The following is a 561,049-nucleotide window of genomic DNA, read 5'->3' on the forward strand; positions in this document are numbered from 1 at the left end:
TGGTTTCTGCTGAGGGCTTTAGTCTGAAGAGGGAAAATGCTAAAATAAATTGCTACTTGCAAAAGGAAGCTGCTGGTATTTCTTTCCTTTGGCTAAGCCCAAAACTTAAGCAAGGTAAATTCATACCATCTAGCACTCACTATGAAAGTCATATGGGCCAAGAGGTAACATTTGAGCACCAACAGAGAATAAACAAGTTCAAAGGGTCAGTTTGACCGGAATGTGTAAAACCTAAGACAAAGAGAGACTGTTTCTAGGTGTTTGTTTCCTCAGGTCTCTTGTCACAAAAACTCGGCTTGTTTCCAGGGCATAAATCCAAGGGAGAAATACTCAACAGAGGTCAGGAAAGCAGCCATGAGTAAGACTGAGAAGTCCCACTCCAGCAAGTCATTTCCTTTGGAAATGTAACAGGTTAATAAACCTGGAGTCAGAGTAAGAAAGAGGCTTCGGGAAAACTTAGCTTAAAGCGCTAAACTAACCCAGGTTTTTCTCACCTTTGTGGATTGAATATTTTGCTTCTCCTACAAATGAAGAAACCGGTTTTCAAAGTAGCATTTTTTATTTAGGCCTTATGCTTTATAAATTTTGCAAGTAATAACTGGACCATGAAAAACGGTGAGGCACACTAAACTTGTTTTCAGATTTTGTCTTTAATTCCCTTTTTAAAAACAATTCCCCTCCATCTGCTCCTTCGCTTCTCCCTTTCCCAAAATCTCTGCCCCAGAGACCCTTGGTATCTTAGGGCAGCAACCTGTCTGTTCACAACCCACCAATGAACAACCTTCCCAGATTTTCCCTTGTTTGAACTTATCCAGTGCACACTCAGAATTTGAAGGAACTGGGCCCTATCCCTCAGGACCTAATGCAGACAGTGGTTATCTAATTGCCTAGTAACCCTCTTCCCTGGGGCAGCTACTGGATTGAACAGATCTCAGAGATAGAAAGCCTTACCAATTAGTAGCTGTGAGATCTTAGGAAAGTTACAAAGAAAGATGCAAAGAATCATAGATTTCTTGGAGCTGAAAAGGATCAATGCCTGAACAGAGTCCAACACCTTACAGAGGTGTATCCTTGTTCTATTTTATGTTTTACTGAAAAAAACTTGTATTAGTTATTGAGCCCCTCCTATGGACCAAGCCCTGAGCTAGGTGCTTGTATACATTGTCACTAATCCGGAAAATATCCCAGCAAGGAAGTTAGCATGTGTGTGTGCTCAGTCACTCAGTCATGTCAGACTGTAGCTCACCAGGCTCCTCCGTCTGTGAGCGTTCCCAGGCAAGAATACTGGAGTGGGTTGACATTTCCTACTCCAAGGTAGTTAGTACTAGACCCATTTTACAAATATGAAACTGAGACTCAGAATGACATAGTTAGTCCAAGTAAGTGCAAGGCCAGGGTTCATACCCATTGCAGTTAGCCTGGAAGTCAATGTTCATTCCACTTGACTGTGTGATCTTATGCGAGATCCCATTCTAACCACCGAGGCATCCTTTACAATGAGCTGAATTTGTCTTCCTCTATCTCCCACCCACCACCACCTCCAAGTTCTACCCATGTGGGTAGAGAAACCACTCTTTCAGGCATTTAAAGACTGCAAACTCCTTTGACCATCCTGAAAATATTCAACCTTTCCTCTTATGAAAGTTTTAAATCCCTTCACTCTCCTACTGATTCCTCTCCAGTTCATCTATATCCCATAATCTATTTGCCATGAAGTGATGGGACCAGATGCCATGACCTTAGTTTTCTGAATGTTGAGTTTTAAGCCAACTTTTTCACTCTCCTCTTTCACTTTCATCAATAAGCTCATTAATTTTTCTTTGCTTTCTGCCATAGGGTGGTATCATCTGCATATCTGAGGTTATTGATATTTCTCCTGGCAATCTTGATTCCAGCTTGTGTTTCATCGAGCCTGGCATTTCACAGAATGTACTCAGCTTAGAAGTTAAATAAGCAGGGTGACAACATACAGCCTTGACGTCCTCCTTTCCCGATTTGGAACCAGTCTGTTATTCCATGTCCGGTTCTAACTGTTGCTTCTTGATCTGCATACAGATTTCTCAGGAGACAGGTCAGGTGGTCTGGTATTCCCATCTCTGGAAGAGTTTTCCACAGTTTGTTGTGATCTGCACAGTCAAAGGCTTTAGTGTAATCAATAAAGCAGAAGTAGTTGTTTTTCTGGAACTCTCTTGCTTTTCCTGTGATCCAACGGATGTTAGCAATTTGATCTTTGGTAACTGCGTTTTCTAAATCCAGCTTGCTACCATTCTACTTTTTGTCTCTTTGAATATAACTGCTCTAGGTACTTCATATAAGTGGAATCATACAGTATTTGTCTTTTTGTGACTGGCTTACTTCACTTAGCATAATGTCCTCAAGATTCATCTATGTTGTAGCATTTCCTTCCTTTTTATGTGTCAGAATTTCCTTCCTTTTTAAAGCAAAATATGTCCCACAGCTTCCTTATTCATTTGTCTGCTGATGGGTATCTAGGTTGCTTCCATGTCCTGGCTATTATAAACAGTGCTGCGATGAACATTGGGGTACACATGTCTCTTTCAGATCTGGTTTCCTCGGTGTGTATGCGTGCACTGGGAAGACCCAGAGGGATGGGATGGAGAGGGAGATGGGAGGGGGGATTGGGATGGGGAACATATGTAAATCCATGGCTGATTCATGTCAATGTATGGCAAAAACCACTACAATATTGTAAAGTAATTAGCCTCCAACTAATAAAAATTTTAAAAATTAAAAAGCATAAAAAAAATAAAATAAAGCAAAATAGCATTCCACTGTACAGATACACCATGTTTTTTTTTTCTTTTTATTCTGTGTGCTTTTTAAAGTATGTAGCCTTATATGGGACCAGAGTCCCTCAGTGGATTTGACATGAGAAGGTCCTTTCACAGCTTTACCACGGCACTCCCACAGTCTTTTTTCTTGCTTTCAGGTCTAGCTCCCCTCTAGACAGTGTTCTCTTTGGACCTTGCCCTTCTTTGCTTCCCCAGCACCTAGGTCCAAGTAGAAATTCAGTGAACAATATCTGTTAATACTTGAATGAAAATAACAGCCCCATAAAGTTCCTGTTGTTTATCTCTCTGAGCCTCAGTTTCCTCATTCTTGAAATGAAGGGTTCCAACTATTGATTTGTCAAGTCTTGACTAGCTTGACACTCTTGATTTTATGATAGACTTGCATTGGTGACCTATTCCAAGGGTTTGACAAACACAAAACAATAAATTTTTAAACTATTATTATATATGTTTCATTTTATATAGTTTCAGGTATCCCCTTGGTAATGGTGTTAGGTAATATGATACTTAAAGGCTCTGTGAGAAATATTTGTAGACAAATTTCTCTTATTCTATGTTTCCGTTGAAAAACTTCCCAGGGCTGGAGTCAGAGGTGGAGGGGGTGCTGTAGGGAAGCTGCAGTTCAATTACTGCAGCCACTCAACCACTAGGCAACCATTTAACTGCACCCAGAGGGAACAGGTGAGAAAAACAACTCCAGCCCCAGAGCCAGAATGGTCCCAAAGTGGCAGGAAACCAAATATTAGGCTTTTTCTAGGAGATTTTGCATGTTTAAAATGATTAGGAGGCCCCGAATATTCTGAAATATGCTATCACTGGCATTCGACTTAGAATGCCGCCCACTCTGCTACTGGATAAGTTGAAATACAACAACAATATTTTATCCTCCATCTTGTGACTTCTCTCCTCTCTTCTTTCTCCCTCATCCAGTTTATAAGAGAGGCATGAAGCCAAATTTTGATGGACCCATGACTGAAACACACTGACTTAAAATGTCTCAAGGGACAGTAAGTTTACAGGCAGATCAGTAGATCTCCAGCTGGAATTTTTAAAGGAGACTGAGCTTACTATCTTATGAAAGAGAACACTCTCACACATATTTCGAGAACATGTGGAAACTTCTGTGTGAGATCAGATCAAGATCCATACAAATATTCTCTTCTTGATACTTGCTGCTAATAAAGGGGTGTATATGCCTCCAGATGCTTTTTCCTAAGTACATATAAGCATATGTTTCTTCTTTGTAAAAAGAAAATCTAGCACTTTCAAATGATCTTTAATACTTTATTATAAAAAGGACTGTTGATTAAACCATGACATCTGTTAAACTCACTCCCCATTCTCTTCTCTTACTTTGAATATTCATGGATTTTGGTAAAGCTGTGTTCAATTATTTATTATTTAATCTTCAAAAAAGTTATATTTTGGGCTCCTTCTGAATTCTTAAGTGCTATTGGCGTTTCTGATACAAAAGTATTTTTGCCAGTTCCTACCAACTTTATCTTATCCTTTCAATTTACAAATTTGATGACTGAACCTGGGTTATATGTTTTTAGATTAATTCATAACTTTTGAAACATTTGTTGCTCTATTTTGTTATTGTTCCTTCCTTAGTTTTAAGCACTGCCAACTTAAGGTGGGCTTAGGGAACACTCCTGTTCTTCATTCTATTATCTTCAAAAAAGTTCCATGACCCTCATGTTCTATTCATTCTTTAACACTTGCAGTGTTATGGTGGGTTAAAAGCAGACAGAAAATCCGAGACTAAATAAATAGCTGTTTTGGGAGCCCACAGAAAATAACTTCAACCTACACATTACTGTTGTATTGGGATAAAATAAAATAATGAACATGAAAGCCCTTTGAAAAATATAAAAGCATGCTATGTACATGTAATATTTGGCTTGACTTCAAGAAGAAACCAAGCTGAAATGGCTTATTAGGATTTCCCAAATGCCTGGGGTCAGATATCTGAGGAAAGAGTTTGGACACACATAGCCAGCATTATTTCTTGAATTGGTTGAATACTCTACATTGTTCACTTACAAGTGTTCTGCCTACAATTGTGACTTAACACATTTTAGTAACAGAGCAATAGGGAGTGTTTTTTTCTTTGTTTTTTCTTTTTTTTTTAACAGTAATCTAGACATTCCAATAAATATCAGGGGATACGAATCAGCAGAAAGTCTTAAAAGTGGCTGGTCTGACAAGAAGGAGCCAGTGTCATGTGGCTTTTCTATTAGCTTGGCTATAAAGTTGGCTATTAACTTAGCACTTAATTGGATCCTCCTACAGTGGAATCATAAAAGCATTTAGTCCTGCAGGCTAGAGAACACGTTGTGCTTGCTGAGTGGTGTTTAAGGTACTTTAAAAGTCTGGTTGTAATTGAGTGATGACTAAGCACAACTTTAATATATCAGACATTTAGAGGAGGTAGGCATGATGTCTGCCTATACAGAATTGTGTCTGAAGGGCTTCATCTATACCCTAGCTCTACTGTTTACAGACTGCGTGATTTGGGTCATATATTCTAGCCTTTATGAGCCTCAGTTTCTTCATCTGTATAATGAGGATAACAGTACCTGTCTTTCTTACTTTGTAGAGTTAAAAGAATTAAGTTTGAATAGGCACCGAAAAGAGCTTTGCTTATGGTGGTAGAGGTAAATTTAGAACACAGATCTCCACAGCCTCTTTTTTTTTACAGTATATCAATCAGTACTGGTTTTTTGTTTTTTTTTTACATTTTCTACAAACTAAGGTCTGTATCTATGACTCATTTACATGTCATTTACTGCCCAGCTATAAAAGATCATTAAAATTTAACTTTAAGTTTGTTAGAAGTTAGATTTAATTACCATGGATGTATAGATGCATTACTGAGCTTCCAACTAAAACTATAGCTAGGCTAGTGCCTGAAGGAAAACATTTTTTGTTTTTGTTTTGCATGTCAGTACTTGGCTAAAACCTGTTTTTGTAGAAGAGTCACATGAGATAATCTAAACCCCAAATCTAATTACAAAGAAGAATCTACAAGACAAATTAAAATCTTGTATGAAAGCCAAAACTTTCATTGTACTTTGATGGTCTTAGTAACATAAATTTTTTCACCTTCATCCTAACATATATATTTTAAATTTTACCATTAATGTAAAAGGGCAAGTTATGTTGTTGCCTCAGAGATAGCCTATTCTAGTATTATTTTTGTCTCAGTAGATTCATTTGTTAATAATGTGTTATGTCAAAACATTTTTTTCTAAAGGTGATTTTTTTGTTTTAAATAAGGCTATTCTGGATTTCCTTTTATACTTAAAATTTATGATAGATTGGACTAAATAATGTCTAAAATTTGCTTACAACTTTAAACTCCTAAGATCTAGAATTTAGAATTATAGGAAAAAATGAGATTAGTATTTATTCTTCCAGCTATAGTCATGTAGAAATTTAGGGCTAGTTTCTTTTCCACACACACACACACACACACAAAATACATAGAGGAATGTTCAACCTTGGGGCCTGATTAAGAAACCTCTCTCAAATTCTTTGTGAGTTTATAGTAGTTTAATTTTATAGTGTTCTATGGTGGAAAACATGAATTTATATCTAAAAATTATTTTTAATATCTAAAATTTAGCACATGTCTTGCCTGATCTAGAGGATATCAAGTCTATATAGATCTCAGTTTTCTAATCTTTTAAATGGAGTTGTTTTGGCAGGATGGCCAGAACTTATAATTTGGGGAGGGTGGGAGGTGATTGGAAGAAACTAGAATAGCTATTACTTCAAGGTAGAGAATTTTTCAGTTTAGAAAGAGGTTAAAACTTGACTATTCATTGTTGACACCTTTTGACCTGGTGAAATGACCCAACTAACCCCTTTACAAAATGTAAAACTCATAGCTCCCTGGGTAGTGGAAAGCACTTTGAGGAAACCTAAACACAGATGTTCTCAGTGAAGAACTTGGCTAAGTATTCTCATTGGTAACACAATTGTTGTTAGCGTCCAAGCCTGTGCTTTCTGTCTGCCTACTTTGTCACTTTTGAGGTGGAGGCAATGCTTCTTTTCTTTTCGTATGAATCTAAATGGAACAGGGCAGCCCTGTTGCTTGTCTCTGGGGAAACATATATTCTTGTGGGAGAAGGTACTATCTAGAAATCTGAAACTGGGGCCTTGGAGAGAGCAGGGTGTTTATATCTAGAAAGTGAGGACAATAAAACTTACCTTGGAGTGTGGTTGTACAAATTAAGTGAGCTAATGTGTGTAAGGCTTCTGGCACATAACAGATACTCAGACAGTAGGAGCTAGTTTGAAAACGCCCAAGATTGGTTTCCGAGTCCTACCATTGTCTTTTCATCTGATACACGGTGGATGTGGCAGAAAGGAGGGCAGTACTATACAAGGGCTGGCCTGTATGGTTGCACCCCACCCCTGGGAAATGAACCTGCAAACCCGAGGCAGGGGTCTGTGTGGCAGCTGGACAGGGTTCACAGCAGTAAGAATTGAAAGCAGCTTGTACACCTAGCATCCCCCCAGTGCTGGCCCAGGAAGACAGGCTACCCGCAGTTCAGCAGAAATGTAGGCCCTGGGCTTCCCAGGTGGCACTAGTGGAACCCGCCTACCAATACAGGAGACACAAGAGACACGGCTTCAATCCCTGGGTCAGGAAGATACCTTGGGCAAGGGCATGGCAACCCATGCCAGTATTCTTGCCTGGAGAATCCCATGGGCAGAGGAGTCTGGCGGGCTACAGTCCATAGGATCGCAGAGTCGGACATGACTGAATCGACTTTGCACACACAGGCAAGGGTCACATGCTCAGTTCCTAGTTTGCACAGGTTTGCATTCACTTTACTGAAGCTTCAAACAGAAGAAACACAGCAATACAAGGCAAAGGCACACTACTGTCAGGGAATGTGCCCAGAACAGTGCTATGCTGATGCTCTCTGATTGTTTCAACCTCCAGTAACTGCTTTTAAGTAAACGACATTAGAGCACGAATTCAATGCTGAGCATCATCTTCCAAGGGTTTAACGGATATGAACTGTGGGGGGATTAGGGTAATGGGAACACAGGGAATTTTTCTCTAATTTTGCATATAAGGAAATAGTAAGCAAAGTGACCCACAGGGTAAGAAGGAGCAAGCGTGAACTAGTTATCTAGGGGAGTGGAAGATGCAACACAATAGGTAGGCAGCATGGAGGGAGGGCCATGGGATGTCTATGACCACAAATTTAAATTGAGTCCAGTTGGCATGGTTGTATGTTTCTCTCCAACACTTGTAAGTGCGAAGTAGCCAATGTGTGTGTGTTAGTCACTCAGTTATGTCTGGCTCTTTGTGACCCCATGGACTGTAGCCTGCCAGGCTCCTCTGTCCATGGGATTTTCCAGGCAAGAATATTGGAGTGGGTAACCGTTCCCTTCTCCAGGAGGTCTTCCTGATCCAGGGGTCAAACCCAGGTCTCCCACATTCCAGGCAGACTCTTTACCATCTTAGTCATAAGGGAAGCCTGAGCAGGTTTTATTAGAGTTGGGAATTTGCCAAGGAGAAAGGAGGAATAAAGGAGGGAAGGCAAAGAAATTGGGGGTATATGCAAGGTCTATCAATGGAAGTTGGGTAAGGAGGAAAGTAAGGACACAAGGAGAAGAGCGGGGGATGAAAGCAGTGTTAGGGTCAGTGGATTCTAGGTCCCTAGTGGACTTGAGGAAATTCTTTAAGCAAATCTTGGCATTAAAATCTTAATCCATTTTTTTAGGTGCTTTAAGAGTGGGACACTTCCTTGCCATCTTCCCAATTTACCTTTTTCTTTTTGCTCAAGTATTTATTTATTTATTTATTTATTGAATACCTACTATGTGCCACTGCTGTTCTAGACACTAAGGATACACACACACACACAAAAACAAATTATTGTTTAAGTAGACAATGTATCTCTGCATACATATTCTCATTTTTATACTTAAAACCACCACACAAAGTGAGCTGGTGAGGCCAGAGATGTCAGTAGACTTTACCAGGATCAGAACAAGTTCCCACTTTACTGCTTTTATTATCACTTGTTTCTTCCCCTTTCCACAGTTTAAATAGTAAGTTCATGAGATGTTGCTTTATGGAAAGAGACACTTTTCCCAGTGCAGATTCTTGCACTTCCAGCAAAGAAAGAGTTAAATGGTGTTATTATGTTTGGAAGTACTTTAACATTATCCAGATTTGGCTTAAAGATAGGATTATACTGATGTCCTTTATTTTTCTCTTTAATTTACAAAGAGCTCTTTTATCTCAGACATTCTGGTGCTTTATTGGAATTTTCTAAGTAATGCAGCCTATCACAGAGCAATTTTTTGGGAGAGCTGCAATCTGATCCTCAAATTGGGGCAAGATTCTAGCAAAATAGAGGCCTCCTAGCCAGAGCATCTGCTCAGACTCCTAGCAGGAACACAGTTCTCATCGGGAACAACTGCAGAAGATCAGATGACAGAAGCCTTTTATCGGTTTGTGGCACTGGTCTTTCACCTACCTGAAAACTATCTTAAAATGATTGTTTTCCAAAGGCAATGATACAGCAGTCTGTTTTCTAGAGGCCTTACACTCAATGAGGTCCTTGCTCAGAATGTTTGCCCTGAATATTCCAGAGCTTTCAGGTAGAGCAAGCGGTTCACAAAGGCACAAGAAAGACAGAGAATAATAGACTGCAAGATTCTGAAATCACAAAAGGTGAAAAAGTCTCCTTAATATGTCTATCATCCCTGCTTTGCTGGAAGGGACCCTGAATGGCCTCCATGTCCATCTTTCTGCATCTACTGCTGCTGCTGCTAAGTCGTTTCAGTCGTGTCCAACTCTGTGCAACTCCATATACAGCAGCTCACCAGGCTCCTCTGTCCCTGGGATTCTCCAGGCAAGAATACCGGAGTGGGTTGCCATTTCCTTCTCCAATGCATTCATGCATGCTAAGGCGCTTCAGTCGTGTCCAATTCTGTGCAACCCCATGGACAGCAACCCGCAAGGCTCCTCTGTACACAGGATTCTCCAGGCAAGAATACTGGAGTGGGTTGCCATTTCCTTCTCCCTCTGCATCTACATGGGACCACAATAAAACTTTTAGAAAGACAGCTTTCCGCCCACTTAGAAATTAGCTCTCACATTCTGTCGATGCCTAGGTAATTTTTTAAGGTTGATCTTATATTTATCTTTAAGCTAAGTCACTCTTCCTTACTTTTTCTCATTCTTCTATTGACTATTAAAGGCTATTTCTAATTCAGAAGATAATTCGCTCCTTTTTCCTATAATAAACACACCTAATTTTTAATTTACCTCATTACCCCCCCAAAAAAATGAATCAAGGTAATCCAGGGCTTAAGTCTTGACTTTCTGTGTTTTTGAATCAGTGAAGGGCATACCCTTTTGTGAAGTGACCGGGATTCTCCCTCAGTACACCCAGCTCACCTGTCCTAGCATTATGGAATGGTAGACAGAGAAATACAGCTGAAGTCAGAAGCCTCTAACCCCAACTCTGCTATTACAAGCTGCATCATCACAGTTTATATTATTCTTAATTTATAGCCCCAGTTTGGTTATCTGCAAAATGTGAAGCATACCTATACTCCAGATAAATCAGGTAACAAATGTAAAAAGCAATTTGTAACTGGTAAAATATTGTACAAGTCCATCTATTTTTATGATTTACTCCCAAATGCTCCATGTTAGCTTGTTTGGGGTCCTCCTAGGACCCCTCTCCTTCCCTCCTCTCTTTCTTGGCCCACTCCTTCCCCTCTCCTTTCCCTAGTGTCCAGCTGTCCTCCATGAATGTTGCTGTAGCAGAAATCTCAGACTGCACAAAAGCTAAAAATCCAGTTAAAGAAGAAATTCATACCAGAGAACAGAAACTTTCCTGTTAATCATATTTCTAAGAAGGCACTGTAAGATTGGGCAAAGGAGGAAAGAGAGGGACAAACAGACTGGTGACAAGAGCAGGAAAGGAATGAAAAATAGAAGAAGCAGAAAAGAATCCACCAGAAGTGGGGAGGCATAGAACTCAACATCCCCACAACCCTCTGAACCCAGCTGGGAAAAAAAGGTAGAAGGACAGAATTATTCCAACAAACCATGAAACTATAACAAGGGAATTTGAACAGAAAAGAGAAAAGGAAGCCCAAAAGAAGAAAATTATTCTCAGGGAGGAGAGTATTGGGTAGCATTGCAGTAGGCACTGTGATAAACTGAAGTTATGATACAGTATAAACTGCTGAGAATAGATTAATAAGAGTATGTGATTCATACCAATTACTGGAAAGTAATATAAATCACTGTTATAGATTGCATTGCAAGTAAAATACACTATGGCCAATAAAATATAGAAAAGATATTTGTTTAAAATGTAGTTGACTTCAGCACAGCAAAGGAAACCATAAACAAAACAAAAAGACAATCCACAGGATGGGAGAACATATTTGCAAATGAAGCAACCAACAAGGGATTGATCTCCCAAATATACAAACAGTTCACCCAGCTCTATGTCAAAGAAATAAAAATAACAATCCAATAAAGAAAAGGGGGGGCAGAAGCTCTAAATAGACATTTCTCTGAAGAAGACGTACAAATGGCCAAAAAGCACATCAAAATTACAGAGATATCACTTCATACCACTCAGAATGGCCATCATCAAAAAACATCTACAAATAATAAATGCTGGAGAGGGTGTGAAGAACAGGGCACCCTCCTACACTGTTGGTGGGAATGTAAATTGGTATAGCCACTATGAAGAACAGTGTGGAGGTTCCTTTAAAAACCAAAAATAGAGCTTCCATATGATCCAGAAATTCCACTCCTGGGCTTATATCCAGAGAAAAACATGATTCAAAAGGATATCAGTTCAGTTCAATCACTCAGCTGTGTCTGACTCTTTGTGACCCCCATGGACTGCAGCACACCAGGCCTCCCTGTCCATCACCAACTCCTGGAGTTTACCCAAACTCACGTCCATTGAGTCAGTGATGCCATCCAACCATCTCATCCTCTGTCATCCCCTTCTCCTTCTGCCGTCAATCTTTCCCAGAATCAGGGTCTTTTCAATTGAGTCAGCTCTTCTCATCAGGTGGCCAAAGTATTGAGTTTCAGCTTCAACATCAGTCCTTCCAATGAACACCCAGGACCGATCTCCTTTAGGATGGACTGGTTGGATCTCCTTGCAGTCCAAGGGACTCTCAAGAGTCTTTTCCAACACCAAAGTTCAAAAGCATCAATTCTTCTGTGCTCAGTTTTCTTTACGGTCCAACTCTCACATCCATACATGACTACTGGAAAAACCATAGCCTTGACTAAACGGACCTTTGTTGGCAAAGTAATGTTTCTGCTTTTTAATATGCTGTCTAGGTTGGTCATAACTTTCCTTCCAAGAAGTAAGCGTCTTTTAATTTCATGGCTGCAGTCACCATCTGCAGTGATTTTGGATATATGCACCCCAATGTTCATTGCAGCACTGTTTACAATAGCCAAGACATGGAAGCAATCTAAATGTCCATCAACAGAAGAAAGGATAAAGATGATGTGGGACATATATATAATGGAATATTACTTAGGCATAAAAAGAATGAGATAATGCCATTTGCACCAACTGGATGAACCTAGAGATTATCATACTGAGTGAAGTAGGTCAGACAAAGAAAGACAAATATCATAAAATACCACTCATATGTGGTTTTTAAAAATGATACAGTACAAATGAACTTATTCACAAAACTGAAACATACTTACTGATATTGAGAACAAACTTATGGTTACCAAAGGGGAAATGTTGGGGGGGGTGGGATAAATCAAGAGCTTGAGATGAACATATACTAAACCAACAAGGACCTACTGTATAGCCCAGAGAACTCTGCTCGGTATTCTGTGATAACCTATATAAGAAAAGAATCTTAAAAAAGAATGAATATATGTATGTGTGTGTGTGTGTGTGTGTGTATACATATAATTGAATCATTTTGATGTATACCTGAAACTAACACAACATTGTTAAATCAACTATACTTCAATAAAAAAAATTTTAATGTGGTTGGGTCTCATGCTTTTACACTCTTATCCATGTCGTAGAGAGAATGTAGGAGATGAAGAAAAACGCATTACAATCTGCCTGTTCCCACCTCCAAGGAATCAAATGGCACTCTGCAATCACTTGTAAGTAGGAAGACAGGATTTTGATGGACACCAGGTATTGGAATTGCAACAATGAAGGAATTGGAGGAGGAATCACGACTAAAAGGTATGGGCTGGGATTCACAGAAGGAGAAGAGTAGCCCAGATGGAGTAGCAATCCTATAAGGGACTAGACTCTTCTAGTGGAATTTCTTCAGCAGTGAAACTGCTAATACCTAGTCTAACTTGTAATCTAAGGGAGCTACACAAGCCCATTTGCCCGCCTAAATTCCTATGGAAATATCACCACCCAAATCCTCAGTCTCTTCTGACACATATAAGATGTCTTTCTCTGAACCTGGCTAACAACAATAGCAGGCTATCTTATGTCTTGATCTCCCATCCCCGCCAAGACTATTTCAGAAACTAACACAAGGGGTAACAACCAGGATAGTGAGCTAAGTTTGAGACAATTATATTCTGCATCTTCAAACTCCCCAGGGAACAGAAAACCACAGAGGTAAACTATTTATGTTTCATATTCCAAAAGTACCCTATGACTCATTCCATTCTTCTTTCTTGATTGGTCCTCTTTCTGATTACATCCATCTCGGGCAAATTGAACCTTTGTTACCCCACTGTGAGCATGAATATGGGTTTCTCATAGAGTGCTGTTTTGAGATTCATCAAGATAAATTCACTTCTGCCTTGCTGCTCTGAAATTATCCATCTTATGGAAAATTGAACATAGGTGTGTTATCTAAAGGTTGAATAAGGTGCCAGTGAAAAGTGAGGCCATCTTTTGTTGGCTGGGAAGACTGGGTTTTTTTCTTATATGATTCAGGTAAATACCTCTGCCACCAGGCTTCTAGGCAGCTTCTATGGTCATAGGTTATCTGCTTATGCCCTGTGCAAACATATTATTTGTTCGGTCGGGTCCAACTCTTTGTGACCCCATGGATTGTAGCCTCCAAGTCTCCTCTGTTCATGGAATTCTCCAGGCAAGAATACTGGAGTGGGTGACTGCCAACAAAAAGAGAAAACACGCACCAAAAAAAAATTCTCGGCTCCTCCATTGACCTCAAAACTGGCACTTGATGACTTCTGGGTTCTGACCTCACTTCCAGGTTCAGAATCCAAAAGCTGTAGATTCTACCTTCACATCCCATTCAAACAGTTAAGCAACATTCAAGTCTCTGTTTTTCTGGATTATTGTATAAGGCAAGTACAGAGAGAGAATTTTTGCCTAGAGGGTAAAACCCTTCAATTTCCACTGTGAATAGAGCCAGTAAGACTGAGCAGAGAACATCTTCCTCTGCTACTTGCTAGATGTTATAACAAGAAGGTGAACAAGGAGAGCCACAGGGATGGTTACTTTGTATAAATCAGGAGTGTCTGGTTTCTTGAGATTGGAAAGCACACTTGGGAGAGCCAATATTACACCTACAAATACTCAAATTCAGAATAACTGGTACACAGTGAAACTCTATGTTATGGGGTTAAGAGGGATTTATCCTTTGGTTTGTATGTGAAAATTAATAACAAACTCTATTTTGTGCACACGTGTGAGTGCATGCTAAGTTTTTTCAGTCGTGTCCTACTCTTTGCAACCCTGTGGACTGTAGCCTGCCAGGCTCCTCTGTCCTTGGGATTCTAACAGGAATTCTAGAGTAGGTTGCCACCCAACTCTAGGGGATCTGTCCCACCCAGGGATAGAACCCACATCTCCTGTGACTCCAGTATTGCAGGTAGATTCTTTACCTCTGAGCCACCACGGAAACCCTTTGTGTACATATCAATTACCAAATAATATGTCCTAAATACAGTCCACTATATTTCCCTTGAATTTTTAAATAGGCAGGTGGGTTTCATTTCAGTAGCTTCCATTAGTATAAATACGCTCCCAGCATTACATCCACACTTCATTACTGGACACTTTATCGTTTGCTCTTGATCTAATAGATTAGAATTTAACTGTTCCTGTATCTTTATTATAATCCTCTCCCCCTCTAAATTTGAAAGAATAAAGAGTATACAGAAGAAATGCATTATTTTAAAATAACAATGAAGATTGTAACTTCCAGTCAATGAAAACACCTTTCCTCCCATCCCAAACGTATAGGAATAAAACATGCATAGCAATACAAACAAATTAAGTATAATACATCAGTTCAGTTCAGTTCAGTCACTCAGTCATTTCTGACTCATTGCAACCCCATGGACTGCTGCACACCAGGCTTCTCTGTCCATCACCAACTACCGAAGCCTACTCAAACTGATGTCCATCATGTTGGTGATGCCATCCAACCATCTCATCCTCTGTCGTCCCCTTCTCAACCTGCCTTCACTCTTTCCCAACATCAGGGTCTTTTCTAATGAGTCGGTTCTTTATATCAGGTAGTCAAATTATTGGAGTTTCAGCTTCAGCATCAGTCCTTCCAATGAATATTCAGGACTGATTTCCTTTGGGATGGACTGGCTGATCTCTTTGCAGTCCAAGGGACTTGCCAGAGTCTTCTCCAACACCACAGTTCAAAACCATCAATTCTTCAGCACTCATTTTTCTTCATAGTCCAACTCTCACATCCATACATGACTACTGGAAAAACCATAGCTTTGACTTGACTGACCTTTGTTGGTAAAGTAATGTCTCTGCCTTTTTTAAATATGCTGTCAAGGTTGCTCACAACTTTTCATCCAAGGAGCAAGCATCTTTTAGTTTCATGGCTGCAGTCACCATCTACAGTGATTTTGGAACCCAAAAAAATAGTCTCTCACTGTTTCCATTGTTTCCCCATCTATTTGCCATGACGTGATGGAAGTGGATGCCATGATCTTAGTTTTCTAAATGTGAGCTTTAAGCCAACTTTTTCACTCTCCTCTACACTTTCATTAAGAGGCTCTTTAGTTTTTCTTTGCTTCCTGCCGTAAGGGTGGTGTCATCTGCATATCTGAGGTTATTAATATTTCTCCCGGCAATCTTGATTCCAGCTTGTGCCTCATCCAGCCCGGCATTTCTCATGATGTACTCTGCACATAAGTTAAATAAGCAGGGTGACAACATACAGCCTTGACATCCTCCTTTCCCAATTTGGAACCAGTCTGTTGTTCCATGTGCAATTCTATCTATTGCTTCTTGACCTGCATTCAGGTTTCTCAGGAGGCAGGTAAGGTGGTCTGATACTCCCATCTCTTGAAGAATTTTCCAAAGTTTGTGGTGATCCACACAGTCGAAGGCTTTGGCATAGTCAATAAAACAAAAATAGAGTTTTTCTGAAATTCTCTTGCTTTTTTGATGATCCAATGGATGTTGGCAATTTGATCTCTGGTTCCTCTGCCTTTTCTAAATCCAGCTTGAATATCTGGAAGTTCTCAGTTCACATACTGTTGAAGCCTGGCTTGGAGAATTTTGAACATTATTTTGCTAGCATGTGAGATGAGTGCAACTGTGTGGCAGTTTGAGCACTCTTTGGCATTGCCCTTCTTTGGGATTTGAGTGAAAACTGACCTTTCCCAGTCCTGTGGCCATTGCTGAGTTTTCCAAATTTGCTGGCATATTCAGTGCAGCACTTTCACAGCATCATCTTTTAGGATTTGAAATAGCTCAACTGGAATTCCATCACCTGTACTAGCTTTGTTCACAGTGATGCTTTCTAAATCCCACTTGACTTCTCACTCCAGGATGTCTGACTCTAGGTGAGTGACCACACTATAGTGGTTATCTGGGTCATGAAGATCTTTTTTGTACAGTTCTGTGTATTCTTGCCACCTCTTCTTAATATCTTATGTTTCTGTTAGGTCCATACCATTTCTGTCCTTTATTGTGCTCATCTTTGCATGAAATGTTCCCTTGCTATCTCTAATTTTCTTGAAGAGACCTCTAGATTTTCCCATTCTATTTTTTTCCTCTATTTCTTTGCAGTGATCGCTGAAGAAGGCTTTCTTATCTCTCCTTGCTACTCTTTGGAATTCTATATTCAAATGAGTATATCTTTCCTTTTCTCCTTTGCCTTTAGTCTCTTCTTTTCTCAGCTATTTGTAAGGCCTCCTCAGACAACCATTTTGCTTTTTTGCATGTCTCTTTCTTGAGGATGGTCTTGATCACTACCTCCTGTACAATGTCATGAACCTCCGTCCATAGTTCTTCAGGTCTAATCCCTTGAATCTATTTGTCACTTTCACTGTATAATCATACGGGATTTGATTTAGGTCATACCTAAATGGTCTAGTGGTTTTCCCTACTTTCTTCAATTCAAGTCTGAATTTGGCAATAAGGAGTTCATGATCTGAGCCACAGTCAGCTCCCAGTCTTGTTTATGCTGACTGTATAGAGCTTCTCCATCTTTGGCTGCAAAGAATATAATCAGTCTGATTTCAATATTGACCATCTGGTGATTTCCATGTGTAGAGTCTTCTCTTGTGTTGTTGGAAGAGGGTGTTTGCTATGACCAGTGCGTTCTCTTGGCAAAACTCTGTTAGCCTTTGACCTGCTTCATTTTGTATTCCAGGGCCCAATTTGCCTATTACTCCAGGTATCTCTTGATTGCCTACTTTTGCAGTCCAGTCCCCTACAATGAAGAGGACATCTTTTTTGGGTGTTAGTTCTAGAAGGTCTTGTAGATCTTAATAGAACCATTCAATTTCAGTCTCTTCAACATTACTGGCCAGGGCATGGACTTGGATTACTGTGATATTGAATGGTTTGCCTTGGAAATGAACAGAGATTGTTCTGTCATTTTTGAGATTGCATCCAAGTACTGCATTTCAGACTCTTTTGTTGACTATTATGGCTACTCCATTTCTTTGAAGGGATTCTTGCCCACAGTAGTGAATACAATGGTCATCTGAGTTAAATTCACCCATTCCAGTCCATTTTAGTTTGCTGATTCCTAAAATGTTGATGTTCACTCTTGCCATCTCCTGTATGACCACTTCAATTTGCCTTGATTCATCGACCTAACATTACAGAATCCTATGCAGTATTGCTCTTTACAGCATCAGACTTTACTTGCATCACCTGTCACATCCACAACTGGGTGTTGTTTTTGCTTTGCCTCTGTCTTTTCATTCTGGAGTTATTTCTCCACTCTTCTCCGGTAGCAAATTGGGCACCTACTCACCTGGGGAGTTCATCTTTCAGTGTCATACCTTTTTGCCTTTTCATACTGTTCATGGGGTTCTCAAGGCGAGAATACAGAAGTGGTTTGTCATTCCCTTGCCAGTGGACCATGTTTTGTTCATCTTGGATGGTCATCTTGGGTGGCCCTATATGGCATGGCTCATATTTTCATTGAGTTAGGCAAGGCTGTGTCCATGTAGTTGGTTTGGTTAGTTTTCTGTGATTGTGGTTTTCATTCTGTCTGCCCTCTGATGGATAGGGATAAGAGGCTTATCAAATATCATGCATAGATAAGTTCAAAAGCAAGAGAGCAAAGTCTCTGGATGCTAAAACTGAAGCAGAAACTAAAAGCCATAACAAGAGAGAAGTGAGAGTCAACAGAGTTAACTGTTTAGGTGTCTTTGCATAAATCAGAAAATGGACCACCCTCTGAGTAGACTCACCCACATGGCTGCTGCAGGGCTCTATGAATGGTGCTCAAGCCTGATTTTGCCCTAGTATACCACTTTGCCCAGGTGCCCTTATGTAGGACATAATCTGTACAATTTTACTTAGTGGCCATGATGAGTGGAAGCCAAAGCTAAATCACTTAGAGGGGTTTTGAAACTGGAAATTTCAAAGGGGGGGATAGAGGGATAGAGTTAAGTTCATCTTTGAAGAAAGGACCATAAATCTTAAGTCATAGAGATCAGGTAGCTGATTGTAAATCAGTTCTCATAGCAGCATTATTCACAATAGCCAAAAGTGGAAGCAATCCAAGTGCCCATTGAGGGAAGACTGGAAAAACAAAATGATATATACATACATAGAATGTTATTCAGCCTTGAAAAGTAAGGAAATTCCTGAAGGAAATGCTGCCACATGGACGAACCTTGAGGACATTATGATGATAAGTGAAAGAAACCAATCACCAAAACACAATACTGTGTGATCCCTTAAAACAGTCAAGCTCATGAAGACCAAAAGTAAAATGGTCACTTCCAAGGGTTTAGGGGAAGGAAAAATGGGGAGGGAGTTATTGTTAATGGGATGCAATTTCACTTCGGGAAGATAAAGTTTTAGAGATGGAGGTGGTGATGGTAGCATACCAATGTGAACATAGTTAATGACATTGAACTGTACACTTAAGTACTGTACACAACTTTAGAACTGTACACAACAGCTAAGATAGTAAAATTTTGCATATTTTTGCCACAATTTTTAATAAAAATTATTTTAATAAATACAAACCTTAAAAATAAGATCATAATATTAATAAAAGAAAAGGAGCTGAAACCTAGGTCCCCACATAATGCCAGGAGCGAAAAAAGGCTGCCCTTGAAGTAAATCTAAAGTACCATGGACTTCAGCAGAAGTAACAAGGAATCCTGCTGTGAGCCTGTGTGTATATGCTCAGTCACGCAGTTGTGTCCAACTCTTTGTGACCCCATGGACTGTAGCCTGCCATGAAGGAGGGATAAAGCACAGAGGATTTTAGGACAGTGAAACTATTCTGTATGATACTACAATGGTGGGTACATTTGCCAAAACCAATAGGGTGTTCAACACTGAGAATGACCCCTAATGTAAACTCTGATCTTGTGGGTGATAATATTGTCGTTCATCGATCGTAACAAATATACCACATGGTGTAGGATGTCAACAATAGGAGAAGTTGTGGGTGTGTGGGGACAGAGGGTATATGGGAACTCTGGGCTTTCCACTATAAATATAAAATCGTTGAAAAAATAAAATGTATCTTATTAAAATAAAAATACTACCAGAGAGAAAAAAGAAAATACTTATAAGAGAATGTTATCTGAGAGATAATAGATTCTTCATCAAAACAGTAGATTTTAGAAAACAGTGGATTAATATCTTCAAAGTACTGAGGAAAAATAATAGTAATGTAATCTACATATATATCCTTAATTAATAATGAAGCCAAAATAAAGACTTCTTCAGACATTTAAAGACTAAAGTAATTTACTGCCCAGCTCCTCATTGAAAGAACTACAAAACTTTCTAATTTGGGAAAAATAAAATTAAAACTTTAAGAAGCTTCCATTGGCCAAATATAGGAAAAAAGTGGGCATCAAATAAAATATTGACTGCCTTAGATTAAAACATACTAAATGTATAAAAATACCCAAGTTCATAATTTTTCATAATCAAAATCAAATAAGAGATGCAATCACGCACCATTTTCATGCATTGGTAATTACTGAAACCTAGGGTACAAATGCTTATTTTGAAAATTGGCAATTAAAAATAGTAAGACTTATCCTGCCTTTCCTGAAGGAGCTATGCCTCACGATAACCAAATAGTTGATGAGAGAAATTTCTTCACAAAAAACTTCAGTTAATAAATATAAAGCAAAAATAGAATTAGAAATTGTCCAATTTTCAACGTAATCAAATAGTTGATACAAGTAAAGCTAATCAATGGTCGAAACCCTAAATAGAAGGTTGATGGAGAACTTTACAATGAAGGGATCAGACTGTCATGCTCTGAACCTACTGACCAATCTTAGCACCACTAATAATGATACAATCAGACATGTTAGACTTCCTGATTTGATACAATATGAAGTCCAGTATATGGCACCAACTCTGAAGTATTTCTGCTGGAAGTATCGAGTCTAACTTTGCCTCTCTTGGGCTTCACTTATGGCTCAGACAGAAGCAAACCTGCCTGCAATGCAGGAGACTTGGATTCCATCCCTGGGTCAGGAAGATACCCTGGAGAAGAGAATGGCTACCCATTCTTAGAGTCTTACCTGGAGAATTTCTTGGATGGAAGAGCCTGGCTTTCTGTAGTTCATTCGGTTGCAATGAGTTGGACACAACTGAGAAAATCACACTTTCACTTTTTTTTTTTTTTTTTTGCCTCCCTTAACCTAGTTTCCAGAGACAGGAATAAATGATAGAGTAATAAGGTAAATGATCCCAGGTGCCAGCAGACAAATTCAGAATGTGAGACATTGTACAAAACAACTCATCTAATTTATTCTGTAAATTAATGTCATATTTAAAAGAAGAAGAAGGAGGAGGAGACGACTTATTAAATCAGTTTTCTCAACCAAAGATGATTTTGTCCTCGGTCAGGGTAACCATGTCTGGAGAAATTTTTGATTGTCACAATGTGAGGAGTGCTACTGGAATCTAGGAAGCAGAGGTCAAGTATGCTGCTGTACATCTTACAATGCACAAAACATCCTCCACTCCCATCCCATAAGAATTATCTGGTCCGAAATATCAATAGTGCCACTGTCGAGAACCCCTGAACTAAAGATGTTTTAAATTAATTATTTTATTTTGGCTGTGTTGGGTCTTCATTGCTGCTCAAGAGATTTCTCTAGTTTCAGAGAGCAGGGGCAACTCTCTAGTTGTGGTGTGTGCTTCTCCTTGCAGTGGCTTCAGTATTTGCGGCATACAGGCTTGGTTGCTCTGCAGCACATGGGATTCTCCCAGAGCAGGGATCCATCCCGTGTCCCCTGCACTGGCAGGTGGATTCCCAATCACTGGACCACTAAGGAGCTCTCTAAGGAGATTAAAGAGACAACAATCTAATTTAGTGTTTGGCTCTTTTTTCGATCCTGGTTTAAACAAACCAAAACCACAAAGAGACATTTTTGAAACACTCAGGGAAATTTGAATATAGGCTGGGTATTAAATGATACTGAAGAATTACTTTGGTTATGATACTGATATTGTCTGTTGTATATAAGAAACTGTCTCTAATTTATAGATATCCCTACCAAAGTATGTGGAGATAAAATGGCATGATATGGGGGGTTTTCTTTAAAATATCTCAGCAAAGAGAGAGAGCAAGAGAGAATAGATAGGTTATCTATGTACAATAAAATACTGATAATTCTAGAATCTTGGTGATGGCTTTGTGAGAGTTGCCTGTATCTTTGTGTATATTTGACAAAATTTTCACATAAACACAAAGGATATTCTTCAGAAAGAAGGAATTTAGCAAGGAACAATGGTTGCTATTCATGGAGGAATCCTACTGGAGTGTAAGGATTAATAGGATTCCGGTTCAAACCTGAATGAGTAGAGTAAGCAGTTGGTGCCTTTACAGATCCTCATTCGGCATAGCGGTGGCCGGGTGCTTATAATCGCAATTCAGTGAGAAGAAACAAGGCCTCCATGCTCACCAAAAATATTATATCTGAAAAAAATGGATTATGACAGGTTCATTCTAATTCAGAAGCAATAGTTATACATATCTGCTGAAGAATTTTTCTCACTTCACTTCTGTAGCAGAGGTTTTTGAGAAATTTGAACACTCTTAAAAAATCTCAATATTAGGAAAAACCATTGAGCCAGCAAGGAAGGAATCTTCTAGTGTGCTTCTTGTTTCTCTCTATTCTCAAAGAAACTGTCATTTTTTACATCTTAATTTATTTGATGACAGTACCTCTCAGTATATTAAGGACAGATGATTTTCTATTCATGATTGCCCTTAGCTTGTTATCACGCAAGGTCCAGACACTTAATATGACTTCAATAGTGTGGGTGCAGTGTTCCTCACGATTGATGGTAACGTGGATCAAGTCAAAGACACACTTGCACTGGCCAAATAGAATCTTACTGTCTGCTGGAAAGTGTGGAAAAGCTCATTCACTTGCATTGCATAACTCAAGTCTGAACCACAGTATGAGTGATTTTCACTGGTGCAATGTGTTGGATAATAACCTGCAAAATGAGCTTTCCAAGTTCTAATCCCAATACCTGTGAATACAATTATTGGAGGAGGGAGGGAATGAAAAGTACCCACCAAACTGAGAGGATGTCTTGTGACCAGAAAAGGAGGCAGACAGCTCCATATAGTGAATGGATCAATATACCATTGGGTAATTCATAGGATGACTTCCCAGGTGGCACCATGGTTAAGAATCCGCCTGCCAATGCAGGAGATGCAAGAGACTTGGGTTCAATCGCTGGGTCGGGAAGACCCCCTGGAGTAGGAAATGGCAACCCACTCCAGTATTCTTGCCTGGGAAATTCTATGGTCAGAGAAAGCTGGCTGGGCTACAGTCCATGGGGTTGCAAAACAGTCAGAGATGATGCATCAACTAAACAACAACAATAAACAAATTTATGGGATTGGCAGCGGCACTCTGCACTGTGGAGAGGGCAGTGGGACAATTTTATAGTTAACTGAGGGAATGGGGATGCCTGCTAGGAAACAGGAAATGCATTCCGGAGTCAAGATGACTGAATGAGTAATTAGTCTTAGGCGCACCAGGAATATGTCAACAAGTCTTCATCATTGTTTGGGAACTAATGAAGCATAGAAGCCACCTACTCCTAATGATTATTAAACAGTATCTATTAACTACAAAAGTCTTGACAACAGGGAAGTGATTTACCACACAGTACGGTCCTGAGTAGGGTCAGCAGAAGAACAGAAGAAACTGCATGGGCCTCAAGATGCCATCAGTTATGCTCACACCCATATAGCAACCTTATCTGGAAATATAGTCTTTGCAGATATAATTAAGTTAAGAATCTTGGGGTAAGATCATCCTAGATTGAGGGTAGGCTCTAAATACAATCGCTGAGTCCTTACAAGAAAAAAGAGAAGGAGATTTGAGACACAAGAGAGACACAGGGAAAAAGCCATGTGAAGATGCAAGCAGAGATTGGAGTTATACACCTCAGACGAAGGAATTCCAAAATTTCCAGCCACCATGAAGAGTTGCTAATAAAAGATAGGAATGGGGCACAGAACGAACTCTTCCTCAGAGCCTCCAAGGGAAACCAACCCTGCAAATACCTTGATTTTGAACTTTGACCCAAGAACTATGAGAGCTAATTTACAGTTGCTTTAAGCAAACCAGTTTGTGGTAGGTAATTACAGGCAGATTCTCACAGAAATATCCTGATGAATGAAAACAAATGACTCTTCGATTCTTAGATGGCCTCCATTTGATCATGTATTCACTCATTTTCTCATTCATTCATTCATCAAATATCTATTATATACTTGGCTGTAAAATATGACTGAGACTTTCTAGATTCTTTGATACTTTATTAACCAGGGTAAATCTGGTTACTACTAACTCTATAGGTGGGAGAACGCTTACTGTAGATATTTGTACTTCAAAAGAGCTGTCATCTTCTGAATTCTTCATAAGTTATCTTCATATCCTGCCTAACAGTTGGCTAACAAACGGCAACAGCAAGAAATAAGATGAGATTTTTCTGTTTTCTCAGAATTTCCTTTAAGGACAGAAGGTTGAAAACAAGGGAGAATAAATACTCCCACACTGAGAGGAAAGGTGCTAGATACATCTCTGCAGGATTATGAAAAGACAAAACCCTTATCCACACATACTCTAAACATAAGGAAAAAAAATGTTCGTTAGAAAAGTCATTGAAAGAAATTCGTAGAATCAAAGGCTTCTGTTCTCGGGAACACCCCTACAGCTGTGCTAAGTGCATATTGCACAACCACAGGGGGCACCGTTCACCTCACAGTCAATGGAGATTTGTATTGTACTACACCACTTTACCAGCAGATGGCAGTAAAATATCTTGAGGACTAAGATATTCTGATTCACACAAAGGCGTATGTGCTAGCAAAGGCTCTATTTCTTTTCCTTCTTCTGTATACCCTCCCCCAAGCCAGCTATGTAGAGTTCAAAGAAAATTTCACAGAAGTCAGGATAGCCTGCAACAGGAGAGACTAACATATCAGTCCCTGAACGAATGCTGGCTAAGTTACAGAAACTCTCAGGCCTGCACCAAGCTGTTTACTATCAGAGCAGAGCCTGCGAGTCCTGGGAGAGTCTGATAAGTGTCCCAGGGGTCTTAGGCTTAATGCTTGCTCTCTATCTGGAGAGGTCTGAAGGCAGGAGACTGGCTAGAGCTACCATAATAGAAAATCAAGGGGAGGGGAGTCAAAACTTGTCAAAAACTGCTCTTCTACCATGTGGCATGGCAAGAATACATGAATTCACCAGGCCAAACGGACACCTGGGTGCAGGGAGCCAGGCGTGAGCCATCTGAAAGGACCTTGTCTGAGAGAACTGATCTCTGAGTGACAGTCCCCACCTCACCAAAAAGAGGGAATGCACAACAAGAAAACAGAAAAGGTGAGGAGAGACCGCCAAAGGTCACCCAGAGAGATTACCTTTGGCACAGAAAAGTATGAGGAGGTCCACCGCAGGTTTGCCGAAGAACCCACAAAAGTGCCGAAAAATATTTGGTCACCTGCTGTGATAGAAGGCATTCCACAGCCAAGAGAAGACTATCAACAGCACCAGCCTTTGCTCAGTGACCTGTCATCCATTCATCCCTCCCTGTTCTGGAGAAGTCAGAAACGGCGAAAGAGTAGGAGCAAGAAACGTGAAAAATAAACCATGTCCCACCTCCCCTTCCTCAGCGTGGGTCCCCATGGCACCAATCAAAGCCTAAGGAATTACTTCTCACTGAATAACCTTTTGTTCTGTCTGAAGAGAATCTAGATTTTTATTTGTTAGCCTCCTTTTCCCCATGCAACTCATGTGCATTAGGGGAAGCTAAAGATCTTACTACCAGCAACAACCTACACTCCACCATCCTAGCACTAGTTCTTATACTCTGAAAACTGCAAAACACTGTTAAAATAGATTTTTTTAAAGGTATGACTAAATGGAAAAACATCTTATGTTCATGGATAGAAGACTTAATATTGTTATCAGTAAGCAACCCTCAGGACTTCCCTGGTGGTCCAGGGTCTCCCAATGCAAGGGGCCTGGGTTCGATCTCTGGTCAGGGAACTAGGTTCTACATGCTGCAACTAAGAGTTCATCCCCCATGCCACACTAAAGATTCTGCATGCCACAACTAAAAGATCCAGTGCTGCCAAATAAATAAATTTTTTAAAAAATTTTTTGAAGAGTAAGCTATTTTCCTCATAGTGATCTACAGATGGAACACAATCCCTATCAAATCAAAGTTGGTTTTTTTTCAGAAAGGTGATCCTAATTTTCATATAGAAATATAAGGACCTGAAATCATTAATCTTTGTTAAAAAAAACAAAGTTGGGGGCCTTCACTGGTGGTCCAGTAGTTAAGACTTGTCACTTCCACCACAGGGTGGGTGTGGGTTTGATCCCTGGTCTGGAACTACGATTCCCACATGCTGCCAGGTGTGGCCAAAATGTAAAAAAAAAAAAAAAAAAAAAAAAAAGAAGAAGTTGGAAGACTCACATCCTGATTTCAAAACTTGCTACGAAGTTACAGTAACCAGACAGTGTGGTACTTGTAAAAGAACAGACATAAAGGTCAATGGGATAGACTTGAAAGCCCAGAAATAAATAATCTCATTTACAGTCAATTGATTTGGTACAGGATGACAAAACAATTCAACGAGGAAAAAATAATCTCTTCAACAAATGGGGCCAGGACAACTGGATAGCCACATGCCAAGAGTTAAATTGGACCTCTTCCTTATACCATATGTAAAAATTAACTGAAGATGAACCATAGACATAATTACAAGACCCAAAATGATAAAAACTATTAGAAAAAATTAAAAGAATAAATCTTTATGACCTCAGATTTTGCAAAGATTTCTTTGTTATAACACCAAAGCACATGTGGCAGAAGAAATGGATAAAATTGGACTTCATCAAGATTAGAAACCTGTGTTTCAAAGAATATCAACAAGAAAGTGAAAAGACAACTGACAATATAGGAGAAAATATTTGCAAGTCATATAGAGACTTGTATCTAAAATATATAAAGAACCTTTACAACTCAATGAAAAGAAAACCACCCAATCTTAAAATGAGAAAAATCTGATGTAAACAGACATTTCTCCAAAGAAGACATAAAAATGGTCTATAAATACACGAAAAGTTGCTCAATATCATTAGCCACCAGGGAAATGCAAATCAAAACCACAAAGAAATATCACTTTACAGCCACTAGGATGACCACAATAAAAAAGACATGATAATTATTGACAAGGATGTAGAGAAATTCAGAGCATTCATATATTGCTGGTGGAAATACTAAGTGGTTCAGGCACTTTGGAAAACAGTTTGGAAGTTCCTCAAAATGTTAGGACTAGAGTTATCACAGGAGAAGGAGATGGCAACCCACTCCACTGTCCTTGCCTGGAGAATCCCAGGGACGGGGGAGCCTTTGGGCTGCTGTCTATGGGGTCGCACAGAGTCGGACACGACTGAAGCGACTTAGCAGCAGCAGCAGCAGAGTTATCACATGACCCACCAATTCTACTCCTAGGTATATACCCAAGAGAAGTGAAAAATATGTCCACATGAAAACTCATACACAAATGTTCATAGACTCATATCTAATAACCAAAAAGCAGAAACAACCCAACTGTCCATTAACTGATGAATAAATAAAATGTAGCATTCCATACAATGTAATATTATTCAATCATTAAAAAGGAATGAAGTACTGATATGTGCTACAACATGGCTGAATCTTGAAAATGTTAAGCTATGTGAAGGAAGCCAATTACAAAAGACCACATGTTGAATAATTTCATTTATATGAAATGTCCAGAATAGACAAATCTATAGAGAAAGAAAGATGAGTGATTGCCTAGGACTGAGGGCTTAGGGGAAATGGGGAATGACTATTAATGAGAGCTTTTGGAGGTGATGAAAATGCTACTAGGAATCACTCAATTGTTCACTTTAAATTTTATATCTCCATAAAGCTACCATGAATGTATCTATGTGTGTGTATAAATTATTGGATCCACCCCCAGAAATTGGAATTTAATTGGATTGGGGCATATTAGGATTTTTAAAACTTTGTTAGGTGATCCAAATGTGCAGCGAAGCTTTATAACCATTGAGCTAAGCTAAACATAGTTAGTTTTCCAGGTGGGCAACTCTGGCAGATAGGATATAAGAAATTTGCCTGGGATTTCTGGGACAGCTTTCTATGAGTTACAGAAAAAGAAACCACCTCTTCCTTTGAACATTATATCTGGAATTGCAGCAGCTGCCTTGCAATCATGAAAGGAGTTAGTCCAAGGACAAAGTTAACAAACTAAGGATGGCAGAGAAGAAGAAATATGTAAAGAATCTGGGACTTCAGTTACTTAATTGAGCCACTAAATTGAGCAACCCTTAAATCACCTGAATTCTGAAACTCCTTATTTTTCAAATTTCTTCGTGGGTTTTCTGTTGCTTGTAGACCAAAGTGTCCTCACATGCTGAGACACATTTAGGTGTAAAGTGAAGAAGACCAGCCTGTGAAAGAGAATGAGAAGCAATGGACAGAGAAGCAATGGACAAATAAGCAGAGAGAAAACCAGAAGAGTGTAGTATCATGAGAGCCAAATACAAAGAACAGTTTAAGAAAGAAGGAATAGTCAACAGTGTAAAACGTTTCAGAGCAGTTAAGATGAGGTTGAGAGTACTGTGAAATCTAATTCATTTTGGCTTCTATCCAGCTGCAACAGTACATTGGCATAGTTGGCCTCCACATACAGACCTGCACCATTCAATACAGACTCTAGAAGCCACAAGTATCTTTTTAAATTTAAATTAATTAGAATTAAATAAAATTTAAAATTAACATACTCAATAACATTAACTAGCCAGGATTTCCATTTGGGCAACAATCATGTGTTAATCACTTAGCCGTGTTCAACTCTTGTGACCCCATGGACTGTAGCCTGCCAGGTTCCTCTGTCCACAGGATTTCCCAGGCAAGCATATTGGAGTGGGTTACCATTTCCTTCTCCAGGGGATCTTCCCAACCCAGGGATTGAATCCCGGTCTCCTGCATTGCAAGCAGATCCTTTACCATCTGAACCCACCAGAGAAGCAACAGCCATAGTATTGGGCAAATATAAAACATTTCTATCATCACAAAATCTTTCTTGGATGGCCCTGAGCTAAACAGTTTGGAGCTTTTGACTTCTAGCCATTTTTAATCCCAAAGTCAAGTTTGTTATTCCTTCCATTCACATTTCTCTCTCTAAAACCTAATCTTTGGAGAGCAGCCACTGTACTATCCACCTTAATTTTCAGAGATAAACATATTCATTCTTTCTTTCTGTGTCAGATAGTTTTTATTTTTCCTTCAGATGTACCCTCCACTCTTTTTTACACTGCTCTGTACCCCAGGAGGCAGATCAACAGCTTCCTTTCTTCTAATTTCTAGTAGGTTTTAGCCAAATGGGAAGCACCTGCAGAAGATCAGGGGGAGGAGGGAGAATGACATCAGAATATTTATGCCCTGGCCCACTCCCTGAAGGATTGTTATGCATCAGGTATATCCCTCCATTTAAAGTCTCAGCCTCAGTCAAGTGGCTCTCTTCATTTATCCCTCTATCTCTAGCATCCATCTAGCTCCAGATACTCTCACTCTCTACTTGAAGCCTTCAAGTACTACTGAACAAGTAGTACTGCTGTTATCAGTCCTAAGGTACTACATTCTCCCTTGTGATTTTCCTGCAACATGCCCACACCTTTTAAAATACTCACTTTATTATACTCTCCTACCATTATTATGGGCTTCCCTTGTGGCTCAGCTGGTAAAGAATCCACCTGCAATGCGGGAGACCTGGGTTTGATCCCTGGGTTGGGAAGATGCCCTGGAGAAGGGAAAGCCTGCACACTCCAGTATTCTAGCCTAGAGAATTCCATGGACTGTATAGTCCATGGGTCACAAAGAGTTGGACACAACTGAGTGACTTTCACTTTCACTTTTCACCATTATTATAATTTGAGTGTACAGTGGGACCCTAGCTAACAGATTTTCTTATATTCATTAATTCTCCATAGGTAGGGTGACCTACTCTCTCATTTTTGCCCAGAATTGAGTACTTTCTCAATACAAGAGACGTTCTGTGTTAAAATCAGGACAGTTAACAGAGATGGTTAATTATTCTACCTGCAAATATCTTTTACTATGATATTTATCCACATACTAGTATTTAAAAATTCCTGGATACAAAAAATGATCACTCCTTTATAGAACTACCTGTTTAATTTTTGCTCCTTTCTATCTTGATTTTAAATTGAGAGCTATTGGTTACTGTCTGATTTGTTTCCATCTGCTTATATTCAGTGCCTTTGTTTCTTGCTGTTTTGTGCTTTGATACCCCAGTGGTATCTTCTTTCCAGTGTGAGTAGAAGTCATACACAGTAACTGTTTGGAGATACAAACCATGTAACATTTTAAGATGTTTTCTTAACTCTATAATATTAATGGAAGTAAAATTTAGATTATGTTCTTGCTAACCCCCTTCTTAGGATCAGCGAGTGACCACTAATCCAGGATGTCTGAAAGTTGCTTGATTATTTCTGGTATAGATAAAGAGAATACCAAGCTTGATCTAAGGGTCACCATAAGTACAAAGTGACTTCAGCCCACTCAACCTTTATCCTCCAGGGTGCTGGCTCCTGTTCTTGTTCAGTCACTAAGTCATATCTGACTCTTTGCAACCCTATGAACTGCAGCACACCAGACTTCTCTGTCCTTCATTATCTCCCGAGTTTGTTCAAACTTATGTCAAATGAGTTGGTGATGCCATCCAACCATGTCACCCTCTGTCGCCCCTTCTCCTGCCCTCAATCTTTCTCAACATCAAAATCTTTTTCAGTGAATAGACTCTTTGCATCAGGTGGCCAAAGTATTGGAGCTTCAGCTTCAGCATCAGTTCTTCCAGTGAATATTCAGATACTGAATAAAGGTTGATTTCCTTTAGGATTGACTGGTTTGATCCCCTTGCTCTCCAAGGGACTCTCAAGAGTCTTCTCCAACACCACAGTTTGAAAGTGTCAATTCTTTGACACTCTACCTTCCTTATGGTCCAACTCTCATATCCGTACATGTCTACTAGAAAAACCATAGCTTTGACTATACAGGTCTTTGTCAGCAAATGATGTCTCTGCTTTTTAATATGCTGTTTAGATTGGCTTCTAGTTAAAAGATAAATAACCCCCTAAATGGGTACCATGTTTTCTAGGGACTATTCTCATTTTTGACTGTTCTATATTTGACCCCAGGGTCTAAGACCCCAGAACTATAAACAGGAACTGAAATGGGATGCATTACTGCTTTAGCCCTAAAGGTGAACATGGGGTTAAATAGGACTTAGGGAGACCCTGGGAATGACAAGTTCCCCCTTTCCTGGAAAGATTGCACAACAACCTTCCTGACTCTTCCTGACACTACTAGGTATTATCTACTCAAAAGATCAAGTCATACTACTTTATGAAATTTCCCTTAGGAAGAAAATCTTGATTTTCCACTCTATGATACTTCCTTTTCATTTTGTTTTATTTTTTTTCCCTTTCCCCAGATAGAAGCTTTGTTTCCTGTCTTTTCTCTTTGCTGAGAGCTAGACCTTCTACCTATCAGACCAGTTGGTCAACCAAAATTTATGTCCTCTGCTGGGAGAATGTAAAAATTCAAGGAGTTGGAAACCCTTAAAGGGCAAACTTGCAGGGAAGGAAGAAAAAGTTTCCTTGCAGAAGCTTAGTAAAGCTTAACTCACAATTCAGGCTGCCTTCCCACTCCATGGTTCTTGATTGCATATTTAGAATCACCTGAGAAGATTTCCACTTCCAGACAAGTGAGTCGGACTACCTGGTGTTGATAAACCCAGGGTGGTTATTTTTTAATCACTCTCCAAGTGATTCCAGTGTGCAGACAAGGTTAATAATCCCAACCTTACATATAAGAATATAAATTCATATGCACACTATGATTGTCTCTATGAGTAAGCAGACATCAGTATTCAACCAAAGAAACACTAATTCTCTTTGCTTCTCACCATATTAAAAAACTCCCCAAACCAACACTGCTCAGTATGGCACCAGGGGACTGACACAGCACGTCCTGACAGCCATATGCTGAGGTTCCTGTGAGTCATGCACAGGTTTTTTGGTCAGTCCTATTTTCTTCCCACAAGCGGGCACAGGAGCAACTATCTACGTTGTAATAAACGTAGTGGATTTAGGAAACAAAAGGTGTGGATTCTAACCTCACTCTGCACCTAACTAGTTGTGATGCCTTAGGCAGGGCATTTAACACTTCTAAGACTTTATTAAATGGCATCATTTAACTATCTGGCCTATCTACTTCACAGACTTGTATGAAGCTTAAATGAAATGTCAAAATGATGCATTTTTGCAGTGTTTACAAAGGAATACCATGTACTCATTGCAAAAATGAGATAACTCTATACAACAAACATGGGATGATGTTAATGATACATTGTTAGGTGAATAAACTAAATTGCAGCACAGTATGCAGGGTATGATCTCATCTAAAAAATATATAAGAAGATGTTGGTTAGTGCATGAATAATGTCTAGAAGGATACATTCCAATTTGTTAACACCAGGATTGACTGGGGAGACTTTTATTTTTCATTTGTACAGTTTGGTAATATTTGAGTAGTTTAATGATAAACATATATCATTTCCATAATTTAAAAATACATACTAAAGTGCAAATCAAGGGGAAAAAGAGGTGGTCAGGGTATTACATCCTAAAGTTAGTAAAGAGTCAGAGAAAATGTAATTGCCTTAAAGTCGTTCTGATGCCTGCACCCAGACAAAGCAAGCATCGAAGTGAGGAACAGTCCAAATATGTTGAGTTCTCACTGTCTGTTATCAACAACCTTAAGAATTCACAAAAAGAAGAGTTGGCAGAGCTGAAAACAGTCAAGGGCTCTGGCTTCCAGAAAGAAGGAAAGAATAGTTTCTGGAAATTGCAAACCACAAAGCTTCAGACTGATCAGTAAAAGTCTAGAATGGATTATTAAACAGTTGGTTTGTGAACATTTAAAAAGGGCATGTGGTGATTATCAGCTGCCTACATGGATTCACTAAGAACAAACCATGACAAAATAACTCATTTTCTTTTTGGTAGAGTAACTAGATTAGTAGCTCAGGGGAATATCACAGATTTCAGTAAAGCTTTTCACATATATTTGGACATTGTATCCAACAGAGAGCCAGATGCATGAAAGAGAATAGGTCATTTCAGGATGTCATAAAGCATGGAAGCAGGACTAACATGGCATTTTCAGAGTCAGAAACTGACTGGCCTGGCTAAGGCTTTAGTGAGTAAGAAAAGATAGGTGGAGGTGGGATCACAGAGGATACGAAACCAGGAAAGGAGTTTATATGCTTTGTATGGTAGAGAAGGAATCAGTCTGCTTCTGCCTGAAAGCATCAGAAACCAGCTCTTGCAAACTTCAAGAGAGGGGTTTAGTGGAAAGATACCAGGAGTGCCTAGAATCAATGTGATAGCTAGAAAACAGAGTTTGGAAACATTAGAAAGCAAAGTGGCCTCCAAGGGCTAAAAAGCAGGAAATAGAAGAGTGGTCTTAAAGCAGACTAAAAGTAGGCTTCCCTTGTGGCTCAGCTGGTAAAGAATCTGCCTGCAATGCAATAGACGTGCGTTCGATCCCTGGGTTGAGAAGATCCCTTGTAAAGGGAAAGGCTACCCGCTCCACTATCCTGGCCTGGAGAATTCCATGGACTTTTAGTCCATGGGGTCGCAAAGAGTCAACACTTTCACTTTCTTAAAGTAAGGCAGAGCTACTTGCTAGTGTGAATGAATACACAGCCTTGTTTGATCTCTTTGTCACATTGCTATCGATTCCAACAGAGGGATAAACTGGTCCGAAGCCCCAGTGTGTAACTTAGGTCATATACCCTTCTCAGAGCTGAAGAAGGTGAGTTCTAGATTAACAGCTTTTCCAAACTATAGCTAATGGGAAGAGATAATTCCTCAAAGGGAGTTGAGGTGTGAAAGAGAAATAAATGCTGAGCAGCCAAAAGACAACTTATTGGCACCACTGGGGGTTTTAAGCAAGGTAGCAATATGATGAAAACAGTGCTACAGAGAGATTTGGCAATTTGCAAATGGACTAGAGGGATGAAAATCTAAAGGTGATGGGTGGAGGGTGAATAGGTGATGCACTGATAATTTTTAAAGTAATGAAATACTCTTGCATGATACCATAATAATGAATACATGTCATTATGTGCTCATCCAAACCTATAAAATGTATGCCAACAAGAGTGAACCCTAATGTAAACTATGGACTTCCAGTGATTATGATGTGTCCATGTAGGTTCATTAATTGTAAAAAACATACCACTCTGGTAGGAGATGCTGATAATAGGGAAGGCTATGCATATGTTGGGCAGAGGGTATTTGGGAAATCTCTTACCTTCCTCTCAACTTTGCTGTGAACCTAAAACTACTCATTAAAAAAAAAAAAAAAAAAAAGTCTTAAAACAACCTAATGACAGATGGTGAGTTCTCCAGATGTAGAGTGTCGCAATGAGAAAAAGACAGCACTGATAATCAAGGTAAAAGCAGCAAGTCTTGATAACTGCTGAGACATTAAGGAAATGGAGAGAAGAGAATCAAAGATGACTACAAATGTTTCTCTCAGAGACTGAAGGAATGATGGTGATAGAAGCAAGAAAAGTTAGAAACAGCAGTATCTAGGTTGGAGGTGAAGATTATGCTCATGGTGTTAAGTTAATAGTAAAAATGTGCAGTGGGAGGTGAGAAAATTAAGTACTACAAGAGAATCTTGTTGGAGATATAGATGTAGGAAGATTTGGCATAGAGAAGACTATTGAAGCAGATAAGGCTGTCTTACAGAATAAAGTGGTGAGCAGGAATGGTGAAAACTCTCCTCCAAATTACAAGAAAAAAAAGAGAACTTCCCAAAAAGAATCAGTAGAAGAGGTTTGGGGAATTTAGAATGAGGACTTCCATATTGTGAACTTTTTTTTTTTTTTAACCATAAGCTGTATTACATTTTTCCATTTTTATTCCTGATCTGTTTTCTCCCCTCTACCCCAGATGTCCACTCTCATCATATGTCCTTAAATATGTATATATTCCTGTAAAATGTGTGGGGGTTTGTAGAATTGTGTGTCTGAATGTAAATAAATGGTATTGTGCTGTAGAACTCATGTTGTTTTTCTCTCACCGCATCATGTTGCTGTAAGCACAAAAATTGACATGTAATGAAGTGTAAAATATGCACCAAATATTAAAGACTCATGCAAAAGTAATGTGAAGCATCTCCTTGGTTATATGTTGAAATGAAAGTATTTTAGATAAAACTGTTTTAAACAAAATATATTGTCAAAATTAATTTTACCTGTTCATTTTTACTTTTCATAATATGGCTATTAGAAAAATTAAAATTTCATAAGTGGCTCACATTTGTAGCTCATATTACTATTGGGCATACTGTTATAAATTCTTAGTTGGTTTCAAACATTGGAAATATTGTCTTTCACTCTATGCTCCATTTTAAGTTTGTTTATAGTGTCTTTTAAGAAATCCATCCATCTTCCACCAGACTACTACATTCTACAATTCTGGGAGAAGCATTCACATCAAGATCTAGGTAAATGGTCCCCTAGAGTTGTACAGTGAATAACATATACAGCCATATATAGCCCTGATTTTTTTTTTTTTTTTTTTTTTTCCTTGTGGATTGCACTTTGTGTATCTTATTTAAAAAGTCCTTCCCCACAACCAGATCATGATAATATTTTCCTGGTAATATTTTTACAGTTAAAAAAGAAAAACAGGATGATGTTGTACCATAAAGAAGCCATCAAGAGAGAGTGGATTTTTTAGCATCATAAAGATGCCAATGTAGATTTTTTGGCATCATAAAGATGACGATAGCAGAAATCATTTATATTAGATTTTATAATTTGACAGCAATGTTATCTTTCTAATTCTGTTTTGGATAGGCAAATGTTAAAATTTGAATTTCAAAGAGCATGTTAACAGATGATGAGGAAGGAAAGCCACAAGCATGCTGAATGACAAGCTGATTCCAGTTTTTAGTCTAAATATCTACTGAAGTTAATTCTCACGATAGGTAGATAACTTTGATATAGATCATTAAGAAAAACTGGCAGTAACTGCGAAGATCCTAAGATAATGTTTGGATTTATACTTATGTCACTCTGAAACACCATTTTGGCACATCACTTGATTCCTCTGGCAAGTCAGAGGTCTCCATTCCCTATCAGATCAAATCCAATTGCTCAAGTCTGTCAGTGGAGACACCTGTAAACTTACCTCATTCAGTTTCCCATTTCTCTTATCTCCCCAGCAGATTGTATATTCCACATAGATAGGTACCATGTCTTATACCTCCTCACCAATATCCTGGGAGATGTCATGATTTAAAAATGCAGCACCAGGCATTTAGGACACCCTATTCCCTGGTGGCTCAGAGGTTAAAGCATCTGCCTGCAATGTGGGATATCCGGGTTCGATCCCTGAGTCGGGAAGATCCCCTGGAGAAGGAAATGGCAGCCCACTTCAGTATTCTTGCTGGAGAATCTCATGGATGGAGGAGCCTGGTAGGCTACAGTCAACGGGGTCCCAAAGAGTCGGACACGACTGAGTGACCTCACTCACTCACTTATTTCTTAAGTCAGCTAAAATTTACTCAATTATTTGAGTGCTCTATGCTTTGCATGAAATGGCTAAAATTCACGTGAGCAACTATTTTCACCTTGAATTAACTCACCTGACCTCATACAAAGAAAAATACTAATGGCAGAAGCAAGTAGAAAATAACATGTTCAAAATGAGATAGCAAATGATAAGGTATTTAAAAGTTGAGGTCAACCTCAGAACTGCTAATATGCCCATTACAACCACAGAAATATAGGTTTACAGTAGTAAGTATTGTAGTCTTCTTCAAACCCTTTAATTCAAGAAAGAAGTTGAAAGTTTACAAAAAGTCAAACGTAATGAGGATAGGCTCACCTTGGACCAAGTTTAGGACATTTAGAGATTGACGTCATTTATTCTTGATTAATACTGGGAATTCTATCTCACTTTAGGTATTAACACTTAACTAGAATTTAAAACAGTTAAGTCCAAATTAAAAGCTGACCCTTCGTTTTTTCTCAGCCTCTAGCTATATGCTTAATTATGACTGTGTAAATGTATAATTTTCATTTTTAAGAGTTTGTGATACTCATAGTACAAGTCTGGGCATTATGTTAAGGGAAAAAAATGTTTTTGATCCATCTGATGACAGCTATAACTTCAGTGTTTACCGGAAAAATTTGCAGAAGCAAGAATTTGTCTTTCAACATTATATTTGACATTGAATAGAAATGCACTTCCCAAGGCAAAATGGAAAGTTACACACTTTTTAAAGTTCAGCTGTGATTTTTCCCAAATTCAGCGCTTATATAGGTCCACTCTTCCTTCTGTATTCATTCTCCTTGCAAAGCACATTCTTCTGTAGTTCTTTCATCCAATATCTATGGATATGGGACTTCCCTAGTGGTCCAGTGATTAGGACTCCATGCTTCCATTGCAAGAGGTGAGCATTTAATCCCTGGGGTTCAGGAAACTAAGGTCCCATATGCTGTGTGGTACAGCATATTTTTTTTTAATTTTTTAAAAAAATTTTTTAAAGAAAGGATCTATGGATGACAAACTCTCTTAGTGTTTGTACATATGAAAAAGTCTTTTGTGCTCATTCTTCAGTGGTAGTCATGATATGGACATTAAATTTGACAATTATAAAAAATGAAATTATACAGTCACACAATCATATTGAAATCTCAGCACATTGAAGGTATTATTCTACTGTTTTCTAGCATTTATTTGCTGATGAGCAATCTGATTGTTTTTCCTCTCTAGTCAATCTCCTTTTAGTTTTAGGTTACACACATTTTTACGTTTGTTTCTTGATTTGGGCCATCCAAATTTAGGGTAACTCTCACTCTGAGCAGTACCCCCCGGTCTCCATCGCTTGCGTGTCATCTTGTTTTCATTCATGGCGAGTTGGATTACGTTTGCAAGAACTCTGGGCCTTCGGGCTTTCCTGGTCCTCCCCTGGGCAGTGTGGTAGTTTCACAGCTCCCTGCGGGCGCGGGACCAACAGCCTCAGCTTCCACCCTAGATGTGCCCAACCCAAAGGCATAGGTCAGTTTGGTCCCTCCCCTGGGCAGCAAAGTGTCAACTCCTTCTCCCTGCTATGCCTATAGATTTCTGGAGAATTTTTTCCCCCAATTTTGAACTTGGGTATATATTTCTTCAATTATTATTTAAGCTAGCATTCTGTGTGTTAAATAGGGTAAAATATTTCTATTTCAGTTCACTATCTTGGCTAAATTCCTCCACATTACTTCTTTCACTTTGGTTCAGACAATCTTGAGAAACCAGAGAGTAGATCCAGAATCAGATATTAACTGGTGCTTTCTGTCTGTTTGCCCTTCCATGCTGGAAGTTCTTAGTTAACTATCAAAACCATTGAAACAAAATTGAAAGAGTTTTTTTTTTTATTCAGAGTAGGTAACTTAAGGACCACAATGAAATCTAAAGTGACAACTATATGATGGTAGAAGCATATGAAAGCGTTGGTTTGGCAGTTACACAGGAGTTCAAGTGGAAAATGGATCTGGGGACACAAAAATTTCTGAGGTCCATAAATTCATTTTAATAATTCCTGTTAGTTAAGCCCAAATCGGAAGGGAATAAAAGCCAATCTTCACATTAAAATCAATGCAATGAATAATCATTGCTTTTCTGAAGCACTGATGATAGTCTAGTCCAAGCAGAAGCCTGTCAATCTCATATTGTGGTCTATATTTAATAAAGTCTTTGTTTCCAAGTGCACAAATACTAGAATTCCGTCTAAGATTTACACATTGCTGACTCAAATATCATCAACTTGTAGCTTTGAAGTTTAGTCTGCTGGTCCATAGGGCATGTGGACATGGGGGTCTACACAAAAGTTCACCAAAATTTTCTCAACAATATTTTGGATATAAACCAAAGAAATACAAACTAAGAAGGCTTTGAGATACCATTTTATATCTATAAAATTAACTTAAACACAAAATCAGTACTTAAGACTAGAGTAAATTCCATATTCAAATCTTACTGATAAAACCCTACAATACTTTTGGAAAGTAACATAGCAACATAGGAAGCAAAACCCATATATTTACTTCTTGAAACCATTAAGACCACTTCTGAGAGTTTGTACTATGGAAAATAATTTAACCAAAGATTAAAATTATAAGCATGATCTATATGGAATTTAGAAAGATGGTAACGATAACACTATATGCAAAACAGAAAAAGAGACACAGATGTACAGAACAGACTTTTGGACTCTGTGGGAGAAGGCGAGGGTGGGATGTTCTGAGAGAACAACATCAAAATATGTATATATCAAGGGTGAAACAGATCACCAGCCCAGGTTGGATGCAGGAGACAAGTGCTCAGGGCTGGTGCACTGGGAAGACCCAGAGAGATGGGGTAGGGAGGGAGGTGGGAGGGGGGATCGGGATGGGGAACACATGTAAATCCATGGCTGATTCATGTCAATGTATGGCAAAAACCACTACAATATTGTAAAGTAATTAGCCTCCAACTAATAAAAATAAATTGTAAAAAAAAAATTATAAGCATGAAGCTGTTTATATAGAATAGTGAAAAACCAGAAACAAATGGTAAATTATGCTCGTCTAAGTTTCAAGTCATGTTAAATAGTGGTAATTTGTTGAAAGATAATAGCATGGCTTGTAGCAACATCACAGTTCCAGAACTGTAAAGTCTTAAAGTATAAGACATTAAATTGTTTTGTCATCAGGAAGCAATATTAACATTTCAATCCCAACTTTGGTACTCTGCTTTTAAGGAGATTTGGATACTCTTTAACTTTGCTTCTACTATTTCTACCACTACCTATTTCTACTACTAACTATTTCTCTTATGTCTCAAGCTCAAATGCCCTCAGAAAGAGTATCTGATAGGTTTGGCCATTCAGTATGTAATATTGGGTTGAGGGGGTCTTTGTTCAGCAGAGCTCTTATACAAGACTATATCAGAGATCTCTGACCAGGATCCAATGTCCATAGCCCTAGTCCAATTAATAGTAGCAAGGACAGCAAGTTTGTACCATATGCTTTTTTTCTTTAATCTTGAAGTTACATTATTTTTGCAACCTGAAAGACAAAATTAAAAGTTTCTTAATGAGTAGTATTTAGTTATGCATTTAATACAAGTTGCACTTAAGTGTTCATTTTTTAAATAAAACAAAACCATACTTGGTTTATCATGATTCTTATTTGCAGAGAGACTTATGAAATAAGAAAAGGTCAAAGCCCAGCAGGGAGAGATTTCATTATGTAACAATTATTGTGATTTTATAGTAAGAAAATATATTTATTTCTCATTTCATAGGTCTTAATCTGTTCCTAATAATAGGCTGTTGCAAAAGTAATTGTGGTTTTGCATTGCTGAACTTTGCTATTTGATATTGAAATACATTCTTAAATAAATGTGGTTATGTTATATACCAGGCTTCATTTTAATACACATTTCTCACTTTATGTGTTTTTTTTTGCTAATGACTTATTATTTGCTGTTTATTTATGTATTTTAAACTATAGAAATTATATGAAACAAAAAGCAAATTTGAGCATTTTTTTTAATTCGAGTTCAAAATAGTAAAATAGCAGAGACAATTCACAACATCAACAAAGCATTTGGCCCTGCTAATGAATGTACAGTGCAGTGGTGGTTCAAGAAGTTTTGAAAAGGAGAGGAGACCCTTGAGGAGCATAGTGGCCAGCCATCAGAAGTTGACAACGACCAATTGAGAGCCATCTGTGAAGCTGATCCTTTTACAACTACACAAGAAGTTGCTGAAGAACTCAGTGGTGACTATTCTATAGTGATTCAGCATTTGGAGCAAATTGGAAAGGTGAAATAGCTCGATAAGTGGGTGCCTCATGAGCTGACCGCAAGTCAAAAAAATCATTTTGAACTACTGTCTTCTCTTATTCTATGCAATAACAACGAGCCATTTCTCAATCAGATTGTGATGTGCGATAAAAAGTGGATTTTGTATGACAATCAGTGACAACTGGCTCAACAGTTGGACCAAAAAGAAGGCTCCAAAACACTTCCCAAAGCCAAACTTGCACTGAAAAAAGGTCATGGTCACTGGTGGTCTGCTGCCTGTCTCATCCACCATAGCCTTCCGAATCCTGGCAAAGCCATTGCATCTAGGGGTGGGATGGGGAGGGAGATGGGAGGGAATTTCACAAGGGAGGGGATATATGTATACCTATGGCTGATTCATGTGAGGTTTGACAGAAAACAGCAAAATTCTGTAAAGCAATTATCCTTCAATAAAAAATTAATAAATTTTAAAAAATTACATCTGAGAAGTATGCAGAGCAAATCAATGAGATGCACCAAAAACTGCAATGCCTGCAGCCAGCATTGGTCAACAGAAAGGGCCCAATTCTTCTCCACAACAATGCCCCACTACAAACACAACCAATCCTTCGAAAGTTGAACAAATTGGGCTACAAAATTTTGTTTCATCCACCATTTCACCTGATCTCTGGCCAGTCAACTACCACTTCTTCAAGCATCTCAACAACTTTTTACAGGGAAAATGCTTCCACAACCAGCAGGAAGCAGAAAATGCTTTTCAAGAGTTCGACAAATCCCGAAGCACAGATTTTTACAGTACAGGAATAAACCAACTTATCTGATTGGCAAAAATGTGTTGATTGTAATGGTGTCTATTTTGATTAATAAAGATGTGATTGAGCGTAGTTAGAATGATTTAAAATTCACAGTCCAAAAACACAATTGCTTTTTTATCAATCTAGTATAAATTCTCAAACTACAGCTACAGGAAAAGACAAACACTTGTCAGATAGGAAGAAAGGCTGCCAAGAGAGAATTACCCAGACAGTATCAGAGCAAAACATGTCTAGAAAAGAGTTCCCATGTTATGCATGGGCAAGATGAAAGAAAACATATAACAGCTACGCAAATATACTCATTAAAAAAAAAAAAGCTCCCTAAAGCAAACAAACAAAAAAACCCCAGTAACAAGGAAAGGAACATGGGAAACCAAATGCAATCTGAAAAATCTAACTCAAAGTATAGGAAAAATGTAAGAGTTCTTTTTGCTGGCATGTTTATTACAAAATTAATACTTATCATAAAATGACAAAATAACAAAATGAGTTTTATAAAAGAGATATCATAGAATTTAGGAAACAAATTAAGACAGTTTTAGTCAGGATCCAATCAGGAGCCAAAAACCATACCAGCTATTTTAACCATGATAATTAAAGAACTGTTGACTAAGTACTGAAGAACTGAAAAGGGAAAAAGAGAACTCTAGGATTACAGATAAGTAAAGATAGATGTAGACATAGGTATAGACATATTGCAAGACGGAGCTTCCACTCTTGTGGCTGGGGAACAAAGGGAAGAGGTTAGGGTAATTAAAACTTGGAAGCTTTGAGGAAACCCAAGAAACTGAGCACCAGACTTGTGAGCAGGGAGCATTGCTTAGCTGGTTCTAATGTCTCTTAGTTCAGAAGAGGAGTTCAACAAAACCATGACCCAAACATCTAAGGAAGGGGTGTTGACCAGCTGGTGCTAAGGTCTTTGAAGAGCTGCAGTGAGGCTAGTTCTGCAAGGTTAAACAATGACTGTAAATGGGACTCTGTAACTATGCTTCTCCTGGATCTAAGCAATCCTGCCCTAGTGAAGAAGTAAGGCCAGGGTGCCACTGAAAAGAGCAGGAAGACAACCAGAAAGGAGGGAATCCATTCTCCAGTCTTTAGGTCTCTTTCTGACACTCCCTATTATCAGCATCTAATAGAGGGAAATTGGCAAAGTAGAAATGTGGTTTGCATGTTCCCAGCTCCAGCATCACAAATCAGGAGTATTAAAGGGTGGTATGGAGGGGAGAGGGACTTCCCATATGGCCCAGTGGTAAAGAATTCACCTGCCAATGTAGGAGACTCGGGTTCAATCCCTGGGCCGGGAAGATCCCCTGGAGAAGGAAATGGCAACCCACGCCAGTATTCTTGCCTGGGAAATCCCGTGGCCAGAGGAGTCCAGTGGGCTACAGTCCACGGGGTTGCAAAGAGTCAGATACAACTTAGCGACTGAGCACAGCATAGCATGAAAGATGGCATTTATTAACTGGCACAAGAGCCAACCCAGTGTCATTATAGAGTTAATAAACAAACTTGGGATGGCAAGAAATAGGTCTAAGGACAGGGCCAGTCAGGAGCCAGTCAGGAGCCACAAACCACACTAGCTACTTTAACCAAGAGAGTTAAAGAATTGTTAACTCTATATCCAGTGCTATACCACAGTGCTTGGCCCATAGCACACGTCCAATAAATGTGGAAAGAATGAATGAATGAATGCTCACTGCCACCAGTGACCCAACTCACATAGGTTTTGTTAAGGTACAGTAATTCTAACACTGAATTGTTTGAACTGCTTTTCTACAGGGTTTTTTTGAGAATGGCTTCTCCAGTACCTTTTTGTTTTTAGCAGTCATTCTTTACACTTTGCAGTGATTAACTTGGCAAGACGTCCTTCCGTGTTCATCCTGTAGCCCTGTGTAATAGGAACAGTCAAAAGAGAAAAAAACAAAAGCAAATATATATATATATATATATATATATATATATATATAGTGTCTTTTCAAAAAATTGAAAGGTGAAAATCCACTAAGACCTTACATATAAATGTTAGAACTCAGCAGTGTTGGCTTTTAGATTTTATACAGCATTGTTTTGGTTTTGAATGTACACAATATGGTATTAGCAATATGGTTCCAACAGAGAGGAGTTAAATATACACATTATTAAAGGAGATCTGTAGCAATCAAAGATTTCATTGATTTAATGGCAGTGGACATTATGGGCAGCGGATAGCCATCAGTTTTAGCCTGACCTGATTAGCCAAAACAGACCATATCTGAAACTTAGAACCATCATCCTCTGTGTGAAGGGAGACATGGAAAAAAATGAAATGGACAGACTCTGACAATAACATGAAGTGCTCACATTCTACATCATCAGTCATGAATCTTCTTGATCTTATAGAATGCATTTCAAAATTTCTTCTGTGGTATTCTTTACCTTAATTCTGATATAATTCAATCCTCCTTTGTTCTTTCCTACAGTGTGATCTGCATCATTTATTACTATCAATAGTACCGCCTTCTTATTCTGTGTAACATTAGTGTGTCTCGCAAGAGAAACAATAAGCAATCAGGGCTTCTTTTATGGATTTTTTTAATGGGTATTTTTAGTGTGGGTGGTTTTTATTATCGTTTTGATGCATTCCTTCTCTTCAGGTTCAAGATCGGACTTCAATGGAGTGTATAAACTGTCACAGTTAAAGCAGAGATTCATTGTTTCACCATGGTAACTTCTCACAGTATAGACTCTACTGAGTGCTGGGATCTGTTTCTCAACATGTTCAGAAGGATACCAAATCAGAAGTTATAGTTTTCATACTGGCCATAATTTCATACTGGAATTCATATAATCCTATTGACTTTGCACTTGGAACAAACAAATGTAAATCAATCTTACTGATATTCTTTAAAGTTCTGTGGAAAATATGACCTGAACTCGGATATTTTGACATAGCAGAATATGTGCATCAAAAAAAGTCATCATGCTCAAATATGCAGTTGCACACTAGCAACTGATAACTGAGAGAGAAAGAAAGCTAGTAAGAGAAGAAGTGGGGGTGGGAGGAAGAAATACACGGCTACTCCTAACACCTCCTCCTCCTACCACAATTACCAGATAAAAACATCATTTCTGCTGCGAACGTCATTGCTACTTAGCCATGGAATTCCTTGAAGGATAGGATAGATGGACAGTCAGTTGAGCCTACTCTGTTCCCCAGCTTCCCAGATCTTGGAGGGGGAGGTGACAGCTTAGGTTCACCTAAGGACCCCCAGGCTTAGAGCTTCAAGGTAAAGGGAGCATAAACACATCTAGAACCACTGCCCACTCCCCTCTGACACATTTTCTTTCCTTTATCCTCTCCTGTTGTTATGCTGTTTCTAGAAAAACTTCTAAAAATTTATCTGACCCTTGGAGATCTGGATGTTGGCAAGCTGAGATACTTAGTATTTCGTGGTTATCTCTCTCTGAATTCTAGGTGGCAGGGATTCATGTTACTGGAACCATATCTCAAGGTTGCCCAGTGTTGCACCACTGGTGAAGGATACACACTATCATGATGATTTACTGTTGATTTTTCTGACACTCCCAGACCACCTGATGGTACATCAATCGCTTGCTGTCGGAGGGTCACTGTTCCAGAATGTTTGTGATCAACTACAGTTCACATTTGAGGTGAGGGCAAGAACTCCATCATGTTCACTACTTGTACCCCAAATACCTAGAACTGTACCTAGAACTTATTCAGTGCCCAATAAATAGTATTTCTTCTCTCTTAGCTTTATTGTTTCACTAGCGGAATTTAATTGGTGTGTCCAAATCTGGGGACTCAGTGGTAAAGAATCTGCCTGCAATGCAGGAGCAGCAGGAGATACAGGTTCAACCCCTGGATCAGGAAGGTACCCTGGAAGAGGAAATGGCAACCCATTCCAATATTCTTGCCTGGATAATCCCATGAACAGAGGAGCCTGATGGGCTACAGTCCATGGGGTCGCAAACAGTCGGACACGACTGAGTGATTGAGCACATGCAAATTTAGTCTGAGAGTTCCTTGAAAGCTAGGACTATGGAAAGCTGTCTTCCAGAGAATTCATAACTTTTACATTTTATATAAAATCCATTGAATGTTAGTTATTGAACAAAATACAATGAGAATTTTTAAAATGTTTCTGTACTACAAATAATTTTTAATAGTTTTAGCAAGAAATATGTAGTGTTAAAAATATTGACATGAGACAACTATATGGTGGCTCTTCAAAAAATTAAATATGAAACAACCACGCATGCGTACTCAGTCACGTCCAGTTCTTTGAGACCCCCTGGACTGTAGATTTCCAGGCTCCTCTGTCCATGGGATTTCCCAGCCAAGAATACTGGAGTGGGTTGCCATTTTCTCCCAGGGTATCTCCCAAACTAACAGATTCAATCCACTTCTCCTGCATCCCCTCCATTGGCAGGTAAATTCTTTACCACTGAGCCATCTGGGAAGCATAAAAAAAGACCCATATGATCCAGCAATTTCACTTCTGGATATATACCCAAAAGAATTGAAAGCAGAGGCATGAATAGATATTTGTATATCAGCATTCACAGTCGCATTATCCACAACAGCCAAAAGGTGAAAATTAATGAAATGTCAATCAACAAATGAATGGATTTTTTTTAAATGTGATAATACAGGCAATGGAATATTATTCAACTTTTAAAAAAATGAATTTCCAACACATATTTTAATGTGATCAACCTTGAAAACACTGTGCTAACTGAAATAAGCCAGGTACAAAAAGATGAATAATGTATGATTCCACTTAAATGAGGTACCTAGAAATAGTCAAATTTAGAGAGACAGAAAGTAGAACCATGGTTGCCAGGGACTGAGGGAACAGAAATGTGAGGAGTTCTTATTTAATGAGTACAAAGTTTCAGTTTGGGAAGATGAGAACATTTTGTATATGGATGGTGGTAATTGTTCACAATGATGTAAATGTATTTAATACCACTGAACTACATACTTAAAAATGGATAAGTGTTATATAATATACATTTACCACAATAAAAAAAATAAAAGCTTCTGACAAAAATTCTTAAAGACTATTGGTCATTTAAAGCGTCTGATGTTGTTTTAGCTCTTTATTTTGTAGCTTTGAATTTTGAATAACCCATTTTTCCAGTTGAGGGGTTCTTAACATTTGATTTGGAGACACTTGGAGGTCTCCAATACCTTTCCAGGAAACTCATAAAGTCAAAATTATGTTCATAGTAATACAAAGATGCTATTAGTGTTTTTTTAACCTTCATTCTCTCATGAGTAAATATTGGAGTTCTGCAGAGGTCACATGACATATATTATCACAAAAGATCGAATTCAGAAGTAGAAACATGAATTTAACTCTATCTTATTAAGTCAGACATTAGAGAGATTTTTTTATACGTGAAATAATGCCACATTTCTCATGAAATTATTTTGTTTTGGAAAATATAGTTATTTTCATAAAATAATTATATTAATATGTAATAGAATTATTAATTTTTGTTTCAGTTGCTAAGTCACTTCTGATTCTTTGCTACCCCGTGGACTGCAGCATGCCAGGCTTCCCTGTCCTTCACTATCTCCTAGAGTTTGCTCAAACTCATGTCCATCGAGTCAGTGATGTCATCCAACCGTCTCATCCTCTGTCACCCCCTTCTCCTCTTCCCTTCAATCTTCCAAAGCATCAGGGTTTTTTCCAGTGAGTCAGCTCTTTGCATCAGGTGGCCAAAGTATTGGAGCTTCAGCTTCAGCAACAGTCCTTCCAATGAATATTCAGGGTTGATTTCCTTTAGGGTTGACTGGTTTGATCTCTATAAGTATTTTTAAATTTTCTCCACTTTAATTTCTTACATAGAAAATAGAGATTGATAAAATACACATGAACAAAAGTTCTTTAGGGTTCTCAATATTTTTAAGAGTGTAAGTGTCCCAAGATGCAAAAGTTTGAGAACTGCTGGTCTAGTCTATAGGGTGATCAGACTAAACCCATTAAGATGCCAGCAAACTGACATTTGTCTGCTAAAATTTTATCCATTACCTCAAGTTAATCAGGCTAATCTCCGACCTCTTCTAAATTCAGATAACCCAAATTGTCCATGAACATAAACCGTTCTTTCAAGTATGGGCTAAGTAATACTACTTTCCGGTAAATAATTCTGAATCTGCAAACTTCTGGGCCTGACCTCATTGCTACTGGATCAAAATTCATGCCTGCACATAGAGGATGGCAATTGAATACTCTAACACAAATTAGGGGTTTGGAAGATGTGTACTCTTTAATTGTGCACCTTATCTATTTTGTGGTTACTTAAATATAACCCACTAACTACAGAGTTCTTAGTCTACTTAGACATGCAATTTAAAATTCATTATCCAGCAGTATAATTCGCAAAGACTGGATAAAGACTAGTTATGCAACAGTGACATCAGAAATACAGTCACGGTTTAGGAAAGGTCACTCAGTCTTCTCTTCATCTGTATAACCATGTTTTGCTTTCCAAAAGATCCTCAAGAAAAGATGTTTCTGATAAATGCTGAGTGAAAAGAAATCTCTTAATTCTTTTGCTTTGCAGAAAATCAGGTCTTATCAAATCACCTACAGGCATAGTGGTTAAAAACTTAAATTTGGGCGGTAGACAAATATGCATTCCAGTCTCAGTTCAGATACTTAACAGCTGTGTGACCTCAGGCAAATTTCTTATCATCTTTTAATCTCCCTTTACCTATCAGTAAAATAGAGATACTAATACCTTTACTCCTGAAATGGTATGAACCTAACAGAAGCAGAAGATATTAAGAAGAGGTGGCAAGAATACACAGAAGAACCATACAAAAAAGATCTCCACAACCCAGATAATCATGATAGTGTGATCCCTCACCTAGAGCCAGATACCCTGGAATGTGAAGTCAAGTGGGCCTCAGGAATCATCACTATGAACAAAGCTAGTGGAGGTGATGGAATTCCAGTTGAGCTATTTCAAATCCTGAAAGATGATGCTATGAAAGTGTTGTACTCAATATGCCAGCAAATTTGGAAAACTCAGCAGTGGCCACAGCACTGGTAAAGGTCAGCTTTCATTCCAATCCCAAAGAAAGGCAAGGCCAAAGAATGTTCAACTACCACACAATTGTACTAATCTCACATGCTAGCAAATTAATGCTCAAAATTCTCCAAGCCAGGCTTCAACAGTATATGAACCATGAACTTCCAGATGTTCAAGCTGGATCTAGAAAAGGCAGAGGAACCAGAGATCAAATTGCCAACATCTGCTGGATCATCAAAAAAGCAAGAGAGTTCCAGAAAAACATCTACTTCTGCCTTATTGACTATGCCAAAGCCTTTGACTGTGTGTATCACAACAAACTGTGAACAATTCTTAAAGAGATGGGAATACCAGACCACCTGACCTGCCTCCTGAGAAATCTGTATGAAGGTCAAGAAGCAACAGTTAGAACTACACATGGAACAACAGACTGGTTCTAAATCGGGAAAGGAGGAAGTCAAGGCTGTATATTGTCACATTGTCACCCTGTTTATTTAACTTATATGCAGAGTACATCATGAGAAATGCTGGCCTGGATGAAGCACAAGCTGGAATCAAAATTGCTGGGAGAAATATTAATAACCTCAGATATGCAGATGACACCACCCTTATGGCAGAAAGTGAAGAACTAAAGAGCCTCTTGATGAAAGTGAAAGAGGAGAGTGAAAAAGTTGGCTTAAAGCTCAACATTCAGAAAACTAAGATCATGGCATCTGGTTCCATCACTTCATGGCAAATAGATGGGGAAACAGTGGAAAGACTGACATATTTTATTTTGGGGGGTGAAGTTGACTATAGCCATGAAATTAAAAGACTCTTGCTCCTTGGAAGAAAAGTTATGACCAACCTAGGCAACTTATTAAAAGGTAGAGATGTTACTTTGCCAACAAAGGTCCGTCTAGTCAAAGCTACGGTTTTTCCAGTAGTCACGTATGGATGTGAGAGTTGGACTATAAAGAAAGCTGAACGCCGAATAACTGATGCTTTTGAACTATAATGTTGGAGAAGACTCCTGAGAGTCCGTTGTATAGCAAGGAGATCCAACCAATCCATCCTAAAGGAAATCAGTCCTGAATATTCATTGGAAGGACTGATGCTAAAGCTAAAGCTCCAATACTTTGGCCACCTGATGTGAAGAACTGACTCATTTGAAAAGACCCTGATGCTGGAAAAGATTGAACGTGGGAGGAGAAGGGGATGACAGAGGATGAGATGGTTGGATAGCGTATCCGACATGATGGACATGAGTTTGAGTAGGTTCCAGGAGTTGGTGATGGACAGGGAAGCCTGGCGTGCTGCAGTCCATGGGGTTGCAAAGAGTCAGACACGACTGAGCGACTGAACTGAACTGAACTGAATACCTTTATTCAATGGATTAAGCAAGAATTAAATTAAGTAATGGGTAAAAAGGCCTTTCCAGGTGGAACTAGTGGTTAAGTACTGGCCTGCCAATGCAGAAGACGTTAAGAGTCGAGGGTCTGATCCCTGGGTTGGGAAGATCCCCTGGAGAAGGGCATGGCAACCCTTTCCAGTATCCTTGCCTGGAGAATCCCATGGACGGAGAAGCCTGATGTGCCACAGTCCCTAGGGTCACAAAGAGTCGGACACCGAAACAACTTAGCGCGCGCACACAAACAATGGGTAAAAAGCAATTAGCTCAGTGCTGGAAACATATTAAGCATCTGATCAATATTAGCTACAATTTAAAATACTATTATCGGCCTCCATCACATGACTGAGCTATTTCTCATTAGAAATAAGAGACAGAAAGACTAAAGGCCTTGTTGTTATAATTTCCCCTTTTTTCTTAGGAAATGCCGAGACTGACAACACTAGGAACTATTGAAAGGGAAAAGCAGGCACTCTTCTGTCCATCCTCTGAAAGGACAGTCAGGCAAGAGGATTAAGCCAAGTCATGTCTCTTGTAGCCCCAGTTCATCGATTCTAAAATGAACATTTATTTCATATTATAACACCTCTGAAATAGGGGTATGTCTTACATTGCTTGAGTGACGGGATGTTTTTTTCTTAATGCTAAATAAAATAATGGTAAATCTTACAATTCATGGCATCTTAAATCCAATGAAATTGAGTTATTGACCTTTCCACTCAAAAATACAAATAGCACCCAAATAATCTCCCAAAGTACATACTTTATTACTGTACTTATCATGGTATCTTATGATTCCCTCTCCCCAGGCCACATGCCTACCATCTGGCACATGAACGTCACTTTGGTTGAGTCAGTGCTCACATGGACTTGATCTGACCATAACCACTCCTCCTATGAGTCTCTGAAAAAAATGTAGCCAAGGGAAGTCTATTTCCCTTTTCTCGGAACCCAACAGTAATTATAAAGTGTTGATGTTGCTTATACTTGTTTCATGCTTGTGAACTTCATCTACCCAACTACAGTGTAAGCATCTCAAGATAAGGACTGTCTGAGTCAGATAAGTGGTTTGCTTTCCCTACAGGGCTGGTGATATGGCATATACTTAGTGATCAATTGCCTAAAGGGTTTTTTGGGTTTGTTTTTTTTTAACACTATATAAGGATATATGCCTGAATTCCTGCGAATCTGACTTCCCTAGAATTTTGAACAGGGGATTTTTTAAAAATTCCTTTGGGAATTCCCTGGCAGCCCAGTGATGAGGACTCTGTACTCTCACTGCATAGGGCCAGGTTCAATCCATAGTTGGGAAGCTTAGTTCCCACAAGCCATGCAGTGTGGCCAAATAAAACAAAACATGTAAAGTGTTGGATCTCTTAAAAATTCCCTTCACTGCTCTAACAATTCAAACTACTTAGAATTTCCTTCTCCACCACTTACTGGTTGTTAATGGACATTCTGTCTATTGATCAGAAGAGACAAACCTATATTGAAAGAATCACAAACCACAGAAAAGATGGTCAGTGGCATAGCTAATGTTGGTGTATCACTCACAGCCCCTCTGATCACTTTTGATCAGTTCTGGGGTGTGTTTCCTAACTTACATTTGCTTTGCTTCCAAAGAAGCTGCTTTGTCTGTATTTGCAGAAATGTTGCCCAGGGAGAACAATAGTCATTGATTGATCGGTGCCCACCTCTTCTGCCTGAAGGCTGGGTAAACCCTGGGGTATAATTTATGCTTCAGAGTTCCTCACAAGATCAGGCTAAGCCCAGGACTTCGGGAAACATGGGCACCGGCACCCCGACTTGATCAGTTTCCCCTATCCCTATCCTACTTCCTCTACTCCTTTAAAAAAGGGTGTCTTTGAGACAGTTAGGACCTGAATTTAATATTGTCTAAGTTTTTGCATAAAAATCATGGGAAAAATGTTCTGAGTTACGTGATTTAAAAGTTTATAGTACAGTAAATCCTTGTTTTTCATCCTATGTGCATATTCTTGAGACTCATAATGAGCAGTAGTATAAAATTGATCCTTGGCTTTCTGTGCACCAATGCCAAACAGAAATATGCAGACAGACTTATGAAGAAAGAGTGACTTTATTTCTTTGCCAGGCAAAGAGGGAACACAGTATGCTAAAGCCTCAAGAACTGTGCCCTCTTACCTGGGGAATAGGGAGAGGTCTTACAGGCAGAGGATCAACGCAGTGACTGGCTTGCATTCTTCTGATGGGTTGGTGGTGAAGTAAGTAAGAGTTCCAAAGAATAGCAAGGAGAGACAAGAAAACCTTCTTAAGTGAACAATGCAAAGAAATAGAGGAAAACAATAGAATGGGAAAGACTAGAAATCTCCTCAAAATTAGAGATACCAAAGGAGCATTTCATGCAAAGATGGGCATGAAAAAGACGGTAAGGACCAAACAGAAACAGAAGAAATTAAGAAGAGGTTACAGAAGAACTACACTAAAAAAGGTCTTAATGACCCAGATAATCACAGTGGTATGGTCAGTCACCTAGAGCCAGACATCCTGGAGTGTGAAGTCAAGTGGGCCTTAGGAATCATTACTATGGACAAAGCTAGTGGAGGTGATGGAATTTCAGTTGAGCTATTTCAAATCCTAAAAGATGATGCTGTTAAAGTACTGTACACAATATGCCTGCAAATTTGAAAAACTCAACAGTGGCCACAGAACTAGAAAGATCAGTTTTCATTTCAATCCCAAAGAAGGGCAATGCCTAACAATGTTCAAACTACTCACAATTGCACTCATTTCATGTGCTAGCAAGGTAATGCTCAAAATCCTTCAATCTAGGCTTCAACAGTATGTGAACCAAGAAGTTCCATATGTACAAGCTGTATTTAGAAAAGGCAGAGGAACCAGAGATCAAATTGCCAACATTCATTGGACATAAATAAAGCAAGGCAATTCCAGAAAAGCAGAAAGACTTCTGCTTCCTTGACTATGCTAAAGCCTTTAACTGTGTGGATCACAACAAACTGTGGAAAATTCTTAAAGAGATGGAATGCCAGATCACCTGACCTGCCTCCTGAGAAACCTGTATGCCTGTCAGGAAGCAGCAGTTAGAACCAGACATGGAACAATGGACTGGTTCCAAATTGGGAAAGGAGTACAACAAGGCTGCATACTGTCACCCTCCTTATTTAACTTATATACAGAGTACATCATGCTAAATGTCAGGCTGGATAAAGCTCAAGCTGGAATCAAGATTGCTGGGAGAAATATCAATAACCTCAGATATGCAGATGACACCACCCTAATGGCAGAAAGCAAAGAGGAACTAAAAAGCCTCTTGATGAAGGTGAAAGAGGAGAGTGAAAAAGCTGGCTTAAAACTCAACAATCATAAAACAAAGATCATGGCATCCGGTTCCATCACTTCATGGCAAATAAATGGGGAAACAATGGAAATGGTGACAGACTTTATTTTCTTGGGCTCCAAAATCACTGTGGACGGTGACTGCAGCCGGGAAATTAAAAGACACTTGCTCTTTGGAAGAAAAGCTGTGACAAACCTAGAGAGCATATTAAAAAGCAGAGGCATCACTTGGCTGACAAAGAAAGGGCCATTAGTCAAAACTATGGTTTTTCCTGTAGTCATGTATGGATGTGAGAGTTGAACCATCCAGAAGACGAGTGCCAAAGAATGGATGCTTTCGAACTGTGGTGCTGGAGAAGACTCTTGAGAATCCCCAGGACAGCAAGATCAAACCAGTCAATTCTAAAGGAAATCAGCCCTGAATATTTGTTGGGAGGACTGGTGCTGAAGCTGAAGCTCCAAAACTTTGGTCACCTGATGTGAACAGTCAACTCATTGGAAAAGACCCTGATGCTGGGAAAGATTGAGGGCAAGAGAAAAAGTTGGCAACAGAGGATGAAATAGCTGTATGGCATCACTGACTCAACGGACATGAGTATGAACGAACTCCAGGAGATAGTGAGGGACAGGGAAGCTTAGCATGCTACCGTCCATGGGGTCACGAAGAGTCAGACACCACTGAGTGACTGAAGGACAACAAAAAGCACAACCTGGGAGCCTTTGCGCCCTGCCCTTTAGGAGGACACGTTCTGCCCTGAGCAAGATAATAGGTATCAGGAAACAAGAGGACATCAAACATTGATGCCAAATGGCATTTCACAATCAATTCTATTTTATTTATAAGTGATATTTTTCTAATTTTATTTTTTTATAATGGGTCTGGCTCTTTTGTTGAGCTTCTTATGGCTTTTGGGAACTAAAACAGTAGTGCAAAGTGAGTTGATCTGTTCGTGAGTTCAAGCTTGCTCTGCTCTCTGCACAACAGGCCAATTAACTGAGAGAGGGAGTGTTGAGGCAAGGAATATGACTTTTCTCATAAAGCCAACTGACCAAGAAGATGGCAGACTAATTCTCAAAACAAACTTTGTGTTGGGTCTGGATGCCAGGTTCTTTTATAGAACAGAGAGGGGAAGGAGTTGAGGAAGTAAAGTAAAAGGCCTATTATCTTGCAAATCTCTCCTGGACTGGCCAACTTTGGGAATGTTTTAATGTCTTTTTCTTGTAGCCATTCACGGGTGTGCAGGGTTATCTCCCTGTGAACTGAAAAACGCACTTAAACCATCACGTACAGGGGCAGGGTTCCCTGAGATAGGCCAATATGTATGAATATAATTACAAAAGCAATGACAAGCAAAGGTTAAAGTCAAGGAAACAGATTCAACCCAGCCAGAAATGACTCTTCTCTGCAACAGATCCACATTTTGATAAAACGCTGCTAGATCACAAAACAGAAATGCATCCTCTAATAGGCTCCAATTCCTCTCTCCTCTTATCTCATAATATAATAGTCTTCCCTTAGCCATGGTTTACTTTACCTGTGGTTAACCAAGATCAGAAAATATTAAATGGAAAATTACAGAAATAATTCATAACTTTTTATTGGGCACGATTCTGAGTTGTGTCATGAAATCCTGTGCTATCCTGTTCCATCCATCAGCTCCATACACCTGGGAGGCAAGCTATCCCTTTATCCAGTATATCTTTGGAGTATACCCTACCCACTGGATAGAAAAAAAAAAACAGCATACATAAAATTTGGTACTATCTGCGGTTTCAGGCATCCACTGTGGGCCTTGGAAGGTATCCCTGTGGATAAGAGAGGGAAACACTGTACTCTGGAGTGTCAAAAACAAACTTCAGGGTCGTGATCCTTGCGTGGGTTGGAAAAGAATTTTCAGACATGAGACAGAATGAGAGGGAAATAAAGTTTACTAGAGTGGGAGGTGCTGTTAGAACAGAGGGCCAGTTCAAAGGAGAGCCAAGGTGGAACACGAGTCCTTAGTCCATTTTTGTAACCAAGGTATGAGGAGCGGGACAGGGGTCTTACGGATCATTTGCTGATTGGATGAGGCAGGTATACTGGGTGGGGAAGAGTAAGGCAAATAACTTCTCCCTGTGGGGTAGGAAAGGAGACAGGTTATACTGCTCAAGAGGACCTGAAATCCACTTTTAGTTATAACATGGGGGAGGGAAGGACGATAACGGTCTGGTTTTTTAGGTTCCTGCATTCCAAGATCCTCCTTGTTTTTTTCTGTTCTTTCGTTCTTGGGACACCACATTCAGGATCTATTCTAGTGACTGGAATAGTTATACAATATTGTACACTTTGGCAGGCAGTTTCACAAATTTGTTTCTGAATTTCTTCAAAGCTCTTAGATGAGGTAGCTGGAAGTGTCTGTTCAGTTCAGTTCAGTCGCTCAGTCATGTCCAACTCTTTGCTACCCCATGGACTGCAAGTGTGGATGGTGACAACTCTGAGTCTGAATTCCTGTTCTTCTGCTTCTGTGGCATTCAGCAAGTTGTTTACTCTTCCTGAGCTTCAGTTTTATTTCCTTAATAAGACTGTTAAAAGGAAATGAATGAGATAATATGTATTTGGTTGGGCAACTGTGTGAGATGTTAATTTATATCTTGTTCAGGCTGCTATAGGTATTTCTGCCTCCCCAATCCAAGGAAAGCAACCACTTCTGCCTCAGGGAGTAGTTATCGGCTTTAATGTTGCAGGATCAAAATTTAAAGTTTTCTGACACTCAGAACAGAACCTTTGGTCTAGTCTTGAAGGTGATATAGCTGGATTGCTCCAGGTGGCAGGACACATCAAGGGTTAGGAGAAGAAGAAGTGGACCAACACGGGAGATAAAGCTATTTGGGAAATATCTCCGCACATTTAGAGGAGATTTCAAAAGAGTCAGGGACATGTGGTCTCCTCCCATAGGGTAGCAGGATCCAGGGCCTCTGATGGTGGCCAGCTTGTTACAAAATTGTGTCAAGATAGAATGAGAGAAGCTATTTTCTTTAACAATTCTCAGCTTGATTTATAATTTAAAGATATTTAACATATGATATACGAACCTCCTCCATTTGTATTCCATTTTTGATATTTTTATTTTTTTATTTTTGGCTGTGCTGGGTCTTGTTGCTTTGTGCAGGCTTTCGGTTGTGGTGAGGGGGGGCTACTCTTCCTTGTAGCACAGGGGCTTCTCGGGGGGCTGGTGGTTTCTCTTGTTGCAGAGCACAGGCTCAAAGGCCCTTGGGCTGCAGTATTTGTGACATGCAGACTTAGTTGATCCAAGGCATGTGGAATCTTCCCAGACCAGGGATCAAACCTGTGTCCCATGCATTGGCAGGTGGATTCACATCCACTACACCACCAGGGAAGTCCCTCCATTTGTATTTTTGTCCTGTGTGTGTGGGCTAAGTCACTTCAGCTGTGTCTGACTCTGAGTAACGCTATGGACTGTAGCCTGCCAAGCTTCTCTGTCCATGAGACTCTCTAGGCAAGAATATTGGAGTAGGTTGCTATTTCCTCCTCCAGGGGATCTTTGTGACCCAGGGATGGAACCGGTGTCTCTTATGTATCCTGTATTGGCAGGCAGGTTCTTTGCCACTAGTGCCACCTGGGAAGCATTCTTGTTCTAGGCCCTGTAAATATTAGGGGTGGCCTGGGCCAGGAACCACAAGGACTTGGATCATGAACATCCACCAGTGATAGCCAATGGGTCTGAAGACCAGAGGGCTCATCTCAGAATATTATGGAGTGTGTAGGATCCTGGGATGGTGTATATATATGTATGCTTAGTCGTTCAGTCATGTCCTACTCTTTGCAACACCACGGACTGCAGCCTGTCAGGCTGCTCGATCCATGGGGGTTCTCCAGGCAAGAATACTGGAATGGGTTGCCATACCCTCCTCCAGGGGATCTTCCCAACTCAGGGATCAAACCCGGGTCTCCCTTATTGCAGGCAGATTCTTTACCATCTGAACCACCAGGGAAGCCCTGGGATGGTATAGATATGCCTAATAAATTATCTTCCCCAAAAAGCAAACATGACTTATCCTGAATTTCTCATCTCCCTAAACCTAGATAGCTCAGAAGCAGATTTAACCTCATTTAAAACAAAATAGGGGCTGGATTTTTTCTGTCTTTTTCCAATACACTTTGTTGAATGAGTGGATTCTTGCTTCCAGTGCCAAGGACCGGCCTCACACCTGTCACATTGTGTAAAGTTCCTGGTTTTGTGCTGTCATATATTTGGTGTCAGTGTTAGGTACTCATTTTTGCCAAATACCATGTGATACCTATTTGTATCTGATGTGTCAGATGAGCCTAGAACACCCTAGAACATCATTTGAGCAACTTTAGCCCAGTCTGTTATGCCCAGAAAACTAAGTACTCTGCCTGCCAGGTTTCCTCACTCCTTTCCTATTGAAAGTCCTCATCCCACTTATTTGATGGAGCCTCTATCATAAATGGTCACCCACTCCAGTATTCTTGCCTAGAGAACCCCATGGACGGAGGAGCCTGGTGGGCTACAATCCACAGGGTCGCAAAGAGTCTGACACCATTGAGTGACTTAACTAACTAACTTAACTATCATAAATCCAGCATTACTTGGCTCCTGTATGCGAAACCAATTCTGTCTCAGAGACCAGAGCCTTAGGGTTCTAGATCCTTCTCCATCTATATGTAATTTTTCTGCCCTTCAGAGTATAGTTCTGTTCATTGGTTGTGCCTACATTTAACATAGTATCTGCCTTCTCTCCCATCCTAGATGTAATCCCAGAGTTAGAAATTCCCTTACCAACATCATCAGATGACTGCACAAGAGATACTCTTTGATCTCTGGGCCAGAAAGTGATTCCTCTACTGTCACTCTTCAGGACAATTTATTTAGGGAAGAGTTATAGAATGAGCAAATCCATCTAAAACCAACTTTCTTTCTTGGCAGCTGAGGACTGAAGGGTATTGTTTTAAAAGCCTTCTTTAAGGCTCTAGGTAACTCTATGTTTTTCAGCTTCTGCTATCTATAGAGAATACACTTTCTCTCAGAGGACTAAAATACCACATGGTCTCTACCTTGTTTTGGGGATACAGCTGTAACCACAGCTAGAATTTTCTTAGTCTGAGTTTGATCTTTTCCTGTGTGTGTTCACTAGCTTAGGGATTTAACTATTCTGAAATTACCAGAACCAAGCTCAGTAAGCTCCTGATTTGTACACTTGGAGGCTCCTTACAGGCAAGAACTGTGCTTTTTGGTTCTGCACCCCTAGCACTTTAGTACCCTGCCTGGAATGTAGTATTGTTCCATGAAAGCACTCCTAGAGATAGATTCTGTCAAGAACTGTAAAGGGTCTGAGTTTTACCCTACTTGCAAGTTAACAAGTTAGCCTGTCACAGTCTCATGGATGCTAGTAGAAGACATAAGACTCCTGAGTCAGAGAGAAAGTAGCTAGTAGTATTTGCCTCTTTAAGTTGGTTCCCCAAGACCTAGTTTTCAGAGGGTGATGGGAATAGGGCCAGGTAGCGTCTGTACATTAAGAACTCTGAGCTTAGGGATTCAGAACCTTTGTTTTTCTTATTAGAATTGTTATGGCTTTATATAACCAAATAAAACTCACACATGAGCTCTCTATTCATTTCTTCACTGTGCCTCCTGGCGTTGGGATTGGTGACTCACGGCCAGCTGGGCTGCTCTTTCCATGATGGCTTTGAGGTTCTTGAAGGAAATGTGAGTCATCTCAGCACAGTAAAATTTGTTGCACATCAGTAGCACTTGCAGCTTTGTGATGTTACAGACCAGAAACTTCTAGAAGCCATTAAGCAGCATGTGCTTCATTTTCTTATTGCTACTATGTCCAATCTTGGGCATCAAGATCTGGCACTTGAATCTTCTCTGTACCCTGTGGTCAATGTCTCTGAGTTTCTGCCAGTTATGCTTAATTTTGATATATCAGGCTGGCTGGTGCTGGATGAAACTCTTGGTCTTCTTTTGGATGATTTGGGGCTTCATAAACTGTCTGAAAGCAGTCATGATGCTGGGTTGGAGATGGATGCTACCGCCTCAGAACCTTTTATAATGGGTAGTTAACATGCTTACCCTTTACTCCGGAAGGACACATTATTGCCATCAAACATTCTTGAAAAGGTAGTCTGGGACAAAGTGCAGTCAGTGTCTCATTTCCAAGACATGCAGAGATGGGAGTGGCCCTTGGAGAAATGTCTCAAGAGATGGTTGAAGTGAGACAGAGGTAGCAGCAGTCTGAAGTTCACTTGCTCTTGTCCACCCCAATCTCAGAAGCCTCCAAGGGCAAGCAGTTTTGTCAGTGTTTCTGAAAAAAGAAGCACTCTGCTTCTTCTGCCTTCTACATCTTTGGTGGGCCAATACTCTCTGCCTTGAATGCCTTTTTCTTACTTCTCTACTATGTAAATATCCTTCCAGATCAGATTCAAACCCCAGGTCTCCTGTAAAGCATTCCCTGACCAGCCCAACTCACAGTGATTTCTTCTCCAATATTATAGAGTGATTATCATTATCTATATCAATCATATTGACACTTAGGAAGTAATAATAATATCAACAACTCTAACATTTGTGTATCATTTTATGTTTTACAAAGTATTTTTACACAAAGTATTCCCTTTGACTCTCATAACAATTTAAGAGACATGCATTGAAACATGTATATTATCATATGTGAAACGGATCACCAGTCCAGGTTCGATGCATGAGACAGGGTGCTTGGGGCTGGTGCACTGGGATGACCCAGAGGAATGGGATGGAGGGGGAGATGGGAGGGGGGTTCAGAATGGGGAACACATGTACATTCGTGGCGGATCCATGTCAATATATGGCAAAACCACTACAATATTGTAAAGTAATTAGCCTCCAATTAAAATAAATAAATTTATATTTAAAAAAAAGAGACATGCAAAGGAAAATACTGTATTTTCAATTTACAGATAAGGAAAGGCAGAAATTCAGAAATGTGCCCAAGATTACCTAGTTAATAAACCCAGGTCATCAGATTTAGCATTAGTTTCCAGGTTCACAGTGGCTGCACCGTGTCATTTCTTGTTGCTCTTTAAACCTCCAAGTGGATTTATTTCATACAACGTTAAGTCTCAGAGAGACTTGATAGTTTCTCTCCAATCAAAGAGTAGAGGAGGAGATTAGGGTTACAGCGGAGTCTAGTGGCTAAGAATCCTGAGTCAGACAAAACTGCTGTGGCAGTTTCTTGGGGTCACCAGATTTCCCTTCCTTCCAGAACACAGAACTAAACCATATTTCCCAGGTTCCCTTGCATCCCAGATTTCTATCTGACTGGGTTCTAGCCTATGGGATGTGGGCAGAAGTAATGTCACTACTTCTACGTCTGACCTTGAAACGTCCTATTCAATCTTCTATGCTCTCTTTCCATCACTCCAGGCTGATTGATGGTGAAGAGATCTTGAAGCTACAACATGCTTAAGTCACAGGATGGAAGGGGTCTGTGTATATGAGTCACTGGTTAGAGGTGAGCTGCTTAAGAGAGCCATCTCCTGCTGCTGCTGCTAAGTCGCTTCAGTCGTGTCCAACTCTGTGCAACCCCATAGACAGCAGCCCACCAGGCTCCCCCGTCCCTGGGATTCTCCAAGCAAGAACACTGGAGTGGGGTGCCATTGCCTTCTCCGAAGAGAGCCATCTAATGAGGACTGTATACACTGTACTTTGCCCCAAACAAGAAACATTTATTGTGTTACATTGCTTAAGATTTGGGGATTGCTAATACACTTGGGATTAAAATCCAGTACTGCAATCTACCAGTCTGGTGTGAACTTCTGTGTGGTACTTAGGCTTTATTTACTCACTTTTAAGATAAAAGTAATAATAATATATATCTTATAGAATGCTTCTGAGAATCAAGTGAGATAACTTAACATGCAAAGGACTAAACACAGGATCTGGCATAGTATAAATACTATTTAATCAATAAGTATGAACTTTTCATGTTATTATTTCTAACACATTTTCTGCTGGTTCCAAGCAAAATTTTGAATTTCTGTCTTTCCAACTTGTCTTAGAAAAGACAGTCCTTCCTCTCACACTGATTACTTTATGATAATGAGAATGAGGATGGCTCAGCGTTAGTCAGGGTTAGAATCAGTCTGCACACAGACCTCATTTTCTAGGTGTCCCGCCAATCCATTCTTTCCTGCTCCTTTGGATTTAAAAGCAGGGGGAAGGGAAGTCACCTGGTTGCCTATTGGTTAGAATTCCAGGCTTTCACTACTACGACCTGGATTCAATCCCTGGTTGGGAAACTGAGATTCCACAGGCCACATGACAAATATATATATATATACACACACACACAAATTATAAAGCTATTTCCATTTGAAAACATCAAAATCTTCTGAAACTTTCTGAAGATCATACTAGAAATACATATTTCTAACTAAAGGTGAAATTTGATAATTCTTAGTCTTAATATTCACAACAAATTCATCAATTGTGTGGTGGGGTGGTTTAAAATGATATAACTAAAGCTTTCAAGTCAAAAATTTCTATTCCTTGGGTGATAAGGATGTGTCAGTGTAACTTCATCAATTGTAATAAATGTATGACTCTGATGGGAATTCCCTGGTGATTCAATGGTTTGGACTCCGTGCTTTCACCAAGCAGGCCCAGGCTCCATCCCTGGTCGTCGTGCAAGCTGTGCAATGTAGCCAAAGTGGAAAAAAAAAAGTATGACTCTGGTGAGGGGTGTTCATAACAGGAGAGGCCAATCATGTGTGGAGGCACGGGGTATATGGGAACTCTGTACTTTCTGCTCAATTTTGCTGTGAACACAAAATTACTCTAAAAAATAATGTCTATTAAAAATTCTATTCACCATTACTGAGTTGAACTTATCGTTGTAAATACTTTCTCTAATGGGATAATTATGTTATTAAAAAGAAATTACCAGAGTTTTACCTTGAGGTAGTTGGCACAGGGTATTCCCAGTACATTTTTTTTTCTCTAGTTGGTGACAACATAAACTGAAGTACAGATTGAGCCACCTCTCTGACACTTGGGAAGCTGATGACAGGACAGATGAAGGCCTGTCATGGTTGATTTCATTTTATGACTTGTAAATGTGTCCAGCCCACCCACAGCAGTTCAGGGAATTAAAAAAGGATCCCGAGGGTAGGCAGCAAGAACATTTCTTGCATGATCAGATTGGGAAGGTAAAGAACGCTTCTTTGAAGATTATGCTTAATGGCCCAGAGTTAAATATAGGCCATAGCATAAAGAGCACTTTTCATTCACCCTCTTGTCAATTATCCTGTTGCTTGCTCTCACCTCGTCTACTGGACAAGGAAACATGGGAAAAGTTATAGGCTCTGAAATCAGTCAGCCTGGATTCAAATTCCAGCTTGACACCTTGGGCAGATTTTAACTTTTCAGACATTTGCTTTACTCATCTGTAAAATAAGAATACGATAACACTAACCAATGGTGAGTACCTAGGGATTTTTTTGTGCTTTGCTGTTGAAAGGTTAAGAACCAGATTTTGATATAAATTTGGAATAAGGAAAGTGTACCAATCCAAAAAATCCTGAGGGACTAATCACAAGACTGTTAACAGGAGATTTGAGTACAAATAATCAATTTCTCAATTTCCCCAACCTCTCCTTAACCCCTTCACTCTTCTAATACTAAAAGTTACACACACAGTTTTGGAATATGAAATATTTTATCAAAATATACTCATTTTCCATGTTTTTAAGAAACTATCATCTTGGGATTGCTGGTGGGTTTTTTCCCAGTTGTTTGCCATTAAACAGAAAGCCTATTGAGAGGTTTATAAACCCATTAAATTTGAAAAATCATTGCTATTTTCTTTTTTCCTAGCTATTTTCATTTTAAAATTGATTTACCACACAGTCTTATTCTACGAAAAACTTCCAATGTACTTACGTAAAATATTCTGAAGTTATAATTTAATACACTTTTATCTGGTCCAAGTGCCAAGAGATTTAGTCCAGTCCAGGTTAATCTGTGTTCCACAAAGCATAGTGGTTCAGTTCTGGACCTAAGGAAGATTTGATCTAAAACTTTGGCTCTCTCTACCAGCTCAGAGAGATTCAAAGTCTTGGTTTGGCCTAGAATTGAACTAGTCTCTCTGGAAATCTTCAATGAGAATTAACCTAAAAGAAGATAACATCAGACCAAGGTCTAAGTCAGGAATGAGAATTTTTCACTTTGATGCGTTCTACCTTCATTATTTTATTTATTTATTTGGCTGCATAGTCTGAGGGATCTTAGTTCCCCGACTTGGAATAGAATCCCAACTCCTTGCATTGGAAGCTTGGAGTCTTAACCACTGGACTGCCAGGGAAGTCCCTACCTTCCTTATTTAAAAAGAAGTATTTTCTAAAGTAAATGCCAGATGCAGCAGATAGTAATACTCACACAGTACTCATTTTCTCCCATCTCTGTCCAGCTTATAGCAAGTAGTTGGTGCCATGTGACTAGTTCTGGTCAGTGGGCTTTGAGGGGAACTGACATGTATCACTTCCAGGCCAAGGCAGAAAAAAAAACAGTGCTTGATTCTCTAGATTTCCTTGTTTTTCCACTCTGACTCAAGTGGTGTCATGGATCCTTGAATGACCATGTGGAAGAAAGCCCACTGCCTATCTTCTTGGAACAGAAACAAATTTTTGTTGTTTTAAACCAGAGACTTTGGGGGTTGTTTTTCACAAGAATTTAATTTGTTTGTCCCAATTCACAACAATTCCTTAAATGCAACCCGTTCTTACACTCATCATGCTTTGGCACACAGTGTTCTAATAACTGGAAGGTCCTAGCACCTCAACCATCAATCCAGTTCCAACCGCAATGTCTTCTTAAACCTAATTAAAGGCAACATGGCACATCGAGGAAAGGGTGTGGGTTTCAGAATTTGCTAGGCTCAGGTTTTAATTTCCTAAAAGCTAGGTAACAAAATGCTGGAGAGGGTGTGGAGAAAAGGGAACCCTCTTACACTGTTGGTGGGAATGCAAACTAGTACAGCCACTATGGAAAACAGTGTGGAGATTTCTTAAAAAACTGGAAATAGAACTGCCATATGACCCAGCAATCCCACTTCTGGGCATATACACCAAGGAAACCAGATTTGAAAGAGACACGTGCACCCCAATGTTCATCGCAGCACTGTTTATAATAGCCAGGACATGGAAGCAGCCTAGATGCCCATCAGCAGATGAATGGATAAGGAAGCTGTGGTACATATACACCATGGAATATTACTCAGCCTTTAAAAAGAATTCATTTGAATCAGTTCTAATGAGATGGATGAAACTGGAGCCCATTATAGAGTGAAGTAAGCCAGAAAGATAAAGAACATTACAGCATACTAACACATATATATGGAATTTAGAAAGATGGTAATGATAACCCTATATGCAAAACAGAAAAAGAGACACAGAAGTACAGAACAGACTTTTGAACTCTGTGGGAGAAGGTGAGGGTGGGATGTTTCAAAAGAACAGTATGTATATTATCTATGGTGAAACAGATCACCAGCCCAGGTGGGATGCATGAGACAAGTGCTCGGGCCTGGTGCACTGGGAGGACCCAGAGGAGTCGGGTGGAGAGGGAGGTGGGAGGGGGGATCGGGATGGGGAATACATGTAACTCCATGACTGATTCATGTCAATGTATGACAAAACCCACTGCAATGTTGTGAAGTAATTAGCCTCCAACTAATAAAATAAGAAAAAAAAAAAAAAAAGCTAGGTAACATAGGAAAACTTGGTTAACTTTTTTCCTGCTCTGGTCTCCTCATCTACAAAGTGACAAAGATAACTTCACTGGGTATTTGTAACATTAAATCACATTGGGGATATAAATTACTTAGTGCAATGTTTGGCACGTAGGAAAAATACTTACTGTATTATAATTTCCAGGTCTCTACCACCCTAAATTCAGGTGTGTTTTCCCCTCAATTCACAGAGCACTTCTATTACAACATTTACTGTATTCCACTGTATTTTTTGCACCCATGTCTATATCCCCCATTAACCTATGAATAACTAGAAGTTAGCGGCATTGTCTGATTTTGTTTGCAGTTCTATTCCCAGCACCTAGAACACTGCCTTGAGGTCCTCCCTCACCATTTGTCCCTTCTATTGAATGCAGAGGAACCAGAGGAGGATACCAAGACCTGAAAAGGTGCTGGAGCCACTGGATGGGAAGGACTTGAAACTTGAATGCCTGAAAGACTGTGTGGAGTAAATTTCTACTTATTTTATTTACCTCAGGCCAACCAATCAAATTGGACTGCGAGATTAATAAGAAATAATTATTGTGTTTGGCACTGGGATTTTGGATTGTTAATCGCCTTCAGAGTCTTTTATTCATCCATTCAGGGCTGGGATAAAAAGCACTTACGCAGCTTTGTACACCCTAGTCATCACTCCCAATCTGTATGTGCTCGAAAGAAGTAGATCCTCTTGTAGTGTTGAATCCTGGCTCCTGTTTTTCCTCCACTTGTTCCCTGACTGAGATCTAGCATGGGACTTTTTCAGTCTGCCACTGGAGAACTAAGGAATTGCAGTTATTTATGCCCACAAGGTGCCCTGTTCTGGTAATGAGCATTGCTTCCTGAGCCTGAGTTCCAATACTGTGTATAAAACTTAGTCCAGCTTTGGAGGTTTTTAGCTTAATATCCCAGAAGCACCTAAGAATGAAACCTTGCTTCACTTTTGCTGTGACTTGCACCAGAGTTATACCCCCTAATCTAGAGGCCATTACCTGCTAATTAACCATGGTGAGCATCAAAATCGGCTTTCTGTCTGATTGTAGTCATGAGATGGGTGGGTCTGGACGAAGTTTCCTGATGATCCTCTCCAGCCTAAAAGTAACAGTGGAGCCTCACATGGGCGTTCTGAGATTAGCACAGTTCAGGTGTCATCAGGTCTGTTTTTCCACTGGCATTTAGTATTTCAGTGAATGCTTTTTATCATGACAAATATATTTAAACTGTAGAGTATAGCAAATAGGCTAATGGTTTTAGGGCCTTATTTTTTTTTATGAGATATGGATATACTACATTTAGGGCATGTTTGGCAGGCACACACATTATTTTATTGTGCTAAATCAAGTCTATTGGGACCTCAGCTTAACATCTGATGACCTAGTATGCAAGTTTGCTAAGGTCCGAGCCGTTGTCCTATTACGCAGTCACAATGTACACAAGCATTCAGAATACCTTCCTTCTTTAATCTCATTTTTGTCCTGTCATCTCTCCTAATGTGCCTTGCTTCCATTTGCTGGCTTATATCTTTACTGTCTAGCCAAATAGACCAAGTCATTTCTAAAGAATGACTTTTAATATTGAGTTTAAAGAAGTTACAAAATAAAATCAAACCTGTTGCAAGTAGGTACAAGTTGCCAGTAGTCAATTCTCAGGAAAGCAGCCACTAGAATTGGTCTGTCCTATACTCCTGGGCTTCCCTCATAGCTCAGTTGGTAAAGAATCCACCTGCAATGCTGGAGACCCCAGTTCGATTCCTGGGTTGGGAAGATCCACTGGAGAAGGGATAGGCTACCCACTCCAGTATTCTCTGTCCTTCCAGGATGGAAACTGGGTGTTTCCAGGACACAACTGAGTGACTTTGGCTTTCACATACTCCTGGCAGCAACAATGACAATAAAAGTCTGGCCCCACAGATGTTCTGGAAACACCCAGTTTCCATCCTGGAAGGACAGAGAATTTGCTTATTTTCACTCAAACTTTATTATATATACTAAGGATATTTGCAGATTCCAGTGAGATAGCTAACAGTGAGTGTGAACTATATGTCAGACATTGTGCAGCACATTTTTACATACTCCTTTACACATTGCAGCATTTTCACAGAATTTTCACAACTATTATTATTATCTCCCCTATTTTACAGATAAAGAAACTGAGGTTTGGATGCCTTAGGTAACTTGGTCAATGTCACAGTGTTTCAATTAGGGTGAATTTGGCTGCAAGAAATAAACACAAATGAGGAGTGGTTAATACCAGTGCCTCTCATATTTTAATGTACATAAGAATTATATAGGATCTTGTTAAACTGTAGGTTCTACTTTAGTATACTGGGAATTGGGGGTGAAATTCTACCTTTTCAATAAGCAACCATGCGAATGCTGGTCTGCAGACCATACAGTACTGAATAGTAAGTGTTTAACTGCAAGAACATTCATTGTTTACTTATTAGTGAGAGGCTTGGAGTTAGGCAGATCCTGGACTGATTAAGCAGCTCTACAGTGTCTTTCAGGACACAGACTTTTTCCATTTACCTGATATGCCATCTTAAATAAGTTTTTTTATCCTAGACCATTTCCTCAAGATGACCATCCCTGCTCCAAAGATGTCACATTTGTATCTGGCTAGAAATGCAGTTCATTCCCCCTGAGACTGGGCACATTGCCAGCTCAAAAAAAAAATCTAGCAAGGAAGATATGGAAGTGGGTGAGAATGGAAGTGGGGAAAATGGAGGGTAGGCGTTAAACTTGTATGGCATAGCTAAGAAATAGTATAGCCAGAATTCAACCCATCTGTGTCCAAAGTTAGCTATCTTACATCTCTTGAATTAACTGTAGCAGTTGTTGTTCAGTCACTAAGTTGTGTCCAACTCTTTGTAATCCCATGGACTACAGCACGCCAAGCTTCCCTGTCCTTTGGTATCTCTAGGAGTTTTCTCAAATTCATGTCCATTGAGTCAGCGATGCTGTCTAACCATCTCATCCTCTGTTGCCCCTTCCTCCTTTTGTCTTCAATCTTTCCCAGGATCAAGTGACTTTTACGGTGAGTCAGACTTTTCCAATGAGTCGGTTCTTCTCATCAGGTGACGAAAGTATTGGAGTTTCAGCTTCAACATCAGTCCTTCCAAAGAATATTCAGGATTGATTTCCCTTAGGATTGACTGGTTTGATCTCCTTGCTGTCCAAGACACTCTAAAGAGTCTTCTCCAGCACCACGATTTGAAAGCATCAATTCTTCAGCATTCAGCTTTCTTTATAAGGTCCAGCTCTCACATCCACTCATAATGACTAGAAAAACCATAGCTTTGACTATATGGACTTCACTGAAATGATTCGAAATCATTTCGAAGGCAAAACTGGAATGCCGTTGTCTTAAACATGCTCGATTCTGATTACTTGTATCATGACAGCCTGAAGAATGAATGTACTTCATATATAAATTTTTAAAAAGGGAATGGATCTGTTTGGAACCTAGACATGAAGAGCCAAATAAGCACAAGTCACAAAGATTCATCTCAGTAGAAACCTGTTCTTCTGTGGAGCAGAGATTGTTCAACTGGATTAGATGTACACATAAAAATATCCCTTAAAATAATGTCTCTTGACTCCATGCTCACCAGGAAATTTTCTGGCTCTTCATTTGATCTGCCAAGTAATCAGAAACCAGGAAGGGAGAGGGAGCTCCCCTGAAGTCTACAAGAGTTATTGTTTCTCTGAGAATACAAAGTTCCCACTGGAAATAAATACTTGCACTTGGACAAAGAGAAGAGCTCAGAAACATACCCATTTCCAAGTTGAAACTTACTATGCAATAAATGTGGAGCCATTGATCATTGTAAAAGGAATACGTTGCTTAGAAGACATTGGGAAAACCGGCTCCCCATTTTGGAGAAAATTTTTAAACAAAATTTCACAAAGACAATGTGATATGAAGTTTGCATCAATTAGACTGATCTCTTAGGGAACACATAGGAAGGTATTCCCTAGAGCACTGTTTATGGTGCTGAGGAGTTGAAGGTAACCTGGGCAACCATCACTGAGAGAGTGGATAGGTTGAATGTAATGGATTAGAGGTACCATATAACAAGAAATCAGCTTCCCTGGTGGCTCAGAATCCACCTGCCAATGCAGGAGATGCAAGAGACACAGGTTCGATCCCTGAGTCAGGAAGATCCCCTGGAGCAGGAAATAGCAACCTGTTTCAGTATTCTTGCCTGGAAAATCCCATGGACAGAGGAGCCTGGCAGGCTACAGTCTATGGGATCACAAAGAATCAGACACGACTGAGCGACTGGGAACACATAAGGAGAATAGACCTTTAAAATATAGTACTTAATAACAGAAGATACAGAACGCAATACGATTCATAAAAACTAAAAACATAGCTGCACATAAAAAATATGAAGCTTGTATAACATTCAAATAAAAGATATACATTAAATTACCTACAGGATGGGGAATGGGAATAGAGGATGATTATTTTAAAAAAATGAATGGATAGATACATAAATAGGACAGAGGAGTCTTAGCAGGAACAATAATGATAACAACCTATAACCGAATAATGTCATTAACTGAACCTTCTGCACTTGAGATCCAAGTAAATACATTAGCACATGCAAGCAAGCACATACACAGACATAGTTATCTATATATACATATATAGTTATAAATTATTAAAAGTTAAAAATGAACACATGATTCTTGTGTGTTCACTACCTTTCTTGTGATTTTTTATAGATGTTACCTTCAAAAATGAGGGCCTGCAGTGAGTCAGAACCCAGGTGTGAAGACCCAGCAAAGTCAGCCCCCTAAGTAAGCCACCTTCCTAGTCCACAATCAACACGTCTCTCTAACAGTAAGTTTGGAGATGCTAATAAGCTAATTATTAAAGCTGGATATCACCTTTCTGTCTAATTAGAAAGTATCGTCCCTTTACTTCAGATAGAAAATTCATTTTTATTTCTACTCAGTTTCTGTTCCTTTGTCTAATTAAGTTCTTCATTTAATGGAATGAGTTAGACTGTTAATATCTTCTCATTTGCACTGTGTTCAAATTGTCACTGCTATTACTACCACAGGGCTTCCTTGGTGGATCAGACAGTAAGAATCCGCCTGCAGTGCGGGAGACCTGGGTTCGATCCCTGGGTTGGGAAGATCCCCTGGAGAAGGGCATGGCAACCCACTCCAGTATTCTTGCCTGGAGAATCCCCATGGACAGAAGAGCCTAGCAGGGGCTACAGTCCACGGGGTCGCAAAGAGTCGGACCCAACTGAGTGACTAAGCACATTACTACCACAGATAATTCTCCTGGCCAAGGTAGATTTCTGGGGGTTTGTGATGACAGATATACCTTTTTTGTGTTTTAGAAATAACTTCTGATACTATTTGAGGGAATCGCAGTTAAGGTGAGGAGACTATAAATAGAAAAGTAGCTCACTGAACTGTAAACTGGCATTTGGAATGGAAAAAAGGGAGAGGGGAGTGTGTCCTTGAGTGGAAGAGACTGTTTGCATAAGAGGTCAACTGTTGTTTTAAATTAACCCTGATGCTATGATTTAACCCTTTGCTTCCAAGGACATTAAATAGGTTAATTTCTAACTAATGGGAATCCAAGGGTTACAGGGACAAAATTATGAAAATTCTTATGTCATGCTTGCATTTGAAAATTCTACAATCTAAAGTGCTAAACAAAGTATCCAGAGAGATCCTTTTTTGGCCTGACTTTTTATAAAGATAACTTGTAAGATATATAGTGAAATTTTTAAGATAAACAGCTGTACAAGAAAAGAGAACTGTCAGACTATCTCCTTGATATAAAAATCCAAATGAATACACACATGCTTTCATAAAAACCAACAGAGAACCTAGAACAGCTAAAAATGTAAGTGCCTACATGGTATGCTTTTTATAGCTACAGTCCAGCTGTAAATTAACATTATGACTTTGTGGCTTTATACTTTCGTCTTCTTAAAATGCCATTTATATGCATGCAGGTATAACTCATGCTAGTGACTGATGTTCCAGTTTGCCTCTAGGTTAGTCTAGCTGGGAATGAATTTTGCAAATGCCATATACTCCAGGCTTTTGTCTCAGATAGGATATGGGGCCTAAATGCAAGATAATAACAAATTCTAACTGTCAACCCTCCATACAAAAATCTGTAAATAAACTCACTGCAGTTCTAGAAATAGAAAACAGAATCAATCCAATCAAAATGCCAATATGAGGAAATCATTCAATAAAGTGAGTTCTTAGAGGAAGCATGATTTCCTAGATAAACAGAAAGGAAAATATTTGAAATCAGGATTACTAAATCAATAGGATGAAAAGATGTGCCCCTTTAAGATTTTATTCAAGGATCAAGACTTATTACATTATCTAACCTTTTGCTGAAAAAAAAAATTAATACTTTACATGCTGTCATTTGTTTCCTGTCACTTTCCTACTTGAGAATGAAATTTGAAAATGGAGGGGAAAGGCTTAGAGATTATTAGGGGCAGTCAACTCATGAAAATTACTTTGAAAAGATTCTACCTTGCACCTATTCTCCAGGCTTTAGGTAGAGAAAGGGTTATAAATAAGTTAACTAATTTATCACCCAGACATTTTTGAGTGAAAGGGAACACTGTTCATAAGTATATAAGAGTAACAGATATAAATCAAGACTGTTCCAATCAAATTGGATTCATATAGTTTCTCTATTAGTCACCATGATGTTATTTCTGAGGGAGTAGATAGATGTCTACTAGCTGATGTCTAGTACATGATGTCTGAAATTCCACAAATTCTTAGCTGGTGTCTGAAATTCCACAATCAAAGCTTTATTTCTTTGCCTTATACCAACAAGGGATTGATTCAGTTTCCATAAAATTACTCCTAGGAAAAGTAACTTATATTTTAACATGAATAAACCTTTCAGATTCTTCCCAGAGGGAACATTTGGAAGGAGAGGAAAGGCCAGTCTAGAATTCTGGACTGTGTTGGGCAGAGGGAAAAGAGAAAATACATGACATGAGGGAAGCTGGAGAAGTCTGAGAATGATCCTGACCTTAAGACCCAGCCTCAACTCAGAAAGTCCCCACAAGGAACCATAGTGGCCAACCAAGCTTCAATGGCCCAAAGGATCCACGCTCACCTATCCCTACGGGACATATCTCTAGCAGAATATAAAGAATGAACTCCCACCTGCTGATGAATCACCTTGCTCCAAATAAGCTAACTTAGAAGCTCACAGGATAACTGCCATTTTTATGAAGTTTAGAGACTCCTTTACCTTCATCACACAGAATCAGCTAGAGAAAAGATCCTGGTCAGACCACCAAATTTTGATGGTTCCACACCCAATTCAGGACGCACTAAAAAGTAGGGGGTGAAGAATTCCTGAGTTAACCCTACAAAGCATCCTTTCTTTTAAGGAATTGTTTTGTATTTCTTGACTCTGAGCAATTTACATTTTAGATTTAATCACTATTTAATGTGAATCCTTAGTATTGAAAACAACCACAAAATAAATAAATGAATAAATTAAAGTCTCTAGGCTGTAATTTGGGCCATTTTTGACCAGTAATTTGCATCTACCTCATCCTTGCTTTTCACAACAACAGGTTATACAAGCCAGGTAATAGCCAGTGACCTCTCACTTTTTATGAATATATAAATGAACTGGAGGATGTCTCTGGAGAAGATTATAGGTTTCATGTAAGGCTGCTTTCAGAAATAAGGTCCTGAAATAGAAACTTACAATCTGAGCAGAAATCAAATGGCTCCAGGAAGCTTGTGCCAAGTTGTCCTTGCCAAAACGTCTGCTAGCGCAAGTACACCATCCATAAGTCACTGGGGAAATCAAAGAATAAATAGAAAATACCTGAATAAAAATGAAATTAGAAACACAACAATCCAAAACTATGAGGTGCAGCAAAAGCAGTTCCAAAAGGGAAGTTTATAGCAATACAAGCTTATATAAAGAAACAAAAAGTTTTTAATAAAAATTCTAATGTCACATCTAAAGGAAGTAGATAAAGAAAAACAACAAAGCCCAAAGACATAATAAAGATCAGAGCACATAAATAAAATAAAGGCTAGAAAAAATAGAAAAGACCAATGAAACAAAGAGGTAGTTCTTTGAAGAGATAAACAAAATTAATAAGCTTTTAGCCAGACTCATTAAGGAAAAAAGAGAATGACCCAAACCAATGAAATTAGAAATGAAACAGAAGTTACAACCTATACCACAGAAATACAACAGATCTTAAGAGATTCCCATGAACAATTACAAGCCAATTAAATGGACAGCCTAAAAGAACTGGGTAAATTCCTTAAAATGTACAATCTCGCAAGACATAATCAGAAGGAAATAGAAAATATAAAGAGATGGATTACCAGTAATGAAATTGACTCAGCAATTTAAAAACTTTCAACAAACAAAAGTCAAGCACCAGATAGTTTTGCAAATGAATTCTACAAAATATTTAAAAAGGAGTTAACACCTATCTTTATCAAACTATTCCAAAAAACTGAAGAGGAAGGGACACTTCTGAACTCATGGCCTCTATGAGGCCAACATCACCCTGATACCAAAACTAGGTAAAGACACCATAAAAAAGAATTATAGGCCAATTCCATTGATGAACACAGATGCAAAAATCCTCAACAACATATTGGCAAATCAAATTCAACAGCACATTAAAGGATCACACACCACGATCAAGTGGGATCTATTCCAGGGAATTAAGAATGGTTCACAAAAAAAAAAAAATAAATAAAATAATAAAAAATAAAAAATTTTTAAAAAGTGGTTCACAATTTGAAATTCAATCAGTGTGACGCATGATATTAACAAACCAAAGAATAAAAAAAATCATATGATTATCTCAATAGACGCAGGAAAAGCTTTTGACAAAATTCAACATCCATTTATGATTAAAAAATTCTCAACAAAGAGGATATAGATGCAACATATTTCAACATAAAGGCCATATATGACAAACCCACAGCCAACATCATTCTCAGTGGTGAAAAGCTAAAAGAATTTCTCTAAGATCAGGAACAAGACAAGGATGTCCAATCTTGCCAACTTTATTTAATATAGTATCGGAAGTCCTAGCCACAGCAATCAGACAATAAAAAGGGATCCAAACTGGAAAGGATGAAGTAAAACTGTCATTGTTTACAGATGACATGACACTATATATAGAAAATCCTAAAGATGCTGCCAAAAAATATTAGAAACAATAAATGAATTCAGCAAAGTTGAAGGATGAAAAATTAATATACAAAAATCTGCTGCTTTTCTGTACAATAATAACAAACTATCAAAAAGGGAAATTAAGAAAACAATCACATCTACAATTGCATCAAAAAGGATAAAATACCTGAGAGTAAAGTTAACCAAGAAGATATAAGACATGTACTTGGGAAACTATAAGACACTGAGGAAAGAAACTGAAGACAGTACAAACAAATGGAAAAATATGCTATGCTCATGGGTTAGAAGAGTTAATATTTTTAAAATAACTAAACCAACTAAGGCAATATACAGATTCAGTGCAATTCTTATCTAAATGCCACTGGCATTTTTTGCAGAACTAAAACAAATAATTGTAAAATTTGTAACACAAAAGACTGTGAACAGTCAAAACAATCTTGAGAAAGAAGAACAAAGCAGGAAGTATCATGCACCCTGATTTCAAACTGCAGTGCAAAGCTGTGTGTGCTCACGCGTGCTCAGTTGTGTCTGATTCTTTGCAACCCTTTGGACTGTAGACCACCAGACTCCTCTGTCCATGGGATTTTTCAGGCAAGAATACTAGAGTGTGTTGCATTTCCTCCTCCAGGGGATCTTCTCGACCCGGGGATCAAACTCGCACCTCCAGCATTGGCAGGCAGATTCTTTATCGCTGAGTCATCAGGAAAGCCCATAGTACAAAGCTACAATAATCAATACAGTCTGACACTGACACAAAAACAAACACATTGATCAGTGAAACAGAAGAGTTGAGAAATACACCCACACACATATGGTAAATTAATCTACGACAAAGGAGAAAAACATAGGCAGTATGCTCTGACATCAGTCATGGCAATATGTTTTTGGACATGTCTTCTCAGTCAAGGGAAACAAAAGTAAAAATAAATAAGTGGAACTACATAGAACTATAAAAGCTATTGCACAATGAAGGAAACTTTCAATAAAACAGATAGGCAGCCTACTGAATGGGAAAAGATATTGACAAATAATATATCTGATGAGCGGTTAATATCCAAAATACACAAAGAACTCATACAATTCAACGTCAAAAACAACTCACAAACTGAGCAGAGGGGATTCCCTGACAGTCCAGTGGTTAGGACTCTGAACTTTCATTGCCAAGGGACTGGCTTCTACCCCTGGTTAGGGAATGAAGATTTCACAAGCCATGCATCAAGGCCCAAAAAATTAATAATTAAAATATTAAAAATGGGCAGAGGGCATTAATAAATGTTTTCCAAAGAAGACTTAAGAGATGGCCAACAGACATAGGAAAAATGCTTGACACCACTAATCATCAGGAAAACACAAATCAAAACTACAGTGTGATATCACCTCATACCTGTTAGAATGACTATCATCAAAAAGACAAGAAATAACAAGTGTTTGTGAGAATGTAGACAAAAGAGAACCTTCTGTTGATAGGATTATAAATTGGTACAATTGGAAAACAGTTGGGAGGTTCCTCAAAAATTTAAAATAGAACTGCCATATTTGGAAATTTCATTTCTGAGTATTTACCCAGAAATACTAATTCAAAAGAGACACATGCATTCTAGTGTTCACTGCAGTATTATTTACAGTAGCCAGAATACAGAAGCAACCTAAGTGTCTATCAACAGATGAATGGACAAAGAAATTGTGGTATGTATGTATATACATACATACATACACAGAGAGAAATGCTACTTAGTCATAAGAAAGAAAGAAATTCTGTTATTTACAACAACATGGATGGATCTAGAGGATAGCAAACAAAGAAAATGAAAACAGATTTGTAGATACAGAGAACAAATGGGTGATTTCCAGCAGAAGCAGGTAAGTACTGAGCAAAATAGGTGAGAGATTAAGAAGTACAAACCTCCAGTTATATAACAAATAAGTCATAGGGATGTAATATACAACATAAGGGATGTGGCCAATAATATTATAATAACTTTATATGGGGACAGAGAGTTACTAGATTACATGGTAATCACTTCCTAATATATACAAATGTCAAATCATTATGTAGTACACCTGAAACTAACATAACATTGTATGTCAACTATATTTCTAGTTTTAAAAAATGCACCATCCATGAAAAGGCTAAGAACCAGGACCCAGCCTATAGTTAACTCCACCTTGGTTACTGCCTAGAGCAGCTCCATCCAACAGAAACTTTGGGAATGATGGTCATCTTCTACCTCTATCTTGTCCTACATGATAACTGTTAACCATTTGTGCCTATGGCACGCTTGAAATTTGACCACAGCACCTAAGGAAGTAAATTATTATTTTATTTTATTTTAAATAATTTAAATTAATTTTATTTAACTTAATAGATTTTAATTAATGATTTATGTTTAAATTAATTTAAATAGCCATCTGTAACTATCTGCTACCAAGGCAAGTCTAGAGGTTAAAGCAGTTGAGTGAAAGCAATTTGGAAGTCACCTTTGAATTCAGCAGGGAATCTAACAAGTTAACATTTGATAAACCATATTTTAACCCTGTAAAAAACTGAAGTTGCTTCCATTAATTTCTCTCAAGTCTTCACATGGCCTTCTAGACCCTTCAAGGTCTGGCCTTCTCCCCTTCCCTGCTTCTTCACCCATTCCTCTAGGATCTCAGCTCCTAGGACTCTATTCCTTCCTTACTTAATGCCAGCCCTAGTGGCTCCTTGCAGCACTGCTGTTTCAGGGCCTTTTCACTAATACTTCTTTCTGTCTAGACCACTCTTTTCTTAGCTATATGTGTGGCTTACTCCCTCCTATCCTTCAAATTAATGCTAAAATATTATGTTCTCAGTGACGACCTTCTTGACCACTTTATTCTGAATTGCAATGTCCACCACCACCTGGACTCCTTATCTCTTTCTGAAACTTTGTCTCTTAAGCGCCTGTCTACAATGCGGGAGACCCAGGTTCCATCCCTGGGTGGGAAAGATGTCCTGGAGAAGGAAATGGCAACCCAGTCCACTATACTTGCCCGGAAAATCCCATGGATGGAGGAGCCTGGTGGGCTGCAGTCCATGGGGTCGCAAAGAGTCAGACATGACTGAGCAACTTCACCTCACTTCACAATATACTTGTAACATAATTCACTTGCTTATTTTGCCTGTCTCCCCAATTAGAATATGAATTCCATGAGGGCAAGGATTTTCATTTTTTTGTTCACTTCTGTAGTCCATGGTGTGCTCATAAATATTTGCCACTGGCTCTTTGAAGGGGGAAATGTCCTGATTTGTAGCATTTGCCAATTTCTGTAGTATAAATACACCTACTATGACCAATTTCAATTTACCAAGAAGAGTTGGTTACCCAACATGGATCTAGGAAGAGATATGGACAATCAGCCTACAATTCAAGCCAGCTCCAACACATCACTAAATTATATCCCTGTTTTAAAACACTTAGAATTTCTCAAACAGCATTTCCTACACTTTACTCTTGATCACCTGGGGCTCTTAAAACCAGACTAAAACTAGGCAATCCCCTCCCCTGGAGATTTTGATTAAGAGATTCTGGATGGGGACTGGGAATTTAATTTTTTTTAATTGAAGCATAGTTATGTTAGTTTCAGATGTATGGCATAGTGATTCAGTATTTTTTCGGATTACACTCCACTATAGTTAAACTGTTTAATTTCCTCATGGTTCTAAATTTAATAAAGAACTCCAATTTTTCTATCACATTTCTCTAAGTTTTATGTGTTACATTTCTCTTTATTTTAAGTTTATTTTTAATTGTAAGGTAATTGCTTTACATTGTTGTATTAGGGCTTCCCTGGTGGCTCAGATGGTAAAGAATCTACCTGCAATGCAGGAGACCTGGGTTCGATACCTGGGTTAAGATTAAATGGCGAAAGGAAAGTTTACCCACTCTACTCTTCTTGCCTGGAGAATTCCATGAACAGAAAAGCTTGGTGGACCACAGTCTGTGGAGTTGCAAAGAATCAGACACAACTAACTGACTAACACTTTCACTTTTCTTTAGGGTTAGGAGAAATTGAGAGAGTAACACTGAAACATGTATATTACCATATGTAAAATAGATAGCTAATAGAAGTTGCTGATAACACAGGGAGTTCAACCTGGTGCTCTGTGACACCCTAGAGCGGAGAAGGCAATGGCACCCCACTCCAGTACTCTCGCCTGGAAAATCCCATGGACAGAGGAGCCTGGTAGGCTGCAATCCACGGGGTCGCTAGGAGTTGGACACGACTGAGTGACTTCACTTTCACTTTTCACTTTCATGCACTAGAGAAGGAAATGGCAACCCACTCCAGCGTTCTTGCCTGGAGAATCCCAGAGACAGCGGAGCCTGGTGGGCTGCTGTCTATGGGGTTGCACAGAGTCGGACACGACTGAAGCAACTTAGCAGCAGCATAGTTTACTATAAGATAATGGGTCTAATTCCCTGTGCAATAACAACATATCTTTGTTGTTTATTTTATATGTAATTGTTTGTATCTGTTCATCCTATACTCCTAATTTGTCTCTTCCCCCTCTCCCTTCTCCTCTCTCCCTTTTGATAATTACATGTTTTTTTCCTGTGTCTGTGAATCTGTTTCTGTTTTGCATACGCATTCATTTGTTTTTATTTTCAGATTCCACATGTGAATGATATCATATAGTATTTGTCTTTCTCTGACTTATTTCATTAAGCATAATATTCCTTTTTTTTTTTGTCACTCAGTTGTGTCCGACTCTTTGCGACCCCATGGACTGTAGCCTACTAGGCTCCTCCGTTCATGGGATTTTCCAGGCAAGATTACTGGAGTGGGCTGCCAATGCATATTCCATTATAGATAGATAAATAATGTGTATGTTTGAATCCAGTCATCTGTTAATGAGCATTTGCGTTGCTTCCATATCTTAGCTATCATAAACAGTGTTGCCATGAACACTGGGGTACATGTATCTTTTCAAAATAGTGTTTTCATTTTTTCCTGAATATGCATATGAGCCATGAGTGGATCATATAGTAGCTCTATTTTTAGTTTTTTAAGGAAACCTCATACTGTTTTCCATAGTGATTGCACCAATTTACATTGTGAATTTATATTTTTAACAAATACCCTAAGTGCTTCTCATCATGAAGGAAGCCCAATTCACATCCACCTTCCACTCAGGTCATTCCCTCCAAAGCTGAAGACCAGCCCTGTGCCAGAAGATTTGGAGAAACCAGCCCTCACCCAAAAAAAAGTACAGAGACTCAGGTGGGAAAACTGACAACCCTTCAACATACCTCTTTTACCGCAGGACAGGGAGGCAGGAGAATACTGCAGACATGTTTTGAATCTAGACTCACAATAGTTCCAGTTCTCTAACCAGCAAGTAAAAAATACCACTGTAACAGCAGGGCTTATAGAATTTTGTGTTTCAAGAGCGATGTTTGAAAAGAAACACATTTTCCTTTTGAAAATGTGCATATTCAATTTCTGTATTCAGTACAATTGAGGAGAGGTCACAAAATAACCAGATCATATCCTATTTTTATGAAAGTTTACTAGTAAAAAATAATGTATTCAGTCAAACCTGTGCCCACTCTGCAGTAAGCACCAGAGATAGAATTCACAGAGAATAAAACAGCCTCTGTCCGGCAGTCTCCTGGGAACACATTTGAGTAAACTGGAAATACGGAAGAATAAACTAATTAGTAGTTTAGAGGGAGGTGGTTGTTTTCTAGAGGGGGAATCTTCCAAACTGAGACAAACAGAGGACTGGGTGTTTTCCAGGTTAAGGCATAGGTGGTTCAAAACAGATATTCCTGGAAAAGAGAACAGAATGTTCGAAGGCCAAGAGATAAGGAAAAGAAAGTCCAGTATGATCAAGGATATGATAAGACCTAAGGATAGAGGAATGAGTTCAGGACAGGTCACCAAGGCCTTGTAAAATCAAGTTTAAGTTTTTTCATTGTTTAATATATATTCTTTTCCTTTTTGTATTAACCAAATGTAGAAAACTACCCAAATACTCATGAGCAAAGAATGGATAAAAAATTGTAGTACATTTACAACATGGAATACTATATAGCAGTAACAATGACTCAACTACAACCATATGCAATAATGTGGATGAATTTCACAAGTATAAAGTTGAGAAAAAAGCAGAACACAAAAGAGCACAGATTGTATGATGCTGATTATCTGAAGTTTAAGAGACAAAACTAATATGTGGAGATAGAAGTCAGAATGCAATTCCAACAAGCACATGAAAATGTGTACGTCACTAATCATCAAGGAAATGAAAATCAAAATCACAGTGAAATGTCACCTCACACTTGTTAGCATGGTTAATATAAAAAAAATCACAACTGTTGACAAGAATTTAGAAAAAGGAGAACACTTTTAGACTGCTGGTGGGAATGCCATTATAGAAAATAATATGGAGGATCATCAAAAAATCAAAAATTGAACTACTATATGACCTAGCAATCCCACTTCTGAGTATATATCTGAAGGAAATGAAATCAGGATCTTGAAGAGATATCTGCACTCCTATACCCATTATTTACAGCACTACTCACAATTGCCAAGACATGGAAACAACCTCAGTGTCCTTCAACAGATGAATGAAGGAAATATGGCATATATTTACAGCGGAATATTATCCAGCCATAAAAAATGAAGGAAATCTTGCCATTTGTGATAACATGGATGAATCTTGAGGACATTATGTTAAGCGAAATCATTCAAGCAGAGAAAGGCAAATACGGTATGACCTAACTTACATATGGAATCTAAGAAAGTTGAACTCATAGAACCGGTAGATTGCTGGTTGCCAGAGGCTGTAGGGTGGCAGAAATGGGAAGATATTGGTCAAAAGGTTCAAACTTTCCAGTTACAAAATGAATTAATTCTGTGGTTCTAATATTCAGCATAGTAATGATAGTCAACAAGTGTATTGTAAGTGTATTGTAAGTGTATTGTACACTTAAAAGTTGCTAAGACAGATGATCTTAAATGTTCTCACCACCAAAACAACAAAAAGCAAAGAACCCCTTAAACTTACTGTGGTAATTACTTCACAGTATGTACAAATATCAAGTCATCGTATTTTTCACCTTAAAGGTAAACAATGCTATGTCAATCATAATCTCAATAACACTGTGGAAATAAAGACGTCAGAAAGCATTTACTCTTAGGAGTGAATACTAGCAAGAAGCAAATAAAACAGAGATTTCTGAGGAGATAGTTTCTTGATTAGGTGCTAGATACACAGATGTGTAGGACCGAGATGAATGCTTGCAATATGTACACTTTCCTGTTTGTATATTATACTTGAAGAAAAAGTTAATTTATAGGTGTAGAGAGCTCTTTGTCTTCATAAGTTGTAAAACGCTTCTCTCTCTCTTTTCTATTTCCTGTGCTCCACCTTTTCATTATTGAATTTTAAACTCCTGACCTTAAGTCTGTGTCTCATGACAATGGGTCACCACCCTAAATACACTTTCATTTAAATTGGTGCTCTGGTCTCAGCTGATCCAAGTGGCTGGAAATGACCGGCTGCAATTGCTGACGGGGTTGCACAGTAATGCCTATACTAGGCTGTGGATATCACACGGCCTTATCATCACAATCTCTGGCACGCACATCTGACACGGAATGCCAGGTATAGGTTAATGAAAAACAAGAAAAGGTGGGGGAAAAGTTCAATACTGTCAAGGCTTGTTAATGAGAAAATATAATTATATACCTTGCATTTTAAGCATATAACTTATGGAGGTCAGCCTACACATTGGGATGAATGTCATGTGTTTCCTGCCAGTTTCCTGCTAACTCAGACAAATGATAAAACATTGATTTAAGGTGTTAATTTCTTTTTGTGAATTTGTATCATCTTTTATCTGGCAGTGGGGAGGACACTGGTTTATGACCAAAAGTATCCCTTATTCATCTTGCACATAATAGAGGCTCAATATAGTTTTGTTGTTGAATTGCACTATTAGCCCAAAAGTCCTGAGTCTGGTTTCTTCTAAGCAGTTAATAGTTCATAGAATCCCAGCAAAATGGAACTGGAAAGGTCATGTGGAAAGTACTCTGTTGTATAATGTATGATACTTAGAGGCTTGATAGTATCCTTGTGCATCAAAGACATCTGAGGGTGATAGGTTCTTAATCTGGAGGCTCCTGTAAATAAAAATCTTTGGCTTTAAAAGCCCAGAGTAGTCTCAACATGTCAACAGATAATACTGTAGTTTCCAAGTAAGAATACCACATCAATTAATTCATGTGGAGCCAGAGGTGGATTTTAGTAACATGTGAGTCAATCTGCTCTGCCTGGGAAGCTTAGAAATGAGCTGGGCTTTACCTTTCACAGAAGCATCTAAAATCGATCACTACTCCTCTCAGTTGCATTGATTTATACAGACAATAGCACCCCTTGTTACACCTCAACACCAAGAACAATAAAACCCTAGTTTACAAAGCAATTCTTTTATATGAATAAATTATATGTAATAATATATTATATACAAGCTATTATCAGGGACTCATTTGTAAATTTAAACTGTTCAGAGAGTTGTACAATTGAAAAGATATTTCTGAGATTTAATAAGTCTTAATGACCAAAATGATTCGTCTTAATATTGAATCTGTAATTTAAGTTCTTCCTCTTTGGTCCCAGCAGTGAGGAGACGTTGAGATTTTCCCAAGCAATTCAGAATCCAAAGAACTGATTTTGTTTGAAAAATTAGATCCAGCTATTTCTTAAAAGACTAGATTTCTTTAAGATTTAGGTGATGCTTAGGAAGTAATTTAGTTGAACCAAAAAATATTCAAAACCACGATACAGACTCTTAATTATTCTCAAATTTTATTAATTTAGGAAACATTTATTGAGAACCTATGATAATATACATGGGAATTCAACTGGCAGATTCCTGGTGCTTCCCACTCTGCCCTCTCTCCAGAATCCCATCTGATTGGGTTTAAATTTTTGCTCCATATCTTGCTGGAAGATCTCATATACATAATTTGATGTCTAAATTTCCTCATCTGCAAAATTGAAACAATAATTTACCTCATAAAGTTGCTTCATATGAATTAAATGAGATAATATATACAAAGTACCTAACACAGAAGTAAATATGAGCTTTAAAAAGATAATTAAAAATAGTTTTTATAAGAGATTATTATTAAACTTTGCATGATTTTACATTCAAGAAGTTCCCGAGCAGTGCAGTGGTTAAGATTATGAACTCCCACTGCAGCGGTGCGGGTTCCATCCCTGGTCAGAGAACTAAGATCCCACATGGTACGTGGTGTGGCAGAAAGAAAAAAACAAAGTTCCCTTGCTGACAGATTTCCTAAGAGAAGGTGACCAGAGCCTGAATTTTAGTTTCTCACCTTGTTCACATGTTCCCCCAAAATTGTGAGTTTCATGAATTCTTTCTTAGAATATTTCCATCTGTTAAATACTTCTCATGCCCCAAGATTCAAATTAATATGTAAATTTACTTCGCAGTAGGAAGTGTCTACTATGTTTCACTTACTGGCAAAATTCCAACTGGGAGGCAGTTCTGCCAAGAACAGTAATAAGTACATATTGAACAGGTAAACAGAAGATCTAGTGATGAAACCATAGCTAGCTGACAGCTTGCATCTCTGCTCCTAGTCACCTCCTATGACCCAGGAAGCATTCAAATCACAAGTTCTGCTCAAGGATAAATACCTCATAAACAGGTATTAGAAGAGGAAACTGTTTAACCAAAGCCATGTAGTCACTACAGAAAAACAATATCAGGAAACTGAGCAGTTTTTAAATCTATGGATGAAATAGTTATTGAGCTGAAGTGGTAACTTGATTACTCTTATCAAAAGATTGATAAGCACAAAAATAAATTCAAAATGGGTTAAAGACAAGCATAAGAGCTGAAACTAAAACTCTTCAAAGAAAACATAACGGGGGAAAGCTTCACAAGAGTGGGCCTGGTAATTATGTTATAGATATGACATCAAAGGCACAAGCAACAAAAACAAAGTGGGACTACATCAAACTAAAAAGTGTCTGCATAGCAAAGGAAACAAACAACAGGGTGAAAAGAAACTTATGGGATGGGAGAAAATATTTGCAAACTATGTATCTGATAAAGCATTAATCTCCCAAATGTATAAAGGACTTTTAAAACTCTATGTAGTTAAAATGGGCAAAGTACTTGAACAGACATTTCTCTAAAGAGGACATACAAGTGACCAACCAGCGTATGATAAGATGCTCAATGTCACTGACTATCAGGGAGATACAAATCAAAACCACAATGATGTATCATATTTTATATCTGTTAGGATGGCCATTATCAAAAAACCCCAGAAGCTAACCAGTGTGGAGAAACTGGAAGAGTTGCACACTGTTAGTGAGAATGTAAAATGATGAAGCCACTATGAAAAATAGTATGGAAGTACTTGGAAAAAATTAAAAATAGAACTACTATGTGAGCCAGCAATCCCACTTCCGGGTGTATATCCAAAAGAATTGAAATCAGGATATCAAAGAGATATCTGCATTCCCACATTCATTGCAGCAATATTCACAATAGCTGAGACATGGCAGTAACTCAGATGTCCTTCAGTGAATGAATGGATTTTAAATGTCACACACACACACACATATGTATTGGAATATTATTTAGACTTTAAAAGGAAGGAAATCCTGCCATTTGCAAAAACATGGATGAACTTGGAAGACACTATACTAAGTGAAATAAGTCAGACTCAGGAAGACAAATGCTGCATGATTTCACTTATATATGAATTCAAATAGTCAAACTCATAGAAGTGAAAAATAGAATGGTGTTTGCCAGGGATTGGGGAAGGAGGGAAATGGGGTCAAAGTTTCAATTATGCAAGATGAGTAAGTTCTTGAGATTTAACACACAATATGGTAACAACAGTTAACAACCCTATTGTATACTTGAAATATGCTAAGAGGTTAGATCTTAAATGAAGTTTTCATCACATACACACACAAATGGTAACTACGCAGAGGTGATGGATATATTAATTAACTTGATTGTAGAGATCATTTCCAGTGTATACATGTCAAAGCACTAAGTTGTGCACTTTAAACGTATCCAATGCTTATATGTTTATTATACCTCAAGAGAGCTGTTTAAAAAAATTGTCTCCTAAGTTGTGTTCAGAGGTAGATACCAACACAAGTACCCAACCCCAACAACAGAAACATTAAATGAAAATGAAAACTCGTGGGATCCTTTTTTCCACTCTTAGAGAAGAAAGAATGAAATCTGGCCCATAGCATCCTTGACTGGAAATGCCTAGAAATTCTGAGTGTACTAGTAATAAGCAGTTGATTTCTCTATACCAGTAAATTCCCAGCTCTGGCTGCACAGTAGAAAAACCTAGGGAACTTTTAGAATATACTGATGTCTGGCCTTACACCAGAACAAATAAATCAGAATTTCTTGGTAATAAGTTTTGGGCAGAGGATCTTTTTTGGTATCATTTATTAGTTTTGCCTGTTTTTTGTGTTGTTGTTTTTTTACAGATTTTTTTTTAAGTATACATGGCCAAAATAAACTGTACATATTGAAAGTTTGACGAGTTTTGATGTAAATATACATTTGTGAATCTATCACAACAGTCAAGATAATAAATATTTCTATCATCTCCCCAAATTTCTTTATGCACTCTTGTATCCCACAGTTCCATCCACACCCTCTCCAGGGAACAATGAATCTGCTTTTGGAGACTATTCCTAAGATTATATTTTTCAGAATTTTATATAAATGGGATCATACATTATATACTTTTTTTTTTGGTCTGGATTTTTTACTCAGATTAATGATTTTGAGATTCATTTACACTGTGCACAAATAATTCATTATTCTTTGTTGCTAAGTAGCATTCCTCATGGGCTTCCCTGGTAGGTCAGCTGGTAAAGAATCCACCTGCAATGTGTTCGATCCCTAGATTGGGAAGATTCCCCTGGAGGAGGGCATGGCAATTCACTCCAGTTTTCTTGCCTGGAGAATCCCCATAGACTGAGGAGCCTGGCGGGCTGCAATTCATGGCATCGCAGAGTTGGACACGACTTAGTGACTAAGCACACAGCAGAGCATTCATCATATATACATATCACATCTTGTTAATTAATTCACTTATTGGTGAATATTTGGATTGTTTACTGTTTTGGACTATTACAAGTAGAAAAGCTTTAGGCAATCATGTATTAATACAATGTTTTACATGGATATATGCTTTCTTGGGTAAACATCTAGGAATGAAATGGTTGGATCATACAGTAGGTATATGTTTAACTTTGTAAGAAACTGTCAGTTTTCCAAAGTCACTGTACATCACATTCCCATCAGCAGTGTATGAGAGTTCTGTTTTCTCCCTATCGTTGCCTATAATTTGTACGGTCAATTTTTAAATTTTTGCCATTCTAGTAGGTATTTGCTTTTTAAAATTTGTATTTCTCTAATAACTAATGATGTGGAGCATCTTCATATTTTTATGAAATAAGTTTTATACAAACATAGTTTTCTCTCTTTGGTAAACTGTTCAAATATTTTCTTCATTTTTCAGTTGGACTTTCTGAGTTCTAATTATTGAGATATGAGAGCTCCTTATATATCCTGGATATGTCCTTTGTTGGATATGTTTTACAAATATTTTCCCCTAGTCTGTGGCTAACCTTAACTTCTCTTAACATTATCTTTCAAAGAAAAGAAAATTTTCATTCTGATAAAGTCTAATTTATCAATTTTTTATCTTTTATAGTTTCTAGGTTTTGTGTTTTATTTAAAAAATCTTTGCCTAACAAAATGTACCAGAGGAAAAGGAGAAAAAGATTTTCTCTTGGAAATTTTTTGGTTTTAGTCTATTGTGTTTAGGTCTATGATGTATTTCAAGCTAAATTTAGAGTATGTCATGAGTGAAAAACTGAGTTTCATTTTGGGGGGAGTTTTGTTTTAGGAGGCATGGATGCTAAGTTTTTCTAACAGCAGTTATTTGTTGAAAAGATTACCCTTACCCCCACGGAAGTGCCTTAGCACCTTTGTAAAAAATCAATTGGCCATATATGTGTAGATCTAATTACAGACTCTCTGTTCCCTTTCATTGATATATGTGCTTGTGTTCAGCTGTGGCCAACTCTTTGCAGCCCAGTGAACTGTAGCCCACCAGGCTCCTCTGTCCATGGGATTTTCCAGGCAAGAATACTGGAGTGGGTAGCCATTTCCTCCTCCAGGGGATCTTCCCAACCCAGAGATCAAACCTGAGTCTCTTGCATCTCCTGCATTAGAAGGTGGATTCTTTACCACTAGTGCCACCTTGGAAGCCCCCTTCATTGATGTGTATGTCTCTCTCTCTCTCTATATATATATATATATGCACATATAATATATATATGTGCATATATATATATATATATATATATATATATATATATATATATTACCACTACCACACTCAGTTACTCTCTAGCTTTACAAAAAGAGTCTTGAAATTAGGTATTTAAGTCCTCAACTTGGTTCCTTTTTTTCCTCAAAATTAATTTGGGTACTCTGGCTCTTCTTTATTTCCATATAAATTTGTAATTGATATCTTATTTCAACAACAACCACCACACCCACCTAGCTGTGATTTTGACTAGAACTGCATTATTTCTAAAGATAACTTTAGAAAGAACTGACATCTTAACAGTATTTTTATATTTCCAATCTACCAGCATAGCATAGCTCCCTATTTAACATTTCACAGTGACGTTTTGTAGTTTCTGATATTTCAGTCTTGCACATCTTTGCCAATTTATCCCTAAGTATTTGATATTTTTTTGATGCAATATCAATAGTACTTTCTATTTCAATTTCTAAATATTTATTTCTAGCATAGAGAAATACAGTTGAGTTTTTTATTATTGATATTATAGTGTTGATATAGTGAGGTACATTGATTAATTTACAAAGAATGATTAGATACATTGAATTAATCTTGCATTGTTTGCATTTTTTTTGCATGAGTCTTAATTAGATTTAAAGTATCAGTCTTATTTATTTCTGGACTCAATTTGCTAAAATTGTGTTAAGGTTTTTCGCACCTATGTTCATAAAGCATATTGGTCTATTGCCAGGGTCCAGCCCCAGCAGGATCCAGGGGAACCCTCAGGATCGGCGAGAGAGAGAGACACACAGTGAGACAAAGCTCAGGGCTGAGTCTGGAGTTTATTTTCGCACGGCCCCTTTATACCCTTAACAACATCTTTTTGGGGGAAGAGTATATTGCTTACACACAGGTCATCTCAAAACATTACAGCAACTTGACCTTCAACAGAAACAGGATGTCACCCACATACTTTTCGTTCACAAGAGTCTTTTTTATCATTTGGCCTTCAGGCCTGCTAACATTTTATGGCTTGCCCCTGGTGTGACTTAAGCGACTTCAGTAGCGGACCCTGTTTTTCTTGTGATTAATCTATTTTCTTTCTAATAGGCATCATCTCCATGGGAACTAGATAGGATTACATTTTTACAGAACAGAAATGCGAAGGACTGCAGAAACAGCAGATATAGCACAAAACAGGCTCTTAGTCTAAAAGTTAACCACCTGCAAGAAGTCGCCAGCTAATCTCTATCTAAAGTATTTTCTATTAGGCATATTTGTGGCTATTATATTTGTGGAGCTTTTCTCACCCCGCGAAGGGGCCTATGCTTAATAGTTTCTTTTGTTAGCGTACTGTGCTTAGGATGTTTAGAACAATCATGAGCGCTTTTTGCAATGAGAGCACACATTTATCAAACAAGCCAGAATGCCAGCAAAAGGGTTTGAATTGAAGCATTTCTTTCATCCCTGGCCCCTTCATAGGGTACCAGCGTCCGGGAGATTTATTAATTAGGGTTTTAAGTTGGTCTTTATTCAGTGAAAGAGGAGCAGGAGAACGCTTGGCAGGCAACACAAGAATCTGCAGCAGGGCAAACAAGAACAACAACAGAAAAGGGGGGAAGATACAGGGTGGGGTAGAGACCGAGGCCAACCTGGAGGGTCCCTTATATCCTGAATGGCCCTGCGTGTCAGGTTTTTTCCTCATGACCTCATCATGGATGGGATCCTGGACGGCCTTGCCTGTCAGGTATTTTCTTCATGACCTCGTCATGGTGGGATCTTCCATAATGGTTCCCGGCAGTCTATAGTTTTCTCTTAACATCTGTCTCATTTGGGTAATAGGGTATGCTGAATTCAAAATATGAATTGGGAAGTATAACCCCCTCTTCAAGTTTTTTTTAGTGTTTGCATAGAATTGATATTATTTCTTCCTCAAATGTTTGGTAAAGTTCACTCTTGAAGTCACATGAGCCTGAAGTTTTTTTTGTGGTAGGGCTTTTGATGACAAATTCAAATTTTTAAAAAACCTGTTTCTTTTTGAGTAGTTTGTTTTTCAAAGAGTTTCCCCATTTCACTTAGGTGGTCAAACTTATTGGTTTGAAGTTGTTCATAATATTTACATGTTATCCTTTTAATGTCTTTAGGATCATTAGTAATATTCCTTTTATCATTCCTGATAATTTGGATCTTTGATATTTTAGTTTTTCAACTCATCAGTTTTCTCAAAAAGTCAGTCTTTTGGCTTCACTAATTCTCCCATTTTTTGTTTGTCTGTTTCTTTGTTTACTATTTTGTTGTTTTCTGTTCAGATATTTTAATTTCCTTTCTTCTGCTCACCTTGGATTTAATTTGCTCTTCTTTTCTGGTTTATTAAAATAAAAGTTTAGGTCATTGATTTTAAATGTTTATACCATTCTATTATAAGTGCTACAAATTTGAGCGCCCCACAACTTTTGGCATGTCATGTTTACATTTTTCTTTAGTTCAAAATATTTTCTTAATTCCTTATGATTTCTTCTTTGGTTCATGGGTAATTTAGAAAAGTGTGATAATCTTCTAATTATTTGAAAATCTTCAAGGTATCTTTCTATTATTAGCTGGATCATCAAAAAAGCAAGAGAGTTCCACAAAAACATCTATTTCTGCTTTATTGACTATGCCAAAGCCTTTGATTGTGTATCACAATAAACTGGAAAATTCTTAAAGAGATGGGAATACAGACCACCTGACCTGTCTCTTAAGAAACCCGTATGCAGGTCAGGAAGCAACAGTCAGAACTGGACAAGGAACAACAGACTGGTTCCAAATAGGAAAAGGAGTATATCAAGGCTGTATATTGTCACCCTGCTTATTTAACTTATATGCAGAGTACATCATGAGAAATGCTGGACTGGAAGAAGCACAAGCTGGAATCAAGATTGCCAGGAGAAATATCAATAACCTCAGATATGCAGATGACACCACCCTTATGGCAGAAAGTGAAGAGGAACTAAAAAATCTCTTGATGAAAGTGAAAGAGGAGAGTGAAAAAATTCGCTTAAAGCTCAACATTCAGAAAACTAAGATCATGGCATCTGGTCCCATCACTTCATGGGAAATAGATGGGGAAAAAGTGGAAACAGTGTCAGACTTTATTTTTGGGGGCTCCAAAATCACTGCAGATGGTGACTGCAGCCACGAAATTAAAAGACGCTTACTGCTTGGAAGGAAAGTTATGACCAACCTAGATAGCATATTAAAAAGCAGAGACATTACTTTGCCAACAAAGGTTCATCTAGTCATGGCTATGGTTTTTCCAGTAATCATGTATGGATGTAAGAGTTGGACTGTGAAGAAAGTTGAGTGCCGAAAAATTGATGCTTTTGAACTGTGGTGTTGGAGAAGTCTCTTGATAGTCTGTTGGACTGCAAGGAGATCCAACCAGTCCATCCTAAAGGAGATCAGTCCTGGGTGTTCATTGGAAGGACTGATGCTGAAGCTGAAACTCCAGTACTTTGGTCACCTCATGTGAAGAGTTGACTCATTGGAAAAGACTCTGATGCTGGGGGGGACTGGGGGCAGGAGGAGAAGAGGATGACAGAGGATGAAATGGCTGGATGGCATCACTGACGAGATGGACAAGAGTTTTGGGTAAACTCCGGGAGTTGGTGATGGACAGGGAGGCCTGGTGTGCTGCGATTCATGGGGTTGCAAAGAGTTGGACACCACTGAGCGACTGAACTAAACTGAACTGAATCTAATTCTGTGTAGGCAAAGAACATACTTTGATTATTTCGAACTTTATTGAGATTTGTTTTATGACCAAATGGTCCCATGTAGACTTGAAAATCATATGTATTATGCATATGTTGGGTGGAGTGTTAATTAGATCAAGTTGGTTGATAATGTTGACCAAGTCTTCTGTATTTACTGGTTTTCTGCCCACTTGTTCTTTCAATTATTGAGAGAGAAGAGTTGAAATCTTTAATAATAATCGTGGATGTGTCTATTTTTTCTTTCAGTTTGATTAGTATTGGAGCACAGGGTTTGCTTTTTAACTTTACATCTGATTCTAATATGCAGGCAGCTTTAAGGGGTGTTGCTCCATAACCAGTAATTCTCAAACTTCAACGTGCATCAGAATTTCTTAGGGTGCTTATTAAAACACAGATTGCTAGGCCCTTCTCTCAGTTTCTGATTCTGCAGGTCTGGATGAATTCGCATTTCTCACAGTTCCCAGGTAGTGCTGATACTGTGTTCAAGTTGATACTGCGTCAAGTGTTCAAGAGGCCATGTTTCAAAATCACCGAATATGCCAAAGCTTCTCAACCTTATATTCATATTAGAACCACCTGAGGAGTTTTAAAAATTATGATACCCAGACTACATTCAGACCAATTAAATAGAAGATCTGCATGGGGTAAGGGGAGTCGTGGGACTCAGACATCAGTATCCTTTAAAGCTCTCCTGTGTGATTCTGATAAAAATAATCAAGATTGAGAATCACTGTGTGTGTGTGTTATTCACTCAGTTGTGTCAGACTGCTTGCGGCCCCACTGACTGTAGCCCACCAGGCTTCTCTGTCCGTGAAAATCTCCAGGCAAGAATACTGGAGTGAATTGCCATTTCCTTCTCCAGGGGATCTTCCTGATCCAGAGATCCAACCCGGGTCTTCTTCATTGCAGGGAGGTTCTTTACCATCTGAGCCGCAGGGAAGCCCTGAGAATCATTGCTCTATGCTATAGCAATGATCTAGATTGCCCAAGGAAGTCTTTGGGGCTCATGACCAAAACTTCATCAATGTCCTCTGAGTAAAAAACACTGTGGAAGCACCAGGAAGTTACAGGTTGTATGAATGATCTCTAGCGAACTAGGGTAGGAGACAGTGTTAGCTCCTCCTCCTTTGCTTCACCTAGCACATTTGTAAAATGGGGCCTATAGTTCCTGCTCGTTTCCTAGAACACAGAAAGATTCTGACGACCAATAGCATTCTATCTTCTATCATTGGGGAAAAATTTTCATTAATTCAATATATTTAGAAATTAAAACAATCTTTAATTAATGACATTTGTTTTCCATAATGAGTTTTTATACATAGCTTATTTAGAGAAGAAAAATATTGACTAAAAATTATCCAACATAACTTTAACCCTACCTGACACTTCCAAGGAAGTTAACTGTATAACAGAGGTATACTCTAAATCCTTTAACAGTCATTCCAATAGTAAAGTTATTAAACTCTTTCAAAATTTCCATTAACCCTTCCATTTTCCTTCATCATGCACAGGGACTTTGACCAATGAGAAAAAATTCTGGCAGAATTACGACAAACAGTGCTAACACTGCAATAGCACAGCCTTCTATTTTTTTCTCCTCCTCGCCCTACTTTTTTATTTTAAAAAAATGGACTAATTACACCCAAATTACAAATCCTGTAATTTTTACAATACTCATTTGAGACAGTCAGAACAGGTTTTACTGTTCATATCTTTCAGCTGAAAAAAACTAAAGCAGGTAAAGAGAGACTGCATAAGAACTAGCCTATACCACAGGTTCTTTGACTGCAGGTACAAAATTTTCCCCAACTGAGAGGAGAGAAAAATGGCGTAACTCCAGACAGGAAAACCAGAGATTTTCAGACACCTGGAGGAGCCACCCTGGAGATTCACTAGGCAAAGGGCCATTATGGGCAGAAGGGAATATTTAGAGATGAAGTCATCTAATCACAGTCATTTTGCAAAAGGGAACTCTGACTTGCCCTAGGCAGCTAGAAAATGTGAAGAGACTCAGATTGACAGACAGGAGACCTGAGTTCTGGCCTCACTGTACCACTAAGTCTCAGCCTTAGCCATTAACCCACAGACATTTGTAATAGAATGTCCTACAAACATTTCAAACTCAGGTTCAAAATTATTTCTTCCTCCTTTCCCATCCCCAGTCTCTTCCATCTCTTGTGATGATCATCTCAATAAAAGACCCAGGGCCATCCCTCTCCTCATCTCCCATGTCCCCTCAGTTATACCAAATCCTGCCACGAGTCTTTGGATCTACCACCTCCTTCTCCTTTCTATTTCTTCTGCCACTTCTGTCTCAGTTCGGGCCCTCACTACTCCTGCCTGGGTTAGGTTACTGGTGGTGGTGGTGGTGCTGGTTTAGTTGCTAAGTCGGGTCCAACTTGTGAGCCCATGCAGTGTAGCCTGCCAGGCTACTCTGTTGTCTAACAGTTCTCCTGGCGTCTGTATTGCTCTGTTTCAATCCTATCTGCCACTCTGTCTGCCACCACAGTGAGCTTTTAAACAGAAATTGTCCATCACTGCACTTTCCACCACCAACTAGCTGAAGCCTAAAATTCCAAGCAGGATTCTCCCATCTATTTGTGATTTGGCCTCTGCCTTCTTCTCTCACTTCATCTATCATCACTCATAACTTCAGCCAAGCCTGAGTTTTGCAGTTCCTCCAATGTCACCTTTCGCTTTGACACTAATGGTTCACTCTTCCTGGAAGTCTCCCCCTTCCCCTACCCATTGCCTGGCTAAAATTAACTCAGTCTTCTAGACTCAGCTCAAGTTGAAATTTTTCCTGGCACTCCTTTAAGTGTTCCTTTGATACTCCCATAGCATCTTGTGCAAACAAAAGAGTCATTAGTCACCTTGAACTGTTTGCTCACACATCTCTGTTCTTTCCTAAACCCTGAGCTGTGGGATGGCAGGGACAGCATTGTATCCAGTGTTTGGTATTGAATATTCATCCAACAAATATCTGAGGACCAACTTTATGCCAAATGTTGTAATGGATAGAGGAGTGAACAAATCAAAGATACTCCTTTCTATCAAGTGGGAATCAATATCATAAATAAATGAAGAGGTAAATAAGAATGCAAGAGTGAAAAGTGCTATGCAGAGAATTTAAATAAATCATGTGATATGACAGTGACTGAGTGGCTACTTTAGATTATGTCAATAAGTTCCCACTAAGAAAATGACATTTAAGCTGCTAAGTGAATGCCAGAGTGCTGCGTATTTAGAGAGAAGAGCATTCCAGCGGGGAGAACTACCAGTACAAAGACTAGAAGAAACAAAAGGGGGCCCATGCGGCTTAAAGCAAGCATGGGAAAAATGGTGATGATGGGGTCACAGAAGGCAAGCACGATGTTATATAAACGTCGTCCAGAGTAGAGTTTTGATTTTGTTCCAAGTGTGGTTAGGAGTGACATGATCTGATTTACATTTTCAAAAAGATCTCTCCTGGACAGCTGGGTGGATAATGGTCTGTGGGGAGTGGAAACTGAAACCAGTTTGGAGGAGAGAAACATCAGTGGCCTAGATCACAGCGATTCGGGAGAAGGTGACCCGATTTGGGACATAGCATGAGCCTGCCTAGGACTGTTGGAGAGCAGATGAGAACACTCAGAGCTTGTAGGATTCTGGCTCGAACACCTGGGTAGTTACTGGGGAAGAGAACACACGCTCCGCGGCTTCAAAGAAGAAGGCCTTGGGAAAAGTCCCTTCGCCTGCCCGGACTTGGGGACAGTTCAGGTCAGGCAGCTGGATAGACACGCCCAGACCCGCCGCCTGTGGCCGCAGCGTCGGGAAGCTCCGGGAGCCTGGCGGGAGGGGCGCGCCGACCCGCACTCCACATGGCCAGTGGGGGTTTCCGCGTCCTCCGGGCGGGGCCGGAAGAGGAAGTCGGCGCCGCAGCGGCGGCTCCAGCAGCCGCGGCGGCCCCAGTCTAGCGCCGCGGTCCGACGCTGTCCCGCCCGGCCACCGAGGCAGCGCCGCGACGGGCCCCGGAGCCTGCCCCGCTGAGCCCGCACGCGCCGCCCGGCGCCCCCCCGTCAGTTCGATGGGTCGGCAGCCGCCGCTGCCCCCCGCCGCGGCCGCCCGGCTCTGGGTCTTCCTGCTCCCTCTGGTAAGGGGGGGCGGGAGGGTTCTCGGGCCTCCCCGGGGCGGGGCCGGGCCCCCTCCTCTTCCTCCGCCTCCTCTTCCTCCGCCTCCTCCTCCGCCAGACCTCCCCACCCGCCCCTGCTCCGGCTCGGCCTCCCTGCTCCTGCTCCAACGCGGCCTGCCGAGTTTTTTTCTTTCTTCCCCTGACTTCCTCGCTACTCCCTCTCCTTCCAGCCCCCATTCGTGTCGCTTGAGATCTCCCAGTACCTATCCCAGAGAAAGCTATCTGCCCAACCCCTAATACTATTTTGACCTTGATGCTTCTCTATAGGTTTTCACCGTTCCAGGCTATTTTTAATTGACCTCTGATTTTATTGTCCAGCCTTTCTTACAGCTGTTTAACCTTGACCACCCCCCACCCCCCCGCCCAAGCCCTAACTCTGAAAGAAGGAAAAGTAGTATACCTGATCCCTGAATGTTCAGCGGTTCCAAGACTGCGCTTTAGTTTAGTTGCTCTTAAACATATCCCCCCGCCCAGTGTTTCTGCTTCGTCTTAGGGTTCATTTGATTTCATGTCTGGGGTTTTTTGGTAATAATGCAAAATAACTTTTTAAAGAACACACCAGAGTAATTCTTTTAGTGGTTTTCAGTTCTCTGCCCAGTTTAAAGACAAGGAGAGCCAGTTAAGTAACAGTAACAAATATGTGTCCTCAAGTTTGTTTTCATAATTAGAGAAACGTGATAATGTCTTAAAATTCAACGCCAAGTAGTTGGAGCCTCAGTAAGTGGTTGGGCAGGACACCGGTGTTGTCTGTTTCAGTTTTGTTTCTTGTAGATTTCCCGCAGGGAGTTTCAAGTTGGAAGCTCTTATGAGCTTTATGTAGAATTGCTGTGGTGTATGTCTGTCTAGTTCTTATCATTAGAATGTGTAACTTTTCTGAAATAGTGTATTTTGCTTACTCTCCAGTTTAAAGAATTACTATTAGTGAGTGTATTCAGTGTGAAAGTGTCTTTAACATTTATTGAAAAACCAGATTTAGAGCCCGAAGTGTCCTTGGTGTTTTCATAATTGCTAGGCAGTATTAGGAACATGAATGAGGGAATGTATCTAAAAATTGTTAGGGATGGCATGTGGGGAGTAGGATATAAAGAGAATAACAAAGCAGTAGTGTTGGTCTGAATCTTTGTTGAGATTTTGTTTACTTTGTAATTAGATGTGTCAAAAAGTTAATTCAGATGTATATACACAGAAAACTATAACCTAGGTATGAAATTTTTTTTAGTGGTTTTGCACTCATTTTTATTTGAACTTCTTAAACTAATTGTAATAATATATACATGTATATAAATTCCCACCTATCCTTTCTGAATGCAAATTAATAATTAAACTAGTAATAAGTACATCAGTTGCTCATAAACTCACACTGAAATTCTTTTTTGATTAATTTTAATAGAATAATTACTTTACAATATTGTGATGGTTTTTGCCATACATCAACATGAATCAGCCACAGGTATACAGGTGTTGCTCCCATCCTGAACCTCCCCCCCCGAAATTCTTATTAAACTCACATCAAAATTCTTTTTTTTTTAGAAATTCTTTTTAAAAGCTCTAATGCCTCTCACAAGAAAAATGTCAACAAACTTTTCATTTAATTTAAGGTGCTTCACAAGTCTAAAAGTTTGTCCCAGTTCTAAATTGTAGCTAGTTTGTCTCTCCCATATTCTAGATGTTATTCTTTTCATATTACATGTATGTATTTTGTCATATTCCAGTATATTAATCTTTGAGTTCAGTACTCCCTGGTTACAGGGTTGTTAATGGGGATTTCATAACATTCTTTCACTCGACAAATAGTGTACACCTCTTATATGCAAGGAGCTGTGCTGGTAACTGTAACATACTTGACAATATGTTTTTAAGTTGAAAAGATCTGATCTAGTGCCAACTAGTAGTATTGATTTTCTATTTCTTATTGATTTCTCAGTGGATTTGTTTTCTTCTTCACTCTTTCTTCCTTTAATTTCCTGAAACGGTTTCTTGTTCCTTTCCTTTTCTGAGGAACTCAAATAAATCTCACATCCTTTTTCTCATCAGGGAGCTCTCTCTTCTGTTTACTGGATACCTAGTTCCTTTTCTTCTCTACTTTAACTTTTATTGTTGTTGTTGTTATTTTAACCATTTTCTCCCTGATGCCTTTGTTTACTCCTCTTCCCTACTTTTACAGCTCTGGTGGCCTCTCTCTTGAGTTCATTTGAATGAATGATGCCAGCTTAATCACTTCATTTCTTCTTTCTGGGCTTTTGAAGCTGGCCCAGTGGGGCCTCTTTTCTCTTGGTCATGTTAGAACAGAGTCATCATCCTCTTCTAGAAAAAGCACTTAATCTCTAGAAAGTGTCATATCTTTGTAGAAGAGGCAGAGTAAACCCTCCGGAAAGGCCCTTCAACATCTGAATGACCTTACTGTGTATCTTGCTCAAGCTACAGCCCATCTGGCTGTTTTAATGACTTCTAAACCCATTAAACATTTGAGTCTAGACATGAAGAGTGCCTGGCAGGTAGTTAATCCTCTCTTGTCTTTGCCAGAATTCCATATTACATTTATCTTTCCTCTGTCTAGCTTCCATCACTAGCCCTGACTGTCACAAAGTTCTGTTTCAAAGAGAATGAGTGAAATGTAGCCTGCATCTGTTTTCTAAAATTGTTTCAAAGTTCTTTGAAGAATCCTGAGTCTTTCTCATGGTGTTTTATAAAAGTTCTATTCGTGTTTTCATTACTTCAAATAATTTGAAGTGTCGTATTGATCTTGGGTGGTCTCAGCCTGCAGCAACTTGAGGCAGGATCTCCATTCCTGGCCAGAGATGGAGGTTGGGCAGCAGAGAGTGCTGCTACAAGGCAGCACTAGAGCGAGTCCTACCACTAGACCAGCAGAGCCAGTGGCAAGGCCCTGTCCTGTCAGCTGTGTACAAATGAATTTCCACATGGAAACGGAAAGTGGTGAAACAAGTGTTTACTAGGAGGAAAAGGGTACGTGGACACACGGGTGGGCTCAGAGAGTCATGCCCTCGTGGTGGTTTGAAGCACTTTTATGGGGCATTTCTTCTGGATTTCCTTTGGCTAATTATCTTGCTTTTCCTGGTTCTGAGTCTGTATTTGGTATATATCTCAGGGTCCTCCCATGTGTCCAAGTGCATCTCTTAGCCAAGCTGGATTCTAGCAAAGAGGCCTATGGGTAGTTCACATCACTTACAGTGGGGTAGTGGCCCCTCCCTTTTTGACCTCCAAAGAGCCTTTCTGCACATGTGTAGTCACAGACGTCTCCTTGACTTCGAGAAAGAGGAATGTGGGATCTTTAACTCTTATCTGGGTAGGTCCCGGCTTCCTCAGTCATCCTGATTTTATGGAGTTTCTGTCCACAGGGGAGAAACTATTCAGCCAGGGCCCATCTGTCTCCTTCCTGAAGTCATCTTCAGGATCTCCAGCAGAAAACTCTCTTGCTGTAATCTTCCTTCCTTTGATATACTATACCAACTCAAAGAATCTTCTTTAATCCCTTCTCTGTTAACTTTCTGAGGAAAATAGTTGTGTTCTTCTACCCAACCTATCAGAGACATGTTGAACTGCTGTCATGAACTGAATTGTGTCTTCCCAAAATTCATATGTTGAAGCACCAACCCCAATGTTGATAGTATTTGGGGATGGGGCCTTTGAGAGATAATTAAGTTTAGATGAGGTCAGAGAGTGGGTTTCTTGTGATGGAGTTGGTACCTTTATGAGAAAAGACACCAAGGAGCTCCCTCTCCCTGCATTCTCAGAATATAGCACCTACACATACATCTCCTTAGCATCTCAAAATAATCCTGAGAGCAGTTTCTGGAAGATTACGGTTTGTCCTAGACCATATAGAAAGTCACCAAAAAGAAGACTAGAACCCAGGCTTTCTAGACATCTTTTTATATTTTTTCACTAAATTTTGTTTTGTTTTGTTTGTTTATTTGTTTAATCAAAAATAGATCTGATTGGATAAATTTGTGAATTTATTTTTATAAAAAAGGTCTAAAGATAGGAGAAGTCATGTTTACTATGTGTGTAATCATTTTTTATGATTACATTTAAATTTTATTAATTTACCTGCAGTTGAATCTGTTTATAGAAATCTAGACCATAAAGTCTTCAGGTATGGACACTTACCCCAAAACACTAACTAAAAAAAAAAAAAAAAAATTGATTACTTTTGGACCAGAATTTGCCAAACATTACCATGTCCAGTGGACTTAAATCAACTTGATTTATGGCTGGCCTTTTAGGCATTTGAGTTTATGAATTCTAGTGTAAATCGTAAATTCTATAATAGTTAAGTAGTAATATTACTTAAGGAAAACCAAGGAGAAGTCTGGGTCTAGGTAACAAATAGGATATAAGCCCCATGAAGGAGACATTTTTCCTGACTGATGCTCTGCTGTCTCCCATAGCACCTCATAGACTGCAGAGTATTGAAGGATGAAATGGTTACCTTGTTACTTCCCTGCCCCCTAGTACATCTTAGCTTGTTACCAGTCCCCAGATTCTCCAAGTCTAAGGAATGGTTCTGGGAATCTGCTTTCCCCACGGTGGCACACAGACTCTTGTGATTCTCTGTAAATCTCTGTTGGGTGCCCAAGCTTCCGTTGAGCCGCTAATGAGGTAAGTAAGATTTCATGTCATCTCTGAGGATCTTGGTCTGCTCAATCTCAGTGCAGCATTTCCATAAACCTCGAATCCTGGAAGTAGGAGTAGAAAGAACATAAGTTTTTCTTGATGATAGAATTTATTAGGGAGGAAAGAGGCGTAGAAAATATATAATAGTGAGTTAAAAATTACTTAGATCTGACTTTGGAACATCTATCATTCAGACACATAACCTCAATTCTGCCTTTCCTGTAGAGGTCATTTTAACTCTTACTGTGTTGCTGTTGACCTGAAACTCATAATCTGTGTAAAGAGGAAGACGTTTGAAAAGAAAATGATACCTTCTACATTGCTCTGATATAAGGGTAATGTGTGGATGACTGTTATTCCTGAGCATTTAACACTCAGTGATTACACTGTAACTTTTAATCTTTTGGATTAGAAATAAAGTTTTTTTTTTTTAATTGCTAGTTCTCATTTTAAATAAATTCTGTTTGTTAGCAAAACTTGCTCCAAACCTCCAGCCCTCACATGCAGTATCTAAAATTAGAGGAATAGTTTAATTTGTAGATTTTATGACGAAAGATTGCAGGGGGAGTTAATGTGAGAGTTAGTCACATTCACACATTGTCCTTCAAACCAGAGGATTAAGTATATCTAATGGATAGCAATACAAATAATGTGAAACAGGTTTAACTGACAGACTGTGGAGCTGGGTGGGGGAAGTTGGGACCCAGTGATACACATGCATAAGATTTTTGAGTGAACTTGTAGATGAAATGGTGGAACTGCTGGCCAAAACGTGAGCATTGACTCTACTAGCATACTGCAGTTATAGTGAGACTTTGACCTCTTAAGAAAATTCCTGGGAGTACCCTAGTAACATCTGGAAACCTGGTAAGTTTCACTGCTGTACATGATGAGATCTGTAACCACATACTCTGTAGACAACATCAGAGCATCACTTGGAAGCTTGTTAGAAATGCATGATCATGGCCTCCTCCTAAGACCTGCTGGATCAGAATTTGGTTTTAATAGAACATTAAATTCAGAAAGCACTGATCTATAATAAAGGATAAGAAATTGCTGCCCAAATTACAGCATAACCTCTAGGCAAAAAGAATCATGCCTGACTAATCTGTTAAGGCTTTTTGTTGTTATTGTTCAGTCCCTAAGTCGTGTCGGACACTTTGTGACCCCATGGACTGCAGCATGCCAGGCTTCCCTGTCCTTCACTATCTCCCAGAGTTTGCTCAAATTCATGTCCACTGAGTCAGGATGCCATCCACCCATCCCGTTCTTTGTTGTCCCCTTCTCCTCTTTCCTTCGATCTTTCCCAGCAAAAGGATCTTTTCTGAGTCGGCTCTTCACATCAGGTGGCCAGTAGGAGCTTCAGCTTCAGCATCAGTCCTTCCAATGAATATTCAGGGCTTATTTCCTTCAGGATTGACTGTTTAGATCTCCTTGCTGTCCAAGAGACTCTCAAGAATCTTCTCCAGCACCACAGTTCAAAAGCATTAGTTCTTTAGCACTCAGCCTTCCTTATGGTCCAACTCTCAACATCTGTACATGACTACTGGAAAAACCAAGCTTTGACTATATGGAACTTTGCAAAGTGACATCTTTGCTTTTTAATATGATGTCTATGTTTGTCATAGCTTTTCTTCCAAAGAGCAAGTGTCTTTAATTTCTTGGCTGCAATCTCTGTCCCCATTGATTTTGGAGCCCAAGGAAATAAAAGCTGTCATAGTTTCCACTTTTTCCCCATCTGTTCGCCATGAAGTGATGGGACTGGATGCCGTGATCTTTCATTTTCTGAATGTTGAGTTTTAAGCCAGCTTTTTCACTCTGCTCTTTAACTCTCATCAAGAGGCTCTTTAGTTCCTCTTTGCTTTCTACCATTCGAGTGGTATCATCTGCATATCTGATGATATTTCTCCCAGCAATGATTCCAGCTTGTGCTTCATCTAGCCCGGCATTTCTCATGATGTATTTTACATATAAGTTAAATAAGCAGGATGACAGTCGGATTAGTCAAGCATGATTCTTATTGCCTAGAGATTATGCTCTAATCTGGGCAGCAGTTTCTTATCCTTTATTGTAGATCAGTGCTTCCTGAATTTAATGTTCTATTAAAATCAAATTCTGATCCAGCAGGTCTTAGGAGCAGGCCATGACAAGAAGTACAGCCTTGACGTACTCCTTGCCCAATTTGGAGCCAGTCCGTTGCTCCATACTTGGTCCTAAAGTTGATTCTCAACCTGCATACAGGTTTCTCAGGAGGCAGAAAAAGTGGTCTGATATTCCCATCTCTTGAAGAATTTTCCAATTTTTTGTGATCCACAGAGTCAAAGGCTGTATCATAGTCATTGAAGCAGATGTTTTTCTGGAATTCCCTTGCTTTTTCTGTGATCCAGTGGATGTTGGAAATTTGATCCTCTGCCTTTTCTAAATCCAGCTCGTACATCTGGAAGTTCTTGGTTCACGTGCCGTTGAAGCCTAACTTGAAGGATTTTGAGCATTACCTTGCTAGCATGTGAAATGAGTGCATTTTTTGCAGTAGTTTGAATATTCTGTGACTTGCCCTTCTTTGGGATTGAAATGAAAACTGACCTTTTCCAGTCCTGTGGCCACTGCTGAGTTTTCCAAATTTGCTGGCATATTGAGTGCAGCACTTTTAACAGTATCATCTTTTAGGATTTGAAATAGTTCAGCTGGAATTCCATCACCTCCATTAGCTTTGTTCATAGCCTTTTTAAGGGAATTAAATATTTACAAGAGTAAAAGTTAACACTGTATTTTTCAGAACTTGATCTTGATCAGGTGAAAATGGACCAATTGGCAAACTGAAAAGGTGGCGTGGATTCATGGTGGTGTGTATGTTAGATAAAATTTTAGCTAGAGAATTGCTATTTTGAAAGGAATGTGTGAAGACTTAAATTTGGAAAGTAGATCCAGTGCTGCTAGATACCTTTTGAAGGAGAAAGATAGAAGGCAAACCAAATCTGTGAAACGCAGTCAGAGAAGAATCCTCGAACTATGCTGTTCGCTTGGACAGGAATAGAAGGGCCTGTTTCCTAGATTAATATTGGCCTGGTGAGTCAGCATCAGGAGGCCTTGTGAACAGAGGCCAGGAATACAAATGCCTGTGCTTGGGAGTACCAGGAGATTGGAATATAAAGCATGGATGTAGCTTCAAGAGACAGGGACATGAAGGTCAGCGCAAGACTGACTCAGTGTAAATACACAGATGAGGTACAGCTCTTTTTTTATGTCCTTCTGTTTAAGGTCTGATTGGTCTGGGAAAATGGGGAGATAGTGTACCTGCAAGGATGTGAGTATAGTATACTCTATTACAGTTGGGTTATTTTTTTAGACTTTCAGTAATCATTTGACTCTTGTCATACCAAAAGTTATTTAGGAGAAAAATGGTCAAAATAGGCAACTATAACATTAAGATAGACTTGGTCTTCCCAAGTCTGTGGTCTAGTGGTTAAGAATCCACCTGCCAATGCAGGAGACATGGGTTCGATCCCTGGCCCAGAAAGCTCCCACATGCCATGGAGCAGCTGAGCCTTACACCCCAACTACTGAGCCAGCGCTCTAAACCCGGCAAGCGTAACTTCTGAGCCCACGACCCCTAGCGCCTATGCTCCACAACAGGGGAAGCCACTGCAATGAGAAGCCCGAGCACTGCAATGAAGAGTAGCCCCCCCCCTCACTGGAGAAAACCCACAAGCAGCAACAAAGACCCAGTGCAACCAATCAAAAAAAAAGAATTAAACATTGTTTTGAAAAGAAGGTGATAAGGAATATGATTGAAGTCAAGTAATCTGCATAAAGTAAATTTGGCAATGTTCATGAACAACAGACATCCCATGAAGTTTTATGTGAGATAAATTTGAAGGAAGTACTGCTTTACTGGTTCACACTGTGGTCTAGTAAACTTGCTTCCCTTGCACGTGAGCTCAAGCAAGATGTGGAATATAAAGACATGGATGTGAGACTGATGATTCAATGGCCATGAAGAACACTTGACTCCACAACTAATGGTTGTAGGAGCTGGCATTAAGATGGAAGGTTTGGGGTAAGCATTTAGGAGCACTTGTCATAGGGAAAGGAATTCCATGAAACTCTAGAGTCCTAGAAGTGGGGTTACTTGGAAGAGTGTAGGAGAGCTGGACTGTTAAAAAAAAAGCAGAGCCCCAAGGAATTGATGCCTTCAAACTGTGATGCTGGAGAAGACTTCTGAAAGTTCCTTGGACAGCAAGGAGATGAAACCAGTCAATCCTAAGGGATCAATCCTGAGTAGTCATTGGAAGGACTGATGTTGAAGCTGAAGTTCCAATATTTTGGGTAGCTGATGAGAGGAACTGACTCATTGGAAAAGACCCTAATGCTGGGAAAGACTGAGGGCAGAAAGAGAAGAGGGCATCAGAGGATGAGATGGCTGTATAGTATTAATGATGCAATGGACATAAACTTGGGCAAGCTTTGGGAGATGGTGAGGGACAGGGAGACCTGACTTACTGCAGTTCGTGGGGTCACAAGGAGTCATACATGACTGGGCGACTGAACAACAGTGACACGGAGAAGATAAGTTCGAGTTTGGGATATTTAGGGTGTAGGAGGAATTAATTGGGTATTAGAGAAATTTGAGTAGTGGTAGGAGACCCATTCCCAGTATCATGGCAGGAAAGGAGTTAACAGCTAATGCAGAGATATATGTGGCCAATATTAATACTGGAGGGGGGTCTAGCTGCATCAAGGAACTTGAAGGATAGCAGAGTTGAAAGATGGCTGGTCTGGGTTTTAGAGAGCTCTGTTCTAATCTGGCCCCTGAGACCACTTGATTTTGATCATTTTGGACATGTTTGAGCTATGAAATAAAGGGACTAGATTTTGTTACCCTAAATCACTTCAAACTCTTTATTCTAAGCTTCTTACTAAGAGGATATTTTCATTACTGGTTGAAAATATAAACATTTTTTAAGAGTTGTGTCAAGTCACAGAAGACCAGCCCACAAGTGATTACAAAGGAGAATTCAGATGTTTTGAAGCATGTGTCTAACTGGCAAGATGTAAAGGAAGGTGTCCTTCCACCATAGGGTCTTTCTCAGGTGATCTAATACTAGCACGGGTGGACCACCAGTCTTACCTGATTTGATATTTGTGATGTTTGAAGGGACACTGCGTTTCAGGCCTCTATGCTTCCCAACCTATTTGGCCCACAGTGATGTGGTTTCTGCCAGTTGGCCCATGAACTGCGTGGTTTTGAACTGTGTGCATCTGCTTATACTTGGATTTTTTTCAATATGTATACTATGCTTGTGATCTACAGTTGGTTAAATTTGTGTGGAAGCAAATCTGTGGGATAGGAACGTACCTGGATTTCATTATCTGTCCTGGAACCAGTCTCCCTCAGTTACTGAGGGATGCTTGTTAGAAATGCAGAATCTCAGATTCCACCCAGACCCACTGAATCAGAACCTGCATTTTAATATGATAACTAAGTAATTTGTATGCACATTAAATCTTGAGAAGCACCATCCACATAGCTTTGGTTTTGTGATTATTGTTGTTGTTTAGTCACTAAGTCGTATCTTTGACTCTTTTTGCAACCCTCTGGACTGTGTAACCCACCAGGCTCCTCTGTCCCTGCAAGAATAGTGGAGTGGGTTGCCATTTCCTTCTCCGTGCAGCTGTGGTACTCAAACTTTTCAACAAGCATCAAAATTTCCATAAGGGTTTGTTAAAAGTAAACTTCTCAGTGTTTCTGATTCAGTAGATCTGGGATAGGGTCCAAGAATTTGCATTTCCAGCACCCTGAAGTGAAAAATGAAAGTGTTAGTCGCTCGGTTGTGTCCAGCTCTGCAACACCATGGGCTACATACAGCCCACCAGGTTCCTCTGTCCATGGAAATTCTCCAGGCAAGAATACTGGAGTGGGTAGCTATTCCATGCTGCAGGAGATCTTCCCGACCCAGGAACTGAACCTGTCTCCTGTGTTACAGGCGGACTTTCTGTACCATTTGAGCCACCGGTGAAGCCCTTCCAACAGCCTAAGAACTACTAAAGCTTTTACTAGAGACTCTGTCTTTAATCATATTCTGTTTGTGATTATCTGTTTCAGGTTTGTTTTTAATCTTCCCAACAAGACTATAATTGCTTATTTAATGTTTCTTGGGGGGAGGGAGCAGCTTTATTGAGATATAATTTATATACCGTAAAATTCACCCACTCAAAGTGAACAGTTCAGTGGCTTTTAAAATATTTATAGATAGGTGCAACCATTACTACAGTCAATGTTAAAACATTGACAATCACCTCAAAAAGAAACCAAATAGGTAGAGCACAGAGGATTTTTAAGATAGTGAAACTATTTCTTTTTCCATGTGATACTGTAATGGTGGATGCAAGTCATTATATATTGTCAAAACCAATAGGATATAAAACACCAGGGGATACTGTAAATGTAAACTATGGACATTGGGTGGTAACGAATTGTCAGTGTAGATTCATAGATGGTAACAAATGTTAATAACAGAGGTTGGAGGGAGGCTATGAGTTTGTGTGGTAAGGAAAGATGTAGGAACACCATACTTCCAACTGTTTTGCTGTGACCCTAAAGGTGATCTGAAAAATAAAGTCCATTTTAAAAAAAGGAAGAAAGAAAGAAACTTTCTTGATAGTGATAGTGTAGCTATCACTCCCATTCTCACTTTCTCCCAAGCCCTGCTGCTGCTGCTGCTAAGTCACTTCAGTCATGTCCGACTCTGTGAGACCCCACAGACGGCAGCCCACCAGGCTCCCCCGTCCCTGGGATTCTCCAGGCAAGAACACTGGAGTGGGTTGCCATTTCCTTCTCCAGTGCATGAAAGTGAAAAGTGAAAGGGAAGTCTCAGCTGTGTCTGACTCCTAGTGACCCCATGGACTGCAGCCTGCCAGGCTCCTCCATTCATAGGATTTTCTAGGCAAAAGTACTGGAGTGGGGTGCTATTGCTTTCTCCCCTGCCAAGCCCTAAGCAACCGCTAATCATCTTGTATTTCTCCTGCATAGTACAAGTACATGGCAAGGTGTTAGATATATTATTAATAGTAACAGTTATCATTTATTATGAGCTTAATATGTGTTAACAGTTACATGATCTAACTTAATCATTGTGACAGCTCTGTGAGGTCTGGACATTTTTGTCATACCAAAGCTGAAGAGGGAATTCCCTGGCAGTCCAGTGGTCAGGACTCGGTGCTTTTATTGCCAGGGCCCATGTTCAGTCCCTGATTGGGGACCTAAGATCCCTCAAGCCATGCACCACCACGCCTCCTGCCCCCAAACAATCTAATGATGACACCCAGAACAGGTTAAATGACTTGTAACCTAGCCAGTAAGTGGTGAACTGCCATTCTATCCCAGACCTCTACTTCCAAAAACACATGAAGTCTATTGTTGATAAACTCAATGTTCAAAGCTGTATAATCTCTATGAGAAATTTTACCGAGCTATTAAAATGTAGTGGAAATGCTTAAATTGTTTGGGTATATTAGCTTGTTCAAGAAATTTACTGCATGTTCTATAACCAATACTAACTATTCTGCAATTATGTGTGGGTATACTTTCCTCTCTTATACTAATCTTCCACTAAAAAATTTTGTGTTTTACTTTGCTGCTGCTAAGTTGCTTCAGTTGTGTCCGACTCTGTGCGACCCCATAGACAGCAGCCCACCAGGCTCCCCCGTCCCTGGGATTCTCCAGGCAAGAACACTGGAGTGGGGTGCCATTGCCTTCTCCGTGTTTTACCTTAGTAATTCCCATATCAGTGAGTTTTGCTTATGTCAATAGTAGTTTTCTACCATCATAGGAAGATTGTAGTCCCTCTGTAGCAATAAATGTTTCTCATAGTTGGACATCTGTGTATTTTCTTATACTTTTAAGCTTTTCAAAAAAATTCCTTAGCTTTTGTAATTATAAAAGTAATGCTGAGTATCATACATATTTTTACATACATACATACAATACCATATTTTGTGTAAAAGGAAATAGTGTATATGTATCAATATGGAAAATCTGACATATAAAATTTAAATTTTATGGCTTAAAGACTTAAATATAAGACATGACACTTTAATACTCTTATGAAGAGAACATAGACAAAACATTCTTTGACATAAACTATACCAGTGTTCTCTTTGGTCAGTCTCCCAGGGCAATAGAAATAAAAGCAAAAATAAACAAATGGGATCTGACAAACTTACAAACTTTTGTACATCAAAGGAAACCATAAACAAAATGAAAAGATGAACCTATGGACTGGGAAAAAGTATTTGCAAATGAAGTGACCTGCAGAGGTTTAATTTCCAAAATATACAAATAGCTCATGCAGCTCAGAAACATTAAAACAAACAACCCAGTTGAAAAATGGGTAGAAGAGGTAAATAAACATTTCTCCAAAGAATACATATAGACTAACATGCAATCACATGAAAAGATTCTCAACATTGCTAATCATTAGAGAGTAAGTAAGTAAAGTCGCTCAATCGTGTCCGACTCTGCGACCCCATGGATTGTAGCCTACCAGGCTCCTTTGTCCATGAGATTTTCCAGGCAAGAATACTGGAGTGGGTTGCCATCTCCTTCTCCAGGGAATCTTCCCGACCCAGGGATCGAACCTGGGTCTCCAGCATTGCAGACAGACAGTGTAAGCCACCAGGAAGCCCATAATTATTAGAGAACTGCCAATCAAAACTACAGCGAGGTACCTCTTTACCCCAGTCAGAATGACCATCATTAAAAAGTCTACAAATAGCAAATACTGGAGGGAGTGTGGAGAAAGGGGAACCCTCCTACAACTGTTGTCAGAAATGTAAATTGGTGCAACCACTATGGAAAACAGCATGGAGGTGCCTCAAAAAACTAGAGTTGCTATATGATCTTGCAATCCCACTCCTGGGCATATATCCAGAGAAAACTATGATTCAAAAAGAACATGCCATTTCTTACTCCAGGGGATCTTCCTGACCCGGGGATCAAACCCATGTCTCCTGCATTGGTAGGCAGATTCTTTACCACTGAGCCACCTGGGAAGCCCAGAAAGATACATGCAATGCAGTATTCATAGCAGCACTATTTACAGTAGCCAAGACATGGAAGGAGCCTAAATGTTCATCCACAGATGAGTGGATAAAGATGTGGTACACATAAACAACAGAATACCCCTCAGCCATGATAGAGTGAAACAATGCCATTTGTATCAACATGGGTGGACCTAGATTATATTAAGTAAGTCAGAAAGAGAAAGACAGATACTGTATGGTATCACTTACGTGTGGAATCTAAAATATGACAAAAATGAATTTATCTGTGACACAGAAACAGACTCACAGACATAGAGAATAGACCTGCTTAGCGGAAGGGGTGTCAAGGAGGAAAGGATTGGGAGTTTGTAATTAGCAGATGCAAACTATTACATATAGTATAGACCACAAAGTCTTGTTGTATAGCACAGGGAACTATATTCAATATCCTCTAATAAATCATAATGAAAAAATATGTATATATATGTAGAACTGAATCACTTTACTGTTCAATAGAAATTAACTCAGTGTTATAAATCAATTATACTTCAATAAAATAAATTTTTAAAAATAAATTTTAGAAAAGCTATACAAAAAAAAAAAGAAAAGCTATACAGTAGTATATATAATATGATCCCATATGTGTAAAACAATGTATATATTTGAGATCTATCTTTCTATTTATCTTAAATATTCATATATAGTATCTGGAAAGACATGAGAAAAGCCCCTAAGGGGTGACTGGGCAGGATGGCAAGAGAGGAATTTCATACCTTTTTGTTTTCTTTGATTGTGTTTTCCTTTTTTAATTTTCTCTTTCCAGTCTTTTTATATCTTCATCTTTGCTTTTGTTTTCCTCTTCTTTTTTTTTTTTTTTTTTTAAACAGACTGGTGTGTGTCTCTGTCATTCTTTGTTTACATAAATGTACAGGTACATATAGGGAGCTTTGCTTTTATAAAAATAGGAAACATTGTAAATATCTTTCTGGAATTTGCTTTTCTCACTATGGATATGTATTTCTACAAGTAGATCAAGTTCTTTGTTTTTAAAGCTGTGTACAATACATACCATAATGTAATGGATCCTCATCTGTAGAAGATGTTTTTTGTTTTTGCTATAGCAGATAATATTGCAGTGAATATCCCTGGACGTTTATCTTTCTACAATCTTGTGCATTGTGTAATATTAATACAACTGTAGGATATGAATCAGTGAATTATATATATTAAAAAATGTTTGATTGAGAAGGTGGGAGGAAGGCTCAAGAGAGAGGGAATATATATGCACATGTAGCTGATTCACTTTGTTGTAATGCAGAAACTAAACAACATTGTAAAGCAACTCTATTCCAATAAAAAAAGTTTGATTGATATTGCCAATTGTCTGTTGTAAAGGTTATACCACTTCAGCAGCCTCAGGCACAGTTAAAACCAAGTCAGTCAGTTCATTCACTTAGTCGCGTCTGACTCTTTGTCACCCCATGGACTGCAGCACGCCAGGCTTCCCTGTCCATCACCAACTCCTGGAGGTTGTTCAGATTCACGGCCATTGGGTCGGTGATGCCATCCCACTGTCTCATCCTCTGTCGTCCCCTTCTGCTTTCAGTCTTTCCTAGCATCAGGATCTTTTCCAATGAGTCAGTTCTTCACATGAGGTGGCCACAAAGTATTGGAGATTCAGTTTCAGCTTCAGTCCTTCCAAGGAATATTCAGGACTCATTTCCGGCTGGCTGGATCTCCTTGCAGTCCAAGGGACTCTCAAGAATCTTCTCCAACACCACGGTTCAAAAACATCAATTCTGCAGCCCTCAGCTTTCTTTATGGTCCAACTCTCACATCCATACTGAGAAAAATAATAGCTTTGACTAGTCGGCAAAGTAATGTCTCTGCTTTTTAATAAGCTGTCTAGGTTGGTCATAATTTTTCTTCCAAGGATCAAGTGTCTTTTAATTTTATGGCTGCAGTCACTATCTGCAGTGATTTTGGAGCCCAAGAAAATAAAGTCTGTTACGGTTTCCATTGTTTCCCCATCTATTTGCCATGAAATGATGGGACCGGATGCTGTGATCTTAGTTTTTTGAATGTTGAGTTTTAAGCCAACTTTTTCACTCTCCTCTTTCACTTTCATCAAGAGGCTGTTTAGTTTTTCTTTGCTTTCTGCCATAAGGGTGGTATCATCTGCATATCTGAGGTTATTAATATTTCTCCTTGCAATCTTGGTTCCTGCTTGTGCTTCATCCAGCCTGGCATTTCATATGATGTACTCTGCATATAAGTTAAATAAGCATGGTGACAGTATACAGCCTTGATGTTCTCCTTTCCCAATTTGGAACCAGTCTGTTGTTCCATGTGTAGTTCTAACTGTTGCTTCTTGACCTGCACACAGATTTCTCAGGGGGTAGGTCAGGTGGTCTGGTATTCCCATTTGTTGAAGAATTTTCCACAGTTTGTTGTGATCCACACAGTCATAGGCTTTCGCGTAGTCAATAAAGCAGAAGTAGATGTTTTTCTGCAACTCTCTTACTTTTTTGATAATCCAGGGGATGTTGGCAATTTGATCTCTGGTTCCTCTGCCTTTTCTAAATCTAGCTTGAACATCTGGAAGTTCTCAGTTCATGTACTATTGATGCCTGGCTTGGAGAATTTTGAGTATTACTTTGATAGCGTGTGAGATGAGTGCAATTGTGTGGTAGTTTGAACATTCTTTGGCCTTGCCTTTCTTTGGGATTGGAATGAAAACTGACCTTTTCCAGTCCTGAGGCCACTGCTGAGTTTTTCCAAATTTGCTGACATATTCACAGCAGCACTTTCACAGAGCATCATCTTTTAGGATTTGAAATAACTCAACTGGAATTCCATCACCTCCACTAGCTTTGTTTGTAGTGATCCTTCATAAGACCCACTTGACTTCGCATTCCAGGATGTCTGGCTTTAGGTAGGTGATAATATCATTGTGGTTATCTGGGTCATGCAGATCTTTTTGTATAGTTCTTCTGTGTATTCTTGCCACCGCCTCTTAATATCTTCTGCTTCTGTTAGGTCCATACCATTTCTGTCCTTTATTGACCCTGATGCTGGGAAAGATTGAAGGCAGGAGGAGAAGGGGATGACAGAGGATAAGATGGTTGGATGGCATCACTGACTTGATGGACATGAGTTTAAGTAAGCTCCAGGGGTTGGTGATGGTCAGGGAAGCCTGGTGTGCTGCAGTCCATGGGGTCGAAAAGAGTCGGACACGACTGAGTGACTGAACTGAACTGTACTTGCATGAAATGTTCCCTTGGTATCTCTCATTTTCTTGAAGAGATCTCTAGTCTTTCCCATTTAATTGTTTTCCTCTATTTCTTTGCATTGATCACTGAGGAAAGCTTTCTTATCTCTCCTTGCTATTCTTTGGAACTCTGCATTCAAATGGGTGTATCTTTCCTTTTCTCCTTTACCTTCAGCTTCTTTTATCTTTCCTTTTTCATTTGCTTTTGGTTAAAACCAAATCCTGATTTAAATACAGTGCTTTCCAAAAGGAGCTTAGGAGAATGACTGGTTCTGATCTGTGACAGGTAAAGGATAAATTCATCCTAGAAACAAGGAAGTCCTCAAAGACTAATGGGGTCTTGTCAAAAGGATACAACAAGCAAGGTGGAAGAGGCCATATTTGCAAACTGACCAAATTGGACATAGCTTGAACATTAAACAATCCCAAACAATAGATTCAGTAAGAATTTCAACAGATCAGTCTACCTCTGCTGTCAGAATCCATTCACAGCCACCAAGTACTTAGCTGAACAAAAACTGCATTTCCTTTTTCCAGAAATAATTTCCTTATGTAACACTTTATGTAATATGATGGCATGTTTGAAAAATTCCCTACACTTGCTTAGATCCATAAGCTAAGGAAGTCCCAAGTATGCCAGAAAACCCTCAAATCCCAAATGTTCACAGGAGATTTTAGGTAGGAGAGCATGGATTAGAACATTTCTGTACTTCTTAGATATTTAGATTTATTCTATGTAATTACCAAAATTACAAATTTACAAAATTAATAGACCAAAAATGGCCAAATAGCAGCAATTTCTTGTTGGTGCATGCTTTAGTGGCAGAGGCTTAGTAGTACATCATCTTTAACTGCCAAACAATCTTTTTTCTCCCTTTGGTTGTAGCGTAAGATTTTCTCAAAGGAGAGAGGAAGGATCTGGATTGATCCAAGTTTAAAGAGAATTGTGATGTGGAGTAGTATTGTAGTTGTCTTGGGCTGTTTCTTCGTATCATAGGTTCCACTCCCATCCCCCTACCCCCATGTACTATGGTTATTCTTTTAGTCACTTATTACCTCTTGTCTCTCTTCTTTCTCAGTAGTGGGAAATGAGGCATAAGGAAAGAACATTCTTCTAGATCTTCTTTTTTCACTTTAAACTCTAGATTGGTCTTTTTGAATAGATTTTTTTGCAGGGTCTTGAAAACTTGAGATTTCTAGTTTCCCTGGTTCATTTGCAAAAATAGCACTTAGAAGTTTACCCTGCAATGCAGGAGACACGTGGAAGAGTACCTAAGCCCCTGTGCCACAAGTACTGAGCCCACATGTGCAACTACTAAAGCCTGCATCCCTCCAGCCCGTGCTCTGTCACAGGAGAAGCCACCGAATGAGAAGCCTGCACCCTGCAACTGGAGAGCAGCTTCAGCTTGCCACAACCACAGAAAAGCCTGCCAGCCACAAAGACCTAGCACAGCCAAAAATAAAAGGGGAAAAAAATTTTTTTTAATGTTTACCCTAGTAACTCATAGAATATGGAAGGTAACATAGGTTAAGGGATTTCAGGTGCATTGTCTTTTATAGAATATGAATAATGAAATAATAATTCATGAGAGATTGGGAAGTAACGTTTAGTGTCGAAGTTATGACATCATAACAAGATTCCTCCCTGGGATATGGCCCTTATAAAAAGGGCCATTAAGAAAGTGACTTCCTTAAAGAATGTTTTCTGAGCAACCATGTACAGTTTTACTATTTCCTCGAAGAAGTTCATTGAAGGACCTTACCCCTTAAGGAAATGTGGTCAAACCTGTATATAAATAGTTTTATTAAAATCCTTAGTTCTTGGCAAGCTGAATCATTGCCACTGTGAAAATTATTGTTTGTGTCCCAGACAGCTGCTCGCGAAGCAATCCTCCATGCCTCTGGAAATGGCACACCTTCACCATCTAAGGACTACTGCATGCTATATAACCCTCACTGGACATCTCTTCCAAGTACCCTAGAAAATGCAGTAAGTAAATCACAGTTTCTATTTATTTATAACAAAATATTGAATGGTGAGAATGAGTGGTTATAGTGTTTCAGTATGTAACCTAATTATAACATTATGATTAATAAATATTTATTGCTTTCGCTTTAGTATTTTTCTCTTTATGAGAAAAACAAATTATAAAATTAAAAAATATCTACCTCAAAGCCTGATTGTCATCAGATGTTTCTAATTAAAGGAACTTTGTGTTAAACCAATGTTGATACTCTCTTTGAATGCCTTTAGGGTGAAATATGATATATATATATAATATTAAAGACACTTCTTCTTTCCAGACTTCCACTAGTTTGATGAATCTGACTACCACACCACTCTGCAACATTTCTGATATTCCTCCTGATGGAATAAAGAACAAAGCAGTTGTGGTACAGTGGGGAACCTGCCATTTTCTGGAAAAAGCCAGAATTGCACAAACAGGAGGTGCTGAAGCTTTGTTGGTTGCCAATAACAGTGTCCTAGTAAGTTATTAAACTATAATAACTTCTTTTGAGTTCTTGATATCAAATTTTACAGGAACTGAACTATATTCTTTGTGTGTGGTTTGGGGCTGAGTGTTTTGGGGGGGTTTTTGGGTTTTGTTTTAAACTTTTGTTTTTCATTGGGATGTAGCCGATTAACAAACAATGTTGTGGTAGATTCTGAACAGTGAAGGGTCTCAGTTCAGATCACTAAGTCGTGTCTGACTCTCTGTGATCCCATGGACTGCAGCACGCCAGGCTTCCCTGTCCATCACCAACTCCCGGAGCTTACTCAAATTCATGTCCATCACGTCAGTGATGCCATCCAACCATCTCATCCTCTGTTGTCCCCTTCTGCTCCCATCTTCAATCTTTCCCAGCATCAGGGTCTTTTCCAATGAGTCGGTTCTTCGCATGAGGTGGCCAGAGTATTGGAGTTTCAGCTTCAGCATCAGTCCTTCCAATGAATATTCAGGACTGACTCCTTTAGGGTTGACTGATTGGGGTCTCAGCCATGCATATACATGTATCCATTCTCCCCCAAATTCCCCTCTCATTCAGGCTGCCACATAAGGTTAAGTAGGATTCCCTGTGCTATAGAGGCTGAGTTTTGAATAATATGATGGTAGTATTCTTAAACATTCTGGATATAAGAGGTGTTTAATTGAAAAATTTTGTTTCTTTTCCATTCCTAAAATAGACAAGATATGTGGAATGTGTGTGTGTGTGTGTATAAAATAGCAGTTTAAATTTATGCTGAAAAGATTCCAGTTTGAATCCTTTTTAATATTATAATATTAAAAATAAAACATGAAACATTTTTTTATAACTTTAAAGAGATATTTGTATTTAATGAATAATTTGTACTTTACTAGTAGTTCATAAGTTTTCATAATATGTTTTTTTTTTTCTTTTAGTTTCCTCCCTCAGGGAACAAATCTGAATATCTTGATGTGAAAATATTGATTGCATTTATAAACCACAAAGACTTTAAAGATATGAAGCAGGTAAATTAATAATTATCTGTTAGATAAAGTTTATAAATAGTACAATTTTGTACTTTAAACCACTGATATTTAAATTATTATATATGTTCCACTTGCTAGTAAGATGGAACTTGCTAGTCTCATTCAAGTCTTATTCAACCCCTCCCCATTTAGCGCAAGGTGTTTCAGAGTCTTGATGTTTGAGAGGATATTTCTTTGTTTCAACCTCTTTAAAATCTTTGTGTCATATCATTTATCTTAATTTTAAATCCTTGAACACAATGTCAATGTGTGAAACACCACACTTTTGCTTTTAATAAAGCAAAGCCTCATAATTTAGACAAGAGACTATATTGTGTTGTCAAAATAATTCTGTTATTCTTGACTGTCTTATATTCCCTGTCCATTCCAGAATGAAATTGGAATACTGCTTCCATACGCTATAGTAAAAAAAAAGTGACTTCCAGTGTATTAACTGTTATTTTGCATTTCAGACTCTCGGAGATAACATTGTTGTGAAAATGTATTCTCCATCGTGGCCTAACTTTGACTATACTATGGTGGTTATTTTTGTAATTGCTGTATTCACTGTGGCATTAGGAGGATACTGGAGCGGGCTCATTGAATTGTAAGCTTAATTAAACTTCATTGTTTTTAAGATAAATGGTTAAAAAATTATTGTCTTTAATCATTTTATCATGTAACAACACTTAAAGTTCTACTTGTTCTCAGAATATAGTGCTGACAACGTTCGATTGCAGGTTTGTCCTCACATAAATCTTTAACTTTTCACTGAGAAGAAGAAAGTCGTAGGTTCCTCTTGTTCTTCTGCTGTCAAGGAAACATTGAAATTTCACCAAAGTCTCTTAAATTAAAATGTTTAATTACCTCACCCAGAAAAGGTGGAGATAGTTAGCATCCTAATGTACCTATTCACTTAGATTGAAAGAAAATAAACAGGGTGGGAATTTTTTCGGCTCCTCCTGAGTTGAATCATTACAGTGTGACCTCACCATTCTAGTCAGTGCTTTAGGAATTGGATATTAATTAAGCATGTCCATGTTTTAATTTAAATATAGAAATTTCAAAAGTACATGAAATTTGGACTTGTCTATTTAATCACAACCTAAACCCAGTGTTCTTACAGTTATGTACCTTTTGCTGTAGATTAAAGGCAGTGTAGAGAAGGCAGTGGCACCCCTCTCCAGTACTCTTGCCTGGAAAATCCCATGGACGGAGGAGCCTGGTAGGCTGCAGCCCATGGGGTCGCTAAGGGTCGGACACGACGGAAGCAACTTAGCAGCAGCAGCAAAGGCAGTGTAGTTTAGAAGAATCAGTTCATTTTCTTAACTCTGAGTAAAAAATTGTGCTCAGAGCACATTATTTTATGCATAAAGGACAATATGTTCACCTTGTGAATTGATCTATAGATTCCACTAAAAAGGGCTTATTTGACGCCAGCTAAAGCTAATAAGCTTATTTGTAATTTCTTAAAATACTAAAATTTGATTGACTTACAGTAAGAGAAATCTAACAAGCATAGATTCCTAGAATATTGAGCTTAAAATATTTTACATATTTGGAAAGCACATTTCAGCATGTGTTAGTCACATGTCTTCACGTAAGTTAGCATTATATTTTTCACTGTTAATCTTTATAAGGCCTAATATGGAAGATCTCCAAAATCATTTTCTAGATTGTATGGTAAAATGTTATAATCTCTGAAAAGCTGCTGATTCATTGAAAATGTTTTTCCATTTAATATAGATTCTCACTGTACTTACATTATTATGTAAACTGTCTCTTTTCTAGAGTAGTGCTGCTCAGGCTGTAATGTGAATACAAACTGTCTTGAGATCTCATTCAGTTCAATTCAGCCGCACAGTCGTGTCCAACTCTTTGCGACCCCATGAACCGTAGCACGCCAGGCCTCCCTGTCCATCACCAGCTCCTGGAATCCACCCAAACCCATGTCCATTAAAATTTTTAAAAATGAAGATTTAGTAGGCTTGGGGGTAAATGCTGAGATTCTGCATTTTTTGACAAACTGGTCCATGGGCTTTGAGTTAGCAAGGCAAGCTTAATGTACCTGTCAGGACGGTCTCCTCCTCAAGAAAACTGGAGGTGGGAGAGCAGTACATACAAGTTGACTTAATCATAAAACATGATGATGTACAAAAATAAAAAATGTATTGCCTTCAGTAACTAGGTTGGGAGAAAAGAGATCTTTTACCTGCAGAGTTAAGGATTTTGAAATTGAAGTGACCGATTGTGAAAGTAGGATAAAGATAGAAAAAACTAAGTGTGTGTGTTGTGGTTGGGAGTGACAGTATAGAGAAAGAGTATTAATCAATGATAAAATGGAAAGTTTCATAAAAAGTAGAGTTATTGACATAAGACCATTTACAACAGCATGGCTGGATTTTGAAGGTATTACTTATGCTAAGTAAAATAAGTCAGACAAAGATAAATACCGGAACATCTCATTTATGTGGAATCTTTAAAAAAATGAACTCATAGATGCAGAGAACAGATTGGTGGTTACCAGGGGTGGGGAGGTGGAGGGTGGGAAAAATGGGTGAAGGTGTTCAAAAGGTACGGACTTCCAGTTATAAAATAAATAAGTCCTGTAGATGTACAACATAGTGACCATAGTTAATGATTCTGTCCTGCATATTTGAAAGTTGCTAATAAAGTAGTTCTTAAAAGTTCTCCTCACAAGAAAAAAAGAAATCTTTTTAACTCTGTGCTGATGGGTGTGAACTAAACTTATTGTGGTAATCATTTTGCAATATATACAGTTATCAAATCATTGTGTAATGCACCTGAAATTAATGTTATATGTCTTCTATATCTTAATTTTACAAAATAACACAGGAACAATTATTTAGCAAGAAAAGAGAGTTAGGCTGAAAGAGAAGGGAAAAGAGAATATGGCTTAGGGAGGGAAAAATTTACCAGAACAGGACCTCATAACCCAGAATTAACCTGCCAAATGAAAGATGTACTTTATGCAAAAATGAAAAATGCCTTGATTCAGTATAAAGACTTTTCAGTAGAGAGTTAAACTCCTGTTATAATAAGCCCTCATATAACTGGTGAAGAGAATACTCCAGTATTCTTACCTGGAAAATCCCAGGCATGGAGGAGCCTGGCACACTACAGCCCATGGGGTCTCAAAGAAGTCAGATACAACTGAGCAACTGAGCATGCATGCATATAACTGGTCCTCATCATAAACTCAAGATGACAGGAAAAAAAGCTTAGCTTCCTATTGCCTGTGATTCTCGACCTGATTTGAATACAGTTTTTTTAAAAAAGATGAGTTGTATTATTTTAACATGATATAAACCTAGAATATATTTTCCTTCAATAAATTATCTGGTATAACCTGAATATGAATATATAGCCTTTTGGTTATTGTGCCTTATATGGGTTCTGTGATAGAAATGTCCTTAAATAAATGTTTGCAATGGACTTATCCAAAGGTGAGCATGTTTACCCACCCAGGTACCACTTTTGTTGAAACCCTGTTAATACGCTGTCATCTGGTGCTATAGTTTGAGGGAGGTACTGTGTGTTCCTCCTCAAACCTTCTCCCTGCTCCTTTCCCAGGCAGCCTCCCTAGAGTCACAGATGTGTAGAATAGTAACCATCTTGATATGCAGTTTTCTGATAAAGTAGCATGTTGATAAATAAGCAATTTAGCAAATGTACAAGTTGATGGAAATAAACCTTTTTTTTTTTTTTTAACCTAAAGTTTATATTGAGCCCAGACTTGGTGAAAAGGATCAGGATATGTGAAAAAGGAACAGGGAACACCATTTTACACTTGATCTTAGCCAGAAGGCCGAGAAGCGATCAGGAATACCATTTTAGTAGACCAGAGTTGAAGGGACTGGCGCTGGAAAAGTACGTTAGTGGCTTCTGTGTAACTGGGAAGAGACAAGGTGACAGAACAGAAACTGTTCAATAAAAGAAGCTTGTGACCCTTTCCTCTTCAGCTCCTGTGTCTGCCTTTCACTAGTTGTGTGACCCCAGAAGGGGTATTGGGAGAATTAAAACAATATTTTGCTACCTTGAATCAGGGTAGGACAAAGCTATGTCTTGAACTTCTTTTGAATCCTTCATAATATGTTGAAGAGCACCATACAGACTTACAGTGAATACTGAGCTGACTGATGGAATAAGTTAGTGTTTTTACATTGAAGAGAAACTGCTTTTAAAAGTAGTTTACTGCCTGCAAGTTGGTAATATTAAGTGTGTAAAAAGAATTGGTTTTTATTTGAAACATTACATCAGTGTAGTTTCCAAATTAGATAATATAAACATCACCAAAAACATTAATTTTTTATGTAATAAATATCTTCTGTTTCAACAGTTTTGTCTCCAGAAAAAAATAGTTTCAAAAGTTAGTGGTTAATAACACACCAACTCTGGAGGGTAGAATTATAGAGTTTTTACTTCTAGATTAAGTATTTCTTCATGGTGTATAACTTTTTAAGTATGTTAACTTTGTAACCAGAAACAACTTTAAGTTAGTATTACAGATAGATTTTAAAAATAACTGTACTTGGCAGAGATTGCTGAAGTTTCTGTGTGTGTTTATGCAGGGAAAACATGAAGGCAATGACAAACACTGAAGATAGAGAAATGAGGAAAAAGAAGGAAGAATATGTTACTTTTAGTCCTCTAACAGTTATAATATTTGTGGTCATCTGCTGTATTATGATGGTTTTACTTTATTTCTTCTACAAATGGTTGGGTAAGAAATCATTTTACATTTGCTACTTTTTAGCATACGATCTTTTCATTTACTTTGCCAGATATATCTTTTCCTTTAAGGCATTCAACTGGAAAACTTAAGTGAATAATTAAAAAGTGATATTAACTTTTAAACTGTCGAAAGTGTTAGGTCGCTATTACTCTGAGATTAAAAAAAAAATTCTGATTTAAAATACACTGTGACTCAAAATAAGAACACTTCTTCATGGACAACCTGAAAGAATTGCTACGGTCCCTAAGTTTTCGTCTCTGCAGATAAAGCATAATAGACTGGGGGTATCTAAGCAGAAGACTAAGGATTTCTTGGTAGCTATATACAGTTTCATGAAATAGAAGATTATTCAAATTATGAATTTATTGCTTCTGCTTATTCCTAAAGTGTGATTGGTTCTTGTTGTCAGTTTGCAAATCAAAATGTCGTGTTGCTTAAATTTTGTTTTACTTGTGTGAACATTAAGATCATACTACATCTAAAAACACACAGGTACTTGCTTGTAGTCTAGAGAGTAAATGATACTTTTTCCTTTAGGAAGGAAGGGGTCATAGCTTGCCCATCCCCTGAACAGTCTACTTAGTGTTCTGATAAGATGGAAATTTGCCATTTGTGGCCAACACATAGCAGAAAGAGAACAGAGCCCAGGGAAAAAGAGAGTGTGCCTAATGAGACTTAGCCAGAAACTCTTTGTGAAAACCACCACAGGCTACAAAATGTTTATTTAGAGAATAATAGTATAAGTTTCTGGAAAACTGAGGCCTTGGGTTAGTTTCACCTTAGTTTTCAATTTCTCCTCTCCTATTGTAGCAGTTTTAAAACTATACTTATATATATTTCCAATTAGAAAAAAATATTCTTGGAATATCACTCATATTTCAATATGTTGCTGAGAGAGTGGATACCAGTGTGGTATTTGTACTATGTCGTCATTGCACAGCTAATTTTTCTGTTTTAAATTCTCAGCCTTCAATTGTTTGTCTGACCCTCAGTTGATATATTTAGTGGTCTTTAATAGAACAAAGAGATTTCTCTACTTTACCCTAAAGCATGTTTTAGTTTTTGGTAAGGGATTTCCTTAAACTCATCACTATTTAAAAATTGACCCTGTTTATAACTGTAATTTTCAGTGTAGGAGGAGGAAGATCATTAAACCTCATGGTTATCCCATGACATGGGGTCTAATTATGACGCTGACAATGGTGTGTGATATTGTGAAATTTAATATACTTTCAAATGGTTCCTTATGGCTAAAATTGATGTCGTTTCTTAATATGTTCAATGTATTAGATTGCTAAGATTCTCCATACCATTTTATGTTGAGTCATGCTCGAGAAAATAACTAAAGATGGTTGTATTTACCAAATTCTCTCTCATGCCAAATCATTTTCTTAGGTATAGTAGGATACTAAAACTCTGGTAGGGCTTCCAGGAGCATGACTTCCACTAGAGTTTAAAATCTTGGTTTGGAGACCTTTGGTGGATGACTAAACAAACTCAACTTGGCAATCTTTGATTGTCATTCTTACTACTTAGATTGTCATATATATGCAATAATAACATAAGCAAATGAAAAAATATTTTGTCCAAGACCACCAATTAGAAAATGGTTAATTTACTGCCCCTTATTTACTGTCTCTAGTTTGCTGTCTTTTCTCACGTACAAAACAAAGTTATAGTTTTCTGAAATATAGTGGTTTTGCAAAATTCAGTTAAAATGTCTATTTCCATTGTAAAATTTTGAGAAATTTCACAAAGCAATACTTTTAGAGTATGATAATTTCTTCCTGTTTTTAACAACAGCAAGATCAAATGTTTTTAATTTTAAGTAATTTTCAACCAAGTATAGCTAATATAGAAAAACATTTGTGAATTTTTATACCTTAATATCATACCTAGACAATGAGGTTTGTTTAAGTGGATTTGGTTTTACCACATGTAAAGTTATTAGAGATGAATTCCACCATAGGAAAATATAGACATCATGATTAATGTCTAAGGTAGGTGGAAGTTCTCCTCTTTAAGCTTTTTAAAAATATTTTAGGGACACATGTATACCTATGGCCGATTCATGGTGATGTTTGGCAAAAGCCACCACAATATTGTAAAATAATTATCCTTCAATTAAAATAAATGCATTTTTTTAAAAAGTAAAACATTTCCACTAAAAAAATAAATAAAAAGTATTTAAAGTGGTTTATTAATTCTTCCATTTGTTACATTTAAATTAAATACAGATGTCTACAACTCACTTCATAGACATCTTTAACAAACATGTGACTTTGAATCATTGAATGATAAAATGCACAGCTACTATCTTAAATCCTACCAATGTTTTCTTAGGTCAATCTCTGAAGGCAAAAGAGATAAAAGCAAAAATAAACAAATGGGACCTAATAAAACTTAAAGCTTTTACATAGCAAAGGAAACCATAGACAAAACTGAAAGACAGCCTATGAACTGGGAGAAAATATTTGCAAAAGATGCAACCAACAGGGGTTAATATCTAAAATACACAAACGGCTCATGCAATTCAATATCAAAAAAACAAACAACCCATTCAGAAAAAGGGCAGAAGACCTAAATAGACATTTCTCCAAAGACGACATACAAATGGTCTATAGACACGTGAGAAGATGCTCAACATCACTGATTATTAGAGAAATGCAGATCAAAACTACACAAGGTTTCATCTCACACCTGTCAGAAAGGCCATCTTCAAAAAGTCTACAAATAATAAAATTTTTGAGGGCGTGGAGAAAAGGAAACCCTCCTATCACTGTTGGTGGGAATATAAATTGGTGTGGCCACTATGGAAAACAGTATGGAGGTTCCTTAAAAACTAAAAATAGAGCTAACGTGTAATCCAGGAATTTCACTTCTGGATGTTTATTCTAAGAAAACAAAAAACTAAATAGAACATATATATGCACCCTTATGTTCATTGGGGCTTCCCTAGTGGCTCAGACAGAAAAGAATCTGCCTGTGTTGCAGGAGACCCAGGTTCAATCCCTGGGTTGGGAAAATTCCCTGGAGTAGGAAATGGCAAACCTCTCCAGTATTCTTGCCTGGAGAATTCCATTGACAGAGTAGCCTGGTGGGCTGTAGTCCACGGGGTTGCAAAGAGTTGGACATGACTGAGCAGCTAATACTGCCTTTCTACTTCGATGTTCATTGTGGCGTTATTTACAATAGCCAAATTATGGAAGCAACCTAAATGCTCATCAATAGATGAATGGGTAAAGAAGGTATGAGATATATATATATAATGGAATATTACTCAGTCATTAAAAAATAATGAAATAATGCTATTTGCAGTAACATGGATGAACCTAAAGATTATTATGCTAAGTTAACTCAGACAGAAAGACAAATATGATATCATGTATGTGGAATCTAAAAGATAATACAGATCAACTTATTTACAAATTAGAAAGATAGACATAGAAAAGAAATTTACAATTAAAAGGGAAAGGGAAGGGATAAAGGGATGAAGTAGCAGTATAGGATTAACAGATATACCCGACTATTATAAGCAATGTATATTATATAGCACAGGGAACTATATTTAATATCTTGTAATAGCCTGTAATGGAAAAGAATCTGAAGCTGTATACCTGAAACTAATACAGTATTGTAAATCAACTGTAATAATAAAATTTTTTAAAAAAGAAAAAAATGCAGAGCTAGCTTCAACCCGTAAAGAAATCCTAGTAGTGTGTAGTGGAGCTGAAACAACACGTGAAATACCACTCTTAAAGCTCAAGATCTAAGTATGTTCAGTTTAGTAACCAGTTCAGATTATGATATGGTCACTGCATTGAAAGTATTACGATCTAATAAGAAAGTTAAAGAACTAATATTAATGGTATAAAAGTTTTCTTATCATGTTTCCTCTGTTCTCATATAATTTGGTGTCTTTTTTTCTAGTTTATGTTATGATAGCAATTTTCTGCATAGCATCAGCGATGAGTCTGTACAACTGTCTTGCTGCACTAGTTCGTAAGATACAATGGGGACGATGCACGTATGTATCTCTTGTGAGGAAGCCCATAATATTGGTTTTTGTAATTTAAAACAATACAAGGAAAAATAGGAGCTTTGTTGTAAACCTGTGAAGTCCAATATACATGTTGCTATTTTAATTAAAAATAATTAAAATTAAATAAAATTAAAAATTCAGTTGCCCAGCCCCATTAGCCACGTTTCAAGTACTAAATAACTACATGTGGCTAATGGCTGTGGTATTGGACAGCACAGATATAGAGCATTTTCATCAATACAGTTCTATTGAACTGGTGAATATTTTATTATGTATCATTCATTGTAGTTAAAGTTTAAGGCTTTAAAACTGACTTTTCAAAAACTTTCTTCTCACTGTGGCAGACATTCATTTGTTACATTAAGTGAACATTGTATTTCATCTTTAGGGTAAATTAATTTATTTCAAACTATCTTTTAGGATTACCTGTTGTGGCAAGAGCTTTGAAGTGAGACTTTGTTTTCTCTCTGGACTGTGCATAGCATTAGCTGTTGTTTGGGCTGTATTTCGAAATGAAGATAGGTATGAATACTCATTGTATTTCCTTTTAGCTAGACTAAGGATATGTTGTTTCGTATTTTGCCTTGATAATTGTTCATCATGGATTTTTTTTCCCCCCAGAACATCCTAGTCTTGAAACATGCTAAATACTTAAATAAAGAAATCTTGTGCTAATGGATTTGAGGTTGTCTAGAGAAGGAAATATAAAATAGGATTTAGACATCTAAACTGAAATAGGCTTCAAAAATACACTTTTTTATGGTATAGCCACACAGCGAAGTGCAATGCAGCTGTCAAGAACGAAGATTTCTGTGAATTGATATACAGTGATTTCCAGGATATATTTTTAACTGAAAAAAGCCAAATATGCAAGAATATCTAGCATATGCTACCTTTCATGTGAGAAAGAAAAAAAATATAAGAAAATATACAGGTTTCTGTCTGTTTGCAGGAAGGATAAACAGAAAATAATTTTAACAGTTTATTAATAAAATTATTAAAACCCCCAAAGATGTAATGGCCCAAAATTTGGGAGCAAAGTTCATACAATTGTAGGCAGCTCCAAGTATGATAATCAGTTGGTAATTTTTCATGCTATTATTTCTGGTAGAGTTTGGTGTGTAGCTCTCATTTCCTTTATGCTTTAGCTATCTGGATGTATATTAACATCGTATCCTTTGTTATGAGCTACCTTTCTAAAAAGAGACATGTAAAATTCAAAGATTAAGGATAAATATGTACTTTTGTCTGATATACTTCTGAAGCAGGCTTTCAACTTTTTCTTAGCACAGTAGTATTCATTATTCTACTAGAACAATAAAATATGAAGACTAAGAGGTTTTTCTGTTGTTATAACTGCTACTTAATAGTTGAATAGTCAAATCATAGCAATTGAACAGTATTGCTTTAGTGATATGTTTCTTTTGAAATGTTCCACTTAAAAATAAATGGGTAAAACAATAGAGTAATTTCTTTTGATTTTAGGTGGGCTTGGATTTTACAGGATATCTTGGGGATTGCTTTCTGTCTGAATTTAATTAAAACACTGAAGTTACCCAACTTCAAGGTAAAGTAGACTACTTTGCTAGCTAAAATATTGCTTTCTTTTTAAAACAATTTTATTAAGATATAATTTACATATAATTAAATGCACCTATTTTAAGTGTACAGATTATCAAAACTTTACAAATATGTAACTTTGTAACCTCTATCCCAATCTATTATAAAATATTTCTTACCTCATCAAAAGCTCTATCATGCCCTTTATCAATCAGTCCTAATCCCCAACCCAGGAGACCACTGATTTTCTACATAAAATATTTTTTTAACATAAAATATTTTTAATCATTCACATACTATGCCAAATTCATATAATCCGTACAAGACTAAAATCAGGGAAGAACATTTCTTTGCTTCAGTGATTCTTTTTTAAAAGAGTGGGTTGAAGCAGATAAAGTTTTAATGTGATTTATAGAATAAAACTACAAATAGTAATAAACATTAAATGCCTTAAAAAGTAGTGTTTAAATGTATGTTACATGTTTATTTGAATTTGCAAAATAATATCTCTTAATTTAAATATGAGAAGTTTGACCTTTAAATTTGTTTCTTTCTTCAACAGTCATGTGTGATACTTCTGGGCCTTCTTCTCCTCTATGATGTATTTTTTGTTTTCATAACACCATTCATCACAAAGGTATGATATTTTTAAATGCATAGGAAACATACTAAAAGATTAGAATCTTAAATATGCTCTTAGAGTATTGATTTTCCAGATGTTTACCATTGACTGGGTTCTAATTCTCTTAAGAGAATTGTCATTAAAATTGGCCTTTTACATCACGTTATTCTGCCATTGAACCAAATAACAGCCATAGGCAAAGCATGGACACCAAGCTAACTGAAATAGTTATAGACGATACCCTGGATGGTCTCTTTAGCAACTGTACATATTTCTTTCCAGAGAACTCTTAATGACTTTCATTGGACACTAGGGATTTGAAACCTGTGAAACCAGTTAAGCTATCACTAATGTGCTCTGTAGAAGGATGAATTACTTGACTTCCGTTTCATCTGAGCGGAATTTGTCGTCAGCTGTGGATTGTCATGTGGCACCGGGAACTCTTAAAAACTGTGACACTAACAGTGAAACAAATCGAGGGAAAAACTGTCGCTTTCTGCACTTTGGCCCCATCTTACCAGTCTTTATCAAGGGCAATATTTTAACACTAATGTTTCACAGGTATATACTCAGCTAGTGTAGGACGGTTGTGCATCCATGAAAGGATCAAAGAAGAAGGTGGCCTTTGGGTGGCTGTCATTTCTCCTACTGCCACAGAGAGAAGTTTTTAGAGGTAGAAATGAAGTCTTTCACCACCTTCCTATCTGCAAAGATGTGTGTTGCCATAAGCTGTCTTGAACGTGGGATGTGTCCTAAGAGATGGCAAGTTGGATTGCCAGAAAGCCAGTCACTAGTAGTTAAATTTTTTTTTTCCCCTTGTAAATTTGCTCACTAAGGTCATTGGGGTTTTGAAATGGACTATAGAAGATTCCTGGAAAAAAAGAAATGGATTCTAGACTGGATGCATAAATCTGTGCCATTTCCTTAAAAAAAAAAAAAAAAAAAAGGCCTTTTAATATTTTAATAGAGGATATTTTTAAGCCTTTACACCATTTTGCTAAAAAAAAAAAAAAAAAGCTTCCTGATTGATGTAAACATGAGAATGTCTGTAAGTTTTCTTCCTACACATTTTAAAGTAACTTTTCTTCCTTTTATAAAACAATAAATATTTGTTGTAGATAATACAGACAGCAAAAAAGAATGAAAAGCTGTCATTGCTTCTTTCATTTCTGTAACCCTAGTGTGAGACTAAGAAAGAGCCCAACACTGGAAGTCTAGAGACCTAAAGTGTAGATCTGTAACTCTATAACCCTGAGCTGCTAGTCACTTAGCCCTCAGTTTCCTGATCATTTGAGTGAGGGAATATTGCTAGCATTCTATCCTCTGTTTCCATCAGTAGAATTCTTTTGGTTGCTTCTGCCAGAATCCAACCTAACTTTTCTATATGAAAGAGGTCCCATCTATTCAGAATACGTGCAAAGGCCAGGGAGGGCCTGTCCTCAGGAGAAACTAGACCCAGGGGCACATACTCTTCCTTCCTGCTTCTGTCCACCTTTTCATTGTCTCAGACTGGCTTTTTCCACGAGGTTAGAATCATAACAACTTGAAACTCCTAGGTTTCAAGTTTCAGCTATACCACTAGCTCCTCAATAAAATCATGGTGCTGTCCTTAGAAAAAGGGAGAGGTGTTCAGTGAGTGTGGTAGTCCTTCATTATTGGCCCGGTTTTTCTACCTTGTCCCTATTCCTATCACATGAATGTGTTATTAATTATTGCTTAATTCTTCTACCTTGTCCCTATTCTTATCTCATGAATATATTACTAATTATTGCTTAACTCTTCTACTTTTCCCGCTTTGAGTCTCACTTTCTAACTTTATATCATTTTTTTATCCTTTGCCAGTTTCATACATTTAGTATTTTATAATGACTGCTTTTTCCCCTAGTCGTTTATTCTTTAACCTCTGCTATCTGTGAAATATCTACATTTCTGATATTGGCTATGATGGCATAAGACAAACATATGCCCCATTGGGGAGCTAAAATTGCAACTAGGTAACAAATGCAATTAACTGTCCCAAAATACAGTACCTTTTCATGCTTTAATGGTGAACCATCTGGCTCATTGACTTAATTTGCAATGGTAACCTAAAAAAGCATAGAACTAGTATTATGAATTATAGCAAAAGCTGTTAATTTACTAAAGCATATTTTGAAGTTCGGTCTAAACTTGTTCTAGCTTGTGTCAATTTATTTGGTTTAAAAATGTTTCTATAAGTCACTCCATCACAGATCTCATAATGAAAGTAAAGCACTCTCTCTACAAAACCATTCCCATAGGTTAATGGGTAGTCACACCATATGACTACCCGTTTAGGCTTCCCTGGTGGTTCAGACGGTAAAGAATCTGCCTGCAATACAGGAGCCCAAAGTTTGATTCCTGGGTTGGGAAGATCCCCTGGAGAAGGAAATGGCAACCCACTCCAGTATTCTCACCTGGAGAATTCCATGGGCAGAGGAGCCTGACGGGTTACAGTTCATTGGGTTGCAAAGAGTTGGACACGACTAAGTGATTAACACTTTTATACCATATGACACTTACATTGCACTGTGAACATAAAAGCTATAACTAAACTCTTTCCTAAAAATAAATTTTCCATTGTGTTTTAACACTAGTATCACTTTATAAATGCCAAACTTGTCTGCCAGCAAACTATGTCCATTCTGTACACATAAAAATGTCAGGATTGGGAATTCCCTGGTGGTGGTCCAGTGGCTGAGACTCTGCGCTCCTGATGCAGGAGGCCTGGGTTCGATCCCTGGTCAGGGAACTAGATCCCACATGCCACAACTAAAGCTCTATGCAGCCAAATAAATAAAAATAAATGTTTAAAAAAAAAATGTCAGGATTTTAAAGGTATATATGGTAATAGTATAAGATGTCTTTGAGTCTTCGTTCTTCTGTGCCTAGGGAATTTTTCTTCTTTTTTTTCATCTTTGATCTCACTGACTAGAAGTGTGACTTCTAGTAATATGATCCAATGGAAAAGATTGACGTGCTCTTTGGAGTTCACTCTTGTAGATTTGCCTTAACACTGTCTTCTCAGTTTGGTTTGTTAGGCAAATCAAAATGAAAATCAAGATACATGATTTCTGATTTTTGTGGTTTTCACTGTAAGTTTCAAGAATTAAATAGTAGACATTCTAAATATCTTCTTGACCCTGGTATTAGTAGATTTTTAATGAGTTAGCAGGGCAGGTAGCCATAGGAGTACAGGTAGTAAGAGCCTGTCTTGGTTTTTTTTTTCCTTCATCTACCACCATACTTGGTATAGTGTCTTGCAAATAGTAGTTTCTCAGGTAGATATCTTTGAATGTTTGAGAGGATGTCAGTAGTAGTCTTCAGTTAAATGTTTTAAATAGCAATTTGAAAATGAACCAAAATAAGCTCTTTATCTGGAAATTGAATCACATCATAGGAGTTTCCTGTAAGCAACTGTATTTAATATTAGTTTATTTTCATAAGCTCCTGTGATTTAACCCTTCTGTAACCCAAAGCTTAACATGAGGAAAAGATTTCTGTAGCCAAGGAATTTATTCTTTTTTCTACTCAACTCAGGTATCAGTGAAATCCTCTTAAAAGTAAACTCAGGTAATTTATTCTATGCTCCCCACACCCATGGAAAATAGTATAGCTAATCAATCAAATTCTCCCAAAAATTCAGCGTTTATTTATCTTCCCATGACCTGTTTGGGGCATTATTTTAAGTGTAAGATGGGTGCTCATACAGTCTTAGCTTGCTCCATCTAAATGTTTCCCCTCTCCCCAGTAGACTTTGCTGTCAGGAAAGAACTTTTTAATGAATTTCTCACACAGCCCACATAAAAAGACCTTAGACATGCACAAGGAAAAAATTCTGCTAAGGTTAATGCTTTGATTGGTGCATTAAGAGCAGGCAAAGCTGAAATTGGACAAGAGTCAGGATAGAAACATGTTCTCAAGTTCTTTAGGGCTTGATCTTTTCGAGTTTGGCTTCATTGTTATTGTGGTGAGTAGACAGAAGCTTAAATATGTATTTAAATAAAGTCATCGATTTATTACAAATCTGTATATAGAAAATTTCAGTATTTCTTCTGTCCCTGTTCATTGTTATTGCTAAAAATAACTATGACACATAGTATATGACATAAGTAAAAGCACTTAAAATGTATAGCCCATAGAGGAAATGCTAGATATTAGTTGTCAGTATAAATCCGTGCTCAAACCTTCAGTTGAATAATTTTTGTGTGGTTCATCTGTAAGTTTCTCTTATTTGTTGAGTTCTAATAAAGTGGAGTAGCATGCTAGGTGAAATTTGTTTTAGATAACTCCAATTTTTGCTATCTACAGAGACCATTTTAGGAAAAAATCAGTCTACAGATGACTTTCCATCAGCTTATGGTAGGCCATAGCCATGGCAGGAGATCATGAATGTGTGTGTGTATGTGTGTTCAATCATGTCCAACTCTTTGCGACCCCAAGGACTGGGGCACACCAGGCTCCTCTGTCCATGGGATTTCTCAGGCAAGAATACTGGAGTGGGTTCCCATTTCCTTCTCCAGGGGATCTTCCCAACCCAGGCATCAAACCCATGTATCTCAAGTCTGCTGCATTGGCAGTCAGGCTCTTTACCACTAGCGCCACCTGGGAAGCCCTAGGTCATGAATACTGACAGATTGTTCACTTTAAGTAATTGAACAATTTCTTTTACCTTTCTTAATTTTAGAATGGTGAGAGTATCATGGTTGAACTTGCAGCTGGACCTTTTGGAAATAATGAAAAGGTAGGGGTGGCAATTAAGTACAAATGGCTGCCAGTGTATTTGTGTGTGTCCAGTTAATAATTTTGCCTTCCGGTGTAATTCATTGGTCATGTAGTGCATGTTAAGTTATTGTAAAGCTTTGTTTCTCACAAAATATAGCCCTTTTGTTAGTTATTCTAAATTATTAAATACCTATTGACTTGGGTTTCATCCTAGAATGATGGAAACTTGGTGGAAGCCACTGCTCAACCATCAGCTCCCCATGAGAAAGTAAGGATTGTATTTCAGATATGTTCATTGGACTTTAAATCATACCCTCTCAGACAAGACTCTTCTTTGGGGAAAAAAATCAAGATTGTAAAAAAAAAAAAAAAAAAAAATCTCTTTCAAGGCCTGAGTCCTCTATTTTTGGTAAAAAGGAAAGAAAAAAACGTTAGATATGGGGATATTGGATTCATACTCTTAATCCTACACGTGTGTGTTGGGTTTTGTTTCTCCATAACTGCATATCTATGTCTTTCAAGCTTTCTATATATTCAGAGTATATATATGTTTAATTTATGTTCTCTGATTTCAAGCTTTTTTCCTCCTCATATTTCTAAAATGTTAATTTTAAAACATTAAGTTATTCTAACATCAATCCTTCCCTTTCTGAAGATATGGGTAAAGATTCCTAAGAGGTTTATTGGTGGTCTCTCTCTTTTTTTTTTTTTTGTAATTACAGTTACCAGTAGTCATCAGGGTTCCAAAACTGGCCTATTTCTCAGTAATGAGTGTGTGTCTCATGCCAGTTTCAATATTGGGTTTTGGAGACATCATTGTACCAGGTAAGCAGTTGTTTGTAACAATTTGAGTGAAAGTAGACTGATGATTTAAAATTGTCAGATGTACAGTATCAGATATCAAATGTTAAAAGTTACTTGCTCTTTAAGTATTTCTGGCTAATGCTAGAGCTGGGATCAGTGACAGGAATGGAGAAAAAGTGTTTTGATGGATAGAAGATAAAGCCCAAATAGTAACAACCAAAGTATATCTCCCATGGCTCAAAAAATGCCTTAGAAGAAGTAACTAGGATCACCAAGAAAGTATATCATAAATCCCCTTTAAAAGTTGAGTTTAATAATGCCAAATATATTATAATTTCTGTTACTTATGTTTTTAAACAATAGTTATTTGTTTAAATTAAGTTATTTAAACTAAGCAAGGTTGTGATAAAGAGGAAAACACCATAGAACAACAGCTTGTAGGGCATTATAATACCAAAAAAATACAGTGTTTGGTGGAATTGATTGCCTTCTCCTAGAATGTCTGCTCTGACAGTTACTGCAGTTTGGCCTATTCCTCACTGGGCTACATATAGAATAAACTTAATCCCAGCCCAGGAATAATATAGTATAGAAGTGATTAATAATGTTTCTCAGTCAGCTGGTAGTGCGTCCTTCCTCACTTTTCTTACTGTCTCCTTGTGTACTAACAGGCTGTGCCTAGGTAAAGAGTACTGGCTCTTCTGAAAAAGCCCTGCCATTGACAGAGTAAAGCTAGGTCGAGAAACGAATAGCGTTGCCATGTGAGCTGGATGGCAAAGCCCAGTGTAGCAGCTCTCTTAGCCCAGTGAGTCTCCTCTCACGTAATTGGTAAAGTAGGGAATGCTTTCTATTAAGTAACCTTAAAATTCTTGAATGTCTTTAAATTTACCCGTCTCTTTACCAGTCCCACACCATGTGCTATTAAAAGCACATAGCATAGAATTGGTGAAGACAATGTGCTAGCGAATAAAAATTATGTTTTTAAAGACTGTTTAATGGCTTAAGAAAATGCTTAATATATGGTATTAAGTTTAAAGAAATCAGCATATAAAATTTTGTCCGAATTTGAGGTACTTTAATGTTCTAATGACGCAAAAATGAATGTTAAATACAACGCAACATGTACTTTTACCATAGTTAACAACTGCATTTGTATTGCTATTGTTATTTTAAGACTGTCATGTGAAATTTTCTTTAGGCCTGTTGATTGCATACTGTAGAAGATTTGATGTTGAGATTGGTTCTTCTATATACTATGTTTCCTCCACAATTGGTAAATTTTTGTTTTTTCTTTTTGTTATATTGAGTTGTATCACCTGTAGGAAAAGGTCTAAAAGTAAGGAGTCCTGGATTCTAATTCTTCACCGTTACTTAATAGGATGCTTTTTCCATCAAAAAGAGATATAGTTTACTACCCTATATCACAAGGTTTTTGATGTTTGAAAAGGAAATTATATATGAAAGAAGATTCTACACATAAAAAGCTTACTAGAGCATGTGGCACATAGGTAGTTGATACTAGTATAATACTAGGTTTTTTAAAAATTCTGTGTAATAATTGCATATTAATATAAATAAACTTACGGGCACAATAATATCTGGGACAGCAGAGGTAGTTGTTACTTGTCTTGCTTCTTTTGTTGAAAACAGACAAGAACAAGCAATAAGCCAAAAAATACTTTTCTACTTCTGAACATGTCAAATATATATCTCAAAATCCATACACCAAAATTCTTTATTCTTAGGTAAATGGCCTGCACCAGAGCTGTTTAGATACAGTTCTAGAAAGGTTTTTAATTCCACAGTGGAATTAAATCTTGTAAATTGAAAGTGTACATCAGTAGTTAGAAAAGGGTTTTTCTAGAAATAGTTACTCTGACAGCAAGAAAGAACAGCTAAATGAGTGAAAGGATGAAGAAAGGGGGGAAAATTATAAAGAAATAATAAAAGCAGTCTGAGGCCATTAAGTATGATACTCCCTAAAGGCATTAACATGTTAGCGTGCAGCACTAGTCAGTGTGATCGAATAAAAAAACATTCAGTGAAAAGACAAAAAAAGACTATAAATTAGGGCAACTCACTTAACTTCACTGGTCCTCCATTGCCTCATTTTACTTCAGTATTCCTCCGTTGTAACTTTGGGCAACTCTCTTCACTGGTCCTCCATTGCATCATCTATAAAACGAGAAGGTGAACTGCATTGTCCGTAAAAGCCCTACGAGTTCCAGTTGTCTGAGATCCAGTGTTCATAATGAGACCCAGAGTCATTAATAAAAGATCAAATGAAGTTTGATATGCAGTTGTTGAAGATGACCAGGAAGTATATAATCAATATTAGAAAGATTTTTTAAAACAACCTTTGGTACCTGTAGGCACAGATTTTAGTTATCTAATATGTGGAACAACTTAACATCCTTAATAGTGGCAGATAACTGAGACTTTCTTGAATCATTATCAGTGATTAAGGATTAATTATGTTATTAATGATTAATTATAGTGGAAATACTAAACAGTTTCCACATTTTTCAAAAGCTCTGTAGAATGTCTCTCCTGACTACTCTCTAGGATAATAATGAAATTATGAAAAGAAGTCATAGGGCAAAAACATTCTGAGAAATATTGAAAACCAGTACTTTAGTGAGGGTATTAAAATCCACCTTTGATAGCATAAAAATGACTGATACTTGATATTCTTGCAGCCTATGCCATTGGCATGATTCTTACATTTGTTGTTCTGGTGCTGATGAAAAAGGGGCAACCTGCTCTCCTCTATTTAGTACCTTGCACACTTATTACTGCCTCACTTGTTGCCTGGAGACGAAAGGAAATGAAAAAGTTCTGGAAAGGTAGCAGCTATCAGGTATGTGCTTATATCTTGCTTACCAAGTTATGACATTGCCTAACTTTGGTTGGGAACTACTTGTATATATCAAAGCTTTATATATTTATTCTCAAAGCTTTTACATGCCTAAAAGTTGCCTTGAATTTATCAGGGTGTCCTAAGTTTTTTTCCATCACTACCCCCTTACTTGTCACCTGCTGCATCATCACTTCTCATCCTCACTGCAATCTGATGCCAAAATTCTGGTGACTCAAGATAAAAGTACCAAGAAGTATGGGAGGGCATCAGGGAAAATCAAAACAGCCTTTCAACATGACTTTTCAGAATCTACACAAAAGTCGACTTCATGAAAGATAAGAGCCATGTTTAAATACTAAATTTTGATGCTGACACCACTAGCTATTTATAGTAAGAGTCCTCAGGTTTTGCAGATAAAAAGTATACTCTCTCCAGCATCTAAATGGGCCCAACCAAATGAAAGTGGGCACTCATTTCAGGTTTAAACGGATCAAGGCTGCCTTTTCTGTAAAATTCCTACAACAGAGAATATCCAGGTAGCAGAATCTATGATGTTTGAGTTGTTTCTTCATTGAAGTTAAAGCCCTTTGTTCTTTTCCTAAATGTTATCGGTATTCCTCTAAAGTTTGTTTGTTTGCATTGAAATTAAAGAGAGTTGGGAAACTAGCCTGTTGAGGTCAGGGTCATGGCATTGATTCCTTCATGAGGCAGTTAACTCTGCTTTGCCCTATTACAGCAAACTATGTTCCAACATCCACTCTCATGCTTTTGTTTCAGTGATCGCATGAACAAAACTAAAGATACTTTGGGTAGATAGCTGTAATTCTGTTAGTAGACAAACAGTTCAAAGTTCATATCCATTTTGTGGTTGGTTCTAGTGTCCTCTTTATTTAACAAGAGGTGATTCGCACATTAAGTTAGACTACTATTAACAGAATGGAAAAAAGCACCAGCCTAGAATTCTTTGGGATAAGTCTTGCAATTTCTTTGAGATTAGAATACCTGCCCTTCCTACCTCCCAATTCCAGCTTCTCAACTTGTATTTATACACATAGAATTAGTTTGTGGCCACAAGGTCCTTGACTCAACTAATAGGGTAGCTTGTAACTTCCATGAAGATGACACTCACATGGAATGTTTTATAGATTTTTTTCAAAGTAAAAGTATGTCCTACAGCACAAACTCTAATACTAGTTTTGAAAGTCATATCCGAAGAGGTGCTGTTTGTCATCATTTTTTTAAAAAATAGTTATCTGTTTCTTCATTTAGCAAATGTTTATTGAGCCAGATACTATTTTAGGTGCTGATGATAAAAGATGAGCAAGTTAGAAACAAGCCTACTCTCATAGCCTCTTGAAAGTTAGAGTCTCTTGGAGGATACAGATAGAGTCACTAACAATAAAGTGTGATGAATGCATTAGTTATGGCAGGGTGCCTTGAAGACTAGAGGTGGGACACCAGTGCTTATGGTTTTGAGACAGTCAAAGGTGATGTGGGCAAGGAAGACTTCTTAAAAGAATGTTAAGTTTATGTTGAAGCTTTAAGACTGAGCCTTGTGTTCCATGTTGAAAGAACCATGACTTCAAAGGCTCAGAGGGAAGAGTTTTGACAGATTTAGGAACCACATGATGGTTAGCATGGCCATCCTATTGAATAAGAATAGGGGAGTGCAGGAAATGAAGACTGGAGAAGGAAGCAAGGGAAAGAGACTGTGTGAACTTACAAGCCACATTAAAGAGCTTGGACCCTCTCCTAAGAACATTGGAGACCATTTAAGAGTTTTAAGAAATCTAGAAAATGGATTGAAAGAAGGCAAAACTTGAGGCAGCTATTAAAATGAGAAGCTGTAGTAGCCAGAATTAACACGGTACTCAGACTGAGAGAAGTGAACAAAGTCAAGAGAAATTTAGAAGCCTAATAAATGCGACCTGGTGATAGATTCAGTTAGGGAGAAGAGAAGAAAGTAGAATCGAGGGTTTTTGGCTTGAGTGACTGAGTGGGTAGATAGTGATACCATTCACTGAGATTAAGAAGGGCAACAGATTTGAGATAAGATGATGAATTCAGTGTTGGAAATTTCAAAATACCTAGAGGACTACCAGGAAGAGAGAAATCAGCAGTTGAATAAACATCTGATATGCAGGAGATAGGCTTAACTAGAGACAGAAATTTGGGAGTTTTCCTAGCATACTCTGAGTGAGTGAGAATGTAGAGGCAGAAGAAAAGACTCAGGACAGAACTGTGACTGAGATACTTCTACTTTTAGGGGCGCTTACAGGAGGAGGAGGAGGAGGATCAACACAGGGGAACTGTTTAGGGTTGGCATTAAGTCTTTTTTAAGTTAGCGTTTAAATTCGGGACAGCTAGTGAGAGCACATGCTACTGTCTTATGGAATTAAGTATGTTTGCTGTTATTTTCATCACCAGTATTTCATTTTTACTTGTGAATTTTTCTTTCTCCTTTAGTACAGCTTTAAGGGTGTGGTGGTTTATTATAAGCAGCTTTCCTCCTTTCTCTTTCTTTGCTGTTTATTGAGGAGAAAGGAGATGCTAGGTAAGAATGGATTTCAACTAAGGGATGCATTTATATTCCCTATGAATAAGTGCTCTGCCCTGGACCATCTGAATTTTACTCTTAAAAAATCATGACTTTGAAATGATGATTCTACTTCATAGCAGCTGCTGCTGCTGCTAAGTTGCTTCAGTCGTGTCCAACTCTGTGCGACCCCATAGACGGCAGCCCACCAGGCTCCCCCGTCCGTGGGATTTCCCAGGCAAAAACACTGGAGTAGGTTGCCGTTGCCTTCTCCGTTCATAGCAGCTACTATAAAGTTTAAGATCATTGGAGCTAGACCCAAAGCCGTAGTAACCGTGGGCTCCAGGGCCTTAACTGTAAGACACAGAAGCTAACTAAAAGAATTGATTGTAGGAAAATCCATTTTAAAGAGTCTGAAAAGTTAGGACAGTTTTGGTTATACACTTCTCACTTGTAGTGTGGTATCATAATTTCATTGGAGAAGGAAATAGCATCCCACTCTAGTATTCTTGCCTGGAGAATCCCATGGACAGAGGAACCTGGTGGGCTACAGTCCATGAGGTTGTGAAGAGCTGGACATGACTGAGCGACTAACACACACGCACACACATCATAATTTCATTAGGTAAGACATTCAGAATTCAAATACCACATAGTAATAAACAGTGTGGAGTCTGGTGCCAGACCACCTAAGTTTGAAGTTTTGTTAATTATTAGTAATGTGACATTAGGCAAGAAGTTACTTAACTTCTCAGTGCCTCAGTTTCCTCCAATGTAAGATGGGACGGGAATCAGCCTACCTCACAGAGTTGTTGTAACAGATTCAAACTGCTTAGCACAATATATGGCACATCATTAGCACTATAAATGTATTTGCTATTATTATTTGTATGAATTGAGTTTTTTTGTTTGGGTTAATTTGTTGCTTTGGTGATCATCTTTCTCTTCATTAACTGATTTCCATTTTCCTGTTTTGAATATTAAAACTTTGGATATTTGTTAAATATGCTTTCTTAACTTACTTGTGAAAGGCCATCACAAGCCTCAGAGAAAAGATTTTGTTAAACATGGTCATTTTCCCTTAGTGCACTAAATTTTAAAATATTATGAATGGACATTAGCTGAACTTTTAGGCGAGCTAGTTGCAGAATATTATAAACTGCTACCAGGAGATAGTCTATTTTTCCCTACAACTAGAGCTTCCCTCATGGCTCAGATGGTAAAGAATCTGCCTGCAATGCAGGAGACCCAGGTTTGATCCCTGGGTCGGGAAGATTGTGTGAAGAAGGGAATGACTGCCCATTCCAGTATTCTTGCCTGGAGAATTCCACAGACAGAGGAACCTGGTGGGCTACTGTCTATAAAGTCACATAAAGTCAGAAACCACACACACACAGCCTTAATAAAAGTTATAGAATGTGATGCCTTCTGTTAATGTGAAAAAGGAAACCTCTCATTTCTTTTGTCTAACCTTTAAGGTCCAAGTTAATTTAGCTTGAATGTTGTTATTTGTGGGAGACAGTATTATGATATACTTTGGCATCAGTTCTGACAAGTTAATCTCTAAAGATTCCTCATTCATCAAGTGAGGTTGGATCTACAGGCAGGTAGGAGAATCTAATCTAAAGAGATCAATTAGCCCAAGGCCTTGAAAGGCAAGTGGATGTTGAAATCAGATAAAGCTGGTAGAGGCTTTGGAAGTAGAACAGGGAACCTCAACAAGTCTGGTAAATAAAATAAAGGCAGGCTATGTCGGAACTTAGTGTAGGAGAGACCTGTGGGTCAGCCCTGAAAACAACCCTCAGGTAGTTACTGGTTCATCTCTTTGGCTAACAGTTCACTCTTCTCCCCTACCTCCATTGTCTGTTCCCAGAGTATCTCTTATATAACTCCCAGCTCAAAATCTGCCATTTCTAAGCAGATACCCAGGAGTTCTCCATTTGAAATTAAGTGCACCTTTCCCCATACTTTCTTTAGACTTTGATGTTAAATACTTATTAACATCTGCCTTGTAGTGTAGATACTTATGAAGGAATGCCTCCCCAGGTAACACTAGTGGTAAAGAAACTGCCTGCTAACGATGACGTGAGACATGGGTTGTTCCCCTGGGTCAGGAAGATTTCCTGAAGTAGGAAATGGCAACCCATTCCAGTATTTTTGCCTGGAAAATCCCATGGACAGAGGAGCCTGGTGGACTACAGTCCATAGTGTCACAGAGAATCGGACATGACTGAGCACGCACAGCCTCACTAATTACCTCCTAGATGTTAGGAACCCACAGTGCTGATAACACTGTTTTACACACTGTAAATTCTCAGTCTATGTTTATTGGTATTATTCATGCAAAGTAATTGGAATGTTCAGTCCTTAATCCACTGACCTTTTTAATCACTTTTGTGTGTGTGTATAAATTTTTGGATTGTGTTTTAGCAGTCTTCAAAAAATTGCCAGAATTGTTACAAGGTGTAAAAGTATGGCACTTTTTAAATACTGAACTAGACTTCTATATCTCTACAGTCTTTATATAGAACCATTTTGCCAGTGCCAAAAGTTCTGGCTGCTGTTTCAAAGAATCAAATGTAAAGTAAGTAACACAAATTAAAACCAGAGTCTTAGGTGGTGGCATGTTTGTTTATGCCGCTATCATTTGGTTCGTTCTAATCCCTGATATTAGAGCTGAGTGTAAGAGTAGCAGAAAGCAGGACTTTCCACTGGAAATTTTTAATTCACGGCTAGCCCTGATGACCTTTTTACGTTGTTTTCAAAAGTCAAATTATACCTCTTTCATTACTGAAACTTAGAGACTTCATAGAAATACTTTAGTATTTTACTTAAAGTCTTTTAGCCCTTCCATGAATTTCTCTAATCAAGGGAAGTAATGTTTTTCTATAGGATTTCACTAATATACTACTACTTTGGAAATCTTAATTTTATATTCTTTCCTATAGCTAAAAGCTACTTACCCTCTATTTTTTATGAACTTTTTTTTTCTGGATTGCTTCAAGAGCTACAGTGTTCAGTTTCATTTATTTTCTAGTGAGTGTAGAGAAAGTTAAGGTGTTCTTTCTCTAGAGAGAAACTTGAAGCCATGGCATAATTATTCTGGCACATAGAACAATTAATAGAAAATTGTTTGGGGAGAATTTTTTTTGCTTCTAATCCTAAATCAGTGAGGTTAGATTTATGCAGCAACCTCCAATGGGTGGGAAGTAAGTTTTCAGTTTGTTAATATTCAGTAAACAGTGAGTTTGTCTCTGTTAAATGTCACTAGTGCTTCTAATTATTTTTAGAAGTCACAAGCTGTAACTGACAAGTCAAAATATAGAGATACTTAGAACAGCCCTGCTGTAGTATCAGCTGCTCTCCAGTTACTGCAGCAACGTGAGCACTTTTATTAGTCTGTTTCAGGAGATTGGTTCAGAACTATCAGCAAATGCCAGGTTAGCTGACCCAATTTCAGAGGACATCTTTCTAACTTGAGCTTGCTTATTTACTATGAAAAAATAATTATTTATTATGATAAAGCAACTTACATGAATTTTGCCAGTTAATTTTATGCCTATGTTAATTTTTGTTGTGTTTTTAAAAACCTGTTTCAAGTTTGCACTTCTGTTTCTGTACTGTTTTTATTGAAAAGTCAGTGATGAAAAATAAATGCAGAGTAGAGATATTACTTCTCAATAAGTTGGTTTTACAAGTTTTTTTTTTTTAATATCTCTTTATTTAGAAATTAGATTACAGTACCAGTGAGGTACTAAAGGATTAGGAAAGAAGAAGCATATTATAACTTAGAGTGTGTAGACTATTACTTCATTAGGTGACGGTTACCAGGATCGGCAGGTCTTGGAGAAGAGTGTTTCCCCACCATCCATTCTTCAGTTCTCTGTCCCCACAGCTCCAGCCTCTTACACCCAGAGTGTCTACATTGCTGGGAAAAAGGGGGCCTAAATATATCTTATATGCTTCTCCTTTCCCTCTCATTTAAATTGTAACTAAAATCAGATCTTCAACAACTTCATCTTTTCTATTACCTATCTTGATTTGGGCTTTGCTCCCTCACTCCAGAAGTGCTATGAATATGCAGTTACTATAATCTTAGGGATATCTTTGGCAAATAGAGGACCACAAAACTGATTGTTTAGGGGCTTGAAATGATTCATAGAATATAAGCAGGTTTGGGTTTTATAATCTGACTCCATCGCTTGAGACGGTTGTCAGCTGAAAGCTTCAGCTCATGTTTGTATTCTTTGTCTGGCAACTTCCAGAGACCCCATTTGGAATTATTCTTTTCTCTGCTCCCTCTCCCAAAAAACATTAAAGCTTTTAGACTCAGATTTTTAAAATAGGAATATTTATCTTGCTTGTCTTCTACTTCTCGATGAAGGAGAAGGGAAAAAGTAAATCAGTTCAGTTGAGTCACTCAGTCGTGTCCGACTCTTTGCAACCCCATGGACTGCAGCACACCAGGCTTCCCTGTCCATCACCAACTCCCGGAGCTTACTCAAACTCATGTCCATTGAGTCGGTGATGCCATCCAACTATCTCATCCATTGTTATCCCGTTTTCCTCCCTCCTTCAATCTTTCCCAGCATCAGGGTCTTTTCCAATGAGTGAGTTCTTTGTATCAGGTGGCCAGAGTATTGGAGTTTCAGTTTCAGCATCAGTCCTTCCAATGAATATTCAGGGCTGATTGCCTTTAGGATTGACTGGTTGGATCTCCTTGCAGTCCAAGAGACTCTAAAGTGTCTTCTCCACCACTGCAGTTCAAAAAGATTAATTCTTCGGCGCTCAGCTTTCTTTATACTCCAACTCTCACATCATACATGACTACTGAAAAAACCATAGCTTTGACTAAACGGACCTTTGTCAGCAAAGTAATGTCTTTGCTTTTTAATATGCTGTCTAGGTTGGCCATAGCTTTTCTTCCAAGGAGCAAGTGTCTTTTAATTTTATAGCTGCAGTCACCATCTGCAGTGATTTTGGAGCCCAAGAAAATAAAGTCTGTCACTGTTTCCATTGTTTCCCCATCTATTTGCCATGAAGTGATGGGATTGGATGCCATGATCTTCGTTTTCTGAATGTTGAGCTATAAGCCAACTTTTTCACTGTCCTCTTTTGATTTCATCAAGAGACTCTTTAATTCTTATTTGCTTTCTGCCATAGGGGTGGTGTCATCTGCATATCTGAGGTCGATATTTCTCCTGGCAGTCTTGATTCCAGCTTGTGCTTCATCCAGCCTGGCATTTCTCATGATGTACTCTGCATATAGGTTAAGTAAGCAGGGTGACAATACACAGCCTTGACGTACTCCTTTCCCGATTTGGAACCAGTCTTTCATTCCATGTCCAGTTCTAACTGTTACTTCTTGACCTGCATACAGATTTCTCAGGAGGCAGGTCAGGTGGTCTAGTATTCCCATCTCTTGAAGAATTTTCCACAGTTTGTTGTGATCCACACAATCAAAGGCTTTCGCATAGTCAATAAAGCAGAAGTAGATGTTTTTCTGGAAATTGCTTGCTTTTTCAATGATCCAGCAATTTGATCTCTGGTTCCTCTGCCTTTTCTAAATCCAGTATTTAAATTTAATCACTAATCTAAAAATCTTTGACAGTCTTCAGAAAGACATGAAGTTGTTTTTTTTTTCTATTTTTAGGTAGTTTTATATGAAGAACAGGGTAAAAACACTGAAAATATTTAAGCAGTTTCTTCCTTTATTCCCAAATATGAAAAGATTTTTATGAGAATATGCGAAGAGTTGAAGTGATCATTTGAGAAAAGTTTTAACTGGTAATTCTGCTAAAAATAGTCTATAGCAAATGTATTATTCTTGATTTTGTTTTTAGATATCATTTGACCTTTAAGTACTTTTAATTTCTTTGTTCTTAGTAGAAATTTTTTTCATACAGTCTTTTAAAAATTTCATATGTCATTTTTAAATTATCCTAAGGTCAGTATTCAAGGCATCAACCAGGTTACACTGTCCCTGAACCAGCATAGTGATTTGTGGAGCTAGTTTTAGTTTTCTACCTCCAGGAGTGGACACTGCTTGAAATAAGCATCAGGAATATCTTGTGGTGGAGTCTCCACTGCCACACAGGGCGATATTCATATTGGGAGATGGAAGGAGTGGAAGATCCAGAGAAAGCACTTATCAGATTGGCCCTGAGTCCAATGATTAGGCTTCCTGAAGGAGTTGTCACCCTGAGCATGTCCTGAGGAATGTGGCTGTAGAAATAGTACATTGCTCCAAAAGGAGTGCTCGGTTCAGTGGAACACTCTGTGTCTTTTTTTTTTTTTTAAAAACTCAGAGTCCTTTTGCCAAATTAGTGACTGGGGGCAAGTTGAAAATTTACATTTCCTAACATCTTTTATTTATGCCTAGATGATGGACCATCTGGACTCTGCAACAAATGAAGAAAACCCTGGGACTGCTGGTGAACAGATTGTCCAACAATAATATTATGTGGACGTGCAATAATGTGTCAATTGATTTTCTACAAATAGAGTTTGACTTTTTAAATTGACTTTTGAATTGACAATCTGAAAGAAACTTCAATGATATGCTTGCAAATATGTATCTGTAAGAGCTGGTACTGACAATTACATGATAATTAAAATACAATTGCTTTTAACTACGTTAAAGTTGTGCCTTCACATTAAATAAAAGCATATGGTCTGTGTAATTTTCAGGATGTATTATATATAGTATATTTTTATAAAAAAAAAACTCTTCAGCCACCCCTGTACTTGTCTTACTAAAGTCTGTTTCTTTCAACTCTAATGATAGATAAAAGTATTTGTCAAAGTGAATTTCCGAGCATATTTTACTGTAAAGAATTATGCAGACTTTATGATCTATAGAACTAACTGTTTAAGATCATTCAAGAAGGCAGTTCAGCAGTGGAATTTTGGACCTTTTATCACTGCAGAGGTTAGAAATACATGATATTGGGAATACAGATAAAAGTGTATTTTTGTAGCATAAGTTTTAAAAAATCCCAATCCTTTTTTAAACTTGAGAACCGAAATTACTTCAGATTGCATATGTGTTATATTAGAATATTTTTCCATTTATAGAGAAACATATAAAACTAGTCATTTGAAAGGAAACAAAAATTGAAATCCACATTTTTCAGTGGTCTTCTGTTTCCTTGAAGATGTAGCTTAAATTTCTAAACTAACCTGTAATTCCACTGTGGTATTTCTGATCTCTGAAGTTTGGATCTGCTAATGTTAAGACTTAATATTTTGTAAAAATTATTTTTCTTAGAAAATTATATATTAATACATATGACTCATTGCTTGAGTATTAACACCTCTAATAATCCCTTCCTCTGTCTCCCCTCCCCACCAATTCCTACTCCTTTCCCCATAGAAGACCACTGTTAGCTTTTTAAAATTTGGGTGAAGCATGGTTTACTAATATACAAACTGTGCTTCAGAGGAAAGAATTGGAGACAGAAGACAAGATACTGGGTGTTAGTCTCAATTTAATAACAAAATTTGAGTAAATTTTATTAGCTCAATGCAGTTGTATCTCAGTTTTCTCATCTGCAAAATGAGTTTGTTAGACCAAGTAATCACTCTGCTACCTTCCAACTTGAAAAAATTTTCTTTCTTTGTTCAATCTCATATGTGAACTTGACCATTATCCTGCGAGTCATAGGTCAAATTGCTCTTAAGAAATCCCCAAATGAAAAGTGATTGCAAAGATAGCAAGATTTTGTATTTCTCTGTAAATAATGTATAAGATTTGTGAACACATCTACGATTTTTCATTCTAAGGCCAGTTTAACTGATTAAAAGATAAAGTTAATGCCTTTCAAAAATGGATCAAACCTTTGATGTTTGACCTAAGTTTAACATTTGAGGGAATTAGATGCTTTTGATTCATTGATATCTTCCCAGATTGTTAAGTTACTGAGTAATTTACAGATATAGAAGCTCCCTTGACAGCCCTTCTTTCTACTTAATAGACTTATGGGTCACTTGGTTTATGACAAATAAATGACAGATAACTATCTGACAAGTAAGAGTTCATGTTGATTTTGTCTCCATAATATCAAGTTTGACTTTTTTCCAAAGAATCTAATTTATTTGGCAGACTCAGATAGAGAGAACAGATTAAGTGCCAGGTGAAAGCTCCCAACTATATTTTCATTTATAATATCAATAAAATGTTTGCCAAAAATACAGGTTTCTTAAGTAAAGTTATCTGCACTCTTATTCCAGCTTTAGGATATTCAAAAACTTCGACCACATTTTATGAAGAATGCTACAGAAATTTTTTTTTTTCATTATATCTTTTTTTTTTTTTAATTTTATTTTATTAGTTGGAGGCCAATTACTTCACAACATTTCAGTGGGTTTTGTCATACATTGACACGAATAAGCCATAGAGTTACACGTATTCCCCATCCCGATCCCCCCTCCCACCTCCCTCTCCACCCGACTCCTCTGGGTCCTCCCAGTGCACCAGGCCTGAGCACTTGTCTCATGCATCTCACCTGGGCTAGTGATCTGTTTCACCATAGATAATATACATGCTGTTCTTTTGAAACATCCCACCCTCACCTTCTCCCACAGAGTTCAAAAGTCTGTTTACAGAAAATTTTATACTTAGAAAACTGGAATTTTAGTTCTTTGATACAAATTCTACTTTATCCAACCACTAGTAAGAAGATAAAATCTTGTTCTAGTTTGCTATTTAAATCTTACTGATTAAATAGAAAAAACAAAAAGTGAAATTCCTTGAGTTTCTTTGTCTTCAGTGTCAACTTTGTATTACTTAATCCTTCTAGCAACTGAACTGAAAATATTTATAAAAATTACAGTAAAGTGCAGAAATATTTTATTTGGGGAATCAAAATTTGAACAGAGGATAGGAAAGATGAAAGTTTGCCTTTAGAAGACTGTATCATTTTTTCTCAAACTGTAAAAGTAGATGATTTTTACTTCAGTTCAACAAAGGTAAACATGAGTTTTGTGGGAAAAGACTTTGAAATTCTGCTACATTGTTTTCTTCTAGCTTGTAGATTCTTTTTAGATTAGCGATATCTTATTTGTAGACTCAGCGATTTACTTTTCTTTTGAAGGAAGAAAGTTTTAACTCTTCTGTTGGCATTCACTGATTTTAGTTACATGTTCATAGAGATTTTGATGAAATGGTACATTTGTAGTAAATACAAATGAGCTTTTCAGTTTTCCTTTGCTCTTTTAATTTCTGCCTTGTGTGCGTACGTGCTAAGTCACTTCAGTCATGTCTGACTCTGCAACCCTATGGGCCATAGCCCACCAGGCTCCTCTGTCCATGGGATTCTCCAGGCAAGAATACTGGAGTGGGTTGCCATGCTCTCCTCCAGGGGATCTTCCCGACCCAGGGATCAAGCCTGCGTTTCTTGTGTATCCTGCATCAGCAGGCAGGTTCTTTACCACTAGCGCCACCTGGAAAGCCCAATTTCTGCCTTAGGTATAAGCAAAATTTATTTTCATATTTGAACTAATTTATTTAAGATTTGTCTCTAAAATTTCAACCTAATCTCAGTTAATGAGACTTCAAAAATAGAAATTGCTTTTCAAACTAGTGGATTATACTAGTTTGAAGGCTTTGTATTTTCCCATTAACAAGGGAAAATGCTGAATTTATTCAAGATGATGCCAGTTTTGCAGTTTAAAAATTTGTTGATGTTTTCAGTGCTCTATTTACCTCAGAGGTAACTCTAAAGGGGGTCGGGGAGGGTAGTGAAAATAAAATCAAAATCCTGAACAAAAATCATTTTATGCTTCCTGCAAGAAAGATACTCTGTATATTCAGGAGATCTGAATCAAATTACTGAACATTTTGGAATTTGAAAGAAATTACGTGGTACTTGTGATTCGATCATAAGAGTATTATAGTGGCCATATTACAGTAAAGATTATAAATGTCCTTGTTTAATGTTTCCATAATTAAGGACAGCTTTTGTATCTAAGAAAATGTTCATTGGGGGAAAAAATTTTAAACTATATTTTTTAGAATAGTCCTACATTGTTGGCAATTAAGGGACAACTAAAAGAAAAAATGTAGGATATTTAATGTCATCATGTATTTCTTTAATTAGGCATAAAATATATCATAAACAACTGCTTTTCCTTCAGAATATGGATTTTTTTTTTCAATATCTAAAATTTACCTGGTCAGCCTATGGGATTTTCCAGTGAGACAAGTCAGTATAAATTAGGTGGATTTTGCCCCTTTTATACCTTCTGTTGTCTTTTTATCACATGAGAACCTATTTTAAAATATATGATTGAATTTTTACTTCTTAAAATTTTGAGTGTGGAATTCTTTTCTTTTAACCCTTTGATATGTTAGTGTAAATTAATACTTTTATAATACTACTAGGCTTTATTTTTTTATGGAACATGATTTAAAAATTTTTGAAGTGTTAATTTGGCAGTGCTTTAAATCTCTTCATTATGTGCAAATACTGACAAGAAAAAGTTTTTTAATGTATTGAATTCACTATGTATACAATAAATTCTATTTTAAAATAAAATTTGACTTTGTTTTCATTTGAAAAATAAATGAAAATGAACTGAAAGCTACTAGATCTTGTTCACATAAGATAAATATCATCATAATCATGAAAATGTGTAGTTATTTTAACTCTGACAAATTATCCATAACCTAGATTCCACAGATATCATTTACTAGAAATTTCTATCGATACATAATGACCCTTAATAAGTATTTATTGAATTGATGTATGTATAGACTTTTTGTAAACCAAGAAATTATCATACCCTTTCTAATGAATATCCCTAGCATTTGCAGCTTTGCTGCTATTCTCACAAGTTACTAAGATTCCTGCTGCCATTGTACTGTTTTTTGGTTTTTTGACTCGCGTGTGGATGGCCCAGATACATATGTCTTGACCACATGTTAAGAAGTCCTATCCCCTCTATGAATTAAAGTCGCTTCAGTCGTGTCTGACTCTTTGCCACCCCCATGGACTGTAGCCCATCAGGTTCCTCTGTCCAAGGGATTCTCCAGGCAAGAATACTGGGGTGGGTTGCCATGCCCTCCTCCAGGGGATCTTCCTGAGTCAGGGATAGAACCCGTGTCTCTCTATACCCCCATGGCAGGCACGTTTCTTTACCACTAGTGTCATCTGGGAAGGGATTTTGTTTCATTCCACAGGCCTATATACCTGAAAAGATGCGTAAGAAACTGGAAAGAGAGGCTGTCTCTAGGAAGAGAGGGAGTATGATGGCTTGAGCACAGCAGTGAGAGGGAGACTTATTTTTCATCCTATACTCTTGTACCACTTACATTTTCCGTCGTATATATATGGAGCCCTATAAGGTCAGTTGAGTTCAGTTCAGTCACTCAGTCATGTCTGACTGTGACCCCATGGACTGCAGCATGCCAGGGTCACAGAACAAAAGTCTCTGGAAGTGACTAAGCCCCATAGCAGCTGTTGCCATTAGCCTTAGGATCTAAACCAGCCGGTTCCCTAACCCCATACTAGGTAAAAGACCTACCCTCTAGCATCCTAGCCAATCACCTAGTGCCTCCCTTCCAGTAGGAATTTTCTGTCTTGAGGCTATAAAAATTGACTGCTGACCTGTGAAAGGGGTCGGCTCTCGCTTGAGCCAGCCCTCTGTTCTAAGTGTCTCTCACTCATAAACCTGATTTTCCTCTCATTCTGCCTCATGTCTGGAAATTCTTTTCCAACCCACGCACAGACCCCAACAATATACATCTATTAAGATTCAAAATACAAATCATAAAAAATACTGAATTACTCCCCTCTTAATAGGTATTCATACTAATAGTAGGTTAATAAAATACTCTTTTCATCTTCTTTGGGTACTAAGCTTTGTAAACTGTATAATGTATAGTGGGACTAAAGGGAGACATATTTAACCAATTGTCATGTTTTTTATTTATTTTTTATCATGATTTTTTGGTCGCACCACACAGCATACAGATCTTAGTTCCCTGACTAGGGATAGAACCTGTCCCCCTTGCTGTGGGGGGCATAGAGTCTTAACCACTAGACAGTCAGGGAAGTTCCCCAGTTGTCATATTTTTTATTTTAAAATTTATGTTCCTTATAAATTATGCTTATTAGCTTGAAATTCATTTTGCTTTGCTTGAAAATAGCAGAACTTAATTTTTTAAGCTCATTCCCATTTCTATAATTGCATGAAGACTCTAGAATCAATATCAGAAGTTTTCAATATTTCTTGTCGCCCTTAACCAGAAGTCCCACAAAAAATTAAAGCAAAGGTGGAAATCCCCTGGTGGTCCACTAGTTAGGGCCGAGTGCTTTCACTGTGGGTCCCAGCTTAGTCCCTGGTCAGGGAACTAAGATCCCATAAACTGAGTGGCAAGGCCAAAAAAAGCAAAAATAAAAATAATGTATCATTCAAGGGCATTAACAATGGAAAACAATGTCCACTTAGGGCTGGTGCACTGGGAAGACCCAGAGGGATTGAATGGCGAGGGAGGCGGGAGAGGGGATTGGGATGGGGAACACATGTAAATCCATGGCTGATTCATGTCAATGTATGGCAAAAACCACTACAATATTGTAAAGCAATTAGCCTCTAACTAATAAAAATAAATGGGAAAAAAAAAAGAAAACGATGTCCAATTCCAGGCGATCCTGATGATAACAAAGTATTCTTGGTAAAAATTTGGAAATTTCAACAACATGCATATGAGCTCTTAGAGTAGACACTTTGCACTTGCAGCAATAGCCAGATTCAGCAGAATTCTGGAGAGAGAGCTCTGTAAATGAGGGCAAAGTAGTAATTCTTAACAGCTCTCTTAGGGGGTTAGGGTAAATGGTTCTTACCCCTGGCTGAAAATTACTATTTTACATGTTATTATGTTAAAAACAACTTTCCAATTTAGATCATAGGGTCACCTCTCCAGGTAAGTGGAAAGGTATCAATTGGGTTCTAATTAATAGTTACTTACTAATAGATTCTGCTAGCTTTAGAAAACCAAGCAATTTATTTTTTACAAATGAGTCCTCAACTTGAATCTTCAGTTGAATCCTCACTTATTATTTTCTCTATAAAATCTACTCCAGCCCCTTTCAGTGCAGAAAAGTAAAACAGACAAATGGAAGGGCCAAGTCCTCTCTATACTCTTCAAACATCTCTCAAAGAATTCTAGTACTCATCGTCCCCACTGCCAACAACTCAATTTGACTCAATTTAATTCACCTGTACTGTAACAGACTTTTAGTTGGTCTTCCAGATGTTAACGTCACTATCAGTTCCCCTTCCACATCATAGCCCGTGATCTTTCTAAGATGAAAATCTGATCATGCAAATTTAAGTGTTTAAGAAAAAAAAAAAAAAACCTTTAATAGCACTAAATTTGTTTAAGAATCGTCTAGTTTCCTTAATGTGGTTTTCTAGTACCTGTTCCTAACTCCCCCGTGCCATGTGCCCAGTCGCGTCCAACTCTTTGTGACCCCATGAACTGTAGCCTTCCAGACTCCTCCGTCCACAAGATTTCCCAGGCAAGAATACTGGAGTGAGTATTTCTCAGTATTTCTCCCTCCAGGGGATCTTTCCAACCCAGGAACCAAACCCATCTCTCCTGTGTCTCCTGCATTGCAGGCAGATTGTTTACCCTCTGAGCCATCTGGAAGCCCCCTTTCTAACTTAATTTCCCATAATTTTCCTCTCCTTCATTCCTGCCCCTTGCCCTCTTCCTAAGAAGCTCTTCTGTGCACAGTCCCACCTTTCACACTCAGCATACCCTACATACCCTTCAAATGTCAGTTTAGGTGTCACTGGAATGGGAAGAGATACATGTGGAAAGAACAAATACTATTCTTTTACAGAGTTCCATTATAAAGGAAAGGAGAGAAATGGGTCAAGAAATAAGTTTGGAATGGGAATGGGGTATTGACAAGGGGAGAAATAACAGCACTTTTGAATGTTGATGGGGATCCAATAAAAGGAGATATTTTGATGATGTTGGAAAAAGATCAGAGAATTAACTAAGTTTATATCCTTAAGTAGGCCAGAGGTGATGGAACCTAGTGTCCAAGTAGAAGGACTTGCATTAAATAGGATTATGGAGGGTTGTCCCCAGTAACTGAAGATAAGGTGTAATATTGAATTGAACCAAGGCTGTGATTTAGTCAAGCAAATTCCTGAAACCAAAAGAGGAACAAGGGAATTTAGGATGTGTGTGAAGGAGTAAATATAGCTTATTAACCATGAAATTTAAACTGGGTAAAGAAGAACATGAGAATTTGAGGCACAGTGTGGGAGTGGTGGGGTGGTGGTGATGGTTGTAAATGATAGTGAAAATGTGTTAGGATAAATGCAGGTCCCTATAATAATTGTAGGTCCCTATAGTGTTGAATGATTGTTGAGTTTGGGATAGCAGAAAAAGTTGAATAGATGGCAGTGATAGTCCAATAAATTGATAGAAATGGAAATTATGAGGAATTGACAATTTTGGTAATGATACGGTCAATGTAGATTTCCCAGGTAAAATACAGGGTGCCTATTTAAATTTAGATTTTAGATAAAAAGTGGATGCTTTTTAGTATAAGTATGTTCCAAAGTATGCTTAAAATGGGTTTATTTTCATCCATTATGCTGATCTTGCCATGGGTCCCTTCAGCCTAGTGACCTCTGTTTTTCAACTGGAGGGTATTTTCTTAAATTAGTTGGTTATTCCTTCATTTTCTCTGCTTTTTTCTTTCTGGAATCCGTAATATATTGATTTTGTACCTCCTGTCTTACTTTTCTTATCAAATATTCTACCTTTTGTCTTTTTGCCCCATTATCTGGAAGATTTCCTTAACATCTAATCCATTTATTGAGTTTATTTCTGCTATCATGTTAAAATTTCCAAGAGATCATTATTTGTTTTTTGCTCTCTGACATTTTATTTTTTATTGTATCTTACTGCTGTTTCATTAGTGCTGTATATTCTCTTAATGCTCTGAAAATATTAATAGGATTTTTATTTGTTTTTGAAATTGTCCCTTGTGTATAACCACCATTTATTTTTTCCAATGCCATTTTTGTGTGTTATATCTTAGAAGCTTTCTTCAAAGAGAAGGTAATATTTAGTTTTCTGCTCATGTTTAAGAGTATGATACTAAAAATACAGTTGGACACTCTGAGCACATAAGTGGGTTTATTAAATGAGAGTTGCATTGTAGGATAATCTGGCTCTGCTATCAGGAAACCCCAACACCAGCATATTTGAATGTTTTCTCTTGGGGCTGATCAGATTGCTCAGAAAAGTGTATTCCAGTCTCCTGGAATCATGTGGTAGGGAAAATGTTGAGAGTCTCAGCATTCTACTTGCAAACATTCACTCAAACACCATTTTCAGTGTGTTACTGATGCACATCCTCAATTTTAACAGGTATCATCCAAGTCAGAGACCTCTGTTTTATTCTCTCCAAAGAACAAATCTTGTTTTTCTGCCAGAGCCAGGGGAAAAAAAAAAAAATTGCCCAGCTACATGAAGTAGAGGAGATGTGTGACTCTTCATGAATGATAGGATTAGAAACTAACAACTTTGTAATTCCAAATGAAATAATTGGGTTAGGCAATGATTATCAGTGTATAAAACCATCAGATGAGAGGAGGGCTTAAGATGTCAGCACCAAGATGCAGGTTCGATCCCTGGATTGCCAAAATCCCTGGAGTAGGAAATGGTAACCCATTCCAGTATTCTTGCCTGGAGAATCCCATGGACAGAGGAGCTTGGTGGGCTACAGTCCGTGGGGTCACAAAGAGTCAGACACGACTGAGTACAGCATGGCAGCAGCATTGCTAAAAGTGTGACAACTAGACATCACAGGCCTTTCAGCCGGTGCCTGTGAAGCACGAAGCACAAAGCACCGTGAAGTGTTCTTGAAAAAAAAGATTACCTGAAATCCCATCAAATCTAGAGTATGAACTTCTAACAACGGGAAATACAAGGATGAAGAACTTAAATGATGCTCGAGGGAGGAAACTTTCAGAATAGGCAACATTCTCAAGGACAATTGAATTGGCTCTTGTAATAAATCAATAGCATAGGAGAGAAAAGTGTGAAACAAAGAGCTGCTCTAAATTAGAAGAAACTCCTGTAATGTGACACCCAAATCTCACATTTATTGAATTGGGATCCAACTTATTTGGAACAACTTATTTGGATCCCAATTCAATAAACCAACTAAATAAGACATTTGTGAGTCAATTGGGAAAATTTGGTTATGAACTAGATATAAAATGATATCAAATAATTATTGTTTTTTCAGTGTGATAATGGCATCATGTCCATAGCATATATGTATATGCTCTAACTGAAGAAGTCTGATTTTCACCATCTCAATTATTCAAGAACTATTTATTAAATGCCATTGATATGCCAGGCACTGTAATAAGGTATTGGGGTTAAAGATTAATATTTGAAACATTCCCGGTATTTTTGGTGCCATTTTATAAGCTTTCCTCTTACAAAACAAGTTAATTATTTTGAAAGAATGTCTAAGAAAGAAAATCCATTAATCCTCAATTCAAAGTACAACAAAATTTCTTGGAACTGGTTTAATCACTCTGCTTATACAAACAAAGGATTTGCCAAACATTTATGAGGGTCTAATTTAAGTGACAAGGAAATTGTACATAAGGAAACATTTCATATATTGGCTCTCTTTTTAATTCTTTTAATACTTTAATCAATGTTAATTGTTTTAATTCATATGTTGCTCATGTTCTTCAACTTTGAATGACACTGTTCCCTTTTCAGTTGCCCAGGGACTTAATGCCGGTGGCAAAACCGTTCAGGAAGAAGTCAGAGTGTGATTAATGTGAAAACAATTATGTAAGCCAAATATTTGGACCCAGTGAAGTAAACAAAGAATCTTGATTAGCTGATATATTAGTTTGAGGAAGAGATTTTGTGAAAGACTGAATCATATATAAACTGATCTCTACTATTAGTGACAGATTTCTCAGTTGTGTTTTACTGCCACAAGAGGTAATATAGCATAAGGGTTAAAGACATAAACTCTGGAATTAGACCGCCTTGATTGCCCTTACTCTGCCTTGTGCCTCAGTTTCCTCTGTACAATAGGGATGAAAATAATAGTATCAAGATCATGGAGTTCAGAGGACTTAATACACATTGAGTGAATAGAGCAATACCTGGGAGATAGAAACCACCCAACAAATGCTCACTATTCAATGTTCAGAAGTAAGGACTCCTGATGCTTTCCAATTGTTTTACTATGGAGCTTACTTTTACTTAACTGCATATAAACCTCTATACGTATTTGTGTCTATGTCAAGGTGAAATATGTTTAAAATAATTGTAGGAAATCATAAAACCTGGCTAGTGTCAGAGATAGTCACCATTTATAAACTCTACTACTTATTGGTCGCTTTAGATGTAACTTACAATAAACTCACAGCATTCCAAAAATATTTTTTCTAGGTCAAAATTAAGCCTCTTTACTATTAAATACCCAAAAGCCACAAAGAATCTGTTAATGTTTAAAATAGTTGCTTTACAGTTGCCATATCCCTACTGCAGCTGTTGATGAGTTTAAATCAACAAAATGTGCTTCTGAAAGTTTCTAAATAAATGTAAATGGAACACCAAATATTGTATATATTTGTTAACAAATTTAAGTTATAAAAACAAAGAAGAAATTGCGGGGTAATCATTGAAATTATTTAGATTGGCTGAGCTTTTGTTTTTGTTTCAATCGATTTCTCCTCACAGTTTGGGAGCTATATAATCTATTTCTTTTCTCTCAGTTCTTAATTTTTTTAATGTACTTATGAAACTGGAAGTCTAAAACAGAATGGCTTCCTTTCTGTTTCCTTCCAAAACAATGAAAGAGCTTTGAAATGATGGTCTTCAGATATTTTTGTTTGCATATCACTTAAAATAAATTTGAAAAGCTACTAGGGATGAATGGGTTAACTATACTTACTGTGGTGAACATTTTGTAACATATACATATATTAAATCATTATGTTGTACTCCTGAAATAAAATATTACATGTCAATTATATCTCAATAAAATATGTTTCAGTGTAAAAAAGCACTATGTAACTCACGTATTTTATCATAACTTAAAATATTTGCAATAAATGTAATTAACAAAATATTTAAAATTTAGAAACTTTTAAATATAAACTATCACTTGGACTTTAAATATTATTTGATACTCATCACCATTCACTTAAGAAAAGTAAACTCTTCTTCAAAATTAGAAAAAAAAAATTTTTTTTTGGTCTTGCACGCAGCGTGTGGAATCTTATTTGCCCGACCAGAAATTGCACCCATGCCTCTTGCATTGGAAGTATTGAGTTTACACACTGGACTGTCAGGGAAGTCTCCCAAATAGGAAATTTTATGTTATTCTTTTTCTGTCCTTGACTTGTGTTTCTATTCTACTTTCCCCATATGATTTTTTAAAAAATAATACATTTTATCTTTAGAGTAGTTTTACATTTATAGAAAAATTGAGTGAGAAAGTATTGAGAGTTCTCTTACATCCCTTTCAAAACCCTCCCCCTCCCCCAAGTTCCCCCTACTATTAACACTTTGCATTAGTGTTGTACATTAGTCACAATTGATAAGCCAATATCGATACCTTATTATTAATTAAAGCTCATTATTAACATTGGGATTCACTCTGTGTTGTATATTCTACGGGTTTTGACAAATGAATAATGACATGTATCCACATTACACTATCATACAGACTAGTTCATTGCTTAAACATGCCCTGTCCTCCATCTATATACATCCCTCCTTCTCTCCTTTCAAACCTCTGGCAATTATTAACTTTTAAACATTTCCCTAATTTTGCCTTTTCCAGAATGACACAGAGTTGGAATCATACAATTTGTAGTCTTTCAGATTGGCTTCTTTCGCTTAAAAAATATTTGTTTCCTCCATGTCTTTTCATGGCATGATAATTCATTTCTTTTATCACAGAACAATATTCTACCATGTAAATGTACCACAGTTAGTTTCTCTATCCATTTAATGAAACACATCTCGATTGCTTTGATTATTTGGCAATCATGAATAAGGCTGTTATTAACAACTATTTGCATATTTTTACCTCATTTGGTACCAAAGATCACAATTGGTGGATACTATCAAAAGAGTACATTTAGTTTTTGTCATACTATCTTCCAAAGTGTCAGTACTATTTTCCATTCCTGCAGCTCCACATTTTTTGCCAGTAAGTGGTATTGGTTGTTGAGAGGTCTCAGTCCTTGCCACATGTACCACTTAAGAGGCTGCCTGAGTGTCTTCATGACATGGTAGCTGGTTTCCCCCAGAATTAGTGATCTAAAAGAGTCGGGAGAAGCCAAAATGTCTCTTATGGCCAAGCTTAGAAGTCACACATTGCCATTTTCACAGTATCTCATTGATTACACAGGTCAGTCCTATTCATTGTGGGAGGAAACTACACAAGAGTGAGAATACCAGGAAATGAGGAACATTGAGGGTCCTATGGGAGGTTGACTAACACAGCTACTAAAACATTTATCTTTAGTATGAGTTAGGCTTGTATCCATCTCTAGTCCCACTAGACTGGTGTTTCTCATCCTTTTTTTCATGATTACTCCTCTATGGAGTCTTTTTAGCCATGTTTTTCCTAATTCCATGCTCCCTTCATGAAATGTTAATGTTTCCTTATGTACTGTGTGTATATGTGTGCTAGATATACATGTGTATATATATACACACACATATATAAAGTAATATTTTTCACCACTCTCCCAAGAAGCAATTTTCACTACCTTGAAGGAGGGGATGTCACCCTCTCTGAGGTTGAGAATATATGCTCTAGACCGAAAGCTAAAAACTCAAGAGTTGGTACAATACCAAACCTTTACATCTTTTTATATTTCATGAACTTCACTTGATGTTTTAAATAGAGTATAGTAGTAAATGTTTTAATTGTTGCAAATAACTGGGCAAAGGTAGGGAGGAGAATGAGTATGTGATCCAATGAGAGTGGAAAATACAGATGCCATTGACCAAAATGGAAACAGAGCCTCCATGAGAAAGAAGTGAGAGAAGAGAGCATTTAATGAACTTTTTCAGAAATATTGCATTTCTCCATCTTGTTCAGCACTGAACATTGAATAGGACTGTTCTTGATATAGTCTTAGGAATTCAACACTTTTTTCGGAATGAATAAACTCATCCAGCAGAATTGACAGCTCACTGAAGGTCAGCATATGTGAACTTCAGGGCTGTCTGATCACCTATAAACTATGGAACTTATTTTCAGTTGTTCAATTAAGGTAGAAAAAAAAGCACAACATAAAAGTTGAGAATTAGGTTTTATTTGAGGACATTACTGAGTACTATAGCCTGGAAACAGCCTCTTTGACAGCTCTGAGAAACTGTTCCAAAAAGGTAAGGGAGGAGTCAGGTTATATTGGCGTTTTAGCTGAAAAAAAAAAAAACTGAACATCAAAATATTACTGCTAATTACAAAAATCAGACATCTTAAGTTAACGATCCTATGTATGGGAAGATGCAAGAGTCTGGGCTCATTGAAGTAATTCCTTTGATCTGCACCTTAACTCTCTCTCTATTCTGAATTCCCCTCAGAGCACAAGGTGGTAGTGGCTGATGGCTTGATCGTGGGCAATATCCATTGCTTACTGATATGGAAGGCAAAAGTTCTAACTCTAAACTAAATGTTCCAATTTACCAAAAAGTTTTGGAGATCAAGTATCATGGGGCTATTCTTATTTCCTTTTTTTTAAAAAAAAATTATTTATTTGGGTGGGTCAGGTCTTAGTTGTGGTATGCAGGGTCTTTGATCTTCATTGTGGCACTCAGGATCTTTAGCGGTGGCATGGTCAGCATGTGGAATCTAGTTCTCTGACCAGGATTGAACCTGAGCCCCCTGCATTGGGATCACAGTCTTAGCCAAACTTTCTACACCAGCTAAGCAAGGGGACTTGGTGTACAAAAAGGCCAGAAACACAAAGACCAAGGAGAACAAAGCATTTCTTTTTTTTTTATCTTCTGCTTTGTTTCCACTTTTCAGATTATAAACTCCCTAAAGGCAGGAAATATATAGGCCCTGCTGAGATCTAGATGATAAACATTTAGATCCCTTCCCCAAGAGGCTGACGATCTAGTAGCAAGGATATGACACGTTTTAAAACATTTTTAAACTTTGGTCCCACACAATAAGGTATCTCAGATGGTGAAGAATTTGCCTGCAATGCAGGAGACTTCGAATCAATTCCTGGGTCAGAAAGATCCCCTGGAGAAAGGAACGGCAACCACTCCAGGGTTCTTGCCTAGAGAATCCCATGGACAGCAGTGGGGTCGCAAAGAGTCAGATACAACTGAGCAACTAACACTTTGTACTTTCTTTTTCTGCAAGATAAGGCATACCTTGTTTTATTGCACTTAAAAAATACTGTTGTTTTTTTTTTTTTAATAAATTGAAGGTTTGTGGCAACACTGTGTTGTCAGATTGTCAGATGCTTAATATTTTTTAAGGAATAAAGTATTTTTAAATTAAAATATGGGCTTTTTAAAGACATAATGCTACTGTATACTTAATCATAGTATAGGGTAAATACATCTTTTACATGCTCTGGATACCAAAAAAATTGTATGACACAGTTTATTGCAATATTCACTTTATTGCAGCAATCTGGATTGGAACTTGAAATATCTCCAGGGTACATCTGTACTTAAAGCTTGTTCACAAGTATAGCGAAAGCCTGTTAGGAAAAACAACGGGTGGATCAATTTTGTTGAAGAGAAGTGCCTACTTCAGGGACTTCGCTGGTGGTCCAGTGGCTAAGAATCCAAGGTCCCAATGCAGGGACTCCTGAAACCTTAACCCTCAGCTATCGCTTCCTTAAGTTCCACTCTCCAAGTTCCATCCTTCTTTGGGGAACTAGATCTCATGTACTGCAACTAACAGATCACACACTGCAACTAACAGTTCACATGCCGCAACTAAAGATCCTGCATACCGCAACTTAAGTTTCCACATGCCACAACTAAGACCTGGTACAGTCAAAGAAATAAATAAATTTTTAAAAATATTTAAGAAAAGAATATTCTACTTCAGTGAATTGAAAGTTATAGCTATGCTGGCTGAAAGAAGCCAGATTGCCCTTGTCCCTCAAAAGTACATAGGGCATAATTTCATACATAAAACTCTATACCGGAGAAGGGCTTCCCAGGTGGGCTAGCGGTAAAGAAGTGAAAGTCGCTCAGTCCTGTCCGGCTCTTTGAGACCCAATGGACTACACAGTGCATGGAATACTCCAGGCCAGAATACTGGAGTGTGTAGACATTTCCCTTCTTCAGGGGATCATCCCAACCCAGGGATCAAACCCGGGTCTCCCGCATTGCAGGCAGATTCTTTACCAGCTGAGCCACAAGGGAAGCCCAAGTGGTAAAGAACCTGCATGCTAACACCAGAGATACAAGAGATGCAAGGTTCGATCCGTGGGTGAGTAAGATTCCCCTGGACGAGGGCACGGCAACCCACTTCAGTATTACCGCCTGGAGAATCCCATGGGCAAAAGAGCCTGGTGGGCTACGGTCTTCCGTGGGCTCACAAATAGTTGGACACGATTTAGCGACTGAGCACTAGAATGTGCAAGCTGATCAATAGTGACTGAAAGCAGATTAGTAGTTGTTAAGAGGGCTTCCCTAGTGCTCAGCTGATGAAGAATCCGCCTGCAATGCAGGAGACCCCGGTTCCATTCCTGGTTGGGGAAGATCCCCTGCAGAAAGGGAAAGGCTACCCATTCCAGTATTCTGGCCTGGAGAATTCCAAGGACTGTATAGTTCACGGAGTGGCAAACACACGACAGACTGCCTTTCACTTAAGAAGCAGTGATGGGGAGGGACAAGATGGAGGAATTAAAAAGAGCGGAAGGAAATTTGGGGGTAATGAAGAGTTCACAGCCTTGAGTGTGATGATATCCTAGATATATCAATATGTCAACACTCGTCAAATTGTATATTTAACTACGCATAGGTTATTGTAGGTCAATTATTCCTCAAGAAAGCAGTTTTTAAAAGATTTAACACAGAATTAGATCACACAGGATCAGACAGAAGAACTCCTGTCGCTTTTCTGGCGTATGAAAAGAAACATTAGTAAATTATCCCTAATTGTCAAAACTCGGCTGGTGCAAGAGCAAAAGACAGACAGAAAACTTGCAGTCTTTGGTTTAGGGGTGTGGTGTATGCGTGCCTGTGGGTGATTTCTGAGGAAGGAAAGGCTAGTGCCCACAGTTAAAGACAGAAGAATTTTTGCTGACAGAAACAGAGGAAGCTAGAGGAAGAACATGATTTGGGGTAAGACAATTTTGCATTTTGGACTAAGAGAGAGTAACTTCTAAGGCCTCCACCCTCGCTGAGGCACAGCCAAGGGGCTAGTGAAAGCTACTCAGAATGCAAGGCCAGGCCGAGTGAGCAGAGATGAGACCATGTCGCAACTCCCGCCAGGGTCACAGAGGTCTGAAACCTTAACCCTCAGCTACCGCTTCCTTAAGTTCCACTCCCCAAGCCGAGACAAACGTTTGTGGAAGTCCGGCCCGCGTAGCCCACGCAGACCTGGGGAGAACAAGCTACCCAACTCGGCTAACACGGGGCAGTGGGGGCAGGGCGCTCGTGCCCGGCGCGTGCGCGCGCGGCGCGCCGAGACGCGGCCTGGAAACTAGGGAGCGCGCGCCCTCCACGTGACCCGGCCCGCGGGCGGCGACGCACACGACGCGCTCCTCACGTGGTCTGTCTCTAGCCCCGTCGCCGGCGGAGGCGGGCGCGGGCGCGTCCCTGTGGCCAGTCACCCGGAGGAGTTGGTCGCACAATTATGAAAGACTCGGTTTCTGCTGCTAGCGCCGGAGCTGAGTTAGTTCTGAGAAGGTTTCCCTGGGCTGTCCTTGTCCGGCGGCCTCTGCTGCCGCCTCCGGAGACGCTTCCCGATAGATGGCTACAGGCCGCGGAGGAGGAGGAGGTGGAGTTGCTGCCCTTCCGGAGTCCGCCCCGTGAGGAGAATGGTACTGGACCCACTCAGGCCCCGGAGGGGGAATGGCCCCGGGATTGCGATCAGGGAAGCGGGAGGACTCGGCTGGCAAGTGTGTGCGCGGGGCCGCTCTTCCTGGGGCGAAGGATTTCGGATTTGCGTTGAGCTTTCCGGACTTGCCCTGACGGGACGGGAGTGCGGTTCTTTTCTCGGGTGAGGGGCAGGAAGCAGGTAGCAAATCTGGCGGCACTGCTTGTCGCGGGAATCCCCTGAGCGGAGCCCGGGCTCCGGGGAGGGCCCCTCGAGGCGTCAGCGGCGCGAGCCGCGGAGGACCTGGCGGAGCTGAGCGGCCGCAGCGCGCCAGACGCAGCGCTCAGCCTCCAAGCTCCGCATCTCCCGGGAGCGCGTTCCTCCTGGCGCTTGCTGCTGGCTGATAAGGGAGCCAAATGCTCTGCTCAAGTTCCGCAAGGAAGGGGAGGGCGGGCTGAGAGGGAACTAAAAAGGGCTAGAGGATACGGGTTTGGAGCTGTGCCTGGTTTGCTGCGCAGCGTGTACTCCACAGGTACAATTTCCTTCAGAGCCAAAGAGGAGGGATTTGACGATAGTGACGCTTGCTCTGATTTGGAATTTTCTTTAGCAAGAATTAAGGGTTTTAATGTGCTTCCCAGGTGGCTCAGTGGTAAAGAATCCGCTTGCCAACGCAGGAGACGCGGGTTCGATCCTTGGGGTCGGGAAGATCCTCTGGAGGAGGAAATGGCAACCCACTCAAGTATTCTTGCCTGGGGAATCCCATGAACAGAGGAGCTTGGCGGGCTACAGTTTATAGGGTCGCAAAGAGTGCGACACGACTGACCAACTAAAACGACAGTAAGGGTTTTATTGGGACGCTGCTGTAGGTACGCGAGGCGATGCGTTGTCTGGGTTTGTGTCGAACCACCTCATCCGTAGCCGTAGAGTAGGGTTGGTCGTGTGCAGAGAGGGATGCGGCGCATTGCAGCTTTTTGATAGAAGTTTTTGTTAAGGCCAGGAATAAATTAGAAAATTTCTTACTAAAGATCAGGAACTTGAAAGAGCGGGTAGGTGTTCCTGATCAGTACTTGAACTAGTTAAGCTTCAGGCGAACAACTCTCCCTCTGCTGGAGTCTGGCAGGTATACTTTTCTCTAGAAACTAATTCAAGTGCCATACAAAACTGAAACCACGAATATAGTTATACTTTGACTAAATAGTAAATCTTTCCATTGTTTTCCACCTTTTTGGGTAAATGTAAAGTCAATAAAAACGTCATTTTACCTTTTTTTCATAATTTTTAAAAGAAGGATTTAAGTTCATCTACCAACACTAAATTTTAACATTTATTAGTTAAGTGGATTTTAAGGGGAGCTATTTTTTTTTTTTGGTGGGGGGGGAGTTGAGTCAAAGTGGTTTTTATGTAAAAAAAACAAAACAGCAAAGCATTAATACTGACTCTTCAGTGATGTGTCTCATTTTCTTAGATGGTAAATAGCATACATTGAACATACATTTTAAGTATTTAGAAAAAATTTAGATACATTAGAAAATGAAAATGAAGATGATTCATCATCTTCAAAACCATTGCTTCCTACTGTTTTGTTAAAGCAACCAGATGACTTTATTTCTAGTGACTTTCTAGTGAAAGTCACTTAGTCTTACCTTGGGTGCTGTTAAGTCCAGCCTCTTAATGTTTTGCTGTTACATACATTGAAATGCAGCTTTCAAAATTTAAGATGTGGTCTGAGTTTTTCTTGTGTTTGCTGTGTTTCCACTTATGTCCTGTCTCTTATATGTATATAGCAAATGCACTCTCCCAGAAACATGTTTGTATACAACATTGTTGTTTCTACAGGGAGAAATTCTCACTTTAAAATTTGACAACAAGAATCTGGTTTTATTTTTTTCTGTTGCTTGGGTCCCGACTGCTGTTGAGTCCTGTGATTTTTCCCTACAATTTCCAATTATAGTGAAACCTTAGGATAACCCAAGACTGAGGTTCTCCAATAATGGTAATTTGTTGAGTCTCCTGAACTTTAAAGTCAACATTGTGACCTAAAAGTTTCCCTAAGTATGTTGAGGTTATAATTCCTACTGTAAAATCTGTTTAAGACGTCTGTTTCTGGTAGTCATTTTCTTCTTTGACACTAAGAGAAAGTGTACAAGAATGTTCTGCACTGCTTTAAAACTAATCAGCCAAATGACCAAAGAACAGAAAAATACCAAGAAATACAAGTTTAACTGGCGTGGAATAAAATTTCTTACAAAATAAAAAGCTATGGCTATTAAAAGTATTTGTTTTATTCATTTGGTTAACACTTAGTATTTACTATGTTCTAAGTACAAAGAGTCGGACTTGACTTGAAATGACTTAGCACACAGCACGCACAAGCACTGGAGTGGCAGAGATGTGATAGACAAGTTTCCTACTTTCAAACCACTTACATTCTGGTTATTTATATAAGAACTAACTACCTGCCTGTTGTCAAAGGAAGATGCATACCTTACTTCACAAAACAAATACTTAAAGTGTCTACTGTGTTGCAGATTCTATGATACTCTGTCTTGAAGGGCAATATAGATACGCAAAAAAGCAAGAAAGTTCAGTTCAGTCGCTGAACCATGTCTGACCCTTGCTATCCCATGAACTGTGACATACCAGGCTTCCCTGTCAATCACCAACTTCCAGAGCGTGCTCAGACTCATGTCCATTTAGTCGGTGATGCCATCCAACCATTTCATCCTGTCGTCCCCTTGTCCTCCTACCTTCAATCTTTCCCAGCATCGGGGTCTTTTCCAGTGAGTCAGTTCTTCACATCAGGAGGCCAAAGTATTGGAGGTTCAACTTCAGCATCAGTCCTTCCAATGAATATTCGGGACTGATTTCCCTTAGGATTGACTGGTTTGATTATTGCGTAGATTACTGTGAAAGTATAGGGTAATCAGGCAGAAAAGAAAGTCTGGGTAGGCTTGCAAAGGAGCTGATAGTAAAGGCGAGTCTTGTACCGTGTGTGCTAAGTTGCTTCAGTCGTGTCCAGCTTTTTATAACCCCCTGGACTGTAGCCTGCCAGACTCCTCTTTCCGTGGGATTCTCCAGGCAAGAATACTGGAGTGGGTTGCCATGCCCTCATCCAGGGGATCTTCCTTACCCAGCGATTGAACCAGTGTCTCTTACATCTGCATTGGCTGATGGGTTCTTTACCACTAGGGCCACCTGGTAAGAGGCAATAGTAATTAATTAACCAGGAAGTAGAAGAGATGTAGAATTGATGGTTTTAGTTTAAGGGAACTGAGCTTTAGAAGAGAAGAAGCATCGATAGTTCATCTGAGATCTATTATACAAGTACTGTACATAGTTTAGAATGAGTAGAGTATGAGATGATGTAGTGTACTAGTGAGAGTGTTATGAAGATAGAGAGGGACCAGTTTTCTGAGAGCAGTGTATGTCAGGAAGAGAAGTCTTGATTTTATTCTGGAGATTAAGGATCCACTGAAGGAACAGTATGGAAGGTGAATTGCTGTGTGTTTAAACTAAAAACAGAGATCATAAGAAGTCTTTAGCAAGACTCTGAGCAAAATATTTAGGACTTGAAATAAAGAAAAGGGAAAGAAGGAACCAACTGAGGTGTTTAGTAGGGGTTAGAATATTCAGACCTTGGTTCCTTCAGGGAAGGGTGTTTGCGTGTGTTGGCAAATGTCAGTAGTAAGAACCAGACATAAAATGAAAACATGAAATAGGTGAAGACATTACTTTAATATGTGCAAAATGTAATGTTTAAAGGCAGTACTTAAAATGTGTATTTTTGATTTTGATTTTTAAATGAAGATCTCCTGATGCAAAAACCTCTTAAAATTTAATTTTGAGAGTTTTGCCAGTCAGATATTTTTGATATAATGCTCTGGCATTCTCTCTTTCTTTGACATTCAAATGTGGGAGATTTGAAACATACAAAGGTGTAATAGTAAAACGAATCACCATATAGCCATGACCCATTTCAACAGTTTGAAACATGTGAATATTGTTTCTTCTATTAACTCTCTCATTCTCCATCAACTGGATAATTTAAAAACAAATCCCAGACTTGTTCTGTCTGTAAATATCTCATGATGTTTGTCTGTAAATCCACAGCACTGTGGTGCTCAGTCATGTTCGATTCTCAGCTTCACCGTGGGCTGTGTCCCACTAGGCTCCTTGTCCATGGGTTTTTGCAGGCAGGGATACTGGAGTGGGTTGCCATTTCCTGTTTTCAGGTATCTTCCCAACCCAGGGATGGAACCTGAGTCTCTTAGTCTCCTGCATTGGCAGGCGGGTTCTTTACCACTGCACTTCCTGGGACTCTCTTACAGTACTATTATCACACTCAAAATTAGTAATTCTTTAATATCATTCAATATTCAGCATATTGCCTTAGTTCTCATTTTTCTCCCCCAATTGATTTGTTTGAATCAGTATCCAAAAAAGGCTACACAGCATTTGGTTTGATAAATAATTCTCAGTCTCTGTATCCCCCTGCCCACTGCTTTTTTCCAGTCTTGTGATTTGCCATTTAATGTGGGGGTGGGGGATGCATTTTATTTGCCCTGCAGAATTTCTCACAGTTGGGATTTTGTTGCATGTATCCGTGTGGCATCACGTAGCATGTTCCTTTCTCTTCTGTATTTCCTGTGAACTTGTGGTGAATCTTAAGACTCTTAGATTCTTGTTTGATGTTTGGTAAGACTACTTAATAGATAGTGAAGTACTTTGTATTGAATCACATTAATAGGCACATACTGTGTGTCGATTTTTCTCTTTTGGGTGTAACAGATTATCTAGTGGGTTGCTGTTGTCAGCTGCCTGATCTTTTAATCATGAAGTTTCCCATCATATGTTCACATAATAGCAATTGATGATTATTGCCATTGCTTAGTTATTTCATTCTGGATTTCTCTTTCTCCTTTTTGGTGGGGATGTGGACGGAACCTTTCAGTTTGTGATTAAATTGTACAGTTTTTTTGGGGTGGGTAACAGCTTTTTAAATGCCTGTTTTAAGTTTGGTGCATGGAGACAAACTTCAGAGTGGTTGAGATTTGTTTAGAATATGAGCAGCATTTGGCTATCTATGGGAATTTGAACTGAGTCATTTATGTGAGTTAATATTAAAAAAACCTTAGATGTGTGTCACTTTTTTAATGTGCTTTGCGAATTATTAGATTAGTTTGAATTTGAGTAAAAAGTGTGACTTGGAGAATTGGATGTCTTCTAGTTTATCTTTATAAAAACAATTGGTTTAATTTGGTTTAAGTTCATACATTTAGATATTTCGTTCACCCTTTGGTTTGGTTCACCTTGGATTTAGAAAATTATTCTGAATCTTTTGGGGGAACATGTATTTAGTTTCCTGACCATTTAAAGGCTTTAGAACCCTGTTAAAGAAATTTTAGTTATGGAGGTAAGCAGTTCTTTGAAACTGATAGACATGCCTGTTCACTGAAGCATTTTTTGCCAAGTCACGCTCTTTTATGAGCATCACTGTTACTGTGTCTGTGAAAGGCAGATGATAATCTTTTTTCTACCTGACCCCAGGAGCAGCACTTGGATTAAAGTCTGTGAAACCCTGTTTGTCCTTCCTTGTGTCATGAAAACATGTTCGTAACACCTCAACTATCCCGGCTACCACACTTCTGGAAACGTCAACCTTTGGAAACCCAACTCCTCATAGAAGGGAAAAAAAGATCTTGAGCCAAGCCATTATCAGAAATATGGCAGCCTTGAGCCCAGATTTCACTGGTTGAAAAATATGTGCAAAGTGAAATTTAATAGACTTAGTTACCTACTTTCCTCTGACAGTTTGTAGTACACTAGGAATAATAGAAGTTGTCTGGCAAGCAGACTGTTACTGCAAGGAGGAGACTGGAGAAGCATTCACTAGAGTAGAAAAATAGAACTGTAAATTACCCTTTAGTATGTGAACCAGGTCTTCCTTGTTTTTGAGAATTTTACCACACCCAGTACCTGGATGTGCTTCCCTGGTAGCTCAGTTAGTAAAGAATCTGCCTGCAATGCAGGAGACCCTGGTTTGATTCCTGGGTTGGAAAGATCCTCTGAAAAAGAGATAGGCTACCCACACCAGTATTCTTCGGCTTCCCTTGTAGCTTAACTGGTAAAGAATCTGCCTGCAATGTGGGAGACCTAGGTTTTGATCCCTGGGTTGGGAAGATCCCCTGGAGAAGGAAAAGGCTACCCACTCGGGTATTCTGGCCTGGAGTATTCCATGGACAGTATAGTCCATGGGATCGCAAGGAGTTAGACACGAATGAGCCACTTTCACTTTCTTTCATATTTTGAATACCTGGAAGATACTCTACCCAGAAAGTACTCCTGACTAAAAAAAGTGTGTGATAGGCTTTAGACAAATTTTCACAATATTAGCTAACATGTATTAGCATATTAGCATTTTGGAGAAGGAAATGGCAACCCACTCCAGTATTCTTGGCTAGAGAATCCTATAGACAGAGATGCCTGGCGGGCTACAGTCCATGGTGTCACAAAGAGTCGAATTCGACTAAGGGACTAACATTAGCATTTAGCTGTTATTGTTCTAAGTGCTTTGAAAAAGTGAAAGTGTTAAAGTTGTGCCTGACTCTTTGTGATCTCATGGACTGTCACCCACCAGGCTCCTTTGTCCGTGGAATTCTCCAGGCAAGTTTATTGGAGTGTGCCTTTGGATGCTTTGTAGTGTTACTACACAGAGTATATATACTATGTTGTGGTCCTTTGGTGTTCCCAAGTTTGATATATATAGAATTATGTACATCTTTTTATGGATCTTGGTTTTTTATTGAAGTATAGTTAATTTAAAATACTGTACTAGTTTCAGGTATACAACATAGTAATTCAATATTTTTGTAGATTATACTCCATTTAAAGTTATTATAAAATACAGGATATAGTCCCTGTGCTGCACAATATATTCTTATAGCTTATTGGTTTTTTCTGTTTTTTTTCATTTAAATGAAATTAGGTTTTGGAGATTAAGTCATGTTGATACATGTAAGGTTTAGTTTATCCCTTTGAGCTGCTGTATATTATTCCATTGTAGGAATATACTGTGTGTTATCCATTTTACTATTATTGGGCATTTAGGTTGTTTTCAGTTTTTTATTAATGATGTAACATTCTTGTGTATATCATGAGAATTTTTCTAGGAAGTATATAAATAGAATTGCTGGGTCACAGGGTAGGTGCATCTTCAACTTTGTAGGTATTGCTGGAGTGTTGACTAAAGTAATTGTGCAGTTTCCACGCCCTCTAGAACTGTGTAAAAATTCCCTTTCTTTTTTCCAACATCTTTGCCAACATTTAATTGCTTTGGTTCTTCTGTTTTGCCCGATCCATGAATGTAAAGTACTTCCTCATTATTCTAATTTGCATGTCCCTGGCCACCAATAATGTTGTGTGTCATTTCAGGTTAAAAGTTTTTGGCTATGGTTACTTTCCTTCTGGTGAATTCCCTTTGCTCAGTTTTCTAATGAATTATATTTTTCTTCTTTATTTACTTGTAAAAGTCCTGTATGTAGTCTGGGCAGTATTTTTTGTTTGTTTGTTTTTTGCTTTATAAGCTACAAATATCTTCTCCAGTCTCTAGGTTTTTTAGTTTTTATTTTGTTAATGGTGGACTATTTACTTATTTTTAGGTTGTTGATGTATATTGGTTTTTAGTGTAATAAGTTATCAGTATTTTCTTTATAGCCTGAACTTTCTCTTATCTTGAAGTCATAAAGCTACTTGTTTATTTTTGGTAGAAGTTGTAAAGTTTTGCTTACAACATTATGACTTAACCCATCTAGTATTCATTTTGGATTCTAGTGTAATGGTTTGTATACATATAATAATCATACTGTCTCCTGATTTGTATTGCTCTCTCTCAAGTTGCTCAGTCGTGTCCAACTCTTTGCAACCCCATGGACTGTAGCCTACCAGGCTCCTCTGTCCATGGGATTCTCCAGGCAAGAATACTGGAGTGGATTGCCGTTTCCTCCTCCAGGGGATCTTCCCAACCCAGGGATCAAACCCAGGTCTCCTGAATTGCAGGCAGATGCTTTACCCTCTGAGCCGTCAGGGAAGCCCCTTGCTGTCTCTGCTGCTGCTGCTAAGTCGCTTCAGTCGTATCCGACTCTGTGTGACCCCATAGATGGCAGCCCACCAAGCTCCCCCGTCCCTGGGATTCTCCAGGCAAGAACATTGGAGTGGGTTGCCATTTCCTTCTCCATTGCTGTCTCTAGCACTCACCAAGTTTTCTTAAGTGCAAGTTTCTGTTTCCAAGTGATTTATTCCATTGTTCTGTTTGTCTTTTTTGTCAATGTAGTTATTTGGATTTTTTAGTAATCTTAGGTGTCTACATCAAATTTCTTGACTTTGTATAAGAAATTAAAATTTTTGCCAACATATTTATCATCCTTTTTCTCATAAAGCAATAAGTTTTGACTCCTTTTCATTTTAATAAAAATTCTTTATGGTAGAATGATAAATTGTTCTGAGTAAGACTTTATTTAGAATACTTGAGAAATAAATTACTGCTGCTTGAGCTAAGTTAAAGTTGGTCACTTTTTAGACTCAATGTCTGATCTTTAATATGTTGGACTCCATGGAATGGCACAGTGGCAACTGCTCATACTTACCTTTATCAGACATTTTCTATCCTTTAAATTGGGGCAGTACTGGAGTGGTAAGCAGGCAGGGTAGCAATCTCCATGAGGTCAGCAGGGCAGCAAAACCAACAGAAAATAAGATTAAATGTAGAAGTTGGACTCTTTTTGCAAACATAGTCATGGTATGAATCTGATTCTTTTTATTTATTTTTGGCAAAAGTCTAACAATTTATTGGAGCAGACTAGAAAAGTAGCCACTAAAATGACAAAAACAATTTTTAAAAAAACTTTTTATATTGAAAACAATTAACAAAGTTTTATTTTTTAATATGTAAAACTTTACCAACTATTTATTACTCCACAGAAGCTTTTCAGCAGTGTCTTTAAAACCTATTGGGAGAGTTCACATCTGAATTATCAATAATACCTAATTAGTTAAGTGATTGGCAGCCTTTTAAGCATAAGAGCAGAACTCTATAGAGTAGGGGCCTGTTTGAGTGCCAGATCTCCTACAGAGGAAATAAAAGAATGCCAGCCATTTTCAACATTTTGCTTCAAGCTAGCCTTAAGTTTTCTTTGTCATTATGCCTTTGCTGACGGACATGTTGTCCAGCGTACAAAATTACCACAGAACTCAGAATTTCTAGATCTGTAGTGTCATTTAACTTTTTAAAGCTATTGCGGTTTATTAGTAGACAAGCTTCCTTTTAATTTGATGACTTTTCTTTTGAATATGGGTCACATTTTCCTGTTTCTTCTTATATATAGTAATTTTGATTATATCATAGATGTTGTGAATGTTATCTTGGAGAGATTGTGAGTTCTGTTTTAGTCCTCTGAAGATTATTGATTTTCTCTTTTAAAGTAGTTGCTACTGATTGAATGTTTGTTTCTTCCCAAAATTCAGCGTTGATGTTATTTAAAGACGGAGCTTTGGGAAAGGAGTTAGAGTTAGAGGAGGTCATGAAGGTGGGGTCATTATACAAAGAGACCAGAGATCTTGCTCCCTATCACCGCCTTGTGAGGACACAGTGAAAAGACAGCTGTCTGCAGTCCGGGGAGGGGGCTCTCAGACGCAGACCTTACTGGCCCCTTGATCTTGGATTCCAGTGTCTAGAACTTGGAGAAAATGAATTGTGGTTGTTGAAACCAAAGTTAAGTCTTATGGTATTTGTATGGCAGTCAGAACACATTAGGATAGTAGTTGATTAACCTGACTGTACTAATTCCAAACTCTGACTCCTTCAATGGGCAATAAAAATATCTATTCAGTTAGTTACTCTATTAACTGACCTGCTTGGAATCTGCCCCATGTATGTATGTTTCATGGGTCAGCTAGATTTCAGCAGTGTTAATATGCAGCAATTAGGGTTCCCTTTTTTTGTGACTCTGTCCTATGCAGGACTTTCCCCATCACTTTCCAGCTGCTGTTGTCACCTCAAAGTTTGTATTCTGGTTCTTCAAGCCAGTAAAATTATGGAATTTCTATTGGAGTTTTAGCTACTTAGTATGTATGCGGTGGGGCCTCTCTTAGCCATAAAATAGGAAACTCACTCAGTACTCACTCAGTACTGTTCCTTTATCCTGAGTACAAACTTCATCTGATTCCTTACCGCTTTTGGTTGCCTGTTCAGTACTACTAAGTAGTTTTTTTTTTTTTTTTTTAATGTTTATTTTATCCAGAGTTTATGGTTATTGTCTTGGGAGCATTAGTCCAATAGAACCTCCATAGCTGGAGGCTCCTTTCTAGTATTAATATATAGAATTGTTGAGTGTATTTAGTTGTAAAAATAGACTGATTGATTTTCTTTTATTTATTTATTTATTTTTCCAGTGGGTTTTGTCATACATTGATATGAATCAGCCATAGAGTTACATGTATTCCCCATCCCAATCCCCCCTCCCACCTCTCTCTCCACCCGACGACTCTGGGTCTTCCCAGTGCACCAGGCCCGAGCACTTGACTCATGCATCCCACCTGGGCTGGTGATCTGTTTCACCATAGATAATATACATGCTGTTCTTTCGAAACATCCCACCCTCACCTTCTCCCACAGAGTTCAAAAGTCTGTTCTGTACTTCTGTGTCTCTTTTTCTGTTTTGCATATAGGGTTATCGTTACCATCTTTCTAAATTCCATATATATGTGTTAGTATACTGTAATGTTCTTTATCTTTCTGGCTTACTTCACTCTATAATGGGCTCCAGTTTCATCCATCTCATTAGAACTGATTCAAATGAATTCTTTTTAACGGCTGAGTAATATTCCATGGTTTATATGTACCACAGCTTCCTTATCCATTCGTCTGCGGATGGGCATCTAGGTTGCGTCCATGTCCTGGCTATTATAAACAGTGCTTCGATGAACATTGGGGTGCACGTGTCTCTTTCAGATCTGGATTCCTCAGTGTGTATGCCCAGAAGTGGGATTGCTGGGTCATATGGCAGTTCTATTTCCAGTTTTTTAAGAAATCTCCACACTGTTCTCCATAGTGGCTGTACTAGTTTGCATTCCCACCAACAGTGTAAGAGGGTTCCCTTTTCTCCACACCCTCTCCAGCATTTATTGCTTGTAGACTTTTGCATAGCAGCCATCCTGACTGGCGTGTAATGGTACCTCATTGTGGTTTTGATTTGCACTTCTCTGATAATGAGTGATGTTGAGCATCTTTTCATGTGTTTGTTAGCCATCTGTATGTCTTCTTTGGAGAAATGTCTGTTTAGTTCTTTGGTCCATTTTTTGATTGGGTCATTTATTTTTCTGGAATTGAGCTTCAGGAGTTGCTTGTACATTTTTGAGATTAATCGTTTGTCTGTTTCCTCATTTGCTATTATTTTCTCCCAAAAAAATATGGAACACTTCACGAATTTGCGTGTCATCCTTGCGCAGAGGCCTTGCTAATCTTCTCTGTATCGTTCCAATTTTAGTATATGTGCTGCCGAAGTGAGCACAACTGATTGATTTTCAATGTTACCTTGAAGTAGAACTTTTAAAGCAGTCCTTTCCCCGCCCCCCCTCAATTTTCACTATCAGTGTATAGTGAAAGATGTCAAGAAAGATGTGCTGGTACTGATTTGTTTGAAGAGTAGGATGTGGTTAGTAGACTTATTTGTAGCATATATGCCCCTTATTGCTAGGAGACAGATAAGAAGAATTTATAATTGAATTTTGAAGCATTGTTGAGATATGACTGTGTGGGGGGCATTTTGCTAAAAACATTGATCATAATCTTCAGAGCAACTTTGTGAGATAGATATGTTATTCTGTTTTATGGGTTGGGAAATAGAAGTTCAGACACTTAAGGTTGCATTAATGCAGTAACCAAAAATGGAAAAAAAAAAAAAAAAACAATCATCAGTGAACAGATTATTCTGAACTCCAGAATCTGATCTCTTTTACCACTGAAGATGACGTTTCCCTCTTCGCTAACATTCTGTGTTCTTAGTTGGTTTTTCCTTTACCCAGAACATAGAGGCTTAGGAATTTTCAGATTTGTGTTTGTAGTGTGCCATCTTTTGGTAAAATACAGTAATGCAATCTAGCAACAGAAGTATAAAATTAGGAATTTTTATATGTATTTGTAATCCAGGGCACATTTTTTTTGGATACTTGATGGTAGAGCAAAAGCTCAGAATTTCAAAAACTGTAGAAACCTATTATTGGGAATGATTTGCCATTATCAGCTGGGATATGTCACTGTCAGGCATAGGAAGCCACTCCCTAATAGAGTCAGTGAATGCCATAAATGACACAACTGGTGTGTATGGGGAGAATATATTTACATTTGGTGTTTGCACAAATAGGAGAGGTGGTAAACCCTTGAAATAAACTTGGTGAATAATGAAGGTAGGGGAAGCTGTGATAGTCTTGAAGTGTGGAAATGTTTTTGTATGTCTCTGTAGGCACAAAATTTGATAAAACTTTGTGAGCATCAGAGTGACACTATTTAAGTGACTTAGTCAGAGGGTTTGCTAAAGTTTTGGATGGATTTGTCAGTTAGAGACTACTATGAAGGATTTGAAGTTGTGAAGAGATAGTAGTGGCTATTTATTATTTTTAACAGGAATGATAAAATGAAACTAACCATGAGTACTTTTGTACTAGGTTCTGAAATTGAAGTGTTCCTGTTTGGGTAGTTTTATATTTTATCATAATAGACAAATGAGTACTGAGAGTGAAAGTGTTGGTTGCTCAGTTGTGTCCCACTCTTTGCCACCTCATGGTCTGTAGCCCGCCAGGCTCCTCTGTCTATGGCATTCTCCAGGCAAGAATACTGGAGTGGTTAGCCTTTCTTCTGCAGGGGATCTTCCTAACACAGGCATTGAACCCATGTCTACTGCATTGCAGGCAGATTCTTTACCGTTTGAGCCACCAGGGAAGCCCCAAATGAGTACTAGAAGGGACTCAAGTGTTTTAGGTTGTTGGTGATTGAAAGTGACCATTTCTGGGGGAAAAAAGCTAGGTATATGTACTCGAACACTAGATTTTTTTTTTTTCCTCATTAATGTTTAGATTTTGTGTTTACATCATATGACTTATTTAATGCCTTTTCTATTGAAATTCCTGCAGAAAAAATAACTTTGTTCATGTATATCTAAAACTCTTTAGCCCCATCTCGTTTTTCCTCTCTTTAGAAAACAATTCTTAATACAAGGGCCTACTGGGATTGTAGGCCTGGTAGAAGGGACACTAATAATATCCAAGAAACAATGCAGGGGAAGAATCTGAAGGACATGGCCTATACTTGTTGGATTGAATTGGCTCAGTGGAATTGTGAGACTTTTTTGTGGGGAGCTTTTGTGAGGTTTAGAGCATGGGTTGGCAAACTATGCCATGTATGGCAAATCTGGCCAAGGCCTGTTCTGGCCAAGGCCTGAGCTCTGAATGGTTCTTATATTTTTTAGTGGTTGAAAAACAAAAGAGTATGTGATAGAGGCAGTAAGTGGTCCAAAAAGCCTAAAATATTTACCATTTGGCTCTTAATAGGAAAAAAATTGCTGATTGCCCATATAGAGTATAGCCATACTTCTCTTAAGTGCAGGTTGCTCAGTCGTGTCCGACTCTTTGCGACCCCATGCCAGAATACTGGGGTGGGTGGCTCTGTCCTCCTTCAGGGGACCTTCCTGAACCAGCGTCTTTTTCGTCTACTGTGTTGGCAGGCAGGTTTTTTACCACTAGTGCCACTTGGAAAGCCCACTATTGTGAATGGAGTATTCAAGTAAGTTCCATCAGGTAAAACTGACTGATAGTGTTTAAGTCTACTCTGTTCTTTCTAGTTTTCTGCCTAATTATCCAATCAAGAAAAAGAGGAGGGGGGCAAAGGGGGGTGTAAATTGTACAAGATTGCATTTCTTAACCTTTATCTAAGCCATATATTTTCAAGTTCTCTCTAAGATGTTTTCCTCCTTTGTCAAGTAATTGTCCTTTGACAAAACTCCTTAAAAAGGTTCGCTGTATTGTTAATTAATAAATTTGCTCATGTTGTGTTCACTTTTCACCCATCTTTCATTCACGCTGTAGGCTTTAGGCCTGTGCTCATGAATTGCAAATAATTTAGTTTTTAAAAAAACATATAGTTCATACTGAAGCAATCTGAGTGCTTCTCATGCTTGTATATTGCCACTGTTTTAGTGTGTTATTTGCATGTTAAATGTTTAGTTCTAGAATCTGATTTTGATGGACTTCATTACTGTATCATGGGACTGAGCTGCCTTTTTGTTTGCAAAGAAGCTCACAGAGAGATATTCCAAACAAATCTTTTGTCTTGCTTTAACAACCAGTAAAAATAGAGCAGTAAGTACAATCACTGAGCTGTTCTTCTCCACCCCAGAACAGTTCCAGTTTTTCTAAAAGAGAGAAGCAACCCTTTAAAAGATAAATCACAGTATTGTAGTTAATATAAACCCATTTTTATAATTTAAAATTTTATTTATTAATTTGGCCATGCCAGGTCTTGGTTGCAGCACTCAGAATCTTCAGTTGCAACATGTGAAATCTAGTTTTCCTGGCCAGGGATTGAACCCAGGCCCCCTACATTGGGACACAGAGTCTTTAGCCACTGGACCACCAGGAAGTCCCTGCATTAAAAAAAAAAAAAAAATTATTTATTTATTTTTGGCTGTGCTGCATCTTTGTTGCAGAGAGGGCTTTTCTTTAGTTGTGGCGAGCAGGGGCTGCTCTCTAGTTGCGGCCTTCTTATTGCGGTGGCTTCTCTTGTTGCAGAGCACAGGCTCTAGGGCACACGGGCTTCAGTAGTTGCAGCACGTGGGCTCAGCATCTGCGGCACCCGGGCTCTCGAGCGCAGGCTCAGTAGTGGCGCACCGGCTTAGTTGCTCCATGGCATATGGGATCTTCCAGACCATGGAGCGAACCTGTGTCTTTGGCACTGGCAGGCAGATTCTTTACCACTGAGCCACCAGGGAAGCCCCCTGTGAGTTTTTGTTGTTTTTTTTTTTTTCCCCTGTGAGTTTTAATAGAAGAGGAGCATAATAAAAATTTCATGAGTTTAAAGCAGTAAGTTAGTTTTAGTAAAAATTCAACCTCACATCATCATGTTTTAGAACAGCCTACCAAATGATTATTTTTAAAGTTACAAACAGAAGTCACTTGAGTAAGTGCCTTCCGGTGCAGATGTGCTGTCTGCCTTCAGTGGACTCTGGTTCTGGAGTGGGAGCCGAGTTTAGGATAAGAGTACCATATCAACAGTCTAACTGACCTGGCCAGATCGTTTGGTTGTCAGGACAGTGCTCTCACTGTGATCCTGGGGTTGGTTCCATTGTCCTGTAGTTGCATAAGGCAGTAGAAGGGATGGTGATTGCATATCTTAAATAGTGTAAGCCTCTTTGGTGGGCAGATGTGACAGAAGTTTTGTTGCTTCAATTTTCTGAGTGAAATGGGAAGTAGGTCGTCAGTTGAGAATAAGAGTGGTGAATGAGGGTTGGAGGTTTGAGGAGAGGAGGACATAGTGTGAAATTGTACAGGAGAATGAGAAAATGGATCAGGGAAATGTGGTGTGACTATTGGGCATCATTAAGGGATGTTTGAGTTTTTAAAGTGAAATCAAAGGGTGTTTTGTTTGTTTTTCCTGTAGTCATATTAACATAGGCAGTTATAATGGGGAATTGGATTGAATCAGGATTTGGTTTGCCAGGTGTATTCCTAGTACAGTAAAACTGAAGAGAGTCCTATTTTTTTTTCCCCGGTGAGAGGTATGTAGGTAAAGCAGATTCTTCAAAGGAATACCAGACTTTAGTTAGAAAAAGAAGATGGTGGAGGGACTGTGCTAAATGAACTTTAGAGTGTAGGACATTTCGCTGATGAAGGGTCATGGGTTCTAGAGGGCATTCTGTGAGTTTTAAAGAATTTATTTATTTACTTTTGATTGTACTGGGTCTTCATTCGCTGTGTGCAGGCTTTCTCTAGTTTTGGCAAGTGGGGGCTACTCTTCTTTGAATTGCCTGACTTCTCATTGCACAGTGGGCTCTAGGCACGTGGGCTTCAGTGGTTGGAGCTGCCAAGCTCTAGACCTAGGCTCAATAGTTGTGGCACACTGGCTTAATTGCTCTGTGGCATGTGGGATCTTCCCAGATCATGAATCAAACCCGTGTCCCCTACATTGGCAAGTGGATTCTTAACCACTGGACCACCAGGGAAGTCCCCATGCTGTGATTTTTGTAACTAGGGGATCATGGTATAATTTGCTCCTACTTAAGTGAATCTATTTAAAGGAGAACCATTGACCTAGAAAATGGACATTTTGAATGGAGAGACAGAATTTTGCAACCAGAATTAGACTAAAGGATATACTAAGGTTTATGATTAGAATATCTAAAGGATTTGAGAGGAACCTGCAAACTCCACCATCATAATTCTGTCTAGAATATCTCTTGTCCTAGGGGCTTCCTTTTTGTTGTTTTTGATTTGCCCCCCTGGTTGGTTTGCTGCTGCTGCTGCTGCTAAGTCGCTTCAGTCGTGTCCAACTCTGTGTGACCCCATAGATGGCAGCCCACCAGGCTCCTCTGTCCCTGGGATTCTCCAGGCAAGAATACTGGAGTGGGTTGCCATTGCCTTCTCTGCCGGTTGGCTTATGGGATCTTATTTCTCCAACTAGGCTTGTACCCTCTGCAGTGGAAACTCCTCTACCCAGCCACTGAACTGTAGAGGTTTCGTTATGGAATATAGGCTCTTCCTTTTTGTATTGTTCTGGTAGGAAAGAGGCAGGTAGAGAAGGGAAAAGAGATTTTGATAGCATGCTAATATCTATATTTAATATATAATAATATCTATAGACATTAGAGATATAATGTTTAATATTTTCTATATATCTAATATATAATATGGAGGTTGAAGCTCAAGATCTTTAATCTACTCAGTCCTAATTTGTGGAGTTTCACCTTTTTCAATCTATGATGCCCCATCTCTTTCTAATCAGTCACCTGTAGTAGGATCCAGAGGCTAGGGATCCAGGCAAAAACTTAAGTAGTGGTATAAACAGTAATTTTTAAAAACCATTTAAGCTTGAAATTGTTTCAGATTTACAGTAATTGAAGGAAATATGTTAATCTTCCACTGTGATCCTAGATTTGTCTTCTTCTCCCTATTAATTTTTGTGCTATGTTCATTTTAGGACTGTTCATTTAGGACTATATTCATTTAGGATTGTTCTAACAATCTGGTGAATCAGACATTTGAAATCATGTAGTAACCTGTACTGTTCCTATTGATGTTTAGCATCTCTTTTCTAGTATTATTTTTCTCTTGATTAGAATTTGCTTGATGTGTTTTTTGATGCCTGTGCCATTAGCCATTCCATGCCCCTGTGCTTCAGTATTTATATTAGAAATAGAACAGAATATATCTAGGGGTGTTTTTGGCTGTGTCATGCGACCTGTGGGATCTTAGCTCCCAGACTAGAACTCAGGGGACCCAACTTGTGCCCCCTTCAGTGGAAGCACAAAGTCTTAGCCATGGGAATGCTTGGCAAGTCTCTGACAGTCACTTTTAATTGGCTGTAAAATGATCCATTTCCCGGGATCATACCAGCCCCTCTTGAGGTTTTTAATTCTGCATAGCACTATTGATTTAGTATCTGCATAGTACTGTTGATTAGTAATCTCAATCTCAGTGGATTTAAATGGAATGATTCTCATATTTTAGTTGTGCTGTCATCAATAAATATGTAATAAATACTTAGTGAACTAAAACTGGAATTATTTTTTATGTATTTCTTATTAAATTTTTCTTTGTAATATTAATTGGTTAATTTATAAACAAAATCTTTTAAACTTTCTGTTTTAGTCCCAGAAATCCTGGATAGAAAGCACTTTGACCAAGAGGGAATGTGTATATATCATACCAAGTTCCAAAGACCCTCACAGGTAAGTATACTTCTCTTTATTCTGAATTCTTCTAGAAATTTAGATGTAAATTACATTGCTATTTATTTATTAAAAACTAAACTTCTTAATTATTTATAGTTACTGTTGGGTGAAGGAAATGGCAACCCACTTCAGTGTTCTTGCCTAGAGAATCCCGTGGACAGAGGAGCCTGGTGGGCCGCTGTCCATAGGGTCTCAAAGAGTCGGACACGACTGAAGCGACTTAGCATGCATGCATGCATTGGAGAAGGAAATGGCAACCCACTCCAGTGTTCTTGCCTGCAGAATCCCAGGGACAGATGGGGTTGCACAGAGTCGGACACGACTGAAGTGACATAGCAGCAGCAGCAGTTACTGTTAATTTTTGTGTTTACTGTTAATCTTTTATGATTAGGAGGAGATAGTATTAACAAGATAGCATTCTGCAGTTCTTAATGACATTTCACAACACGAAACCTCTCATTCAGAGTGTTCTTCCTTCCCTGATAGTCCCCCATATCATACTAGTGTATTACAAAGATCAAACAGTTAAGTCTCTTTTTTAAAAATTTGATTTATTGATACTGAGAACTTAAAAAGTTTATGTATCTGTTTAAGGGGCATCTATTGAGTACCCAACACTATAGTTTATGCTGAAGAAAACAGTAAGAACCTAATGGTTGCTGTTTTTGTTTTCCAATATGTAACTATAGATGAGTACCTATTGGAAAACCCATCACCAGAAATTTGTTGGCATCTCTGATTGTCCTTTGGTCTTAAAAATGGCACTGATAATAGAAAAAAAAATTTAAGTACAGGACATGAGTTAGAATTCAAGAAAAAGATCTCTTGAGGTATTTATTGAAGAAACATTTTTCCTAAATTTTTTCTTTTTTCTGAGACCTAAAAATAGCCAAAAGCATAAAAGGATACATCAAAGATATACTTACTTCCTGGACTACAAAGCACTTTTCTTCAGAAGCACTTAGGACAAATTAATTGAAAAAGGTGTTTACCAGGGTTTTTAGTTGTCTTACCGTTTCTGTCTCCTATTAAACCTTGTTTTCTATGCAGTTATCTTCTCTACAACTTTCACTTCCATTTGATATATGGCTCTTATGAAAATACAGCCAAGTAAACAATCTTTTATTAACTATTTTAAGTTACAGTATGTGTGTGTTCAGTCACTCAGTTGTGTCTGACTCTTTGCTGCCCTATGGAGTGTAGCCCGCCAGGCTTCTCTGTCCATAGGATTTTCCAGGCCAGGAGTACTAGCGGGTTGCCATTTCCTTCTTCAGGGGATCTTCTTGACCCAGGGATCGAACTGGTATTTCCTGAGTTGGCAGGCAGGTACTTTTACCACTGAACCACCTGGGAAGCCCAGTCTTTTATTAACTGATGTATATTAAGTTATAGCACCTGTCCCTATTATTGTGACATCATAGTGAATTCTCGGTAAATATTTGTTGAATAGAATTTCTGAATATTTTGTTTGTATATTACATAAACCTTTTGTTTTAAATTCAACATTTCTTTTTATATTAATGGAAAAAAATTTTGAGTCTCTCGTTTATACAAATTTTCATTATAAGAGAAATGTGCATGATAAATTTTGCAAGCTTGAGATGCAGAAAGTTGGCTCAATATTCAGAGTATCAAAACATGAAGACAGTCGTTATTAATAACATTTATTGCACTTATTTTTAATCTTGACTCAGTGCATAGCTTTTGTTTTAAAATATTGCTAAGTTCAGTTTATATGTAAAACGCTGTATCTTTTTAAATGAAATGTTAGTAATTTTATTTTTGCATAATATCCCTTTAAGAGTAGTAGTAAATACTCTGTTGGTGTAAATACAGTTCATATATGTATCCTACTGTTGGGCACTTGAGTTGTTTTCAATTTTTAGCCTATTTTAAATTAAAATTAGGTTGTAATGGAGATCTTAGTGGATAAAACTATTTTTGTGTTTCAAGTTTTATTCCCCTTTAGTATATGTAATGCCAAAAAACTTTCCAAAAGATTAAAGAATATGTACATTGTCACCAGTAGTGACAGGAATGCCTGAATATTGATTAAAGTTAGGCATCATATTCAAGAATGTGATTAATAGAAAATTATATATTAAATTTGCATTTATTTGATCACCATTAAGAAAACATTTTTTGTATTCTTTAATATTCCCCCAATTTTTGGTAATTTCTGTAAATGCTTTTTAGATCATTAAAATAGGTTAACCTTATTGTCTCTTTCAATCATTATTCTGTGATTTATTTGAACTTCATACTAGTTATTAAAGATGGGTTTTGTTATAAGATCATGTTTTTTAACCAGAGAGCACCAATGACATTTCCCAGGTCGTGTTGTTCTTTGTTCTTAATTGTTGCATCCTTACTAATTATATATCTGGATCATAATTTTAATATTCCCTGATTGATGGACATTTTAGCTAACCTGTTTTTCTTTTTTTGCTATTAGACAAAAGTATTCTGTAGTGAATAACTTTATTTTACACATATTCTATAGATACTTTTAACCTTTACTCTTAAGTACTGAAATTAGAGTTTGAGAATCTACATTTTTCATTTTGATGAGTATTGCCAAATTGCCCTCTATTTGTACTCCTACCAGCAGATATAAGACTACTTTCCTCTATATTCTTACCAAGATATTGTCTTAAAGGATTAAATGATTTTCTTCCAATCAAATATCTTTTCATATGTATGTTTTTACTGTGAATTATCTGTTCATATGCACTTCCTAGGTGGCTCTGTGGTAAAGAGTCTGCCTATCAATGTAGGAAATGCAGGGGACATTGGTTTGATTCCTGGATCAGGAAGATCCCCTGAAATAGGAAATGACAACCCACTCCAATATTCTTGCCTGGGAAATCCCATGGACAGAGAAGCCTGGTGCGCCACAGTCCAGGGGTTGCAGAGTGTACACGAATGAGTGACTGAGCACACACGCATCCATTTATTGATATATTTTCCTATTTTATATTGATTTGATAAATATTTATTAGGGAAGCTAATATATTTTTTATATATTAGGGAAGCTTTATATATTATATTTAATATATTAAATATAATCTTAGGGAAGCCTTATAAGGGAAGCTAACCTTTTCTCTGTAAATATTTTTTCTCAGTTTATCTTTGGACTTTTATTAGTGACGTGTTTTTGCCACATAAAAATTTTTTTTTTTTATGTAGTTAAATCTGTTTTTTATGGTTTCTGGGTTTTATGACACAATTATATTTAAAATATGAAAACTTGAGTTTTTTAAAAAGGTACAAATGACCTAAGATATCTCTTGAAAAATATATAATATTCCTTTATTTTGTACTTTTTATTAATGGATTATTATTATAGTTTAGTTTAAATGGGAAGAAAAATTATTTTCCCTTTAAGTAATAGATTTACCTTGTGTTATAGATGCCTTCCAGGATGTCAGATTTGTCAGCAACTTGTCAGGTAAGTTTCATAACAACGGTATTGCACAAATTTTGGAAAATAAAACTAGTGTATTAAAAAAGTCAGAATACACTGGGATAAAATTCACAGGCCATTATGTCTAAGTGTTACTTAACTCACACTTGAGAGGTAAAGGATTAGGCAGAGTTCCTTGAAACTCACGTGTAGGTGCCTGAGCAGAGTGCTAAAGTTGAATATGAATTAGCTGGGTAAAGATTGAGGAAAGGGATTAAAGGCAGAGAGAACAGTTTGTGGGAAATGCCTGGCAGTGAAAGAGATTATGGTTATGTCAGGAAACTGCACGCTGTAGAAGGTATTAATAAGATGGTTATTGAAGAGATCTGAGTCTTGAGAAATAAGTAGGGCCAGATCATTTTAACTTATTGTATACTGTGCCATACAGTTTTTATTTCATGTTAAAAGGATATTATATAGGGAAGTAACATGCTTAGATTTTCTTCTTTTTCCCCTCATTAAAAGCAGTTGGCATTTTGAGGAGACTGGATTGAGAGGAAAAAATAGTTTGGTAGTTTTTAGAGTAATTCTGGAAAAAAATAAGAGCCTGAATTAAGATACTACCTATGGTGATGAAGAGAAGTAGGCATATTTGAAAAGGGGGATCAGTCAGATAAACTCAGTAGGATTGGTGGTGTGTGGGGAAAGGGAAGATTTGAGGACGGTACCTAAGTTTCTTACTCGGGCAACTAATTACACTTGATTTTAGCCAAAAGGCCGAGAAGCGATTCGGGCAACTAATTAAAGAGTAATATTGTTCTTTAACCAGTGCCTCCAGAGGCATCGCTGGGATTCAAACCCAGGATCTCCTGTTGACTAGACAGGCGTTTTAACCAACTAAGGCACGGTAAGATGTGATGAAGGAACGTAAGAGAAAGGAGAGGTCGTCTCCGGTTGGCAGGCTAAGAGCAAAAGTGCATAGAATGAGTTCATTTACGTATATTGAATTGTTTTACCATTTCCAGGCCTTTTCATTCCTACCTTTGGATGGGTAGTTCCATCTGGCGTCTGCACTCAGGCTGAAGAGCTTCCTTTAGCTTTTGGTATAATGCTGGTATACTGGAGATGGGTTTTCTCAGCCTGGTTTATCTGAAAATATGTTTATTTTACTCATTTTTTAAGGATGTTTTCACTGAATATGAAATTTTGAGTTTTCTCATCCCAATGATTTGAAAATATCATTCTATTGGGTATATTAGGTTGCTTGATATTTTTTGCAGGTCCCTGAGGCCCTGTTTTATTTTTGTTTAATTAAAATAATTTTTTCCCATTTATCAAATTAGATCACTTGTTTTGATCTGTCTTCAGGTTCACTAACATTTATACAGTCTCCAATGCTGTTTTGGCATCCAATAAGTAGATGCCTCAAACTTAAGTTTATTAATAGAAGCCTGTATCATCAAATACAAATGTATTTATAGTATTTTAATGCTGTGGTGAACGTATTAACTTACTGATATCCTAAAATCAGAAAGTCAGATTATTTTCATATTCTTCAAAAGTTTCTTTATTTTCATATAGTTTTTCATTGACTGATTTTTTTAAAACGTCTTTTAAAAGTTATATTATTTTTCCCCTTAGGTGTTTTTGTGGTCGCTTGGTCAAGCAACATGCTTGTTTTACTGCAAGTCTTGCCATGAAATACTCAGATGTGAAATTGGGTGACCATTTTAATCAAACATTAGAAGAGTGGTCTGTGGAAAAACATACAGAACAGAGCCCAACGGATGCTTATGGAGTCATAAATTTTCAAGGGGGTTCTCATTCCTACAGAGCTAAGGTATGTTGTGTATTAGAATGTCTTACTTCATTTACCTTTTAATTAATTCCAACTCTTTGCAACTCTGTGGACTGGAGCCCACCAGGCTACTCTGTCTAGGGAATTCTCCAGGTAAGAATACTAGAGTGGGTTGCCATGCCCTTCTCCAAGGATCTTCCCGACCCAGGGATCAAACCCAGGTATCCTGCATTGCAGGAAGATTCTTTACGATTTGAGCTACCCAGGAAGCCAGTTAATTAAATAATGTATGTTTATTATCTGACATTTTATATAATAGTATGTCAGAAAATTAGCTTTAGTCATTTCTTTTATTTTAAAATTCTTTTATCAGTACACACAAATATAGAATTATTATGTCTTGGTGCATTGAACCTCTTTTAGTTTCATTTACTATTTCACTTTCTCTTTGTTCCCTTTTTTTGTCTTTTGGGTTACGTATTTTTTATTGTTGCTTTTCTTCTTTATAACATCTTATTTATATATTTTTCTGTTCTGTAGATTAATTATATAAATACTATAAAATACATCTTTAACTGGTTACTGTTACAGATTAGTACTTTTACTACTTCTGGTCAATGCAAGAACCTTTAGAATGCTTGGTACTACATTTATTTCCCTCATGACTTACGTGCTTTTGTTGGCATAAATTTTATTTTTGTGTGTGTGTGTATTTTAAAAACTCCCAAATTGGTCCTCCTTGGTGGATCAGTGGTAAAGAATCTGCCTGCCAATGCAGGAGACAGGGGTTTGATTCCTGATCCTGGAAAATCCCACATGCCACGGAGCAACTAAGCCCATGTGCCACAACTATTGAGCCTGTGCTTCAGAGCCCAGGAACCACAAGTACTGCACCCACATGCTGCAACTACTGAAGCCTACTTGCCCTAGAGCCAGTGCTCAGCAACATAAGAAGGTACCACAGCGAGAAGCCCAGAGCACTGCAGTGAGGAGTAGCCCCCACTCGCTTCAACTAGAGAAAGCCTACGCAGAACAAAGACCTGGCACAGCCAAATATAAATAAATAAAAATCTTTAAATCCCCCAATAATAATTTGTGATTCATTTAGACTTGTCTACATTTTACCTTTAAGTTGCTGTGCCTGGCTCCCTCCCTGCCTTGATTTGCTAAGCAGTGTCATATGGTGGGCCTGTCTCTCCAGGTTTTTCTGTTCTCTTGGATTCTGACCCCACAGGTTGTCACAGCTTTGGTAGCTTACTGATGTCTTAATAACAAGGGTTGTTAATCTAGATTCTCTAGTTCCCAGGGGCAGAATTGGTCCAAAACAATGTAGTCCATCATTGTTGAAAATAGAATTCCTCATTTATTACTAACATAATCTGTTTATTTTATTTATTCATTTATGGCTGTGATGGGTCTTCATTGCTGCATGAGGGCTTTCTCTAGTTGCTGCAAGTAGGGGCTGCTCTTCTTTGCGGAGCATGGCCTCAGTAGCTGTGGCTCACAGGCTCCGTTGCCTCACAGCGTGTGAAATCCTCTGGGACCAAGGATCAAACCCGTGTCCCCTGCATTGGCAGGTGGGCTCCCAACCTCTGCACCACCAGAGAAGTTCTGTAATCTGTTTTTTAAATTTATTAGCTTTAGATTATTTCCAAGCACTACTTAATGTACGCAAGTATAATGATGAGTTAAAGCTAATGCTTAAAGACTTAGAAAAGAAATCTCATTACACGTCATTCTTAAGAGAATCTGGAGTCTTCTCAGTTTTATATAATTTATGATATTTTGGGATATTTTTTTCCTTGGTGTTTGATCTCTGTTTGTAAAGGAATGGATAATACATTGTTTTGGAAAGAACCTTTATTAGAGAATGTTAAAAGTGGCTTCCCCCCCCAACATCTGAGTATTATAGATTCGATATGAATATTTTTTATTTCTTCTTACAAGGTAAGAAATACTGTGGATAAATTTGTAAACTAGATGAATGGTAATTGGGTTTATATAATCAGAAAGAGTAACAAATTTACATCCTAATTAAGTTTGAAAATTAGAGTGCCACTGTTTCTGTAACTCTTACAGAATGATTTTCCAACTTTAAAATTGTTTGTTTGTTATTGCTTTTTCTTAGGAATGTAAATATATTACAAGTAGCCTATGAAATCTATTTTATAATAATCTGATCCAGATAAAGTTTTTCTTAAGTCATATGATGCTGCATTATGAAACTTATGAATTATTATTTTTTAAAAATCTTTCTTGTTAGTATGTGAGGCTATCATATGACACCAAACCTGAAATCATTCTACAACTTCTGCTTAAAGAATGGCAAATGGAATTACCCAAACTTGTTATCTCTGTGCATGGTGGCATGCAGAAGTTTGAGCTTCACCCACGAATCAAGCAGTTGCTTGGAAAGGGTCTTATTAAAGCTGCAGTTACAACCGGAGCCTGGATTTTAACTGGAGGAGTAAACACAGGTAAACAGTAATAAAATTGGTATAATTTTTATTTGATGTGTTTGTAAATTTTTCATAATATCAAATATTTGAAAAGCCAACACAGTATAAATGTATACTAGTCTTCTGTTAAGTAATCTATAGTTCTTAAGGATAAATGCTAACTGAAAAATGAATTTGGTTTTTGTTTGTTCTTTTAAAAGAATAATATGCTTTATCATTTACCTTTTTTTTTATTAAGACTTTATTTTTGGCTGTGTGTTGTGGCTTGTAGGTTCCCCAGCCTGGGCCATTGTGATGAAAGTGCCAAATCCTAATCACTGGACCATCAGGGAATTCCCAAGAATAATGGGCTTTGGAGCAAGGGTGTGCGAACTATGGTTCCCTACGCCAAATCTAGCCTGCTCCTTGTTTTTGTAGATAAAGGTTTACTGGAACACAGCCACATTTGTTTTTATATCGTTTTGTATCATACTTCTGTGCTATAAAAGCAGAGCTGGATAGTTCTTAGACTGTATATCTTGCAAAGCCTGAAATGCTTAAAATTTGATCCTTTATAAAAAGCTTGCTGACCTCCTGCTGTATTTGTTGTTCCTTTCACTGTGTGACTGCTGGTAAATTGAGAAAGGAATGGCAATTCATTGCCTAGACATGGATAAAAAATAGCTTTGAAATTAATTTTTAATATAATCTTATATTCTAAGTCTTTCCTATCGCATATACAGTTTGGATAGAAAGAAGGCAAATTAATTTTAATATCCAAAGTAAAACAGAGTTATTAGTTTGCAAAAATCTATTTCATTAACAGCAACTGGTTTTTGAACCTTATTGTGGCACTCTTCTAGCCACTGAAAATATATCATTACACAAAATATTTGCCTTCATAGAGCTTATATTCTAGTGGGAAAGATGTAGAAAACAGAGATAACTAAATGTATAATAAATTAAATAATAAGTGCTTTGGGAGACAAAAAAATGTAGAGGGATAGTGAGGGATGGTCAAGAAAGCTTTGTTCAGAAGGTAACTTTGAGTAGAAGTGAAAGAAATGAAGCAAATGAGATTAAGAATAATGTGGGACAAAGCATTTAAAGGAGAAGAAATGGAAAGTATTGGAAAAATAGTAAGAAAGGTCCAGTGTAGCTTGAGTAGAATAAGCAAGGACTGCTGAGTGATGAGATCAGAAAGTTACAGGTGAGTGGTGATGGTGGGGTTGACATGGGGTTTGTGGTAAATATCAGGAGCAACAGACAGATCACTGTATAAGGCCTTGTAGGCCATTATAAGCACTTTGACTTTTAATCTGAATTAGAAGGGGAGGTTTTAAACAGAGAGTTGACAGGAGTAAAGATATCTTGAATGATAGTTGAAAAATAGACTGTAAACAGGCAAGGCAGCAATTGGAAGAACAGTGAAGATGCTATCTCAGTAATCCATGTGAGGAATGAGATCTAATGTGTTATAAAAATCTAATTGATGCGTTGATTGCTAGGACTGTTAAAATACCACAGACTGGGAAGCTTAAACAAAAGAAATTTATTTTCTCATAGTTCTGGAGACCCAAGATCAAGATGTTATCAAGTTTGGTTCCTCCTGATGCAGCCCTCCTTGACTTACAGATGGCCATTTTCTCATTATGTCCTCTTGTGGCCTTTCCCACTGCGTGTGCATCTCTGGTGTCTCTTTTTGTGTCCAAATTTCCCCTTCTTACAAGGACACCAGCCAGGTTGGATTAGGGCCTACCCTAACATGCTCATTTTCACACGATAACATAGAAGATCTATTTCCAAACACCGTCACATTCTAAGGTACTGGGGTTAGAATATCAACATAGGAATTTTGGGGAGGATACTGTTCAGTCCGTAACAAGTGGTAATGAGAAGTTATGTGCTCTTTTGAATTACTTTTTCTATATACTTTCCTCCCAATTTTTGACTCAGTTGGAAAACTGTTGTAGTTTTTTGTGAGTGTGTGTGTTTTGCTTATAGTCCTGAGCCATACTCTTCTTTTTTTTTAGATGATGTATAGAGCAGTAACAAAAACTACAGTTAACATGAGGAATCTAAGAGAGGAGACTAGGCCTAACAACATGGTAAAAGTTAGTTTTACGTGTGTTTCAGGCAGTTGTAGTGATTTGACATTGTGGGTTTTTTTTTTTTTTTTCTTTTTCGTCCTTGTGTTTTCTTTTGAAAGTTTGTCTTTTGGACTTCGTTGCTTTTTATCTTGTATATGTAAAAAAACTAGCACCAGTTGTAACGTTACTGAGAACAGGATTGTTCTGAACACAATAAAGACTTTCAAATAAAGTGAATTTAATTTTATATGAACAGGTGTGGCAAAACATGTTGGTGATGCCCTTAAAGAACATGCTTCCAGATCATCTCGAAAGATTTGCACTATTGGAATAGCTCCATGGGGAGTGATTGAAAACAGAAATGATCTTGTTGGGAGAGATGTAAGAGTGTTTTTTAAAATTTCTTTTATTTAAGCTTATGTCAAATCAAAATTAGAGCAAGAATAGTATAAAGTCAACCTAAAATATTCATGATCATACTACAATCCTTTTGAAAACACCATCATAGATTTAAGCAGTTGTGATTATAGTGTTAGTACATTTGGTTTCTGCCCTTTTTTGTATAACTATTTCACACCTTTTCCATATCATGCCAGTCTGTGTAATTAAGTTTTTAATGATTGCATGATGTTAAGAATTAATTGTCCTGTCTGTGAAAGTAGTAATCAAATGCTAGTGCTTTATTCAAGTAGGTTAAAGACATGCAAATTGTTGTAGATATTTTTTCAAGAGATTATTAAAAAGGAATTAATTATAATGATAATTTTCAAATGCAATTAAATTTCTAACATCAATTTTAAAGATTCTACTTATGACTGGAAAAGTAGCAGTATGACATCTAATAGCTTTTATTCAGTGTCCTTTATATATTGCACTTTATTCCCTAATAACCTGAGAGTTTCTTAACATTGTTAATTTGCTTATTTGCTGCTGTTTCCTTTGCATGGGATGATGAAATATATATTCTGCAGTGAGAACCAAAATATAATTTTCAGCTGCTTAAAAGCTCATGCTTTTTGATACATTCTTTTTTATATTTTATATTTTTGCCTTTACAGGTTATTTCAAAATTTGTTTTTACTTTATGTTATATTTAATCCTACCCACTAACTCTCATGTTTGCTATTGTTTAGGTGGTTGCTCCTTACCAAACTTTGTTGAACCCTCTGAGCAAATTGAATGTTCTGAATAATCTGCATTCCCATTTCATATTGGTGGATGATGGCACTGTTGGAAAGTATGGAGCAGAAGTCAGACTTAGAAGAGAACTTGAAAAAACTGTTAATCAGCAAAGAATTCATGCTAGTAAGGGGATTTATAAATTTGTTGTTAAAATTATTCTGGGCTGTATTAATTGCTAGCAGCATTCTATGAAAGGTAGAATGTTCTTTAAGTCCTCATTTCCTTAGTAGCAGGATAACATACAAAACAACAAAGAGTAACTGACCTTACACAAAATAAGACCTAGGAAAGGAAGTTTGAGATTAAACAGGATACTCAAAAATCAAGGCCAAGCCACAGAAGTTCATTGGAAGCTTTGTTGCTACTGTAATGCCCTTGCATCTCAAGAAATTCAGAAATATTCTTAATGTATGATATATTCCAGTACATGACTTTGAAGTTCAGGACTGAAGAGGAAAAACATACTTTATTGTGAAGTAAGAATCACTTTACTTAAAGTTGATAACATAAATAGGTATCACTCTTTGGTAGATATGTCTTAAAAGTTAGTATTCTTGACACACACCTTCTTTTCCAGCCATGGTCAAGCTTTCTGGTTCAACATATATATTTTTATTTCAAAAAGAAGAGATTTTATAATTTTAGGACATCAAAGTGAGCTGTATGATGAAGTGAAATATAAGTACAAAAATTACAGAATAGTATTTTCAGATTATGACGGAGTCATAGCATCTCCTAAAACTTAGAATGTTTTAGAACTTTGCAAATACCTATATTTTGGATTTTTTCACTAGGTATTCACTAAGCAAGGTATTCACTAAATTTTTTTTCTGTTACTCTTATAGAGGTCTTGGATTTTATTAATCTGTTCTGTTTATGTAATCCTGATTCTGTCATTAATTTCTATACTAATGTCTCAATACATTTGGAATCAAAAAGTGATTAAAAATAGAAACATTGGAAGTTCAACTCATGCCATATTAAAAAGCAAACTGAAAACCAACTTGGTGTTTTAATTTCTAATCAAGAATTAAAGTAGTGAAATATGCAAAATAGTTATTGCTTTTCAGTGAATATATGTTCCAGTGTGTGTCTTGTTATATATTGAATTTTCTAATTTTGTTATTTAGAACAGACTTAAAAGTCAGCGTAAAAGTAATTTTTTTAGTATTTTATTTATATCAGAGTAGTGTCATGTTGAGTACTTGAATTCAACACAGTCTTTTAAGAAATTTTATTTTGGCTTTTTATTGTTTCTGATTGAGAAAAAACATAAGATTAAATTATTGAATCTTGCCTGATGTCATAATTAATCTTTTTACTTTTTTAAGGAATTGGTCAAGGTGTTCCTGTGGTGGCACTTATATTTGAGGGTGGGCCAAATGTTATCCTCACAGTTTTAGAATACCTTCAGGAAAGTCCTCCTGTTCCAGTCGTCGTATGTGAAGGAACAGGCAGAGCTGCAGATCTACTAGCATATATTCATAAGCAAACAGAAGAAGGAGGGTAAGTGTATGATTACAACATATTTTTAATAATTTCACGTTAAGAGGGCTGTGGGGGCTTCCTAGGTAGTGGAGTGGTAAAGAATCTGCCTGCCAGTTCAGGAGACGAACGACATGCAGGTTTGATCCCTGGGTCTGGAGTAGGAAATGACAACCCACTCCAGTATTCTTGCCTGGAAAATTCCATGGATAGAGGAGCCTGATGGGCTACGGTCCATGGGGTCGCAAAGAGTAGGACACAACTGAGCACCCTTGCATAAAGAGGCTTGTGACTTCTAGAATATTAAATTAATTTTGGTGTTTTATGAACTTGAAAATACCTTCCTAAGTGTTGAAGAAAAGGCCTGTCTGACACATTATTAGAATGAATTAAAATATAACAGTCTTTGTTGTGGACAGTTTTGCAATATCTGTTAAATATACAGAGGCACATATCTTTTGACTTGATAGTTTTATTTCTGGTAGTTTTCCTACAAATGTACACATGTGAAGTAACTTACATAAAGTTAGGCATTACAGTGTGGTTTGTAATAATAAAAGATTGGAACAATACAGAGCATATATCAAGGGGACTAGATAAATAACATGGTACATTTGCACAGTGGAATAGTTTGCAGTTATGTATGGTTTTAATCTGTTTAGTAGACCTGAGAAGATTTAACAAAATATAGTTGTGGGAAAAGGAGCATGTACAGTAACATATATATTATGGTGCCTTTTATGTGGGAGAAAAGCAGAATAATAATTGTGTGTATGGAAAGAGATCCTGGAAAGTTACAGAAAATAATAACGTTTCTTGAGAGCAGTTGAGATGGAACGGACTGATGGAAGACAGTGAAAAGGACACTTTCACTATGAATTTTCACATTTTTATATTTTATATCAAACTTTTGAGCCATGTAAATATATTCCAAATTGAGAAAAAGAAATAAAAATGCAAATGTGCTGATATCTAACACATTTTGGTGAAATACTGCTTTACACATCATAATATCTTAAAATTATACAAAATCTTATAGAATGTGAGCACTGATAATGTTAACACATGCTTTGTAAAAAAAAGTTGGAAATAATTCAGAGAAAAATCACTCCATTTTCTGTTTTTCACCCTTGTGATTTGTAGTGGGAGTCTAATGAAGCACATTTCACTCATGGTTGAGTATTTAATTTTTTTTTCCAAGTACTTAATACAGTATCTTTAAATGTCTTGCCCCTCCACCAGTACTTGATGATACTAGATTCTTCAAATTATGGAATTTGAAATCAGTGGATTAAGTTGTGTTTCCTCTTATTTCAGGAATCTTCCTGATGCAGCAGAGCCCGATATTATTTCAACTATCAAAAAAACATTTAACTTTGGCCAGAGTGAAGCAGTTCATTTATTTCAAACACTAATGGAATGTATGAAAAGAAAGGAGCTCGTAAGTAGATTTCATCAGAATAAGCCTTTTTATTTCATTCAAAGCACACTCTAAACTAGAGTAATACTTTAAAAAAAATTAATTTTTGGCCACCCCTGTGGCTTGTGGGATCTTAGTTTCCCAACCAGGAATTGAACCCAGGCCCTTGGCCATGAAAGCATGGAGTCCTAACCACTGGACTGTAGGGAGAATTCTCAGTTAGAAAAATATTAAAGGTTTGAAAATACTTGAATTTTATTTGGTAAATGGTACAGATTCTTAATTTTCTGGGTTTTTTATTATAATGAAATTATTTCCGACCCCCCCAAAATTGTATATGTCATGTAGTTTGAAATTACTTTGTGATTTATGTGTGACTTATTTGCTTTATACCTTAGCTTTTAAAATGTAAATGCATAATATTATGTATTAATCTTTAAATAGATCACTGTTTTCCACATTGGATCAGATGAACATCAAGATATAGATGTAGCAATACTTACTGCACTGCTTAAAGGTAAGGTTTAAAATATTACAGTCTTTTTATATAAGTTAGGGTTTTTTAATTTGAGAATTAAAACTTTCAATAGCTTTTCTTTATAAAAGATATAGCATTCACTTTCTGTGACAGTAAATTCGCTTTTGTCTTTATATTATATAATTTTTTTAAAAGTTCAAACTAGGATTTATGCCATTAGGCCTGTTATCTTTAAGGATGTATAAAATGTGTCACATTTTTAATTGGCTGAAAAATAAGTATTTAAAAGTAATAAGGTATTAGTTGATGGAAATTAAAGATAGCATTCTTAAATTTGCGAATTTTATTAGGAAGGAAAGTTTGGAAAGAAAACTTGTATCTTCTAGAACTGAGGGATTATTATGCATTCACTTTAATTGTTTTTCTCTCATTATCTTTCCAAAGGCATCCAAATGATAAATAGTTAGTGCGAAATCTTTTCAAAATTAAAAACTAAAATGTTCCATCTAAATACCTGACAGTATGGAATGAGGTAGCAGAAGCAGAGCAAGAGGGTGTTGTCTTACCATTCACAAGAATTTTGCAAATGTTAGACCATAATAAATTGCCAATAGAGCAAACATTTAAAAAATACTGTAATAAATATAGCATGTTTACATCATCTAAGAATAAAGATCATAAGTAATAGGAAGCCTAGAAACCATAAAGGGAAAGGTCAATGAATGTGATTTCATAAGTATAAAAAATACAAAGAGAGCACTGATATTTGCTATGTTCTTTCTGTGAACTAGCTACTATGCTTCAGTAGTTTATGTTGTTTACTCTTGCAACAGCCCTAAGAGTCAGATTTCCTGTTTTCCTCATTTTATAGATGAGATAACTAAGAATAGGAATGTGGAAAGATTACTAGAAGGTTTTAAAAATTAGTGATAAGCAGATGAATAATCCATGGAAAAATGAGTCAGAATTTATGTAATAGATATTAGCGGAAATTTGGAAATGATAGAAAGATGTTAAAGAAACTCTATGAATTGGGGGTGGGGGGGGAGGTTTTTATCCTCCTACTGGGTATTTGTATACTCCTGTATAACATTTCTGGAATTTATTTTGGCAATGTATCCAAAACTTTATATATCTTTCTACACAGCAGTTTGACTTCTATAAATTCATCCTATTAAACATTTACACAAAAATGTACTTGCCAAAAAATTAAAATTAGTTAAATGAACTTCTCAACTGTTTTCTTTGTTCAATTAGGCACTAATGCATCTGCATTTGACCAGCTCATCCTTACATTGGCATGGGATAGAGTTGACATCGCCAAAAATCATGTATTTGTTTATGGACAGCAGTGGCTGGTATGTAAATAATGTATATAAACAATGTAATTAAGCTAAATTATAACACAGTATTTGCTGAAACTGTGACCTAACTTGACATTTTACCTGTCAGTCAGAAGTGAAAAATTACTGTAACTAAACATTCTGCAGCATCCAGATCCATTTAGAATTTAGTTTCATTTGCCTCTTGATAAAAGCTGTGTTTTTTCATATAGATCTCTAAAAATTCTATAGCTTGCATTTATGTTTGTCAGAAATGTTTTCCTGTAATTGTCTTTTCTTGTGGCATCCTTGTCTGATTTTGGGCTCAGAGTAATGTTGGGCTCATAAGATAAATTTGGAAGAGTTTGAGAAGGATTGGTATTAATTCTTTGAATGTTTGGTAAAATTTAGAAGCTGTCTGGTCCTTATTCCTAATTAGTCTGTTCACAATTTCTATTTCATCATGATTCAGTTTTGGTAAGTTTATGTTTCTAGGAATTTATCTGTTTCTTATAGGTTGTCCAGTTTTTTGGCATATAATTTATATGTTAACCTCTTATGTTCCTTTATATCTCTGGTATCATTTGTAACATCTCTTTCATTTTTTATTTATTTGAGTCCTCTCTGTTTCTCTTCTTGAGCCTAGCTAAAGGCTTGTCAATTTCTTTTTTTATTGGAATTATAATTACTTTACACTGTTGTGTCAGTGGAAACTGTACAACAAAGAGAATTAGCCATGTGCACACATATATCCCCTCCTTCTTGAGCCTCTCTCCCACTTCCCCCATCCCATCCCTAGGTCATCAGAGCACCAAGCTGAGCTCCCCGTATTATACAGCAGCTTCCCACTAGCTATCTCTTTTACACATGGTAATGTATATTTCTCAGTGCCACACTCCTAATTCGACCCACCTTCTCTTCCCCCTCTATATTCACACATGTCTATTTTCTACATTTGTGCCTGTACTCCTGCCCTGCAAATAAGTTCATCTGTACCAGTTTTCTAGATTCCTTATATAAGGTATATATATATAGGTAGGGACCTAACAGAAGCAGAAGATATTAAGAAGAGGTGGCAAGAATACACAGAATAACTGTACAAAAAAGATCTTCACGACCCAGATAATCACGATGGTGTGATCACTCACCTAGATCCAGACATCCTGGAATGTGAAGTCAAGTGGGCCTTAGAAAGCATCACTATGAACAAAGCTAGTGGAGGTGATGGAATCCCAGTTGATCTATTTCAAATCCTAAAAGATGATGCTGTGAAAGTGCCGCACTCAGTATGCCAGCAAATCTGGAAAACTCAGCAGTGGCCACAGGACTGGAAAAGGTCAGTTTTCATTCCAATCCCAAAGAAAGGCAATGCCAAAGAATGCTCAAACTACTGCACAATTGCACTCATCTCACTCGCTAGTAAAGTAATGCTCAAAATTCTCCAAGCCAGGCTTCAGCAATACGTGAACCATGAGCTTCCAGATGTTAAAGCTGGTTTTAGAAAAGGCAGAGAAACCAGAGATCAAATTGCCAACATCCGCTAGATCATCAAAAAAACAAGAGAGTTCCAGATGAACATCTATTTCTGCTTTATTGACTATGCTAAAACCTTTGTTTGTGTGGATCACAATAAACTGGAAAATTCTGAAAGAGATGAGAATACCAGACCACCTGACCTGCCTCTTGAGAAACCTGTATGCAGGTCAGGAAGCAACAGTTAGAACTGGAAATGGAATAACCGACTGGTTCCAAATAGGAAAAAGAGTATATCAAGGCTGTGTATTGTCACCCTGCTTATTTAACTTATATGCAGAGTACATCATGAGAAACACTGGGCTGGAGGAAGCATAAGCTGGAATCAAGATTGCTGGGAAAAATACCAATAACCTCAGATATGCAGATGACACCACCCTTATGGTAGAAAATGAAGAAGAACTAAAGAGCCTTTGATGAAAGTGAAAGAGGAGACTGAAAAAGTTGGTGTAAAGTTCAACATTTAGAAGACTAAGATCATGGTATCTGGTCCTGTCATTTCATGGCAAATAGATGGGGAAACCGTGGAAACAGTGGCTGACTATTTTTCTGGGTTCCAAAATCACTGCAGATGGTGATTGCAGCCAAGAAATTAAAAGAAAAGTTATGACCAACCTAGACAACATATTGAAAAGCAGAGACATTGCTTTGCCAACAGAGGTCCATCTAGTCAAGGCTATGGTTTTTCCAGTAGTCATGTATGGATGTGAGAATTGGACTATAAAGAAAACTGAGTGCCGAAGAATTGATGCTTTTGAACTGCGGTGTTGGAGAAGACTCTTGAGAGTCCCTTGAATTACAAGGAGATCCAACCAGTTCATCTTAAAGGAGATCAGTCCTGGGTGTTCATTGGAAGGACTGATGTTGAAGCTGAAACTCCAATACTTTGGCCACCTCATGCGAAGAGTTGACTCATTGGAAAAGACCGTGATGCTGGGAGGGATTGGGGGAGGGAGGAGAAGAGGACAACAGAGGATGAGATGGTTGGATGGCATCACTGACTCGATGGACATGAGTTTGGGTAAACTCAGGGAGCTGGTGATGGATAGGGAGGCCTGGCATGCTGCGGTTCATGGGGTTGCAAATAGTCGGACACGACTCAGTGACTGAACTGAACTGATAACAGCATTTGTTTTTCTGACTTACTTCACTCTGTATGACAGACTCTAGGTTGATTCACATTACTACAGATGACTCAATTTCTTTCCTTTTTATGGCCGAGTAATACTTCACTGTATATATGTAGCACATCTTTATCCATTCATCTGTCGATGGACATTTAGGTTGCTTCCATGTCTTGGCTGTTTCATATAATGCTGCAATGAACATTGGGGTACAAATGTGTTTGAATTATGATTTTTCTCTCAGTATATGCCCAATAGTGGTATTGCTGATCATATGGTAGTTCTATTTTCAGTTTTTTAAGGAACCTCCATACTATTCTCCATCATGGCTGTATCAGTTTACATTACCACCAACAGTGCAAGAGGATTCCCTTTTCTTCACACTGTCTCCAGCATTTATTGTTGGTAGAATTCTTGATGATGGCCATTCTGACCAGTTGAGGGGGTACTTCATTGTAGTTTTGATGCACATTTCCCTAATAATTGGCTTTTCAGGTGACACAGTGGTAAGGAATCTACCTGCCAATGCAGGAGATGCAGATTCCATCCCTGGGTTGAGAAGATCTCCTGAAGGAGAAAATGGCAACCCCAGACAGGAGCTTGGTAGTCTATAGGGTCACAGAGTCAGAGACAATGGAGCATGCATGCACAGTTGCTTTTTTTGCAGATATTTTCCTCCATTCTGAGGGTTGTCTTTTTGTTTTGTTTATGGTTTCCTTTGCTATACAAAAGCTTTTAAGTTCCAAATGTTTGTGCTTTGAATTTTATCTTTTCAAAGAACTAGCTCTAGTTTCATTATAGTTGTCTTTTCAATGTTTCATTTATATCTGTCTAATCTTCGTTACTTTCTTCCATCTGCTGACTTTGAGTATCATTTATTCTTTTCTGTTCTGGTCTCTTGAAATATAAAGTTATGTTATTTGAGACTTTTTTGTTTTATCACTATGAACTTCCATTTTAGAACTGCTTTTGCTGTATACCATAAATTTTTGTTATGTCATATTTTCATTTTTGTTTGTCTCAAGGTATTTTTTTGTTTCTATTTTGATTTTTTCTTTGACCCATTTGTCGTTGATTAGTATGTTGTTTGATCTTTACACATTTTAAAATTTTCCAGTTTTCTTTGTGCAATTACTTTCTAGTTTCATACCATTGTGGCCAGAAAAGATGCTTGATATGATTTCAGTTTTCTTAAACTTACTAAGACATGTTTTGTGGCTTAACAGTGTCTGTCCTATAAAATTTTCTGTGTACACTGTAGAAGAATGTGTATTTGTTGCTTTTGGGAAGGAACTTTCTGTTTATCTGTTTTAAATCTTTGGGTCTATTTTGTCATTTAAGGCTTATGATTTCTTACTGATTTTCTATCTGAATGATCTGTCCATTTATGTCAGTGACTATTATTTTGTATTGCTGTCTGTTTCTCCCTTTAAGTCTGTTACTGTTTGCTTTATGCATTTAGGTGCTCCCATGTTAGGTACAAAAATATTTACAAATGTTGTATCTTCTTGTTGAATTGACCACTTTAACATTATGTACCATCCATCTTTGTTTCTTATTACAGTCTTTTTTTAAACTCTCCTCTGTCTGATATAGGTAAGCTTTTGTTTGGTTTCCATTTGCATGGAATATCCTTTTCCATTTCTTTACTTTCAGTCTGTTTGCATGTCTTTACATCTAAAGTGAGTTTGTTATAGACAGCATGTAGATAGGGTCTTACATTTTTATTCATTTAGCTACTCTTTGTCTTTGAATTGTTGAATTTAGTCCATTTACATTTAAAATAATTATTTTAAGTATATACTTTCTGACATTTTGTTAACTGTTTTCTGGTTGTGTTTGTAATTCCTTTCTTTTTTTTCCTCTTGCTCTCCTTTCATAGTTTGATGACTTTCTTTAGTGATATGTTTATATTCCTTTCTCTTTATATTTTGCATATTTACTGTAGGTTTTTGCTTTGTGGTTATGATGAGAGTTACAGATAATAACTTATATCTCTTAACAGTTTGTTTTATGTTAATAACCACTTCTTTGATCCCATTCTAAATCTTAGCATTTTCATACTACCCTTCCTGTTTTGTTTTTCATGTCACATTTTACATCTTTTTAGTGTGAGTTTCTCTTAACTAATTACTGTAATCGTGGCTGTTTTTTACTACTTTTGTCTTTTACCTTTTTTCTAACTTCATAAGTGATTAATTTACCACTTTTACTGTATATTTACCTTTCCACTGAGATTTATTCTCTCATATGTTTTCTTATTACTAAGTACCACCTTTTCTTTTCAGCTTAAAAGAAGCTCCTTAACATTTCTTGAAAGCCTGGTTTAGACCCTTTTATTTTTTGCTAGTTTGGAAAAGTCTTTCTCTCCTTCAGTTCAGATTAAGAATTTTTGCCAAGTCTAGAGTATTCTTCATTGGAAGTTTTTTCTTTCAGTTCTTTGAATATATCATGCCACTCCCATCTAGCGTGCAGAGTTTCTGCGGAAAAATCTTATGATAGTCTTATGGAGATTCTCTTGTATGTTACAAGTTGTTTTTCTCTTATTGCTTATAATATCCTCTCCTTGTCTTTAACTTTTGGCATTTCAGTTATGTATCTCTATGAAGGTCTCTATAAGTTCACCTTATTTGGAACTCTCTGAACTTCCTGTATCTGGATGTCTGTTTTCTTCCTGAGATTAGAGACATTTCAGTCATTATTTCTTCAAATATGATTTCTACCCCTTTGTCTCTCTCTCTTTCTGGGAAGCCTAAAATATGTTAGTCTATTTGATATTGTCCCGTAAGTTTCTTAAGCTAACTTAACTTTTTGAAAAATTTTCTTTGCTACTCTGATTGGGTGAATTCTACTGCTTTATCTCCAAGTTGACTGATCCTTTCTTCTGCTTCCTCTAGTCTGCTATTGAACCCTGTTAGTGTATTTTTCAGTTCAGTCTTTTATTCTTCAGTTCTTTGACTTCTGGTTGATACGGTCCTAGATTTTCCATCTCTTCATTGAAGTTCTTGCTTTGTTCATTCTTCTCCACAGTTTGGTAAGCATCTTTATAATAATTTGAACTCTTTCTCAGGTAAATTAACTTACCTCTATTTCATTGTTTTTTCTTACTCTTCCACTTGGAACATAGTTCTCTATTTTTACTTGACTCTGTTCTAGTTTCTGTACAGTAGATGAAATAACCATCTCTTCCAATTGTGTGAGTTTTTATTTTTTTTTTGGGTCATGTGGTGTGTGCAGGATCTTAGTTCCCTATCCAGGAATCAAACCCACACCACTGGAAGCATGGTGTCTTAATCACTGGACCACCAGGGAAATCCCCCAGCTCTTCTAGTGTTGATGAGGTGGTCTTATGTAGGGGATGAATCTTGTCAGTCAACTTTGCCCCAGCTTTTTTGTTCTCTCTTAAACCTTTCTGCCTCTTCAAGCAACATATTTTATTTTTATTCGCTCCCAGTAGTTGAGAATATGCCAGTACCTTTTAGTGTCCCTAAGAGGAGTGTTTTAGCATCCAGATTCAGACTGATGGAACCCAGCTGCTCAGACAACAACTTTTGAGAGAAGATCTTAGAAAAGTAAATTCAACAACATACCATAATCAGGTAGGATTTATTCTGGACATCTACAAATCAGTCAGTGTGATATATCACAAAAAATGAGTGGTAAGGGCTTCCCTGGTGGCTCAGTGGTAAAGAATCCACGTGCCAGTGCAAGAGACACAGGTTTGGTCTGTGACCTGGGAAGATCCCACATGCTCTAGACCAACTAAACCCATGTGTCACGACTATGGAGTTGTACCTTCGAGCTTGGAACCATAACTGCTGAGCCCATGTGTCACAGCTGCTGAGTCCATGTGCCACAGCTGCTGAAGCCCGACGCTCCCTAGAGCCTGTGCTCTTCAACAAGAGGAGTCACCACAGTGAGAAGCTCACAAACTGCAACCAGAGAGTAGCCCCCACTCGCCAAAACTAGAGAAAAGCCCATGCAAACAGTGATGACCCAGCACAGCCAAAAATAAATTAAATTATTTAAAAAAAGATAATGATAAAAATTGTGTAATCAGTTCAATAGATGCAGAAAAAGTATTTTACTTAATTCTATATCTGGTTATGATAAAGACTCAACAGAGCAGGTATGGAGAGAATGCACTTCAATATAATAAAGACATATGTGACAAAACTACAGCTAACATCATACTCAATGATGAAAAGTTGAAAGCTTTTCCTCTAAGATAAGGAATAAAACACTTGCTGCTTTTATTGAGCATAGTGTTGGAGGCCCTCACTATAGCAGTTAGGCAAGAAAATGTAACAAAAGGCATGTAATTGGAAAAGAAGTAAAATTGTCACTCTTTGCTGATGACATTATACCATATATAGAAAACCCTAAAGACTTCACCAAAAAACTGTTAGAACTAGTCAGTTCAGCAAAGTGCAGGATACAAAATCAGTATGCATAAATCTATTGTGTTAAATGCTGGACTGGATGAAGCACAAGCTGGAATCAAGGTTTCCAGGAGAAATACCAATAACCTCAGATAATACAGATGACACCACACTTACGGCAGAAAGCAAAGAAGAGCTAAAGAGCCTTTTGATGAAACTGAAAGAGGAGATTGTGAAAAAGTTGGCTTAAAATTCAACATTCAGAAAACTAAGATCATGGCATCCAGTCCTATCACTTCATGGCAAATAGATACGGAAACAAAGGAAACAGTGACAGACTTTATTTTCTTGAGCTCCAAAATCACTGCAGATGGTGGCTGCAGCCATGAAATTAAAAAGACACTTGCTCCTTGGAAGATAAGTTATGATCAACCTAGACAGCATATTAAAAAGCAGAGACATTACTTTGCCAACAAAGATCTATCTAGTCAAAGCTATGGTTTTTCCAGTAGTCATGTATGGATGTGCCTATAAAGAAAGCTGAGTGCCAAAGAATTGATGCTTTTGAGCTGTGGTGTTGGAGAAGACTCTTGAGAGTTCCTTGGACTGCAAGGAGATTCAACCAGTCCATCCTAAAGGAAATCAGTCCTTAATATTTATTGGAAGGATTGATGTTGAAGCTGAACCTCCAATACTTTGGCCACTTGATGCGAAGAGCCAACTCATTGGAAAAGACCTTGATGCTGGGAAAGATTGAAGATGGAAGAAGAAGGGATGACAGGATAAGATGTTTGGATGGAGTCACTGACTCAATGGACATGAGTTTGAGTAGGCTCTGGGAGTTGGTGATGGACAGGTAAGCCTGGCATGCTACAGTCAATGGGATCACAAAGAATTGGACAAAACTGAGCGACTGAACTGACTGAACTGATTGTGTGAAAATCTCATCTGCAGTTGCATCAAAAAGAATAAATTACCTGGGAATAAATTCAGCCAAGGAAGTGAAAGATGTATACACCAAAAACTATAATGTGTTGATGAAAGAAATTGAAGAACGTATACAGAAATGGAAGGATATTTCATGCTAATTGATAGAAATCAATATTGCTAAAATGTCTGCACTACTTAAAGCAATCTCTAGATTCTGTGCAGTCCCCATCGAAGTTCCAGTGGCATTTTTCACAGAAATAGAAGCAATTCTAAAATTTGTATAGAACCACTGAAGATCCTAAATAGCTGAAAGAATCTTGAGAAAGAAGAATAAAACTGAAGGCATTATACTCCCTGACTTCAAACTTTTACAAAGCTATAGTAATTTAAACATGACAGTGGCATAAAAATAGATGCATAGGTCAATGGAGCAGAGTAGAGAGCCCAGATATAAACTCATGCACATATTATGTCAATTAATTTATGTCAGAGTAGTCAAGACTATACAAAGAGGAAAGGACAGTGTTTTTCAATTATTTGTGTTAGGAAAACTAGACAGTTGCATGAAAAAACTGAAACTTGACCACTGTCTTATCCCCACACAAAAATCAATTCAAAATGTATCAAAGACTTAAACATAAGACTTGAAACCATAAAACTTGTAGAAGAATACATAGGTGGTAAGCTCCTTGACATAGATTTTAGTGATGATTTTTTTAATCACACCAGAAACAAAACCTAAATGCCCAAACAGGTAAGACTACCTCAAACTAAAAATCTTCTGCACAACAAAAGAAGCCAACAACGAAATGAAAAGGCAGCCTGCTCACTGGAAGAACATATTTACAAGTCATAGATCTGATGAGTGAGTAATATCCTTAATACATAAGGGACAGCAAAAACAAAAGACAAAAATCAACCTAAAAACCCAACTGAAAATGGACAGAAAATCTAAATAGATATTTTTCCAAAGAAGGCATGCAAATAGCCAATATGTTCATGAAAAGGTCCTCAGCATTATTAATCATTAGGGGAATGCATATCAAAACCACAATGAACTATCACATCACACCTGTTAGAGGAGCTATTATTAAAAAGATTTTAAAAAGAAGATAAATAACCTGTGTTGATGAGGATGTGGAGAAAGGGAAATGCTTATGCACAGTTGTTGCAGCTACTATGAAAAACATCTTGGAGGTTTCTCAAAAGATTAAATAATTGAGCTACCATATCCAGTAATTTTACTTCTGGGTATTTAGCTGAAGAAAAAGAACAAAAAGATACCCGCACTTTCATGTTTATTGCAGCATTGATTGAACACTCAAAATACGGAAACACTCTTAAATGTCCATCAGTAAATGAAAGGATTAAGAAATCGTGTGTATGTGTGTATAGAGGAATATTACCCTGTTGTAAAAGAGAGATGAAATCTTACCATTTGCAGCATGGATGGACCCTGAGGGCATTATGCTAAATGAAATAAGTCAGAGAAAGACAAATACTGTCTGATCTCTCTTATGATAAGGATTATATGTGGAATAAAAAAAAAAAGCTCATGGATACAGAAACCAAATTGGTAGTTGCTAGAGGCAGATGTGGTGGTGGGCAAAATGGGTGAAATTGATTAAAAGATTAAAATAAAAAGAAAAAGAGAAAGTGTTCTATGTACAAGAAAACTCACTATAGTGTTTTTTTTGAATGTTTAGATCACTTGGTTCTGCAGTCTTCGCCATCTTAGTAAATGGCACAACAGCTTCCCACTTTCTGAGACAAGAAAGTTTAATTTTTAACTTTTCTGTTAAAACAATTCCTGTGGTAAATCTTTCATGTATTTTCCACTTTTATCATCCTGGTCCAATCTACCATCACCCTTCTTCTGTACTGTGTTGTTTTAGTAGCATCCTGTTTGGTTTCCTCATTCTCATTCTTTTCTCTTGTTTTGCAGTGTATCATACTGTATTTACCCAGACCACAATCCAGAGTCCTTATGATACCTTGTAAGGCTTATCATTGTCCACACCTTTACTTTTCATCGTCTATGCTCTTACCTTACCTGTTAGCACTGTTACCTTTGCTCCCTGTTTTGTGGCCGTGTTGGCCCTGTTGTTCTTAGAACATATCAAGAATGCTTCTGCTCTCTCTGTTTTGTACTTGCTGTTTCCTTTGTTTGGAACATTATTCCCCTAGATGCCTCCCTGAACTGGCAACTTCTTATTTTTCTGGCTTCAGATGAAGTGTCTCCTCCTTAGTTAGCTTTTACTGTTTACCCTTTTTTAATAGCAGTCCCCTTTGACATCATTTTGTATGTTTTTCTCTGCCATTTTTTTCTGTAGTATTTATCACCTGATCCATAATGCATTAAAGCTATTTGTTTGTTTATTGCTGTACTCCTAGTAAGTAAATTATGAAAGCAAGAATATTTTTTCAGTTTTGTTCACTGCTGTCTTCACAGCCTATGGTATAGTAAGTGCTTGACAGATTTTTGTTAAGTGTCTCAATCAGTAGGAGACTTGATAAATTAAATGTTCATCCATATCTTGGAACACTATCTAGCCTTTACAGAGGATGAGCTAGATCCTTTCTATATACATAATGTAAACAGCAAATTGTAGGACGGTATGAATAGTGTGATCTTAATTGTGGCAAATTCTGTTTATAAGTGGCAAATTTATACATATCTATATGTCCTGTGTGGTCAGGAATTTTACTGGAAACTGTTCATGTGGGATGTATCTGCAGAGATGAGGAGCAAAGGAAAGACAGTTTCATTCATATCATTTTATGATATTTGTTTTTTTTTTATCATGGGAATATATTTTCTCTATAATAATTAAAATTTATTTAGTTGCTTCCCCGCTTACAAAACTATAAAGGAAGAAACTGATGTTAATCAGCTGTGGTTAAACTCCAGCAGTAAACCACCCTTTCATTCCCTTGAATAATTTCATTGGGTTTTTTTATCTTCTCAGATATAAAGGCTTAAACACAGCCTTTACATTCTTTTTATGTTTGTTTTATCTCAAAGATTTGTTCTACATAGTATCATCTATTTGATTTTATGCTGTATGCTTAATCACTAACTCCTGTCTGATTCTTTGTGACCCCATGGACTTAAAACCCTCCAGGTTCCTCTATCCCTGGGATTTCCCAGGCAAGAATACCAGTGTGGGTTGCCATTCCCTTCTCCAAAGGATCTTCCTGACTCAGGGATCAAACCTATGTCTCCCTCATCTCCTGCAATGGCAGGCAGAATCTTTACCACTGAACCACCTGGGAAGTCCGATTTTATGCTTCTTCACCCTGAATGTAGTCTGCAGGACAATTGTTTTACTTTTTTTCCTCTGTTAGGAGTTCAGTATGCATTGAGTATGTAAACAAATTCTGTTTTACAAACAGACTTTTTTTTAAACTAAGCCTTTTTTTCTCAGGTTTGAAAATTTTGGTAGGCTTTGTTACTGTTCTAGGTCAATAATTATAAACCCAATTGTATAGAATACTTCTTTTTTAAAACAAAAACTTTGTTACACCTTTTTTTATTATGTGGAAAAGAAATTCAATAAATACCTACTACATAAATTGTTTTGAAAAATACTATAATGCCCTAATTATATTGAAGATAGGGAAATGAAAATGATTTATAGTAGAAACATATTTCAATAGAGCAAATGTTGTTAGATTAAGTTAATAGCAAATTAGATTTGTATGTGATAAGAGAAAGTAGGAAGTAATCTTAAGCTAAAATAGGAATAACATGCTATGAAAAGTTACAGACTGTTAATATATAAGAAAATGAATAAGTGTTATATTCTTATAAGTTGTGCCTTGTTTTTAAGTGCAATGTCAAAATATATTCCTTGTTATGAGTTAGAACTGAATGGTGAAAAAAATCACATAAAATATCTTCCATCCATCCATCACGTATAAGGCATTAATTAATATTTAGTCTGTATACTTAAAAAGATTTTGGAGACCATACCCTTTGTGAAATAATAGAGATCAGTGATAGATTGGATGAAGAAATAGTACTAGAACCTGCTGTAAAGAGGTTGTATAGTTGTAAACTTTTTGTAAAATTTGTTTTTAATTGGAGGATAATTGCTTTACAATGTTGTTGATTTCTGTTCCATAGTAGCGTGAATCAGCTACAAATATACATATACTCCCTCCGTCTAGAGCCTCCCTTCCCACCTACTCCCTCCATATAGTAAATTTCTGAAGACAAAATCAGAATAAGATTAAAAACAACAGGTGAAAAAAGCTTATGATTTGGTATTAATTTTCATCACAGAGTTTTTTTATTATATGATACCAAAGTATTTAAAAATATGCAGAAGCAATGGGATATTATTAAGATATTAATATAACAATAGTATTAAATATACTAGTAATATTTTAATGGATTTTATAATGATTCTCAATGAAATTTCTCTATTTGTGTCTCCATTAATTTTAGGGTATTTGATTTAGAGTCTGTTGAAGTCTCTAAAAGAGTCTGTAAACAATTACAAGTGTTGAAAAATTGTTAGTCGCTCAGACATACCTGATTGTTTGCAACCCCGTGGCTCCTCTGGTGGCTCCTCAGCCCACCAGGCTCCTCTGTCCATGGAACTCTCCAGGCGAGAATGCTGGAGTGGGTAGCCATTATCGCCTCTAGACTCAGGGATCAAACCTGGATCTCCTGCATTGCAGGCAGGTTGTTTACCATCTGAGCCATCAGGGGTGTGCCACAAATACTGATACACATGTTGTATTAAACTACAGTGCTGCATGTTGTGTTGCTCTTAGAGATGTGATTTTTCTCTAATGGTGAATGGTTTCTGTTAAAATTCTAAAGAAAACTAAATATAATCTTGTCTGCCTTATACAGTAGTATTTTTAGAAAGTCTGTGACAATACTTTGTATTTATATGTAAAGCACAATTATTGGATTTTCATTTGTTAGAGTCTAACAGGATAATAGAAAGTTGTGTGATATATAAGTGAAATTATCTGGCATACTGCATGATTTCTGGTGTCTTTTGACCCTTTCCAATAAATGTAGTTGTGGCCCTAAACACTAAAAATCATTGCTTTAAGGTATTTTCCCCCAAATTTACTTGATGATGGATTCTTTCTTATACCTCCACCCCCTTGTAACCCTTGATCTTCTGCAGAATGTTCTTTTGGGAATACTACTATAGATAGGTCTGCTTATTCCCTATATAGTTTTAAGTCCTAGCCTACTCAATTTTGCATCTTTTTGTTTTAAATCTGTTCAGGAATAAATATGTGTAAATCCTAAGGACCTGCATTTAGAACTTTTTGTATAGTCAGAATATGTGAAACATATTTATTAATTTTGATGCTGTTTAGGTTGGATCCTTGGAACAAGCTATGCTTGATGCTCTTGTAATGGATAGAGTTGCATTTGTAAAACTTCTTATTGAAAATGGAGTAAGCATGCATAAATTCCTTACCATTCCTAGACTGGAAGAACTTTACAACACTGTAAGTGTATGTTAAATTTCTTTGTGGACTAAGTTTTATCGTCTTTGAAAAGTGTCATTTTACTTGAATATATGCATTCCTATTGGTAAAAAAGTGTCATTTTACTTGAATATATGCATTCCTATTGGTAAAACCTTTAATATTTTGCTAGATTACATGAAAAAATTATACCCAGTCTTTGTATAGATTGTTTATGACAGTCTGAAACCCTTTCCCTGTTTCTGGAGACCTCCTCTGTTACCATAGCTATAGGAAAGAGTTGTAGTGTTAACAACCCTTTCTTTCACCTCACCCCCCTTTTATTTATTTATTTATTTATTTTTTTTTCTCACCCCCCTTTTAAAACTTGTAAGATCAACTTCTAAATCATAGAGCCATTGTATTTCTTCTATTTCTTGGTGGTCATTTGTTACACCAGATTTCTTTTCCTTGACTAATGGAGAAATTACACATTGCTTTCTTCATGTCTTCTTTTTGTTTCTGTTTATGATTTTGACCTTGTGGCATCTACTGTTAGCTTACATACTGTTTTTCATTTTTTTCTTTTAAAGAGCTCCTGAAAACTAATTACTCCCTTTACAAAGCTTTTCTCATTATGTTTCAAATTTCATGTGACTAACATTTGGAGGTAAATAACTACTCTTATTAACAATTTTTCATTGCCATAGTACTATACCTTGAGGAGTACTGTGACCAAATCCTAGCTGGCTAACTGACTTCTCTGCTAAGCTGTTTCCCTTTATTCATCAGTTTCTACCTCTTTATCTCTACGTTTGCATTCTTAATGTCTTTGTACTATTCAATCATTTCTAGCCTTTGCTACTTCAGTAATCTAATCTCCTTGTCTGTCTGCAAATCTTTAACCCAAATATTCTTATGGTCACATATTTTATCATAGTTTTCTCAGTTTAAAAACTTTTGATGGCTCCCCGGTATATATAAAATAATACGCAAGCCTTTAGACTAATTTTCAAAGCTCTCTGGCTTTTGAAATTTTGCCTCAGCTATTTCTGTCACTCAGCCTTTCAATTCCTATCTCCCATCTTCCTATAGAGTGACTGTTTGAACTACATCATCTACCTACTATTTCCCTCAAATATAAGCTTTTTTAGAAAGCATTTGCTATTTACACAGTGCTGGTCTGCATTTTTCTTCCAAAGTACTTACCCAGTTACTGGATTTTATTCTTTGTCTAAACTTATTTCAAATGCCAAGGCATTGGTGTAGTAAACCCCAATATCATAGTTGGTTAAGTACAATTGTATCTTCTACTGTGGACCGTAAATTTCCTTTAAGTAGGGATTATATCTTTTTTCCCCCCTATTTTTTTCCTTTAATAGTGTCTAGCACAGACAAATTGAACTCCGTTGGCATTCTACTCTCTCTAGTGAACAGATGTAGTATTAAATGGATTATTGTGCTGAAGTAAAGTTTATTCCTGAAATGTAAAGCAAGTATAAAACAGTAAAAATAAAAATTGATCCAATTAGCAAAGCAAATAATATTTTAATACTATAACTCAGAGTTAATAAGATAATAGTTAACTTTCAGCATCAATTATTGATAAAATTATTTATAAAGTTTACAGGATTATGTATATCATGATAAAGCAGTGGTTTTCAAACTTTTTGATATCAGGGTCCTATTATATAAAAATGGAAAAGTAAATTGAATTGATTACTAATAACTTTATAAAAATTAACTATAACACAGAGAAAATTTTCATTTGAAAAATTTGGTGGGAGAAAATTTTCATTTGATATTTCTTTTAAACATCAGATTTAAAGTATTGACAGTAAGTCTCTTGATTTATGCTGCAGGGAATTAATTGCAGTAAATTTTATATAGATGAGGACATTTCTAAAAAGTTTAGAAGAATATATTTTTGGTCCTTTTATCTCAGTCTTGATGAGAGAGATATAGTGGGTAGTTTTTCAAAATATAGGATACCCTCAAAAAAAGATTACGTAAAAATGAAACGTGTTTAGTCTACTGTAATATTTCATTTAAATAGAATTAAGATAATAGGGAAAAGACAGCATATATAAATGTTAAAGGTTTCTTACCCCAAATATTTAATATTTTGCTGAAACTCGATTAATGACAGAAACAGAGATGGACATTTTAACAAGAGGAAAGAGAATGTATGCTTCTACTATCAGTGAAATATAAATTAAATTTAACATATAATTGTGAAGCTTGCAGTGTTTGCATGACTTTTAGAAAACAAAAGCTTTTGTATTTTTGCATAAATAAATGTAAGAACAAAAGAAATTTTACATCCTGTTTAAGGTAAATATGACAGTGTGAAATGGGTATTTTTTTTCTTTGTTCCATTTTATGAACAGAATTTCTGTAACAAAAACAGTGTAATTTGTGTAAGAACAAAAGTCCTATAAGTAACAAAAAAGTTATTTTAGAAGAAAAATAATAGTTTGCTTTGATTTTTTTTCTCGTTAAAGAAACAAGGCCCAACTAATCCAATGCTGTTTCATCTTGTTCGAGATGTCAAGCAGGTAAGAGATTATTTTTTGTTCTGAAAAGTGTTATTTTAAAATCATTTATACTTCATTTGTTTCTAAAAACATTTCTATACACCTTAAAATCAGCAATAAGATCACATTTTTTTAAGATCAAAATAAAATAAGAGATAAATTAGTGATAATATAGGTGTAGAGAACATAATATATTAGGAATCAAGAAAAATAAAGTCTATAAAATTAAGACCTGAGCTTCTGGTCATCCAGGATAGAGTATGATGAACTTCATGATGCTCATTTGTCCATAAAGGATGATCATTGATAGGATGTATCTTCTTTCTCTGTGTTCAGAAGAAATTCGTTCCCTGGATATTTAAAGGACATTGAATAAAGGCATTGAGAGAAACACTGATTGGTGATCTTCAATGGCAGATTTGCCAATAAAAAAGCTGAAAATGCTCTCTTATCTTTCTCCCTATGTCTGTCATCTACTGTCCCCCAACTGCACCCCACCCCCGCCTGTTGCCGCCATCTCTCCTCCTTTCTCACGCTCCCCTTTTTATATTCATTATTGGTAGTAATTGCATATGTAACCCTGTCGTATGATCTAAAGCCATTCTGTGGTGACTAAATTTGATACACTGATATTTCTCTTCTGGATTCTCTGTGAGTTACTAGTTTTAAACATTTATTTTTAAAATTTATAATAATTTAAACTATTGATGTCCAACAGTTATATTTCACTTGATGAAAAAGTACTTGTATTTAGTTAATTGAATTATTTTTAAAGCTTCTTCATGATGAATTATTTTTAAAGTTTCTTCATGAAAATGCTTTCTTTCCAAAATCCTTCACTTTTTGCTTGCTGATAAGGGTGAGTGTACTATTAAACGATTGAAAACTGGATAGAAGTGTCATTTTCTGTGTTGTGTAACATATCTAATAAAACAGACATTTCATAGAAAGAACTTTTAACTTCACTTAAAATTTTTACTTTAATCCATTTTTCCCCACATGCTTATCTTTATAGTTTTAATGAAATGTGTTTCACATACCATAAAATTCATCCACTTAAAGTGTATAGTTCAGTGACTTTTCTGTATTCAGGGTAGTGCTATCTTTACCACAGTTTTAGAATATTTGCAGTAGTCCCCTAAAGTAACTTCATATCCTTTAGCAGTCTCTCCTCATTCCTGTTCCTTCTTTGCTCCTTACTTCTGACTTCACCCTATACCACTGTTAATCTCCTTGCCCTCTCTATGGATTTTCCTATTCTGGACATTTCACACTAATTTTTGTTTTTTTAAGTCATTAAAGCTTCTTTTTTATTCTACCCAGAAAGCCTAAGTAATTGGGGAGACCTTCAGTCCAGGGATTTCTTAAACACATTTGCACTGTGATTTACTTAGATGGTTTAGCAGAGCTATAGTTGTTAATTCTGGAAATCTCAGTAATCTAGCAGTAACTGAGTATATTCTGGATTCAAAATAATTTTTATAAGAGCTGTTTGTATAGTTTGAAAAATTGATTTTCTTATTTTTTTAGGTAACATTATTTTCCTTAATTAATTTATTAAAAATATTTATTTTATTTGTTTGGCTGTGTTGGGTCTTAGTTGTAGCATGTGGCATCTTCATTGCACTGTGTGAGATATTTCACTGTGGCAGGTGGACTGTAATTGTGGAACATGGACTTAGTTGCTCTGTGGCATGAAGGATCTTAGTTTCCTGACGAGGGATTGAACTACATCCCCTGCATTGCAAGGCAGATTCTTAACCCTGGACCACCAGTGAAATCCCTGTTTTTCCTAATTTAAATATTTACTATTCAAGTGTATTTATAATGTAAGGATATTTGTCGGATTAAAAAAAAAAAACAAAACTACAGTATATCATGCATGACATCTTCAGTCATAAAACATATTTTGAGATTGCTTAAGATAAAAACAAAATCTTGTACTTAAGGTGAAAATATGTTTTTATTAGTTTTTAAATTGGTGACCTAAAGAGCATAGATGTCTAGAAATTAGAAACTTCACAGATATAGCTAAAATGTAAAAAGTATAAGCATTTTAAGTTCATAAAATTACAGTTAGGGAGATGAAAGAATGTTGAATATGGTTGGGCAGAATTAGTTAATATATCTAAATTAACTGATGATTAAACCCTTTTAAGATTATTTAATGAAATTCACCAATACTTCTTTCTGAGACAGTCTTTCCAAACTGAAAAATGGCTTATGTTCCAATTTGCAAATTGATGCCCTAGAAAGATGGCTTTGCTCTGAACAGTGGTTGTTAAATTTTAGTTAACGCTATACAAATTTGTGTAATCTATAATATAGCCAATATAATTTTGGTTTAAAAACAGTAATAAGTATTAATGGTTCCAACTGAAAACATTTATAGCATTATTTTTGCAGGAAAGTACAACTTATGTGCCATGGTGAGATGGAATATTTGGCACTTAGAGCTTTCTTTGCTCTAATTTGATAAGAGCAAATTATCTTTTTAAAATATAAATTTATTTATTTTAATTGGAGGCTAATTACTTTACAGTATTGTATTGGTTTTGCCGTACATTGACATGAATCCACCATGGGTGTACATGTGTTCCCCATCCTGAGCCCCTCTCCCGTCTCCCTCAAATTATCTTCCTACTGTAAGTCATACTCTTGTCCTGAGCCACACTGTTGGTACCTCAAATTTCAGAATGCCTGTTTTTACAAAAGCAAACAGAAGTAAGTCACTTTTTTCTGTAAAGGTAGCTGCTGGCAATGCCAGCTTTCCTGTAGCAAGTAAACATTTGTTATTTTGGAGAATAATAGGCACGTTGCTAGGCATGGCTTGGAAACATTGAGAAATACAATTTTGCCTTTTTAAAACTAATGTTTTATTTCCAGGGGAATCTTCCTCCAGGATATAAGATCACTCTAATTGATATAGGACTTGTTATTGAATATCTTATGGGAGGAACCTATAGATGCACCTACACTCGGAAACGTTTTCGATTAATATATAATAGTCTTGGTGGAAATAATCGGGTATGTAATATTTGGGGGAAGTCTATAGATATGCTTTAAAATGAGCTTATAAATATTAACTCAGAATGGTAAAAGTATTGATAGAATTGTCTTAAAAACAATATTTTCAACTAAGATTACTTAGAAATAATTTGTAATTGAAATCCTAGAGAAATCATGTTGGGTTTTTTTTTAATTGGCATATGTACACACACATTTATATAAACACGTATGTGTAAAAATTGATTTTTAATTTTTATAGCATAGCAGTGTATTTAAATCTGTAAAAACTAATAAACTTTTGCTTTCAGAGGTCTGGCCGAAATACCTCCAGCAGTACTCCTCAGTTGCGAAAGAGTCAGGAATCTTTTGGCAATAGAGCAGATAAAAAGGAAAAAACTAGGCATAATCATTTCATTAAAACAGCACAGCCCTACCGACCAAAGGTATTTTGTTTAAATATTGCCTGTTCTGGGTTTTAGATTTTATTCTTTTTAGGTTACTTGGTATTATGAAACAAAAACATTACTTGTTTTAGTAAGAATTATCTTTTTGTTTTTAGATATAGTGTTAAAGCCTCAATTTTCCTATATACCAAAAAAATAATATGAGGTAATAATTCTATTAATTTTTTCATATTTAGCTATGATAATCAAAATTTTTAGATATTTTGGTCAATGCCTAACTGCCTTCTTTTATTCCAAATTTACTTGATTGACAGTAGGCAAGACAAAGTGGTACCAAACTTTTCGTTCATTAGAACTGTGTTTTATCAGATGTTAGTGGAAGTACTGAGGTTCTTTCTCTCATCTTGGAAAACTTCTACAAAGACATTTTTGGGGAATAACATTTCTCTAAAATGGGTTTGAATTGTAATAAAAATCAAATATATAAAATTTTTTTCTATTTTCATTTGTACATTTATGTGAAAAATCAAGTAAAGGACATTTTATTAAAATTCTCACATGAGTGTCATATGGCCTTATTTTAACGAGCCTTGTAATATTTATTTCCTCTTGAAGATTGATACAGCTGTGGAAGAAGGAAAGAAGAAAAGAACCAAAGATGAAATTGTAGATATTGATGATCCAGAAACCAAGCGCTTTCCTTATCCACTTAATGAACTATTAATTTGGGCTTGCCTCATGAAGAGGCAGGTTATGGCCCGTTTTTTATGGCAGCATGGTGAAGAGTCAATGGCTAAAGCATTAGTTGCCTGTAAGATCTATCGTTCAATGGCATATGAAGCAAAGCAGAGTGACCTTGTAGATGATACTTCAGAAGAGTTGAAACAATATTCCAAGTAAGTTATATATTTAAAAAAAAAATTTTTTTTTATTAGTTGGAGGCTAATTACTTCACAACATTTCAGTGGGTTTTGTCATACATTGACATGAATCAGCAAGTGAATCAGTATGAATCAGCCAAGTAAGTTATATTTTATCATTTGAAACATTTAAAAAATACAAAAGTTTAAGTGGAGATTATAGTGCCATGCAGTAATTGGGTATGTGTATATATAATTTTATTGGTAAAATTAGGAGACATCTACTTCTAAATCTTTAGGTCTTTTTAAAAAAAATTCAGAGACCTAGGCATGTAAAAAAGAGGTTATTATATCATTTACAATTCAAGAGTTAAATATTTAGCAAGAAAGAAGAAATGCCAGAAGTCAGTTTACTAATTAGTTGCACATAATAACAATTAGCAATTATTACATAATAGCATTTAGATTAGCTAAACTTCCATTTGAAGTGGTAGAGTAAAGAAAGAAGGAAAGTAGCTGTTTTCTAAGGAAATAAATTCAGTTCAACTGGAATGGCATTTCATATGATGGAGCTACATGTGTAGAAGACTGAAACAATTCACAGTTTTACAGTTTACTTAGGGGAGTAATGGAATATTAAGCTAGAACGGTAGTTTGTATTGATAGAAAGCTTTATAATAGAGAATAGGACCTCCCTCCCCCCAAATGGGCTCTCTTTGGAAGAGAAATAGGAGTTGTTATGAAAATAGCTAAAACAGAGATCCTATGATCAACTCATCAGGGATTTAAGATTAGGATATTTTTCATATTAGGTTAGGCCATAGTGACATTCTTTTTCTCTATTGCTGCTGCTGCTAAGTCACTTCAGTCATGTCTGACTCTTTGTGACCCCATAGATAGGCAGCCCACCAGGCTCCCTCATCCCTGGGATTTTCCAGGCAAGAGTACTGGAGTAGGGTGCCATTGCCTTCTCCTTTCTCTGTTGGGTACCAACCTTGTTTACTATTTTAAATATTATATAGAGACTTTTTGAACAGAGCATCTGAACATTGTCAGTTTTAGTTTCCTGTAAGTCTGTAGGTTTATTTCTATGATCAGGGGAAGGTGCTCTGGAGTCACATTTTCAGTCTCGTTCCTGATGTGACATATTTTAATACTTTGTAATTTCCATAGAGTAGTAGTAAGTAGATATCTGAAAACATAGGGCTATTCTGATGCCTCACAATTCCCCAAGTGTGTCTGAAAATATTAAAAAATTGGAACATGTTATGAATGACCCTGAAGATAATGGTTTAAAACTGCAATTTGGTAATTTGAATATGTTTTGGCTTTTATCGTTTGATAGTGATTTTGGTCAACTGGCAGTTGAATTACTGGAACAATCCTTCAGGCAAGATGAAACCATGGCTATGAAATTGCTCACTTATGAACTGAAAAATTGGAGTAATTCTACATGTCTTAAGTTAGCAGTTTCTTCAAGACTTAGACCTTTTGTAGCCCACACCTGTACACAGATGTTGTTATCTGATATGTGGATGGGAAGACTGAATATGAGGAAAAATTCCTGGTACAAGGTATACTTTTGAAATAATTTAATATTAAGTATGTGATTAGATAAAAAGAACAGGAATTAGCCCACCAGTAGAGTAAAATGTAAGGGCAGTAAGAGTTGTAGTATTGGCATTTTATTGTAAATGGCATTAAATGACCTCTTTTTTCCCGTTTACTGTGAATTCTTTTCAGATGTGGTGTATAATGATTATTTTCCCAGTTTGAACCAGATGCATGATTGCAAGAAATGGGAATGGGAGTGTTGGCATTTATATAGCCCTGTGCAGCCATGAAAAAAGTTGCTGTTTTATGAAAAGATGATTCCTAGATTGTAAAATTCTAGATCCTGGCCCATATCTACTAACTTAATAATCTGTTACTTTTAATTTTCACTTCACGTATATTAGATCTGCTTGGTTTTTATGGTTAAAAATTTGGGTAAAGTATTAACTGGTACTCTCAGTTTCATTATAGTGGGAGATTTTGCTTTAAACTTTCCTTTTTGTCATGTCTTAAATAAGGCACGGAAATACGGAAGGCAGAGATCATTCAAGTAGTTTAATCACAGACCATTATAAGTGGATAATAAATACTAATCATACACTAAAAATAATGGTGAAAGATTAACCTTGATATACAGTTATCATGGAAAACCCTGATACACAATTATAATTTCTTTGTGCTTTTAAGATTTTGCAAATAATACATAGAAGTTTAGAAATAAACCTTTTTGTTTATAGGAAACAACTTGAGTAAATCACGTTATGACATGGAACACTTGCAGAGAGATTTAGGGTAAAATTAAGCACATAGCAATTTCATAAGGCTTGAATTTTATGTATAACTAAAATGTATTCTCTGAACAAATTGTAATCTGATTTTTTAATGGGACAAGTCTATAATAATTATTGAATTTTTTCTATACCCTTGTAATACTCAAATGTTTTATTATTCCTTAAAGCAGTTCAACTTGGGCCTCTTTATATATAAGTGAAAAGGGAAGTGTTTTTTTCCCTATACTACCAGGGGCAAAATGGCTAACTAATAACCTGGATTTTTATACCTTTTTATTGCTTTTATTATATTCTTGAAAGTCATTAGTTTTAAAATGTGAACTTATCTGTTTCTAAAATTTTTAGGTCATACTAAGCATTTTAGTTCCACCTGCCATATTAATGTTAGAATATAAAACTAAGGCTGAAATGTCTCATATTCCACAATCTCAAGATGCTCATCAAATGACAATGGAAGATAGTGAAAACAACTTTCAAAACATAGCAGAAGAGATTCCCATGGTAAGGAGGGAAAAAAATTTAAAGTAAATGTAAATTTATTGTGAGAAAATGTACCATAAATGTTATTTTTATTTTAGGAAGTATTTAAAGAAGTAAGACTATTGGACAAAAATGAAGGGAAGAATGAAATGGAGATACAAATAAAATCAAAAAAGCTTCCAATCACACGAAAGTTTTATGCCTTTTATCATGCACCAATTGTAAAATTCTGGTTTAACACGGTATGGTTTCTTTTTATTGAAGTATAATTGATGTACAGTAGTATATGTTACAAATGTATAATATAGCAATTCACAGTATGACCCATGTATAGTTATAAAATACTGGCTGTATGTCCCATGTTGTACAGGATATGCTTGTAGCTTATTTCCTTTTTTGTAGCTCATCTTACACCTAATGGTTTGTACCTCGTATTCCCCTGCCTTTGTGTTGCCCCTCTCCCTGTTCTCTCTGCCCACTGGTAACTCCTAGTTTGTTCTCTGTAGCTGTGAGTCTGCTGCTTTTTTGTTAAATTCACTGATTTGTTGTATTTTTTGGATCCCACATATAAGTAATATCATGCAGTTTTTGTTTTTCTGTGTCTGACTTATTTCATTTAACATAATACTAAGTCCATGTTGCTGCAAATGGCAAAATTTTCATTCTTTTTTATGGCTGAATAGTATTCCATTGTATATATTTACTATATCTTTGACCATTCATCTGTTGATGGACACTTAGGTTGATTCCATATCTTTGCAGTTGTAAATATGCTGCTATGAACATGGGGTGTATGTATCTTTCTGAATTAGTAACATGGTACGGTTTAAAGTAGTATGAGCAAAATAGATTTTTTTTAACCAATTAAAAATCATTCAGTTTTATTAATATATATTAAATTCACACATGGTCTTAGTAAACCTTTAACAATTCACCTATGATCCTTTTCTCAAAATATAGTTTATAGAAATTCAGAAGAATTCTTCTAATAGATTGATATGAGAATTGTGATTTTTATGTTTTATAGAAAAAAGGCTAGTTATTTGGTAAATGTGGATATACAGTAATTTTATAACCTCTTATGGAAGGGTTACCTGTATATTTCTTAGTTTTTGATGAAGATGTATTTGTTTCAAACATGTCAACAAATATTTATGACTTCTGTTGATTTAGTGAATGTTTATTAGGATTTTAATGAACTACCATCTTTTTATCTTTAAAAGCAAATGGACACAGCTACTTAAATTTAGAGTTTTCTTTAGTACAAAGAGTAAGTGTTCCTGAACACTTAACTAATAGTCATCTATAAGAATGATTTAAATCAACAACAAATGTCATCTCCATTTAGATTTTCATTATACATTTTACCTTATAGTTTTTAAACATACATGGAGTAGTGAAAATAAATGATTGCCACCTAATATATAACTTCTTTTATCTCTGAGGCATCAACAGTCAAACATATGAATTTACATTCACACTAGAAAGAAAGGCATATCATGTAATTTGGGAGTTATATTACTTTCAAATAACCTCAAATAGTAATAGTATAAAAAAGATACTGATAATAGTTATACCTGTCTCAGCATCAATACCAACAATAAGTTGGTACTGTGATCAGTACCAACAAATAAGTTTTACAGGTGCTTTAACTTTAGATTATTTTCTATAGTATTCTCATTTAGAGCAGTGCTAGAAAAGTTATTGATTTTAATGCTTTCTCCTGTGTTTGCTGATATTTATTTAGATTTGATTTTTGATTGAGTACTTTTACATTTTCTTCATCTTTCAAGTTTCTTTCCACTATGAACTCTTTGGGTGTTTTCTGAAGTATATACTTAGGACTAATGTCTTTCATCACTTAGTACTTTTGTAGGGTTTCTGTGATTTTGAGTGAGGTAACAGCTTTGCTTAAAGGCTTTGTCACATTCTCTGCATTTGTACAGTTTTTTCCTACTATTTTTTTTCCTACTTTTCTATGAATTTTGTGATTTTTTTGTGAGCCAGTTAAAGGCTTTGCCACATTCTTTACATTGGTGAAGTTTCTTCCAATATGAGTTCTTTGATGCTGAATAAGATACAGATGCTGATCAAAGACTCTGCAACATTCTGTACTTTCATGAGGCTTCTCTGCAGTATGAATTATCTGATGCTGCTTAAGATTTGAGCACTGGGTAAAGTCTTTGCCATATTCTTAACATATGTATGGTTTCTCCCCAGTATGAATTATCTGATGTCTAGTTAAGTTCTGAGCCACCATATTAAGGCTATGCCACATTCTTTACATTTAAAAGTTTTCCTCTAGTGTGAATTTTCCTGTGTCTACTTGGATTTTTTTATAAAGACTTGCCCAGATTTATTACACTTGCAGTGTTCCTCTGTAGTATGGATGATTGATTAAAACCTTTATCACATTCACTACATTTGTAAGTCTTCTCTCCATATGAATCCTCTTATATGTAGTAATATTGAGCTTTGATAAAAGGCATTTTTATATTTATTATTTTTAGAATGGTTTTCTGAAAATTCAGTGCCCTGATGTTTCATAAGATTTGAGTCTTGGTCAAAGTTATTGTCTGATTTACTGCAAGGATTGCTTGTCATTCCATTATAAATGCTGTTGTGTTGAATAACAGAGCTCTTGCTTAAGATCTTACACAATTTATTACAGTTTAAATTTCCAAGTTGACAGCTTTCATGTTTTCCCAGTAGCATTTTTTTTGAAACAAATCTTCCACGCCTACTTTTTTGGTCATCAGAACCTGGGTGTCATAATAAGACAAAGCTGGATATGTGGGCTGTTGTCTCTATTCTCTTCATATTCTAGAGATCCTTCTTTTGTGCACAAAAGGTGACCACATGTCTGGCTGACAGTAAGACCCAAGGAGACTAGGTCCCAGTAGTTCCTTAACATCACGCTCCTGTGTAATTCCCAGTGATCAAAGTCCAGGCATTCCCACTCCTCTTGAGAGAAATCAGTAGCCACATCCTAAATGTCAGCAGTCCCCGAGAAGCTGCCATTTCCTCCTCTTCCTCCTGCTTTGTGTTGTTTTCTCATCAGTATTATATTGAGGAATCACATTAGCATCTTGAGAGCATACCCTCAAAGGGGTCTGTACTTTTCCCTCACTGGCTCCTATCACACACACTTTCAAAGCTGACTTTGAAATGCTGAAAAGGCCAACTTCTCCAGTCCTTTGTCAGGAGAGATTCAGGAGTTTGGGTTTTGGGAGGTATGAACCAAGCATGGCCCTTCAGCAAACCTTTCTCTGCTCCAAATCTCCTGTTTAGGTATGTTTGGCTGGGAATGTGGCTGCAATGGGTACCACTCTACCCGGTTGGGGGCACCCTCTCCGGGACTCCTACCTGCCTTGGGGTGGGACAGTGTATTCTACTCCCAGCTGTTCCCTCCAGGGTGCCCCCCGCTCCCTCCCTGAGAGACTGAGGGTAGAGCAGCACTGCCCGCACCACCCAGAATGGAGCCCAGGTCTCCTTGGAGCCAGAACAATGTTTTAAAGGATAGGCTTTAAGGGTACCTTTGTTTTAGAGTGCATACTAATCTTGATATAACTTAGATCCCTAGAAAGCCATTTTCCAGTTGATAACTTATGATACAAATATAATTTCCTTGCGCTTTGGGACTTTGTAGATAATATTACAATTTTAGAAGTAAACCTTTTTACAGTGTTAGTTCATGGTGATACAGGTAATCTAGATCATACAGTTTTATTTTTCAGTGGTATAATAGCTTCTTTCTTTCACTGTAGTGCACATTTGGTTATCTGTCACATAATTGGTTTTTTTCCTTGCCAGTGGAAAGACAGATTTTCCTACCAGCTTAAAGAGCATATATGTCAATAGAGTAATGGATTCTGTCTGAGAAACATATAAAATTGGTTACTTTTATCCAGGGGCTGAGTGACTAAGTTTTTACTTCTCTTACCAAGAAAAATTTTCAGTTGTTTTTGATTTTGTTGTCATATTTTTGGGTTTCATTTTCATTGTTGTCAGGCTTTTTTTGAGTTGCCAAAGTAGGCAATTGGTTTTATGCTGAGATGAACATTTGAGAATTTGTTTCTTTGATCATTGCTTTGTCACCCACACACAGGCCCATTAATCTAAGACTAATTCTGTACGTTTCCTTCTCAGTATGAAAAATTTCTTGCTCCATCTTGTTCTGGTATTAAAATTACAAATTTGAATTATCTAATATAATCCCCAAATTCTGTCTCCACTAATGGAAGTAACATAGGTTTCATATGAATGACTAAAAGTGGACAATTCATGTGACTATAGGAATTTCTTTTTTTCTTATTGCATTTTACTTCCCTTCCCTGCCATGGCTTAAATCAAGGATATGACTTATTTTAAGACTTGTAGAGGCAAGGAAAGTGATGAGAAAATTCTCAGCCACAATTGTTCAGGGGTCAAAGAATCTGGATTTTCCTCTGAAATTAAATGAAATGATTCTTCGAAAGTTATTTTACATTGTTCCTTACTATCTCCTTATAATTTTTCTTGATAAGAGTCTGAAAGGTGGGATGTTCTTTTACCTAGGAAGATTGTTTTTCAGTTTTGTTTCCATTTCTTGGAATTCAGCCTCTGTGACCAGGAGCTAAGAAAATACCAGTTGTCTTTCTTAGGAGTACTACTTGGTTGGGAGAAGGAGGAGCCAGGTAGTATGCTTTTCTGAATGACAGTGATGAAGTTCTATAGTAAATTTAAAATGTTATGGTACTTTAGGTATAAGTGAAATTATGTGGACTATGCTCAGAACATAAACTTGGTATTATAAAATTCTTCCTGTGGGAAGTACTAAAAAGTTAACTAAAGTCTAGAATAATACATTTGTACCTTAGGGACCATTTATAAATGATTGGTTGATAAATGCAATGTCTGCATGGAAAAAGAGTTACCTCTGAAACTTTTCTAATTATTAAAGCTGGGAGATACTTCACAGGGACTAGTTTAGTCTCTCTTTGTGTGTATGTTTAGAAATGTTCATAGTAAGTTACATTTTATAATCAATTTTATTCCTTTTTTTTTTTTTTTTTTACTAGCTGGCATACTTAGGATTTCTGATGCTTTATACATTTGTGGTTCTTGTACAAATGGAACGATTACCGTCAGTCCAAGAATGGATTGTTATTGCTTATATTTTTACCTATGCTATTGAGAAAGTCCGTGAGGTATGTCTTTAGTTTTTCCTACCAGTAACTTAGTTTGTAGTTGGAGGGTGTTTTGTTTGTTTCTGTTATGTGTATGGGTATGTGTAGGTGTTATTCATGATTTCAGTAGGTGATGATATTATTAAAGTGTAAAATGTTTGGTTTTGCTTTTCTAAAAGTGATGATCAAAGAATAGAGATTAGTATGTTGTTAACTTTGTCCTAATTACAGATAGTGATTGTCTCAAAAAGTAGATTTGATTTTTATTTCAACATTCATATTTATGATCTTTACCACTCTCAAAAAGTTTTAAATATACTAGCCAATCAGGTAGGTAAATTATAAGTAGTTTATTATTTTACACTCCTCTAAAGTATCCTGTGGACTTCCCAGGTGGCACAGTGGTAAAGAATTCTCCTGCCAGTGCAGGGTTGGGAAGATTCCCTGGAGTAGGAAATGGTAGTGTACTTGAGTATTCTTGCCTGGAAAATTCCATGGACAGAGGAGCCTGGTGGGGTACACAGCCCATGGAGTCACAAAGAGTCAGTTTGAGCGACTGAGCAAACTGTACTATATTGCCCGTTGAATTGTCATTTAGATTTAGATCCCTGTGTCTATAAGAGTTTTCAGTGTAAAATTGTAAATTTTCTAATACCCTGACTTTCGGGGGAGAAAAGTTCTAAAAATCTCTTTACAACTTTCTGTTTAAACTGATACCTACATATATGTTGTTTTATAACACACTTATTTAAATACATCAGAATTATTTCATGTCTCTGTGCTTTACATTTAGAGAATATATGAAATTGCAAAAATAGAAAGCACTGTACTTCCCTCCCACTTAGGTATTGTAGGACTTTATCTTATTAAATAACTTACTATGCATTTTAAATTCCTTTGAGTGCCATGGCCACTGTATTTATGAAATATATTGTTTTACTAATATATTTAAAGAAATTAAGTTGTTAAATGGTAAAAGCAAATTGCAAAGAATGATTTTAAATGTATATTCATAAAACAGCTCTGCAAGAATTCATTAGATAATAATAAAAGTGGTTGCCTCTAGTGGAAAGGGGAATCAGTTGGCTACAGGAGAAGAATGGGAGACTTTTCAATATTTATGATTCACTGTGATTTTGAAGTTGTATATGTATTACCATTTCCCACATAAAATTTTTTTTTAAATTTTACATCAAAGAGAAGAGCTAAGTATAGCAATTTAAACCATTGAGTTGTTTACTTTCTGCAAATAAGGCACTTTTGGAAGATCCTGGTTGAATGTGCTGGTGTTGTTTCAGTGAAAAATAAAACAACTTTTCAAAAGTATCTCACATTCCAAGCCTAGGGATCTTTGTTCTAATCCAGAATTTGACGTGTCTGAATTGGATGACCTTGGTTGAACAGGTTATTTATCTGTGGGTCTTTCTTCCCCCATACATAGAAAATGAGGATAAGAAATATGTCTCTGATATCTTACTGAATTGTTTTGGTGATCAAATTCCAAGACAGTCAAAAATACTTTGAAATATTAAAAGATATATAAAATTTAATGTGCTGTTATAATTGAATTCTGGTATATGTTTTAAGAGGAATAAATTGATTATTATTATTTTTTGATCTTTAGATTTTTATGTCTGAAGCTGGAAAAATAAGCCAGAAGATTAAAGTGTGGTTTAGTGATTACTTCAATATCAGTGATACAATTGCCATAATTTCTTTCTTCATTGGATTTGGACTAAGATTTGGAGCAAAATGGAACTTTGAGAATGCATATGATAATCATGTTTTTGTGGCTGGAAGATTAATTTACTGTCTTAACATAATATTTTGGTATGTGCGTTTGCTAGATTTTCTAGCTGTAAATCAACAGGCAGGACCTTATGTAATGATGATTGGAAAAATGGTAAGTTGAGAGGTGTCTGATAATACTCATGGGTTTATTGGTATTTTTTCTTAGAATCATAAAAATGTTACTAATACAGTTTTACTTGAATCAAAGAATAGATAGTTCATGTTTATTTGCCTCATATTCGAAATAAACCATTTCCTAGGATGTTAACTTTTGAAGAAACTGTTTAATAGGATAAGGTTAGAAAATCTTATTTGTTTTATCTTGAAATACTTTAATTTTTAAATGCTACTTTTAAGTGTTAGGACTATTTGAAAAAATATAAATTTTCCAGGTCTAATCTATGAATTTGTTTTCGTCATTACTGCCACCACACTAATCCAGTCTGTCATCATCTGGTACCAGCAATAGTCTAGTAATCTGTTTACTCATAAGCACTCTAGCCTGTCTTCAATCTATATAATAGCTAGAGTAATATTTCAAAATGCCAATCTGAACATGTTACTTCTCATTCTTAAAAAAATGTTTTTTTGATGGTTTCCATTACTCCTAGAATCAGTGTACTTAATGAAACGCATAAGCCCTGCCCAGTTTGACCGTTGGTTTCCTTCCTTTCTTCCTCTCTCTCTCCCTTCCTTCCCTCCCTTTAAATTTTAAATAATTACAGATTTACATGCAGTTGTAAGAAATAAGACAGAGCAATTCTGTGTACTCTTTACTTAGTTTCCACCAGTAGTAACATTTCCTTGCTTTCTTTCTGAACCTTACCCTTACCATTTTTGACCTCTTGCCTGTGCTCTAGTCACATATGCCTTGTGTCTTTTTTCTTTAACAGAGCACCTACCAGAGAACCAAGAATAGCTCTTTTTTTGTGTGTGTGTAAAATGGTCATCCTCATCTATACTCATATCTTTAGGTTTTTTGAGTAATTAGTTTTATTCTTCAGATCTTGACTCTAACATGATTTTTTTTTCAGGGAGAATTTTTTGTATTTTTGAACTGGATGAAGTTTATTAACTGCATAATTTTATGGCACCCATGTTCTTCCCTTCAGAATATTTATCTGTGTCTAACTTTATTTTAAACTACGTTTTTATTGGATTATTTACATTCTCCTCTAGACTTTAAATTCATTGGAGTAGGAACTTTGGTGTTAGTCACCTTTGTATCTATAATACTTATCATAGTCCCTGTCACATAGTAGAATCTCCTTACTAAATATTTGTTGTTTGGATGGATAAAGCCATTTCAAGTAGGAAAAAAACAATGTCAAAATAGTGAACATTGATTGTACTTTAAAAGTTTGGTTCTTAAGATTTTTTCCTCTGATTTTTATATCCTTAGCAGATTATGCATTTAAAAAACAGTAAAACAAGTAGTTTTTAATGTTTATTATATTCTCACTGCTATTCAAGACAGTGCAAAGGTATTAGGATATTGTCCCTGAACTTCGTGAAATCACATTTTTCTTTTTTCACTTTTTGAGTCCTGTCATTATTTTTAACAGTTACATAAATCTAGCTCGAGGAGCCTGTCCTACATAAGGGATTTTAGGAAATATGAGATATTAGTAAACTATCAATGTGGTTGATTGATTAAGTTAAGGGGATATAGGGATTCATGGAAAGAGAAAAGTCTGTGGAGGTTTTTCTTATAAAGCAATGAAATGTGAACTAATCTTCAAAAGCTTGAGATAGATGGGAATAAAAAGGAGCAGCCCGTCTGGAACTTCTTTTGTGGTAAGGTACAGTTTGTTAGCACATTGGATGGAAGTGAGAGCATAGCTTCGAGTATATAGAACGTTGAAAAGTAGGACTTTAGAGAAGAAAAATACAGGGAAACCATTGAACAGTTTTTCCCCTAAATTTTGATCTTTCTTTACCATGAAAGTACGGTGACATTTTTCTGTTTTTCCTTATCATTTTGGAGTTACTTTTCAGTGTGTGGATGTTGAAAACAGGTAAGTCAGGTTGTTTGTTACAATGATTTTTAACCAGAGGGTCAGTCTGAAAAAGTCTTGCCAAGGATTTGTCATGCGCAACTCCCAACTCATCACACTAATCTTGTCCCTTATTAATGTACTTTGCAAGATAATGGTCACTAAACAAATACTGTCATGGTTTATATCTTTAGATAACTCTTTCTTCCTATCTTTACCGATCCAGACTATTTTTAAAATTTATAACCAGCACGTCTAATCTTTTCCTGATATAATATGCCCACTATTTGCTTTTTCTCATAGGCTTAACCAATTGGCAGATTCTGTTTTTTAAATATAGATGTCAGATTTAATGTGCAATTTTTTATGCTTTGAACTGAAAAAATCTAAAATGTGTTGGGCTTACTCTTGCCATAAATAGCTTTCAGATTTTAGTGGTATAAAAGACAGACTTTGTTATGCTTCTGTCTGTTGCTTTTGTGAAAGTAACTTCTTTCCTTATTCTAAAATTACTATTTAAAATTTTAGCAAGAGCAGACAGACTACCTCCAGAGATATTCAGTGTTAACAATTTGATGTAAACCTTTCCATTCTTCAAGACATGTACAGGGAAAAAAAGACATGTATATGACTACATGTGTTTATTTGTGTAAATTTCACAAATGGGCTTATATATTATGCTTTTTCTCAATTCTTTTAAAATATCTATCCCCTTTATAAAAATCTGTTCCTAGAATTTTTGAAACCTTTTTCCTTAATCTTGGAAGATTGGTCTTCTAGATTAAATTTATCTTCTAAGTAACCCTTCTGAGTAATCCAGTACAGGATTACCTGCATTGCTTTACATTATGAAAACAAAATTTTTATGGTTTATAAATATAGAGTTTTATTATTATATTTGCTTTTTCACACTATTTCCCTCTAGGAGAGTGTATCCAACTCTCCCTAGTTAAAAATTACTAGTTTACTATTTGTTACATTAAAGGAGTACTCACTATTCATCATTTTGCATTATTTCATGAAGTAGTGGTAGTTCCAGGAAAAGGAGGGGAGTTAAGATTGTCAAATAGGCTTTACATGAAAAGGTGTGCAGTCCAGAGACCTCTGAATCATCAGCCATACACCTTTTATAATTTTAGAATATTTTAGGTTTGGGTTTTGATTTGGGCATTTTCTTTAATTACAGATATATATTTGGATTTCAAATTGTAGCAAATGCCATGAATAATGTTTTGATGAATTATTTGCCTTTTAAAATCTTTTATCCCAAGATTTTGTTTATTGAAAGCATACATTCTCTTAGTAGTGCTCTTAAATGGTCAACTAAGATATTATTTAACTATTTTATAAGTAAAAAAATGGAATCTTGGGAGAATGTATTAGGATTCTTTAATTACAGGTTATAGGGACTCTGACTTAATTTTAAAAGGAAATTTATTAGCAGATCTAACAATTTTAAAGCTAAAGGATCAGACTATATGATTATATTTAAGTAAATGTTTTATAATTTCTCCATCTATTCTAGATTTACTGTCTCACCTTCCATTTCTACTTTCACTGTATACTTGTTCAAAACATATATGAAAATGTTATAATAACTTACTTTAGGTTGATTTATTACTGCAATTATTGTTATTTCATAGTAGATTAAAATACAGATTTATTTTACATGTAGTCTCTTGAATGGGATTTTCCCTTTAGATTATTTTCTGTGGATGAATATTACTACATATTGCTAGAGTAAGACTACATTCACTTTTTTATATGTAAGTGCTGAATACATGTACACATAATCAGTAGATAGAAATTAAAGTTTTCTTATTGCATTTCACTTTATTATTTAAATTCCTGAGTAATGATGTCAAAATTCACATTGTGATTTAGCAATAAAAATTGTTTTTTAATGATGTATTGTGTGATAGCTCAGTTAGGCTCTTTTTAATTTTGTTGAAATTAAATAATTGCAAACCACCTGACTTGCAAAAGGGTTTGTTAACCAGATATGGGGATCAGTTCTCTTTTAGACACACATACTGATAATTCAGTTTGTTGTTGTATTTACCTCTTTGAAGGTTTTCACAGCCCAGGAGACAAGGCACCATGATAGAGTTCAGGATGGAAGAACTTTCACGGAAATTGATTCCTTGCATCTGCTCATTATGTCTATACTTGTTTAAAAGGCTTCAGGAACATGAGATAGGCAGACCCCAGTTTGAGCCTATGTTATGGTTCAAAATATAGAAGATGCCTATGACTTGCCTGATGTCACAGATCAGTTTTTCTATAATTTCTCTTATGTTCAGGTTTATATAGTGATGAGATTTCCTGAATGCTACTGCTAGGAATAAAAAGAAACTCAAAGATTCAAATTATCTATTGGAATATTAGAAACACTTTTTTAAGATGAAGAATTATTTATGTGTATAAATCCCCATGTATTTTAACAGTGTTCATTTTTTTAACAGGTGGCCAATATGTTCTACATTGTAGTGATTATGGCTCTTGTGTTACTTAGTTTTGGTGTTCCCAGAAAGGCAATACTTTATCCTCGCGAAGCACCTTCTTGGACTCTTGCTAAAGATATAGTTTTTCATCCATACTGGATGATTTTTGGTGAAGTTTATGCCTATGAAATTGATGGTAAGGATTTAATGTGTACGAATTTATCTTATGTTAAAGTCAGAATTGCATTATAGTAATACTGTGTATTTTCACAAATTAAGGTGTTAAAACCTTAGCCTTCCCACAATACATTAATTAATCTCAGAAGAAACATAAACATTAATTTAAAAAATATTTTAGATTTTTTTTTTTTAGTTGCAAATAATGGAATTTAGCCTAAACTGGCTTACACAATAAGGACATATATTAACTCACATAACAGAAAGTGCTAGAGTGTCTTTGTGATTGACTAACTGATAGTTAAGGACACCTGTTCTTTTTCATCCCAGTGCTCTGTAATCAGTGTCTGATTCAAAAAGGGTTTCCTTTACAATTGTAAGACTCTCTCATTAGCAGCAGGCAGAAAGAGACACTGTTTTCCATAGTTCTCTCCAGGGGAAAATGTCCCATTTCCAAGATGCTCCTTATTGAACCTGTATTTTTATCTCAGTAGCTCAAATTGGCTTAAGTTACCTATGTCTAAACAAGGCAAGCATAATGGAATTGACTAGTTGATTGTATCAATATATACTATGGAATTTTAAAATTCACCTTTCGGTACATTCTCTGCATAAGGTTATTCTATTATTTTAAAGAGGCAAGTGGGCCTTAGGAAGCATTACTATGAACAGAGCTAGTGAAAGTAATGAAATTCCAGCTGAGCTAGTTCAAATCCTAAAAGATGATGCTGTTAAAGTGCTGCACTCAGTATGCCAGCAAATTTGGAAAACTTGGCAGTGGCCACAAACTAGAAAAGTCATTCCAGTCCCAAAGATGGGCACCTGCCAAAGAAAGTTCAAAATAGCACACAGTTGCACTTATGTCATGCTTGCAAGGTAATGCTCAACTCCTTCAAGCTAGGCTTCAACAGTATGTGAACCAAGAACTTGCAGATGTACAAGCTGCATTTAGAAAAGGCAGAGAAACTAGAGATCAAATTGCCAACATCTGTTGGGTCATAGAAAAAGCAACAGAATTCCAGAAAAACATCTTGACTATGCTAAACCCTTTGGCTCTGTGGATCACAACAAAATGGAAAATTCTTAAAGAGATGGGAATACCAGACCACCTTACCTGCCTCCTGAGAAATCTGTATGCAGGTCAAGAAGGAACAGTTAGAACTGGACATGGAACAATGGACTGGTTCAAGATTTGGAAAGGAATACATCAAGGCTGTATATTGTCACCCAGCTTATTTAATTTATATGCAGAGGACATCATGTGAAATACTGGGCTGGATGAAGCACAAGCTGGAATCAAGATTGCTGGGAAAAACATCAATAACCTCAGATATGCAGATGACACCACCCTAATGACAGAAAGCTAAGAGGAACTAAAGAACCTCTTGATGAGGGTGAAAGAGAAGAATGAAAAAGCTGGCTTAAAAAGATCAGGGTATCCAGTCCCATCACTTCATGGCAAATAAATGGGGAAACAATGGAAACAGTGACAGGCTGTTTTCTTGGGCTCCAAAATCACTGCAGACGGTGACTGTAGCCATGAAATTAAAAGATTCTTGCTTCTTGAAGGAAAAGCTACAATGAACTTAGACAGCGAATTGAAAAGCAGAAACATCATTTTGCAGACAAAGGTTAAAGGTCCGTGTAGTTAAAGCTATCTTTTTTCCAGTACTGGTGTACAGGTATGAGAGTTGGACCCTAAGAAAGGCTGAACCCTGAAGAGTTGATGCTTTCAAATTGTGGTGCTGGGGAAGACTCTTGAGAGTCCCTTGGCCAGCAAGAAGATAGAACCAGTCAATTCTAAAGGAAATCAACCCTGAATATTCATTGAAAGGAGTGGTGCTGAAGCTGATTCTCCAATACTTTGGCCACCTGATGCGAAGAGCTGACTCACTGTAAAAGACCCTGATACTGGGAAAGTTTAAGGGCAGGAGGAGAAGGGGATGACAGAATGAGATGGTTGGATGGCATCACTGACTCAGTGGACTTGAGTTTGAGCAACTCCGGGAGGTAGTGAAGGTCAGGGAATCCTGGCATGCTGCAGTCCATGGTTTTGCAAAGAGTCGGACACAACTGAGTGGCTGAACGAGAAGACAACTTGAGAACATAGATGATAATGCAGACTTTCAGGGATGTTCTTCTGACCTCCACATTGAGTTACAGAATCTTACTTTTGTTAGTTTGCTCGTGTTCTGTCTTGCTCTTTCTCTTCCATATTACTTTACTCCTCCCTCTTCCTACTCCTGTGTTGCTCTTTACCCACCTATTTATAGGTGATTGGAACAGGGGCTGGTAACATAATGGTCACTAGTTGTTATCAGATGTTGATTAAAACAGGTTTTACCAGCCTAGTAAAATTTTGTGTTTGATGGTTTCCTTTTTGGTTTCTTTTCCAGGTTTTTATTGTCTGCTCTTTTTCTGATGTGGTGCTAGTGTAGTTATAAAGCATTAGATAAAGTTTTTTAGTCTCCTGCATTTTCTTTCTTGGGTATTTGCTTCATCAAGCTAATCTGAATAAAATAGAAATAGATTCGAAAATTTTTTTAAGAGTGAAAGGACAGTATGCATCAGTTTGCCCATAAAACCATTTATTTGAAAGGAATGATACAGCCATGAAGAGAATTTCAGTGGTGTATATTTTTAAAATGCATACAAGCACTTTCCTGGCAGTCCAGCTAAGACAGTCCTTCCACTGCAGGAGGGATAGGTTCGATCCTTGGTCGGGAAACTAAGATCTTGTATGCTGCAAGATGAGGCCAAATTAAATAAGTAAAATGCTTAGAAAGTACTAGGTGCTAAGTGTATTATAAATATTTGTATCAAACTTGTCACTAATTGATGATTACTTAATTTTAATCCTTGCCATACTTGAATTTATTTTACCTTATTCCTCATAACTCTGTGGTGGGTATTAAAGCTCTTCCCCTCCTTAATCTGGGTATCTTATAGCTTCAGAAGCATTCCAGGTGGAGGCAATAAAAAGCAAGGAATTAAAGTCTAATCTTTGTGTATTTGAGAGACACTAACGATTCCTTCAACCCTATTTTGTGGCATGATAAACTAAACTCAGTAGTCTTCATGTTTGTAAATGTACTATGAGTTTATCATACTCTTTTATGGTTCAGTTATTTTTCTTACAGAATGTGTGGCTGAATATCAGAATTTTATTCTCCTTAATGCTCCTCTGACTAAACCCTACCTTGAAGGGTAGACATAATATGGAAATATACTTCCTTGTGTGGAATAGAGTGGTAAAATAGTACCCACATCCCTCACAGAATTCTTCTGTGTTTATATGACTGCCTGCTCAGAAACTTTTGCTAGAATCTATTAAACAGATTTATATATAATCAAAACTTCCTTCAAACAAATGTATACCAATACTGACTAGAACCAGATAACTGCTAAGTTACTGTGTTTTAATTCTTTTTTCTCTCTCTCTAAAGTTTGTGCAAATGATTCCACTATCTCTCATATCTGTGGTCCCGGGACATGGTTGACTCCATTTCTTCAAGCAGTCTACCTCTTTGTACAGTATATCATTATGGTCAATCTTCTCATTGCATTTTTCAAGTAAGAATTTTACTCAGCTGCTTATTGTAATGAGATCATTTAATATACAGTTTTCTTTTGAAGGAACTATACAAAATTTTAAATATGATGATTATATTAAGGCTTAAACTACTAAGAATTATTTCTAACAATTATAAATAAAGCATGCTTTTTCAAAATCAAATCAGTTCTAAGTTTGAGACTCTACCTTTCAGCATTCCATTCTTTTATAAATTTAATATTTGGGGTTTATTACTCAATGGTCAGTGTATACATGTACAATATACAAAACAGAAAGGCAAATAGAAAATTATTCAGTGATCCCATTCTTAGTATTTTGATGTACATCTTTATCTTTTATGAGCATATATGAACCATTTTTTTCTTTCAAAAACAATGTTCTTATAGTTTTGTGTACTGTTTTTAAGTAAGCAGAACATGAATTTTTCCTGCATTAATAAATACCCCTCTCCAGTTTTTTAATGGCTGCCTAGTATTCCATGATATAGACCATGATTTTTAAGCCAGTATGTTTTTATTGCTCCATCTGATTGTTTATAATTTTTTCTTCCCCAAAACCACATTGTGGTTAAATTTTTGATCAGTCCTTATGTATTTCCTTAGAGTGTTTTCCTGGAAGTAGAACTATTCAGTGTATTTATATTTTGGGCTTCTTGCACGTAAGTCAAAATCTGCCTGTTTCCCCAAATCTGTGCTAATAGGAGGTGTTATCTTTTTTGATGGTTGCTTATTTTATAGCACATAAGAGTCTTATTTTTATTTGCAGTTAGTGTGTTACTTCAGATTGAATATTTTCTTATGTTTTTGTCATTTATATACCATTTTAAAAGCTTAAAATCATATTTTCTGCCTATTTTTTAGATGGTTTGTAATTAAGACCCTTAACAATATCAATATGTTTATGTTTTTGCTGTATATGTTTTTTCCAGTTTCTCATTTGCCTTTTAGTCTTTTTTATATTGGGATACTCCTTTGAATCCTTGTTTAGAACAAAATTACAGTAAAATTTTAGTACTTCAAACTTTAAAATGTGCTTGCCTAAGTTTGTTTATTCTTTGTTATTTAAGCAATGTGTATTTGCAAGTGAAGGCAATTTCCAATATTGTATGGAAGTACCAACGTTATCATTTTATTATGGCTTATCATGAGAAACCAGTTCTGCCTCCACCACTTATCATTCTCAGCCATATAGTTTCTCTTTTCTGCTGCATATGTAAAAGAAGGAAAAAAGATAAGACTTCGGATGGACCAAGTAAGTAAAGTATATTAAGATAAATGTTTTTATCACATGCCAGTATTATACTGAAAGCTAAATATTAATTTTATTCAGAAGACTTAATTGGTTAATTTATGTTATTGTAAAGGCTTTTGGATTTGCCTAAGCATAAAATATTTTTAAGTGCAATATGGTTATCTGTAAAAGTAAATTTAGTATTAAACTTGCTTTTTGATATGGCATCTCAATTTAGTTTTCTTAAAATGCTAATATAAACCATAACACTTGCTATCCTATAAACCATCTTGACTGCTACATAAACAATAACACTTTTAGTATATTTTGTACACTACATGAGATATAGTCAAACTCTGCCTAAAATTTTACAGTGACTTTTTATTCTACCATTTCAATTTTTAAAATTCTTCTACTTGAGTATGTGAGGGAGAGGTGAGAGAGAGAGATGAGAAAGGGTGTTTCACAGGAAAAGGAAATTAGAGCAGAAGGAAATACCAGAAACTCTTCTGCTGACATCACACTGTGAGTGAAGAAAGAAGTAGAAATGACTTGTCTGTGGCTTCAGAAACAGTAAGTTTTTTAGTAAGGAAACTGTTGCAGATGATTTACATAATCTTATGAACTCTTTAGCTAAAGTTTATCTTGATGTCCTCGTTTATTTTTCTTTTCCTTTTCCCTCCATAGAACTTTTTTTAACAGAAGAAGATCAAAAGAAACTTCATGATTTTGAAGAACAGTGTGTTGAGATGTATTTTAATGAAAAAGATGACAAATTTCATTCTGGGAGTGAAGAGAGAATTCGTGTCACTTTTGAAAGGTTCAGAAACTCTTTAATTTTAACTGATTTTATGTCATAGTGGGTTCTGTTAGTTATGTCTCTCTTAACATGGTCATTGTGCGATTTGTGTTTGTCAAACAAGTTTAGTAATGGTTTTACGTTATATATTGGGAGACAGATCAATTGTTTACTTCATGTAAGTCAGTCAGTCTCTTAATGTTTTTGGACCCTTGTTACAGGAGGCAGAAAAGAGTTAATATTCTTTACTAGTTGGTGGAGAAAAATTACTATTTAATTATTTTAAATAATTATGTTTTAAAATAATTATGTCTTAATTATTATGTCTTTAATTATGTAAAACATTTGTTTCTTTCCATTAGCTTTGCTACATTCTAAAAGTATATGGTGTTTGTGTAGTTACAGTAATGGTAATAGTAATTCTATGTATATGTAGTTGAATACTCTTGTGTTACTCTGATGTGGGAATAAATAGCCTGTGGCACGAAAGCCTGTTTTGAAATCTTGTATTTTTATTACAATAGGATTAGCACTGGTTTTTTCTTAAACATAAGGTATGCCTTGTTATAAATGAATAATTATACAAGATTTTATATCTTACCTTGTTTGAATGCATGTAAAATTTCTTTTTACCAATATCATTTATTAAGATTACAGAAATAATTTCTAAACCTTTATTTTTAACATTTGTAAAATGCCTGTGTTTCCATTACAGAGTGGAACAGATGTGCATTCAGGTTAAAGAAGTTGGAGATCGTGTCAACTATATCAAAAGATCATTACAATCATTAGATTCTCAAATTGGTCATTTGCAGGATCTTTCAGCCCTGACTGTAGATACATTAAAAACACTCACTGCCCAGAAAGCTTCAGAAGCTAGCAAAGTTCACAATGAAATCACACGCGAATTGAGCATTTCCAAACACTTAGCTCAAAACCTTATTGATGATGGTCCTGTAAGACCTTCTGTATGGAAAAAGCACAGCGTTGTAAATACACTTAGTTCCTCTCTTCCTCAAGGTGGTCTTGAAAGTAATAATCCTTTTCTTTGTAATATTTTTATGAAAGATGAAAAAGATTCCCAATGTAACATATTTGATCAGGATTTACCTGTAATACCCCAGAGAAAAGAATTCAGTTTCCCAGAGGCTGGTTCCTCTAGCAGTGCCTTATTCCCAAGTGCTGTCTCTCCTCCAGAGCTGCGACAGAGAATACATGGAGTAGAAACCTTAAAAATGTTTAGTAAAAATCAAAAACCAGGCAATTCATCTAACAGTATACCACATCTATCATCCCCACCAACCAAATTTTTTGTTAGTACACCATCTCAACCAAGTTGTAAAGGCCACTTGGAAACTGTAACCAAAGATCAAGAAACTGTTTGTTCCAAAGCTGCAGAGGGAGATAACATAGAATTTGGAGCATTTGTAGGTAAGTTTGGGAAAACTGATATTTGTACATCAACAGTTTTTTTTTAAATTATGATTATCACCATAGAAATAAAAATAAATTGCCAATTAATAAAATTATGTAACTGTGTGACAAGTGGACTATCTTTTCATAGAGTATAGTCCTGAAGTTTTTAAAGGAATCAGAAGTAGGGGAAATAGGTTGAATTGGGCTGTAATAATAGTTATATTAGCACATACCTCTTTGGTGCAACTTAAATAGTGATTGTGTGGAAAACTTTTTTGTATTCTGTCTTTTGAACTTGAGGATAGTCTCTTAGTAATCAACTTTCATTGAAAGAACTTGAGTGATTTGTAAGTTTAAAATACAAAGGGGAAGAGGAGGCTAAAAGTGACTGGCAAAGAACAGTGTTTTAGAAATAGGATGACCATATAGTTTTTCATTCGAACTAGTACACCTTTGAGAATGAAAGGTTAGATTACTAATATTTGCATTAGGACTATAGGGAAAGCTAAGATTCTGCTTGAAAAATGAGTATTTATGGCCAACCCATTTATATACCCAGAGGAGAGCTTTTCAGAAAGGAATGATTCAGTCTTAGACCTCACCTCAAATAAAATCAGGACTGGAAATATGTATCTTTTCGCAGTGATAATATATCAGTGACCTTGGTGAAACTGTTTTGGTAAAGGAAGTGATAGAGGGAGAAGCCAGATTATAGTGAAATATAGTGTGAATGGTAGGAGAGAAAGTGAAGTACCAGTGGAAAGGAGGCTGCTCAAAAACTTGGCAGTTAAGGCAAGAAGAAAGAAATAACCACTATTTTGGTTTGTATGTTTAAGGCTTTATTTGTTTCATTTTTGATGATAGTTTGTTATGTTGACATTATGCCACGTGAAAGGAAAAGGTGAAGAGAGGATGCTTTATAGAGCCTATCAGATCCCAGATATGCGTAGAATGTAGTGTTTTAACAGCCTTCCTCTTAGATTATTAAAGATAAAAGTATTTAAGAAAGAATTCTTAGAAAACAACTTGAGTTGTTTGTGGACATAACCAGAGTGTTCCAAGGATTGAAGAAGGCGCTCTGTCTCTTTGGGTTTGAATTTTTCCATCAGGTGGCTTCTTAGCCTTGTCTTTAACACTATATGTGGCTTCCTAGCCTAGGAATTTACCTAGTCATGGAACATGTATAGAGATCGTTCAGAGAATATGTTACATCTATGTGAAGTCTCCACATTAGGGCCAACCCCATGATTTATCTAGGTACTGAGCATGCTTGATCTCTACTGCTAGACTGAGTTCACTGTGGTTTATGGAGACGATTTTTCCTACATTAAATATATCCCATTTGATTTTTAAAAAAAACATTTTAGTCTATTTGTTAATATATTGCCCCTGGGATGGATATGTGTAGATACAGGTATCCTTATCTTTGATATCTGTATTTATATGTAATATGCATGTGTCATATGTATAATAAATATCTTAATATATAATGCTTTTTTATTGACAAAAGCTTCCCTGGTGACTTAGATGGTAAATCTGCCTGCAGTGAGGGAGACCCGTGTTTGATCCCTGGGTCGGGAAGATCCCCTGGAGAAGGGAATGCAACACAGTTCAGTGTTCTTGCCTGGAAATTCTGTGGACAGAGGAGCTGGCAGATCACAGTCCATGGGGTCGCAGAGTCAGACACGACTGAGCGACTGACACGCACACACAGTCTGATAATCAAATGATTGTTCTCCTTTTAAATTGTAAGCAGTTCACTTCAGATCACTTGTAGGACTCTTAGGATCTTATTGCTGTAAACTGAACAGCTCATGTTCTCCAACCTTTTAATAAGTATTTTCACTATCAAGAAAACTGCAGAGCCATCAAAACTACTTACAACACAATGTAAATCATGTGTTTGAATAGACTAGGCAATCAGATTATTTTGATAGGTCAAAATAAACAAGTACTTTTTGTTGTAATCTTTCTCCCTCCTCCTTTTTAGGACACAGAGATAGCATGGATTTACAGAGGTTTAAAGAAACATCAAACAAGATAAAAGAAATGTTATCTGTAAGTAAATCCTTACAGCAGTGCAGTTTATTTGGTTGTTTGGGGTTTAGTTCAAAATAGAATTAAACATGTTTTTCAGTAAAATCACAGTTAGCAGAGACCATCCATTGTCATGATGATCTGAAATACTTTAAGCTCAGCAGACGTATTTATCTCCTGTATTTCCTGCCTCTGTTAATAATGTCAGCATTCTAGTTTACCAGGGCAAACTTGCATTCTTACTTCTCCCTTCCAATCAATAGCCAAGTCTAACTGGTTTTGCTTCCTAAATGTTTTTTTTAGTACTTCTGCTTCTCTTGATCGTTAGTAGTAGTTACCCTGACTTAGGCTGTTATTCTCTAACTTTTACTTCATTGAACTCTTAATATATCTTTAACAAGGTGTTACAGCAGCAGTTGAAAGAATTTATCACCACACTCTGATGGCATCATTTTGCTGTTATGAAGTACTTGTTATATATGAGAAATCATTTAGGATATATGGACATTTCCTAGTGGGAAACGGTAAATGTTAGAGTTTCCCCACAGATTGCTCCTTTTAACAGTGACCCTATTAAATGAGCTTAAAGCCGAAGTATGCTGAAAATTTTTAAGGGCGCAGATAGCTTCCTGCTAAAAACAAAAAGAAATAAGTTTCTGTGAGTGGCAAGAAAAGTGGTGGCTATATTTTCAGTTTAACAGTTTTGAGTAATCTACTTAGAGAAAAAGAACTATGCTAATAGAATACTGAGTTCTAGCTCATGTTGGTCAGAGACTTTGAGTTCTTAAACATTTGTGGGTTACATCCCTTTGAAAATCTAATAAAAGCTTTAGATCCACTCCAGGAAAAAATGCAAATATATGTTTCTGCTTTTAAGGTGTAGAATTATACAGATACCTGAAGTTCACTCATCAGTCCCATACTGGAATTTCTGTCCAACATGGTTCTATAAAATTGATGTGTCACTGCATCAAAGAGTATATCAAGGAAAGTACTTAAGCAAAACAATAACTAGAACTGGTTCCAAAAGAAGCAACTAAAATCAGAACGGAAATTAGAGTTGCTTTGTGACAAAAGGAAGGTTAACACTTTTTGTTGGCTAAGTAAATCAGCTGTAATGTGAAGATTGTGAAACATCAAAGGTAGAAAAGTTTAATTTTCTTGAGATATGTTAAATTTGTTAATGAAAGTAATAGTTTATTTTGGTAGTAACATTTTAAAACCCATTGTTTCTGAGGGGTGGTAGAGGTTTGGAAATATTTTAAAGTACATAATAGTGTGACCCATTTATAGTTAAAAAGAAACAAAATGAATATATCAGCTCACTCTCTTTAGTTTAACGAAATTCATTAGTTCATCTGGAAAAATGAATAGATATAAAGAAGAAAATGAGGGGGCATTAGTTGTTAGATACTAAAATATCTATACAGGTGCTACAGTTGAAATATGAATATTTAGTGAAACATTTTGATGACTCTGAAATAACTCTTCTACAAATTAGAATTTAATAAGGGTAAAATTAGAAATCAATGTGAAAAGGAATGCTTTGTCAGTAAACATACAAATTGGACAACCGGGTAGAAATTTGGAAACTTCTGTTTCATATCACTTTATAAGCTCAATGATTCCAGATTTAATATAAAAATTCAAATCATAAAAAAACCTAAGAAAATCTAAATATTAAGTCAAAGTCAGGAAGGCTTTTTAAACAAGTATTAAGGGAAAGATGTAGAGAGATGAGTACTTCAAAATATGAAGCATAGATAGATAAATCTTAAAAAAACAGAAATTTGACAAATAGTGGTCAGATAAATATTTGGTATACAAATAGCTTATACAAATCAATAACAAAGCTACCAAAAATCCCCCAGATAAATTTCCCCTCCACTCCTTTACCCTCCAAATTGTTATCACTTTTAATTTTAGTGTAAAATAGTAGTTTTTTTCTTTTTTAGGATAACTGATGTTTTATTATTTTCCAAATTGTTTCCTATTTTTTCCCCAACTTTATGAATTTGTATTACTATGGAAAAGGATTCATTCAGGTGGATTTATGAACAATAAGCAAGTAGGTTATTTTGATGGCAGTTTTTGAGATTGATATTGAAGAAACTAATTGTAACTTGTAATATACTCTTTGGAGTTCAGGTAGATTAAAGTATATTGAGCTAAATAGATCCAGAGACTCTTATACTACTTAGAACAGTGGTATGAAATTTAGTTAAATTGTTTTAACATTGTGTATGTGTACCCTGTGCAGAATGATGTTCCTTCTGAAAACACTTTGAAACATGTGAGTTCTCATGCTGGATTTACTGAGTGTCACAAAACTTCTGTTCCTCTTCATTCAGAACAAGGTGAGTGTTTTGACTACGTGAGTTACATTAAATAAAATGTGTTTTATGTATGTCACACATCTGAGCAGTGAATGTTTCAGGAGTCAGAAAATGAAGATTCTGGTCCATCATTGTTCTCAACCTTGAACGGAACATAATCTTAACATTCTAATAGTTTTTCTTTTTTAACCAATTGTTTAGTCCTGAAAAAAATGCAGACTTACTTTTTACAAATCTGCTGATTTTAACTTTTACAAATGAATCTGCTCTGTTTTAATCTGTATAGTCATTTAGTCAACTTGCTTTTCTGATTTAATCTTTGAAAATAGCTAATATATTTATTGGTTCAAAAGTAAAATACACACAAGCATTTTGAAAATTGTTGTCAGTTTCTCACTTTAGCCCCATATGTAACTATTGTTATTTTGTTTTTCCTTTAGAGTTTCATGATTATATAATCATAGGACAATAAGTCTTTTCTACCTCTGATTTTTAACACAAAAGGTAGCATACTATACATGCCCTGCACCTTTAATTTTTTATCTGAAAGTCAAATGGCCTGGAGATGTGTCCATATCATGCTTTTTTTTTTTGTCATAGTCATCTTTATTATATGCATGTAAGTTTATTGTTATCTAACTTTTAAGTTAGGTACATATAATCTTTTTAAGATTCCTTAAGAAAAGCAGTACTACTATATCCCCCTCACCATCATTTCTCCCTTCTCTTCAAGTTAGGTTTACTCTAGGAGTGCAAATTGGTTTAATGTTCAAATATAATTAAGGCATGTTGATAACAAATCAAAGGAAAAATATTATCTGATCATCTTAATAGTTGCAGAAAGGCTGACTTTGATGAAATTCAACATCTGTTCATGATTAAAAACTCCTAGCAAATTAGAATGGAGTTTCCTTAATCTAAATAAAAGGTATCTTAACAAAAATTTACCACAGATACCACACTTCATAATGAAATATTAAAAGCCCCAGAAGGGAAACAAGGATTCTGGCTTTTATCATTTATATTTAACATTTTAGCCACAGGTAAAAAAGGAAGAAAAATAAATGGTAGAAGGATTGAGAGGGAAGAAATAAAACTCTTATTTTCAGATAACTTAGATATTATTACTAACATTAGAATGTCTATGGGCTTCCCTGGTGGCTCAGAGGTTAAAGCGTCTGCTTGCAACACGGGCGACCTGGGTTTGATCCCTGGGTCAGGAAGATGCCCTGGAGAAGGAAATGGCAACCCACTCCAGTTTTCTTGCCTAGAGAATCCCATGGACAGAGGAGCCTAGTAGGCTACAGTCCATGGGGTCGCAAAGAGTCAAACACGACTGAGTGACTTCACTTTGACTTTCAGAATGTCTCTAGTTTTACATCCTCATATTTCAGTTTTAGGCAGTATCTATTGACCTCCCACTAAAGAAGACAAGAGCTAGGATTATGGCAAGAATTTGAAATCAGGCCAAATGTCCATTAACTGTAGTTTGGTTAAACAAATTGTTGTATGTCCTTTGTAATGAAGTTCAATGTAGCATCCAAGTGGAATAGAAGAATCTTCTGAAAAAAAAAAAGAAGAATCTTCTGTATACTGATATTGAAAGATCTCCAAGCTTAAAGTTTAAAAACCAACAGGGACTTCCCTGGTGATCCAGTGGTTAAGACTCCATGCTCCTGATTGAGGGGGCCTGGGTTTGATCCCTGATCAGGGAGCTAGATCACACATGCTGCAAGTAAGAGTTTGCATGCTGCAACTAAGAGCTGGTACAGCCAAATAAATATTTTTGAAAACCAACAACAAAAAAAGGTCTGTAAATTAATTTAAAATAAAAAAGTCTGAAGATACATGATTAACATTTATGTTTAAATTTTTAAAAAGGCAGGGGTATATATACAAACACAAAGTATCTGGAAGGATACACAAGAAATTTGGAAACAGTGAAAGAGCAAGGTTTTTTTTTCATACTCTTGTTTCATGTTGCCTATTCACAGAAGAACTGAATAATTTTTATATCCTGTCTAGAGACCAATGGGCTTCGTGTAATTTTTATGTTTAGCAGTGATAGGGAAAGGATACTTATCCTTGGAAAATTTTATATTATGCCTTGAAATGCTTGTGTTTTGTTAGTTGGTATTAAAAGTTTGTTTTAGTTGTAAAACTTTTTTGTTTTTTAAAATTTTCTTTTAGTGGAAAGTAGCAGTAGAAGGTCATCTACAGAAGAAACTCATGAAGTCGATTCCAAAGCAGCTTTGCTACCGGTTTGTACATTTCAATTAAACATATGCATAGCATAAAATCATATTTATTAGAGAAGAGCTAAAACATGGTGATATTTTATTTGAGATGATGTGTAGCTTTAAAAAAATTTTTTTTAATTGAAGGATAATTGCTCTACAATGTTATGGTGGTCTCTGCCATGCATCAACATGAATCAGTCATAATTACTTATATATATATATATCTCTCTATCTGTATATCTCCCCTGCTTCTTGAGCCTCCCTCCCTGACCCACATCCCCCACCGTGAGTTATCACAGAGGGCCAGGCTGGGCTCCTTGTGTATAGCGCCTTCTTGCTGGTTATCTGTTTTATACATTATAGTGTATGTATGTCAATGCTACTTTCTCAGTTCATCCTACCCTCTTATTCCCCCACTGTGTCCACAAGTCTGTTCTCGACATCTGCACCGCCATTTCTTCAATACTATTTTTCTAGATTCCATATATATGCATTAATATATGATACTTTTTTTTCTCTGACTTGCTTCACTCTGTATACAATGAAATAATACTCAACCACAGTGTAACATAGCATTATAATTAGGTGGAAAATGTGTTAAACATTAAAAATATGGAAAATACCTATGAATTGACCTTGAGAGACTAGATAGAATTTGAAGAGATTATAAACAACTTAGAATTTTCCAAAATGATGAAATGTATGATGATTCAAATTCAGGAAACATGAGTCCCAAACTGGAAAAGTAAAAATAAATTGACACTTAGAAATGTAAAATAGCAAAATAAAACCTACCACGTACACACACAATATGCCTGTTACTAGTGATTTATTTGTCACAGTTTGCATGATTTTAATTTTTTTTCTTTATACTTTGATGTATTTTTCTTTTGGCAGCAAACACATTTTTTTTCAGAGTCATAGAAACAAATGTGTATTTTAAGAAGAGAAAATTGTTAACTGACAACTATAATTATATTATAGGAAATAGCACTTGTAAAGTTCTTTATTCTACCTTGTGAAATGGCCTTATGGTAGCTTTTATAGCCATTTTTTATTCTGTTGGCTCAGTTGTATAAACAAAATTCATATTAACTTCTCAGCCATTTATTCATAAAACATATTGTAAGATACAAAGCAGAGATAAACAGTTATGCTTTGTCTAAAGACTTTTTCTTTTAACTTTTCGTTTGTGTTTGTTTCTGTCTAAAGGACTGGTTACAAGATAGACCATCGAATAGAGAAATGTAAGTAAACCTTGTCTCACTGTTAGTGTGAAAAGTACTCCAGTTACTGAGTGTTGTCTTTTTTCTGCTCTTTGCATAATAACCTCTTTAACACTTCTTGCAAGTGTTGATTATTTATTTTGGGATCTCCTGTCTTTACATTGAAAAGTTTGGGGAATCATTTATTATGAGTCAATGTATATATTTATGATTTTATATAATTATACTATAATTATGGGCATATTGTAGTCACAGCTTCACTAAAATTTTCCTTATAGTGATAGAATTATGATTTTATGATTTAGTCCTGTTTCCAAGTTGCTTGCAAAGACCTAGTTTGACACCTTAATTAATTTCTCTGCCCATTGTTCCAATCAACAAGCTTTGTCTTCTGCATTTGGAAAGCACTTAGGCAATTAAAGCAGTAACACACAGTGTACCTTAGAAAGCCTGCATGCAGGGAATGCCCTAGAAAGCTGATGAGATCCAGAACCAAAAGTAGAAACAGAAGACTATCTGACAAGTAGTCATCCCCAGAAAGTAAAAAATTCGGTACAGATTAAACACAAGAATCAAAGATAATCTATGTGTTTCCCAGCCTGGAAATTAGTATTTTAGGATTCCAGAGGACATTAATCTTATTTTGATACCTATTTGATACAGGAAGCATGCTTAAGAAGGGAAGCCAATTTGAGGGAAATTATTATATATATATTATACAGTGTTTACCCTATTTCCTTCTCTGTATCAGACATAGATAAGAGTATAAAGAGAAGAAAATAAACCAGATGTTACATAGGTATGCAGCTGGTCAAATTTTGGAGATATCCTGGTCCTGACTGGTACTTGGAAGGCCTGTTTATAATGAAACCTCTTCAGAGAATAAATTTCTTTTGTAACTAGAACTGTAGGGTGTAAGTACAGATTTGGTTCTTAAAGTTGATGTTAATTCAGCTAGTGAGAGAACACTGAATTACAGAATACTGATCCAGAGAAGTACCCACAAAGGTAGAGTTGGCAGTACTCTTTGGGTACTAAGAAAAGACTGCTTTATCAATAGTAGAGAAAGGGCTGATGCTCGGTCAGAGTGTTTCCTGTAAGAAAATATTTGTGTTAAGGTGAAAACCAAACATTAGAATCAATGTAAAAGCTAGAAAGAAATTTCCAAGGTCTTCTACTCTATAGGACCTTTCAGGATCTAGTCCTTTAGTCCTGAGCAAAGCCACATAACTGTATAATGGGAGAAGGAAGCTTCTAATCCATTTTCTTTATTCCATTCCACTCTCCTTTCCACTATACCTGTCTCTCTAATCTGTACTGTAATCTGTGGAATTAATAGAACCTCCACTTGGTACCAATATATGTTATTATAAATAAATTATGTTCAAGATTGGAAAGAAATTTTTTTCAACTTTAGCAGTTGAGTTTTGCAAAATGATGCCTAATTACTGTTCTTTCAGTTCTTTGCCTATCAATTCTGTTGAATTTTTATAGTCTTGCAAAGTCATTTCAAGGCAATGTGTAAAAGTACTGGAGTGAACCTCCATAATAGAGGAGTCATGGAATATATTACTCTATTAGTACTCAACCTTCAGTTTGGCTCCAGACTACTACTGATATTTATGTAGGCTTGAGTTAGAGGTATGAGTTACTGATAGCGGGTTTATAAATATCTGTGTGTGAATTTGGTGCTAACTTAAGGGAAATGGCAAATATTCAAACAAAAGTGAATCTGAATCTCAGAATTATTTTAATAATGTTATATTGAGAATTTATAATAACTTCATAAAGTTTTATGATAGTCAAAACTAAAGCTGTAACTTAACTTATTATATTTTTTTGGTGTTTCCTTAAGGCCGTCTGAAGAAGGAACCTTAAATGGTGAGTGTGTAGTAAATATAATGTGAAAAGCTAAGGACTGTATATGATGTATTTTATTTTAGTAAATACTAACATTGTCCTAGATAAAAAATATTAGGCTTCATATTTGAAAAAAGCCAAGGAAGTAGAAAGTTGTTCCCTCCGTTCATTTCTCTTTATTATATGTGTTTTACAAATATGGTAACTCACCATGTGAATGATGATCTTTTTGCAGTCTTCCCATTTCCCTCCATCCTTGCTGCCCAGGCTGCTGCTTCCTTATATTCCCTGTGTTACTGAATGGTACTCTTTCGTTCAGATAGGTGAAACCTGAGAGGAAGGTCTTCTTGACCCCCTTGACCTTGCACTCACAAAGTCCTATTATATTTACCTCTTAAAACATTTCTGGACATCCATCTTCCACTGTATATCCTGCTGCTACTTTCAGTTCAGACTGTCATCATTTTTAAATCCTTTTATTGATGCATATACAGAAAATATATACTAAGTGAGCATTCCCATATAATCAGCACCCAGATCACAAAATACATGTTGTCAGTATCTTAGCTACTGTATCATCTTCTTATAACCTCTGCCCTTTAAACGATACAGATTGATTTTATCTGTGTGTATGTACATGTTTATCTATTTTTCTTTATTTTATGTATATATATTTGTGTGTATAAATATAAAGTATATAAATGAAATCTTACAGTGTGTACTCTTCTTTTGGTGTCTGACTTTTGTCATAACACATGCTTATGAGATTCATAAACATTGTTGTATGTAGTGATGGTTTGTGCATTCTCACTACTATATAGTATTTTCTTATATAAATATATTCAATTTATATATCGATTCTACCATTTGATGAGTCAGTAGCTTCCAGTATATGGCTAATATTCATAGTGCTGCATTAGCATTCTTGTTCATGTTGTTTGGTAAACGGGATGTATTTATTTTCAGTTAGGTATGTACACAGGAGTGGAATTGCTGGTGGTAGGGCATATTCAATAGTTACTACCAAATAGGGTTTCAAAGTAATTGTGCCAATTTGGGCTCCTTTCCAGTCTCTTTTCTATTCTACCACCAAAATGATTCTTTTGAAAAGATCTGATCTTGTCACTCCTCTGCTTTCCATTTTTCTACTGTCATTGGATAAAATCAGCATCTTTTCATATTTTAACTATTTTAAAAGTTTTATTTTATTTTTGGCTGTGCTGGGTCTTTGTTGCCGTATGAACTCTTCTGTAGCTGTAGAGAGCAGGGGCTACTCTCTAATTGTGGTGCATGGGCTTCTCATTGTGGCCTCTCTTGGGGAGCACAGGCTTTAAGATGCGCGGGCTTCAGTGATTGAAGTTTCTGGGCTCTAGAGCTCAGCTCAATAGTTGCGGCATACTGGCTTAGTTGCTCCGTGGCATGTGGGATCTTCCCAGGTCATGGTACCCATGTCTCCTGCATTGGCAAGCAGATTCTTTACCACTGAGTCACTAGGGAAGCCCCCGGTGTATTTTCTTAACATTGCTTATTTGGCTTTTAACAATTTGGTGTTCCCTGCTTCTGTAGCTTTACTTCCTATTGGTATGCCTGTACTTTTGCTCATTAATTTAAGATCTTGGCTGCATATCCAGATACTTGGTTATAAATCCAAATCACTTGTATGATGACACATACCTGAAGAGTTAGAATATTTTGGAGTGAGATTTGGGTAAGTCTATGTTTGAAAAGCCACACAGGTGATTCTGATATATGGATAGGTAGGTAGATTGGTAGGTAGATATGTAGATAAATAGATAGATAGATGGTGTTGAAAACCACTGTTCTATTCATATTAAACAGGTTTCTGTTTCTCAAGTATAACAAATGTTGCCCTGACCATGCCACACCTTCCAGACTACTCGCTTTCCCCTTTCTCTTTTCTGTGAGACATTCTTCAACCTTTCTTCAACCAGGAGACATTTGGTACCTCTCCGCTACAGTCCTATACTCTGTGTGTGTGAGAATATGCATACACACACTATATTTTATACAGTTTATCACACAGAGTTGTAACTGTTAACTGATTTCCTTCTCCTGTAAGAATGTAAATAAAAAAGAACCTATTGCACTTATATTCTAGAAATTTCTAGAAGCTTAACACGTAGGTTCAATGTATTCTCCATCTTTCTCACTACAGCTAAGTGAAGTACTCACAGAAATTAACACAACATTGTAAATCAACTATACTTCAATAAAGAAATAAAATTTTTAAAAAGTGAAATCCTCTAATATATCTAGAGATGGAGGAAGGGTTTTTTTTGTTACATTTCACATTTGCTCATGGTCAACCAGCTAAAATGGTTACAGGGCTGTGTCTCCACACCCCGAAGATCTGACACTTCTCTTTTTGAGTAGGAAATAAGGGAAGAATGTAGTTTATGACAGGAGAGTGTGAGCTATCTTATGCTTCTTGAGTGCACAGTTACCACTAATCTGCCTTATCTGGCATAATAAAATATGGTAATAAAGCACATGAGGGGCATAATTTATCACTTTTTTATTGCAGAGAGCTTACCTGCACACAGCTTGGAATGATTAAATGAGAATGCCTGAGCAAAAATTTATGCTGTATTATTATTTTTAAAAGGATCTCATTTGTTTATTTGCTGTTTTAGGTCTTGCTTCTCCATTTAAGCCAGTTATGGATACAAATTATTATTACTCAGGTTAGTAATAATAAGTATTAAAAACAAAATTTAGTAATGCTTTGAGCTTTGGGGGATTTCATTATTTCTCTCTCATTTTTTTATGCAGCTGTGGAAAGAAATAACTTGATGAGATTATCCCAGAGCATTCCATTTACACCTGTGCCTCCAAGAGGTAAAACCAAGAAGTAAAATAAAAGGAGAAATAAACCCTTAATTAATATGTGGGTTTAAACTGTAATATAGAACATAGGTGGTGACAGAAAGAGGAGAAATTGCATTAAGAAGTGTTGACTTAAAAAAAAAAAAAAGAAGTGTTAACTTCATGTAAGTTTTAATAAGCCTGATTACAAGAGCAGGTATGTTTAAATAGATGAAAGCATCAGAAGTATTGATTTTTCTTTATTTCTGACATATCCAGAAGCAGTGGTGTATTTTAATTCAGAAAAGCTCTTGGTCATAGTTTAGTAATGAAAGCCCTGATAAAATTGATATCACAGGATTTGTGGAACAGGTCTAACCTCCTATCTGAAAGTTTAGCTTACAAATGCTTAAAAGTCTAGTTAGTTTCTAAAAATTTTTCTCCAAAATGTTCATGATTTCAAAAATGCTTATCATTACCAAATACATGTGAACTTAGAGATATTAGATCTTCGTTTCTGAATATTTCTTGTCCTTAAACTTATTTTGTAAAACTACAACCTGGTCCATCTCATCTTCTATTCCTTACTTAATCTTAACCAAAGATACCTGCCAATTTTTGCTCCATGCTTTTTAGAGTCATATTTTGACCTTAAAATGTGTCCGTTCATCTTGCAGGTGAGCCTGTCACAGTGTATCGCTTGGAAGAGAGTTCTCCCAACATACTGAATAACAGCATGTCTTCTTGGTCACAGCTGGGCCTCTGTGCCAAAATAGAATTTTTAAGTAAAGAGGAGATGGGAGGAGGTTTACGAAGAGCTGTCAAAGTACAGTGTACTTGGTCAGAACATGATATCCTCAAATCAGGACATCTTTATATTATCAAATCTTTTCTTCCTGAAGTGGTTAACACATGGTCAAGTATTTATAAAGAAGATACAGTTCTGCATCTCTGTCTTAGAGTAAGTGATAGTGAATGCATACAGTGAAGCATTGAGTTCCTTGTTTTCACTGCTAAAGTATAATTAATAAAGTCTTAATGTCAGTGTTGAACAGGGTTTCTTTTTTTCTGTTCTGTAGGAAATTCAACAACAGAGAGCAGCACAGAAACTCACATTTGCCTTCAACCAAATGAAACCCAAATCCATACCATATTCTCCAAGGTAAATCTTTACAAATTTCTGAGATCTTTTAGTGGATAGCATTCTCTTTTGACCTTCATTATGGATGCTGAATTTCATTATTTACCCACTTTAGAGATTGATTAGAATTTTATTAATAAAACTACTAGTAATATCTATAACTTTCTCATAAGGTTCCTTGAAGTTTTCCTGCTGTATTGCCATTCAGCAGGACAGTGGTTTGCTGTGGAAGAATGTATGACTGGAGAATTTAGAAAATACAACAACAATAATGGTGATGAGATTATTCCAACTAATACACTGGAAGAGATTATGCTGGCCTTTAGCCACTGGACTTATGAATATACAAGAGGGGAGTTACTGGTACTTGATTTACAAGGTAAATTTATTAAAATATTGCTGAAAGGAAATTATGCATTAGGTTCTCATCTATTCACTATACAGAAATCTGCTTATCTATAGATATGTAAAATCTTAGGTCAATAAAAGCTGTTAAAAAAGCAAGTCAATAACGGCCAGAGTATATAGCTGTCAGGGCCCTGAAGAATAGGGTCTGGCTATCTTAATTGTTATCAAGGCAGTGTAGATGTTTTAATAAGCAAAAACATTGAAATCCCCTATTTTACTCATAGATCTATAGCCTTAGTTTTTTAAAAGTATAAAGACTGTTTCTTTAAAACAATAATAAGTAATCTTTATTGTTTCCTGAGTTCATGCTATCTATTACTGTCAACTGAACTACCTAAATATTTAGTGGATTAAAAAAAAATTTGCTTTCACTTTTTTGGTTCAAGAATTTGGGACTGGATTATCTCTGCTGTCCCCTTGGAGAGTTTGAATGGTTGGATACTAGTTTGGACAGCTTGACTGGTGTCAAATGTTTTAAGTCTCTGTTCAAGACAACTGAATTCCTCAGTTCTCCACCCAGTAATTTCTCTACATGGCTCGCTAGCTTGGACTTTGCTTATAGCGTGGTTCAGTTCAGTCGCTCAGTCGTGTCTGACTCTTTGAGACCCCATGGATCACAGCACGCCAGGCCTCCCTGTCCATCACCAACTCCCGGAGTTTACTCAAACTCATGTCCATCGGAGTCAGTGATGCCATCCAGCCATCTCATCCTCATAGCATGGTAGTTTGGGGTATTTAGACTTTTTATGTGATAGCTGGCTTCTCCAGAGAGAAAGCAGGAATTCTTTCGTTAGGCACAGAATGGGCCCAGATCCCTTCTGCCCCATTTTACTGGTCAAGGTAAGCTGTAAGGACAGATCAGATTTTGGAGATAAGGAATAGATTCCAGCACTTGGTTGGTGGAGCATCATGTATCCTAGAAGGGAAAAACTGAATGTAGCCTCTTTATAGACAGATTCTTTCATATATTTAAAAAAAAAAGAAGAAGAACCTATGACTGGGAAAGAGCAATGGTTTGCTTTTTTCCTAAAGAGTAGCTTTAATTTCAACTGTTAACATAGATCAGAATTCAAGTCATCTAAGAACAATTGTTCAGAGTATTTATCACTTGATGACTTCTTTCATTATATAGATATAATAATAAAAGATTTATTGACAAGCACACAGTTGTTATTTCAATACCAACTCAAGAAAGAACATTGTATAAAAATAGCTGTTGTTTTTTCGGTAATTCATTTTATGTAAATGATTAAGCGGTGTGTATAAAGTGAAAACTCTGATATATTTTATTAGGTGGGCCAATCCATTTTCAAGTGTGCCTAGGAAGTGAGGCCAAACTATGAATATTGATTAAGAGATGGCAGTTACTTTTAATAAGCAGGATGATGTTCTCTATAAAATTAATGTTATGGAGCCATTTTTATATAAAAATGTTTTAGATAATCACTACAAACAAGCAACATAGAAATGTATAAAGAACAGAATGCTCCCATCTTTACTGTTTCTGTACTTTGGTGAAGACAAATTCACGAATTTTTTTTCCTTTAATCATTTTGTGTTGTGATTTTTCTCCCAACTGGAATCATGCTATATATGTGTGTGTGTGTGTGTGTATGAGTATGTCTTTGTATTTCACTTGTTTTTCTTCCTACCTAACAGTATATGATAAACATCTTCTGGGTTATTACTGCTAAATTTGAGTCATTCCTTTTAACAGCTGTAGTATGAAAGCATAGCATGATTTAAATCCTCTATTGTCACATAGTCACCCTATTTTTAGGTTTAGAGAGTGCAATTTTAAGAGTGCCTGCCATATTAACTTTCCCAAAAGGTTGTAGGAATTCATACTCAGCACTATGCAAGCACTCATCACTGTGCCCACTTCTTCATCTGTTCAGTATTCAATATCTTTGCCAGTCTGAGAAGAAATTAGTATCATATTTTAATTCTAGATTTTTCTGTTGTGAATTTCTAACCGTTTTATTAGATTTCATTCTGATGGGTAAAATATTTTATGATTGTTCAAGTATTAGTAGTTGTTCTTTATGTGAATAGGTAAGACTGAAAAGATTTAATCTCACCTCTAACACCTGTGGAGAGGGCTGGAGGTGAAGAAAAATGTTCACAATCTTATTCTTTACGTAATCTGAATCTTTTTTGAGCCAGGTGTATTCATATGTTAGTCTGTGATTTTTAAAAATCCAAGATACTTTTAAAATGGCTTATAGATCATGTCTTCATGTACTTAATTGTTTTTTACTAACTAAGGTGAAACAAGGGCAGATTGTAAATAAGGAGATATTTACTTGCAAACTTGGCCTTGTTGCATCAGAAACTGGTGCAATCAGGAACTTTCGTTGTCTACCTATCAACTCTGACATTTAACTGTTGTTCATGTAGCAGGAACTATACTTGTTGCTAGTGCAATGTTGAGGTCAAAAGAGAAAAACTATACTCTTTTGAATAGCTTAACATTGCGTAATGGTTGATGATACTGTAGAATCTCCTGTGACCTTTTTATTATGCTTATATCAATATTTTATATAAATTACATAATATGAATTGTCTTTTTTGTATATACATATAAAGGTGTGGGTGAAAGTTTGACTGACCCATCTGTGATAAAGGCAGAAGAAAAGAGGTAATAAGTTTTAATAATTTCATGAAGATCTTTTTATAATTTCAAATTCTACATTTCTGTTTGCATCAACTGACTTTTTCTTTTAACTACCAATTCCCCAGATCCTGTGATATGGTTTTTGGCCCAGCAAATCTAGGAGAAGATGCAATAAAAAACTTCAGAGCAAAACATCACTGTAATTCTTGCTGTAGAAAACTTAAACTTCCAGGTAGGCGTTTTCTTAATCAGTATAAAGTATACAAATTGTTAGCAGAGTTAGTTACTGCAGAACTTCATAAGGCCAGAAACATAAATGAATCTGTGCTTTCTTTCATTACTTACAAAAATACAGAGTTCATTCTCTTGGTATATATTTATTATGTGTCTGGTGGATGCTAGAAATTGTGTTAGATTTTGACGATATGATAGTGAATGAGGCAAATGTGGTCCCTGCTCTCAGTGGAGTTTAGTCAAATCTTAAATACTAAAAGATTAACAGAGAATTATAAGACTATCATAAATATCAAGCAGAAAAAACAGACCAGGTAAACAGATCACTTAGCACAAACTTAAAAGTCAAGGAATGCTACCTATGGAACTAACAGATTTGCCTAAAACTGAAGGATGCATAGACTTTCAAGTTGGCCTGGAAAAGAGTTGGGAAAAGAGTATTTCATGAGACAGAAACAAGGAATTGCAGATACAGTTTCTCATGATAGTAATTTCATCTTTATACTTGAGAATTACAAGTTATTATTGAATTGTAAGTTATTTCACAGACCAGTGGTTCTCACTCTTTGGTATGCATCATCATTCCCTGTGGAACTTTTCCAAAATTACAGGTGCTTGGCACTTGCCCTGGACCTGTATTTCTGAAAGTTCCTCTCATTTTGACCAGTAATGTAGTAATGAAGAACTTGGACCTGGGAGCCAGACTCCAGTTCCTCACAGAATATCTACATCATAGAGATTTGTAGGTTTTTGTTTGTTTGAGGTTTAAATGAGTTGGTATTTGTGAAGTACTTCCGGAACAGTGCAGGCACATAGTAAGCATGTTACTACTACTGTCTGTAATTTTTTAAGTTGTTCATGTTAACAGATTCAGAAATTATTTATTTTTGTATATTGACCTTGTATCCTGCATTCTTGCTAAACTCAGTTCTACGAGGCTTTTTGATTTGGTTTAGTTTTTGCTTTTTGTTTGTAAATTCTATGTAGACAGTAGAGACAGTTTTGTTACTTCCTTTGTAATTTGTATGCCTTTTATTTATTTTTCTTGACTTTTTTCACTGGCCAGGAATTCTAGTACAATGTTCAGTATCAGTAGTGAGAGTAGACATCCTCTTTCATACCTTACTTCTTGAAGATGCTTATCCTAAATGGACATTGAATTAGTCTGTTTTTTTTCTGCATCTATATTTTTGGTTTGATCATTTAGTTTTTCTTCTTTAATTGGTTAGTGTTACACTGAATTAACACTGATTGTCTTTTTAAATGTTGAGCCAGTCTTGTATTCCCAGGACAAACTCCACTTCATCTTGATATATTATCTTTTTTGGTGTTCATTTGTGTGTTCAAATTGTATATGGATTCACTTTTCTAATGTTTTGTTGATGATTTTTATATCTATGTTTATGAAGAGTGTTGATCTATGAGATTTTTTTTCCCCCTTGTACTGTCATTCTTGTTTTGTTTTTGGATAATATCTTAAAAATAAGTTGGAATTACTTACACATCTTCTGTTTGGGGGAATATATTGTATAGAATTGATACTATCCCCACTTCAAATGTTTGATGGAATTATCTAGCAAAACCATCTGTGTGACGTTTTCTTCATCAGATACTTTTTAACTAAGAGTTTTTTTTTTTTTAATAGATACTGGTTTTTTGAGTGAGTTTTAATAGTTTGTGTCTTTAAGGGAATTGGTCCATTTTACTTGTTTTGAGAAATAGTTAATAATACACCTGTATAAGTTTAAGGCATACAGCATGATGGTTTGATTTACATAAACTGTGAAGTGATTTTACCACAATAGATTCAGCTAACATTCATCTTTTCATATACATAGAATAGAAAGAAAGAAAATATTTTTCCTCACGGTGACTCTTGGTATTTATTTACTCTCTTAACAACTTTCCTGTGTATCATATATCAGTGTTAGCTACAGTCATAGTATTCTAGATTACATCCCTAATGCTTATTTATTGTGTAACTGAAAGTTTGTACCTTACGACCACCTGCTTCCAGTTCTCCCCCACCTCACCTTCCACTCTGGTAACCTCAAGTTATCTCTTCCTGTCAGTTTGTTTTCTTAGGTTCCATATATAAATGAGATTGTACAGTATTTGACTTTATTTAAATTGGCAAATTTACAGGCATAGTGTTAATGATACTATTTTTTTTTAATGTCTGTGGTGATTCTGGTGAGCCCTCTCTTTCATTATGGTATTGTATGCTTTTTTTTTTTCAATCTGGCTAAAGTGTATCCATGTTATTGGTACTTTAAAAGAACCAGTTTTTGTTTTCATTGTTTTATTCTATTATCTGTTGTCAGTTTCTTTGATTTTGTTTTTCTCTATTATTTCCATTTTTCTGCTTGCTCTGGATTTAGTTTAGTTTTTCTCTAGTTAGGGTAAAAATTTAGATTATTAAGACTTCTTTCCCTAACAAAACATTTTAGTGCTATAGGTTTTCCTGTAAGCATTATGTTAGCTGCATTTCATAAATTTTGTGTTAAAAAATATAGAGGAATATGTATTATTTTTGTTTTTAATTTTTTTAGTATAGCTTATTTCCCTTGAGATTTCCTCTTTGTCCTATAGATTATTTACAAATGTCTTTTTTAGTTCTCACATTTTTGTAATTTTTCCTGGTAAACTGATTTCTTGCTTAATTCCATTATGATAAGAGAACATTCTTTGTATGAATTCAATTTAAAGAAAAATTTTAAACCTTATAAAGATACTGTCTCTACTGAATGAATGTTATACTTCAAGAGAATATTCTCTTGTTGGATTAAGAATTTGATTAATGTTAATGAAAGAAAGTTTTTTGATAGTGTTATACTGCTTTTTTATATCCTTGCTGATTTTCTGTCTACTTACTCTGTTTATTACTTAGAAAGGAGGTCTCTAATTGTGAATTTGTCTGCTTTGCTTTCAGTTTTGTCAGTTTTTCCTGCATATATTTTGAAGCTTTGCTCTTAGGTATATGCTGATTTACAGTATATATAAAGATCTTTATATATATAAAGATTTATACCAAGAAGTTAAGACTTCTTGGTGATTTAATTTTTATCATTATGTAATGCTATGGTAATTTCCCTTGTCCTAAAGTTTACTTTGTCTGATATTAGCATAGCTTTTGATTGGTGGTTCCATTAGATATCTTTTCCTATTATTTTTACCTGTATATATTAACTATTTTTATAGTGATTTTCTTATAGATAGCATAAAGTAGTTAGTTCCTAGGTTTAATCTCTTTTTCTTAAATCTAACAATTTCTATCTTTTAATTGCTGTTTAGACCCTCTATGTTTAATGTAATTATTGGTATGGTTGGGTTTTTATCTGCTGTTTTATTGTTTTCTGATTGATGTCTCTGGTTTATTTTGTTGTTGTTCCCCCTCCCTTTTATTTTAGTATTCTCTTTTATCTTTATGTTTACTTTTTTTTAGTGGTTGCTCATAGTTTCTCTTATCTAAGAATATATTTTGCTTTCATTCCTGAAGGGTATTTTCCTTGGATCTGGAATTTTAGGTTGATGCTTTTTCTGTCAGCACTTAAAAAATGTTCTACTGTCTTCTGGCCTTTATAATTTCTGATGAAAACTCCACAGTCATTTGAACTATTCTTGCTTTTTACATGATGTATCATTATAATGTATCTCCTTTCAAGATTTATTGTTTATTTTTGGTTTTGAGCAGTTTGATAGTTCTATTTTATGTCTAGTTGTAACTTTCTCTGAGTTTATCCTGTTTCAACTTTACTAAGCTTTTAGTTTGCAAATTGATGACTTGTGTCAGATTTGGGGAGTTTTTAGTTATTAGTTCATCAAATGTGTGTTCTGCATCAACCTTTTCATCTGTTCCTGGACTCTAATAAAAAGAATGTTAGACCTTTTGATAATTGTCACCCACAAACTTGTGACTCTGGGGACTAACTTAAAAATTAATTTTTCTCTTTTGTTCAGATTAGACAATTTAATGCATCAATATACACATTCACTGACTCTTTCTTTCTTTCTTCTGCTATTAAGCTTTGCACTGACTTACATTTTTCAGAACTATAATTTCCTTTTGGTTCTTTTTGTGCTGTTTTCTCTTCTGAAAACTTGTTTTCCTTTCATTTCAAGTCTTTTGTCCTACATCATGGAGTATGGTTATAACAGTAGCTAAAGTCTTTAATTCTTCCATTTGGGTTATCTTGGGATTGGTATCTCATGGTTGTCTTTTCTTTGAGAATTTTTTAAATGTTTCTGTTCTTTGTATCTCTAGTAATTTTAAAATATGTCCAGGATATCTAGAATGTTATGAGATTTGAGATCTTATTAAAAATCCTCTGGAGAATTTTGAATTGTTAAATCCTCTTGAGATTTTTGGTGTTATTATCCAACCATTTCAGTTAAATTCAGTTCACGAATCACAGTCTGTCTTTTGTGTGGCTGTGAGTCCAATGTCGGTTTGGTTTTTAAAACCTTTGCATTGTTATTCAGGTTTCTCTAACGTGTGTCAAACAGGGTCAAGTCTGGAACATGACCAAAGGTCTGCAACATAGCTTAGTTCTCAAAGCCTATGCCGTGCTGTCTTTCTACATATGTGCCACTCAGGGTGTCATGCACAAATTGAGGGTGTCTCTCCATTTTCCTCTCCTCCATGATTTCTCCCATACTTTGTGATTTCCAAGGGCCTCTTTTCTTCTTTTTTTGGTACACTGACTAGAGAGGCAGGATTTTGGCCTCCTGTGCTATCATATACTTTCTGTAATTTAGTCCATTTCTGGTGCTGACAGTAATACTTTCTGGATCATAGAGGTACCTATTCTCAGTTCTTCTGGTCAGAGAGGTTTTTCTCTTGGAGTTGTGGGTGCTTTCCCTGCTTCCACTACTGTAGGAATACCTCTTCTTGACTAGGGCTTGTCTTAGGTAAAGGACAGAAGAGCAAAAAGAAAAAAAGAGCATTCCCCTCAACATTTTCCATCCCACAGGTCCTCCTTCCTTATCCTCAGGCTGGAAAGCCTTGGAGCTTTTTTGTCCACATTCACTGTACATTTCTGTGATTGAGCTACCTTCAAGTCTAAGCCTAAAAATAAGAGATGAAAAAAGAAAAAAAACCAGGAAATTACCACCATATAGATCATTCTTCAAGTTCAGATTTTCCTTCCTATATATCTGCTATCACTTTTCAGAAATCTCAGGTAGTTGCTTTATATATCATGTAAAAGGTTGTAATCAGTGAAAGAGAGAGAGGATGGAATATGCTTAGTCTATTTGAGCCAGAAGTGGAACATATAGTGGTGAATTTAACAGGCAACCCAAATTCAGTTTTTATTTGGTTTTTAATACAATGCAGTTTTTAATAGCATATCTGTTTTTTTTAAATTATCATTATAAGCAGGATTTCACAACTTGATAGGGACATAAAAAGCAATCCAGTCCAAATCCATTGTTTTGCAGAGTGTACATGATTTGCCCATGGTTACACCATTAGTTAACACTACAATTGTGAATTGAATTATAATTATGTTTCTGTCCATTGTTCTTTGTGTACAGTTCAGCTGCAAATTAATTTGCATTCCTTAAGGCCTAATGCAAAGTCTTGAATTTAAAGTTTATCAAAAATTGTTCATACTGTAGTAAGTATGTATTTGGATCATTGAACATAGACTGTTGCTGAAATTAAAATTAACAGTTTATATTCTGAGTGTTAGTTACCTCTTGTTTTTTAATTGGAGTATACTTGCCTAACTGTGAGTGTAAGTTCGGTTTTATATGGAAATAAAAGTAGAAGGGTTTATGGACAGCTATGGTTTAAAGTATAAATTTGATACTACTCCATTAAGTTTTTCTACTCTACCACCATTGTCATATGTGTCTGTAATGTCAAGTTCATCCTATCCCATAGCTATATATGCAGTTCCCATGCTATTAGTACCAAATTTAACTGAAGACTAACTTCTTCACTGAGCTCCTATTTCTATATTCCCCTTCCTTCATTGCTACTTGAATTACTTTTTTTTTTCAATTGGAGGTTAATTGCTTAACAGTGTTGTGTTGTTTTCTGTCATACAACAACATGAATTAGCCAAAAGTATGCATATATCCCTTCCCTTTTGAGCCTCCCTCCCACCTCTGCCTGATCCCACCCTTCTCAGTTACCACAGAGCACTAAGCTGAGCTCCCTGTGTTAACATATCAACTTCCCACTAGCTATCTGTTTTATACATGGTAGTGTATATATGTCAGTGCTACTTTCTCAATTCATTCCACCCTCTCCTTCCCCTGCTATGTCCACAAGTCCGTTGTCTGTCTGTGTCTCTGTTCCTGCCTTGCAAATAAGTTCATCAATACCATTTTTCTAGATTCCATACGTATCCACTATTTGTTTTTCTCTTTCTGATATACTTCACTCTGTATAACAGGCTCCAGATTCAAGTAACATGTTCACTTCAGAATTCTTGACTTTCATTTCCCTTCCCACAAAACTCTACTTCCTGGTCTCATTAATGGTTACCAAGTTGCTCAGCTCAAAACCTAAAAGCTAGCCAGTTCCTTTTTTCGCTCACTTTTCATAATCAATCTGTCAAATTCTGTCTGCTCAAATTCTGAAATCTCCCTAGAATTTATCAGTTTATCTTCATCATCATTGCCACCATTTTGTTTCCTAGATTCTTACCCATTGTCCCCTAAGAAGACTTCATGTGACAGTTGGAATGATCATTTTAAACAAATTTGCCTATGTTACATTCCTCCCTTAAGACTGCTTGATACCTTCCAGTGGATTTTACTGTAATCTGTACTTACCTTTGCCTGTATCCCCTGAATCAGAGGTCAGCAGACTTTTCTGTAAAAGGCAAAAGAAATAGGGATTTCCCTGGTGGTCCAGTGGTGAAGACTCCACACTTTAAATGCAAGGGGCATGGATTCAGTCCCAGGTTGAGGAACTAGGATCCCGCATGCTGCATGGTGCAGCCAGGGGAAAAAAAGGCAAAAAAAAGTATGTATTTTAGGCTTTGTGGGCCATGTGACTTGTGTCACAGCTATCCAGATCTCCCATTGTAGTACAGAAAAGGCCATAGACAATCTGTAAACAAATTTGTATGACTGCGTTCCAATAAAACTATTTACAAAAACAGGGCAGACCAGATTTGGCCCACAGGCTATAGTTTGACAACTGTTGGTCATTAACTGTTGCTTGACCTCATTTTTTCCTAGTCTTTCCCTACTTGTAAGACGTGCTGCTTCTTTTCATTCTTGGAACACACCAAGTCTATTTCCTTTTTATAGTCTGTAATCAGCTTTCTCTCTGCATAGAGTACTCTTCCTGGGACTTTGATAGGTCATTTCTCAGTCGATGTTACTGTTCAGTCGCCAAGTCGTTTGATTCTTTGCAACCCCATGAACTGCAGGACTCCAGGCTTCCCTGTCCCTTACTGTCTCCCAGAGTTTGCCCAAGTTCACACCCATTGCATCAGTGATGCCATCCAACCATCGCATCCTCTATTGCCCACTTCTCCTTCTGCCTTCAATCTTTCCCAGCAGCAGGGTCTTTTTCCAGTGAGTTGGCTGTTTGTATCAGTTGGCCAAAGTATTGGAGCTTCAGCATCAGTCCTTCCAATGAGTATTCTCAGTATTTCTCAATATTCAAGTCTTTACTCATATGTTATCTCCTGCAACTCTTCTGCTCAGCCCTGTGTAAAAGAATCACCATATACCATCTCCCACTTGACCCTCTTCACACTGTTTTCTTCAAGGTACTTGTTACTGCTTATAATTCTGTTATTTTCCTGTTTGTTTTTCTTCACCTTTAAGAACATAAGCTCCATTAGAACAGGGACCTTATCTGCCTTGTTCAGTGCTATATTTCTATACTTACATGAGTTATTAACTCATAGTCAAAACATAATTATTTATTGAATGCTTTCATTTTTATGCATATAAATTTTGTGACTTTTGAATTTATAACAATATTGTAAAAAATAGATCTGGCATGTTTAGAGGGAAATTAGTTTAAGAAATGTTCAAATTTTCTTTTTCTAAGCAATACTGACTCTTTTTTTCTTTTTTGGGGGGGGTTGTGAATATAGATCTGAAGAGGAATGACTATACACCTGATAAAATAATATTTCCTCAGGATGAGCCTTCTGATTTGACTCTTCAGCCTGGAAATTCCACCAAAGAATCAGAATCAACTAATTCTATTCGTCTGATGTTATAATATTACTGAATCATTGGTTTTGATTACACCTCATAAAAATGTTACTGTGTCACTTTTCCGTTAGGAGGAAATTGTTTGATATTATAGCAAAGTGTGTGCTGAATCTAGCACAGTTAAAAGGTCAATATTCTTTTGGCTCGATTAAACTAGTCAGTCAAGAACTCCCTATATGATACAGCTGGCAGCTGTTAAATTTTAAAGGTAAAGAAAAATTAGTATTTATAACCTTTTAAAGGGCTCTTTTTAACAGAATTTCATTTGACTTTGTTCTGATGAGGGTAATAACCCTCTCTTTGTGTGGTGCAATACCATTAACCAAAGTTAGGTGTCTGTGCAGATTTTATTGGCAGCTGGTTTACTGCCATTCAGCTAGTGAAATGAAGAAGTCACCCAGTCTTTTGGTTAAATGGCAGTCAGATGTCTTCCTCAATGTGTTTTAGTGTGTTCAGTGATAATGTCACTAGTGCCCACCTAGATCCTTGTTGGCCATGGGAAAAGAGAAGGCTTGTTATATAATTCTAGATCTACAGGGATATAGGAAGCCCAGGCTGAAAACTGTTTTCTAAGAGGGACTTTATGAATCAGGGTTAGGCTCCTATTTAAAAGATAGAGCCAGTTTTTTGTTAAATAGAGCCCAAATTGTGCAAAAGTATAATTTTTTTTTTAAAACATTGTTTTCTCAAGTCATTGTTAACTAGAAGAAAGCCATGTTAGATTGCTATAACCTAAATATATCAGAGGAAAAATTTAACTCACTGTTCAAGAGAAGTTACCTTGCAAGAAAAGTTAAAGTGCTTTTTTCCTATCATATATATATATAGTGACAACTTGGAAGTTACATACTTCTCAAAAGATTTTATTGACCAGTATATCAAATCAGAATGTAAACATGAATTCTTGCATATATTTAAAATTGTGTAGGAACATTTGAACATGAATACTGTTTGTGGTACTTAAGAAATTGAATTGGATTATCATTATGTGATGTTGGGAGATTGCAGTGCAACTTTATGCCAATAAAATGTAATTTAACTGCCCCAGATATTGTTGAATGCTCAACAATAAGAAAAGCTTTTCATCTGTCTAAAGTTCTGTGCTTTGATTTTTTTTCTTTCTTTTTTTTTCCCCCTAGGTACTAATTTTAATTTTTATTTGGGAGGGAGCAGTGTAAATCTTACTTGTATTCAGTAGTGTATCTCATAGATACAGACAAGGCAAAAAGAGATAAGCTGTTCAAATAGTGTTTAATATTGATGAGGGGGGGAGAAAGAAAATGTATTAAAAATATACTATATACATTTTGTATATCATTAAATCTTTAAAAGAAATTAAATAAATTTATTCTTGTTTACAGATGTTTTACTGAGTTTAATCATTCTGAAAAATAGTATTTTCAGTGTTAATTTTTTCATAATATCAGTTTGTTTTTTTAATGGACCATCTTGTACACCTGTGCTTTTTGATCTCCTGTACATTGTTTAAAATGATCTTGATTTCTTTCTATGTCTTTATTTTTGGATCTGTTTCTTGTTATGTCAAAAAACAGGGATATGGGTTCTTTACTTATATTTAATTTTTTGTTGATTATATCCACATGATAATAACAGTAATTGAACATTTATTTAGTAGTTAATATGTATCTGATATTACTCTAAATACTTTACATATATTAACCCATTTAATCCTTAAAACAACCTTATGAAATAGGTGTTATTGTTATCCTGTTATCAGGATAACAAGGCATTAAGTAAAGTAACTTTTCTCAGATTCTTATACTTAGTAAGGAGTAGCACTAGGACTTGAACCCAAACAGGCTTTTATCTACATTCTTCAGCCCCATGGTATATTGACTTTCAAGTATAATGACTACTGATGATTTCTGTACCAATTCCTAGTCACTTTTCGGAAACAAATCTATTCATTAACTTTTTTGACTAATTCTAGAAAGTAACAGCTTACCTAAAAACTGCATTTCTCGAGTGTTGTTTTTAGATTACTCAAGTTCATCATTTTTACTCCATGGTCTAAAAGTGTCATATGCTTTCATCTCTTTGATACTTCTCAGTCTCATCCTTCTCAGAACAGAACTCCACCTCTTTACCAAATTACTTCATAAAACATCTTCTGCAAGTGTTCTCTAATAATATGCCTTCCTCAGTGTGGTGGTATATGTGAGCTACTATTATTTTAAAAGTAATGCATGTTGATTGTATTGGGACATATAGAAACAATTTTAAATGTAAGCAAAAATATAAAATTACCCTCCTTTTCCACCTTTAAGTTGAACTATGTTGTTTTCATAGTCACTGTCTGTCTTTGTACCCCTATTAGACTGTACAATTCACAAAGGAAAAGAGACCCCTAAAATTTTTCACTCCTTTAACACCCCTTCCCTACCTTGTATACTGCATGCTTTGTGATAGACATTCCATAAAATTATGAGTTTTTAAATGTTTTTCTACAGTATCAAAATTTATCTAGGAAGATAGATCAAAATGATAAAATCTTATGTATTTAAGCAGACAGTCAAGGCAGGAGCACCCAATAAATAGCTGTTATCACTTATAGGATAGATCACATTAATTATTTGCAGGAAGGAGATGTATCTATGAGCAGGGATTTTTGTGATCCTCCTCATTTAGCATACCTGTTCTGATTGTTTCCTAGGTAGTTTTCACACAAGGCATCTGTTTTTGAGGAACCCAGATATTCAGATCTGTCACAATTATCATGTAGTTACATAAAAACTCAGTAATTACGTATTAGAGTAAAGCTGTACAACCACTGTGTGTCTCTCTCAAAATTAGATTGTCTGTGTTACCAACTAAGAGATGTCTTATTTTTGTATTTCCCTTAGAGCCTTGCTGGAGCTTGTAGCAAACAAAATATAGGTACTAAATAAGTACGTGTTGAAGAAGTACCACAGAATATTTTCAACATTAGATGATCTGTGAGCTTTTTCTTAGAAAAAAATTCCAGGTAAGGTTCTGATTCTCTCTAGAATATGTTTTCCTTCTAGGTTTATTGGAATTCCTCAAAGCAGAGCTTCTTCTTGGGGTCCTTGATTCTACTTTACTGACTGTGAGAGGGCCTGGGAGAGGGTATGGTTCTTCTTCAGAAAAGTCACAATACATACACCAGCTTACACGAACAGCACCTTGTAGCAGGGCGCGTTCTTTAATGCACTGTCCTGACCCACAGTTAGCACTTGCCTGGTTTTACTTGGGATTTCTGTGAAGCCCTGAATTAGGGAACTTGACTTTCACTTTAAGTGTTTTAGTATGTATTTCTAAAATACCAAAACTATAGTATCTTCACATCTAAAAATTTAACAGTTACTTAACATCAGAGAATGTAATCATTTCTCAACAAATTTTTAAAAATAGTTTGCTTGAATCAGGACTCAGATAAGCTTCATATATTGCAGTTGCTTGATTTGTCTTTAAAGCCTCTTTTAATGATACAGGTTTCTGCTTCCACTTTCTTTTTTTTTTTTCCAGTTTATTTTTTGAAGAACCAGCTCTTTTGTTCTAAAAAGTTTCCCACATAAAAGGTTTTGTTGATTATTTACGTAGTTGTCATTTTATGTTTCCTATTTAGTCCATAAACTAGTTGTTACGTGTGGAGACTTGGTCACATTCAAGATTGATTCTCTGAGGAGAATGCTTCACTGGTGGTGGTGTGTACTTCCACTAGGAAACACAGGTCTTACTGTCTTTTGGGTGGTCATTGCCTAGATATCTTCAATAGATGAGTGGTTCTCAGTGTGGACCACAGCCCCTGATATTCCCTGTGACACTTTCTTTGGCCTACAAGGTCAAAACTTCTCATAACTGTAAGTTATTATTTGTCTTTTTCAGTGTGTTCAAAGTTTTATTGTTATGGCAAAATCATTGATGGGTAAAAATGCTGCTTACCTTAGCATGAATCAAGGAAGTAGCACCAAACTGAACTAGTTGTTTCTTACAGTCTTCACCATCATGCCCATTTTTTTTTTTAATCCATTTCATTTCAAATGTCACCATGAAGGAATAAGTTAATTTTTAATTAATTTTGACCTTAAAACATGCCTTTAATATTCTGTGGGGCAAAATGAAAAATAGGCATAAAGTACGTTGCTTCATAAGGAAATGTGATGATTGTTTTAGGGAAAGGCAATTATGCAGTTGTGTGAGTTACAAACTGGACTAATCACGTTTTTCATTGAACATGTCTGCTTGGAAGAATAACAGACAAACCAGGGTTCTTCACACTTCAGTGTTTGGTAGAAGACTAACAGTACTTACTAAAATTTGAGCTTTCAAAAATAAATAAATAAAAATAAAATAAAATATGAGCTTTCAAGAGAAAGTTGCAGTTTCGGACAACTTGCCTCTTAACATGTTAGCATGACAACATCCCGATACTTTTCCAATAAAATCAGTGCTGATTTAACAATTTATTTTTTATAGTGTATAAAGAAACGTGTTAGTGTTTGGATAATCTGTGAAACAATCAGTATTCTCTGATGCTGTCTGCATGGATTATAAAATGGTCCATGAGTGGAAAAGGGAGTAAAACTCTAGCAGGGGAGAAGTTTACAGAATTCCAAATTCTACACTGCAGCTGACCTTTAGAAAACCACTGTTTGTCCATTTTGGTATCGTTTCAAATATGAATATCCATGTGTTCAGTCATGGCTGACTCTTTGTGACCCCATGGACTCTAGCCCGCCAGGCTCCTCTGTCCATGGAATTTTCCAGGCAAGAATACTGGAGTGGTTTGCCATTTTCTACTCCAGTGAATATCCATGGCTATCTAAAAAGGCTATTAAGATGTTCCTTCCCATACAAAACTAGATAAATGAAGACAGTGTATTGTGGCATATAGATTAATAAAATAGAATTGAGAGTCCAGATATTTGTGGTTAATTGATTTTCAGCAAAGGTGCCAGAGCAGTTTAACGAGGGAAGAACAGACTTTTCATGAAATTGTTTTGGGACAACTAGATACCCACATGCAAAAGAATGAAGTTGAACCCATACCTCACATCATATACAAAAGTAAACTTAAAATGGATTGCAAACCTGAACTTAAGAGCCTAAATCTTGAAACTCTTAGATGAAAACATAGGGGTAAATTTTTGTGACTTTGTATTAGATGATAGTTTCTTAGATATGACACCAACAGCAAAGGCAATGAAAGAAAAAATGGATAAATTGAGATTCATCAAAATTTTTAAAATTTTGTCCTTCGAAGTACACAGTCTGCAGTGAAAAGACAACTCTTAAGGTGGGAGAAAAATTTTGCAAGTAATGTATCTGATAAAGGACTTGTGTAAAGAACTAAAAGCACAACAATAAAAATATAGCTCATATGACAAGGCAGTTTTCATCTTTGGTGTATGTTTATACTCAAAAGAAGTGGAAATATCTACACAAAGCCTTGTACACGGATGTTCACAGCAGTTACTGATAATAGCGAAAAAGTGGAAACAACACACATGTCCATTAGATGAGTGGATTAATAAAATATGATATATCTAAAAGAATATTCTCTGACTATAAAAAGGAAGTAGTGATATATCCTACAACATCCCTTTCAATTCTGGAGCTACTGTGTATGCACGCAAAATGAAGCTGGATAGACTTGGATTCTTGTTCTGTCACTTACTTCATGATTAACCAACTGATTGAGCAAGCCTCTCTCACAGTGTTTGTCCCATATTGTAAAGTTTCAGTGAGTTACTGCTGCTGCTGGTCAGTCAGTAAGTCATATCTGATTCTGCAACCCCAAGGACTGTAGCAAACCTGGCTCCATGGGGTTCCCAGGCAAGAATACTGGAGTGGGTTGCTATTTCTTTGTCCAGGGGATCTTCCCAACCCAGGGACTGAACCTGCATCTCCTTCATTGGCAGGCAGATTCTTTATCTGAGCCACCCAGGAAAGCCATGTACTCAGCAAACAAAACTACTCAAATAATAGGTCTGTTCATGCTACCCTTTTTTCTTGGAAATTCCAAGAATGAGAAGAGGGTATGATGGAGAATCAAGAACATTCTGAGAATGATTTTTTTCTTTATAAAGGAACTTACTAACTTGTAGATTATTTTGTTAGTGTAGTCAAAATAACAGCACATTAAAGATATGTGTATGTGTATAATGTGCTCAAAGTGTAATTTTTTTCCATACTCGACTCTTAACATTTGAAGCATTTTAGGTTACCCTTTAAGACTTTTTAAGAGTGAGAGTAGGGAAAAAAGTTGTTGGAAAACAAATGTAAAACTAAAACATCAAGAAAATTCAAATAAAGTAACCATAAAAGTGCTTGGTCATATACTAGTACAAGTGTATAAGAGTCAGAATAACTGTTCTGTGGGAGGAGTTGGAGCCACAGAGAATAAATATAAGTAGTTAATAGATGGTGAACTATATGAACGTGAGATGTGTATTTTATTCACTATTAAATACCCAGCACAGCAACTGGCACAAAGTAAATTTACAATAAATATCTTCTAGATTAGTGAATGAGATATAGTGACTATTTAATAAAGCATTCCAGATTAAAAGGAAATAAGTGAGAAAACTACATAATTAATTGCATTTTGGTTACTCTGCAAGTAAGAAGCAAAAGTAAGCATACAAAGGAAAAAAACATCAGATTGACATTAGAAAATTTTCACCTGTCCTATAGTATTTGGGAGACACAAGGCAATATGAAGACAAAGGGAAGAGTTTTTACCAAGCTATTTAATGGCATTCTCAGAAAATGTACAGTTTTCTTGGAAAATATTAAGGATAAAATCAGAAAAATAAGGTCTAATTCTTGCTGCAGCAGTGCATATTCTAGAGCTGGAATGACATAGGGCGTGGCTCCTGCCCAAGGATGACACAAATTTTGAAGTGTTCCACATTTCCCCTCAAGCCCTGGCCATACCTCCCCCCCCCCCCCCCCCACCACCAATGGCACACTGCCATTGCTCCTAGGAGAAGCCCAGCTCCCTCAGGGCTCCTTGGGTCATGGACTTGCCCACATAATGGCAGCAACCACCATTGACCTAGGGAGAAGCCATTGCTTGCAGCTGGCTCTGAATCTAGCCCTTCCTACCCCAACCCTACATCCCCCAAGGAGGCAATTGCTGATACACCCCAGGAGAAGATGTGACACCTGTTCACTTCATGTCCAGCTCTCCAACTAAAGCAACTGGGCACACACACTACATAGGGCTACTCCCACACAAGGATACACGATGAAGACTGGGATAGGTAATGTTTGATTTAATAGAGACAGAAAAAAACAGAATTCAAAGGAATATGTTCCAAACAAAAGAGCAAAATAAAACCTCAGGGTGGAAAAAAACTAATGAAATGAAGGTAAGTAATTTACCTGATAAAGAGTATGAAGAAATGGTCATTAAAATGCTCATTGAACAGAGGATGAGATGGTTGGATGGCATGCCGACACAATGGACATGTGTTTGAGTAGGCTCCGGGTTTGGTGATGGACAGGGAAGCCTGGTGTGCTGCAGTCCATGGGGTTGCAAAGAGTCAGACACGACTGAGCGACTGAACTGAACTGAACTCAAGATGAATGGAGGAACTCAGAGCTTCAACAAAGACTTAGAACATAAAAGAATGAGACAACCAGAACTGAAGAATAAATAGCTGAAATGAAAATTATACACTGGAAGTCATTAATAGCAGATTAGGTGATACAGAAAAATGCACAAGTGACCTGGAAATACATAGAACAGTGGGAATCACCCAATCAGAACAAAAAAAACAAAAATTTAATGATAATTAAAGGGACTTCTGGGACAACATCAAGTGTACTAACATTCACATTATAGGGATCTCAGAAGAAGGAGAAAGGAAGGGTCAGAAAATGTATTTCATGAAATTAGGACTGAAAACTTCCCACACCTAAGATACCCAGGTCCAGTAAACAGACTGTCCCAAACAAGATGTACCCAAAGAGACATCAAGAAATACCATAACTAAGGATGGCAGGAATTAAAGAGAATGTTAAAGGCAGCAAGAGAAAATGAGCCACATCTGAGGTATCCCCATTAAGGCTATCAACTGATATTTCAGCAGAAACATTGCAGACCAGAAGAGAGTAGCATGATATATTTAAAGTGGTGAAAGGAAATAACCTACAACCTAGGATACTCTACCCAGCAAGATTATCATTCAGATTTGGAGAGAGAATATCTCTGACAGTCAAAAACAGTGAGTTCATCATCACTAAACTGGCCTTACAAGAAATGTTAACAGGATATTATTCTTTAAGAGAAAAAAGGCTATAATAAGAAATAAAATACATGAAAAATCTCAGTGGCAAGTGCAAGTAACAGTAAAGCCAGTGGATCTGCCAATGAAATAAGCTGATATGAGGATTAAAACTGTAAAAACTGTAACTACAATAAACTGCAATAAAGTGGGCTTCTCTGGTGGCTCAGACAGTAAAAGAATCCACCTGCAATGCGGGAGACCAGAGTTTGATCCCTGGGTTGGGAAGATCCCCTGGAGGAAGGCATGGCAACCCACTCCAGTATTCTTGCCTGGCAAATTCCCTGGACAGAGGAGCCTGACAAGGCTACAGTCCATGGAGTTATAAGGAGTTGGAAACAACAGAGCACAGCACAGCACAATAAACAGTAAATGGATAGAATTAAAGATGTGAAATATGACACTGTAAACATAAAATGTGATGGGGAGTGAATTTTAAAGTGTTTTGAACTGAAATGACTTAGTTTTTAAAAAGTAGGTATAGATCAATATATATGAAATTCATGATAGGCACAGATCAAAAATCTAAAATACATATGTGAGAATTAAAAAGAGGAAGCCAAACATAATAAAAATCATTAAACCACAAAGAAGAGACTAAAAAAACAAAAGAACCACAAAGATAACCAGAAAAGTAACAAAATGGCAATAAATACTTACCTATCAATAATCACTTTAAATGGACTGAACACTCCAAAAGACACAGAGTGGTTTATTGGATTTTAAAAATGCTGAACAAGACCCATGTGTATGCTGCCTACAAAAAACTCACTTCAGAGCTAAAAAACAGACTGAAAATGAAGATATGGAAAGAATGTTCCATGCAAATGGGAAGAAAAAAAGCTAGGGTAGCAGTACTCCAATTAGACAAAGTAGACTTTAAAACAAAGTCTGTTTTCTATAATAAAAGATAAAGGGGTCAATACAAGAAGAGGCTGTTAATTTGTAAATGTGCACCTGTCTGCACTTAATATAGTAGCATCTAGGTATGTAAAGCAAATACTAACAGATACCAAGAAAGAAATTGACAGTAATACAGTAACAGTAGGGGGCTTTATCACCTAATTTATATCAATGGATAGATCATCCAGTCAAAAAATCAATAAGGAAAGATTGGCCTTAAATGACATGTTAGAACAGAACTTAACAGATATGTACAAGGTATTCCACCCCAAAACAGCAGAATACACCTATTTTCAAGTACACGTGGAACTTTCTCCAGAGTAGATTACATGCTAGGCCATAAAACAATTAGCAGTAAATTTAAGAAGACTGAAACTATATCAAGATTCTTTTCCAGTTACAACAGTATAATACTAGAAATCAAGGAAAAATGGAAAAGCATACAGAGACTAAACAACTTGTCCCCAAAAAAGAAAGAAGCCAGTGGGTTGATTAAGAAATTGAAGGGGAAAACAAATGTCTTGAGACAAATGAAAATAAAAACACAACTTCCCAAAATCTATAGGAAGCAGCAAAAACTGTTCTAAGAAGGAAGGTTATATTGATAACACGCTTAACTCAAGACATAAGAAAAATCTCAGAGGCAAGATGGCAGACTTGCGGTGAGCAGTAGTCAAGAAGCAGATCTTAAAAACAATTTCTCTTCAAATCATTTCATATCATCTGACAAGCATCTTGATTCCACGGCAGTGGCAGCAGTAAAATGGGCAATGTCAAGCAGAACTAGCTTGAAACATTATTTTCCAGTTCAAAATGGAACCTTATATTGTGTTTGTCATAAATCTACATAGTCTTCTCTTCCAGATGACTATAATTGCAAAGTAGAGCTTGCTGTGACATCTGATGGCAGGAATAATAGTATGCTATCACCGTTCCATGGACATCCCATATGAACACACAAAACCTATGTGTCAGCCAGATCCTGTACATAATAATGAAGAAACACATGATCCAGTGCTGAAAACCAAATTAGAAGAAAAAAGGGAACACTTCAAGCAAGGACCCATGATAGAACAACTTAGCAAAATGTTCTTTACTACTAAGCACCATTGGTATCCTCATGGACAGAATCATAGATGTTGTAGGAAATCTAATCCTCCAAAAGACAGGTGATACTGAGGTTTTCAGGATCCAAAGGGAAATGTTACCCTTAATCTCATTTGCCGTTTGAGAAAATACAGTTGGGTATGCTTGTGTGTGTGCACTCATTCGCTTCAGTTGTGTCCAACTCTTTGCTTGTTTACTGTAGCCAGCCAAGCTCCTCTGTCCATGAGATTCTCCAGGCAAGAATGCTGAAGTGGGTTTCCCCACCCTTCTCTGGGGGATCTTCTCAAACCAGGGATCAAACCCAGGTTTCCTGCATTGCAGGCAGATTCTTTACCCCTGAGCCACTGAGGAAACCCACAATTAGGTATATCACTAATATATAGTAAAATCATAATAAAATGTCTTCACGTACAAAAAAGAAATAAGGAAAAACTCAAATAAGTGACCTGATTTAGAACAAGCAAAGCCCAAAGTCAACAGAAAGAAGGAAATAATAAATACAGAGTAGAAATACATAAAATAGCAAAAAAAAAATTTAATGAAACCAAGAGCTGAATTTTTGAGAAGATAAGAAAAATCAATAAACCTTTAGCCAGACTCATTAAGAAAAATGAGAGAGGGCCCAAATAAAATTAGAAATGAAAACAGTTATTAATGCAGCCAGTATCCCAGATATATAAACAATCATAAGAGAATACTACTAATAGCTATATACCAGCAAATTGGACAGCCTGGAAAAAGTGAATAAATTTTTTCAAAATATACAATCTTCCAAGACTAAACCAAGAAGGATATAAAAAAATTTGAACAGACCAATTTCTAGTATTAAAATTGAATCAGTAACCAAAAAACTTCTAACAAAAGTCCAGGACTAGAGAGCTTCCTAGAGGAATTCTACCAGACATTTACAGAAGAGTTAATACCTTTCCTCAAAGCTATCGAAAAAACTGCAGAGTAGAGAACACTTCAGACTTCTCCTATGAGGCCAGCATTACCCTGGTACCAAAACAAAAGACACTTTAAAGAAAATTACAGGCCAGTATCCCTAATAAACAGAAATGCAAAAATCCTCAACAAAATAATAGTGAATGAAATTCAACAATACACAAAAAGAATCATACATCAATCGTGATCAAGTGAAATTTATTCCAGGGATACAAGAATGGTTCAGTATCCACAAGTCAGTCATTGTGGTATATCACACCAAGACTAAAAATGACATGATCATCTCAATAGATGCAGAAAAAGAATTTGAGAAAATTCAACATCCATTCATAATTTAAAACTCTTAACAAAGGTGACATAGAGGAAACATACTTCAACATAATAAAAGCCATTTATAATAAACCTACAGTTAACATCCTCTAAGATCAAGAACAAGAGAAGGATGCCTACTCTCAGCATTTCTATTCAATATGATATTGGAAGTCCTTGCCATAGCAATCAAACAAGAAAAAGAAAAGGCATTGAAATTGGAAGGGAAGAAATAAAACTGTCACTATTTGGAAATGACATGATACAATGGAATATTACTCAACCATAAAAAGGATGGAATTTTGCCATTTGCAACAACATGGATAGACCTGGAAGGTATTGTTCTTAGTAACATTGGTCACAGAAGGACAAATACGGCATGTTTTCACTTACATGTGGACTAAAAAATAAATAAATATAACAAAAGAGACTCACAGATACAGAGAACAAACTAGCAGTTGGTTACCAGAGGAGAGAGGGATGAAGGAAAGGGCAAGACTGGTTAAGGGAATTAAGAGGTACAAACTATTAGATGTAAAGTAAAATACAAGGATGTAATAGCACAGGGATATAACCAATATTTTATAATAACTTAGAGTATAATCTATAAAATACCAGGTCACAGAATTCCCTGGCTGTCCAGTGGTTAGGACTTAGCAACTTTCACTGCTGTGTCCCTGCTTCAGTCCTTGGGCAGGAAACTTAAGATCCCACAAGCTGCTCAGTGTGGCCAGAAACAAATCACTGTGTTCTATACCTGAAATTAATATGTCAACTGCACTTCATTTAAAAAATGAAATATAGGATTGAAATAGGAAGACATGAAATAAAAGATACAGAGGTGAGCAAAAGGTTATGAAGTATACAGATTTAAATACTTGCTGAGAAGTGTTTGTGACTTAATCTTTTTAAGTAAATTAGAATAAAATTTTTAATACCTAAAGAGTATTCAGGGGAAGGTGTAGTAAAGTATATTTATCTCATCTTTTGGGGTGAAGTTATATGTTTTAATTTTTGACATTGAAAAATAATTTTAAGTACGAGTAACCCTTGCTACACTGACTTTCACTATATTATCTCAGACACTAGATAAACTAAGTTTTCACACAAACTCATTACAAGCCATCCACAGGTTCAAAACTAAATAGTTTGGGATAATACAGTATCCCTTGGTATTCAAACCTTGGATCCAAACATATTAAGGTAATAAGGGCTACTTGTATATTTGTTGAAATATGTAAAGGAAACATAGAACATAAAAACAGTGTACAACTTCCAGAAATTTAGAAGAAAGGAAAAATGGGAGAGGAGAAAAGAGGAAGTTTAAAAAAATGTAATCCATCCTTTCACTCTTCTTCACTTGGTTCATGTCTTGATGTAACAGTAGCTCTCAGTCTGGGAAGGGAGATTCCCCCGACCACTAAGGACTTGGCAGGTGTATGCACAGCCTTGTAAGGGCCAGGTGGGTGAGCTCACTGTGTCCGAGGTCCTGCTGCGGCCCTCCCCGTCCTGGACTGCAGTGAGATGGATGCTGCACACAGGCGTCTAAACTGGGTGTAGTGTGAGAATGTGTGTGGACATCTGCTTTGAATGTCCTCAACCTGAAGTGGGCACAGACATTTGCAAGGACATGGAGGGCACAATTTGCAGGACAGACCTGTGTTTTTTGGACTCGTCGCATGACACAGTGTGAGTGGGCATTACTGGCCTCTGCCAGAACACCTGCAGTCTATCCAAGTGTGTCACAGTTCTGCTCCCGTACTTTTCTATAGACTGTTCTCCTTGGAAAATCCACTAAGGCATTGCTACAGTTGCCGACAGCCTTATCCCACCCCCACACTTGAATGCTCATTCTCAGGTTAAAAAGCTATACTACTTAAGTTTCTGTAGCAGTTTAGTGAACTTAAGGCAATCTGAGAAAAGAGACACAAAAGTAATCCATCAAAATGAGAAGCAGAAAATAACAGGGAAAGCCTTGTTACTTTCTTCTCTTCCATTATTCATTCACACTTTGATCTGAAAAAAAAAGCCATAGTTGAGACCAATCTAGTTAGGCTTCATATTGTGGGGCAGCAGTGACTTGACATTGGGTATCAGAGAAGCAGAGTAAGTAAGGATGGTGTCTGTGTGTAGTGTAATGCGATAGGGATCAGGAGTAGTAGCAGCAACAAGAGATAAGTTGCATGCAGGGAAGCTGATCAAAAAAGGAAACAAAGGATAATGGGATACTGATACTGCAGTAGCTTGAGTACACCTAGCTCCCAGATCCTGGTTTCTAAATACTATTCTCTTCTAACAGGAACCAGGGCTCTCTGAGAAATGGCTGACTTCAGGACTGGTACTGAGATAGTACAAGGTAAGTATGGAAGATCTTGCTGTGTTAAAAAGTAAGAAGGTGCTCGAAGAGTCAAGTGGGTACAGAAAACATTTTGAAGGGCCTCCTGCTGGCTATTCTTGAGACTTTGTACTTCAAAAATAAATGATGATAATAACAGATTCTAGTCCAGTGAATTTTACAGTATAAATTTATGAGTCCACAAAAATGAAAACTTTTTAAAAATAAATAAGGAAAAGAGAAAACTTCTCTTTATAGTAGAGGACCAACTGATGAATGTAGTTGGAATTATGGCATTAGAAAACTTCCATTTGGCAACCCCTGTAGCGTTTTAAGTCTTCCCTACAAAACACTGATTACATAAAGGAGAAATAACTGGAAATTCCCTGATAGTCCAGTGGTTAGGATTTTGCACTTTAACTACTGAGTGTTCGGTTTAATCCCTGGTCAGGGACCTAAGATCCCCCAGGCTGCACAATGCAGCCAAAAAAAAAAAAAAAAAGGAAAAGTAACTGATGGAGAAACCTGGCAGGCCCCACTTTATCTGAGTAATTTAGAGTTAACATTGCCAGTGTTGGGACAGATCAAAATTGTGTTGCACCTAATATCTAATGTGAGGCAGTAAGAACACATTATCACTTCTCTGACATTTGTATGTTACAAATGCATGAAGTGAATCTGATCATGAGGAAAATCAGACAAACCCATATTGAGGGATATCCTTCAAAATACCTGGCCAGTAATCTTCAAAAGTGTAAATTATTGAAAGTCAAGGAGATTTATAAGAACTGTTTCAGGCTGAATGATCCTAAAGAGACTTGACAACAAAGTGCAATATGTGATCCCAGCTAAGACATGCCTGGACTCTGACCTACAGAAACTGAGATAATAAATACGTATTGTTTTAAACCACAAAGTTTTTGGTAATTTGTGACATGGTAAAGAATACTAATCCATAGGTGATTTTACTCAATGAACGTAGATACAAAAATCTTGAACAAAAGATTAGCAAACAGAACCCAGCAATTCGTGAAGATGATACTATGTCACAAATAAGATAGATTTCTCTGAAATGTCATGCCCTCCTCCAGGGGATCTTCCCAACCCAGGGATCGAACCCAGGTCTCCCGCATTGCAGGCAGATTCTTTACTATCTGAGTCACCAGGGAAGCCCGAGAAATAGAAAGTGAGTTTAATGTATGACCATCATCAATAATTAACCACCATAACAGAATAAAGAAGATAGAATCTCATGATTACCACAAAAGATACAGAAAAACCTCATCACACTCACAATCCATTCATGATTGCTACTCTCAAAAAACAAATTATGCCTTTAGTAAGTATTATTTTTAATGGTGAATTATTTAATATTTTTCCTCAGTTCAGGAATGAGCTATGGATACCTACTATCTCACTTTTATTCAGCATTTTACGAGAGGTGCTAGCTAGTTTGAAAGATAAAAAATAAAATGCATAAGAATTGAACGGAAAAAATCCAAATAACCTATATATTAATAAAAAAATTAGACTAAAGTTTAGAAATCTTCCTGGATATAAGATCAATATGAAGTTTGTTTTTATCTTCCAGTATCAAAAATAAAATGAAATTTTAACCAGACTACATTGATTAGGAGAAACAAGGTCTTGGGAGAAATTCATCTACAAAAGGAGCAGGATGATAGCATTCAAGTCCTCCAGAACCACCACTGTGGTGACTTCAAGTTATTTGCAAAGTTCAAATAACTGCAAGAGTTAGCCTCTCCAGTTGCCAGGATCACTTATTCAGGCATCATTTGAATTCTTAATGTCTTAATGTATTCTTAATGTCTTTGTGTAGCCTGAACATAAATATAAAGGTATATATTAATGTACAAATATCTATATAGATAGATAAATAGATAGATAGATAACCATTTGGATATACTACAGGCAACTCTTAAGCATCTTGCTTTTTGACGTAACGATAATATATCTTGGTGATAAATCCAAATGACAAGTATATCTACTACATTCTTAATTTTGTAACTGTTTAGTTTGAGATAATTCAAGCTTACAGAAGAATTTTAAAAAGAGTACAATGAACTGTAGTATACCTTCACTCAGATTCACCAGTTGTAGGCATTTGGGCTGCATCTGCTTCATATTTGCCTTATCACTCCCTTTTCCCTCTTTCATCATGTTCTGTGTCTGTGTGTGTTTTTCTGATCCATTTGAAAGCAGGTTGCTTAAATCATGCCCCTTTGCCCCTTAATCTTTCAGGGTATAGTTCTTAAAAACAAGGACATTCTCTTTAATAAACAGAATACAGTGTTATAAAATTCAGAAGATCTAACAAAATACAAAATTATTCATATGTAATCCATATTCTGGTTTTATCAATTGTCCTAATAATACCCCTTTATACTAATTTTCTTCCTAATCCAGGATCCCACTCAGGATCGAGTATTTGGTCTTGTTTCTCTAGTTTCTTTTTAGTCTGAAATAGTTATCAGCCTTCTTTCTTTCCTGATATTGACATTTTTGAAGAGCTTTTTCCATTAGTATGCTTGATGCTAATTCTCAGTCACTCAGTTGTGTCCAACTCTTTGCAATCCCATGGACTGTGTCCCACCAGGCTCCTCTGTCCATCAGATTTCCCAGGCAAGAATACTGGAGTGGGTTGCCATTTCCTCCTCCAGGGGATCTTCCTGACCCAGAAATCAAACCCACGTCTCTTGTGTCTCCTGCATTGGCATGTGGGTTCTTTACCACTGAGCCACCTGGGAAGCCCCTCTGTAATCTCATTCATTTTACTTGATGTAGAGTTGAGAAAAAAGGAATTGAATTGACCCTAATGGCTCTTTCTTTACCTACTCCTTACAGATTCTGAATTTGCTTTAAAGGAAGAACAGATTGGTATTAGCTCTGTAGACACAGCATAAGGTGGGGGGTTCTTTGCAGGGGGTTCCCTCTCTACGGAAGTTCTTTCTTATACATGGTTCTCTATGAAGAAAATGAGAGCTCAGGAGACCATGTGTGCTTTGCTATTTCTCAGCTTATAAATTCCTTTATGACGTACACTTTATTTGCCCTGTGTGGCACTCATGTGATGTGTGTGTCTGGGTATAAACCTCTTTTGCACTCTAGTTGATGACCATGAAGGGAAATACTCTAGTCTATCCTAATGTTATATGTTTTGGGAAGCAGCAAAAACTGCTGTCTCCCTTTCCACCATGGGAAACAGTCCCTCAAAGGCCTAGAAGAAGTGTGGTCACTGGGTAAGTGGATGAGTGCCCTAAAGGGGCAGGGTTGCCATAGTGTCCACTGATGTGAAGGCAAATCTTCTGTGAATGTGTGTTTGTGAGAATGTATAATATATACATACAATAAACACTTGGAAAGATGGAGGAAAAGGGGTCATATGTTCTGTAAATTCTCTGAAATTTAACCTTTGAAAGTTTTAAAGCAGCCAAGTTAACAGTATCAATGGCAACGTTGCAGAATCTTGAAGTGTAAAGGATTATGATGTATGGGAAATCCAAGTTGGAATGTACCTGAAGTACAGATGAAATCAGTTTGCAGCTACTGAAAGTAGAGAGGAGCATACAGGTTGTTTATTAGAAACAGAAAGAACCCAAGTAACAGGCTTGGAGAAATGAAGCTAAAAGGATTAGACACAGCTCCTAAATAGAAGTGAAAGACCAATGTGGTTTCATGAAATGGGTTCACAGCGGTCTTTCCGTGAAGACGACTTCAGTATCTACTATGTCCTGTGAGCTTCTGTCTGCTATAGTTTTTTAGATAAGCTTAGCTAGGGTGGCAGGAGGAGGCCATGCTTAAGGGGTCAGGAGGTACATGCTGCATTTTGAATGATTTTTCCAGGTTTGACTCATTGGAGGTCCCCCAAATGGAAGGGAAGATGTTATTTAATATCCAGCAAATAGTTATTCCTAAAGAGTGACAGGCCAGGGCCTCCCATGATACTGATAAATAAAGGGAAATGTCCTTCCATGTAACAGAGAGAACTTGTCAAACTGGCAGAATTGTAAGCAGAGGTACTGAGGTGAGGTAGCTGTCTCCTGGAGACCCAATTTGAGATACTAAGTGTGGAAAGAAAAATCGAGGGGACAGAGATACTGGGCTGCCTGGTGCAGTAGCCCAGTCACAGAAGGCAGCTCTGTGTGGAGAAAGGACTCTCTTCTGTGCCGGTCTGGTTGATCCATATGGACATACGAATTCCATAGCTACTGTTAAGGACATCCTGGATCAGTCATTTCTTTAAAAATTGTTTTTAGGTTAAGTTGCCATTTATTGACTATGTAATCTGTGCTTTAGGCCTTGCATCATTTAATCTAATCCTTAGAACAATCCTGTAAGCCAAGTAACACTGTCCTGTTTTATAGATGAGAAACAGACATATAAAAGTCCCAGATCATGTAACTAGTAAGTGCCAGAGTCAGAATTTAAAGTAAGATCTATTTTTCTTTTGCGAAGTTTGTGCTCTTTTTCTCCATGTATGTTTGTGTGTTTATATGTATATAAACATGTATGTGCTCTTAATATATGTATATTAATATGTGTATATGTTATGCTCTTGAATGTATATATGGCATATATATGTGTACACACACATATAGACTCCTAATATTTGATATGTAAATCCAAATAACTTGACAGACAGATGATAGGTAGGTAGATAAATATCCGTCTCTCTACAAGTCACTGCACATGCCTTAGTATATTACCATGAGCAGATGACTAGAGCATTTACACATGATATCTCACCTGTAAAACAGGATTCAAAAATAACTGTACTACCCCATAAAATTGTTGCAAGAATTAAGTAGGAAAGTTCATGTTAAATGCTTAACATAGTGCCAGTTAATACATGATAGCTGGCTTCCTTGGTGGCTCAGACAGTAAAGAATCTGCCTGCAATGTGGGAGACCCAGGTTCAATTCCTGGATCGGGAAGATCCCTTGGAGAAAGGAATGGCTACCCACTTGAGTGTTTTTCCCTGGTGAATTCCATGGACAGAGGAGCCTGGCAGCCTACAGTTCTTGGGCTCACAAAAGTGACACTTTCACTTTCATTTTTACTCTGCATATGCACTTGGTTGTGTCCAACTCTGTGACCCCATGGACTGTAGCCTGCTAGGCTCTTCTGCCCATGGGATTTCTCAGACAAGAATACTGGAGTGGGTTGCCATTTCCTTCTCCATCATTGTTATTAACTGCTATCTATTATTATTATTACTAGTAATAATAATTAAATTACTTGTCCAGCAAAATTGTAAATACTCTAAATGGTATTTAGAAAGAAAGTCTGCATTTTTAGCAGATTCTAGGACTCTGAAAGGGCAGTATTTTCTGTCCTCTAGCTTTGGTTTTAGGAAGAAATTTTATCTCTGTTTATTTGGCTGCAGGCACAGTCCAGAGTTCCCTGGTGGCTCAGATGGTAAAGCATCTGCCTACAGTGTGGGAAACCTGGGTTCAATCCCTAGTTTGGGAAGATCTCCTGGAGAAGGAAATGGCAACCCACTCCAGTATTCTTGCCTGGAAAATCCCATGGACGGAGGAGCCTGGTAGACTACAGTTCATGGGGTCGCAAAGAGTCTGACACAACTGAGCGACTTCACTTTCACTGTTCAGACAGTCCTGAGCCAAGTAGCACAGTTTTACAAGTCCAAATACTTCAGTCTTTGATAGGGAATGTATTTGGTAGAAGTCTTATGAAGAACTCTTTTTTGTGTCATGAGGTTGAGAGGGCCTGATTTCATTTGTGCATATTTTGTTTCTTCAAAATGCTTTCCTTTCTTTCCACGTGGCAACAACACAGTGCAGAGTGCACAGATCACTATGACCCGTGTCCAGTTAACAAGGCTGAAGAGAACCAGCCCCATTTCCAGGGGGTGACAGGCCTGCGGAACCTAGGCAACACATGCTACATGAACGCCATCTTACAGTGTCTCTGCAGCATCTCACCACTGGTGGAATACTTCCTCTCGGGAAAGTACATTAACTCTCTTCAAAAGTAAGACCATTTGCTTACCTGTGGCCTGGCCCCCACCCCTGCTCTCCGAGGTGAGGTTAGGGAAGGGACCTTCTGGAAAGGGCTAAACCAGTTAGTAGAGGCTGCAGCACCCCAGATCCTATTTCTAGGGTGAGTAAAATGAGAAGGTCAACCAAGAAATGAATGAAGCTTGGGGTCTGATGCCACATGATCAGCCAGAAACATCTCCCCTCCTTCTTAGGGACTGCAGTGAGGTTGCCACTGCCTTTGCATGTGTGATGACAGACATGTGGCTTGGAGACTCTGACTGTGTCTCACCAGAAATATTTCGGTCAGCTCTTGGCAACCTCTACCCAGTATTTATGAAAAAGACACAGCAAGATGCTCAGGAATTCTTGATTTATGTCCTGAATGAACTTCATGAAGCTCTGAAAAAGGTAGGTAGAATTAATGGTGGGAGATGCGGGTAGGAGGTGTGATGAAAGAAGCTGCCAATGCAGAACCGACTGAAAGCATAGTGCCTTTAGAACATTTTGCTAAGGCTGTAGAATCACTGGACAGTCAGAACATGCTCCTGGAAATGCTGTTCCTGGGCATCAGCAAGATTCACATCAGGCTACAAGCCTAACAAAATTGGGCTGTCTTAGGAGTTTAACATTTGCTCTTTAAGAAACTTTTTTTTTTTTTCTAACAGTAGGAGGCTATAGAATATAACCTGAAGGGACTGGAGGAAAGATCCAATTCCTTTATCTTACTACTAGATAAACTTGCATGACCAGAAGCCAGTTTGCAGCTTACCCTCTTCCCAGGAAAACCTGCCTCTAGAGCCTGATATCACATTATCATGGGCTGTCAGCTTGTGGCACCATGGACATGGGTTTTACCAGGATTAGGGTGTCCTCATCCTCAACTTCACTTAAAGAGGCAAATCAATGAATTATCAGAAATCATACCTATTATATACTCTTAAAATCTTATTCTATTTATTATCTGAATCCAAAACTAAAGTTTTGGGTAGCATTCTGATAGAAAAATCAGGTCATTCTATTAAAACAACTTTGATAACCAGTAGTTGATTTGGCATGAATTTGTCCCTTGATTAGTACCACTGGAGAAAATCATATGAAAAAAAATCCATTTCAAGATGCTGCAGGAAGATGATCGCCAGTGAGTCCTCCATCATCACCCAGCTGTTTGAAGGGCAGCTCAGTTATAGCATCATATGTTTAAAGTGTGAGAACTGCACCTACAAGAACGAAGTTTTCACCATCATCTCCCTCCCCATTCCATCCGAATACGAGTGCTCTCTTCAGGTAAGAATTCTTACTCTTGGAGACCTCTTTTGTCTCTCTCTGCCCCAGCCCTGGATTTTCTCAGCACTGTTTCCTATATTTTCTAGTATAAGGGGAGCCACTTTATAACTAAAAAAAATTGGAAGCCCATGATGACAGTGTTTTGTAGAAAAGTGACATACAGCCAAAAGTTACTATGAATTCAGCTGCAACTCTGATGACGCTCAGTGAAACAGCCACACTGTAAAATAGATAGATAAGTGGGCTTTAGTCAATCTATTGAGGTGGCTTGGTGCATACAGGAAATTTAAACTTATAAAAATTCTATGGCCCCTTTTCAACCCAGAGTTCTGTAGGTCCAGATGGGAAACTAGATAGAAATGAATCTGACTCAGTCTTGAGCACTTATATTTGGACAAAAGCTGAAGAATTTGAGGGGGAAGATAGAATGGAATGGTATCTTAGTTTATCTCTTGAAATTTCTTTATTGTAATACCAAAAGTTAATCTGTAAATGGAGTGGGGAGGATCAGGGAGTGTGTGGGGGGTTGGGGGGGTGGGAGGTGTCAGTAAAAGGTAGGTGGCTGTTAGGAGGCAGGGAGCAGTAAGTTTCCTTGCAGAAAAACACACATTAATATTTTTCATCCAAAATTATGAAAGTACATCTGTTGCTAAAACTTTTTTCACATACCAGAATTAGAAAAAAGAATTCTACTGCTTATTCAGACCTGGACTTTTTCTCAGATCAAACTGCTAAAGTCTGCTGGAGATGAATTCCAAAGCCTCTAAATGAGGCACTGGCAATCTGTGCTCACTTCCTCTTTAGGCCAGTGGTTTGCAGAGCAGGGGGCTTGGCTGGTTGATAATGTGTCCTGTGGGCATGAGATCTGATTCTCTCTGTTCTGCTGTCTTTATTATGGGCCACGCCCAGATACTGGGATACGGCCATTTTCAGTCTCCAGATCACTTTTGTGATGAGACAAATAACTTAAAGCTCTGACTTGTTAGTGGAAATTGCATATTTGGTATTATTCTGAAACAAATGAGAAATAGTAAAATGATGATTCAGAGATTAGAAATGAGATGGACATTTGGATCCATTGCAGCAGCTAAGTGAGAAAGCAGCACCTCCTTTGCCAGGTGGATTCTATCCAGGCTGCATCTTGTGGTGCTGGCATCTCTTGGACTTGACTTTGAGAAAAGCACCGGGGATTATGTTTCTGCAGCTCTTTCAGAGTTCTAATACAGACAGGAGCCCAGATTGCGATGGATCCAGTTTGGTCATCAAATGCTTTTTTACAAAATAGGACTGTCTCCAGTGTTTTTTTCAACAAGACACATTGACCTGGAACAACCAGATTCACTGTTCCTTTTGTGAAACCAAGCAAGAAACAGCTGTGAGGGCCACCATTTCCAAAGCGCCAAAAACAATTGTCTTTCACCTAAAAAGGTATGGATTTTAACATTTTGTGAGCAGATTATTGGAACAGTTTTAACATGTAACTCACATACCATGCAATTTCACCTATTTAAGTGTTCAATTAGATGGTGTTGGGTATATTAATTTTTTAAAATCTGTGGTAAAATATACATAATAAAATTTGCCATTTTGGCCATTTTAAGTGTACAATTTCACTGGCAGTCATTACAATTCACAATGTTGTATATCAGTCAGTATTTCAAAACTTTTTCGTCACCCTCTACAGAAACTCTGGAACCGTTAACCACCGCTCATTCCTCTTCCTTTTAGCCTCTGGTAACCTCCAGTCTGCTTTCTCTGTCTGTAAATTTGCCTATTCTGATACTTAAGTATAACATAAGTATAGTCACACATTTGTCTTTTTTGCTGACCTGTTTCACTTAGCATAATGTTTCTAAGGTCAGATATCCTTGTAGTGATGTGTACCAGAATTTCATTCCTTTTTACAGCTGTGTAATACTCCATCATGTTTTCTTTATCTTTTTAACTATTGATAGACATTTTGGAACTCACTTTGAGTGCTTTTTAAAAATAGATTCCCTGGCTCCACCCTTGGAGATTCTAATCCCATAAGTCTGACGTGGAATCTGAGCATCACTATTTTAATTTTTAATCTCCATCCCGGCTCAGTTTTTATTTTTAAAAGTTTCATGTATACAGAAACGTTGAAAAAGTATATAATGAGTATCCATATACCCTAAAATCTTCACTAGTTGGTGCCACCTTTTTACATTTCCCCTTGATATTCCTTTAGGTTTTGCAAACAAGATTCTTTACTTTCTGGCACAAGAATATCTTAGGCTCATCCAGTAATTTCCCTCCTCTAGACCTAAATCAGCCATTTTTCCAAAATGAACATAATGTATTTTTTAAAAAGCTCTTGGGGTGATTCTGATATGACCTCAGATTTGCTGATCTATGTAACACCTAGAAAATGTGACAAGATTTTCACAAAGTTTTATCTTATTAAAGATGTGTTAAAACCTCAGAGCTGGAAAACAGGACACTGCCAAGACAATGTGTGCGGAAATCAAGATAAGAAAAGGCTGAGTCAGCTTGGTTAGGGTGAACAGCATCTGCTGGAGGGAAGGCTTCAGGAAGCCCCCAGTGTGATTTCTACTCCTCCAGTGCTGATCCTGGCCTTAATTCCATTCTTTTCCTCCTGCTAGATTGACTCTAATCCTTCTCATTCCTTGACTCAGGCCCTTGGCCCACTCCAGCCTCAGTTTTGGCAAGGGTTGTGGATGCGAAGATTCTAAATATATGTAGATGAGACAAAGTAATTTTTGTAAAGGTCAGCACCAAATAATCTTTCCAAGAAATTAATTTTAACTATGAACTTGTGAAAGTATGTGGATGTCTACGGCCATACCACCCTGAACGCACCTGATCTCGTTTGAAAGTATGTGGACTTCATTCATGAGTGGTTTACAAATTCACTATCTCACACATTTATTTTATCTCTCCAGGTTTGACATTCTGGGTACAATGAAAAGGAAACTGAGGACAAATATTCACTACCCGCTCACTAACTTGGACCTTACTCCTTACATTTGTCCAATTTTTCGGAAACATCCTAAATATAACCTCTGTGCAGTGGTGGTGAGTAAAATGCTGAAACTATATAAAGTAACACAGGTTTAAAGAAAACTGTAGAATTATTTGCTTGAATGACTACTCCTATCTCACCCTGACTTCTCCTGTACTGTTCTTTTAAAAACAAAATAGCCTGGAAACTGCCTGCTTTGACCTTGAACAGTAGGGCAATGAAAGAATACAATGTCCTCTACGCTTCCTCCTTACCGTCCCACTACTCCATGGCTATTTCAGATCTAGGGACATTTGTGAGCTGTGCTCTGGGCAGTGGGCAGCACAAGTTGTTTCCAGTAGCTTTATGTTGAATAATCATGAGCCCCTCTATGGTGAAAGCCCCCCAAACATAATCACTACCTGTGAGCATCAGTCCTGAAGAAACTCTGGGGATTCCATTGGCTCTGAATCAACTGTCATCATTGAGGATTCCCTTAAGGAAAGAAATCATGGAGTATAATTCAGACCAGACCTTCTACAACTTCCCAGAGCATCAACCCACCCCAAGCATGAGGCCATCTCTGGGTTTCTGTTCTGGATCACAGTGTTATCGTCTTCAGAACATTCAGGTTTCACTTGAACTTGGAGGTCTAATTGTGTCCAGTGTCAGATGGGCAAGGCTCCCACTCGATCCCAGTGTGATTCACCAGAGTCCTCTGGTGGGCTGAAGTCGTAATTTGCTATTAAGCTTATTGAATTAATATAAAATATTGTTTCAACTGATCTTTCTCTTTAACTAATCTCTCAACTGAGAACCATACTTCAAACATAAAAAAGTTCCTTCTTTACTTTATCCTTTTTATGTTAATCCTTGACATTCTTCTTCTAATTTATCCTGCCCTTTAATATGGTTTTCCTTCTCTAACTTGCCAATTTGGAAATCTAGAGTGACATCTTCTTCTCTATCATAATAGACTCTAATGTGACTTCCAAAATGAAAATAGGAATTGCCCCACCTCTGTATTTTACTGTTTTAACTTCTCATTGTAACTTCAAATAAAAAATTCAAAAGGAGAATTTATAAAAACTTGTATGATAATTATCTGCAGTATGAAAAGGTACATGTTTATATTAAAAGAGTCACCCAAGCTTCCTATAAATTCTTAATCCTTTGTTTAAATTATTAGTTAATTGAAGGTTAAAAATTGATTTTGAAAGAAATATACCTAGAATTTACTGAAAATTGGTGATTGATCAGAAACAAGAACTAAACATCTTAGAAACTGTGATGTATGGTCCTGGGAAAAGGCCATCCAGAACTCTGCTACGCAAGGTGTTATTCCCCAGGAAATACCTGATAGAAATAAGAAAGATCAGGCTTCACCCCACACTTACTGACTGGAAACTTGCATTTTAGCAAGATCCCCGTGTGATTGGAATGCATACTGCAGTTTGAGAAGTATTCAACCCTGGCCCAAAAAGGAAGGATTGCCTCCACACCATCCTTAACAGATATTTATCCAGCTTCCGAATAAACCCTTAAAGAGCTCTCTGCTTTACAAGGAAGGCTCTTTATCTGCCAGATTTGTTTGATTTTACAAACATATAGTGCTTGCTATGTACCAGATAATGTTCCAAGCACTTTATAAATAATCAATCATTTAATTCATATGTAGCCCTGTGAGGCGTGGGCACTATTATCATCTCCATCTTACAGAATGGGAAACAGGAACAGAGGTTAAATAATCTGCTCCAATCTAGTGCCTACAAGGGGCAGAGCCAGGGTCTGAAGCCAGGCAGGCTGTCCTGCTCTCACTACTATGTTATGCTGCCTCTGACTGTTAACTTGTCTCTCTACATTGGGCCCAAACTCTTTGGGCTTCCTAGGTGGTGCAGTGCTAAAGAGTTCACGTGCCAGCGCAGGAGACGCAAGAGGGGTGGGTTTGATCCCTAGAGAAAGAAATGGCGACCCACTCCAGTATTCTTGCCTGGAAAATGCCATGGACAGAGGAGTCTGGTGGGGTACAGTCCATAGGGTCGCAAGAGTTGGACACAACTGAACACAGCACAGCTAACACCTATGTGACTTTTTGGTTAACAACTGCTTGTACGTATGTGTTAGCCAAGCAGAACTCATTCTTATTTCTTATATGTGGTGGTGTTGTTCAGCCACTCAGCTGTGTCTGACTCTTTGCAACCCCATGGACTGCAGCACACCAGGCTTCCCTGTCCTTCTTTTATCTTACATGTCTTATATGTGACAATCCTTCAAATATTTGAAAATAGTGATCATACACTAACAGTATTTACCCCCTTCAGCCCTCTCCAAATGATTGGTTTTTAGAAAAACTTTAAAATTATGAAATATTTCAGGCAAAGAAAACACAATATGTACACACACAGATGTTAAGACTAGAATATTGTAGGAAAAAATCAAGCCTCTGTGTGTCTTTAACAACTCCACTTTGCTCCCTTCTCAGTTGTAACCACGGTCCTGAATTTGGAAGGAATTACTTCCATGCAGGGCTTCCCAGATGGTGCTAGTGGTAAGAACCTGCCAGCCAACACAGGTGTAAGAGACATGGATTCAATTCCTGGGTTGGGAAGGTCCCCTGGAGAAGGGTATGACAACCCACTCCAGTATTTTTGCCTACAGAATCCCATGGACAGAGGAGCCTGGCGAGCTACAGTCCATAGGGTCGCAAAGAGTCAGACACGACTGAGTGACTTAGCACAGCACAGCACATTCCCATGCATTCTTTCATACTTTTGTCACACATGCATGTGTGATATAGTCTGTTTTGCATGTTTTATAAATCTAGTATAATTAACTTACATACCCTTCTATAACTTTTTCCTCAGCTTTATTTTTGTGATATTAATCCATATTGATAGATTAGCTTTAGTGCATACATTTTACCTGCTTTTAGTAATTCTTTGTATCCAGGTTGTTTCTAATATTTTGCTCTCACAACTTTGTATAATGCATTGGCATGTGCTAACACATGAAACTTTATTCTTCCAGATCACATTTTGAAGATTACTGACCTGAATCTCTCCTTTATTAACATAGCAAACAACATTCATTTTCTACTTAATTTTTTTTTGCTAAAATTGTTTTCACATTTTTAATATCTATTTTTACAATCAAGAAACTAACCTGTAACTTTCTTTCTCATACTGTCCTTTTCTGTTTTTGTTTTAGGGATCAGCCTGTTTCTAGCCTCATAAAATAAGTTTGCCATTCTTTTCTATTCTCTGGCACAGTCTGTATAAGATAAAATTAACTCGTTTCTTGAAAGTAAATCAGCTAGTGTATACACACATCCCCTCCTTCTCAGGGCTCCCTTCTACCACCACCCCATCACCCATCTGGGTTATCACAGAGCACCAAGCTGAACTCCCAGTGCTATGCAGCAACTTCCCACTAGCTATCTATTTTATACATGGTAGTGTATATATGTCAATCCTAATCTCCGCTTTGTCCCACCCTCCCCTCCCTATGTCCACAAGTCTGTTTTCTAAAAATGGAAACCATGAATGCAAAACTCAGTAAAATTGCAAAAAGGTAACCTGCCAGTGTATCCAGAATATGGTTCAAGTAGAATATTACCAGTACCCTAACTGCCTGTGTGGCCCCTTCTAGTCCAGACCACTGGCTGCTGACAGGTTTTGCCAGTTCTTCTGCTTTACAGAAATGAAATCCTACTGTGTGGATTCTTTTGTGTCTGACTTCTTTCACTCAGAATTATGCAACATTCATTCATATTATTGCATGTATTGTGGCTTACTCATTTTCATTGGTGTATAATATTCCATTGTGTGAAAATACCATAGCTTGCTCTACCCAAAGATCATGAAGACACTTCTCTGTTTTAACTTATAAAAGCTTTGCTTTATTTTAACATGGTTTTAAGAATATTTAAAATCCTTTTTTTTGTTGTTTTTTTGCATTTTCAAATTTATTGGCAGAAAATTGTTTCCAAGTGGCTCAGCAATAAAGAAGATTCTGCCTGCAATTCAGGGGGCTTGCAGGAGATTCTCTCCCTGTGTCAGGAAGATCTCTTGGAGAAGGAAATGGCAATTCCTCCAGTATTCTTGTCTAGGAAATCCCATGGACACAGGAGCCTGGTGGGCTGTAGTTCATGGGGTTGCAAAAGGTTGGACACGACTGAGGGACTAAACAACACAATTGAGTTCTCACTTCTCCCTTTGTTTATCCTTAACACTGTGGTTTATCTGTTTTGTTATCTGAAAGAACCAGCTTATGGTTTTGTTGATTATTTGTGTTCTATTTCATTGACTTCTAAGGTCTTTATTTCCCATCTTCAGCTTCCTTTGATTTCCATCAAATTGTTATTTAGAGGTGCATTTCAAAAATTCCAAACATAATTTTATATAGTTGTATTTCTAATGTCTAACTTAACTGCATTTTTATCAGAAAATATGCTCCAGTATTATCCATTCATAGTATAGGTTGATACTTGCTTTTTGTACTAGCTTTATGTGTGTGAAAAGAATTTTTAAATTAGGTTCAGAGTTCCATATGTTCATTAAATAAAATTTGTTGTGTTGTTCAAGTATATATTCTTATCTGCTTTAACAAAGTTAATAACTGAAAGATATATATATCAATTTTTTGTCTTTTCTTTAACTTTTGGCTGGGTCTTCACTGCTACTTGCAGGCTTTCCCTAGTTGCAGCCAGCAGGAGCTACTCTGTAGTTGTGGTGCGCCGGCTTCTCCTTGTGGTTATTTGTCTTGTTTAGAGCACAGGCCCTAGGGTGCATGGGTTTCAGTGGTTGCAGCACACAGACTTAAGTAGTTCTTGATTCACTGGCTCTGGTATAGTTGCAGTGCACAGGCTCTGGAGCATGCGGGCTTCAGTAGTTTCGGCATTCATTCTCAGTAGTTGTGGCACATGGGCTTATTAGTTGCTCCACAGGCATGTGGAATTTTCCTAGACCAGGGATCAAACCCACATCCCCTGCACTGGCAGGTGGATTCTTAACCACTGGACCACCAGGGAAGTCCTCAGGCTGCTCTATGTATCACTTTTCCACTTGTACTCAATTTTATTTGTGTAGAACATACTTCAGTGGACTTTACCTCAAGTCTGCTATCCCGAAGTCTAAGTCTCTGACTGAAAAAAATCTTTAGTTTACTTTGATTCTTGAATGCTTTAACTAGAGAGCAAATTCTGGATGTAGTTATTTTTTTATTGTTTTAAAACTATTATTTCAGGTTTATATGGCTGCCATGGAGTTCTGCCATCATATTCTTCTTTTGTGGATAACCCTTTTTTCCTGTTGCCTTTAAAACTTTGTGTTTGTTGTCTTGCAGTATTATTTTTATTTATCCTTGGTTCACCATATTTTCTAAATTTTGAAGCTTCATGTCTTTCCTTAATCATTTCTAGTCATTGTCACTGTCAATAGTGCCTTGTTCCTGTGCTCTATTCTCTAGCACGTCTGCTAGGTATACACTGAATGTTCTCTTTCAACTTCGTGCCACTACTACATTCAGGGGAATTTCCTCAGTTTCATCTGTATAATGTATTCATTCTCTCTTCAATTCTATGTACTATGAACACTTGAAATTTTTAATTTCAAGTATTTATCATTTCTGTAAGTTCTTTCTAAGTTTCCAAAGTTTGTTTCCTGTTCTTAAATGTTTGTATACTTTCTCTATAGTCTCTATTACCTAAAGTGCTTGGAGTTTAATCTCATTTATTGCCTTCTCTTACTCATGGTGAGTGGTTTTCTTGTGTGTTCTGTAATATTGAATTGTGAATATTCACTGTACCAGTGAAGCATCACTGGCTTTTTTTCCCCTTAATGTGTGGTTATCCTGTGCAGCCTGAATTAAGGTCATCAATCTAGAAGGTAATTCTCTTTTCTTTTGCCAAGCAACCCCAAAATAATTCTCATCCTCACATTAAATTCACAGGATTCTGACACACGCAGGTATTAACAGTTTAAATTTGAATCCCCCAAAGAAGCCAGGTCTGTGGTAACAAATTTCTAGGAATTTCTTTGTACCCAGAGGCCTAAGCTAAGCTAAACACTGGAGGATAGATCCCCCCCCCCCCACCCCGTCATTTATTTAGCTGTGTCAGGTCTTAGTTGCAGCATGCCTTGCAGGATCTTTTGTTGCAGCAACGGGCTTCTCTGTAGTTGTGGTGCACGGACTCTAGAACTCAGGCTCAGTAGTTGCAGCCTTTGGGCTTGGTTGGCCTCCAGTATGTAGGATCCTAGTTCCCCCACCAGGGATCTAACTTGCATCCTCTGCATTACAAGGTGGATTTTTAACCACTGGACCACCAGGGAAGTCCCATTTGTTCTGTTATTGAGGGTTAATCTCTTTTAAGAGGTTGTGGCTATGTGTGTGAATTTCATTCCAATGCCTCACCTTGCAGGGACTTAAGACTTTACCTCCAACCCTAGTGCCTTTAAAACCCAAGCATAGTGGTTCTAGAGTCCAGAAACTGCCTTTACTCCCAGACAGTCACAGGATCAACCATATATCACACTCATCTTTTATTTCCTCTATACCTGGCCCCTTGAGATTACTTTCACTATACTATCTTTAAAGTTAGCCATATATTTCAATGGGTATTTATCGTGTTTCATTCAGCGTTCCTTACAGTTTCATACTAAGGCTTTCAGGCTAGCTGTTTGCCAAAAATACTGGGAACAGAAGTCAAGAATGATGCTTCACCTGCTACTGTTATGTTCATTTTTTTGTTTGTTACAGCAAGCCATCAAAACTGGTAATAGCAGAAATTAATGAAACTGAGAATAGGAAAACAGGAGAAAAATCAGCAAAACATAAGTTGTCTCTTCAAAAAATTTTTCCAATAAAATATAAAATTTTAATAAATCCAACAAGATTAAAAAAAAAAAAACTGAACATATTCTACCCATGATCTATCTAGTCACTTTAGAACATTACTCATCATCTGTATCCATACCAGACATTTTGTTTTTCTCAACCGAATTACATCACAGTATTATGAACATTTTAAGTATTTATCCTACTTATTTGGCTGTGCTGGGTCTTAATTGTGACCTGGGGATCTTCAATCTTTGTTGGAGCATGTGGGATCTAGTTCCCTGACCAGGGATTGAACCTGACACCCCTGTATTGGGAGCACAGTGTCTTAAGCACTAGACCACCAGGAAGTCTCTGGGCACGATTTTATAAATAAGGAAATTTAAGTGTATCAGCTTAAGGTCACATGGCCAACATCAGGACCAGAGCCTGAATCTTTTAAATGTTAGCTTTGGGATATTTCTCTAATGTGTAACGGGAGATGTGAGGAAGATGAAGGTTAAAGGGGACACTTAAAAAGTACCTCCTATGTGCTTGCACTACCAGAGAAATAGTAGTTGTATATAAGACAAGGTGGTGTTACCTAGTCTTAAAAAATAGGGCAGTTAAAGCTCAGAAAGGTCCAACTAATAAAATAATATTAAAAAAAAAAAAAAAAAAAAAAAGCTCAGAAAGGTTAAACAATTTCCTTAAGGTCACTGTGTAGTATTAAAGCTGAATTCATAGTCAGAATTGACTAGAAAAATCCGTTTTCCTCCACCTACCCGAGGAATCAGCAAACTTATTCTGTAAAAAGCTAGACAATAAATATTTTATGCTTTGCAGGCCATGTATCTAGTCGCTATTCAGCTTTACTGTTGTAGTGTGAAAGCAGCCACTTATAAACAAGTGAGCATGGCTGTATTCCCATAAAACTATTTAAGGATGTTGAAAAACTTGAATTTCATAACTTTCATGTCACAAAATAGTTGGTTTTTTTTTTTTTACCTTTTTTCAACCATGTAAAAATATAAAATGCATTCTTAATTCATGAGCCATACAGAAACAGGCAGTGGGCTGGCTCCGACCCATGGCCAGATATGGTTTGTTGACTCCTGCTGTATGCATTACTACTTCTGAGAAATGAGGTTCTCCAATGCCTTTGTTTCAAACATTCCTCTACTGGGATTGGAAAGATGAATGGAACAGGTTCTTCTTTGGGCCTTGGATGACTGAGGGAGCTGTTGCTATGCACCTCCCTCAAATTGTGTGGTCACAATATGCAGTCCTTTTATGTCTTGTTGCCATGTTAAATGTCTTTTTTCACGTCTAATGCCTGTCTTCAAAATTACACTATAAACTCATTTAGGAGAGATTATTATTTTAAAATTTCCTTTGATGTTTAATAAATAGTCTGTGTATGGTAGGTGCTCTTGACTCTAGGTATCTCTTGGAGTAACAGGCAAGTCTTGACTCCCAAGAGATACCTGGAACCTGGCTACAGGACTGGAAAAGGTCAGCTTTCATTGCAGTCCCAAAGAAAGGCAATGCCAAAGAATGTTCAAACTACTGCACAATTACACTCACCTCACATGCTAGCAAAGTAATGCTCAAAATTCTCCAAGCCAGGCTTCAACAGTATGTGAACCATGAATTTCCACATGTTCAAGCTGGATTTAGAAAAGGCAGAGGAACCAAAGATCAAATTGCCAACATCCCCTGGATCATTGAAAAGCACAAGAGTTCCAGAAAAACATTTACTTCTGCTTTATTGACTACGCCAAATCCTTTGACTGTGTGGATCACAACAAACTGTGGAAAATTCTTCAAGAGATGGGAATACCAGACCACCTGACCTACCTCCTGAGAAATCTGTATGCAAGTCAAGAAGCAACAGTTAGAACTGGACATGGAAAAACAGACTGGTTCCAAATCGGGAAAAGAGTATATCAAGGCTGTATATTATCACCCTGCTTACTTAACTTATATGCAGGGTACATCATATGAAATGCTGGGCTGTATAAAGCACAAGCTGAAATCAAGATTGTTGGGAGAAATATCAATAACCACAGGTATGCAGTTAACACCACCCTCATGACAGAAAGTGAAGAACTAAAGAGCCTCTTCAAAGTGAAAGAGGAGAGTGAAAAAATTGGCTTAAAGGTCAACGTTCAGAAAACTTAAGATCATGGCATCCGGTCCCATCACTTCATGGCAAGTAGATGGGGAAACAATGGAAACAGACTTTATTTTTGGGGGCTCCAAAATCACTGCAGATGGTGACTGCAGCCATGAAATTAAAAGACATTTGCTCCTTGGAAGAAAAGTTATGACCAACCTAGACAGCATATTAAAAAGCCAGAGACATTACTTTGCCAACAAAGGTTCATCTAGTCAAAATATGGTTTTTCCAGTGGTCATGTATGGATGTGAGAGTTGGACTATAAAGAAAGCCGAGTGTCAAAGAACTGATGCTTTTGAACTGTGGTGTTGGAGAAGACTCTTGAGAGTCCCTTCGACTACAAGGAGATCCAACCAGTCCATCCTAAAGGAAATCAGTCCTGAATAGTCATTGGAAGGACTGATGTTGAAGCTGAAACTCCAGTACTTTGGTCACCTGATGCAAAGAACTAACTGATTTGAAAAGACCCTGATGCTGGGAAAGATTGAAGGCAGGAGGAGAAGGGGGAAGACAGAGGATGAGATGGTTGGATGGCATCACCAACTCAATGGACATGAGTTTGAATAAGCTCTAGGAGCTGGTGATGGACAGGGAAGCCTGACGTGCTGCAGTCCACAGGGTCGCAAAGAGTCAGACATGACTGAGCAACTGAACTGAACTGATGGTAGGTGCTCAGTATTAACTGATAAATACTAGCTGCTGTCAAATACTATCCTGTTTCATAACATATTCTATTAAATAGCCAATGAACATAATGTATAACCATTTCAGTGACATGAAAAATAGAGCAGTCAGGCTATATATGTATGATTTGACTTAAAATTGTCATTTCCTTTTAATCCAGTATAAGGACAATTATTAAAAATATTTTGTGGCCCTACATTTTTGGCTGTAACAGTTAAGTATTTTAATGTAAACACTAAGTCTGACGTTCCTCTTTCCCCCAGAACCATTTTGGTGATCTGGATGGTGGCCACTACACTGCTTTCTGCAAGAACTCAGTGACCCAGGCCTGGTACAGCTTTGATGACACACGAGTCAGTGAGATTCCAGATACTTCAGTCCAAACTGCTGCAGCATATCTCCTGTTCTACAGCTGTCAGCCCTTTTCTATACCTAGACAAAAATGCAAGAGCTAAGAAAATGGTGTTTCCTGAAAATTGCAAAACTAGCAGTGAGAACCTGGTACTTAAGTTTTGCTTTGTCATTAAAACTCTTGCAACTTACTTGCATTCACTGACATTTTTAAATGTTTCTGGCATATTATGCAACCTTTTACATGGTAAGTCTATAACAAACATGGGTCCCAGCCCATTGAAAAAGGCAGCAAAAAAATGATGCAGTACTAACAGATGGGGACCTTTATAGCACTCAAACTATGTACTATGTGCATATTTCAAAATGCAGTGTTTAGTAATGTGTATTTTTATTATAGGTTATCTCATAATTAGATATATCCAACAAATTATTTTCCAAAGATACTTCATGGAGTTAAACCAAAATAACTTTTGTTCAAGTGGCTCTGTGATTTGAAAATATTAACTGCTCTGATAATTTAGCCAAGAAGCTATGTCACTCAGACTAATTGCAGAACATGAAAAGTCGTCCATTTCACAATTCAAAACCGATTCTTTCATCTTCTTCCTGGGAATCCACTAATGGTGACATCTTTCAGGAGCACCTTTAGAATCTTATTTTTATATGGAGTGTTTATATTGACTTTACCTGTAACAACCGAGTCCCTGAGGTAAATGATAAATTCTATGCTCCTCTATCCCTTTTAATACATCAGTTTGTAAAGATGTGGTTTATAATTCTGTTCACTTTGCAGTCATCTTTTTACCTTAATCCTAAGAACTCTACTACTCTTGATAGAGTAAGTCTGCCTGGGTGTTAAGGTTTTATATCCTACTTTGACTTTCAATTCTTGAGAGAATCATGAGTTCTATATGCAGTTCATGGTCAAGGTGAAGGAAGAGTGAAATCAAGTGATACAACAGAGTAAGTGTACTAAATTTTAAGTCACTGTATTGGGATAAAGGTGTGTAAAAATTATAATTCTGCTGTCCTGTTTAACAATATAAAATTAAAGACAGAACACTTACAGGGTTTTTAATTCTTTTTCTCATTAAGATTTTAATGTAGGTGTAAATTAAAATTCTCGTTTAAAAAATTAAAGAAAAGTTTCCATTTATTTTTTTAGAATAAAGATTTAGTGCACAAATACAGCCCAAAGCCAACAAAAAATAGCTTTGCCCTGTCATATCCCTAAGAAAGCACTGCAGTTACTCAGAATAGGCCAAAAGGAGGGGGGAGAAAGCAATCCTCTGAGTTCTAGGCTTCACAAAAGGACCACATATTATACTATGTACATTGATTTGATGTGCAAGTGTGCAATAAATATATACACATACATTCCTATCTGCTTTACATCATTCTAGAGTATTCATTAGATCAAGCTGGGATTTAGAAATGTGAAAAGGCCATAACAGTGAATAGGAAAATAAAGAATACAATGATTTTTAGAACAGCAGAATAATAATGCTTAGCTAGTTAATTATTTTAACTTTGGAGCAAACTAAAAAACTTGTTTTGAAATAAATGGTACCTGTAAGGAATGCTTACTGCAATACTTGTTAAATATTCTTGGTCAGTTTTTTGATAATAGCGCTGACCAGAAGTATATGGTATAGTAACACAGCTCTCATTGTCCTACAAGTCCTTTAAATGGTCAGCAATGCCTATCCAGAATCTTTATAAGCAATTCAAGAGTTGTGTTGCTCAGCCTGTTAAAAGGTAACTAGCTTAAAACCTACTTTTCCTTATGTGGCTACATCAGTTATTCGTGGTCCCAGTGACGTATAAAAGAGGATATAAGCTGCTGAAGATTTCACTGAAGAAATGGAAATATCAGAAACCTCGTGATCGTCAAATTTAAACCACCGCTGTCTTGCTGCATTTTTACAATAGGCAGTGTAGTGGCCACCATCCAGCCCACCGTAGTGATTCTGTGCAAAACAAGATAGAAAATCAATTCAAATTGAATTATTTAAAATATGTCAATAATTTCAGAGCTTTAATGTTATTCCTACTTTCCTGTGAGGTAAGGAACAACCTGAAATTTGTTTTATTTAGTTTGCTTTGAAAGAAAAAGTAGTTCAATGAGATACTTACTGAAACAGAAAACAAGTTGTATTTCTTCAGATTGTTCTTTGGGCCAATAACATACTGCGACAAGTCAAGATTTTCTAATGGAAAGTCCACAGACGTCTGTAATTTTTGCTTCCACCTGCCATCATAGGAAAAACTGCAGAGCAAAACATTACAGCAGTTATACTGACAGACCAGACATCAGAATGAACCCCAATTCATTCATTAACAATCCAGAGTTTTAGACAGTTTTTATGTTTAGACATAAAATCTATTTCAAACACACACTTAGAATTTTAATAGTGGAGGGACCTGTCTAAAAATACTTGGTTTCATTTCTGTTTTACAAATGAAATTGAGGCACACAAATGTCTTGCCCCAGGTAAAAAGAGTGATAGAGGCAGAGCCACACCTTGGTGCCTTAATCCCTAGACCAGCTAGAGCCATTAGATGAGTCTTTGACAAAGCTAAGAAGTTACTAACACCCCTATTTATAATGCTAATCACCACAAAGTACCGAGAAATAACAGGAGAGAGTGGCTCCAGTCCACTCTGGTTTGAAATCCAACCAGTCCATCCTAAAGGAGATCATTCCTGGGTGTTCATTGGATGGGCTGATGTTGAAGCTGAAACTCCAGTCCTTTGGCCACCTGATGTGAAGAGCTGACTCACTGGAAAAGACCCTGATGCTGGGAAGGATTGGGGACAGGAGGGTCGGGGATGACAGAGGATGAGATGGCTGGATGGCATTGTTGAATCGATGGACATGAGTTTGGGTAAACTCCGGGAGTTGGTGATGGACAGGGAGGCCTGGCATGCTGCGGTTCATGGGGTCGCAAAGAGTCGGACATGACTTAGCAACTGAACTGAACTTGAAAAAACTAGAGCCAGAAACTGCATGCACACAGCCTAGTGACTGAAATAATGGCATTCCATTATCCTAACACATACTGCTTCTTTAAACACCAAAATACTGGTTGGTGTAATATGGTTATTTCAATATTATTTTTTAAAGAGTGAACTCTGAACCATTTATACTTTAAGATATTCTCCAAGAATAATACACAGCACTAAAAATCTTAACAAATGTGTAATCATTTGTAGAATGTTTATCTATACCTTTGCAATCTGCAACAAGCAGAAAAGGATAACTAATGTTATAAGTTTTTGTAGAAAATCTACATAAGAAATCTGAATATATCAGTGTTGAAATTAACATAAATAACTGGCTAAGAATCTCCAATAATTTGAAAATAATTTTGTTTCACCGATTTGTGAAAGATTTTTATTTTATATTGGAACATCATTGATTAACAATGTTGTGTTAGTTTTAGGTGTACAGCAGAGTGACTCAGTTTACTTGTATCTATTGTTTTTCAAATTCTTTTCCCATTTAGGTTATCACAGAATACTGAACAGTGTTCCCTCTGCTATACAGTAGGTTGGTTATCTGTTTGAAACACAGCAGTGTGAATGTGTCAATCCCAAACTCCCAATCTATCCTTTCCTCCCCAGTTTCAGTGATTTTTAAAGACAAGAGTTACATGAAAAAGTAGTGCTGTCATTTTGCCCTGTTATTGCAAACACTAAAGTGAACTAGAGCCCCTTCATTTCTGCCTAATTTCCCTGCTGCTGCTGCTGCTGCTGCTAAGTCGCTTCAGTCGTGTCCGACTCTGTACGATCCTATAGACGGCAGCCCACCAGGCTCCCCCATCCCTGGGATTCTCCAGGCAAGAACACCGGAGTGCGTTGCCATTTCCTTCTCCAATGCATGAAAGTGAAAGGGAAGTCGCTCAGTTGTGTCTGACTCTTAGCGACCCCATGGACTGCAGCCTACCAGGCTCCTCCGTCCATGGGATTTTCCAGGCAGAAGTACTGGAGTGGGGTGTCACTGCCTTCTCCGCTAATTTCCCTAGAAGTACCCTAACCTGATAATCTTTCTTTGTTATACATCCTAATCAGACAGCACAATAAAGTTTAGAGTAAAATACATAGAAATCTTTCCTCTAAAAAGTACTAAACAGGTAGAAAAATGTGTCCCTTTTACCGTTTCAGATGCACTAAAAGCACAGGTGGCAGCTTCCAGATTTCTATCTTTTTTAGGGAATCCCGACGAGCTCTGCAATGACTGCAGTAAAACCTGTTGTTATCTGTGAGTTTTTCTTCTTTGGAAAATAACCTAAGGCAATCCTGGAGGCAAAAATAAGTAGTAGATACTTGTTAACTTATTTTTTTATTACTGAGCATCTATTCAGTAAGTTACTTTGTCAGGCATGATGAATAAACTATTTACAAAGCAGCTCCTGCCTTCCCACCCCCACCCCCACCCCCCAACTCCAGAGTTAGGATCTGCTGAGGAAGCAGAAGGGAGGAGGTGATAGGGACAAAGTGTGGAGGGTGATGGCGCTGTGCCCACGGAGCAGGGAAGACGCCCGCATGTCCTGAGAGCGTCAAGGGGCAGCTTCTACCTGGTGGCGCAGGACGCTCTGACTGACAAGAGGCTGACACTAAAAGTGTCAACAAGCTCTCTAAATCACACTGCTGTTGTGTGCAAAATAGGATATTTGATACCTCATGTAAAGCAATTTCTTATAAAAAGTGTATCTGAATTAAAGTCAACATACAGTTTCCCAAATTAACTTCTAAAACTTCAATACAAACTTTGAAAAACATTATCAATTCTAAAAGAATATTTAATAGGAAAATATTTTTTAAAAAGGAAAATTTCTTTTAAAAACGCACACTTTCTTCTAATCTGCATAGGCCTAATTAAAACAGTTTTTTGTGAGTTTTACCCTATAAAATGTTTATAGGGATAAAAAGCAGAAATAAATTACCAAGTAAAGTACAACTCTGTGCATATAAAAATTTTTTTCCTTCAATAAATCTTCTCTCAATCTTAATTTACCTGTAATGTACATTTACTTGTAGATGCTAGTGGGAGAGACAAATACATGAAGGCCTCAAATGTCCTAGACTTTTTGTGACAGGTGAGGCACTGTACTGTAGATTTGAATTGACCCTGAAAAAGTGCAACAATGATAGATTCATTGAGCTGCTTGTGTTTCTGCCATGCATGTTCTGCAGCTTTAAAGTCATCAAGATGATCATTGTTTTCTTCTTTATGTCTCTTCCGATTATCAGCCTGAAAATAAGATTTAAACTCTGTATTAATATCTCAAAGTCAACATTTAAATATAAAATTGAAAGTATATTCAATATAAATCTTGCAGATTTAGAAATACTTATTAATGGAGTTCTAATCAAAAAATTTGATGCTACCAAAAAATTCTAATAAAAAAATCTCCCCAAAAAACCAAAACCCACTTTATCAAAAGTGGTGTAACTAGTTTCAATTTCTTAATAAATTTATATTTAAAAAGCTGAACAGTCTGATTTTGAAAAGTGAAGACATTCCACATATAGCTGGGAGTTAGGGCTACAACTGGACATCATTTTTTTCGTCCTAGTCTCATGGATGATACACACTATCTTCATACACATATACACATATAGACACACAACAACACATATTCACACACATACATATACACATACGTGTGTCTATGTGTGTATGTGTATGTTCCCTGGTAAGAAAGGTGATAGCAAAAGTATTTGAAAGAGGGGAGAGCTTGGTGCTAAAAAGAAGTCATTGTACACAAATAGTAACTTTTCACATGAATCATTTGGTCATATGGGTCACAAACAGCATCTCTGACAACTGTGTTTACAAATTTACAATGTTTATAAATTCCTCACAATTTACAGCCTGTTAACATTCTCACAAGTAAATATAAATTGTATATACTTCCATTCAAATAGTAAATCTATCAGATGTACTTATTTTAAAGTGTCATGCCATAGTCCCTAGATTTGAATAAATTAGCACTGAGCAATCAACAACTATAACTTTAAATTGCTATAAAAATGAGTACAACACTGAGCAACCCTAAAGATCCTTCGCAACTTAGAAAAATACAATTTCTTACTTTATTAAGATCTTCATGGAGACCATCCATTAGGAACAGAAGCAGTTCTTGTGAATCTTGCTGGCTGTATCCTGCAAACTGGTCATTGATCTTCCCAATGGTGATTTTAAAGTCTTTTGGACTGATGTACCGGTACTGTCCTGTCCACAGGGCTTTCATGATTATGCCAAATTCTTCCGCCACTTCACCTTTATGCCCCAACAAATTTGACCTTTGCAAACATAATTAAAGTTACAAAAAACATTATAAAAAGCTAAGATATAGCAGGTTCTTGATATCAACATTAAACTATTCACATACTGTAATATGTGACCCTACACTAAAATACTTATTCATAGGTTTATCACCAAATACTTACCTGAATCTTACTTTGATGACACCCCTCCAGCTTGCTTCTTTTTGGCTACCAGCCCTCCACGGTCTCCTATTCCTTACCAGTAGGCTCCAATTTATGACAGTGAGGTTCTGCCTTCCTGCACTGTTCCTTTCCTGTCTGTTCTTCACCAATCAGAAAAGGCTTTTCTTTACCTTTTTCTTAAGAACAATGTTCTCTACATTGCTCTTTCCTAATTTGACATCTCTGGAGCTGGGTGGTAAGGAAGTGTGGTTAGATCACCCTTTTAATATGATATTGCAGAAAAGTATGATATTCCTTTACCTATTAATATCATCCTGGTAACAATTGCGGTTGAAATAATCAGCCAGATGTGGCGTATTACACAGGCACTGTAGTATTGAGTTCATGTAACAAGTATTTCCTAAATTACGAAGTCCAGTGAGAGCTGGTCCAGATCCTCCAAAAACAGGATTGAGGTTCCGAATTTGAGAAGCAGAAAGCCTTGTGATCTCAGCTTTAGGATAGCTTGTTGGCCTAAGGAAGAAAAAGTGCACATGACATTTTAAAATGCAGGGCATCTGACATGAAGGTTTATACCTCAAAGGGCAGCAAACTCCAGCATCTGTACCATGGTATATGGTAATGTTGCAAATAGTTACTAAGTTAGGTCATAAGGTCATAAAGTCTTATGAGAACATTTAGTATCTAAGTGACACTGGTGACCTTCCCATGAGGGTCTTTAACTTCTTACATGAGACATGTTTCTTACAGATACCCTGAGATATCAGTAGATTCTCTGGTTTCTCATGAACAGGTAGAGTGTTCTGATAGAGAAGGCTCTTTCAAATGTTTTTAAATGACCCCAGGAAGTTTAGCATTACCAAATGTTGAATTCAACCAGAATGCCAATAACTGCGGAGCACATACAGGAGGCAGAGGTTATAGTTATTAGACTATAACCTGAAGTCTAGAACTATGCTGACAAATATGGTAGCAGCCACTTAGCCACAATAAATTTAAAATTTTATAGCTCTTATACTAACCACAATTCAAAATAGTCACTACCATACTGGACAAAACAGATAAAGAACATGTCTACGAACATGGCCATTGGACAGCACTGAACTAGCGAATGCCTATGAGACTTTTGTTAAGGACTGTATTTGATTTATATATGTAACTTTTAGAATTGTAAGGACATTAAGAAAACTCCTAATTGGTAAGTCTTTCCTTTATTACTGATCCTAAGTATATCTCTACCTCTGAAAGGAATACTGAGAAGAGATTAAAACATTATATTCCAACCAGTTTTTGTTTACACAGGGCTCGGGTGTATGCACTCTGTTCAATATATATTTAAAAATATACAAACTACATATGCTGTAGTTTTTTAAATTGTCAAATTAACTTCAATAAGAATGATGAGTCAAGAAAGAATTAAATTCTTACAGTTTTAATAGTGAGCCCTGAAATCTACAGATTTACAGAATTTACAAAATCTCCTCCAGTTAAGCTTCCACCTGGCAGGGTAGATTCCTAGGAGAAAAATATATGAACTACTTTTGGGGGAAGTGATTCTGAAGAGGCCAAAAAGACAGCCTAGTTAGAATTCCTCAGCAATTAAGAGAGTGTATTTAACAAAAAATCCCATTTACTTTCACCTCCATCTACCCTGTATCCCCCAAAATTAATGACCAGAAGTGACAAAGAGACTAGAAAACTATATCATAAGCCTATCAATCATAAGCCAGGAGCATTAGAGTATTCAATAACAGATAAAGCCAGGAATACATCTAAATGAGATATTGTTTTGGGAAAACCTAAATGAAGCTATTCATCACCACTGGTGAAGAGAGGAACAGAAATGCAATGAAGAAAAGGGAACAGAATAAGGATTAGAAGCTGATACACACTATAATGCTTATTATTTTAATACATTATATTAAGTTTGCCCCCATGTTACTGAGTTTTTTTTAAAAAAGTTTGGCATTTAAGAGCTACAACAAGACATATTCAACAATCCTATAAATTATAGTCCTCAAAGGGAAATTTAGGGATCATACGAAATTTGTAAAAAGCATCTATGTAGTCTCACACTGTCTGAAAATATAACAAGGTGCATACTTTTATATCTACATTAATACATATGAATTAGTGAACAAATCACAGAATCCTTTTTGACAGGTTTAAGTTAGTCTGTGACACCTGGCAGAAAAACCAAGGACACTTAATCCATTTATCTTTTTCCTCTATAGTAAACAAAAACGACTGGGATAGCCATCCACAGAATTTTATGTTTCCCTGATATTAGTAAATTGGTATGTTTAGAAGTTTTCAAATACAGCAAATGATTCTGTTTCTAGAAGTTAGGATAAACTTACTTGTTTTCCCGATTAACTGCTGGAGTTACTGTTGGCCTCCTCTTCTCTTCCTCTTGAATGGCCTGGGTGATATCTGGGGAGGAGTAGGAGCGCTTCAGTTTAGATGGTTCCCTATCCCGCTCAGCAGGAATCTGTGGCTTGGCTTTATGAGTTGGAGGGGTGGAAGGAGGTGCGGATGAAGGAGCCATTTCCGGTGGATACATATGAACAGTGTTGGTAGGCGAATGATAGTAACGAAAAGTTCCAGTGATGGGATCAAGAAACTTAAGCAGGGGGGAAAAAAACCACAGGTCAAAAAACAATGAACATTCAATGAACAACAAATAACTCAAAAGTATTCCACTAAGTTTACTTTTGGATTAAAATAATTTGAATAAAATGGTGATAATCACTTCTATAATTAAACTTTCAAAGAGCCTTAAGTTTTAAAGTGATACACTGTTTTTAAATGACATGCCAGGATGTTCATATATTACAGCCAGCAAACCCGACTGGGTATTGAGAAATCTAACCATGCTGTAATTAGGGAAATGAGCTACGTCCTTTATAATGAAGAAACAGAGTCATCTCTGCATTAGAGAAGATGCAGAATAAACAAGTTCATAAGTTTAAAAAAAAAATAGCGCCTTTTAATTTCTTTATGTGCTAATTTGGAGTTTTACCTTGGCCCAGCCTGACGGCAGTCCTGGTACAACCCTCCCCATTTCTTCACTTCTTGCTCTTGTCAAAGGCTCTCGAGACTAGTTTTAAAAGGAGAAGGAAAAAGAAAAGGATTTTTAAATTAAATTTTGCCCTAGCAAAGAACCACAAACCTTGTGTTGGCTGCCCTTAATATTTTTTAAAAGATGAAGAACTATACATGTTTTCTTATTTCCTAAAATTATCACAGCAAGAGGAAGGAGTGTGTGTGCACAGCCTATAAAGATGGTGGCTTTTTAAAGTTTCTCTAAAAAACCACCACAAAGACAATTTCACTTCTAAGTGTCAACTCCAAAGATAAGAAAATTTATATCCACACAAAGACTTGGATGCAAATGTTCACAGAAGTATTAATCATAATAGCCCCAAAGCAGAAGCAATCCAGTGTCCATCAAATGTGGTATATCCACACAACGAGGATTATACAATGAAGAAAAGTCAACCTCTTCGATGAATAGTGTTAAAGATGCATCACACTTTTAAGCTTTATAGGCAAGTGTATAATTTTTTCCACATCTCTTTTTATTGAACAAAATAATTCAAAATATGTAGGCTTTCTAAATTTCAACATGCAAAGAGCACTGACATTTTATTAATTTTAAAAACAAACCAGGACTTCCCTGGTGGTTCAGTGGTTAGGATTCAACACTTTCACTGCCATGGCCCCAGGTTCAATCCCTGATCGGGAAACTAAGATCCTGCAAGCTGCATGAAGCAGCCAAAAGCAAACAAAAACAAAAAAGCCAACAGAGAAGATGTAAAACAAACAAAAAACCCGAAAAGATTTTTAAAACATGGTGTTGGAAAAACTGGACAGCTACATGGAAAAGAATCAAACTAGACTATTCCCTCATACATACACAAAAATAAATTAAAAATGGATTAAAGACCTGAAACCATAAAACTTCTAGAAGAAAACAATGGAGGAACACTCTTTGACATTCGTCTTAGTAATAATTTTTGGCATGTGTCTTCTCAGGCAAAGGTAACAAAAGCAAAGACAGAAAAATGGGACTACATCAAATTAAAAAGCTTTTTGCACAAAGAAGTAAACTACAAACAAAATGAAAAGGCCACCTACTGAATGGGAGAAGATATTTGCAAACTATATATATGATAAGGGATTAATGTCCAAATTATACAAAGAAGTCATACAACTCAACATCATAGAAACAAAAATTTGATTTAAAAATGGGCACAGGATCTGAATAGACATTTTTCCAAAGACAGATGGCCAACAGGCACATGAAAAGATGGTCAACATCACTGGTCACCAGAGAAAAGCATAATACCCACAATGAGATAACACCTCACACCCATCAGAATGGCTATTATCAAAAAGACAATATATAACAAGTGTTGGCAAATATGAAGAAAAAGGAACCCTAGTACAACACTGTTGATGGGAATGTAAATTGGTGTAGTCACTATGGAAAACAGTATGGAGACTGTTAAAGAAAAATTTTAAGTAGAACTACCATATGATCCAGCAATTCTACTCCTGGTTATTTATCCAAAGAAACAAAAAACACTGATTAGAAAAGATATATGTACCCCTATGTTCATTACATCATTATTTACAATAGCCCCGAATATAGAAGTAACCCAGATGCCCATAAATAGATGAATGGATAAAGATGATGTACAGTATCTATACACAATGGAATATTAGCCATAAAAAAGAATGAAATTTTGTCATTTGTGACAACATGGATGGATCTAGAGGGTATTATGCTAAATGAAAAGTCAGCCCCAAAAGACAAATATGTGATTTCACTTATATGCAGAATCTGAAAAACAAATGAACAAGACAAAACAGAAACAGTTATAGATAGAGAACAAACAAGTGGTTACAACCAGAGGCAAGGGGGGTGGGGGGCGGGCAGGGAGGAAAAGAAATAGATGAGGAAAATTAAGAGGTACAAACTTTCAGTTGCAAAATAAATGAGTCACAGGGATGAAATATACATTGTGGGAGCATAGTCAATAGCTGTGTATCCTTGTATGATGACACAGTATAACTAGACTTACTATGGTGATCATTTGGAAATGTATAGAAACACCAAATAGCTATGTTGTGTAACAAGAACTAACATAGTATTGTAAGTCATTTATACTTCAAAATACAAACACATAGGAAAAAGGATCAGACTTGTTATCAGAGGTGAAAGGTAGGAACAGGAAATTGGAGGAAGGTAGTCGAACGAACTTCCAGTTATAAGTACGTACCAGGGATATATGATTAATTAATGCTGCTGTATGTTACATATGATAGTTGTTAAGAAAGTAAATCCTAAGAGTTCTTATCACTATTTTTTTACTCTTTTAAATTTTGTATTTCCATGAGATACAATCATTATATTGTACATCTTAAACTTATATAGTGCTGTATGTCAATTATATCTCAATAAAACTGGAAGAAAAAAAATAAGAACAAAGTAGGATTTTAAAAAGCCCAAAACACTTAGTGTTCAAAAGGAAAAGGCACTGTTAATTGCATAATAGACCAAAAAAAAAAAAAAGGCCCATGAAAAGCACACATGATATTATTAGGTTAAAAAAATCTTTTCTGGTAGGGCTGAATCCCTTTGCTAGTCAACTGAAACCATCATAGCATCATAGCACTGTTTACTAATTGGCTGTATCCCAATACAAAGACAAAGTGGAGCGCTCTAGTGTCTAGCAGTTACAATTTGGCACTTTCATTGCTGAAGTCCAGGTTCAATCCCTGGTCAGGGAACTGAGATCCTGCAAGTCTTGTGGGGTAGCCAAAAAGAAAAGAAAAAAAAAATCTCCTCCAAAATTATGAAAATCAATGAAGAGTAACAGCCAAGGGTAGGAAAACGCAACATTAATGGGATTACTGCCAATATTTTTGATCAGATGAATGAACAAACAAATGACACAGACTTGACAAATAAAACCATTACACACAAAGATAACTTGGCCATATTCTAGGCAGACACAAACTTCATCATATAAATATTTGGCACCTAATTCCTCCATTGTGAGATCAGAAGATTATATTTCACTCTAGTCTTTTGATGATCACACATCAAGCATAAAAATGAAGACTGTAGCTATTTATCTCCATTAGCAAAAATATATTGCATTCCATAGACGTGAAAAGCAATTCCAGTCCCAACCAATCAAGAGCAGGTAAGCAAATATAATTGGATCAGTCCAAACCCATCATCTACTAGAAAATCAGTTGAAATGTCTACCCTGTTTATGGAATGCTACTGCTGTCACTGTTTATGTACATTTCTTTACACTTAGTTGGCAATCTGTACTGTTTCTGCTTACCTTGCCTGAACTTGAATCTCCTGCCACAGAGGCATCTCCTGTTGACTTCTTCTGCACTTCTGGGGTTGGACACCTTTTCCCCCTATCTTCTACAGATTTCTTGGCATCAGTAGTCTCATGTTCACTTTTACTTTGTCTTTTTATTCCTGTTATTTCTCTGCCCCTCTTTGCTGAAGTTTCTTTATCTTCTTTCCTGGCCTGTTCACTTTCTTTCCTCTCCATTTGTTCTGCTTTTTGTTGCTTCTCTGTGATTTCATTTTCTTCAGCTTCTTGTTCCTTTCTGTCTTTTTGTTCTTGTTCTTCCCTCCTCAGTCTCTCTTTTTGCTCCTCTTGCTGCCTTTCTCTAAGTTCTTTTTCTTGTTTGTTTTTTTCCATTAGAAGAGCAGTTTCTGCATGAATACGAGCTTTTTCTTCATCTGTTAACATGGCAGTTGGAGGGGGAAATACCGGTTTTGTGGAACGATCAGGAACAACTTTTTCACTCTGAGAAGACTGTTCCTCATGATCTGTACTTTCAGATTTTATTCTATGATCTTCAGGCAATTTGATTGCCGGTTTCTTAGTACGATCAATCTGTATCAACAAATACAGAGAAAAACATCCTTTTGTTGAAATCCAGGAACACAATAACCTCAGTTCTTGATATCAAGTTGTGATAAAAAGAACCATCACTCTCTGGAGACAACATCTGTCAAAACATCTATTTGTAAATGACCTAATGTTTAGATTTCTCATAAGGCACTTAGCACTTACATCCTCTTGATTCCACACTTTCAATACCCTGGTATGTTCCGTGTATGAAGATTTCATTCTATAACATAAAAAAACCAGACCTGAGCACCCCTGAAGTTCCATTTCCACATATCCAACTGCTTATTCAGTGTTGTCACATGAGTATCTCACATATACCACAAACCTAATATGGCCAAAACTGAATTCATGATTTCCCCCACCAAACACATGAGTGTGCCCACTATGTGTTGCTCAAATCAAAAAACTCAAGAGTTTCAGATATTTCAAATTTGTTTCTCCATTCTGTTACCAGAGTAATCATGTTAAAACATAAATCTGATCACGGACTTAAAATCTTACTTTCAATAACCACTCATTGTGCTTAGATTACATCTAAAGTCTTGCCATGCCTGTGTGGTCTCCCTTCTGCCTATCTCCCCAATCTTATCTCATACTACTTGATACACCAGCCATACTTACCCTGCCCCTATCTTTAATTCCTCAAAGATGCCATGCTTCTTCCCAAGTCAGGCCTTTATACTAGCTGTTCAGCTAGATAATGCCCACAACATTAAGTTTTAGCTTAAATATCTCTCCCTTAGAAAAGACTTCCCTGATCCCCGAGGACCAGCTAAGCCTCTTGATATATGCTCTCATAATACTCTATTCTTTTCCCTCTTAGTACCTACTGGGATTCTGATTAAACAACTGTAATTGTTTAAAATCTTCTTCCCTATTAGCACATAAGCTCCAGGAGGGTAGAGACTGTGCGTGACAGTAAATAAAATGTTGCAGACAGAATGAATAAAATATTCCAGAACTTTCATAAGAGATAAGATACTAATTAAAATTGAGTAATTACCTCAATTTAACAACATATTAATCCTACAAAATTGTTAAAAATGACCCTAACATCATTTCTTGAGATATTCACGGAAATAAAAATGAGAATGTCTGCCAGTAACAACCTGTATAGTGTTCCTACAAAATGAACTGTATGTTTTTCCCATTAGAAAACACTACCACAAGAAGGAATCATTCCTCTGCTCTTCTCTTTTTGCCTCTTCACTCAAAAAAAAAAAACCCTTCCCTTCCCCCACCCTTTTCTAAATTTTTTGTGAATAAAGTCAGAACAAACACTATGAGGATGAGGTTAACAATAAAAGGTGAACAGGGATCAAAATAAATGTTTTCATCCACATTTTCCACTCATCTTAAAAGCATAGCTATGACTGTGTTACTTTCAAGTTTAAAATTCTTTAGCGATTTTCTTTCACCTACAGGACAAAATTCCATGAGATCAAAGTCTCTCTTGATGACTTCTGTCCACTTTTCCAATCTTATCTATCATCACACTCACCTCTGTCTGAGAGCTGTGCCCAAACCTGTCAGAACTACTTACCAATCCCAGAACATGCTTTGTGCCTTTAGTCATACAATTTTTCCACTTGTTTCTTTCACCCTTAAATCCTACTCCACTCCTAAAGCCCAGATAAAAATACTACCTCCTCCATGAAGACCTCCCTGATGATCCCCACTTTCAGTCAGAACTTCTCTTCTTGATGTGTGTGTGCTCCAGTGACTATTAAACAGTACTTATTTATTGATACATATTATTGATTGTATTAAATAGTACATGTTTATCAAGGTACAATTCATAAATTGTACATATCTCAGAAAGTCACACAGGGATTATGGTTTAAATAACATGCTGATTAAACTGAAAGGAAGTGCAATGTCATAGCTCTTTTAAAAATTTCTTAAAATTTTCATCTTAAGAAAAAATTATTCAAATTAGTCTTAAAATTTAATCAGAAATATTAAAAGTAGGCCTTAAAAAATGAGGAAATGAACGGCTTTATTTTATATCCCCAAAAAATGACTAAAGTTTCTAATCAGAGCCTGCTCCACAAACCAGATGTTACCTACTTCAAATATGAAATATTATTTAAGTATCTGAGAAAAAAATTAAAAATGCTAAAAAAAATCTTACTGAAAAATGCACAGGAAAGAATTAGTTTACCTTCCTTTAAGTAAAATCTAATGACAAGAAAGATGTTATAATTTTTTATTATAACATATTTTATGTAAGCTCTTTTAAACAATTATTGTTAAAATATGCCTATTATTTATGTGTCAAAGTCTAAGGCAATCAAACTAAAGAACTATTTCAAAACCAAAATACTGACATCATATATCTATCATCTGTAAGTCAAACTATCTGGGAAAATACTATGAATTAAATTTATAATAAACACCTGCAAGTGTTGTTCAAGTTCATTGTGCTAAACTGTCTTCTATTAGTACTGCCTATACTAAATGGACCCAGTTAGGTTGAAAATCCTTTCAGTTATCTGTTCTGATATTGCTGTGACAGTGAGACCATTACAATGAAGTTTCTTTTAATGGCAAAAATGTACCAATATACCAAAAATAGAGGAATACAGATTTTTTCAATATTTTTCTTTCTAAAATACTGAAGGTATATATACACTAGATACATATTTCTATACTATACACTTAATATAATATTAAAAGAAAAGACATAATAAAGTTAAAAGAAAACCAAACATTACCTGTGGAATATTCTTTAAAATAGGCACTGGCTGAATTATGGCTGAGACATCAGATTTAGAAGCAGCAATTGGTTCAACTGGAGCTGATATATTCAGTGGTCCCATTCTCTCATTTTGACTGTTTATCAATTCTGTATTTTCACTGATTTCTATAGGAGGTATCATCTGGGCAGTAGGTTTAGAAGGAACTGAGTCTTCCAGTGAAGGGTAAGTAAAGTCCACTAAAATCCCCAAAAGATAAATATATTCTTGAAAGAAGAGCAAACCCCACAAACAGTATTTCATGTCTCATGCATGTTCTATGTCATAGTTAAACATAAAGTAAGCAATGACAACCACAACAGTCTTAATGAATTGATAAACATTAATTTTCAGACTGTGGACATCTTGTATTTTTTATGCCTAAAAGCAAATTGCTATCTAACAGGACAAATGCACACACAACCAAGAACACTAGCCTGAGAACAGAAAAAATTTAAAATTTTACCAAAGCAATTTTAAACAAAAATTTTCACATACATACATGAGACAGACACCTCTTCATTCTTGCCTCGTGGGGGTGGCGTAACTTTAGCATTTGTTGTATACTGTGGATAACAAAGGAGCCAGTTTTCATAGCCTCCTTCTAAAACCAAAGGTTCCTTGTGCAGGACAGCTTTACTTTCCCACTATAAAATAAGGAAATACTATGTTTATTAATATGGCAGCAGTCTCTTGACAGCTAAAAACACAACAAACCTGAATATTAAATTGTTTTTAAAAGATCCATTTCTTGTAAATGATTACCAAAAAAAGAGACAGCTGAATTCAAAATTCAGCATTTAATGAAACAAATGGATAGATCAGGTTTTTAAAATCATACAAGTAATCCATTATCTTAGAAGAAAAATAGGAACACAACTTAACATACAATAAAAATCTTCTATAATATAACCTTATCACCCAGAAATAACACTCCAACATTTTAGTTTATTCTGTTTTCTATATATACTTTTTCATTTTTAATAAAATAATGAAACTTATACTGCTTTTCTATGATCATCTATTATCCATAAAGAGCTATATCATCATCTGTAATGACCAGATAATATTCTATTTTATACAGACACACATATACACACATACCCCAAAACTGAATCAATCGTTTCAACAATTATTATTTTTCTTATTTAATTATAAAAAATGCTAAGATAAATACTAAAGATCCTATACATATACCTAATTGACTCCATTAGGAAAAGTTCCCAGAAGTGGAGAGGGTAGGCCAAGAACATTTTAAGGCTTTTAATATATATTGCTAATCTTTGAAATGAACTTTTAAAATTATGTTTGTGTATTTCTGTACAATAATTTACTAAAATCATTAGCTTAAAAGATGCCATCAAACTGCCCTTTTAAAGACAATGCCAATTTACACATTTACCATCAGTATATGAGAATGCCCATTATAAGTCCTTATAATTTTTACCAAACTGGTGGACATAAAATGAGTTGTATTAGCACTTATATGTGAAGTTTAACATCTTTTAATACATTTATCAACCCTTTATGGCTTACCTTAATCTCATCTTTTGCCCATTCTTCTACAGATTACTATTTTTCTTAGTGAATGTACTCTGAGTATTAAGGAAAATAAGTTTTTGTCTTATTACAAATATTTTCCCTGACTTTTTATTTGTGGTATTTTCAGTACAGTCAAATATATGAGCCTCTTTGGTTCAGGATCAAGGTAATAAAAACATTTATCAATGGTTTTTCCTGGTAGTTCGTTGTTTCAATCAACGTATGTATGTCTTTTACCCACTTGGAATCTAGTGTGGTCTAACAAATAAGGCAGAGATCCTTTCTTTTACTTACTGGCTATCCAGCTGTCCTCAAACCAGTTATTTCAGTCCATCTTTTCCTCACTGATCTGTTATATCATCTTTATATGTACTAAACTTACAGGTACCTTAGGCTTACCTATATGAAACTGTCATTTTTTTAGTGAAAACTAGGTGAATACTGGCAATTTCATATATCAGCCTACACCTGGGTATATTCTGTGATTTTCCCACTTTGAAGCATGATTGTTTCAAGGCTTTTAAGACTGCTCTCCTGGAGGACAACGTTCCATCAACTGACCCTCCTACCAGCACACTGAGTATTATTTCTTACCACATGCTCACCAGCATTTAGTGCTATTGTTGTTTAATAACTTAACATATTAAACCAAGTATTATTTTTATCTTTGTTAATCTGTTCACGACAGTGACATTAACTGTTTGAATTTGCATTTCTGATTACTAGTTACGTTGATATTTTTATGTTTTTGTCACTTTCATATCTTCTGTTTATGTCTGTGTCTACTACTTACATCAACATTTTATCTTAAGTAATTTTCTTATTTATTTACAAAAACTCTTCAGATTTTAGGTGTTCTAAATCAGTGCCATATCTGTTGCAAATATTTTTGCCTTCTGCCTTCAAATCCGGTACATTTTTTCACACCTAAGTTTTTATTTTATTGTCATATCTATCAGTCTTTTTTCCTTAGTGATTTCTTCCTTTGTTTTACATAACAAAAACAGCATTTTCCAGATAATTTAATTTCTGAAAGTTCAAATTATCCTACTATTAAGATCATTTTAATGTTATTGGGTGATGCAAAACTAGTCTTTTAAATCTGAATTTCTTAAAAGTCTACAACCAAAGCATGATGGATCTTCATGTCCTTAAGATAATCAACTAGTCAACATACCTTTCTAACAACCAGAGAAGGCTTGCAATTACAGTAAACTAACAAGGAAACTTGCTAACCTTGAAAAGTGCATCTTTCAGACTCCGTAGAGTTGTCCCAAGTTGTAAATCTTTTGCAGAACTAAACCAGTCAAGAAGGACCACATAATCCACACTCCCCCTCTTCTTCCATGTGTCTTTAGAATCATCTGGGAGGTTTGCTTCAATCCAACTAGCAGTGACTCTGAAATGTATTAACATTTGTATTGGGGCGAAAGTAGATGAGAGGTCCTAATATACTATTATAAGACACTGAGTTCTGTTCTACAGTCTTTATCATACCATAGCAAACGTTTTTTCTTTTTTTTTTGGCCATGTCATGGGGCTTCTGGGATTTTAATTCCCCAACCAGGGACTGAACCCAAAGCCCTTGGCAATAAGAGCAGAGTCCTAACCACTGGACCGCCAGGGAACTCCCCATGTCATAGCAAACTTTAAGACAGTTTCCTTTCTAAGGTCAGACTATATGTTAAGAATAGCCTAAAATGTTTAACACCTTCACTAATGCATAATATTAAAATATATTTTAGTAATTATTAGAGACTGAAAGAAACAGACTCACTTGACCTTTAATATTAGAAAAAGGGGTGGGGGGCAAAAAATGAAAACATAGGAACTCATATGAGTACATCTCAGTCAAATATAAATAATGGGGGAGAAGGGGTAACACTTGTATTTCAGTTCTCTTATACCTATACAGATAATTAATAAGTAACCAAATACCAAAATGCTTATTTAACAAACACGTACAGCATTTACTATGTGCCAGGTGCTATTCTAAATGTTTTCTTCTCACTGACCCTCACTAGATCCTCACTATACTCCTATAAAATAAGCATTATTATCCTTATAGATGGGGAAACTGAGGCACAAAGGGGTTAAGTATCCAGGTTACAGCTGCTGCTAGCTCATGTGTACACTCTTAGCTGTTCTGCTGTGCTGCCTACTACATCATTATCTGTGAATAATACCAAGTCTACACTAAAGCATGTTCTTCACTTCCTCCTTCGCTCACACAAAAGCTTAAATTCTTACCTAAAGAGCCCAATGCATGGCTCCTACCTCAAATCCTATTACTTGAACATTTTTATCATTGCTTAACTTATTCCGCTCAACTCCATTCCACTCTTCGCTGCCTTGTAACTCCTGGTTTGGGCACGTATGCTCCTGCCTAAAGCACCTCTGCTCCTACTGTCCCCTCTGCCTGGAAACCCTCTTTCCTCAGGTAACTGCGTCACTCATTTCCCTTATCTCAAGGTTAGCTGAGGGGTAGCTTCTCCATGAAACCTTCATGGATTAAAATGTTTAATACTCACCCCAACATACACACTTAACACAATCATCTCCATAGCACCTAGTTTCACATTAGTCAAATTCTTGCATTTTGGGAAACAGATAATCAACAAAAGCCAGCAGCATTCTGTTAGTATAGGTAGGACCATCGAAGATTAATCATAACTCTGTCTTTTAAAATCCTGGAAAAATTCATACCTACTTGATTAGACTATGTACTCTAACCTCATTTTTTTCCTTTTTTAAAAATTCTTATATTGCTTAAAATTTTTTTTTCTTTTTTCCCCCTTTGTCTTTTTTTCTAATCTCACTTTTAAATAGCATATTTACAAAGCACTCTATTCTTCAGGTTGAGCAATTATAAGCCTCGGCAATGTGCAAATTTTATTACCTAACTCTAAAAATGTATCTTTTTAAGATTCCTTAAGTTACACCACAGATTTTAACTAATCCAGTCTCATAAACTAAGACCTAGAGAAGTTATATAACTTTTATAACACTCATAATAATGAAAATAGCCATGGAACTTTTAGCTCTGTCACTATTATGATAATAGTTTCTAATATACAATATATTCATGCAAGTAACTTTAAATTCTTTTACAGGTTAAAGGCTTCCTTATTAAAAAAGAAATAAAAAGATTAGTAGGTCCTTACTAGTGCCAGGCACTGTGCTAAATGTATGCATATGTAAAATCTGTCATTTAAACTTCTCAAAACTTCTCAGATAGGTACTATTATTATCCCAGCTTCACATATGGAAACATGGGCTTAGAGAGGTTAAACTACTAGCTAGAAGTAATGTAGCTAATAAGTGACAGAAATATACAGTTTGAACACAGCCTGATTTTAGAACCATATTTTTTTCTTAATCACTTAGCTAACCTGTTACTTCTTCAAGAAAGTATTTGTGTACTCTCTTACCACAGGTAATAGTATGGGGAACTTAAAAATATAAAAAAATTCAACTAGTTTATGATTTAGTCAGTTTTGTAGATGTGATTCACAAGCTCAAAAATAAAAAACAGGAGAAATTACTAAACAAACACCTGGGGAAAGAAGACATACAAAAGCAGTTTCATTTCTCTTCTAATAAGGCTCCTAATGCCACAGACAGGAAGAAATAGCCAAACCGGAATGTCTTTTACACTACCCTACAGAAAGGGTAAGGTGTGCCACTGAGGAACAAAGAATGAAAAGGACCACAGGAAAAGAAAAGACTGCCACATTTAGCATGGATGCTAAGTTGCAACATTTACTACTGTCCACAGTTTACCATTTTATCTAAATATATATACAATGACTCACCCTGGACTGATGGCTTCTTCAGGAACACTGAGAGAATCTGAAATATGGGAATCAAGATAATCCTGCATTCTTCGAGCATCCATTATAATCAAGCTGATGTTTTTATCCATCATCATTGTGTATAGTTCCTTCGCTGTGATTGCTCCTTGGAATTGAGAGAGACAATATAAGCGACAAGAAACACCCAGTTCCATGTGCTATCATATCACTGACCACATGACAAGCATAGTTTTTCCTGGAAGTGTTGTATACTTGGTGTTCTATCACATTATTTATTACCTTTTAAACTAACTTTATACACAATTTGCTTTTGACATTTATCAAGAAACTAGTTCAAAGCTTTGTTTATAAAGACTTAAATACCAAAACTTGCTGGTGATATTACAACTACATCTGGTGTTGGCTCTGTTGTTGTATAAAATATTAATAATATGTGTCTCATGAAAATATTCTAGTTTAAAAAATTAAGTCATTTGAGAAACGTCAACCAAAAAAAAAATTTATGGATCAAAAGTTCTTGAGAGGTTCTAAATTTTAAAGTCTCCTTAGGTTATTTTGGGGGCTATCTGAAAACCTTGTAGATTTCCTAGAATAATAAGCCAAAAGTTTGTTATCTGTGTCCCACATCTGGGGTTGGTTAACCATGGTCACCTGTTTTCACTAGAACACAGCTACACGCATTTGTTTACATATCGTCTATGGCTGCTTTCATGTAAGGACCACAGGGCTCCTCAAGCATAAAATATTTAATATTGAGCCCTTTAATATTTAGCCAAAATAAAAATTCCCTATGTTGCTATTTTCCTTCCAGGTTCTACCACCTAAATTGAAAGACTGAAAAGTACTACCAGGAGGCTTAAATATGTACAGAACTATTTCACCTGTGTGAAGAATATAGTCATGCTACCTCCAAAGCTAAAATACCCAGTTGCTAATAACCATCTTACTTCCTTTTCTAACCACCAAGATCACTTTGATATCAATACAGTCTGAAGAGTGAAAACAAACCACCAAGAAGGGTAACATCTAAGCGGGGTGAGATACAAAAGAACATGTGGATAAAAACTAACCTTAGAATGAACTGGTTAACGGCTTTTAGGAAGGTCCCTTACTATACTCAGTTTTACTTTCTAAACTGTTGTATGGCAATATTTTAAATAGATAATTTTAGTGTTACAATTACTGTTGAAGTTAAATCTTTTCTGAGAGAGGAAAACTTAGGTAACTGCCTAAGTCTTATTGTTTAGGTCACACCCTTGTTACTGGCACATCAACACCACCTATGGATAACATCCAAATTTCTGGTTCAGACTTTTTTTGAGGGGAATGAAAAAGGCTTTGAATAAGTCTACCACTTAGAGTCATAAGTACTAACAGTTACTTATATGAAGTTTACTGTGTTCTAAGAGTATCACATGTATTAACTCAATCAGTCCTTACAATAACTCTAAGAAATAGATGCAATTATTATCCCCATTGTATGGGGGGGGGGGGAGGGGACTGAAATAGAAAGGCAAAGTAAAAAGCTCAAAGTGAAACTCAGAAGAGTGTATTCAAACCTGATAAGTCTGACTTCTTAGACTACAGGCTCTTTAACCACTATGCTAAGGTACATCTTGGGGGAAAAGGAAAAATGACAAGTACCGACTGTAATTTTGATGTTTTCAAACGCATATTACCAAAAAATATTCCCTATGATATCTAGATATAGACTATAGTGCATCTTCAGTATTATTGTACAAGTCAGGAAAAATAATAGACGCTCACATATAGATTAAACGAAATGCTAAGATCTCACTGTGTAAAATTCGAGATCAAAAGATCTCAATAATAATCTAAAAACTCCCTCTTTCTGAACACACTTACCTTTCTCTGTAGTCTCATTTTTTTCACTCTTTTCACCATTTATCTATTTCACAGGGAAAAAAAAGTTTCAACTTTAATAGAAACAAAAATTTTTACAGAAAGAAAAAGTTCAACTTTAATACTTCTTTGAAACTGAAAGCCTTCTAGGAAATGCAATGTGCAGGGTATTGGCATTTTATAAAAATACAGACAAACAGTAATGGCATTATCAGACTACTCTGACAACAGATAAAACAACTAGTAACATATCACATTCCTACGTCATTTCCTCAAACTCTTCTCCAGTTAAAGGCAAAATATGATTTCAAAGCACAGATTATTAGAGAAATTTAGTCTTTAACTTAACAAGACAGCACTTCTTATAGTGAAATAAAAATTCCGTTCCCTTCAGCATCCTCCAGTATAGACTTAAAGGAAAATGAATTAATACAAAATTTTATAAATTTATATTTCCTAATCAAGATAAAATGGGATAATTCTCTAAGGCAGTAGCCCCAAACTTTTTGGCACCAGGGTCTGGTTTTGTGGAAGACAATTTTTCCATGGACCAGGGTGTGGATGCTTTTGGGATGATTCAAGTGCGTTACATTCTTTGTGTACTTCATTTCTATTATTACTATGTCAGCTTCTACTCAGATCATCAGGCATTAGATCCCAGAGACTGTGGACCCCTGCTCTAAAGTACTAACTTATTTTGTAGATGGGAAAACTAAGGACCCACAAGAACTTATAGATCTATTTCTGCAACACTAAAAGTAAAAAAAAAAAAAGTATATTATGTGCCTCCTATGATATAATATAAAGTACACAGTATCACCTATGAAGCATTCTTGTCAAAAAAAAAAAAAACTGAACCTCAATCTAATCGAGCTCTTAGGTTGAACTTCCAGCCTACAGGAAATACAGGAGACAGAGGAACAAGTGATGTGACACAAGGAGGAAGTAATCAGATAAATCCATAATGTGGTTCATTTTACAGACCTGATCTAGTATTAAAAAGCCAAATGCAAGAAATGAAAAATGAGAAGGAGACTCAAGTACAGGATGCTTTAGAGACTTAAGAAACACTGCAACCAAAAGACAATAAGTGGACCTTGTTTGGATCCTGATTCAAACCGATCAACTCTAAAAAATCATTATGAGACAAGTGGGTAAATATAAATATAGACTAGGCTTTAATTTATATCAGAGAATTATTGTTAATTTTGTGAGGCAGGAAAACAGCACAGTAGTTATTAAGAAAAATGTTCCTTTCTTTGAGATGCATCCTAAAATATTTAGCAGTAACATGATATGTCGTCCAGAATTTGATTGAAGAAAGAGGAAGGGCAGATAAAAACCATGGCAAACGTTAGTTGATTATTGAAGCTGTGTTAACAGAATTTAATTGTATTTTCTTTTCAATATAAAAAGGCTAAACAAAAGTAAAAGTAACGAAAGATAGCCTTGCTGTTGGAAAAGCAGCAAAGTTTAAAAGTTCCTTTCATATAATTCTGGGAATCTTGTTTTTTTTTTTTTATTAGCCATTTGACCTATAAATGAATATGTCTCTACAGCAGTACTATTTATCTTATGGGTTCCTAAAATCAAGATTGGATTTCTTCACTTCTTTTACATAGTGTCTAGCCCACCGTCAGAAGCAACTACTACTTCTTAATGAAATCAGTGATTACCTACAGGCAAATGATAGGTGAAAGCTACAAAACGCTTAGGAAAAATTAAATTAGAAATCATTTAGAAATCTTTACATGAATTTCAAACGTGCTTAAGGAATTATATTTTACAAAGAATAGGTTCTGAGGAGGTTAAAGGCAGGGAGTTATAGTGATAACTGGCAGGTATCACTAACAGTACTTGGCAAACAAATGACACAGCTGAAAAGACTACAAGTAATCTTTGAACAAGATGGAACTAGAAGGAGACAAAGAGGAAGGGGAACTGGGACAGAGAAAAGAAGGAAAAAAGTAAAGGGGGAAAAATAAGAATAGAAAAAAGGTTTCATACCAAATAAACAGTGTACCAAATCTTTCCCTGATATAATTTAAGTTACATTTATTACAAAGGAGAGACTTAAGATCATCTATTTTAGACCTCCATTGGCCAAACTAAGTCCCAAAACAGTTAAGCAAGACTTGATGTGGGACCCGAACTCCGATATACGGAATCACAGTTCAAATGCCCTTTCCACAACTCTAGTAAAGTTCATAGTGACTGCTAAAAACTAATGAATACACACAACATGTTACTGTAGAAACATCAGAAAAAAAAAATCTGGAATCAACTAAAGCTGGAATTAATTCAATTTCTAATGAAAACACATTAAATATTATCCTTATTGCCTAAAAAGAAAAGATATAGCAGTATTTCAATTCTTCTTAAGAAAATCATCTGACAAAAAGAACCAGTCTTTCGAGCTCACAGAATAAACCTAAAATACCTTTTGGGTTTTGTCTTTGGCATCCAGTACCTTTTCCAAAGAACTTTTATCTGATGTGCCATCATCCTCTCTTTCTGCTTCCTGCTTTTTCTGTTTCTGCAGCTGCTCTTTCTCCTGTCTGTCCTTTTCTTCAAGTTTTTTCCGAACTTCAGCTTCTTCATATCTAGTTGAAAAAAGAAGTCAAGATGTCTTTTACTGGCATAATGGTGGGAAGTAAAACATATCCAGTTCCCCACCTTGAGATTATTTTATGGCTGTATTCTTTCAACTGAAATTCAACTCTGCCAGTGCTCTGTTACAAATCACAAATTTGCCCTCTGTAGATTTATTTCAAATTGCTCTAAAAGCTTGAAAAGATACTCTATGCTCTCAAGTTGAAGTTGTTTAATATTCTTTTTGCTCTTTCCCTCTCACTAATTTCAATTCTTGAAGATTCAAATATGCTGCAATTTCCTTTTCAAAGGATTTACAGTCCTAAAATCCTAAAACTAACTATAAAGCCTTATTATAAAATACCTCAAAATACAAAAGTACATACAATAAATAAGTGAAAGAACCTAAAGCCCCCAAGATAGAGGAATAAAGAACATGATTATTGCTATTAACAGTATGATTAAGGAAATCTAAGCAATCCAAGAGTAAACAATAATGGGTAATCCCAAAATTAGAAGAAACTCTAATTCTACTTAGTTGATTAACTGGCTAAAGGAGAAAGGGAATAGTGATTCTAAATGATTTCATCCACCTTAACATATTTCAGCCCCAAGATGAGCAATTCCGGAAAGGACCAAGGGAACACATTAGCTGGAAAAGATAATGTCTAAGTAAAGGCTATGATGTATACAAGTATCCCTGCTTTTCCAAACTTTTCTTTATGCCACTTCACTTTTACAAGACTTACATGAGTACCTGTTTTTACTATGTTTTTACTGTGTCTGAGCATCTGTGCTGTGCCTCCATTACTTGTTCTGTGCATCTGGTAACAAGGTATCTCCTGAGGTACTACTTCTTCCTCCTCTGCCATTTCAGCTTAGATATGTTTTCACACAACACTTTACTTTCAGATAGCAGGGGAAAACCTGTCTAACTATAATAGGTTGGTCCTATTAATTGATCTAAGTACTGAAAAATCCATTAAGAAAAAACAGTGAATTAAAAATAGTTCCCTTTTAATTTTGTTATTTAAAGAGTGACTAATGACTAAAAACTGAAACATATGGTGTTACAACATGTCATTGTGACATGAAGCATATGAGAAAATTATGTTTTTCTTAAGAATCCTGTCAGAAACTTAGAAAAAATTGGACTTGAGTTATAATCTAATACATCAATGCTTGTCTTAACAATACATCAGTGTAAACATTTAAAATTTTCAGTAAAGAATATTAATGATAACACATGAATAAGACTTTTTCCCCAGGAACTGGAATTTATATGCATGGTCATATATAAATGAACAAATTCTAAACATTATTTTTATCTTCTATACATTCTTCTAAAGATTTCATAACAGTGTCCATACCTGAGTTTAAGGCTTTCAGAGAGTCTCTCGGCTTCTTCAATAGCTTTTTTGATGTTTGCAGGTCCAAGTATAGAATGAAAGTAGTCCTAAAATTATATGAAAACAACTTCATACTGTTAGTACTAGCTTCTGTACACAGCACTAATGCTAAAAACACAAAATCATGCTGTGCATATAAACAAAAGTTTAGATAAAAATATTATGACTCAACAAAAAAAAAAAAAAATATTATGACTGACTAAAATCCTTTTTTTAAAACTTTAAACCTACATTAGTGCATGACTTCTCCAGTTGTTTCAATATTTCTTCATATCATTAGTATGCTTAAAGGAAAATCCAGTAAGTAATTTGTAACACATCTTTAAGGAATGTAAATACTATTCTCAATTGCTTATGAATAAGTGCCAAAAAGCAAACTACATATTTTAGAAGCAATATGTATTTTCCTACTGTAAATATGTTACCTAGTTTTTTTAGTCTCAGAAGCAGTAAAGCAAATTCTATACCGATCTATAGCATAGGGTTTTCCTTGTTTTAAACTGAGATGTTTCCTTCTACTTATATTTTATACCTACCTACCTCCCAACTGGAGGTAAATCACTTTAGACATAAAACAAGTTTTACACTTGAGGAAACCATAATGAAAAATCAAATGCCAGGAAATAAATCATCAATAATATAATCTACATATCTACGTTAAAACACACACACACACACACACGTTTAGTACATGAATTATTAACAAGCATAATGAAGTTTTAAAAAAACATCACTTCCCTAAGGGGACGTTCACTGGATCTTGCAATCAGAGATATTTTCAAATCATGGTTGGTTTGACATGACAGTAGTATAGTGAGACTCAGCTAACTAAGTAATGGACCTAATTTACCACAGCTTATCACTATGACTTTGCAAACAGAGCTTATTAGCACAATTCACCACAAATGATATTGTACTCAAAAGTTATAGAAGAGCTAGTAGGATAAATTTGTTGATAACAAATATCATACGTCTATCTAGTCTAAAAGTAGATTGTATTTTAGTTGATTTTATTCTTCTAGATTAAATAAATAAAAGGGCATTCACTATGTAATTTTAATGAAAGTATAGTTTATTCAATATTATATCAACTAAAAATTGTAGTGGAAGGGAAGTGGAATTACTTCCATTATCACAATGTTCTGACTATTGATGTATTACTTTAAGAGAAAATAAAATATAATCATTATTGTAACATTTCTCTGATAAAAACAAAATACAAAGTAAAACCAAAAAAAACACTATGATTTGCTTTATTAATTTTTTGGTATGAACTCATTTAAAAGCCTGACTTAACACTGTTGAAATGCTGAAAAAATTATGTTTGGGCAAGGCTGTTACAAACTCCCAGAAGACATTCCTCTAATATCAATGAGGTTTCTTGTCAATAATTATCTCTCTCTGTGCTCTTAAAGGAACACAGCTCAAGTAAATATAACATTTTTCCAATTTTCAATAGCATTGATAATTAGCAGAATAATAAAAAAAAAAGTCCAATACTTATACAACTAAAAGCATTTGCTTCTTAGGTTTACCTATTCCTGAACACACAAATTCAAGCAATTCTTATGATTCCCGAACAAAATGGTTTACAATAATAATATTTAGGATTAAAAATAATAATAATAATGATATTTAGGATTAATTATCAAGATCACCATGGAAATTAAAAAAAAATTTTTTTTAAGGAATAAAAATATTCTAACTACATCTAGACTTTGCTATACTAGTATTTTCAGTATATCTGCCTTCCCTCTTTTTCAGATAACCCTAAAAAATTGTTCATAAACTGATATTTTTCAATGAGTAAATAATAAACATGTTTTCTACTAGTGAACTTGCTAAATTAACAAGTTTTCTCTAAATCTTTGTGTAAAACCAGTGAAAAATGTAAGCTTCTGAAGAAGGCTAGTCACATTGCATTCTGTCCCTTCTGGATTTAAAGGATGAAAAACAGAAAATATGTAGTTATTAAAATTAATACTTCACATACTTAAACTGCACCAGAGAAGCTAAGCTAAATAAAACAAAAAACAGTTTTAAGACTGAAGCAGATGTTGTACCCCAGAGAGAGCAAATGGAAAAAAACAATCCGTTTACAGAAAACCAAGAACTGAACATCTGCAGCATATGAAGTAAAAGCTTGAGTTACTTGAGCCTTTGGAGGGAGCTTCCTAACCTGAACAAGTCCTGCCACTTTCAACTATTAATGGATACCCTCTTCAGAAATGCAATAGATACTCTGTGGAAATGGAAAAATTTCTTACTGATTAAAACTTACTCCAACCTCTTTAAGCTTTAAAAAAAAGAAAAAAAAAAGTAAATACATAACCATTCCCAATCTTGTCAAAGAAAAAAAAAAGTAACCACTAAGTTAGAAAAATAAAGCAAAAGTTAAGTAAGTACATAAAAAAATTGGCTCTACCACAAAAGACAAAAAAGTAGACATCAAAACTACTGAAGCTCTCCAAATCTTCAGATCTTTCAAAAATATTTACTTTAGTACATACTTTTCCATTTCTTTTTAAGTAGTATCTTTTTTATATTTCTGACAATTCAGATTTATGTTTTAATGCATAAAACATGTTTACAATAGTAATAAGAAGAATAACTGCCACCATTTATTCAATCACCTATCCATATTTATAGAATACTTACAGTATGATAGAAATAATAATACAAGACTTATCCCTGATTCTTACCACAACCCACCAAGGAGGTTCCCCTTTACAGGAACTGGGGGTGCTCAGGAAGGATGAAGGAACTTGCTCAGGAGCCCAAAGTGAGAGAGTGTATTCCCAACCCAGGTATGTTCTACCCAGCCTGTGATGTTTTTGTGATGCCACCAGGGTCTTCCAGCACTGGGTTCTTTTTATTATTTTACAAATAAGCCAAAGCTTTTAGTTGTGGTAGTCCTTCATAACCCATACATATGTCTATAGCAGAGTAGCTTTTCTTTAGTTTTACGTTGAGCAGAAACAACATGACTCAAAGACCCTCCGAGTAAAATGTCCATTACATCATTGTTATTTTCAGAAATCTTCCAGTGGAGTTAGGAAAAACATCAGGGATGACAGGAAGTATTAAATACATGAATTGTATACTGGTTCTAAGCAGTATCTTTTTAACAGATATGGTAAAAACCATCAAAGAGGGTGCAAGATAGGATCAAAGAGGGTGCAAGATAGGGCTCCATCTTTATCTGAAGGTAAGAATGTCCAAGAATGGTCCAAGGGCAGGACCATTCCACCCACCTGTAGACAGGAAGGTGAACCTCCAAATGTAGGGGGCTACCTTTCCGAGCTAGATCTAAAACCCTGTAAAGATTACTAACATAATTTTGCTGGTGAGAAGAAACACCAGCAATCATTTGTCACCATTAAAGAAAATAGTAAAATTATCCCATAACCCACAACCAAAAGAAATTATCAGTCCCACTACTGTGGACAAAAAAAAGAGGTTACTTTGAAGAGTAAGGGAACTTTTCTTTTTATGCTTCTATAAGTCAATTTAAATGAGACAAGCTAATTCTGCCACTAGTGAATCAAAGTAAAAAATCACAATAGTAATTCAAGAATGGCTTGTCTACCAGATAAGAAATCTATAAATAGGATTTTGCTACTATTCTCTAGTAGCAAGATCATTCCTAGGTAAAGGTAGAACCATGAACATACACACACACACACAAAAAGAACCATGAACACAATATTCTTCCCATTTCTTTAACCCAGTTTCTGTTTTCTTCTTTCGTTTGTTTCTGGTGTGATAAAAACACAACCACCTTCTCCAGCAACACTTTTCCCAGGCAAAAATTCTCTTTACCCACTAACACCTCTCCCACAATCCCTCCTGGTGCTTCAGCAAATTAAAAGACAGGTACCTGGCTCAAATGATTGAAAATAATAAATAAATATATAAAAATGGAAGTGGTCAACATTAATTTTGCAAGCTGAGATCTTTAATATGGCTATGATGTCAATTAAATATAAGAGCTATCAAATAAAAACAAGTGACTAAACCCTGACTCTTGAAAAAGTACAACTACAGTCATATTTTTCTTATTTAATGCATGAATAAACTGAATCCTTCCATTTGACCTGGCAATAATTACAACAGAAAACTATGAGTCTGTATGTTGCTATAAACTTGTACTAATCCAAAGCAAATGAAGTATGTGTATACAGTGTGAGTATGTATACACACACACACACACACACACACACACACACACACACACATATAAGTTTGCAAATAATTAAAGTAAATCTTTAGTTAGCTTTTTCTGCTTGCAGAAGAATTTGCATTTGCTGCTAAATTTCAGGGTTAGCTAAAAATTTTAGAGATCAACGGCTCTACCGTGTAAAAATAACTTAGCAAATAAAAGCTTAGAAATAAAGGGTACCTGCTGTTGCTTGAAATCAGGCCTTTTTTTAATAAGATTATAAACAGTCACATATTTCATATACAGCACATAGGCCCTTTCCTCATCACGATCTAATCTGCTTTCTTCTGCAGTCTTGAAGATCTTCAGAGCACTCTGTACATAACTTAAAATTAGAGAAAAAAAGAATTAAAACACTTGACATCTGGGAGGAAAAAGTCATGTATAAAGTCTACAGAGAATCTCAATACATTTCATAATTTAGACTGCACAACTTCAGAATTGATACAAAGTTAGATATAAGTTTGGATACAACATGAAAATTTCCCTTATGCTACAATTAAATACTTACATTTCCTAAATTGTTTGTATGTCACCAAACTGTTCAAAATGCATCTAAGGCTAGTTTTGAAAGATTTACTACAAAAGGTAATCCTGAGGCAAATAGTCCTCCAGCATCCATGTCATAGTCATACTCTACAATTAAAGAATAGAGCTGTACACTACTCGTATTGAAGTAGCGGAGATAAAATAGTATTTTAAAGTTAAATACTATTCAATTTTCCTTAATCTTTTCTAATTAACCATGATGTAAATTTCTCCCCACCCAAGAAACTAGAACCAGGAAAGGGGACATGAGTTTAATCTTTTAGAGTTTTCTATACAATAGCTGAATGATTCACTGGGCCTAAAAGGAAAAGAGATTTAAAGTCTAAAAACATGTCATCTTAAAACTCCACTCCAATAAAATAATTTGAGGATTCTATGGTATTCATTCTAAGGACATTTTCTTGATTTAACAGCCCTCAGAAAGCAAATTAATAAAACAAACATTTCTACAAGAGGAATTCATTCACTTACGACTAAAGTTTCACCAATCAAGTTATAATACCAATGCTTATACACAATATGCTTTATCAATAATTTATCTCTACAAAGCAGTGCATCCTGTTTTCTATATTTTTCAAACTATGCTCTAAGACTGAGACATGGATTAATGATGAAGTTGGTCAGGTGAAGGAATTAGACCACCACAGAGAGGAACAGTGGCCGAAGCAGTCTTTAAGACCGAAGGTAGTCCTACACAAGGATCATCTCGGTCAGTGTGCATGCCCTCTCAAGGGCAGCAGTGAAGTCCTAGAACAGAGGTAAATCACATCAAAGCTTAGTAAGGAGATTCTCTGAGTTTAGGAGTGGGTACAATAGCCTTTAGGTTTTTCCAAATTTCTTTTCACTATGATGCATGTAAATCTCATGAGCCCAGACGTACCAGATCCAGCTGAGACGGCTGCAATGGCTCTGTGAGTCCAATGAACCAGCCACAAATCCTAAAAGGATTCTAGCATCTGCTAGACTGTACTATGACACTGTAAGAATATGAGTTGTGGTGGTACATTTAGGAAGTTTTTCCAAGATACCACTTCCTATGGGGTCAGGGTAGTCCCAGAGCTAAAGCAGACATTGCTAAAACAGATTTATCTATTTTAAGATTAGATGAAGCTCTCCAAGAAAACTTCAAGGTGGTTTTATCCTTCCCACTATTTCCTATTTGAAAATCATTCCAAGAGAGTTTAACAGAGCTACTTTCTCTATCACCCCATCAACACCAACTTGCCTCAAGAAGTAGGCCAGTCACTCTCTCATTCTTCCTACCCCTTCCCCACCCAAAAATCTTTTTGAAAGCCCATATTATCTTTAGTAATCTTTAAAGTATCAGTTCATTCTAGAATTTTCTTTCCTGACCTGCTTTAAAGTTCTTACTATTGTCTTCATCCATGTTTTATTGGTATTTTCTTCCTATCTTGTTTATTTCCTCTAGAAAATGACTTATAAAGATGTCCCAGTGCAATCACAGGTTTAAGATGCCTCTTCACAGGTTCATTTAGAATCATATATATTATTTTTTAGAGCCTTATATTTATCTCCAGTCACAGAACACATGTTTTCCCCCAATTTCTAAAATCTGACTACCTCAAGTGTAGGGTGTAAGGCTGCCAAGACCCACCTTTCTTTCTGAAACTCTCTCAACTCTGTAATAACATAGTTACATATGTCCAAATTGTCTCCTTTGTTGGTCAAAATAAATTCAGAAGAAAAGTTCCTCTACTGCCTCCTGTCTTTTACCAGAGATAAAACTATCAATAAGTTACAATTTTAGTGATACCCCATTTTAAGCTCAATAACTTCCAGTAAACATCAAAATATCCAGACTTATCCATCTCTATTATGTTTTATCTCAGGGCAAATTCAGGAAGGTATCATCTCTAGCCTCTACTACAACATACAGTCGACTTCAACATAGACCACATATCCTCAAAAACAGAAACACAAAAAACATATCATTATGTTAAAAGTTCATGTCAAATTGGCACAAATACTGTGCTGAATACTGCATAAAAAAATACATATTTCTTCTTTTTTAATCAAAGAAAGACTATGCCAGAACCATATTTTATATGTGAGACATATAAGAATAAAAATGATCTTCAATTAAATACGTTTATACTGTTGCAAAGACATTAACTGTGGCTGAATGAGGTTTACAGAGTCCTTGCAGACTTTACCTCTTAAACATATGATGTGATATATTTGTCCAGAGAACAGATAATATGCATATTAGCAGAATATATATGTATTTTCCCAAGATAAAATTAAGAACTTCTCTAACTCATTTAATAAAATGGAAATGAAATAAAAGTTAATAGCTATCCCCCATGTTTCATAAGGTTATTTTATATCACTTTGCTTTTACAGAAGACCTAACTCAATACCTCTTTTTCAGGAACGGAAAGAAATTCAAAGGGGACTTTTGCTTTCATGAAAAAAGGTAATTGTTTCCTTTCTTTACACCATTTTGGCTTACCAAACACTTCATAGAACACTCTAATTTTCAATAGCAGATGATACCTAAATATGACTCAAACTAGTGAAGTATACATACTTCTTAGTGCTTATTTTCTCTGGTTTAACTTCTGTCTTCTTATTGAGGTCTTTTAGTGAAGAACTGAGGTAGAGTTCTTTAGGAACTGAAGCCACGGCAGGCATGATGAATAATCTCTACTCTTCCACTTCCGCAATGAATGGTGTACTTCATTAAAAGTTCTTTTCTGAAACAAAATGAACACAAACAATCCTAAATCCATAGACAGATGAATGGATGAAGAAGATATAGTACATATATACAATGGAATACTACTCAGCTATTAAAAGAACGAAACAATGCCATTTGTAGCAACATGAATGCAACCAGAGATTATGATACTAAGTGAAGTCAGTCAGAAAGAGAAAGACAAATATCATATGCTATCACTTATATGCGGAATCTAAAACATGGCACAATGGAACTTATCTAAAAAACAGAAACAGACTCACAGACATAAAGAACAGACTTGTGTTTGTTGGGGGGAAGGCACAGTAGAGAGGAGGGTCGGGGGAGAGGGCTGGACTAGGAGTTTGGAGTTGGTGGGTGTGAGGTATTACATTTTGATAGGTAAACAACAAAGTCCTAATGCATAGCACAGGGAACTAAATTCAATATTCTGTGATAAACCATAATGGAAAAATATATAAAAAGAATGTATAAAGTATATCTGTATAACTGAGTCACTTGGCTGTACAACAGAGATCGGCACAACAACTGTAGATCAGTTTATACTTCAATTAAAAAAGAGGTAACTTTTTTCCTATCACTTATTTCCACAATCTTAATGCTCTTCATTCTATCAGTTTACTAGTATTAGATGAATGGACATCAATGAACACCGACTCCTATGATGCTGAGTAAGGTACAACTTAAGGGGGGAAAAGGGTTCTGCTCACCTATGTGAAACTCCAAAAGTACCCCAATTTGCTTTGATTCTAGTCACATTTTATATTAAATAATAATGCTTTCTCATTTCTTGATACTCATCCCTTCCAACCCTGTGCCACTAATCCACTCTTATTCACCAAACCTAGCTATTTTTTCTCTACAAGCCATTATCGTTATAATTTTTTATTTTTTTTCCACCTATACCATCTCTATGCATCTACAAACACAGATTTAATCAAGCACTTGAATTAGTAGTCTCAGACCTATGCATTTAGAAACAAAGATCTCATACATAAACATTTTCTACTCTGCTCCCCTCCCCCCACTGTGAGTTCTATGTCTAAACCTATCAGTGATAGGGAAGAAAAAGCTCTGAACCACACTATAACTCCCAGGTGGATTAATCAACATTAAATACATCCTTCTCCTTAGGTATCTAACTAATCAACAATGCATCACCAAAACAGCAAAGAGTATCCAATAAAGAAAGAATATGATTTGAGATCCCTTGGATTTCCAGATAACATTGAGTGTCTTACCTTATAAAAAACATAATGCTACATGTTAAATTCACAAAGGATATATAAGACATGGCCCCTGACCTCCCAGGATAAACAGTTTAACTGGAGAACATTCCCTAACCCACTAACACCTCCTCAATCTCTGCTTATCCCCTAAAGCTGAGTGAAAAATCATGAATACATACAATATGACACCTTTTGTATGAAGTTTTTTTTTTTAATCAAGTGTGTTCCTTTTTTTTTTTTCCATTTATTAGTTGGAGGCTAATTACTTTACAATATTACGGTGGTTTTTGCCATACATTGACATGAATCAGCCATGGATTTACATGTGTTCCCCATCCTGAACTCCCCTCCCACCTCCCTCCCCACCCGATCCCCCTGGGTCTTCCCAGTGCACTAGCCCCGAGCACTTGTCTCATGCATCCAACCTGGGCTGGTGATCCTGTTTCACCCTTGATAGTATACTTGTTTCAATGCTATTCTCTCAGAACATCCCACCCTCGCCTTCTCCCACAGTTGTATGAAGTTTTAAAACAACTAGCAATACATTGCTTAAGGATAAAAATCAGATAAACCTATAAATAAAGGTAGGAACAATAAACATAAAATTCTATTTCTGGAAATGTAGAGGTTATAATACACACACAGAGCTTCAGGGTTAACAGTAAAGTAAGGTTTTATTTCTCAAGTTGGGTGGTACATTCACAGATGCTCACAGATGATCATTTTACTTATGCATTTATTTAAGTATAAGTGATTTACAATATTATATACTACAGGTGTACAATACAGTGATTCACAATTTTTAAAGGTTATATTCCATTTATAGTTATTATAAAATATCGGCTATATTCCCCTGTGTCACACAATACATCCTGTAGCTGATTTTACATCTGACAGTTGGTGTGCTGAGATAAGTCACTTCAGTCGAGTCCGACTCTTTGCGACCTCACGGACTGTAAGCCACCAGCCTCCTCTGTCCATGAGATTCTCCAGGCAAGGATGCTGAAGTGGGTTGCCTTGTCCTCCTCCAGGGGATCCTCCCAATCCAGGGACAGAACCTGAGTCTCTTATGTCTCCTGAATTGGCAGGTTGGTTCTTCTACAACTAGCGCCCCCTGGGAAGCCCCTAATAGTTGGTACAGATGATTATTTTATTACCAGGCTTTTATAACATATAAAGTAACATGCAATGTACTTAACATATTTATAAATTGTAAAGAAAGAAATTATATTAATATTGTATTAACAATGCAAATATGAATAAAACATCCAGCTGTATTAAAATATGAGAGGAATACCTAGACAGAGCTAAGTGAGGAAGTTATGGGCTAAAGAAGCAAAGGTAAAGCTTGTGTTTGTAAATACTTGTTACAAAAATAAGACAGACTCGGAATAGAGTCTGATATGTAACATCACTGGACACAGCTTCCGCACGGTGCTGTGAGTGGGAGCAAGAGCACAGCGTTAAGGAATAAAGAAGTGGAAGCAGACTGCAGATGACTTTTTTAAAATGTCAATGGAAAGGAAAATGATGGGACAGAGTAGTGCTTCAGAAACATAATTTCTTCTGAAACATAAGCAATGGTTGAGGAATAATACTTTTGATTAAGGGAAAGCACACTAATGCCAAGAAACTAAGTTTCCAGGAAGGCGCTTAAGGAAAAATGAGGCCTTAGTGATGCTACAACAGAAAGTGACAGAGGGCAAGGAATGCTGGAGCTTGGACAATTCAGGAGGACTGGAGGACAGAAGGGGCTTCCCTGGTAGCTCAGCTGGTAAAGAATCGCCTGCAATGTAGGAGACCCCGGTTCAATTCCTGCGTCAGGAAGATTCCCTGGAGAAGGGACAGGCTACCCACTCCAGTATTCTTGGGCTTCCCTAGTGGCTCAGATGGTAAAGAATCCGCCTGCAGTACAGGAGACCTGGATCTGATCCCTGGGTAGGGAAGATTCCCTGGAGGAAGGCATGGCAACCCACTCTAGTATTCCTGCCTGGAGAATTCCATGGACAGAGCAGGGGCACTGGCGGGGGACAGTCCATAGAAAGTCGCAAAGAGTTGGACACGACTGAGCGACTAAGCACAGGAGAGGACAGAAAGTTGAGGGTAACAGAACTTATCCTGACATTTCTGCCCCCACCTAGCTGAGCGACGATTTTAAGCTTACTCAATCATAAGAAACATTTGCTCCCCCAAATACAGGCTAACTCTTGAAATATAATTTCCAAAAAGTCTAATGATTTTTCACTGGCAACACAAAGTGTGCTAAGATAAGGCTTAAGGCCACAGGCAGAGTAACTTGGCACCAGTCTGATAGTATCTGTTCTTCCAACTCTATCCTATTTCTGGGTTATAATGATTAGTGGTCTAATCAGAGAACACACATTCAAAAAGTCAGGTAGAGTCTATTTTGTCAATTCCTGACAATCAAGTTTCTTGGTTGGGAAAGAGAGCTATTTATTTGAACCTTCTAAGTTGAAGGTCGAGAATATGTCTCAGTCAAATCTGTTTCTCATGATTACTTAAAAGCTTGGATCTTTGAAAGACAAAGAATATAAAAACTATATATGCTACCTAGGCAACTTAAAATAATAAACCATTAGCTATTTCAAAGTTAAATTCAATTTGAACATTCACAGATATTCTACCATAGAAGACACTGCTCCCAGGAACTCAAAAATTACATGCGATCCATTTCCTCACAAAGTTTAAAAACTAATGTGAAAGAGAATGTTGTAGGCAGTGTTAATACAACATGTAACCATAAGTATCAAACTATAAAGTATAAATAATGTACAATAAAAAAATTAAGAAGATCAAGTATAACCAGAGGGATCTTAGGAGACATCAAGCAGAGAAGGCTTTTTGATAAAGACGAGAAAGAGTACAAGGAAAAAGTCAAAAAAGTGAAGAACATCTTTGGGAACTAGCCAGTATAGAGAATGAACAAGGATTTGCTAGTCAGTGAAAGCTTGAAAAATAGTCTAGAAACAGATAAATGGAAGGCTGTGAATGTCACATTAAAGCATTTACTTTTTTTCTAAAGGTAAGAGAGACATAAGCAAGGATCTAAGAACAGTTACATGATCCAAACAGTACAAGGTTAGGCTTTAAAAGACTAGTGATAAGGAAGACATTAGTTACCCACTATAATGATCCTAAGGAAAGATGATGAAGGTCAGAACTAGGGCAGCAGAGATGGGACGGAGGAGGCAGACAAACATCAGAGACACCAAAAAGGTGTCTCTTTGACTGAGACATATTCTTGACAGAACTTGACAACTGATTAGACATACAGAAGCAAAGTACAGGGATAAGATTGTGATGACATCAAAGTTTTTAATGAGGGTTTCTAGGAGAAAGGTTGTGCTTTTTTAAAGTTATCTTTTCTGTCCTTATTTGATTTTTGAGAACAGCTGAGATAGAGAACAACTTTCTCTGATGATGTCATCAGAGGATCACAGTTGTTTCCATTTTCATTCATTAAGTTATAAGTTACACTGTCAAATAGATGCCTAGTGTTAGAAACACGTCCAGCATTGCCTTAATTTCTATTTCAGCCTCTACAATCACATATACTTCAGGAGAAGTCAAACCACAAGGTAAAGGGCATTTCCCCCTAATTGAATGAGAAAGCAAAGAAGAATACAAATCCAACTTAAATGCATGTAAACTTTAATAAATTTTATTTTTGATAAGTCATTCTGCTGCATTTTGCCATTAAAGAAATTTCAAAACAGAATGACATAAAATAACTCAAGGCCAGAATAACTGAATGGAGTTACAATTTCTTACTTTGGCTGCAATAGTAAAAACAAACCCACTGATACTTACAATAGGAATGTTCAATAACTACAGAACTCAAGTAATTTTAAAATCTGCTTGTTGAGCTCTAGAACTAAATACAACATATAACCCAAGAAAACTATGTACACTTCATTTTTTTTTGAAATGAAACAAAAAATAAATGCTTAAGATGTGTAAACCTGACAAAGATTAAGGACTCCAGCTTAATCAAACAGCAATGCTCCAAAAATGAAAACCAGGCAGTACTGAAAATGAGTTGATAATAGGGAGAAAATGGAAGGCATATATACCCTCCTCTTTCCTTTTGACATCTTTCTGATCCTTCCAAAAAGAATTAGAGATTAGATGACTTAAACCACAGAGTAAAGACTAAAAAATAAAAAAAGTAACAACTGAGGTTTCTGGTCATGCACACTGGTCAAGATACTTGAACCACAGCTTCACACCAGTTACTGCCAAGGTTGCTGGCAAGACTGAAAGGAAAGCAAAGTTTGTCTTCACTGGCCATCCATCATCTCATCTTCCCCCATCTCTGGCCTTCAGACAGCAACACTATTCAGACATCATCTGACTGTCTTAAATTTCATATAATCCATTCAACACCCTTCCAATTAAAATGCCCAGACAAGTGAGTACTGATGAAATAATCTGTTTCAAAGCAATACTTGAGGGCTGAACTCTTTCAAGAATTAAATCACTGCTAAAAAACAACAAAACTTATAGTATTTTCTGAGTATTTACTGCATGTCCAGTGACAAGGACATTGTTTTAAAAAATCAATTTAGAAGGTCACAATCATCATTAAAAAACAAACAAACTAAATCCTAAAGAGAAAATATCAGAGCATGTCACACATAGTAAGGTTAAGAATTGTTTTATGAAATTTTAGCTTAGGCTATGCGTACCTGTATATGCACCTATAGAGCACTGGGTAGAAACATGAAATGTATTTATTCCTTACTATAGGTTACAACTGAAAAAGTGAAGAAGTCCTGCAGAGCAATGCTATACTCCAAGTGTGGTCTACAGACCAGTGCTGGTTGAGGAATTGCTGGTTACCAGTCTGTGATAAAATAAGCTTATAACAGAATGTAAACCAATTAAGCATGCTGAATTTTTCATAGTAGCAAGACTTTCTTTAGGAGGAAAGCAGTGTACTCACTTATATTCTAGTACAAGCTGCAAGCCTGCAACAGAGACTGGCTACTTTGAGTAACTGCCCTAGGGGGACAGAGAATACCACAGGGCTTCCAGTCAAAGACATCTTGGTCTAGTTACCAAGACCAAACTAACGCTCACTAAATAATAAGCCAAGAAATAATTCCTACAATATACATTTATATATATGCGTGTGTGTGTGTGTGTGTGTATATATATATATAATTGCACAAATACATTAACTCCATTCACTGGGAAGTAAAGAGGAGGGAAAAATTCAGTGTAACTTGGGGCGAGCAGGGAGCTTCTTCCAGCCCAGACTGTACTCTCTTGTGCCTATCCTTAGTCCTTCAAAAACCAATTTAAGGGAAGTCTCTGGAGGTCCAGTGGATAAGATTCTATACTTCCAGTGCAGAGGGCACAAGTTCGATCCCTCCTCAGGGAACTAAGATCCCACATGCCGCAATGTGCGGCCAAAACAACAACAACTTAAGTTTCACCTCTTCCATCCTTGACGGTCCCAGATCTGGAGTTTATTTCTTGGTCTAAATACTATACTATTTGCTATCTATATCATTCCTTCAGTACAGAATTTGGACCAGATGACAAGTGTGACTACACTTTAAGTTACTCATACCTCATAAGCATCCAGTCTCATGATGCTGTGATAAAAGACAGCCACCTGCCCTAAGGATAGGAGTTAGCTATGCATAGAGTCAGAAAGGAGGGCATGCAGAAGAGGAAATCAACACAAACAAATACACAAAAAGAGGAATCAGTATAGGAAAGTAGTGAGAAAAATAAAGAATATAATAGGGGTTATTAGGAAATAATCAATTAGATTAAGGAATTAAACTTACTCGTCTTTACAAGTCATTACTCTAACATGCTAGATCTCTAACAACTATTTCAGTAGTCCTTAGATTCAACCCTTAGTAACTGCTGGCTAGCAATGATAAATTCTATTAGGTAAAGTGACAGAGTTATATGATGGAGAACTTTTGAAGTCACCCAAAATTATCTATACTTAATTCAGCACACAGTAAGAAGCCAGACCTTCCTTGAAAGGAAAACAGTACTTCTGCGCAGGTCAAAGTGGGGATATGTAAGACAGATTTGAAGGAAACAGAGCAGGTCATGGAAAAAAGAACATTAAAAAGGTAGAAATATGCTTTGACTGAAACAATATTTTCTCTCAAGTGTATGCTGCTGCTGCTGCTAAGTCGTTTCAGTCCTGTCCGACTCTGTGCGATCCCATAGACGGCAGCCCACCAGGCTCCCCCGTCCCTGGGATTCTCCAGGCAAGAACACTGGAGTGGGTTGCCATTTCCTTCTCCAGTGCATGAAAGTGAAAAGTGAAAGTGAAGTCGCTCAGTCGTTTCTGACTCTTTGTGACCCCTTGGACTGCAACCCACCAGGCTCTTCCATCCATGGGATTTTCCAGGCAAGAGTACTGGAGTGGGTTGCCATTGCCTTCTCCATCTTAAGTGTATACACACACATTTTCAAACCCTGAGAAATGGGAACAATGGTAGTGCTATTAACAACAAAAAAAAATGAATATAAACTGACCAGTGAACAGCAACATTTCTCAACTTGGGCACTACTCACATGTTGGGCTGAATAATCCTTTGCTGTGGTGCTGCCCTGCACATTGTAGGAGGTGTAGCAGCATCCCTGGCCTCTACCCACTAGATGCCGGTACTATCCACATTTCTCCAGTTGTGACAACCGAAAATGCTTCCTGACTGACAAAAGTCTGGGATGAGGGGTGGGAAGCAAAACTAACCCCATATAAGAACCACTGATTTACAAAAAAAATGTGAACATGTTAAGTATACGAAAAAGAAATAACATCTAAAAAAAGATGCCCTGATAGAGATGTAAATTCATAATTAGATATCAAGTTTACAGTAAGACCAAATAGATATTAAATCAACTATTACGGCATTAATATTAACTTTCATAATCCCTATTGTTCTGGGAGATAACAAAGTATTGACATTGAAATAACAGGTTATCTAGGATGGTTTAAAATAATTCTATTCTCTTCACTTTTATGTAATTTTAACTTCTAAAATAGTTTTAAAAACATAACTGTCATTCACACTAGTAACTAACACCAGGAGAATGAATCACTAAGGAAATGAGATCTTGTTTCTCTACAGCTAACAAGATACCAGAAGGGCTTACAAAGTTACAAAGTTTTTATACTGCTATAAAGAAAAACAGTAAAATAACTAGCCTTAGCTCTGAAGAGTAACTAAAAACTGGCTTCAATTTGGTAAACATGTAGAATACAAAGTGCAGGGCTGGGAACCAGAGAGAATACAAAGAATATACCTCCTAATGTAGTTTCTACCTCTTAAGATGAAAGATAAGTACACAATGGTAATACAAAGCATGTACTCTAATATAGGCACTAACATACCATGCCAAAAATGTTTTGGTTTTATTAAGAAGGATCATTCCTAGAAAAAAGACAAGGGTAACTGTTTTACACAATAAATAGTGTCTTTCTACATATGTAACCTTGCTCCATTTCTTATCTCTTCTCTCTTTATCTCTTCAATTTTTCTTAGCAGATGCCAAATGGATGAGCTGGGAACCCAACTGTACTTAGTAAGTACCAGCAAAAAAACTATGGTTTGCAACCCTAGCTGTATATGAGAATCACCCACAGAACTCAAAAAAAATACTGATGCCCAGAGTTCATTCGTAAATAGTTCAATTAGAATCTGAGTGAGATTTGAACATAAGAATTTTTATAAAGCTCCTCAGGTTAATTCTAACATACACTCAAGACAGAGAACCATGAGCACAAAGAATGGATATGAGTATGTTACTAGAAGCAATAAAACAGTCTGAAGATGACAACTGGTTTTCAGTTGAAATCAAGATCTTAAGTTATATCATTCCCAACCTACCAAAAATTATGAGAAATCATTTTTATTTTTAATATTTTATAATTAAAAACTAAAATAAAACCTCCAGGATTCCTATACCCACAGCTTTTTGTTTTGAAATTGATATTATAATGTATAATAATTTCATTTCATGACATTAGAAAGACATCAGGACAAATATATGATATCACTTACATGTGGAATTTAAAATAATAATATAGATGAACTTATTTACAAAACAGAAATAGACTCATAGACATAGAAAACAAGCGTATGGTCACCAAAGGGGAAAGGGAGTAGGGAGGGATAAATTGGGAATTAACAGACACACACTACTATATGTAAAATAAACAATGAGGACCTACTGTGTAACACAGGGAACTATACTCTCTATCTTTAAATATCCTGTAATGCCAAAGAATCTGAAAAAGAATATATATACGTATATGACTGAATCACTTACTGCACACCTAAAACATTATAAATGAACTACACTTCAATTTAAAAAAGGACATGCAGGTTCACATCATTATTGGTACATTTCAGATAATTTAGTATTATGAAAGACTAAACTGTAATGTGTTAGAAGAGACAGAGTTTAGCTCTCTCAACACTAACTTTATTCACTATACATGAGTACTGTGTTACTTGAATTAGTATGGTTATAAATATGTAATTCCAAAATAAGTCTAATATAACATTTCATCGTTTACTAATAAATTTTGTATTATGAAAGTACTACAAATCTTAATTTCATTTCCACTTACTATCATATGACTCTGGGCAAATTCCTTAAATCCTCCAATGCCACCAGTGCCATTGCTCAGTTTCTTTTCATCTGCAAAATGGAAATAATCCATCTGCTTCTATAAAGTTTTCAGGGGTATCAAATGAAAAAATGTTTACAAAAAGTGCTCCGAAAATTATAATGTGCCACGAGATGGCTAAAAAAAAAAAAAATCAGCAGTGAAACTTACTCTGCATCTACTATTATATCTAAATACTAGTCTAACACAACCTTGTCAACAAAATTATGGTACGCTAAAGATGGCCACAAGTATTATCAGCACTTCTTCAAAAGTTTATTATCTGGTGGAGGGAGGACTCTAACTGCTCTAATGAATAGAGAATGTTGGAAGTAATGCTGTGCCAATTTCTGGGTCCAGGCTTTAAAAGAAGCTTCCACTTCCTTCAAACACTTGCTCCTGGAACTCAGCCTCTATGCTGTGCTATGTCCAAGACACATGAAGAGGCTATATTGCAGGCACTCTAGTCGACATCTCAGCTGAACTCTCAGCGAACATCAACTGCCATTCATGGGAATGAGCCATCCTGGATGTTCTGCCCAGCTGAGTTTTCAGAGGACTCCAATCCTAGCTGGATATTGGACTACAAATACAAGAAACCTTCATTGGGAAGCAACCAGCTGAATCCAGTTGGCCCAAGAAACATGAGATAATAAACTGTAGCTTTAAGCTACTTTGTTTTAGAGTGAAGTGTTATACAGCAATAGGCAACTGGGACAATAACCAAGATTAAAACAAAAAAAACTCAATAATGTTTAACTTACTAGCACCTCATATTTAATGAACACTTTTCCCCTTTCATCTCTACAAAAATAAGTATATTTTCATGTTGATAATAAAATATAATACCAGACATTTTATGGAAAAAAATCTGATGTACTGACTCTTCTACTTTACAAAAACCATCCTGGTTCTTTCCTATTATGTTCATACTAATAAACAAAAGACCATAACAACTGACAAAGTTCAAGTAAATATATTAAAAAATTAAATTCTAGAAAGACATCCTTAAAGTATTTTTGTTTTTCTCACACATTGTTTTCTCAAAAACTACAATGCATACCTATGTGCAATTAGTATGTATTTATGTCATTAGTGACAGGTTGTGTCCTTACTATCTAATTTAAAAGATGCACCTAATGTGTCACAAGAAATGGAATACGTATTTCAACGTTAGAAACATAGCACAACCTACCAAAAACCTTTCAGACAGATTAGACCAGTATTCTGGAATCATGAAAAACGATCTAAATTCATCGTGAAAGACATTCAACAATGAATCTTAAACAGAATCTGTTGAAATGCAAAATCTGCTTACATAGCAAAGCCACAGAAAAAGCCTACAAGTGGAACACATCCCTAACAAAGACCACTGGGCATTTATCATGGCTGCAGTAGAAAGTATACAAAAATTAGGATGCTTGCAGATTTAGAGAGAGTAAAATCTTTATTTCGGCATCCCCTATAGTTGAAACCCTCAGGGCTCTTAACAAGTATTAAATTCCTTAGATTCTGCAACACCTCTGTCTTCAGGTAAATATTTTGTTAGTGATTAACGGCCTTGTTTCAAGGTCACAAAATGAACTGGAGAGAAGAAATAAACCGAGAAGTGTGACCTGAAGCTTTATGTATAAACTCACGGTTCTAATAATTTCCAAGGTGGAGTGGAGGTAAAATTAACTTATCCCACAATTCCAGGAGAGAGGGCACATTTTAGGGAAAAAAAGCTTTTATTTGGGGAAGTCACAGTTTTAAATCTGATGCGCTCATAGCTTCTTTAAACGCATATTTAAACTTAACTAAAAGCAAGTTTGACTGGATCAGAAGACGGACTGAAAAACACTGAGAGGTTGTATTAAGGCCTGGGGATGCAGCTCGACAGCAAGTAAATCCGAGAACGGAGGCAAGAGGAAGGAGGTCAAAGTCGGTCTGACTGTCCAAGATGATGGAAGAATGGTCAAGGCCACCTTCTGAACCCGGAAAACCTGAGCCCACGCAGAACTCGCTGGGCAACCCTAGGTGGACAGCAGGAAAGACTCGAGGTTGGGCCCTTCCTCCAAAAGCCGACTGTCCCACCCCTCTCGGAGGACAGAGCTTGTCTCCCGGGTGATCAGCAGCTGCTGTAAGGTAAGGGGCTTCGCTGCGGTCGGATTCCCAAGGATCAAAGGCCAGGACCCAACCCCACACTCACCGTGGAGCCCGGCGCACTTCACTAACGCCGGCCTTCTCGCCAAAGGCCCATCTCCCACCAACTCGAGGAAGAATCGCTATCCGGACGGAAGCCAGCCCAGCTCATCCCCGATTCCCAATTTGCACTGCGTTGCGACGCGTCGCGTATCTGACGTCACGTTGCGCGCGCGCGCCCTTGACTATTTGCTCCTCCCCAGTTCCATCTTTGCTTGTGGGAGCTTCGCCTGAGGGCCGAGGAGGGCTGAGGAGGACGGTTTGGCTGGACGGTCTGAGTAGTGCTCAGGCTACGCTTAGTTGGAGCGAGGTTGTCCGCCAGTCCCCCGCGCCCTGCATTTCTCAGACTTAGTTCTGTCACCGTGGTGTTAACTCTCATCCTGGGCCTTGCAGCGGAGGAGGCAGGGCTGCCCTTAACGCTATGCTTATTTCTCTCCAATTTGGAGGTTTAAGGCTGACTAGAAAGGGGATGTGAATCTCAATTTTTGACCAAAAGTTTAACATTCTCCGAAGCCACGCCTCTGGTAAGAGAAGAATGGATACGGTTCTAAAGCATATTATATATGCGCATACACAGTTAAAAGGCCAGTCTTACAAAAACAAAACGAGCGATCCGAACTTTGTCGTGAGGTGATTCTTTATAGGTGATTGAATGCTCCGGTTATATGTAAAATAAAGTAGCTTGGATGGAGTGATAGGCCATGGTCACTTAAGTCCTCAGGGACAATCCAAGTGTCTCATGGATGGAAAAGCTGGAAGGTGAGGTCTGTCTACTAAGTGCGTTAAGTAAAGTGAAGTGAAGTCGCTCAGTCGTGTCCGACTCTTTGCGACCCCATGGGCTGTAGCCCACCAGGCTTCTCCGTCCATGGGATTTTCCAGGCAAGAATACTGGAGTGGGTTGCTATTTTCTTCTCCAGGGGATCTTCCCAACCCAGAGATCGAACCCAGGTCTCCCGCATTGCAGGCAGACGCTTTAACCCTCTGAGCCACCAAGGGTGTGCCAAATAGGTGTTCAATAAATTCGTAATGAATAAATGAAAGCAACTAGTCCAATAGTGTTTCACACACAGTAGTCTTTCCACTGGGCTTCCCAGGTGGCTCAGTGGTAAATAATCTGCTTGTTGATGCAGGAGATCTGAGTTTGGTCCCTTGGTCAGGAAAATCACCTGCAGGAGGAAATGGCAACCCTCTCCGGTATTCTTTCCTGGAAAATTCCATGGACAGAGGAGCCTGGTGGCCTACAGACCATGAGATCACAACAAGTTGGACACTGGAAGACTGAGCATGCACAAACACACAGTCTTTCCATTACTGTTAATTTCCTTTCCTTTGCAGTGAAATATCTGCAAAAATACAGTACTTCTTTTATATCAAAGCTATATACTGTTTTCCCAAAAGATTAAAATTGATAAAATATAAGCTATACTTTATTACTGGAGACTACTAACTAGGAAGCCTTAGCAAATTTTTCATAACTGAGGGAGAAAATTGCATATACCTTTGACAGTGGACCTTAAGAAAGTAAATTGGTTGTTGGTTGTTTGGTTTTTTGGGGTCAGGGTGGGAGGGGGGAGCATCTGTTGAGCATTTTGATGAATTTGAGTATGCTAATAATCCAGAGTTGAGTTGAGGAGTAGGAACCAAACAAAGATAGAGGAAGAATTTGGATTTCGCTGAAGACAATCTGGGAGACAGGACCTCAGAATATAAGGTGATGAAGAAAGGGAGATGACCGTAAGAATGAAACAACCAATGAAAAGAGTCTCCTATGGTGGGATGACAGAAAGATTTTAAAAATAGGACTCTTTAACATCCACCTAAAGTTATTTTTGCTGCTCTGATTTAGTCGTCCCAATCCTGACCCCACCCTCCCAGTAGGTAGAATTCCCCAACTTCCCTAAAACATCAGTCAAGTTTGCTAAAATGCAAGTCATTTGCTTGAGTTCCCACATGTGGGTCAACAGGAGTGGGAGAGAAACAATGTACAAGATGACAAGATGATTCCAAAACTGAACTGAGTTGGTGAAAGCAGGAAGAAACAAGAACATTCCTGGGAAACTCCGAGAAATCTGGGGACAGGCTCTGGACTTTTTATTTATTTATTTCTGTTAGTGGAACAAGAGTTCCTAAGGAGCAGGGTTACCTAGATGAAACAATGCTTACTAAATGGAATTATAATCCCTAACTCCTGGTCAAATGTGTACTGTAACAAACCAGACAGCAGTATCTATGGTGCCCAGGATCTAAGCAATTGTCATTAGCTGTTTAGAAGACATAGCCTGTATTTAACCATAACTTTGATTCCCAGGCCATATAGCAAAAGCAGCAGTCCGAAACGTACTGAACCTGACTAATCCTCCATCTATTCAAGAGGTATCTACTGAATATAGGTACTATGCCACGGGTTATTTTATTTTATTTATAGTGTTTCTTTTTTAAATTTATTTTTGTTTCTGTTTTTGGCTGTGCTGGGTTTTCGTTGCTGTGGGAGTTTTTCTCTCGTTTCAATGTGCAGACTTCTCATTGCAGTGGCTTCTCTTGTTGCCGAGCACAAGCTCTAGGGCATGCAGTTTTCAGTAGCTGCAGCACGTGGGCTCACTAGTTTTGGTGCCCAGGCTCTAGAGCACAAGCAATAGTTGTGCACAGGCCCAGTTGCTCTGCGGCATGTGGGATCTTCCCAGATCAGAGGTTGAACATGTGTCTCCTGTATTGACAGGTAGATTTCCTTACCACTGAACCTCCAGGGAAGCCCCAGGGATTGTTTTAGACTTAGGTTATAAAGTCCCTCTTCAACACAGAGCTGACTTACATTCAGGTAGGTGAGACATATGATAAGCAAATACACATACAATTGACCCTTGAACAACATAAGGTTGAACTGCCCAGGTCCACTTAAATGTGAATTTTTTTTCTGTACTACTGTACTACAGTAGTACACAATCTGAGGTTGTTCAAATCTGCGGTTGTGGAAGTGAACTAGAGCCAGAGGAATGGGATTCAGGTGCTCGACCATAAGTTATACTTAGGTCTTCAATTTTGCAGAGGCTTGGTGCTCTTGGTCCCTATGTTGTTCAAAGGTCAAATGTATACTGTGTTAGGTGTTGTTAAGTGCTAAAATGAAAAATGAATTGGGTAAAGGGCCAGCAAAGACTGCTATTTTTGATGAGATAGTCAGGGAAGAGCTCTCTGACAAAGTGACATTTCCATAGAGCATTTAGTGAGAAGAGGGAGCATGCAGTGGTTACTTGTGGGGTAAAGCATCCAGGCACTGGGAGCAGTACCAGTGAAGGCAGTGAGGCAGGAAAAGGTGAGCGTGCAGGAGGGACAGCAAGGAGGACAGTGTGGCTGGAATAGAGTGAGTGAGTTGAATCCTGACAGGAGATGATCTCAGAGGGGTGGGGGGAGAATAGAGCATGGTTTATATGGGCCTTGTAGGTCAATAACATGCTTATCCCAAAATAACATAAGAAGTGAACCACAAGTTAATATTTTATGAGAAAATGTAGATTTCATATGTATGATAAAATGTACATTATGCACAGATGTTCATCCCAATTGTCTTTTAGTCAAAGCATACATGTCTTGTGATTTTTTTTATTAATCTCTTATTCTTTTCTATTCGTAGTATTTATTTTCTAAAATCATAATGATCATCATCTTGGAGGTGTTGCATGGCTCATCAGACATTTTGTCTCTAGGGCATGCGTCACCAGAAAAGTGGTGGCAAGTCTTAACTATTCTCCTAGATATCAACTTCAGAGGTCATATTTTTACCACTGTTGCACTTCACTAAGACTACCAGATTGTTTCATCTCTGAAGTTGTAAAAAATTTACTATGTCACCATTTAGGGTGATTCAAATTCTGTTTTTTTATGTGAGGTTATGCTTTATGTGAAGTTATACTTTAATTGGCCTAAACTTAATAAAGTTTTAGAGATACATCCTGATTCTATGATTTCAGGATTTATTGAGCAACTATACATCCTTTTTTTTAACCCCTTCACGATTTTATAGACAAGTTGTCTCTCCTTTCAGGCTTTGTTTTTCTATCTAAACAGAAAAGTTTTAACCTGGTTATTATGTTCTTCAGTGTTTCTCCATTGAAATGTTGTCTTCTGTATCTTTCTGCTTCCATTAGATTTTCCTTGCAGATAGAATACTCAGAATACAATATTGCAAACGGTGACACACATGGTTTTATCCTAACAAGATAGAGTTTTCAGTTTGTTGACCCTATCAAAAAATTTTCACCTACTTGACTGAGGTCATCAAAGAGTTAATAAAACTTCTTAAGAATTGTCTCTGCCATTTTTGTCATGTTAATACTAACTGGCAGAAAGAGAATCCCATCCAATAACCACAGAAATGGTTGAGCTATCAGTGTAATTAGTTGAGATCATAGAATCAACCCACGTCTTTTCTACATATTTACAAAAAAAATAATGTATTAAGCTTTAGCTATAGTGACATTTTAAGGAAACACTTAATTTAAAGAAGGTACTTTTAAAGCCAAAATTCCAAAAAGTCTTTCTGGAATTTATTCACATTTATACAACTCAACTATCTAAAGACCTGAAACTACCACAACATTGTTAATTGGCTATACCACAATACGAAATTAAAAGTTTAAAGTTTGTGAAAAAATAATAATGTAATGTTGTCTATGGGAGTAAGGGTGAGATTTTTGAAAAGGTGTTTACTTCTTACAGATTATAGGTAAATATAATTAAATAATTCGTGCCCAGTGGTTTTCAAACTTCAGTATTGTCAAGCAATATATGGCTTCAATAAACACAATAACAGTGCAGACCCAAAACAAAAATTTATAGACTCAGGGTTAGCCAAATGCTTGGGGTCCCCCACCTGCTAGCCAGCCCATGGAGAGTTGTGCCTGGGCCTGGGAAAAGTACCAGAAGAGGAATCCCTACTCCCTACCTCCTCACATACTTTTGGAAGAGTGGGGAGGGAGCAGGGATCACCCAGCCAATTTGGAAAACTGAGCTTTTCTAATGCAGCTACAATTTTATTGGCTTAAAAAACAAGATTTTTGAGACTAGTAGCCTGTGGAATTTTCCTTATCAATTCTAGTTTCTGTCTGAAGCCTCACAGCACACCCTGCTGAGCTAGCTTGTTGCTAGGCTGCAGAAAGAGGATGAGAGCACCCAGGTTATCCAGCAGGCTGCATAAGCAACAACTTCTCATTTACACTGAGTAGATAAGGAAACAACAACAAATTTCCATTTTAAAATATCTACGGCAGGGACTTCCCTGGCAGTCCACTAGTTAAGACTTGACACTTCCACTGAAGACGGCATGAGTTCAATCCCTGGTCAGGGAACTAAGATCCCACATGCCATGCGGTTCGGCTGAAACATTAAAATCTATGTATATCTAGTGGAGAATCCCATGGACAGAGGATCCTGGCAGGCCACTGGAGTTGGACATAACTTAGCAACTAAAGCACTACCACCATATCTAGTGATGCTGATGCTGGGGGTCGTGAACTCCACCTTTGTTGTTGTTCAGTCACTAAGTCGTGTCCACCTGTTTGTGATGCCGTGGACTGCAGCATGCCAGGCTTCCCTGTGCTTCACTATCTCCTGGAGTTTGCTCAAATTCATGTCCACTGAGTTGATGATACTTTCAAACCATCTCATCCTCTGCCATCCCCTTCTCATCTTGCCTTCAGTCTTTCCCAGCATCAGGGTCTACCTCAAGAAATGAGAAAACAGTCTCTTCAATCTGAATTTATTTTTGAAGTAGCTGTCTGTGAGAAATCTTATGGAGGGTTTTAAAAATGTTAACTAGAGGATGATATTCTTTATACATTATTCTCTGCATTATTTTAGACTTCTAAATCCATCAGTATGTCATTCTATAATCTGCAGAAGTACAATACCCAAGTCATTTTTAATGATCCTATTTGTGGCAGAGATGTGTAAAAACAGCATGCCATTCTGGTTGATCTTTCTTCCATGTCAGTTATTCTGTTAGAGTTTAATTACAGAGGTATGAATATATAGATATGCAAAAAGAGTCAGAACATTCATCCTCTCAGTGGGTCTCATTGGGCTGTGAACGGCTTAAATATCTCAGTGATTAGGCAGTACCTCTATGGAGAGATGAGCATATTTCAGAATGTTATTGAGTGAGTGAGTGTCTCTGCCTGTTTTTGTATAGTATGGGGAAGTCATGCTTTGTATAGTATATTCATAGGTAAAAATGGGATGACTGTATGAACCTATTCAAAAATCTGTTTCTAGGAGTGTGATGATTTGGAATAAGATAAAAATGCATAAGTAGATTTTTTTTTCCTATTGCTTCATGACTGGACTGTATGGAAAAGATCAAATGATTTATGTTTTTTAATCCTGTTTAGGATAAATGTGCAAAATGTCATTGCTGCTGCTGCTGCTGCTAAGTCGCTTCAGTTGTGTCCAACTCTGTGCGACCTCATAGATGGCAGCCCACCAGTCTCCACTGTCCCTGCGATTCTCCAGGCAAGAACTGGAGTGGGCTGTCATTGCCTTCTCCAGCAAAATGTCATTACCAGATTATAAAGAAGATTCCCACTGTTCCAACTTATGTTTCAACATGGATAAACATAAGGAATCTGGATATTTGAAAAATGGATAAACACATGGATACAGATACTTGAAAAAAATATCCCATATTTATGTTAAACAAGGGTTTGACTAATGCTTGGCATATAACTGATCCTCAATGAATATACTACCTGACTGTAGAGGTAGCTAGCACCTAGGAGGAAAAATTAAGGAGTGGCTTAATACCCTTCACAGAGAAGGAAATGGCAGCCCACTCCAGTACTCTTGCCTGGAAAATCCCATGGATGGAGGAGCCTGCTGGGCTGCAGTCCATGGGGTTGCTAAGAGTTGGACACGACTGAGTGAATTCACTTTCACTTTTCACTTTCATGCATTGGAGAAGGAAATGACAATCCACTCCAGTGTTTGCCTGGAGAATCCCAGGGACAGGGGAGCCTGGTGGGCTGCCGTCTATGGGGTCTCACAGAGTCGGACACAACTGAAGTGACTTAGCAGCAGCAGCAGTAATACCCTTCAATAAACTCCATCAGCAACACCCCACCTCATTATTTAATGGGATCAGTTAACATTTTTATCAATATTTTGGCAAAGTGCCATGTAAAAGGAACTTTAGGCCTGCTCTTCCAACAGGACTGAATTCCAGTTCCCCCGCCCACCCCCCAATACACAAACTGTGTGTATTGACCCCTTTCAGTGGGTCATATTAGGCTGTGGAACTGCCAGTGGTTCTCTACTCACCAACCTGTATTGTGTATTGCCTTTGAAATGACATTGTTTTCTTTCCACTATTTGTTTCTCACAATTAAAATAGTAAGACAGACAAGTTTTTTGTTGTTGTCGTCTTGCTTTTTTGCTGTGCCAGGTGGCATATAGGACCTTACTTCCCAACTAAATCAGACCCATGCCCCCTCCTTTGGGAGTGCAGAGTCTTAACCACTGGACCACCAGGGAAGTCCCCCAGATAAGGTCATTCTTAATCCCTCCTCTGACTTATCATGGCAACTGGAATGTTACCATTATTCATTACTTCATATGAAAATGTAGCATTTCTGAGAAAACCTTTCTTCTTAGCATTAAACTAGTTTCACAAATCAAGAAACCTTCTACTAGAATTAAACAGAGAACAAACAGATTTGTATAGGATTTTGAAAGTGAAGATAAGATGGGAGTAATGTGAGAACCAAGGTTTCATAGAAGGCTTTGGGTAGCCTAGAGACAGCACAGAGAAATTTGAATATATGTTGCTATTCAGTTGCTCAGTCATATCCAACTCTTAGTGACTCCATGGACTGTAGCATACCATAATTCCCTGTCCTTCACTGTCTCTTGGAGTTTGCTCAGGCTCATGTCCATTGAGTCAGTGATGCCATCCAACAATCTCATCGTCTGTTGCCCCCTTCTCCTATTTTCAGTCTTTCCCAGAATCAGGCAGGGTCTTTTCTAGTGAGTCAGCTCTTCACATCAGGTGCCCAGAGTGTTGGACCTTCAGCTTCAGCATCAGTTCTTCCAATGAATATTCAGGATTGATTTCCTTTAGGATTGACTGGTTTGATCTTCTTGCTATCCAAGGGACTCTCAAGAGTCTTCTCCAGCACCACAGTTTGAAAACATAAATTCTTTGGTGCTAAGCCTTCTTTATGGTCCATCTCACACATCCATACAGGACTACTGGAAAAACTTTGACTAGATGGACCTTTGTTGGCAAAGAGATGTCACTGCTTTTTAATACGCTGTCTAGGTTTGTCAAAGCTTTTCTTCCAAGGAGCAAGCATCTTTCAATTTCATGGCTGCAGTCACTGTGCACAGCTATTTTGGAGCCCAAGAAAATAAAGTCTGTCACTGTTTCCATTTTTTCCTCATCTGTTTGCCATGAAATATGATCTCCTCCCTAACAAAGGAGAATACTTGAGTGCACAAGGGAAAGTACATGTGCTCAAGTTCCCTAATTTTTTGTTTGTAAACTATTTATTTAGTTTATTATACTTAGCAGGTTCACATCTAAATGTGCAGTAACATGCGAGGTATTCCTGGGTTAATACAGGAGCCAGTGGGTTGCGCAGCACTGAGCACTAAGTCCAAGGACAGAGCACCAAGGTTTCAGAGTCAGACCAGGCCAGAGCCCCTGAGCCAAGGGTGGGCTAATGTCCAGACACTGACAGCTGCTTTCTTATCCCATCTGGGCATACTGAAAGGCATGTCTTCAACACTACATCATTTCATTGATGTCAGGGAAACATATTAAAGAAATGGAACCCATGTCGTCATGCATCTCAGCTGTTGTTGCTTTGTAAGTCACATAATAGCGTGAGTGCAAAATTTTTATAATATTCCAGTAACAGTGGGCCACAGAGTGGTGGTAAAACTTCTGTTTCTCCCTCAGTGCTTCCTTGCCTGTTTTTACTCCTACCATAATTCCCATCCTCTAGCCATATTCCCTGATGTTCAAAGTCTCACATATACAACAGAGTTTTCTCAGCTGACAACAGCTATTTCCAAAGCAGCATCTTATGCAGAAAAATTTATAGTATCAAGAAAGTGTCTCTGCTTAGCTTTCCTCTGTTAAAAGAGTCATCCACCCCTGGCTAATGTCTGATTCAAAGCATAATTTAGCAGGCAGATTGGGGAAGTGGAAACTGGCTAAAAATAGGAAACAAACTCCAAAAAGCTATAGTCTTTGGGGGCCAGGTAACAATCAAGCTTACTTGAAGACTATAAAATTGTTGCTTACACATTAGTAGAAGCATATTAGAGTCCACAGCTGATAACTTGCAAACTGCTGGGTAAAACTCCTTGTCTTAGGATGAGAGGATCAGAGTCTAGCTCAAACCTCTAATCCCTACAAAAATGCTGAGTTGGAAAGGGAGTCACACTACCTATAGCATTTCAAAGGCAAGAAAGGCCTGTTAGAACGTAGAAGGTACACACACAATAGTACACGTTTAGTTTTAAAGGGCACCTTGAATTCCATTTATAACTTCTCTGAATTTATGTGTCAGGAACAGACTTAAGGACATTTTACTGGGATTTAGCTTTTTGGCAAAATAGAAACCTTGTTTATAGCTATGATTCTATAAAAATGTTTTAAAGGAGTTATTATTTCTAATTAAAATAATATTTTTCACAAATGATACATATCAATAACAAGGTAAACATCTTCATATCTAATGTAAGAGCAGATCCCCTTTACTAGCATCTTATTTAAATACAGCAAAAGCATAGAGCTTACAAACAGTGGTGGGTTCTCTCACAGGGAATCAGGAAAATGTTAAAATAAGGCATAGCCTGTTTTTGTCACAGATCTGTGTTAGGCAGTATTGTTCTTTCTGGAAGGCACACGTCAGCAATCTTATTACCTAAATGTTTAAAATGTGGTTCTGAAGATAAGTGGAAACATTAATGCACTACCTGACTGAAGCTAAAGATATATTTTTAAATTAATTAATTAATTATTGGGTGTGCTGGGTCTTGGTTGCTGCAACCAGGCTTTCTTTAGTTGCAGCGAGCAGGGGTTACTCTCTAGCTCTAGTGTACGGACTTCTCATTGTGGTGGCTACTCTTGTTGCAGAGAACAGGCTCTAGGTGCGTAGGCTTCAGTAGTTGTGGAGCACGGGCTCAGTAGTTGTAGCTCGTGGGTTCTAGAGCGTGGGCTCAGTAGCTGGGCTGCACAGGATTAGTTGCCACTCAGCATGTGGAATCCAGGTCGAACCGTCGTCTCCTGCATTGGCAGCACTGAAACACAAGGGACATCTTGAAGGTAAAGATATTTTGAAGTTCATCCAACTCAAGGATTTATTATTATTCTACTACACGCAGAGAGCTGTCTCTTCCTTGAGAGTTGTTATGTATCACCACTCATCCCACTTTTAGTCCTAGGCTAGGTGTGTTCTACATCCCATCCCCTCATGCCTCCTCAGGAACCTTGCTTTGTGAATTACCATCCCCCTCTTTTTTCCCTTGTAACTTCTGTCTCTCTCTTTTATTGCCTTTCCTTTCTGAGCATGAACATGTTCCTCTATCTCAAACACACATGTCCCCCAAACTTTTTCCATCCCGTATCCCCCTTTACCATCACTCTCTTACCCTCCTTCCTTTTCCATACAAGGTTCCTTCACATATTTAATAGAATGCTTAAGTTCAGGGTCTCTCTTTCTTCACCTCTCTCTCAGGAGTAACTCTTCTTGCTAAAGGTCATCAGGGATTTCCTAAATGCAAGATCCAGTGGAGACATTTTTGTCCTTTCCTCCCTTGAGTTGTCTCTAGCATCCATTATAACTCTGACCTCTCTTGATTTCTGTGGCTTTACGGTCTCTTGGGACTTCTCCAGCTTCATGGGTAGCTCTTTCTCAGTCACCTTCAAAGATACCACTTTCTCTGTCCACCCCTCTAAGATGGTGATGTCTCCTATGTTCCACCCTCAGCCCTCTCCCCATCTCACTGTTACTCTCTGCAGGGAATTTCATTCATTCATTTCATAACTTCAACTACTACTTGGCTCTAAGTTATTCAGCCCAGTTCTCCTTACAGGTCTCTGGATACAAAAATACATAAACAGCTCACTAGTCAACTATGCTTGTATGCTTCCCCACTGTGACATTTAATTTTATTTGTTAGCTAGAGTATGGATATTTTTGTAGATGTGATGAACATTTTTTGAACTACTTTATTGAGGTATGATTGAAATACAAAAAAGTACATATGTGGGATTTCCGTGGCAGTCCAGTGGTTAAGACTCCATGCTTCCATTGCAGGGGGCATGGGTTGGATCCCTGGTCAGGGAACTAGGATCCCACATGCCACACAACATGGCCAAAAACCCCCAAAAAACCCAAAACCCCAAACAAACAAAAAACAACAAAACAAAACCAGTACATTTTTAATGTATATAATTTGATGAATTTGTAGGTAAGTGTATGTCTGTGAAACTATCGTTACAGTCTATAGTGATATAAACATGCCCATTATATCTAAAAGGTTCCTCTTGCCTTCTTTATTATTATTAATTTTTTTCAAGTGTGTGGTAAGAACAATTATAAGGTCTACCCTCTCAGTCCATTTTTAAGTATAAAATACAATATTGTTAACTATAGAGTCTATGCTGTACAATAGATCTCTAGGACTTATTCATCTTACATAACTAAAACTTTGTACCCTTTGATCAAAGGAGTACATGGTACGCTTGTACCTTCTTGCTTCCTTCCCTACCCACCCCCTGGCAACCAATCTGAGTTTGCCTGTTTTAGATTCTTCATATAAGTGATGTCACGATTTGCCCAGATGCAATTAACATTTACACAATCAGCTGATTTAAAGTAAAGTAGATTATACTCCATAATATGGGTGGGCCATCCTCACCCCATCAGTTGAAGGCCTTAAGTGCAAAAGTCTGAGGATTGGAAAAGAAATTAAAATCACTACAATATTGTAAAATAATTAGCCTCCAATTAAAATAAATTAATTTTTAAAAAAAGGAATTCTGCCTCCAAACTTCAGCTTAGAAATTCTGCCCAAGTTTTCAGCCTTCAGACTCAAAACTGCTATATAACTCACCTGAATCACTAACCTGCCAGCTTTTCCTATGAATTTTGAACTTGCTAGCCTCTACAAATGCATGATCTAAGTCCCAGAGGAATCGGGTGGAGAGGGAGGTGGGAGGGGGGATCGGGATGGGGAATACTTGTAAATCCATGGCAATTCATGTCAATGTATGACAAAAACCACTACAATATTGTAAAGTAATTAGCCTCCAACTAATACAAATAAATGAAAAAAAAATCCTTTCTTCTTTCCCCCTCTTTTCCTCCCTTCCACCTTTCTTTCTTTCTTCCTCCCTTCTTTCCCTCGCTCCCTGATTATAGGGATTCCTTGGTGGCTCAGATGGTAAAGAATCTGCCTGTAGTACAGGAGAATTGGGTTCAATCCCTGGTTGAGAAGATGCCCTGGAGAAGGGAATGGCTACCCACCACAGTGTTCTTGCCTGGAGAATTCCACGGACAAAGGAACCCAGCAGGCACGGTCCATGGGGTCACATAGAGTTGGATATGACTGAGTGACTAACACTCTAACTTTCACCTGATTATAACTGTCACCTCAGTTATAATCCCAGAGCCCCACCTCATATGGTGGCTCAGGGAGTTAAATTATTTAGTACCTAAGAAGTGCTTAGCACAGAATTACTCACCTCAAATATTAGCCATGATTAACTGCTGTTCATTCCAGATGACTAATTAGCCATCTAATTAATTAGAAATGCAATCGGATATAGGGAGAAAGAGCTTTCTAGATAGAGGAAACATCATATTTGAAGTCCTGAGGTAGGAAGGAGGTGCAGGTTTTTTGGGAGAATTGATAGGATGTGAGAGTGACTGGAGCAGACAAGGGGCCAGATCATCTGGGGCCTTATAGACCATGTGTTGGATTTAGGATTTTGTTTTCATCCTAAAAGCCATGAAAAACTTCTCAAGGGTTTTAAACAAGGGGATGACATGATCTCATTTGCCACAGTGGGAAAGAATAGTTTGAAGCAGGTGAGAGGAAATATGAAGAAATCAGGTGGGGAAAAAAATGATGATTCTGAGGACACTAACATCCACTGGGTGGATGATGGAGCCATTTATTAAGATAAGGAGTGACTTCCCTGGCAGTCCAGTGGTTAAGGCTCCACACTCCCAATGCAGAGGGCATAAGTTTAATTCCTGATCAGGGAACTAAAATCCTTTGTGCCTCACAATGAGGCTCCCCCCACCAAAAAAAGCTGGGAAACATTAGAAGAGAATCAGGCTTGCACTGGGGAGAAGAGGATCACTTTTGAACATGTGCTATCTTGTAGTAACACTTAATATAATCCGTTAAAATACTGAATCATTCTACTGTACACTTGAAACTAATATGGTATTATAGTATTATAAAACAACTATACTTCAAAAAAATTAAAATAAAAAATTTTAATTCAGTCAGCCCTGCCTTCCCCCTCCCCATCAACAAGTATATTTGAAGTGACTAAGAGATCTCCAAAGAGGGATAGATAGTTAAAGAAATTGAATATATGTGTCCAAAGCTTACAGATAAAATTTGATTTGATCTCTCTTGAATTTGCAGGATCAAGGTGAAAAAGAAAATTCTCATTTAAGTTAAAGTTAACAACTTCAGTTAGGGATGGAACCGTGATCACAAAATAAGTACATTTGGTAATAGGAGAAAAACTTTCCTGCGACTTTTGACTGAAGCACAAGGGACAATTAGCTTAGAAAGATCAGATTTCAAGCAAACATTTCAGCAAGTGACAACTTAGGCTTTGATGATGGTCAGGTAAACAGCTCATCAACTTAAGGGTTATTTTATTTACTCAAAGAAAGGGGAAAAAAGGACAGAGTTTCCATGTATAGTTTTGAATACTTTTCTGACACAGGTCAGAACTATCAACCAAGACCTACTCATCTTTTTCAAATCGAAAACCCCCACAGGCTTAGACTTTAAGTGGATACCTGAGGTACGTATAGTGCTTTTGGGAGTCTAAAAGGTCACTATTAATCTTGCTGAAACATTGCAAGTTAAATTAACAGTGGCTTGTATTTGCTGAGAAGCTTTAATCTTTTAGAGACTCTTCAGGCATTGGATTAAGTCAGAGATTTTGAGACCAAAAGCTCCAGTTATGACAAGAACTATGGATTAATATTGTAACAAATAGCAAGTTATATAAAGTATTATGTCCATAAGAGTGTCAGAAAAGATATTTTTACTGAAGGAAATGTCAAACATGGGGAGAAAAAGAACAGTGTAATGAACATTCTCCAGCTTCAACTACCATCACTTGTCTGCTTGTAAAAACATATATTTAAAAAATAGTTGTATTTTTTTTTCCACAAAAGTAATACTTATACATTGATGAAATCCCAAGGCTATCAATAGTCCATCTGATGTTTTTGAACAATTCAGAAAAAAGGTATCTCCTTGCCTTGGCTGTAGGCAGCCCTGTGCCCAAGATGCAGCACTAGGTGAATGGAGTAGGAACTTGACCTTTGCTCTAACTCTCCTGCTAAGTTCCCTCTGGAGAATTCAACATGCAATTTGGACATGTCACACTTGTCTTCTAACCTCCTTTCTCTACAAATGTACATATATATTTTACAATACTATGTCATACTATACACACTGATTTGTCATACTCCTTTTCACTTAATATTTCATGAAGACTTTTTTTGCCACTCTTGAATTCTAAAATTCACTTTTAATGACTGCAGAATATTACTCAATAACCTCCTAATTTATTTAACTTTACCACTGAACACTTAAGATTATTCCTTCCTTGGTGGCTCAGTGGTAAAGAATCTGCCTGCCAATGCAGGAGATGCAAGAATTCAATCCGTGGGTCAGGAAGATCTCCTGGAGAAGGAAATGGCCATCTATTCCAGTATTCTTGCCTGGAAAATCCCATGGACAGAGGAGCCTGACAGGCTACAGTCTACAGAATTGCGAAGAGTCGGACATGACTAAGTGACTAAACAACAACAACAAAACAATATTATAAAAAGCATTGAATATAAAAATATACAGCCTCATGGATTTGTAACATAAATATTAGTATATATCCATGAAAATATCCTTAGAATAATTTTCAGAAGTGGCATTTCTGGGACGAAGGGCAGGGCAAATCCCAAGATGAGCTCAATAAAAGACAGTTTGGTATCAGGAACCCCTGAGCTCATGTGAACTAGTTCATACCCTATTATCAAGCACTTTCTTAAAAACTTGATAGCATTAAATGTGATGATGAAAGATATGAATTCATACTTTTACAATTAAAAAACCCCAAGAGTTTGTCAGTTTGTTGCTTTATTTGGGTTTCTTTAAGTGGTGATAAAATGAAAAAATGTTTTTATATTAGTCATTCTTTTTCCTGAATTTATTGGGAAATTCATGTATTCATATGTATCATTTATCCTTTAGCACTTTTCTACTAGCGTATTTTCTGAAATCAGAAATTTATTTGGGTGAAAGTTGAATATATGTGTCATACTACCCACACATTATTGAAAGTATGAAAAGTATAAAAATTGTTAAGCAGTGCATACCATGTTTAAAGAAATGTAAGTAATTATTTGACTTATGGGTGCTGAATATTTTGAGGAACAAGATTATGTAAGGTTGAACCACGTGAAGTTGCCAACCCTCTGTGGTAGTGGATCTCAAATTGTGGTCTGGGGATTGTAGGAAGTTCCCAATTCCATTTGGGAGGTTCACAAAGTCAAAACTACTTTCCTAAGAATACTAAGACATCATCTGCACTTTCATTCCCTTACAGATGTACAATGGAATTTTCTAGAGGCTGTATGATGTGTGATTTTCTAACAAATTGAGTGCAGAAGCAGATGAAAATCCATCTGTCTTCTATTAAGCCAGGCATTGAAGAGATCTGCAAAAACATAAAACATTGTCACTCTTCTCATGAAATTTTTGGAGTTTGGGAAAATATAGTTATTTTTTCATAAAAATATGTTATCTATATTAACACATAATGGGTTATTATTATTTCTAAGTGATAATTTTATCAATTTTAATTTCGATTATGGTGAATGTCAATAGATTCAATCCACATAAACAAAAGCTCTTTAGGGCCCTCAATTTTTAAGAATGTAAAGGGGTCTTGAGTTAAATTTGAGAATCTCTGCTTTGTGGCATTTAAACATAGTTGCCTTTTATTTCAGAGGCAGAGCAACAAATGTGACATATTTCCCTGAAAACCAAGTGAAATTGATCATGCAAGTGATTGTTAAGAGTTTTATACCATCCTGAGTGTCAGAGACACTTCTATGTTCTTTAATAATTTATTTTGCCTGGGCCTAATGGCAGTTCTGTAGAAGAGCAATAATAAAGGAAAATTAGCTGATTAGAGATAACATATTCAGATTTTCACCACCACAACAAAAAAGGGTGAAACACAACCATGTGTTCCTCTTCTTCCCTTTGTCTCAGTCAAAACAAAAAGACAGTTTTATCTGAGACTATGAGTAGAAAGTCTTTCCTTCCTGAATTATACTAGGAGATATACAATTTAGTCTACGGCCATACCACCCTGAACGCGCCTGATCTAGGAGATATACAATTTAAAGAGGAAAATGGGTTCCCTTTCTGCTCACTTGGGAGCACTGAGTCCCCAGGAGTTTCAAAGTCATTGCTCATGTTTATTTAGAAATTAACATAGTAAGAAATGGGTAGGGACTAAATGAGAAATCTTTAAAACTTTGCATCAAAAAACAAGAAAATAAATGAAAAGATACGTCATGTTCCTGGGTTAGAAAATGGAATGTTATTAAAAGTGTCATTTCTTCCAAATCACATTTTTGGTGAAATGCAATACCAATCAAAATGTGCATGCCCTCTGAACCAGGAATGTAGTATTTTTAGAGTCCCAGGAATCCATGACATTACACTTGGTTTTATTTTTTACAACCATGGTAACATTTTTTGTTTTCCTCTAATACCTAGATGTCCATATTGAAGGTATTTTTGCATAGTTAGTGGTCTCTTCAGAATGTTGAATAACTAATAAACAAGGAACTCCTGACTTTAACACCCCTCCACTATCATTATTGCTCTTTGAACTTGGTGTTATCACCCAAAATGTTCTCAAGGAGACCAGAAGACTAGAATGTGGCAACAAAGTCATCAGTAGAACTGACCAAACCAAGGATACCATAGCTGTAGTAGTGCTGGAAGGATTTCATGGTTGTGAATTTCAAACTAAGTGTTTGTTATTACCCATTTGGTTATTTGAGCAATTTCATTATTTTTTAAAATTAATTACTTATTTTACTTTACAATATTATGTTGGTTTTGCCATACATTGACTTGAATCCGCCATGAGTGTACATGTATTCCCCATCCTGAACGCCCCGCCCACCTCCCTCCTCATCCCATCCCTCTGGGTCATCCCATTACACCAGCCCCAAGCACCCTGTATCATGCATCAAACCTGGACTGGAGATTCGTTTCACATATGATATTTTACATGTTTCAGTGCCATTCTCCCATATCATCCTGCCCTCGCCCTCTCCCACAGAGTCCAAGACTGTTCAATACATCTGTGTCTCTTTTGCTGTCTCACATACAGAGTTATCTTTACCTTCTTTCTAAATTCTATATATATGTGTTAGTATACTGTATTGGTATTTTTCTTTCTGGCTTACTTCACTCTGTATAATAGGCTCCAGTTTCATCCACTTCATTAGAACTGATTCAAATGTATTCTTTTTAATGGCTGAGTAACATTCCATTGTGTATATGTACCACAGCTTCCTTATCCATTCGTCTGCTGACGGGCATCTAGGTTGCTTCCATGTCCTGGCTATTATAAACAGTGCTGCGATGAACATTGGGGTACACGTGTGTCTTTCGATTCTGGTTTCCTCAGTGTTTATGCCCAGCAGTGGGATTGCTGGGTCATATGGCGGTTCTATTTCCAATTTTTTAAGGAATCTCCACACTGTTCTCCATAGTGGCTGTACTAGTTTGCATTCCCACCAACAGTGTAGGAGAGTTCCCTTTTCTCCACACCGTCTCCAGCATTTACTACTTGTAGACTTTTGGATAGCAGCCATCCTGACTGGCGTGTAATGGTACCTCATTGTGGTTTTGATTTGCATTTCTCTGATAATGAGTGATGTTGAGCATCTTTTCATGTGTTCGTTAACCATCTGTATGTCTTCTTTGGAGAAATGTCTGTTTAGTTCTTTGGCCCACTTTTTGATTGGGTCTTTTATTTTTCTGGAATTGAGCTGCAGGAGTTGCTTGTATATTTTTGAGATTAATTCTTTGTCTGTTACTTCGTTTGCTATTATTTTCTCCCATTCTGAAGGCTGTCTTTTCACCTTGCTTATAGTTTCCTTTGTTGTGCAGAAGCTTTTAATTTTAACTAGGTCCCATTTGTTTATTATGAGCAATTTCATTAGATTTGTGGATTTTAAGGGAGATACTCTGTTCTCTATAACACAAAAGCACAGACCACAAAAGCACAGAACTTGGTGTAATATTCTCTTGTGTGGAAATCATTAAAGGGTTTCAAGATGTGGAGAACTTGCCAGTTAGAGATTTGGAAGGCAGAAACTAATGAGAAATGTGAATAATTTTAATAAATAGATTAAATAGGAAAGAAAATAATAAATTACAATCCTGATCATGTCTTGATTTGAGCCTATCATGAGGACAAGGTTGACAGACTTGAAATCTCTGTCTTAAAAAATAAATTCTGAAGTATAGCATGTACACAGAAAAGTGCATGAATCAATTGTACATCTCAATGAATTTCACAAGTTGAAATCACCTGTATAACTATTGTCAGATCAAGAAAGAAAATGTTATCCACACTTTAGAAATTTCTCTTGCTCCCCCTTCTAGTTGCTACATTGCTCCCCCATCACACACACCAGGACAACCACTATCCTCTTTTCTAACCAATTAGATTATCTTTGCCTGTTTCTGAACTCTATACAAATGGAATCATACAGTATGAACTCTGACTTCCTAGCCCATTATGATGTATGTAAATATAATTCATATATATTGTTGTGTGTAGTTGTGGTTCTTTCATTCCCATTGTTGAGTAGTATTACACTATATAAGTATACTACATTTATTCACTCATTCTACTGTAGGACATATGTGTAAAACACAGTTGTTTCTGCTGTGTAGATGCTTAGTCCTGGATTTGCTTATGAGATACAAGTAAACTGTTTTTCAAGGTAGTTGTACCAATTTATACTCTCACCAGTTATGTATGAGTGTTCTAGTTGTTCCAAATCCTTATCCAACACTTGAAAATTTCCTGTTTTCATTTTAGCTGTTCTTACTGATTTATAGACATTCTTTATGTATTCTGAGTATGTGTCTAATTACATATTGAGGACATCTTTCACTCTGTGTCTTGGTCTTTTTCTTGTCTTTTGATAAACAAAATTTAACAGTTGTTTAATAGTATCCAGTTTATCTTCCCTTTCTTTATGATTAGTGTGTTTTTGTCCTGTTTAAGAAGTCTTTGCCTATTCTAAGGTCATGGAAATATTCTTTTATGTTTTCTTCTAGAAGCTTTATTCTTTTACTCCAGGCTTTTAAAATGTCTGAATTGGTAAAGTTGTGAAAATCAACATCTATCCAAATTGAACAGCTTTTTTCAAAGAGCCACTCATAGAGTATTGTGATATCAAATCTGAGGTGGTTGAACAAGCGGTTCTCTGCAGCAGGAATACTAGGGAAAACAATGACAGAACTTCCACTTTACTTTAACAGTGTCTCTTACTAAGTAGGCTATGTTGCAGGCCAATCTGAAATTGCTTTCATTGCCAAGGGACTGGGGGAAAAAAAATCAGGGTGAGATTTTCCATACAGGAAAACATTATCTGCAAATCACCTGAGATCGTCTGAAGTAGAAACTGAATTTTTTTATCTCTTATGCTTAGAAATTATTGTCACACAAATAGTTCATATCTTTTTCTTCACTAATACCTCTGAAACCATGACCTTACTCTATCATTTACCCCATTCTCTTTTGTCTTCAAGTTTTGGTCTGCTTTTCATTTTCCCTTTCCATCTACAAGTAAGTTCAATCTCTCCAGTGCATCATACAATGAAAACCCTCAATATCTCTCCTCATACACCCTTTTCCCTCCCTGCCAAAGTTCACATAAAGTAGCCATGTTTGCTGCCTCTACTTTCTCACTTCCAATTACTCCTTAACCACTTGTCCCATCTTACCTGTTGCTTCTATTGCTCTACAGAAACTGATCTTCTGTAGATTCACAAAACTAGTGTGTCCACTTTTGACTTCCCCCAAGCCTTAACATTTCTTATTTCTGTTAATGGTACAGCATCCTCTCAAGCACTCAAGTTGCCAATCGCCACACCCCATGTCTGCAATACTTCTGCCATTTGGCCTCTCCCTTCTGCTCCTCCTGCCACTTTCTACATGATATTGTTACTTTTTAATATGTTATTTATTTATCGGCTGCACTGGGTCTTTGTTGCTGCGCACAGGCTTTCTCTAGTTGAGACTAATGGGGGCTACTCTTCGTTGCAGTGTGTGGGGTTTTCATTGCAATGGCTTCTCTTGTGGAGTACAGGCTCTAGGTGTACGGGCTTCAGTAGTTGCAGCATACGGGCTCAGTAGTTGTGGCGCATGCGCTTGGTTGAACCCACGTCCCCTGCATTGGCTTAGGTGAACCCATGCTGGCCTACCAGGGAAGTCTGATTCTGTTACTTCTTACCTAGCTATTTTAATAGTCTCCTACTTGCCCTCCTTGCTGTTAGTGTACCCTTAACCAACTTATCCTGTATAAAACTATAAACTTAATATCCTTAATTCAAAGTTTTAACCTTATCTTGTGCCAATTTGAATATCTTTAATAGTGTTCCTCACTGTCTTTAATCCCATCATCAGTTCAGTTCAGTTCAGTCGCTCAGTCATGTCCAACTCTTGGCGACCCCATGAATCGCAGCATGCCAGGCCTCCGTGTCCATCACCATCTCCCGGAGTTTACCCAAACTCATGTCCATCAAGGCGGTGATGCCATCCAGCCATCTCATCCTCTGTCGTCCCCTTCTCCTCCCACCCTCAATCTTTCCCAGCATCAGGGTCGTTTCCAATGAGTCAACTCTTCGCATCAGGTGGCCAAAATATTGGAGTTTCAGCTTCAGCATCAGTCCTTCCAATGAACACCCAGGACTGCTCTCCTTTAGGATGGACTGGTTGGATCTCCTTGCAGTCCAAGCGACTCTCAAGAATCTTCTCCAACATCACAGTTCAAAAGCATCAATTCTTCGGCACTCAGCTTTCTTCACAGTGCAACTCTCAAATCCATACATGATCACTGGAAAAACCATAGCCTTGACTAGATGGACCTTTGTTGGCAAAGTAACGTCTCTGCTTTTTAATATGCTGTCTAGGTTGGTCATAACTTTCTTTCCAAGGAGTAAGCGCCTTTTAATTTCATGGCTGCAATCACCACCTGCAGTGATTTTGGAGCCCCCAAAAATAAAGTCTGACACTGTTTCCACTGTTTCCCCATCTATTTGCCATGAAGTGATGGGACCAGATGCCGTGATCTTAGTTTTCTGAATGTTGAACTTTAAGTCAACTTTTTCACTCTCCTCTTTCACTTTCATCAAGAGGCTTTTTAGTTCCTCTTCACTGTCTGCCATAAGGGTGGTGTCATCTGCATATCTGAGGTTATTGATATTTCTCCTGGCAAACTTGATTCCAGTTTGTCCTTCTTCCAGCCCAGTGTTCCTCATGATGTAACTGGATCAAATTCATTAATTTCTACTCACATATCATAGTAAAAACTATTTCACTTCATACTTTCTTCTGATTTTCTGATCTTTGTTGATCAATTCTGGATTTACCCCACTTCTGAATGTTTAGATTCTTTCCACTTTTCAAAATAAAAAGACAACATCTTAATAAATATCATTTCCAATCTTCTCTATCTGGTAAACTCCTCCTTATCCGTCAAGAACCAGCTCAAACATCATTTTTTCCTCAGTCTCTGTACACTAAGTTAATCACTCTTGATCTCTACTTCCAAAGCACATTGAACATATCTCTTATAAAACAGTCCCTACCCCATAGTACTGGAATTGTTTTTTTCTATGGCTTTCCCCCTTAGTTCTTAGTTCCCCCAGAACAAGTGTGATATAATTAAAATTTGCTTTCTGTGTCTAGCCTAATACCTTGCAGAGAAACATCTATGACAAATGTCTAATGAAAGATTGAGTAAACCCATTTTTTATCGTCTCTAGTTGGAAGTAATTTTTCCTTATTAAATCTCCATAGCATTTTCTCTGTACATCTCTTATGTCCTTAAGACATACATTACTTTCTGCCTTGTGTAACTGCTATTTATTTAAATATCTTATATTCTCTATAGATGGTTATCACGTAAGGGGCAGAGACTCTGCCTTGTCATACCTGAGGACCTCATGGAACCTTGTAAGAGAGATCCTTACAAACCAAATATCCTTGACAAAGCCAGATTTAGCCTTTAAAATCAGGACATAGTGTGACACACCTCAAGAGCACAATGTTCTAAAATTGAAGTGCTAGAGACAAGTCAAGGCAAACTTCTAAAAGACCTGGTTTGCCCCTGTGTTTAGAAACTGGTAGTACAGGTTTCTGTAAGTAAGGCAAATATTACTGCTTGGGGAAGCTGTTCACTTGTTTCTTCATTAATTTGTAAATCACTTGTGGATAAGAAGAGGGATGGGTTTGGGTCACTTACCATATGCCAGGGATTTTCACATGCCTTATCTCTAAATCACTGTAACATTATGAGATGAACATTACTATTTCTAAATTTACAAATAAGGAGAACAAGGCTCAGAGTGCTTTGTTAGAAAGTGTTAGTCACTCAGTCATGTCTGACTCTTTGCGACCCAATGAATGGTAAACTGAGGCTCCTCTTTCCATGGAATTCTCCAGACAAGGATACTGGAATGGGTAGCCATTTCCTTCTCCAGGGGATCTTCCTGACCCAGGGATTGGACCTGGGTCTCCTGCATCGTGGGCAGATTCTTTAAGGTGTGAGCCACCAGAATGTTTTAGTGATTTGAAATATTCAACATCATGGAGCTGGTTGTTGACAGAACTAGAATTTGAAAGACAGTAGTATAAGGGACTGATGGTTAGATAGCATCACTGACTCAGTGGACACGAACTTGAGCAAATTCCAGGAGATAGTGGAAGAAGGTGAAGACTGACATGCTGTAGTGAAGTGAAAGTTGCTCAGTTGTGTTTGACTCTTTGCGACCCCATGAACTATATAGTCCATGGAATTCTCTAGGCCAGAATACTGGAGTCGGTAGCCTTTCCCTTCTCCAGGGGCTCCCTTCCCAATCCAGGGATCGAACCTAGGTCTTCTGCATTGCAGGTGAATTCTTTACCAGCTGAGCCACAAGGGAAGGCCCTCATGATGTAGTCCATGTGATCACAAAGAGTCGGATATGACTCAGCAACTGAACAACAACAATATATAGGAACATCAAGCATAAGCTTTTCCCACTTCATCATGTAATATACTCAGAAGGTTTCTAGAGAAACCACTGGAGAAATCCTTGAGTCTAGGGGAGCATAACCTGCCAGGACCAAGAATCAGGCTTTTTAGCAAATTTTTATATGGAGGAAATCTTTGAGGGACAAAAGCAAAATTGCCAAGTTTTATCTTTTTTTAATTGTGGTATAATTGACATTAAATATTATATTAGTTTAAGATGGATAACATAATGATTTTATATTTGTATTTACTGCAAAATGATCACTAAAATAAATCTAGTTAACACCCATCACCATACATAGTTTAAAAATAATTTTTCCTTGCAATAAGAGTTTTTAAGATTTACTCTCTTAACAACTTTCAATATGCAATACAATATTAACTATGTTTGCCTTTCTGTACATTACATTCCCCTTACCTATTTATGTTATAACTAACTGGAAGTTTGTTTGACTTCCTTCATCCATTTTGCCCATCCTTTACCTCTTGCCTCTGACAACCACTAATCTGCTCTCTGTATCTGTGAGTTTTTAAGACTCCACATGTAAAAAGATTACACAGTATCTGTCTTTCTTTTAAGAAATTGTTTTTCTAAATTTGGCTGTGCATGTGGCATGTGGTGATCTTAATTCCCCAACCAGGCATTGAACCCATAGCCCCTGCATAGAAAGCATGGTCTTAAACACTTTTGTTCCTGTTGAAGTATAGTTGATTTACATTATTATATTAGTTTCAGAGATATCAGCATAGTGATTCAGTCATTTTAAAATTTTTTTATTTATTTAGGCTGTGCAGTGTCGTCATTGCTGCATGGACTTTTCTCTAGTTGCAGTGAGTAGGGGCTACCCTCTAGTGGTGATGCACAGGCTTCTCATTGCAGTGGTTTCTCTTGTTGCCGAGTATGGGCTCTAGGTGTGTAGGCGTCAGTGGTTGTGACACAGGGGCTCAGGAGTTTCAGCTCCCGAGCCATAGAGCACAGGCTCGATAGTGGTGGCACATGGACTTAGTTACTCTGCAGCAAGTGGGATCTTCCCAGACCAGGGATTGAACCCATGTTCCCTGCACTGGCGGGAGGATTCTCTACCACTGAGCCACCAGGGAAACCTGTGGTTTAGTATTTTTACAAATTATACTCCATTTAAAATTATTACAAGATATTGAATATAATCCCTTGTGCTATTTAATATATCCTCGATATTTTATACCTAGTAGTTTTAAAATAGTTTAATTAATTAATTAATGTTTGGTTGCACTGGATCTACTCTGCTGTGCCTGGACTTCCTCTAGTTGCAGCAAATGGTGGCTATTCTTTGTTGCCGTGCATGGGTTTCTCATTGCAATGGATTTTCCTGTTGCAGAGCATGGGCTTCGGAGTGTGGGCTCAGTAGATTTGATGCAGGGCTTTAGTTGCCCTGTGGCACGTGGCATCTTTGTTCCCTAACCATTGTGGTGGCTTCTCTTATCGCGGAGCATGGGCTCTAGGTGTGCAGGCTTCAGTAGTTGTAGCATGTGGGCTCAGTAGTGGAGGCTCCCAGGTCCTAGAGCAGGATCAAACTTGCGTCTCCTGTATTGGATGTCAGATTCTTAACTGCTGAACTACCAGAGAAGACCTCTTCCCAACTCTTAAGTTTAAAAATCCTGTTTATAGTTAGGAAGGCATTATCTTCTTTAAAAAAAGGTAATACACTTAACTCGTATGGTTTAAAAAACAAAACGGTATCAAAAGGTATACACTGAAAAGTCCTACTTGCATTGCTGTCCTTGTGGATATGTATATTTATCTATATAGCTTCTCTTTTTATTAAAAGGTAGCATAGTATATACACTTTCTACACCTTAATTTTTAACTTAATGATATATTGTTTATATTATACTATCACTGCTTTTTTTTTCTTCTGTAGTTCCCTATCCATGGACATTTGGTGCTACAGACTGAAGTTTTTGTCCTCCCAAAATTCTTATGTTGAAACCTAATCCTTAATGTATTTGTATTTGGAGCTGGTATGTTTGGGAAGTGTTTAGGTCCTGAGGGTGGATTAGTGCCCTTACTGAGGCTTTATAGTCTAATATCTAACAGATGCTCATCTCCCTTTATCACTCTTTTTTGTCAGTTTTCTGGCCACCCTTGTTTATTTTTTCCATATGAGCTTTAGAATCAGTCTTGCTAGCTCCCCTCTTTTCATTCCCTTTGTTCCTCCTAGAACCTTATTAGTATTTTTGACATGTTAAATAACATTATTTTTATGATGTTGAATTTCTTAGCCAAGAACAAGTTGTGGTTTTCCATTTGCTCCTACTTCTGTGGACTTCAAGGTAGTTTTAAAGTTTGAACATAGAATTTGAATTTGTTCACATTTGCTAGATTTGGAGAGGCAGAAGGTTGAAGTGAATACACTTCTTGGAGGGAGAATACAGCTGTATTTCATTTTACTGAGCTTTATTGCAATTTACATATATTGCATTTTTTATAAATTGAAGGCTTGTGGCATCAAACAAGTGCACTGGTGCCATTTTTGCCACAGCACTTGCTCATTTCATGTCTCTGTGTCCCATTTTGGTATTCTTGCAATACTTCAAACTTTCATTATATTTGTTATGGTAGTCACATTTTATTTGTGATCTTTGCTGTTAATACAACTCACTGAAGGCATAAATGATGGGTAGCATTTTAAAATATATTTTAAAATTTATTTTTGGCTGTACTGGGCCTTTGTTGCTGTGCAGGCATTTTACTAGTTGTGGCAAGCGGAGGGCTACTCTTCATTGTGGTGCATGGGCTCCTTATTGTGTTGGCTTCTCTCGTGGAGGAGTATGGGCTCCACAATGCCTGGACTTCAGCAGTTGTGGTGCATGGGCTTGGTAGTATTGGTTCCCAGGCTCTAGAGCACAGGCTCAACAATTGTGGCACATGGGCTTAGTTGCTCTGCTGCATGTGGGATCATCCCAGATCAGAGATCAAACCTGTGTTTCCTGCATTGGAATGAGGATTATTTACCACTGAGCCACCAGGGAAGCCCAATGGGTAGAATTTTTTAGTAATAAAATGTTTTTAAATTAAGGTATGTATTTTTAAGATACAATGCTTTGTACACTTCATAGACTATAGGATAGTGTAAATATAACTCATAGGCACTGAGAAACCAAAAAACTCATGTGATGTACTTTATTGTGATGTTCTGGAACCAAATTTGCAATACCTTCAAGGTAGGCCTTGGACTACCACTGATGGTCTTTGGGACAGTAAGGAAACTAACTTAATAAAAAGAAAAAGAAGTAAACAGTGCCTGCGATATGCCAGGGATGATGCTAAGTATTTTCGCACACTATCATTCTTGTCCACAAACCTGCTCAAACCCAGGGTTGGATAGGGCCTAGACACTCTGTAGGGTAATGCTCAGGGGAGTCTTAAAATGAAAGCAATATTTGAAGAAGATCAAATATTTGAAGAAGATCATGGAAGTCAGGCAAGATAGTCAGGGCAGACAGGAAAGGTTAAATTCAAAGAGGGCCACAAGACTAAGTCATCTTTGTGAAGATAAAGGTAAAAAGTGCAAAATAGGTTCCTTTCCAAGAGGACAAGCAGTTTGCACTAAAGAATGAAGAAAGTTTGACTTTGCAGACACTACCACCTCCCAGCCAGTCAACTCTGCTGTTTTCTTTGATAGCTCTGTGCATGGTAAGCCCCCAGACCATGTATTTTTCAAGGTGTTTGTAGACAAAGTTGCTAAGATAGCAGAAAACTTTCATACTCTGAGCACTGGGGAGAAAGAACTTCATTAAAAAGATTCCTGCTTTCACAGATTGTGAAATGATTGTGAATGATTGTGGGCTTTATGGGCCAGGGTGGTGACTTCACACATTGTAATGGCACTATGGCAAATCCAGCTGTGGGGAGAAATATGATGATGAGAGTCTCATACCGAAGCACATGGGTCCTAGCATCTTGTCCATGGCAAATACTGGATCCGACACAAACTGTTCCCAGGTTTTCATCTGCACTGTCAAGACTGAATGGTTGGATGGCAAACCTATGGTCTTTGGCAAGGTAGAAGAGGACATGAATATCGTGGAAGCCATGGAGTGCCATGGTCCAGGAATGGCAGAACCACCAAGAAGCTCTTTTAAGCTGATTGTGGACAACTCGGGCTTCCCAGATGGCACTAGTGGTAAAGAACTCACCAGCCAGTGCAGGAGACATAAGAGACACAGGTTTGATCTCTATGTTGGGAATAGCCCCTGGAAGAGGGGATGGCAACCCACTCCAGTATTCTTGCCTAGAAAATCCCATGAACAGAGGAGCCTGGTGGGCTATAGTCCATGGGGCCACGAAGAGTCAGACATGACTGAAGTGACTTAACATTCATGCACGAATAGAAAACTTCAATAAATGACTTGTGTTTTATCTTCTGTACCATTCCTTCTATAGCTCAGGAGTGTATCCCACCAACTTCATCCCTCACTCCATTCTATAATCTCTGTGCTATCTGAAAATACTCAACATCTATTCATGTGCTGGAGCTTTTTGGGTTCTATATTTTCCTTATTTCCCTCCTAGTCTAGTTGGATGGCAGAATTAAGTTTAGGATTATGAAATAAAAGCTAAATCAGAAAAATGAAGATAAAGTTTTGAGCATGGACTATTTACAAAAGGCAGTACCTTGCTAAAGATAAAAAAGTTTGGGAGGGGAAAAGCAAAATGAGTTTCATTTGAAGAGCTCAAGGGGAAGAGGGATACCTGAGTACTTTCATCTAGATCTTGTGCACATGTGTACAGATGGCAGAAGGATTTAGTACATGTGAAAAACTAAATATCTAAATTTAAATCAAGGTATGGGCTTCAGTTTAGTTCATTTCAGTTCAGTCGCTCAGTCATTCCGACTCTTTGCGACTCCATGAACCGCAGCACGCCAGGCCTCCCTGTCCATGACCAACTTCCGGAGTTCACCCAAACCCATGTCCATTGAGTCAGTGATGCCATCCAACCATCTCATCCTCTGTTGTCCCCTTCTCCTCCTGCCCTCAATCTTTCCCAGCATCAGGATCTTTTCAAATGAGTCAGCTCTTCACATCAGGTGGCCAAAGTTATTGGAGTTTCAGCTTCAACATCAGTCCTTCCAACGAACACCCAGGACTGATCTTTAGGATGGACTGGTTGGATCTCCTTGCAGTCCAAGGGACTCTCAAGAGTCTTCTCCAACACCACAGTTCAAAAGCATCAATTTCTAAAATTAAAAAAAAAGCATCAATTCTTCAGCGCTCAGCCCTCTTTATAGTCCAACTCTCGCATCCATACATGACCACTGGAAAAACCATAGCCTTGACTGGACGGACCTTTGTTGGCAAAGTAATGTCTCTGCTTTTTAATATGCTGTCTAGGGCTTCAATTCTTTACTAAATAATACCTTGTGCTGTGTACTAAGTCTCTTCGGTCGTGTCCAACTCATTGCGACCCCGTGGACTGTAGCCCTCGAGGCTCCTTTGTTCATGGGATTTTCCAGGCAAGAATACTGGAGTGGGTTGCCATGCCCTCCTCCAGGGGATCTACCCAGTTCAGGGATCAAATTCACATTTCTTCTGTCTCCTGTATTGGCAGGTGGGTTCTTTACCACTAGTGCTACCTGGGAAGTCCCAAATAATACCTTACCCCATCTATTAATTTTCTGCTGCCAGAGAGATGTGTTAGCCAGGGGAAAAGGCAGCTCTCACCTTTTCATCCTACTGAAAGCCTTTTCAATAGGTTAGGCAGGGGCATTTTTGAGTTTATGCCCTTGAATAATCTGTAGGTATTCTCTCACTCTTACTTGAAATTCTCAATTTCTCCTTTTTTAGTTTTCCAACTCTTAAGCATCTAATTTTTTTTTTAAAGAAATATCAAATATGTTATATCTTCTCTGGTGATTCAGTATTTTTGCTTGGTCAAAGGACAGCTCTCTGGATAAAACTGGAGTTTGTGCTCTTATTCTGTCATCTTAGGTTTTTCTGGCCCAGAGTTGCAGAAATCCAGGGGCAGGGAAAGTACACCATGGAGTTAAAAGTCTATCCCACATGACCCACTCTGTAGGCTAGTCAGATGGGGTTATTTTAAGCATAGGTAAGTCTAGATTTGCCTAAGTATGGTGATTTTTATTTGCAGGATGGATAGGTGATGGAGAATAAAGAGAATGTAAATACCCAGATCCCACATAAGGCCTTTCTTTGATTCAAGTCTTGCTTTAACCAGGAGTGTTTATAAAATCTGGTCTCTTTCCTCCACACACTTTATGATGGGGCTTTTAAACTGTGTCACATTCTATATTACGTATTCTTAAAGGTCCACTGTTAATAACTGGTTTGGAATTACGGAGCTGTCCCAAGCTCCCTTATGTTGCAAACTTGGTGTGTTCTTACTAAGAGAAAGGAGAAAGCGAAGGGAGGCTGGACAGGCTACTCTGTTTTCTATCTTGTACCCCGTCCATTTCCTGAACTGTGCAGGTGCTGCTTCCAACTGAGGGTGGAGTGGGGATATGGGAGGGAGGAGGAGAGAGGTAACTGTGTTAGGATTAAGACCTCCACCCCCACCAGCTTTACTGGAATATAACTGATGTATAACATTAAGTTTAAGGCACACAGCATGATGATTTGATATGTTTGTATTGCAAAGTGTTTTCCACAGTAAGTTTAGTTAACACATTTATCACCTTACAGTTACCATTTTTTTTTCCTGCCTTGAGAACTTTTAAAATCTATTCTCTTAGTAAGTTTCAACTATACAATACAGAATTAACCGTAGTCACAATTCTGTACATTAGCTTGCCAGAACTCATCTATCTTATAACTGAAGGATGCACTTTGACCACCTTTACCCATTCTTCTCTTTCACCACACCCCTGCCCCTGGCAATTGCAAGTCTACTCTATTTCTAAGAGTTTGGTGTTTATGTATGTATTTGTTTGTCTGGCTGCACCGGGTCTTAGTTGCAGCACGTGGGATCTAGTTCTCTGATCAGGGATGGAACCTGGGCCCCCTGTGTTGAGGCTTAGCCACAGGACCACCAGGGAAGTCCTGAGTTTGGATACTTTAGATTCCAAATATTAAGTGAGATCATACAGAATTTGTCTCTATCTGACTTATTTCACTTAGCATAATGCTCTCAAGGTTAGCATAAAGTCCTCAAGGTTGAGCTCTTAATTTATGTTCTGAAAGTGAGATGAGGGTATCAGTTTGGTATGATGAGGGTACAGTTTGAACAGTAACTGACACAAATGTATGCAATGGTCAAATGAACTCTTGGAGAACAAAAGTTTGGTGAGTTAGGTCTAGAATTTTATCAATTCTTTGTTTCATGGTTTCCTTTAGGTGCAGTAAACTTGTAACTTCTGCTTTGGAACTCAGGGCTTTCCTGCTGGCTCAGCTGGTAAAGAATACGCCTGCAAGATGGGAGACCTGAGTTCGATTCCTGGGTTGGGAAGATCTCCTGAAGAAGGGAAAGGCTACCCATTCCAGTATTCTGGTCTGGAGAATTCCATGGACTGTATAGTTCATGGGGTTGGAAAAATCAGACATGTCTGAGCGACTTTCACTTTTCACTTTCACTTTTTTGGGGACCTCTAGGTGCCTTAACGGAGAAGGCAATGGCAACCCACTCCAGTACTCTTGCCTGGAAAATCCCATGGATGGAGGAGCCTGGTAGGCTGCAGTCCATGGGGTCGCAAAGAGTCAGACACAACTGAGCGACTTCACTTTCATGCACTGGAGAAGGAAATGGCAACCTACTCCAGTATTCTTGCCTGGAGAATCCCAGGGATGGAAGCCTGATGGGCTGCCATCTGTGGGGTCGCACAGAGTCGGACACGACTGATGTGATGTAGCAGCAGCAGCAGCTGCCTTAACAGGAAAGGAGAGGACAAAGACTCCAGAAATCTTCCACACGTTTGTCCACCTGTTGTGCCAGGCTTTCACTACTAAAAGAAAAACAGCATGGAGGAAAAGGTGGTTAGATATGTCTGAGAAGCAGCATGGTATAGCAGAAATAAAACATGAATTTTGGGAGACAGACTAAATGAAGGAGAAATCCCAAGTATGCTATTTTCTACCTGTGTATTACTTATCTAGAATCTGCATTTTCCTCCTTTTTAAAATGGGGATGACACCTACCTTTGCAGAAATTAAATGAGGAAAATCTACAGGAAAGCATTTAGTGGCTGCTGAATAAATGCATGGTAAGTGAAGTTCAATTCATGCTAATGGCCAGGATTTAAATTTCCATGCTTCAGAAGACATTTGAATAGATGATTCTTTATATGTTAATTTCATCAGGTATAAGTCACTAGTTATACATAATCACAAATTATTTTAACAATATTTTAGTACAGAAAATGTCAACATATATAGACGCAGAAAAGAATACAAAGAACACCCTGTATTCATCATCTAGCTTTTGCAATTACCATTCCCTAGACCACTGTCACTTCCTTGATACGGCCAATAATTTACACCCTGTTGCAACTCCACATTATTTTGAAACAAATCCCAGATATCATATGTCTAAAAGATTCTGGTTTAAAAAATTTAAACATATTACTATTATCATAACAAAACAACAAAGCTCAATAAAAGTAGTATGCTTTCCTGGTATCATCAAATATCTAATCAATTACCCATGTGTACCACTACTTACAGTCCATCAAGTGAATGAGTTTAGACCTGCATTTATATGCCTCTTATTTCAAGTCTAGAGACAGAATGGTTGTCAGGTTGGTTTCTTTCTCTCCCTTGTTCATTGCAACAAAAATTGGGAATGATGGACTGAAGGGTTTGAACCAGCAGAGAAGTTACAACTCAGTTATAGTTTAAGTAGACAGTTACTTTATTTTTTTTTCCTTTAATACTACTTTAATACTTTTATTAAACAGATACTCCCAAGGCATGGGAACAAGCCAGCCCCAAAGGAGTTACAAAGATCCCTCTTGGCATCACCCTTTTCTTACTTCCTGTCTCTTCCTTTTGGTTGTGCCCTGTGCAAAACAGGGCTTATACCTGCCATCAGTCAAGAAAGGGAATGCAAACGGGCATATGCTCAAGGCCCATTGACAGTTGCAAGCTACATAACAACAGGCTTTGTTGTTCACATCTTCTCATAATTCAGTCTGCTATAATCAGATGTATGTATGCAGACAATGTTTATGAACCAGTCATGGGCCCTAGTTGCCTGAGGTTACTTGAGGAAGCCCCTGTGGTTAGTTTGTATCCACTGTATGCCTAGGGCTAGCATATGTTGGGAGTTCCAGAAGCCCCCATGGTTAATTTGTATTCACTGTGTGCCTAGGGTGCATGTGCAGGAGTTGGAAAAGTCTCTGTGGTTATTTTTGTAGCATATCTGTGAGCTTTTCTGGGCTGTCTGGGATGGGGTTTAGAGCTCAGCTTGCACCCTTTTCCACCCCCTCCTTGCTCATGCCTAACTTCCTACCTAACAATTCCAAATTCCAAGCCATTCCTGAGATGCAAATCACTCCTGAGATGCAACTTTGGGTATATTAAATAACTTGAAGAATTCCCCAATAGTTACCTGTCATGCCTAAAGAGGTAACAGTTTCCAAATTTTGCAAAAACTACACAATGTGTTGTTTGCAGTCAATTTAAAGAAAGACAGAACACTATTAAGAGTTATGACAATTTTCTTTTGGATGGACTTTCATGAATCTGTGGAAAACTAGAGATACAGAACTGTGGTGCTGGAGAAGACTCTTGAGAGTCCCTTGGACTGCAAGGAGATCAAACCTGTCAATCCTAAAGGAAATCAATCCTGAATATTCATTGGAAGGACTGATGCTAAAGATGAAGCTCCAATATTTTGGCCACCTGATGTAAAGAGCCAACTGATTGGAAAAGACCCTGATGCTGGGAAAGATTGAAGGCAAGAGGAGAAGGGGACACAGAGGTTGGGAAAAGAATCTGAAAAAGAATATATATAACTGAATCACTTTGTTGTATGCCTGAAACACTCAATCAACTATACTTCAATTTTTAAAAATGTAAAAAAAATTTTTTTGAAAAATCAGTAAGCTAGCATACCACATTGAATTCACCCCCCCCCCCCTCCCTAAATTACTGTGGCTCTAAGGTAACTGAGCTTATCATTCCTGGAACTCTTTCACAGTCTTATATAAGCCCCAGTGCAGATGGACCCTATAGCCTAATAGCTCTACTTTCTCCCTCCCAGTGCCACTTCAGCATTGAAGCAAAATGAAATAAAAATCATCTTCAGCTCCTATCATAATAGAGGAATTTTTCAAGAAATGAATAACTCCCTCCCTCTTATCAGGTTGATTCTCTGTAATCCAAACGCTGAAGGATCTTTTAGATACTGCTAGGCTTGCAAATTTGCAAAAAAAAAAAAAAAAAAAAAAGTGTAGGTGGAGCTGTTTGTAGTCATTCTTGGCACTTTTCCAGGTTTTTGCTGGCTGCTTTGACTGCATAAGCAACCATGTTTCTACTAGCTGTGGGTGTGTAGCTGCAGGAGCTGCAGCAAGGAATTTGTGTCCTGAACAAATTGTGTAAACCAAATCTCATTTCCCCCAGGTTAACCAAATGATTCTGTTATCGGCCCTGAAAAATATTAGGTAGGACTTGAAATAATCTACCCTTCCAAAGTTCACAGGGAAAAATCCAAAAATTTGGTAATGCTCTGTGGAGAAACATTTGGTACATGGAGGCAATACATCAGTACCTATCAAAATTAAAAATCCCAGATGCCCCTGTGCAGAGTAAATCCACTCTGGGAACTGAGATGAGACAGGCTTAAGTATACAAAGATGTATGTACAAAGATATTCATCCAAGCACTAATTAGAATATGAAAAATTAGAAACTCACATCCTTCAACTGGATAATGACTAGTTAAATAATCTGCAGGGGTAAGAAAAGAGTATGCATTTTATGCATTTTCAGGGAAAAGCCCAAGACGTCTTAAGTACAAAGAGCAGAATAATATATATGGTCTTCTGTAGAATTCAGAAAGAGGGAGTAAATAAAGACAGAAGACATCATGCTCCTGCAGTCAATTACAAATTCCACAGCAGTCTCTGCCAAAAATGCACACATTATTCATCTGCAAATCTAAAAACATGCAGTAAGAAACCAGTAATTATATTGGGGTGGAACATTCTTTTACTATTTTTTCTTCAATGTTAACATGCTATTCCAAGAGTAAATAGTTCTAATAAACTTAGTAGGGAAAAGTTTTCCTCATAGATACAGTGAATTAACTCTAAATTTTGAGGAGATATTGATGCTTTCCAAAAGGTATGTGTTTATCACCAGCAAAATTACCTTTCATTTTAAGTTACAATGTCCTTGGCTGGCAAAGCCATCTCAATCTTTTTTCCTTAGAATTTCAGGTGACTGAAAGTGCAATCCAAACAGTGAACATTATTATATAACATCTCAGTGTTTTCCAAAGTGAAGGACTCATACTATCGGTGACATTCAAGATAGTTCTCAGCAGTACATGAACAAAGCAGCAAACAACCCTGAATCATGTCTGAGTTATTCCCATTTCTCTTTCAAGCTTCGGCATGATTTAAAGCACTTGGCAAAAGAGTCTCTAGCTAGGCTTTAATAAGTGACTTTGTTTTCATTACACTAATTTTCACAGTTACCATCTTGACTTTTTTTCTTATTGCCAGAGGTCTAGAACACAAATGTTTGTGTGGATTAACCATGCTCACAGAAGCACAACAGATGGAGTACAGACACTGCTCTCTGTTCCAGAAACTCCTTGGTCACAAATCATGTAAATCCAATGGTCTTTTCTCAGGGCTTATTCTTCCTTGACTCACATTTTTGCCAGGACTTCTATGAGATACACTTGGCTCTAGGAGTGGTGTAGTGCACCATACAAGCTGGAGTCAAGCTGGTTTGAAATGCTGGTTCTTTACCTTACTGTGAGTCTACACTGTCAGTTGGCCAAAGGAGGCTTCATTCATTATCTTGGAATTTGAGGGAAATAGATGAGATAATAAATGTAGAGCAGTGGGCATACAGTTCAGTAGGTGCTCAATAAAGGCTGATTTCCTCTCCTCCTTTACTTCTTTTTCTGTCCTCAGTCCCGTTTTTCTATATTCTCTTCCAACGATATGAAGTCACTCCTGTGGCTTTAATTATTATCCTTATGCAGGTAATATCTAGTTTCTTTCACCAATTCTGACCTTTCTTTCAGAGTACCAAAACTTAGGTTCTAAATCTATTTGATAATTCCACCTTGATGTTCTGGCATAAACACATAAACAGAGTATCTTTTCCAAATCATTTAGTTCATGCTATCACCAAAACCTTCATCACTCTGACTCAAAATCTCAGTCATCCTCACTCCTTCCCTTTTCTGATCACACTGAATCAAACATTAGCAAAATTGTATATGGCATTTTAATAGCTTACGAAGTGGTATAAACAAAACAAAAACATCCATTTTATCAAACTCCCTTCAGCCCCAGGTGATAAAAGTGAAATTAAGGCAAGTTAGGAGATATACCCGGGTCATAAGCTAGAGAGTGCTTACAGCCTAGATTGAAAAACCAGTTAAGTCCTGAACTTGGGGCTTCTTACTCTAATGGCCATCCTCGTTCAGCTTCTCAAACTGCCTCATGTTTTGCAGTATTTTTTTGCATCTGTCTCTCCTCTCCTTCACCGTTGCCATCCCCAGAAATCAGACCTACCTTGTCTTTCATATTTTAATGCTTGGCTCAGAAAGATTGACTCAGTCAGCAAGGTAATGGTTGGTAGTTGAGAAGTCATTCACCCCAAAACAGACAGCTCAATAAAAAAGTGAACATCTGCAACCCTCACTCAGGTTAAGAAACAGAACATTGCTAGCACCCTAGAAGCACCCCTGCATACCCTCCCAGGCATTACTCCCCTACCCAAAGCTAATCATTTTCTTTCTTTTCTTTATAGATTTCACTACCTAAGCCTAAATCCCTATGTCGTTTGGTTTCATGTGTTTTTTTTTGAAGTCTGAATTTTCCAAATTGGCTATACCAATATATATTCTCATCAACAGGTATATTTTCATTTGTTCCCATACTGACATTGCCTGTGTTTTTCATTTTAACCATTATTATGGGTGTGCAACAGTACCTCATGATTTTAATTTGCATTTCCCTGGTGATGGAAGTTGAGCATCCTTATATGTTTACTGGCCATTTAGATGCCCTCTTTTGTGAAGCAACTGTTTAAATCTCTTACCAGTTTCTACTGTGTTGTCTTTTTATTTTTTGTTGATTTGTGGGAGTCAGTACATTCTGAATAGGAGCAAAACACATATTTATATTATAAAAATGAATGCATTTGTCTGATACTATTAGAATACCACTAACTCCCCTTACTGGAGAAGGCAATGGCAACCCACTCCAGTACTCTTGCCTGGAAAATCCCATGGATGGAGGAGCCTGGTAGGCTGCAGTTCATGGGGTCACACAGAGTTGGACACGACTGAGCAACTGCACTTTCACGCATTGGAGAAGGAAATGGCAACCCACTCTAGTGTTCTTGCCTGGAGAATCCCAGGGACGGGGGAGCCTGGTGGGCTGCCGTCTATGGGGTCGCACAGACTCGGACACAACTGAAGCGGCTTAGCAGCAGCAGCAACAACTCCCCTTACTTTGGCCCCAATTTCACTAATGATTCCCTGGGAGGTAATGTGGTCAACTTCACATATTCTCTCTAAAACAATCTGTGCCAGGGAATCTGCTAGATATTTGGATTATAATGGCAAAAAAAGTGATTAAAGACAATAGCTTTGAAAAGAGACCTGTATTAGAACCCTGTCTCTAACATTTACCAACTTGGTGACTTTAGGCAAGTTGTTTACCTAATTTAGACTCAGTTTCCTCTTTGGAAAAATGGGATTAATAATAGCTATTTTAAGAGTTATTATGAAGGTAAAGTGAGACATTAATATGTTAACAGGCTTTTCACAATGGCTGGCAAATAGGAATCATTAATAAATGGTAGTCACTGTAAATTTAGTTATTTCCACATAGTCTTCAATTTTGATAGGGCAGGAACAGCTGAGCATACATCTATTTCCCTCTTAGCCATTATGCGTGCATGCATGCTCAGCTGCTTCAGTCATGTTCGACTCTTTTCAACCCTATGGACTATAGCCTGCCAGGCTCCTCTGTCCTTGAGATTCTCCAGGCAAGAATCTTGGAGTGAGATGCCATGCCCTTTTCTAGGGATCGTCTCAACCCAGGGATCAAATTGGCATCTGCCTGCGTCGCCTGCATTGCAGGCAGATTCTTTACCCACTGAGCTACCTGGGGAGCCCTCTTAGCCATTATAGTTCTCACTATAAAGTAAAAAAAAAAAAAAGAAAAGAAAAAGTCACTGAGTTTAGATAAGTTGCCTGGGAACTTACGTGGTCATTCTGACTCCTTCAGCTGAGTATCTCTAGATCAGTGCTTCAAAATTTGTCTGTCGTGAAAGATCAGACACTTGTATAAAATACAAAAATAAGTGACTAGAAAAGGGAAAAAGGAAAACAATGGCATATACAACAATACAAACCCTCAATTTTTATTACAACCACAGATGTAAAGTTAGTATAACACTAATTGCTCTAAGTTTCTAAATTCTTACTCTTGATTTCTATAAATGCCTTGTCTTGGATCAATAACAAAGGGTTTGTCGACTGGCACTAGCCTGTGGCCCACATTTTTAGCACTGCTCCAGTGCACTGACAAAAGTCAGACTTCTGAAAGACAGAGGTCAGGTCTTGGAATGTGGGGACTCAACTGAAGGGTTGCTCTTGATCCCCGAGTCATCAGTTGCTCACCTAGTGGCCTTTTTCTAGCCTTAAGCAAAATACTGTGTTATTCCCTAGCTTAAGAACTATCCACTATTCCCTTTCTCTCTAGGGCAAGATCCCAATCCTTTAACATGACACCAAAGACCTTCCAGGCTGGTTCCACACTTTTTTGGTCTCATTTTTTACTATTCTTTATTCCAGTGGACCTACCCTGTCCAACGTAGTAGCGACTAGCCACAAGTGGCTATGGAACAGCTGAAATGTGGCTAATTTAGGAAGTAAGATTTTAATCTTTAAAATGAAAATAACATACATAATTCAATTATTGCACAATTTTTGAAATGTTTGGAATGATTTGAGTATGTGAATCTACTTTTTCAACAGTAAATTTTGTGAAATCAATTACTGAGATATACTATAAATGTAAAAACCATACCAGATTTTGAACACTTACTTAGTGATAACAGAAAGAATGCAAAACATTTAACAATATCTAGTACTTTTAAATATTGATCACATAGGAAATAGTACTATTTTGGATATATTGAGTCTAATAAAAGTATTAATTTTTAATCATTTTTTAAATCTTTTCAATGTGGCTACTATAAAATTACATATTTGCCTTGTGTTATGTTTATACTGGGCAGTGCTAGACTTGATAATCAAGTTCCAAACCTATGAATCCCTCTTGATTTTTCTCTTTCCCTGTTTGATTCACTAGCAATATAGGTTAGGTCTAATTACAAAATATCTCTTCAATACATTCACTTTACCTCTACTGCTATTTATGTTACTCCATTGTGGCTCAGTGATAAGAATCTGCCTGCCAATGCAGGAGATGCAGGTTCGATCCCTGGGTTGGGAAGAGCCCCTGGAGAAGGAAATGGCAACCTACTCCAGTATTCTTGCCTGGGAAATCCCATGGACAGAGGAGCCTGGCAGGCTACACTCCATGGGGTCACAAAGAGTTGGACATGACTGAGTGACTAAACCACCACTATTCCTTAAAATCCTTCAATGGCTTTAAAGCTCTGAAACTTACTAAGGATGTAAACTTCATCTTCTACTATTCCTTTCTTTGCCCTCTAGACTTGAGCCACACTGCCTTTCTTGCTTTCTCACCTTAGGATTTTTGCCTTACTATTCCTTTGGTCTCGAATACAGGCCTCAACTAACTTATTCCCACTAGAGTCTTAGCTCAAAAGAATATTTTCTCAGAGGCCATGCAGCCTGCAAGATCTGAGTTCGCCAACCAGGGACTGAACCTGGGCCCACTCAGTAAAGCCTAGCTACTAGACTATCAGGGAACTCTGAGAGAGGCCATTTCTGAACAGTCTCCAAAATTCTGCCTGCTCTCTCTCCCAGAGAAATGCTTCATCCAAATACCCTTTCATTTTCTTCATGAAAGATATTGTGATATTATCTTTCCTCTTCTTTTTTATAAAACTTTATAGTGTGTTCCCTCCACAGAAACAGGAGCAGGAAATCTGTTGGTCTTTTCCCTGCTTAATCTGCTCAAATGAGCAGAACAGTGCCAGTTAGTTTTTCTCAAAACAACTTAAATGAAAGAATACCTAACTACCTACTAGATATACTTGCTTGGTTGACTCATAAACACTTCAAATTCTACATGGTCAAAACAGAACCATCTTCCTCCCCTAATATGTATTCCTCTTCCCTTGTTTCTAATCTCCATGAAGATATCCTTCAGACTGCTCCCCAAGACACTTAGGAGTCATCTTTGACATGGCCCTCTGTCATTCCCTATCCAGTCAACCAGATCACCAAGCTCTCAGCAACATCTTTGGTCATACTCTTCATCCCTGCTTGCCACCATCTCAGTCCAAGTCGTTAATCTCTCACAGACTGTTCTCTCTGCCTCTGACTTACCTAATAGTGATCTAAAATAAAAATCTGATTTACTATGCTTTCACTTATATCTTTCAATATCTTCCTCTTAGCTCTCTTCTGCACATGGCACTCAAGGTTTTTATGACTAGACCTCTTCAGACTCTTCTCTAGGCATTTCTGAAAAAGCACTATCTTCCGCACACTCAACCATTTCTAGTGTTTGTGTCCTAACCTTTGCATTCATTACTTCTGTCTGGAAAGTCTCCCCAAATCCCTTACTAAAGCTAACTGCTTTTCCTGCAACATGCCATGCCTCCTTCACAGGTAAATAAGGGATTCCTCCTGTATGAAATTTCACAGCATTCGGCAGTTTACCCTCATACTTCAGATGATGTCTACTTGTTCGCATTCTGTAGCATAAGATCAAGGAGTGCAACCATTAACTGAACGTTTACTCAGATAAATCAATGTTAAAGAAAAGCATGTGAGGATCCAAAGCAGCACTGAAAATATTAAACAGAAAGAAAAACAGAATACGTCTCCCATGTCATTCATTTTATTTTAGGCACAACATTTTTGTTAAGTTACACAAAGACAAATCTCTACATCAATATTACAAATAGGTAAGTGGAAAAAGATTGCTTACCTGAGGCCACCCTAAATCAATGGGCAATATGTATTTCATTTGTAAACTCTTTTAAATTAAAACCTTGGTGCTCTCTCACATATTCTCAATTCATGGATGTAAGATGCCAAAAATTGTTAAGGTTAGAAGATTGAAAAGTCACTCCCTGGCTCATCTGTTAAGAAGATTATCTATATTATGGGTTTCTTAGCTAACCATCGTAAGTAAATTAAACTTATAAGACTCTTACTTTGCAAATCCCCATTCTCAAACAAACTTTTTTTGGGAGGGGGGGTGGCCGGAGCGTGCAGGATCTTATTTACCTGACAAGGATCGAACCTCCGCCCTACAGCCGAAGCGTGCAAAGTGCTAACCACTGGGATGCCAGGCAAGCTCCCTCAAATAAACTTTTGCTACTTTCTTAATAAAATGCAACAAAAACCTTAACATCCCAACCCCGGAAAAACAAGACTTCTACCTCTGAGTTGACAGTAATTCAAGGGAATTCAGCGAGCAGTTATTAGGGTCTACAAAATATAAGGAACCACCACAATGTTTAAAAAGGAGGGAGGGAGCTACAGGAACATGTATGTTTTCATCTCAGCGTTCATGCCGGAGAGATAAGGTTAGCACACGCACTTCAACCTCCCACTCCTAGCCCCGCAGAAACAAGCGGGCAGCCTGCGTGGCCGGCCCGCTGCTCCGCCGCGCACATGGCCGGCCGCAGCTCCCACCCCCGTGCCGCGCAGGCGCCGGGCGAGCCGGGACTTGCGGTCTCCGAGAGGGATCATTCCGCCGGTTTCTTTGTGTAGCTGAAGCTGTAGAAATGGCTTATTTCCCTCCTCTTCGTTAAAAACAAAAATCAGACCCTTTCGCCCCATTTCTCCCGCCGGAAAGGGATCGGAGAGTGGGTGGGAGGGGGATCTGCTAACTAGGGCAGGGGCGGAAAGGCTCAGGAGAAAAGTTGACGAGGGCCGGGTCTGGGAGGGATGCTGGGAGCTTTGACTCACTCGCACACCATGTGTCCCTCCGCGCGCAGCACGGGGGACTTTTCGGTGGGGATTTTGGGCGCCGACCAGACGCGGCATTTTCGGAAAATAGCGCCCTGTGCAGCTGAAGCGCTTTGTGTTTAGCGGGGCCGCGTCAGCCCGGCAGGGTACGAGGCGCCTCGGGTCCCCGAACCACCTCCTGCTGCTCCCCCGTCGCCGCTCCCGAAGCTTTTCCAGGTCAGTGCGGGTCTGTGTAGGGCCCTGTTACCACCGGATGTGGAAGTTGATCTCTTCGCTGGTAAAAAATAATTCCACTTCCCCCGGAACCCAGATCATCCCCGCGATTTCCTGTTTATTGCATTAAGGCGCCGGGTTTCCGGGGCTCCTGGCCCCGCTTATTCCGCGGGGGTCGGCGGGGTGGGCCTGGGTCCCCGCTCCGCCCGCGCCGCCGCCGCGCTTTGTCCGCTGGCACCCCGCTTCTGGGAGGGGCGGGCAGACATGGTGGCGGCCGCCGCCCCCTCGTCGGCCCCGGCGCACCACGGCCTCCCTGCGGCTCTCCGCCGGGCCGGTCCCGAGCGGCGGCCCCGGAGCGGGATAGGGTCAGGCCCGGGCTGCGGGAACTGCGGCCGCCGAGTGGCAGGCGGTGGGCGGCGAGGCAGGCCTTGGCGCTACCGCCCCGGGAGCCGCTGCTCTCTTTGTCTGGGCCGCCCAGTCGGAGCGGCCAAGGGTCGGTGGGGACGGCCGGCCTCCGGCGCGCTGTGCTGTTCGGGCCGCGGGGCCTGGAGGCGCCCGGGCCGCGGCGGGAGCAGCCGGCTCGTCCGGCCCGGACAGGGTTAACGGGAGCGCCCAGCTGGTCCCGTGCGGGTCCGCCGCGGCGACTGCCTTGGCCTCGGGGACTCGAGTTCCTGAGGGGAGGAAGCCAGCTGCTCTGGATGCTGGGGACCTCTGCTCTTGGGATTTGCCCGCCGGCATCTGCGGGTGCACGGCCTCCGGCTCGAAGTTGAGAATTTTGCCAGGTCATTTCTGTTTCGGCACGATCAGTGTGTTTTTAGTGTGTTTCGTTGAAGCTCTCCTACCATGTTGAACCAGCGTGCCTAGCCTCGAGGGTGCATCGTGAAAACTGAAACCAAAGGAATGATACAGGCCTGCTTTGTGTGTGTTTTACCACTTGAAGCCTGTTTTCAGTACACATACTCTTGCTTTAAACCTGATTGGACTGTGGCGAGGAGACATCTGTTCAAAGGAGGGGCAGAAACCACAGTACTTCTGAAGGGGGCTTGGTAATGTGGAAATACCTTAAGTGTTCTCTCTGGACACTGATTTGCTGTCACGATTCAGGCAAGTTACTTTTGTAAACTACAGTTTTTTATCTGGAAAATGGTTTGGTGTAATGAGTGCAGTAACTTGCCATCCCAGAGTTAAAGCACCGTAGTTTATTATGCAGAAGTTAGTGGCCAGGAGTTCTTTTTGCAGATAGTGTTTTTTCACACAGAGACCCACCCAGCTTGCTTTAAATTTCTTCTCAGTGACATGTAACCATCGACTTTGCCACTTCCACTTTCAGGCTCAGATTTTGAATTTAAGGAAACGAAAGATGGCTTTGTCTTTTTTTCTTAACTTTTTCTCTTTTGGAGTATTTATTTTCCCCCAAGATAACAAAATAAAAGTCTATTGCATGTTAACGTCCGTGATGTTTTAGGCAAGAGTGACATTGTTTTGCATTTTTGTCTTTTGAATGCCTAGTTTAACAGAAGATAGCTGGATTCGTGAACCTACTTCTGTGTCAGTTTGTTGTGGTATCACATGTAACCGCTGGTAAACTCCACTGTATACTCATGCCTTTTTTCAAAAGCTGAAAAATGTGTCATTTCTATCCTGCTCTTACCATTCAAATCAAATCAGGATATTATTGTAAAAGACATTTTAAAAATACGGATAAGAGGGTTGTTTCCTGTCCTTTTTTTCTTGAGCTCTAACTTTTTCAATTTGGGAGTTAGATGCATAAACGTCATGAATAAAGATTGCATAATCTGCATATGATTTTAGAGACTCAGAATATTTGAAAAAATTTTAAGTGATTAAACTTAATTTTTAATTCCACAACTTATTTTTAATGATGTACACAAGTAAAACACGAACCCCATGTTAAATTTGCTTGTGAAAACTTGGGTGTAAATGTAATCTCTGAAGTTGAACACTTCAAAGCACTATCGGAGTGCCAGATTAAAAAGGAGTCCTGCAGTGAAACCTTTGGTGAAACTGCTTTTACATTGTAATGCATATACAGATGTAGAGTTAACTCTATAACTTAAGAGTTCATGAGTTATCTATTTCTTAATCAGTCTGGGTGTTCTAGGTTGGAGGACAGTTGTAAATGTGTGAATACTTATTAAAAGTCATACCTGCTTTGGTTTAATGGTTCTGAAATGAAGCTTCTGGTTGTTTTGTGAACTTTAGTCTGATTCTGCCAGTCTGTAGTTCTCTCCTGTTCCATCAACAGGAAGCATCTGGTCTGTCTTCATGTAATTGCTAGAAATATGCCAGGTATATTTTTGATGTTTGGTATTCACATGAAAATAAATATCAGATTGGATTTTGAGTTGTACTCCCCACCCTCAACTCTAGATATATTTATGATGAGCTCATCGTCTATAGAATGGACTTGTTTTGGCCCTTGAGTACCTTAAGTTAGAAATATCAGGTAAAACAAACAAGTTATGAGGGGTTCAGGAGTCACTGCGAGAAAATTTTGACTCATGAATGAATTATGAGGGTGCCGTACCCCTTTGAAAGCAGGTTGAGTGTGGATAAGCGCCATTTCTTCTCTCTGCAAATACCAAAAAGCAAACTGAAACAAAACCTTTAAGTTCAGGGCAACTTAGTTTTCTAGTGAGTCATTTCTTTGGTCCCTGAGCTTTTCCCACTAGTAATCATGTTTCTGTAGCACTGATGTGTCTACCTCAGGACAACTATAATTAGTATATTTAACTTTTTCTGAAGACGTTTGTTCCATGAGGCTCTCTCAATCAGTTTATTAGTGTTAGTATTAGGGCCTGTGTGTTACTTCACAATGTTGACAGCAGTGGTCTGCACAGAGAAGATACTTTGGTGCAACCAACTGTCCCGTTCAGACGTTGGCGGGCTAATGCAGTTTTATTTGGGTTAAGTATGTCCATAGTATTAGAGGCTTGACCATGAAGTGATTTCCTCACTGAAAGTAAATCCACCTGCAGGACCATTGGTCCATTTAGAAATTAAATGGCCCATTTAAAATTCAAATTCGTAGCCCTGGCTCTCTTAACCTTTTAATGGGAATGATTATAAAGGTTGGCTGTTAGGGCCCAAGATGCTAATGCATAAATAGTGTGGAAAAGACTTGATCATTTTAACTGATTGTACGTTTAATATGAATGAAGACTTAAAAATTTTTTAAAAGTGACATTTTGAAGAGCAAGGTGTCAGCCCCACTTTGTACTGGTTGTGTTACACCTGGGGTATTATTTCAAATAGCATACTATCATATTGTAAGTGGGATCTTGCATCAGTTCTGAAACTCTGTATCAGAATCAGCTGGAGCGCTCATTAAAAAGACCTATGGAGGCCCAACCTTAAGTAGGATAGGAACTGGCCCACTCTGTTTTTCTCACCTTCCTTAGATGATAAACAATCAAGTTTAAAAACCACCTAACTATAGAGCATGGCCAGAGAATTTTGATTGTGGAGGAAATGGAAAGGAGGAAAAGTCGAAAAACTGTGATCTTTGGCCCCCCAAAGAGAAGCTCACATAGAACAATAAGGTTTGACTTGACCAGAAAGAAGTAGGAGCAAGGGGTAGAAATTAGCAGGAGGCCGATTTCAACATTGCTCGGAGAAAAATTCCTCAAAAGGACAGTATAATCGGTGGTTTCTGGTGGTAGGTGGTCCCCTTCCACTGATGGGCGTTCAAGTTAGGGATTCAAGAGAAGGGAAATGATGAGCCGAATTAGGATTTCAGCCAGGTTTCCTTAAGTTCCCTATGGACTGAGAGTTTACAAATATGTGTAGGTTTGCAGCTACAGAAGTGGAAGAGCAAAAGCTAATTGAAACAAGTTAGCTTAACTGGATCATAGTTTTCATTTTCTTGGATAAGGAAAAATGAGTATTAAGTGAGAGAACAATTTAATGAGGGTTTTTAAAACCCAGCTGTAGTTTGGCATATTCAAAGCCTGAAAAATGGTCGTACCTTCTAATGTGGAAATTTTAAGTGAATTTGTTTTGGTATTTATTTTGGTGTAATAAAACTGATAATTGGTAGCTGTTTACAACCAGTTGCAGCATTGATAATAAAAGCTGTATATTAACACATTTGATCCCTTCCTCACATTAATCATATATGGTAACTAATGCTGTCCCCATTTTTCATAAGAGAAAATTGAGGTATAGAGAAATTATTAGGTAGCTTGCCCAAGTTAGCAGAATCAGTAACTGGCAGAGCACAGACTTCTTTATAAGCAGTTTGACTCCAGAGCGGGTGACTCTATGCTGTAAAATTGTAAACAACTTAGATGTTTCACGGTGATTGTTACGATACCTTCCTACAGTGGGGGTACTACCTAGCCATTTTTTTAATGCTTTGTTGTTGTTTAGTCACTAAGCTGTGTCCAACTCATTTGCCTGCCAGCCTCTTCTATCCGTGAGATTTCTCAGGCAAGAATACTGGAGTGGGTTGCCATTTCCTTCTCCAGAGGATCTTCCTGACCCAGGGGTCAAACTTGCTTCTCCTGCAATGAATGCAAGGTAGAGTCTTTACTGCTGAGCCATAAGAATGTAAAAACATGAAATTATGTCTTGGTGTATGTTAAATAAAAAAAGTAAATTTAAAAATGTGATTTTATTTTAATTAAATAACAGATATATTGACATCTGGAAGGAAACTGCCAAATTGTTAAGTGATTATTTCTGTGTGTAATTTTATAGAAGACTATTTGTTTTTAGTTACACAAATTTTCTAACTTATATAGTGAATTTGTATTATTATGTATCTCTTGAGATTAAAAGGATTAAAGGTTATGTTTCAATAAAAATTAAAGATACTAGCATAAGCTGAGTTTGAATTTTACACTGTGCAATTTATGCAGGTTGACTAAGGGATTGCACATGAACGAATATTTGAAAGTGCATGAAGTATTCTGTATTTGTTTGATTCCTTACCACTCTAATATATTAATTGAATAGAGAGAAATGCCACTGATTCTTGCCACCCTACCATAATCAGTTCTGTATGTTATGTTTTTTTTTCACCTTGTGTGTAATATTTTATATGTTGTATTCATTCCATCTTAGTCACTCTAGCTCTGTGAATTTAGGCAACTTGCCTAATCTGCTTTACTTTCCTTCCTTGTGCAATTCAAATAATTGCAATACGTAACTCAGGGTGCTTGGAAGGATTAAATGAGTTACAGCAAATAAAGTGATAAGAAAGTGTCTGACGCATACTTAATAGCTCAGTGCTACGCTTAGTCCGTCAGTCGTGTACGACTCTTTGCAACTCTACGAGCTGTAGCCAACCAGGCTTCTCCATCCATGGGGATTCTCCAGGCAAGAATACTGGAGTGGGTTGCCATGCCCTCCTGCAGAGGATCTTCCCAGCTCAGGTCTCCCGCATTGCATGTGGTTTGTTTACCATCTGAGCCACCATAGAAACCTAAGGATACTGGAGTGGGTAGCCGATCCCTTTTCCAGGGGACCTTCCTGACCCAGGAATCGAACTGGGGTCTCCTGCATTGCAGGTGGATTCTTTACCAACTGAGCTACCTGCGAAGTCCTAATAGTTCAATAAATCTTGGCAATTATTGTAGAATTGTGGTCTACTAAAACCCTTGGGATCTAATGTGCTGTGTGCTTTTAGTTGCATCCGACTCCTTGTGACCCCATGGACTGTAGCCTGCCAGACATCTCTGTCCATGGGGATTCTCCAGGTAGGAATACTGGAGTAGGTTGCCATGTCTTCCTCCAGGAGATCTTTCCATCCCAGGGATTGAACCCAAGTCTCCCCATTGCAGGCAAATTCTTTATCGTCTGAGCCACCCAGGGAGAGTTTTTTGTATGTAGTTAAGGGAGTGTTAATGTAGCCTTTCAACAGTTAGTGCAGTAGCCTTCTTCAAACAAGTTACTATTTCTGCTGCAAAATGTATGAACTTTTACAGCAAATGGGGTAAATAAAGACTATAAATAACTTCATGTCAGTTTAGGTAAGGTGTTAACTGCCAAATAAGTTATTTTGGGTTTCACAGGTTTTTTTTGGCTTTTGGAATTGCAATTAAGGAACCTGTGGAATTAATTTTAAGTCCTATTTTATTTTAATATTACAACGTTTTTAATACTAAAGCATATATAGGAGGTTCAAGATCAAGGTGCCACATCATTGGGCTCTGGTAAGGGCCCTCTTTCAGATTGCAGACTTCTCTGTTGTATCCTTTTATGGTGGAAGTTGCAAAGGGACCCTTCTCAGGTCTCTTTTTATGAGGACATTTATCTCATTCATGATCAGACTTCACCTTCCAAAGACTTCTTTCTGATACCATCGCTTTGGGCATTAGGAGTTCAACATAAAATTGAAGGTTGGGGAGACACAAATTTTTACATGTAGCAAACAGTATACTTGTGTAAGTGAATGATCTAAAAAAATTTCTTACATCCTAATTGATTTGGTAACTTTTGATCTTTGCAATTATTCCACCTATGTTCCTTACGTTCCTTTATCTGTTCTGTTCATAGGGACTCTCAATTTCTCTCCCTTAGTTTATTCCTGTATGCATTATATATAGCCTGAACTGACATCAGTCACTCCTTTCATATTTTACTGGGCTCCTGTTGTAAAATCTTCCTGCCTGTGTAGTTCCTGTTTTTCCTCATCGATCGCAGTGTATTTGTGGGGGAAGGTAGGTAATTATGAAAATTTCTTGGCCATTATAAACTTATGCTGTACAAATCCAGTGAACCCTTGCTACTTGGCAGTCATTTTATTAATCTGATATTTTGCTCTTTGATATCTTCTTCCTCTCTCTCAAGAGATACCACGACTTATACTTAATTGAAAAAGAGTATAGAATGCAAGCTTGCATGTTGTCACCATGACAGATCTATCCTGTCCCCTTATTTTGTAAACAGAATAGAAGAGGAATCTTGCTTTTCTAGGAATCTTGCTGCCATATTAACTTTCCTTTGATCACTTTGATCGTTAACTGCAGGGATTTCTCCTTATCTTCAAATATTGCAGAATATACAGACTTCTGTGTTTTAGGAGGAAAAGAAATGACTAACTATTAACTACTGTTCTTTTTAGCTATCTTCCTCATTTCTTTATTTCAAAAATTTTAAGACAGTTAAAATTGCTGCCCTCAGCTCTTTTGCTACTTCTTCCCTAACTTACTGCAATTTTTGTAATGACATTACATGTGAATGTGACATATTCAGACTGTTGCTTCAAGGGACATCCTTCCCAATGGTATTGGTTTCGTCCTGGTTTTTTTCAGTCAGTGTGTGTGTGACTGTTGACTTCCACTTAGGCTTCCTAACCTTTCCTTTCCTCTCCTCGCCTTTCATGTTAGTCCTTGATTTTCCTTTTCTGATTGCTTCATTTGTGAATTTCTGTTGTTGTTTCATGATCCTCTTACACTGTCATTCCACTCAGTACTTGGCTCTCTGCTCACCTCTCTTTGTCTCTTCTTCATGGATGTTTTATATGTTGAGGACCCATAAGTGTGTACTCCTCAGGTTGATATCTCCAGTTGATTTACCAAGTATTTCCTTCGAGGCTTAAGGAATTTTATTCACTTTTTGGTTTATTATTACCCAATTTCCACCTACTTTATTTTTCTTTATTATCATCATGCTTAAATCTTGAAGTCGTCTGTGATAGATTTCTCCTTTATTTCTTATATCCATCAGTCAGCATTATTCTTTAGGTTAATTTTTCCTGGATCTCTATTACTGGAATTCTGCGTTGCCTATTATTTGCCCTTTCTGACTTTATTTATTTATTTAAAAATATTTGCTTAGTTATTTGGCTGCACTGAGTCTTAGTTGTGGCATGTAGAATCTAGTTCCCTAATCAGGGATTGAACCCAGGCCCCCTGCATTGGGAGCTTGCAGTCAGCCAGTGGACCACCAGGGAAGTCCTGCCCTTTCTAACTTTCTTCCAATCCATGTTGCATGTGGCTGCCAGAATAATTTTCCTAAAAAATTTTTTGAGCCCATTGCTGCTAAACTTAAGCAGCCTGAAGAGGGACCATGTACTGTTGACCTTTGCACTTTCCACTGTGCCAAGCAAAGTGAATTGAACTTGTGCTGAATAAATGTTTGAATGGGTCGTCGTTTGCTTAAAACAGAATGACTCTCAATTGTCTGCAGGATAAAGTCCAAACTCTACTTTCTGGCTTTCAAGTCTTTTTGTTTTACACTCTGCTGCTTTAACCTTATTTTTTACTTCTTAACGTCACCAAGATAGTATTTCCTCTATAGTATACGATGCTTAGGCCTAACTCGATGTGTTCTTCCTCTTCCTTTTCCTTGCTCGTCAAAGCCTATTCAGCCTAGCAGTACTCTGTGCCAGGCACTGTTCCAATCTCTGGTGTTTCAGTAATGAACAAAACAGAAGACAAAGTCTCTGTTTTCTTGGAGCTGACATTCAGTGTTGGGGGAGAGAAGGCTCAGTAAACAAATGTCAGGTGGTAATGAATGTAATGAAGAGTAAAACTGGATAAATGGATGAATACAGACACGAGAATGCAATGTTAAGAGAACGGGGAGTAAAGGACTAGTTTTAAAATGACTTGGAAAAAAAAGAAAACTAAAAAAAATGATATCTATCATAATTACAGTTGTATTTATCCCTGTCCCAGCAGCCCAACTTCAGGGAATTTATCTTACAGTCCTATGAAATGAAATGATGCATTTACAAAGTTATTAATTGCAGTGTAGTTTATAATAGCAATAAAGTCCACCTGCAGTAAACTGAGATGTATCCATACAACAGCATACTAAGCAACTTTACAGAAATTGAGGAAACTCTCTATGAACTAATAGGAAAAGATCTTCAGGATGCGTTAAGAGAAGCAAGTGCAGAAAGTGTATTTGTATTATAGTAATGCAATCTTTTGGTAACTATAGAAACATCGGAAGGATATCCATGAAACTAGTAAAGGTGAATAATTGTGGCTGGGGGGAAGACGGGAATAGCGGGGATAGCATAAATGCTTCTATTGAGACTTCAATGCATACATTTCTTTTTTTTTTTTTTAATACATACGTTTCTATGCTTTGAATTTTTGAACTATTGAAAACAGAAGAGCAAAGGAGAAGTGAAGTAGCCCCTATAAGACTTGATGATCTGCTCTATGTAGAGACAAGAGGGAGAGGGAGAAGTTGAGGATAGCTCACAGATTCTCTAATTTAGGAGGAAAAGAGGGTGATAGTGTTATCAGCGATACAAGGGGAAGACTAGGTTTTGGCATGTGCACGAGAAGTTCTGGTCATGCCAGTTGATGAATGCTTTTACTCTTTTGTGATTTTGTGTGTATATGTGTGTGGTTGCTTAGCGGTCGGTTGTGTTTCACTCTCTGCGACCCCATGGACCATAGCCTACCAGACTCCTCTGTTCACGGTATTATTCTAGCAAGAATACTGGAGTGGGTTGCCATTTTCTCCTTCAGGATATCTTCCTGACCCAAAGATCAAACCCACATCTCATGAGGCTCCTGCATTGGCAGGCAAATTCTTTACCACTGAGCCACCTGGGAAGTCTTGTGTGTGTTTGTATAATTTATGTTATTTAGATACAGAACTCGAGGTTGTCTTAAACATGAATAGTAAATAGTCATCAATAAACATTTTTTATCTTTTGATTACAGACATTTATATTCTGTTTTTTTTTTTTTAAAGCAGCTTTGTAGTGATGTCATAATTTTACAGTCAAATAGGGACATTGGTATGTACAGGTAGAATGTAGATAGAGTAACAGAGAATGTATATCTAATAGCTTATGTGGGAAATAGGAAATTTATTAGCATAGTTTCAATTTAATTATATCTTTTGGTGCCTGAAATTCAAAGCTATAAAAAGGGCTTTTTAATAAGAAAGTGATCTTTCAGTTTAGTTCAGTCCCTCAGTTATGTCCAACTCTTGTTACTCCATGGACCGCAGCACGCCAGGCCTCCCTGTCCCATCACCAACTCCTGGAGTTTACCCAAACTCATGTCTGTTGAGTTGATGATGCCATCCAACCATCTCATCCTCTGTCGTCCCCTTCTCCTCCTGCCTTCAGTCTTTCCCAGGATCAGGGTCTTTTCCAGTGAGTCAGCTCTTCGCATCAGGTGGCCAAGGTATTGGAGTTCCAGCTTCAGCATTCGTCCTTCCAATGAACACTGAAGACTGGTCTCCTTTAGGATGGACTGGTTGGATCGTCTTGCAGTCCAAGGGACTCTCAAGAGTCTTCTCCAACACCAGAGTTCAAAAGCATCAATTCTTTAGCACTGAGCTTTCTTTATAGTCCAACTCTCACATCCATAGATGACTGCTGGAAAAACCACAGCTTTGACTAGATGGACCTTTGTTGGTAAAGTAGTGTCTCGGCTTTTTAATATGCTGTCTAGGTTGGTCATAACTTTTTTTCCAAGGAGTAAGTGTCTTTTAATTTCATGGCTGCGGTCACTATCTGCAGTGATTTTGGAGCCCCTCAAAATAAAGTCAGCCACTGTTTCCCCACCTATTTGCCATGAAGTGACGGGACCGGATGCCATGATCTTAGTTTTCTGAATTGAGCTTTAAGCCAACTTTTTCACTCGCCCCTTTCACTTTCATCAAGAGGCTCTTTATTTCTTCGTCACTTTGTGCCATAAGGGTGGTGTCATCTGCATATCTGAGGTTATTTATATTTCTTTCGGCAGTCTTGATTCCAGCTTCTGCTTCATCCAGCCCAGCATTTCTCATGATGTACTCTGCATATAAGTTAAATAAGTTTCTCATGATGTACTCTGCATATAAGTTAAATAAGAAGTGGGAATACCAGACCACCTGACCTGTCTCTTGAGAAATCTGTATGCAGGTCAGGAAGCAACAGTTAGAACTGGACATGAAACAACAGACTGGTTCCAAATAGGAAAAGGAGTATGTCAAGGCTGTATATTGTCACCCTGGTTGTTTAACTTATATGCAGAGTACATCATGAGAAACCCTGGACTGGATAAAGCACAAGCTGGAATCAAGAAGTGATCGTTAGGGTAGTTGAAATTGTATTGTAATATTTAAAACAATATTAAAACTGAGTTAGGGAAGTTTGTAATAGAGCATATTTTTTTTTTTTTTTTAATTTGGTGCATTGAGAAGTAACTGTAAGATAAGAGGTTTTAACCTAATGGAGGAAAGGAGTCATGAAATGCATGGGTGCTGCTTAGAACAAACTCTTGCTGTATAATTTTGAATTCAAACTTTCTTGGATGAGTTATAGTTCAGAATCTGATTTTGGAGGCCCTGATTTATCCATATGAGTTTTACTTGATTTCTGTTTGGCTACTGTCAAAAAAATAAAAGGGGAGCATAGATAAAGCACATAACATGCCAGGACTTGCAAATGTATCAGTAGTACTTTTCTGGGTTTTTGTTAACAAGGATTTGGGTGTGGAATAGCAATAAAAAAGAGCTGTTAAGTAATTCTTGCTTGAGATTTAAAATTTTAACCATTTTATATCTGACAAAAAGATGTTATACTGGCAGTAGTTTTCTTTTAAAAATATAATGTTATATAGGAGCATGTAACAGTTGGAGTTTTTTGTTTGTTTGTTTTTTTTAAACTGCATGTGACATGTGGGATCTGGCATGCAAGATCTTAATTCCCCAACCAAGGATTGAATCCTTGCGCCCTGCAGTGGAAGCATAGAGTCTTAACCAGTAGACTTCCAGGGGAGTCCCCAGAGATGGTCTTGTTTGAATGAGGGTGAAACTGTTTGGTAGCTTCCAACCTGTACTTACCCCTTCACTCCCTGTTTTTCTCAGTACTGCAGACCTTTGGAGCTTTGGGAAACCCAATTTGAGAAATGCTGAATTGGGCTTGGCTACAGTTTTGGCTTGGATTGACTCTTACCTCTTATTATATCTTTGTGTCCAGTTGAGTGGACTGTGGTGGAAAGGATGGTGATAGCATGGTGTATAGAAATTAACTTTAAGAAGCATTTAATTAGTGGTTCTCAATCGAAGTGATTTTGCGAAAGCTAGAGAAATTTTTTTGATGTTGTGAAACAGGGTTGGGGGGTTGCTACTGGTATCTTAGGGTGGAGAGTAGGGATGCTGCTAAATATGGAGAAACTCTTGCCTAGTTAAATAGCCACTTTGTATGTTGTACTATTCTAAAGTGGTTATGCGTTCAAATGACACTAAAAGAAAGTCTTGTCTCTAACCATAAGAAACAAAATCTAGCTAAAGCATCTCAAACTTAACAGTCTGTGGCCAACCTCCTTAACACCTGACCCTCCCTATCCCACTTTGACACCTTTATTTCAGTAAATAATCCTATTTTTCACCAAGTTGTTCAGGCTAAAAGCTTAGCTGTTATCTTTGACTTCTTCTTTTTTTTTTTTTTTTGTACATTGACCTCTAATACATCAGGAAGTGGCGAAGGAAATGGCAACCTACTCCAGTATACTTACCTGGAGAATTCTATGGACAGAGAAACATAGTGGGCCATGGCCCATGGTGTCCCAAAGAGTTGGACACGACTGAACGACTAACACAACATCAGGGAGGCGTGTAAACTTTACTTTGAAATGTATCTTGGCATCTGGGTATTGGTGGGATAGATTATTTAAACCAGCCCTCTTTTTAGGAACAACTGAAAATGCTGCATAAGACATATAAAGCACTACCTTAAGATCTTTGAAGAACTGGGGAGATAGTGGAATCTAGTAAGTCAGATTCTGGAAGAAAGCCCAAACCAAGGGAGGTTAGAAGAATACCTAGAGAACTGAAGCCACTTTTCCCCTGAGTATGTTTGCTGAAATCAAGAAATTTAGGGTTTCTGTTCATTGGCCTTGTGGGATGAGATGGACAGAAATCAAGACTCAGAGTTTACCTATGTAAGAGTCATATAAGAGATCTGTCCTTGTTAGGCTTGAACCTGTACGTCTACTCCTGAGAGGGAAGGATGAACCAGAGCAAATCCTTGACCCTCTTTAATCCATTGCCTACTTCCCATCAGATATCAAAGTACTTTACGGCAAGTTGTCTTGGTACTGAGCAGAACAGGAGGAAAAAAAAAAACAACTACAAAATTGTGGCCCCAGCCTAGTGAGGTAAGGTCACCTTAATTTGGATTGGTCCCTGACTGGTATTATCCCTTTGGTGTTTTGCAGAAGCAAATACAAATGTTCCTTTGAGTAATGTTCCTTCATGTTAGGCCTCCCCAAAATAACTTTTGAAGGACACTGTCAGGCACATAGTCAAAGATAACCAACCATACACGCAGACAAACATGAGCAAGAACCAGTGGAAATGAGAGACAGCAGAAAAAGATTGTCATAGGCATCATATATTAGAATTAGAAGATGCAGGTTCAGTTCAGTTCAGTTCAGTCGCTCAGTCGTGTCTGACTCTTTGCGACCCCATGAATCACAGCACACCAGGCCTCCCTGTCCATCACCAACTCCCAGAGTTTACTCACACTCATGCCCATTGAGTCGGTGATGCCATCCAGCTATCTCATCCTCTGTTGTCCCCTTCTCCTCCTGCCCCCAATCCCTCCCAGCATCAGATTCTTTTCCAATGAGTCAACTCTTTGCATGAGGTTGCCAAAAGTTTTGGAGTTTCAGCTTCAGCATCAGTCCGTCCAATGAACACCCAGGACTGATCTCCTTTAGGATGGACTGGTTGGATCTCCTTGCAGTCCAAGGGACTCTCAAGAGTCTTCTCCAACACCATAGTTCAAAATCATCAATTTTTCTGTGCTCAGCTTTCTTCACAGTCCAACTCTCACATCCATACATGACCACTGGAAAAACAGCCTTGACCAGACTGACCTTTGTTGGCAAAGTAATGTCTCTGCTTTTCAATATGCTATCTAGGTTGGTCATAACTTTCCTTCCAAGAAGTAAGCGTCTATTAATTTCATGGCTGCAGTCACCATCTGCAGTGATTTTGGAGCCCCCAAAAATAAAGTCAGCCACTGTTTACACTGTTTCCCCACCTATTTGCCATGAAGTGATGGGACCAGATGCCGTGAACTTAGTTTTCTGAATGTTAAGCTTTAAGCCAACTTTTTCACTCTCCTCTTTCACTTACATCAAGAGGCTTTTCAGTTCCTCTTCACTCTCTGCCATAAGGGTGGTGTCATCTGCATATCTGAGGTTATTGATATTTCTCCCAGCAATCTTGGTTCCAGTTTGTGCTTCTTCCAGCCCAGCGTTTCTCATGATGTACTCTGCATGGAAGTTAAATAAGCAGAGTGACAATATACAGCCTTGACGTACTCCTTTTAAACAACCATAATTACTGTGTTCACAGAAATAACACATCTGAAGAGAAGAAGCAGAAAAAAATGGCATTGTAGATTTGAAAATATCAAATAACAACTATTGGAAATAAATACAGTAAATGAATTAAAAACTTAATGATGCAGTTTGCAGCAGATTAGACCCATCAGGAAAATTTTTGGACTAGAATATAGATCAGACAGCGTTATCGAAGATGTAGCGTCAAGGTAGAAAAGATAGAATGATGGAAAATATAGATGACAGGGTAAGAGATATGGAGGATAGTGTGAGAAAGTCTTAATTGGAATTTCAGAAGAAGAGAAGAAAAACAGGTCATTTAGAGAGGTGATTACTGATGTTTTCCAGAAACAATGAAAGATACCAAACTAGGGTTCAAAAATCCCAGTGAATCCATATTAGAGTGAAAATAAATTCACACCTCAGTTCAGTTCAGTTCAGTGGCTCAGTCATGTCTGACTCTTTGCGACCCCGTGGACTGCAGCATGCCAGGCTTTCCTGTCCATCATCAACTCCCAGAGCTTACTCAAACTCATGTCCAAGTCAGTAATGCCATCTAACCATATTATCCTCTGTTGGCCCCTTCACCTCCCACCTTCAATCTTTCCCGCAATTAGGGTCTTTTCTAGTGAGTTCTTCACATCAGGTGGCCAAAAGTATTGGAGTTTCAGCTTCAGCATCAGTCCTTCCAATGAATATTCAGGACTGATGTTCTTTAGGCTAGACTGGTTTGATCTCCTTGCAGTCCAAGGGACTCTCAAGAGTCTTCTCCAACACCATAGTTCAAAAGCAGGAATTCATCAGCATTCAGCTTTCTTTATAGTCCAACTCTCACATCCAGAGATGCCTACTGGAAAAAGCATAGCTTTGACTAGATGGACCTTTGTTGACAAAATAATGTCTCTGCATTTTAATATGCTGTCTAGGTTGATCATAGCTTTCCTTCCAAGGAGCAAGCGTCTTAATTTCATGGCTGCAGTCACCATCTGCAGTGATTTTGGAGCCCCCCAAAATAAAGTCTTTTACTGTTCCCATTCTTTCTCCATCTATTTGCCATGAAGTGATAGGACCGGATGCCATGATCTTACTTTTCTGAATGTGGAGTTTTAAGCCAACTTTTCACTCTCCTCTTTCACTTTCATCAAGAGGCTCTTTATTTCTTGTTTGCTTTCTGCTGTAAGGGTGGTGTCATCTGCATATCTGAGGTTATTGGTATTTCTCCCAGCAGTCTTGATTCCAGCTTCTGCTACATCCAGCCCAGTGTTTCTCATGATGTACTCTGCATATAAGTTAAACAAATGGTGACAATATACAGCGCTGACATATTCCTTTCCCTCTTTGGAACCAGTCTGTTGTTCCATGTCCAGTTCTAACTTGCTTCTTGACCTTCATCACATTTCTCAGGAGTCAGGTCAGGTGGTCTGGTATTCCCATCTCTTGAAGAATTTTCCACAGTTTATTGTGATCCACACAGTCAAAGGCTTTGGCATAGTCAATAAAGCAGTAGATGTTTTTTTGGAACTCTCTTGCTTTTTCTGTGATCCAATAGATATTGACAGTTTGATCTCTGATTCCTCTAACTTTCTAAATTCACCTTGAACATCACTGGAAGTTGAAGGTGACTTGGAGAATTTTGGAGAATTTTGAGCATTGCTTTGCTAGCCTGTGAGATTAGTACAATTGTGTGGTAGTTGAACATTCTTTGGCATTGTCTTTCTTTGGAATTGGAATGAAAACTGAGCTTTTGCAGTCCTGTGGCCACTGCTGAGTTTTTTAAATTTGCTGGCATATTGAGTGCAGCACTTTCACAGCATCATCTTTTAGGATTTGAAATAGCTCAACTGGAATTTCATCACCTCCACTAGCTTTGTTCATAGTGATACTTCCTAAGGCCCACTTGACTTCGCATTCCAGGATGTCTGGCTCTAGGTGAGTGATCACACCATCATGGTTATCTGGGTCGTGAAGATCTTTTTTGTATAATTCTTATGTGTATTCTTGCCACCTCTTCTTAGTATCTTCTGTTAGGTCCATACCATTTCTGTCCTTTGTCGTGTGCATCTTTGCATGAAATGTTCCTTTGGTATCTCTAATTTTCTTGAAGACATCTCTAGTTTTTTCCCATTCTATTGTTTTCTTCTATATATTTGCACTGATCAGTGAGGAAGGCTTTTTTATCTCTTCTTGCTATTCTTTGGAACTCTGCATTCAGAGGGGTATATCTTTCCTTTTCTCCTTTGTCTTTAGCTTCTCTTCTTTTCTCAGCTGTTTGTAAGACTTCCTCAGACAACCATTTTGCCTTTTTGCATTTGTTTTTCTTGGGGATGCTCTTGATCACTGCCTCCTGTACAGTGTCACGCACCTCCATCTATAGTTCTTCAGGCACTCTGTTTATTAGATCTAATCCCTTGAATCTATTTGTCACTTCCACTGTATAATCATAAAGGATTTGATTTAAGTCATACCTGAATGGTCTGGTGGTTTTCCCTACTTTTCTTCAATTTAAGTCTGAATTTGGCAATAAGGAGTTAATGATCTGAGCCACAGTCAGCTCCTGGTCTTGTTTTTGCCGACCATATAGAGCTTCTCCATCTTTGGCTGCAAAGAATATAATCAATCTGATTTCAATGTTGACCATCTGGTGATGTCCATGTGTAGAATCTTCTCTCGTGTTGTAGGAAGTGGGGGTTTGCTATGACCAGTGCGTTCTCTTGGCAAAACTGTTTGCCTTTGTACTGCTTTGTTTTGTACTCCAAGGCCCAATTTGCCTGTTAATCCAGGTCTCTCTTGACTTCCTGCTTTTGCATTCTAGTCCCCTACAGTGAAAAGGACATCCTTTTTGGGTGTTAGTTCTAGAAGGTCTTGTAGATCTTCATAGTACCATTCAACTTTAGCTTCTTGAGCATTACTGGTCGGGGCATAGACTTGGGTTACTGTGGTATTGGATGGTTTGCCTTGGAAATGAGCAGAGGTCATTCTGTCGTTTTGAGATTGCATCCAAGTACTGCACTTCAGACTCTGTTGACTGTGGCTACTCCACTTCTAAGGGCATTCTAAGGCAAAAATGCCCACAGTGGTAGATACAATGGTTATCTGAGTTAAATTCACCCATTCCAGTCCATTTTAGTTCACTGATTCCTAAAATGTCAATGTTCACTCTTGCCATCTCCTTTTGACCACTTCTAATTTACCTTGATTCAGGGACCTAACATTCCAGACTCCTATGCAGTATTGTTCTTTACAGCACCAGACTTTACTTCCTTCCCCAGTCACATCCACAACTGGGTATTGTTTTTGCTTTGGCTCCGTCTCTTCATTTCTGGAGTTTTTTCTCCACTCGTCTCCAGTGGCACATTGGGCACATACTGACCTGGGGAGTTCATCTTTCAATGTCATATCTTTTTGCCTTTTCATGCTGTTCCTGGGGTTCTCAAGGCAAGGTTACTGAAGTGGTCTGCCGTTCCCTTCTCCAGTGGACCACATTTCGTCAGAACTCTCCACCATGACCTGTCCATCTTGGGTGGCCCTACATGGCATGGCTCATAGTTTCATTGAGTTAGAAAAGGCTGTGGTCCATGTATCAGTTTGATTAGTTTTCTGTGATTGTGGTTTTCATTCTGTCTGCCCTCTGATGGATAAGGATAAGAGGCTTATGGAAGCATTCTGATGGGAGGGACAGGCTTTGGGGGAATCTGGGTCTTGCTTTGATGGCCATGCTCAGTAAATCTTTAATTTTCTGTTGATGGGAGGGACTGTGTTCCCTCCTTGTTGTTTGTCCTGAGACCAAACTATGGTTGAGGTAATGAAGATAATGGTGACCCCATTCAAAAGATCCCACGCATGCACGCAGTGCCTCTGACCCTGCAGCAGGCCACCGCCAACCCATGCCTCTGCCGGAGACTCCTGGACACTCATGGGCAAGTCTGGGTCAGTCTCTTGTGGGGTCACTGCTCCTTTCTCCTGGGTCCTGTTATGCACAAGGTTTTGTTTGTGCCCTCCAAGAGTCTGTTTCCTCAGTCCTATGTAAGTCTTGGCATCTCTGTGGTAGGGTTAATAGTTACCTCTTCCATGAGGGCTTATACCCAGGTATGATGCACCCAGAGCCCCCGCCCCTGCGGCAGGCCACTGCTGACCCACACCTCCACAGGAGACTCTCAGACACAGTTCTGGCTCAGTCTCTGGGATCTCTGGGTGGGTCCTGGTGCACAGTAGGTTTGTTTGAGCCCTCTGAGAGACTCTGGCGGGTATGGGGTTTGATTCTAAATGTGATTTCGCCGCTCCTCCCACCCTCCTGGGGCTTGTCCTTTGCCCTTTGATGTGGGGTGTCTTTTTTTTGGTGGGATCCAACATTTTCCTTTTGACGGTTGTTCAGCAGAGAGTTGTAATTTTGGAATTCTTGCAGAAGATGAGTGCACATCCTTCTGCACTGCCATCTTCAATTCACACCTAGACACATCATAATGAAATTGCAGGAAACCAATGACATTAAGAAAAATTTAAAAAGCAGCTGAAGGAAAAGATAACCATTGAAGTAGGAAGAATTAGGCTAACAGATGACTTCTGAACAATATAAATCAAAAGATAGTGAAATAATATCTGAAATATGAAATGAAAAAAAAGGAAAAAGCTTGTCAACCTAGAATTTTATGCCCAGTGAATATATCTTTGAAGAATGATGGTGGAAATAAAGATATTTTAAACAAAAACAGATTGTTACCAACTTTGATTAAAGATAATTTAAACCAGCTTCATTCATTGGAAGTTTTTGTGATGATAGAAATATTCTTTGTGCTGTTCAGTATTGTAGTTATAAGTTACATAGGACTGGTGAACTCTTGAAATGTGGCTAGTATGATTGAGGAACTGAAATTTTCTAAAATTTTAAACTAAATTTTAATTTAACTGGTTACATGCACCTTAGTGCAGTCCTAAAGTATATACATCAGGTAGAATGAACCCCACATGGTCAAAATAAAAGGTATGAAGGGCTGAAAAAGAAAGTGATGTATATTTAGAAAATGAAAAGGAATAAGGACTGTATAGAACAGTAAAAATTATCTAATGGATTAAAAAACAAGACAGAAGCAGAATGGAAATGAATGGGATTCTAGATTCTGGGGTCCTTGTCTAGAAGGAGGGTAAATTTTAAAAAAAAGTGGAAAACTTTAAAGATATAAAAGGAAAGAGTATGATGAACCCCACATATTCATTATTAACTTCAACAGTGATCAACTCATGGCTAATCTGGTTCCACATACATTCCTCAATTTATAACAAATTTCAAGTATCACATCATTTAATCTGTAAATATATTGTTTTTAATCCTAAAATGTTATAAACTTAAACTAAATATTGTTGTCAGATCCAGACAGTTTCTTATTATCAATATTAATATCTTAATATCAATACACATTTAAGCAGTGTTTCAAATCTCCAAATGATCTTTTAATTTATTTTAAATTTAGGACAGTTTTAGCTTCACAGCAAAATTGAGGGGAAAATAAAAAGGTTTCTCATACACCATCTTCCTTCCCCATACATGTATAACCTCTGCCATTGCCAGTATCCCCCACCAGAGGTACATTGTTACAATTGAACATGCATTAACACATCATAATCACCCAAAGTCCATAGTTTACATTGTGGTTCATTCTTGCTTGTGTGCGTTCTATGGATTTGGAAAAATGTATAGTGACAAGTATTCATCATTAATGGTATCATGCAAGTAGTTTTTCAGTGCCCTAAAAAAGTGACTTTTAAAAATTTACATTTAGTTTCTTCAAACTGAATCCAAACAGAGTCCCCACATTGCGTTTGATTGATGTGTTGGTTGGGTCTTCTAAACTCTGTAGGTTTTGGGGGAAGGGGGAACTAAAGATTTTGATTAACTTTAGACTTTAATGCATGGTATGATATCTAGGGAACCACTAAAGAAAGAATATAACTTCCAAATCAGTAGATGAAATAGAATGTTAAAAAAAATCAATCTGAAAGAAGACAAGAAAGAACAGAAACTGAACAGAGAACAGTGGAAAGCATACAATAAGATGCTAGATTTAAACCTAGGTAGATAGTACTTAAAGGTAGAAATGTCCAAATGATCCCACAGGTATCATCCTAGCACACGGCACTATCAACCTGAAATATTTTCATAACTGGTATTCCTGTCTCAGTTCTTCCCACCCACTGTGTATTTCCCATATAATAACATGAGTTGTTCAGTCACTCAATTGTGTCTCTGTGACTCCATGGACTGCAACACGCCAGGCTTCCCTGTTCTTCGTTATCTCCTGGAGTTTGCTCAAACTCATGTGCATTGAGTTGATGATGCCATCCAGCCATCTCCTCCTCTGTTGACCCCTTCTCCTCCTCCCCTTTCCCAGCCACCAGTGTCTTTTCCACTGAGTTGAGTCTTTGCATCAGTCAAGTGGCCAAAGCATTGGCGCTTCAGCATCATTCCTTCCAATGAATATCCGGGGTTGATTTCCATTAGGATTGACTGGTTTCATCTCCTTGCTCTCCAGGGGTCTCTCAGGAGTCTTCTCCAGCACCACAGTTCGAATCCTTTGACTCTCAGCCTTCTTTATGGTCCAACTCTCACATCCGAACATGTGTAGTACTAATTCAGTCACATCACAACCCTTAAGTTTAAAACATTTTAACATTTTCCTAGTAAACTGAATACAATCCAGACTCCCTAGTAGTGCCTATAAGGCCCTACATGAAGTGGCCTATTCATACCTTTGTGATTGAATATCCTACTCTTCTACTTTTATCTCAGTGCCCTTATATTGGCTTGGCTAAAAAGTTCATTTGGGCTTTCATGTAACATCTTATAGAAAAACTTGAGCGAACTTTTTGGCCAACCCAGTGCTTGGCCTCTGTCTGAATCACCAGGAACAGTCAGAATTCTTAGCTTTAAGCACCAGAAACCACCTCTGGTGAATTTTATAGGAAAGGAATACATCACAGAAAGAAACTGCTATCGTTACTGTCATTGGAATCTGCTGCCGCTCTTGTCATAATGGATTCCATGTACTTCCTGCTTTTTTAATGGCACTACCATCTAAGTTAAATTCCAGCTTAGATACTTCTCTTTTGGAGAGGAGATCATATGACTGTATCCCAGTTGCAAGGAAAGCTGGGAAAGCAGTTATCTAGTTTCAGTAATAGGTGGAGGTTTCTGCCTTTCAAGACTGATGAGGAGAATTCCCTCGATGTTGAGTTGCTAAAAGATCATTTTATCCATCATGGTGCTTTTCTCTGGGATCCTTCCTTGCCTTGCCTCTTCCTTCATTTGTGTCTCTACTCAGATGTCACCTCCTCAAGGAGGCCTGACCTTAGACTTTTCTTAAATGGCAGTTCTCTGTCCCTAATCCGATACTCTCCATGTTCGTACCCTGCCTTATGTTTTCTTCATAGCAGTTATCACTACTACTACTTTAACTAGTTGATTGATTAACTAATTGACAGGCTCTCCCTTTACTACACAAGCTCTGTGGGGTTAGGGACTTGTCTGTTTTTGTTTGCCTTTCTTTTGGAAGATACTGTGTACTAAGTAAACGTTTGTTTAATGAACGAAGAGGAAGTGTACAGATTATGGCATAAATTGCTGATAAAAATGGAAAGGTAGAATTGTTGAGGAGTTAGCTCATTTAAGAAAAAACTTATTGGGGAAGAGGAATGTTTGAAATGGGTTGGTTGAAATCTGGGATTTGGAGAAAAGGGTCGTGACCATTGCAAATGGGAAATATCATGAGGTCTGGAATGAGGTGGGCTTGTATGGAATGAGGAAGAACTATTATATTCTGATGTCTGTTGGAGATTTTTAAGTGGGAGGTTAGAAAACTGGATGAAATGAATGTATGAGGTTGAAGTAGTTGATAAACAAACATACTGTAGGTTGAAATTTTGACTTGATTGCTACAGAGGAAAAGGTTGCTCATTTTTTCTTAATTAAAATAGTACTTTCACATAGCTTAGTACTGTGTTGCTGTAAAACAAAATTTGATTTATACCTTTTTTTTTTCAGATTCCACATATAAGTGATATCACATGATATTTGTCTTTTTCTGTCTGACTTACTTCACTCTAATCTCTGGGTCCATCCATGTTGTTGCATATGACATTATTTCACTCCTTTTTTATGACTGAATAATCTATTATGTGTGTATTGTTTCACATCATGGTTTTCTCTGGATGTGTGCCTAGGAATTATTGATATTTTTATTTTGACAGCATTTGATATATATTGTAGGGTAAAATCCGTAAGCTTTATGCTTATGTGTGTGCCTGCTCAGTCGGCTCAGTTGTGTTTGACTTGTGACTCCATGGATATAGCCTGCCTGGTTACTCTGTCCATGGATTACCCTGGCAGGAATATTGCAGTGGGTTGCCATTTTCTTCTCCAGGGGATCTCCCTGACCTGGGGACTGAGCCTGCGACTCCTGCATTGGCAGGCAGATTCTGTACTGCTGAGACACTTTATGTTTATGTATTAGGAAGCAATAGAGATACTAGCTTTCAGTTCAAAGAAGCAAAGCAAAAAAGCCTGACAGTGTTAAGTTGAATTATAAATGTCAGTATGAATTTATGATTTAAAATATTTATTTCTTATTTCTACCCAAATATATATTTCTTTCTTAGCTCTGTCCATTGAAAAGACCTAGAAAAAGTGTGTCCCTTTGGTAAAAATGAGTCCTGCTCTTGCTCCAGTTTTGGTCTTTAAGAAACTTCTACTTAGGATCCAGAGCTCCTCAAGATATGACTGATTCCAGGATTGTGGCGGGAAACATACATAGTGCAACTGGAACATGTTTTGTCAGAAGTGGGAAACCTTTCACAGACACAAAAGCCAACCTGAAGAAGCTCTTGTCCAAAATTGAGACAGATTGAAATGAAAAAGAATAAGGAGAGTAATGTATAGAAACAAACAAAAAAACCCCAGAGTAAATGGAAATGGCGTTTATACTTGTTCTTTACTCTGAAAATCAGTAAACATTTGAACTGCCTTTTTAGTAGAAACTATATTATAGTTAATGAGGAATGTCAGATAATAAATATAGAAAGAATTATAGAATTGGAAATCACAATTGGTTACAATCTGTTATGGAATAATTGACTTGGGCCAGGATCATTAATGGGGATGCTAAAAGTGTTAGTCAAAAGGTTCATTGATAATTGAATATTCATATGGTGTCAAATCAAATCCACAGAGTTCTTGTTGGTCTTGAAGTAATATGATGAAACTTGACACATACACAGTATCATTATGCTTTCTGTTGATGGATATTTAGTTTGCTTCCATGTCCTAGCTGTTGTAAATAATGCTGCCGTGAACATGGGGATGCTTGAATTTATTTAGAATAAAACTAATTTTGGAGAAGGAAATGGCAACCCACACCAGTATTCTTGCCTGGAAAATCCCATGGACAGAGGAGTCTGGCAGGCTACAGTCCCTGGGATTGCCAAGAGATGGACACGACTTAGCGACTAAACCACCACTAAAACTAATTTAGAGGTGTAACAACCAGATGTAGTGTTTGTCAGCTTTAAAGTACATTTGTTTTTAGAAGGGAGCAGGATGAAGCAAGATGGCCAACTTTTAATTTAGCATGTGGGTGATGGGCACATGGATAATTGTGTTTGTGTACATACACACACACACACACATATATATATATACACATATACATATACTTTTCTATATTTGAAAATTTTTGTAATAAAAACTTTTGAAATATTTTTCTGTTGATACTTAAATTGCTTGTAGTTTCTTATTCATTTTTTTCTTTTACAAAAAGTATTTCTATACACGTTCTCATACATGTTGCTCTCTTTGTACACATGCTGTAGAGTATACAAGGAAATAGGCTAGCTTCCTAGCAGTGAAATCTCTGAATCAGTGGGCAGGTGCTTCTTCAGCTGGACTAGATACTGATGAATTGTTCTTCAAAATGATTGTACTGATGAGAATTTTAGAGAAGGAGGTCATGAAATGTATGTCTTTTCTACTAGATGATGAATTCTTTGAGAGTAGAGACTCACATACTACATTTGTGTGTTTAGTCGCTAAGTTGTATCCGACTCTTTTCAACCCCATGGACTGTAGACTGCTAGACTTCTTTGTCCATGGCATTTTCCAGGCAAGAATACTAGAACGTGTTGCCATTTGCTAACTCCAGGGGACCTTCCCAACCCAGGGATAGAAACTGAGCCTGTTGTGTTTCCTGTCTTGGCGGAAGCCCCCCAGAGACTCACATATAGAAATATTTAAATTGAATGATTGTATTTTAGGGAGATTGCCTGGCAGCAGGCTGGAGAAACCACAGCTAGGTCAGCTAAGAGGCTATTGTGATGTTTAAAGTATGAAGCTATGAGTGTACAGGAGTAGAGGTAGTGGAGAGGAAGAAAGGCAATAGAAATCTTGGAAAGAAAAGATCAAAGTGTATGCATTCTTATTGTTGGATATTGATGCTTCACTCTTATGCCTTAAAACAGCCAGCAGTTGGTTGGTTTCACTTTATAGTAAACAGGTAAGTCATGCTTTCTTGGTTAATTCAAAACTGTGTACTGGTCCAGGTCTAATAGAGTTCTAGCCTCATCTCCATTCTATGCTCATACTCATTTTCAAGCCTCAGTCTCTTTCTGGGATAAATACATGTGATTTAAAAAGAGACTAGTGGTTGAATGAGGTAAAGGGACAGTGAATTGCAAAGATGAAGTAGAGTCCAAAGTAGAATCTATGGATGCTTCATCTCCAAATCAGTTTGTGAAGTCTTACAAGGACCAAGGCTATATCTTCCTATAGTTTTTAGAAGGAAAGTCTATCCAGTCTCATAATGGAAAATTCATCGCATGCAGTTTTTCTAAAAGAATGCCATATATATATATTTAAACCTATACATGTTTATATATGTGTTTATTTTTTCCAGTTTTATTAAGATATAATTGATATACTGCATTGTAGAAATTTCAAGGTGAACAGCATAATGATTTGACTTACATATATCATGATTACCACAGTAAATTTAGTGAACGTCCACCGTCTCATATAAATACAAAATTTTGTGGTGAAAACTCTTAGGATTTATTCCCTTAACAACTTTTATATATAACATACAGCAGTGTTGGAGAAGGAAATGGCAACCCAGTCCAATATTCTTGCTTGGAGAATCCCATGGACACAGGAGCCTGGTGTCTACAGTCTTCTTGGATCGCAAGAGTTGGACACGACTGAGCGACTAAGCACACACAGCAGTGTTGATTATATTAATCGTGTTGCACATTACACCCCAGTACTTACTTACAACTTCTTATAACTGGAAGTTTGTATCTTTTTATTATTTTCATCCAACCCCGCTCTCCTCACCCCTACCTCCTGTTACAACAAATCTGTATCCTTGAGTTTGTTTTTGAAGTATAATTGACCTACAACACTATGGTAGAATGTTGTGTATAGATGCCCAAAGGTGAGGAGAAGAGCTATTAATATATTCTGCATTTTTTGGTCTCTATTTGAATAGAAAACTGTTACACCTTTAAAGGTCAGAGCCTTGAGAATGGGCTATCCTGTATATTTTTCTTTTTTTTGCTACGTTGTAAGGCATGTGGGACCTTAGTTCCCTGACTAGGGATCGAACCCATGCCACTTGCAGTGGAAGTGCAGAGTCCTAACCACTGGACTGCCAGAGAAGTCCCTATCAGCAGTATTCTTAACTTGTAGCAAAAGCAATAGAATACAAGGTAAGGTTAAGGTAAAGGAAACGGATCCAATATGGAATCAGATTTGTTTTCCTCTATTACTGTATCTTTTATTTATGACTGTGGGTGGGAAATGGGCTGGGCAAAATCTGTATTTAAGCTCCATGGTGGTTGTGTGGAATTTTATTATACTCTTGTGTCTGTTTTTATATACACTCAAAATTATCCATAAAAAAGTAAAAAAATATAAAGACTACAATATTGCTTTATGATATATATTAATTTATTGTTTGTAGTAAGGCATTTCAGTGTTTTCCTATTTTAAATAACACTACTATATATACATTGATATTTCAAATAGTTTTCTTGTGATTTCTATGAGTGGAATTACTAGGTCAAAGTGTGAAAATTTAAAAAGCTTTAGATGTACATATAGTGTTAAATTTCTTGATGAAAAACTAGAAGAATTTTATTGGGTTTATAACTGTACTCATTGAGCATGTGGGTGACATTGCAAATTTTATTCTAAAATTTTGAGTGAGACAGTTTATTATTAAGTGTATTATAGTAGGCTTACATTTTCTAAGTGTTTTAATTCATTTTCTTTTTTGAGTGTTAATAACAGTTCACGGAACTAATACTTCAGTTTTATGGAGAGTTTTCATGTCCAGTAAATGCTGTAATTCTCACAATAGCTTTTTGAACTATGAATTCAGTTCAGTTCAGTCGCTCAGTGGTTTCCGCCTCTTTGCGACCCAAGGGACTGCAGCTCGCCGGGCTTCCCTGTCCATCACCAACTCCGGAGCTTGCTCAAACTCAATGTCCATCAAGTCGGTGATGCCATCCAACCATCTCATCCTCTGTCATCCCCTTCTCCTCCTGCCTTCAATCTTTGCAAGCATCAGGGTCTTTTCTTTTTTTGTGTACACGCTTTATTTGTTAAAATACCATTAGATTATTCCTCAGGATAAGAGCAAAGATCATCCCCTGCGGAAACTTAGGATCTGTGTACAGCATTAAACAGAACAGAAGACAGCACTAACTGAAGCCTGCATGCTGACCAGAGAAGGGTGTCATGAGCGGACTCAGCAAAGAAAGGAAGTCTGTCCAGGAAGGGAGGTGCCATCTGAATCAAACTCCAGTCGCCATCAGGGCAAGTCTTGTGACAGTCATGGATTGGAGGCTGTTTTTGGAAGGATCGAGGACAGCACAGGGGTTCTATGTGTCTTCACAGCTAGACCTCAGGCTGAGGTACCATTAGGTCAATGTCACTCAAATTTCTGACCAGCCACACTCTTGCAGCAAAGAGTCCCAAATTGAGAATCAAGTTCCTCTGGAAATCATTCCTGTCGGTGCCAAAGCGGTAGACACCCTGGAGCCAGTCTCCCACATTGTCTGGAATTTGGGGAGCTTCATTTGCTGAGCCCACAGCGGTCACGCCGACCCCACTGAAAGCCATAGCAGCACCTCCGCTCTCCGTAAGAACTCTTGAGTTAAGTTCAGTCGCTCAGTCGTGTCCGACTCTTTGCTACCCCATGGACTACAGCACGCCAGGCTTCCCTGTCCATCACTTTCAAACTCATGTCAGTTGAGTCGGTGATACCATCCAACCATCTCATTCTCTGTCGTCCCCTTCTCCTCCTGCCTTCAATCTTTCCCAGCATCAGGGTCTTTTCAAATGTCAGTTCTTTGCATCAGGTGGCCAAAGTATTGGAGTTTCAGCTTCAGCATCAGTTCTTCCAATGAATATTCCTGACTGATTTCCTTTAGGATGGACTGGTTGGATCTCCTTGCAGTCCAAGGGACTCGTAAGAGTCTTCTCTGCATCACAGTTCAAAAGCATCAATTCTTTGGTTCTCAGCCTTCTTTATGGTCCAATTCTCACATTCACACATGACTACTGGAAAAACCATAGCTTTGACTAGACAGACTTTTGTTGGCAAAGTAATGTCTCAGGTTTTTACTATGCTGTCTAGGTTGTTCATAGCTTTTCCTCCAAGGAGCAAGCATCTTTTAATTTCATGGCTGCAGTCACCATCTGCAGTGATTTTGGGAGGCTGGGAAAATAGTCTGTCACAGTTTCCATTGTTTCCCCATCTATTTGCCATGAAGTGATGGGACTAGATGCCATGATCTTAGTTTTCTGAATGTTGAGTTTTAAGCCAGCTTTTTCACTCTCCTCTTTCACTTTCATCAAGAGGCTCTTTAGTTTCTCTTTGCTTTCTGCCAAATGGGTGGTGTCATCTGCATATCTGAGGTTATTGATATTTCTCCCAGCAATCTTGATTCCAGCTTGTGCTTCATCCAGCTTGGCATTTCACATGATGTACCCTGCATATGCGTTAAATAAGCAGGGTGACAATATACAGTCTTGACGTACTCCTTTCCCAATTTGGAACCAGTCTGTTGTTCCATGTCTGGTTATAAACTGTTATTTCTTGACCTGTATACAGGTTTCTCAGGTGGCAGGTAAGGTGGTCTGACATCTATCCTGTCTCTTGAAGAATATTTCAGTTTGTTGTGATACATGCAGTCAAAGGCTTTAGTGTAGTCAATGAAGCAGAAATAGATGTTTTTCTGAAATTCTCTTGCTTTTTCTATAATCCAGTGGATGTTGGCAATTTGATCTCTGGTTCCTGTGCCTTTTCTAAATCCAGCTTGAACATCTGGAAGTTCTTGGTTCACGTACTGTTGAAATCTGACTTGTGGAATTTTGAGCTTTACTTTGCTAACGTGTGAGGTGAGTGCAATTGTGTGGTAGCTTGAATATTCTTTGCCATCGCCTTTCTTTGGGTTTGGAATGAAAACTGATCTTTTCCAGTCCTGTGGCTACTGCTGAGCTATGAATTACAGAAATTCTAAACAAAAGAGACTTTTTTCAAATTAATTGCTTGTAGTAATTTCTGTTACCACTAGATGGCCCTCTCAGCAGGTACTTTTGAACAAAAGTAGCTAGTTTATAGACATTTTGAAGTTGCTGTATAGATCTTAACATACATTTTAATTGGAGTTTAAAAATGGTTTATATCAGATTATGATAAGCTGTTTTAGAATTAGTAAATAAATTCAAGAGGAAGTTTTTTGCAGTGGGTTTTGTTTTGTTTACTTCTCAAGAAGAGAGTTTTAAACTAAATGGCATTCAGTACCATATACATAATATATTTTCAGTAAATATTTTAAACCTTCATTAAAATTTAATGACTTGAATTAAGCTTCTCCATTTGCTTGTGGGAAAGATGTTTGTCACTTTGTCAAAGCAAAAAAGCAATCTTTTCTGCTAAGTCTTTAAGTGATTTTATATAACTCTTTATCTCTGAGGATTTAATATATAGATAATGAAATAAGTAAACTGATGCTTGATGTGGAGCTATGGTCCCCTTGGTCAATTTTGTTGTCCTAACAGAATTGAGTTCCTCTAAGGGTCGGAATTATTCTACTGTGGTGTTCATGGTTCCTGTTTGAGAAGTTGGAGTGAAATTGCTATATTTTAGTATTTTTATCATCTTAACTTTTACTATCTTGACAAAAAAATTAGAGCAGCTTTGATTTTGGTCTTACTTGATCTCACATGTATGTTCTTCTGTTGATTTTTCAATATTATTCATTAGTTTTGCTTTTATAATAAATATTTTGTTTTGCCCACTCTCCTAGCCTGAAATGAAAGCTATGGTTAATATTATCTGTACAATTTAAAAATCATTGTATTTCCCTAATTTCAAGATAAAGGGAAGTAGAAGGAAAGCAGTTTATAATAATATGTGTATTTCAATATGTAAGTACTGGAGCAGATTATACTAGGTGAAGCAGAAGGTAGTGAAATGCTTATACCTGTACATAGAATCACTATGAATGTGATAACTGTGAAAGCTGGTTACAATATAGTATTATGTTGGCGATTCAGGTACCCAAGTGGTATTGGCATTGGTGACATCATTTTCCAAAATGGTGAAAAACTCTTAAAGTTCTGAATGAAAGAGATAAATTGTTGCATTCTAGAAAATTTGGGATACATTAATATTGTGGGAAAATACATTTTGTTTACTTATTAGTTATTTCTAGTTTTAGATATATTCAGTGGGACCTTTGAAAGTCAACCAACATGTGACAGTTTTTTGTATACTGGATTATTCCCTGCATTGCTGGACCTCTAGTATCCCTGACACTTGCCCTTTAAATGCAGGTTAAGTGTTCATCCCATCCTTCCTCCCAAGTTATCCCTACAATGCCTCCATATATCCAAAGGATCCATCAGGCAGAATGTGTGCTGAGTGAATACAAATTGATTTATTACTATGTAAGACATATTTTAAAATGCATATTTGGGAGAAAGATTTATTTCATGTAAAAGCAGCTTAATATGAAATTTTGGTCATCCATTACTATCTTTGTTAGTTAGTATGGCCGGTTTAGATTTTGCTGTGCTTCTGTAGAACATGGGTCTTTCTTTTTTACCTTATCCTGCCTTTAGTGTAGGACATTATTATTGTAGATTCTTTGCCTAGTGAGTATGATGTTAATTCACATCCAGCTGGTACATATTCCCTAGGAAAAATTCTTCATTGAAGAACAATAACCTCTTTTGATTTTAGTATTTTTAGTGGGATAAAGGAATATTTTGGGTTCCAGTGACTACAGCAAGTTATGAATAAGAGAAGGGGAGGAAAAAGGAAAGAATATCAGAAATTAAAGGGTGAAAATGTTGTGTCACAAAAAGGCATATAAAACCCCCCACATAAAATCCACAAGAGCATATGATTGTTTTTCTTATTCCTCACATAGGTTATATTATAAACTATTTGTATTCTTACAAATTGAACAGCTATAAGAAATTCTTTCCTGTCTAGTGACAAATGCCTGTTTTGGACATAAGCATCTCACCTAGTCATTGTGTGAACCTTCCAGTATTAACATCTATTCCTGGTTACTTTTTCTGTTTGGTATTTCTATGTTATGAAATCTAAAAAATAGAATAATTTAAGCACAAACATGTTCTTTCTGGGACATTTTTTAATCAGCCCTTTTAGATTTCCTAACACCTCTGTGTGATTCATTCTGTTCCTTTCTGGTATAAATAACCTCTCCGATCTCTGTCAACATCCTTCTCACACATATATATATATGCCTTTCCCCTCTTCCTAGATAATATTTGTTCATAGCAGACTGGGATACACTAATCAACCTGACACTCCTTTCTTATACTTTATTTCCCCTCAACTCAAAGAGTATTCACTCTTTGAGACCAATTCATACGCCAGGCATGTTTCTTGTGTAAATTTAAGGTGCTGTCTATCTTCCCTTCCACACAACCTTCAAATTCTCCCTGTTGCCTTTCCTGTGGATACATACAACATCATTGAACAGTCTTTCTGGATTTGGGAACTTTCTTCTCCTTTGGATTTGAGCATTTCTGATACTTTAAAATCTTTCTTTCCCTACATATTCCTGTTATGCTTTTTCCCCAACAGATATTTCAGTATTTTTTATTCAAGACAATACACATACCCACTTACTCCCTAGATTGTGACATTAGTTTTTTCCAGATACCTTGTATATCTTGTATTCAGGATTTCAGGTACAGGGCATACTTACTTTATAGATGCTTAGTGAGACATACTCTATTGATAATACTATTAGACTCTCTTTTCCTTATTTTCATTAAATGTAAATTGTGCCTTTTCTGAATGCAAATGCCTGTACAAGGATTGAACATACTTATTTTCAAATTCTGAGCACATTTACTGTTACAAAAGAGAGTTATGATAGATTTATTTTAAATTTTTACCAGTTAAAGAGGGTAATGTATTTACTTCTATTTATATTTGTGAGATAATTTTGTTGCTGCAGCTCCTCCAGTGAAAACAGTTTGTTGCTACTTTTAAATTCTAGACAAGCTTTCTCTGCCTCTTACCTCTTCTTTTTTTCTTGCCAGCTATGTTCGGAGAATTCAAACTAATTTTATTACCCTAGGTAAAAGTTTAATAAAAATCTGCTTCCAAAGTTCAAATAAAAATTACTTTTGTGTGATCTGTAGTTTCAGATTAACTGTATCACAACCTTTTAAAGAGATAATTGAGAAATGGCTTATTATAAAGATAGAAGAGGAAAGAAGTCATGTCATAATATATAAATGGAGATGTTAAATTCATCTGTGTTTTTGTTTAGATGTCCCTGGTAGATTTGGGAAAGAAGCTTTTAGAAGCGGCACGAGCAGGTCAAGATGATGAAGTTCGTATTTTGATGGCTAATGGAGCTCCTTTTACTACAGACTGGGTAAAGGATGATTTTAATGTTGTGGTTTTTTTTTTTTCTTTCTTCTTGTTCTCACTTTTTGCTTTTCCAGTTAAAAGTTTAGTCAGTATTATGTTTATAAATGGTGAAAAGTAATTTTTTCTTTGCAAATTTGTTTGCAGTTTTAGAATTATAGCTAGCTTTTTAAAGAGAATGGTTCATATAGTTTTTTAAAAAAAATATTGGACAACCTTATCCAAATGTTCTGTCCAACCATGGATTTTTCCTTAAATTATGGATTTCAGTAATGTAGGATGAATGTAAAATGTAGCTGCTTGAGATTTAATTTAAAGACCTTATAAATAGCACAGGTAGAATTTATAATTCAGAAAAAACAAATTTGGTGTTGTTATAATTGATTCTAAAAAGTAAAAATGTTTGCATTTCAATTGATACTTCTGAAACTATTACAAACATGACCCAGAAGGAAGAAAGGAATGGGAAGGAGTTCTTAGTAACTATAGAAGGCAATTGTGAAGAAGATAAAAACCATAACTTTTCAATTCTGCAGGTAAATCAAAAGGGATGGTCTTGGTAGTATGGAGGATTAAGAATCTGGATTAATTCTCCCACTGGTAACAACTAAAAATTCCAGAGTTTTGATTTTGTTGTTTTTAGCTTACCTGTTCCATGTTCTTTTTTATATTTTATTCGGAACAAATTTTTTTATTATGGAAAATTTCAAACACGTTAACCCCTGCATACCCTTCTATAATTATCAAATCAAATGAGTCTTGTTTTCTCTATAGTCCCACTTTCTTTCTTTATTTTGTGTTATTTTAAAGTAAATTTCAGGAACTATTTTGTTTCATCCATAGATTTCAGCACCTGTCTTTAAAAGATAAATATTTTTTGACTGAATATTAAAAAAAAAATTGTTAGTGCACTAATGAGTTAGACAGGGATTATCAACCTGAAAAACCAAGCGAAGGCCAGAGCCAGAGAAATTTCAATCTTAGAACATTTTCCGACTCAGTACATTTATTTGCCTATTGGTTTTCCCACCTCCCTGGCATAGGTGACTTTAGAGGAAGACCTGAGACTGCTCACAGAGAGAAGTCTTATAGAGATCCTTTCCCCATAATACTGGAATCCCAGAGAGATGTACCTTCATGGTAAGGGTAAACCAGAAATACCCCCTCCTTCCTCCTGCCTGCCCTTGCCCCTGTTGTTGGATACTGCAAGACAAATGAACCAGCCTGATCCAAGTATCAAATGGAGAGAGGAAAATTTTTGTTGATATAAATTTGGAGTCATATATTTGTGGCCTTAACTCACAAATACTTATGTATTCTGCAAAACCATGAAGTGAAAAATGAATTTAAGGTGGTCTTTGGACTAGAAGTTTCCCCAGGTTTCCGACATGAGCAAGTGAATATTCTTTCTGGAGGAACTTACTTCATCCCAGGCTTTATATCCACAAATGAAATTCCATGGAAAATGAATGGTCAAAAATAATTGAAGACACAGGGACACAAAGCAACTTGGATAATAACCCACTGGAACAACTGATAGCATTAAGCAGACTTATGAGGACTGTAGGCAAGATTTTAATAACAGATGAGGAGCAGCTGAAGAGAGAATTAGTAAATTGAAAGGTAGAAAAAAAAATCATCCACAGTGCAGCACAGAGAAAAATAGAAAATATGAAAGATGTCAGGAGTCATGAAGGCTAGTGTGTGAGAAAGTCTAACATATATCTGATCATAAATCTACAAGGAGAGTAAGAATATAATTATTTTTAAAAGATAATGGCTTAGATTTTCCAAGACTGGTGGAAGATGGTAGCTTACAGATTCTAGTAACCCAGCAAACCTCCAGCAGGATTAATAAAAGCAATCAGTACACATCTAGACACATCATAGTGATCCTGTAGTACATCAAGACAAAAAAAAGCCTCAAAACATCAGTGAGGGATCACCTCACGCCTGTTAGAATGGCTGTCATCAAAAAAGTCTACGCATAGCAAATGCTGGCAAGAATGTGGAGAAAAGGAGATTCTTGTGCGCTGTTGATGGGGATGTAAACTGGTGCAGCCACTATGGAAAATGGTGTGGAAACTCCACAGAGAATTAAAAATAGCACTATCATATGATCTAGCAGTTCCACTCCTGGGTATCTTATCTGGAAAAAATGAAAACTCTCAATTTGAAGAGCTGCATGCACCCCAATGTTCATAGCAGTGCTATTTATAATAGCCAAGATACAAAAGAAATCAGATTGTCTACCAACACAAAAATGGATAAAGATGTGGAATATTACTCAGCTATAAAAGAGAATGAAATTCTGCCATTTGTAGCAATTTAAGTCAGAGAAAGACAAATACTGTCTGATCCCACTTGTTTGTGGAATCTAAAAAATAAACAAATGTATATAGCAGAACAGAAACTGGACTCACAGATATAGAAAACAAACTAGTGGGGAGAGAGAATCCAGGAGGGACAAAATAGGATATAGGATTAAGAGATACAGACTACTATGTATAAAATAGATATGCAACAAAGATATATTGTATAGCACAGGGAACTGTAGTCATTATTTTATAATAACTTTTTTTTCTTTTTTTAATAATAACTTTTAATGAAGTATAATTTATAGAAATACTGAATCATATGCTATATATCTGAAACTAATATAATACTGTATATCAATTATAGGTCAATTAAAAAAATAAACCTTGAAAAAACAAAAAAAAACCTTAAGAAAAATTAATGTCAACAATACATAGAAATTCCCATGACAGTAATGACAAAGATAGGGCAAATGGCTTGATATGGTACTTTACTAAAGCAAAAGTTTAAATGACCAATAAACATGAAAAGATGCTCAGCTACATTAATATTGGGCAAATGCAAAGTAAAATCATGAAATACTATTGCATATTCACCAGATTAGCAAAAACAAAATTAAGAAGTCTGGCAGTACCAGCTATTGGTGAGGAGATTCGTATATTGATACAAACATTTTGGAGGACAATTTGACAGTACCTTGTAAGTCTGAATATGTACCTGTCCTAAGGAATAGCTATTGAACTTCAAAGAATATTCCCAAAGGAAACTCTTGTTTATATACTTGAGACATGTATAAGACTATTTTTAATAGCAGCATTTTTCATAACAACAAAAAACTGGAAATTTTAATGTTCAGCAATAGATTGGTTAAATTAATTGTGGCTTATTCACTTGGTAGAAAGTTACAAAGCAGAGAAAATTAGTGAACCACACTTAAATTCTTCAACATGGGTGAATCTTATGGTGTTAAGCAAAAGAAGGCAAGTCTCAGGGAAATACATCAAATGTGATTCTATTTAAATAAAGCTCAGCAGGCAAAACCAAAGTGTATTACTTAGAGATATATAGTAATAAAAAAAAAAAAGGCAAAGTAAAACAATGTTTACTCCAACTTCAGGGATTGAGGGAAGGGTTTTTTAGGGAATGGCATGTAGGAAGATTTTAAATCTTGGTAATGTTTTATTTCTAGACTGTGATGGTGTTTACCTAATTTTTTCCCTTCAAACTACATATATGTGTGAATATATATATGTGTTTTTTGTATCATGAACCAAAAAGGTAAGATCTCAAGAAGAAAAAATAAAATAAACCTTATATCATATTAAGTAGAGCTCATGGGTGCTAAATGGGCTGATGAGATACTTATTAAATATTAGAATTTAAGAGTATAGAAAGGGCCAGTTTAAGAAACAGAATATGGAGAAAGAAAGGACTCTTTAAGAATCTTCTTTGATCTGCTGGAATGACCATCCCTTAAAAATAAAAGGCTTTTAATAGTAATGAAATAAGTATTCCAAGGGTAAGTGATTTCCGTTTTTACCATGTAGTAAGAGCACATGCCTCGCTTTGTATTATGACTCTTGCTGTGTGACTTCAGGCATATCAATAACCTTTGTGCTTAGTTTCTTTTACTCCCAAATGAGGATAGTAATAGTACCTATGTTATAAGGAGATTGAATGAGATAATAAGTGTAAAGGCCTTAGAGTAGTGCTTGCTATGGAAACAAAAGCCTTAGTTACTATTATTACTGTAGTGGTCTTAGCAAATCATGTGTTCTAGTGAACTCTCTTGGTTCTTTAAAATGAATGCCTTGATAATCATAGGGTTGTAGGGACTTTCTGTGCTTCTAAATGCTTAGGCTATAATATAATTCTAATTATCATCTATTAAAAATATACCTCTGATAAGGCTCTTCTTCACATATTAGTATGTATTTCCCCTGTATGAATGTTGTGTTAATGTACTGACTGGGCCACATGGAATCAATTTCAGAAGAACTGGGCTCTGTTTTGGTTCTTTTTTAAAAAAATTTTATCGGCACAAATAGTTGATTGACAATGTTGTGGTAGTTTCTGCTGTGAATTTTGGATCTGTCTTAACTCACCTTTGGCAGTGCATCTCAGATCAGATTTTTCCCTTGAAAAATGACTGTATGAACTCCTTTAAAAAGATTACTGAGGTGCTTTAATTCCTGTGAAACAGTTTAATGTAAAAATATACACTAACATTTAATTGATATATGAGTTTCATAGCTGAAAAGAAGTTTTGTATGAGTAATATAGGGAAAACATCCTAGTACTCAAAAATTTCTCAAACTCTAATTGCTGATGAAATTAATTTTGTTTAGACTAGTTATCTGATAAAAAAACAAAGCACGTTTGAATTAAATGAAATATTGACTTTTCTTCCTTGCTGAGAAACGAATGGGACTTCTTGAAGTTTCCTTTGAAGAGACTGTGATCAGCAAAAATTACTCCTTTTCAGTTTTGAGTTACTATTGTTAACATTTGGTAATAAGATAATCTGTTTGCTCTGTGGACACAATATATAAAATAGAAGGTAGAAAAAGAAGTATATTTAAAAATGACTATACATGTGGATTTTTTTTTTTTTCTTGTGGTGTAGCTGGGAACTTCTCCACTTCATCTGGCAGCACAGTATGGACATTATTCCACCACAGAAGTACTACTCCGAGCTGGTGTAAGTAGAGATGCCAGAACCAAAGTGGACCGAACGCCATTGCATATGGCTGCCTCTGAGGGCCATGCCAGCATAGTGGAAGTTTTGCTTAAGGTATGTGTTCTCTTTTTGTACCTTGCTTTTGAAAGTCAGCCCACAAAGGTTTATAAAACCATAGTGGTTTTGTAAGAGGGAGAAGGGAACTAGTTTTGTTACTGGCCAGGGTCCTTGGATTCCTTAATCAATAGAAATTAGTAAGAGACCAGACAAGAAATTCAGGCAGGGCTTGTGCTTCAGCATGAGGGAGTAAAAATAGGGAATAGGTTCTCTTGATCATTCTCTGAGGAGGGAGAAGCTGGTCCCTTAAATAGGGTGAGGGTAGGGGCCAGTCCAGCCATTAGGTAGGAGGGGTTGCTTGAGTGGTCTGCCCTCCCCCTTGGTAGAGCTGTGTATAGTACCCAGGTTTTGCTCCCAACACCTCAGAAGTGGCAGTTGGGATTTTGGTGTTTTTGTATTTAATGTTCATAATTTGCCCCAATTGCACATGCAGTTATTTTTAGTCCCTATAGTTTCTTTGTATTCTGTAGCTAGAGGAGTTATTTGTCCAGGTGTAGGCACTGCAGCAAAGGGTCTCAGGTCCCAGCCTGTCTCAGTTTCATTGAATGTCTGCCTTTTCTACCCCCGTTATCTCACTTTTTGTGTGAGATTTATTTATTTAAATAAAATTTAATTTATTCATTTAAATGAAAATTATCTTAAAGTTAAGTCAGACAGTTGATTTCTTAGATCTTAGTCTTTGCTATGGTCAGCGACCCATAACTTTGTCTTACTCAACACATTTTAAATGTACATTGAAGGGAATGTTAGTTTGGATAATTAACAAACAAGCAAACAAATAATATGGACAGGGCTTTTTCTTTAATTATCTAAATGCCAGAGAGAAAATTCTGAAACAGAGAGTGTTAGATGTAGATATTCTTAATCCTTTTTATTCTAGCCTCTAGATCAACTTATCTAAAAAACATAAGAGTGTAAGCCATAAATACGAATCACATGTAACTCTAGATTTTCTCTTAGCTACATTTAAAAAGTAAAAAAGTTTTTCATACTATATTTTATTTAACTCAGTATATGTAAAAATTATTTCAGTATGAATCAGTATAAAATTATTACTGAGATGTTTCGCATCCTTTTTTTGGTGTGATGTCTTTGAATTCCTGTGTATTTATGCACACAGTGTCTGTTTTCAGACTACATATGTCTAGTGACTACCATTATGAATAGTGTACCTCTAGAAAGATCCCTATTAATTCATTATATTGCACTGGTTTTGAAAGCAAAGGATATTTTTGTGTAAATAAGGGGCTGGTGGGTTTTGGAGGAAGCCATATAGTTTTCTTTCACTCCTTATGCCATTTTAGTCCTTTGTGCTCATGACTGGGTGACTGAAAAAATAATTGCTGTATTCCTGAGAAATTAGAAAGAAGGCAATCGGGAAAGCCTTCCCAAATAGGAAACTGACTAAATTAACAGATGTATGGTGATTCTGGGAACAGGTAGATTATTCAGCACATAGAAATAAGAGTTAATCATGTTAGTAGCAAATTCTTGGTTTAAAGCACAGTGGTTAATATTTTCATATCAGGACTTTTTTATATTTCATATTTTAGAATATTCTTATTTTGAAATATTTTTATAGCATGGTGCTGATGTTAATGCAAAGGACATGTTGAAGATGACAGCTTTACATTGGGCCACGGAACACAATCATCAAGAGGTGGTGGAACTTTTAATCAAATACGGTGCTGATGTACACACGCAAAGTAAATTTTGTAAAACGGCGTTTGATATTTCAATAGACAATGGAAATGAAGATTTAGCAGAGATACTACAGGTGACTTTCGGCTTTAACTTAAGAAAATAAAATAGAATATAAAAAAGAAAATAATAAAGATCTCTGTCATATGGATGATTTAACTATTTAGCTTATAGGTTTTATTTATTTATTTATTTTTTAATTGAAGGATAGTTGCTTTACAGAATTTTGTTGTTTTCTCTCAAACCTCAACATGAATCAACCATAGGTATATACATACTTCCCCTCCCTTTTGAACCTCCCTCCCATCTCCCTCCTCATCCCATCCCTCTCGGTTGATACAGAGCCCCTGTTTGAGTTTCCTGAGCTGTACTGCAAATTCCTGTTGGCTAGCTATTTTACGTATGGTAATGTAAGTTTCCATGTTACTCTTTCCACACATCTCACCCTCTCTTCCCCTCTCCCCATGTCCATAAGTCTATTCTCTATGTCTGTTTCTCTATTGCTGCCCTGTAAATAAATTCTTCAGAACCATTTTTTTAGATTCCATATATGTGTGTTAGAATACGATATTTATCTTTCTCTTTCTGACTCACTTCACTCTTGTAATAGGTTCTAGGTTCATCCATCTCATCAGAACTGACTCAGATGTGTTCCTTTTTATGGCTGAGTGATATTCCATTGTGTATATGTACCACAGCTTATTTATCTATTCATCTGTCGATGGCCATCTAGCTTGCTTCCATGTTCTATCTTTTGAAAATAGTGCTGCAGTGAACAATGGGATAGATGTGTCTTTTTCGACCCTGGTTTCCTCAGGGTATTATTTAGCTTATAGTTTTTCATTTTGGACGTTATTTTGGACAGACCTATTCCTCTTTCACTTCCTTTTTGTTCATTACTGTTTATTTTCCTAATTATAAGACCATAGTCTTTGCATGTAACATTAGAAGATTAGATAAAGTGATGACTTTCGGTGTTTTTAAGGTTCTAAATTTCCCTTCTAGACATTTTATTTTATTAATTATTTTATTGAATGTTTGGATACCATATCATTTTTCAACTCTGTTGTCATCCCACTGAAGTTTTTTTTAAGTAATAATAATAATGTCCCCTTGGTGAGTAATAGTAGTCTGTATCATTCTGATTGGTTTCTTTTTTCACCATCCTCAAAAAAGTCTGTTTATGAACACAGTTATTTATGGCTTTTGGACAAGTTTTCCTAATAACCAGCATTACTTCTCTTTTCTTTAGCTAGACAACATTGATGTAAATTATCTTCTTTACTTATTGCTTCTTGTTCTTCTTCCCAGTAGAACTCTTCTATAAGACCATATGAGTCTATTGACGTTCAGCTAGTTACTTAAAATATGTTGTATATTCAGGGAAATAAACACATGCTGTGCTTCTTTCAATTTTTTTTTCTTCTAACTGCAGTTTGGGGCCTAGAATTGGGGATGGAGAACAATTGGGAAGGAAGTGCTTTATATAGGTAGTGTTATATATTGCCAAACATAGTAGAGAACATAATTTTGATTTAAGTAATTTATTTTCTCTAACTACAGGGCAGCAGAATATCTTTCAATTGTAATACATATATATATTATATATATATATATATATATTTTTTTTTTTTTTCTTTCCCCTCTGCACAGCTTGCAAGATCTTAGTTCCCTAGCCAAGAGTTGAACCTACACCGTTAGCATTGAAAGCACAGAGTCCTGAGCACTGGCCCACCAGGGAATTCCCTCAACCGTGTCCTGTAAAAGTCTCTCAGATACTAATTTCTCCTCACAGGGGATTTGGCTGCTTTACCTAATCAGGAAACTTAGGATATAAATCCATACCTATGATTTACTTCTATGCTTCCAATAGACCATAAACAAAGCTTCCCATTTGTACTATATAATTCTTCTTAGATTACAGAATGTTCCTTTATATTTGTGTTTGTATGATATTAAAAGTCTGTGCTGTATGTTCTGGTTGTAATTCTGAAAAATGCTCTGGTAATTTGTCGCCTAGATTGCTATGCAGAACCAAATCAACACAAACCCAGAGAGTCCCGACACTGTGACGATACATGCTGCAACACCGCAGTTTATCATTGGACCTGGAGGGGTGGTGAACCTAACAGGTCTGGTATCTTCAGAAAATTCATCCAAGGCAACAGGTATTGAGATGCATATAGGATAGCTGTTGGGATTTTATGCTTTAGTAGGTATACATCCTTTTAAGAAAGGACTGTTGGAGAATAAGGGTAAGATTATATTAACCATCTTGCTTTTCTTTCTTATAATTGGCAAAAATCAAATTTTTATGAGAAAAATAAAGAAAGGTGATATTGCAAAACATACTACAATATGACCTTTCGAAAGCTAATGCTATCCAAGCTTGTTTTCACAAAGCTAATATTATCTAAGCTTCATTTAATAGTTGAATAAAGTAAAGTAGTTTGTCAGAAAAATGCACTAGATTAAATTCCTTAAAGATTCAAACCTGTTTTCTCCTTTCTTGTAGATGAAACGGGTGTATCTGCTGTTCAGTTTGGAAACTCCTCTACATCAGTATTAGCTACATTAGCTGCCTTAGCTGAAGCATCTGCTCCATTGTCCAATTCTTCTGAAACTCCAGGTTAGAAAAATAAGTCAAAATGTGTACATCAGAAGTTGGAGATTCAAATATTGACAAAGGCCAGGAAGAACATTTAAAAGACGAAAGGGGATAGGGTTGAGTTTATGGGCATCTGAGAAGTCAGGCAGGGTGAGGCTGCCCATCCTATTCAGCTCTAGCTAATTTTATTAAGATGCTCAGTCATGTTGCCAGGTTCTATTTTTTTCATGGGAAGCTGAAAATCTGGGTTTTAAAAGGATATAAAATTTTGGCAATCAATTAAAATTAATTAAAATTAGAAACAAACTTGTATGGTTCACGGGAAACATCTGTTTACCCAATTTAACTTTGTTTTACTAGTCTGTGACTTTGTGTAAAAAGTAGATATATATATGAACTTGCTGTCTTTCTCATAACTTTTAATTTTTGGCAGTTCTATTAGAATGACGTAAAATCTTAATGACTGACAAAACTAGGAAATAGCATAACAACAACCACCGTTATAGGGTAACCTAGGGTTAAATGATTACAGACAATATTAATAGCCAGTTTAGATAAGGTTTACCTTATATTATAAAGTTTACCTTATCATATTCGGTTGGCCAAAAAGTTCATTTGGGTTTTCCACAAGCTGTTATGGGAAAACTCAAAAGAACTTTCTAGCCAACCCAGTACTTAACCAAACTAGTTCTTGCTGTAATTATGTAAGTGAAATTTTTTTTTTTTATTAGAGAATTAAAAAAACTCCACAAAATTATTTTTCTTACTGTAGTTTAAGCCACTATATTTGGACAGTACTTATGAAAGTTAGGAATAATTTGTTGTTATTCATTATTTAAATTAATGTTTTTTAAAAATGTGACCAATAATAACAACAACAAGTTCCCTGCATGTTTACTGTGTGTGCTTTAAGTTTAGTTCAGTTTAGTTTGGTGTGTGCTTTGCACTGTGGCAAACATTTTACTTACCATCTCATTTAATCTTCACCAAAAAGATTGAAGGTATATATTACTGAATTTGTGTCTTTAAGGTGATGATTGGAGGATGTGTTTTTTAGGGGAGGGAGTGCCTATCTCTCTCCTTTCTCTCTCTCTCCTTCTCTACCTCCTTCCCTTCTCTTCTCTCCACACCTCCACCCCCAACTAGTGATAGTAAACGTTTCTTCATTCTCCAGCTGCTTTAGCATTGTAATAGCATTGTAATCAGTGTTTGAATCTAAACCTTTGTATTTGGGAATCTGAAGACTTTTCTGAATCCCTTTTGCCCATTAGTAGCTATGTGCATCATCCTATTGACATGTGGCTTTTATGACCTATGCCAAAGGATCTCTTCAGAACGTTTGTAATTGCAAAAGCATATCAAAGAAAGTTAATTTCATTGGTGGGTTTCTGTTTGATTAAATTTGTAAATTTTTTTGCCTTTATTAAAGTACATATCGCTGTAAATGAATCCTTTCTTCAAAGTCAGCTGGAAGTTTTGGCATTTAGACGTTTGGCTCCATGAATTGGTCATAACTTTTCTTCAACCTTTGAAAATGTTATGTGTGGTCTAGTCTGAGAGAATTGGTAACAGTAGTTGACTTTTATTGCATGTGACTTACAATCTTCTGTGAACACAATAATTTTTCATTTCACTGCTACATCATACTGGGATCTTTCTGAAGATATTTTAAGAGTTTGAATTAAGTTTAAGTTCAGGTGAGTGCATTGACACCAGTGTAAACAACTCAGCTGAGGTGTGTAATCACATAAAAAAATATCTTCTCATAGGTTGGTTTGCAAATGCTCAGTCAAGTTATTTCTCTGCCTCTTGACTGTCTAGTTTCTGTTGATATCAGTTACCAGACTCATCCTAATTTAGAAATGTTGTATGATATTCCGGGGACATCTCAGGATCTGGGAAATTAATTAATACTTCCATTTATATATGATGAAATTGAGGTTTTGTGAAGGTTAAATAGTTTTGCACAAAGTAGCATGGCTGTTTAGTGATGAAAGGAAGTTCATGCTCAAGGTCTGACTTATTCCTAAGTTGTGTGTCTGTGACTACTAAATACACTGTTTCCTCTCTGCAGTTTCTTCAGGTTATAATTTGGTTTGTGATAAGAATAAATATTTGTAATTATCACTACTTTTACTTCTGAGGTATATCTGTTGAAACAGTCTGTTGAAATAAATGTCTTCCTTTTTGCCCTTTTCAAATGGCTGAAGAACAAATATAAGAACCCTCAGTACGCTAATTGGTACTGCTCAGATTCTTTCCTTTTCCTGGTGCTAAGTAGTACAGTAAACATGTGTTCTGATACTGTATAACCAGACTGTAGCAGCAAGTGAACTGCATTTGAAATGGAGGCTAGCTGGCATATATGGTCCTATATATAGAAAATTGGTGCTTATGATAGTCTAGGAAACCATGCTGTTTCCTTTGAACTATGGCTTTAAAACATTCTTTCATGATTATGTTAGAAGCATCTTTGATGTATGAAACAAATCTTAATGTTACTTGAATGGGAGCATCATAAAGGAAATCAGTCTAGTATAACGCTTTCACTGTGAAACCCAGTGATATCTCCATCTTCTTGATGTTACAAGCAAATATAACTTTGGATTGCCAATGTTTGATTAGAGTCTGTTACTAAATTACTTTCTTACTAGTATTTTTATGTAAATATTTCCAGTTTTGTTCTTTCCTCATAAACTTAATTTTGCTAAGCATTTAACTTATTTGATTAAATTTTTAATCTCCATGCATAATTTTCATAACTCTTTGTCTAGTAGAAGTACAAAAATATAATTCGATAAGTCTCATTACACCCTAATGAGTTTGGTGCTAATGTTCATTTTTATTAAATTGGTTTTTTGAGAATTTTTGTTTCAGTTCCTGAGTCCATAGGCCTATGCTAATTTTCACAGTTTTATTAAATAATTACTAGCTCTGTCTTGGTAAAGGTGAGGCCAGAAAAAGATGGTGAAGCAATTGGGTAAGTCATAAATTTAATTTGGCATCTGCCTGTAATGCAGGAGACCTGGGTTCGATCCCTGGGTTGGGAAGATCCCCTGGAGAAGGGAACGGTTACCCACTCCAGTATTCTTGCCTGGAGAATCCCACAGAGAGAGGAACCTGGTGGGCTACAGAGCACAGGGTTGCAAAGAGTCAGGCACAACTAAGCGATGAACACTTTCACTTTCGATGGTTAATATGTACAGGGTTCTTGCTATGAGCTTGTCGTTGCGCTGGGTGCTTTACTTGCATTATTTGCATTATGTCATTTTGTTGTCACAATAGTCATCTGAATTAATATACTGTCATTGACCATGAGGCTTAGTTTTCAGCTTCAAATTTTCAGAAATATTTTACTACATCTTGAGTTAATATAAGGGGCTACTCACTCAGCAAACTCATAAGAAAGTGATACATCAATCAAAATGCTAAGTTATTTATCTTTAATTTCTTCTTAAGGGAGGATACAACTGTCTTTTGATACATGAAATTAGCTCATTTTGGAAATAAATCAGTGAAAAATTTTCTAGCCTTTAAAAGTATCAGGGCTTCCCTGGGGGCTCAGTGGTAAAGAAATTGTCTGCCAAGCAGGATATGAGAGTTCAATCTCTGGGATGGGAAGATCAACTGGAGAAGGAAATGGCAACCCACTCCAGTATTCTTGCCTGGGAAGTCCCATGGACAGAGGAGCCTGGTGGGCTACAGTCCATGGGGTCGCAAAAAGAGTTGGAAATGACTTGGCGACTAAACAACAACCAAAAGTATGCATCCACAGTTTACAAAATACTTGTTTAAAACATCCTTTATAGGAACTTCTTTGGTGGTCCAGTGGTTAAGACTCTGCCCTTCTAATGCAGGGGACGTGAGTTTGGTCCTTGGTTGGGGAGTTAAGATCCCATGTGCCCTGTGGGGGGTTCAAAAAAAATTTTTTTAAATAAAAAAATAAGTAACACATCCTTCGTAATGTTGGAATGTAATAATTCAGGAGAAATATCAAGCAGCTCAAATATTAATATAATAGTTGTCATTTTCTGTTATTAAAACTAGTAGAAATTTTGCTTGGAAATAGTTGGAAATGATCTTGTTAATTTATGTACCCAATGATTAGAAGGTGTTATTCCTTTAAATATTCTGTGATTCAAGTTTTCTACTAATTTAAACTCCTCTCAGTTATGTAGTTTGAATTAATATGATAATATCATAAGAGCAACTTTCTTAAATTTTGTGTGAATCAGAGTCACCTTCTCAATAATTCATTTGCCCCAGTTCTTTCCCAGTTGATTCTGATTCAGTAGGGTTAGGTTGAGGCCCTGATATCTATATTTTTAATGTGTTCTCAAAAGTGACTCTGATGGCACACCAAAATTTAACAATTTGGCACAAATTTTAGAAGATCTATTTCTTACTACTACTAAGTTGGATATAATAACTATCTAAAGATTGTGAGTGTACTACAGCAAAGATGTGCTTAAATAATATGTATTCCGTATTTATTTCATTTTTATGTGTAATTTAATATTCAACTATTTATGGGGTGCATAGGTGAATCTCTACTAAGGAGAAGATGTAGGTGAGAGGAATGGCTTTCTTAATAGCTTTAATAGTTGAGTATACTGCTACTTTGGTATAAGAAGATGAAAGAAAAACTATACAAAAGAACTACAAAAAAAGGTCTTCACGACCCAGATAATTATGATGGTTTGATCACTCACTTAGAGCCAGACATCCTGGAATGCTAAGTCAAGTGGGCCTTAGGAAGCATCACTACGAACAAAGCTAGTGGAGGTGATGGAATTCCAGTTGATCTATTTCAAATCCTAAAAGATGATGCTGTGAAAGTGCTGCACTCAGTATGCCAGCAAATCTGGAAAACTCAGCAGTGGCCACAGGACTGGAAAAGGTCAGTTTTCATTCTAATCCTAAAGAAAGGCAATGCCAAGAATGCTCAAACTACCGCACAATTGCACTCATTTCACATGCTAGGCAGGTAATGCTCAAAATTCTCAAAGCCAGGCTTCAACAGTATGTGAACTGTGAACTTCCAGGTATTCAAGCTGAATTTGGAAAAGGCAGAGGAACCAGAGATCAAATTGCCAACATCTGTTGAATCATCGAAAAAGCAAGAGTTCCAGCAAAACATCTGCTTTGTTGACTACACCAAAGCCATTGACTGTGTGGATCACCACAAACTGTGAAAAATTCTTCAAGAGATGGGAATACCAGACCACCTGATCTGCCTCCTGAGAAATCTGTATGCAGGTCAGGAAGCAACAGTTAGAACTGGACATGGAGCAATAGTTCAGTTCAGTCATTCAATCATGTCTGACTCTTTGCAACCCCATGGACTGCAGCGTGCCTGGCCTCTCTGTCTATCACCAACTCCCAGAGTTTACTCAAACTCATGTCCACTGAGTTGGTGATGCCATCCAACCATCTTATCCTCTGTCGTCTCCTTCTCCTCCCACCTTCAATCTTTCCCAGCATCAGGGTCTTTTCAAATGAGTCAGTTCTTTGCATCAGGTGGCCAAAGTATTGGAGTTTCAGCTTCAGCATCAGTCCTTCTAATGAATATTCAGAACTGATTTCCTTTAGGATGGACTGGTTGGATCTCCTTGCAGTCCAAGGGACTCTCAAGAGTCTTCTCCAACACCACAGTTCAAAAGCATCAGTTTGGTGCTCAGCTTTCTTTATAGTCCAGCTCTCATATCCATACATGACTACTGGAGAAACCATAGCTTTGACTAGATGGACCTATGTTGGTAAAGTAGTGTCTCGGCTTTTATAATATGCTGTCTAGGTTGGTCACAACTTTTCTTCCAAGGAGCAAGCGTCTTTTAATTTCATGGCTGCAGTCACTATCTGCAGTGATTTTGGAGCCCCAAAAGAGAAAAGTCACCCACTGTCTCCACTGTTTCCCCATCTATTTGCCATGAAGTAATGGGATCAGATGCCATGATCTTAGTTTTCTGACTGTTGAGTTTTAAACCAGCTTTTTCACTCGCCTCTCACTTTCATCAAGAGGCTCTTTAGTTCTTCTTCACTTTCTGCCATAAGGGTGGTGTTATCTGCATATCTGAGTTTATTGATATTTCTCCCAGCAATCTTAATTCCAGCTTGTGCTTCATCTAGCCCAGCATTTCTCATGATATACTCAGCATATAAGTTAAATAAGCAGGGTGAATATATAGCCTTGACGTACTCCTTTCCTGATTTGGAACCAGTCTGTTCCATGTCCAGTTCTAACTGTTGCTTCCTGACCAGCCTACTGATTTCTCAAGAGGCAGGTCAGGTGGTCTGATATTCCCATCTCTTTAAGAATTTTGTTGTGATCCACACAGTCAAAGGCTTTGGTGTAGTTAATAGAGTAGAAGTAGATGTTTTTCTGGAACTCTTGCTTTTTCGATGATCCAGCAGATATTGGCAATTTGATCTCTGGTTCCTCTGCCTTCTCTAAATCCAGCTTGGGCATCTGGAAGTTCATGGTTCACATACTATTGAAGCCTGGCTTTGAGAATTTTGAGCATTACTTGACTAGCGTGTGAGATGAGTGCAATTGTGTGGTAGTTTGAGCATTCTTGGCATTGCCTTTCTTTAGGATTGGAATGAAAACTGACCTTTTCCAGTCCTGTGGCCACTGCTGAGTTTTCCAGATTTGCTGGCATACTGAGTGCAGCACTTTCACAGCATCATCTTTTAGGATTTGAAATAGATCAACTGGAATTCCATCACCTCCACTAGCTTTGTTCGTAGTGATGCTTCCTAAGGCCCACTTGACTTAGCATTCCAGGATGTCTGGCTCTAAGTGAGTGATCAAACCATCATAATTATCTGGGTCGTGAAGATCTTTTTTGTATAGTTCTTCTGTGTATTCTTGGACTGCAAGGAGATCCAACCAGTCCATCCTAAAGGAAATCAGTCAGGAATATTCATTGGAAGGACTGATGCTGAAGCTGAAACTCCAATACTTTGGCCACCTGGTGCAAAGAACTGACTCATTTAAAAAGACCCTGATGCTGGGAAAGACTGAAGGCGGGAGGTGAAGTAGATGACAGAGGATAAGCTGGTTGGATGGCATCACCGACTCAATGGACATGAGTTTGAATAAACTCCCAGAGTTGGCGATAGACAGGGAGGCCAGGCATGCTGCAGTCCATGGGGCTGCAAGGAGTTGAACATGACTGAGCAACTGAACTGAGTCACTGATACTGCTACTTAAAAAGTTTTAAGAATTGATTTATTAAGGAGCAAGCTTCAGGTAATTGGGATATAATTAAAACAAAAATGTGATACTGATTGTCAAAATCATACATCTCACATTGACATGAGAAGGATGTTATCATGTTGAGCACTTTAAATATAAAACAGTAATTATTCGCTGTCATAGTCTGTAGATTCAGTACGTTTATTTATCTGTAACTCATGTGCCTCTTATAAGTTTTTCTTTATTTGTACACACTGTTACTTGGTATACTGATTTCTGCCCAAACAGATTAGAAAAATTTTATAGATTATAGCTACTCCTATGAAATTGTATCTTGGCAGGTGCTGATTAGTAAGCTTTGATAAAATTTTGGTTTAAAGAAAATATTACTGACCTCTTTATAAAAAATGTATATGTATATACACTGTCAGGGGATGAAATGTGGATATCTATTTAAACTAAGGGAGTGTCTTTCTTTTTCATCTTTTAACTCACCTCTAAGTTAAGAAGGTTTCTGTTATATTTGCTGGAAGTTACCATCATGGTGCTTGATAATTTTAAGAATTATATTTTTCTTTTGTCTGATATTTCATCTTCTTATACCAAATAAATCTGATTTGCAGTCTAGTTTTGATTCATTTTTTCTCTTTAGTATTTAGGTTCTTTTGCTTGATTTGATTTGTCACAGTAGTTACCTAGTCAGGTAAGAGATTTACCATCAGGAAATAATGTATGAGTTCTATATGTTTAGACACAATTGACCATTTCACTTGACTGGGAAGTTGTGCAGAGGTTTCATTAAAATATGCTTCTTTATTTTTTTCTTATGCTCTCATTTCACTAATTTTGGAAAAAGCAAACATCTTCCTGAAACATACATATTTCAAATGTTCTCTCAGCATATTTTCCTGTGCATGAAACTAAAGGGAGTTTAGTTAGGAGTCTGTTGCAGTCACCTGGGGAAGAAATAATGGTAGCATGGATTAAAATTTGGCAAAGAGATAATAAGAAGTGAATAGAGTTGAGAGTTATTTGGATCATAGCTCAGTTGGTAAAGAATCCACCTGTAATGCAGGAGACCCTGGTTTCATTCCTGGGTCAAGAAGGTCTGCTGGAAAAGGGATAGGCTACCCACTCCAGTATTCTTTGTCTTCCCTTGTGGCTCAGCTGGTAAAGAATCTGCCTGCAATGCAGGAGACCTGGGTCCCATTCCTGGGTTGGGAAGATCCCCTGGAAAAGGGAAAGGGCACCCACTCTGGTGTTCTGGCCTGGAGAATTCCATAGTCCATGGGGTCGCAAAGAGTCAGACATGACTGAATGACTTTTACTTACTCTTTATTTGGATATAGAATTGGAAGTTAAAATTGTTAGATGTAGGCCTTACATGTATAGTGTAGTTTTAGTCCTTTTGAAATTAGCTCTCTTAAAACACTGTTTTATGACTCTTGTTTGCAGTCTTATATTGATGTTGCATTGCTTAGACTTGTTTTTTTTCTTGTGGCCCAGCTTTATAATCCCTTGATTAAATGGATATCTGTGACTACCCTTCTTTTTGTCTTTAGTGCAACTTTGACTAATTATTAATACAGTGGTTTTTCCAAAGGTGTAATGAGTCTGTTTCCCTCCTTTCTCCTAATAGTGAATTGGCTTTCAGGGATAAGTTAGTGGGGCTCATAATATTGTTTTGTTTTTGCCTTTTTTTTTTTTTTAAATTTTAGGTTCGAATTCAGGGATAATTTTTGAAATGTTACACTTTTCTTCAGTAGGCATAGATTCTATTTTATTGTTGAAATGTTTATATACATAGAATTTTCAGTCTTTTAAGAATACCTCAAAGACAGTTTTTTCATTATCTTAGTTGAATTTTATGGCATTAAATTCAAAAGTTATGTTGAACAAGAGGTCTCAAATATTTTCAAAGATGCTGCAGGTTATCTAGCCTCTCTGTATATTACAACTTGACTTCTAAATTAGCAATGAATGTTTATTAGTTATTTTGTTCTATCTAGGGGTTTTATATTTGGATATATCTGTGGATGTATAGTTTGTTTTTTTTTTAAATAACATTCTTTGTAAAGTTTTTAGGTTTTCTCTTTTTTTCTTATATGTTTCAACACTTCACTGTTAGGTTGTTCTTAGGATTACTCAGGGGGTACTTTGTTTTCTTACATAATTGGTTTCCTTATAATTTTTTCTTAATTCCTCACCAAAGTACATCTTAAAAAGAAAGCTTTTTAGATGAAAGGCCAGAACTCTGTTATCTTAATGACAGTCATCGCAAAGAATACAAAGATGAAAGTTCGAGTTGTGTCTTGATTATGTGTGATCTCAGAAATTTCTTACGTATGATTATGTTTTAGAAATATTTGCTACTTACAGGTACCATTCATCCAGAGTGAACCTTTCTTTTTCATATGGATATTTAAAAGAAAAATCAAAGCAATAGTTACTGTGTTTGAAAGCCTCAGTAGTTATTCTATCAAGTATATTACTGTTTTATGCCCTACATTTCATTTTATAATTATCTTCCTGAAATTTTCTTAAGTGCTTGCTGATAAAGTGTAATTATAGTTTAAGACAAACAAAAATGAGAGAACTGAAAACATAAAGATTGTTTGCATTTTGAGTATCATCTGTGGTTTGTATTGTGATATCTGATTACCCAAGTAACAGAGTCGCAGAATTATAGCCTTATCTCTTGCCATGAGTTCATCCTTGAAAACTAGGGTCCCAGTACCTATCTTGCCTTTTTTTGTTTAAAAAAAGGAGTTTGTTTAATTAAGGCATAAGGGTGTATTTTGTGAATCCTGTGGTTGTTGATATCCATGTTGTTCAGCTGGAAGTTGGTAGCAGCTTAACATGTTTTAGAGTAAATGTGTATCTGAAGGGTAGCATGACTTTAGGAGAGAATTATTTTATTTAATTACACTTTTGGTAAAGTGTTACCTCAAATAACACATTTCAGAGAACCATATTATTTAGAAATAGTATTTTTTTTGTCATTTCCTTTTTCAGAATTAGTTATATTAAAACTTTTTTTCATAGAAAAATTGGAGGGTGAACTTTATACCTTGTACCTGTATTCACACCTGTTAACATCTTGCCACCACTGTATGTTCACACACAGACAAATGCTTTTATTTTGCCAAATTATCTGAAAGTAGGTTACAGGCATCATGGCACTTCATCCTTAAATTCTTCAGCATGTATCTACCAAGCACAAGGACACCTCCTACATACTCACCATTCTATTATATTTTCTAAAAACATAAACATTAATTTAATAATTTTATCTGACATGTGATTCATATTCAAGTTTCCTCAACCCCAAAATGTCCTTTATAATGGTTTGTTTTCATCTAGGATCCAGTCAAAGTTCACACCCTGTATTCAATTATTTTGTCTTTTGAGTCTCCCCCAAACTAGGATAGTCCTACTGTATTGCTTGTTTTTTTTCTTTTTTATACTTAAAAAAATTCATTTATTTGGCTATGGAGGATCTTAGTTGCGGCACATGGGATTTGGTTCCTTGACCAGATCTAACTCCCTTTGTTGGGAGCACGGAGTCTTAGCCACAGGACCACCAGGGAAGTCCCCCTTGCTTGTTCTTTATGACTTTGAACTGTGTAGATTCATTTGAACATTTTTCTCAAAAACATTTCACCAGTGTTTAATGAATTGTCACAAGGTAAATACTCTTGTCTAATCTCATTGCTCAGCTCATAAATGGAAAGTACTCATTATGTCTGCTGTGTCTGATTTACACCATCCAGTATGTTTTTTTGTCAGATTTACCCTTGTTTTGTATTTAGTCACTGTAATTGCTCTGTAGTATTCCAGTGTGAGAATCTACCATAGTTTGTTTATTCATTCTACTTTTGATGGCTCTCTGATTTGTTTCAAGTGTTTGACTAACATGAGTAAAGTTACTGTGAATGTTTCTGTGTATATCTTTTGGGATCAGTAGTTGGATATAGAATTGCCTGTGGGAAAGGATTTTGGCAATTTCTTTACCTAGGCAAGATCTGGAGTGCTGCTGTTTTCAGCTGCCAGAATCCTGTCTGAACCTTTCATAAAATACTGAGAGCTTAGTTTTGAATTTTATTTATGTAAATGTTAATGTATTATTTGATATCCAACAGTACCGGATCTGTGTGCCACTTACTATAAAGGCAGCCCTTGCTCACACAATCCAAAAAGGGAATGCTGTTTATTCTGTCTGCTTGAGAATTACAGAGCTCCATGTTTTGTTGGATGGGAAATGTATATCAACTCATTTGTGAATTTAGATGGAGTATCACCACATACAGTATTTTAATTTTTGGATTTTAGAATTTTATTAAGATGGTATAAGTACTTTGTCATATCTGTGACCTTAGGAGATCTTATAAATTTTGTACCTCACAGAACTAAATGAAGGCAGTTTATTTAAACACATGTATGCATAGATAGCTGAAACTCCCTTATTGTAAATTGTGGAACTTGTAATCAGCTGTTTATATAGGTATCTATAGCACCACAAGAGACTGAATTTAAAAACCATGTAAAAGCTCTCCTGTATAAGAAAGATGGCTTCCCTGGGGGCTCAGATTGGGAAGAATCTGCCTGCCATGCAGGAGACCTGGGTTTGATCACTGGTTTGGGAAGATGCCCTGGAGGAGGGCATGGCAACCCATTCCAGTATTCTTGCCTGGAGAATCCCACAGACAGAGGAGCCTAGCAGGCTACAGTCCATGTGGTCGCAAAGAGTCAGACACAGCTGAATGGGTAGCTCACTCATAAGAAAGAAGCAAGGACAGCAAAACTAGCAGAGCAAAAACACACTTCTCTTCATGCTTCTGTATATGTTCATTGATTTTCACATTTTTTTTTTTTTCCAGTAGTGGCTACGGAGGAAGTAGTTACTGCAGAATCTGTGGATGGTGCAATTCAGCAAGTAGTTAGTTCAGGGGGTCAGCAAGTCATCACAATAGTTACAGATGGAATTCAGCTTGGAAATTTGCACTCCATTCCAACAAGTGGAATAGGTCAGCCCATCATTGTGACCATGCCAGATGGACAACAAGGTTGGTAGAAGGCATTTACAAAAATGGTGTTTATTCTTAATTCTCATGAAACTGTGTCATGTTTTTCTTTCTTTTTTTTTTTCATGTTTTTCAAAACATTTATTTTTGCCTTAAAGTATGTTTTTGTAACATTTTACAACAGACTTAATTGCCTAATTGTATTTTCTTTGTTGTTCATTCACTAAGTTATGTCCAATTTAGGCTACTATTAAAGTTAACTTGCTTTCTCTGAGTGTATATTAGGTAGAAAGAGGAACTGGCCCCAAAATATTCTAATTGGAAAACAAGCCTAAGTAAATATTTCAATATCAGTATAGGACAGTACTTTCCTAGGCCATTTAATACAGGTCAGATACTGTATGAGCTTGTGAAAACACTATGTGAGAAGAGGCTACTCTAAAAGAAGTTGGACACGGTGACAACTTTTAGCAGCTTTGTTGATAATTGTCCCATTTTTTTCATTTTGAGTAATAAGAAAGTAGTAATAAAATGGATGAAACATAAGCCCCAGGTACATTTTAATCAAACTAAAAGGCTGAGAAAAACCACAAAATTCCATATTTTAAGTGACTGCCAAAAACATCTTAAGATCTAAGCCAGGGCAGGAGAACCCTCAGGGAAACCCATAGTTGTACATCAAGAAAAGGAGTTGAGCTCAGAAATCAGCAATAAATAAAACACTTCCAGCAAGACAGGGCCCAGTCTGAGTGGGCAGTGCTGCAAGTAGGGTTAAAATAGACTAGACATGAAAGCTGAAGGAAGCAGAAAGAGAAGGTGCAGAAAGGTCCTATCTGAGCAAGCATCACCCTGTACCCAGTACTTCCCAATCCCTGCCCTGACCTAAAAGAAAAGTATGTGCCCACATAACCTTCTGGAAAATGACTCAGGATTGTAGAGACTAAGCCTGTTCATGGCCATGAAGGAAGTGGGGGAAAGGGAAGGACTGGAGGGAGAGGTCCTCTTAAACCAGGTGTGGTTGAGAGTGGCAGGGAGGTATGGCCCTGCAGAGAGACCAGGTCTCAAGGGAAGATTTTGTTGCTTTAGCAGTGGAGGAGGAAACACTTGACTTGTGAAGCCTGGGAGGCTTTTCTCTCCTGCAGGTGCTTCAGGATTTGGATCAAGACCAGGTACTTTCACAAGCTTTAAGGAATAATTCTAACTATATAGAAAAGAAGCAGCTTTCAGAGTATTTGTTTTAAGCAAACACAACATTGTTTCTAAAACTTGATATTATACACACAGACTAATCTCATTGACGAACAAATGGAAAGAAACTCATGTTTTTGGATAAAATGACTCACTGTCATAAAGCTCTCATTTCTTCCTGACCTAATTGATAAATGTAATGTGATGGGGGGAAAGGCTGTATTAATTTAATAGAACTGCCATAACAAACTATCACAGTCTGGGTGACTTAACAGAAATTTATCTTCTCACAGTACTGAAGGCTGAAAGTCCAAGACCAAGGTGCTGGTTTTTCCCCGAGGCCTTTCTCCTTGGCTTGCAAATGGTTGCCTTCTTGTTGTGTCCTTACAGAGTCACCCCTCAGTCTGTGTATGTTGTCTGCGACCTAACCTCTTACAAGGGTAGCAGTCATACTGTATTAGGACCCATTCAAATGATCTAATTTTCCCTGTTTAACCTTTTTAAAGGCCCTGTCTCCAAATGCATTCTGAGGTACTGAGGATTAGGACTTGATTAGGACTTAAACATTTGAATTTTGAGGGGGATGCAATTTAGGCCATAATAGAAACCAATAGGTCTTTTTCTGGAACTTGCCAAACCGATTCTGAAATTTATACTGATGGAGGAGGAGGAAGAGCAATGAGGGGAACTTACTGAATATTAATATAAACATTTAAAGCCTTCATAATTTAAAATTATAAATGGCATATGACTATATAGACTATGTAGACAGTCCAGTGAAACAAATGTAAAGTTCTCAGTTCTTTTTGAGTGAATTTTTAAATGTTGTATGATATGAGTTAAAAGAAATACTTTAATTCTCAATATTTTTAATAATGTTTTAAATTAATAATAGTTTTACTATTTTTCATTTGTTTACATTTATAAATGACAGTAGGAGAGTTTTTAATGTTTTCATGTTAGAAACTGTGGGACAGTTGTATTTTCCCCAATGATTGTTTTGCGTAGTTTAAGCTTGCACACTCACATTTATGTTCTTGCTCTGTTATGCAAAGCAAGGACAGCCTGTCCCTCTCAGTATATTTACATTTGTATAAATAGATACTAAAAATTGGTGCAAAGTCCAACAACCCAATGGAAGAGCAAAGCTTATGAGCAGACAGTGTTCATAATAGTGTATCCATATAGTGGAATATAATGCAGCTAAATTAAAGAAAGCTCTGTAAGTATTGATGAAAGGTACCTAGATAAATGAAGTGAAAACAGCAGATTCTTTCGTGGAAGAAAGAGAATTGCAAATTCATACTTGTTTTTAACGTGAATGAACACAAGAACAATGCATAAGAAACCAATAAAAGCAATTATCTGTTAGCAAAATATGCTTGTTAAGTATTATTTTGATGTTGAGCCATATGCATGAATATATTATCTATAAAATTAAAAAGTAGGTGCTTTAAATGATAGTTTTCAATAAAAAGGCAAGAAGTTGAAGACAAAAATATGGACATTTCTCATAAAAAGGAACTCAGTGTCATGAAATTACTGTTTTTGGAATATATTTATCTTAGATGAGTTGCATCAACAATATCAAGACTAGTTTTAATTCTTCTAAACCTATCTGAAAATGAAGTAATGAGTAAATTTTTTCACTTTAGTATTAACAGTACCAGCAACGGACATTGCTGAAGAAACTGTTATAAGTGAAGAACCACCAGCCAAAAGACAATGTATCGAAATAATTGAAAACCGGGTGGAGTCTGCAGAAATAGAAGTAAGGAGTCTTTTACCCGGTGTGTTTTGCTGCAGTCATCCAAAATAAATTTCATCTGCTTTTTTTTTGTCTATATTTATTGCTGACAGTATTGTTTTGATATAGAATGAGTACTTTTTGTCTAATTTTTTTTTTTTGCCTTATTCATATAGCAAGCCTTCAATAAATAAATATTGAATGAATGAATGAATGAGTGAAGAATCTGTTTGTAACAGTCTTTCATCATGGTAACATTGGAATGTCTTTGGTTTTTGCACTTCATCCTTTATTTTCTATTAAATTTACATACATCATTCTCACAGTCACTAAAGGGAATGTCACTATGTATTGACTAAACATTTTTTTCTTTCAAAAATGAAATGCAAATGTCTGTTTGGCCTGGAGGATCCTCTTAAAGAATGTTGGAGTTTGTCAACTGAGTTATTTTTTTGAAAAAGCCATAGATAACCACTTATTTCACTGTTGGGTCCATTAAGGAAATTAAATGTAGACTAGCTGTTGATTAGGGTCACCTTTTTTTGCCTCTGCCAGTCTAGTTTGAAATTGTAAACTAGTTTGTAAATATGACTATACAATAGTTACCTCATAGATTTTTTTATCACATTACTGTAAATAGAATTGTTCCCCAAATTTTATAATTAACTAACATCAAAATGAAAATAAGATCATCCTTGAATAACTTTGAAAGAGCAACTGCAATGTAAAGACAAGAAGTTTGGATTTGAAAATAAATGAGCTGGATTTGAATCCCACTTCTTGCCCCTCCTATTAGCTTTGAGGCAAGTTATCTTACCTTTCTGCACTTGTTTTATTTTCTCCCATATTTGAATTTAAGATAACAACATCTGCGTTTTGGGGGTTTTATGAGAGTTGAAAAAGTCAGCCTATTGTTATATTCACATTCATAATATCTAATATATGTGAATAGTAAACATTGGTGAGTATTTAGGAATTCTTTGTTAAGGTTCTTGTTATTATAGAAAAAATAGTATTTAAAAAAATGTCACCTAAAGGAAACATAATTCTGAGGACAGTTAGAAAATATTCTTGCCCAAGTTCATTTACATATAAGACTAGTGGCCACAATCTCAAAGTATGTATTACTGAGTTAAGAAGAATTTAATTCATGGTTTAGCCAGATGTTTAGTAATGTTTAATTACTGAGGGTGTGTTGTTTTATTTCTTCAAAATTTAGAGTGATACACTAAAGTTCTTATAAATTAACAATTTATTTCATTGAATGGTGTCAGTATACTTACTATTTAATCTTTAATATCTTTTACAGATAAATCAGTTGATCTTTTTTTTCTGGCATATAACATGAAAAAGATTTGTCATGTACTTTGCTTTAACTATTTAATAAAACACTTTTAAATTACTTGAAGTTTTATTGAACATAAACTGACTCAATTCAACATTTCTTTTAATTGGAGTACAGTTGATTTATGTGAGTTCACCATTTTTAAAACAGTGAATATGCAGCTTGTATTTTTTATTTACCTAATGATCAGGGAGAGTTGCTGTTTTCTTCCAAGTTCACCCTAATTCCACCTACAGTCTTTTCAGAAACCAGGGAGAATAATTACAAATAACAGGGAAATATGAGTTGAGGTAAATAGATTAACTAGAACCAAGGAGACAGCACTTCAGGGAGATGGAATTTTACCTTGATATAAAGAACTTAAGGAAGTTAGAGTTTCAGCTCAATTTTAGTAATTAGAGTTATCTGGCAATAGAAATCTTATTTGCCATTACCGGAAATGTTCAGGCCAAAGCTGCATAATCTTAGAGCTACTGCAGAGAGACCTTGAAGCATAGAGTGAGCGGAGATGGTAGAGGTGGACAGAGGATACAGAATGAAGAGAGACCTCCAATGTTCTCAGTAAACCGTTTCCTTAGAGTACATGCAGTAGTTCTTTGGATTTTATTTTCATAGGTGACCAGTAGAGTTATCTTAGGGGTATACTTTTATATTCCTTTCTAAGTGATTGCTTGGCCAAAAACCTCAAAAGTTTCTCTAAAGCAGTGGTTCTTAACTGGAGCAGTTTTGACCCCAGGGGACATTTGGCAATATCTGGATACATTTCAGGTTGTCACAATGAGGGAAATGCCACTGACATTTAGGGGATAGAGGCCGGGGATGCTGCTAAACATTCCATAGGGTGTGTTTTGCCTTCTGTTCAGCCTTCATAGTGGAAAAGCAGCCACAGACAGTTTGGTAATGAGTGGGTATGGCTGTATTTCTGTAGAACTTTATTTATAAAAATAGGATCATGTTTGGCCCATGGCAGTTAGAGGATGTTTACACACAAGCAGACAGCTCACACACCCTGCCTCAGTTTCTTTTTTAAAAAAACATTTAATGGTTAAGAATATAAGTCTGGAATCAAATTTAGGTTTGAATGATAATTTTCTGAGTGTGATTGGTCAATTTTTTTAACCTTTCAAGGCTTGGCTTCCCCATCCATAAGAAGGGGAAAATAATAGCTCCTACATTATTAAATTATTGTAAGGTTCAAATGAGAATGCATGTGAAGGACTAGTACAGTGGTGAGCACATAGTAAATGCTTAGTAACTTGCTATTATTATTATCTTCTAAAAGTTACACTGAGGTATGGTAGAAGATAAGTCACTATTATGATTTTTTTGCTTTATAATAGGTAAAGTAAAATAAATTTGAATATTAAAAAAATCACATATAAAACTGTTAAAAGATAATTGCTAATAGTTGAAGCAGAATTTGAGAATATTTGGAAATAAGAAAGCAAATTCGAAGCCTTTGTTCCATTATTCTGTTGCCTAATTAATAATAATATATTGTTGGGCATGAAGTTGTAGTGTAAGACAAATATCTTCCTTATTGGTTTCATAGACTGAAATAATTGTGAGTCTCTTGCTCTGTCTAAATGTGAATAAATAGCTAATTTTATAAGGTACCTTGAAGTTTATCTTTTCTAATATTTCCTACCAAGTCAGGGTAAGTTTTTAATCCATATTCAAAATTTTGACTGGCAAAGGATCTTATTAGAACAGGTAAAATGGTAAAACATTTAAATGCTCAGCTGTGTGCTCTCCTACCAGAGCAGGGTGATCTAGCTTGCTCCCTTTCTAAAGCCCTGCAGTTCACTGCCAGGGACTGGTGTCCATTGCTTATATGAGGTTGGCATCTTGCCTGTAGTACGGAGAAAAGAGCAGCAGGGTAGGGCTTAGGCATTTCTTAACTTGGAGATGACGGACACATCTTTCTTCTACTGTACATTTTATGTAATTGGACAATTTGGAGACTACATGTGTAATCAATCACTCCAACTTTTGGTGGACTCATGGGAAAAACTAATGTTGGATCTAGCTTCAATCCCAGTGGGATCACAGGAAGGCAGGACTGTCATACATGTTCCTCCTTATGGACCATGTGAATGGTGAAGGGAAGGGAATCTTTTGGTGTTCCCAATGGACATGGGTCAAGGAGAGAGTGGAAGAGACCCTTATAGTGTCCTCTTTCCCAGCAGGCTGCCAACCCCTTGCCTTTACCTTCAGTTTTCTCTGGTTAAGTGTGAACCTGGCTTAATTTTGTGACCATTAGTTCTGCTGTTGTTCCCCACCTCATTCAGAGGGCTTGTGCTGCTGAGATGAGATTGAGCTTGGGCCTGAGCAAGTTGAGTTTTTGTCCATGTACTTCCTGGAGGTATGGGAAAGGAGTTGAAATGTTTTCCCTTAGACAACTGTATAAGGGCAGAGTGAGGAGGAGGAGAAAGAATATCATTTTCATTGGACCAGATTTGCGTTTCACCCTCAATTTATTCAGGAACTTAATACACGTGTTTTACAATATATAATGAATCACAGTAGAGAAATTAGTATTTTAATGGTTTGTAAAATGGTATAATTTAGGAAATACTAATCTAGACCAGCCCTCTTCATTTTGAAGGTGAGGAATCTTGCTTGCTATCATAGGAAATGATAGTAACAAAGTAATAGTAGAACCTCATAAACCTGACTCCTTATTATTGTGTTATGGGAAAGCTGCATCATCTCTGAGCATCATTTTTCTCATCTATAAAATGGGCATAATATCTATCTTAGAGACTTATTGTTGGAAATCACCTTGTTAATCAACATATATAATGGGTTTTCAATAAATACTATTTCTTTTATAATTAGTAGCTTTTTAACATCACAGATAAAGATGTAAAGAGGTATGGCTATATATTTCCCTATTTAAGTTTTTCAGTAGTTTTTATAGTTGGTATAAAAGTACAGGTACCCAGTTTGGGTTCATCATGGTAGTTTTATTTCTAATTAGCAAATAATTTCCTTGAGGTCAGAAACTAATCTTTATCTCATAGTGAGAAGCTCAAAATGAGAGCTTTAATTATAAGGGAATTGGTTGAAAAAGCAAGATGTCTCAGAAGTAGCAATAGATAGCTACTTTTAACTACTATAGATTTCTTTATTTGTAGGATATATGCTTGAATGTATTAATGTATTTGTGCAGTTATGAAAAAAAAAACTTTTTTTTTTTTAATTAGGAGAGAGAAGCTCTTCAGAAACAGCTGGATGAAGCTAATCGAGAAGCACAGAAATACCGACAGCAACTTCTAAAGAAAGAACAGGAAGCAGAGGCCTACAGACAGAAATTAGAAGCTATGACGCGTCTTCAGACTAATAAAGAAGCTGTTTAATTGAAATGAACATATAGTTTGAGTTTACTTTTGCTCAAGAAAGAATACAATCTTGAACTGAACACAATAAGGTGCAGTCATGGGAAGACAGGATAATTGAAGAGACTGCAGATGGATAATTGGACTTAAGCCATGAGCTCTGAGTTCTTGTAACATAAAACTTTAGAAGTTGTGAAATGTATTTAAAATTGAATTCTGTAAATAGTTTTTTTTTTTTTACAGTTCCAAATGAGTTGATAAAGATTGTTGAAGAGATCCAAAAACACAATAAGGCACCGTTTTTGTGAATTCTTTTTGATATTAGTACGAACCTTAATTTCTCAGAAATGGAACAGTTTTAAGGGTGATCGTTGTTGATTAGACCAAATGTGTAATAATTATGTGGTGGACTGATGCTGGAATTACTCCTGTCGGTATAAACTTCTATATGAAGAGAAGATTTCTACCAGGAAATCTTTGTACAGCTTTAAGTTGTCTCAGATTCTCTGAAAACATTTTTTAGAAAGCAGATTTTTATATTTGTTCAATTTCAGCTATACCCAAGTAGATTTACATGTATATGAAGCAAATATTTTTTAAAACTTTCTGTTTGTACATATTCTGCATGTTTTATAATTTTGGAATGCATCACTTGCATAGGTATTATTTTTCCCACAAAGATGATGAAAGTTACTAGGAGAGAAAGAAACCCTTTTATTCTGTAGGTCCTTGAAACTAAGTAAGCTAGCAGCTGGTTTTATTGGAATGACAATGTTCTTGGAAGGAGCTGCTTACAAGATACCTTGAATTTGCAAACTGCAAAATTTATGCTTTTTTGAAAATTTCGTAGTGGGGACGTGAAACTATTCTGTGCCTTCCATCATGATTTCCACATGAAAGCACTTTAAGGCACTGGATTTTAAGATAATGTTTTTGGAAAACTCAAAACATATGGGTTTCTGAAATACTTCATGGACTCATTTCCCCCCCCAGGAAATTATTCTTACAGAAAAAAAAAAATTGCTTTTGTATGTAGAACAAGAACTTTTTGTACTACAGTGATGCTATAGATATGTCTAACATAACTTTTACTTCTCCCTGTGAAAGCTGTAAGTCTGTGCTGTGACTGGCTCATCACAGTATTGTTGAATTCCACAAATGTATGGACATTAAACTCTGACATACTGTTGCTTTTTTTGTAAAACATAACTTCAAGCTCTTTTCTTGGTTTATTTTTTAATGTTTTATTGCTTTATGAAAATGTTTAACCCTAAGACCCTTCTAGATTACCTATACTGTATAAAGAAGCAGTTACCCTTAAAACTGTACTCTGGCCTACTTTTCTATTTTACAATTAAATATCTTTTCCACATATGTTCAGTGTAGACTTATATTTTTTACCACATTTTTTCACACATTAAAAACTTTGTTCTGTGTATTATGGCAATATTCCACCCTTGCTGTTGAGTCACTAATTCATGTCCAGCTCTTTGTGACTCCATAACAATAGCACACCAGGTCTTCCCCGGTCCCCTGGAGTGTGCTCAAAGTCATGTCCCTTGAGTGAGTGATGCTGTCTAACCATCACATCCTCTGCCGCCCTATTCTCCTTTTGCCTTCAGTCTTTCTTTCCCAGCATCAGGATCTTTTCCAGTGAGTTGGCTCTTCTTATCCAAACTATTGGAGCTTCAGCTTTAGCATCAGTCTTTCTAGTGAATATTCAGGGTTGATTTCTTTTAGAATTTATTGGTTTGATCTTGTTGCAGTTCAAGGACTATCAAGAGTATTCTACACCACAATTTGAAAGCATCAATTCTGTGACACTCAGTGTTCTTTATGGTCCAACTGTCTCATCCATATGTGACTACTGGAAAAACCATAGCTTTGACTATATGGACCCTTGTTGGCAAAGTGATGTCTCTGCTTTTTAATATGCTGTCTAGGTTGTTCATAACTTTCCTTCCAAGGAGTGAGCATCTTTTAATTTCATGGCTGCAGCCACCATCTGCACTGATTTTGGAGCCCAAGGTAACAGTATGTCACTGCTTCCACTTTTCCCCCTTCTATTTGCCATAAAGGGATGTGACCGGATACCATCTTAGTTTTTTTCTTAGTGTAGTTTTTTTCATGTTGAGTTTCAAGCCAGCTTTTTCACTCTTCTCTTTCACCCTCATCAAGAGGCTCTTTAGTTCCTCTTCACTTTCTGCCGTTAGAGTGGTATCATCTCCATATTTGAGGTTGATATTTCTCTTGGAAGTCTTTATTCCAGCTTCTGAATCATCCAGCCTAGCATTTCGCATGATGTACTCTACATACACTTGATGGACATGAGTTTGAGCAAGCTCCAGGAGTTGATGGACAGGGAAGCCTGGTGTGCTGCAGTTCATGGGGTTGCAAAGAGTTGGACACAGCTGAGTGACTGAACTGAACTCTACATACAAGTTAAATATGCAGGGTGACAGTATATAGCCTTATTGTATGCCTTTCCCAATTTTGAACCAGTTTGTTCCATGTCCGATTCTAATTGTTACTTCTTGACCTGCATGCAGGTTTCTCAGGAGACAGGTAAGGTGGTCTGGTACTCCCATCTAAGAATTTTCCACAGTTTGTTGTGATCTACACAGTCAAAGGCTTTAGTGTAGTCAGTGAAGCAGCAGTAGACATTTTTCTGGAGCTCCCTTGCTTTCTCCTTGATGCAATGAATGTTGACAATTTGATCTCTGTTTCCTCTGCCTCTTTGAAACCCAACTTGTACATCTAGAAGTTCTCAATTCATGTATTGTTGAAGCCTAGCTTGAAGGTTTTTGAGCATAACTTTACTAGCATGTAAAATGAGTGCAATTGTACTGTAGTTTGAACATTCTTTGGCATTGCACTTCTTTGGGATTGGAAGAAAAACTGACCTTTTCCAGTACTGTGGCCACTGCTGAGTTTTCCAAGTTTGCTGACTTACTGAGTGCAACACTTTAACAGTATCATCTTTTAGGGTTTTAATTAGCTCAGCTGGAATTCCATCACCTCCACTAACTTTATTCGTGGTAATGCTTCCTAAGGCTCATTTGACTTCACACTCCAGGATATCCAGTTCTAGGTGAGTGAGCATGCCATCGTGGTAATCTGGGTCATTTAGACCTTTTTAAAATAGTTCTCTGTATTCTTGTCATCTCTTAAATTTCTTTTGTTTCTCTTAGGTCCTTACTGTTTCTGGACGTGGTCAAGTAGGAAATGGCAAGATTGGACATTAACATCTTAGGAAAAAGGGAGCTAAAGTGAACGGGAATGGGTGAATTTAATTCAAGTGACCATTACATCTACTGCTGTGGGTAAGAATTCCTTAGAACAAATGGAGTAGCCCTCATAGTCAACAAGAGTCCAAAATGCAGTACTTGGGTGCAACCTCAGAAATGCCAGAATGATCTTGATTTATTTCCAAGGCAAACCAGCATCACAGTAATCCAAGTCTATGCCTCCAACCGCTGATGCAAAGAAGCTGAAGTTGGCCTATGAAGACCTATAACACCTAGAACTAACATCAAAAAAAAGAAGTCTTTTCATCATAGAAGATTGGAATGCAAAAGTAGGATGTCAAGAGATACCCGGATTAACAGGAAAGTTTGGCCTTGGAGTACAAAATGAGGCAGGGCGAAGGCTAATAGTTTTGTCAAGAGAACGCACTAGTCATAAGAAACACCCATTCCCAACAACCCAAAAGATGACTACGCATGGACCTCACAAGATGGTCAATACCAGAATCAGATTGATTATATTCTTTGCAGCTGAGGATGGAGAAACTCTGTACAGTCAACAAGAACAAGACCAGGAGTTGACTGTAGCTCAGATCATGAGCTGCTTATTGCAAAATTCAGGCTTAAATTGAGGAAAGTAGGGAAAACCACTAGACCATTCAGGTCTGATCTAAATCTAATCCCTTATAATTTTACACTGGAGATGACCAATAGATTCAAGGGATTAGATGTGGTAGACAGTGCTTGAAGAACTATGGACAGAGGTTCACAATATTGTACAGGAGGCTGTGACTTTGGGGGAAGTCCACTTTTTTCAGAATCTGTTGGACTTGTTTAATTGCTCAATCATCTATGCCCGATTCACTGTACTATAAAATAAAAACTTAGACAAGAATTTATAACTAAAAAGGGGTATGCTTTTTCTTTTCTCTTTTTAGCTTCTGTTTTAGGGTGGGCTGGAAAAGCTTTGTATTCTACTTATTCTCAGTGGTGTTATGGGCAGAGGTTTAAAAGAACTGAGAATAAAATATTAACAATAAAAATTTTCAGAAATCCACATTTAATGTGTTTATAGTACATAATGATGGATTTATAGTCAATGGTCATCAAGTTGCCACATTGATAGCTAATTATTTCCACTTATGTGTAAATAAACACCTTCCTTATTTTCTTTTTTAGAAAACAATACACATTTGCAGTATTTGTGTGAGAAACAAAGATGCATGGTGATATTAATTTTTGCATTGGGTTAAGGATGTTTCTGTTTATATTTTCATGAAAGGCATCAGATACTGATTTTAAATGAGTGGATACCTTCTTGAGCAGCCCTTCTCAACTAGGGTTCTATAAGAGACTCAAACCCTTGCAGAATGAAGCCCTAATGTCCTAAAGGTGAGGGCCTGATGAATTAATTCCTGGTAATGCATTAGTTTCTTTCCCATGCATCTGGAATAGTACTGGTTAGACACTGAGTTCATAACATGTCTTGATTGCCTAATTACTTAATTAAGACTTCACTGCAGAGTTGCTAGAACTCTGAGATTATAAATTCTAGATTGATCTGTGGTGATTTCAGGGAACCTCTTCTGACAACTGGTGTCTGCAGAGACTGTACTTCTCAACTAATTTTCATTTCTTGTTATTTTATTTCTTTCTCAGTTACTTCCCCAAAGGGCTTGTGATGTGATTTATTTTTATTAGAAGTTATTTTCTAATGTTGATCTTTCCTAATATCAACAGCAAGATAGTTTTTCATTTATTCTAGCTCTGGATTTGTTTATGATGGTTGAGGGTTGGGACTTGGAGAGATTTCTTCTGTGACATTCAAAATAACAGCTGAAGACCAAAGGAAATAAATCTGAAATCCCGTTTAATTTGGACTACATGTTTTTTAGCAAAAAGATCTGTATATAAAATATATTCAAAACATATTGCTAAAGAAAATCTGTGCCAGTATGTTTCTTCAACATAGTCATTTATGATACTATTTATTGAAAACTAGAAGAAACCCTTGCACATAACAGGAACTGATGAGTTGACAAACATATTCACGGATGCTTTATGCTGATATGATTATTTTTTTTTTTATTACTCCATACAAAGTTTCTTCCAGATAAAAATCTGTAAAATTTCTTTGAGTCTTAATACCTGAAAAATCAAAATGTATCAAGAAGAAAACCCTTTTCAGATAAAATCACAAAACAATTGTAGGAACCTTTATATCCATATGGATGGGTTCCCAAGGCATCAGTACTCAGGCTTATATAGCAAACAGAGAAAAAAATTTTTCTATTCACCTAGCTTCTATTGAGTAAATATCTCCTTCCATCATGTCAGATCAACTGAGGAATGAACTAACTAATATATTTGTTATTTCATTAAGTCATATTTACTGTAGTCGGATTTCATTATAGATAACTAGTCTCTTGTCGTTTTGAATGATGTTTGCTATTTGCTTTCTCTATGTTAGGTGAGAACATCTCAGGGCACATGGACTCAGTTTGACGTAGGCTCTGGATTCATTCTCAGATTACTCTGTATAATTTATAATGGAAAATATACCTCTGATTCCAAATCAAAATTTTGATATCAATATTTTTGTGACTTATTGAAACTGTTTTCCAAATATATAGATAGTCTTACAGTTTTCTACATCATTTTGATACCCTGAGCTCCTTTAAAAAGATTTCACTTTAATAATAGTCAAATAGTTTGGCTATGGTTCTTGGGACTCTTCATTTTTAGATAAGTATTGTAATTCTCCCCACAACTGCTGTTTTCCTCCTGGAAAAATTCTGACCTGATCTCTGTGATTCTGCCCAGTATTCTCTGTTAACTGCTTACGCAGTTTTTCATTTGAGTGGTTTTGATCTCATGTGCATGTCTAATATGTTTTCTATGTATATAAATAAATACAATTCTAATCTTATGGGTTATAATTACATGGATTGTAATTTTGAATTTTATGAATTTTAATATCATCTTTGTTTTTCTGTAAGAAAATATTTTTCTTGTATGCCAGATTAAAGTCAGTAAAGCATTAACTTTGTATTACTATTTTTCATATTTATCCCATACTTGCCATCCTTATATTCTCAAGAATTAAGTTTAATTTGCTTTTGCATATTTTGCTATAGAAAAATAACATACATTAAGAAAGTTTTCACCTAAATGAACCTGTATTCTCTTTTTATAAGATATTTCGGTGTGCCAGAGAAGTGACTACTTCCAAACTTTTCCTCTGCATATAATAATAGACTCTTGGCTTCAAACGCTGAAGTATGCTAAGAATACTTACTACTTTTGTTAGATAAAATTCAATACTCATTTGTTGTTTTAATAAAAGCTTCAAAACATATAGAAGGGCATAGAGAATAATTTAACAAACATCCATGTACCTACACCAAAGTTTAATAAATCTTTAAATTACCTTCTTTGCTTCAAATCTTTTCTGTTAAGAAATTGAATCTTACAGATATAGTTGAAGTCCTTTTATCTCCCCTTTTCGTCTCATTCCTCTCCTAGAAGACAGCCAGTATCCTGAGGTTGAGATGTTTTGTTCTACCTACATTTTCATGCTTTTTCTTCATACCAAATTTCATAAACATAGGGTAGGGTTTTCTGTGGTTCTTAAACTTTTTTAAAGTTATCATTTTATACATAATTCTGCATAACAACTTTTTCAGTTTGTTAACATTTTAGACATTAATTCATACCTGAATATCTAATCATTCATTTTGATTGTTATATAAAATTAAATAAGGATATAGTAAGTCCCGTACACATGAATCTTCAAGATGCAAACTTTCAAAGATGCAAACATTCATGCCAGCTCCTGTATGCCAGTTATTGTACTGTACTACTATACTTTTCAAGGAACTATACTGTAAGATTAAAAATGCTTTATTTTCTGTTTTCTATACACATATGATCTGTGTGAAAGTATTATAAACCTATTACAGTACAGTACTATATAGCCTATTGTGTTAGTTGGGTACCTTGGCTAACTTTGTTGAACTTACAAACAAATTGGACTGAAGTTGCTCTTGGAACTCATTTGTATGTAGGGGACTTACTGTATACTATGTGTATTTTTTCTTTGTTTTATGTATAAATATATCACTATTTTTGGCTGTTGTAAATAGTACTGTGATGAATATCCTCATATGTTTGTTATCTTTGTATGTACATGTATGTGCTAGGTTTTCCCAGAAAATGAAATTGTTAGATGATGGGTCAGCAGTTTTACCAGACATTGTCTAATTGCTTTCCAGAGTGGCTCTGAATAGAGACAAGAATTCTCACTTCCCCACATCTAACAAACACATGATTTTATTACACTATTTTGCCAGTGTACATTGGTCTGAAATTGTTCTCATTATTTGTAATTCCCTATTATTAGTGAGGCTGAACATTTTTTCCCTGTTGTTTCTTGTCCATTAGCATTTATTCTTCTATGAATTGCTAGTTCATGGCCTGTTATTTACTGTGTATTTTTCTTATTGATTTGTTGAAGTTTACTATTTTTTCTGGAAACTAATCTTTTGCTGGTGGTGAATAGTTTTCCCCCAGTGTCTGACTTAAAAAAACCTTTTAAAAATTGTCTCAATCAGTACATGTTTACTAAGTATTATGTGCAACCCCAATGCCAGGCTGAGTTAGAGTATTGTATCAGTGTAATACTCAAGGAGCCTATATATAAGGTGGAATGAAGTTTTAATTTACAGCTTGAATCTTTTTCTCTTTTAGTTGAATACTATCTCCTTTTTATTATGTACACTTTTCCAGATAATTAGAAAAAATTTCATTTACACACTTACTGTTTTTAGAGGATGTAATATACTACTCAAGGTAATTTTTTTCCATTCTTGCACTACATTTTTCTTTTGATATTTTACAGTTGTGTTTTGAATTGTATTTGAAAGGACAATGAATGTTTGAATTATTGCATGTGATGTGTACTTAAACATTCAGAAGCATTTATAGCAAAACCTCCAAAAATTAAAATTTCACTAGCCCTGACCCTAAAGCTCTGGTGTCTTAAAAGCTGTAGATACCAAAGTTGAGAGAAGCAGCCTGTTGTGATAGAAAGACTAGATATTGGAGCAGATAATCCTGGGTTCAGATCCTGGTCCCTCAGATTATTTTGTGTAATTTTAGTCAAGTGTTTTAATTTCCTTGAGACTAAGTTTCTCAAGGATGAGAGAGAAGATGGCTTTCACTAGGTTGTGAAGATGGAACCAAATCGTATGTATTAAAACTGCAAGGCTGGACACAAAGGTGTGATTTCCTGTTGTCCTAAGGCAGTGTTTGTCTGTCCACTCCATCCTTATGCTACCTTCCCCAGTGAGCAACTAAGCCTGATTGCTCTTTATACAACTAGTTGCTTCCTGGAGGAAGCTGGACTTCCTTTTCCCTCCTATCATGTAACCTTTTTTGGACTGGCCCTAGCCTACATCTGTATCACATCTGTGCCCAGTGCTTCTTCAGGGGGCAAAATACCATCACTGTGGGCACAGCAATCCCTTTTCATTACATGGCTGAAAGTGAAACCAATTCCTCTGTTCTAAGCAGTTCCTTGGAGGCATAGCTCTCTGTCTTCAGCCCTACTATTTCCTTTGTTTTCAGTAAAATCTTGTTTCCTTGGTGGCAGTTTCACCACTTTATTTGCAGTTCACACTTCCCCCGTTCATCAGACAAGCATAATATATCTTTGTGGAGTTTCTCAGTGAAGTTGGGAGTTCTAGGCTCTTATTTCTGTTGTTGCCTGGCTTTAAGGCACACACCACTAAGCTTCTTACTTTCCTAAATTCAATTAAAAGCGAAAAGGATAGACCAAATGTGGAAGACATCACATCTCAGTTCTCTTAAGCAGAATTTAAAACATTCCAAACAGCAAATTGTATAAAATTAACAAGTTATTACTATAACTTTTATATAATCTATTCACATCTAAAATAACAGAACGCACTGTTCCTATGTGTGGAGAGATGGGGAAACACTGATACACTTATACTCTTCCTGGAAGGCATTTTGCAAAACCCACCAAAACTTTTACTCAGCAATTCTACTTCTAGGAATTTATTGAAAGAAATATCTCACTGTGCAAAATTGTTCTACTTTAATCTTATTGATAGCAACAAACAAAATTTCCTAAACTTAATTGTCCAGATACAGGATTGGTGGAAGGTTCCAGTATATGCATGTGGTAGAATATAATGCAGCCATTAGAATGTTAAACAATTCTTTCCCTAGAGTGCAGTATGATTAAATTTCTAAATGTCCCATGTCTAAATGTGAGGTATGTGCGTGATGAATCTATGCACGGAGCTACAAGGAGGCGTACACTGTGAGTATGAGTGTGGCAAGTGAGATGGAACTCTAGGGCGTGTGGGCTTAGGTGCTCGGCCTTAGTTGCCCCAGGGCATGTGGGACCTTAGTTCCTTGGCCAGAGATCGAAGCCACATCCCCTGCAGTTAAAGGTAGATTCTTAACCACTGGACCACCAGAGAAATCCCAAGAAAGTTACATTTTATTATAATCATGTTATTTTAAAAATTTAGTTTAATTAAAATAGGTAGTAAATGCTCATTAAATAAGAATAAATAAATACAGTAAAGATAAAAGTTATAAAAGACAGCTGTGCAAGATCCTCTTCTCACCTCCAGGCCCATCTGCTCAACTCCTATTCCAGGTAACTACCATTATTAACTACTTATTAATAATTTCAATTTTACTTTTTGTAGGGAGTTGCATAAAAGCAAATATATGCTCCATTCTCATTTTCCCCTTTTTTTTCACAAATGGTACCCTCTGTTGTGCGCTGTGCTATTTTCCTCAGCCCTTGGAGCCTGCTCCTTTTTCTGTAGAGTTGCACTGTGCCATGTGCCTTAATTAGTTTCCTAGTCATGGACAGTTACGTTGTTTCCAGTCTTCTGCTACTACATACTCTGCTGCACAGAACCCCCTTGTATGCTTGTCATTTCACAGCTGTACAGGGGTATCTTAAAGTGGAAGAGGTGGGTCAAGGGCAAGTACATATCAGTTTTACAGATATTTCCAGATTGCCCTGCCACCTCTTTCTATGGGAGCATCTGTTTTGCTGTCGGTCTGTCCACAGACTGTATTAGCAAACAGAGTGTGTTATTCTGATAAGTATAATATAGTAGCCGAGTATAGATTTAAGTCGATTTTCTCAGTTATGGGTTTTGTATTTTTCTTTATGCTAATTTCTCTTACTATTCTTTGCCCAATCTTTTCTATCAGAGTGTTGATCTTTTTCTTCTTGCTCTTGTATATGAGTTGCAAGTAGTTTTCCTCAGTTTTTCATTGTCTTTTGACTTTCCTTATGGGTGTTTTTGTTTAAATACAGCTGAATGTATAATTTCTGGCTTTTGAGCCATAGCTAGAAACATATTATTCACTCTGAGGTTAACCGGAAAAGCATCTAAATTTTCTTCATGTAATTTTCATCTTTTTTTTTTTTTTTAAATTTATTGGCTGTGCAGGGCTTCAGTAGTCGTGGCTCTGGGCTTTAGAGCACAGGCTCAATTGTTGTGGCTCATGGGCTTAGTTGCTCTGAAGCATGTGGGATCTTCCTGGATCAGGGTTCAAACCTGTGTCTTCTGTTTTGGCAAGCGGATTCTTTACCACCGAGTCACCAGGGAGGCCCCTCATCTTCCTTTTTTAACCGCTTTGTTGGTATGTAATTGACATATCAAAAATGCATTATATATTTAATGTATATATTAATAATTTGATGACCTCAGACATATGCATATACCCAGGTGGTGCTAGTGATAAAGAATCTGCCAATGCAGGAGACATAAGAGATGCAGGTTTTATCCCTGGGCCTGGAAGAGGACATAGCAACCCACTCCAGGATTCTTGCCTGGAGAATTCCATGGACAGAGGAGCCTGGTGGGCTACAGTCCGTGGGGTTGCAAAGAGTTGGACATGACTGAAGCAACTTAGCATACATGAAAGTGTTACCTCGATTATAGCAATGGTTTCATGTAATTTTATGCTTTTATTTTTTACATTTACATTTTAAATTCTTTTGGAACTTATCACGGTACATGGTGAGAGGACTGGGTACAACTTATTTATTTTTTTTCTGGATGACTACACCTTGTTTAAGGACCTTCCTGATCTGAGATGCCATGTTTATTATATGTCTTTAATTATTTGGTCTTTTTGTCTCTTCATATACCAATATTGCATTGTTTTACTTATTAAAGCTTCATAACGTATTTTAATACCTTCTTCATAAGAGCAAAACTTTCTTGTTACTCTTATAGAGTTTCCCTCATTATTCTAGTTTATTCATTTTTCCTTATTAATTATAAAAATAGCTACTGAATTCAAAACAGAACACCACAAGAACCTGTTGGTGTTTTCACTGGGGTTGTGTTAAAATTTGTAAATTAATTTGGGGGAAATTGATATCTTTGTGGTGTTGAGTCTTACTCTCCAAGGACATGTAGTCATATCTTCTTTTATATCATTCAGCAGCAATTAAAAAATCTATGTTTATTATGTTCAAGAAAATGATAGTTGAAATTTTAAAATTTGGTAAGAGATTGAAAACTGTAACAAACCAACCATTTTTATAGGTTTTAAAAATTAATTTATTTATTTTTGCATACTTTATGTAGCTACTAAGGGCAGTAAGCAATGCCAATGTTTCCATGCCAGTACAAGTACATGGAAAAAAATGAGAATAGTGGGAAAGGATTCTAGGCTACAAACCTAATCCCAGTGGAGAAGAAGGAGACCATGGGATAAGAGGTTGCCTCTTAAAACACTGATAAATATTAGTAATAACACCTTGTGTCCTATATACTGCTTTCAATAACTGTCTTTTACAACATCTCATTGATTTTTTTCTTTTTTTTGGCCACACCACATGGCATGTGGGATTTTAGTTCCCTAACCAGGGATCTAACCCATGCCCCTTGCAACAGAAGCACTGAGTCTTAACCATGAGACGTCAGGGAAGTCCCCACAAAAACTCATTTATTAATAGAACCTCATAGATTCCGACAAAACAGGGTAAATACCCATTTTGAGGTGGCATGCTAGAAGAAAAAGAATTTACCTGCTAGCACACATGTAAAGAATACAACCACCAACTATGGACCAGAGCCCTAATAAAATGTGATTCATAAGTTTTATTTTAAGTGTAACACACATAGAGAAAAATAAAGAAAATCTAAGTTTCAGCTCAATGAATTTTCACAAATTAAATGCCCCATGTAACCAGCATCCAGATAAGAAAATGAAACTAAACTAGGATCCCAGAAGACTCTGAGTCTCCTTCCAGGCACTCTTTGTAAAGGGTAGCTACTATCCTGTCTCATAACATCAAGTATGTGTTTTGCATAAGCTTGTACTTCACATAATGGAAGCATACTGTATGTACTCATGGCATATCCAAACATATTTACCCATAGCATTGATGACCATTTGAATCCAGTGTTTACCTGTTAGGAAAATTGCTTCTGTGAACATTCTTGCACATTCTTACATTGATCATATAAGAGTATTTTTGTTGGTTAATTACCTGGAAGTGAGCACTTTCTTTTAGCATATATACATATATATATATATATGTTTAGCTATGGAAGATAATATGAGAGAATATTTTCCAGGATACATGTTTCAATTTATGCCCTGACCTGAGTGTATGAGCTCCAATTGCTCTTTTTTTCCCCAATTACTCTTAATATTTGCTGTCTTTCTCATTTTAGCCCTTTGGGTTTTAGGGTAATATGCCATTGTGGTTTTAGTTGGTATTTCCTTGATCTCCAGTGAGATTGAACATCTTTTGTACATTTATTGACTGTTTAGATATCCTCTTTGAAGAAGTACCTGTTCAAATTTGTTATTTACTTTTGTATTGGGTATACTGTCTTTTAAAGTTGATTTTTGCATGTTCTTTATATGTCCTGGGTGTGTCCTCTGTTGAATATAAGAATTATGGGGAAAAAATACCAAATGGAAATTCTACAACTGAAAAATATACAATAACTGGCATCAGGAAAATCAATAAGCAGGTTTATCATCACATTAGATACATCTGAAGAGAAAAGTTGAAGTTAGATCAGAGGATAATTGCCACACTGAAACTCAGAGGGAAAAGAAGATGGGAAACAATATAAAATATATAATTTATATAACACATATTATGTAATATATGTATGTATACATACACAGATTCTGGTTAAAAATTTAGCATAGGCATAGTTGGGGAGTTGCAGAAGAATGAAAGAAGGAGCAGAAGCAACACTTGAAGAGAAAAATAACTTGTAGTTTGTCATTGAAACTTCCTAACTCAGTTTTCATGTGCTTAATAAACGTCAGCTATTATCACTGTCAATATTACTGTTTTTCCTACTCCTGTGAAAAATTTATACTGTTGACAATATCACTGGATCCAAATCTACTAGGACATTTATTCATCAAAGAACTTATGTTCCTGAGGTTTTTATCCTCCTGCTCCTCCACTTCCTTGTGGTTCATCATGCTTTATTATGGTAACCCACTCCAGTATTCTTGTCTAAAGAATCCTGTGGACAGAGGAGCCTGGTGGGCTGCTGTCCATAGGGTTGCATAGAGTTGCACATGACTGAAGCGACTTAGCATGCATGCATGCGTTGGAGAAGGAAATGGCAACCCATTCCAGTATTCTTGCCTGGAGGATCCCAGGGACAGAGGAGCCTGGTGGGCTGCCATCTATGGGGTTGCACAGAGTTGGACACGACTGAAGCAACTTAGCAGCAGCAGCAGCATACTTTAAATCCTCCTATTTATTTTTCCTTTTTTGTTATATTAGTTATTTATTTATTCTACATATAAGTGATATCATGTAGTATTTGTCTTTCTCCAACTTATTTCACTAAGCATAATATTCTCTAGGTCCATCCATGTTGCTACAAATGCCAAGTTTTCATTCTTTTATGGCTGAGTAATATTCCACCTTGAACCAGGTTATCTGTTGATGGGCACTTGGATTGTTTCCATATCTTGTCTATCACAAATAGTGCTTCTGTGAACACTGAGATACATATATCTTTTTAAATTAGAGTTTTCATTTTTTCCAGGTTTATGTGTAGGAGTGGAATTGCTGGGTCATATGGTAGCTTTATTTTTAGTTTTTTTGTTTTTTTTTTTAAAGAATCCCATACTGTTTTCCATAGTGGCTGCACCAATTTGCATTCTCATCAATAGTATAGAAGAGCTCCCTTTTCTCCATACCATCTCCAGCATTCTTTATTTGTGGACTTTTTGATGATAATCATTCTGATTGGTGTGAGATGATACTGCTTTGTGGTTTTGATTTGCATAATGAAATGAAGCATCTTTTCCTGTGCCTATTGGCCATCTCAGTGTCTTCTCTGGGAAAATATCTATTCAGGTCTTCTGCCCATTTTTATATCATTATATCAGTTTTTTTTTTTTTTTTGGTGTTATATATTTTGGACATTAACCCATTATTGATCAGATCATTTGCAAATACTTTCTCCCATTCAGTAGGTATCTTTTCATTTTGTTGATGGTTTCCTATGCTGTGCAAAAGCTTTTAAGTTTAATTAGTTTCCATTTGTTTGCTTTTTCCTTTTATTCCCTTTGCTTTAAGAGACAGATCCAAAGATATATGGCTAAAATTTATCTCAGAGAGTGTTCCATCTATGTTTTCTTGTGTGAGTTTTATGGTTTCTGGTCTTACATTTAGGTCTTTAATCCATTCTGAGTTTATTCCTATGGGCTTCTCTCGTGGCTCAGATGGTAAAGAATCTACCTGCAGTGCAGGAGAAACCCAGGTTCGATCCCTGGGTTGGGAAGGTACCCTGGAGGAGCGAATGGCAACCCACTCCAGTATTTTTGCCTGGAGAATTCCATGGACAGTGGAGCCTGGAGGGCTGTCATCCATGGGGTCACAAAGAGGACACAACTGAGTGACTAACACAAAAGGTATAAGAGAATATTCTAATTTCATCTTTTACATGTAGCTGTCCAGTTTTCCCACCACCATTTATTGGAGAGACTGTCTTTTCTCCATTGTATATTCTTGTCTCCTTTGTTATGGTAAATCCCATTTAAAGTATACAATTCAATGCATTTAGTATATTCACAGATTTGTGTAACCATTACAACATTTTTAAAGCATTTTAATCTTTCCAAAAAATCATCCCTTTCTCCAAAAAAATTTTTAAAAAAACCCATAAAACCACCAAAGCCTATTTCCCTAAGCTGTCAACCTCTGGTGGCTGGTACTCTACGTTTTGTCTCTACAAATTTGACTATTCTGGACATTACATGTAAATGGTATATAATATGTAGTTCTGTATAACTACCTTCTTTCACTTAATGTGTTTTCAAGGTTTATCCATGTTGTAGCTGTTATCAATAGCTCATTCCCTTTTATTATATTCTGTTGAATAGATGGATGGATGGAGATATAATGAACTGAGATGGGGAAGACTGAACAAGAAGCAGGTTTTTAGGGAAAGACTAAAATTCAGTTTTGTAACATGTTAAGTTTGCTGTGCCTAAAAGCTCTGCAAGATTTTTCTGGTAGGCAGTTGAATGTAAGGGTTTCGAACTCAGAAGCCTGGGAGGGCCTCATGGTATGAATTTGACATGGGGATTTTATTTTTAATTTGGCTACACTGAGTCTTAGTTGCAGCACGTGGGATCGTCCATCTTCTTTAAGGCATGCGAACTCTTAGTTGTGGCATGTGGGATCTGGTTCCCTGACCAGGGATCAAACTCCGGGCCCTCTGCATTGGGGGTGTGGAGTCAGCCACTGGACCACCAGGAAGTCCTTCGGCTGTTCACATTTAAAGCCACAGAAATAGGGGGGAAGTCAGAAATGGATAAGGCCACCTACGAAGGAGGATGAGGGGAGAGCAATCCCCTGAAGCATGCCCACACTTAAGGGCCAGACGGAGGAGACAAGCAGCCAGAGAGCTGGAAGCAGGAGCGTGAGGGGCCATGCAGTGGGAGGAGTAGCCATCAAACTCCACCTGGGGGACAGGAAAGATGAAGATGGCAAAAAAAACAGTCTGTTCTCTTTGACAGCCTGAACGCATTTGATCTCTTTTTACTCAGAAATCAAGCTCCGGGAGTAGTGTTCCCCTCACCCACAGTAGTTTCCACATGTACCTTTCCAAGCACACAGCCTTTTAACTACTTCAAGTGTTAAATCTCAGTGACGTTTCCATTTTTGGTTTTTTTTTTTTTGCTTATCTGTTTTCTTATCTCTACAGCAATAAGTATTATGTAGTAATAATAGAAAAAAAAAATCCATTGTATTAGATGATAACATCTGCCTGTTCCTGAGCACCCGTGTGGCCAGCAGAACAGCATCCCTATAAGTGCTGTTTCTCCCTCCTGGCCTCAGATGGGGACCCAGTGGCAAGAATGATATTAACAACCTTTGCTACTTACTCGGCACTGCTTGGCTTCATTCTGGGCTACAGAGCTGGGAGCTTTGTGTGAGGCTCGTGCTCCATTGTATGAATCCAGGGGCAGAAAGAAAAGAGGGCTCTTTACCATATCCACCTGGAGGCTGCCTGCTAAGTGCCCTGTTTAATTAGACATGCCTTTTATCCTAGGTTTCTGAACCGGCTAAAGTTGTGATCTCTGCTCCCAACGAGGACTGGGGGAAGAAAGCATGGAATTAATTAAACCTAGAGGAAGAGACATTGAGGGGTGGAGCTAAGGGGGGAAGAGAAGAGAACCCTTTAAATAAAGGGCGCACAGAGGGCTACCCAGGAGTGCATCCTCTACCGTGTCCTCTGCAAGAAGGAGCCAGCCCTGAGCGCGAGGGATATGATGGAGCCTGAAGAGTACAGAGAGAGAGGTGAGCACGGGTGTCCCTGGGCCTTTTCCCCGTGGCCACTCCTAGAAACTGCTACTTAGGCGTTGGGGTGTCTTTTGACTGGAGCATTAGAGCTGACTCTTGAGAGTTGGCCTCTGCAAAATTTTTCCTGAGACGGGAATGTGGGATCAGAGTTTAAAACTTTTCCTAGCCTCTTGTTCATCATCCCTCTCAGGCACCGACTTATGGACATCCACACTGCTGAGCCACGCTCTTTCTTGCCACTTTCCCACAGAATAGGGCATTTGAATTTCTGATCCACTAAATGGGAAAAAGGGGGATCATTCATTTTCTGAAAGAGAAAAGAATTCCTCTTAGTATTCTGCAGTCACTGCAAAAATCTCATCTTCCTGTTTGTTTCTGTGTGACTCTGTCTGTAGAGTTCTTTCATTTAGTCATTCATTCTATATTTAAAGAGCACCTACTGTGTCTCAAACCTTGTGTGATGAGCAAGGCATGGCTGTCCTAAGAGGGGAAATAGGTAGTTGCTTATAATTTCTCTTTTGTAATGTTTATATCCTCTAGTAGGTTTTTTGCGTAAGTCATGGTCTTATATTAAAATCCAACTTTTCCTCTCATCTACCCAGACATAACTCACTAAGTAGATATGTCTTTGCATTTCAGTGGACATTAGCTTATTCCACTGCTTTCCAAAGGCATTCAGCCAAGAGCAGGTTCCTGTGGACATTTATCCCGTGTGTGGAACACAAAAACATTCTGTACAGTCCCTGGACAAGTAGAGGGCTAGGTCCAAGGCTCTCAGAGCACTGGGGGGATGCTGCTGCAGTCGGGAGAGGCATCAGGCGGTGGGAGGGCTGGAGGAGAGCACAAAGAAGAGAGAAGGGTACGGGGAGTTTTCACAGTTTTGTCTGGGGCTAGTTCTGTTCATAAGAATTTTTCATGAGCTGATGCATTGGGAAGACATCAGATTCTCTTTCCTTGTCTCTCTCTCTTGCAGGGAGAAAGGAGCCTAGGGAGTCCTAAGGAGGAATGATAGATATTGAGAGACGGAGAGGGAGAGAAACAATGACAGAGAGAAAGAGACAGAGGCTCTGAAGATAAAGACCTTTTTTCTGCAGAAATGAAGGAAGAAAGAATAGATAATTTGCAGTGACTTCAAGTATTTGACTTGGGTGTTTTTCTTCCTTATTTATTTATTTTTTTCCCTGTTAAATTCTCATTTAATGAAGTATACTTCTCGAACATATCACACTTGTTCAGGGATCAAACGTTAGGGTAGGTATGACTGCAGTTAAGAAAAAAGTAGGGAAAGGAAAGAATACAGTGAAGTCTTAGGGTAGAATTTTCAGAAGATTTATAACAAGTATAATATTCAATCAATGTACCACACTTTCCTATTACAGATTTCATTTTTGGTTATTCACTGGAAGTAGATATAAGAAAAAGGGCACATGATTTGACTCTTAAGACATGAAATCTATGTATGATATACACATAAAATTTGTCTCTAGATTATTTGGAAAACATGTAAAGGAGAATCTTTCATAATAATTGTTGCTTTGCTTAATCGTGTCCCACATTAGCTTTATAAGGTCTGAGTTTTCTTCCTTATTTTATTCGTTCATTTGACAAAATTTTTTGAGCATCTGAAAACTGTTCCAGGCACTGAGGTGTTGGTGGAGACAGAATTGAGGGAGATAAGTTGATTAAGACATAGTCCTGCATTTCCCCAAGATTTCAGGCTAGTGCAGCGTTCTTAGTCTGGGCCTGTGGTTGTACTTTGGGGAGTTCATGCACTTCAGAAATTATATACAAAATCATATGTGTATAAATCTACAGTTTTAATCAGATTCTCAAAGATGTTCACAGGTCCAAAAATGTGAAGAATTAATGGTCCAGTGGAAATGGTGAACTAATAGAATTTTTAAATCTTTTATCAGAACCTGGTGTGGAAGTTTGCCATTTGTGCCAACAAAGAGTATAGGGTGTATGTGTGTGTGTGTGTGTGTGTGTGTGTGTGTGTGTGTAATTTCTGGTTAGAAAGAGCTGCAGTGTTTATACTGAACCTGTAAGGTGATGAATAATTACTCTGTTTTTTTTGAAAAGAAAAACAAAGGTGGGAGAGCTGTTCAAGGTTGATATGGAGAAGGGAAGGGGAGGAAAAGTAAATGCTTTACCTTGGTGAAATGGCAACCCACTCCAGTATTCTTCCCTGGGAAATCTCATGGACAGAGGAGTCTGGCAGGCTATAGTCCATAGCGTTGCAAAGTGAGAGTCACTCAGTCATGTCCGACTCTTTGTGACCCCATGGACTATGCAGTCCATGGAATTCTCCAGGCCAGAATACTGGAGTGGGTAACCATTCCCTTCTCCAGGGGACCTTCCCAACCGAGGGATCAAACCCAGGTCTTCTGCATTGCAGGCGGGTTCTTTTCCAGCTGAGCCACCAGGGAAGCCCAGGGTTGCATAGAGTCGGACACAACTGAGCAACTAACACTCTTACTTTTTTACCTTGGTTTTAGAGTTTGAGGCCTTGGAAATTTTTCCTCTTGTTCATTTATATGGTCACATACTCTCTGCATCATTCATTTACTCCTTTGCACACTTCTTAAATTTTTAATTGAAGACAAGCTGTGTGCTGGGGGTCAGACCCTCCCTGACTCAGCCCATGAATCCATCTCCTTCCTCACCAAGTCTCTGGCCCTAACCCAAGGGTGATGGGCATGGGTTAGCCAGGCCCAGTCAGGGGACATGAGGCTGGCCTCTCTGCCTCTCTTTTAGGAAAGGAGATGGTGGACTACATCTGCCAGTACCTGACAACCGTGCGGGAGCGGCGGGTGACTCCGGACGTGAGGCCTGGCTACCTGCGAGCCCAGCTGCCTGAGAGTGCGCCCGTGGAGCCCGACAGCTGGGACAGCATCTTCGGGGACATTGAGCGAATCATCATGCCTGGGGTGAGATGTAGTCACCTCAGGGTGATTCTGGATGTCAGGGTGAAGGAGGGTGGGTGCTAGGCCTGGAAACCCTGCTTTGAGTGAGATGACCCCCAGCCCCTAGACCACCAACATCCCGGCCTGTCTCCTGGGCATGTGGAGGGCTGGGACTTGGACTGAAATTAGGTTTCTGGTGCCAGGACTGACCTGTAGAGTTGGGTGGGGAGCAGGAGGGAGTAAGAACTGCATCCTAGGGCCTGTCTGACAGAAGGGTGGAGATCTGATGGGATAAGGTGAGTGGTGAAAATTGGGCCAGAGGGGGAAGGATGACTGTGGGGAGCAAGATGGAGAGGGGCGGTGGGAGTTGGTTCCTGGTGCTCCCATTGGCAGAGCTGGGGGTTCTCCTATGGAATCCTGATACGAGCCAAAGGGAATGAGGGAAGCCAAGAACACCCCCCTCTGAGGGCATTCTGATTGTCAGGTTGCAGGGCCAGGAAGTCAAGTGAGTCCTGGTCACTTTCCCCTCTGAAGTGGGAACCATATCCTTCCTGACCAAAGGAGATCTCCTGATGAATCTGCTTTTCAGGAGTAGGGAGGAGCTCCCTTTGAGTCACCTATACTCTCGGTGATAAGGGGCACAGTCTGGTGACAGTGTGAGGGGGGCCGGGGAACTGACAGGCTGGCTGCTGCCTGGGGCTTGTGCTGGGGCCACCGTGGGCTGTGATGGTACCCCAAAGTGCCAGGTGAGGAGCTGTGCCCAGTGCTCCTGCTGCAGGTGGACTGTGCTCCTCCCACCGAGGGGCTGCCTTTTACTGTGCTCTACGCCGCGTGCCAGGCACCATACTAGCTACATTGTGGACTGGTTTGTTTTATCCCCAAACTGAGGCTTGGACAGGTTAGTTGTCTTTCCAAAGTGACAGTTCTCCCTGCGAGGGGTGCTGTTATCTTGATTCCCATGTGTCCAGCCGCCCTTCCCCAGCATGACTTGATACTTGTTCCCGTCACCCCCAAAGAGCTTTGGACTTAGATGGGCCAGAAGTATACCTGGAAGCAGGGGCAAGAGAGTCTTCAAACACAGAAAGTGATAGCAAATTTGTACAAAGGCAAATGCTCGTCTCTGACCATTCAGCCTATTTCACAAGCCTCATTTGAAAATTTCTATATCAGCAAAGCTCTACCAGGGAGGCTAGCTTCCTGATAAGATTATCTCCTGGATTTCATTCTGTAAAATGTAATTGGCGGAGGCACCAACCGTAATTTGCTAGTGAGACCGAAAGCAACTGTCAGAAGAGGTGGAAATGAGCTGATTCATTTGACTGAAAGAAATTCCAGCAGTTGCTGGGGGTGTGGTTAAAGAGGTTCATTTCTGGACCTAGAGGTCTGTCTGTTTTGATAAGCATTCTTCTAGCTTATCTGATCTCATGTATCTTATTAGAACAGACAATTGCCTCTTGATAAGGCCAGGAGGTGGAAGCCCTTCTCTGGGGTTTCCAAAATACTGTCACTAAGCACATTGATAATGAAGACCCAATCTTTCATCTCATCTCTCAGGCTGCACCAGCCTCTGAGAGTTGGCCTGAAAGCAGTTGGCCCTTTGCTTTCTCATATGGGTCAGTGTCTCATTGAAAACTGAGTCAATTTCTCCTTCCTAAACACAAGAAGAAGAAAAATTCTTTTTGCCTTAATTCCAACCTTGGTTAGAGAAACCAAGGGGGAGGCAGGGGGAGAAGGCAGAGTGCCATCCTGCTTAGGTGTTGGGCTCCGGAGTCAGGCAGTCCTGGATTTCTGCCATCTGTCCCTACCAGATGTATGCAATCATGGGGATATTGTCTCTCTCTGCCAGCCCCAGTTGTCATCTGTAAAACAGGGATGATGGTAGAAACTCCTAATAGGAGTACTGTGAGAAATAAGATAAAGCATAGAAAGTGGAAGATGTTGTTATTACCTATGATACCTTCTACCTGGTGGAATTCAGAAGAAGAGGTCTATGACCTAAGAGTCAAGTCAGGATGTGATGGGTTTATCACCATGTGATTAGCTTACCATTAACATCAGTGCTTTACATTTTACAAATTTCTTCCCAAGCTGATTCACACAAGAACCCCAGGAGATGGGATTTATTTTATGATGAGAAACTGAGGTTGAGAGAGAGAGAGGTACAGGGGAGGATCCTGGTTTTATGAGGTCTTAATTGGATGCAAAATTTGGGACCCCCTTAAAGAAAAAAAAAATGAAGAATTAATCTTGAAAGAGACCCATGCAACATAGGACCTTGATGCTTAAGTTCATTAGCTTCACAGTAAATCTACAAGGTCATAGAGCTTGTTATAGCCAACGGGTAGCACTGGAACCTGTGTCCGTGGGCTTAAATCTTGTGCTCTGTCTATACACACTCTCCAGAACACTGTCCTTGCTCTTGAAGGATTAAAGGGATTTGTGCACATGAAATAACTCAGTAATATACTACAATGTTATCTCATGGGCTCTCAGTAGGGTAAAATATCTAGAATGAGAATGTTCCATGGGTTTGGGGAAGGGATCAATGTGGGCTGGGGAAGGGATCATGGAGGAAATGTACTTTCAGTAGCTTTCTAGGAATTAATAGGTTTTGGAACATCGTGTCTGTATAAGTGCCTTCCTTTTGGGAACACAGCTTTGCTCAATGACGTGATCACAGATATGAATGGGTCATGTTTGTAGATTGGTGAGATGAAGCCAGAGGGGGCCGATGAGCCATAAAAAATGTTTCTGAGATTTGTTGTAGGGACTCCTTCAGTCCAATGGCTCCTCCTTTCGTCTGGTTAGTCCAACTGTGGGCTCAAGGGTTAATCTGGAAGCAGGGTCCCATATCTTTGGAATTTCTGTCCTCTGGTCTCCTCTCTTCATCTCTACTGGAAAGCTCAGGACAGCTTTGAGCCCATGCACACTGACCTCTGCAGGAGCTGCCTGCCCAGGGAGCTAGGGATGCCTTTTGCAAATGACTGGATGAGATAAGCCACCTGCTGCTACAGAGCACAATCTCCCCTTCCTTTTATTACTGGATAGGAGTGCTGTGGGGGCTAAGCATTGGAGACTAATGCAAAGAGTACACAGAATCCACAACTCTGATTCCCATAGCGATTTTCATCTTGCATATTCCCTTCTGGTCTTTGCATATGTACAAATGCTTCACTGATGAACAAGCTTAGAATAGGAGAAATGTGGGCAGCAAGAACTGTGAATATGTCTTATTTTTATGGATTTGTGTCACTTGTTTGGTTCTCTTAAAAGTGTCAGCCAATCTCTAGAGTGGGTGCTTCCCCTTGCCAGGAAGGGTCTCTGGAGGAGGAAAGCCCCAGGACCTGCCCCCTGGTGCCACCTGTGTCTATGCTCTGCCTCCAGGTGGTACACTGGCAAAGCCCCCATATGCATGCCTACTACCCAGCTCTCACCTCTTGGCCATCACTGCTGGGAGACATGCTGGCTGATGCCATCAACTGCTTGGGATTCACCTGGGTGAGTAACAGTGGCTGTGGCTATAACCAGTGGTAAAGAGGGCATAGCAGGAAGAGACATCCTGGGACAGACATATTTTGTCCTGGCTTCTGAACAGGGTTTCAAGTTAAATATTTACAATGGCTACATTCTTTGAGCTTAAGCTTTATATAAATGATCTCACCTTATTCTTTAACCCTATGGAACTATGAGTATTGGCCCCATTTTGTAGGAACCAATTAAGAAATTAAGGCTTAAGTAACTTATCTCCCTGAGACCACACAGCTCATAGAGATAGAGATGAGATCTGGACTGACATCTGGTTATTACCAGTTTGTGACATTATCTAAGCACTTTGATACTTAATGATGACATTGTCTTTGAGGGGTTAGTGATATTCCCAAGACTTCCCTTAATAAGCTCTTAAGCACCATCAGCTTTAAATTGTGCCAGAATCCTCTTAGAACAGCTCTGAATTTTAAGCCTTGACTATTATAGTGTGTGTGTGTGTGTGTAGGGGTGTGTGGGTGGGGTGGGTTGAAAGCTGGGAGAATTGCTATCTTTTTCAGGAGGAAGTGGTTTCTTTCTTAGTCCTAAAACTTCCCCTGGCCTTTAGAATGCTTTTCAGTTGGATATTTTAGGGACTTAGGGAGCCAAATGGAAGCAAATGGAAGCCAAATGGAAGTTTCTGGGCCTGTTTGTCCATAAGGTTTTGGAGTCACAGGAGAATTTACCTCATTGAGGATGGCATGAACCAAAGCCCCGTTTTCTTTTCCCCTTTTGGTCTGGCAGAGGATGGGGCACAGATAGGACACAGGACCTGAAAGTGGTCCCTTCTCCCTTCTCAAGGGACAAGATAGGTTAGGCCTAGGGAAGATCAAGGCAGAGACAGTTGTGTTTGGGGGCCGGTGGGGGCATCTTGGTGCCCCGAAGCACTCCAGATGAAGTTGCTTTCCCTTTTTCAGGCTTCCAGTCCTGCGTGCACGGAGCTGGAGATGAACGTCATGGACTGGCTGGCAAAAATGCTGGGACTCCCAGAGCACTTCCTGCACCACCACCCCGGCAGTCAGGGGGGAGGCGTCTTGCAGGTGCCTCCTCATAGCATAGGGACTAAGTAGGAAAAGAAAAGCCAAACTTGCCCAGGCAGTTCTCATGTTTTCCATGGAATTTCTGCCATGTCACTCACACCACCACCATCACTGCCACTGCTGTCACCATTGTCACTACCACTGTCATGACCGACACCATCACAGATGTTACAACCCCACCACAGTCCTTGCTCCCTCCATTGCTGTCACTACCGTCTTGACTTCTGTTGCCTTTAAATGCAGCAACCACTCTCTCCACTCTTTTAGCTTTTTTTGGAAAATGATTAAAATGTCAACAGGGCTTCTGAGTTGGACACGACTGAACGACTTAGCACAGCACAGCACAAAATGTCAAGAGGGTTTCCCAGGTGGCGCTAGTGGTAAAGAGCCTGCCAGCCAGTGCAGGAAATGCAGGAGATGCTGGTTTGATCCCTGGGTCTGGAAGATTCCTTCTAGGAGGGCACAGCAATGCACTCCGGTTTCTTGCCTGGAGAAAGCCATGGACAGAGGAGGCGGGCAGGCTACAGTCCATGGCGTCGCAAAGAGCTGGACACAACTGAAGCGACTTAGCATGCACTCACACACACACACAAAATGTCAACACATGATCACATTTTGGGGATCACCTGATTCAAGTTCCTTAGTTTATAATCTGACAACTCCCCTCTCTTGCCCCGTGATACACCTTATGGTAAGTGGAAAAGAGAAGGCAAGCAGGGACTTTCCCACCCTCCTAGGCCCAGGAGATCCTTGCCAGTGAGAGAAATTAACAATCAATTTATCTTACCCTCTAATCCTGTCTTTTGAATATCTGTCAAATGATAGTTCTTCAAATATTATTTTTTTGTCAAGATTAGTTGCAGCATAGAGGAGCTTGCTGGGTGCCTCCCATAGACTGTGCACATTGCTAGGTACTTCTGCATCTGTAAACCTTGACATTCATGAGGTCGTTGATTCTAAGACCTTTGAGAAGCCCCAAATTCTTGAATTCTGGAATGTGTCATTTTCTTGATTTTATGATTAGGTAGAGAAATAATAAGCATAATTTTTTATTTCCTCAAAGGGTGGATGTTAGGATTCAGTGAATTCATCTATTAAATAAAAATAGCTGTGCTGCCCTGAGATGAGAACTGGGATGTTTGCTGCGCCCATTTGCTAGCTAAGTGACTCCCTCTCTCACTCTGATCTTTTTAAAAAAATTATTTATTTATTCATTTGGAAATTTTTGACTGCACTGGGTCTTTGTTGCTGCACATGGGCTTTCTCTAGTTGTGGTGAGTGGAGGCTACTTTCTGGCTGCGGTGCTTGGGCTTCTCATTGTGGTGGCTTCTCTTGTAGCACACAGGTTCTAGGGTGTGCGGGCTTCAGTAGTTGTGGCCCTTGGGCTCAGCAGTTGTGACACACGGGCTTAGTTGGAATCTTCCTGGACCAGGGCTCAGACCTGTGTCCCCTGCATTGGTAGGTAGGTGGATTTTTAACCACTAGGACCAGCAGGGAAGTCGCATCTCCTTTCAGTCTTGAACTGATTAAATCTGAACCTCACAAGAAAGACAAGTTACTGCATGTTGTAGACCTTCTGGGTTGTTAACAGATAGTTACAGCTTCAGATATTATATCTGGAAGAACAGGCTAAATGTCTGCTGGGCATGATCTTGCTTTTCACCTAATTATCTCAAGAACCCTGTAGGTAAATAGTGTCATTTAAACATCATCCCAGATGTTTGAAACAAGAGCACCGAAGCTCAGAGAAGTTAAAACTTTGCTCCCGGTCATACAGCTGGTGAGTGAAAGAATGAGGATTCAAACCCCAGGCCTGTCTGAATCCAAACAGTGCTTTCTCCTGTATCCATCAGCTCTGTGAACTTGGTTCTGTTCATCTGCCTGAGCATTACTGTTCTCATATGTAGACAGTAATCACGTGATGCAGGTCTGATGAGGAGCAAGTAGGATGGCAGAAAGTACTTTGTAAACTATGAATTGCTGTATGGATAGAAGGTGGAGTGATTATATTATTATTGCTATTCTGCTGGCTTCCTTATTGTGGAGTAATTTTCAGCCACTGAATATCTTATGGGATCTGGTCTATACCACTGTCTGTGACAGTCTGTCAGGCTTTTCAGCAGGGACCAGTTATCTGTAGGTCACCTGAAGATTTCAAGAAGCCAGGACACCAAAGACTAAATGAATGACAAGAAACATCAAGATTCTTGTGAGGTTGCTGAGGTGGCCCCCAGGATTCCCACAGTCACGGCCAGAGCAAAATCCTACCTAATCTTTTTTGGATAATGATAGTCCCTTCTGGGAAACAGCTAAAGAGTTGCAGTCCATTTTATAAATGGAAAAGAGCCTTCTGGAGGGGCGATACTAGCTTAAGGTCACAAGAGCCATCGGCAGCACCACGGAGGCCCAAGTCCTCTTGCCCATGGGCCAGGACCCTCCCTCTCTAGGATATCCCAGTGGAAATAAACTCCGTTTTCACACCTAATACTGGGTTGGCCAGAAAGTTTGAGTTTTTCCATAAGATGGTATGGGAAGATCCGAGTGAAATTTTTGGCCAAGTGAATACATCAAAAAAAATTTATTTTTAAAAACACAGGGAACAGACATATCTACAAGCAGACATGTATCAAGCATTCTCTGGACATTCTCTTTTTAGTCCCTGTGGCCTATAAAGGTGTTGTTGAAAATTTAAAAGTTATGGGAAAGGGAGGTGTCCCAGGAATGCATAGGAGGTTGTGAATGGAGATGGAGAACAGGCATGTGAGCTGGGGGAGAGGGCAGCCCCTTAGGCAGCAGCTGTGTGTGTGCTTCCTCAAGAAGAGCTATTACACACACACACACACCCACACACCCACACACCCACACACACACCCACACACCCACACACACACCCTATGAAGCTGGGGAATTTGCCAAGAGAATACTTGGAGAGGCTACCACTGTGAACCCGTCTTCCACTGCAGAGCACAGTCAGCGAGTCCACCTTGATCGCCTTGCTGGCAGCAAGAAAGAACAAAATCCTGGAAATGAAAGCCTCTGAGCCTGAGGCGGACGAGTCCTTCCTGAATGCCCGGCTTGTGGCCTATGCCTCCGACCAGGTGAGTTGCCCAACACAGGCCAAACCTTCAGGCAGGGCTTGGCTTCTGGAGTCTTAATCCTTGAGTGATTTCCCTGTTTCTGTAGACAGAAGCTCACTGGGTTCAGGGTTACTCAGGCCTGGGAGATTTTCCAAGGAACCTTGGCGGAAGACAAACATCAGTTACTGTATTTGCTTCCCTTCATCTGGTTTCAATGGTTTCTGGGAGTGTTCATTCTTGGATGACTCTGCTAACAGGTTTCCGTGGTCCTTCTAGGCCCACTCCTCGGTAGAAAAGGCTGGTCTGATTTCCCTGGTCAAGATGAAATTTCTGCCTGTGGATGAGAACTTCTCGCTCCGAGGGGAAGCTCTTCAGAAAGCCATCAAGGAGGACAGGGAACGGGGCCTGGTGCCTGTTTTTGTAAGTCAGACCACGTTCTCAGCTTAGAACAGTAGAGTTGGAAGGTGAGGAAGGAATTTTGGCAGAATTCAGGTAAGTAACAGGCTGCAAATAAGAGCCAAAGGATCCTCAAATACATTGTTTTACAAAGTATGAGTTGGTGTGTTAGGAAATAAGTTGTGTGGGTCATGCTGCTGCTGCTGCTAAGTCGCTTCAGTTGTGTCTGACTCTGTGCGACCCCATAGATGGCAGCCCACCAGGCTCCCCCCATCCCTGGGATTCTCCAGGCAAGAACACTGGAGTGGGTTTCCATTTCCTTCTCCAATGCATGAAAGTAAAAAGTGAAATTAAAGTTGCCCAGTCGTGTCCGACTCTTAGCGACCCCATGGACTGCAGCCTATCAGGTCCATCCATGGGATTTTCCAGGCAAGAGTACTGGAGTGGGTTGCCATTGCCTTCTCTCTGTGTGGGTCATAACCAGCATTAAAAGTAAAAAACAAGAAATAGAATAGAAAATATGAGAGTACCTTCCTGTATTGAGAATATGCATTGTGTGGTAAAACTTTTATCTCAAATACACATGTGTATATGTCCTAGGTGGCTTTATAAAAGATATTTCTTGCTGTTGTTGTTCAGTTGCTAAGTTGTGTCCGACCTCTTGTGATCCCGTGGACTGCAGCATGCCAGGCTTCCCTGTTCTTCACTATCTCCCTGTGTTTGCTCAAGCTCATGTCCATTGAGTTGCTGATGCCATCCAACCATCTCATCTTCTGTCACCTTCTTCTCCTTCTGTCCTCAATCTTCCCCAGCATTAGGGTCTTTTCCAGTTAGTTAGCTCTACACATTAGTTGACCAAAGTATTGGAGCTTTGGCCTCAGTCCTTTCAATGAGTATTCAGTGTTGATTTCCTTTAGGATTGACTCATTTGATCTCTATGCAGTCCAAGGGAATCTCAAGAGTCTTCTCCAGCACCACAATTCAAAAGCATCAGTTCTTCAGTGCATAATTTCTTACTGTGGGTTGTGTTAAAATATAGTATGAAATACCCCCTGTTCCAGTCAGATGCATGGGGTAGATAATGTCTCTGACAAAATCTTTTTTCAGGCTGAAGTGTCACACAAGCCTATCTTCCCATGTTAACTGCCTTTGTTTCCCCCCAGGTCTGTGCGACGCTGGGGACCACCGGGGTCTGTGCATTTGACTGCCTGTCAGAGCTGGGCCCCATCTGTAAGTGTCTGCCCCGTCTGGCTAGGAAGACAAGTGATGGGTTTTAACATGTTCCCTAGAGTAAGAGCCTGAAGCCAGCTCAGTGGCATTCTCCTGTCCCTCCTTGGTCAATGCACAGAGCGTGGGAGGAGTCACCAGAGGTCACGAGTGCCTTCTCCCAGGCAGCCAGGTCACCGCTTCTCCCAGTGGGGGACCGAGCTGACCTCCCTTGCATCCTGTCCTCGAGGCAGCAGTGGGAGGTCCTCAGATCTCTCAACCCTCTCCCTTGTATGTTGAAATCTGCTTAAAGCAGGGTGTATCCAAAGCACAGGGTGAATGAGGCATAGTGGACTATTTTCTAGTCTCGGCTAAGAAAATGAAAAGGGTAGGGTAGAGTCATCCCCTGAGTGGGGGTGGGGGCGGGCTGGGAATAAAGGCAGAAAGGAGCCCAAATGTGATTGTTCAGAATTCTCGAGTGAGAAGCCCACTAGGAAAGAGAGCCCCTCCCTCTCTAATGTTTGTATTAGATGCATTAACCTTGTTCTCTGGGCCAGTGGTAAGTTGGGTTCTGTTCCAGAAAGCTCTGAGTGGGGCCCAAGAGGGTGTCGCCCCTCTGGTCAGGGAGAGGAAAGGCTTGTAGGCAGGGTGCGGCCTGTAGGCTTTCCCCATAGGGGCGACCGTGCCTCCCTGAGCCCCACGCCTTGCACTGACACCCTCCCCCTGTGCCCACGTGCCGCTGTGTCTCATTCCACCCCGGGCATCCTTGCCCAGTCCTTCCCTCGCAGCTGGGCCAGGTGAAAGATGCCTTTTAGCTGGCTGGTGACAACCAACACCCGCCCGCACTGCTGCCCCCAGCAGGTGACGTTTGCCTCCTCAGGTGCCCGTGAGGGGCTGTGGCTCCACATTGACGCCGCCTATGCAGGCACTGCCTTCCTCTGCCCCGAGTTCCGGGGCTTTCTGAAGGGCATCGAGTATGCCGATTCCTTCACCTTTAACCCTTCCAAGTGGATGATGGTGCACTTTGACTGTACCGGCTTCTGGTGAGTGTGGCAGCCGGGCTCCCAGCGCGTGGGAAGGCCTCGCTTCCTCCAGAGAGGCCTGAGCCCACTGATGCCCATTTGGAACCCCACAGGGTCAAGGACAAGTACAAGCTGCAGCAGACCTTCAGCGTAGACCCCGTCTACCTCAGGCACGCTGACTCGGGCGTGGCCACCGACTTCATGGTGAGTGGTTGGGCGTGGACAGCCTGGTGGCCTCTGAGATGGAAAACTGACTGCCTCTGACCCCCCGAGGGCCTCCTTCCCTCACATTCTGAGCCCATCCCATAGTATTGCCGCTGTGTACCTTCACATTCAAACTGCCTGGGCATACAAAATGAAACACAGAAAACTGTATAAAAAACCCTAGAAAATGTGACCAACCTTTGAGGCAGGGTGCAAGTTTCCTAAGTATTTGTGGCATTTAAAAATTCTCCCAATTCCCTTCTGCCTCCGTCCTGGGTAATCTTTTCTGCTTACTCCCCAGCAGCAGGGCAGGGTGGAGAATTTCCATAGGCAGGAAAAGAGGCTCCTTGCTTACAGCACTGTCCTTTTGTCCCCGTCGAGGCACTGTGGGAAGCTACACGGTGGGGATGGGGCAATGGGTACCCTTCCTGAAGTTCTGGATGCCTCCAAGCATTCCTCCTGCCCAGTAGCTGCACCTGTCTCTGGATGCTGCCCACATCCTCAGTCTGTACTGTCTCTTGGGGAAATAACATCTTCAGATTTACTTCTCAGTCTGAAGATGGGTCCTTCCTTTAATTATAGGGGAGACAGGGATGTAAGAGCTTCCCAGGTGGTGCTAGTGAAAAAGAACCCCCTGCCAGTGCAGGAGATGTAAGAGATGTGGGTTCGATCCCTGGGTCTGGAGGATCCCCTGGAGGAGGACATGGCAACCCACTCCAGTTTTTTTGCCTGGAGAATCCCATGGACAGAGGAGCCTGGTGGGCTACAGTCCATGGGGTTGCAGAGTTGGACATGATTGAAGCAACTTAGCATGCACACAGCCAGTGATGTAAACTAGTAAATTACATATAACATAGCCAAAGTGAGGGATAGTGAGGTGAACTGGCTCTGAGATTCCATACAAGCAGTGGACTTTTGGGAAACTTAGTGAACCTCTCTCAGCCCTGACTTTCTCATATGCAAAATGGGCATGGTGGTACTGGTGTCATAGGGTATTGTGAGGCTGCAATGGAAACATACATGTAGATCACTTATTACTGGGAATGTGGTACATGCTCAATAAATGGTAGGCATGACACTTCTAAAAGCTCTGCTTTTAAGCTGCAGAGATATGTTGTATAGTAAAGAGATTAAGTATGTAGGTACCAAAGACAGATGACCTGTATTTGAATTCTGGCTTCTCCATTTATTAATTTGTGTGGACTTGGGCAAATGACTTAAACTATTTAGGTTTTCTCATCTATAAAATGAGGGTGATAATAACAGTACTGTCTTCTTAAGCTTGCTGTGAGGATTGAATGAATTCAGGGAAGCACAGACAGCAATGCCTGCTATCTGTGAGTCATTTTTTGTGAAGAGACGGTTCTTCTCGCCTTGGGCTGAAGCATCTAGCCCTTTTAGTCCTAAAATAATCACTCTATCCTCTCTTGATTATATTGGTTACCATCCCTTGGACCAGTTCATATTTCTTTTGATTTTTTTTTTTTCGAAGCTTTTTGATTAGAACTTCAGTCAATAAGCTTGCAGTGGTCGGGCAGGACCCTCCAGAAGTTGATAAAAATAGAAGAATAATTGTTCTTTCATTGCTGCTGCCCTGTGTAGTGGGTTTTCAGTATTTTTTTTTTAATAAAAAAATGCAGCAGCCCAAGGGCCAGAAATCTTTAGGGATAATTCTGGGTTTTTCTCCTGAGTATGATATGATGCCTGTTTTCCTGTAAGTAAACTTGGATCATCATAACTTAAGAGCATTTTCTTACTTTGGCCCATTTTGGATTTTATATTACTTTTTGTGTTTTTGTTTTTTGCCCACAGCCCTATCCCAGGATCTTCTTGTGGCTCATTTCCATCAGTTTTAAGATTTTATGGTGCTCTGTCTCTTGCAGATCACTCATAAAAATGTTAAATTGAACTTTTCTTAGCACGGATCCAGGGGAATCTTACTATGAATATTTCTACAACCAGAAGGTGCTACTTTATTTTTTTTCCTCCCCCACCTCTAATCTTATGGATTTTGATTTTCAAATCTTGAAGCAGTTCCTAGAAAGGTGAAGCTGCTGTCCCTTGTGATCCCAGGGGTCTTCACTGCTGCCCTGATCCATACCTCAAGCTCTTTTTCACCCAGGTGACTGAAACTTTAAATGAAAGCTCAGCCATTTTAAGATGAGCCAGGAATAGAGCAGCAACCTTGTAGAGAAGAGTTGAGGACTTCATCCTGGGACCCTGGAGCCTCCTAAAATCAGGGCTAGATTCTTCTGACATCAGGAAGCTTCCTCTTCTCCCCACAGTTAGTGGAGAGGGCATTGTCTTGTCCTTGGCAGGGAGACTGGCAAAACCTTGATAGGACATAGAAAAGATTTGGGGATACCTTGAGTTAAAGAAGAGCCATGTCCAAATTTCCTGTTCCAATAGAAAATGTCAGCTAGAATCACCCTCCTGGGTCAGCATGGATTGATTTCAGAATAGTGACAAGAGAACAACTGAGGGATATGAACGGACTGTAAAGAAATCAAAATGAAAATCATCTCTGCTTCTCATTTAATTTGCTGGTCAATTATTGTAGTCAATTGGCCATAACCATTTGGAAAACTATATTTTTAGGGAAGACCACTATTATCCATTCAATAGTCTACATCTGGAGTGTCCATCTAACAAAGGGTCACAGGGATTTTTGTGCTGTATTCAGGTTTTGATGCCCTCTGCTGGTAGAGAAAGTCCCCAAGCTGGTCATCAACACTAGAGTGTTTTGCTTGGAAATCAAAGGCTTAGTACTTGATACAGAGAAACATTGTCCATCAACCAAGGGGTCATGTCCAAACTGTGCCTGAATCCGGAACTGGGGTGAAGGATGCAGATGTGCACAGTTTTGAGGATTAGGCCATTCTGTGAAGGACTAGATAGATATTTGATGGAACAAATATTTATTTTTAGTCAACAGAAATTGTGGCAGAGCTTTCTGACACTTGAGGAGGAGGTCATTTGAACTCACAGTACTCATCAGGACAATTGCAAATATTTTCCAAACCCTTTGCTCTGTTTTCAGACCCTAGAGACCAGTGTGGGATTGGTTTGAATGTTTTCAGCTCTTTGGTGCCCGCAACCTTGAACTTTAGGCTCTGTTGGACTTGGTCACCGGGAGCAAAGGGTCAGTTTGAGTCTAACAGAGGCCGAGATATGCTTGCTTATTTGAAATCCGAGGACTGGAATGCTGCCTCCTGAGGACACGGGGATGTCACAGGGAAGATCAGGACAGGACAGTAATATTAAGTAACCATCATCTTGGTTCTAGGCAGAAATGCAGCTGTGACTGGTGGCTCACATTTTATCATCTAAATAGCCAACACCTACTAACAGTTTCCTGTGAAACTCTTCACTCTGGTTCTCTTCACGCCACTTCCCTGGAGGTGCTGCTCATTCTTGTCTCATGAGGAGCCAGTGAGGCAGCAGTGCCCAAGGGCACAGGTAGCAAGAGGCAGAGCTGGAGGAGAAACCCAGGTTTTCAAGACTCAAGCATCTGAGCTCTTGACCCCCATACTGTACATTTTTGTAATAGAAATAAAACTTTATTTTCTGCAATTCAAGTAACTTAGGTTCTTTTTGGAGAAAGTTGTATTTCACCCTATCTTGAATTTCAGCCTGGGATGAACCATTTAAAGTAGCATTTAAAGCAAAATGTCTTCTCCTTGGTTCAGGGTCATGGACTTGGTGTCCACCTGTGCTGCTCTTAGGGCCAGCTTCACTAGGGTTTGGTCACATGATGAAGCGGCCTCCGGGTAACTTGCCTGGCTTCTTACCAATAGGCTCGGGAGTCATGGTGACAGCGTGCATCCCTGGAGGGCTGTGTGGGCAACAGGTGATGAAGCCTGGGGGGCTGTGTGGGAGCAGCAGGGGTCCCTGTCTTTAACCCCGTGCTCTGTGTTCCTTTGTTCTAGCACTGGCAGATCCCCTTGAGCCGGCGCTTTCGCTCTATTAAACTCTGGTTCGTGATTCGGTCCTTTGGGGTGAAGAATCTTCAAGCGCATGTCAGACATGTATGTAGTGGGCAGACGTGGGTGGAGTCTGGGCTCTCTTTGTAGCCTAATGGGGAGGAAGGCTGGTTTCTGCTTTGCAGACCTGCCCTAGGGACTTGTGATGTATGACTCAGATGTCTGGGCCTGTTCATGAACTCCTGGGACTTGATTATTCAGGGTGGCCATCTGTTTGTTAGCTAGAGGATCACTGAGCAGAATGTGACACCAAGGGCTGGGTGGTGTCTGTCCTGCCCACCTGAGTGTCTCACCATCCCTTCTGCTACTATCGAGCACCAGGGAGGCATGGCCCGAGAGCCTGGTTTGCAGAGAAAGAAATAGAGAGAGAAATAGAAATAGAAAGAAAGTAAATAGAAATAGAAAGAGAGTAAATCAAAAGGCAGCATGTCCCCAGGGTAGGAGCCTGTGTTTTAAATAATTATTTGGATTGTTACAGCTGTCTGAAAATGTTAGTCACTCTCATGGTTATGCCAGAAACCTGGCTCTCCTGGCTTAGACATGTAGACTGACAAAGTCTGGAACAAACTTCCCTGCATTATGTCAATAGGTATTTACTGAAGGTGTATTTGGTACAATTTATTTCAACTCAGTTCAACAAAAAAATTATTGGGTTAGGAAAGAGACCCAGAGGTGACTGAGATAGGTACAGTCAGTCATTTCTTGTTTTTGGTTGTTTGTTTGTAAACCTTCATATGTATTAAACCTGCACATGTGATAAAATTGCACTGAACAAAATACATGCAAGCACACACACAGGTGAGTATTGGTAACTCCCAATCTATAAAATTCATAGATTGTGTCCATGTCAATATGCTGGTGGTGATACTATAGTATAAATTTGCAGGCTACCATCATTGTAATAAAATGAGTAAGAGAGTCTGTGGTCTCTCTATGATTTCTTACAAGTACCTGTGAATATATAACTACATAAAAATAAAAGTTTAAATTTGTTCAGACCACATTTAAATCTTGTCGGTAAATTTCGCAATGACAATCTCACTGAGACGCCTCTGTAGGGGCACTTCACAGGTAGGAAACTGAGGCAGGTGGGTGCAGTGACCTGCAGTCTGTGTTTTGTCTGAGATTTTTGTCAAGCAGCACTAGACAAAATGGCTAAGGCTCTGTCATATTCTTCCTGGAAGGGGTGGAACTTAACTAAGAATTTTTGTCAGCAGTGTTTTCCTCTCATTTTTACAAGTGCCCATGAGAAAGACAAGGTTGTTGAATAAAAGCAGCAGGCTTAATCCAAAAATGTCGTCCTTTGTTCTTCTGTGTGTCTTTTCCGGTCCACCTTTCCTCTAGGGAATTCCTTCCTCCTTTAACAAACACAAAGCCAAATGAAATGGCTGAATCAAGAAGGATGACTGGCTTACTGTTGGTAATTTTACATTTGTTATTAATATGAAGGTGTTGGTTTACTGGGTGCTGATCAATGAGCGGCTGTCACCCAGCCTATTGAGGGACATGAAGCACTTTTGCACTCTCTAGATTGATCTTCAAACTCAAGACTGAAATGGAGTCGCTAGGGGATGAGGTGGTGGAGGCTACAAGTTGTCAGGAAAATGCTTTTGCTTCCAACTTAGGACTGGATGTTGACCTGCAGGTGCTGGCCCACTCCCCTCATGCTGCCTCTTTCCAACTCAAAGTCCCGGATTCCCATCAGCTCCCTTTTTCCTGCTCTAGGCCCAGACTCTGGGGCCTGGCTTTCAAGGACCCGGTTATCAGCCTCTAAGCTCAGGCTTGTCCCTGGCCATTCCAGCTCCATCCTCAGCGTGCCTCTGCACCTTCACCCGTGTGTCACCCTCCTGAGCCACCCCCTCCTCTCCAAACGATGGAAGGAGATTAAGTTCGGCTTCTCCCAGGAGCTTCCCTCACTATTCCACCTGCCGTCATCTCTAGATTTGTACCTGAGAGGTCTTACTCATGTAGATTTAAGAAAAATTTACACAGAAAGTTCTCAGATTGGTAGGGCAAGATGGAAATGGGTTTGGAGGGAAGGAGGTACAGGGGGAAATGATGACAGAATTAGAAAGTAAATTGCAAAAGATAAAACAGCTGGAAAACACTTAGTGGAGTGCTTCCCCTGAGAAAGTTTTAGGACTTGAAAATGAAAAGTGCTTAGGCAGAGATTGGAGATAATTTTAAACAGACCATGCCTTGGAGAGAGAAAGTGGTTCTGGATCAGGTATGCAGCAAATCAAAAGGATTGTTGGCTAAGTACTTTTGACTTCTCTTGAAACAGAGAAGCCAGTGTGAGAGTCAGGTAGTAGCAATTACTTAGCAAATAGTTTATTAAGATCCTTCTGGTTAAGTGGGGAAATTTTTAAAAATGAAAGGGCAAAAAAAAAAAAAAAAGGGCAAGTTTTAGCCTTATTTAGTTAGTAATTCTAAGAAAAAAAATAGGAAATTAAAAATGATAACTTCAGTGAAAGATCAATATGGTACAAAGCTTTAAAATTATTTTATTGTGGTAAAATATAGATAACATGATTCCTTAAACTTTAATCTTTAAAAAATTTTTTTTCTTTCTTTTTTTGAAAAAACTTATTTAGTATTAGGGTAGAGCCAATTAATGATGGTGTAATAGTTTCAGGTGAATAGCAAAGGGACTCAGCCATACGTATACATGTATGCATTCTCCCCCAAACTCCCCTCTCATCCAGGCTTCCATATAACATTGAGCAGAGACAACTCTAGCCATTTTTATGTGCACAATTCAGTGGCATTAAGTACACTCACAAAGTGTGCAACTGTCATTACTATTTCCAGAACTTTCCCTTCATCCCCAGCAGAAACTCTGTACCTGTTAAACAGGTTTAAAGCGTTCTCCATGAGGATAATAGGTAAAAATATATTCTTTGTGGAATATCAGAAAAGAAGAGGATAAAGGGCATTTGAGGTGAAAATGTTCGAGAGGTTAGAGGAAGATGGAGACTTAGGATACGGGGGCAGGGCTGTCAGCAGCCCACATTGTGCCTTTATGTGCAGGAGAAACAAATGTTACTTCCTCTGAGCATGTGCACCCTGCAAGAGGCACCTGGCTGGGACTGTAGAATGTGGGCTGGCCCCCTTGGCCAGTCTGGAAGCTGAGATGCCTGAAGCTGGTTTATGAGGGCACATTGCCTTGATGGCAAAGCAAGTGCCTTCTGGGAATTCCTTGGTGGTCCATGGTTAGTGCTGTGTGCTTTCACTGCTGAGGGCCTGGGTTCAGACCTTGGTTGGGAAACTAGGATCCTGCAAGCCTTCTCTTTCTGGGGGTGGGTTGAAAGAGGGCCTTGAGATATGAGTTTTCAAAGTGGAGCTAATGTGACAAGAAATACAGAGCCACTGGAGGTTTTACAGCGTGGAGCAAAATCAAATGGAGAAGAATATTAGGCAGAAGTCATTTAGGTCTCCTCTATGGTTCAAAGGTGTGATAGCTTTAAACCTGTTCAGCAGGGTGGAGGTTTATGCACAGTCTTCCCTTCCTGTTAATAATCTCAGTTCTCTTGATGTTCACAATTCTAGGGCACGGAAATGGCTAAGTATTTTGAATCTCTGGTCAGAAATGACCCTTTCTTTGAAATTCCTGCCAAGAGGCACCTTGGCCTGGTGGTTTTTCGTCTCAAGGTAATGCCATCTTCCATCTCACGTGGAGGGTGTTATTTGGTGACTTTCAGCCTCTTGGAAATGTAAATACTGGGCTTCTGGGGAGGCTTACTGGGAATAATGTGGTATGCTCTTGTCTTTATCCTTCAAACAGGGTCCTAACTGCCTCACAGAAAGCGTGTTGAAGGAAATAGCTAAAGCCGGCCGTCTCTTCCTCATTCCAGCCACTATCCAGGACAAGTTGATCATCCGTTTCACTGTGACATCCCAGTTCACCACCAGGGATGACATCCTGAGAGACTGGAATCTCATTCAGGATGCTGCCACTCTCATCCTGAGTCAGCATTGTACTTCCCAACCCAGCCCTCAGGGGGCAAACCTCATCCTCCAAACCAGGGGCCCCAAAGCCTCGGCCAAGGAGATGTCCTTTCCCCCTGTCAACGGGGCAGGCGATGACCCAGCCCACTTCAGCAAGATCGTCAAGCAGCCTCCGCGTGTGGGAGCCAGTCCTGTGCGCCGCCACCTTGAAACCCTGCTGCACCCACCGGATGACTGCTTCTCTGAAGAGGCTGCAGACGTCACCGAGCACAAGCTGTCCTCCTTTCTGTTCAGTTATTTGTCTGTGCAGAACAAGAAGAAGGCAGTACGTTCCCTCAGTTGCAATAGCGTGCCTGTGAGTGCTCAAAAGCAACTGACCACAGAAGGCTCCGTGAAGAATGGCGGCTCCTCCCGGGTCAGAATCTTTTCTAGGTTCCCAGAAGAGATGATGATGCTGAAGAAGAGTGCCTTCAAAAAACTAATCAAGTTCTACAGTGTCCCCAACTTTCCTGAATGCAGCTCTCAGTGTGGGCTACAGCTGCCCTGCTGCCCTCTGCAGGCAATGGTTTAGACCAGGGGGTTCCGCCTGGGTCCATAAATGTGTTTCAAGGAGTCTAACCTCTTAAACTTGATTCTGAATTTATGTGCTTATATGTGTGCGCATTTTTCTTGGGAAAAAGCCAGTGATTTCTCATGAACCTCATAGAGGTTCATGACCTATGATAGGATTCAAATAGAGAATTAAAGCCAGCATGGTCCAGAAGACTCTAGCAGGCTGGTCAGAGAGAAAGGGTCTAGGGTGGGGCATTGATGGGCAGCTTCTGTGGTTTAGCTTCTGACACTGAGACTTTGAAGTCTCATGAAACATAATGTGGAAATAAATTGTGCTTGTCTCTGAAAAAAATTATTCTGTGTCACTCAATTGACCACTGAAATACTTGTTTTTCTTTTTCCATTATGGTTTATTACAGGGTTTTGAATATAGTTCCCTGTGCTATGAAGTAGGACAGGGAAGGATTTTTTTATTTATCCATTCTGGATATAATAGTTTGTATCTGCTAATTCCAGATTCTCAATCCATACCCCCATCCCTACTCCCATCTTGACAACCACAAGTCTGTTCTCTATGTCTGTGAATCTGTTTTTGTTGCGTAGATAAATTCATTTGTGCCATACTTTAGATTTCACATATAAGTGATATCATATGGTGCTTGTCTTTCTATTTCTGATTTACTTCATTTAGTATGATAATGTCTAGTTGCATCCATGTTGCTGCAAATGACAGTATTTCATTCTTTTTTGTGGCTGAGTAGTATTCTGTTGTGTATATATATATGTGTGTGTATGTGTGTATGTATATACACACACACACTGTATCTTCTTTATCCATTCATGTTTTGGTGGACATTTAGATTGTTTCTATTTCTTGGCTATTGTAAATAGTGTTGCTGTGAACATTGGGTTGTATGTGTCTTTTTGAATTATAGTTTTATCCAAAGAGATGCCTGGGAGTGAGATTGCTGGGTCATATGGCAACTCTAGTTTTTTGAGGAACCTCCATACTGCTTTTCATGCACCAGTTTACATTACCATCAACAGTGTAGGAGTGTTCCTTTTTCTCCATACCCTCTCCAGCAGTTATTGTTTGTGGGCTTTTTAATGATGCCATTTTGACCAGTGTGGGTGGTAGCTTACTGTAGTTTTGATTTGCATTTCTCTAATAATTAGCGATGTTGAGCATCTTTTCGTGTGCCTGTTGGCTGGCTGTATGTCTTCTTTGGAGAAGTGTCTATTTAGGTTGGGTTGTTTGTTTTTTGTTATTGAGTTGTATCAGCTGTCTGTATATTTTGGAAATTGAGCTCTTGTCAGTCGCATTATTTGCAAATATTTTCTCCTAGTCTGTAGGTTGTCATTTTTCTGTTTATGGTTTCTTTTTCTGACCACTAAAATATTGATTTATTAACCAGGGCATGTGCTGGAGCCTAAATGAATGTATTTACAGATTTTTAGTATGCTAAAGATCTGACTTTAATGTAAGAAAAAGTTTGGAGAAGCCCTTGGTAGGAAAAACGCAGACAGTTTGAGCCAGACATTGTGACTTACAGTTTATAAATGAGGAAATAGAGATGCTAGGTCACACAACTTATAAATGGGCGAGCCCAGGCCTCCTTATCTTCATGCTATTCCCACCAGACCATACTGTTCATGGTTGTCCCTGATCAGAATCTCACTATCCATCAGACCTCTCTAATTATTCATTACAGAAAAATGTTCCCTCTCTAGGTTTGGAACTTGTGCATTTTCTTTTTCTTTTTTTTTTTTTCTGGACCCTGTAGTCAAATAAAAGTTTTGTTCCCAAGCAGCTTACCTATGGTGAGTTCTTTCCATTTCAGATGGTACTTTTGTAGGGAGTAGTTCTGAAATTGGTTATATTAACACTGTTAAAGTGGCTGCTAGTTAAAATGGTAAGGATACATTTTTTTTCTTTTTTTTTGGCTGCTGGGTCTTTGTTGTGTGCAAGAGCTTCTCTCTAGTTGCCATGTGCAGACTTAATTGTCCTGTGGCATGTGGGTGGGATCTAGTTCCCTGACCAGGGATGGAACCTGGATCCTCTGCTATGGAAGGCGGATTTTTAACCACTGGACCACTAGGGAAGTCCTGGTAAGAATAGATTTTCAATCAGTAATAACTGTTATAGAAAAATGAGTCCAGTGTGAACTAGGCTTAACTATATTTGTACAGAGGTCACTGGACACCTTAGAGGGAGGATGCCTGCAGGGGCTCAGTAGGGTTAGGGAAGTGAAAAATTACCAAAAACAGGAGAGGGGTTTAGTCCATGGAAAGCCCACCTGGGTTTGCTAACTGGTGCTTATCGAAGTGAGGCCCCTACCCTTCCACAGAGGTAGGGAGATAGGGACCCTATCTTCAAGTGTTGGCTGGAATAAGTGGTAAATACTTTGGCAGCCTTGGGTTTCTCAGGCAGGCACTTTAACGGGATGTAGGATCATCCGAGGGGTGTGGCCTTGAATTCTTAGAAACTCTGGTGCTATTTTGTTCAAATCTTTATAAGCCAAGGTTGTGGCCCAGTTGAGAAGAGGACTTGGAGGAGCCTAGGTAGAGTTTTGGTCAGGGTAAGAATCTTTGTCAAGAGTTTATATTTGCGTATTACCCTTGTTCTCAATTGGTGGTCCCTGAACTTTGCCCATACTGGGATCACCTGGGAGTCTTAAAAAAAAAAAAGTACTGATACCTGGTGCTCACTCCCAGAAATCTTGATCTAACTGGTATCAGATGGGCCCAGTTTAACAGTTCTCCAGTAATTCTAAAAAGCAGCAGCGTTCTAGAGTCGCTTGCTGTTCCAAAAGGGGCATGTGCACCAGAAGCACTGGCATCCCCATGTACTTCTTATGCAACTTGAAGCATGAGAAGCCCTGCTCCAAGACAGTGGTTGAGCCTGCTGCAGAGTCACCAGCAGGGCTTGTTAAAGCATAGATGGCTGGGCCTCTCCCCAGTGGTTCTGATTCAGTAGGTCTGAGGGGCCTGATAATTTGCATGTCTGACAAGTTCTCAGCTGATACTGATGCTGCTGATCTGGGAATACGTTCTGGTCTATAAAGAGCTGGTCTCTTCTGCAGGTGCTGGGTGGGAGCTTAATGATCCTAATGAGCTGCCTATATATCACCTCCCCAGGCTTTTTTTTTTAAATTAAACAAAGAGGTTTGACTAGACACACTCTAGGATTGCTTTCGGTTTTGCTGTAGCAAATAATATGTATGTGTGTATCTAGTAAATAGACACTGTTAACATGAATTTTCAAGAACAATTGAAGGCTAAAGATGATAGAGTGCTGCTTTATGCTGGACCTTCCCTGACACCTGTACTTTGAGTCACTCCAAATATAAGATCTGAGCTTCAGTTAATGAAAGATAATCCACACCTGAAGAACTGAATTACACTAAGCACACATGATGTATAATTCAGGAGGCTTTTTTTCTGTGTCAGTGGTTCTCAAAATGCAGCCCCTGATCAAAAAACAGCATCAGCATCACTTGGGAATTTGTTAGAACTGCAAATTCCAGTTCCTGTTTCAACTCTGGAGAATGGGTCCCAGCAGTCTGTTTCTTTTTAAAAATATATATTTATATATCTATTATTGGCAGGGATGGGTCTTCCTTGCTACGCAGGCTTTCTCTAGTTGTGGCGAGTGGGGATACTCTAGTTGCGGTGCATCGGCTCCTCATTGCAGTGGCTTCTCGTTGCAGAGCACGGGTTCTAGGCGTGCGGACTTCAGTAGTTGCTGCATGTGGGCTAAAAGTAGTTGTGGCTTGCGGGCTCCAGAGCACAGGCTCAGTAGTTCTGGCACACGGGCTTAGTTGCCCCGCAGCATGTGGGATCTTTCCGGACCAGGGATCAAAGTGGTGTTCCCTGCACTGTAAGGCGGATTATTAATCACTGGACCACCAGGGAAGTCCCAGTCTGTGTCCTACCAAAACTTTTTGGTGAAGGTGATTCTGTGTTCAAGTTTGAGACTCACTGCTGTACCTGAACTAGAAGACTCACATCATCTATTTAGCTCATCCTCTCTGCCTCCAACACACCTCCCCACTCCCTATACACACACACACATATATATATTTATATAAAAGCTTGCATGTGGAACCAGATATTTATCAGGGTTGCCTGATTAAAAAAAATAATTATTGCCTTCCATGTATAAGGCACTAGATATATTATGATGAACAAAATAGATGAACTCTCTACTCTCATGGAGCTTACAGCTTCATAGATGTATGACATCTGTGCAAAAGGAAATTGACCATCACAGTTGAATGCACCATCAGCTGTATATCCACATGACAACATGGTACTCTGTGCACTCTGGGGAGAAGGTACCCATGCTGACTAGAAAACCTGTGTTGGCCAGGCATCCAACGTCCCCCTGCACAGGGCTGCAGTGATCCTGACTGACATCTTTCCTCTTAACTGTCTCTTTACAGTCTTCATGCAGACCCACCAACTGTAATGACAAAATAATTATTTTCAAGAAGTTAAAACACTTGGAGAAGACTCTGGCCTTCCTTCTAGGAGTCTTTCCAGTCAGCTATCCTTGAAGGTCTGACCTGACTTCTTAAACAGCAGCTTGGAAAACTCTATCACACTGTGCTGAGCTTATCTGTTGGTCCTTAGCAGGGACCCACTAAATGCTTGTGGAGCTGGTGTACAAATGAATAACACATGTAACAGATCATCACTTAGGAAGGGTCACTGTGTTTTTATACTGATTCTTCTAAGTTTCCATTTCAGATGCTGACATTCACTAGTTTTACCCCCAAATTATTTTGGTGCCTGTAGCAACCTATCTATGCACTCATTATATGTCTCCAACCAGTGCACTTGAAATCAGAGACCTGTTGAATGATTTACATGGGTGGTGGTGGTTGTTACTATTTAGTCCCTCAATCCGACTCTTTGCAACCCCATGGACTGTAGCCTACCAGGTGCCTCTGTCCATGGGATTTTCCAGGCAAGAATACTGAACTTGGTTACCATTTCCTCCTCCAGGGGATCTTCCTGACCCAGAGATTGAACCCGGGTCTCCTGCATTGGCAGGCAGATTCTTTTACCACTGAGCCACCAGGGAATCATTTACATGGGTATCAGTGTATTAAAAAAAATATCCATTTGTGCTTTCAAATCAAGAAGGTGACTTATACAGACAATTTTACGTACACAACTTTTGGCCCTTTTAAAAGAGAAAAATCAGTCTTTAAAATTGATTACCTGTCACAGGATGGGTTGCTTAGTTTTGTTTACACAAATGCAAACCCAGGTATTGAGGATACTGTGGTGGTGCCTCTGTTCATCCCCACAGAGCTGTGGTCCCTGACTTGAATCTCAGAGGTTTGGGGAAGTGAGAGGCTGAGGAGGTCATCTGAGTTTCTTGGGAAGTCTTCAGATGTGGGTCAAAGGTGGTCAGGCCCCAGCAGGTTTTGGTTCTTGGAATTCTAATGGCCGTGGTGTAAGTGCTGACCTCTCACCTGAAAAAAGGTCCCATGTGATGCAGAATGACAGGACTGCTTTAACATAATCACTACTTACAACATGAGTCACTTTAGCAAGTTTCCAAATAACACAATTGCACAATGTTATATTGTCAAAAGCTTGGCGATCTCCCATCACCTGGGTTAAAATTTTCACAAGGAGATCAATAAAGCAAAGGCAGAGGTACCTAGTATTTTGCAAAAATTTCCACAAGCCACCATCATTCTACAAGATTGGCAAAATTCACATAGATGCAGTGGCATACGGAGTTTTCCTTAGGCCATCCCCAAGTACCTGGGCTGTAGAGCCCCACGACAATAATCAGCTGACTGAAGCTGTGCCGTGGCTGTCCCCAAGTTTTCCATGTTCATTTGTGACCTCTCTTCTCATTCACATTACCAAAACAAATCCTGAAGACACTTGAGTTTGCAACCCTTGCTATAGCTGAAAAGTTTGCTGAACACCTTTTTATGTATAGAACTCTGATACTCTAGACTTAAGCCTCTTCTGAGACTATAGGTGGCTTTATCACTTGGTGAATAATTCTGTAGACAGTGGCCAGGATGCTCTTGGAGAATAGGGTTGACCTTCCAGTAGATCTGGACTTCCATTGGGTTGTTCACTGGGGACCTGCCCCCTCACCTCCCACCTCCTTATCCTCCTTTACTTAAAATACCGTTAGCATTATAAGTAGGATACCTGTGAAAAATGACCAATTAGGCTGTCAGTTTCAGGGTTTGCACTTATTTTTCAGTCTTGTATTCTTTCTTTTTTTTAAAGATTTTTTTTTATTAGAGGATAATGACTTTACAATATTGTGATGGTTTCTGCCATACAGCAACATGAAACAGTCATAGGTATACATATGTTCCCTCTCTCTTGAACCCCCTCCCATCTCCTACCCCATCCCCCCCCCCCCCCAGGTTGTCACAGAGCACCAATTTTGACTTCCCTGTGTCATATAGCAAACTGCCACGGACTATCTCTTTTACTTCTGGTAATGTATATATTTCAATGCTATTTTCTCAAATCATCCCATCTTCTCCTTCCCACATTATATCCAGATGTCTGTTCTTTATGTCCTTGTCTCCTTTGCTGCCCTTCAAGTAGGATCATCAGTATACCATCTTTCTCGATTCCATATATATGTGTTAATATATATTTGTCTTTCTCATTCTGACTTACTTCACTCTGCATAATAGGCTCTGGGTTCATACATCTCATTAGAATTGACTCAAATGTATTCTTTATAGCTGAGTAATATTCCATTTTGTATATGTACCACAACTTCCTTATCCATTCATCTGTTGCTGCACATCCAGGATGCTTCCATGTCCTAGCTATTGTAAATAGTGCTGCAATGAACACTGGGGTACATGTGTCTTTTTCAATTATGGTTTCCTCAGGGTGTATGCCCAGTAGTGGGATTGCTGGGCCATATGGTAGTTTTATTCCTTTTTTTAAAGGAATCTCCATATTGTTCTCCATAGTGGCTGTATCAATTTATATCAGTTTATCAGTGCAAGAAGGTTCCCTTTTCTCCACATTCTCTCCAGCATTTGTTGTTTGTAGACTTTTTGATGACAGCCATTCTGACCAGTGTGAGATGATACCTCATTGTAGTTTTGATTTGCATTTCTCTAGTAATGAGTGATGTTAAGCATCTTTTCATGCATTGATAAGCCATCTGTATGGCTCCTTTGGAGAAATGTCTGTTTAGGTCTTCTGCCCACTTTTTGATTGGATTGTTTGTTTTTATGGTATTGTGCTGCATGAGCTGCTTGTATATTTTGGAAATTAATCCTTTGTCAGTTGTTTCATTTGCTATTATTTTCTCTCATTTTGAGGGTTGTATTTTCACTTTGTTTATAGTTTCCTTTGCAGTGCAAAAGCTTTTAAGGTTAATTAGATCCCATTTGTTTAATTTTTGTTTTTATTTCCATTACTCTATGAGGTGGGTCATAGAGGATCTTGCTATGATTTATGTCAGAGAGTGTTCTGCCTGTGTTTTCCTCTAAGAGTTTTATAGTTTCTGATCTTACAATTAGGTTTTTAATCCATTTTGAGTTTACTTTTGTGTAAGGTGTTAGAAGGTGTTCTAATTTCATTCTTTCACATGCAGTTGACCAGTCTTCCCAGCATCACTTGTTGAAGGGTCTGCATTTAGAATCAAGTCAGGAAAAAGTGCCATTTCATATCTTGATGTTCATCTATTTTATTGCATATTAAAAAAAATAACATCCTCCCTCTAACAAGCTTAGTTTGTAATACAAACAGTAGGTGCAAATTGAAAAATAATTATATCTAAAACATTTCACTTACAAAGGTTCAGGTGCAATTTTAAAAAGTCTTCCCTTACTGCTATACATAAAAAAAAATGTACCATACAATCTTCAGTCAAATTAAAGTTGGATTATATCAACAATTGGCTGTACTAGATCCATTCAGTTTCTTTTTCGAAATACATTGAGTTATCCTGCTGGTAATATTCAGAGTTTCAGAATTTTATCACTAATTGCATTATAAATGTCCTCAGTCATAGGCACATACATTTCTGCTTTGTCATCCAAGAAATACAAGGCATCTTTGATAACTGCAGGGTTAAAGCCCTCTTCCACGAGGGTCACTTTTCGGTGTTTAAAAGTTCCAGTGATCTCAATGGTGTCCTGAAAAACATCAATCATTTGAGAGCTGTGAGGCAGGTTCTGAGTGATACCAGTGTAGCCTGTCTTCAGAACCTCCACTAGGGGGCCCTCTGTAGACGTATTTTTCCTTCCCTTAAAGCTTAAAGATCATTTGTGGGGAGGAAGGGGCTGTGACAGTGGAATATGAAGCAGAAGCATCTCTTGCTTGGCAAGCTTCAGGTATTGCTGGAAAATTCTTATTAACGGTGAAGTGGGGAAAGCAATCATCTACACACAGACAAATCTGCTTTTTCACACTGTTTCTTGTTTCTGCTTCAATAAATAGGTGTTGATTTGAGGATATTTCAACTCTGATGTCTCTCAACGTCTCATTGTAAAGCAAATGTCAGGGCTTCATGAATATCAACAGAGATAATTGTATAACCTTAGCAATATCTGGTAATCTAACACTGCTTGTCTTAAATCCTCAGCTGCAGAATCACAGTGCTCAAGGTCCAAAAGTGAGTTAAACTAAGGGATTAATGTTTGAGAAAGAAAACAGCCCCTCTATCTTTGATAGCTTAGCTTTGGATTTCCGACTGGCTAATGATGCCCAATTAAATTTCAGGCTGTAGACAGGTGCAGGACTTCAGTGAGTTTTTTTTTTTAACCATTCTTTAAAACTGGAAACAATAAGAAGGTCAGAGCATTTCTATTTTATGTGTCTGTTATGCCACATCAGACAGACATTGTGAGTTATTTGCTAATGTTCTTGCTGAATAAACTGTCTGTTGTTTTAAGGAGAAAGGGGTTAGGATTTGGTTTCAGCTAGTTTTATCTTCTGGTATTTCTGCTTCCTCACTGAGCTTCCTGAAAAGGGTAGTGAAAATTTGGTTGGCAAGGTTGCCATGGTAAAGAAGAGTTGTTTGCTAAGAGGCAGGGGTCTCTAAGAGAAAGGATAACTGAACTTGATAACAACGGGGTCTCACCTGTATTCTTAGAAACCGCGGCCTTGCATAACTAGGCAGGTAATCGACCACGTGCTTAAAGAGTTTCCGTCCATCAAATTCATGGTCTGCCTTTATCTTGATCGAGGCCATGCCAATTCGACCCTCATGACCTAGAGTTAAAGTGAATAAAAATTAGGTGTGTTGTAGCTAGTTTATTTTATGATGCTTTGCTAGGTCAGAAGATAGTGAACTGAGACAACATTATGGCATGGGTTTCTTTTGGATAGCTGGAATTTGTATTTCAAAATATATCTTGAAGTTAAATTCTGAAGTAAATTAATGATAACAAAACAACAAGCTATATATATTGATTGAATCTTTAGTATATGCCAGGCCCTTTACGAAGTGTGTTTTCATATCTATCTATTTTTTGACATGTACACACTGCTATACTTATTATTTTTGGCTGTGTTGGGTTTTCGTTGCTGCACGTGGGCTTTCTCTAGTTGCGGTGCACAGGCTTCTCATTGCAATGGCTTCTCTTGCTGTGGAGCGCAGGCTTTAGGCATGCGGGCTTCAGCAGTTATGGTGCGAGGGCTCAGTTGTTGTGGCCCATGGGCTTAGCTACTCCACAGCCTGTGGAATCTTCCCAGACCAGGGATTGAATCCATGTCCCCTGCTTTGGCAGGCAGATTCTTACCCACTGCACCACCAGGGAAGTCCACGAAATGTGTTTTATGTACCATCTCATTTAACCTCATGACAACCTTATGAAGGTACAAATGTTATCTCCATTTTACAGGTGAAGAAACTGAGGCTTAGTGACATTAAAAGACTTGTTCAATGGATGAACCTAGAGCTTGTTATACAGAGTGACGTAAGACAGAAAGAGAAAGATAAATATCATATCCTAACACATATATATGGAATCTAGAAAAAAAAAGTACTGAAGAATTTATTTACAGGGCAGAAGTGGAGAACCAGACGTACAGAATACACTTATGGACATGGGGAGAGGGGACGAAAGGGTGAGATGTATGGAGAGAGTACCATGGAAACTTACATTACCATATGTAAAATAGACAGCCAACAGGAATTTGCTGTATGGATCAGGAAACTCAAACAGGGGCTCTGTATCAACCTAGGGGGTGGGATGGGGAGGGAGATGGGAGGGAGGTTCAAAAGGGAGGGGATATATGTATACCTATGGCTGATTCATGTTGAGGTTTGACAGAAAACAAAATTCTGTAAAGCAATTATCCTTCAAGTAAAAAAATAAATAAATTGAAAACAAAAAAGACTTGTTCAAGTTTCTGCAGCAAATACTAGACAGGGCCAGAAATGGAACTGGGTTAGACTGCCTCCAGATCCTATGTTTATTGCTATCATCCTTCTTGGCAGCCTAGATGTAAACTACCGTACGGACAACAGGTTGAACTAGTGGCTAAAGGAAATTTTTTGAACTCTGATGAAAAACTGTTGTTCCCCTGTCAGGGGTAACTGGGCTCAGGTTGTTCTTTAGTTAGCAGGTCAGATCTATTGTGCTTCCAGGTACAAATGTCACCTCTGAGACTTAGTTATTTAATTATGGTTCCTAACAGCTTTGCCTCTGCATTTCAGAGAGGCTGACAGATGGGAAGGTGAAGGCAGATCGAGGGTGAGCAGTGTCACCGCTACCCTACCTTGCTGCCATCTAGTCCTGAGAGGTTGAACACTCCGCAGAGAAAACAGATCCTGTAAGGTTGGGCCGTTAAGTGGAGAGGCATTCAGAACAATTACCATTGTTTTCTTGTGAGGACAGTGGTAATTACTTATAAATACATCTTCTACCTGATCCACGAGACCCAGTGGGAGTCTGGGTCCACTTTTCTGAACTAGTTAACTGTAACCAGAGAAGAGATTAAGACACCCTTTGTCACTTGGGCCCCAGCTTTCGAAATCTCTCCCATGGTGATTGCATGTTTACCTATGACTCTAAAGAAAACAAGAGGAAAGATTACAAGAAAGGAAATGCATCCACATTTGCTTTCCTCTTATCTGAAGGAGGGAGGCAGGGCACCAGACCCTTTTTCTTTAGGGGCCCCTGGTAGCTATGTCAAAGGCACTAGTCTCAGGAATCTTGAATGTCTCCAGTGAGCTCCTTTCAGAATGAAGGCAGAGGCTGATGCAACAGAAATCTTCAGTGTCAGCTGGCACTTTGCTTCTGAGAGGTGAATGGAGCTGATGGATCTCAGGTCTCTGTCCTGATTCCCAGAGGTTGGTTGGGGCTAGTTCAGCTCCAGGGGGAAGGCTCCTGTCTGCAGCAGTTCTAGCCAGGGGCTCTCTAGAGCTGTACTATTCAACATGGTAGCCACTGGTCACATGTAGTTATTCAAATTAATTAAATAAAATGAAAAAATTCAGTTCCTCAGTTTCACCAGCCACATTTCAAGTGCTCAACAGCCATATGGTAGCAACTGGCTACCATACTGAGAGTGCAGATATAGAACATTTTCAGAACATTGCAGAAAGTTCTGTTGATAATATAAAGTTCTAGAGAGGAGTTTGGCAGTTCTGGTGTCATCTCTATTTTAGACCCAAACTTGGACGTTCTCTCCTGGTTCAAAGCTGAGATCTGTGAAAGCCTTGTTCAGTCCTTTGGAACTGAAAATCACCAAAGCAGTGATTCTTATGTCTTTCTCTAGATGAACCTGCCACATTTCAAGGCTGCTGGGATGAAGCACAAGCTGGAATCAAGATTGCCGAGAGAAATATCAATAACCTCAGATATGCAGATGACACCACCCTTATGGCAGAAAGTGAAGAAGAACTAAAGAGTCTCTTGATGAAAGTGAAAGAGGAGAGTGAAAAAGTTGGCTTAAAACTCAACATTGAGAAAACTAAGATCATGTCATCTGGGCCCATCACTTCATGGGAAATAGATGGGGAGACAGTGGAAACAGTGGCTGATTTTATTTTTTTGGGCTCCAAAATCACTGCAGATGGTAACAGCAGCCATGAAATTAAAAGACGCTTACTCCTTGGAAGGAAAGTTATGACCAACCTAGACAGCATGTTAAAAAGTAGACACATTACTTTGTCAACAAAGGTCTGTCTAGTCAAGGCTATGGTTTTTCCAGAGGTCACGTATGGATGTGAGAGTTGGACTATAAAGCGGGCTGAGTGCCGAAGAATTGATGCTTTTGAACTATGGTGTTGGAGAAGACTCCTGAGAGTCCCTTGGACTGCAAGGAGATCAGTCCTGGGTGTTCATTGGAAGGAATGATGTTAAAGCTGAAACTCCAATACTTTGGTCACCTGATGTACGGAGCTGATTCATTTGAAAAGACCCTGATGTTGGGAAAGATTGAAGGCAGGAGGAGAAGGGAACGACAGAGGATGAGATGGTTGGATGGCATTGCCGACTCGATGGACATGAGTTTGAGTAAACTGTGGGAGTTGGTGATGGACAGGGAGGCCTGGCATGCTGCGGTTCATCGGGTCGCAAAGAGTCGGACATGACTAAGTGACTGAACTGAACTGAGACTCACAGAATCTGAAAACAGGAGAGATGTTAGGATTTGCACCTGATCTTTCACTGCTGTGAGAATTCTCAGAGGATTCCTGGACAACCAGCGTCTTTACACATTGGTGGGACATTGTCTGTCTCAGGAATCAGTGCATTTTGTTGCTGATCTTCAGGTTACAGGAGAGTTCTCAGGCTAAAATTTGCTCCCTGGTCATTTCAATCCATCCATTTTCATTCTGTTCTCCAGAGCAATATGAACACACCTGCTCCTTGTTCTATCTGATGTCTCCCAATCATTTGAAACTCTATTAGCCTCCCCTTCTTTGTTCTATATCAGTGACTCTGAAACATTACTGGTTGTTAGACCCACTTGGGAATAAAATTTTTAAAAAGACACAAAAGATTGAGTCCCAAACCCCAGAGGTTCTGATTCGTTAGATCCCGGCTTTAAAAAGTTTCCCAGATGATTCTGAAGATTGGCTAGATTTTCAGAACCACTAGGCCTCCATGCTTCTCAGACTTTAGTGTTTTTTAAAAATTGTGGTAAAAAAATGAATCATTATTTTAACCATTTTAAAGTATACAGTTCAGTGGCATTTACAATGTCATGCAATTCTTACCAATATCTACTTCTAGAAAATATTCATCACCTCAAACCAGACTTGATTTTTTTAAGAATCACTGGAGGGCTTGTTAAAACACAGCTTCCTGGTGCCCTAGCCCAGAGATTCTGATTCAGTAGGTCTGGGGTGGGCATTTTTAATGAGAAATAGCACATTTTTAACAAGCTTCTAGGCGATGATGCCGTTGATGGTTCAGGGACCCCACTGTCAGCCAAAAAAAAATATGCACAATGTAAGTGGTGGTTTAGTTGCTCAGTCATGTCTGACTCTTGAAACCCCATGAACTGTAGCCTTCCAGGCTCCTCTGTCCATGGAATTCTTCAAGCAAGAATACTGGAGTGGGTTGCCATTTCCTTCTCCAAGAATTGAACCTAGGGATTGAACCCAGATCTCCTTCATTGCAGGTGGATTGGTTGTGAGTTAAGTTTTATTGGGGGGCAAAATGAGGACTATAGCCTGGAAGATAGCATTTCAAATGGCTCTGAGAAACTGCTCCAAAGAGGTAGCTGGGAAGATCAGTATATACGAGATTTTAGTGAGTGGGGAGTACATGCAATCAAGCACTTTTTTTTTTTTTTTTTTTTTTTTTTTGGGCAGGTTACTGCTAGTCATGATGAGCAGATGTCACCATGAAGAATTTTAGTGCTTTTCTACAATAGATAAAGGAGATGCATGAATTGGGTTCATAAAATCATCTGAAAATATCTATCTGAAGACTGGCTCTATCAGCTTTTCCCAAAGCACAGATTGCCTAATTCCTGATCTCTACCCTGAACGCCAGCTGTAGAAGCTCATAATTTGATCCTTGTAGATGCAGATGGCAAGTGCCAATTTATAGGTGACACCACTTTGAAGAACATGGATTAGGCCTTTCATTCTATTTCCCATATTCTCTTACCTTGTCATACTCATTCTTTTGTATTGTTACTTAAAAAAAAATCCAACATTTAGAAGTGCATGCAACATTTTGGGTGGGGTCTGTGAGAACATGGTGTGATAGCTGACAACCAGGATATGGGCCCAGCCTGAAGTTCAACATGAGAAGTTGGACTTGAGTCAGACTCTGACCCAAGATGTGGCTACAGTTCCTATCATATCACTGTCACAGAATTGGAGAGGAACAGGCAAGAGAAAGCCTCAAATAGTCTTTAATAAACAAAAGGACAGCACGATGTCATGTGAAAACATCATATTTCAAGAAAAAGGGACTTTGGGATTTCCATTCTGAATATAGATGAGAATCCCAAGTACTGAATTCTAGGAAACACCATAACCCCTAGTACCTTATATTTGGATAGTGACTTGGAGGGTTTAATCCTCTTGACATCTATAATTACAATGATTTCATGACAACCCTCATGTACATATCTGATAAACATATATTTAGTATTTATGTAATTAAAATGAATTCGTTCTCTTGGCAATCTTAACTGCAGGGTTGGTATTATCCCTAATTTAGTGGCTTGCCTGAAGTCAAAGAGCCAGCAGGTGTTGGAGTCAGGACCCAAATCAGACCCCACACTCCCCTCTCTCTCAGCGGAGGGTGATCAGCAGACAGAAGCTTGGTGACAGGACTTTGTGTGATGCTTCTCAAACTCAGTGGGGCAAGCGGGGATTAGGAACTTGCTCTAAGAGTCTGGAAAAACTCAGCCCCTTCTTGGCTCTTTTCCTGTAGCAACTGCACTTGCTTGTTATTTGTGCCTTCCAGTTCAGAGGCCAAGATACCATTTCTAAACTCTCCAGTGTGACACATCTTTTCTCAAGGCATGCCAAACACTGCATGGACCCTGCATCTCTGGGAGATCTGTCTTGCTGGAGGGCCTCAGAACAGCTGGGGGGCTGGACCACAGAGGAAGGCCAGGTTCAGAGGGACTCACGTGGCTGGTTTAGAATGCACATAAACCAGGCATGAGCCCCCTACTCCCAGCAGCTGGGAAAGAGCTGTTTGCTTTTCCCAGGAAAGCAGGAAAAAATGATGACAAACTTTGCCCTGGGGTTAAAATTATGTTCAGTTAGTGTAGGAGTTTTGGCTTTGATTTATAATGTATTATGCATACCTGGCACAGACACACCATAAACATTCACTTCTTCGACAAAATCAACCAGTCCTACTGTGTCAGCGACTTCAGTGGTGGCCACATTTTCCCCTTTCCACCTGGAAGAAAAGGCAAGGTTAGCAGAGGTCACTGGTTGTCTGTGGTCCAGGTGGTCTGTGAGAGGTGTTTTCTCCAGGCCTCTGTGGAGTGGCTGCATTTGTCTTCCTCACCTTGGTCCTCAAACTCTCCAACTTAACTCATGGGAGAGGCATCCTGCTTGAGGCATGAAAGACAGAGGCATGGACCTAAATAATAAAATGTGGAATTTTAACCTCCCAATGTGAAATGTGGTTTACTGAATGATGTTCTAGTGTTAAAATACAGGTTTGGCCTGAGAAAGGCACTAGGAATAAAAAAACAAATCTGTGACTTTTTGCTGTGTTTAGGTCTCTCCCTCTCCTCATTCACTAACTTTTCTATTTAATTCAGTTAGCAAATTTCTATTAAACAGAATTTCATACTTGTATTTCAGGGTCTTATGTCTATGAAAATGCTTTTAGTAAGAAAGAAAATATCATAGTTTATTTGTAGGGAGAATAAAATGTTGAATTTTAGTTAAATTTTGACTTAACATTTAAAATTCTTTAGATCTCCCAAAAGTATCTTTTTAGTAACATGAAGGTGGCATAAACTAATGATTTAGATCCAGAATCACGGGATGTTAGAGATGGAAGGAACCCTAAGGATCACTGGCACCTTCATTTCATGGGTGAAGTGACTGAGGTGGAGAAAGGTTATCTGCCTTGATAATACATCTGCTCACGTGCAAAGGAAGCCTGGGGGCTGAGTTCTCATTCATATCCATGCTCTTTCTACTAGACAACTCCCATCTCTTCCTTATTCATTCATGCAAAAAGTAATCACTGTGTTAGGTGCTGGGGTGGGGTATGAACAAGCAGACACAGAGTCTGGCCTCAGGGAGCTTATACAATAAGGAAGCTGGGTTAAATAAAGTGTCCTGAGGCTGGAGGACAGTGCTGTTGCTGAGAATTAATTTCATGGTCTATTACAATGATTTTCAATGTCCACTGTGCTGACTTGGGGGTTCTGTGGGAAACCATTTGGTTGGGGATGGAAAGCGAGAGGGAGAGGCCCACGTGGGCTCAGAACCCTTGCCTCCTCTTCAACTAGATCATCTTCACATTAATTTGCATTTGATTTTATCTGAAGAAAAGGCTTATGATAGAAAACAGGGTGAACATCCCTGTCTGACCCGAGTGACTGGTAATAACTGATGATAAATGAGAGGAATTGAATAGACTGTTATTGAGGTGCCCCAAATCAGGCACTAGCTATTTTCTCTCCTAGTCTCATCTGGTTGCTCAACCAAGTTCACTGAGCATTGCAGAGTGACACCCAGTGTATTTTGTTCCATATTTTCTGGGAATGTGTGTGTGTGCTAAGTTGCTTCAGTTGCATCTGAACTGTTGGGAGGCCCTATGGACTGTAGCCCGCCAGGCTCCTCTGTCCATGGGATTCTCCAGCCAAGAATACTGGAGTGGGTTGCCATGCCCTCCTCCAGGGGATCTTCCCCACCCCAGTGACTGAACCTGTGTCTCCTGCATTGCAGGCAGATTCTTTACTGCTGAGACACCAGGGAAGACCTTTCTGGGAATATAGGAGGTTGAACTGACATGACAAAGAGATAGAAGGAAATGGTACACCACAGGCAAAACGGAACATGACTCTAATTTAGGAGTAAGCCAAATTGTACATGTGTTTGTTTTGGGTTCAATAATTCAGAGAAACCAACCGGAATGTGTCTCCAACTCTGTCGTGGAAGTAGATAAAATTTTCGTGGTCAATCATTAAGAGATCTCCACTGTTGAAATACAGGTCTCCTTTCTTAAAGACATCTCTCAGTTTTTTCTTCTCCGTCTGACTCTTTCCTCCAGCATAGCCATTAAATGGTGTTAACTGTGTGATTTTGCAAATCAGGAGTCCAGGTTCACCTAAGACAGAAGGAAGCATATAGCTATTTTATGTGCTGCTGCTGCTGCTAAGTCACTTCAGTCATGTCCGGCTCTTAGCGACCCCATGGACCACAGCCTACAGCCTACCAGGCTCCTCTGTCCATGAGATTCTTCAGGCAAGAATACTGGAGTGGGGTGCCATTGCTTCTCTGATTTTATGTGCTAGTAGTAGGCAAAATCATTATTAACCTGCCTTTCAAACAGATGGCATACAACCCACTGGTAACAAGTTGACTGCAGAAAGTATCATTTTACATGCACATGTATGTGTATTTCCATGTATATCATATACAGACATATATACACCATGTACACACACACAGAGTACATATTCTCTATGGTTACACATTTGTAATTCTTTTAATATGAATATTTTACTGAATAATGATTTATATACATAATTTGACAAATGTTTGGTAGTTTAAGCTTAAAAGTAAAAGCCCCCTAAAACTAGCTATAGTTTTGCAACCATAATTACATATCCCCTTAATAATTGAGAAGTTATTAAGCAAAGTTTCAAATTATAATTATATTACATGTAGTAGTATATTATTACCTTTTGGAATTTCTCTATTTCCAGGGGTACAAAGTAAACCTCTTCCCCCACCCACTCTGAAAATTTTTACATGTTCATTTTAGCAGTGATATGTTAGTTCTTAAGGTTCACTCGGTTAAGATAAGACAAGACAGGTTAATATAACAAAATTTTACTGTACCTTTGGGAACCTTGATGCAGTATCCATTTCCATCTCGAACAGGTTCATCTTTCTCTACGTCGTATTTAATCAGCTCATAATTTACGACTTTCTAGTAAAATTAAAATGGATCATTTTGAGCACATATTCTTTCACAAATTTTTGTTGTTTATTGTGTTATAGCATACAGAAAGTATATAAAGTACAGATACCTTAAGTGTACAGCTTGATGAATTTTTACATATGCATACACTTATTTAACTACTGCCCAGATCAAGATACTAAACATTTTTATTACCTTAAGAAGTTTCCTCCTGCCCCTCTCTCTCAAGTCACTATTCTGATTTTTATTACCATAAAGTAGTCTTAAGCATCAAATACATGAAATAAATATATGCCTTCGTGTCTGCTGCTTTCACTAAACACGTCTGTGAGATTACTCCCTCCCTGCTGGTGTTTGTGTCCGTGGTGTAGTTTTTATTGCCATGCAACTTTCCTACTTTCCTTGTATGAATATACCATACTTTATTTATCTCTTTTCCTGTTAATGGACATTTGGATTGTTTCTAGTTTTAGACCATTAAATATAAAGCTGTTATGAACATTCTCATACATGTTCTTTGATGGATATATCACTAATGGGCTTTTAAAGTCTTATTTAATACCCACCCCCTGCAAAAAAAAAAAAAAATCTTGTTTAACCTTAATACACCACTGTTAAATATCTTGTGTTCCAGGGACATGTCCTCAAATACATTTAAGATTCAGTGGTACAATGGTATAATTTGTTTCATGCCATGGCTATAAAATTATTTAAATTCTACTGTATTTCTTGTTACTATAATCCAAGGGCATAAGAATTTAAATTTATGTAACTCAGTAAGAGCAATAAGTATATCATTTTCTATACTTACAGTAAAACACAAACATCATAGTATTTAGACTTAATTATTAACTATGATTACTACGTCCATTTCAAATTTATATTCAAATCTATACATAAATTAACCAATCATATGCTTTTGTAGTAGCAGAAAACCATTAAAAACCAAAAAGCATACATAGTCAACAAATGTATCTTGTTTATTTGCAAGAATGTAAAAAAATTAGGGGTGGTAACTAACTATTGCTTCTTTCCCTATCAGACGTATGGTAATTTTTATTTTTAACTTAAAAAATATGGTTTTGTTTAAAGTAGAAAATGACAAAACATGGCAATCAGTGGATGAGGAGGAAAGAGCTAGTAACACCCAACACCAACTTCTCAAGTGCTCAGGTTTGGTTTGAATGTTTCCCTGCAACTCACTTTTTTAAAAGATATCTTTTTGGATGTGGACTATTTTAAAAGCCTTTATTGAATTTGTTATAATAATATTTTATATTGTTTCTGTTGTTATAATAATATTTCTGTTTTATGTTTTGGTTTTTCAGCTGCAAGGCATGTGGGATCTTAGCTCCTCAACCAGGAGCTGAGCCTGCACCCCTTGCATTGGAAGGTAAAATCTTAACCTCTAGACCAGTAGAGAAGTCCTTGCAACTCATGTTTTTGAGTCAGTAGTGCCCTGGTGGCTCAGATGGTAAAGAATCTGCCTGCAACACAGGAGACTCAGGTTCAACTCCTGGGTCGTGAAGATCCCCTGGAGAAAGGAATGGCAACCCTCTCCAGTGTTCTTGCCTGAAGAATCCCATGGACAGAGGAGCCTGGTGGGCTATGGTCCATGGGGTTGCAAAGAGTCAGACACATCTGAGTGACTAACACTTAAGTGACAACATAGATATCTTGCACCAGGCCTCAGCTCAGCTTTCTGCCCTCTCTTGTTTTTGAACCGCATTTATCCTGGGTCTCCAAGGTTTGGACTCATCCAGGTTGGCCTGACCCTAACTAGAGAAGATTGACCCTCTCAACAGTTGATTCTCAAGTCTGTAATAGAGCTTTCCAGTAGAATCTTCTATGGTGATGGAAATGTTCTATAACTGTACTTCTCAACGTGGTAGTCACTAAACACATGTGGCTACTAAGCATGTGAAGTGTGGCTAGGTCAAATGAAGAACTGATTAAAAATTGACATAATTTAAATAGCCACGTGTAGCTAGTGGCTACTATACTGGGTGGCACAGGTGTAGAGGACAGTGGAGGGACATGTGTAATGTAGGCTTGGCTGTTATTGTTAGAGAGGTGCCTTGAACTTGGAAATCCCAAGAGATCAGGCCAGGATACAAAGAATGGAATGATAATAATCTTTACAGCTATTCAAGGCTATTATATGGCAGGCACTGGGCTATATTCTATCTAATATAATTCATTCAACAACTCTTTCCCCTTATTACATAAGTTTGGGCCAGGGACTAGGCTCTATATTTTCCCTTTTTGTTTTATTTCTGAAGTTGAGGCATGACCATGGGAAAGGGCATGATCTTGGGCTAGTCTGGGATGGTAGTGGGATCTGGTCTCTTAGGGCAGCTCTCTTATGCACGAGGACTATTGTCCTGTGTACTTGGCTGGTCAGTCCCTGGGGGCATCGGTTGCCTGGGAGCCCTGGTGTGGCCGTTTCATGCCCAGGCAGGATGACGTACTTGAAGCATAACAACCGTAATGACTGCTGAAGCCAGTAAAGATTCAGTATTTGTTGAATGTTTCTGGAATTTTGCAGAATAGGTAGTCACCTGGAAGACTGACTGCTCAGACACAATAAAAGGCAAAGAGATTGTCTGGAGATGAGGCAATAAAATGACTGAGAGGGAAAAGAAAATGCTGCATGAGCTGGCTTACACATAAGAAATATCCTTCTGGTATGGTTACTGTGGTGTGGTGCTAGGTCACTTCAGTCGTGTTCAACTCTGTGTGACACTATGGACTGTAGCCCGCCAGGCTCCTCTGTCCATGGGATTCTCCAGGCAAGAATATTGGAGTGGGCCGCCATGCCCTCCTCCAGGGGATCTTCCCAACCTAGGGATGGAACCTGCATCTCTGAGTCTCCTGCATTGGCAGCCGGGTTCTTTACCACTAGCACCACCTGGGAAGCCCAGTGTGGTTATCAGGTGAACACAATTGTTTATAAGATCCTAGAACGCGGATGCATCCTGGTTCTCTCAAGGGAGCAGTTCTTAATCTTGGTTAAATAGCTTTAAAAAAATACTACCTAGAGGAGTGGGATGAGGTGAGTGGGAGGGAGGTTTAAGACAGAAGATTTATCTATCTATCATCTATCTATCTATCTATCTATCTATCTATCTATCTATCTATCTATCTATCTACACACACACTCATAGCTGATCCATGTTGTTGTATGGCAGAAACCAGCACAACATAATAAAAGCCATTATCCTCCAATTAAAAGCTTTATTTCTAAAAATGCTAAAAAAATACTGATGCCTGGGCCCACCCTCCTTGTGAACACAAAGGTGAACACAAGTTGTCCCTCCTTCCAAAGTTCTGGGGACAGGGCCCTGCTCCTAAATGTATAAAAAGAGCCCCCGACCAGCCTCTTGATGGTAACACACATCACAATGAAAGAGAAATACCACATTTCACAGTGTGTAGTTAACATACAGAACTGGTAACCTTCAAGTGTTTTAACATATACAAGTATAAATGGCATTAGAAGACTTCACACAAGTTACAGATGGAAAATCATAGTGGGTTGTCATTAATTGAAATTAATATGTTAAAATTAAAGGACCATGTCATTTTTAGGTCATTGTCATAGAGAATGAGCAAAACCTCCTTTGGTGATGTGGATGGGTCATGGAATTCTAATAAGAGCATCATCATGATACAGCTTTCAAGAAATCCCCATGTACTGAAAGCTGGCTACAGATGCCCTCATTTTCCAATATACTTACTTTCTGTAGGTAGTTTACTCTTCCAACAGCACCAATTTTTCTCGTGTAATTCATAAATCCAATATTGCCTTCAGTGGAAGCATAGAACTCATTAATGTTAATATCCCCAAATCTCCTGACGAATTCTTTCCACACGTCTGCTCGTAAGCCGTTTCCTAGTGCCAGTCTGACTTTGTGGTCACGATCGTTTGGTTTCTGTAGCAGGAGGAAGAGACCAAACTGAAACATCTTGGGAGGCTGTACTTGCATATTAACAACGGCCTTTGTGTTTCTTCATATTTATGTTGGTTATGAAATGACTTTAGCACACGCCTTCATTATCCCCCACACATATTATACCCACCTCCACCCCCCACTCCCAAACACAGTATGGGCCGACACTGGGAACTTTCCCATTTTGATTTTTAAGAAGTGATATGAGACAAGTGGACAGAAAACTAAGTGATGCCAGTATTTAATCCCCATCTAATCCGAAACTTGAGTCATATATTGTTTTCCTTTTAAGTTTTATATTGGAATATAATTATTTTACAATGTTATGCTAGTTTCTGCTGTACAATGATGTGAATCAGCTATATGTATACATATATCACCTCCCTCTTGGACTGCCATCCCACCCCTCTAGGTCATCGCAGAGCACCGAGCTGAGCTTGCTGTGCATGTTGATTGTTCTCTTGATGAGGCTGGCGAATCTCAGTGAATTGTAGGTGCCTTGGGAAGAGGTCTGTCAGACAGTGACACAATCTGAAGCTATAGTCTTCACTTGACAATGAAGAAGAAAATGGGAACACAGTCCAGGGAGAGAGAGAGAATCATTTTCTATAGAGTCATCCAAGATACGCATGTGAGGGCCTGGTGAGACTGGAGAGGACCTTGTTCACGCATTCATTGTCTAAAGAGACCAGGTGATCACAAGAGCAGGTGGAGCTGAACCAACGGGGAAGGGGGGAAGGGGGAGGGAACTGGCTTCCAGCTGCCTCAGGTGGCCTGGAGGAATATGCTTTGCTATAAATAGAAATCACAATGGAAAAGATGTTTTGAGTATAAGAACTGAAAGCTGAGCTTGTATCAATCAGCAAAAGAGGTGGATAAGAACTGGGCTGTTTTCCATTCAACCACATTTATGAGGGCCGACAAATATGTCTGAACCTTAGGTAATTTTAATGATATATTAATGAGGCATTTGATTGAGGTCAGGAGATCACAGCTTGGAGAGAGGGGCAGGTAAATAAGTATAATTTTAACTTGCAAAATGTGTAGCTCGATGACCTTTACTCTAAGAGAAAACAGGATGGAGGGAGGTGAAAGTGCTAGGTGACTATGGTTCTCCTCTCCTGTCAAATACCAATCTCTTTAACGGAACAGCGATTTGCTTAAAAGAGCAAACATTCTGAAGAGCATTTCTACATTATTTCTTACTCTGTGAAATCACTGTGAAATGATTTTGGAATAAGAGACCCTTTTTGGAAAAAAACTGTTTGCAGTGAGAGGCTGGCAGTTCTCTGACAAGGGGAGGACCTTTGATCCGGTGGTTAAAAACCAAACCAAACCAACCTTGAATGGTTTCCACGTGAGAGGTGTCAAGGAGCCAGGGTGCAGTGTGTGAGCGTTTAATTTTTAAGTAGCTCCTTGGTCAAAATTCAAGTGATAAAGTTCTTTCAGGAGACCTAATCAGAGAGGTGAACAATACCTGTCCCTAGTTAAAACCAGGCCCCTTGTGCAGTTTATGAGGAGGAAATGTGTAGGCAGAGAGACAGACTAGGGGCTTCATGCCAGTGGCTCTTTTTTTTGGTCCCATCACATGGCTTGCAGGATATTAGTTCCCCAATTAGGGATCAAACCTGCACCCTCTGCAGTGGAAGTGCAGATTCTTAACCACTGGACCACCAGGGAAATCTGAGCCAGTGGTTCTTAACCAGTGTATTGAGGAGTCTTACCGGAGAAGCCTTCTGAACTTGCACGAATCTACTTGTTCTGAGTGGGAACCTATTTTCTTCATCAGCTCTCTTGGTCCCTAGGTTACTTGGACCCCTTTTATAATTATCAAGTACTGATAAGTCAGGATGGGTTTTGCAGGTGGCTCAGTGGTAAAGAATCCTTCTGCCAATGCAGGAGACACAAGTTTCATCCCTGGGTGGGGAAGATTCCCTGGAGAAGGAAATGGCAACCCACTCCAGTATTCTTGCCTGGGAAATCCCATGGACAGAGGAGCCTGGTGGGCTGCAGTCTACAGGGTCGCAAAAGAGTTGGACACGACTTGGTGACTAAAACAACAACGGCAGTCAGGACACCATCCATCTGGCTTGCCAGGGCTGGTCCTGGTTTACACCTGTTGTTCCGATGTGCTTCTTAGCGACACGCCTTCTGCTCTCAAATGGCCCTGTTTGCATAGTGATTTATAGATAGGGTCACCTTGTCTATAAAGCACTATTCCTCAGCAAGGGCTGTCAGTTTTCCAGAGACTATCCTTGGTCCCACACTGGTGTGCCTCACTGCCACTCTGAGAATAAAACATCAAAAATGTTTGCTTAAAAATAACCACCTGACTTGGGGCTGTCTTGGTCTCCAGGCTTGCGTGAAAAGTTCAAGAGTAGCAATTCAGTATGTAAACCCGAGACTTTACTTCTTCTACATGCAGCCCACCATTGCCCTCTTAGTTCATTTCTTTGTCTAATTAGACTGTAAGCTCCTTTGAGGCCAAATCTCTCTATATATCGTCCATAGTGCCTGGCCCTGTGCTTTGCATAGAGTGTAATTCCTGTAGTAAAAGAAGACATAACCTCTGCCATGAAAACACCAGCCATCCTGTTCAACAGCTCACAGCGGGGACATCCACACCAGGGAGGGCTCAGGATGCAGGAGGCTGCAGCGCTCTGAAATGTGGGAAGTGGGCTGGCCTCACAGGTGCACCTGGCACCTGCAGGTGCCAGGTAGCTGGGCTCACAGTCACAATACCACCAGCTTAGTGTTCATCATAAACCGAGAGATCCAATTACACCAGCAAAAGGGATTAAGACTGTAGGCCTGGAAATATTTGAGAGTTCCCGGAGCCTTCGGAGATGTCTGGTTCTCACCTAAGCTTTTGATTACCAAGGCCTGAGAGTAGCAGTATTTCTCTTTTTGGAATTTCCTCATCACCAGAGCCACTCCCCAAAGGAACTGTATTTTAGGTCAAGGGTCACCTGCTCATTTTTTTTTTTAAACAAAGATCACTCTATTCCATGTTACAGGTGAGGTGCAACATGCAAACACACCCGGGGCATTTTAATCCACCGTGGATTGAATGACTGATGAAGGGTCAGAGGTCAGGGTGTTCAGAGAGGGTGCAGGGTGCCAGGTAATCAGAGGAAGCAGAAGACTTTTATTGAGGGTTTTGCTTTGTATCAGGCAATTGCCCTGTATTATCTTAAGGTCTGAAGGAGCCCTACTGAAATGTGAGAGATAATCAAGTATTTGCCTCAGATTACAGTTGAGGAAACAGAACTTTGAAAAGTTTAAAGTAATTTGCCCAAGATCACACAGGTAGAAACACAGTTGCCCCCAAAATTCAAACCCAAATCTATATGACTACGGAGAGCATGCTTTTCCTTAATTAAAAAAAAGCAACACACACACACACACACACACACACACACACACACAGAGTTTAAGAACCCAAAAGTACTGAAAGGCTTTTACATGAAGAAATGTCATTCCATTCATCTGTCTTCATCCTTTGCCTCCAGCCTACTACCCAGAGGCAGATGCTTTTAACGCTTGTTGCTGCTGCTTCTCACCTCCATGTTTCTAAATTAAAAGATCTGCTATCTTTCGAGTAAACACTTTAGACATTATTTACTGATTTCCCATTGTGCTGGATGGGGATTAAACTCTCTCTCACTTTTCCAAAATCACAATTTTTGGTTAAATCAATATTCAATGTTCACATTATTCTGCCCCTAACTCACCACTGATGAACTCAGTAACATACTATGAACAAATTCTTGAACAAATGTTTGTTTTTCCTAGGAATAATTTCCTCCCTGCCCATTTGCTTGATTTTCTTAGTTTTTATTTGTAGTTCTTTCCTTATCCCCCCAAAGCATCTAAATACAATGATCCTCCTTCTATCAGATGATAGAATTTCCTTTTTTCCATTTTTCTTCCTTTTATCCTTTTGTTCCAACCTGGACTAGCTGTTCTCCAGGCCTGGGAATATCTTCTGCCTCTTTTCCCTGGATCCTGGGTCTTCTTTTTTCTTTTTTTACTCTCCTGTTTGGATGGAATACTTTCTCTAGGAACTTCCTAAAGGAGGGTATACAGGAGGTAAGGTTTTTTTTTTTTTTAGACTTTGAATGTCTGAAAATCTTATTTTACACTTGATTAATAATTTGGTTGTATATAAAATTCTAGATAGTTAATAATGTTTACTTAGAATTTTGAAGGCACAGCTTCCTGTCTTCCAGCTTGAGTGTTATTGTTGGCAAGTCAAATGTTATTTGTATAGAATACTCTCTCTCGATAGTCTTAAATAACATCATAGTGTAGTTTAAGGATTAAAAAAATTCTACTCATTTTCTTAGGTATTCAATTAGCCTTTTCAATGCATCCTTCAGTTTTGGGAAGTTTTCTTGTGTTATGTCTTAATAATTTCCTCCTCTCCATTTTTGCTATCCATTCCCTAATGTCCTATTAATCAGATACTGAATCTTTTGGATCCTCTAGTAGTTTTCTTATTTTGTCTCCACTCATGTCCATCACTTTATCTTTCCTCCAATTTTCTGTAAGATTACTCAACTTTATCTGCCAACTTTTCTATGGATTAAGTAATTTTTAAATCATATTTTTATTTTTCAGGAGGCATTATTCTGGCTTTTTTAGTAGCATACTATTTTTGGTTTATGGATATAATATCTTCTCTAACATTTCTGAGAATACTAATTATTGATTTCTAGAAGTCTTCTCTTAATGTCTGAATTAATGCTCTTTCTTCTTTTTTTAAAATGATCTTTCCTGTTAAAGATTTTCCTTTGGAATCTGTTCCTGTTTAGGAGTAAGACAACTCAGGTGGCACTAAGTGGTAAAGAGGCAGGAAGATGCAGGTTCTATCCCTGGGTCGGGAAGATCCCCTGGAGGAGGGCATGGCAACCCACTCCAGTATTCTTGCCTGGAGAATCCTATGGACAGAGGAGCCTGGTGGGTTACAGCCCATGGGGTCACAAAGAGTCAGACACCAATGAAGCAACCAAGCATGCACAAGGCAACAAAAAGATATTTGAGCTGCTCTCTCTAGGGAAGTGGTAGTGAGCCAATGTCCAGGTTCTTTTCTGGGAATGTTTAGTTCTCTCTAAGAATAACTCCCTAAGATGGCTGGATGGCATCAACCATGCAATGGACATGAACTTGGGCAAACTCTAGGAGATGGTGAGGGTCAGGGAAGCCTGGCAGGCTGCAGTCCATGGGGTGGCGAAGAGTCAGACACAACTAGGGGCCTGAACAACAACAACGAAGAGTAACTCTCCTCCGACATCTTGCCTGCGAGCATCACTGACTGCTAGAGCTCTGAAAGTTGTGCAGGGGAAGGGAGCTGGTCAGGAAGTAGGCACTTACTCACCTGCTCTCAGCGCCTCCGCCCCTCCCTCCTCTGCTCCTAGGGTCCTGGAGACGTTCAGAGCTTCTCTAGGTCCTTCCCAGACAATAAGTCTCCTGTCTCTATAAAAGATCGTGAGAGGTCGACCATGCTGCTCAATGGCCAGAGTTCAGACCTGCTGCCTCCAGAGTCCTTGCTTTTAAGCACTACATCAAGTCTGTTGAGCCGGAACTGAACTCCCGCCCTAAGGTGGCTGGTGCATTTCTCCCCAGTCCTCTGCTTTACCAAGGGGGCTACTGAATGTGACTCAGGAAAGGGAGGAGAAGCACAGTAGCTTCCATCTTCTCAACATTGCCCCAGATTCTCCTGATGAACCAGGTCCTTCTGGGGATGGGTGTCATTAGGTTCAGATGCTTAGCTAGGGTAGGAGTTGCCTCCCTGATATCCAGTGCCTGGGGGCTGACGGCAGAGCTAGCTGCTCTAAGAGCAGCCTATTCCAGAAGCTCGAAGGCCGAGGGCATTTCTGATGACATTGATGCAGAGCCCTCCACCATCAGTTCTAGTTTATATCCACTTTTGTTGTTATTGCAGAAAATGGCAATATTTCATTCTTTTTTATAGCTGAGTAGTATATTATTGTACATATATATCATCTCCTCATTTTTAACTGTTTATTTTTTAGTGGAGTATAGTTAATTAACAATGCTGTGAAAGTCTCAGATGTACAGCAAGATGATTCAGTTACACATACACATGTTTCTAATCTTTTAAAAATTCTTTTCCCATTTAGAATCTTGAGCAGAGTTCCCTGTGCTATAGAGTGGGTCCTTGTTCGTTATCCATTTTAAATATAGCACTGTGTACATGTCGATACCAAACTCCCTAGTTATCCCTTCCCCCGCTGGCAACCATAAATTTGTTCTTTAAGTCTGTGAGTCTATTTCTGTGTTGTAAATGAGTTCATCTATATATTTCTTTTAAGATTCCATATTTAAGTGATACAATAGGATATTTCTCTTTCACTGTCTGACTTACTTCACTCAGTATGACACTCTCCAGGTCCATCCATATTGCTGCATATGGCGTTATATCATTCTTTTTAATGGCTGAGTAATATTCTATTCTATACATGTACCACGTCTTGATCCATTCCTCTGTCCATGGACATTTAGGTTGCTTTCATGCCTTGGCTATTGTAATCTGCTAAAGTGAACACTGGGGTGCATGTATCCTTTTGGACCATGTTTTTCTCTGGATATAAGCCCAGGAGTGGGATTGCTAGATCAAATGGTAGCTCTATTTTTAGTTTTTTAAGGAATTTCCATACTGTTCCCTATAGTGGCTGTACCAATTTACATTCCCACCAACCCTGTAGGAGGGTTCCCTTTTCTTCACACCCTCTCCAGCATTTACTGTTTGTAGATTTTTTGATGATGGCCATTCTGACCACTATGCTACCTCATTGTATTTTTGATTTGCATTGTCTATACAAAAGATCATAACATTTAAAAAATCTTTAACTGAAGGTTTTTTGAGATGACTTTGAGCATTTCTTACAATACTAATAAGTATTTTCCAGACAAACCAGACCAGAATTCAGGGGTGAGATATATCAAGGGCAAACAGAAACTCCAAATCTATTTCTAGATTAGAAGTTGTCCATGTACTACTACTATATACCAAATCATAATATATTTTGATGATGTAAAACCACAATCAAACTGAATGTTTTCCAGCATCTGAGACAATATTAATAAAAAGGAAATGTGGAAGTGTGTGTATGAACCTGAAAAAATGACACACGAACATGTTTATTTTCCTCAACGCCAAAGGTGGTCTCCCTTAGAACTAACAGAAAAAAACCTAACATTCCCCCTCCCCCAGGAGACTTCTAACTGACAAGGAGGTGTTTTTAAGGCAGAGAAGAAAAGCCAAACAGCAGGGCCTTATATGGATTTCTGGGGTTTGATAGAGAGGCATGCAATCTTCCAGACCAGGTAGAATATTAAGGTGAAAAACACTCAATAATGACATCAACAGAAATTGCTATGGGAAAGGTCCTCACCCAACTCATAGCTAATTATGACCCTCAGGAATCTGTTGAATCTGCCTCATGAATTAGAATAATGTGTGCTAAGCCCAACTATTTTGGGGGAACACATTACTTCCATCAAATCAATTACACATCTTTCAGGAGCAAGAATTTAGAGGTTCATTCAGCAAAATTTGTTGATGCCTAGAATGTGCCAGATACAGATCTCAGTACCAGATATCTGGTAATCAACAAAGCCCCTGGTGCATGGAGCTTTCATTTAATTGGAGGAGAAAGACAACAGTCATACAAACCTGCCCTGTGTCAGGAGTGACAGTGCCACAGAAAGCAGTAACCCACGAGATGCCCGGTAAGGGGCAGGATGGTATGTTTGAGAATTAGTAGGAAGGATCTCTCTAATAAAGTGATATGTGGGCAGAGACCACAAGAAGTAAGAGGAGAAAGAACTAAGGCAAGAGCATCTTATACTTCTTTATGTCACACTGCTTCTATTACAGGCATATCCTGTTTCATTGTGTTTTGCAGACACTTCTTTTTTTTTCCCCACAAATTGAAGGTTGGTGACAAGCCAGCATTGTCAGATGATGGTTGACATTTTTAGCAATTAAGTATTTTCAAATTAAGGTATATACACTGCTTATTAAAGATATAATGCTATTGCACACTTAATAGACCACAGCATGGTATAAACAATTTTTATGTACACTAGGAAACCAAAACATTCATGTGACTTGCTTTATTGTGGAATTCGTTTTGTTGTGATGGTCTGGAACTGAATCTGCAACATTTCTAAATTGAATATAACTGGTGCTTATAAATAGCAGTTGGTCAACTTAGTGATGCTTTGAGTTTGTTTTCTTTTGATGAGTAAAAGGATTAAAGAAAGTAGAATCTGGTGAGTTTACTGCATTGTCTAGTTTAGTGGTCCTAAGGAAGGGTTGATTTTGCCTGCCAGGGGATATCTGGCAATGTCTGAAAATATTTTGATTATGATGACCTGGAAGGATGGGGAGGATATCACTGGCATGTCCTGCATAAAAGCCAAGGATGCTGCTAAACATCCTATGGTGCATGGGATAAATTCATATAGTAAAGAATGAATGGGTGCAAAATAATGGGTGTAAAAAATTGGGACCTTGATGTGGTCCCAGGCACACTGCCCTCTCTGATGAGAGCTGAGAACCTGGGCAGAATGAGTTCTTTCAAACAACCTCATCAAGATATGTGGGTATCTACAGGCAGGGCAGATCCACAGTACTTGGAGTTATTACCTTGGGACATCTGTTCTAAGCTTGGTAACAGATTTGGTCAGATGGTTCCTAGGTTTATTCACTAAGTAACATTAAGTAAAAGTTTTCTGCATGAATGTGGTATAAGAGGGGCAAGGCGACGAGATGTGGTCCCATTGGAAGCATGAAGACCAACACCTGCAAAGTGACAAGGGCCACAAAGGAGGAGAAAACAAATGAGGCCCAGGAAGGAAGCAGTGATTTCTGTTCGGGTGACTCACATAAGTTTAACATGTGAGGTATCACTGAAGCTGGGCTTTTTCAGTGAGTAGGGTTTAAACAAGTAGAGAAGGAAGCAGAGGGTATGCTGGGTAGAGGGTAAGATATGAAAACAGGTACAAAGGTAGGGAATAATGTTATCACAGCAACTTTGCTTTGTGTGCATGCTCAGTCATATCTGACTTTTGTGACCTCAGGGACTGTAGACTGTCAGGCTCCTCTGTCCATGGAATTCTCCAGGCAAGAATACTGGAATGGGTTGCCATTCCCTTCTCCAGGGGTCTTCCCGACCCAGGGATTGAACCTGTGCCTCCTGCTTGACAGGCAAGTTCTTTACCACTGAGCTGCCCAGGAAGCCCTATTACAATGACTGCCATCAAGTAATGGCTTTCCTGGTGGCTCAGACAGTAAAGATTCTGCCTGCAATGCAGGGGACCCGGGTTTGATCTCTGGATCTGGAAGATCCACTGAATAAGGAAATGGCTACCCACTCCATTATTCTTGCCTGGAGAATTCCATGGCCAGAGGTGCCTGACAGGCTAGAGTTGGGCCACTAACACATTAACCAACAAATTCCCTATTGTAGGTGTGGTGCCAAGAACTTTATAATGAAAAACTATAGTATAAACTGAAAACTGATATATAAGAAGCAGTTGAAACCTAGCATGATCCAAAGTGACTTGAATTCCCGTCTTAAGCATTTCAAAAAGATAATGAAACATGGGAAGTGTTACCTGAGGACAGTTGCATAAATATCGAAGCAGTTCACCAATATACTGAATGACAGTGATGTTATATTTTCTGCAGTCATCCCAAAACTGGCTGGCTGAAAATTTGGTCCGCAAAACAAGAGTAGCACCTAGCCAGAAGGAATAGAAGGTACCAATAAAGGAATCTACCAAAAAAGTCCCAAGTTATATTTTTCAGTTTTGAAATTTATATGTGCATTACATTCATAAACAAGTGTTAGGGACCAACTATATTCAATGTAAAAAAAAAAAGAATAAGACATGGTTTTATTCAAAAGGAGATTATAGTATAGTGGGGGAGAAGACATAGGTTTTCTAGTAAAAGTCAGCTTGCAATAAATAAACACAGTTCAGTGAAGCCCTAAGGGTGTGTGTGTGTTATAGGGAGGTAGATTAATTTTTCCTGGGCAAGGGCTGAGAAAGACATATTTTTTAAAAGGTAGGATTTGAACTAGATCTTGAGAAATGAATATGGAGAAAAATGAGAGGATTCCTGGCAGAGGAAAAAACATGAACATAAAGACAGGACAGTCCAGAAGGTTGGGGGATGGCCAAGATTCAGTTGGTCTGTAACCAGAGTGGTGAAAGGTGGGTGGGTCAAAGGCAATGAACCTGGAGAAGCAGCTAGGGTTGCAATCTTGGAGAGTTTGTAAGTGTCAGGTGGAAGAACCAGACTGAATTTATTAGTTGATGGAGAGCCAAAGTCTTGAGCAAGCAGGAGATATTCTTCTATGGTGGGTGATATGGACAGGATAATGGTTCCCAAAGACATCCACATCCTAATCTTTAGAACCTGTGAATATGCCTCCTTACATGACAAAAGGGACTATGTAGATGTGATTAAACTAAGGATCTTGAAAAGGGGAGATGATCTTTCTCCATGGGAGGGCAGACAGATTGAATACCACAATCACAGAAAACTAACCAATCTGATCACATGGACCTACAGTGTTGTCTAACTCAACGAAACTCGGAGCCATGCCGGGTAGAGCCACCCAAGATGGATGGTCATGGTGGAGAGTTCTGACAAAACGTGGTCCACTGGAGAAGGGAATGGCAAACAACTTCAGTATTCTTACCTTGAGAACCCCATGAACAGTAAGAAAAGGCAAACAGATAGGACACTGAAAGATGAACTCCCCTGGTCGGAAGGTGCCCAATATGCTACTGGAGATCCGTGAAGTAATTCCAGAAAGAATGAAGAGATGGAGCTAAAGCAACAGCAACACCCAATTGTGGATGTGACTGGGGATAGAAGTAAAGTCTGATGCTGTAAAGGGCAATATTGCATAGGAACCTGGAATGTTATGTCCATGAATCAAGGCAAATTGGAAGTGGTGAAACAGGAGATGGCAAGAGTGAACATCAACATTTTAGGAATCAGTGAACTAAAATGGACTAGAATGGGTGAATTTAACTCAGATGATCATTATATCTACACTGTGGACAAGAATCCTGTAGAAGAAATGGAGTAGCCATCACAGTCAACAAAAGAGTCTGAAATGCAATACTTGGATGCAATCTCAAAAATGACAGAATGTTCTCTGTTCGTTTCCAAGGCAAATCATTCAATATCACAGTAATCCAAGTCTATGCCCTGACCAGTAATGCTGAAGAAGCTAAAGTTGAACAGTTCTATGAAGACCTACAAGAACTTCTAGAACTAACACCCAAAAAAGATGTCCTCTTCATTATAGGGGACTGAAATGCAAAAGTAGGAAGTCAAGAAATACCTGGAGTAACAGGCAAATTTGGCCTTGGAGTACAGAATGAAGCAGGCCAAAGGCTAAAAGAGTTTTGCCAAGAGAACACACTGGTCATAGCAAACACCTTCTTCCAACAACACAAGAGAAGACTCTACACATGGACATCACCAAAATCAGATTGATTATATTCTTTGCAGTCAAAGAAGGAGAAGCTCTATACAGTCAGCAAAAACAAAACCGGGAGGTGACTGTAATCAGATCATGAACTCCTTATTGCCAAATTCAGACTTAAATTGAAGAAAGTAGGTAAAGCCACTAGACCATTCAGGTATGACCTAAATCAAATCCCTTACGATTATACAGTGGAAGTGAGAAATAGATTCAAGGCATTAGATTTGATAGACAGAGTGTATAAAGAACTATGGATGGAGGCTTGTGACACTGTACAGGAGGCAAGGATCAAGACCATCCCCAAGAAAAAGAAATGCAAAAAGGCAAAATGGTTGTCTGAGGAGACCTTACAAATAGCTGAGAAAAGAAGAGAAGTGAAAGGCAAAGGAGAAAAGGAAAGATATACCCATTTGAATGCTGAGTTCCAAAGAACAGCAAGGAGAGACAAGAAAGCCTTCCTCAATGATCAGTGCAAAGAAATAGAGGAAAGCAATAGAATGGGAAAGACTAGAGATTACTTCAAGAAAATTAGAGATAGCAAGGGAACATTTCATGCAAAGATGGGCACAATCACGGACAGAAATGGTATGGACCTAACAGAAGCAGAAGATATTAAGAAGAGGTGGCAAGAATACACAGAAGAACTATATACAAAAGATCTTCACAACTCAGATAATTACGATGGTGTGATCACTCACCTAGAGCCAGGCATCCTGGAATGTGAAGTCAAGTGGGTCTTAGGAAGCATCACTATGCACAAAGCTAGTGGAGGTGATGGAATTCTAGTTGAGCTATTTCAAATCCTAAAAGATGACGCTGTGAAAGTGCTGCATTCAATACACCAGCAAATTTGGAAAACTCAGCAGTGGCCACAGAACTGGAAAAGGTCAGTTTTCTTTCCAATCCCAAAGAAAGGCAATGCCAAAGAATGCTCAAACTACCGCACAATTGTACTCATCTCACACACTAGCAAAGTAATGTTCAAAATTCTCCAAGCCAGGCTTCAAACAGTACGTGAACCATGAATTTTCAGATGTTCAAGATGGATTTAGAAAAGGCAAAGGAACCAGTGTTCAAATTGCCAACATCCATTGTATCATCTAAAACGCAAGAGAGTTCCAGAAAAACATCTATTTCTGCTTTATTGACTATGCCAAAGCCTTTGACTGTGTGGATCACCATAAACTGTGGAAAATTCTTAAAGAGATGGGAATACCAGACCATCTGACCTGCCTCTTGAGAAATCTGTATGCAGGTCAGGAAGCAACAGTTAGAACTGGACATGGAACAACAGACTGGTTCCAACTTGGGAAAGGAGTACATCAAGGCTGTATATTGTCACCCTGCTTATTTAACTTATATGCACAGTACATCATGAGAAATGCTGTACTGGATGAAGCACTAGCCAGAATCAAGGTTGCCAGGAGAAATATCAATAACCTCAGATATACAGATGACACCACCCTTATGGCAGAAATTGAAGAGGAACTAAAGAGCCTTTTGATGAAAGTGATAGAGGAGAGTGAAAAAGTTGGCTTAAAACTCAACATTCAGAACACAAAGATCATGGCATCCGGTCCTGTTACTTCATGGCAAACAGATGGGGAGAGACAGTGGAAACAGTGACAGAATATTTATTTGGCTCCAAAATCACTGCAGATGGTGATTGCAACCATGAAATTAAAAGATGCTTGCTCCTTGGAAGAAAAGTTATGACCAACCTAGACAGCATATTAAAAAGCAGAGACATTACTTTGCCAACAAAGGTCCATCTAGTCAAAGCTATGGTTTTTCCAGTAGTCATGTATGGATGTGAGACTTGGACTATAAAGAAAGCCAAGTGCCAAAGAATTGATGCTTTTGAACTGTGGTGTTAGAGAAGACTCTTGAGAGTCCCTTGGACTGCAAGGAGATCCAACCAGTCCATCCTAAAGGAAATCAGTCCTGAATATTCATTGGAAGGACTGATGCTGAAGCTGAAACTCCAATACTTTGGCCACCTGATGCGAAGAGCTGACTCATTTGAAAAGACCCTGATGCTGGGAAAGATTGAAGGTGGGAGGAGAAGGGGATGACAGAGGATGAGACAATTGGATGGCATCACCGACTCAATGGACTTGAGTTTGAGTAAACTCTGGGAGCTGGTGATGGACAGGGAGGCCTGGCGTGCTGCAGTCCTTGGGGTCGCAAAGAATCGGACACTACTGAGCGACTGAACTGAACTGAGCTGATTGGGAGAGACAATGTAATCACAAGGGTGCTGATAAGAAGTCAAGAAGGTCAAGGGTAGTGGGAGAGAGCATGACAAAAACAAAAGACTGGAGTGAAATGCTTTGAAGATGAAAAAAGGGGCCACATCGCTTCTCGGCCTTTTGGCTAAGATCAAGTGAAAAAAGGGGCCACAAGCCGAAGAATGTGAGCAGCCTCCAGGAGCTAGGAAAGGCAAGAAAATGAATTCTTCCTTACAAGCTTCCAGAAGGAATGTAGTCTTGCTGACACCTTGAATTTTGGACTTTGACTTTCAAAAAAGGGAGAGACTCAAGCTGTGTTGTTTTAAACCACAAAGTTTGTGGTCATTTGTTACAGTAGCAATAGAAAACTAATACAATAGGTAAAAACAATGTACCTATCATATCCAACCTAATATCAGCATGAAATGTAGTAGAGTGAAATAAAAATATCACAGATATTTTTCATGTTATTAGTTTATTTCTACTCCTAAACATGCAAAATCAAGTGTTTTAGGAGAAATTTTAAAAAAATACTATATTTTCCTTTTTAGCATTTATCTATTGTACTTAAGTAGATGTATGAGTGATTGATTTATCCCCAGGAGGGCTTCAGAGTCATTCTGTTTTTGAAGGGCCCAACAGTATGATCAGACCCAGACATTCCTTGCTGATTTGGAGGCTGGTGTTGATGCTGGATTAAGTGTTTTATAGTCGATCAGTAAGCTGATGAGGAAAAGGAGCAGAGGCTTGGGCAATCATGTGTATTTGTATATGAATTAATATATGCATATGTTACTATATATACATATATAATTACTTAAAATGTCACATGGGAAAAAAGCTAAGTTTTTTTAGTTTAGTTGGAAAGTTAGAGGTAGTCTCCGGGAAGAGGTGGATATTGGACTGAGACTTTATGTACACAAGGGGCAGAAATCCTGTTGACAGTAGTAAGAATGACAATTCAATTTAAATGGTTAAGTTTCAGAAGGAAAGAGGAGATGGGGAAATCTAAGTATTCTGACCAGAGCTGAGAGCCTGTGGGAGGAGGAAAGAATAAAGTAGAATGGGTCAATTGAATGAGAAGTTTAAACCAGGTGCTAATGGAGATCAACATGCAGATTTCTGAAGATAGAAATGACATAAGAGAATTATTTGTGGAATCGAAGGATCAAGTATCTTAACCTGTATAAAGACCTAAAAGATTTAAAAGAAGCTTGCTGTTTGATATGCTGAACAATTAAAGCATTATATTAAAAGACATGCAGGCATGAGAAAATAGAAATTTTTAAAATTTATTTATTTGACCTCGGGGCTTGTGGGATCTTAGTTCCCTGATCAGGAATTGAACCCAGGCCCTCAGCAATGAAAATGTGGAATCCTAACCAATGGACCATCATGGAATTCACTATAAATTCTTTTAGATGTTTGCTATGTGTAAGCCAAACAACCTCAGTATTAACATGGAATTAAACACTACTCCTAGCACACAGGAAAAGAGCAAATTTTGTATTACTTTTCCTTATGAGCACATTGAATGTGTACTGGGCTTCAATACCCTGTTGAGAGGAAAAGCTTACCAGTAACGATACACCCATGTAAGCCAATCAAAAGCGCAGCACTGTGGTACAGGGGTAAGGGAGTATAGATTACATCATCCTCTGTAATCTCGGAGGCAAGAGCAAGGCCAATTCCATACCAAATGCGCAGATGATTGATCTTTGCAGCTTTTGGGAGACCTACACAAAGGTACAAGAGAAGCATGAGTGAATCAAGAGTGGTTATTCACAGACACATGGTCTGGGAGAGAGATGTGTCTTAGGAAGATTCGTCATCTAGTGATTAGAAGATTGCATTTGGTGAGACCAGAAGTTCAGAGTTTTTTCTGTAAAGGACCAGATGGTAACCATTTTAGGCTTTGCAGGGTCATAAGTCTCTATTGCAACTACTCAACTATGCTATTATAGCTGAAAGCAGCTAAACACAAAAAGTAATGAACTTGGCCCTGTGGACATTAAAGTTTATTTACAGAACTGGTGGTGGTGTGGTGTTTGTGACCCACAGGCTATAGTTTGCTGACCCCTGAGTTAGCTGGTTATTAGAGTAGTAAGGTGAGGAAAAGTGAATGAATGTCTATTGAATTTCTGCTTTGGGTCTACCATCTTGCTAAGTATCCTTGAACAACAGGGGTTTGAACTGCTTGGGGCCACTTATATGAGGATTTTTTTCAGTGGTAAACACACCCATGGTTGGTTGAATCCATGGATGAAAAATCACAGATGCAGAAGAACCTATATGGAGGGCCTTCTATAAGTTATATGTATATCTTCTGCTGTGTGGACCCTCGTATTGTTCAAGGGTCAACTGTGTTGTCAAATTTTCACTCAATTCTCATAATTAATGATATAAGTAGAATTATATTCTCTATTTCACAGATGAGAAAACTGATACTCAGAGACAATACATAGCCTATCCATCCTATCTCTTTCCTTCATAGCCACTTCTATGAATTTCTTACGTACTTTTCTAGAGTTTTTATGTAAATATAGGCTCATTTGCTCATATGTTCTTGCCCTTTCCCCCAATTAAAAAAAAAGAAGCATACTATTCTGCACTTCCCCCTTCACTTAACAAAGTATTTTTAAGTTATGTCCATATTTGTAAGTAGCAATTTCCCTTAGTTTTTCATCCATTTATTCTCTGTGCATCTACTCCTTTGTGTGTGTGTTTTATAGTTTGTTTACACTATTTTGCAATTTCAAATGACTCTGGTCCACATGTGAAAAAACCTGGCACTTCACACTGTGAATGATGCTCCATCTGTAGGATAAATTTGCGATGTGAGACTGCTGGGCCAAAAGGTATCAGACCTTGTAATTTTGGTAGACACTGCCACTTTGCAGGTATTAGGGCTGTCCCCATTGACACCCCCCATCAGTAATACATGAGTGCACCTGTTTCCTCAGAGCCCTTTAAAGGTGTCCTTTCAAATGTTGGAATTTTTGCCAATCTGAAAGGTGAAAAAATGGTATCTCAGTGTATTTTTAGTATACTAAGTACATTTGTATTTTCTTAACTATGATTTACGTAAGTTTTTTATAAGACTCAATTTGAAAGAGTATGCTTATATCGTTGCGCATGGGAGTCAGTTTAGTTGGGGAGGGCATGAAGTCATTGCAAAGCGGATGGGTCTAGAGTTTAAGACCTGAGTGGGTCAATTGGCTTTGTGAAGAGAAAGGCAATTCTGTTTAGATTAAGATGCTTCACTATTTGATGGTATTGCCTAAATAAAAGCAATTTGTTATAAGGCAAAGCAGTATGACTGGTAAACTACCATCATTGTAAACACAGTTCACAATTCATGGTCTTTGATGTCATTAGTATTAATGCTCCATTCTAAACTAATAATGAGAAGCAGAAGAAAGCATCAACAAATCAATTGTATTCATCTTGAAAAAAATATTATCCAGATAGTAAAAACTCGGAATTATATTTTTTAAAAAAGAAACATACATCTTTTGCTGGTGTTAAGCACTTTCAGAAAACTTCCTAATTTAAACTTTTGTATTAATGAAGAAATAATATTTGGTAACTATTATATAATTTTGTGCTAATGACTGCCTTTGAGTAACAGGGAAAACATTTTGTTCTCTGATTGCTTAAATGAATTCTTTTTATTAATGTTTATACGAGTAACTTGGCAGATATTTTATTCACAGATAAGAAGAAAGGTAAAATAAACATCAACCCAATTATATTTCAATTAAATCTAAATTCTGAATTATGGGATTGGATGAAAGAGTGCTTATTCTCTTTTTCCCCTAAAATGGGTTTTATACTTCATAGCAAACCAGTTGTGAACAAGTTCTGTACTTATCTGTTTAGTATTAAGACTAGAACTCCCAGTCACTAGTTAAGGGCTTGTTTTACCTCAATTACTTACCAAATCAAAGTTTACAGTTTAGTTTTACCATTCTATTAAAAATGAGGGTATAAGTTCCATATATTGAGGTAGTTCTGGATGTAGTGGAAGCATCTGGTTAAACCATATCATCCTACCATTCTGTTGACATGGCGAAATAGAACTTTTGACAAATAAAAGAGTGATAGCTATTATGCTCTGGAGATTAGCTTTAATAGGTCATCCCAAGCCACCCCTCTTCATAAGGCTCAAAGTAACCTTTCTCTCTAATGTTTGATTATTTTACAAGTAGAATGCATGCTAGAATTATCTGCTTGAGTTAAAATTTTAACCAAATGACTCACATATTCAACTTCCCAATATTATTAAGAATAATTAGGATACTGGGGGGTAGCTTCCTATCCTTTCTTAAATGTATCTCTCTGTCTTCATATGATTACATTTTGGTAACATTTCCCCTGACCTTGAGTAGGCAGACACCAAACAGCTATCAGATGGATGAACTAGGAGGTATTCTGGCAGAGACGTCAGTTGTATGAGCTGTGGAGTCAGCCTAGCAAAGTGAAGCCTGACACTTCTACTTCCTATCTTGGAAAGTTCTTAAACTCTCTAGGCATCAGCTTCTGAATCTGTAAGACAGGAATAAGAGTAGTACCTGTCTTAAGAGTGGTTGGAGAAATGTATGAACGAATGCCACAGAGCTCCTAGAAAGAGTGCCTGCTACATCCTACCTTTAATGTTGCCTGTTCCACGTAGCAGTGTTCCAGTAACACTGACAATTGGCAGTGTTTTCTGCTGGAAGCTTGTGTAAAATAATAGTACAGTTTACACCGAAGGTGTAAGACATCCTAGATTTGACGAAATACACCATATTAGGCCCTGAGCTAAGAGCCATTCTACACCCACAGAACCAAACAGCTTCAAGTCATTGTTGCGTGGAAAGATAATGGTCAAAATGTTTGTACAAATATAACCCCATTATTGTTCTATAGTCTTCTTTGGTGGTCCACTTATAATTGGTTATACATTGTATATGGATGCTGGATAGAGTATAATCAAAATGCTGGATAGAGTGTAATCAAAATGTAATCATTAAAAAAATTCCAAAACCTGTTCAGTGCCAAATCTTAATCAAAAAGCAACAATCATTTTGAAAAAAATCCTAACAACCTATTCAGTGCCAAATCTTATCATCACCGTAATTATTTTTGTAGTTTTTGGTTAACCTCTCTACCTGTTCTATACACCAACTGGGGGAAGTATGCATACCTTAGAGAAACCCAAATGGTTTCATATGCTATGGAATAAGATCATACTTCTCACAGGCAATGAGCTAAATCCCCTGAAGTATTAGTTATCTGATAAGTTTTGCCAAAGAAAAAGAGCATTTAAAAATCTAACCCAACATTTAACTCTTTCAGGATAGGTCCATTGCTTTGAGAATCCTCTATTGTTTACCTGTGGTTCCAGAAGTATAAATATATAAGGCAGGGGTGGAAAAGGTAACTTCCGACCTCCAGGATTCTGGGACAGGTTCACTTGACACTTCATCCACTTTGTCTAAGAAAGAGTTGACCCCATCTGTGTTAGAAGTTCTGCTCACATAATAGACAGCCAGATCATCTTTCTTCAAGCTTGGCAGCACCTCTTCAACAGCGGCTTGTAGTTCTTAATTTAATGAGAGAAAAAAATCCAAGCAAACTAAATTAGTCCATTCAAGCTCTATTAGTGCAATAAATTTTGTAGTGATTGTGTTTCCACTAAGGGTTGTTAAAACATGTAGACACAGTAATATTTATAGTTATGTATTTTTAACATGGAATTTACCACATCTGAAAATATCACAAGATCCCAATATTTAAGGGAAGGCTGGGTTCTGATGGTTTAAAAAGTGACAGATGATTGAAATCTGTATACTACATGGCAAGTGCAAACAAAATGGATATAAGGGTAAAAACCAAGATTATATGTGTATGACTTATATGCATATCTGATATATATATCTCAAAACACTCCAGAAATGAATTTAGTTACTCCCAATGTATGTCCCACAGGACCAGAGATTTAAAAAAAAGAAAATTTTAAGGAAAAAGAGAAATGAAAAGAAGGGAACCATACTACTGAAAGGATAATAGAAGCTAACTTTATGTAACACATTTTTAAAATATCAGCAACAAGTAGTTCTACTAGGAAGGTTCAGCTGATCTGAGACATAAGCTCCAAATTTCATAAGCACATTATCCGACCTAAGAAGAAAAAGGGGTGATTAGCATGTTTTTCAAACTCTGAGTCACAATACTGCAGTGGATTGTTAAAATCATTTAAAGTGATGATTATTCTAAAAAATAAAATAGAAAGCATGTCACACATAGGAAGAGGTAAGTATTTTTTTTTGAGTTTCAGCTATGTGAGTGTGTGAGTGCTGAGCTACACACAAATGTAGTTTTTATAGGGGTCAAGGTAAAAAATTTTAAAGGCATTGATGTAATGTGCAACTACATTTCAGGTTTGTTACCTGAATTTTTGCACCATTTTAAATTTTATTTTAAATTTTAAATCATAAGATGAGACACTCTTTAAGCTTCTTTGTCTTGAATTGTGATAACTGAAGTGAATAGGCTTATTCTTAATAGGAAGGTGACTCAATATCCCAGGGAATTACCTTAGGGAGGCTATATCTGATTCATATTATATGCTTTGTTTTTCAGATATTTACATATGATGTCTCCGTCAGGACATGAGATAGTATCTGGATAGATGCATTTAAAAAGTCTAAAAATTTTTTAACCAAAGCAGTCATGCACCTGATAAATATAAATGAAATAGTACAAAAGAATTTATAATGCAAGTCAGTAGGCCCTTATCTCACAAATAAACCTGCTGCCTGGAGGCAATGACTTTTAGGGTTTTTTTTTTTTTTTAGCTGTTTCTTCTAGCAGTCACTTCTCCATCACCAAATTACATACTTTTCCTGCTACCTCGTGACTTACCATTTTTGAAACCCACCCCCATTCCCCCCTTGTTCACCTTCAACAGTTACTATTTTCACTTTATGTTGTCAGGGTTAATGGTACTTTTAAATCTATTCTGAGACTATAATTCTGTCTTTCTAGCTTTGTCTATGTGTTGACTCTAGAAATTCTAGAACAAATAATCAGGATTGACAAGATTATGACAATGTAATTATTTCAAACAGGACTATAGAGTCAAGTAACACACTATAATCATCTTTCCTTTCTTAAACAGTTTTCTCCTGGAGTGTCTACTGGCTATTATTTCTTAATGTACTATCTGTCTAGTTCTTTTTCAACCTCCGTCAGATCAGCTTATTCCTTTTGCTGCTCTCTTCTCCTCTTTCATTTTGAATGGTTGCTCTCTAGTTCTTCAGTATTTCAAGAAGATCATCAGAAATATTACTGCTGTAAAAACAGTAACTGGAGTGCTAAGGTCCCTTGCCAGTGCTGTGGTTCAGATTCTCATTATTTCCTATCGAAATTGTCACAATAGCTTCCTGACCGATCTCCTTGCCTCTAACCTCTCCCTGCTTCCAGTATCAGTGACACTACTGCCTGACTTCTTGTTCCTGCCTTGTTTAAAATCCTTCAGTGGCTGCTTATCCCTTGTGATAGAATCTTTCTAATGCAGTGGATGGTTCTAAGGTTCTTCTCAGCCTACATCCCCCGGCCCGATTTTTCTGATGTCATTTTCTTAACTATCCTTGTCCCCTTTCCTCTAACCACACTGATTTAAGTGAAGTGAATGGAGCCATAATTCTCACATCTTACCACCTTTATCCATGTGGTTTCATCTGCTTGGAATGCCCTCCTGCCCACCCCCCCGACCCCGGTCACTGGAAAAACTGTTCATCCTTCAAAACAGCCTCATTGCATTTAACTCTGTGGTTCTCCCACAGGAGTTTGCATTATACGTCTAGCAGTGTGTTTAGTATGTAGTGTGACATGCTTCACTTCTTTTTCTCCTCTATTTGGCAGTGAAAACTTTGAGGTTAAGGGATTATAACTTGATCATCTTGGCCCTGCCATAAATGCTGAAAAAATGTTTACAACTGAAATAATCTACACAAAGTATCCTATTAGCCACTGGGGAAGAGACAGAGGAATAAGCTAAGGCGGTTGACTTTAAAGGATTTAGACATTGCAACACTGTGAGTTGATAAATCTCCAGTAAAATGCAAAATTAAATCATTTTTGTGATAGAGGTATGTCTTATATCCAAGTAAGGGATATGAAAGTAAGTTAAAAACGAAACAAAACTACTATTGCTACTTAAAGAATTAAGAAATCTCTCTCCCTCCCTCTCTTCTACCTAAGACTGAGCCTATTTAGTTAAATAGTGTGTTCATAAATTACCTAGATTATTTCCTATTCCTCTCCTCCCTCTCTCCCAACAGTTACCTGACGTCTGTTTAAAGTGTGTCTCCTGTCTCACGGTTCTCAACACTGGAAGCAACAGCGTGTACAACAGATACTGTTTTCACAGAGCCCAGGTCTAAGGGGGAGAATTAAGAAGTAACCCATTAAAATAAGGTGTCATATGTGGTGCTTTGGAAGCGCGGAGGAGGGGCACGAAAACAGCCCAGAGAAAGTGTTAGCTAAACTGAGACCTGAAGGGTGAGTAGGAGTTGGCAAGATGAAGATGCACTGAGACGGACTGAGCCTGTTTGCAGCCAAGGGACAGCTTATGTAGACTCACAGGCAAACAAGTGAGCTTTAGTCACTCAGTCGAGTCTGACTCTTTGTGACCCCAATGTAGCCTGTCAGGCTGTCAGGCTCCTTGGTCATGGGATTCTCCAGGCAAGAATACTGGGGTGGATAGTCATTCCCTTCTCCAGGGGACTTTTCCTGACCCAGGAATCGAAACTGGGTCTCCCGTGCTGCAGACAGATTCCTAACTCTCTGAGCCACCAAGGAAGCTCAGAGGCAAACAGCAGGATGCCAGAGCAGCTCAAAGAGGCTAAAGCTGACTGCAACGTAGAATGAGAGGGGAAAAGGTCGGAAGAAGAAACTGGATGTAGGCAGGGACCAGGTCTCTGACTTACGTCAGGTACATGGGCTGGAGAAGGCAAGGGCCAGAGGTAGGGAGGCCATTTGGTAGATCAAACTTTGCATTAAGGTAGCCACAGAGCATAGAGAGAAGTAGATGCATTTAAGAGATGTTTGGGAGGTAGAACAGACAAGATTTGGTAAGTCCTGATGAGAGAAAAATTATAAGTCAAAAGAAACTTTAATTTTTTCTGTAACTTTTTGAAAGAAGATGTACGCCGGCATTAGTGATATATCTAAAATTAGTAGTTTCTTATATTATATAATTTATAATTATTATATAAAATAATAATAGTAGTAATAAAATAAACAGCCAACTCATTGGAAAAGACCCTGATGCTGGGAAAGATTGAAGGCAAAAGGAGAAGAGGGCAGCAGAGGGTGAGCTGGTTGGATGGCATCACCTGATTCAATGGACATGAACTTGGACAAACTCCAGGAGATAGTAAGGGTCAGGGAGGCCTGGTATGCTTCAGTCCATGGGGTAACAACTTAGTGACTGAACAACAACAGAATAATAAAGGTAAAAGGAAATGCAACTAAGCAGGTATCATGCTTGATCACAGTTCAAGTAATTTGGACAATTATGGCTTCTGTTCCCTCATGTTTCCACTTGGCCTTCTGCATGCTTTAGGTTTAGAATCCCTGACATTTCGCAGAGATCATCTTATCTGAAGGGAAGGCCCTTGCTCCTGCCCAGCACAGTTTCTTTACTTGACCTCTGGGCTGTTGGTGTAGAATTTATGTTTGGATGTTGACTGGAGGTTCCAGTGGCTCCCAATCATATCAAGGCATACCTCATATGTCCTATACTGACCTTTACTTTGCCTACCTGATGCAAAGAGCCAACTCATTGGGAAAGTCCCTGATGCCGGAAAAGATTGGGGGCAGGAGGAGAAGGGGGCGTCAGAGGATGAGATGGTTGGATGGCATCATGGATTCAATGGACATGAGTTTGAGCAAACTCAGGGAGATAGTGAACACAGGGAAGCCTGGTGTACTGCAGTTCATGGGGTGCCAAAGAGTCAGACACAACTTAAAGACTGAACAACATATGTCCTATGGTAGCAGACTTTTCCCCTTTAAACTAAAGATGCAGTATTTATAATAAATACATCTATATACACATATATAAAGTGAGATTGGAAGGGAAATTCTGGATGTGAATGCAACTCATTAACTGTATATTTAATATTTAATGTCTTCTCTTAATTCTGTTACAAATAGGACTGGTCCCACATTTTCTGCTTCACACATGAATTTTTTTGGTAATTATTACTATAAAGTCTGCTTACTTAAGATTAAGTGAAAGGTGAAAGTGTCAGTTGCTCAGTTGTATCCATGTGCCCATACTGTTGTGTCTTTCTGTGCCCAGGGACTGTAGCCCACCAGGCTCCTCTGTCTATGGCATTTTCCAAGCAAGCACAGTGGAGTGGGTAGCCATTCCCTTCTCCAGAGGGTCTTCCCAACCCAGGGATCAAAGCTGAGTCTCTTGCATTGCAGGCAGATTTTTTACCATCTGAGTCACCAGGGAAACCCACTTAAGATAGATGTGGCAATCAACAAGGACATATAAGATCAAATAATTCTACTTGACACAGGTTGAGCTCCCTGGAATTCTGAGATTTTTGTGTAGGGGTACTCTTGGGAATGATGCCTGTGGGGCTGCAATGGAGGTAGACTGGATGGAGCAAGAGATTGTGCTTCGATGCAGCCACACAATGGCCTCCCTCAATTGATCTTACAGGGACTCTGGGCCCAGGATGGCCCTTCAGGCTGTCCCAAATGACATGAAGTGGGTTCTACCTCTGTGTCTGCCCACCAACCAGTCACTGGATGCAGATTGGGGTGGTAGTGCTTGACCTTGGGCAAAGCGGCTTTCTTCACCCAACGGCAAGTCCTGGAATGGTTCTCGGCTGACAGCTGGCAGTTGCCAATGCCTCCAGCAGCAGAGGAAGCAGTACCTCAGTCTTGGAGTGGGGAACTGGGCAGCATATCACAGCATCCACCACACCTTTCATTCTTACTGATTAAAAATTTACAAATTTCTTTTGTGGAGGACAGCTTGTATAGTAGCTTGTATATCACCTCATAAAATTTTCACAACAACCCTGTGTTATAGACGATGGTAACCTTGTTTCTACAAATGAGGACAGAAGCTCAGTGAGTCTCTATATGGATCATTACATACAAAATGAAAAGAATTATACTGGACTTCTAGGATTACCACTTTCTTGTACTAGTCATTTAAGTTCAAGTATGGGTAAAGGACCTTGAGATTTTGGAAGAAAACTGTCCACTTGACATGCTCAGTGCTTGTGAAAGCATTCGGATCTGCCTTTCAATAGTAGTATGGATCATCTCTTATTTGTCTTTCTGATGAAGAGAATCAGTTCAGTTCAGTCTCTCAGTCGTTTCCGACTCTTTGCGACCCCATGAATCGCAGCACGCCAGGCCTCCCTGTCCATCACCAACTCCTGGAGTCTACTCAAACTCATGCCCATCGAGTCGGTGATGCCATCCAGCCATCTCATCCTCTGTCTCCCCCTTCTCCTCCTGCCTCCAATCCCTCCCAGCATCAGGGTCTTTTCCAATGAGTCAGAATAACCTCAAGTTTTATGAAAAGCATGGGTATGAGAAACAGTATTCACAGAAAGTTGCCTGCACCTGAAGGGTGTACAGTAGATCTGTCCTTTCTTCATTAGCCTGAGCTGAAATCATGGATAGGTGTAGAACCTGAGAGAGCCCCCTTGGTGGCTCAGATGATAAAGAATCTGCTTGCCATGTAGGAGACAAGAGTCGGACACGATTGAGTGACTAATACTTTCACTTTCACTTATAGAACCTCAGAGAAAGCAGTACACATTTGGATGATGGAAAATCAACTGATTATAAAATCTGCACTCCTTAAAATCCATTTTATAGAAAAGAAAAAAATCAGGTTAGCATATGAAGATCCTCTTCCACTTACAACTTTTTTTTTTTTTTTTTTTTAAAGAAGGTCAGAAGAGAAATTTCTGAGGACACAGGCCCATTCCTCAAAAGCAGGTAGAGGGGGTGGGTAGTAAGCTGAATCAATCTTCATCACCAAAGTGGCAAAATGCTACTGGCTAAACCCACTGCTTTTAAATAGGAAAAGCATTCAATCTAGTAGCTTGTTTTGCTATTAGATTGCCCCATGGAGCAAATAACTAACCAAGTTAGTTACATAACACCCCAGAAATGTTTACCAATAAAGTAAGATTTGAAAAGAAAGCAGTGAAAGGAAATGGTTTTATCAGAATTTCAGGATGATGTGAACTGGGTGGCGGATGAACAAATCAGGATTGAAGACTTCCCTTCAGTCAGAAAGGCAACTGAAACAAACTGGTTCTAACACAGATCATGGAGACAGTCTGAAAATAGTTTTAAAAATACAGTTTGTAACTGTGATTTCTCATTTCTATTATTGGCATTTTGGAATTATAGTAATTAATAATCTAGTATATAGTCTGTACATCAACAGAGTGTCACAGAACACCCTTCAGAGAGAGGCATGCATAACCTCCCCTAGGGCTTCCTTGGTGGCTCAGATGGTAAAGAATCTTTTTGTAATGCAGGACACCTGGGTTCAATCCCTGGGTCAGAAAGATCCCCTGGAGAAGAGCATGGCAACCCACTCTGGTATTCTTGCCTGGAAAATCCCTAAGACAGAGGAGCCTGACAGGCTATAGCCTATGGGGCTACAGCCCATGAATTCTCAGAGACACAATTGAATAATTGATACTTTCACTTTTCTCATACCCTTCCCTTCCCTTCACAATGCAAATCACCCTGGGGTCAGAAAGACGTTTAATCAAGGCTAAATCCCTCAGGAGCAAAGAAATTTTTAGCAGGGAGCTACACACTCATCTCATATTTATATAGTTACATAATTTCTTAACATTATTTTTCACTTCTCTCAGTTAAAGTTCTTGGTCAAAGTATCTTGCTTTCTAAATAGCTCTAGAATCAAAGGTAATTCCTTGTCAGAGATTACCAGATCATACCAGGCCCTATATAATTATAATAATTTGATATCTGTAAGCAAACAAGTCACCTATCTACCAACTGTGTGCTTCCCGGTTTCTCAGAGGCTGTGGGAGGTCTTTTTCAAACACTGGCTGCTTACATTCATTATGCAGAATAATTTGAACTCTATCCTTCTTCCAGATTCAATAACATTCACTGTGGATTTAGAATTTATTTTGTCTTTACCCCTTCACTCCTTTTTTATTGTTAAAGAAAATAAACTGATAAACATTCCCAAACATGCCAGCAATGTGCTGGTTTGTTTTTGAATGGAGGTGGACAATCGTCCTCCCTTGCAATCTCTAGTTATGAGCAGGTCAAGAAGAAAAATTTCACAGAATGTCTTTAAGCGAGCTCTCTCTTCAGACCGTGGGCTACTTGGCTGGGATCCTAGCTCTTGAATACCCTCCTCATTTGTTGTCTGGGTTTCTGTGCCCTTCCATCCTAGGCACAGACTCTCCCCAGCAGCCCATTCTGTGCCCATCATCAGCTCCCTCTCTGGCAGTGAGTCTAGAGAGAGAGTGTCTCTTGTAGCCCTCTGCCAGAAGAAAACTGGGAGGTAAAACAAGTCTGTGATATAAAAAAGAATGAAATAATGCCATTTGCAGCCACATGGATGGACCTAGAGAGTATCATACTGAGTGAAGTAAGTCAGAGAAGGAGAAATATTTTATGACATCCCTCATATGTGGAATCTAAAAAGATGATACAAATGAACTTACTTATAGAGCAGAAACAGACTCACGACTTAGAAAACGAATTTATGGCCTCTGGGGCGGAGGCGAAGGGTGGGGAGAAGGGATAGTTAGGGAGTTTGGGATGGGCACGTGCACACTGCTATATTTAAAATGTGTAACCAACAAGGTCCTACTAGCACAGGGAACTCCGCTCAATGTTATGTGGCAGCCTGGATGGGAGGGGGGTTTGGGGGAGAATGGATACATATATATGTATGCCTGAATCCCTATAAGGTTCACCTGAAACGATCACAATATTGCTTGTTGATTGGCTATATCCCAATATAAAATTTAAAAAAATGTTAAAAAAAAAGCTGTGGTAGGGAGAGGCTGGGCCTGGGGCAGATCGGGTCTAAATGGATTTTCTCAAATCAGGATATATTTGACTGTTTTAACATCATTTTTTTTTCATGCCCTTATGACCATCCCAAGAGTTCTTAAACTTCAAAGAAGAAAGCCTGTTACAACCAACCAAAATAATGGAACTTTTTTTTAATGGAACTTATTAATGCCACCAACAAAGGTCTGTCTAGTCAAAGCTATGGTTTTTCCAGTAGTCATGTATGGATGTAAGAGTTGGACTATAAAGAAAGCTGAATACTAAATAATTGATGCTTTTGAACTGTGATGTTAGAGAAGACTCTTGAGAGTTCCCTGGACTGCAAGGAGATCCAACCAGTCCATCCTAAAGGAAATCAGTCCTGAATATTGGAAGGACTGATGCTGAAGCTGAAACTCCAATACTTTGGCCACCTGATGCAAAGAGCTGACTCATTGGAAAAGACCCTGATGCTAGGCAAGATTGAAGGTGGGAGGAGAAGGGGACAACAGAGGATGAGATGGTTGGATGGCATCACCGACTTGATGGACATGAGTTTGAGCAAGCTCTGGGAGTTGGTGATGGACAGGGAAGACTGCAGTCCATGGGGTCGCAGAGTTGGATTTGACTGAGCGACTGAACTGAACTGATTAATGCCACAAACATTTACTGAGTGACCACTATGTGCTAGTTATTATTAAGGCATTATTCAAAGGTATTACTAAGGCATTATTCATATTATTATTATGAGAGAACTGTAAGCCGTTGAGACAAAGTACCTTGAAGCAACACACCTAAGTTGCAACACACCTAAGTTACTCCTTGAGCAGCCCAGAAGAGGAGTGGAGACAGGCTATCTCTATGCCCTGATTCTTGACTGAAGTTTGCACTAGAAAATTATCTCCTTACATGAGTGTGAGGCCACCACTGTTGGCCATTCCTTGGGTTCTCTGAGTCCTATTTTCTCTACAGTAGAGTTTCCTCAGTAAACAGTTTAAAAATGACTAACATTTAAGTCTAGCCTGCTGTAGTCCTTACATAGTGAAACTCTTTAACAAAGCATCTCATTGTGTTGGTAGTGGTTCAGTCACTAAGTCATGTCTGACTCTTGTGACTCTGTGGTCTGAAGCCTGCCAGGCTCCCTGTCCACGGGAGTCTCCAGGCAAGAATACTGGAGTGAGTTGGAGACCTGATGAAAAATGCCTCTGGGCTCCTCCTGCCTAGAATTCCCGCTCCCCAATTGCACTTACCTAGCTCTGTTGTCACGGAGAAGGAAATGACAACCCACTTAAGTATTCTTGCCTGGAGAATCCCGTGGGCAGAGGAGACTGATGGGCTGCTGTCCATGGGGTCACACAGAGTCAGTCACGACTGAAGCAACTTAGCAGCAGCAGCAGCTTTGTAGTCAATGCCCCCAAGAAACATTCATCCTCTGTTCTTTTTCCTCTACAGCATTCTGAAGCCCTCCCAGTATACTTATCACATTCTCCTGGTCATCCCAATCATTTGTGTACACGTGACTTAGTTCTTCAACTGGACTGTAAGATCCTTAAACTAATTTAGCTTTTTCTCTCTGCCTCCCACCAGGGCAACTAGCTTGTACCTTGTGGGAAATGTTTCTTGATATGATATCAAATTGTTATACCATCTGCTTTTCTGCATCTAACCTCAAAAATTTCCTTGACAAGAGTTCTCTTTGGTCCCGACACTAGTTTTAGAATGTTCTCCTCTTTTAGAACTTTCAGTGATGCAATACTTTTGAAAGCTATTGGAAGCATTTTATCTTATCACATTATTTAAAGGAGGTCAAATTTTATTTTTCACAACCCTGAAAGACCAGGTCAAAGATAATTGGGAACATTTTATAACCTCTCTGGATCACAATCTTGAAACACAAAGTATCTTTAATTGTTGCGTGCATGCTAAGTCACTTTAGTCGTCTCTGACTCTGTGTGCCCCTATAGACTGCAGCCTGCCAGGCTCTTCTGTCCATGGGATTCTTCAGACAAGAACACTGGAGTGGGTTTCTGTGCCCTTCTCCAAGGGATCTTTCCAACTCAGAAATCAAACCTAGGTCTCTTATGTCTACCTGCATTGGCAGGTGGGCTCTTTACCACTAGCACCACTTGGGAAGCCCATCTTTGTTACTAAAGCCTTATACAAGAGTAGTATCAACACTGGGGGTGCATGCATGATTGGTTGAGCCATGCAAGGTAGATATGACCAGTGAGCTAATGAAGGAGTTATCCTTCCAGGAGAAGAGCTAGGTTAGCAACAATCTTAACGTTAGCATAAATGGAAACAAAGCAAATTCACTATTTGGGGGACCCTTTTTTAAAAAAAAATATTCTATGTTGTATGAAATTAAATATGGCTTCCTGTCTTCCCTGTTTTGGGAAACTGCTTGAAAAACTACTGGCCCAACAAATTGGTTTCTATCAACTACAACACTGATGGAGGTTCCAATACCTGAAGGTAAGTTTATCATGTGATTACTTACATTAGAGCCTTCTATGGAGAAGGATCCTGAAATGCACCACACAGAGAAAATCCTGTTCTCCGGGAGACGGGTGTTTCTGCTTGATGCGGGGAGGTGTTGTGAGTCTTTGGCTTTCTCTAAGTATAGTAAGTTCTGATGAAAAAAATTGGGCACTGAAATGCCTGACAGGGTTGAGCCCTGTTAAGCTCTGTGAAGAGTCCCCCAGATTCAACATGACAAGGGGATCAATCTTCATCATAAACACCACTGTGCCAGTCCTTTGCACACACTCCAGAATTTGACACAGTTGAAACTCAAGAAACTCATGAGCCCTGAGGTTGAAATTTGAAGTGAAGAATCAAACCTGTTGAATTGTCACCCCTCAAACATTTGTAAAACTTCTCAATCTTTCTGTCCCATGTTTAGATGGTATAATAGAATATAAAAAGCATCCTAGAAGTGAGACAAAAATCATTGGGTTCTGTTTCCAGCTCTCTCTGACCCTGGGCAATTGATATCATTCCTCTGGGCCTTCATTCATTCAACTATTAAACAAACAACTATTAAACAAAGTGGGAATTACCAGACTCAAAGCCTATTCCTTAGATGATCTTCTTCCAAATCATCTAGGAGTGGGATGGGGCTTGCTATAAAAATATACTTTCCTGCCTCCCCCACGGTCCTGCTGAATCAATGTTTGTTTTGGGGACGAGGCTCAGGAAATTGTTTTTTAAAATGAGCTCCCCAGGTGATTCTTCCACTCATTAAAGTGACTCTTCTAAACTTTTTACTGCAGTATAACACACTTGTTAAGAGTTATATGAACAACACACTTATTATATAACACACTTTTTTTTTTTTTTTTTTTAACACACTTGTTAACCTTAGGATATCTCTAAGATTCTTTCCAACTTTAAAGAATTTGAAGAATCAGTCCATTCAACACATTTGCACATGGACACATTTACTAACCAGCATGCAACTTTGGACTCTGTTACCCCCATGGCAGTAACTGTTTCGGATCAGAGTGTAATTCTGCATGTGATGTAACAGTCTCTCAGTGATTTGGAAAAACAGAATGGTTTTCAAATGTGTGGCCTCTCTCAAAGGTCAGTTTACTGTTAGAGTGTTGTAGGTCCACTGGAAAGTCATTCAAATTTGACCTGAATGCTGGAATTTCATTATATTATCTACGTATGCTGACCAAAGCATAATACTCAGTGACAGAAGACCGTTGCCTGGGCAAAAAGGGAGATATCTGGTTGTATTTCTGATTTGATTACAGAACCAAACTCCAGTATAGTCATTCAAATTGAAGCTTCTTTGTCAACAAAACTTCCAGGCCTTGACTCCCTCACGGGGGGACCTGGGATAATATGCAGGTAAAAAGTACTTAAATCCCTCCTGAAGTGGTACACAGAGCACTGTGTTAATAACTTTCCTCTGAATCAACTGGTAAATAGGTTTAAGAGAGTCTTCCAGTTACTAAATAGTGAAGTTGTCTCTTTTCCCAGGCAACTAGGAATTGTTGGGAATTTTCTTCAAAAGGCTATCCCTTTTAAAATAATGTGTGTGTGTATGTATGCGTGTGTGCGTGTGCGTGCATGTGCGTGCTCAGGCACTCAGTTGTGTTCAACTCTCTGTGACCCCACAGACTGTAGCCCACCAGGCTCCTCTGTCCATGGGATTCTCCAGGCAAGAATACTGGAGTGGGTAGCCATGCTCTTCTCCAGGGTATCTTCCTGATCCAGGGGTTGAACCTGAGTTTCTTGCCTCTCTTGCATTCACAGGCAGATTCTTTACCACTATGCCACGTGGGAAACCCTCAAATAATGCCTTTAAATTACCCCTTTCCTTCTCAGCTTTTATACAAAGCCTTCATTTCTTTTTGGATTATTTATTTTATGTCCGATGAAACAGGTGTGTAGTTTCCTGGCTTCCCAAAATGAATAGACATGTTGACTTACTGTAACTAGGCAAACTCCTTAGCGTACTTCAGAGTCCTCAACTATGAAATGAAGGTGGAGAAAAGATGGATGCTTAGTCTCTTCCAGCTCTAACACTTTTCATTTGTGAAGAGAAAGGTAGCATGGTGTAGGGAGAGTCATGGGCTCTGAAACTAGACAGACCTAGGCTGGAATCTTAAGCCTCAGTTTCTTCAGCTGTGTGTCAGGGGGTAATGATATATTAATTCTCAGGGTAATATAAGCATCCAGCATAGAGCTTGGCACAGAAAGAAAGACATTCCAGAAAGGTGAGACTTCCTGGCTCCCTATTTCTCCACATCTTTTAGCCCACACCTGTTTAGGCCTCCTCTTACTGAGAGAGTGAAAAGCAATCCCTGGTCCTTATTCAAGTGTAGGGACAAGCTTCCTGGGATAGGAAACCCAGCTAGTCCTTTGGGTAACAGGTTCTCGGATTCTTCCTGACCTGGTGACCAGTGGAGCATGAAGTTACCATTTCAGGTCTTGTTGAAAAGTTGCAGGAGGCAACTACAGAACCAAAGGTCACTGTTGCTATAAACGTAATGAGGGCTCACTAGGGCTTGCAGCAGGTGATCAAAGTCTTCTTGGGGATCAGGCGGATTCTCTCTCTCTGCAGTGAGAATCCAGGGAGGCTAACAGAATTTGAGAGCTGGAAGCAGTCTTGAAGACCATTACAGAGGAGGAAACCAAGATATGGAGAGGGATAGTGACTTGCCCAGGATTATACAGTCAATCAAGGAGCAGAGGGGAGAACAGTCTCTCTGGATCCTCTGGACTTCACACTCTAGACCCTCTGCATTTTAAGGCAGTTATTGTCAGCACCGGCTAGGAACTTGAATTCTGGAGGTAGACAGATCTAGTTGATCCCCTCCTCCCAATTCTGTGATCTGGGATATAAGGCTTCACCCTCTCTGGCCTGAGTGATCTCATCTACAAAGTCAACCCTATCTGTTTTAAGTATTACCAGCAGCACTATATGTACTGTGATTCACATAGTATCTGGCTTGGTCAGCTCCTACAACAGAAGGTTCAAATGACCATTAATTAGCGTTTGGAGGAAGGATTGCCATCCCCTCTCTCTACATCTCCAGTTCCGATCTGAACCCTCGTCCCCCGTAACCCCTATGCCAGGCTGTCAAGAAGAGAAGGAGCCCAGTGCCAGGGTGAGGTGGTCCCCAGGCTCACCTGGTGAGACCAGTAGAACCTTCGCCCCAGAGCACTGAAAGCAGTGCAACAGGGACTTCCCGCGGATGTTGTAGTTGAGGCACGCCATGGCACAGCCCAGCTTCATCAGTCCCAGCCACAGCCATATGTAAGCTGGTTCATTGCTCATGAAGATTGCCACGCAGTCTCCCTGGCGCAGGCCGAGGTGGTCGCGCAGCGCCCGAGCCACTTGGTTGCTGCGTCGGTCCACCTGCGCGTAGGTGAGCGTCTCGTCCCGGAAGAGCAGGAAAGGCTTGTGTGGAGTCTGCTGCACTTTCTCCAGAAAGGCGTAGAGGATGGTGCGCACCGGCCGGCGCTGCCCGTTGCTGCGCGCCCGCCGGGCCACGCCGGCTACCCGCAGGAAGTAGCGCAAGTCCTGGAAGAAGTAAGGGCAGCACAGGTTCACCAACAGCGGGAGCATCAACAACCCCGCCAGAACCGCGTAGACGACTGGCAACATGACGGCGGCGGGGCCCCCTGCCCCCTCCAGGGCGGTGGGCGCACTTCGGGCGTGCAGGGCGGCGGCGGAACGGGCTGCGGGCGGTGCGGGGATGCACAGCGAGGAGGGGGCGACCGTGGAGCTTTGCGGCCGCCCGCGCACCGCTGCGGGATCTCTGGCCGAAGGAGCTGGGGTGCCTGCTGGCTGCTGGGTGTGACAGGCCGGCTGAGCCTGCCCCCACGTGAGGGTGCAGTCTCCTGCGCGTATGCCCCGCCCCGGCGGTCCTCCGCTGGCTGGGAGGGCGGCTCCGCGGCTCCCCGACGGTGTGACCTTATAAAAATGGTGACCGTAAGACGCCTTGGAAGACGCTGAGAAGATTAGAGGGGATAATACAGGCGGAGCGCTAGTGTACCTTTTAGAGATGACTGATGATTATTACCAATAAAGTGCCTTATAAATACGAGAACGGTCCTATGATTTCCTAGTAGCGGGTAGCAGGTGCCACCGCCAAATCAGAATCCCATCTCTTCTTCCTGGTCTCAGGGGCTTTCCGCCTGGTCTTTGTTTCTCACATTTGCTTTCCGCCACGCGCCTCCCCCCCCCCGCCCCCCCCGCCTCCCCGCGCCGGACCCCGCCCAACCCCGATTTAATTGCCAGGCAGGCTCTAGTGATAAAGAATTCAAGGGTGAACAAAAGCGCCTCCGATTGCCGCCTCCAGCTCATCCCAGCCCAGGGGGCAGTGCGTGAGGCCCGGGCGCTCTAATCCGAGACGTCCTGCAGGGCCCAGCTAGTCCAGATTAGGCTGGAGGTGGCTCCACACTTTGCCACATGAAATCAAGCTTCGGGGAAGTTTTGATTTGTTCTTTAAGTGCCCCCCTCATATAGAAAATCTCAAGTATTGTCAGACCAATTCAATTCTGTTTACTAAGTGGTTCCGTGAGAAACAAGCACAACGCAGAGGAAATGAAGCAATCGTTGGCATTTTTCAGAAGCCATTGCTTTGAGTGTCATCCTTTCTTTTGACTTCCTCAAGTGCTGCTTCTGTACTGAGTGAACCCTAGCTCCTTGCTATAGAGGAGGGTCAGAGTTTAAGTAAAGCAGCATTTTCCTCTCTTCCTCGCCTGTCTTCCTGCTGTTTATTCATTTTATTCTTATGCGACAACCAGAAGTAATGAATGCTCACCCCTCTCTGCTAGGGGCTTCCTTGTATGATATTTTTGGAGCCTCACAGTCATCTAAAGGTGGAATTTTCAAGCTCATTTATAGACAGGAAAGGGACACTTAGACAGGAAAGGGACACTGTGAATTAAGACAGCTGCTAAGTGATGCTTGGGAAATTGGTGTATCTGTTTGGTCCTGGGCCCATTGCTTTATTAACAGCAATGTGTTAGGCTGTTCTCTTCTTCTTGGGTTTCTTCTTTCTTTAGCAGTTTTCTCCCCCCCACCTCCTATCACAAACTCCCCTTCCCTCATTTCTTTTTAATCCTTCTTTTTAAATCCCTGAACCTGCCTCAACAACCCTTTCTCTTTTCCATGGCTAAACCAGGGACTATCTAATGACTGGTTGCATCATTTCCCTTGGGGGTAAGAGGGGGAAGGAGCCCTTGGACTTGGTTATCCCTGAGGGGAAGGTTGTAGTGTTAAAGTAGAAGCTAGGACAGAAACCGTTCAGGTGTGTACCTCTTCTTTTCATGTTAAAGCGAGATCCAGCCCTCATTTTCCAGCCCAATGCCATCTGGTCCCTTCATGACCAGTCACTTCAGCATAGCCTCCTCGACTGACCTCTCTTGTCTTGTCCTTAAACAGTCACCCCTTCTCCAGAGTGCTTGATTGCCCCCAAATAACCACTTTCTCCTCTCTTACTCTGAGAATCACTTTAGCCTTGTGCATCCATAGTTTTTCAGTGGAAATGAAAGAGAACAAGACCCAAACTGGATTAAGCAGATATGGGAATTTAAAACTCAGGGTCCAGGGCAGGGCTTCAGGTAAGCGTTCCTCTATGGCTTAAAAGTACTGAGATCTGGACCCAGTTTCCCTTTCTCCATTTCTCTGCTCCATCAACTCCTTTCTCAGGTAAGCTCTTCCCTCACGGTCCAAAGATGGCTGCCAACCCCTTAGAGTGACCTGTTTCCTGTGTTGACTTCAGACAGAAATGTAAGAAACTTTTCCTTAAAAGTCCTCATTAGAAAGAAAGAAAGAAAGAAAGAAAAGAAGGAAAGGGAAAGAAGAAATAAAGCTCTTCCTGGGATATGTGTCTGTCTTTGTGGGATGGGGAAGAGAAGTGCTGATTGATTTAAACCAGTCAGGACTCATTCATGGAGCTGAGGGTGGAGTCAATTCCATGTACACCATACTATGGAAAAATCAGGATCTTATTAAAAAGGAAGTGGGGAGAAGAAATAAATTTGGAGAGATAATTAATGTTTGTTGTATATATCTTGGAACTCTTTTTACCAGTGGTTCTAGATTCCAACTTGGGCTCTGCTTAGTGCCCTACCACCAGCCTGATGGCCTTCGTGGAAACGCCGCTATCATCAATCATCTCTCCAATGCTCAGTTATCTTCAGTGGCTGCCTCACTGCCTCCCACCCACTTCCACTCATGGTGTCTATAGACAGCTGTCATATTTGTACAGCATACCTGAACACATCTAGGCTAGAGCTGGCTAGATGCCCTGGGTCCTGCCTGCCTCCCATGTGGAGGGAGAAGATTGGTAGTTTAGCACATTGGTTATACATTCTAGAAACATCTGCAGTAGGAGCTCTGCTTTATAAAATGAAGTTTAAACTTTATTTTCTGGTTCTTCTGATGCTGACTTGAACTTTCACTGCACTCAGTTAACAAATCTGTGTTGAGTTTCTACTATGAGCTGTACATCATTAGACACTAAGTATTTGAAAATGGATCAAAACTTAATTGCACTGTTTTGGCCAATCTTGTCTATACCCTTCAAAAAAATGCCCTGCATATTCCTTTCTGTATGACTATTCTTGCGTATTTCCACCCCTGAACTCTCTGTCCCTCTAAACCCCAACTCTTTAAGGTAGTGGGTCACAGATTTCTGGTTTTCTCAGTCCATTTCAAAATAAAGTACCAACTTAAAAAATTTTCAAGAAAACTCAGTTCCCCAGCCAACTATAGTCTGTTTTTACTACTATTTCACAAAAAAGGACATTTTCAGCATTAAAAAGGCAAATGTAACTGAACTGTATACTCAAAAATGTTTAAGATGGTTAATTTTATGTGTATTTTACCACAAAAATATACACAAAAATGAAAAATATACACCAAAAGAAAAGTACAGACCTTTTCAAAGAAGGATGAAGCCTACCTTATACCAACATATACAAAAGATAGAACTTAAAATATTTTTGAATGTAGAATAACTACAACTTTTTTTTTTGGTCTGTAGACATTGTTTCTATGTAAGTTTGAACGTTTAAAAATACAAATTCAGCAGTGACACATGAATTACAACCAAATCTCTTGGATATTAAGTCAGGATGGTTTCATCCCTGAGGTCTCAATCATGGCGCGTCCTCACCCCACACCCTTAACGAAGCCACCTAGTTCCCTCCTCTCTAATGCCCCCATGTCCACTGAGCCTGTTACCTTCATCGAGAGTCTGGTTCCTTCCTGACCAGTCACTTCAATGCAGCCTCTTAGACTCCTCTTTTTCTTAAACTTTCTTCACAGAGCACTCTGCTGTGTTTAGTCACTCAGTTGTGTCTGACTCTTTGTGACCCCATAGACTGTAGCCCACCAGACATCTCTGTCTGGGGATTTTCCAGGCAAGAATACTAGAGTGGGTTGCCATGTCCTCCTCCAGGGGATCTTCCCAACCCAGGGATCAAACCCAGGTTTCCCACACTGCAGGTGGATTCTTTACAATCTGACCCACCAGGGAAGCCCAAGAATACTGGAGTGGGTAGTGTATCCCTTTTCCAGGGGATTTCCCTGACCCAGGAATTGAACTGGGATCTCCTGCATTGCAGGCAGATTCTTTACCAGCTGAGCTGTCAGCAAAGTCCCACAGAGCACTAGGTTACTGCAAATCCCCACTCTCTTCTGATCTATTCTGAGTCACTGCAAGAAGAATTCAGGAGATAGACATGGTCACTGGAGCGCATGTTGACACCTGCTAGCGTTGGTCGGGACTTTGATGCTTCACCCTCAATCATCCATTTCTGCTGTTGTCTTAGAGAAAGACTCCAAGTGGCAGTTCCCAAATCCCATCATGTCCCCAGTGTGTGTGCTAAGTTGCTTTAGCTATGTCCGACTCTTTGCGACCCAGTAGACTGTAACCTGCCAGGCTCTTCTGTCCATGGGATTCTCTAGGCAAAAATACTGGACTGGGTTGCCATTTTCTTCTCCAGAGGATCTTCCTGACCCAGGGATCAAAACCTTGTCGCCTGCATTAGTAGGTGGATTCTTTACCACTAGAGTCACTTGGGAAGCCCCAGTGTCCCCAGTCCCAACCTCAAATGTTCTTCATTGTTGTTGTTCAGTTGCTAAGTTACGTACAACTCTTTTTGACCTTAGGGACTGTAGCATGCCAGGTTTCCCTGTCCTTCACTGTCTCTTGGAATTTGCTCAAACTCATGTCCCAATATTGTGTCAATGTTGCCATTCAGCCATCTCATCTTCTGTCACCCCCTTCTCCTTCTGCCCTCAATCTTTCGCAGCATCAGGGAGGGTCTTTTCCAATGAGTCAGCTCTTTGCATCAGGTAGCCAAAGTATTGGAGACGGTTTCTTTTTTTTTAATTTTCCTAATTATTTTATTTTAAAATTTTATTTATTTATTTATGACTGTTGGATCTTTGTAGCTGTGCAGGATTTTCTCCAGTTGTGACGAGCAGGGGCTACTCTCTAGTTGTGGTGCCCGGGATTCTCATTGCAGTAGCTTCTCTTGTTGCAGCTCCTGGGCTCTGGAGCACAGGCTCAATAGCTGTGGTGTATGGGCTCAGTTGCTCTGAGGCATGTGGAATCTTCCTGGATCAGGGATTGAACTCATGTCTCCTGCACCGGCAGGTGGATTCTTTACCACTGAGCCACCAGGGAAGTCCTCAGATGCTCTTTAAAGGCGGATGGTCTGCCCTCCTACTACATGGTTCTAAAACTTTATGAGTGTCAAAATTACCGGGAGAACATGCTAAAACACAGCTTGCTAAGCCTCATCTCCAGAATTTCTGACTCATTCTTGGGTGGCGCCAACGAATTCACATTTCTAGGAAGTTACCAGAAATGCTATAGCTGTCAGTCCAGTGACTACACATTAGGGACCACCAATTTAACACAGTGGCTTCCCAACTGTTCAGTGGAGCCTGAGGACTTCTGAGCAGCTGCTGAGAAGTCATTACAGAGCATGGAATAGGGCTCTGGGACCTTGTCTAGCTCCAGTCAGAGGAGCTCTGTGTGTATTTGTTTCACATATTGGACTTTCATGTAGATGTCACATGAAAGGAATGTTCCCATAACCTTCTGAATACTTTCTTCTAAATTCTCCAGATCTACAAGATCCCTTGTACTAAGAAACCTACTGCACAGCTTGGCTCTTTTTTTAAAAAAAGTTAAATTTTATTGGAGTATAGTTGTTTACAATGTTTTGTTGGTTTCTACTGTACAGCAAAATGAATAAGCTATACGTATACATATATCCGCTCTTTTTTTGAATTTCCTTCCCAATTAGGTCACCACAGAGCACTGAGTAGAGTTTCCTGTGCTATACAGTATGTTCTCATTAGTTATCCATTCTATACATACTGTCAATAGTATATACATGTCAATCCCAATATCCAGGTTCATCCGTCTACCCCACCACTTGGCTCTTGATTATTTCATGCCTGGTAATTTTGCCTTCCCAACTAGGATTCAGTTTCCTGGAATGAAGTAATGGAGCAGGAACCTTGAAGTCAGTGGATCTTGGTTCACGTCCTCATCTATCACATATTGGCTGAGGACTCACAGGTAAGTTACCTGAGCTCTCATAGCACCTCATATTAATTTTGTAGACCTCGAGGCACCTAATGCACAGGGACTATTATTGACAAAAATGTATAGGTTATGAAGCCTGTTCCTTATGTAACGGTGCTTAGTACAGATAGGAATTTTGTGTGACTGATCCATTCAGTTGTTTACGGGAAGGTTCATCTCTGTTTTCTGCCATGAATCAGATTATATTTCTTGAAATGTGGGTGCCTGCTACTCTGTTGAATGCCCAACGTAGTGGCATTCAGGATGTGTAGGGAAACAGTAAGAATTTGGTGAAGATGGCATATGCTGAGATTAGCCCCTTTCTTGGAAGTTTTAGACATGAGGGAGCATAGCTCCCTCTTTTTTGGCATCCCATTGATGCTTACTACCTACATAATCACAACAAAATACAATTTGAGAAAAAGGTGTTTGCTCTCATTAGTTCTAATCAGAATAGCTTTGATTTGGTATTGAATTCTAACTAGTGAGTTATTATTCCTTCTAGTGCTAACGTGTGCTTCACAAAATTTGGTTTCTCCTCATTCAGCAACCTTCTCTTTCCTCTTTCAGTATCTCACAACAACCCACAGCTCCCTGTCCTAGTCACAACATACCCTTCCATTCCTGAATGTATGGGTTACTTCTTTACCCCTTTGTCCTTCTTTTTGTCTACTTCTTAAATGCAAAAATTTCTCGGGGTTGTGTCTTTCACTTTCTTTTCTCTGTCTCCTTCTCTCTAGGTAGCCTCATCTATTCCTGTTGATGCTGAGGACTCCCATGTCTAAATATTCAGCCCTCACCTTCTGCTGAGTTCCAAATCTGATTTGACATGGCACGCTGAATACCTCCACGTGAATTCAGTTATTCAGTCATTCACTCGCTAATTTATTCATTTAGCATTTATTTAAAGTGTACTAGGTGAACACTATTTCACAGTGAAACTGGTAGGGCAGATATTATTATTCTTATTGTCAGGTCAGTGAATTGAGATCCAGGGAGGTTAGCCAATGTACTGAGGGTCAGATACGGCAAGTCAGCTGTGGAGCAGGGACTATACCCCCAGTTTTATGACTCTTATAGGCACTAGTATATAAAGTGTTGTGGGTTGAATGGTGCTCCTGCCACAAACTCTCAGATCTTCAAATTATTGCCCCACAGCCCATTGCATGGATTCTGCTTAAAATGGTGTTTTCTATTACCTTACATCATGTGGTTATTTCTTCTCCTTACAAATCTTTCAGTGTGGGCTCTCTTCTTGCTCAATTACACCCTTAATTTTATAGCTCATCTTCTTTTTTTTTATATTCATATTGTAATTGAAGTATAGTTGATTTACAATGTTACAGCTATATAGCAAAGTGATTCAGTTATACATGTATCTATTCTTTTTTTAGATTCTTTCCATTATAGGTTATTACAAGATACCAAATATCTCGCTCATATTCTTGAGCTAACAAATCTGGTAGCCCAAACAAATCACTTGTATAGACAATAGAATAGAATTCTTAAAGCAAATATCCATAGGTTGCTGTCCAACCTATAGATAACTGCAGTTGAATTCTAGTCAGTTCTGTTTATTCGTGGAGATGCAAGGAGGTGGGAAAAGGGAGGGGGTGGAGTCTCCCAATTCAAGATACCATCACTGTATAGGTACTCAGCTGTGGAAACTTGGCAGTTTCCTGTAAAGGGACTATGGGCATGGTGTATGTGCATGCATGCTAAGTCACTTCAGTTGCATCCTATTTTTTGCGACCCCATGGTCTGTAGCCTCGCCAGGTTTCTCTGTCCATGGGATTCTCCAGGCAAGAATACTGGATTGGGTTGTCATGCCCTTCTCCAGGGGATCTTCCTGACCCAGGGACTGCAACTGCATCTCTTGTGTCCCCTGCATTGGCAGGCAATTTCTTTACCACTAGCACCACCTGGGAAGCCCTAAAGATAGTCTTGTCAGAAAGAAAAGAAAAAAAGAAAGTGAAGTCTCCCAGCCGTGTCCAGCTCTTTGTGACCCCATGGACTGTAGCCTGTGAGACTCCTCCATCCATGGAATTTTCCAGACAAGAGTACTGGAGTGGGTTGTCATTTCCAGTGGGATTCAAATCCATGCCTCTAGGGGAGACTGCAACCTTACATATTAATTGGCTTGTCTTATGTTTCTCTTCTATTTGTTCAGATTGTAATGTCTCCACTGAGTTCTGACTACTATATACAGCAGTTATGGGTAACTACCTTCTATTCACTAATAAATTATAATTGCCATACTTATGTGGCAAGATTATTGGTATAGATCCAAGTTTGGTATCATGGTCCTTCTGTCTGAAGAACTTCTCCTTAACATTTATTGAACTATAGGTTTTCTGGAAATAGATTCTTTCAGCTTTTGTTTTTCTGAAAAAGTTTTTATTTAACCTTCATTTCTGAATGGTGTCTTCACTGGGTAAGGAATTCTGGTATGAATAGTACTAATCTTTTCAGTACTTTCAAGATATCACAGTTGCCTTCTGGTTTGCATAGTTTCTAACTGCTGTATTTCTTTTATCTCCCGGTAATTTTAAAGATTATTTTTATTTTAAAATAGCACATGAGCAGGGTTAAAAAAAATAAGAATAGTAAAAGTCAGAGTAGAAAATTGTGTAAAGTAAATGCTCCTCCCATCCTGAACCCAAGTCCCTCAGATTCTCCTAGAGGCAACTGCTGTTAGTAACTTGGTGGTGATGGTTTAGTCACTGAGTCATGTCTGACTCTTTGCCACCCCATGGATAGTAGCCCTTCAGACTCCTCTGTCCATGGAATTTATCAGGCAAGAATACTGGAGTGGGTTGTCATTTCCTTCTCCAGGGGATCTCCCCCACCCAGGGATCGAATCTGGGTCTCCTGCATTGCAGGCAGATTCTTTACCCACTGAGCCACCTGGAAACTCCTAGTAACATGGGGACATACATAAATTTCGCTTAGAATCTTTAAAGATGAAAGAATGTATTTTCTATTCAAGAGAGTAGTCCATAATGAATTTAAGTTACATCATTTAATAGGAATGACTGAAAGTGTAGAAATTACCATGAATGGCAAGTAGAAGAGTTTGGATTTTCCTTCAAAGCTTTTTGGACATAAAGCTGTTAGGTCTGATCACAGACTATGTTGAAAATATTGCAGGGAGGAGATAGAAGTAGACTACTGAGATCAGTCCAACACAGCTTATTGAAATGAAGCCTCTGCACTTGCTTGGAATTTTTCATTAAGACATAAGTACAAAATTTATGCTAATAATTCAGCTTGCAATTAGGAGAACTGACTTTATGCCAGACCCTCTGTTGACTGCTTTACATCTACTTTAAAATGTAGTTCTCTTAGTGCCCCTCCAGAGCATACATGGAGTAGCTCCTCTCGGCCCTCTTACGCCCGTGCAGCAGCTGCTCCTTGGAGGTGGGGAAGCTCCTCTTGGCCGCCACCCCTAAATCCCAAAGAATGCTCAAACTACCGCACAATTGCCTCATCTCACACGCTAGTAAAGTAATGCTCAAAATTCTCCAAGCCAGGCTTCAGCAATACGTGAACCGTGAACTTCCAGATGTTCAAGCTGGTTTTTGAAAAGGCAGAGGAACCAGAGATCAAATTGCCAATATCTGCTGGATCATCAAGAAAGCAAGAGAGTTCCAGAAAAGCATCTATTTCTGCTTTATTGACTATGTCAAAGCCTTCGACTGTGTGAATCACAATAAACTGTGGAAAATTCTGAAAGAGTTGGGGATACCAGACCACCTGACCTGCCTCTTGAGAAACCTGTATGCAGGTCAGGAAGCAACAGTTAGAACTGGACATGGAACAATAGACTCCTTTTCCAAATAGGAAAAGGAGTTCGTCAAGTCTGTATATTATCACCCTGATTATTTAACTTATATGCAGAGTACATTATGAGAAACGCTGAGCTGGATGAAGCACAAGCTGGAATCAAGATTGCCAGGAGAACTATCAATAACCTCAGATATGCAGAAGACACCACCCTTATGGCAGAAAGTGAAGAGGAACTAAAAAGCCTCTTGATGAAAGTGAAAGAGGAGAGTGAAAAAGTTGGCTTAAAGCTTAACATTCAGAAAACTAAGATCATGGCATCCAGTCCCATCACCTCATGGCAAATAGATGGGGAGACAGTGGAAACAGTGTCAGACTTTATTTTTGGGGGCTCCAAAATCACTGCAGATGGTAACAGCAGCCATGAAATTAAAAGACGCTTACTCCTTGGAAGGAAAGTTATGACCAACCTAGACAGCATACTGAAAAGCTGAGACAATACTTTGCCAACAAAGGTCTGTCTGACCAAGGCTATGGTTTTTCCAGTGGTCATGTATGGATGTGAGAGTTGGACTCTAAAGAAAGCTGAGTGTTGAAAAATTGATGCTTTTGAACTGTGGTGTTGGAGAAGACTCTTTAGAGTCGCTTGGACTGCAAGGAGATCCAACCAGTCCATCCTAAAGGAGATCAGTCCTGGGTGTTCATTGGAAGGACTGATGCTGAAGCTGAAACTCCAATACTTTGGCCACCTCATGCAAAGAGTTGACTCATTGGAAAAGAATCTGATGCTGGGAGGGATTGGGGGCAGGAGGAGAAGGGGATGACAGAGGATGAGATGGTTGGATGGCATCACCGACTCGATGGGCATGGGTTTGAGTAGACTCTGGGAGTTGGTGATGGACAGGGAGGCCTGGCGTGCTGCGATTCATGGGGTCTCAAAGAATTAGACACAAACTCAGTCGGAGTTTTGAACTGAGCGACAGTCGGAGCGACTGAACTGAACTGAACAGAGTATACATCATTACCTCTGGTTAATAGATAGGAAAACTGAACGCAACTGGTCAATGACATTCAGGATGGATTTAATGTTTGTCTGCCCCCAAAGACTATGCAAGTGAACTACTGCACAAATATGCTTTCCGAGCTGCAAGGCAAGCTTTCATCCTCCCTTTTTCTTACTGTCCAGTGATCTATGACTATACTTCTTCCTCCTTAGAGGTATTTGACGATATCTAGAGTCTGTACAGTGGGTACACAAATAAGATTGAGCATGACTCCTTTATTTCGTATCTTTGTGTGTTTTGTTTTTTGTATGTAATTGATTTTTTTCTGGCTATCTTCATGATTTTTCTTTATCTTTAGTTTTCAGCAATTAGACTAGTGGCGTGTGTGTGTGTGTGTGTGTGTGTGTGTGTGTGTGTGTATGGTATTTAATTTATCTTATTTGGGGTTCTATGAAATTCTGATTTATGGTTTGGAGTCTTTCATAATTTTGGAAATTTTTTTATTGTTATCTCTTCAAATATTTCTTCTGCCCTAAGTTTTTACTCTTTCCCTCTATGGCTCCAGTTACTCATGTACTGGGCCATCTGACACTTTTCAACAGTTTTTTATGCATTCTTTTTTTAATTCTTTGTGTTTCAGTTGGGGAAATTTCTTGACCTATCTTCATATATTGAGTTTTCCCCTCAGCTGTGATAAGCTTATCTAAATAATTATTTCTTCCTGGTATTATGTTTTTTTTTTTTTAAATCCAGCATTTTCATTTGACTCTTTCATGTAGTTTCGATTTCTACTAGTGTTCCTCACACTGCCCTTGCATTTTTTTTTTTTTTTACAGTGGCTTTACTCTAAAGAGCTCTTCTCTACAGCTATTTCCTACCCACCTGAGTGGACTCTGGCACGATCAGAATTCTTGAAAGTTTAAAGCACATACACTTACACCCCTACACACTTGCCTTTTGTTTCATTACAGTGTTAGTCATGGTACTTCCCTGGTGGCCTGGCGGCTAAGACTCTGCATTCCCAATTCAGGGGGCCTGGGCTTGATTCCTGGTCAGGGAACTAGATCCCACATGCCACAACTAAGAGCTCGAATGCTGCAATTGATCCTGCATGCTGTTACTAAGACCCTGAGCATCCAAATAATAAATACATAAATATTTAAAAAGTACTGTTAGTCATCATAACTAGAAAAACAGATCTTGTCCTCATTTCTTTGCAAGGGAGGAGGTCAGCTAGCTAAGAAAAGTTTTGACTCAACTAATGGTGCTGGGATTTCCTTTTTATCTTCTAGCTTGTAGCTTGCTCTTTTCTGTCTACATGTTTCATGCTTATGACATGCTCCAGATAATATATAGGAGCCTTCGGGCACCATGGCAACCAATTATGACATTCTCTCCTAAGCATAGAATCATTTTTTAGGACCTCTTATATTTTTGAGATACACACTAGTTTGTTAATGGATCTTAATTTGCTGTTTTGGAGTAGAAAATTGCAACCTATTCCAGTATTCTTGCCTAGGAAATCCCATGGACAGAAGAGTTGGGTGGGCTATAGTCCGTGGGGTCACAAAGAATCGGACATGACTGAATAACTGAGCACATTTGTTGTTTGGTTGCTCAGCTGTGTCTGACTCTTTTGCAGCACCATGGACTATAGCCTGCCAGGCTCTTCTGTCCTGGGATTTCCCAGACAAGAATACTGGAGTAGGTTGCCATTTCCTTCTCCGGGAGATCTTCCTGACCCAGGGGCTGAACCTGTGTCTTCTGCATTGCAGGCAGATTCTTTACTGCTGAGCCACCCGGGAAGCCCATATTAATGAACAAGACCATGCTAAACCATTTGAGAGATAGTCATAGACATTGTGACATTTTATTCCTAAAGACTTCATCATGTATCACCTAAAAAGAACATTCTCTAATCCAGCTAAAATAGAATTATAACACTTGGGAAATTTAAAATTGATACAATTCTATGATATGATATTATATTTAATATTATTTCCTAAGATAAGTACTTATTTAAATGTCCCTAATTATTTCAATAATGTCTTTCATAGTATTTTAATCATCTAAGAGCCAATCGAGGATTATACATTGTATTTAATTATCTGTCTCTTTGTCTCCTTTAATCAAGGGCAGTTCTCCAGGCACTTTTAGTCTTTTATGACACTGATGTTTTTGGAGTCCTGGCCAGTTGTTTTGTAGAATGTTTTGCAATTGAGTTTATCTGATGTTTCCTTAAGAATAGGTTCAGCCTAGGCATTTTGGGAAGGAATATCACAGGAATGATGTTGAATCCTCAGTGTGTCCTATCAAGAGGAGCCTGCTGATTTTTACCCATATTAAGTTCAATCACTTAGTCAAAGTGCTGGCTGCCAGATGTGTTGTAAAGGTATATTTTCCTTTGTAACAAATCTATATCACTGTGGAGTGATGCTTTCAGACTGTATAAATATTCTTTTATGCTCCAGTGTTTCACTGAATGGTTTTAGCATGCTTTAATCATTCTTGCCTGAATCTATTATTCCTATGGTGCTTCTAGAATAATGATCTTTCGCTTTTATTATTCCTTCTGCAAGCATTCATTGGCATTCGTTTCTTTTTTCCTTTCTTTTTAAGGATGGGTATACACTCATGGGTTTTCGAAGAGTTTAATGTGTAATTATTTTCCGCTGTCTATCTTGGCTGGCTTCTGTGTCCTTCTGCATGTCCCCCTCAGCCTGTGAGGGGCTTCCCTGGTGACTCAGTAGTAAAGAAGCCACCTGCCAGTATGGGAGACACAGGTTCCATACCTGGGTCAGGAAGATCCCCTGGAGAAATAAATGGCAATCCACTCCAGTATTCTTGCCTGGAGAATCCCATGGACAGAGGAGCCCACAGTCCATGTGGTTACAGAAGAGTTGGACCCAATTTAGTGACTAAATAGCAACAAGAATGATCAGCCTTTGAGCATATTCTTATGCTCTGAAATGAGAATATGTTCCAGGATTACCCTGACTCAGCCTGGAGTCAGTTATTTCGTCATGGGACCCTGCTTCCTTCCATTGGACTGTGGCATTTGGACACTGAGATCAGGATATAAGGTGTATTCCCTGTTACAGGAGACTCATTGGGTCTAAGCTCTTTCAACAGACAAACCTAGGAAATACATACTTTAATTTCTTTTATTATATATTTAATGCCTGCAAGTTAAAAAATATTTTTATTGGAGTATACATATATCTACTCTTTTTTAGATTCTATTCCCATATAGGTGGAAATACGTACTTTTAAAAAACATGGATTTGTAATAATACCACTAATTCCTTAATCCAATGCCTTATGGTTTGCATCTTCTTCCCCATTCCACGACTTTAAAAAAAATCTCTCCAGGAAAACTTGTTTCCAACAATATCAATATATTTATTTGGCATTTTAATATACACACAAAACTAGATTCAGAATGATTACTGCTGCCAACAGTAAACTTACCAGGTTCAAGGTTTTCTCACAGTTCTTATTATTCTTAGAATGCTCCCTAAAGATGGAAAGTTAGTTTTACATTCAAAAATTATTTGTAATAGTTTTTTTTTCTTTTTGATGTGCTCATGCTCAGGTTGGTTTGTTTCTGTTCAATTTAGAGTCCTGCAACCTGTTGGTTCAATTTTATCTTTAAAAAATATAAATGTTTACAGGGTTCAAAAATCAAATATATAATCAGAGTAGTTCTATTGTTTTCTGTATCTTTTTATTCATTTCTTTCTTTTCTCTTTAGGAAACCAATCCCATTAGTTTCTTATTTATCCTTTCTGCATTTCATTTTGCAAAAATAAGCAAATGTATTTCCCCCAGGTTGATTGAGATACAATTGATATACAACATTGCAAGCACATTTTTTTGGCAGCTCCCTACAGCTTGCAGAACTTTAGTTCCGCCAACAGGTATTGAACCTGGGCCATGGTAGTAAAAGTGCCACTAACCATTGGACCTTCAGGGAATTCCTGCAAGCACATATTTTTAAATTTTACCTTCTTTCTTATAAAAGGTAGTACGCCATATATATTTTGTTTTTCACTTTTTAAAATTATTTTTTATTCACACAAATATTTTTAAATTTTAATTTTCTTTTACATGTGGTTCTGCCAAATCACTTTTGACTAACTAGAAATATTGTTGTCCTGTTGGGTGTAAGTCCGATGCTACGAAGAACAATATTTCACAGGGACATGGAATGTTAGGTCCATGAATCAAGGCAAATTGAAAGTGGTCAAACAGGAGGTGGCAAGGGTGAACATCGACATTTTAGGAATCAGTGAACTAAAATGGACTGGAATGTGTGAATTTAACTCAGATGAGCATTATATCTACTGCTATGGGCAAGAATCCCTTAGAAGAAGTGGAGTAGCCATCATAGTCAACAAAAGAGTCTGAAGTGCAGTACTTGGATGCAATCTCAAAAATGACAGAATGATCTCTGTTCGTTTCCAAGGCAAACCATTCAATATCACAGAAATCCAAGTCTATGCTCTGACCAGTAATATTGAAGAAGCTAAAGTTGAACAGTTCTATGAAAACCTATAAGAACTTCTATAACTAACACCCAAAAAAGATGTCCTCTTCATTATAGGGGACTGGAATGCAAAAGTAGGAAGTCAAGAAATACCTGGAGTAACAGGCAAATTTGGCCTTGGAGTACAGAATGAAGCAGGGCAAAGGCTAATAGAGTTTTGCCAGGAGAACGCACTGATCATAGTAAACACCCTCTTCCAACAACACAAGAGAAGACTCTACACATGGACATCACCAGATGGTCAACACTGAAATCAGACTGATTATATTCTTTGCAGTCAAAGAAGGAGAAGCTCTATACAGTCAGCAAAAACAAGATGGTGAGCTGACTGTGGCTCAGATCATGAACTCCTTATTGCCAAATTCAGACTTAAATTGAAGAAAGTAGGGAAAGCCACTAGACCATTCAGGTATGACCTAAATCAAATCCCTTATGATTATACAGTGGAAGTGAGAAATAGATTCAAGGCATTAGATCTGATAGACAGGTGTATGAAGAACTATGGACAGAGGTTCATGACATTGTACAGGAGGCAGGGATCAAGAGCATCCCCAAGAAAAAGAAATGCAAAAAAGGCAAAATGGTTTTCTGAGGAGGCCTTACAAATAGCTGAGAAAAGAAGAGAAATGAAATGCAAAGGAGAAAAGGAAAGATATACCCATTTGAATGCAGAGTTCCAAAAAATAGCACGGAGAGATAAGAAAGGCTTCCTCAGTGATCAATGCAAAGAAATAGAGGAAAGCAACAGAATGGGAAAGACTAGAGGTCTCATCAAGAAAATTAGAGATAGCAAGGGAACATTTCATGCAAAGATGGGCACAATCAAGGACAGAAATGATATGGACCTAACAGAAGCAGAAGATATTAAGAAGAGGTGGCAAGAATACACAGAAACTATACACAAAAGATCTTCACAACTCAGATAATCATGATGGTGTGATCACTCACCTAGAGCCAGACATCCTGGAATGCTAAGTCAAGTGGGTCTTAGGAAGCATCACTACACACAAAGCTAGTGGAGGTGATGGAATTCCAGTTGAGCTATTTCAAATCCTAAAAGATGATGCTGTGAAAGTGCTTCGAACACCTCTCGAGGTGAGGCGGCAGACCCAGGGTCCCTTTCCTGTTGCCACTGGGATCCTGGGATTCCTGTCCATTTTCCAGTGGAGTCAGGCATCGTCTCCTTTGGAATCATTGAACTCCGTGTTCCTCTCGAGCTGTCCAATGGATGGGAGGCCGCCTGTCGAGAAGGGGCAGGGAGCTAGGGCTTTCTCTAGTGTCTCCCCAGGGGCTTCAGACATCCCTTCTTCACACAGTATGCCAGCAAATTTGGAAAACAGCAGTGGCCACAGAACTGGAAAAGGTCAGTTTACATTCCAATCCCAAAGAAAGGCAATGCCAAAGAAAGCTCAAACTACAACACAATTGCAATAATCTGACATGCTAGCAAAGTAATGTTCAAAATTCTCCAAACCAGGCTTCAACAGTACGTGAACCATGAACTTCCAGATGTTCAAGTTGGATTTAGAAAAGGCAGAGGAACCAGCGATCAAATTGCCAACATCCATTGGAACATCAAAAAGCAAGAAAGTTCCAGAAAAACATCTACTTCTACTTTATTGACTACGCCAAAGCCTTTGACTGTGTGGATCACATGTGGAAAATTCTGAAAGAGATGGGAATACCACCTGACCTTCCTCTTGAGAAACCTGTATGCAGGTCAGGAAGCAACAGTTAGAACTGGACATGGGACAACAGACTGGTTCCAAGTTGGGAAAGGAGTATGTCAAGGCTGTATATTGTCACCCTGCTTATTTAACTTATATGCAGAGTACATCGTGAGAAATGCTGGGCTCGATGAAGCACAAGCTGGAATCAAAATTGCCGGGAGAAATATCAATAAGCTCAGATATGCAGATGACACCACCCTTGTGGCAGAAAGTGAAGAACTAAACAGCCTTTTGATGAAAGTGAAAGGGGAGAGTAAAAAAGTTGGCTTAAAGCTCAACATTCAGAAAACTAAAATCATGACATCCAGTCCCATTACTTCATAGCAAATAGATGAGGAAAGAATGGAAACAGTGACAGATGTTATATTTTTTTGGGCTCCAGAATCACTGCAGATGGTAACAGCAGCCATGAAATTAAAAGACGCTTGCTCCTTGTAAGAAAAGTTATGGCCAACCTAGACAGTATATTGAAAAGCAGACATTACTTTGCCGACAAAAGAGGCTATGGTTTTTCCAGTGGTCATGTATGGCTGTGAGAGTTGGACTATAAAGAAAGCTGAGAGCCGAAGAATTGATGCTTTTGAACTATGATGTGGAGAAGACTCTTAATAGTCCCTTGGACTGCAAGGATATCCAACCAGTCCATCCCAAAAGAAATCAGTCCTGACTATTCATTGGAAGGACTGTTGCTGAAGCTGAAACTCCAATACTTTGGCTACCTGATGTGAATAACTGACTCATTTGAAAAACCCATGATGCTGGGAAAGATTGAAGGTGGGAGGAGAAGGGGGTGACAGAGGATGAGATGGTTGGATGGCATCACCAACTTGATGGACATGAATTTGAGTAAACTCTGGGAGTTGGTGATGGACAGGGAGGCCTGCCATGCTGAGGTCCTTGGTGTCTCCAAGAGTCGGACATGACTGAGTGACTGGACTGTCTGGTTGGCACTAGGTCCTATATTTAAAAGATGGCCCTAGTGACTGACCAAACATTTTCTATTCTGGGTGCACTGGAGGCAGCTATCAGGTAGAGGAACAGAAAAAGAAATGCATGGCTGGTTAGAGTGGTGGGAAAGTAGGGAAGAAAATTTGCCTTGAGAGAGCATTTAATACAATTTCCACTAGATGGCAGTAACACCCTAGGAATAAGTTTTCTAAGTTTTAGAAAGGGATAAACCTGCCAGGAAGGAACTGTGGAGCACGCCCAGTGCAGAAATCTTTTAAATGGATTTACACTTCAGATCATACCAATTTAATTTAAAAAAATCTTATGCTCAATCCTTTTCATCTTTCAGTAATCTAATATTAGACCAGAAAGAGAGAGAGAGACAGACAGACAGAGAGAGACAGACTGTGACCCTGAATCAATCTATTAGTTGTTGTTGTTTAGTCGCTAAGTCATGTCTGACTCTTTTCCGACCCCATGGACTGTAGCTTGCCAGGCTCCTCTGTCCATGGGATTTTCCAGGCAAGAATACTGGAGTGGGTTGCCATTTCCTTCTCCAGGGGAGCTTCCCAACCCAGGGATCAAACCTGGATTTGATCAAACCTCCTGCATTGGCAGGTGAGATTCTTTGCCCTTGAGCCAGCAAGGAAGCTTGAGTTAATCTATATGTTCTCAAATCAGGCAAGATGCTATAGAGGGAAAATATTAAAACTAATTTTAAGATTCAGAAGACTGTATTTTAAACCTAAAGTTAATTGAAATTTCTCTATTAAAAGTGATCTTAACCCCTTTCAGTTTTGGTTTGAGCCTGATTTTTAAAAAAGTTTTGAAAAAAGGACAAAATTGAAAAGTAAACTAAACAGCAGGATTCATTCTAACTCAGATTAGGAGCTGGCAAC

General features: G+C 38.0%; 8 protein-coding genes, 1 non-coding gene and 4 pseudogenes across 20 annotated transcripts; 7 read left to right on the plus strand and 6 right to left on the minus strand.

Annotated features, from left to right (window-relative positions):
* Positions 1-58,954: 58,954 nt before the first annotated feature.
* On the minus strand, positions 58,955-59,390 carry LOC136172630 (large ribosomal subunit protein eL32-like; annotated as a pseudogene).
* Positions 59,391-95,277: 35,887 nt separating this feature from the next.
* SPPL2A (signal peptide peptidase like 2A) lies at positions 95,278-147,216 on the plus strand. 2 transcript variants are annotated; one of them, XM_065941892.1, is made up of 16 exons: positions 95,376-95,607; positions 114,469-114,584; positions 114,899-115,081; positions 115,999-116,088; positions 116,562-116,695; positions 120,681-120,832; positions 124,775-124,871; positions 125,307-125,408; positions 126,372-126,453; positions 127,009-127,083; positions 131,774-131,830; positions 132,026-132,079; positions 132,534-132,636; positions 133,814-133,888; positions 135,315-135,475; positions 144,394-147,216. In XM_065941892.1, the coding sequence occupies exons 2-16, from the start codon at positions 114,534-114,536 to the stop codon at positions 144,466-144,468; spliced, it is 1,491 nt and encodes a 496-aa protein (XP_065797964.1). In that variant the 5' UTR covers positions 95,376-95,607; positions 114,469-114,533; the 3' UTR covers positions 144,469-147,216. The 2 variants fall into 2 exon arrangements, with proteins under 2 accessions (XP_065797963.1, XP_065797964.1); XM_065941891.1 differs by lacking the exon at positions 132,026-132,079 and having other exon boundaries at positions 95,278-95,607; positions 114,465-114,584.
* Positions 147,217-161,941: 14,725 nt separating this feature from the next.
* On the plus strand, positions 161,942-263,803 carry TRPM7 (transient receptor potential cation channel subfamily M member 7). The gene is made up of 39 exons (XM_065940100.1): positions 161,942-162,071; positions 179,978-180,057; positions 183,473-183,511; positions 185,108-185,306; positions 187,528-187,741; positions 190,049-190,173; positions 190,926-191,097; positions 192,306-192,480; positions 193,777-193,900; positions 194,324-194,396; positions 195,615-195,715; positions 209,001-209,135; positions 211,598-211,651; positions 214,517-214,657; positions 214,948-215,082; positions 215,659-215,939; positions 217,249-217,477; positions 218,594-218,749; positions 218,827-218,970; positions 223,789-223,917; positions 225,521-225,799; positions 230,150-230,324; positions 233,752-233,878; positions 234,946-235,130; positions 235,797-235,929; positions 236,624-237,339; positions 239,315-239,382; positions 241,622-241,718; positions 243,888-243,958; positions 245,150-245,184; positions 247,019-247,044; positions 249,678-249,728; positions 249,817-249,882; positions 250,527-250,810; positions 250,929-251,011; positions 251,164-251,369; positions 253,988-254,039; positions 254,141-254,247; positions 262,322-263,803. The coding sequence occupies exons 1-39, from the start codon at positions 162,069-162,071 to the stop codon at positions 262,450-262,452; spliced, it is 5,601 nt and encodes a 1,866-aa protein (XP_065796172.1). The 5' UTR covers positions 161,942-162,068; the 3' UTR covers positions 262,453-263,803.
* Positions 173,525-173,631, minus strand: LOC136172694 (U6 spliceosomal RNA). The gene has a single exon (XR_010664048.1). It is a non-coding gene; the product is annotated as a U6 spliceosomal RNA (small nuclear RNA).
* A 125-nt stretch (positions 263,804-263,928) lies between the features above and the next one.
* On the plus strand, positions 263,929-297,656 carry USP50 (ubiquitin specific peptidase 50). Of its 3 annotated transcripts, XM_065940104.1 has the most exons (8): positions 263,929-265,431; positions 276,285-276,341; positions 282,141-282,335; positions 282,556-282,751; positions 283,418-283,627; positions 284,913-285,055; positions 286,555-286,687; positions 290,588-291,359. In XM_065940104.1, exons 3-8 carry the CDS (start codon positions 282,250-282,252, stop codon positions 291,005-291,007), a joined length of 1,188 nt encoding a protein of 395 aa, XP_065796176.1. In that variant the 5' UTR covers positions 263,929-265,431; positions 276,285-276,341; positions 282,141-282,249; the 3' UTR covers positions 291,008-291,359. The 3 variants fall into 3 exon arrangements, with proteins under 3 accessions (XP_065796176.1, XP_065796177.1, XP_065796175.1); XM_065940105.1 differs by lacking the exons at positions 263,929-265,431; positions 276,285-276,341; positions 290,588-291,359 and adding an exon at positions 296,556-297,656 and having other exon boundaries at positions 281,911-282,335; XM_065940103.1 differs by lacking the exons at positions 263,929-265,431; positions 276,285-276,341 and having other exon boundaries at positions 281,911-282,335.
* On the plus strand, positions 269,680-273,134 carry LOC136172631 (large ribosomal subunit protein mL42 pseudogene; annotated as a pseudogene).
* A 125-nt stretch (positions 297,657-297,781) lies between the features above and the next one.
* USP8 (ubiquitin specific peptidase 8) lies at positions 297,782-343,735 on the minus strand. 2 transcript variants are annotated; one of them, XM_065940101.1, is made up of 19 exons: positions 343,605-343,735; positions 331,343-331,508; positions 328,423-328,567; positions 323,982-324,067; positions 322,460-322,622; positions 320,023-320,065; positions 318,157-318,301; positions 315,578-315,740; positions 313,302-313,446; positions 312,779-312,999; positions 309,471-310,043; positions 306,128-306,205; positions 305,466-305,728; positions 303,406-303,618; positions 302,748-302,958; positions 301,667-301,903; positions 300,806-300,948; positions 298,783-298,915; positions 297,782-298,616 (listed from the first exon to the last, which is right to left on the minus strand). In XM_065940101.1, the coding sequence occupies exons 2-19, from the start codon at positions 331,444-331,446 to the stop codon at positions 298,431-298,433; spliced, it is 3,252 nt and encodes a 1,083-aa protein (XP_065796173.1). In that variant the 5' UTR covers positions 331,447-331,508; positions 343,605-343,735; the 3' UTR covers positions 297,782-298,430. The 2 variants fall into 2 exon arrangements, with proteins under 2 accessions (XP_065796173.1, XP_065796174.1); XM_065940102.1 differs by lacking the exon at positions 343,605-343,735 and having other exon boundaries at positions 322,490-322,622.
* A 27,298-nt stretch (positions 343,736-371,033) lies between these two features.
* Positions 371,034-371,364, plus strand: LOC136172632 (peptidyl-prolyl cis-trans isomerase A-like; annotated as a pseudogene).
* A 3,650-nt stretch (positions 371,365-375,014) lies between these two features.
* Positions 375,015-385,785, minus strand: LOC136172633 (uncharacterized). Its single transcript, XM_065942037.1, has 4 exons — positions 385,777-385,785; positions 384,784-385,710; positions 381,595-381,650; positions 375,015-375,140 (listed from the first exon to the last, which is right to left on the minus strand). Exons 1-2 carry the CDS (start codon positions 385,783-385,785, stop codon positions 385,087-385,089), a joined length of 633 nt encoding a protein of 210 aa, XP_065798109.1. The 3' UTR covers positions 375,015-375,140; positions 381,595-381,650; positions 384,784-385,086.
* On the plus strand, positions 385,494-448,592 carry GABPB1 (GA binding protein transcription factor subunit beta 1). Of its 8 annotated transcripts, none has more exons than XM_065940338.1 (9): positions 385,496-385,686; positions 417,831-417,938; positions 422,874-423,041; positions 424,627-424,821; positions 426,766-426,913; positions 427,261-427,374; positions 439,435-439,620; positions 442,422-442,556; positions 447,068-448,592. In XM_065940338.1, the coding sequence occupies exons 2-9, from the start codon at positions 417,831-417,833 to the stop codon at positions 447,097-447,099; spliced, it is 1,086 nt and encodes a 361-aa protein (XP_065796410.1). In that variant the 5' UTR covers positions 385,496-385,686; the 3' UTR covers positions 447,100-448,592. The 8 variants fall into 8 exon arrangements, with proteins under 8 accessions (XP_065796411.1, XP_065796410.1, XP_065796406.1 ...); XM_065940334.1 differs by having other exon boundaries at positions 385,500-385,686; positions 439,438-439,620; positions 442,422-442,537; XM_065940331.1 differs by having other exon boundaries at positions 385,501-385,686; positions 442,422-442,537.
* LOC136172679 (mitochondrial import receptor subunit TOM6 homolog pseudogene) lies at positions 412,895-413,127 on the minus strand (annotated as a pseudogene).
* A 15,443-nt stretch (positions 448,593-464,035) lies between the features above and the next one.
* Positions 464,036-486,493, plus strand: HDC (histidine decarboxylase). The gene is made up of 12 exons (XM_065941088.1): positions 464,036-464,314; positions 467,075-467,247; positions 470,608-470,721; positions 471,666-471,788; positions 474,752-474,886; positions 475,142-475,285; positions 476,425-476,491; positions 477,348-477,510; positions 477,603-477,693; positions 481,623-481,721; positions 485,226-485,327; positions 485,461-486,493. Exons 1-12 carry the CDS (start codon positions 464,284-464,286, stop codon positions 486,193-486,195), a joined length of 1,977 nt encoding a protein of 658 aa, XP_065797160.1. The 5' UTR covers positions 464,036-464,283; the 3' UTR covers positions 486,196-486,493.
* A 7,003-nt stretch (positions 486,494-493,496) lies between these two features.
* Positions 493,497-542,386, minus strand: SLC27A2 (solute carrier family 27 member 2). Its single transcript, XM_065941548.1, has 10 exons — positions 541,703-542,386; positions 527,343-527,552; positions 523,543-523,701; positions 517,843-517,967; positions 507,979-508,173; positions 504,157-504,247; positions 503,221-503,419; positions 501,429-501,526; positions 495,280-495,410; positions 493,497-494,332 (listed from the first exon to the last, which is right to left on the minus strand). Exons 1-10 carry the CDS (start codon positions 542,178-542,180, stop codon positions 494,156-494,158), a joined length of 1,863 nt encoding a protein of 620 aa, XP_065797620.1. The 5' UTR covers positions 542,181-542,386; the 3' UTR covers positions 493,497-494,155.
* Between the last annotated feature and the right edge of the window lie 18,663 nt (positions 542,387-561,049).

The sequence above is a fragment of the Muntiacus reevesi genome, chromosome 7 (genome assembly GCF_963930625.1).
Source record: "Muntiacus reevesi chromosome 7, mMunRee1.1, whole genome shotgun sequence".
Taxonomy (NCBI): Eukaryota; Metazoa; Chordata; class Mammalia; order Artiodactyla; family Cervidae; genus Muntiacus; species Muntiacus reevesi.

What these genes read in the sequence shown, in the direction of transcription:
- USP8 (XM_065940101.1), bottom strand. Translation starts at nt 331,446, where the DNA reads ATGCCTGCCGTGGCTTCAGTTCCTAAAGAACTCTACCTCAGTTCTTCA. An exon ending in GAAGAAGCCATCAGTCCAGG is followed by an intron (nt 315,741 to 318,156) that starts GTGAGTCATTGT and finishes AATACATTTCAG; the next exon opens with AGTCACTGCTAGTTGGATTG. An exon ending in CAAGTAAATGTACATTACAG is followed by an intron (nt 300,949 to 301,666) that starts GTAAATTAAGAT and finishes TTTTGCCTCCAG; the next exon opens with GATTGCCTTAGGTTATTTTC.
- HDC (XM_065941088.1), top strand. Translation starts at nt 464,284, where the DNA reads ATGATGGAGCCTGAAGAGTACAGAGAGAGAG. An exon ending in AGCGAATCATCATGCCTGGG is followed by an intron (nt 467,248 to 470,607) that starts GTGAGATGTAGT and finishes CTCTGCCTCCAG; the next exon opens with GTGGTACACTGGCAAAGCCC. An exon ending in TGGCCTATGCCTCCGACCAG is followed by an intron (nt 474,887 to 475,141) that starts GTGAGTTGCCCA and finishes TGGTCCTTCTAG; the next exon opens with GCCCACTCCTCGGTAGAAAA.
- SPPL2A (XM_065941891.1), top strand. Translation starts at nt 95,542, where the DNA reads ATGGGTCGGCAGCCGCCGCTGCCCCCCGCCGCGGCCGCCCGGCTCTGG. An exon ending in TGGAGACATCATTGTACCAG is followed by an intron (nt 132,637 to 133,813) that starts GTAAGCAGTTGT and finishes AATTTTCTTTAG; the next exon opens with GCCTGTTGATTGCATACTGT. An exon ending in CTATGTTTCCTCCACAATTG is followed by an intron (nt 133,889 to 135,314) that starts GTAAATTTTTGT and finishes ATATTCTTGCAG; the next exon opens with CCTATGCCATTGGCATGATT.
- TRPM7 (XM_065940100.1), top strand. An exon ending in TGGAAGAACTTTACAACACT is followed by an intron (nt 209,136 to 211,597) that starts GTAAGTGTATGT and finishes TTCTCGTTAAAG; the next exon opens with AAACAAGGCCCAACTAATCC. An exon ending in CCAAAGCAGCTTTGCTACCG is followed by an intron (nt 243,959 to 245,149) that starts GTTTGTACATTT and finishes TTCTGTCTAAAG; the next exon opens with GACTGGTTACAAGATAGACC.
- GABPB1 (XM_065940331.1), top strand. Translation starts at nt 417,831, where the DNA reads ATGTCCCTGGTAGATTTGGGAAAGAAGCTTTTAGAAGCGGCACGAGCA. An exon ending in TAGTGGAAGTTTTGCTTAAG is followed by an intron (nt 423,042 to 424,626) that starts GTATGTGTTCTC and finishes ATATTTTTATAG; the next exon opens with CATGGTGCTGATGTTAATGC. An exon ending in ATTTAGCAGAGATACTACAG is followed by an intron (nt 424,822 to 426,765) that starts GTGACTTTCGGC and finishes TTTGTCGCCTAG; the next exon opens with ATTGCTATGCAGAACCAAAT.
- SLC27A2 (XM_065941548.1), bottom strand. Translation starts at nt 542,180, where the DNA reads ATGTTGCCAGTCGTCTACGCGGTTCTGGCGGGGTTGTTGATGCTCCCG. An exon ending in ACATGGGTGTATCGTTACTG is followed by an intron (nt 517,968 to 523,542) that starts GTAAGCTTTTCC and finishes CCTTCTGGCTAG; the next exon opens with GTGCTACTCTTGTTTTGCGG. An exon ending in TTATGGTGTGTCTGTGCCAG is followed by an intron (nt 495,411 to 501,428) that starts GTATGCATAATA and finishes CTTTAACTCTAG; the next exon opens with GTCATGAGGGTCGAATTGGC.
- USP50 (XM_065940103.1), top strand. Translation starts at nt 282,106, where the DNA reads ATGCTTTCCTTTCTTTCCACGTGGCAACAACACAGTGCAGAGTGCACA. An exon ending in AATACGAGTGCTCTCTTCAG is followed by an intron (nt 283,628 to 284,912) that starts GTAAGAATTCTT and finishes TTTACAAAATAG; the next exon opens with GACTGTCTCCAGTGTTTTTT. An exon ending in ATTGTCTTTCACCTAAAAAG is followed by an intron (nt 285,056 to 286,554) that starts GTATGGATTTTA and finishes TTATCTCTCCAG; the next exon opens with GTTTGACATTCTGGGTACAA.